At 39.2% G+C, this 504,625-nt stretch overlaps 2 protein-coding genes across 2 annotated transcripts in view; one reads left to right on the top strand and one right to left on the bottom strand.

Annotated features, from left to right (window-relative positions):
• The first annotated feature begins 17,266 nt into the window (after positions 1 to 17,266).
• On the top strand, positions 17,267 to 383,968 carry GABRR3 (gamma-aminobutyric acid type A receptor subunit rho3). The gene is made up of 8 exons (XM_044071761.1): positions 17,267 to 17,354; positions 76,852 to 76,919; positions 80,021 to 80,244; positions 202,966 to 203,048; positions 230,407 to 230,547; positions 253,505 to 253,657; positions 326,397 to 326,593; positions 383,666 to 383,968. Exons 1-8 carry the CDS (start codon positions 17,336 to 17,338, stop codon positions 383,966 to 383,968), a joined length of 1,188 nt encoding a protein of 395 aa, XP_043927696.1. The 5' UTR covers positions 17,267 to 17,335.
• An 87,623-nt stretch (positions 383,969 to 471,591) lies between these two features.
• The window catches only part of CPOX (coproporphyrinogen oxidase), a 342,309-nt gene continuing 309,275 nt past the window's right edge, over positions 471,592 to 504,625 (bottom strand). Inside the window, exon 7 of the mRNA XM_044072354.1 lies at positions 471,592 to 472,190. Within this exon, the coding sequence (XP_043928289.1) occupies positions 472,103 to 472,190 (88 nt within the window). The 3' untranslated portion in view covers positions 471,592 to 472,102. The remainder of the gene's footprint in view (positions 472,191 to 504,625) is intronic.

Here is a 504,625-nt window from a genome sequence, read left to right as displayed (position 1 = left end):
TTGTTTTCTTTTCTCATTATTATTTCATTCAATATTTTCTGTTTTTGCTATTGTGTATGTTCAAACTTTTTTGTCTGTGTTTTCAGTTCAACATTAAATTAGTCGGATCATACACAATAGAACGAGATATATATATATATATATATATATATATATATATATATATATATATATACTATTTTAAATATTTTGAACTATATACATGGATACTTGCAATTCCAATAAACTATTCTTTTCTGAACATAATATATATCCAAACTATATATATATATATATATATATATGTGTGTGTGTGTGTGTGTGTGTGTGTGTGTGTGTGTGTGTGTGTGTGTGTGTGTGTGTGTGTGTGTGTGTGTGTGTGTGTGTGTGTGTGTGTATGTGTGTGTGCGTGTATAAAGTATAAGTGAGTGAATAATTAATTGAAGAAGTGAGGACACAAGGTCTGAGTGATAATTTATGTATGGGTGATAGCAGGGAGTGGAGTACTGAAAACTTAGCATCTAGACTATAAGAAAATTTAATTCTGCAAGTTAAGCATGTATGCCATAGAAGCTGTGGTAGGAAAGCAGCGGGTGAGGATGAGATTCAGTTGGTGAAAATGTCAAGGTATGTTATTAACAAGACATAGAGTAATAATGAATGGATGTGGAAGAAGATGAATGAAGAATGGAAGATGCCCTCACATATCACAGGAGAAGTAGTTGGAACTATTAGTATCACGGCAAAAGCCTGATGATTAGCAAGAAAATACAGAATAAAGATGAAAGTGAGGGACATGCATATCTAGAATTATAACAGTAGTTGTTATTGTGATAAGCAACTTAGAAATTGAAAGTAATCAGATTAATGAAATCAAATGAAATAATAGGAGTTTTAAAAAGTATCTTGAGAGAAGAAAAACTTAAAATTCAGTGTTATAGTTTAACGCTAGTGGGAGGAAAGAAAGTGAGGTTGTGGATTAATTATTCATTCTTTCATTCCCCAATTACACACCTTATCCAGTTCAGGGTCATGTGAAATAGAACCTGTCCTTCCTGATGCTAACTACAGTAGACTCCCTCTTATCTGGTCTCACTTTAACTGGACTTTGCTTTAACCGGCAATCACATTTCTGTCATAGCAACAGACAGAGAAGAACAACATTTTCACGTCCTCTGGGCACCTTGGAGTGTCTTGGCTTATTGTTTTACTCTCAAAATGTTAAAATATTGAAACAAAAATTAACTTGCAGTATTGACTACTAGTCAAAAGCTATTAGTTAATACACTGTTCTTAATAATAGAATAATGATGAATAATGGCATAACTAGCTTACAGGATTTCTGAATGGCATTTATCTATTGGACTTCTGAAGGCCTGGATTCAAGATGAGGAAGTCCTATCAGCTCAGAATGTTCCTGTGTTTTATCAGGATCATGGCAGAAATAAGCAGGGAGAATATGGAAAATGTAGTAAGCCTGAATTTCAGCAAGACATTTGGTTTATGCTACGTTAAAATCCAGTAGGTAATCCTGTTGGGAAATGGGTTATAACCTGAATTAGTGAAGTGGGTCTGTAAAAGGTAGAGAACACAATTTGGTGGTTAAGGGAAGAAGTGCTTCCAGTGGGGCATGCCAAAGATGGGGTATGACTGAAGAGATTTGTTGACCATACTCTCTCTTTTTGAGATATTCATATCTTATATAGCCAGTAATGTGTACAGTTTGTGGGTACACATGCATGTAGTAGTATGTATCTGTTTATGTATATCTTTATATTTTGTTAGCTGCACTGTGGCCCATACTCAGTAGACACCTGGGAAGAAAAGCTCCAATAATGAAATATGTGTATTACAATAGAATAAGTATTCTGACTAAACTGAAAATATCATACTAAAATATTGTACAGGTAATAGAACATGAGAAAAAAGAAATTTACATTTCTTATATATGGGTAATAGACTCACAGAAGATCAAAGTAGTAAATGTGGAAGTGAACAGTTCCTATATGCAACCATTAGAATCACCCAAGGCAACATTTGTTGTTAATATGCAACTTATTGCTAGTATTTCACATGGACAAAACACTGAGACAAAATGGAGGAGATGTGCACAGCTTAATCACATATAAGATGACCAGGGTGACACAGAGCAGAGCTTGTTGAAGAGTTAATATCCATACAGCATTCAGCTAGTGAAAAAGCAAGAGCCATCAAACATGCAGAACACTGTTGGCAGCCAATATTCTGGAAACAATACTTTCTAGAGCAGGTAGCTGATACAGCTTTCATTTGAAAGAGTGAGACTCATAACTGCAAGCCCTGTAACTGAAAATCTGTACCTAATTAAAGTAAATGTTAAAGCTCATTTAAAAACATTGAAAGCATTTTTTAGGGTGGCTTTATTCACCCCCACACCCTTAATGGAGGGGTTCTGTTCCTATGCCCCTGCTCACTTTTATACACGGACTCTGAGTTCATTGTACCTTGAAATAGGAGGACTACTCTGAATTACCACTAGCACACAATCACTCAATTAGGCTTATAGTTCTGAGGATTGGAATTAGCCTCACAAGTTCAGCAGAAACCCAAACGATATTGAAAAATAAAAACTTTAGGTCTGTATATGATCATTTTTACAGTTATATGTAAATTTCAACATTAACTGCAAGTGTAATTTTTTTAATCCAACAGAGTATTGGTAGATTTAAGTTATTTAGGTAGCTTGTTTCATTTAGAAGAAATAGTGATGCAAATCAGGAGATCTCAATGGTGGTTGAAATTCTGATGATTGCAGCATTTCTGTTGTGGAACTGAGGCTTCAGGGCAGGTGAATACTAGTTTAGGGATGTTGTTTGTTATATGACTTTCAGGGATGTATCTATCTAAAGAAGAAAAGATGCTGTACACAAGTGAGTTTGCTATTAAATAGCACCAAGTTAAGGTTCTTTGTAAGGTCACAATGGTAGTGTGTCCGTTTTGGAGCAGACAGTGCAGATCTAGAAGTTTTGCTGTACACATTTTCCTTATTTTCCCTGTTGTCAAATGACTGAATATTGCATATTCTTAAAGCATCTCTCAGACTAAGGCATTAATTAGTTTATATCCTATAGTCAACAACAGCGTCACATCTAGCTGCATGTTTTTTACCATTTTATTATTATGTAGGTGAATGGATAAAGAGTTGTCTGAGGAACACATTTTTGGGAGACATACTGTGTTGAGTATCTTGCTTTCCATTTGACTTTGTTATTATATTTAGCAGGATACCCGAAGTACTCAGCAGTTATAGGAGAGAATATTTTAATGACATTGATTACCTTGTATACCTAAAGTAGTCAACCTTTCTGAGGCAGTAATGGTTGATGGTACTGATTGCCTTTGGAAAAAGTAAAAAAATAATGCAGTAGCTACTTCACATTATTTAAATTGTTCTGTACTTACTCTTTCTGTGTTAAAAGGGCAGTATTAGCCCCCCAAAAATGTTTTCTAAAATGATGTTGAGACTAAGCGAATAATTGTTAAATCTAAATAACAAATGTGATGAATAAAAAGAATAGCAACTAGTAAAAATAAAGTTGTAGATGTAGACCTGAAGTTACCCGTAAAATTCAAAGCTCGTACTCGGGATGAAGCCAATAAACCTTTATTCCACAAAGAACAATTCCATACGTGCTGGTTAAGCGCTTTCAACTGGAAACCCAGCCTTCTTCAGAACGAATAACTTCAGCACTCTTACACGAATATATAGCGTACAATTGTAATTCAATTAAAAAAAAACGCCAAATTAGTTAAAGGCATACTACCCATTTTTTAAAAAATTTTCATCTTAAAAATGCTGATGCTTATAAAATGCATGAACAATGAAATACAATAATTTTATCTTTAAAAACAACAAATAGAACAAATCCCATGGTTACTGTAAATATCTAATGTATTACCACCACTTCTATTATATAAATTCACTAAGTCATCTGACACTGCCTATAAGTGTACAAATGTTCTACCACATACTCCACTGATGAATGAAACAACTTCTATGGATATACCACTCTGTAAATCCTAACTGAAATACATTACCATCATGTGTTGTAAACAATCTGATGTATACTTGTAATAATGTATGCTTATAATAAGGTATAAGAACCACTGTGTATTGATGATGAATTAATAATGTGTAAATAATATTGAATAAATATAAAAATAATATAAAGATATGTACAATATGTACAATATGACAATTTCATTAAATTCGTTGTAACTATTGTGAGAGTACCAAAAAAGGTTTAATACTAATGAACTCATTTAGTCCAGGTGGTCTGGTGGCATCACATAATATCTGCCACCTACTTTCCAGTGATGCTAAAATCATTTTCCAATTACCACAAAAAGGAGTGCACTTAACTTGGTCTATTATGGCAAAACGGAAAGTATGCTCCACTCCTTTATCATTTATGTGTCTGTATAAAGCATTATTAGTATCACGTTTTTGTATACGATATAAATGTTCATAAACACGTTTTTTTAAAACCCTTTCCGTTTTGCCAATATAATAAGCCGGACAGGAAATACAGGTGGCTAGATAAATCACCTGTCTAGTGTTGCAATTACCTGTCTTGGTCCTAATACGAGTATGATTAATATCTTCTAATTGAATATAAGCTGTCTCATTTATATAACTACATTGTTTGCATCTCCCACATTTTGAGGTACCTTTAAATTTATCTACACTATCTATAGTATTACTTGCTTTTTCCAATATTCTTTTCAAATTAGGTCCGGTCTTGTATACATATTTGGGTGTAGGTCCTACATGTCTAACCAAGTTGGATGATGTGATTATGTCCCAATGTCGGCTTAAAATATCCTGAATCATATTAATGTGTGGTGTGTAAGTCAGGATACACGCTCGACCATAATGTGCTTGTTCATCACCAACTTCTTTTGTGTTGACTACATAATTACCCAATAAAGGGGGATATTTCTTCCCCCATTCTCTCTGTACATAATTAATTGGGTCTTTAACCATACTTCCTGGATAGCCACGATTAAGGAATAAGTTTTTAATAAATTCCAATTCTGTCCTCATAACAGATTCAGTGGATGACATCCTGGCGGCTCGGATACATTGACCTTTCACCACGTTTTTAAAAACATGTGGTGGGTGATTGCTGGAATAATGTATATAATCGTTGGAAAATGTAGGTTTCCTGTGGATCCTAGAGGTAAATCCACTATTGTCTTGCCCTACCAGGATGTCCAAGTATGGAATCCCAACACAACTATAATTATGGGTAAACTTAAGAAACTGAGTAGAATTGTTGAGAAATTTCATGAATTCATGTAACCTATCAATAGATGCCTTCCATAAAATAAAGATATCGTCCAGATATCTAGCGTAAAACTTTATGTCAGTATAAAAATCACTCTTGAATAGAACTTCATCCTCCCATTCCAGCATCACTAGATTAGCAAAAATGGGAGCACATGATGCTCCCATAGCTACCCCTTTTGTTTGTCTAAAGTACTCTCCTTGAAAAACAATGTAATTGTGATCCAACACGAGTTCCATCATATCACATAATAAATTTACTTTATCCCAATTCATCCCGGAGTATTTCCTTAAACTATTAGCAAAATATTCTAGGCCTGTGTCCTTCGGTATGCTGGAAAAAAGATCCACAACATCAATGGTTAAAAATATAAGATTATTATTCCAATTGTCCTTAGTAAGTTTCCCCAAAAAATTCCAGGAGTCTTTCATGATATGTGGAATATTCTTATAAATATGTTTGAGTTGTGTGTCTATCAATCTACCAATATTAAATGTTTTTGACTTAGATCCAGATACAATAGGTCTAAATGGTGGTTTATTCAGTGATTTATGTACTTTAGGGATCCCAACGATCTTCGCTAATACTGGATAGTCATTTTTCAAAAACATATAAGTCTCATTAGTGATCCTGTTATCAATTAAATACTCTTCTATGGCTAAATCAATTCGCCTATGGCCTATATTAATTTGATTCATGGAGACACTCTCATAATTCTCTGTTCTATGTAAAATGTCATAAATACTAGAATTATATGCATCAGTGTAATATAAAACTATCCCTCCCCCCTTATCAGGTTTCATAATTCGAACCTCCTTGTTATGTATAACTTGTTTCAAACATTCTCTTTCAGAATGTGAAAGGTTGTAATTTATGTCAGTGTATTTATTAGACCTGGATCTCAGGTTCTTATGTAACCAGTAAATGTCCTTACACACCAATTTTTCAAAATTGGTTATGTTGGGGTTGGAGATAGGAATAAAAGTACTTTTTTTACGTATATTGTGATCTCCCTCACTACATTGATTATGTTCATGTTGTGCATTATTATCGAACATAATAGCTAAATTAAGCTTACGGCAGTATAATTTAACTTGTTTAATATTGTCAACTAAATCCATACAGGTAGTAGGTATAAACTTCATTCCCTTACTCATGACTTTAACAAATTCCTCATTAACCTCCACATCAGTATAATTAAAAACGTTGAAACCTTCATAACTGGTTAAAATACTCTTTGTCAAATCCTTATTAGGAACAGCTACATGTGTGTTCATGCTGTGAACAGACTGTTCACCAGTCGAAGGTTCCAATGTAGTATAAGCCAATACAGAAAAATCATGTAAAGTTGTTTCACTATATCTGGTGTGGGTATTGTTAATTACTTCCTGTAGTTGTTCCACTGTCGGTTTAAATTCCTTCCTGAAGAAATTTTGCCCCCCTGAAAATTTCCATCCCTATTGTGGCTTCTAGATGTTGACCGAATAGGATAATTATATTGCACCTGTTCTCTCCCTTTATCAGCTGGCCAAATATATGCCCTATTGTGTTTATACAACTCAATGTCTCTAGAAATCTTCCTACTTTTCCTATCATAAATATTGTGTGCTTTGTTGTCAGCTGTTATAAATTGTTTCTTAAATAATTCTTTCCAACTATCAAAATCAGTGTTGTTAATAATCACATCGTGCATACTTTCCAACTCATCAGCTAATATAAGCTTAATTAAGTTTACCCATAATTATAGTTGTGTTGGGATTCCATACTTGAACATCCTGGTAGGGCAAGACAATAGTGGATTTACCTCTAGGATCCACAGGAAACCTACATTTTCCAACGATTATATACATTATTCCAGCAATCACCCACCACATGTTTTTAAAAACGTGGTGAAAGGTCAATGTATCCGAGCCGCCAGGATGTCATCCACTGAATCTGTTATGAGGACAGAATTGGAATTTATTAAAAACGTATTCCTTAATCGTGGATATCCAGGAAGTATGGTTAAAGACACAATTAATTATGTACAGAGAGAATGGGGGAAGAAATATCCCCCTTTATTGGGTAATTATGTAGTCAACACAAAAGAAGTTGGTGATGAACAAGCACATTATGGTCGAGCGTGTATCCTGACTTACACACCACACATTAATATGATTCAGGATATTTTAAGCCGACATTGGGACATAATCACATCATCCAACTTGGTTAGACATGTAGGACCTACACCCAAATATGTATACAAGACCGGACCTAATTTGAAAAGAATATTGGAAAAAGCAAGTAATACTATAGATAGTGTAGATAAATTTAAAGGTACCTCAAAATGTGGGAGATGCAAACAATGTAGTTATATAAATGAGACAGCTTATATTCAATTAGAAGATATTAATCATACTCGTATTAGGACCAAGACAGGTAATTGCAACATTAGACAGGTGATTTATCTAGCCACCTGTATTTCCTGTCCGGCTTATTATATTGGCAAAACGGAAAGGGTTTTAAAAAAACGTGTTTATGAACATTTATATCGTATACAAAAACGTGATACTAATAATGCTTTATACAGACACATAAATGATAAAGGAGTGGAGCATACTTTCCGTTTTGCCATAATAGACCAAATTAAGTGCACTCCTTTTTGTGGTAATTGGAAAATGATTTTAGCATCACTGGAAAGTAGGTGGCAGATATTATGTGATGCCACCAGACCACCTGGACTAAATGAGTTCATTAGTATTAAACCTTTTTTGGTACTCTCACAATAGTTACAACGAATTTAATGAAATTGTCATATTGTACATATTGTACATATCTTTATATTATTTTTATATTTATTCAATATTATTTACACTTTATTAATTCATCATCAATACACAGTGGTTCTTATACCTTATTATAAGCATACATTATTACAAGTATACATCAGATTGTTTACAACACATGATGGTAATGTATTTCAGTTAGGATTTACAGAGTGGTATATCCCATAGAAGTTGTTTCATCCATCAGTGGAGTATGTGGTAGAACATTTGTACACTTATAGGCAGTGTCAGATGACTTAGTGAATTTATATAATAGAAGTGGTGGTAATACATTAGATATTTACAGTAACCATGGGATTTGTTCTATTTGTTGTTTTTAAAGATAAAATTATTGTATTTCATTGTTCATGCATTTTATAAGCATCAGCATTTTTAAGATGAAAATTTTTTAAAAAATGGGTAGTATGCCTTTAACTAATTTGGCGTTTTTTTTTAATTGAATTACAATTGTACGCTATATATTCGTGTAAGAGTGCTGAAGTTATTCGTTCTGAAGAAGGCTGGGTTTCCAGCTGAAAGCGCTTAACCAGCATTTATGGAATTGTTCTTTGTGGAATAAAGGTTTATTGGCTTCATCCCGAGTACGAGCTTTGAATTTTACAGGTAACTTCAGGTCTACATCTACAACTTTAAATCTAAATAACAAATTAATTGCTAGTGCATTACTCATTCCAATGGATCTACTTTACTTCAGCAAAAAAACTTTTAGTTGAACACCTCTTTGTTGAATGCTAATTGTCAAAACCTCAGTCTGTCAAATGGCCATTTTAGCGAATATTTTCCTAGGGAAAAAAATGCTTGGCCATCATCAGGAATTTGCCCTTTTCCCCACTGTAGTGCAATCTCTGAGTTGGTATATTTATTTGGGGGGTGTGGGGACACCGCATTCCACATTGGGAGGTGTAAAGGGTGCAGCCCCCCACCTTGGTGGGTTTTAAATTTTGTCAAATTTTTGACACTTGTTAGGCTGGCCAAGCATTTTTTTCCCCTAGGAAAAAATCGCTAAAATGGCTGCTAGTCAGATCACGCTTTCTATAATTAGAGTTTGACAAAGAGGTGTTCGACTAAAAGTTTTTTCGCTGAAGTGATATAGACCCATTCCATTATCTTGGCACAAGTATTAAGACTATCTATGGTCCCAAAGTTGCTTATTTCAACTGAGCTGCCGCCTTTGTACAAGGGGATAAGCTAATCTTCTTAGCAAATAAATAAAAGAGAGGCAGATAATACTATGATTTATCAGAAATCTGAGAAGAACAGACATAATATAGGAGGCAGGTTTACTAAATCTGGGTGGGATGAGATCAATCACAAAGGAACCATTGCTTTTAGTTTTCAAAAGCAGTTTTCTTATATAGCTAGTAGTAACCTCTGAAGAGCAAAATTCCTAGCTATTCTGGCTAGTATGCAAATAATGAGTGGAAAATGCAGTAAAATGCAGATGGATAGCTAGAATTAGATATGTTTTTTTTGAAATAATTTTTAAAGAGCTCGGCAACCATAAGTCAGGATCTTTATGACAGAATGAGAGTGGATCGCTTTCAATGACAAAGAAGAACCAAGTTAATACTTTTCCAAATAATTTTGGTAGAGGCTATTTTATTCTGATTAAAGATGAAGTTGTACTTTTTATGTATTTTTAGCAACTGCTTAGTTGCCACTACTTGGAAGGAAAATAAGCTGATCTGTCCTCTATATACAGTGTCTAGGCACTGATTCTGGATATAGTCTACTGTTTAAGTGAGTAAGAAATCCATTAACAAGGACTGTGCTTTACCCTGAAAGATCTCCATGGAATGGCATATTCAAGTTAAGAAGTAATTTGTTGCACCACTTAGGGGAAACGATCTGCTCTAAAACATTCCAGTTTATGCTTAGAATTGCTTAATTGAATAAATTATAGTCTACCTTATTAAGCTTCTAACTTAACCCAAGTTATTGTTTGAAATTGCCTTGGTTGGTTTGTTTACTTATTAAAACAAATGTAGCAATAATCAATGAGGATTGCAGAAGCAATTACCAATGATTTGCCAGAAAACCACACTTTTACGAAAAATAGGCCAAAAATATGTAAAGAATCTAGACATTCTGCAAAATCTGTACAGTTGAGAGGTATGATTTTATTGTATTTAATGATTAAACTGTAGACATTTATTATGGTTCACTTTTTATAGTGCATGATTAAGAACCTCACTTTTCCTTAAAGAACTGGTATTATTCTTATAGAGTAAATATGAGGAGATTGAATATTAAATCCGGCCAAGCCACTGATATCTTTGGGGTTTAAGTGGAATGATTTGCTCTGAACATCCTGTGAGATAATAAATGCATTCTACCCATCCTCTTAAAAATTGATTGCCAATATCTGTAAAATATCAGATGGAAACAATACAGTAAAGTGTTTCCAAAAGTTCAGTCCATACATACTGGAGCTTAGCAATGCAGATAAATATAATCTTGCTTACTGTCATATCAATTGAAATTCACAGTGAATGAAAAAATTGGCTGAAACTATTTTAATCCCATGCATGGCCTGCATACCAGTATCTCCTCACCCCCTACTTAATATACTCAGCTTCAACCTTAGTGGGAAGACAAAAAGCATCCTTTAAGGGTTTAGCCATTGGCCATCATTTTGACTAATACATCATTTCAGCTAATGTGCACTGAACCTTAAATGCTGATTACAGCATTAATATAGTGATTCTTTGTTAATCCTTTGAGAGATTTAAGACTAGGATATATTTTATGAGAGCACACTTTCAGTTCTCTGCATAATAGGTTTAGTCCTGACCTCTGATCACTGTCTTTTTGTGAATTTATATGCTTCCTCTGTGTCTGCATGGATTTTCTCGATTTATTCTGGTTTCTTCCATCTTCCCCAAACATGCTGGTAGATTGCCTACTTTAAATTGTCAGTACTTATTGCATTTAATTTTGACCTGTAACTTACATTTGTTACAGTAAAGGTTCATTTACTTCTTACCCAGTTAGCAAACAAACAAATAAATAAATAAACAAATAAAATTTGTAACTGTAAATCTTGGTGAGAAAGATAAAGATGAAAAAAGTCAGTGACCAAAAGTTAGGTTTATGAAGGAGACAAACAGTTATAGATCTGTAAGTTTTAGTTCCATCTTTGCAAAAGCTATAGGAAAGATTTCCTGGAGCAAACTATACGAGTTTCTGAACTTAATTTTCTGGAACACAATTCCCTAGTTGTTAGCCAACAGCTAGCTTCATACACTAGAGGTCTTATCAGGCAAATTTAATTCAGTCTAAGCTAGGTCACTACTAAGGTAGACAAGGGCAGTCCTGTAGATGTGGTATATATGGACTTCAGCTTGATCTTTTACATTGTGCTTCACTGCAGATTACAGGAAAATTATTGAGGTAGAATCTAAAATAGTGAGATAAATAAACTGGGCGGATGACTAGAAGAAGAAAGTGACAGTTGTTATTGGTGGGCCCTGTGGAACACAGGAGTATGGATCTTAAATTGTGCACTGCTGTTACCAATTTAAGTGATCAACAAATGTGGTTTGAATCACACACGTCCTTTTCAGAAAATTTATGTCCAGTATAACACTGTAGCTACAGTACAAGAAAGGCATGTTAAGTGATATATTAACTGATTAAATCAAGACTGATGATGCAGTCACAGAGTGTTACACCAGTCTCCAAAGCGATCTAGTGAAGTTCACGTCCCATTCACCTTGGTAGAAATCTTTCTGGGACAACATGTATGGCAAGTGTGTTAGTGTTATAGAAGACAAAGGAAGAGCATGATCTGAAGAGGATAATCAATTTTAGGCTAAACATGCAATATAGTATAAAAGACCAGAAGAATGCTGACATTTAAGGCTAGGACAGTATATTACAAACACTGACATTATAATCTGACGCATTTAATTATACACTACCTTGATGGTGCACTGGGTTTTGAGCAAAAGTATTGCAGTGATATAGCTGGTTCAACCAGATTAGTACAGTTCAGTTTCCTATTAAGTGAAGCTGTTTTCTGATTAGTTAAGCTTTCCTGCTCATGTCTGATGGTGCTGCTATCTGCCATGATGTTTTAAATTACTTTCTGAAGCTTTTCAAATACTGATGATTTTGGATTGTCTTTGCAAGAAATAGTGAATGTCATTGTCACTGCCATTTGCTGTATCTTGTAAAGACAATCCAGCATCTTCATCTGCAGTAATCTGATCAACTGTAGGAGCTATAACAAAGAGGGGAGATTAATCTGGTAGAAAATGTGAAGTATATAGCTATTCAAATGTGTATAGGAGTGTAGAAGCTGTGGTATGAGAATACGTTTTATGTAGTGGAACTGAGAAGAGAAAAGGGCTACATGATTTGGACATACTAGATTTTCACAATGCATTAAGGAGAAATAGCGCTAAGGAGAAGAAAAAGAAGAAAATGAAAAAGGGCAGACATGGAGGAAAGAGTGACCTGATGACTGGGTTGGGGGCTGGCATAATGGTTAAGGTGTTTGCTTCACAGATACAATGTACAGGGTTTGATTCTCATCTCTGGTTACTGACTGGGTATTGTCCAGGCATATAACAGTCTACAGATTGATTGGTATGAACTGACCTGTGATAAATATTATTTTGTAGAGATGGCAGTAATGCACTGGAATTCAGTGTCAAAAATGTCAAGAAACAATTGAAAAGGTTAGGTTAACTGAGGGATTCAAAAAAATGATCGAGACAGATATGACAAACGATGGAGCAGGGAAGGACAGGGATGCTACATACATGAACCTTTCAGTACTTGGGTTGACTCACTATTAGAGACTTGAGATAAGACTCTGATGCCAGTGCCTAGATACCAGACCTGATACAGGCTGCTGAAAGACTAACTAGAATGCAAAGGACTGTATGCTAAAGGGTGCTTATCATAGCTCTCAAACTTCCATCTCCAACATATGGAATACCACCACTCTCATAATGTGGAACACTTACTAACAGCTTAGTAATACATTCAGCTAGGAAGCTCACAGGATGGTTAAAATATCTTACTTTATACTTACAAAAAGCCCTTTTGATGAATTAATATTTTTCAGTATTCAATATGAATTATGATTCAGACTTTTTCAATGAGAAACTGTGAGGAACATGGACTTTTTAAGACTCAAAATAAGGAAGATTCCTTGTAACGAGGTACAGTGCTCACCTTCTCAGATGTGGTTTAAGTGTCAGAGATACTAACAGCTGCCCCTAGTGAAGGCTGCAGGTAATTCAGTTGGGTACATTATACAACTGTGGAAAAGTGGTAAAATAAAGAAATGACAGTCAAAAAATCTACAGTCAAAAAATCTAGTGCTGTGCTAAAGTCCACCAAAGCAGCAAACTGGTAATCCAAAGAACAAAAACAAGGTGGAACACTGCTGTACTTAGAAGCTTTTAATTAACTAAAACTGAAAAATACAGTAAACAGGATGAGCTGGATATACCCTTCATCAGATGTAGATCAAACATTAAACAAACATTTTATATATGTCTATAGCCAATCACATTCAGTAAAAAACCCGCCTATTTTGTAGGACAGGTTTAATAGGTATAACTTCATTTAATCCTGGCTTCCTATTGGCCATTAAATCAACAATCCATCTGGTTTCTGCCAGTTCTGTTTTTAACTTAATGTCACCCCCCCTACTGTTCAATCTCACATTAATTCATCTCCATTTAAGATTCTCACCTTGAGCATGTTATTTGTCTTCCCTACATAAAAACATGGGCAATGACAGCATTCAGCTAAATAAACTATATCAGTAGACAGGTGGCCTTACCCTTAAAAAAGAATGTTTTATTTGTGACTGGATGTCTGAATTGTGTATCTTTATTAATATTAGGACAGGCTTTACAAAGTCCACAAGGTGTTGCCCCTGTACTATACAGAACCTGATGCTTATATGTATTAAAGGACTTTTCTTTACATAAAAGATCTTTTAGATTTTTATTCCTTCTATATTTAAAACAAGGAGAAGGGCCCACAATATCTTTTAGACTATGGTCACTTGTAAGAATATTCCAATTCTTACGCACTATATTACATGCATCTCTTATGTTACTACAATAAGTAAACATCAGTTGCGGCCCCATACAACGATTGCTCTTATCTATATTGTTTTCAGCACTCTTAGTTCGCTTTATCCAGGGCAGCCCTTAAAGGACTTAGTGAAAATAAAGATATTATTATAAAAAAGGCAGACAAAGGAGGAGCAGTGGTTTTACTGGACACTGTTAAATATAATGAAAAATTAAATGATTTACTACAGGATAAAAATACCTACACTCAGATTAATCCGTTAGGTGTAAGACAAGTTATTGATAGAGTACTATTTTGCTTGCAAAAATTGTTGAATGATATGCTTATATCTGAAGAGACATATAATTTTCTTTTGATAGAAAAGCCTGTTACCCCTATATTCAAAGCACTTCAAAGCACTTCCTAAGATTCACAAATCTCTCAGTGACCCACCCCTACAACCAATTGTTTCTGGTAGGGGATGGGTCACTGAGAACATCTCAATTTGGGTTGAATATACCCTTAAACCGTACTTGAGTTTAATGGACAATATTTTAAAAGACACAGGACATTTTTTAATGTCCTTGGGAGAAATTAACAACAATGTGGGTTCTGTTAAATTATTGATGGTCACAATGGATGTACAAAACTTATTCACGGTGATCAATAACAACTATGGTATTTATACTATTGGTGAACTTTTGGAAAAGCTTGGGGCAAGTAAAGAGAAAATTGCTTTGGTTAAGACCATGTCAACCTTGGTTTTAGAGAATAATGTCTTTATGGGAGCAAATTCATTATTAGCCATGGGCACCCCCTGCGCAAATACCTATGCTAACTTGGTACTCTCACATTGGGAAAATACCTTTGTTTTAAATAATGAAGTCTGGAAAAAACATATAAAGCTTTATCTACGTTTTGTAGATGATGTTTTTCTTTTATGGGATGGATCTGAGTTAAAGTTAGGAGAATTTGTGGAGTTTTTACATTCAACCACAGCATTTTTTAGGTTTACGGTCAAATATTCATATGACTCCATAGATTTTTTAGATGTCAGGGTGGGACAAGATGATTTAGGTTTTAATTCAAAACTTTTTAAGAAAGAGTGCTGGAAGAACACCCTTTTATCTTTTGATAGTATGCACCCGAGATACACACATCCCAATGTTGTACAAGGGCAAGTCAGTAGGGCTTCCAGGATATGTATGGAAGATTCCTTCTTTGATGAAGAAATTGACAACCTTAAAGTTTGTTTTAAAAATAGGGGCTATAAGTCTGAAATGGTGGAAAAGGTTATAGATAAAAATAAAGGCTTAAGACATAATACACATAAACCATGGATAAAGCGAACTAAGAGTGCTGAAAACAATATAGATAAGAGCAATCGTTGTATGGGGCCGCAACTGATGTTTACTTATTGTAGTAACATAAGAGATGCATGTAATATAGTGCGTAAGAATTGGAATATTCTTACAAGTGACCATAGTCTAAAAGATATTGTGGGCCCTTCTCCTTGTTTTAAATATAGAAGGAATAAAAATCTAAAAGATCTTTTATGTAAAGAAAAGTCCTTTAATACATATAAGCATCAGGTTCTGTATAGTACAGGGACAACACCTTGTGGACTTTGTAAAGCCGTCCTAATATTAATAAAGATACACAATTCAGACATCCAGTCACAAATAAAACATTCTTTTTTAAGGGTAAGGCCACCTGTCGCACTACTGATATAGTTTATTTAGCTGAATGCTGTCATTGCCCATGTTTTTATGTAGGGAAGACAAATAACATGCTCAAGGTGAGAATCTTGCAGCACCTTTCTAGTATTAGAAATGGAGATGAAAGAAACGCATTATGCAGGCATGTAAAAGAATTCCCAACACACACTTTTAAATTTCGGGCTATTGTTAATGTGAGATTGAACAGTAGGGGGGGTGACATTAAGTTAAAAACAGAACTGGCAGAAACCAGATGGATTGTTGATTTAATGGCCAATAGGAAGCCAGGATTAAATGAAGTTATACCTATTAAACCTGTCCTACAAAATAGGCGTTTTTTACTGAATGTGATTGGCTATTGATATATATAAAATGTTTGTTTAATGTTTGATCTACATCTGATGAAGGGTATATCCCGAAAGCGCTCATCCTGTTTACTGTATTTTTCAGTTTTAGTTAATTAAAAGCTTCTAGGTACAGCAGTGTTCCACCTTGTTTTTGTTCTTTAAAATAAAGAAATGTTAGAGAGAAGAATTTGCTCATGCTTCTAAGTATGTGCCATTGGCCACCCAATGTCTGCTCCATGCATGTGAATACACGCACACACACACACACAGACACACACACAGACACACACACACAGACACACACACACACACACACACACACACACACAGACACACACACACACACACACACACACACACACACACACACACACACACACACACACACACACACACACACACACACACACACACCTCTGAAGGCTACATTTCCAGGAAGTCCCTGACCTGTGGGACTGTCTGACAGAGTACACTGCTGAATACAGGAGTTTGAGGAAGGATCTAGAGGTTAAAAGGGCATTGCTGTACTACAACAAGGATCAAACTGGTTGCAAGTGAAGTTCAGCATAAACTGCCAGAAGGTATAAAGTATCTTAAAACAACTTTGCTCTGTTTGGCAATTAGCTCAGAGCATTAAGGCTGTGAGCAGCCTTCATTCATCTACTATGTGATTCTGAGCAAGTCACTTAACTAGACAGTGCTCCCAAGCTGAGCCTGAAAAGGTCTTGCTAGAATAAGTGTTTTACATCTTTTAAGATATACATAAATAAAGTACATTAGGCTAACAGACTATTTTTCTTTCTTCCATTAGCATTTTTATATGTTCATATAATACATAAACTGCAGTCTGCAATACATTGAAACAGAACCACTGCATAGAAACCAATGGCTTCTGACAAAGTTTGATCTGAGAAACTATATTGTTTGTAATAATGTTGGCAGCTGTTCTCTGAATACTCTGTTCGTATACCTTAAACAGTTATCATGTATTCTTTTGTAGAATGTCAGAAAGTCATAAGAGAAAATTGGATACAACCAGAAAACATTATGCACAGTCAGAAAAGCTTCTTCAAATTGATGAGCATGACTTTGCAATGAGACCTGGGTTTGGAGGTAAGAACTAATAAAACAGTTTGAATGCAAAACTTAATAACTTCTGAAATAAACCAAATAAATTTTGTATTTTAATCTGTTTTTGATTATTGAAAATATCTAATCACATATGGAGAAGTTTCCCTAACTCTTTGGTTGTAATTAAAGAAATCAATGATGAAAAGCAAAAATGGGCTTCTGGCATTGAGGAGAGACACCTTTATGTGAACTCATTTTGGGTTTTGTATGTTCTCCACATTGGAATGTTGATTAACTGGACTCTGACTAAAAAGATGCCCCTTGGGGGCAGGAAAGATTTAGATCATCTTTAAAAAAAGCAAGTTAGACTATTGAGCATCTCATCCCATGCTGACATGGATATAAGATGGAGAACATTGACATCTGTGCAGTGACAGAGACCTGGTTTAAGGCTCCAGAGAGCACATCTGCATTACCAGGCTACAATTCTTACCACACCTTTCAGCCACCTAACCTGGACCAAAACACTAAAGGAGGAGGCGTGTCCATATTCTTAAAGGATATCCACACCGCCAGGCTAGTTGCTCAACATAATGCATCCAAAATTATCCAAGTGCAACTAACACTGGGCAAGACTACAATCCAGGGTGTAGCTTGCTACAGATCCCCCACCATGCCCCAGGATGCCCACTTCATGTTTCTTGATATACTAGATAATATTAATACCCTAATATTGGGAGATTTCAACTACCCCACCATCAACTGGGAAAACTACTCATGTACTAACTCATCTGCCCAACGTTTTCTGAAATTCATCAATTCCAACGCCCTGGATCAGCTTGTCCATACCCCTACCAGGGGCAGCAACATCCTTGACCTGGTCATTACCAATATGGGTAACAGATGCTCCACGCCAGAGATCAACTCCTCACTGGTCAGGTCCAGCCACAAGCTAATCACCCTAGAAATCCATATCCTGCCCCCACCCCCCATTAAGGAAACCACCATAAAAAATTTCTTCAAAGCCAACTTCATGCTTCTTAAGTCAGAAGTGGCCAACTTCACGTCACCCACACAGATGGAAAATAAAGACACGACTGTTGACTCATATACAAAAGCACTGCATAAGCACATACACGAGTGCATGGAATGTGCCATCCCCAACAGAACCAAGACACTAACCTCCAAAAAAAGGAAGCCAATCTGGTGGTCCCCTGCCGTAAACAAACTCTACAACAGAAGGAAGAAACTGTTGCAAAAAAGAGTAAAATTTCATGATTGTAGAAACTCCCTGGTCAACCTCAGCAAGAAGATGAGATCCCTCCTAAAATCCTGCAAAGCTAGTTATGAAAATAAAATCACCATGTTTTCTAAAGACAACCACAAAGCTTTCTACAACTATGTCAAAAATCTCAATGGCAACACTAAGATCTGCTCGGAACTACAGCACAATGGCACTACATTTACCGAACCAACTGATATTGCCAACATCCTGGCAGACAGGTTCAGTGCAAACTTTACACCTCCCCTCACATCCCAAAGAGCACGTCTCCATACCAGAAGATTGCAAAGCCCCTGTAATCATGGATGCACATGTAAAGACCACACTCTCCAAAGCCAAGAACACAGCATCCATGAGACCAAATAACATCCCAGGCTGCGTTCTGCACGAACTACAGAACAAACTGACACCCAACCTAAATACCATGTTCAACCATAGCCTCACTTCAGGCTTTGTGTGCACAGCAATGGTTATCCCACTCCACAAAGGGAGTGCCATCACTGACCCCAGGAACTACTGCCCCATTAGCTTGATGAGCCTGGTCTACAAGGCCATGGAATGCATCATCCTGGAGCTTATAAACAAAGACATAGGTAACCTCCAAACTCTGGACCCCACTCAGTTTGGGTTTGTAAAAGATAGATCATACCTCCTAAACCTGATTGACTTCTGCAAAGCAGTCACCAGGCCATAGATGAGGGTAAGGTGGTGCACACAGCCTATCTTAACCTCGCCAAGGCTTTTGACACCATCTCCCACTCTGGTATTATAGATAAACTCATTGGACTAGGAATAAATCCATATGTCACAAGATGGGTGGCCAACTGGCTCACTGACAGAACCCACACAGTGAAAGTAGCCAACTCCAAATCTGACTTCAGACCAGTGACAAGCAGAGTACCACAGGGTTCAGTCCTGGGTCCTCTCCTATTTGGTATCTACTTCTCTGAAGTCCAGGCTAATACAGCTGGTCTTTGGCTAATGAAATTCGCAAATGATTGCAAACTAGGAGCCATAATAGATTTGCCTATGGATGTGGACATTGTACAAAAAGGCCTCACTGAGACTGATGCTTGGTGTCAAAGTCATGGCCTAAAGCTAAATACCAAGAAGTGCATTGTCATCCCCTTTGGGAAAAACACTGTACCCATGAACTACCACAGAGGCGGTAGCCTACTAAACACCGAAAGTGTGATGAGACCTTGGGACACAGGTGGACAGTAGTCTCTCCTTTGATAATCATGTCACCACAGTAGTCAGGAAATCCTTCTACATGGCACACCTCATCACAAAGGGGTTCTCCTCCAGAAAAAGAGAGGTCATCATTCCTCTCTACTCATCCCTCACCAGACCCATTATAGAGTACAATGTCCCATTTGGCATGTACCTCGCAAGACATCTGCAACATCTAGAAAGGCCACAGAAATACCTCACTAGGAGGATTACTGGCCTCAAACATATGCCATACGTAGACCATCTCAAAAAACTCCAGCTCTACTCTGCCACATATCGCCTACTCAGAGGCTACCTCTGTTTAACATACAAAGCCATATCTAACCCAGATCTGATGGACATGCTACACTTAAAGAAATCCCAATCTGTCCGAGCCACATGCTCCAAGGACCTAAACCTTTTCACCACAATAAACAGAACATGCTGGAGGGATAGATGCCTGTCCCAGAGACTTCCCATGCTCTGGAACAGGCTACCCATTCATGTCAAGCAGAGCTCCTCATTAGCTCTCTTTAAGAGAAATCTTGACAATTGGATGGGAAACAGGAAATTCACCCTGGGGATCACTGCTGTGGTGCTGCTTGACAGGGGGACAGGAAAATAATTTTCTTGGATGGTGAAAGCCAGGGAACCTCGTTTGGCTAGGCTTATATAGGCCTTAGGGCCGATAGCCTAGTACATACCTATGAACATACTGGATCCCCTGAAATTACATCAATTATTTAGCCAACTATTGCAACTAATTATTTTTCCTTTGTGCCTAGGCATCATTCAAGGTGAAGGAAGGATTCCATTCAGTATTAATGTCAAGATTAAGTATTTATACCTCTCACAGACAAAAGTGTTTATGTTACACAAGGGTTAGTTATCTATGAGCATGAGGCAACTGGTACACTGCCTTAGTAAACCTAATACAATGAGGCTGGCAATAGAGGGGAAACAGACAGGAAGACTTTCAGTCTTAACCAGTTGATCTGGTATAAACTGGTGACAATAGGAGTGCTTAGCTCAGCATGTAGCTTCTTGTCGCAACTCAGAGGCTTTAGAGCTAAAATCCAGTATTTATAACAGACAAAAAAAAAAAAAAACAGGAAAAAGCTTATTAGAGCACACTACATAAGTCTAAACTGTCCAGAATTTTGAAGAATGTCCAGATTTTTACCTCTTATTTTCAGTCTGCTCCTTATGCAATTTGTGCTTTTCTGGCAAACTTTTGAGGATTGAAGCCACTAAATAAAGACAGACAGTTGAGTTTCAGACTTCATATCCTTTAGAAAATGCATGCAAATACAAACACCTATTATTCTATCAACTCTCAAGAACAATATTTAAAACTTGTCTTTAATTTTGGGTCTTTGTCTCCCCATTATTTGACTTTTTTTTTTCAAAATTCTTGTGATAAAAGGTTGGGAGGTATGCACACTAGCCAAGAGCAACACACCTTTCTTCAACTGAAATATAGTAATTAGCCTGAAAACAACTCTGACTTTTTCTTCTGCCACCAAAGTTAAAAGAAGACATTAAAATTAATTTCCTGCAAATGTCACTAAAACAGCTAAAACACAGTGCAACAATAAGTGTATATGCAATATTAAGCAGAAAACGGAAAAAATAAAAACATAAAGTAACAGCCCAGTTATTGCTGGCTGCAGTACAGAATCAATCTGATATAGCTGGTCACAATAAAAGTGCTTAGCTCAGTTTCTGACTTCTTGTAGCAAATCAGAGGTTACCAGGGCTAAATACATTATTTATAACAGACAAAAAAAAAAAAAACAGGACCCCTGCATTCCACATGGTTGTTACTGCCACTAGACCAGCAAGCAGTCTCTGGACAGTTAGGTACATACTTTCACCTAGAGCAATCCCTCCTTTCAATTAGGAAACCACTATGATGGTGATTTTGAGCAAACAACCGTCCAGTGCAGAACCAGACATTAACCTAGTATTGCATTAGCAGCTGAACTGGAAAGGAAAACAATGACCTTTAAGTGAGGATTAATACCAGAACCTACTACTAAGGAGTTTGGCTCATTGTGTTTATATAGGTTTGCTACAATCCTTTGTCAGGGTCATTTTGGAAATGGAGACACAATTGGGATTTTCTTCTTTGAGATGATCTATGCTGAGTACAAAACCTGCATTTAGATACAACTTTGCTAATGTCAACATTGATACAGAACCATGGCACTGACATATTTGCTCTTTTGTTGAACTTAACTAATCCTTCATACCCTCTTTTGCTTTTTGCAAAGTTGACACTTTAAGCCAATTTTGCTATAACAAGAGTCCTTTGTGCCCTGGCAACTGAACTCTCTCTATAAAGTATTTGTGCAATGAATAAATTTTAGGTGTCCATTTACTTGCTAATCCATTATGAACATAGCCAATTATAGGCCACAGGTCAGCATTTTGCTTAGTTGATTTGTCAAAATGTCCGTCCTATATTAGGTTACTGGTCTGCTAGACAATATGTCATGCACATATGTGCTTATGTCTTTTTTCCTGTTTGATTGGATTGCCCCAGTCACTGGATATTTTGGGCAAACTATCTACCACTATTAGTCAAAAATAACACAAAACAGCCACTTTAAACAGTCCAAAACCATTAATAATGAAAAAACTGCTGTTTTTGATTCTATAACCCAAAGAAAACTTCAAAGAATAATCACACTAAATAATGTGTATAGAGAGTTTAATGCTTTCATCCATAACACTCAGATACTCAGATAAATTTTTTTGGTGGGCGTTCGAAAGACATGCGTAAATGGGCATGCCTTCGCTGAAGGTTGAACATCGAGCTGGCACCTCGACGTTCGTGAAAATCTACTGCCAATCATTAGCGGACTGGAGTTCCACTGTGGCGACCCCTAACCAAAAGCCGAAAGACAACAACAACAACTTTGCTGAACAGATTTTGAGAATGATTTGGGGGCATTTAGTTAGAACAATATTTTCTTTAATATAGTCATCCATTAATAGGTTATTATTTATGAACATTTTGTTAGACAAAACGTTTTGCATACATATTTTTTATATATTTATTCATTTACATTCTGAATTTTTATTTTTTCATGGACTCAATAGTTTATGTTTGTTTGAACTTTTACTGCTACTGATGTTGTATATGTTTTTAATTAAACATAGGTTCATAGTAGGTACTAGGCTATTGGCCCAAGGGCCTAAGTAAGCCTAGCCAACAAGGTTGACAAAATGTTTTGCATACATATTTTTTATATATTTATTCATTTACATTCTGAATTTTTATTTTTTCATGGACTCATTAGTTTATGTTTGTTTGAACTTTTACTGCTACTGATGTTGTATATGTTTTTAATTAAACATAGGTTCATAGTAGGTACTAGGCTATCGGCCCAAGGGCCTAAGTAAGCCTAGCCAACAAGGTTCCCTGGCTTACGCCACACAAGAAAGTTATTTTCCAGTGCCCTGTTGAGCAGAGCCACAGAAGACATTTAAATACTGTGGATGATTGATCACATGTATTTATTTATTTTATTTTACATTTGTTTTACCAGGAAACTGTATCTGGCTTACAGTCAAAACCCCTTTTCAGTTAAGGCCTGGGGAGAAAAGCTCCATAGTTAGACAGGAAATGGTACATGGAGGTAGTTCACTATATCACAAAAATAGTATACATTCTTTTGCATTACAAGCAAAATACAGACATTGACTGTTAAGCATTTTGTAGAGGTATAAACATTTGCATACATTGTTTTACTTTACAAGCCAAAAATACAGGGATTGAGTATTAATCATTTGTGGTTAATGTTTGAGAGACTGAAAGTAGAAATTGTATAGAAGATGACTTAGTGTATGAGAACAGGTGTCATAAAGATGATTTCAGAGGAGTAAGCAGTTGGTTTATAGATGGAGTAGGGTAAATGGAATTAAAACAATGTGAGGGTTATAAGTAAATGACATTATGGTAAGAAATTTAGGAAATTGTTAATAGTTAGAAGGAACTTGGCTAGAAAAGATGATGGTGGTCAACTGGGTATGATTGATGGAGTTGTAAGTGGGCATTAGCAGAAATGTAATGAATAAAAGCATGATTGTAATTGTAGTCTGAAATATTGGAGATCAAAGCTAACCTGAATAGACAGTGGAATTGAGCTCTAGAATTTAGCAATGGAGTAAGAGCAGAATGTGAGTTAGAAATTGGTGTTTCAGTGCATAAGGACTTGTCTGTTGATCCAAGGTTTCTGTTTGGAGTGTTCCAGGGTAGTAGAGTTTTGAAGGCAGGGAAAGTGTCTGGGTAATAGAGAATTTTGTGGGCATGTTTCAGTTGGAGTGAGGTGAGGTAGTTAGAAAATTCAAGCCAGTTGACTTGTTTAACTGGTGCAATAGTGTGTATGTGCCTGAGAGATGATAGTGAATTTAATAATTTTAATGTAAATTTGCTCCGGTTTACTAAATTGGGATGCATTTAGGTTAGTTAGTACAGATGATGCATATGTGAGGGCTGCAAGCAGAAATGATGAGGCAATGTGCTGTCTTGAATAGATAGTTAGGTATATATTGGCTCTATATAGCATCCCTAGTTTTTGATGAGACTTTTTAGTAACTTCTTCTATATGTATATCACATTTTAGCCGATAATCAATTGTAATTCACAGAAGTTTGATGTGGGAGACTACACTGACTGCTGTACCATTTGATAAAGTGATAGAGAAAATGGTTTTGGTCTTAGTGTGGGGGGTTTCATTGAAAGGCATAAGCTTTGTTTTTTTTTTATTAAAGATGAGGTTAAAGTCCGTCAACCAGTTTCCACAGATGTGAATGTGGTGTGAGAGAGGTTCTGTAGTTCAGAGACTGATTTGGCTTTGCAGATGATTGTAAAATCTGTATATTGGATGATTGAGACATTGACAGAGTGCTTGGCAAGATCAGTAATAAAGATATTAAATAGAAGGGGTTTAAGTATAGAACCTTGTGGTATTCCTACTGATAGAGGGAATGAGGGATATATGGCTTGTTTCCATCTGAGGCATTGAATTCTGTTACAAAGGTATGAAGCAAACCAACATACTGTGTTACCGCAGAGACCTAGGTTAGAGAGTTTATTTAGTTACAGATAATGAAAAGCCGTGTCAAATGCTTTTGATAAATCAAGGAAAGTAGTGATTACTAGGTCGTCACTATTTCTGTGAAGATGGATTGTAGTTAGATAGATAAGATAACAGAGCAGAATGTATGTGTGCTGTGTGATGGTCTAAAACCATGCTGTGATGAGGAGAGGAGGTAATTAGATAGAAGGTATTGCAGCAACTTAATGGCCATGAGGATTTCTGGGGTTCATATATGCTGAGAAGAAATGGAGAATAGGAGAATAGGTGTAAAAGCAGGACAGCCATCGGCATTGTGAATAATGTTCTGTGTGCACATAACCTGTATGTAATCTAGGTGGTAATGCAGTTCAAGCCAGTTCAAAGCCTTAAGGGCAATACAGCGATGGCAGTGGTATTGTTTGTTGGTGGCAAATTTTGCAACATTATTACAGCTTGCCTCCAGCATATTTTTATCTGTAGCCTGAAGTTTGGTTAGGATGAGTGCATCATACAAGAGAGAAGGAAGAAGGTACGTAGTGGCAAGAGTGGTTTTGTTGGTGTTGCTAAGGACATTTTTTATGCTAGCAGAGCATTCCTAATTTTTTGTGATTCTTTTTATGCTATTTTGAACATGCAGGTCAAATTTAAGGATATCATCTGTACTCACTGCAAGATATTCTGTATGGAGATTATTTCAGTTTCAGTTTTTTTTGTGAAAAGATTTTGAAATTCATTTTATCAGGTGTGTGTGTGATTTGGGGAAAAATGGCAGTAACCTTTTTTTTTTTTAAGAGCTGAGTAGTAAATGTACATTATGGAGCCATTTCTCAACTAAGGAGAAAAGCTTCTTGCATAAAATTTAAGAGCTGAGACAAGTTATAAGATGTATATATAAGCATTAAATCATCAGCATATTGTATAACAGAGGATGGACCTACAGAGTTATAGATATCATTGTTAAAGATAGTAAAGAAAAGGGGAGAAGAATAGAGCCTTGGGCTACACAGTGGAGACTTTCAGGTATGGAGAGAGAGTATTCTGCCATTTCACAGACTAGAACCTGTCAATTAAATAGCTATAAACCACAGTAATGAAGAAGGGGATAGTCCAGGCTGAGACACTTTATAAAGGAGTTTAGGATGAGAAAGTGTATTAAAGGCTGTTTACAGGTCAAGAAATGAGGAAGAAACAAATTTGCCCAAGTCCCTATATTTGTTTACAGTGTCTTTGAGTGATAGGAGGGCAGTAGTTGTACTATGTGTTGAGTGGAAGCCATGTTGGGTGGATGTTAAGAAATGCTCTTATAGAAGATAGTGGAGAAGTTGCTTATGAATATAACTTTTAAGAATTTTTGAAAGCGGTAATAATATTGCAATAGGCCAAAAATTACAAATATCAACTGAGATGCCACCTTTATGAAGAAGGATAATATAGTATTTTTCCCATAGTGAGGGTACATAGATTTCAGTTATTGATTTATTGATAAGGACAGAGACTGGGTATGCTATGGCATCAGCAGCTATCTTTAGGTATTCAGGTGGGAAGTTGTCAGCTGAAGTGAAGCAAGGTTTGAGCTTAAGTAGAAGTTTTTTTATCATTGATGTGGATACAGGGCCTAAGTGGAAGTTGCTAGCAATGGATATAGAGGGTGAATTAGGCTCATGTGGAGATACTGGGGGGAGGAGGAGTAAAGGAAGTGGTAGTGTGAATGGTGTATGGTGAATGTTGGTTTTGGTCTAACCAGTTGTTTGCTGAATTACTAGGACTGGCTGTCATTGATGGGGTAGTAAAATTACTGGATGGGGTGAAGAGTTTTTAGTTAGGGAGGTAATGCTTTCTATGAAGTAGGTATTGAATAAAATTGCAGTTTCTAGTGGAGAGCTATTATAAAAATGGTTGCTTCTTTATTTGAGCTAGGATGTAACAAGTTATGTAATTATGTCCAGAATTTTCAGAGGTCATTTTTGTGTTAAAGTTGTAGATGGCTATAATATTGTTTTTATTTTTATTTTTTTTTTTGTCTAGGTTAACCTGTTTTTTACTCAGATTGCACAATTATCAATAAAATTGCAGGTTACAGGGCACTTTAAGTCATTCTTTCCAAGTTTTGTCCCTGTTAGACATTGTAATTTTTGTCTGGGTAGTGAGCCATGGTATGTGGTTAATTTTTACTTTTTTGTGGAGTGGGGTGTACCTGTTTAGAGTATTTAAGAATAAGGTATTACAAGTATTGCCTGCCCTGTCAAGTGGAAGAGTTTTTAGGACAGACCGATTAAAGGCTTTCAATGTATCAATGAAGGAGCCTTTCTTGAATTTAGAAAGGTTTCAGGTTGTTTTAAGCTGGTGAGTGTTAGGATGGTGGGTGGTATTTTTTTATTTCTATGGGTACAAGTGGCAGGTTGGTTTCTAACTGATTTTGAATAGGTTCCAGAGGTTGTAAATTTATCAGTATCCAGTCTAGAGTTACACCTGTACTGTTGGTGTTATTAAAATAGTGTGTTGTTTGATATTATAGCTGAGGGGAAAGTCTAATGTAGGGTTTTGCCGATCAGAATATTTACTTCTCCTAGTATAATTTTTTTTTATAAGGTATATAACTATCGTCCAGTAGAGGGTTTCTTCTAAAGTTGTTATATTATTTCCAGGAGGGATATAGACTGTACCAAAACATGGCTGTTTTTTAAGCTTTAACAGTGCAGAGATACTAGTATTTCGGAATTTTGGAATTTTTTAATGTTGTGTGAATAGGAAGAGAGATTGTATGAATTAATTTAAATTAAAGCTACCCCTCTTGTTTTCATATGGGACCTATCATCTCTGATAATACTGTAGCCTGGAGGGGGTAGTTCAGACTCTTTAATGTCAAACATAAGCCATGTTTCAGTGATGGTATGAATATAAGGATTATACTAGAATATCCAAGCATGAAGTTCTATAATTTTGTTACAAATGCTACAGAGATTGATAGTGACAATATTCAGTTTTCTGAAAGACAGGTGGGAGAATGATGGGGTGAGGGGTTTGATGTGCTCGTTTTATTAGTACAGATAGGTGGTTGTCTAATGATAGGATAGTACAGCTGGAAAGAGATATAGTTTGAGGTTGTACTTGAAGGAGAGCTAGTTACTTTACAATTTTATCAGGGTGGTTCTTTGCTATTAGAATAATTAGCGAGTTTTGCGAGGCTAGATTTGGGTAGACATCACCACAATGTGGGAGGTAATGTATTGATTTAGTGGGGATATGCATGTGTTTTATTTTTTGAGTAGAGTGGTAGTAGTAAAGCATTTTGTACTTAAAATAAAAACAAGTTGAGAGATTAAAAAGGCAGTGATATGTTAGTATAACTACTCCTGATTTGATAGTGTATTGAGTAAACTGCAGTAGGACAAGTGTATAGAGGTGAAAGGATACAGTGATATCATGTTAGATAGGATGTTAGTAGCACCAGAAAGAGACGTTTGAAATTTCAGTGATTATAGAGAAGAGGAAAAACTGAAGTGTTGTATGTAATATGAAATGGAGTGAGGCAGAGTTGGAGTTAATGAACAGAAGTAAGTAGAGAAGATTTGTCTTATTTGTTAATTCTAATTGTGTAATAATGAGAAAGAAAACTGAATAGAATCAATGATATCTGAAGTTAATCAGATGTATAAGGATCAGAATATAAATAAGGATGCTAATAATGAAATTTGGTGCATGTAATTGTATGAAGAGCAAATTAGGCAGATGTAATTTCATTGACTGAGAGGAGTGAGAGCCTGTGACTGGTTATTTGTGAGATGGTTATGTTCCTACAGGTGGGAGGAGTGAGGGGTCTTGTGATAGGTAGGAATTTGGATAGAAAGAGATAGGCCCAGTATAAAGGAAATTATGTTAGGGGTAGGTGGAAATGGGGGTAGGGTTTGGAGTGAAGCAAAGCCAAGTGTGTTGAGGCAAAGTGGAGTGGGATCAAACTACTGAAGGAAAACAATCAGTCTGGACTAGCAAAGGAAAGTAGAAAGAGATAGGCCCAGTATAAAGGAAATTATGTTAGGGGTGTGTGGGAATGGGGGTAGGGTTGAGAGTGAAGCAAAGCCAAGTGTGTTGAGGCAAAGTGGAGTGGGATCAAACTCCTGAAGGAAAACAATCAGTCTGGACTAGCAAAGGAAAGTAGAAATGTCTTAATAATCTAGGACAGGGGTTCCCAAAGTGTGTGCCGTGGCACCCTGTGGTGCCAAGGCTTCCTCACAGCGGTGTCGTGAACTAAGCTTAGCTGCAAAATAAACCGTGAACAGTTCACGGTTTATTTTTCAGTTAAGCTTACTAGTTTGTGATGAGTGTGAGTGAATGCAGGAATGAATGAAGAAGTGGCTGTGTGTATGTGTGAGATCAGGAGAGTGAGAGGATGTGTGAGTGAATGCAGGTATGAATGAGGCAGTGGCTTTGTGTGTGTGTGTGTGTGTGTGTGTGTCTATGTGTGTGTGTGTGTGTGTGTGTGTGTGTGTGTGTGTGTGTGTGTGAATGAATGCAGGTATGAATGAAGAAGTGGCTGTGTGTCTGTGTGAGATCGGGGGAATGAGAGGGATGTATGAATGAATGTGTAAGTGGGTGTGTGGCATGCGAGTGTGAGATTGGGAGAGAGCGATGTATGAATTAATGCGTAAGTGGGTGTGTGGCATGTGGGTGTGAGATCGGGAGAGAAAGACTGATGTATGAATGAATGCGTAAGTGGGTGTGACAGACATGAGAGGGATGTGTGAATGAATGCAGGTATGAATGAGGAATTTTCTTTGGTCTTAATTGGTGAATGCATTACAGATTCATTTATTTATTTACTATGTATATAATATGAATTTGATATGCATTTGTATAATAATATTTTTATTCTGTATATATACATTGTTTGATGGCTTATAATATAGTGAAGAAAATTGTGTTTAAAACATTAGTTTTTAATTAGGAATTCTTTTTTCTTAGTGAGCACTTTATATTAAGTTGCAGTTTTTAAGGAGGTTAAAATGAAAGTAAATTGTTTAATTGATGAATTACTTAGTTAATTGAATACAACTGTTGGTATGTGAGTATATTTAAACTCACAAGAGGTTTCAGTAGTACTTGTCTGAAGAAGTGTATTTATTTTTGTACACGAAAACGTTAACAAGTAAAGGTTTTTGGATTTATCGTGTGGCTGTGGTCTGTTGGACTCACTTATTGTTTTTTGCAGTTGTATAAAACTTTTCAGTTTTTCGTGTGTGTTTTGATGAATGAGGAAGTGACTGTGTGTGTGTGCTTGATCGGGAGAGAATGAGAGTGATGTGTGAGTGAATGCAAGTATGAATGAGGAAGTGACTGTGTGTGTGTGTTTGATCGGGAGAGAGTGAGAGCAATGTGTGAGTGAATGCAGGTATGAATGAGGAAGTGAGTGTGTGTGTGTTTGATTGGGTGGAGAGTGAGAGCGATGTGTGAGTGAATGCAGGTATGAATGAGGAAGTGACTGTGTGTGTGTTTGATGGGGCGAGAGTGAGAGCGATGTTTGAGTGAATGCAGGTATGAATGAGGAAGTGAGTGTGTGTGTGTTTGATTGGGTGGAGAGTGAGAGCGATGTGTGAGTGAATGCAGGTATGAATGAGGAAGTGATTGTGTATGTGTTTGATCGGGAGAGAAAGAGAGAGAGAGAGAGAGAGAGCAATATGTGAGTGAATGCGGGTATGAATGAGGAAGTTACTCTGTGTGTGTGTGTGTGTGTGTGTGTGTGTGTGTGTGTGTGTGTGTGTGTGTGTGTGTGTGTGTGTGTGTGATTCACACCTCTCAACTGTACAGATTTTCGCAGAATGTCCAGATTTTTGCCTCATATTTTTGGTGTGTTCCTTGCCTCACAGCAAGAGGTTCTCCGATTCAATTCTCGGCTGGGGTGCCTTCTGTGCAGAGTCTGCATGTCCTCCCTGTGGTCACGTGGGTTTTCTCCAGGTGCTCCGGTTTCCTTCCACATCCCAAAGACATGCAGTAGGTGGATTGGACACTCTAAATTGGCCCTAGGTGTGAGTGTGTGCATGTGTGTGCATTCTGTGGAAGGTTGGGCACTGGCCTGGCAACTCAACACCGTAAAACTCCACTGCCAATCATGAGCAGACAGATGATCCACTGTGGTGACCCCTAACTGGGAAAAGCTGAAAGAAGAAGAAGATTTTTGGTGTGTTCCTCCTAAAATCTGTAATTTTCTGGCAAATAGTTGAGGATTGAAGTCATTAAATAATGACAAACATTTGAGTTTAAGACTCCACATCCTTCACAGAATTCATGCTAATGCAAAACCTATGATTCTATCAACTTTCTAAGTTTGTAAGAGCAATATTTAAAATCTGTCTCTATTTGTCCCCCATCATTTTAGACTTTATCCAGATTTTTTAAGAGGTTGAGAGGTATGGTGTGATTGGGAGAGTAAGAGTGATGTGTGAGTGAATGCAGGTACGAATGAGGAAGTGACTATGGCTGTGTGAGAGATCTGAAAAGAGTGAGAGCAATGTGAGTGAGTAAATAAAGAGACTGTGTGTGTTTGTGTGTATGTGTGTGTGTGTGTGTGTGTGTGTGTGTGTGTGTGTGTGTGTGTGTGTGTGTGTGTGTGTGTGTGTGTGTGTGTGTGTGTGTCATGGGGGGAGAGAGTGAAGAGTGAGAGTGATCCCTGGCAGCAGCAGCAATGAGGTCTGTGTAAGTCTGGTCCATACCACTGGACACGTACCTCTCACCCTCTTAGATCAAGAAATCTGGACAAAGCCAAAAATAGTGGGGGTACAAAAGCACAAAATAGGGACACTTTTAAGTACTGCTCTCACAAGGTTTTGCATTAGCATGAATTTTCTGAAGGGTATGAAGTATGAAACTCAACTGTCTGTCCTTATTGTCTGATTAAACCTCAATGATCTGCCAGTGAATTGCCAGAAAACAATTTTATGAGAAAAAGACCAAAAATATGAGGCAAAAATCTGGACATTCTGCAAAAATCTATATGGTTGAGAGGTATGCTGGACAGGGCCAAATAATAGGGACAGATTTTAAATATTGCTCTTAGAAACTTAAAGTTAATTATGCTGTTAAGCAGAATGTACACTTTTTTTTGGTAATTGTCTTTTTTTATTGTACTTTTGAGCTTTTCTCCCCAGGTCTCCTAGTCCAGTTGGGCAACCTCGTTAAACAAATGTCAAATAAATAAATAAATAAATAAAATATGCACTTTATGTGTGCCATGCGGGGGGGGGGGGGGTCTTGAGAAAACCTGGATTCAGCAAGGGAGCCGAGAATCGAAAAACTTTGGGAACCAGTGGTCTAGGACATCACAATAGCAGTGGCAGTGTTAAAAACTAACAGCAAAAAATTGAAAGTGTTAACATGACAAACAGGGAAGATCATAAACAGATAGCAATATGAGAGTGCTAAAGGAGACAGAACTAGGACAGCTCAGATGGGGGAAAGTAGACAGGGAGTTAGGAGTGAGATATATGTAGCAGATAGAGGATTGGCAGCAACCAAAAATCAATAATGACAAACTGAGCTTTGCAACTGAGAGACAAACAGTAGAGTAGCTAGGGTACATCAATGGAGTGAAAATAAATGAAATCCAGTAGAAAGGGAACCCGATATGGAAAGTATTCTTAAGAAAGCTCAATATTCATGCAATAAGGTGAAAGAGGGCAATTTCACTCATTCTAAGGCAGGAGTTACCAACAACAGTGATATTTCCCTACACTAATCCAGGAAGTATCTAACTAATGAGTTACAGTATATAGAAGGTCCTTATTTAAGGCTTATCTTTGTGACTTCTCACTCTAATGCCCCCTGAAAATGAAATAACTGTGTGTCCTGCCACTGCTTTGGAGTTTTGCCTGATGTTACCAGTTATGTCAATCTGGAAGGGGGGGGCTTTAAGCCTAACATCACTGTACTTAAGGCACTTTTTTTTCACTTCTCACTCTAATTCTTTCTTGAGCTGAAATAACTGTGTATCCTGACTCTGTTTCAGTGCCTTGTGTGATGTTACCAGTGATGTCAATCTGGAATGGGGGGGTGCTTGAGCCTAGCATTGTTGTACTTAAGGCACTTATTTGTGACTTCTCACTCTAATGCCCTCTGAAGCTTAAATAACTGGATGTTTTGACCCTGCTTCAGATCCTTTCTTGATATTACCAGTGATTTCAATCTGTAAGTGGGGAGGCGGCTTGAACCTAGCATCACTGTATTTTAACATAGTAGCATAGCCATGTGTCTGAGTACAAAGGTACCTGCAACCACTGCAATGGCAGTACTTGTAAGTGCTGTTGGGCTTGTTATCTATTTGGGGTGCTGTATTTTGCTTTATGTTATTACTATCCATGATATTATGTTGGTATGATGACTCAAACTTTGTTTAAAAGGATTAAAGAACACATATATACTATTAAAAAAAACAACGAAAACAATGCTTTATTTATTTTTATCTCTATTTGTTTACAATGCAAGCATTTTTTCTTTTTTTGTCATAGATCATTTAATTATGACACCAGAGGAGGTGAAGTTCAGAACAAATTACAGATGAGGGAAATGATGTGGCAGCTTTGGCTGCAGTCCAAAAGATTTCTCTGATTAAATGAATATATTAACATTGCATTTTTTCAAGAGACAGAAGATTAAAGAAGTAACCTGTCTTTGTAGTTTAATATGTAGTTTTTATATTTTGTAACATTAAAGTTATAAAAAATAAGATCATGGGATTTTATCTCATGTGACTCAATCATAGAATTTAATCCTTGGTTTTAACATAGTGGTTAATTCTGAAGAAGCCTATGTAATTGTTTTGCACAAAAGCGCTATAATACTATTTATTAAACTACCTTCATTCAGTATATATGTCCTTCAGTGTTTTTTGTTAAAACCATTATAGATAACACGTTGTAGCTTGGAAAACTAAGGTGATATGGCCAAATTCACTGTAATATAGCACTCATGGGAGCTTTTTGTAGCTGAATATGCTATGATTATTGCTTGAAAGTCTCCTAAAGAAATATGAAAGAGACTGAGGTATGGACATTTATATAAAGGCAGCATATCTATTGGTTTCAGGTGTTCACTGCTGCAGTCTATTTTGTCATATACTCTGCTTCTGTCATCTTTGTTACACTGAACATCTGCTGAATATGAGAACAATAATGTTTATAATACTTATTTACTAAATTGGCATTACATCAGAAGTAAACTCCCATGCATCTTACTAGAAAATATATTATATTTTCATTCATAAAAAGATGAAGATAACATGCTATATACTGGGGTAACTAACTTGGAATGGTCAGATTCATAATAGTTGTTGTTGTTGTTGTGTCTTTCGGCTTTTCCCGGTTAGGGGTCGCCACAGCGGAACTCCGGTTGATTGGTAGTGGATTTTTACATACCGGATTCATAATAGTGTTTCTCTGAAATTCCAAAAGTTCAAATGACAATCTTAGGAGAATTTTGTAGCTGAATATAGGGTGGTGTCTGCATGAGAGTTTCATAATGAAGTCTGAAATGGATGTGAGATATGGCTTTTTATATATAAGCAGTTGATCCACTGGTTAAAGATATTCTCTGCCACAGTGTGACATTTTACATTATACACTGCTGCCATTGTAGTTGTTATGTTGGCCTTCTGCTCTGTGTAAGTACAATAATGCCCTAGAGCACTTCTTTACTGAGTTGCTGTTGTATTACATCAGATGTAAAAATATTTTTTCATTTTACCAGAAAAATATATGCATTTTCATTTGCAATGTAGGTAACATGGTATAGGCTGGAGAAACTACACAGAAGAATTCAAACTCATATGCACATCAGACAACCTGTGAAATCTCCAAAAAATTACTCAGGAAGTTTTAACTTGTTCAAAGGTATTCTCTGCCACAGATGGATGCCATAGATGAGTCCAAACTCATATAAACATCAGATAACCTGGCAAGTCTCCAAAAAAAAATTATCCAGGAAGCTTTAACATCCACTGAAACATGGCTTTGCAACTCTCAACTCATACTCATCCCAAACAAAACAAGCTACTTCTTTTTTCCCAAAACCCATCTCTCATGAAAAAACAAAATTTAAAATCCTCTCTTAAAATACAATTAAACTCTTTTCCCATATCATATTATTAGGGATGATACTAGAAGACAATCTTAAATGTGACCTGTATATACAAAATTGTTTTTTTTTAAATCACCACTACTTACCTCATCTCCAAACTACTTTATGGTACTCCTGTCCGTACTAACTTCCAGGCATCACAAAATGCAACACTGGAAGAATGCTATAGTAAAGTAGCTAAATTTGCAAAAAATACCCTTTTCATAACCCACCACCATATAGCACTAAAAGCCTAAATTGGTTAGAGCATGTACACAGCTTCGAACCACCTGTAGCATTATTCAGCATCCATCTACTTGTTCAGCTCTAAATACTATTCTATGCCACTATATTCTGACTCAGTCATTTCAATCCAGTGACTAAAACTGTTGTCCACAAACCTAGCAAATATGCTGGGCATGGTCTGTACTCATACCATGTTGCTATGACCTGGAACCCCTTACCCATATCCAGCAGGTCAGTATCCTCCCTCCAGTCCTTTAAAACCATTCTGGTAGACTTTCTAGCCAGAATATGAATTTGTTCTTTCTCAACCCCAGGATAAACTGTATCCCTAAAGATGAACAAGTACCTATTCGTACCTTATACTTTATACCTCCTTACTCCACCTCTTTCACTGACTTCCTAACTTCAGTCAGCTTCCCTCCCCTAACTCTGTCTAAATTTGCCATAACTCTGTCTTTTTCTCTCACTTCAAATTGTAATTCCTGTTTGTTTTATACTAACTTGCCTTTATTTTCTCTAACCTAGCTAAAATTTCTCTAAATATCATTCTCACATTGGTTGTATCTATTTTAGCCAATATTGTCACATTATGTCAAATTTTGCATAATTATTTAAACTGCAGATGTTTTTATATTATTTTTGAAGATTGTAAAATTATTGCTCTTAAAATGTTTTTGTAATACTTTGGAGTTTTTCTCTCCAGGCCTCTGCTGAAAACAGATACCTACCCAGTTGGACTTTCTGAAGATCAAATGTCAATAAATAAATAAAACTAAAGTGATGTGGCCTAATTTAGTGGAGTGCTGCATAAAACCCCATGGCTAGAATATTGTTTTTCTTTATTTAGGTTTGTTACTGGGATGGTGCAATAATCACAATGGATCAATTTCAGACTCATCCCATATGAACATAAATGCAATAGATGGCTAAGAATAATCGAAATAAAAGCTACATACATTAGCTTGAACTGATACACATTAAACAAAAAGAAGCTGTGTTCAATATTTACAATAATAGTTTACAATGATATAGAGGCAGTGTTTGGAGGAGGACATAAAGGAAATTGAGAGAATTAATGATTAAACAGGTAAGGTGATGTGTTCCATCTTAGATCACCTACACTGACTTGTTCAAGGACATGCTTTTTGAATTGAAGTCTAAATTTCAAATAGGAGAAGATGTATTTTAGGGGATTTTGAAGAGAGTCTTAGAATTTTGTGCAAGTGTAGAAAAACACATGATTGGCGCAGTGTAGTTTTGTTTTTAGACTTAGCAGCTGGTAGTAGAGTATGAGAGATTTCTGAGGTTATAAGATGAGGTTTTGTTGACATTTTTTCTGCAAGTGGTAAGAATGTTTCAAGGTTTTAAGAGTTTGTAGAGTAGGGATCTAAATAAGAGGTCTGCTGTCTGAATGGAAGCTATTTGGCTTTGGAGAGAGTGAGACAGTGCTATACTTGGGAGGAGGAGTCAGTGGTGAAATTACAAATTTTATTGGAGATGGTCTGCAGGGCAGCAATGTGTTTCATAGTAGCTGTGACTACAATGAGTAGGTCATATTCAGCTTGAGCTAGAAGGACTCCCTTACCTGCGGCAGTTCTTGCTGAGATGGTTAAGTATACCCTGTTCCCATTGATAGTAATTGCAGAATGACTGCTCCATATGCTAAGTAATTACCTAGCAAATGTATTTGCTGAATTGTCATTAAGTCAGAAGTAAAGTATGTTTTGTTTGAAAAATCATTTTCCATATGCTCTTGATAACCTGCAGAGCAACTAATTGGTATTGTCAAATTCAGCATAGTGCTACACTTAAACCATTAAGAGTAGAAGAGTAACTTCAGCATAATGGTGGACTGTTTTTGTAGATGAACACATATTCTGAACATGGGACTGAGATATAGCTTTTTATATGTAGGTTGCTGACCCATTGGTTCAGAGGTGTTTGCTGTGGCAGTCCGATATTTTGTATTTTATTCTGTTTTGATTGTGTTGTGTTAAACTTCTCACAATGTCAAATTCAGTAATGACCTTGAAGACTTCTTTATTGAGTTGTCATTACATCAAGGATAAACAGTAAGCATATATTTATGAGAAAATATTTTTGTCATTTACCATATGTCTTTGTTAGCATGTCAAAGATTGGGGCAACTAATACTTAAGATCAAATTTAGAATAGTGTTGCAGTGAACCCCTAAAGATAGAATAACAGTCTTAGGTGCTTTTTTATAGTAAAACACATTATAGTTACTACATGAGAAATTAACTGAGAAAAGGGTATTGAAATATGACATTTTATGCACAGAAGCATATCTATTTGTTCTGAGGTGGTCAGTGCCCCCATCTACTTTTAGTATGATCCATTTCCATTATGGGTGCTGGGCTGAATATCTTCTCAGTGTATAGATTGTTTTTCACTTTCACAGACATCATCAATATTCCTAGGCCACTAAGTATAATGACCATTTTTAACTTGTCAGTACCCTCCCTCCTGCCCCACCTCCTTTCTCCAGGATTGCTATAAAAGTCAATCCTGGAAAACATATGTGGCTATTCATCCAGTCACGCAGGTTATGTTTAAAGTGAGATAGTGAGTCACACTGCTTAACATGTGGGGGAAGTTTATTCCAGATGTTTGGTAGACCTCAGTTATAAACCTGCCCCTCTACCACATTTTAACTGTTGGTACAGATTTAGGTCTCTGGTTGTGGTATTAGTAGAGATATTGGACTAGCATAGACAAGCGGAAAAAGCAGGTCTCTAATGCCATGATAAGTGAGACAAAGATATCCATTCAAAAGTCTATAAGGTACTCATTAAAGGGATAGAGCGCTTCCACCCTTTTTTAATAGGTCAGGGACTTTAGACCTATGATCTTTTCGGTTAGAAACTTTGGGGGTCTTTCTAAATCTTTGAAATGTTTAGTGAGATACAGCCCAAAGGGGCAATGAACATGATAATTGGTCTGATCAATGCATATAAGGTAGTGATTACCTCTTTAAACCTTGGCAATGTTCCTCTAGCAATTAGGTGCTAAATAAAGGACTTCTATACAACCACTGAACCATGATGTTCAAAGCAGAAGGAGTTATCAGTCCAAGTTCCTAGGTTCCTGGCTACATTTTCATTTTTGTAGTGGTGTGCTGTATATTCAACATGATGAGGCATTTAAGACATATATATATATATATATATATATATATATATATATATATATATATATATATATATATATATATATATATATATATATATATATATATATACACACATACACACACACACACACACACACACACACACACACACACACACACACACACACACACATATATATATATATATATATATATATATATATATATATATATATATATATTAAAAATCTGGGGTTTTGCTAGGAAGTTATGCTGATTGCAACATGTTACACATAAAACATCAGTAGATTAAATAACTAAACTAGTGTGCTCAGATTCAGAATGGTGCTATACCAAAATCCCTATCAGTAGCATAGCAATATTATCTGATTTTTGGAGATGAATAGGCTGAAGCTACTGCCTGAAAGTTTCATGAAGAAATATGAAAGGGGAACTGAGATATGGCATTTTATATAGTGACAAAGGCTACATTGGTTCAAAGGTGTTAACTGTTATAATCTCCCTTACTGAGCTGTCATTACATGAAAATAAAGGTCCTATTTTTTTCTCTAGAATAAGGATTTTTTGTCACTGACTTATAACCCTCACCCCAAGTTTAAAGTCATATGCAATAATGTACATTGAACAAAAATAAAGTTGTATATGTGACTTAATACCTGGGATCACCAAACAAGAGCATTTTGTAACTGAGGCTCATAACATGTCATTATGAAATATAATGTAATATTTCATATGGTTAGAGAGAGATGCTCATTTACTGTCAGGTTCAAAAGATAATGCAAAGGATCTAGGCACCACTTTTTTGGTCTTAAACCTACATACCCCAAATGTCAAATTACCTTTCTCCTGATATTTCAGTAACTAAGTTGAATACATAGAACTAGCCTGGTGTTGTACTTTCAGAATAAAATGCTGATTGCATCCTATATGCACAGAATTGTGGAATACACTTTCAAATACCACTTCATATTGGAATTCATTACTACAAATATGCATAATTTTCATAAAGTACAACTTAGGAATATATTTAGCCACATAATTAGGATGTCAGTTGTTTTAAGATAGAAGTGAAATTTTGAGAAGGGCTTACTTACATTACACTGTGGTGTTAATGAATTTCAGAATATTACAAACTTTGCCTACTTCTTAAATTATTCAAAACTATATATACATACACTAGAAAGTTAATGAAACTCAAATGATCTTTATTTAATAAACTGAACTACTGGGACCATTAAAAGTTTTAGTCACCATGAAATCCAAACAGTCAATGGCAAAAAGTTTGGCTTTGAGAGTAAAGAGGATACCCAATTTATTATTATTATTATTATTCCTGAAAATGTGAAGAATAAAACAATCCCCTTTTCAAGTCAAACAACAATCATCTATGTACCTGCTGCTTCATATCTACTTTACTCAAAAATAAATTCCTATTGCATAAATGGGGGCCATAGCTGTACCCTTAAGTTGCAAAAAATTGTTTTCGAAATGGAACACATTTTTATGAAAACTATTTCTATGAGTCGAACTTAAAACTCATTAAACGTAAAGTATAGAGGTCTGAGTCATTCAAACAATAATGTAGAGCTTATAGAGGTTTACTGGTACAGAGAGAACCCACTTCCAATATGCAAAAATGTGAGTTTGACTCCTGTATTTCAAGCATAAGTTGTAAAAATCCACAAAGTATTTAATTATTTTCAGAATTGTGGATAAAAAATGTTTAAAACAGCAACATTCCAAAATGCAGACAGGAGTCTCTGCAAGAGACCTACTTTCTGAAACTATCATGTCACTTCATAACTGAAAAGGCATATAACTAATGCAGTAGTTCAGTTTATTAAATAAAGATCATTTGAGTTTCATTAACTTTCTAGTGTATGTATATATAGTTTTGAATAATTTAAGAAGTAGGCAAAGTTTGTAATATTCTGAAATTCATTTTTTAGTTTTGTTCTGGACTCTTATATCATTGTCCTGTTATGAAATAATATAATCTAGGTTGCTGTAGTAAACTAAAGGGTAACATTTCTATTTTTTTGTTGAATTATAGGTTCATTTAAAAATGGCAATTGATACATGCTTGATTTCCAACATTAGAAATTTATGTTTTGGTTTCATCACAGATCTTCCCCAAGGAGACCATTTATCTTTTGCTTTAGGTCTTACAAACTGCAGAATATTTTGATAATATTTGATAACGCAGAAAGTCAAGAAAGAAAGAAGGAGACATAACAGGGTATATGCACATTTCTTAGAAGGCTGTAGCATTACAATGTGGTAAGGTTCCTTGTCTTATTATTTATTTGGCAGCTAACTACACTGGTGCTTTAAATTCAGGGTTATGGCACTAGTGAGATCAAGTCTGGAACCTTAGTAGCAGTACAGCACTATTATTTGGTGTCAGAAAACTAAGTCAATAAGTAGAAACAAATATGTTTTTTTATAAGGAAATGATGGGTAAATGTCATTTTTTTCTCTTTAGAGAGTGTTTGCATTTTCTTTAATCTGACATTTAGAGTGCCAGTTATGAAGAAAGCATAATTTACTAAGCAAGGCTAAATTAAATTAATGTCTAAATTGATATCATAGTTTAAAGAAACCCCCCTAAAATGTTCTCTAAGATTAATTTAGTTGAAACAAAAATATTTATCTGAGATGACTGTTTTGGGACATCTGGAAAATGCTAGACCATTACAAAACAAAGTTAACTGGTAAAGTTCAAACCTGAAATCTCCATGCTCCTGGTAGACAGCCAAAATGCTACACATTAATGTGATAATCTCCCAGTTGTATGTCTGACATACAGTGGACCTATCCATAGCTAGACTGTGACAAGCATCCAGGTCTAAGCATAACCCTAGTCCTACTAATAGCCCAATCAATAAGCATAACTACAATATTGATAGTTGGGGCTAGGGTTATACATAGGCTGGGATTAGGGTTTCCTTCAGATAAGACATTAAACTGAAGAACCATCTGCTTGATTTGGTGGTAGCTCAGGAGAATATAAAAGATCTCACAGCACCTATCAAAAAGACTAGTTGTCCTTTCTTTAATACAAAAGAGAAAATGTAATTTACATATTTACATAATATACATATTTAAAACCACACACACACACACACACACACACACACACACATATATATATATATATATATATATATATATATATATATACACACACACACACACACACACACACACACACACACACACACACACACACACACACACACACATATCTACACTTTATATCACTCTTTATGATATTCCTGCAATATTCACATTATTATTCTTTCATAATTGAACCCCACTTCTTCTTCCACAACCATAATCTAATATTTCACAATATAGCTGCTAAAATCCATTTCCTATTAAACAAAATTCACTCAGTCTTTTATTCCAAATGACCCATAATACATTAAATAAATGATCTACCCTTCTTACATATTCTTTCTGCTTATTATTATATCCATACATAATTACATTCATATCTATGTTATTTTTGTCATTAATGCTCTCAAAAACATTTCTTCACAAAACTTTTTGCATAGCTTTACAACTCATTTACACTTCATAAAAACATGCTCTCCCTCCCCGCAAAATAAACTGGCTCTTTCAAATTTCTTTTCATACAGTTTATTCCCCCTTACTTGTAACTTATTTATCACTAGTCTCAATAGAAACATCTTGACACTACCACCTTAGAGCATCACTTTTTCCTTACTTTAATCACATCTTCTGATAAATTTGCTCATAGATTTACATACTAATATTGTTTCATTACTTTATTATACCACATCATTCTATCATAATTAATTTTTAATTTTTATGTTAATATTTTCTCTTGATAATTTTTTAATTTCTTTATTTACATATTCTTTTTTTCTATATTAATCATCTCTCAAAATGTTTTATATTTATATATAAACATTCTCACTATCGATTTCTTCCTTTGCCCATTTTAATACTCTATACAAATTTAATGAAACAAAATATACATGTGGATATAACAACCCAAATCCCCCTTCATCTTCACTCATATACAACACACCTCTTTTAATTGGGTTTAATCTTGAACCCCATATGAAAGAAAACACCATTTGCATAATTTGTTTTTTATATTTTCTTGAACTCATATAAACATTTGACTTATTTGCCATTTCCCTATTAATACTGAATTCACCAGATGAACCTTTTTTCTTGAATGCTAATCTATATGTCCTTCTCAAAAGACATATTTCTTTTATTTCTTTTATCAAGCCTCCCATTGCATGCTTACATCATTTTTCCCAAATGTTATCCCTAGCAAAGACATTTCATTCATTGAGAAATACATCCCCCCAATTTTCACGATATCACCCAAACCTTTTTTTTCTTTGTTTATAATTATTCCCATTTTTTTTAAACACTAATTCAAGCAAAACAAAACTTCCTTTGACCATATTCTGTTCTTAGCAATTGCAACTATAGCATCTGCATATGTCAGAAGCAGAGGAATTAATACTTCCTTTTGCATCTCTTATCTTACATCTTTCATTTTATAAACTATTTTGCTTACTATTGAATTCATTATTAATACAAACAATATTCCACTCTTAGGACATCCTTGTCTTATACCAGATTTCATACATATTTCTTCACTCAGCCAACCATTTCCCAACACTCTCACTCTATTATTTTGATATGTTGACATGCATATTCTCTTCATTTTATAACGTATTTTATACTTCTCCATAACATCCTATAAAGCATCCTGTCCTACTTATCAAATGCTTTATTAATATCTCTGACCATTAGATTCACATCCTACCTTTTACTTATATCATTCACTACTTTTCTCACAACTGGTAACAGTTCTTGATGCACCTTCCCTTACATACCATATATACTTTCTTCCATAATATCCGTCTTTGTTCCTCCCATTCTCCTCTGTATTATTTTCATAAAACATGTTATAATCTGTATTGTTTAATTTGATGAGTCCCAATTTTTGTTTCATTCTCTCTTTTTCACATATCATTTTTAATATCCCACTACATAAATCTTCATAAACAAAGCCTTCCTTCAGCCATTCATTCATAACTTTTACAAAATACTCTCTTTTCCGATCTATTCAGTACCTATGCACTTCATATCCTATACCATGTGGTTCTGATACTGAATCAACATTTGCTTTCTTAAGTGCTTCATTCAATTCACCAATATTAATTTATTTTTCAAATTCTTCTTAATTCTTTCTGAAAACTTTTTTACCTTCCATTCTCTTCTATGTTTCTTCTTTTACTCTTATACATATTTTCAACATGCTGTAGCACAATACTTTTAATTTGGTCTTTTTTTTCATTTCCCTCCTTATACTAATTGGAGGGCTGTAATTAAGCAAATAAACTATAATTTTCATAGTAACAGTTACATAATCTAATATTTGATGAAACAGGTTTTCTGTTTCTTTGCAATTTCTATATGCATATAATGCTATAATTCTATAAACATGCTCTCTCCACCTGACATCTACAACAGTTAATCTTCCCATCCTTACTAGTGTAACACACATATATATATATATATATATATATATATATATATATATATATATGTGTGTGTGTGTGTGTGTGTGTGTGTGTGTGTAAGGCTATATTAGCTACAGCTAAGCCAGTACAATCTTCTCTTTTTAAATTACATATTTTATTCCCTCTCCACAATTTTTCTGTTTGCAATCTTTCTTCTCTAGTCAAGGATTTTACATCTTTTGACAAAATGACATTCACATCACAATTAGCACAGCATTCCAGTACCATACGATTCACATTGTTCACATTTACTGACAGTACTCAAATGATTGCTTTTCTTTCTTTTTAAGTTTAGGGGAAATATCACACATAATGTACATATTTTATATTCCCCCTTTTCCTTTTTTATTTTCTTTCACATTTCTTCAATTAAATTTCCTTTTCCTATCCTTTACCCTATCCCTGATAGAATTGTTTGTATTTCTAACTATATTCCAGCTTACATCTTCTTCATCACTTACTTCAGAACTTATTTCTACTTCCTTTTTTTACCTTTTTCTTTAAACTCTGCTTCTGTATCTACATTATTTTTTTACATTCTATCATCTTCTGAGCCTTCTAATATATTACCCTTATAACCACTTTTCTGTTCTTCTTTTACTTGCACATTTAAATCCTTTCCTTTCTCACAATCCATCCATAAATGCCCAGCTTGATTACATTTATAACACTTTAACTCACATTTTTATCATGTCCCATTTCTCCATACAAAAAAAATTATTTGATGACATTTATCTATAAAATGCTCTTCTCCTCTATACCCCCAAAAAAGCAAGTCTTGAGTTGACCCCAATATTTTACCACACCTTCACCCCCCATCATTTATAATACTTGGAATGTGCAGAATTTTTTTATTTACCATTTTCAGTATCACAACACATTTCCATTCCCCAGTCCATAAATCTCTATTGCCATATACGTTCACAATGTCAATAACATTATTACATTTTCCTTCCATTTTTAACACTATCTTTTTAATGTCTGTTCAAAATTGAACATGCAACTTTCTTTTAGTCTCTCTGCTAAATGTTTTAATAACATATAAGTTCTGGGGGCTATTATTCTTTTTTCTCATATTCACATAAAAAGTTTTCCATAGTCTGTCCAATCTCAAAAATAATGTCACAAAAGTTTCTTTATTTATTAGAATAAAAGCTCTTACCTCATGAGCTTCACTGCCTAGTGGAATTATAGCATTGTCCCAAATATTATAACTATTTAATTCATTTTCTTGTTTTCTTTGTATTCATATTTTCTTTTTGAAGTACTGTCTTTGCTACTAATTTCTTTCTTTTAGGCTCCATCTACAACAGCGTCTGCATACATTTTTTCTTTATGTGCATCTACATTTTCCTTCTTTTCTAGCATCGATGTTGCCTCCTCCTTTTTAGTTTTCTCCATTATTTCTCCCGATAAAGTTTCTCAACCATTATGCAGTACACTTTTAACTACATATTACTCAATAAATCATACCGCAACCCTCCCAATTGGAGGGTTGTAACAACACAATCTACTTTTTTCACCTCTGATTAACCAATCAGTTAATTTTCTGCCAAATTTTCTGAATCACTCACAAGTCCATTAGGTCACACCAAATTAGTGCACAATGCTTCCTCTAACTTTCCCACCATGATCTTGCTTGCACACCATCCTCCCATATGCCACTGAACTAGGTATGGGACCTGCACATATACTCGCTAGCTGTATGAACTATAAGTAGGGTTTTTTATTGATATATACATTACATATTATTTACATAGTTACATATTTACATTATTTACATATATTTACAAATACATTATAAACTTCAATTTAAGCATTCCCCCTCACTCTTTTATCCATAACCATTATTTTCTCCAGAATGTTTGTCAAAGTCCATTTTCCATTGTATTTGATTTCATTTAGTCTCTTATTCCATTCCATATAGTCTATGAAACATAAAATAATAGTCTGTCCATTTTCTTTACTCCTTCCTATCGTGCACCATAATAATCAAATTCTGTTATGTCCATATTTATTTGCTCAAATTTTAACAACCATTTCACCATATTATGTTTACAGATTTCTTTCCACAAATTATTAACAATTTCATATTTTAAAAACACATGCTCAGTAGTCTCAAACTTTCCACATTTATTACATATTCTGTCTTGCTTTTTCTTGTTCGGCATGTTTGCTTTAACTGCCAATTTTATAATTACAATCTCTATAAAAAATCATTACATTCTTTAATCTTTTCATAGTTATTATATCTCATCATTATGGATATTTTCTTATCTATTTCTAAATCTTTCCATGGATCAATGCAATAAAATGCTCTCATAATATTTAAGCATTATTCCTTTTTATTTTTTTCATATATAGTAATTTTTTTTTATTTTCCATAACACAATTTTGCTTTGGTACTCTTTCATTTCTTCATTCACAATGCTTTTACTTTTTTTAACTTCCATTCCTTCCCACAATTTTTTGTATTTATAATATAGTATAATTTCTATCAAGTTTTTATTTTCTTTCAGAATTCCCTTTAATACATTATATACAATTAAAGATGCTGCATGTACTATTGGATTTATTAAACCCAAGCCTCCTTGCTCTTCTTTCATATATAGAATCCTTCTCTTGACTGGATTCAGTCTAGAGCCCCATATAAAAGAAAATATAGTCAACATTACTTCTTTTTCATACTTACTAGGAATCATATAGATGTTAGCAACATAAGCAATTTTTCCTATTACCATGGTGTTCAATAAGTGTGCTTTTTTCTATATGAAAATCTATATGATTTACAAAAAATAGTCATATCTTTTACTTCATGGCGTACATTATCCCATTGTTGTTATCTGTATTCATTCCTTCCAAATATTATTCCTAATATATCTATATATTTTTTCATTGAACTCAGTACCTCCTATCATACCTTCAAAACCAAATCCTTTGCTTTTCTCTTTATAACTTATCCTATTTTTTAAATTTATACTTAATTCTTCATTTACTTCTTCCATCCATATTTTATTTTAACAATTAGTAAAATATCATCCACATGATTATACATTATTGTGAGCTGTACTTCCTTCATCATTTTGTATCCACCTCTACTTGACATTTTATTAATTTCTTTCACTATTACATTCATAACTAATGAGAAAATTACACTACTAGCTGGGCAGCCCGGCTTTCTTCCACATTCTATTTTTATTTCTTCCCCAATCTAGCCATTTACATTTAGTTTCACATAGGTCCTTACATTATATGCCTGCAAAATTCCCCATAATGATTTATATTGAATATTATCATAGGCTTTACTTATATCCCCTATCATAACCCTCACTTCTAATTTTTTATTTATATCATCAGTTTTTTTCTTTATTATCCATAATAACTCTTGACTTCTTTTTAATTTTCTTCCAAACACATTTTAGTCATATATTCTGTTTTTGTAACCTTTTAGTTATTATTCTCATGAACATTTTATTATCCATATTATTCAATGTTATAGGTCTCCATTTTTATCTCCTCTTTATTTCCTTTTTTAAATATAAATGTTATAACTGCTGTACATATCTCTTTCTCTTTAATTCCAGTTTCTAACCATTCATTTATAACTTTATAAAAAATACTTTTTGCCGCTCCTTCATTTCCTTCCTTAATTTCCTAAAACAAAATAAAAGTTTTATTAATCCTTTTACTCAAAAGTTTTAACTTATTTAGTTGGGTATGTTGGTATGCTACAGTACTATATAAATGTTCCTGTATTTGAAATGTTTTACCTGTCTGACATTATCTGTATTGTATATGGTCAAGATTTGTGTCTTGTAAATTGTGTTAATGTGGAGGTTTTCTCCCCGGGCCTCCACTGAAAATGGACATACATCCAGTCGGACTATCCCGGTCAACAAATATAAAATAAAAATAAATAAATAAATTTCTTTATACATATCATATTCAATTCTGCCCAGTCCTGTTATAGAATTCACATTAATATCTTTTAAAATTTCATTCAATTCCTTCACAGTTATTTCTTGTTCTAAATACTCATTATCTTTGTTATTTAAATATTCACCTTTATAAATTTGTTCTATGTTTTCTTCTCTTTTAAAAAATAATTCCAATACATACTGTTTGATTATTTCATATATTTCTTCTTGCTGTCTTATTTGCTTACCATCCTTATTCTTTAATACTCTTATTATTTTTCCTTCTTTTATTATTTTACTCAAATATGGTGCTACCTCTTCTTTCTTTCCTTGTAAACAATATTTGTGTTAATATAACAAGTTGTTAATTTTAATTTGATTAATTTTATATAATTATCTTTCTTTTTCATAAATGGAAGTTTTCTTCGCTAATAAATCTCTGAATTTTTTAAATATGTTATAGCTCTCTTTTTCTTTTCTTCTTTTCTTCCTTATACATTCTAAAAACACTTTTTTATATTTTTCTTTAAAATTAAGCCACCTAACAATCCAATTATCATAAAACTTTCTCATATTCATATGATTTTTCCATAAGTTCTTTTTTCTCCTCTGAATCTAATTCCTTTTCATTAATTATCTTTATCCTGTTTTCTATTCTTATATATGCTTCATTTTCCTGTACTTTAACCCATATAACCACATGATCAGAAACTCCAGCATACTTAATTCCTTTTTATGTAACTTTTAAATGATCAGATATTAAAAAATAATCAATTTCTGTCCTAATTTTAATCCTTTTGTAGGTCCATTGGTTATTCTTCCATACACTTAATTTTCTACTTCTCATAATTTATTTTACCATTTTAACATCACATTTGCTCTTATTTTTTCTTAAATTACAATTAAAATCACCCACCACTATAATGTCCATATTTACACAAACATATTCAAGAACATTTTTAAACATCATTTCTCTCTATTTTTTGTTACATATGCTTATAAAGCTATAATTCTATACACATAGTTTTCCATCTCAAGTCTATTACCGTAATTCACCCAAGTTCCACTCTGGTTACATCTAATATTTTAATGCTTTCTTGACATAATATACATATGCCTGAGCATGGTTCTTTCCCCATGTTCCAAACTATCACACCATTCCAAAGATTTTCAGTTTGTGTTATTTCTTCCTCTGTTAATAATCTGATATTTTCTAAAACAATAATATGTGCATCTACTGCAGCACAACACTGTAATATGCCTATTTTCTTCTTAAGATTTTTCATAGTGTTCACATTTAAAGCTAATATTTTTAACTTTTAAGAACAGTTAGTGTAATAAAATTTTTATCCCTTTCCTTTCTTATTTTATATTTTTTATCCCTTTCCTTTCTTGTTTTCTCTAAGCATTATATTTTTGATTTTTCCTTTCTTTAACTCTTTTCTCTATCAAATTATTTTTTTCTTACTGTATGCCAGTTAGCTTCTCCCTCACTTGTCTCCTCTGTTTGGTTTTTCTTGTTACTGTCTTTAGCTTCATGTACAACTTCAATATTAGTCACATCTTTTTGCACATGTTCTTATATAACATATTATTTTATCTCTTTCTCCTGTATAACTTCATTTTCATTTTCTTGAGCATTCATTTTACATTCTAGCCATGAATGGCCAGTATTGCCACATTTGTTACATTTTAAATCACATTTTATGCATCATGCCCTGTCTTACCACATAAATAACATCTTTTTTATCACATTCATTGATTAAATTATATTTTTCCACAAAAATAACAAGTCTTTGGTTGACCCCTGTATTTCACAAAACCCCTATTACCATCAACATTAAGAATGCTAGGTACATATATAACGTTATCATTTTCCATTTTCAGTACTACACCACATTCCCATCTCCCAGTCACCATAGTCCTCTTTCATCATATATTTTTGTAGTGTCTATTACTTCTTTACATATAGTTAACAAGTGTTCTTTCAGTTCTTTTGCTTCAATTTCAGTTCTAAATTGGATCATTATTTTTTTTGTCTGTAAAAAGCTTGCACCACATATTCTGACCATGGATAAATATATATACATTTTTTGTTCATATGCACCCAAAAAAATTTCCATGGCCTGCCCAGCCTCAAGTATCAAGTCACAAAAAGTCTCTTTATGAATTAAAATAAATGCTCTTACCTCTTTTGCTTTGACACCCAGAAGTGCTATGACAGAGTCCCAAACCTCATACCTGTCCAAACATTCTTCGTTTTTACTGCTCACATGAACTGTATACTTCCTTTTTGTTTCTTTTTTCTTTGTTTCTCGTGCAACAGTTTGTGCATACGTTTTTGTCTCAGGAACTTTCTCTGGCATAGTCTCTTCTTCTCATTTTTCTTCTTCTGTGTTTTCCATGATGTCACTCCATGAAATTGCTGCTCCATTTTCTGGCTCACTTTGGTTTAACATTTCTTCCAAATAATCATCCCGCACCCCCCCAAATTGGAGGGCTGCAATTAAGCATTTTTCAGAGGTAACTGAATCTCTGAATATTTTCCTCTGAATCCATCTCTGTTTCAGTTACAATCTCCTTTTCCTCCAGTGTCACTGTTTTCTCTGCACCCACATCATCAGAAAAAAATTATGTTAGTGATTCTACCATTTCAACTACATTTTCAACAACTTTCACTCCAGTTTCAGTAAAAGCTGAATCAGCCATGTTTTCTCCCTGTTCCTCCTGGCTGTCTCCATGCCTGGACAGGAAACAGAAAGTCAGGGTGTGTAACACATAAACTCTTCCCCTGAATATGTTCCCTGATGCCCTGGTCAAACTTCTCCTTGTAGTATAAGGACTACCACAGGTCTCTCCTAAAAAAATAATATGAGCACTGAATTAGACTTGCAAATGCAGTATTACTGAAGGTACAGAGTTAATTTTAGTGTGTGACTGTTAGTCTTGCCTAATGATAGCTCTCAAAGCTATAGATCCAGGATAAGAGTTAGAGTGTCATGCTCAGAGCATTAAATATTGTGAACATAGTAGATTGAGCACAGCTGGAGAAGTCTGCAGAATGATGTGGCAACAGGTAAAAATCATTTAGTCTCCTGGTTTATTACTGGATACTTTGAAGAATGTTTACTTATTAATTGTACTTCCTAGTTCTCACCAGAGTCAGTGGTTCCAAAACAATGTGAATCTTTGTCAGCATTTCTCGGCCTATTGTGTCTTGTGAATTGTTTCTTCTGGATTGGGTACACTTGACTGGAATTTTAAGTAGTTGATTTGTACACTGTATCTACTTGTACTTTCAATAACTTTGATTCTAGCTTCATTTTTATTTACTTTTGCAGTTGCCTGTTTTACAGAGCTGCATAGTCTAAGATTCCAGTAGGTAGGATGTACAGAGAAGACAGTTCCAATAGTAGAAGGAGCAATGGGTCTTATAAAAAAGAATCTATAATCGTATTTAGTTACGTTACCAATATATGTAACCCCATACAAATTGCAGAAGGGCACATTGTGGGTGCTGCAAAGAGCACTTCTGTCTGACATCAAAGATTGAAACAATGCTAATTTCATGAACTTTAATTGTACTTTGACTTAGGAATGAGGTCCATTCCTGTCATAGTATTAGAAACCGAAAAGACTTGGAGAAATTAAAAAAGTAAGAAGACAATCTAGTTAATCTAGTTGCAAGATATTAATATTGTTGTTTGTGTAGACTGTAAAATATCACATGCCATTCTAACTGGGATAGCCAACAGAGACTCAAAGGTATTGTGAAGTACATTACTGGTGACTTTTGAGACTGTTGGCTATATTTGCTTTGCTTTCTGGTTGTTGTTGGATTCAGTGGGGTTTGCTGAGAGGTCATCAGTGGAATTCATAGGTAAGTGCTGTGAGTGCGCTCAGCACTAAGTTTCAATGAGATTACTGCATTAGTAGCTGTGCAGTTAGTCAGACATCTATGATGCTGTGAATAGTACAAGCATATTAAGCAATGGACCTCTTAAGAAAAGCAAGGTTTTGTGATACGAAGATAACCCAACCTGGCTGATTCACAGCTAAAGCAGCACTGAAGTAGGGCATATAGCCAATGTGATGGACATCACAGGTAAGGCAGAGCAGTGTCACTGAGTAATGTGTGCTCATGTGTGCAACATATCACCGCATGGCTGCATCTAACTCCTGTCTGGCACAAGAAGGGTAGCATAGCAGCCAATAGCTATATCAATGTGGGTGTGCACAGCAAAATGAAAACTCTGTTCATCATATAAATAGGGAGAAAACAAGACATGATAGAACAATAAAGACAGAATTATAGAAGGGTAACCAGAAGGTATGAAAGGTAGGTGGAGAGGAGTGTACTTTTTGTGGCTAAAAGACTTTTTAAAGTGCTACAAAAGAAGGGTAGATAGAGAAAGTAGTAAGAGATAGCTGTTGATGGGATAGAGGGGAGGAGGGAAAATAGCTGGTGCAAACAGATTGACATATAGCACATACACAGACAGAGGAGGTATAAACATAAAAGGTGTCAAGGACACTGGGTAGACATACATTCAAAGGGTGGACAAATGGTGAATCAGACACATGAATAATGAACAGGGAATGGAGGGAAGAGCAGGATGGGTGTAGGGTGAGATGCCAGGCTGGCACACAGAGCAACAAGTCCAGGTGTCATTCACCTAGATGGTTAAACTTATGTTGTTGCTCTGATTGGTGAAGCCTGCTTGTTTCCTGACTCTGCTAGTAAAGCCAGAAGCCACTACATTGCTGAGGCAAGATGCCAATTGCCAGCACATCCTAGCAGCCACCAGCCTATACAACTGCCACTGGAAAACCCCTGAAGATCCCATTGGTCCAATTTCAGGAGAGAAGCCTTCCCCCTCCAAACAACCCGTGACAGAGGACACCAGTGACTCCTCCAGATCATGTCCAGTAGGGGTACCATTGTTTCCATGCTGAAAGCAGACCTGGAAGCCACTGGTAATCTAACACCTGAAGCAGTGGTCAGTGCTGTCCAAATTAACTGTGGTAGTTCCTCCTCCTCATTAACAACTAGACCTGCAGAAAGATGTCACAATGGGACACAAATTATCACATACCAACTACACAGTTGTAGTTAAAGAGTGGACTGGCCCAGATGTCATATGCACCCTGCTGCAAAGAAAGATTCTAACACTTTCTGTGGCACCCAGCCATATTCAGCCACTGCTCCTCCACTGATAGAAAACAAAGTATCTACTCTTAAATATACATGTAGAACAGTCAGGACTCCAAAAACAATGATGATGAAAAATAACATTTCTTAAAGTACATTTCAAACTTTCTGTTCTGAATCTCTGCCTCCTATTGTTGGAGCACATTGAGATGGCACCATTTCAGGTCATTGTACCTATGCCAGCATTGCTCACCAGGATGAGTGGCACCAGTGGCATTACTCAGCATTCCAGCCAGCATGTGCCAGGTATTTGTTTCACACAATGGCCATTGTAAGTGCTGTGCAGGAAGAACAGAAACATCCTGCCTGTCCTGGCAATTGAGCTAGAGCCCTGCATTTTCCACTTCTATAAATAGCTATGGCCACTCAATCAGGTCCAGTCAAGGACAAACAGTACTACCATTCACACAGATGCATGTTTGCGAATCACTTGTAACACAACATAATACTGCACCATGGCACTAGTACATGACCATAGTGCTGCACTGTAGTGCCATATGAATATACATACAATATGCATGAGCATATAGCTCACATGCCTAATGATCACCATGACTAGGTAGCACATTGTGCACTGGTGCAGATGCACAGATATTGGCACTAACTGACTTTGTTACATTAACTGCCATGTTAACATGTTCTAGTTAGCATAATATGAAGTTTTGGTGCCATTTCTTACACTGTTTACAACCATACAACTTTGAAATAGAATAATTTCAGTAAAGTCTCTATGGACATTAAGCTTCTAAAAGGACTGTTGCCAGGTAAGTTACTTTACTAACATAACAAACCTTGTGTTGGAGATCAGTGAGAGGGAGGCAAATGTCATGGTGTATGTGTAACTGAGAACCAGTGACACTGGCGTGGTACTGTACCATCCACCACTGGATGGCAGTCATTCAAACCTTGAAGATAGTAAACCAGAGGAAGGACATGCTGCAAGAGGTGTGAGGTTTTCCTGTGCCATATGTTGAGGCATATATACATAAATGGGGATTGAGTGTGCAAAGTACTAATTGCACCTGGTAACTAGGTGCATAAAGGTGGAAGGTTGTGGTCATATCTATGTGCAAGTCACAGCACACTGTACACACCCAAAAACTCACATGTTTCATCTATACATGTACACATACTGGTGTGGTTACCCAAAGGAGTAATTCCTTTGAAAAAAATCACTAGCCAGGAGAATGAAGGACTACTGTAGCCTCTTGGCACACATGGTATCTGCCTTCTTGGCAAAGGTGCCACAGACAAATATTTTCAGGAATAGATCTGGCAGAGAGTGTGCAGGTTGTGAATACTAAGGCAGCCATAATTAGCCCCTATAACAATTGCAATGAAAGGTTATTAATATCATACTGCACAGTAGCATAGCTAGGGTGGGACGAGAGGGCTACCATTCTGGTTGCAAAGTGTTGGAAGGGCATGGTCAGCCAATCCCAATTTCTCTTTAATGCAATTCCAGCACTTAAAAGCCAGTATTGCATTTGCAGTCAAACCTGAGAGCTGTAGCACTTCTTGTGTGGTCTGAACTGTAGCAACTGCTTCTTACACAGTAGCAAGCAGTTTGATACAGTTTAAAAGTAAAAAAAAATGAGTATTAAAATGATCTGTGCAGTCAGGGTATAAACTGAAGCAGTTTGTTACAACTTGAAAAAGAAGAATTTTTTTTAGAATTTTTTTTTAACTAAAACATGAGTACCATAGTGCTACCAGCAGGCAGGGTATACACTGTGGCAACTGTTTGCTACATTTGTAGCAAGCAGTTTGCTACAGTTTAAAAAAAATAATTGTTTTAAAGTGAAACATGAGCACCAAGAGGATTGAAAATCGAAAAACAATATCTCTTAATAGTTTTAAATGAGTAGCTGAAATGTTATGCACATTAAGTTCTGGGGGGGGCAACAATTCGCCTGATGTGACCATCTTTTAAATGTCAGGTGGGTTGGAGGAGGCAGTAATAAGCATTTGTGAGTACAAAATGGAATTCACTGACTATACCCCTGCTTGGTTTTAGCAGTTTGCATGCCAAACTGTTGTGTAATATTGCACAGATGAGAAGTATCTTGCGCCAAGGTTCCAAAGCTTGGTGAAGGGCACTACTGGAAGCATCTAAACAGGAAGTAGGCCTTTATCAATCCAAACAAATGTTTGATGATGTTTTGGGTCTACTATAGTGTGTTGTTGTATGCATTGTCTGTTATGCTGTGTGAGTTTGATACTGGTGTCATGAGCCATGGCTCCATTGCATCTCTGGTATTACCATTATGCCCCTCAGGGAAATGGCCACACACAAATCATTGATGTAAGTCACACACATGCTAGATGTGGGAATCATGGATACTACCTGGATGCACACAGATACACTGTATAATATAACCTGGATGTTGAAGGCCACCTAACAGTTGATGGTTTGGAATCTATTATGGTTAATAAACAGTTGTCCTGTCCCACGTGGTTTCTTGATGTTGATGTAGGTACAGTAGATGGTAAAAAGTACCTCAGGAAAAAAAGGTTATTTTATAAAATGCCTTCATGGTGTTTTTCTACTCTGTGGCATGTGGAAACCACATATGCTCCTCCACATGCTGTACCATGGCAATGAGAGACTGGTGGTGTATCAGTGATGCAAATATCTGGGATACACCCCACTATGGCTACAGCTGGTTGTTGCAAGATGCCTGTAGCCAGGGTTGCCAATGATACAGATACTTTGGATTCCACAGTAATGAGTATTCCATACATTCCCCCAGCCTACTTGTGAGAGCAGCACATCTTCACCTGCTTTTGTATGGTGTCTCTGTCTACTATTTCTGTGTCATGAAGGATCCTTCTGAAACACAGAGTTATAATGTGCACCTATGTGGCTATTAACAGAGAAAATAACCTCAAATGTAAACATTTCATGTAGACCTGCTACTACCTGATCACTAGCTCTGTTCAGCACTATTTTATGTAATACAGCTACAATGTCGCTTGTGATACATGGTGCACTTTTTATACATTTCTGAATCACTCAGCCATGTTGTTTACCCTTATTTGCATTTGCAATTCTCCTCATTGTCATAATGTTGCTAATTTCCATCTAATTATATGGTCATTTCCATGCTATGCCAGCCATGATATTTAATGGTATCACTCTAAGTATATTCTCTTACTCACCCCCACATTGCTCGCTGCTACTCATTGTGTCATTTTGCCTTTCACATCGTGTGATTTGTTTCTGAATCCCAATGATAGTCTTAGTGTCTCAAGTGTAGTGTATTGTAACATAATTTAGTATACATTTCTCTATGATGCAGTGGAAAGCATGTAGAATTCTAGACAAGAACTTGACTACATTTGAACAAATTAAAAGAAATGTGGATCACACAAATAAAGTACAAAACATAGGCTGGGATTCATAGACAGGTTAACCAAACAAAGGCGTCTTACACCATGCAAATAACTGATAATCAAAAAGTGGTGTATTATGGAAGAAGCAAACTGAGAAGTATGTAGAAAATAGCAATGTTACTCTTAAACCTGTGTTAAAAATGAGGGCTGTGAAGTTATGATTCTAACAATTTTTTTTATTCGTTTCTCATCAGTTTATATAACAGGCAGTGAGGTAATGTGTTCAGTGCAAAACATAAGTCCCTATTGATTATACTGATCATTTTATAGTAGTCTAGGATTTTATGTATTATTTATATATTGTTTATGCATTATATATATATATATCCATATTTATTTTTAATTTAATTCTGTATTTATACACACACGTATACATACATACATATATATATACACACACACACACACACACACACACACACACACACACACACACACACACACACACACACACACACACTGTGAATAGCGTTGTCATCTCACAGCAAGAGGTTCCCTGGTTCCCTTCTCAGCTGGGGTGCTGTCTGAACAGTATCTGCATGTCTCCTTGAGCTCATGTGAGTTTCTTTTGGGTGCTTTGGTTTCCTCCCACATTACAAAGACATGCATTAGGTGGATTGGACATTCTAAGTTGGCCATAGGTGTGAGTATGTGTTTAAGTGTGTGGTGTGGAAGAACTGCTGGGGCAGGGCTAGCCACCTGGTGGTGTAAACCTTGGCTGTAGATGATTGTCACTGTTGAAGTGACAATCTGACCCCATGTGCAGAAAATGGGAAAAGGGGTTGTGGATGGATAGATGGACATAATGTGTGTATATATATATATATATATATATATATATATATATATATATATATATATATATATATATATATATATATATATATATATATATATATATATATATATATATATATATATATATGTGTGTGTGTGTGTGTGAGTGAGTGCATTTTTTGCATATATTGACAACAAAATATGATGGTGTCTCTAAAAAGTTGAGCATAGGTAATTTATGGCAGTATTTAAATAGGGAGGGTGTGGTTCAAGTAAATTAGTTCTGATAATATTTATTTGGACAAAAGTTCTTAACTTTTATTTTTTGCATTTGTCCTGTATTAAATGTTGGTGTTTTCTGCAAACTTCTGAGTTTGCTTCTTCCATAAAACACCACTTTTTGGTTATCGGCATTCACAGACAAGTTGCTTAGTATGCAGTGAGCTTTTGCAAGGGTTCAGCTGCTCACACACTGGCACAGAATAGTAGTGATTCATAGCCTCATATTGTTCTATAGTGCAGTTATCCCAAGGGTGCAAAAGATATTTGTAAATGACTACATAATAGCATTCAAATGAAAATGGGTGGGGAAATGTGATTCTAATGACATTTAAATGTATGTCAAAGGAGCACAGTCACGATTCATAGATGTAAGTAGGGGAAATTGTGCACTAGTGTGTGTCTCCCAATAAAGAGGGAATCATATCAAACATATCAGAGTTGTAGATAACAATAGTGTTTGCAGCAGCCGCATCAGTTATAAAGCAGCATACTGCAGTGCTTAGCACATCCGCTACCCACCAGTATGCACCAGCTGGTATCTGGTATCTTCTGAAAAGTTATCATCTGTGACTGACATACCATAATTTCACTGTTCAAGAGACTATTAATCACTACAGAGTAGATGGGGGGTATTTATGAGTGTTGGTTGACATATATTGTCCTCAAATGGAATCTGTAGAAATTCATGGCCATCCCACACCTGTGCTGATAAGGTATGTATAGCTCTGTCTATTTTAGCTATAGTGATTTTTCCAAGATCAAATGGGGACAAAGTGAATATTTCACAAACCTTTATCTATTCTTCAGTATAATGCTGCTACATGTGAAGGACCACATATGATTTTGTAGCACACCATTTGAGAAATGTAACATCATGTATGCCTTCTATGTCCTTACCCACCTTTCTGACATACTGGGTAACATACATTGCACATGTGAGGCAATATAGGCCCCATCTGGATCACAGACACAAAGAATTGGAAATAGCAAGTGTTACCATTCCATAAAATGCCAGGTAATATGTGAGAGATCATAATCAATGTGTCTACACAGCCCTCAGGTGGTTTGCATGATTTGCATATATGGCACACATCTCAGCTAATTCATTGCTTCCTGCATAGTAAAATTCCACTTGACCACCTAGTTATTAAGTGCAGGGACTGTGGCTAACATTAATATATATGACTACATTTTTAGTGTGCATATATGTATTAACTGCCCAATGCAGGAAAATGTAGATACCTGCCAGAGCTCTGGCTTACGATGCCCATACAGAGTCCAAAGTTCATGGCCAAACCCCATTATGGCAATGCATATGCACAAACTTGCAATATCAAAGAGTGTGTGCTCAGGTTCTTCAGATCCTGCATTCACTGTTTCATCATCTCTGAGAGGCATATCTATATAACCCTGTTACAGCCTGTAGAATGTTCCTTGCATGTTGCATGCCACATAATGTGCTTCTGAGGAGAGAGTTTGGGCAGCCACATGATATTGGTATGGTTCAACCATGCACACACACAGCCAGTAGTGAACACAAACCAGCACTATAATTTTATGAGAGTGTAGTGGAACAGCAACAATGGGCAGCAACATAACTTCTCCCCAAACTATGATAGTCAAAGAAGTGACATCTAGTCCAGATGTATGGATCCTGATGAACACATAGTGGCAGTATGGTGTCACACAGAACAAATATGGTGTCAGGCAGTGCTAAAATATAGGTTCATAGGTAGGTACTAGGCTATTGGCCCCAGGGCCTATACAAGCTTAGCCATAAAGATTCCCTGGCTTTAGCCACCCAGAACTTTATTTACCTGTGCCCCTGTCGAGCAGAGCCACAGAAGTGATACCTGGGGTGAATTTCCTATTCCCCATCAAGTTGTCCAGATTTTTCTTAAACAGGGCCAGTGAGGTGCTCTGTTTGACATGAATGGGCAGCTTGTTCCATAGTATGGGAAGTCTCTGAGACAGGAACCTATCCTTCCAGCAAGTTCTGTTAATCGTGGTGACAAGGTTAAGGTCTCTGGAGTGTGTGGTCCACATGGATTGGGATTATTCTAAGTGTAGCATGTCCAACAGCTCTGGGTTTGTCATGGCTTTGTATGTTAGGCAGAGATTGCCTCTGAGTAGGCTATATGTGACAGAGTAGAGCTGGAGTTTCTTAAGGTGATCTGTATAGGGCATCTGTTTAAGGCCGGTGATCCTCTTTGTGAGGTATTTCTATGGTCTTTCCAGTTGCTGCAAATGTCTTGTGAGGTACATCCCAAATTGGGCATTGTACTCTATAATGGGTCTAATGAGGGCTGCATAGAGGGGGACAATGACTTATTTTTTTCTGGATGAGAAACCTTTTGTGATGAGGTGTGCCACATAGAAGGACTTCCTGACCACTGTGGCTATGTGGTTGTCAAAGGAGAGACTGCTATCAACCTGTGTCCCTAGGTCTCATATCACACTTTCAGTGCTGAGTGGAGAACTGCCTATGTGGTAATTCGCTGGCACAGGGTTTTTCCCAAAGGGGATAACTATGCATTTTTGGCGTTGAGCTTAAGACCGTGGTTTTGACACCAGGCATCTGTCTCAGCGAGGCCCTTTTGTAGGATGTCCACATCCTTAGGGGATTCAATAATGGCCCCCCAGTTTGCAGTCATCTGCAAACTTTGTTAACCATAAGCCCTCTGTGTTGGCTTGGACTTCCAAGAAGTAGATGCCAAACTGGAGGGGACCCAGTACTGAACCCTGTGGTACTCCACTTATCACTGGTTTGGAGATGGATTTGGAATTGGCTACTTTTACTGTGTGGGTTCTGTTGATGAGCCAGTTGGCCACCCACTGCTTGACATAGGAGTTTATTCCCAATTTTGTGAGTTTTTCAATAAGACCTGAGTGGGGGATGGTGTCAAAGGCCTTGACGAGGTCTAGGTAGGCTGTGTGAACTGCCTTACCCTTGTCTACGGCTTTGGTGACTGCTTCAAAGAAGTCAATCAGGTTTAGGAGACATGATCTGCCTTTCACAAACCCAAACTGGATGGGGTCAAGAGTTGGCAGTTTACCTATGTCTTTGTTTATAAGTTTCATGATAATACGTTCCATGGCCTTGCAGATCAGACTCATCAGGCTGATGGGTCAGTAGTTCCCGGGGTCCGTGGAGGATCCCCCTTTCTGGAGTGGGATCACCATAGCTGTTCACTATTCCATGGGCACAAAACCTGTACTGAGGCTGTGATTGAACATGATACTTAGATGGGGTGCCAGTTCATTTTGTAGTTCTTGCAGAACACAGCGTGGGACATTATCAGGTCCCATGGATGCTGTATTTTTGGCTTTGGTGAGTGCATTTTTCACCTGTGTAGCTGTGATTACAGTTAATTGGCATTCATCCAGTATAGTGATGGGCCCTTTTGGGAGTGAGAGGGGTGAGAAATTTTCACTGAACCTATCCACCAGGATGTTGGCGATATCAGCTGGTTTAGTATCATTGTGCTGTGACTGAGAGCAGATATGAGTGTTGCCATTGAGATTTTTGACATAGCTATAGAATGCCTTGTGATTGTCTTTGGAATCCATGGCAATTTTGTTTTCATAACTAGCTTTTGAGGATTTTATGAGGGATCTCAGCCTCTTACTGAGGCTGACAAGGGAGTTTTTCCCAGTCTTGAGATTTTACCCTTTTTTGCAACAGTTTCTTCCTTTTGTTGTAGAGCTTGTTAATGGCAGGGGACCACCAGATTAGCTTCTTTTTTTGGAGGATAGCGTCTTGGTTCTATTTGGGATGGCACGGTCAATGCACTCATTTATGTGTTCATACTGTGCATTGATGTAGGATTCAGCAGTTGTACTGCTATTGTCCGTCTGCATGGGAGTGGTGAAGTTAGCCATTTCTGTCTTAAGAAGCATGAAGTTGGCTTTTAAGAAGTTTTTTATGGTGGTTTCCTTAATAGGGGGTGGGGGCGGGATGTGGATGTCTAGGGTAATTAGCTTATGGTTGGATCTGACCAACGAAGGGCTGACCTCAAGTGTGGAGCACCAATTGCCCATGTTGGTAATGACCAGGTCTAGGATATTGCTGCCCCTGGTGGGAGTCTGGATCAGTTTGTCCAAGGCGTTGGAATTTACGAATTCCAAAAAACACTGTGCCAGTGTGTTGGTACATGAGTAGTTTTCCCTGGTGATGGTGGGGTAGTTGAAGTCTCCCAGTATGAGGGTGTTGGGTTGTACCTTGATATTTTATAGTATGTTAAGAAAAGTGGAGTGGGAGTCTTGGGGCATGGTAGGGGATCTGTAGCAGGCTACAATATGGATTGCAGTCTTGCCCAGTGTTAGTTGCACCTGGAGAATTTTGGATGCAATATGTTGGGCAATTAGCCTGGAGGTGTGGATATCCTTAGTGAATATGGACATGTCTCCACCTCTGGTGTTTCAGTCCAGGTTAGATGGCCAAAAGATGTGGTATGAATTGTAGCCTGGTATAGCAGGGGTGCTCTCTGGAGCCTTGAACCAGGTCTCTGTTACTGCACAGATGTTGATGTTCTCCGTTTTAAGGAGAGACTCGAGTGAGTGCATTTTGAGGTTTAGACTTCTAGCATTGAGTAGCATTACCCTCAGATTTTGTTTGTTTGTACCAGTTATGGCGGTAAATTTGTCATTTGAGCTTTGCCTAAAAAAGGCACTATGGGGGTGGCAAGAGCCTTAGCCAGTATCTGAAAACCCAGGGGAGACAGGTGCAGGCCATCTCTGGCAAAGCACTGTGGCCTGTCGATCATGTCATCCCAGGCTGACAGATACTGGATCTCCTTGGAATGACACCAAAAGTTTAGCCAGTTGTTGATGTTAATCATTTTGTCCTTGTACTGAGGTATCATTCTGGGTGCTGGCAGGATGCTACTCAGGGCTAGGGTCATACCTACCTGGGCTACAAGATCCAAGAGCTCCTCCATGTCTCTTTTCATGTAGTCCAGGTAGGTACATCTCAGGTCATTTACTCCAACATGAACAATGACAGAGTCATATTTGTACTTGTTGTGGACAGACCTGAGTGCATGCATTATGTGGTGGACCCTGGCACCCGACAGGCAGCTAAGTGCAATCTTCTCCTTGTTTAGCCTGGTGAGTGGGACATCAGTGTGCCTGACTATAGAGTCACCTATGACTAGAGTGCTGGGTACGTTGTTTTGCCTTAGGGGCTGTGGTTGAGTGGCACACTGGTTTTGTGAGCTATGTTGGGTTGTGTTAGGTGTTGTTGGTTGTTTGCATTTCTGCTTTGGAGGTCTCTTTTGTTTGGGCAGATTTGTTTTAAGGACCTCCATGAATATAGGTGTGTGTTTTGTGTTACTATGTGTGGGTGTAGATTTTGAAGGAATATGTGTTGTGCGTGTGGTGTGAGTGTTTACCTTCTCCTCTTGACTGACTAGTCCAGTCTTGGCTGGAGAGAGCTTGGCTTCCAGTTTGGCAATATAGGTGCATCTCTCACAGGTTTTGGTGTTAGGTGGTAGGAGGAGAGGGTTGTCTGTGTACATGAGGCAATTGCTACATTGTCTCAGGATGCCCAGATTCACCAGGTGAACAAGAGAAGACACTGGGAGCTGACCCTTGGACATGCCTGGATAGGAAATTATTTATTTAAGCACTAACTGTTTAAGTACTAACTGTTTTTTTCTTACTTGGTAAGGAGAGTTGAGTGTTGTAGCAATTTATGGTCTATCTATTGCTTACAACAGTTTCTAGGCAAGTGCTGAGCTAAGAGGAATAGATTTGAGTGCTTAAAAGCTGCACTGGTTAGTTCTAAGGGAAAATTTCAGGATTAGACTTTCTGACGCAGGTAATAGTTTAACCCTGGCTAAATGGCGTTGCGCAATGCACAAAACCTCGCAAACACGGGTTTTTAAACAGAAAGATGAAAGGAATAGAAATAGCCCAAAATGTCCACTAAAACTACAGATTCTGAGCTGAAACCACTCCTCCAGTGACAGATAGGCTGCTCAAAGCTCACCACTCTCATTGATGAACAGAGAAGCTTCCCTCTATCTTAGTAAGGTCTGGGCAGCACAGAAGCTACAAAACAGCCCAGAATTCAGCAATATCTGAAAACCGGAATCTACTGGTTATAGGAAGGTGGGAAACTAGTAGAGAGAGATAGGATTTTTTGTTTTTTTTTAATTTTTTTCAAGAATTAAAACAGATACAGTTATAAAAACACTTTCAAGGCAGAAAAATGGCTATCCCACTTGAGTGTGTAGCCCACAAGAGTTAAACAGTTGAAAAACATTTAAAAATGATCGGTTATAGTACAAACAGTATCAGAATTCAAAAAACTGTTCAAATAAGTTCCAAAGTTAATAAAATGCTCAGAATAGTGCAGTTAGTGAAAATAGGCAATAAAAAGCAAAACAGAGGTACTTAATTCACTCAAAGTCTCTCTCTTCTCTTTCTGCTGCAGTAGAACTCTACAAGACACCCAGGCTGGATCTTGCTGAGGTAATACAAGTGCAAAAACCATGCAAACACGGGTTTTTAAACAGAAAGATGAAAGGGATAGAAATATCCCAAAATGGCCAATAAAACTATAGATTCTGAGCTAAAACCACTCCTCCAGCGACAGATAGGCTGCTCAAAGCTCACCCCTCTCACTGATGAACAGAGAAGCTTCTCTCTATCTTGGTAAGGTCTGGGCAGCACAGAAGCTACAAAACAGCCCAGAATTCAGCAATATCTGAAAACGATAATGCATGAAGTGTTAATGTCAGGCTATGCTAGTCAGTAGATGCTTGAGCCACACTGTGCTTAAGATATTTCTATGTGTCATACAGGAGGAAGGGTGGCATGGGTCGCAATTTGTCATGTGCACAGGTAACTAGAGAAGGTATAATATACATCCATTTACACATGCACTGGAGTGAGGTAACATATCACTGGAGCTGGAGATGGAGTCTTGATGTGTTGGGCACTCTGTGTCAAAGACAAGTTCTTCTTGTGATGAGGTGGGTATGCCAGTACCTGACCATAATCTGCAGCCACTCTAATGACTTGTTGTACTAGGTCTTGGAGTTCCCCCTTGCAGACAATCAGGCATGTGACTGTGTGATTATAATGTGGATATAGACTGCATATGAGATATCTTGCTATTGGAGAATGAATGCTGTGGCAGGCCACAGCAAGAAGTGGTAAGGCTTCATACACTTTTAGAAGCAGGTGATGACTGTGTACTCTGTGATGGCCTCCCTGTCTGACCACCCTTGGTATGTATCCTATCTGCATTCAGGAAACACTGCCAGTGTGGGCAGTAATGATGGACTTTAAAGCCATGCAGATTTTGAGCTTGCATGTCTGCAAGGGGGAACTCCAAGACCTAATACAACAAGTCAGTAGAGTGGCTGCAGATTATGGTCAGTTACTGACATACCCACCTCATCACAAGAAGAAATTGTATTTGACACAGAGTGCCCAACACATCAAGACTCCAGCTCCAGCTCCAGTGATATGTTGCCTCACTCCAGTGGATGTGTGAATGAATGTGCATTATACATTCCCTAGTCACCTGTGCACATAATGACCTCATAGTGACTTAAATCTTCATTGCTTGTCTACAGAGGTTGAACATTAAAGCACTGTGTGGCACAGTTAGTGGCTCCAGAGCAGGTCACCACCCCCTGTTATATCAGCTTATGCCATCAGTCTCAGACTTGGTCATTACTTCTGGAAAAGCTATGTCAATAACCCCTTTCCCAGCTCTAGTTACAGATTAGCCCCTCAAAATGATTATATCTTTTTGGGTCAGGGCCTCTTAGCCTCTTATACAGCTCAAGGGATGCAAGGTCTCTTGGAGAAGGGCTTTCCAATTTGTTCCACAGAGGTAAGGATGGCCTTTCCCTGTCTGTCTGTCTCTCTGTCACTCTCTCTCTCTCTCACCTCCTTTTTCCTAGGATCCTGAGAGCATTCTAAGTTCTACCCTTTTGTTGATAAGGTCTGCTACCTCAATAAATAGGATGACAAAAAATTTCCACCTCCCTTGGACTGAAGATGTAAATGTCTAAAAATAAGCCATTGGTTATGGATTTCACTTGCTGGTGGCATACAACCCCATGACCATTATCTGTATTGGCAGACCGACTCAGTTGTCAGATAATCCTTTCCTTTCAATTCAGCATAGACCCACAGCATTCCAGAGATCCATTCTTGAAGTAAGGTCTTCTACGGTTGGAATTCTTTGTTGTTATGGGAATTCAGGGTCTCTTCAGTTCTATTATGTTATGAGGAGCAGAGAGTGGACATGTTCTCAATATCTTGATTAGTCTCCACTTTTCTTTCTTTTCCTACTAACTCTACTGTTGACCAAAGTAAGTGAAGAAAATAACATACCTAATGATTCTGATAACTTGATGATGACCACTGACAACATAGTTTCTTGCTTTTTGTTCCATTACCAGAAATAACATAATTCAGCTGATAATTCCCCTTCTGTAAACAATGGGAGGACATTTTTCCCCAGGTAGATGGCAAATGTTGGAGATGTGATGGGGAAGAATGAGGTAACTGGGAACATAAGCTTTGGGACTGTAATAAGTTGGCAGACTTTAAAAAATCCCTACAAAGTACTGTGTAGAAGTACTGGATGTAATTAAAAAATATATTTTTTTAGCTGGGATACAGGATCTGAATTGCCTAGACATAGTGTTGAAGGAAAAATATACTTTAAAAATGATCAATACACGGTAGGTTCAGGTTAAGGCACTTTAATCTTGCAGCAAGGAGACAAAAACGTGCTAATACAGAGTTTGTCTGACTAGAATCAGGAAATGCAATAATTTTTATACATTTTCTAATAAGACATTGCCTACCAAGATGACGTAGTAAATCACAAGTTTTAACACCATCATTTCGTAGTGATTGTTTTTGTAAAATTCTGCTTTTACTATCAATTTTTATGAGAAACTTCCTAAGAAAAACAACGTGGCCTTGGCTACCACTGGTTAGATATATGCAATGTTACCATTCAAGGTACTATGGCTAATTTGAGCACAAAGCAAGTATAGATTGCAGTTCATTTCTCCAACAGTCCTTTGTCTGTTTTATCTCTTCCTTCTGCAGCTGTGCATGTTCTCATACTTCAAACAGAGCTAATTGTTCAAAATCATTACATTATAGAATATGGCATTGTTCATTGCTTCCTGACCTAGCGGATAATCACCTGCTTTTCAAGTACATTTCCAAAAGGCATAAACATGAATTTTGCTGTGCTAGCAGTTACTAGGTCAGAGGGCATCTTGCAAGTTTCAGAAAGCACACTGCAGTTTCAAAAGCATCTTTTTAGTCTCATATAAAAATAAGCTGTATATAAAATGTGCATATAAAGTAGAATGAAAAACGTAACTCATTTAATTTCTAATTAGCATTAAGCACACACATTAATACATATTTTTCTGATATTTCCCCCCTGTTAATACTTTTTAAGTCTATTTTCAAAAGAATAAACAGTTTGCTTCTTCTCCTAACCTCTTCCATTCAGGATTTTCAGTTAAGAGAGTCATTCAGTTTAAACTTATGAAAGTGTTTCACTTTTCAACAACTCTTCAATTTCAGTACTTTGATACAAAGTCTCAGAAACTGACATGTCTATAAAATCTTTGATTAACTTTTTCATGCAGGGAATACCACAAAAAATGCATGCTCCTAATAGGAGTAATCCTACACAAATGGCAATCAGGATGTTCATTAGGATGGAACCCCACTCCCCAAACAGATTCTGGAAAAAGTCTGTTAGAGGGTTTGGGCCTGGTTTGGTCATGGTCGACACTTGCTGGATCACCTCAAGATGGTCATTTATTTCGTGCTCGTTGTCAGGAATATACAAACAGCATTCTTCTTTGATTAAAGCGCACGTACCACCTCTTGCCACTAGGGTGAAGTCGAGAGCCATGCGGTTCTGAAGCACCACATTTCTCATAGCATTCAGTTCATCAGTCACTAATTCGAGAGCAGAAAAAGTTGCATTGCTCATAACTTAGAGAAGTTTAGACAGTTTTCTCAGCTCCCAAATTGATTTCACTGCACCATATGCAGGGGCTATGCCTGCCCATGATATAATGGTGTCACTCAAGTCCATGTGTGTCAGTTTATCTCTGTTCTTTACGGAGTTATGGTTTCTCCACCCTGCTTCGATTCATCCCACTGGATTCTCAGGTCTCTTAATTGGACTTCTAGGTTTACTGCTGACCTCTCTGACATTTCGAATTTTCCCCTGAGGCAAAGCTGCAGTGTGTCATATGGCCGGAACCAGGTAACCCAAAAAACAACTGCCAGACCAATTCTCAGGTAGCCATTTGTATGCTTTTTTCCCCACAAACAAAATAACAATTCTCTACTTTAGTATTGATATAAGCTTGCCCTGCATGAAACATTTTCTTATCAATAATAGAAAGCTGCTTTAAAAGAACAGGATTATGTTGTATCTCATCAACATTTCTATGCATCTTCGCAAAATATGCATCATAGTTTGTATCACAAATAGTTTTAGTCTTACTGGCTTTAATATAACATTTATAAGAAACAGTCACATTGCAATTGCTCCAACCCACCTGAATAGTGTCATTCTTGTAAAAACAAACAATCCCTTTTTGTGTAACAGGTAGGTGCAATGCTATTTTGTCTTGTGATTTCACAGGTGTAGTATCAAAAATCAAGTTTTCCCAGGTCTCATTGACCCCTAGGGGGACAGCAGTCATTAATAATCCCCCCTATGCTGTTGGTATAGCTGTGCAAACCCAGCAGTTCAAAACATTAAAAGTCTCAGCATTCACATATTTAATTGCTTGGTAAGTGTTAAAGTTTGGATGCCAGTCTATGAGTAATGCATCACATTTGTTCAGTTCAACTCTTGTGGCTGGGAAAAGGAAAGGCCACAGCAAAAAGATCAATGTTATCAGTATAGCTATCAGAATAATTAGGCAAATTTTCTGAGGTTGTTCTGCATCTCTGTTTACTCTATACCTGGTCATTTTGTTCTTGTTGTATAACAGTAACAAGGTTTTTGTCCAGTTCAAAGTTCTTAACCAGTTTACAGTGTGTCAGATGAATCCAAGATGTTCGCTCTGTGATCTTGACTGCAGTGGGTGTCGACAGTAGTACCTGGTATGGTCCTTCCCACTTTGGAGAACTCCAGTTCTTTTTCTTCATAACCTTCACCCAGACCCATGTGCCTGGGGCTATTGCTGCTTCCGATGGTCTGGTTTGTTTAACTGCAAAAGTTTGTTATTCAAAAATCACCTCATGTACTCTGCAAGTGAACTGTCAGCCTCCTGCTCTGCAGGCATGAGAGGTTTCCACTGAGGTGTATAATATGCCCTCCCAAACAGAATTTCAAAAGGAGTTAACCCTTTTACATTTGGAACAGTTCTCATGCTCAACAGTGCCAGAGGTAGACAGTGCACCCAGTTCTTTTGTGTCTCACTAATCAATTTCCTAAGTTTGTTTTTCAAAACCCCATTGTGCCTCTCTACTAATCCTGCAGATTGGGGGTGGTATGCACAATGATTTTTCAGAGAAATCCCGAAATAATGGCTTAGTTGTTGTATAGTTTGATTTACAAAGTGTGTGCCATTGTCACTATAAATCTTTTCCGGTATGCCAAATCTAGGAATAATTTCTTTAATGAGGACTTTTGCAACAGTAGCTGCATCTGGATTTTTAGTTGGGAAAGCTTCCACCCATTTAGAAAACATATCTATAATGTCAAGGCAGTATTTCTTATTTTTGCATTTGTTCAGCTCTATAAAATCCATACAGATAGTATGGAACGGATACGGTGGTGTAGGGAAACTCCCTTGCTTAAGTTTTAATGCCCCTTGTGCATGATGCTTGTTACAAACATGGAATGCTGCACAAAAATTTTTTGTGTAGTTTGTAAATCCATACGTCGTAAACACTCGATTCACTAACTGTACCATCCCCCCTGTTGAGACATGGCACTGCCCATGGCTCAACAAAGCTGCATATCTAAACAAGTTAGATGGCAAAATCGGTTTCCTCTCTTTGGAGATGTACAGTCCCTTCTCAAGGATTGCTCCTCGTTTTATCTACTTTTGTTTTTCTACATTTGTAGTAAGTGTCTGCATTGTTTTCAACATTTCTAAGTCTAAAATCTCAGATGGTTTAATTCCTCACTCAAAAGAAATACTTCTGAAGCTGAAGCTGCTTGTTTTGCAGCTGTATCAGCCCTCACATTACCTTTTGAAATTCTATCCCGTTGCCTGGTATGAGCTACGCATTTGCAAATAGCTACTTTCTGAGGTAACTGAATAGAGTCTAACAAATCTAAAATAAATTGCGCATGGTTAATTGGTTTACCAGTAGATGTTATCATTCCTCTATTTTTCCACTGCTGCGCAAAAACATGTACAGTAGAAAAATCATACTGGCTATCAGTAAAAATATTCACTCATTTACCTTTTGCCAAGGTACATGCCCTTGTTAAAGCAATCAATTCTGCTGCTTGTGCAGATAAGTTGTGTGGTAAAGACTTTGCTTCTAAAATCTCAGTATCAGAAACTACTGCATACCCCACTAGATTCTGTCCTGTAGGACCCCTCCTGCAGGAGCCGTCCACATAGTATGTCACCTTGGCATCATCCAAGGGAACATCTGTAAGATTTTTTCTAGGTAGTGTCCTTTGCTCAATCTCCTGCAGACAGCAGTGTGGTTTGCCATCTGCAGGGGTTGGGAGCAAGGTTGACGGATTCAAAGTTGTGCATCATTCAGTTGTCATATGAGGTTGGCTCAACAGTATAGTCATACAGGAAAGATGTCTAGCAGGAGAAAGATATGCTACTTTTTCTTGCAGTAAAATAATCGCGACTGCATGAGGCACTCTCAATGTGAGAGGGTGGAACAATACTACTGAGGCTGAAGCCTGCACTGCCATTGCAGCTGTGACTACTGCTTGTACACAGTGGGGCAGGGATTGTGCCATTGGGTCTAGCTGTGATGAATAGTAAGCTATGGGGCATTGTTTGTCCCCATGCTGTTGTGTTAACACTGATGTCATATAAGCTTGCTTACAATCTACAGTTTGGAAAAATCGTTTATGATAGTTTGGTAATCCTAAAACTAATGAAGAAGCTATCAGTTGTTTCAATTTGCAGAAAGCTGATTCTGCTTCTGGTGTCCACTGTAATAAATCTTGTGCTGCCATAGGCTTTTTGAATATCAAGTTGGTCAGTGGAGCAGATTCCAAGGCATAGTTTGGAATCCAACTCCGACAAAAGTTAGTAGTACCCAGGAAGTACATCATTTCCTTCTTGGTAGTTGGTTTAGGCTTGTAATATTGCTATTTTTCTGTCTTCATCTAATATTCTGCCCTCTTTGGATATTACATATCCCAGGTATTTAACCTGTTTTCTCCAAAGTTGCAGTTTGTTCTTGTTTACCTTGTGTCCCTGAGTAGCTAAAAATTGTAGTAATGCTATGGTATCCTCTCTGCATTCTTGCTGGGTGGGGGCTGCCAGCAGAATGTCATCTACATAAAGTAAAATCTGACTGCCTTTCGGTGGGATAAATCCCGCCAGGTTACTTGCCATTTCCTGTACGAATATTGTTGGACTTTCACAATATCCCTGTGGTAGTCGCGTATATGTATACCTTTTCCCCTGAAATGTAAATGCAAACCAATGTTGGCTGTCAGGGTGTATCGGTATTGAGAAAAATGCATTGCTAATATCTACCACAGAAAAATACTTTTGTTGAGTTTTCCAATCATTTAATAAAGTGTTTGGATCTGGCACCGTAGGTGCCCTGGGTATAACTGCGTCATTTACAGCTTGTAAATCTTGGACCATACGCTGTTCTCCGTTTGCTTTCCTAACAGTAAATAAGGGTGTATTACATGGTGAATCAGGAGATTCTATCAAGACTCCTTCCTTAAGTAAGGCTGCTATTATAGGTTTGATTCCTATTTTTGCATCCTTTCTCAAGGGATACTGCCTCTTTTGAGGTCTAAATACTGATTTTGGCGTGATAGTAACTGGTCCTGCTGTACGAATAAGTCCCACATCTGATTTCCCTGTTGACCAGAGAGTCTCTGGTATGTCTCGTAAGGCTTTTTCCTCTTCCTCTAGTAAGAGTGCTACTCTGCTGTCCTCACTTGCCTGTGAGTGTACAGCTGGGTGTGTCTGCGTTATCCAATTTAGTTTCTGCTTTTGTACTCCCTGTTTGGAAAGTTCTAACTCTGTCTGCTTTTCCCACTTTGTGACTTTTTCTCCTAGGTCTGCCCACTTCACATTTTTATCTTTAGTCAAACTCACATGTGGTAATCGATTAGATTTGTAAAGTGCTAAGAATTCCTGGGGCAATGAACAGCTCACTACACTGTTTCCTTCTGTGTCCCAGTACAAATTTCGTAATACTAATCTGTTAGCATGGTTTCTAAACAGTTTTTGCTCATATTCTTTATCAGGTCCTGGTTTGCTACAGTAATATAGAGTGCAATGCAACAAATGCTGTTTATCAGTGTCAAGGGAGGGGGATTTACTGATGGCTACGTTCATCAGTTCTTCGGTTACTGCTCCTGGACCAGTCGTAACTAAGTCCTGGCTGTACCAATAAAATGTTTCACCCTCCGGTCGCACTACAAAAGTATCCATCTGTCACTGTACTTCCATACCCTGCATAGTTGGAACTACGGCTATGCCAAATATCTGCATTAGGTCTCTGCCCAAGAGATTCACTGGGCATTTTGCAGAAACAACAATTTTGCTTTTCTGGGTCATCCCTGAAACTGGGTCAGTTATCACTATGTTGTGGGAGAGTGGCTCCCGATACAGCTGTCCATTAGCTGCTTTCACTAATATGTAGTCAAGTGATTCTGAATTTTCTGGTAGTTTGGAAGGATGTATCAGGGTCTGTGAAGCCCCTGAGTCACACAGGAATTTAACTTCCCTCCCTTCTACCAGAAGTGTAACTTCCAGTTTTGTGTCTGCTAAGTAGAGCTCTAGGCTCAATAATGCTAAGTCCAAAATTTCATTTTCTTCATTATCTGTGATTTCATATACATCCTCTATCTCTTCTATCATGTCCTCTACCCCTTCTATCACATTTGCACTTGTCTTTTCTTGTTTATTCCTTTCCAGTGATTCTTGACTACATATAGTCAGTCCTCACCCTCCTTGTCTTTTGTGGTTACCTTTTTATTTTGCCTACAATCCCTTGCTAAATGTCCCTTTTTCCTGCATTTAAAACATTCACCCCTTTTCTTTTTCTCTTCAAAGTCCTCTGATCGTTTATCAGATTGTTTGTTTCCCTGGGCATTTTTCTTACCCTTCTTCCCAGTTTGTACTACAAAGACTTCTGATCCGTCTTCTACTGCAAATACTTGAGTTTTCTTTTTCTTTTTGTTATTAAAATGCCTTTCGGCATGTCTTGCATATTCAAGTAATAACTGTAATCTACTTGTACGATGATCTACCATGTGCTTTGTAATAAAGCTGCTAATGGGTGCAATACTGCCTTTCAAAAATGCATTCTTTAGCTGCTGCTCATATGGGGAATCATGTATTTGGTCTTCAGGTACCTGCATTCCACAATGGTTATTAAAACATTCTAATAATCTGGCATAATATCTATCAACAGTTTCACCTTCTTGTTGTATGCATTGATTAATGCAAGTCCAATCAGCCCTAGGCTTCCATTTCTCAGAGATTCAGTCTGTCAGACCTTTCACTCTGTTGTCCAGTTCTGCATTACTATGTGGGAGTGGTCTAAGCTCTGCGTCACGGGGATTCCAGTTGCCACTGATCATGTGCCAATCTGGACCTATAATTTGTCTAACTACTTTCTCTACTTCCTCTCCATTCAAATGGTAACTTAACCTCATGCCCTGTAAGTCTTCTAAGAATTTTCTAAAATTAACTTTTGGATGGGGAATTCCCTCTGTGGCTTTCCGGATATCTTCCGGTGTCCACGGTCTATATACTAGAAGAGTTGGGTCCTGTCCTGCCTGTCCTGCCTGTGGATTTGGTACTTCTATGAGTGGACATATCTCTTCTTCACTCATAGCTTATGAATTTTTATTTATTTCATACAATTCAATATCCCCTTTTAAGTTGTGTGTTCGAGACCTGGTGTCAATAGGATCTCTGACAAATGGCTTTGGTTTTGCAGGAACAGCTGGGTATAGCGGAGGTGGATCAGCTTGTCCACTCACTTTATATTCTGGTAAGGGAAGCAGAGGGGACGGGGGGGGCTGTTGCTATTACCAAGTTATTGTCTTCTTTATCTAAAAACATTGCTTTTGAATTTTTATTCTTTTGTTCCCTGCAGTTTGCTTCCTCAAGCCACCTGTGTGCCTGAGGGACTCCTAATTGTCATTGCTTTTTTAGCTGACCTTTCACGTCTGTTTTAAGTTGTCTACCAAGTTTAATAAGTGAAGGTTTATCTAAATTACCATCAAATTTGTATTTATTAACCCATTTTGTATAATACCTAACATTATCGGCATGCTGTAATTGCATATATTTCACGTCTTCGGTTAAGGGCGGGTCTCGGGAACTTTTTGTGCACTGATTTCCCATGTTGCCTTAGCTAAGTTAGAGATTGTTATGTAACCATTTTTATCACGTGGTACCACGACTTACACTTTTTCACAGTTTATCTAGAATAACTGTCTACCTATTCTGTTTCCCTGATCTATGACAAGACATGCCACCGGGCCCATTCTGACCTGAGCTAGAGTGAGAGATATAATTTCCGGTCCGAAGGACCAATCTGTCAAAGGAAAAATATACTTTAAAAATTATCAATACACGGTAGGTTCAGGTTAAGGCACTTTAATCTTGCAGCAAGGAGACAAAAACGTGCTAATACAGAGTTTGTCTGACTAGAATCAGGAAATGCAAGCATTTTTATACATTTTCTAATAAGACATTGCCTACCAAGCTGACGTAGTAAATCACAAGTTTTAACATCATCATTTCGTAGTGATTGTTTTTGTAAAATTCTGCTTGTACTATCAATTTTTGTGAGAAACTTCCTAAGAAAAACAACGTGGCCTTGGCTACCACTGGTTAGATATATGCAATGTTACCATTCAAGGTACTATGGCTAATTTGAGCACAAAGCAAGTATAGATTGCAGTTCATTTCTCCAACAGTCCTTTGTCTGTTTTATCTCTTCCTTCTGCAGCTGTGCATGTTCTCATACTTCGAACAGAGCTAATTGTTCAAAATCATTACATTATAGAATATGGCATTGTTCATTCATTGCTTCCTGACCTAGCAGATAATCACCTGCTTCTCAAGTACATTTCCAAAAGGCATAAACATGAATTTTGCTGTGCTAGCAGTTATTAGGTCAGAAGGCATCTTGCAAGTTTCAGAAAGCACACTGCAGTTTCAAAAGCATCTTTTTAGTCTCATATAAAACTAAGCTGTATATAAAATAGTGCATATAAAATAGAATGAAAAACGTGTTAACTCATTTAGTTTCTAATTAGCATTAAGCACACACATTAATACATATTTTTCTGACACATAGTAAGGCCTTGTTAAGTTTAATTCTGGCCAAAAAAGCAGTTCCTAGAAGATGGCAATCAAAGTCTAAACCAACCATATTTGAAGTAGTGAGCACTGTAACAGAATTTATGTAATGTTGGAATGGTGATAGTTATCCAAAAAAAGCATATGTGATGTATAATGTTGGCAACTGTAAACAAGTTAATATGGTTTGTTTTCTTTTATATAAGTGTAATTTTGCATATGTTACAAGTGATAATTCAATAAAGGTATTAGAAAAAAGGAAAAAAAATCCGCTTCTGTAATCTCATTCCAGAATTTGTTGTCGAATCTGAGTATGGCTTCTACAGAATACCTTTGTTTTTGTTGTCTCTCCAAAAGAGCCACTGACAGTATGTCACCAGCAAGAAATAATACTGCTTGTTCTATCTAAAGTCATAACAGAGAGCTGTTCCCTGAAACACCTTCTGGTTAAATTTACTTGATTTATTTTAAACATTTCTTTGGCCTAAAATAAATCTCCATGTTGGTATATGTTTCTCTTCTTTCTTTAACAAGGCACCACACTGACAATGTGTGAAAGCTAGGTGCACAGCTGTGGAGCCTGAGTCTTTATTTTTCTCCAGGGATGCTGTCGTAGATCTTAAGGAACATTACTCCCATTTGTGGTACTGCTGAACTGTTACCTAACATATGGAGGGTGTGTGTGTGTGTGTGTGTGTGTGTGTGTGTGTGTGATCTATATATATATATATATATATATATATATATATATAAAATATCTTGTTGCATTCATTTTTATCAAATGTAGCTTAGGTTTGACATCTGTTTTGTCAATACACTTTGGTTGGCAAAACAGATGATTGACAGTTCTGCAAGACTTACAATTTCCTGGGTTGGGGAATATGCCATTTTCCGAGGGATTGTGCAATCTCAGAGTTGGAATAAATAATTAGCAGGGGGTGTGGGAGTGCAAAAAACACATTTTTCTATTTGCATGGTCTGAAGTTAATTCTTGGAGTATGTGCAAAACTTTGTCAACATTTTGTTGTCGGTGTTAGCACTGCTGATGTTTAGTGGATTTGATCAAGATCACTAGATGCATATATATATATATATATATATATATATATATATATATATATATATATATAGATCTAGATATATGTCAGTAAGTCAAACACACAAATGTTATAAACACAACACATCAAAACACATACATTTAAAAAAAACATATTTTATGCAGAGAGAGCAAGCATCCTGTGCTCCCTCACCACCTGGAACATACATATACTAATTTTGATATCGCTGTACACTAGGGAAAACTCTCACTCCACACAAATATCAGCAACAAATCTAAATGCCGATTTTGTATTCTGAACATTTGATAAAACTAATGAGTCCCATATGTGTTTGTGTGTTTTCAACTATGTAGCAAAACTGATGTAATTACAATTACTATTGTTAAGTTGCATCTATAGGGACAAAATAGTTTAAACAGTTAGTTGATGTACAATTAGCATTTGGGAGTTAGCTCCATTTTCTTAGGTATAGTAAAACAAAACAATTCAGTAATGCTCACTTGGATAATATTAACAGTCAGGAGGAAAATATCACAAAGGTTCTCCAGTCATTTCAAGAAGTATGCAGAAGCATAGCTGTCAGTCACAAGAACACCTGCTCTAAACAGAAAGGCAGTAATACAAAAGTATATTTCTTTTATTAATTATATATTCTCAGCTGAATTCTGCTTAAAATTGATTTTTTGTTCACTTTTCTGTCTTTCTTGTAAGGGCCTGCTATACCAGTTGGTATTGATGTACAGATAGAAAATATCAGCAGTATTTCTGAGGTTGACATGGTGAGTAATCAGTATGATTTTTTACAAGCTGCTGAGCATGGTTCCTTTTTCCTACTGCATATTTTGGTGAAGCAATACAAGTAGGATGATCAAATCCAACTACTTGTGTTAATGCAGTTCATCAACATCTGAATGTCAGACGTTTAATACATTAATGCAGCAAGTGTAAGGTGGGGATAGATATCCTGAATTCATTAGGTATTCACCGTACAGATACAACTTTCTAACAAGCAGGATAAACTCATTCATACACACACTCTGAGGCACACACAGATACACACACACACACACACACACACACACACACACACACACACACACACACACACACACACACACACACACAGATACAGACACACATGCACACTATTTAATTCTACATAAATTGCATTAGAAAATGCCTTGTCTTTTTGAAAGTGGAGACATACAGACTTGAATACTGTTACTGATACATCACTGTATCCGTATTGTTTCATAACAACTTCTGTTTAATTAAACTGTTATATATTAGCACATGAAGTCCTCTGATTATTAATGTGATAGCTAATCTGAATGATCTTAAAATGTTCTTGCAAAATGATCTCTTGCCCAGTCATCTGACCAGATGAACAAACACATCCTTAACAGCTCAATAAACAAATACTCTCTAAAGCTGTTGAAGAATATGTTCATGCATTTATACTGTTTGACTAAGTATTCCTGGTAAAGCAGGTTGTTTGTTTGTTTGAATGCTGTTGCTCATGACTAATAAATTATTTTAAATTATTAACACACATAAGGACAGAAGGACATTTGCATAACTCATAAATAAGAACAATGGTGATTATTACTACATGCTACAGTCATAGTGTCAGCATAGTTTTGTATATCATGCATCTAAGCTTTACCTTGTCTGCTTGCATACTTAAGTGAAAATTCCATCCAGAAATATATTTTTCACTCTCTTTTTCTAACTCTCTGTATGCATGTATATATATATATATATATATATATATATATATATATATATATATATATATATATATACACATTTATATTCTTTCATCATATTGAAATGCTTCAGTATCACTCTGTAATTAGTATGCCAGACTGACCATATTTTGTTTTTAAATCTAGCTATGCTGCATCAATAATGTACATTGTGTTGCCTTAATTCAGTGTCTGTGGTGCAACAGGTACACTTTCCTTTGCTGATAGAAGACCAGAAGACCATGGTTTCTATTGCTGGTGCTGAATAGGCAGGGGTGGGGGGATGTTAAACTCCCCAGTGCATTGTCTTTTGGATGAGATGTTAAATTGAGGTAACATATGTTTGAGATGGTGGTAGCTCAGATGAATTAAAATTATCTCACAGTTATTAAAAAGAACAGGGGAAGTTTCCTGATGCCCTGTCCAAATTTCTTCTAGAAGTGTAAATACCACCTTGGGTCTCACCTGAAAAGAGGCCATCATCCTAATGGAACTAACCTGGTCAGCAAAGAATAAATAAATACAGCACAACCTAAACACAATAAATCTGTTGGTTTGTTTCTACATTTACTTACAATGTACTGTGAATCACAGGCTTCTTAGACTTTTCTCTGGAATCTGTACTGTTTATTCTTTTTTTTATTACTTATTCAGATTTGTACTAAATGTAGACTGCTAAAAGGATTTTTTGGTACACTTAAATTTTGTTCCAGATAAGGTAGATAAACTGCACCCCCTGTTTGCACCCAGGTTTCAGGTCTAACAGTTCTGCTCAGTTATCTGTAATTTAGGTTTGAGACTTCATATACTTTGTAAGGCAGCTTCAAGCAATTTCTGGTATTCCATGTTGTACAGTTACAATTTAATACAGTTATTTGGATAACATCAACACTTCACACTGGTCATAAAATTATATACAGATTTGTTTATGTAGAGTTGTCATATTTCTGATGCTTCTTATTTGCATAAAACTTCTTCCAATAGCTAACAGATGGAGAAAGAGCTGCGTGTATGCAATATAGAACTTTACTGACCTATGTAAGACCCATTCACAGGATCTAACTTTGTAGGTGGTGATTTAATGAGAAAGCTGGAGAAACAATATGACTGACCCTTTGTCATACAGTGTAAGACAAATTATTTTCAGGAAGAACAAAAGATCTCAATACAAAAAAGATTTTGGTGGGACCTTCGTGGTATGTAACAAGAGACATGGAAGTGATGTAAATAGAAAGAAAATAGAAGTTATTGGAGATTTTATGGGTACTAACTTTACCTAAGTTAAATGACATGGAAAATAACTGTGGGATGAGGTTTGTAATGCACACTTATGCACTTAAGACATTTGGTACCTACAACTTCTCTCAAACTGACAAAATGTGCAACATGTGATCTGGTATCCTGTATGTACTGCACAGGCTAAAAGTGAACACTAATGGTGTGCTGTGTATCCATCTCATGATGGACCATCCCGAATACTAGATGTTACAGTGTGTCAGAAATACTCAGGCAAATTACTCAGTTTGACTTTCTTTTGAGGCACCATGTCACTATAGTCACCATAAAACCTCCCTGTTATGGTAATGTGTCTAAAAACTGTAGGCTATGGATGCAGAATGTTGAATTATGTAAAACTGTGAGCAGAATAGCTAAGAAACCTGAAAAAGTAGTATGTGGTATATTTCTGCATGTTACAGTGGAAGCAGCTCTGAAACTTTATCATAGATTTAAATTTCAAAAGGGAGGAAAAGAGAACAATGCTGTGATAAGACAGAGTTTTCAGAGTTACCATGCACAATAAAAGACTCTGCCAAAATCTATTCCGAAACAGACAAATTTTAGCATATGTTTGGTTACACAGTTGAATAAGGATTGTGAAATGGATTTTATTGTCAAGTTGCTTTCATATGACATGGCAGATATTTTTACCTGCAGGATGAATTGCTAATCATAGAATTACAGTGTAATTTATGATAAAGTAAATGGGGTATGTAATATTTTGGTTATATAGTGTACATATCACACAGCCTCATAAGTATATCCTAAGAACAAATGCAGGTGTCTTCACACACACATTATCAGTAAGTAACACTTACAAAACATTAGTGATTATTTTTTACTTTTTTGTACAGGAATTCACAATGACTTTGTACCTCCGACATTACTGGAAGGATGAGAGGCTTGCTTTTCCTAGTTCTAACAACAGAAGTATGACTTTTGATGCAAGATTGGTGAGGAAGATATGGGTACCAGATATATTCTTTGTTTACTCAAAGAGGTCCTTTATCCATGACACAACCAAGGAAAACATCATGATAAGGGTTTATCCAGATGGCAATGTCCTCTACAGCCTCAGGTACAGACTTACATCTTGAAACTTATACCAGTAAATATCATCAGAACTGCAAACTGCTTTAATGACTTAAGTTGCTAAACAACAGAAGTGGATTGATTTGTATTATTTTAGCCCGAATTTTGCTTGTATTTTTAATATGAATGCATAAACTGTTCTGCAATATGAAAATGCACCCATTTCTTAATTGTACCAGAAACTTTACCTTCTTATGATATATAATCATTACAGTATCTTTTGTTCACTAAATGAAGTGTGATTTTTAACTAAATTGATAATTAAATGCCACCATTTTAGTTTGGCAAAAGCAGTCAGATACAAAAATCAAAAATAATAAAAATAAGTATTGAAATGAGTATGACTGCATTATTTTTAGAAGTTTAAAGAATTTTCTGGTATAAAGAAGTTAGCAAAATTTCACCAAAACAGAAATTTAATTTGGGATAGGCTTTCCCATATAATTGATTTATATATTTCATTTTATTAACTGGGAGTGGAATATTCTGACTGAGTTTACTATCCTCTTTTCACTAGAGTTTTGGAGAGGAAAGCTCCACGTAAAAAAATATGATACAGAGAAGCGTACATTCAAGTACAAAAAGTAGGCCAATACAAGATAAATATTACACACATACAATAGCACAAATCTTTGTACAAAATGGTTAAACGTAGGCAAAATAATGAAACACAATTATGCATTTTCATACACTCAGTAGATAATGTAATGAGGCTTAAAGCTACTAGCAGATACTAGGTAAGATATGTGTTAGAACCATTGCAATGGAGTTTTGACAGCTTGAGGCATTTCAAAATGAACTGTATAAGTTAGAACTGAACATACTATAAGATTCTAAAAGTAGGGCGTGTCCAAGAGTGCTGAGAACAGCTACTGGTGAAAGCTCTGTGACTGAAAACTTTTCTCTAACAGAAATATAATAAAAAAAATAGAATGTGGAGATACTTGATAGCAAGTATACAGAAATATGCTAGGCAAAGACCAGGTTCCAGCTTCTTTAAAAACAAACTTCTTTAATAGTAAGGAACTCACACAAGCGCTTTCACCATTAGGCTTCTTAAGGTGCATGAATCATCTTAGTAAGCACACCCATATGTGTATGTAGTGTATTTGGCTAATTGCCAAATATGCAATAAATTCTACGTGGGTAAAACAGATAGACCCCTTAAAGATAGAATAAGAGAACACATATACCATATTAGGAAAGGGAATATTTCTAATGCTTTGGCAAAGCATGTAAAAGAAACCAATACTCAGTACAATTTTAAATTTAAAGTATTAAGTATTATTAATGAAAATAAGAGAAAGGGAGACATTAGAAATAAAACAGAAACTATGGAAGTAGAGTGGATAGTAAGGCTCAGGGCAAATGCAGGACATGGCCTTAATGATGTTATTCCATTGAGACCAGTTCTAAAGAATAGACCATTATGTATATAGTTTATATCTTAGTTTTTTAGTATTTTTATAGGTTTATTTAAATGTTTTATTTATTTATATATATTAAGTTATGCATTATAATTTGGTATTCTTGTAGAAAATAGTTGAAATATTCTTTATATATTTTTATATGTATTTATGTAATGCATTAGAAGGGAATGAATGTAAAGTAATATGGCTTTAAGAACCAATTAAGCTGAATATCTTTAGATATAAAATGGGTGTGCTTACTAAGATGATTCATGCACCTGAAGAGGCCTAATGGTGAAAGTGCTTGTGTGAATTCCTTACTATTAAAGAAGTTTGTTTTTAAAGAAGCTGGAGCCTGGTCTTTGCCTAGCGTATTTCTATATACTTGTTCTTTGGATATTTGGCGAAGACACCTGGTTGCTGTTGGGTTGTTTGTTCATATACTTGAAAGCTAATTTATTCACTAATAGTAAGAGAAAAGATTTGCAGCTTCAATTTCTTCAAAAGCTGTACTTTTCCTATCAGAATTTCAACTGCTTGTTATAGTTCTGATAACATTATTCAGAGACTTATGAAATATTTAGATTTCTTCATTCTAGGAATATCTTTTACTTTAGAGATAAACCTCATGAATTATAAATGGTACTTATGTATTATCACTACCACATTTTCCAACGTGCTGGACTTTCTTCTCTTTTACTCAAACAGCGACAAGGAAGGGTAATCAGGAAGGGTAGACTGTAAAAAACTCTTCTGGGATGTTGGTGGTGGCTTTTTAAAATGGGTAAGGGTTCAAATTTGAGGATTTGTGGCTAGCATGCTTGAAAGACATCAAGCATTGAATTCAGTGAGCGATCTCAGTGGCTGTCTGTATATACGTATGTTGGCCTGTAAGGAGTGTGGGCAGTCATAGCGTACGATGTTAGAAACACACACACACACACACACACACACACACACACACACACACACACACACACACACACACACACACACACACACACACACACACTCACACTTACAATGAATTAGCTGCTTTTGAGCACACTAGCCACAAATCCTAACATGGCATAGGAACAGGTACAGTTAAAAAACATATAGACCTCATTAATAAAGTTTATAAAGGAAATTTAATAATAGGTGGAGACTTTGTATTCTGGACAATTCTGAGACTACTAATAAAAGATCTCCTCATCTTACTAATGCAGCCAAAATACTTAAAAAGTGGATCGAAAATATAAATTTAATTGATACATATGGATACAAAGAGAGTAACTCATTATTATTTTCCCACCAGGATTATAGATTTATATCTCAAGAACTAAATATGAAAATAAATAACTTCTCCATAATTCCTTGTCCTTTATCAGATCATAATTCACTTATAATACAAGTAGACTTTAAGAACTTAACATATATGACAAGAATACCGGCCTACATCACAAGACTTAAAGAATTTAAACCATGGTTATATCCTGAACCACAATTCTACTTAGATACAAACTATATTGAGGAAACAAACATTGTAATAATATGGGACACAATGAAAGCTTACATATATGGCAAAATCCTGACTTAGTTCAAAAACAAAACAAAAGAATTGGAATCTGAATTGCATAATATTCAAGAACAAATCACAAAAATTAATAACAAGGATTCAACAAATTCATCTAACAATAAAAAAGAAATAGAGGAACTAAATAAAAAAATACAATGAAATTCTAAATCATAAGACTAATCTGGCAATAGAGAAACTAAAACTAAATTCATATGCTACATCACCTAAACATATGCACAACCTAACAATGAGAATTAACAATCAAGAGAGAATAACATTACAAACATTATACATAAGGGGAGAAAGAATAAAAAGGTATCAGATATAAGTGACATTCTAGATGCCTTTAAATTGCACTATACTGAACAATACATAACAGGTGAAGCACATACCAACTGTTCAAATATAGAAGCAAACTTTCTAAAATGGAAAAAATACCAGAAAAGTTAAAACGTGATATTCAAAAGCAAATTTCTCACAAAGAAGTTATTGAAAAAATTAAGGAGAGCAAATGCAATAAAACCACAGGAATTGATAGAATAATAAATTAATTATATAAAATCTTTCCTACCTCAGTAATTTTGATATTTCAAAGAACTCTAATTGAAGTAGAAATACAAAATATAATTCAGCCATCATGGAGATACTCACTAATTACACCAATAATAAAATAAACTAAAGACCCCATGCAATGTAACTCTCATAGGTCAATTTCTTTACTTAATAACAATTAGAAATTTTTTTATGTCCATATTAGTAAATAGAATTTAAAAACCATTGATTCATATCATAAATGAAGATCAAACAGGTTTCATTTATAATAGATGTACTTATGATAACATCCAAAGAATATTAACTCTTATAGACTTACTAAACAGAGATAAACAAGAAGCTCTTATAGTCACACTAGATATTGAAAAAGCATTTGATACATTAAATTGGGATTATCGCTTTAAAGCATTAGAACTATATGAATTTCCCATCACCTTTATTTCATTGATAAAAATATATATACAGATAATCTTGCATATGTAAAACTAGGGTTATTTACTTCAGAAGCTGTAACTAAAGGCACAAAACAGGGCTGCCCAATGTCCCCTATTTTATTTGCTTTAGCTATGGAATTATTTGCATCTTCTGTATATGTTGTAACTCAAAAATAAAAGGCATGGATATTTATGGTCAATTTAGCTCCAAAATTATGTTATTTGTAGACGATGTACTGCTTACCTTATCCATTTCAAAAGAGTCCCTAAAAGAATTAGACATGCAAGTTGAGAAATTCTATTCAATCTCCAGTCTACACTTTAATAAAACAAAATCTAATTATATGCTACTGAGCAAAAGAAATGACTTAATGTCAAATGCAAATCATATAATTGGTAAACAAGTCTCCACTATAAATTACTTAGGAATTAATTTATATGAAATCCTAGAAAAAGACCTTACTTACAGACTATGGAAATGCCATAACCATCATAAAAGCACATATAGCAAAATGGAATACAATATACTTGAAATCTGAGGATAGACTACAAGTAATAAAAATGATACTACTTCCAAAAATAATATATGTAGCTCAAGCTATTCCTATGTCACCAAACAAACAAACTCTAAAAGAAATAAATACAATCCTGTTAAAATTCCTCTGGTATCCTAACAGAAACAGAATAGCTTATACGCATCATATCAAACCTTGGGAAAAAGGAGGGATTCATTTCCCAGATATAGAGACATACATCAAAGCCTCTACTTTCAGAGCAATTATAAACTGGATAGATCCAAGTTACTCTTCCAACTGGAAAACTCTTCATACTACTATATTTCCAAATGAAAATAACATAACCAAAAATCTCATGTTGAATGATCAAAATAATAAGCTATGGCATATTCTATGTGTTAATATACAATATAATATATCAAAATCAACCAATCAAAACTATATAAACTATATTTATAACTCCTTTAGAAGATTTATTAACATCAATACAGATATAAAATTATGAAGAGAATTATTATTTCCATTTAATCTTACAAAAAAATGTCATCAACAAGATGCATAAAAATATTTTCACCAGTTGGGAACCAAAAACTTTATATGTTGGCAACATTGCATAAACAATCAGAAAGTACTAGATACTGAACATATTTTAAATACATACAACATTTCAGCTAATGACTGTCTAATACTTCAAAGTGTAATATCATATGCACAAGATCTATGCAGATTAATTAATAATTCCTCATTCAAACCAAGACCCAAATTAACAAAACTCATGTTTGAAGTTGTATATAATAACTACAAGTGGACAAATATAACCTCAAAATGATACAAAATTTTAATGAACTATAAAGCTACAACTCATCAAAACTATTGGAAATTCATTACTAAAGGACATGCAATAACTTTATCAATGGAAAGTAAAATCAGCTTATTGTATTCCATTAAATCAACTTCCAATTCACAATTTTGGAAGATATACATGTGGAAATTTCTGCAAAGATTTTTTCTTATCCCCAATAAATTAGTCACATTCAACTCTAGTAAAAGGTTATATGCTGGAGATGTCTACAAGAATGTGAAGCAAATTGGATACGTATGTTATATGATTGTATAAAAATCAAAAATTACTAGGAAGAAATAAGTAAATTTCTTCAAGCCACTTTCACAGATACATTTGCATTAACAAAATTTTTAATCCTGTTAAATGTTAATGAAAAAATAGAAATGAATATTATGATATATACCTACTATGGACTTTACTAGCAGTAGCAAGGAAATGTATTACAAGAAAATGGAAATCATCATCAGAACCAACAATTGAAGAATTTCAGTGTCTATTAAAAGAAACAGCTTTGATGGAAATCAGGATCAAGGAACTGGAATTGCTCCTAAAGTTTGGAGTAACAATCCATGGAAGAAGATCATATCTCTTATTGAGACTTTTAAAATGGATCCAGATAACACTAGAAAGTAAGGGAAAAATATGAAAATACTTGTCTTGATATTTCTTAAACATTTTCACAGATTGACTTTTGTAATTACTTTCTAAACCATTCATGCCTAGTGTAAATATTGTACATAGTTTGTTATTATATTAAGCTTATTTAGATATGTTGGTGAAGTGAACAGAGGGGATGAGGAAGTGATGGGTAGGTATGGTGTTAAGGAGAGGAATGCAGAAGGTCAGATGATTGTGGATTTTGTGAAAAGGATGGACATGGCTGTGGTGAATACGTATTTTAAGAAAAGGGAGGAGCAGAGGGTGACATACAAGAGTGGAGGAAGATGCACACAGGTGGATTATATCCTATGTAGGAGGGCCAGTCTGAAGGAGATTGGAGACTGTAAAGTGGTGACTGGGGAAAGTGTAGTTAAGCAGCATAGAATGGTGGTCTGCAGGATGATGTTGGTGATCAAGAAGCAGAGGAGGAGTGTGAAAGCAGTGCCAAAGATTAAATGGTGGAAGTTAAAAAAGGGTGATTGTGAGGTGGAGTTCAGGGAAGAGTTAAGACAGGCACTGGGAGGCAATGAAGAGATACTGAATAGCTGGGTAACTACAGCAGAGCTAGTAAGGGAGACTGCTAGGAAGGTGCTTGGTGTGACATCTGGACAGAGGAAGGAGGACAAGGAGACATGGTGGTGGAATGAGGAAGTACAGGAGAGTATACAGAGGAAGAGGCTGGTGAAGAAGAAGTGGGATTGTCAAAGAGATGAAGAAAGTAGACATGAGTATAAGGAGATGAGGCGCATGGCAAAGAGAGAGGTGGCAAAGACTAAGGATAAGGCATATAGAGAGTTGTATGAGAGATTAGACAATAAAGAGGGAGAAAAGGACCTGTACCAATTGGCTAGACAGAGGGACAGAGCTGGGAAAGATGTGCAGCAGGTAAGGGTGATAAAGGACAGTGAGGGAAATGTACTCACAAGTGAGGAGAGTGTGTTGAGTAGATGGAAAGAGCACTTTGAAGGGCTGATGAATGAAGAGAATGAGAGAGAGAGAAGGTTGGATGATGTGGGGATAGTGAATCAGGAAGTGAAGCAGATTAGCAAGGAGGAAGTAAGGACAGCTATGAAGAGGATGAAGAATGGAAAGGCTGTTGGCCCAGATGACATACCAGTGAAAGCATGGAGTTGCTTAGGAGAAATGGCAGTGGAATTTTTAACCAGATTGTTTAATGAAATTTCGGAAAGTCAGAGGATGCCTGATGAGTGGAGAAAAAGTGTTTTGGTACCTATCTTTAAGAATAAGGGTGATGTGCAGAGCTGAAGTAACTACAGAGGGATAAAATTGATCAGTCACAGCTTGAAGTTATGGGAAAGAGTAGTGGAAGCTAGGTTAAGAAGGGAGGTGATGATTAGTGATCAGCAGTATGGTTTCATGCCAGGAAAGAGCAATACAGATGCAATATTTGCTCTGAGAGTGTTGTTGGAGAAATACAGAGAAGGTCAGAAGGAGTTGCATTGTGTCTTTGTGGACTTAGAGAAAGCATATGACAGGGTGCCTAGAGAGGAGTTGTGGTACTGTATGAGGAAGTCGGGAATGGCAGAGAAGTATGTAAGAGTGGTACAGGATGTGTACAAGGGTAGTGTGACATTGGTGAGGACTGCGGTGGGAGTGACAGATACGTTTAAGGTGGAAGTGGGTTTACATCAAGGATCAGCTCTGAGCCCTTTCTTATTTGCAGTGGTGATGGACAGGTTGACAAATGAGATTAGACAGGAGGCCCCGTGGACTATGATGTTTGCAGATGACATTGTGATATGTCGTGAGAGTAGGGACCAGGTTGAGGAGACCCTGGAGAGGTGGAGATATGCTTTAGAGAGGAGAGGAATGAAGGTCAGCAGGGCTAAAACAGAATATATGTGTGTAAATGAGAGGGAGGGTAGAGGAATGGTGAGGATGCAGGGAGTAGAGTTGGTAAAGGTGGATGAGTTTAAGTAATTCGGATCAACAGTTCAGAGTAATGGTGAGTGTGGAAGAGAGGTGAAGAAGAGAGTACAGGCAGGGTGGAATGGGTGGAGAAGAGTGTCAGGAGTGATTTGTGACAGACGGGTACCAATAAGAGTGAAAGGGAAGGTCTACAAGAGGGTAGTGAGACCAGCTATGTTATATGGGTTGGAGATGGTAGCATTGTCGAAAAGGCAGGAATCAGAGCTGGATGTGGCAGAGTTAAAGATGCTAAGATTTGCACTGGGTGTGACTAGGATGGACAGGATTAGGAATCAGTATATTAGAGGGTCAGCTCAGGTTGGACAGTTTGGAGACAAAGCAAGAGAGGCGAGATTGCGTTGGTTTGGACATGTGCTGAGGAGGGATGCTGGGTATATTGGGAAAAGGATGCTAAGGATGGAGCTGCCAGGTAAGAGGAAAAGAGGAAGGCCTAAGATGAGGTTTATGGATGTGGTGAGAGAGGACATGCAGGCGGTTGGTGTGAAAGAGCATGATGCAGAGGACAGGAAGAAATGGAAACAGATGATCCACTGTGGCGACCCCTAACAGGAACAGCCGAAAGAAGATGATGAGGTATATGTAATAATACTATTGTTATAATGAAAAAAATTAATAAAAACATTTGAACAAAAAAAAAAAAAGAATTTCAACTGCTTGTTAAGAGAGAAGAGACTTCAACATGAAACTCAAAAAATGGTACTCAGAAGTCTTCTGTTAAGAAGATAGCGAGTCACTAATATCTAGTATGCTGTATTACTTACAATGGACAAGATGGCTACCAAAATAGAACGTTTCAAAGAAGAGTCCAGAAAGACTATGGAATATTTAGAAATTCTTATGAAACAACAAAGTGAACAAATCAGCAGTATGGAAGAAGCTTTAAATGATCATGAAGGGAGAATAACTGCATGTGAGTTCTTGACTCAGTTCCTTTTAAAAGAAAAAATAAGTGACTCATAGATAAAGTTGATGATTTAGTAAATAGACTAAGATGAAATAACACCAGACTATATGGTATACCTGAAAAGTGTGAGGGAGTCAGTATAATAAGCTTCTGAACAACTTGGCTACATAAAACATTAAATCTACCTGAAAATTTATATGTTGGAATTGACAGGGCACACAGATTCCTGAGAGTATCTTCAAAGAAGGAAAACTCACAACCATGTTCAATTATAGTAAAGCTGATGTCCAGCTTGGAAAAAGAACACAACAGACAACATCTGCTAACTTCCTCTGTAAGTTTCTCATTCTTCTTAATTCTTCTAAATTGTTCTAATCAGTAACAAACATATAACTCTACTTTTTCCCAGGTACAGGCCACCTATTAAAATAGGTGAACATGTAGTCAGATTTGACAATGATTATTCCAGTAAACTAATGAGTGAAAGAACTTAAAAAGAACAATATTAAAGCCATGTTGGTGTTTCCTGCACAGATCAAATAATTTCTTTCAGAAGGAACAAAAATATTTGACGCACTGAAGGAGGCATTTACTTTTGTGAACAAAAATAAAATCCTTTATACTGAAGAAATGGATTGGAACATTGTATCCTTCAAGAGGCAGAGTTAGCTGAATTCCTGGAAAACTGCTTCTAAAATAAAAAAAATAAATAAAAACAGCAAGTGACTTTTATTCTCTAATTGTAGGACCTTTATTTTCTGAAACAATAGATTTATCCTTTAAGTAAAATGTTTGTACAGCACTTTAAGCTTCAAAACATATGTAAAAATGTATTCATATTTTAAGCTAAAGCATTCTACATGATGAGGAATATATATGGTTAGTTTTACTATATTTGCAGTGAAAAATATAATATATTTCATTTAAACTAAACTTATTTCTAAATGTTAAACTATTTTCTATAAGAGAATGCCATTAAATTATAAGTAATAGAACTAGTAACGTTAATACTATATAAGTTAAGATTTTTATTTTGTTTTGATGAAATTCCGAGTCCTAGAAGAGCTCAAAGTTCAGCACTGATGCCTGTGAAAACAGGAAGTGCCTTAATCACAGCCACAATGATAAGGAGAAAATATTTGAACTTCTTTGCAAGTATATATCTACTCAAAATACCATCTTTTTTTAAATATTCATTTTGAAGTAAATAATTGGTAAAACAAAAGCTATAGTAATGTTTTATATTGAGCTGTTGCTGACATATAATTTGCTTACATTTTGCTGAATGTTCATAGCTTATGCTTTTGTGTTATTAACTCTAACTGTACATATTATAGGTTCATAGGTTCATAGGTGTTTACTAGGCTAACAACCACAAGGAACTGTTTAAGCCTAGCCATGCATCCCAAATCTCTGATGAGTTCTGATACCCTTGATAAGTGAAAGCCTGGGCCTGGGAGATGAACCATTTACAGGTTACCTGTTAGCATAAGAGCTATAGGTGTCAAACCAGGGATGAATTTCTGGTTTCCCATCCAAGTGTCCAAGTTACACTTGAATTGGATTAGGGAGAAACTCTGATTCACATGGATGGGGAGCCTGTTCCATAGACGAGGTAGTCTCTGGGATACATACCTATCTCTCTAGCAGGTCCTATTTATATCACAGGCAAGGTTTAAGTCTTTAATTCTGGTACTGTTTGTTTTGTGGATGTGCAGGAGGTCCATCAGAGTGGGGTCTGAGAATGCCCTGTATGCCAGGCATAAATCTCCCCTAAAAAGCCTGTAGGAGACAGAATACAAGGCTAAGTCCTTGAGGCAGTCTGCATAGGACATATCACTTATGCCTGTATTCTTTTAGTGAGGAACCTCTGTGGATGTTCCAATTGTTGGATATGCTATTCTAAAGAGATCCAGTATCTGTCTGCCTGGGATGACATGGTCGACACACCACAATACTTTGCCAGAGATGGCCTGCACCTGTCACCCCTGGGATTTCGGATACTGGCTAAGGTTCTTATCACCCCTATAGTGCCTTTTTTAGGCAAGGTTTAAATGACAAATTCACCACTGTAACAGGAACAGGCAAGCAAAAACTGAGGGTGATGCTACTCAATGCTAGAAGTCTAAATGTCAAAATGCACTCGCTCGAGGCACTCCTTAAAATGGAGAACATCAATATCTGTGCAGTGACTGAGACTTGGTTCAAGGTTCCAGAGAGCACCCCTGCACTACCAGGCTATAAATCATACCACATTTTTTGGCCATGTAACCTGGACCGGAACACCAAAGGTGGAGGTGTGTCCATATTCATTAAGGATATCCACACCTCCAGGCTAGTTGCTCAGCATAATGCAGCCGAGGTTATCCAAGTGTAACTAACTCTGGGCAATACTGCAATCCAAATTGTAGCTTGCTACAGATCAGACAGGGGCCTGGAGAAGTAAATATTGTGGGAAGAAATATCCAGGGAATTCTTATGGCTAGGCTTGCATAGGCCCTAGGGCCAATAGCCTAGAACCAACCTATGAACCTATGAACCTATGCCCCAGGATTCCCACTCCTCTTTTCTTGATGTACTGGAAAATATTAGGGTTCAACCAAACACCCTAATAATGGGCAATTTCAACTACCCCACCATTAACTGGGAAAACTTCTCATGTACCAACTCCTTCACTCAACGCTTTCTGGAATTCATAAACTCCAATGCCCTGGATCAACTTATCCACACCCCCACCAGGGGCAACAATATCCTAGATCTAGTCATTACCAATATGAGTGACTGGTGTACCACACCTGAAATCAACGCCTCATTGGTCTGATCCGACCATAAGCTAATTACCCTAGATATCCACATCCTGCTTCCACCCCCCATTAAGGAAACCATGGTAAAAAATTTCTCCAAAGCCAACTTCATGCTTCTTAAGACAGAAGAGATGAACTTCATGACTTATGACTTTATGACTACTGAATCCTGCACAATTGCACTTTATAAGCACTTACATGAGTGCATGGATTGTGCTATCCCAAACAGAACCAAGACGCTATCCTCCAAAAAAAGGAAGCTAATCTAACAAGCGTTAGTGTATAATTTATCAAGTATGACATTAACTAATGAAGATATTCAGCTATTGAGTAAGGGTTTGAATTTTATTACAAGAAGTCATAGTAAATTAACAGATACAATTACTGTCTTAAAGATATTCTGTAGAAATGTTATGCTAAAACTATTATATAAAGCCCCTATAAGTGATACACCTAGAACTGAAGCATTTGTATTTAAGAACTTAAGTGACTATGTACCAATGCATCATCCCCTTATTGAGGCTTATCTAAAATTAACTGAGGACGAGTTACATATGTACTACAGGAATAGAGTAGTGAAGAACAGATGCAATAGGAGAAACAATCTAACTTATAAAGAAAGATTAAGTCTAAAGAAATTACAAGAAATTACAAGAAGACCCCACAATAGTTATTAGACCAGCTGATAAAGGAGGCAGCATTGTCATCATGGATATGAATGATTATATTAAGAAAATGACAACACTGATGCAAGATGAATTTTATGAGTTGATTTCAAATGATGGTGTCAAGGGTACCATAAAGTATGTCAAGGATACGTTACAAGATATCTTTAAGAGTAATTTGATAGAAAAGCAATTATATGATTATCTTACTATTTCAACACCTACTATTCCAGTCATTTATGGGCAACCAAAGATACATAAAGATTATATGAACCCACCTATGAGACCGATAGTTTCAGGTCGGGGCTGGGTCACAGAACATTTATCAGTATTTGTTGAAAAACATCTGAGAAAGGTACTAAATAAGAATAATATAGTACTAAGGGACTCTAAACAATTTCTTATTGAGTTCTATGATTGTATCAAACAAAAAATTATCACAAAAGATTATTTATTTGTTACTTTTGATATATAATCATTATTCACGGCAATTCCTAATGAGTTAGGATTAAATTATATACTACAATATTTGAAAGATCATAGTGACTATACAACCATTCTTATTGATTTAATTGTTCATTTCCTGGAATTAGTTCTAGAAAACAACATTTTCATGTTCAAAGATAAGATTTATAGACAGAAAAATGGCGTAGCTATGGGCACGTCTTGTGCCAATAGCTACGCCAATACGTTCCTTGCATATTGGGAAGAACATATATTATTTACACAACTTTTTAAGGAGCATGTGATATTTTATAGACGTTTTGTAGATGACGTCTTTGTTCTCTGGAAAGGAACGTCATATCAACTTGAATCCATGCATCTAATTATGAATAACTTAATTCCATGTCTTAAATTTACCATGCAATTCTCAGATGATAGAATTGAGTTTCTAGACCTCTATATAGAGAGGTTGCACGATAATTTAATTAACACAGGAGTTTATCGAAAAGCTTGTCACTGTAATTCATTGCTTTTAAGATCTAGTATGCATCCACCCTTTGTCTTTAAGAATATTGTGAAAGGACAAGCTATTAGAGCTTCCAGATTGAATTCTATGGACAAGGGCTTTCATACTGAGATGAATGATTTAAAGTATAGATTATTAAATAGAGGCTATAATGCTGAAGAGATACATTCGAATATAGACATAGTGCATAGCTTACGTTCTACTACAGCCATGCCATATTTTGGACCTAGTAGTATTAGCTATATTAAAGATGATAATAAACGTGAATCATCTATCAAATTTTCTACCTTTTTTCTTCTGACTATATAGAGATTAAGCAGATTTTAGACAAACATTGGGACATCTTACAGGTAGATGATGACATTAAGCAGATAGTAGGAGAAACACCTAGGTTCCTTTTTAGAAATAAACACAATTTAAAAAGAATGTTATGCTATCCTAAATTTGATAGGAAATCTATGCATACTGGATGCACTACACCTTGTGGTCATTGCAATTTCTGGTCTTATATAGACAGTAGTACAGAATTTTTACACCCAGATTTACAGAAAGTTTTTAATATAAAAGCAGATGCTAACTGCATGACTCCCCATGTGATATATTTAGGTGTTTGTCAATTATGCTCATCCTTCTATGTTGGAAAGACTAATCGTCCATTCAGAGATAGGATGAGAGAGCATATATATCACATGAGAAAAGGCACATTACATAATGCTCTTGCTAAGCATGTAATGCTATATAATGATAAACATAGATTCTTATTTAGGGTATTAGAAGTTATTACTCCGAATGCTAGGGGAGGTGATATTAAGATATATACAGAGAGCAAGGAGACAGAATGGATAATTTTATTAAGATCAGATAGAAGACTTGGCCTTAATGATAGGGCCTCGATAAAACCAAAATTGAGACAGCGTAGAAATATTAAATAAGATATGATCAGTCTCTATAGTATACATATATAATTAATTCTATGTCTATAAGAAAGCTGCTATTAGAAATAGACTATTACATACATTATTATTGTATATGTCTTATATATATATAAGTATTTCTGACATTACTCATTCTGTATAAATTGAGCTTACATCTTTATATATATATATATATATATATATATATATATATACATATATAACTATTACTACATCTACAAGAAAGTTACTATTAGAAATAGATTATATACATACACTATTATAGTATATGTCCTAATATATACAGACATGAGACTTTACATATATGTATTTCTGACTTTATTTATTCTATATAAATTGAGCTTATACCTGTATATATACATTTTATACATATATATACATATATTTTTTTTACATATTTTATATATATTTTACAAATTCTATAAAATAGTTCTATTTATCCACTATATATTATATATATATTTCATACTATATTATATTTTAATCTAGTAGGTTAGGTTTAATCATGTTTATCTGTCTCTTTAAATGATGATATCAATGAATAAGGTTAATTGATTAATTGAGAAGATTTTTATATATAATATGTTGAATTTGGGAGTGAATGTAAGATCTGATGAAGCTACATAGCGAAAGTGCTTATCTTTGATTATAATTTCTCATATAATGAAGCATTTGGTGGTTAAATAACTTGCGTTCTAACTTGCTTTCGCTCAGTTCTGCAACACCTTATTATTTTATTTATTGATTTTATATTGTTTGAATGAGCGTTCAGCAGTTGAGCAGCGACCTTCGCTATTTTAGTTTACATTCTATAGCTATGTCAAGAATCTCAATGGCAACACTCAGATCTGCTCTGAGTTACAGCACAATGGCGCTAAATATACAGACCCAACTGATATTGCCAACATTCTGGCAGATAGGTTCAGTGCTAACTTTACCACTCTCTCACCCCCTAAAGTGCCCATCTCTATATCGGAAGAATGCAAAGTTTCTGTAATCATGCCTGCACAGGTAAAAACCACACTCTCCAAAGCCAAGAACACAGCATCCATGGGACCAGACAACATCTCAGGCTATGTCCTACACGAACTACAGAACAAACTGGCACCCCACCTAAGTACCATGTTCTGTCATAGCCTCACCTCAGGCTTTGTGCCTGCTGAATGGTGCACAGCAATGGTTATCCCACTCCACAAGGGGGGAGCCAACACGGACCCTGGGAACTACTGCCCCATTAGCCTGATGAGCTTGGTCTGCAAGGTCATGGAATGTATCATCATGGAACTTATAAACAAAGACATTGGTAATCTCCAAACTCTGGATCCCACCCAGTTCAGATTTGTAAAAGGCAGATCATGTCTCCTAAATCTGATAGACCTCTTTAAAGCAGTCACCAAAGCCGTAGACAAGGGTAAGGTGGTGCACACAGACTATCTAGATCTTGCCAAGGCTTTTGACACCATCCTCTACTCTGGAATTATAGCTAAACTCACTAAACTAGGTATAAATCCCTATGTCACAATATGGGTTGCCAACTGGCTCAATGACAGAACCCACACTGTGAAAGTAGCAGACTCCAAATCTGACTTCAGACCAGTGACAAGTGGAGTACCACAGGGTTCAGTCCTGGGTCCTCTCCTGTATGGTATCTACTTCTCTGAAGTACAGGCTAACACAGAAGGTCTTTGGCTAATGAAGTTTGCAGATGACTGCAAACTAGGAGCCATAATTGAAACTCCTAACGCTATGGACATCCTACAAAAGGGCCTCACTGAGACAGATGCCTGGTGTCAAAGCCATGGCCTCAAGCTCAATGTCAAAAAGTGCATTGTCATCCCATTTGGTAAAAACTCTGTACCCATGAACTACAACATAGGCGGTAGTATACTTAACACCAAAAGTGTGATAAGAGACCTTGGGACACAGGTGGACAGTAGTCTCTCCTTTGATAATTACATCGCCACAGTGGACAGGAAATCCTTCTACGTGGCACACCTCATCACAAAAGGTTTCTCATCCAGAAAAAAAGAGGTCATTGTTCCCCTCTACTCATCACTCATTAGACCCATTATAGAGTACAATGCCCCTTTTGGTATGTACCTCACAAGACATCTACAACAGCTGGAAAGGCTGCAGAAATACCTCACAAAGAGGATTACTGGCCTCAAACAGATGCCCTATGTAGACCGTCTCAAAAAATTCCAGCTTTACTCCGTCGCATATCGCCTACTCAGAGGCAATCTCTGCCTAACATACAAAGCTATATTAAACCCAGAGCTGCTGGACATGCTCCACTTAAAGAAATTCCAATCCCTCTGAGCTACATGCTCTAGAGATCTAAACCTTGTCACCACAATAAACAGAACATGCCGGAGGGATAGATTCCTGTCCCAGAGCCTTCCCATACTCTGGAATAAACTACCTATCTATATCAAATAAAGCTCCTCATTAGCACTCTTCAAGAAAAATCTTGATGATTGGATGGGAAATAGGAAATTCACCCCGGGGATCACCTCTGTGGCTCTGCTCGACAGTGGCACAGGAAAATAATTTTCTTGGGTGGCAAAAGCCAGGGTACCTTTTTTGGCTGGGCTTGTATAGGCCCCAGGGCCGATAGCCTAGTACCTACCTATGAACCTATGCCTGGTTAAGTACATACCAAAGGGGGCATTGTACTCAATAATAGGACTGATGAATGCTGAATACAGTAGAACAATGACTTCCTTGGACTTAGATGGCATACCTTTGTTTATAAGTTGCATAACAGAAAATGATTTCCTCACCATTATAGACACATGATGATCAAAGACTAGATTACTATCTATGTACATCCCTAAGTCCCTGACTACTGGGTCAACTCTAAGGGGTGTGTTGTCAGTATGATAGTTACCAGGGATGGATGACTTCCCAAAGGATACTATTATGCATTTCTTGGCATTTAGTTTTAGTCCATGACTCTGACACCAGTTGTTTGTCTGTGTCAGCTCCTCCTGGAAAACATTTGTGTCAGTGTAAGAGTCAATGACAGCTCCTAATTTGCAATTTTCTGTAAATTTAGTCAGCCAGAGACCACTGACATTAGCCTTGACTTCTGAGAAGTAAATGCCAAGAAGGAGTGGTCCAAAGACTGATCCCTGAGGGACTCCACTTATGATTGGCCTCTTTGTGGAGGTGGACTCCCCCAATTCTAACTTCCTGGTTTCCATCTGTGAGCCAGTTGTTGTTTCATTGGGTGACATATGGGTTTGCACCTAACCTCTTGAGTTTGTCAACAATGCCTGAGTGGTGTATTGTCTCAAATGCCTTGGCCAGGTCAAGGTAGGCTGTGTAAACAATTTTGCCCTTTTCCATTGCTTTGGTGATCTTCTCAAAGAAGTCCACCAGGTTGAGTAGGCATGATCTGCCCTTTATGAAACCAAAATAGGTTGGGTCCAGTGTCTGGAGGTTTACTATATTTATGTTGATCAGCTCCATGATAATTCTTTCTATGGCTTTACATATAAGACTAGTGGGACTTATGGGTCTGTAGTATACAGGGTCTGTAGATGACCCACCTTTGTGCAGAGGGATGACTGTTGTCTTTCTCCATTCAAGAGGCACAAAGCCTGTTTGGAGGCTACAGTTAAATATTAATTCCAGAGGCTCTGATAGGTCATGTTTCATGCTATTTAGAAGTCATCTTGGGATATTGTCAGGGCCCATTGATGCAGTGTTCTTGGTCTTAGAGAGAGCATTAAGGACCTATTCCTTAGTGATAGTAGGGGAGCTATAATTGATGATATTTCATAAGGAAAGGTTGAGGGGGAGAGAGGATTAAAGATGGAGCTGAATTTATCAGCCAGGAGGTTGCTATATCTTCTGGCTCAGTATAGTATATGGGAGGAGTGGATCTATATTATATAAGTGAAGTTTTATAACTTCGAATACCATATGATTGACACCATATGGTTGAAGTTATAAAACTTTGAGTATTTAAAAGGAAAGTAACCTAATGGGTTAAACCAAGACGTGATGGAGAGGTTTATAAATTGTTGGGTGAGAAATCAAGTTTTGTATACAAAACAGGGGTTAATCTAAAAAATAATTTTGAATATGTCCAGGTTGCCACCAAGTTTCAAAATAAAAGGAATGAAGGTGGTACTAGGAAATGTGGCTGTTACAACCAATGTTTTGCCATTTTAGAAGAACAGTTTTTAACATTGGATAATATAAATGGAACTAAAATATAATTTCAGAAGGGAAATTGTTGTATGAAACATTTAGTTTACTTAGATAACTGTATGATATGCCTGGCTTTTTACATCGGAAAAACAGACAGTGCCCTTAAGAATAGGATATATGAGCATTGTTATCAGATAAAAAAAGCAAAACAATAATAATGCTCTGTATAGACAGCTGGCATCTAGCCCAAACAGTAAAATTTTTAAATTTGCTATTTTAGAAATATTAGACTTCAATCCAAGGGGGGGGGGATGTTAAAACTTTATTAGAAGAAAAATAAGTGAAATGGCAGTTATTGCTTTAAATGACAATATTCCCATTAATCCTGTACTGGAACTCAGGAAATAGTAGGGTAGAGCTTGTCTTTTAACATCAGGTAATTCATTATAGGGTATTTAAAATGGTTTTAAAAAGTTCTTAAAGTGGAAAGAATAAACGTTTTTATGGATCATTATTATTATATTATTTATTTTAAATATTATCTGGTTTAATTTTTGTCATTTAGCATAGATTTTGTAATGTATTCAACATTTTTCCACGTGGTATTGGTTCAGTGTATGTTGTCCTTTAAACAAAAGTAATCATGTTGTGTCAGTTAGTGGTTTATGACCACACCTTTTGGGGTACTATCATATATATAAATAGGCTTTTTATGGAGTGTTTTTAGATTTTGATGAAGTCCATGGTGTTTGCGGATGAAAGTGCTAAATCAAATAAAACTTTTTGGTTAATATTGGATGCGTCTTTATGGTCCTAAGTGGAGTTAGCTGCCTGTTTTGAGCAATCACTAATTACTTTGGTGCTTATAATAATACATTTAATAAGAAGAGTAAACATTTAATGAATAATATGCAAATGCACAAGGAATGAAACATCTACTATGTAATATTAATAAAAGAGCAGTATCAGTAAGTTAAGAAATATATACACATACTCTAATAGAAAGCTGATGATTAAATAGCTCTTTGATGGGAGATTTTAGAAATGCAAGTTATATAAAATCAGGGAATATATCAGTGGACAAATAAGACATAAAAATATATTTAAATAGCAAACTGCTTATAAGAAAGATATATATCACATATACCTGCATATGGCAGAAATGTGAATGTATAAGATCTCATGTAATTTATGTAGAAAATCATACAAAAGTATTTGAAAAGATCATAAAAGTTGAAATTTGAAACTTGGCTATATGAACTTTAAAGTTGTTTGCATATTGTATGCTATTAGATGCTATTAGATCCACTTGGGTAGCCACGGTGGTGCAGCGGTTAGCATTGCCACCTCACAGCAAGAGGTTCTCTGGTTCGATCCTTGGCTGGGGTGCCTTCTGTGTGGAGTCTGCATGTCCTCCCTGTGATCACATGGGTTTCCACCGGGTGCTCCAGTTTCCTCCCACATCCCAAAGACATGCTGTAGGTAGATTGGATACTCTAAATTGGCCCTAGGCGTGAGTGTGTGTGTGTGTGTGTGTGTGTGTGTGTGTGTGTGTGTGTGTGTGTGTGTGTGTGTGTGTGTGTGCGTGTGCCTTCTGTAGAAGGTTGGGCAGTAGGCTGGCAACTCAACACCATAAAAAAAACTCCACTGCCAATCATGAGCGGACAGGTGATCCACTGTGGTGACCCCTAACTGGGGAAAGCCGAAAGAAGAAGAAGAAGATGCTATTAGATTCACTAAGGCTACCTGAAATAACTCATTTCATAAGTCAGAGCTTAAATGTGAGTATTACATTGCTGAATTAGTACATCCATTTTGACAGAAAGTAAAGTAGATTTTTTCAAGATGTTTGAACCCGGAAAGGGAGAATGTGGTTTGAATTAAGTACGTTGTAACTTTTGAATTCAATGTAGACTGCATTTTTTTACTCTGTAGAAATAGCAAGACATTTTCTTTGACCTTAGTAATGTACATGTTTTTTTATGAATTACTTTAATAAGCTAAAGGGTTTTTAAATATTCTGATATTTATCATATTAAGAGTATTACACAACTTTAAGATATAGACACTTGCATCTTTAAAATTAATTCAAAGATTTTGTTAGATCTATAAAATGTGTGTGTGTGTGTGTGTGTGTGTGTATATATATATATATATATATATATATATATATAGCATGATATAAATATATATATATATATATATATATATACATTGATTTTCCTTATATAATAGTTTACAAGATAAGATTACCTGTTACCTGTAAGTTTACAGACATCTTTACATCTTCAAATCCCACTCTGTTCTACTTATTTATTTAGAGATTTAGCGTAATATCATATTAATTATTTGTAAGTCACAGTAGCTTTTGGCTATTTTTTAATGAAATTTTAGATATTGGTAGGTACAGAGATAATATAGTAGTTTGTCTATTTGATAGGCAAACTGGGAACTTCGGTATCCATGGTAGGTTGTGTTGTATTAGTAATATATATAGCTGCAGCTGTAGACTTGTTTCTGTTTTTGTTATTTATAAGCTTTAGTAGTTTAGTTTATAGAAGGGAAGAATTGAAAAACATGTGGAATGTATAGTGCTGGATGAATGCATTACAGTCTTACATACACCATTAGTATGGTGGATAAATGTGTTATATTATCTCTTGATAAAATAAATCTTTTGAAATACACAGTATGGTTACTTTTAATCTATTATCTATTAATGTAAATTGATTAATTAATGGCAATAAAAAGAAATCATTAATGGGATATCTAAAATTAAATAGAGGAGGCATTATATTATTCTAAGAGACTCACCTGATAGATAAAGATATACAGAAAATAAGTAATGTAGTTTACAAAATGTTATCAGCTGTTTCTTTTAAGAAAAAGAGTAGAGGAACTGCTATACTTTTGAGAACATCTACTGTAATGCCTAGGGTCATGGAATCTATTAATGATCCCAAAGCAATGTATGCATTTGTAGTAATTAAAAAACAAGTAATTTCTGTGGTATCCCCAAAGTCTCAAACAACTCACTAAATAAGTATAGTGGGTCCAAAATGAAAACAGTGTAAGAAACTTCTCAGATATATATATATATATATATATATATATATATATATATATATATATATATATATATATATATATATATATATATATATATATATATATAGAGAGAGAGAGAGAGAGAGTTAATCACTATATATTAATCAGATCAGATAGTGGTAGTAGAAGTAGTAAACTTAAACTCATCCAGAGACAAAAAAAAAATTAAAATATATAATTTGAAAAAATATATACAGAATTACTAAGTATTCATAAGTAATCCAAGAAGGGTAGACAGTCTATTTCCAGTCAAACCCCCTTTATTAGGTACACAGACAACCGATCCAAGTAAAACAAAAATAATAGAATAGTAGTTTCCTTACAAGCTTTCTAACTATATATATATAAATACTTTTTATCAGGCAAAGGAGTGGTTTATTGTGCTGTAAAGCACAGTGTATTGTTACATTCACATCCCTTCCCCCATCAGTGTGACATTTAAGCTGGTCCTGCCTTACTTAGTAGCTGTCATAATAATATAACCCTTATATGTACTTAAAAAAATGATGTGGGACATCTTATTTAACCAGATTATTAAGGTTGTGATTTTATCAAGACAATATACTACATGGTAATTAAATATAATGGCAAACTCTATACTCTAGCTAATTTTTACTGAATCCCTGGAATAGAAGCAAACATGGATAAAGATCACTTAAACTTATTGCAAAGTCATTGGAAGGGTATTTTAATTTTAGCATGGGATTTTAACTGCATACCTGGTATAGAAGATACAAGTGAACAGAAGAAAGCTAAAATTCTAGCATCAGCTAAAGCACTAAGCAGATGGATAAGTAATAATAATTTAGATGATTTAATAGTAAAAGCAGAAGTTAAGTCATTGTTCTTCATCAATTATTCATATGCATATGGGATGCAAACTAGAACTGATATGACTAATGCCTCCACAGATTTACTTGATAAAATGGATTATTTTAAAACTATTTCTTGTCCTTTATCTGATCATAATGCACTAAGTATTAATATATTAATGGATACAAGAACATTTCAGATTATATATAGAATCCCAATATATATGATGAAGTTAAAAGAATTGAAGAGTTCTCTTAAGAAACAAATCAAGATTTTTTTATTTTGAATGCTAATAGTCGGGTTAGTAAAGTCATATTATGGGATTCCTTAAAAATGCATATTAAAGATAGAATGGGAAAATGGGCTAGTAATAAAATGAATGAGTGGGATAAACATTTGTTATAAATACAAGAGGAAATATGCAATGAGGTTTGAGAAACAAACAAAAAAATTAGATATAATTAATGACAAAATATCAAACAATTTTAATGCATAAAGTGGTGATAGCTTTAGAAAAAATAAAATTGCAAAGTTATGGGATGACTCCAGAAAATCTTCATAGATTATCTAATAGAAGTAAGAGATTAAGCAAAAAGACACAAATCAATAATATTCAAAATCCTCACACTAATAAGCTTACTTCAGACATAGACAAAATGCTTAGTATTTTAAAAAATTCCATGCAGATCTTAATAAAGATAAAATAATATTCCTGATAATTACAAAATTGATAAGTATTTAAAGAAAAAAATGTTACTAATAAACTTAATGATCAACAACTATCTCTGTTAAATAAGTCTGTCACCATAATAGAAGTTATAGAAATTTAAAAAAATGAAAAAATGGTAAAACTCCAGAGTTAGATGGTTTAAATATGGAATTATATAGTCTGTTTTTGTTAAATATTTTAGAATTGCTGAGGGATGTTTTCCTTATAATGCACTGTGTCAAAATACTTCCTTCCTCATGTAAATTTTTGGTAAACTCACCTCTACTTAAGCAAGGAAAGAATACTAAGTGTGTTTCCTCGTATAGACCTATTTCATTATTAAATGTAGACCATAAAATATTTACTTCCATCTTCACTACAAGATTATAAGATGTATTATATTAATTATTTAATAAAGATCAAACAGGATTTATAGTCAATATATTAATGTATGTTAATATAACAAGAACAGTAAATATCTTAGATTTAGCAAAAGGAATGATCAAAAAATTGCTCATAATTAGCTTAGATATTGAGAGAGCTTTTGATTCTGTAGATTATCCCCTGGATTCAGAAAGCTCTGCTCGGCATGCAGGAATGGTGCAGGAGCTGCTGGAGGCAATATGGCCACCATGCGATCCAGGAATAAGCTCCAGGAACGTGCAAGAGTACTCCTGCACTATTCCTGCATGGACACAGCTCCTGTATGCAAATTCTTTCATTTGCAGGTGAAAAACATGCAAATGAGGTGAATTTGCAATCCAGGAAGATGTCAGCCGGCCGTGCAGGACTAGTGTTGTGTGCAGAAATGTACTTGGTTAGTAACCAAGTACATTTCTGCAAACTACAAAATGGAGCCATGACAGCTCCAAATAAAGGGTGTATGGTATGTGTAAAGCTTGGCAATGGCCAAATATATGGCCATTGGCATGTCAAACAGTTGCCAAAAAAAAAATGACTTTTAATTTTTTTAGCCGATTTCGGGGGCAGCAGCGCACAAATGGGATTGGGCCAAAAATAAAATAAAAAAAACTGAAATAAGCATTGTAACCAAAATCACTATTTTGCCATTATACTCAATGGCAGGCAGAAGACAACATTGCCAGTGAATAGTGGTTGCTAAGAGGTAAGGCTCAGTGTGGGACCTGTAACTATGCATTAGCAGGCAATCCGATGCAAATGAGGGGAATGATACTGAATCCCAGATTTCCCCTCAGTACTAGCCAGCACCCAACTGTGTAAGTGCAGGAATAGCATGGTGCAATCCTAAGAGTTAGCTGACATCCTGGGGGTGGGGGGTGTCAGGCTTAATGTAAGCTTATTGGAGCCCTGTGGCTCAAGTTTGCCCTTAGCTTAGCAGAGCTAAGCAAGGGGGTATGTCTGAGGCTGCCTAGCACACTTTACTTTGCCAAAGTGGGTGTGCATGCCACGCACTGGGTTTTAAAGGGAAAAAAAAGTAAATCAGGAAATAGCAGCTCTGTGCACATCTGAGCACTGTGTTTGCATGGTGCTCCCCTGGTCTTAAACAGGAAGGCAATGGGAAGGAAAAACAGCAGTAGGAAGGTAATCAAGGAGAACTAGCATAGCTGGCAGGTGAAATGTATCAGAATCAGCCAATTACACAGGCAGCAGACCAACCCAGCCCAGCGCACCACTATAAACTATGCAAACACCTTACCCTCTGTTTTTTCCCACATACTCTATGCCACCAGTGTACACAAGTGGGCAAATTTTAACAAACAAAAGCAACAAAATGATAGGGGCTGCAGCAGCTATCATACATCAACATGTAGAAGAGGCTGAGGTTGGTGAGTATGAGAATGCTGTCGACCAACCCACAGTGAGGAGAAGGAGAAGAATGTACAGACCCAGGGTAACCTACCAGGGGCTACATGAGCTGGAGATAGTGGAGCACTATAGGGTGAGCAGGGACCTCTTACAGCAAATTGCTGAGCTGTGCCAGCCATACCTCACACACAGAACTAACAGAGGGGAGCCCATCCCAGTGGATACCAAGGTATGTGTAGGCCTAAGAATACTAGCCACAGGTACCTTCCAAAGGCCAACTGGGGATATCATGGGGAATCTCACAGGCATCAGCATCCAGGGTACTCCACAAGTTCCTGGATGCCATGTCGGCACATGCCTGTGAACACATATATTTCCCCAACACCCATGAGGCGTTGGCCAGCAATATGCGTCTTTTCCACCAAATAGCAGAATACCCAGAGGTAGTGGGTGCTTTAGACTGCACACACATATGCATCAAAGCACTACCCGGTGAGCAGGGTAGGGTCTAAATCAACTCAAGGGCTTCCCCTCCATCAACTGCCATGTCATGTGTGATGCTCAGGGCATTATAATGAATGTGTGCGCTGGCTGCCCTGGAAGCTATCATGACTCCCACATCTGGCATCTGATGCAGCTGTACCAGAGATTTGCCAATGGGGACATCCCTTACGGTCACCTAGTGGGGAATGCTGGTTATGCACTGGAGCTGTGGCTGATGACACCCATCAGAAATGTACACACATCTGAACAGGAACTCCATAATGAGGCACATGCACAAACCAGAATCATAATAGAACATGTGTTTGGGATGCTCAAGTCATGGTTCTGGTGCCTGGACACATCCAGTGGAGCCTTGCAGTACTCCCCAGCTACATGTACCCAAATTGTCATTGTATGTGCCATGCTACACAATATGATCCTGTGGAAACAGCTGCAGCAGGAACAGCATGGGGCAGGGCCACACAGCCCCCCACCATTGCCAAAGCCTGCACAGGCACAGAGTGACTCAGAGGAGGAACAACCTGAGTCTGCCCCAGTAGGCAGAAGGATGCATGCCCAGTATGCCCAGGCCTTGGCAAAGAGGCAACGCATAGCACATACACTGACACAGTAGGGACCATGAGAATGACACCTCTCTCTGACTCACACATACAGTGAAAGGGATGCCAAACATGACACTACATGTGCTTAACCAGGTATAGGGAGTGTACTATGTGCATCCGACATAGTCAGTCCTCCAGCACCATCCTCAATACTGGCACAGCCACAAGGTAAGTCACTCTTCCTACCAATTGCCGAATGAAGTAGTATGTGTTGTTACTTATATCTATGGTATGGATGTGACCATGCAAGGGAATCGGATGGCTGACTGAATGGGATGCCAGCAGATAGTAGACACCTATAGTGGCAGCATGAGATCTGTAACAAATACTGGTGTCACCATAGCAGCCAGTACTAGACAAGGTGACAAAACTCACTGCAGGAAATGTGCTGGGCCACATGTGAGTCCATAGGACACACACATGCCAGTCAGGGAGGCTCACATACCCAACAACAGTCTCAGCCAGCAGGACAGGTGTAGACAAACACAAACAAAGGCTGTGCTGAGGCCTCTGATTGATGCCTATGGAGAACATCCCGCCCAGACCTACACAGACAGACTACAACAGGTCAGGCAGTGGGATGTTAGTTCTGAAGGATAAGAAGTCAGAAACTGAAATGTAGGTTAATCAAACCTAAGACCTGTAGTACACTGATATGCCTCTACTCAGCATGATAGGTTAGAATACAGAATGAAATGGAGTACCTGAAATACCAGTACAGTCATAGCAAATGTGTACAAGTGTCAGGTGTGCCCCCCCACAATCCTATGTAGAAATGTAGTAACAGTCAGGTGTGCCCCCCAATCCTATGTAGAAATGTAGTAACAGTCAGGTGTGCCCCCCACCCTATGTAGACATGTAGTAACAGTCAGGTGTGCCCCCCCCCACAATCCTATGTAGAAATGTAGTAACAGTCAGGTGTGCCCCCCCACTTCTATGTAGAAATGTAGTAACAGTCAGATGTGCCCCCCCAATCCTATGTAGAAGTTTAGTAACAGTCAGATGTGCCCCCAATCCTATGTAGAAATGTAGTAACATGTATGTGTAGGTATAATAGTGGAGCACAGATTACCTGAGCTGGCCAAAGTAGCAGGATAGATTGTAGCATATGTACAATATGCAGGTCTGTGTGTGTTAGGTTGGTGTGTGTTGTATATTGTGTGAGAGTGATCAATATGTAGGCATGGTGAGGTTTGTCCTGGTGGCCATTGCCCAGTACTGCTGATGACAGGGCCAAGTTCTCACAACTGCAGTGCCAAACACAATGCCTCCCAGCAAAACACATTCCAGCAGTAAGCCATAGTAAATGTATGGAAGTAATATGAGTCACCATCTGAAAGATGGACATGGCATGAAAGTCGGCCCAGATATACAAGCAGTACACAGGGGGAAGTACCCCAGACAGACAGTGGATAATATGTAACTGTCAAATGGACACACCCTTTGAATTGTACATACAGGTTTGCAGCACATTATTTGGACTTGTAGTAGGGCATACTGATGTTGTCTGGCCAAACACTGGCAGACCACAGAGGTCATAGGAATGAAGGACTGAGAAACAGCTGATGTCCCTGCACAAGCCAGCATAGGTAGAATGCCCCATGCATATCTGTGAGTCAGATGCAAGTAGTGTCCATAGCACACATGCACCCAGATCACCACACCACCACCCACAGGTGCCTCTCCAGCCTTATCCCTGCTGTTGGGAATGAGTACAATATGACTCCTACCTGTGTATGGCAATAGCGAAAGAATGCAGCATGCAGAGCAGGTGTCCCATGCAGGTGTGTCCCTAGCTGTAAGCAGCACCTTGCCAGCATCCACACCACTGGATCAATATTGACAGAAAGTATTGGCATGAACACCTTGTACACCTACCCTGTCACCCCAGGGAAATATAGTGTATTGCAGTATGGGACTGTAAGAGTCACAGAATTCAACAGCCTGCTACAGCTGGTCTGCATCACTACCAAATGGCCTACAGTCCTCTGCCAAAGGCCTGTGTCTCACCTGTACTGCCAATGTATGTTATGTCATGGACTCCCAAATAACAACATAACACTGTCCACAGAACCCAAATGCAAGGCCATGTGGACAAATCACAGTAACATATCCACCATGTCCTACTGCATGAACTGTGGACCAACACCAAATTACTGCTGGGATGAGGTGATAAGTATAAGGACCATATCAGATAATGTTTGCATAATGTATGGAAGAGGATAGAATAATAGAGGGGGGTGGGAGCATGGGTGGTATGGAGTGTGTAAAGTCCGAAACTCAGCCGTGTGCACATACTATCCCTGGCTGCAAACACAAGAATGGGTGGCTACAAACCTGCTCATAAACCACAATGTGAAGGGGTAATGTCCAGAATTATGGTCCCTGCCTCTGGGTAACCTGTGTGAATCTGTACAGCTGTGAGATATGGCCACAGCAGGATATGGCCATACTGTCACGTCGATGGATGTACAAGCGTGGGATCCTCTGCCACCACTGTACCAAGGTGCTGAACCATTTACACAGACCCAGCAGCAAGTGTCTGCAGGTTCCCCTCCAGAATGGCACGATTATGCAAGAATATGTAGGTTGCTGACCACAATACTGGACACAGCTGCATTCACCCTGTGTTCCCCAGGACATCACTGCAAGCAAATATGTATACCTGACAGTACTTGATGACATAAAACATCACAGTGTATAACAGTACATATGTCTGACTATCTCTGCTAACACTAGAACCGTGTAGCAGAAGCAGTACAGACAAAATTACCTACAGCAACCCACTATCCTTTGCCCATTTTGACACCATTTTGTAAACTGATCTACAGATATCCTGCAGAAACAGTTTGCTAGCTATAGGTGTAGAACATAAAAGCCTGCACTGGAGTACAATCTACCTGGAATGGATTAACACATTCAATACTGAAAGGTCATACTGTGCATGCTCACACACTTATAGAACTGAAGCCCATTTCTGGCAACAACAGTGGACCATAGATATCTGACAGTCACAGATGTTAGTGCATATACTCCTTAGTACACACTAGTCATGCTTTGCACACACATTGGATAGGAATACACACATATATCCAAGGACAACATACTATAATAGGCCAAAAATACACATACATAGATGTGTGGAAGAGAGGGACAGTGACAAACAGCCCTCCATCATGAGGCCTGCCCCACCCAGTACGCATCCAATTGGTTAAAACCACATCATGTGCAAATGTCAATCACTGTAAACATTTGCCTCTGTTATCCCTCAGCACTATAGTGTCTGTGTTGCTTGTGCTGTGTAACCTGGCTGTACAAGTCAGTAGTCATCTAGCAGTTATATACACGTACCTGTGGAATATAAATATGTGTGTGCCTGAGTAGTGTGTGTCTGCCTCTAGATGAATGGGTTATGGCCCATGCATGCACACTGCACTCCCCATTGCCCTACCATGACAAGCCTGCTGATGTCTTCACCTTGAAATACACCTTTGGGGAAGAAATAGCCCAGTAATCTCTGTGCATAGCTGGCCTTAGGCATAGGCCAACTAGGTGGCCACCTAGGGCTCTGCTCTAGTAGGGGCACTTTTCCAGTAATCTGGATGGTGTAGGTGGACCAGGATGGGGGCATCTGGTGGTGTTGGGGGGTCTCTGTGGAGTCCTTTGCTTAGGGCACCAGTTAAGCAAAGGCCGGCCCTGTCTCCGTGACACGTCCTATAACTGCACAATGCTGTAGTGTGATAAACTAGTTAGGTAGGAGTTCTTTTCCCAGACATGGCAAGTGTGGATGTTTGTGTGTTTTTGTGTTTGTCTATGTAGGGAGCAATGCTTTTGAAACCATTCACAGTTACTACAACCTCCATTGCCCTTCTTTGGCATGCCTGCTGATGTCATTCACTTTTAATACACCTGTGGAGAAGGAGTAGCCCAGTAATCTTTGTGGCGCTTCCTATAACTGTGTAATGCTGTAGTGTGACAAACTAGTTAAGTAGGAGTTCTATTCCCAGACATGGCAAGTGTGGATGTGTGTGTGTTTATTTGTCTGTGTAGGGAACAATGCTTTTGAGGCCATTCACAGTCACTACAACCTCTATTGCCCTTCTTTGGCATGCCTGCTGATGTCGTTCACTTTGTAATACACCTTTGGGGAGTGAGTAGCCCAGTAATCTCTGTGGCACGTCCTATAACCGCGTAATGCTGTAGTGTGATATAATAATTAGGTAGGAGTTCTATTCCCAGACATGACAGGTCTGGATGTTTTTGTGTGTGCTTGTTTGTCTTTGTAGGGAGCAATGCTTTTGAGGCCATTCACAGTCACTACAACCTCCATTGTCCTTCTTTGGCAAGCCTGCTGATGTCATTCACTTTGAAATACAGCTTTGGGGAAGGAATAGCCCAGTAATCTCCCTGGTGCATGCTATAACTGTGTAATGCTTTAGTGTGATGTACCAGTTAGGCAGGAGTTCCAATCCCAAACATGGCAACTTTGAGAGTTGGTCTGTGTGCGTGTGTGCGTGTGTGCATGTGTGTGTGTGTGCGTGCGTGCGTGTGTGTGTGTGTGTGTGTGTGTGTGTGTGTGTGTGTGTGTGTTTGTCATTCATATTCTGTGTGGAGGTGGCTGTGAGTGTGTAACAAATGGACTCATTGTGGAACGGGTTTTGCAAATTTCTTATATGGTGGGCCTATTTGTATATCACAATGTCCACCTTACAAAGATAACAGATGTCAAACAGCAGGGAGGCTGTGGTTGACAAGCCATACCCCTACATGTGACATCAAGGCCTGGTGAACAATTTAGGCAACCCTTGTATTATCCAGAGAACACTCTCTACCCATGTACCATACACAGACACACTCGGCTAGGCAACAACCACTATGTTGGTAGTTCCCTGCATATTGCCCACAGATAGTAACCATGGTGTGATTGCAGCAGACTACAGAGGGCATGGCACCCTGTCACATCACTACAATAGGCACATAATTGCATACAATGTTCCTTCGCTATATTCCCCACTGGACGCCTGCAGCAACTGTAGTGCCAGCAAATGTAACCCACAAAAGACATACCATGCCTTATACACATGCCCTGTATGAACAGATGCCACTGACACCAGGGAATACCTGTATCATGCTGTCACTGTAGGTGCAGGGTCAAACTGGTGTCCATTGGCAGTTCCCACCACATGAGGCCAGGAATGGCACATCTGATGATAATCTGCGTACACAACATGCCCCAGATACCCCAAGTACACATCCACATGTCACAGAACATGCATGTGGGACTTGTGCACATCCCAGACACCATCCATGTCATGGACTATAGAACACATACATGGCAAGCATTGCACAGCACTGCCCACCCACAATAGTAACCCAGATGACTGGATGGTGAATACAATACCCACCTGTGTGGGACAATCCAGACACTACACCCCTGAGCCACACTGCAGACCATTTACATGTGGCCTGATGCCAAGGTATACCCTTTACCTGGCCTTGTACAGCCTTCTGGCACAGTCAACCACTACACACCTGTGAAGCAATGCACCCATGCATGTCAGTACTGGCAACCTGTGTCTGTGTGTGTGAGAAGTATGATGATTTCAATGCCATTCACACTCACTACACCTCCCATTGGACTACTGAAGCATGCCTTCTGATGTCAGACACCTTCACATACCCTTTGCCCATATATCATCCTGATAACCCTTGTCGTGCATGTGAAACATGCGTATTACTGTAGTGTGGCAAACTAGCTAGTTAGGAAGTCTAATCCTGACCCTGCCAACTGTGATAATGTGTGTGAGTCCCTGAGAGAGTGTGGCTGTGTCGACGTTGACACCTGTTCATGTGTCCCTCCTTTATCACTGTTGCAGATGTCACTCACCATCAGATATACCTTTGGACAGCTCCCCAACATGTAAGCTCTGTGGTGCATGCAATAACTGCATAGACATGTGATAGCAATACATAGTCAGGCAGGGTTTGAAACCCCGTACTGGTAAGTGTGACACAAACATGCTTAGGTTTTACTCTCCCACCGCCTCCCTGTCTTACTTTGTCTCTGTCTGTCTCTCTCACTCCCTCTCTGGTGGATGTGGAGAAGTACTATCAAAGTACAAAACGGCTTGAGGGTAAGGTTGGGTGCAAAAAATAAAAATAAACTGAAAGAAATAAAATTGCACTCAACTTACACAACCAAAAACTTTTAATAGAGCAAAACAAAAAACGCTTACTCTGAGTTTTTTGTTTTTCTCTATTTAACGTTTTTGGTTGTGTAAGTTGACTGCAATTTTATTTCTTTCAGATGTGAAGTACACCTGCTTTGCTTAGGCAGCAGGTTGTGTTTTGTAAGTGATGCTCATGATCAGCTGATGGCCTCTGCATGAATTGCAGTCCCCCACTAGCTGATTGCATGTGGAACAGCTGTGGCAACATTCCCATAGCCAATTGCATGGAAACACACTCCTATACCTAGGAACATCATGTGGGTGTTGGGCCTTTTCATTCACTGTGAGCAGGACCTCATGTCGGTGTTTGGCAAACAGCCTCACAGATGGTATTGGGATATACCTCTAACAACATAGACTGTGGGGACAGGCCAACAAACAGGAGGGGGATGTTCCAGACATGACTACAGAATGTAAGTGTTGCTCTTCTGCATTTGGAGTAATGTTGGTTTAACAGGGTTTGTGTGGATATGGCTGGTCTACATGATTTAATACCTGTCATGACAGTGTTATGTATTTGAGGAAACTCCCACCTGTAGGGTTATCTGCATACTGGGCAGTGTTTGGAGTCTTATGTTTCTTGTGCTACTCACAGATCACCTATCTTAGAACTGCAGAAGCATAGTCTGAGGACTGCAGTCAGTACATGGTGACAGCCATGACAGTTACTGACTTTATATCCCTCATAGGGCATATGTCACAACAAACCCTGTTACAACAGTAAATGCATGAGGGTATCATAGCAACATGGCAATATTGGCCCAGTGTTTGTGGCTCCAGCCACAAGTCTGTCAACCTTTGTACATATGTCATGCAGTAAGTGGTGCATATGTTCTGTACACTATTATTTATTAGCATCATACCTGATAACAAGCCAGTCAGATATCAGACTGCTAGACATGCTATGTATAGTAGGTGTTATTTCTGAGGACATAACCTGGGCATTCTGTGGTTGTGTGTACAGTAGTGGGGTCTGGTACTTATGGTGATTGTCGACAGTATGTGTATTGCGAATACGTACCTTGGCCTGTGTACAGACTGTGGTAGATGTCATTGTTCTTGGTCCTGTTCTATCTGATGTTACATGCTGCTCCAGTGTATGGTGCCCTATTGGCTCATATGTTTGCAGGGCCAAACGCATCTGTCCCATACCACAGACATGTATTGGACCACACTGTGTCATGACCCAGTATATGTAGGGTTAGTGTGTGAGTGGCACATATGAGGATGGTGTTGATCAGACAGTCCATATAGTGTAATATTAAACTTGCATACCATATGTGGCTGTGGCTGTGTTCACATTGGTTGTGGGTATGCACTTTCACACAGGTGTCTGTTACTCTGTGCTGTGACATGCCTGTAGAGCCTGCTATATTTGCAGGTACATGTGTATTCCCCCATACAAAATGTAGAACAGTGTTGTAGCAGTCTGTCTGTAGTTTGCAAAGTGCTTTGTTACATGCCTAGCAGCTTAGTGTAATTACCCAGTGTGATGTTATGTCCAGATATTTGCAAGACATACTGCTGCCGGGCCACCATAACAGTTGTGTATTTCTGACAAAGCAGTGGGATTCTGTACACATATATGTCACTAACTGCTTGTGGCCATGTGACCTCTGCACCACCAGTTATTATGTGTCAGGACAGACAGGAGTGTGTGAATGCATAAACTGTGGGCATATGTAGTCCAGTATTTACGTGATATAACCATGTACATGGCTATTAACATCCACATTGTCAGGCTTGGTCCACATGTCTCGCATGAAGGGGATCTGTGTATACCTCTAGCCTGACCAGAGAGTGCCAGACTGTCCACATATATTGGTCCAGTATCATTACTGTGTTATCAGTGGCACTGTACTATGATGTCCTTAGGATGTCTGTCAGTAACCGATGGCATACATGTCAATAGCAGATGTGACCTCCCACACACAACATGTCTGTTAAGACAACCCCTGTTACAGTAGCAACAGTCTACATATATACCTGCAATACATACATGACATCTCCTTGCACTAAGAGGTTGAGACTATTGGTGCTGAGGTAGGACTCCACTCCATGTTCTGGACATATGGTAAACATATATGTATGTATGTATATATATATATATATATATATATATATATATATAGACATATACATATCTGCATAAATATATGGATATATATATATATATATATATATATATATATATATATATACACACACACATATACAAACACACACACACACACACACACACACACACACACACACACATATATATATATATAAATATATATATATATATATATATATATATACACACATATACACATCTATATATGTCAACACATATACAGATATATAGATGTATACGCACATATAGTTATAGGTATCTACATATTTATCAACATAAATAGATATATATGTATAGCTATATATGCACATATAGTTATAGACATCTACATATATATCGACATAAATAGATATATCTATATATACATATATGATATATATATATATATATATATATATATATATATATATATATATATATACATATTTATATAGATAGATATACAGAGAAATCTATAAATGGCCATACATATGATGCACTATACAGATGTTTATAAATACATATATATGAATATATATGTGTATGTACATGTAGACATATATCTACATATGTATATGTATATATCCTTATCCTTGTCATGTGTAAACATTACTGTTGTGTATACCTCCCCAGATGTATCACACCATATGTATCAGATATGTGTATATTTAGATATAACCACATATGTGATGCAACAATAATATCACTAACAAGTACTACACAATTGTTCAATACTATTCAATATGTGTACTGAAAAATATATTGGAAAAACAACAACTGTTTTCACAACTGTCATGGGGTAGTGGTTAATTGTTGTGACTATAGTGTACAGGTTCCTGGGTTCAAGACCTGCAAGGGCTGTTTATTTTGTTGCTGGGCAGAACAGGGGCTGTTGGATACAGAGTGGTTAAGGCAGGTTTGAGCAGCTTTAACATGTTTGCGTGGGTTTGCACGAAGCTAAGGGGTGCTAAGGTACGGTTAAATGTACGGGCACTTTCACCATGTAGGCTTTGCTTATCAGTGCACAAATGTGCTTAGCTGTAATATTGCAGCAATGCTGACACCTGCTAAGCATGGCTCAGCCCTGGTAACCAGTGCTCACATCGCAGTCTGATAACATAGCAGGGTAATGACATCTGTAATAAGTGTATGTAATGCCATGTACATAACATGCATCTATGTGCTGTCATTACAGTAGCAAGGGGTGTGAGTCCTCTGTCTGGGACACTTGAGTATATATGGCTTATACAGCACTCTTATCCATGTGAATGTGTTACATACAAGGGGTTATATGCAGTCACACTGGCATGTAGTGTATCATTACGTTACTACTGTTGACAGTGTATTCCCAAGCAAGAGTAGATTGCTAATTGTAGTATTGGCAACAAGCACCCCTGCATGCATAGATTGACTCAGAGTCACCACTGTTGTGTTCCTGGTGTGTGAACTGTGTCACAGTATATATCTCCTACTGGATAATGATCTGACATGTGGAAATTATCTGTAGACTATTGTCTGTATAGCACATGTCAGTGATGGCTGCCAACATGTAGTAATGGCATACATATTGGTGTCAGATGTCTATCTGTCAACACATTCATCCTACTGCATAGCTAGTTGGCAAGCTGATGTCTGTCAGTCCCTGTACAGATGTGTAGATGTCAGATATCCAGCTTGGATACGTACAGGCAACCTATGCTTCACTGACACTGACATGTCTGCCCAGCTGTGTTATAACTGGCACAGATAGAACATAGCACCCTGTATGCATGACATGGCACGGGTACCTCCACTACACTACCACAGTCAACAGAATATGCTTGGATACAGGTCTCCAACACAGACACTAACCATGTTTTGTAATACATGTTGCATACATTTGTAGGAGGCACCTAGAGGATTGGCCGATGCATGTCACTCTCACCCTGAGGGTCACCACAGTGGTGTCTGTATATAGATTGCCTACTGTCACATGGCAGGTGGCGTGATATGACTGTACACACATCCCCTACACTTCCCATCAGTCCATGGACAATAGCCAGGTACATACCTATGACCACCTGCAGTGATGCACCCCAGTGCTGACAAATGTGTACATGTGCATTACTGAGGATATCAGTGTCTGTGTGTTAGTACACCTGTAGTTGAGAATACCATGAGGCCCTTCACACCCACCACAACACCCATTGCCATAGTTAGATGTGGCTGCTGCTGTACCAGACATTACATGTACCCTGTTATGCTCCTCTCCCTAAAGGCTACCTGATCCTTGTAGTACCAGCACAACACTGTTGTACGAATGGGTTGATAGGCATGGGATACCCACTGAGTTCTGACAAGTGTGTGTATATATGCATGTGTGTATATCTGTATGGTACAGCATTCCGAGGCCACATACTCCTATTACAATACGCATGGCCACACAGTATTACAGATAGTGATGTTGCTGCCCATAGGAAAGTCATGACAATGCAACACCCTACTATGCCTGTGGCATGTGCATTAGATGCATATCCCTATAGTACCTCTCTTGAGATGGACAATGGGTTGTATTGCAGTCCTGGTCAGTGTGTGATGATGGGTATGTCAGAGTGTCATCATGGGTTCCAGTATGTACAATATCCACAGTGGGGTGTGGGTGCTGTGTACACTGTCATTACACCATGGTACCCCGTACATGTCCCATGTACCACTGTATGGTGACCACTGTCACCATCAACCATACAGGTAATTGATAACACAGTCCAGCCCAGTTATGCATGTGCTGTGTGCAGCCTACCTGTAACACATGACAAGTTATAAGTCCAAAACACAAAGGTCGTTGCTCTGCCAAATCCAGCAAAACGTACAAGAACAATCCAAAGATATACGAAATAACGTAGCTGGATGCTGCTTACTGTATAAAAACGATTTATTCCATAGAACCAAACAATACAATATTTGATGAGCGCTTTCGGGTTATTACCCTTCATCAGATAAAATGCATCATATCCCAAGACTTCTTTTAAAAGGCACTCTAACCAATCAAATTCAATAAAAAACACTCTAACCAACCAAATTCAATAAAAAACCAATTCAATAAAAAACCCGCCTTTTACAAAGTGTGGGCTTAAGAGGGACAACATCGTTCAACCCTGGATCCCTATGTGCTGTCAGTTCCAGGATCCACTTGGATTCAGCCAACTCTGTGTTCAGTTTAATATCACCCCCCCTATGGGTCAGATTTAAATTGACAATAACTCTAAAAGTAAATCTGTGAGAAGGATGTTCTTTCACATGCCTATATAGTGCATTACGTTCTTAATATTGGACATATGCTGGAGAATTCTAACCTTCAACATCTGATTAGTCTTCCCAACATAATAGCTTCTTCGAACGAGCAGCACTAATGTAGACTACATCAGTAGTCCTGCAGGTTGCCCTCCCTTAAATGTATATAATTTATTATTGTTGGGATGTCGGAACTCTACCCCTTTTTTAATAAGACTACAGGCTTTGCAGGATCCACAAGCAGTGGTCCCCGCTCTCCCCATAATACTCCCACTACCTAAAGCCTTCTTTTCCTTGCATAACAAGTCTTTCAAATTCTTATTTCTTTTATAAATGAATTGGGGATGGGTTCCCACCATATCCCTTAAACATTCGTCACTCACTATTATATTCCAATTCTTTCGTATGATGTCACAAACACCTCTTGCATCACTTCCATAAGTGAGTGCCACCTTGTGACGATTGGATCTAGTTACACCAACCACTTTATTGTTTATGGTGTTACGTGTTGTATCTAACCAAGGCCTATATTTTGTGTATCTTAATGGTTTATTCTTTTTCTATAATTTCACCAACCATTTTCTCACTATAGCCCCTATTGGCAAAACATTCACCGAGATAACCCACCTCCTCTTCAAATTGTTGATTGTCCTTACTTAACCTTGAAATCCTTCCAATCTGACCCTGCACCACATTCGGAAACGTATGTCTCGGATGCATTCTATCAAATGATAACAGAGTGTTCCTCCAACACTCTTTCCTGAACAATTTAGAAGAGAAACCATCCCTGTCTTGCATCAGGAATACATCTAAAAAGTCTATAGCCTCTTTAGAAGTTTTTACACTGAATCTAAGAAAGGTGGTAGTGGTATGTAGGTAGTCTATGAATAACTTCAATTCTTCATCTGTACCCTTCCACAAAACAAAAATATCATCTACAAAACGCAGGTACATGAACAGCTGTTCTTTCCATGCATGATCACAAAACACAAACATCCTTTCCCAATGGGAAAGTACAAGATTTGCATAGGTATTGGCACAGGGGGTGCCCATCCCTATCCCCTGTGCCTGCCTATATATGCTATCTGTCCCTTGGAAAATGTTGTTCTCCAGCACCAGAGTCAGTAACTTAACTATCAACTCTATCTTATTATGTGTGAGTTCTAATGTTGTTAAAAGTGTCTTTATAGCCCGTAAGCCATATTCGTTGTTAATCACGGTGAACAGATTGTTCACGTCCAAAGTGACCATTAAATAGTTCCCTAGTAGTTCTTCTTGTTTAATACCTCCAATCAAAGTAAGAAAGTGTCCAGTGTCCATCAAAATGTGTTGCATAGAGGCTACAAATGGTTTAAGTACCACCTCCAACCATATAGATATATTTTCAGTGACCCACCCCCTGCCCGATACTATCGGTCTAAGGGGTGGGTCAATTAAGCTCTTATGCACCTTTGGCAACGCTTTAAAAATTGGAGCGGTCGGTTTATCAATGTGTAGAAATTCTAATTGCTGGGGTGTAATCAACAACCTTTGACTCAAACACCGCAGTTTATTATGGACCCTATCTACAATTCTTCTTACATCAATGGGATTAATAATGTGATATGTCCCTGTGTCAAGTGTATTCAATTTGTTAGTATACCAATCGAATCCAAAACGACCGAACCACCCTTGTCGGCCATCTTCATCGTGATATCAGTGTAACCACATAGCCTAACCAGAGCTGATCTTTGCTCATTAGTTGTTATAGTATTTATCCCTATCCTTCTGCTGAAAATACTCTATCAAATCATGATCACACTGGTTAATGAACAATTGTAGGGCCGGTGTTAAGGCTACAAAATCACTAGGCTTTCAGGATAGCTTGTGTACTATCACTGTTACCAAAAGTTTGCCTAACATCAAATTACGACAATAGTACATAATATCCAATAAAACCTCTTGGTATGTACACATTTTGCTGGGGACAAACGATAAACCTTTATTCAATACAGCTAATTCATTCTGACTTAAGTGACGGAAGATAAATTAAAACAATATTGTCACACTCACTAAAAGTCAGTCTAGTGTCCGCCTCTTCTTCAAAATTCTGTCGCCGCTGACGAAGCGTTTCCAGGCCCTTCTTTTCACCTGCACTGGTAGCATGTCCAAAAATGATTCTGCATAGGTCTTAACCGGTGCCCCAGCTCGTAAGCTCACGTTGTGAGCCGCAGTAGTATCAGGACCGCCAGTCTCACTGATAGAATGTGCTACCGTATCTTCCGTAGGATCGGATGCAATAGTCACATCATCCCGACCAAGCGTAACCGTATCTCCTATAATCTGGTCACCATCTTCCGGCTCCAAATTGAAAACGGAACCGATGGCAGTATCGATGGTAGGAATGACAGCCTGTTCACGTTGCATATCTAAGGTTGAAACAACGGGATCTGCGCCCATGGTTAATTGTGCAGGCGCCATGGCTTCTCCTGCTGTAGTGCGTCATTCAAGCTGTCCTGCCCTCATCTCGTGATGTACTATGTTCCTATTGGTGCCCTTAACCACATCAGCTGTTGTCGAAGTTCTCTGTTTATGCCAAACAAAAATGTTCCCTTTAGAGAAATCTTCGTAGTCCCTACGAAGTTTCCCCATTTTCTGTGAGCATAGCATTGTATCATTATCACTGAACGTGGTATACAGCTCTTTCACTTTCTTCTTACACCAATCTTCTGTGTAATCATTCTCTAATTTATGTTGCAGCAATAGGACATCCTTCCTGAGTGTTTCAACCTCTTTAGCAAAAAAGTCATTAAGCAAGTCCATATATAAATAGCTGGTGTTGATATTTATGGACTGCCATCTGGCTAACAATTCAGGATATCTATCCCCTTGAGACGGCATACACATACGCAGCATCCCGAGTGCGATACCGTAATCCAAGCATGCTTCAAGGTGGAATGTTTGCCATTGCAAACGCTGTAATCTAGAGACTTTGTAATTTAAATCTCTCAAGTTGTCATCGAACGATCTGTCCACAGCCATAGGGGTAGATGTACCTGTTTATTTTCCTTGTCTAACGCCAAAACCTAAATTAAGCAGCGGATTAGTTGAAGATGTAAAACGCTTCACACACCAACTCCCTGGTGAAGCGTTTTTTGCTCCCTGGTCGTCTACCACTCTCACCGAGGCACTTTCTTCAGCATGCATCGCAACAATGACCCCAAAAACAAATATAAAAGTCCAAAACACAAAGGTCGTTGCTCTGCCAAATCCAGGCGGGTTTTTTATTGAATTGGTTTTTTATTGAATTTGGTTGGTTAGAGTGTTTTTTATTGAATTTGATTGGTTAGAGTGCCTTTTAAAAGAAGTCTTGGGATATGATGCATTTTATCTGATGAAGGGTAATAACCCGAAAGCGCTCATCAAATATTGTATTGTTTGGTTCTATGGAATAAATCGTTTTTATACAGTAAGCAGCATCCAGCTACGTTATTTCGTATATCTTTGGATTGTTCTTGTACGTTTTGCTGGATTTGGCAGAGCAACGACCTTTGTGTTTTGGACTTTCATATTTGTTTTTGGGGTCACCGTTGCGATGCATGCTGATGAAAGTACTTCGCAGAGAGTGGAAAACGCTACACCAGGGAGTTGGTATGTGAAGCGTTTTACCTCTCCAACTAATCCGCTGCTTAACTTAGGTTTTGGTGTTAAACAAGGAAAACAAACAGGTACATCTACCCCTATGGCTGTGGACAGATCGTTCGATGACAACTTGAGAGATTTAAATTACAAAGTCTCTAGATTACAGCGTTTGCAATGGCAAACATTCCACCTTGAAGCATGCTTGGATTACGGTATCGTACCCCGGGGGATGCGCGTGCTGTGTATGCCGTCTCAAGGGGATAGATATCCTGAATTGTTAGCCAGATGGCAGTCCATAAATATCAACACCAGCTATTTATATATGGACTTGCTTAATGACTTTTTTGCTAAAGAGGTTGAAACACTCAGGAAGGATGTCCTATTGCTGCAACATAAATTAGAGAATGATTACACAGAAGATTGGTGTAAGAAGAAAGTGAAAGAGCTGTATACCACGTTCAGTGATAATGATACAATGCTATGCTCACAGAAAATGGGGAAACTTCGTAGGGACTACGAAGATTTCTCTAAAGGGAACATTTTTGTTTGGCATAAACAGAGAACTTCGACAACGGCTGATGTGGTTAAGGGCACCAATAGGAACATAGTACATCACGAGATGAGGGCAGGACAGCTTGAACGACGCACTATGGCAGGAGAAGCCATGGCGCCTGCACAATTAACCATGGGCGCAGATCCCGTTGTTTCAACCTTAGATATGCAACGTGAACAGGCTGTCATTCCTACCATCGATACTGCCACCGGTTCCGTTTTCAGTTTGGAATCGGAAGATGGTGACCAGATTATAAGAGATATGGTTACGCTTGGTCGGGATGATGTGACTATTGCATCTGATCCTACGGAAGATACGGTAGCACATTCTGTCAGTGAGACTGGCGGTCCTGATACTACTGCGGCTCACAACGTGAGCTTACGAGCTGGGGCACGACCTAAATCAAGACCTATGCAGAATCATTTTTTGGACATGTTACCAGTGCAGGTGAAAAAGAAGGGCCCCTGGAAACGCCGCAAGCTTATACCTACAGCCGACAGGGAATTTTTGAAGAAGAGACGGACACTAGACTGACTTTTAGTGAGTGTGACAATATTGTTTTTAATTTATCTTCACGTCACTTAAGTCAGAATGAATTAGCTGTATTGAATAAAGGTTTATCGTTTGTCCCCAGCAAAATGTGTACATACCAAGAGGTTTTATTGGATATTATGTACTATTGTCGTAATTTGATGTTAGGCAAACTTTTTGGTAACAGTGATAGTACACAAGCTATCCTGAGAAAGCCTAGTGATTTTGTACCGGCCTTAACACCGGCCCTACAATTGTTCATTAACCAGTGTGATCATGATTTGATAGAGTATTTTCAGCAGAAGGATAGGGATAAATACTATAACTTAACTAATGAGCAAAGATCAGCTCTGGTTAGGCTATGTGGTTACACTGATATCACGATCAAGATGGCCGACAAGGGTGGTTCGGTCGTTGTTTTGGATTCGGATTGGTATACTAACAAATTGAATACACTTTTGTCGGACACAGGGACATATCACATTATTAATCCCATTGATGTAAGAAGAATTGTAGATAGGGTCCATAATAAACTGCGGTGTTTGAGTCAAAGGTTGTTGATTACACCCCAGCAATTAGAATTTCTACACATTGATAAACCGACCACTCCAATTTTTAAAGCGTTGCCAAAGGTGCATAAGAGCTTAATTGACCCACCCCTTAGACCGATAGTATCGGGCAGGGGGTGGGTCACTGAAAATATATCTATATGGTTGGAGGTGGTACTTAAACCATTTGTAGCCTCTATGCAACACATTTTGATGGACACTGGACACTTTCATACTTTGATTGGAGGTATTAAACAAGAAGAACTACTAGGGAACTATTTAATGGTCACTTTGGACGTGAACAATCTGTTCACCGTGATTAACAACGAATATGGCTTACGGGCCATAAAAACACTTTTAACAACACTAGAACTTACACATAACAAGATAGAGTTGATAGTTGAGTTACTGACCCTGGTGTTGGAGAATAACATTTTCCAAGGGACTGATGGTATATATAGGCAGGCACAGGGGATAGCCATGGGCACCCCCTGTGCTAATACCTATGCAAACCTTGTACTTTCCCATTGGGAAAGGATGTTTGTTTTTTGTGATCATGTATGGAAAGAACAGTTGTTCATGTACCTGCGCTTTGTAGATGATATTTTTGTCTTGTGGAAGGGTACGGACGAAGAATTGAAGTTATTCATAGACTACCTACATACCACTACCACCTTTCTTAACTTCTAAAGAGGCTATAGACTTCTTGGATGTATGCCTGATGCAAAATAGGGATGGTTTCTCTTCTAAATTGTTTAGGAAAGAGTGTTGGAGGAACACTCTGTTATCATTTGATAGCATGCATCCAAGACATACGTTTCCGAATGTGGTGCAGGGTCAGATTGGAAGGATTTCAAGGTTAAGTAAGGACAATCAGCAATTTGAAGAGGAGGTGGGTTATCTCGGTGAATGTTTTGCCAATAGGGGCTATAGTGAGAAAATGGTTGGTGAAATTATAGAAAAGAATAAACCATTAAGATACACAAAATATAGGTCTTGGTTAGATACAACACGTAACACCATAAACAATAAAGTGGTTGGTGTAACTAGATCCAATCGTCACAAGGTGGCACTCACTTATGGAAGTGATGCAAGAGGTGTTTGTGACATCATACGAAAGAATTGGAATATAATAGTGAGTGACGAATGTTTAAGGGATATGGTGGGAACCCATCCCCAATTCATTTATAAAAGAAATAAGAATTTGAAAGACTTGTTATGCAAGGAAAAGAAGGCTTTAGGTAGTGGGAGTATTATGGGGAGAGCGGGGACCACTGCTTGTGGATCCTGCAAAGCCTGTAGTCTTATTAAAAAAGGGGTAGAGTTCCGACATCCCAACAATAATAAATTATATACATTTAAGGGAAGGGCAACCTGCAGGACTACTGATGTAGTCTACATTGCGGAGTGCTGCTCGTGTTCGAGCTATTATGTTGGGAAGACTAATCAGATGTTGAAGGTTAGAATTCTCCAGCATATGTCCAATATTAAGAACAGGGACGAACGTAATGCACTATATAGGCATGTGAAAGAACATCCTTCTCACAGATTTACTTTTAGAGTTATTGTCAATTTAAATCTGACCCATAGGGGGGGTGATATTAAACTGAACACAGAGTTGGCTGAATCCAAGTGGATCCTGGAACTGACAGCACATAGGGATCCAGGGTTGAACGATGTTGTCCCTCTTAAGCCCACACTTTGTAAAAGGCGGGTTTTTTATTGAATTGGTTTTTTATTGAATTTGGTTGGTTAGAGTGTTTTTTATTGAATTTGATTGGTTAGAGTGCCTTTTAAAAGAAGTCTTGGGATATGATGCATTTTATCTGATGAAGGGTAATAACCCGAAAGCGCTCATCAAATATTGTATTGTTTGGTTCTATGGAATAAATCGTTTTTATACAGTAAGCAGCATCCAGCTACGTTATTTCGTATACACATGACAAGTTAGTTAGCATTGATAGGCCCAGGTCTCTTGGATGTGTGTCTGCCTGTTATGTGTCTGTTAATGTGTATATGATGGCATGTCACACTATGTATTGTCCCTATACAACCATTACATCCCCCATTATCATACTGTACATGCCTGAGGATGTTCTGCATGGAACATGTAACCTGGAACACACTGCATCCTAAACACTGTGTGGTGTGTGCAAGTAAAGCTACACACATCAGTAGCGCTACATACCTAGGTAGGGGTCTAGTCTCAGTGTTGCCAAGTAAGAGTGTGCATGTATGTGGAGGGATCTACTTCAGATTGCTGAATATACATGTCCCAGGGGGTCACTTGTCCATGTGGCACAGGCAGTAACTGTTATACAGACCTGTGACATGTGTTCAACTGTACCCAGGATATGGCACAGCCATGGTGTCACCACAGTGCCATACCCCTTGTGAGATATGACAGCAGACCATCCTCCTGCTGACACATGTACACCTACAACACAAATGGATAACATTATGGAGACCACAATCACTCAGTGTTACTAACAGCTATAATGCATATATTGAGAGTACTCATAATTTAAAAAAAAAAATTCTTGTGTGTTTATATTTTATAGTCTATATAAACCCTACTACTAGAATGCAGTACACTGACTTTACTAAAGGAATTGCTAATCTATAAATAACTTATGATTCTGTGGAACCTATACCTCTGTATGATATTCTTGTGTAATTTCTTTATGACTTTCTATTAGAGCTTTTCTCCCCGGGCCTCCACTGAAAATGGATGTGTGTCCATTCGGACTTTCCCGGTTAACAAATGTAAAATAAAATAAAATAAATAAATAAAGTAAATAAATTATGGCCAGACAGATACACTACCTGACAGGTAAGCATTAAACATTACTGCTGACAACATGTTACACAGCAGTACATTGGTACACTGTAGCACAGTCACCATGTGCATCAGAACCATATTAGCCTGTCCCTGCATTGATGTTATGGATGACAGGTATGTGGCACAGGTATCATCATATGCAGAGGGTGTGTTGTTGGTTTACCAGAGACCTAGGGTGTGTCATACATTTGACACCGTGTGTGTGGGTGAGGGGTGTAAGTTGCTGATATGGGCATGGTGATGTGGTGTGTGTAGGTATGGGGTAGCCCTAGGTGTGTTTGTATAGTGTGTGGGTATTTATGCACACAGTTCTGCTATGTGGCTGCCCTGTACAGGTGTTTCTTGGACAGCTGCAGACCATACCTGGCAGGGTGTGCAGTTCACTGCCTCCGGCCATGGACACATGGACTTTGCCTGCCAGGGGTTCCATGGGCACGTTCAGGTATAGGCCTTGATGTGCTACTCTCCCCTGATGATGACATATGTCTGCTGGAACCAGGTCCCTCCTGGGACTGGCCAGGGCCATGTGCACATGGCCTGCTGTGGTGTGGTGTGGACAGCAACCCCCATGCAGAGCTGGGGTTGATACTGCCACTACGGGAGCGGCTTGGTGTCCTTGCATGTCCACGTCGACCACCAGATGTTGGTGTTGCTGGCCTACATCCACGCGGCCATCGCCCCACTCCCAACACATGTTCTAGCATGGACAATCCATGGTCGATGAGGCCCACCATCTCACCCAATCGTCTATCCATGACATCTGTATAATCACAGAGGGCACCTGCAAGTTCATGGATGTTGTCACTTACAGATGAGAAAGCAGCCCTCTGCAGCCTCAGGCCCTGTCTGGTGTACAGTTCCATACATTCCTGCACCCCCATGTCAGTCTGAAACATGCGTCTTGTGGTACTAGTTGTGGTACTTCTGCCAGTGGCACAATGACTAGCGGCCCTCCCACAAGCACCCTGGTACATCTACCTGTGTGGTGCCCTGCCAGACATCTGGCTATGCCTGCTGTGTCCAGACACAGCAGTCATAGATACCGCACTCTCCTGTGCACTGCCACCAACCACCAACTGTCCCTCTGCTATGGCCAATGGTGATGGGGTATCTATAGGCACTGTGACTGTGTGCGGGGTTGGGGTGGATAACAGGGGGATGTCAAAAGATGGTGCAGTTTTGGCCTCTGACAACACCGCCTGTGCCTCAACACACCTATCATCATTTTCAGTGTCTGTATGGACACCAACATCAGATTGCATGCAGGAGGGTCCCTGATGAACCTTGCCACCTTTGAGGGGAAAACAAGAAATGCACTTTAAAACCTGCATCGCACTACATAACAGTACACACATATACACACACACACACACACACACACACACACACACACACACACACACACACACACACACACACACACACACACACACACTGAAATTCCACTATAATACCTACCTGTCCCTGAGTTTACAGACTTTCCCAAGTTTATTTACGTAAGTTCCCCATCCTGCATCACACTTGGAAACATACACTCATTAATACCACTCATTAATGTATCACTCTTCTAAATGTCTAGACAAGTGATCACAACACATGACCTGTTATTCTATTACCTCTTTGACTTGATTGGAGTAGGTTTTACAAGGACTCACTGCTGTCATCCAGTGTTCACCCTGGGTATGTCCAGACATTGTGAGCATGGCCCCCATATGTTAGGGGCTACTACGGTCACTCCATAATGTCACGCACTGGAGTGTCATATGTAACTATTGCTGAGTAGATGCAAGATCTGTTGCTCAATCAACTTATTATGTGGACAACAGTAATATATGGATACACTCCCTGGTGTTGACTAGTAATTCCCCAACGCATCTGTAGTGCTGCATATGTGGGTAGTTGTTCACCTTTCTGCTGATTGCAGTTTTAACAGTATACCTGGTGTTTAGTTTCCCTCCCAATGCATGTTCCATGCTACAGACCTTATTATACTATCAGCTGTCCTGAGATTACATATCAGACAAGTATTCCTGGTGTCTCATGTGTCAGTCCATGTCCATGTACTGCACGATTCCAAAGGGAAGTACTGATGTATGAACAACCCCACAATCACACGTGCATGCATGTACACACACACACACACACACACACACACACACACACACACACACACACACACACACACACACACACACACACATGCACACACACATCCTACATGCATCAACCTCTCCCCACTCCACCAGACTGCACTTACAGACAAAATAACCCCCTCACCCCCACGCACACACCTACAGGTGAGGTTGCACAAAGATAGTACACAGAGACCTCCCATTACCCATCTGTCAACATGCATAACATATGGTACTCAACAGCATGCAGTGCAGCTATAGGCAATCCATGCTAGCAACAGTATACATGTGTGTGATGTATGGGCTGTGTTAGTAGGTGATGCCCCTTCCCCTGGAAAACACTGTACCCATGTTCACAGTATTGCTGTGCACCTGTTCAGCACCCTGTCATGTACTGTGCATCATACCTCACAGGTGTACACACCATTGCTGAATGTGTATTACTGTGTCAGTTATGTCTGCTCTAATGCTCACAGCCCCTATGTGTTTGTCCGACACATACCTGGGATGATATGTGGACAGATGTCATTTGTGAATGCCTGATGTCTGATTTACAGATATCAACATCAGCAGTGCATGTATGACCAATACGATACTATTACACTGATGACCATCAAACCTTACCATGGCTATGGGGAGTGTACACAACCTTATTGATATGACACCCTGTTCCTTGATATGCCATGGGACTACATCACTGCATATGTTAACATTACATGAGCCTGATATGTGACATATGTCCTGTACAATAAAATGAAGTGTCTAACAAGTGTGTTAGTTGTGCTGATGCTGACCACGGTGCATACACTTCATGGGTGCATATGTGTGCACGCCCTTATCATGATGGTTTGTTGCACTTAGTGTTATATATACTACAGCAGTCACTATTCCTGGCAGGGGTATACTAGCATGGGCCATCTGCATTTGCCAGTATATGGTCAGTCTGCCCTACACATGTTCCCCAACTCTGCATGACTGCAAGGGCAACCCATGTGCACATCCCTTGGAGTTCACACACTGCCGTCACTATTACTGTGGAGTCAGAGCTACTTCTGCCATAGTTCATGATGCTGACTGTGTGCAGATACAGCCATTCGCAGCATCCTTAGGATCCCTGCTGCAGTGCACTGGTGTGTCATGATGACACCCCCTCTCCACTTTCAGCCTTTTTGCAGATGCTTGACAACTATGGCCTACACATGTGTGTCAGTTTGCAGTGTCCCAAACACTGAACACCAAATGTAACAGCCTAGTCCCAGCTAATGAATGGCAAACATACAGGTGTACATTGGCACTGGCACAGTACAGATGGGGATGGTGGGCCTGAGGTGGGATGAGGCATTGGTTGTGCAGCACATGTAACTTACATGATACTGTCTGTACGTTTCCAGTGTGGTCATGGTACACCAGTACACATTGCAATGCATGACTTTTGAGGACCTCTTCTGTTATGCATACACTACCTGTAGAGAGGCCTGGCTGATGTTTCCTGTGGTACAACTGTCACATCTGATTACCCAAACCCATAGGCCACACGTTTGCAGAGTCCAGGCAATTGCTGACATGGGTATTGCACAGCCAGTACTTGCTAGCCATTCCTGCAACCCCCTTAGTGTTGTGGCATGTTACTAGGTCCGCCCGGATGACCAGTTTGATACATGTAACATCATCTGTCTTAGATAGCCATCTGTTTATTTCCTACATCATTCCTGTCCCATACATCCTTGCCACATAAATGACTGCACTGTTTGCCATGGTATATGCAGTGGTGAGGTATGGCTACATATCCAGCTCATGGGTGCTACCTGTTGGGTATGGGGCCCACACCATGTCATGTAAGATGTGTGCAAGCCATGGCTTGCCTCTTTTGCAGGTAAGTGTGCACATTTGATGGCTAAACTTCTTGGACAGCAGACCAATACATGGTGTCAAATTGGGGATGTGTACTTGCTGAAAGGTGCATTTCCATGACAAATGCATGCAGTCAGTACCTCAACAGCTGACTCCACTATATTTTATCTACAGTGTGTGTACACATATGCTTCCAGTGTTTGTGAAGGTATGTATTCCCCATATTTGCTCCCCTACCCTACGATTCCATATTACACACTCATTGCTCATGTTGGGACCATATTGCAGATTATAAGGGTTGTGGACCGCAGTATTATGATATGCCGTAGTATAGATTTGTAACAGTTGCCATTGTAATACTGGTATATACACTGTTGTAGCACTGTATAAGGGTGATGTTTCACACATGTCCCTACTGTAGGCCATTTGTCCCACCATTATGTTCATCTATGTGGACACATTTTGCAATGACAGGATGTTAGTTATATTGCAGGTGTCTGACATACCCTTCAGATATACCGTCATGGTCACCACTGTGATGCAGTTAACAGCAACAATACGTGAACATGTATGGCAAGCATTATGGGTAGGTGTGTTAGATGTGTGCATGGAATATACCATAGCCATTACATGACCAGTGTATTGGCAAGCATGAACATAAACCATACTCACCAGCTACAGGCTGCTACCTTGGAGGTATATACTTTTTCCCTTAGAACTGCTCTATCTCTCAAATTAAACACCATATTCTTATTCTAAGGCCCCTCACTGGTCCAAATAAGTAATCTTACAAGTTAGCACTAATAAACCATAAGCACTACTTACTCTTATACTCTCTACAATTACCTTGTCCCCTATTGGCCCGTTTTAATTCAGTTCCCTATATTACTCTAGCATGTCCAAAGGTCAGTCAATGGTTTTCTCTCCAGTCCCGCTGGTGAATCAGAGAATTTTGAGGCAATGTTACAACTGTCTCATGTACACAGACAACCCTCTCCTCCTCCAAACAGGTTCAAATATATGTGAGAGATGCAACCATATAGCCAAACTGGAGGCTGAGCTCTCTCATCTCAAAACTGGTGTAACCAGTCAGGAGGAGAAGGTAACCTCACACAACACAATTCCAGTATCACATAGTCCCACCACAACAGTGAACCAAACACATAAAAACACAAAAACATACTCGGAGGCTCTAAATAAAAATTTACCTAAGCAACAGAGACCTCCAAAGCAGACATCCAAGCAAACTTTACCCCAAAACAAAACACGTACAACACATAGCACACAAGGTCAGTGTGCCAAGCAGTCACAGCCCTTAAGGCTGAATAACACACCTGATACTCTTGTAATAAGTGACTCTATTGTCAGACACACTGACGTCCTGCTCACCAGGCTGAATAAAGAGAAGGTCACAGTGAGCTGCCTGTCGGGTGCTAGGATCCGCCACATAACGCAAGCACTCAGGTCACTCCAAAGCAAATACAAATATGACTCGGTCATTGTACATGCTGGCGTGAATGACCTGAGACGTACCTCCCTCGACTACATGAAAAGAGACATAGAGGAGTTCTCTGATCATGTAGCCCAGGCCGGTATGACCCTGATCTTGAGCAGCATCTTACCCTCACCTAGAATGATGCCACAGTATAAAGACAAAATGATCGATTTTAACAATTGGCTAAAATTTTGGTGTCATTCAAAGGGGATCCAGTGTCTGTCAGACTGGGATGATATGCTCGACAAGCCACGTTGCTTCACTAGGGATGGCTTGCACCTGTCACCCCTGGGCTTTCGGATATTGGCAAAGGCTCTTGCCACCCCCATAGTGCCTTTTTTAGGCAAGGCTCAAAAGTCAAACCCACCTCCATAGACAGCACAAGAAACAAGAAACTAAGGGTAATGCTGCTAAATGCCAGAAGTCTTAACCTCAAGATGCATGCACTCGAAGCTCTCCTCAGTATGGAGAAATCGATATCTGTGCAGTGACAGAAACCTGGTTCAAGGCTTCAGAGAGCACCCCAGCACTACCAGGTTATACCTCATATCATGCTTTTTGGCCCCAAAACCCGGACCGAACCACAAAAGGAGGGGGAGTTTCCATATTTATCAAGGATATCCACACCTCCAGGTTAGTGGCATTGCACGAAGTATCGGAGACCATCCATGTGCAATTGACAGTGGGCAAGACTGCTTTTCAGTTTATAGCATCCTACAGACCACCCTCTCAAAGTCAGGAATCCCACTCGGCTTTCCTGAAAACATTGGAGAACATGAAGATCTCCCCAAACACCATTATATTGGGCGACTTCAACTACCCAAACATAGACTGGGAGCATTACTCAAGCCCCAGCACCTTAGCCCAAAGGTTCCTGGAATTTATAAACTCAAATGCTATGGAACAACTAGTCACCACTCCCACAAGAGGGGAAACATACTAGACCTGATCATTACCAACATGGGGACTCTATGCTCCATACCAGAAGTATATCCCTCATTGGTAAGATCAGACCATAAATTAATTTCACTGGACATCCACATCCCGACCCCACCCCCAGCCCAGAAAACCACAGTGAAAAACTTCTCAAAAGCGAACTTCACACTTCTCAAAACTGAAGTGGAATCCTTCAAGGCCCCAGGGCCAGTGGAAACTATGGCCCAAACTGCAGAATCCTATATAAACGCATTCTACGGACATCTCCAGGAATGCATGGATCATGCTATCCCAAACAAAATCAAGACCCAATCATCCAAAGGCAGGCGTCCAGTCTGGTGGACCCCAGCCATAAATAAACTGTACAACAGAAGGAGGAAGCTACTACATGATAGAGCAAAATCCCTAAAAGGGAAGGCATCTCTGATCAGTACTAGCAAAAAACTACGATTCCTCATAAAATCCTCCAAGGCCAGCTTCGAGAGAAAAATTGCACAGGACACTAAAGACAATCATAAGGCTTTTTTCAGTTATGTTAGGAACCTGGGATGCAACTCCCAGACTTGTTCTGAGTTGATTCTAAATGACAAAAAATACACTGAACCCACAGACATCACCAATATCCTGGCAGACAGGTTCAGTGCAAACTTCTCCACCCCAAAGAGCAAGTATCTATCCCGGCAGAGTGCAGCCTCCCAAACATCTCTGATGCTCAGGTGAAGGCCGCCCTCTCCAAAGCAAAAACACTGCCTCCATGGGACCAGATGGTGTCCCGGGTTGCGTCTTACATGAACTCCAAGAAGAACTAATCCCTCAAGTAAAACTGCTGTACACTCTCAACCTCACTACAGGATATGTGCCCAAAGAATGGCGTACAGCAACAGTGGTCCCACTACACAAAGGTGGCGCATCTGCGGACCCTGGAAACTATTGCCCCATAAGCCTGACTAGCCTAGTCTGCAAGGCTATGGAGAGAATCATCATGGAACTCATAAACAAAGACATTGGGGACCTACAGACACTAGATCCTACCCAATTTGGCTTTGTCAAGGGCAGATCCTGCCTTTTGAACCTGGTCGACTTCTTCAAAACAGTCACCAAGGCCATAGATGAAGGGAAGGTAGTCCACACAGCCTATCTGGACCTCACAAAGGCATTTGACACAATACCCCACTCGGGCATCATAGATAAGCTATCCAGCCTAAATATAAACCCCTATGTCACAAGATGGGTTGCAAATTGGCTCAAAGACAGAACCCACAGAGTCAGACTTGCTGGAGCCATGTCAGACTCAAAACCGGTCACAAGTGGCATCCCACAAGGTTCTGTCCTGGGACCTCTCTTGTTCAGTATTTACTTTTCTGAGGTACAGGCCAACGTGGGAGGACTATGGCTTACCAAGTTCGCAGATGACTGCAAACTGGGCGCCATAATCGACTCTCCAGCTGACACAAACATCCTTCAAAAGGTCTCAGAGATGGATAACTGGTGCCAGAGCCATGGTCTAAAGCTAAATGCCAAAAAGTGTATAGTCATACCCTTTGGCAAAAACAATGTTCCCACAAATTACCACATAGGTGGTAACCCATTAAGTACAGAGAAAGTAATTAGGGATCTGGGGACCCAAGTTGATAGCAATCTCTCCTTTGACAACCACATTGCCAAAGTGGTTAGAAAGACCTTCTACATAGCCCACCTCATCATGAAAGGATTCACATCTAGATCAAGAGAGGTAATCGTGCCCCTTTATTCATCCCTCATCAGGTCCATCATAGAATACAATGCCCCCTTTGGGATGTACCTTACCCGACACCTACAGCAATTAGAAAGACCCCAAAAGTACCTCACCAGGAGGATCAAGGGACTCAAACAGATGCCATATGCTGCTCGGTTAAAAAAACTCCAGCTCTACTCAGTTGCATACCGCCTACTTTGAGGCAATCTATGCCTGACATATAAAGCTATGTCCAACCCAGAATTAATGGACATGCTCCACCTCAGTAAATCTAAATCCCTTAGAGCCACACGCTTGAGGGACTTGAACCTCAGCACAGAAATAAATAAAATATGCTGGAGGGATAGATTCATAACCCAGAGGCTCCCTTCACTCTGGAATAGAATTCCAATTCATGTTAGGCAGTGCACCTCACTGACTCTCTTCAAGAAGAATCTTGATGAGTGGATGGGGGATCGTAGGTTTGTCCCGGGGATTACGTCCGTGTCACTGTTAGACAGCGGTACAGTAAATTAAACTTTAAAAAGGGCACAGTATACTCAAATCAAGGGGTGGCGTAAGCCAAACACAATCGGGCTAGGCTTATAAATGCTCCAGGGCAGATCTCCTAATATGAACCTATGAACCTATATCAAAGGGACCTACATAAGTGTGTGAGAGATGTGATGTCAATAGCCACAGCTGCTCAATTGGTACAGGGTTACAGTACATCAACAGTACAAGCCCACAATACTACAGCTTATGCACATCTGTTTATTACTACTATGCAGCAAAAGACTATATATATATATATATATATATATATATATATATATATATATATATATATATCTATGTCATCTCACATATGCATGATTTACCTATACAGATGTGGATGGATATGGAACAGTGGTCTACTGATATGCCCTGTGGCCTTACCTGCACACTCCTCTGTTGGTAGCACCCACCTCCACTATGGTATTCGCCAGTTGTTGGGTGTGTGGGCAGGCAGGTGCCACGAGGCTGGCAAGGAGCTCCTTCAACACATGTCAGGGGGGATGGATGGCATGACCCCCCCATTGTGTGGTGATCCCCCCCGGACTGCAGCAGCACGCTGACAGGCATTGTGAAGCAGGTTGCTGCAATGATGCCAGACCTGCTCATAACTGCTGTTATGCAGGCTGACTTCATTGACCCTGTGGACTAGATCATTCCACAGGGCAGTCCACTCATGCTGCTCATGAGCTGTCCTGCCAAACAGCACCTGGTAGTGCTGTAACAGGTGGTTGATGATGACCTGCTTTTTGTCTGCTGAATAGACAGGTAATCTACCATGTAACATCTTGCCTGAAAGATATAAAGATGGAAACAGGTCTGAGCAACTCATACAGCAAGGTTACTATAGTTCTTAATGCACATCTCTGCCCCCCCCACCATATTTGCGACAACAAACTGTTCACACAACTCAATAGGTATGGCTACAGCTTACCTACCATTGGGACATATATCATATTGTACCACACTTTGTGCCTTGTGTTTGTAGTCATGTTCCCTGTGGGAACACTACCATTGCTGGCCTGTTACATACAATGTCACCTGCATGCCATTGTAAGGGCCACTATGGTTCCATATATGCATGTGGTCTGTTTGCTATGTGATTGCTGCACATCTGTCATTATTTGTTATTGGGGATATCTATACATGCTGTTGGACATGATCCAGGATTGTGTGGACTATTACTACCCACATATGTTTTATAACAGTGACACGATAGAATGTTTAGTGAACAATTGCCAGCAGAACCACCTCTCCCACCTCATCTGGCCATGTTACCAGGCCACATCACATGTGGGACCCACCCTGGGGCCTCCTCATCTACTAGTCCTGCACTACCTTCAGGTGGAACCACCTCAAGGGATGGTGTCCCCCCCCCAGGGGCACACACAGACATGATCCTGTCACCCGAGGTCAGGTCCAGGGTCTGGTGCATAGGGAGCTTCACAAAGACTTGGGGGATGTGCTACAGCACCTTGAGGCCCTCAGTACACAATCTCAGGGTCCACATGCTCCTCCTGCTCAACCTCCAGCCCAGGCACCTTCAGGGCTGTGCAGCTGCTGTTGTGACAGGCAATGAGTGGGGGCCTTCTTCACACTGATTCCATATGGGGGCTCATGGGGCTTCCACATCAGAGATGACACTCACCATCCAGGGTGTTTACCTACCACATGTGTCATATACCACCCCTGTAAGCTGTCTTCTCTATCTACCAACCCAACCCACCTCCACAAATATACCTGTATGTGTATTGATATGTGTGATGTTCCCTCACACATAGCATGCAGCAGTGTGATGCAAACATAGAGGACATGTATTCATATACATATTTGTGTGTGTTTGTATATATGTAGGCATACACACACACACACACACACACACACACACACACACACACACACATATATATATATATATATATATATATATATATATATATGTGTATATATGTGTTTATATATGTATATACATATAGGTGTCTGTATGTCTGTAGACATATATATATATATATATATATATATATATATATATATATATATATATATATATATATATACATACACACACACATACACATACATATATATATATGTATGTGTATATATACTTATGATACAGTATCCATTAAACCTTATTTAAAGGCCAGGAAGTTACACTGATATATACACAGTTAGATACATATTTCCTATGTAATTTGTTGCTTTTATGTTTTTATGTAATCTATTGCTTTTATGCAGTTTATTATTTAGGATCGAGTTTTATGTGTTATTTCTTTAAATGTATTTTAATTGTTTAATGAGCAAGCTAATTGATTTATCACCAGATGATGCACAGTCATGTGATCAGTTGCATTGCTATATAAGTTTTAGTAGTGTTGAGTTCATTATCTGATGAAGCGGATGTTAGTCAAAGAAAGCCATTTTAGTTAATAAAAGTTTTTACTTAACATTGGAATGCTTGGTTCACTATTGGATCTTTCACTATTGGATTCACTACTGGTTTTGTCTTTGAAAACCACCGTTTGTTGGACTGTTGCTGACTTTTGTGTGCCCTTTCATCTTACTTTGGGCAATTGTTTATATATATATATATATATATATATATATATATCTATAGGGTATATTCATACATCAGGTCCACAATCTCTAACTCTCCTTCCTGCACAGCTGCACTGTTCTGCCTTTTTAAAACACACACAGGTGCCACATTTGGACACAGCCTGACATTGGGGGTATATATAGGGACAGATTGCAGGTAAGCCTATTACACACCTCTGGCATTTCAGCATGCTACATTACATTTTAACTTGAGTGTCCTGCAAGTGGTGGGCTCTGGAACTCATGTGTCCATCATTATGGCATTACTTCCACCACCAGCTATTGGCCACAGTAATATACATGTTTTCCATTACACAACACACACTATGATGGCTTATATCTTGTCTGTCAGTGCTGCTCTGCACAGTTGATGGATATGGCCCACTACCCACATGGACAGACTCTACTGTCCATAGCAGTTGTTCAGCTGGACATCATTACAACAACACCTGATGGCACATATAAATCATTATACATCATCTATCCCATTATTATGGACCAAGTACTAAAGTCAATTACATGAATATATACTTCACATACCTGTTGTGGGAATGATGTCTGTTCTGGATAGTTTGCTTGAAAGTTGCTGTTTTGGGTTTTTTTTTTTTTTTTTGCATTTGGCTTGACCTTTAGCTTTGTTTGTTTGTTTCTTTCTTTCACTCACTCTCTCTCTCTCTCTATCTCATTCTCTCTCCAGTAAATAGATTGAGCTGCTTTGAATAGATTGCAGAATGGATTTTATAGGTGATGCACATGATGAGGTGATGGTGTCTGCACCAGTCAGTGTCCTCCACTTGCTACCTGCATACAGCATGCTGTGTAGCACTTCCAATTACCACTGTCATGGCAACCCACTACCATAAATCACTACATCATGTGGGCATGGTCCTTTTACCTTTCTTGTATGGTGGACATCCTTCCTGTGTGTGGGCAGCAGTATTACAGACAGCAGGTAGCAATATGTCTTACAAGAGGACTTGCAGACTCAGGCCAGCTACATATTTGTATAAGGTTCCAGAACTACAGACAGATTGTGAGTAGTGTTGTTATATGCATTGTATAGCATCATTGTTACAGGGTTTGTGTGTACATACTAGTTTTACATGGAATGCAGTCTGCCTGCATAGCTCTCAACTGTGGGCCTATCCACATGATGGCCAGAGGTGTGCATGTAATGTTTTGTCTGTCCACCACACAGGCCTTGTGTCAGATATATCACTGGCAGTGTGTATGTTGAGTGCTATCAGTACATGGTTATATCCATTTGTGTTTCTGCCTTCATATTCCTGACTAAGGGTATGTTGCAGACTATCCTGTAACACCAGCAACTTGTTCAGTGTATGACAACATTATTTCACATATTGGCCTGTGTTCCGGCCTCTGTCATCCACCTACATACCAGGCTTTGTCCATATGACTGCAGTAAGGGGTTGTTATGTAGTGGCCTGTGATTATGTCATGCTGCCATTCCTGCCATCACTCAAGTGCTGTTGTGGCCCCCACACATATTGTGGGGTTGGGTCCATATATATGTGGGCTTCATCTGCACAAAACATGTGTGCCCTTCTGCAGTCCAGAAGTCAGTGTATGTAACAGTGTTATATGCCCCCTGTAAGTCAGTCTATGGAGGGGGTATGCACCATAAATAGCCTAAGCTGTTACATGTGAGGGATATCAGTAGTAAGCTGCCTTAAGGTATATGGCTGTACATTACCATACATTTCACCTTGGGAAAATTGCTGGCCTACTGCTTACTGCCATACAGACTGCTCTGTTTGTCAGTTGATTGTGATGGTTTCATTTACGCATTGTTATGTAACAGGGTGCATAGCTGACTTAGTGATAACTGACTGTTTTGGTATAATCCCTGATAGATTTTCTAAATGCTTCACTGATCAAATATCTCTGTATTATGCCATGATCTATATGGCTATGCAAATTTCCTTGTTAGTCACTTCTGTTAACATGTTTTTTTGATTGGCGTGGTCTCTAATAGTTTTAAAATACTCAGTTATCAATATATCTGTACATGATATGGTGTATATTGTGCTATCAAAATAATTTACTTAGTTACTTTTGTTAACATATGACTATTATTGTATAATTTAGATCTTACAAATTGTATTCTTCTGTATGTGGAGCTTTTTTCCGCGGGTCTCCACTGAAAATAGGTTACTGACCCAGTCGGAAACTACCCGGTTAACAAATGTAAATAAATAAATAAATAATAAATAGTGCTTAGTATATCTGGATTTGTGGTGTTAAAGTGGTAATTGTACCTTTGACTTATATTGGCCTTGGAAAGTTAGATAGTTGACACCATCAAATTTCCCAGCTTTATTGTGAATGATCTTGTGAGGGTTGTGAAGTCAGAAACTACTATGTTTATCATTAATTTCTAACTTCTCTCTTTAATGATTTTTCCATTACAAATGTATGGTATGAAATTGAGGGCATGCAGTGATCATCATTACTTTTACAAGGTATGACTGTGTGAATATTTGATGTCTGAGGCCTACTACTTAATAAATACACATATAAGTGACATAAGTCTCTGCTGTCACATGTTAATGTCATTTCTGTAAAAATATCCCACATTTTCCTTCCTTACAAACAGGGGCACAGGAAAATTACTTTCTTTTGACTAGGCTTACTTAGGCCCTTGGGCCGATAGCCTAGTACCTACCTATGAACCTATAAGATACATCCCATTGTGTCAGCTTAAGTCTTTTCCCCCTAGAAATTGCGTACAGAGTGTAGTTAGAGGCTGCTGGACTATACATCTGCATTACTTACTGTTGATTGACTGTTATCCTGTGGCCCAGTCTGTCTTTACTGTTGTACTACGTGTAGGTCTTGGCCTGGACAGCAACATATGTTGTTATGCTTTCAGATTACGGTATTAAATAATCTGCTTGCATGTATTTCAAAGTCTAAACAGCTATATGACATGACATATACAACTGTGATAGTACACAAATAAAACTTTCTTATGTATGCAAACCTGTGTGTGGTGTCATATCCTTTGACTTCTCTGTGGGTATATGTTTCAGGCAACAATTGTCTTTTGTATGGGTGACTCATACACTGTCCATTTGATAAGGTAGCAACTGTAGGAATACTGGCTATTAAGTATGGTGTGCACCCTCTAAATATGTAACTTCCTATACATATCTCTGTGTGTGTATGTGTAGTTTTATATATATATATATATATATATATATATATATATATATATATATATATATAAATATAAATATATATATGTGTGTGTGTGTGTGTGTATATATATATATATATATATATATATATATATATATATATATATATATATATATGTATATGTATGTATCTGCATATATGTGTGTGTGTATGTGTGTGTGTGTGTGTGTGTATCTATCTTTGGAATGTTTATTGCGTCCACATTGTACATTCCCTATGGTAGCCAGAGCGTACTGCATGATATGTTATTGATACCATCCTAACATCATACATGTGGTATGGATTACTGTTAATGTCTTGTGCCCATGTTGTGTCGGGTCCTGGGTATGGTACTTGCAGCAGTTGGTATTGTATTGCATGGCAGATCTGTTTTGCTTTGGGGGAGGGGGTGATATAAATACTTACAAGATGTATTTAGCTTGGGCCCCCTCACTCCCAGTAACTGTGCCTTTGGTAATATATGTATTTGTTATGTTCTCTTTTATATCTATAGATATATATCTGTATACACACACACACACACACACACACACACACACACACACACACACACACACACACACACACACACACACACACACACATCTACATGTATAAATACATTTCCTGTACTGTTGAATGACTACTGGATGATATGTTTGTGAAAACATCAGGGTTATGTATATCTGACATGGCTTATTGGTAAATCACTTTGGCTATGGTGTGCAGGGACCTGGGTTTGAGCCTTGCAGAGGCTGTTTATTTTGTTGCTGGGCAGAACAAGGGTCATTGGATACAGAGTGATTAAGGCACTTTTAAGCAGTTGTGAGTGGGTTTGCACAGGTTTGTGCGGAGGTAAGCAATGCTAACTTCCGGTTACAGTTTCTTATACTGATTTAGCTTCTCAATTGCTTAACCTGTGTAGGCATTGCTTACCCCCACACAAACAGGCTTAAACCCTCTTACTGCTGCATAAAAGTGCTTACTCCTGCTTACCCCCGCACTAATTTCTTTAAAAGAAATGAACAAGGGCTGATAGGAAAGTGGTGAAAAAGGACAGAAAGAGGAAGAGGGAAAGACAGTAGGGAAAATAGCTTGGGATGTGCAGGACGGGTGTAGGGAAGGTCCATAACTGCCCATTTCTTCTACAGAAACAGCTGTGCATATACATTGAATTTAGAGATAGATTTGGACACTCAAACCCTTGAGAGAGGAGTGAGGAGAACAATAATATGTTGTGAAGCCAATTAGACCAGATTACATGTATCCAGTAGACACGTGTGTGAAATGGACAGCTATGTATGGGGTGAGATTTTTCTTTTTTTTGGGGAACAGATTGCCCCCCCCTTTTTTTTCCTGGTGAGAGCATACCTCTCAAGTATACCTCATTATGAGGAACGTACCTCATTTGGGGTCTTAAAAAGTTCATGTTCCTCAAAGTTCCTCAATGTTCCACTTTGAATGACTCTGTCACACATTCAGTATTAGGAATTTTTTAAAGTGAAATCCATGCTAAATAGAAATTAATCATATTAATTCATTAAAAAATCTTCTTTATAAGCAAAACCAGCATATTTTAACCATCCTATGGCCTTCCTAGTTGAAGTTGTTAGTAAGCCATTAGTATGTGTTCCACATTTTGCCCATTTGTTCCACATTATGAGGGCTAGTGTTCCTCATTTTGGAGATGGAAGGCTGAGAGCTAGGGGTGAGAGTGGGATGTTGGGGAGGGATAGTAGGTATATTTGGGGAGGTAGGCTGGGTAGGATAACAGACAAGACAGACAAGACAGCATACAGGGGCGGTATATGACACATGTGGGGGGTAAACACCTTGATGGGGAGGGGTGTTTGGAAATCAAAAGTCCATGAGCCCCCTAGTGGATGCAGTGGAACTGAGGTCCCCACCCATGGGCAGTTACCACTGCACCTTCACAGCCCCGAAGGAGCCTGTGCTGGGGGTTGAGTAGGAGGGCCAGGCCAACCCTCTAGTTGCAACAGGTGGCCCTCAAGCTGGCACAGCAGATCTCCAAACTCCCTGCGGAGTTCGCTACGCACTATGCCCCAGACCTGGCAATGGGTGACAGTGTCCTGTCCTTTCCTGCTCCCAGGGGAGGTGAGCCCCATCCCCCGAGGTGGTTCCACCTGAAGTTGGTGCAGGACCAGCAGATGAGGAGGTCCCGCGATGGGCCCCAGACATGCTGGTGCGCGGTGCCATGGCCAGATGAGGTGGGACAGGTGGGTCCACTGGGACTAGCCTTCCCAAATGTGCCATGGTGTTTTAGTTTTACAACATATGTGGGTTAGTAATAGTCAACACATTCCAGGATTAGGTATAATAGCATGCATAGATATTCCCATTAACCCAAAACACCAGATATGGAACATTTGCATAGCAAACAGAACACATGCATATAAGGAACCACAGTGGCCATTACAACAGCATGTGGGAGTATTTCAACATGGCGCATGCATAGAAACAAATTTAAGTATTTATCAAACAATAGGACATATGTCCCAACAGTAGATGTAATGGAGCACATACCAATTGAGTTGTGTATTTAGTTTATTATCTCAGATATGGTGGGGGGGAGAAAGATGTCAATTAACAACTAGTATCTTCCTGTAGTTGTCATTACTTTCCTAGTCAGTGCTGTGATCTGTACCTTCCAGGTATTAGTACATGACCTTATGGCCTTAGTTTGGACAGTGGTATGGATGTAGACAACTATATACATTAACTGAGTTTTACCTGCAGTATACACTTCTTACCTGGTATACCTGAGGAGGTATTGTTTGTTAAAACTATCTAACTGTTTCTATACATATTCATAGATTCCAGGTTGCTGTTATGCACATACCTGTCCATCTCTTATTGCACACACTCTGGGCATGTCTTGACCACATGCAGGTGAACCAGGACATATTTTGACTATTGCCTTCTTAAACCTTTGGTGAGTTGTACAATGACAGGTTTGTTTTCATTGACATTTTCCAAATATGTACTGGCATGACAGTCAGTTATATGACATGAAATACTGTCTACATGTCAGAGATTAGCACACTGATATGCCAGGGGGACAGGGTAACATCCGGCAGATATGGGCTGATTAACTGGACATTCTGGACAATTCTGTACACTTGTGGGGTATGATTCTGCATACAGCTTACTACCACTCACAGGATTCAAAACATGGCTGTGTCTGCTAAAAATATTTTTTATTTTTTTATTTTATTTTACATTTGTTGACCGGGAAAGTCTGACTAGGTTCCACAGATCCTGTTTTCAGTGGAGGCCCGGGGAGAAAAAAGTATCCATCACACTTGAGTGTGCAATACAGATATTGCTGTGTATCTCTTCTCTGATTTCTGTGTATAAGTCTCCTGTGGTTTTACAATCTGGCCTTGTAATTACAACACTCATACAGGATTTCCTAGACAGTTTTATTATGTAGCACAGTGTGGGTGACAGTGATGAGTAATAGCATTTTATTCAGAGCAACTGCAACACTAACAACACTAACAATGCCATACAATACTAAAGTAAACAGTACCAGTACAGGTTCATAGGTTTATAGGTAGGTACTAGGCTATTAGCCCTAGGGCCTATATAAACCTAGCCAAAAAGGTACCCTGGTTTTCACCACCCAAGAAAATTATTTTCCTATGCCCCTGTCAATCAGAGCCACAGAAGTGATCCCCGGGGTGAATTTCCTATTTCCCATCCAATCTTCAAGATTTTTCTTGAAGAGTGCTAATGAGGAGCTCTGTTTGACATAGGTAGTCTGTTCCAGAGTATGGGAAGTCTCTGGGACAGGAATCTATTCCTCCAGCATGTTCTGTTTATTGTGGTGACAAGGTTTAGGTCCCTAGAGCGTGTAACTCAGAGGGATTGGGATTTCTTTAAGTGGAGCATGTCCAACAGTTCTGGGTTTGACATAGCTTTGTATGTTTGGCAGTGATCGCCTCTGAGTAGGCGATATGCGATGGAGTAAAGCTGGAGTTTTTTGAGATGGTCTGCATAGGGCATCTGTTTGAGGCCAGTAATCCTCTTTGTGAGGTATTTCTGTGGCCTTTCCAATTGTTGTAGATGTCTTGTGAGGTATATACCAAAAGGGACGTTGTACTCTATAATGGGTCTAATGAGTGATGAGTAGAGGGGAACAATGACTGCTTTTTTTCTGGATGAGAAACCTTTTGTGATGAGGTGTGCCAAATAGAAGGATTTCCTGACCACTGTGGCAATGTGATTATCAAAGGAGAGACTACAGTCCACCTGTGTCCCAAGGTCTCTTATCACACTTTCAGTGTTAAGTAGACTACCGCCTATGTGGTAGTTCATGGGTACAGAGTTTTTACCAAAGGGGATGACAATGCACTTTTTGGCATTGAGCTTGAGGCCATGGCTTTGACACCAGGCATCTGTCTCAGTGAGGCCCTTTTGTAGGATGTCCACATCATTAGGAGTTTTGATTATGGCTCCTAGTTTGTAGTCATCTGCAAACTTAGTTAGCCAAAGACCTTCTGTGTTAGACTGTACTTCAGAGAAATAGATACCAAACAGGAGAGGACCCAGGACTGAACCCTATGGTACTCCACTTGTCACTGGTCTGAAGTCGGATTTGGAGTCTGCTACTTTCACAGTGTGGGTTCTGTCAGTAAGCTATACAAAAAAAAAAGAAAGCCAGCACCTTGGGAGCGTGAAGATTTATTAGGAAAACCAGACCGGTTTCAGCTTGTTGCTTTCATCAGTGGTACATAACATGAAACAGTATAACAACTGCAATATATACTCAACATCATTAAAGACACATGGCATCATTTCCTGTCTAAGGAATATTTGGTCTGATACTAAATGATGAAAATAAAATATAATCAATACAGAAAGACAATACAAATAACAATAAATTATATTCTTTTTTCTTTCTTTTTTTTATTTATAACAAACAAAAAAATTAATGAATTCATAAATAGTATCAAGACCCACGAAGAGAAAGGAAATAATAACAAAACCCTACAGTTTGTCATTTAATCCCAGTGGGAATAAACACCCTAATTTCACAATCCATTTCCTTTCCTTCATGTTTAATATACCATGCCACCCTGTTTTGAAAGATCTGTTGCCTGATATTTTATCTATGACTGTAAAAGTGAATTTGGCCGTGTGATGAACAAGTGAATGTCTATATAAAGCATTGGTGGCCCTTGCATTCCTAATGTCTCCTAAATGTTCTGACATTCGACATCTAAATTGTCTAGAAGTTTGCCCATCATAAAAGGCTTGACAAGTGCAGGTGGCCAAATATATAATCCAATCCGTTCCGCAATTGGCGTAAAAATTCATATCATACAACTGCCCAGTATTTTTACTTGTGAAGGATTTGGTTTTAAAGACATATTTGCAGAAGGTGCAGTGTCCACAAGGATAAGAACCAACCAGTCTGTCCCCTGTTAATGTAGTTTGATGGTAAATGATATCCTGATGTATGATTTTCTTGTAGTGAGAGAAACGGGACCCTAAGGTTTTACCCCGCCTAAAGGAATATGAGCATTTGTCCCCCAAAAGGTCACCCAATTGTTCATTAGCCTTCAAAATATTTCAGTGTTTATCAATAACATCAGTAAGAAAGGCTGTATTTCTGCCAAATGTAGTGACCATTCTCAAGGTATCCTTATTCTCCCTCCTGGTTGTATGTTTGTATTGTAATAGAGTACCCCTGGATTGATTGTTTGCCCATTGCATGGCCGAGTTCACATTTTGTATATCATATCCCTTAGCTAGAAATCTGTTGGCTAAATCCTGATGGGGTTGTGTCAAATCCTGCTGTGAAGAACAGATTCTCTTCAAACGCAAAAACTGAGATTTCGGAATATTATTAATAGTGTGTTTGGGATGGAGACTGGAGGCGTGTAACAGGCTGTTATATTATGGATATTTTCGATAAACAGTAGTGCGTAATGTATTATCTGGTTGACGCTGTAAATTAACATCCAAAAAGTGAATCTCATTTTTATGAAAACTCACTGTAAACTCAGCCCCCCATTTGTTTTCATTGATGTACTCAATGAATTCCTCCAAATAATCACTGCCTCCTTCCCATATAAACCAACAGTCATCCAAAAAACGTCTCCATTTGTCAATCTCTGGCAAATACAGGTTATGTGACTCATTGTATATAATGTGTTCCTCGACATATCCCATATATAAATTAGCATATATTAGGGCAAATGATGCCCCCATTGCTGTACCTTGTATTTGCCAGTAACACTCATGTTTGAAATAGAAGACGTTTTTGGTAAGGATATGCTTGGCCATGCAAATGAGCAATGTATTGAAACCTGGACTGTAGATATTGGCCTTATTTAGCCAAAATTATAATGCTGTTAACCCTGCCCAGTGTGGAATGCTGGTGTAAAGTGATTTAACATCCAGGGTGCACATCAGCCAGTGGGGTTCTAATTCAGACTCAGATACAATTTGTAGGAATTCAGTTGTGTCCTTCAACCTGGCTCTAACATGTGACAATAGCGGTTGCAAATGTTCCGTCAAAAATGCTGATAATGGCTCCATAAGGGAGCCTATGTCCGAAACAATAGGTCTAACTGGTGGTGTACTCAAAGATTTGTGAATTTTGGGCAATAGGTAAAGATATTGTTTGCCCGGATCTTTTACCACTAATTGTTGTCTAGTTGTGTCACTGATAATTCCCTGATCCACCGCTTCCTGCAGAAAACTGTCAGTCTCTTTTTTGAAATTTAGAGTGGGGTCAGTGGGCGTGTTCATGTAATGCTGAGGGTTAGACAATTGTCTACTTCCCTCAGCCCAGTAATAACTGGAGTCCATGATGACCGCCACCCCACCCTTGTCCGCTGGTAGGATGGAAATATCAGTGTTGGCCCTAAGATCTATAAGAGCTTTTTGTTCTGCCATTGTTAGATTATGTCTGAGAATCTGTGAAGAACTTAAATGGTAATGCAAATCTTTGATAACTACCTGTTGGAAAATGGCCACATGTTTGTCCATGGGTGGACTAAAATTGGATTTGTAGAATCTAAATTCAGTTGATCTTTGAGAATGATCATGTTGGCCGAAATACAATTTCAGATTAAGCTTTCTACAAAATGACAGTATATCAGAGACAAAAATGCTTTCATCCACAAAAAAACCTGGGATAAACCAAAGACCTTTATTCAGCAGTGATTCCTCTTCCAATGATAAAACATATTTGGAAATATTATGCACATTTGAACACTCTACATTTATTTCACTATTGATTGAAAAAGATCCTCTATGTTTTTACCCCTGTGCTTACGTCCCCCCCTGTGCCTCCTACACCTAAAGGTTATTCTGAACTCTGACCCCGCTTGGAATCAGGGGAATCACTGATATATATGGATTCGGTGTCAGTAGTGGAGGATTCCTCCCCCGAAAGTGTGGTGTGTGGTCTGCCTTTTTTCAATATGGATCTGGGTCTTTTTTTATATATCTGAGTGGTGTTTTTTGTTCCATCAGCAAACATAACACTTCTCTGTGACTCAAACGGTCTACCCCTCTCATAATCTTCCATATCTCTGGAAAACTTATGTAAATTTTTATCTTTCAAATGATTTTCAAAAGTAATCAATTCCTTTGAGAGTCTGCTAAGATTATCCTTAAAATTTGTTTGTTCTTCATATTTTTTCAACTCTTCACATATTTTTTACACATCACATATGTTGACCTCAATTGTTCTTTCATAATAAGATACTAAAATGTTAACAAAGGACAAGGACGCCTGCTGCTGTGCCATGTTCCAATCCCTTAATAATATATCATCCGGCTTGCTAACTAATGGCTGTAATTTAGTCCTTAAACCCCTCGGGGTAATATTTTGATTTTGATACACTTTAAAAAGCTTTAGGTGCCAAATGTTAGTGCGTAAAGTTTTAACCTTCTTGCCAAGCTGAGTGAAGAGCAAATTACAACCATCAACTGGATCAATCTGGCTATTCTCCTTTGTGCCCTCATCAATAGGTTTAATTCCAAATACATGGATGTTATCCTTATCTACACAAAGGCCCTGAAGTAGTTTGTTGAGATCCATGACCATAAGTTGCTAATTTGCTTCAATCACCCTGAAGTCACTGATAGTCAAATGCGATGTAATACAGCCAAAATAGAGCCTATAGGATGTCTCTTAAGCAGACTGTCAAGGATGCTATAAGAATGATACCCCTATACGTGGACCTGGTTTACTTGTACCAAATATATTATACTGAATCCATCTGAGTCACAAACAAATATAAATGTTTGCTGAATGGATCAAAAAAACAGGAAAGAGGTAAAAAAAAAACCTTCCCTAAATGACCAAAAAAAACATATGGTAAATACACACAGTATATGCAAATCATCAGTTCTGGCCCCAAAAAATATTTTATGTTGTGAGATCCACTTGTTAGATATAGTTATAAATGCCAACAACTAAAAGGGATAAACATGCACATGTTCCCGGACAGATCTGTACAATCCCCAAGTTATGGAAAAGCCTTCTAACAAAAATAGAGGACCCAATTCTCTATTGTCAGTTAGGTAATAACCAATTTTTGTGATACTCTTTCCCAACACAAGATTGTTGCCCAAGAAATAAGTAATCCACCAATTTGCAAGATATCAACCTGCTATCAGCTTGTGATAAAGTATTCAAACGTCTGACCATATACCTTGTTAACTCCAATATAATGTAGACTACTCACAATCTCATTAATAGTAATGTCCAAACTAGCTAGCTGGATAGATAGATGCTATGTGAAAACAAATGGTTTCCTGAATTACTTCACCTTGTCATATATAAGTAAAAAATTGTTAGATGAACCACCATATTCTGGTTTCCCCAAACAGTACAATCCGTGTTCAAAAATCGGATGTTAGAATGTTAAGGCCAACTGGATATTAACAAGGACCATCCAAAAACAGTATAGAGAATTATTCTCAACATAAAGATAATAAACATGAGAAAATGTGAAAAAGCATGCAAACGTAATACACTGAATCCCTATATGAAAAACAGTAAATGCCTATGTTAAATGTAAACCAATATATGCAAAATAACCCCTTGTCGATAAACCCATAGAAAATTACTTTCACCAACCGGGCAACACAATGTAAAAATGAAAAAATAGTCCAAAATGTTCCATTCTTCATCTGTATAACAATCCAACCAAAAGGGAATGCCTTCTCTAACAATTTACAGTTGGCAACCCATCTTGTGACATAGGGATATATATCTAGTTTAGTGAATTTATCTATAAATCCAGATTGGGAGATGGTGTCGAAAGCCTTGGCGAGATCTAGATAGGCTGTGTAAACCACCTTGCCCTCATCTATGGCTTTGGTGACTGCTTCAAAGAAGTCTATCAGGTTTAGGAGACATGATCTGCCTTTTACAAACCCGAACTGTGTGGGGTCCAGAGTTTGTAGATTACCAATGTCTTTGTTTATGAGTTCCACAATGATACGTTCCATGGCCTTGCAGATCAGGCTTGTCAGGCTAATGGGGTGTTAGTTCCCGGTGTCTGTCGTGGCTCCATCTTTGTGGACTGGGAGTACCGTCACAGTGCATCATTCAATGGGCACAAAGCCTGAGGTGAGGCTATGATTGAACATGGTACTTAGGTGGGGTGCCAGTTCATTCTGTAGTTCATGTAGAATGCAGCCTAGGATATTGTCAGGTCCCATGGATGCTGTGTTCTTAGCTTTGAAGAGTGAGGTTTTTACCTGTGCAGCCGTGATTACAGGAACTTTGCATTCTTCAAGTATAGAGATGGGCCCTTTAGGGGGTGAGATGGGGGTAAAGTTAGCACTGAACGTATTTGCAAGGATGTTGGCAATATCAGTTGGTTCTGTATATTTAGTGCCATTGTGCTTTAACTCAGTGCAGGTCTGAGTGCTGCCATTGAGATTTGTGACATAGCTATAGAATGCTTTGTGGTTGTCTTTAGAATCAGTGGCGATTTTGTTTTCATAACTAGCTTTGGAGGATTTTATGAGGGAGCTCAGCTTCTTACTGAGGCTGACCAGGGAGTTCCTCCAATCATGGGATTTTACTCTTTTTTGCAACAGTTTCTTTCTTCTGTTGTAGAGTTTGTTTATGGCAGAAGACCACTAGATTGGCTTCATTTTTTTGGAGGATAGCATCTTGGTTCTGTTAGGGATAGCATGATCCATGCACTCGTGTAAGTGCTTATAAAGTGTATTTGTGTAGGATTCAGCAGTCGTACCTCTATTGTCCATCTGCATGGGTGCTGTGAAGTTTGCCACTTTTGTCTTAAGAAGTGTAAAGTTGGCTTTGGAGAAATCTTTTACGGTTGTTTCCCCTAATGGGGGATGGGGGCGGGATGTGGATGTCTAGGGTGATTAGCTTCTGGTCGGTTCTGATCAATGAGGAACTGACCTCCTGTGTGGAATACTGGTCGCCCATGTTGGTAATGACCAGGTCTAGAATATTGCTGCCCCTGGTGGGGGTGTGGATAAGTTGATCCAAGGTGTTGGAATTTATGAATTCCAGAAAACGTTGAGCAAAAGAGTTGGTACATGAGTAGTTTTCACAGTTAATGGTGGGGTAGTTGAAATCACCCATTATTAGGGTGTTGGGTTGTACCCTAATATTTTTCAGTGTATCAAGAAAAGAGGAGTGGGAATCCTGGGGTATGGTGGGGGGTCTGTAGCAAGTTACAATTTGGATTGTGGTCTTGCCCAGAGTTAGTTGTACTTGGATAATCTCGGATGCATAATCTCAGATGCATTATGCTGAGCAACTAGCTTGGAGGTGTGGACATCCTTAATGAATATGGACACACCTCTGCCTTTAGTGTTTCGGTCCGGGTTAGGTGGCCGAAAGGTGTGGTATGAATTATAGCCTGGTAATGCAGGGGTGCTCTCTGGAGCATTGAACCAGGTCTCTGTCACTGCACAGATGTCGATGTTCTCCATTTTAAGGAGTGCCTCGAGTGAGTGCATTTTGAGGTTTACACTTCTAGCATTGAGTAGCATTGCCCTCAGATTTTGCTTGCTTGTACCTGTTACAGTGGTGAATTTATCATTTGAACCTTGCCTAAAAAAGGCACTATAGGGGTGGCAAGAACCTTTGCCAGTATCCCGAATCCCAAGGGCGACAGGTGCAGGCCATCTCTGGCAAAGCATCGTGGTCTGTTGATCATGTCATCCCAGGCAGACAGATACTGGATTCCCTTAAAATGACACCAGAAGCTTAGCCAATTGTTGAAGTCAATTATTCTGTCCTTGTACTGTGGTATAATTCTGGGTGATGGCAGGATGCTAGTCAGGGATAGGGTCATACCTGCCTGGGCTACAAGATCGGAGAGCTTCTCCATGTCTCTTTTCATGTAGTCCAGAGGTAAGTCTCAGGTCATTCACACCAACATGGACAATGACAGAGTCATATTTGTACTTGTTGTGGAGTGACCTGAGTGCGTGTTATATGGTGGATCCTGGCACCCGACAGGCAGCTGACAGTAACTTTCTCCTTGTTTAGCCTGGTGAGTGGAACATCAGTGTGCCGGACTATTAGAGTCACCTATGACTAGCATGTTGGGTACGTTATGTCTTATGGGCTGTAGTTGAGTGACACACTGAGTTTCTGGGCTATGTGTCATTTGGGTTGTGTTGGGGGTGGAGGTTGCTTGCATTTCTGCTTTGGAGATTTCGGTTGTTTGGGCAGATTTTTATTGAGAGCCTCCGTGAATGTAGGCGTGTGTTTTGTGCTTCAATGTGTGTGTTTTGGTGGTGTAGGTTTTGAGGGACCTACCAACCTACTACAAATAAAGTCTTTTGGGGATTTAATTTGGACTGAATTCATTTCATTTGGATTATTGGAAATACATATTGTGACTTTTTATACATTGGTTGCTCTATCCAGTATTTTTGTGGATTCATATGACTTTTTGTCTTACTTGTGGAACATTTATCCTAGCTGCTTCCTTCTTTGTGTTTCTTTGAGGGACTATGTGATGAGTGTAGTAAGGTGCAAGTGTCTAGTCCAGTCTTCAGTGAAGAGAGCTTTGCTTCCAGTTTGGCTATATAAGTGCATCTCTCACAGGTTGTGGTGTTAGGTGGTAGGAGGAGAGGGTTTTCTGTGTACATGAGGCAATTGCTGCATTGCCCCAAGATGCCCAGATTCATCAGGTAGACAGGAGAAAACACTGGGAGCTGACCTTTAGACATGCCTGGATAGGTAATTATTTAAGTACTAAAAACTGTTTTCCTCTAGACAAGTGAGGAAAGTTGAGTGCTATAGTAATTTGTAGCTTATTTAGTGCTTACAACGAGTTCTGATATCAACGAGTTCGGATATCAATCTTTTATTTCTAGGCACAGTTTTCATATCTGACAGACCTGTGGGGGCAATGTTTGTTAACACTACCTGAATGTTGCCACATATTACCAGATTCCACATTAGTATTATGCACATACATCTCACTCTGTTACTGTACACACTCTGGTCACAGCTTCACAACATGGGGGTGGGGATGGGACATACTTGGCTTATTACTCTCATAACATTTTGGGGAGTTGTTAGAGTGACAGGTTTGTTCTTATAGATGTCTGACAATCAGTTGTACTTCTTATTTGCTGCCTAAACGTCTGGCATCATCCCACTGATTTGCCAGGGGGACAGGGTGGCAGGCAGCTGATATGGGCCAATTAACCTGGACATTCTGGACATATCTGTACAGTTGTGGGGTATAATTCTGCAGACAGCCTACTACCACTCCCAGGATTCGAGCCTTGGCTGTGTGTGCTAAAAATGCAACAGTTCACGTCTCAGTTGAGTGTGCTATTTGGATTATGTTGTCTATCTTTTCACTGTTTTCTGTCTTAGTCTCTCTCAGTTGGACTATATGACATCTTGTGATTACAACAGTCATATGCAGACATTCCTTCACATTTTATTTATGCAGCACAGTGTGGGTAACAGTGCTTAATACAACAGTACTATTAAGTGATTGCAACTCTACATTACCATATGATACCAGAGTAAACACATGCAGTCCAGCAGTTAGACCTTTATTGTCAGGCTATTATGCTTTTATTAACATACAACCTATATGAGACTCTTCCTGCCATATTCTCTGGTGTATGCAGTACATGTCTTAAACAATACAGGTTTTATACAGGCGATTAATTTACTACTGCTTTTAGATTTATTTCCTATGACAGTACATGCAAGAGTATTACTAACCTGCCTCGTGTTACAACTGCTGGAATCTACAGGCATGGGCTTCCTGGTTCGCAGCCCGCTCATCTGCCACTGTGAAAGACATAAGAGGAATATTTAACCATACCTATCCATAATATACATGAGCTGGCAATTATTAAGCAGGTAGTGGACTGATACTTACACACGGCTGGGACATCCCCCATCCTCCTAGCCTCTTGGATCCACTGATCCAAGAGATCCCTCTTTCTCCACTTCAGGTCGGCATAGTGATACCTGACCTGCTCATCAGTTTGAGGTATGCCAGTGGCACTGCTGAGGTCACGGGCCAGATGGTCCCAGGCTTCCGCTTTGTATTGGGAACCCTAGTACTGGCCCTGCAGCAGTCTCTGGTCATAGTCTTTAACAAGGAGTCCTGCCATGATGCTGGACTCCTGGTTGCCCCAGCGCTGCACCCGAAAGTGCAACACCCTCTCCCATACCAGTCTTAGTGCCTACAGGAAGAAGCTGTAACCAGTTATGAAATGTATTCCCACCTGTTGGGTTTAAATAGGGCCGATTTCCTGCACTTTGCCATAATTGGATGGTTTTGAAAATGCTAAGCTATGGGCAAACCTGCATGTTAAGTTGTCTATCTCGCCTTCATTCTTGCTGGATGGGTTCGGAGCCGACCTCGGCTCTGACTCGGCCACTCTAAAAGCTCGAGAGTTGGTTCCACCGGCTCGAGGCTCCCCTTATATCCCACAATGCTAGGCGTGAGTTACCCCAGATCTCGTTTGCCACTACAGCGATCGAGGTGTGTTTTCTACCGGCTCCAGGTTAGTGAAAGTTAGACTAGTTTAAATTCTTTAGACTTAGGCTAGCTTAGTGTATTTTTCTTTCCCCATAGTGTAGTGGACTTATTATCCCTTCTACCTTTTTTTCAGCCCCTTTTTTCCAAAGAACTTATAGTTCTTCCCTAAGGCCTTGGGCCCTTCCTCCCTATCCTTAGGGTGTGTATGTTTGATTAGGAGTTTTATTTTAACTTACCTTTAGTTTAAATAATTCCCTTTGAACCCTATCAGTGTAATCTGTGTGTGTGTTTTCTGTGTGTGATTACACTTCGGTTCCTTGAATATGTCCAAGGATACAAAGGTCTCGGGCTTCAGAAGTGTGACTCGTGCTGTCAGAAAATGTCTCTGACAGACGGTCACACTTCTTGTGTGTATTGCCTGGGACCTTTACACCTGCAGGACTCTTGTGCTGTATGCCATGGCTTCAGCCCTAGAGTCCTGCAGGAAAAAAATAAACTCATTTTGAGGGGTTTAATCAAGCCTGAAGGTTCCTTTCTGTGTCATCGGGAAACCTTCTAAGGCTTCTAAGACCTCGGCTCCAGCTTCAGAGTCGAGGCCTAAGGCTTCAGCTACTGCTTCATCGGCTCCGGCTGGAGCCGATGAGTCTTTGACTGCAGTATCCGTGGTCTCCTCGGCTCCGGCGGAGCCGAGGCATTAAGATTCCTGGGTCGGCTCCGATCAGACCATCGGAGCCGACATCTAGAAAGAGATCGAGGTCACCGTCCCTTGGCTCCGTTCATTTGGCTCCAGCGTCTCCCTGCTGTCTGAACGGAGCCATAGATCTCACTCCTCCAGGTCATCGAGGCTCTCAGATCACGACCTCCAGAGGGTAGTGAGTAGACTTTTGAAGTCCGAGGCATTGGCCCAAATGCTCCAGAGTCCGACTCATCAGTCGATGCCTCAACTTGTTCCAATAAATATTCCTCCTCCGACTCCTTTGAGCTCGGGCCGGGCATCGGACCGAGACTGTGGTAGCGTCGGAGCCGATACATTTGTCTTCGGCTCCGTCGCCGCTCCGATTTCTTCTTTGAAGAATCTCGGCGCCGGCTTCCCTCGTCGGCTCGAGGGGTGAGTGGCATCGGACCCTTGTCCGACCTCCTCCCTCTCGGTGCTTGGCGCTGGTGAGTTCGGCTCTGACATCGGCCTCGGAGCCATCTCTGTTGGTGCCGAGGGAGGTTCTCAGCTTCGGGCGGGGACCTCTGGCTCTGCCGGACAGGGGTGCATTCGAGGTCATGCGGAGTGTGTTGGAACCTTGTTCGACTCCACAGTCGGCTCCGTCCGCCCCTCCCTCTTGGTGCCTTTGGTTATGTCGACTCACTCCCTCATCCCAGACCGCAGAGAGCAAGCTCCTCAAGAACCCCCTGTGGGGATCTCATCCTCTTCCGAGGCCTCTCCGGAATTGGCAGGGGAGCCCCCTAGGAAGAGAAAGTGTAAGAGAAAGCACATAGACTCACCTGAGTCTGTCACCTCTGACACAGATTTAGAGGATTCCGAGGGTTCCCCACGTTCCCCTTCTGAAGATGTCTCTTTCGCAGACATTCTAGAGATCCTGAAACAGAGGGGAAATTGGCCAGCCCTTAACACTTCGGAGGATGAATCTGTGTATCTTGAGGCGTTTGGCTCTCGCCCTTCCACCTCCTGGGTGCCCCCCCCCTTTGATCCCCTCATGCAGGTGGTTGCAAAGAAGGCCTGGAAGACTCCTGATTCAGTGGACCCTACCCCCAGGAGACCCTCCAAATTTATAACAGCACCAACTGACAAGCAATTTCTCACAAAAGGTGTTTCTGTGGATGCTATGGTGGTAGCTGCTGCCACCAAGAAGGAACTAGCTGATCCTTCAGTGCCTGTTCATCCCCTAACAAAGAATCTAGGTCTATGGACAGGCACGGGCGGATTTACTGCGTCAGCGACCTTTGCTATCGTTCGCTGAACTACCTATGCCATTTTACTCATCTTCAAAGAGACTTGATCAAAGGCGAGTGACATGTTGAAGGATCCTACGGCTGCGGGTTTTCAAGACAAGATGAACACTCAGCTGGCTACCCTGAACTCCATAGCTAACTCCTCCATCGCCTCCTTTCTTATGCGGCCGATGGAGCGAGCAGCCGCAGGGACTGGTGTGGCCTTACGCAGGCATGCCTGGATGCGGCTATGCAACTTTGCGGACCCTTTAAAAGCGTCTTTCACTAATTCCCGTTTGATGGATCATCTCTTTTGGTCCTCAAGTGAAAGAAACCTTGACTAGGTGCGAGACAGATGGCAAGACTCTTTCTGCCGTCGAGTCCATTTTCTACTCCTTCTAGGCCTTACCCCAAAGGCCAGAAAAGTGGGAAAATGTGGTTCCATAAACAATCTCAAGGGACTTCGCCTGGCGCACAGAGTCGGTTCCCGCCAGAGGCAGAGGGGGAACAACAATGGTAGACGCGCCCTAGAGGCAGGGGGTCCACAGAACCAGGGCAATCGAGAAGTCTTCTCTGATAAGCCCTTTCAGCATCCCTGAGGTGTTGCCCGACTGCCCACCTTCGGAGGGAGTCGGGAAGATTGTCACTGTACCCAGAAGCCTGGCTATCCCTGACTCAAGACAAATGGGTACAGTCCATCATTTCCGAAGGCTATTCCATTCCCTTCGTTCACATTCCAAACCAATCAAAAAAATCCCTTCCAGATGTTCCACCCACTCAAAGGGATCTTGCAGCTTTGGAAATTTCAAAGCTGCTTGCAAAAAGAGTAATTCAGCCAGTTCCAGCAGACCAGCAAGGATCCGGAATCTACTCCAGGTTCTTTTTAGTTCCAAAGAAAACAGGGGACTGGAGACCAATTTTAGATCTCAGTATCTTGAACAGGTCAGTCAAGAAAACAAGATTTTGGATGGTCACGCTGCAGTCCATCCTTCCCCTTTTGGGAAAGGGAAACTGGATGTGCTCTATAGACCTTCAGGATGCGTACTATCACATAAAAATGAACAGACGCTCCAGAAGATTCCTCCGCTTCAGGCTGGGAACCAGTCATTTTCAATTCAGGGCCCTGCCCTTTGGTCTCACCACTGCCCCCGGGTGTTTACCAAATGCATGGCAGTGGTAGCTTCTCACCTGAGACGTCAAGGATTCCAGGTGTTTCCATATTTGGACGACTGGCTCCTCACAGCTCCCACCAAGCATCTTCTTCTAATGGCCAGGGACTACACCTTTCGCATTTGTCAAAATTTAGGCATTTCAATAAATTGCGAAAAGTCTGTTTTGTCGCCTTGTACTATTACCTTCATAGGCAAATCTAGACACAGTCAACATGTCTGCGAGACTAACAGATCAGAGAATAACAGACATACCAAACTGGTCTCGCTCCTCTTCAGCAGCAACAGAATCAAAGCCAGATTAGTTCTGAAAGTGTTGGGGATTATGGCGGCTGCCATACCTCTGCTTCCATTAGCCAGGTTCCACATGAGAATCCTTCAATGGATGCTCTTCACGCAATGGTCATACCAGCAACTTCCGATGTCCCACGCCATTATGATTACACAGACATGCAGGAATCATCTTCTGTGGTGGATGTCTTCCCCTCAGCTCTTATTGGGAAGACCCTTTGTCCCTTCCTCCGGTTGCTACTCTGACAACGGACGCCTCCCTGATCGGGTGGGGGGGGCATTATCAGGGCAGAACTGTCCAGGGCACATGGCAACCACACGAATGCCACTTGCACATAAATGTTCTAGAGATGAGAGCAGTGCTTTTAGCATTGCAAGCCCTTCAAGACTCTCTTCCCTTGGGAACGATAGCAATCCAGACGGACAATATGTCTGTAGTGTGGTATATCAACAAACAAGGCGGAACCAGGTCCTACCCCTGTGTCGAGAAGCACTCAGACTGTGGCAATGGGCGATTTCTTCTCAGCGGTTTCTGATAGCAACGCATATCCCGGCAAGTCCAATCAATTCGCGGACTAGTTGAGCACTGCTATCCTCATGCCTCACGAGTGGTCTCTGAAAGACTCTGTTGTGAGAGAAATTTTTCTCAAGTGGGGTCAGCCTTGCTGCGACCTTTTTGCTACTCCCCAAAACAGCAAGTGCAGAGATTATTTCACCCTATTCCCTCAACCAGGTCAGCCCAGCAGAGGCGCTCTAGTCCAAGTTTGGCCCCGGGGACTTCTGTATGCATTTCCTCCTTCCCACTAATCTCTCAAGTGATACAGAAAGCTATCACTCAGAAGGCCTCGTTGATCCTCATTGCTCCTTACTGGCCTCGACAGGTTTGGTTCCCCTTTCTACATCAATTTCTGTTGGAGCGACCTTGGCATCTGGACCTAGTTCCAGATCTTTTGATCCATCAGTCGGGTCAGTTTCATCGCTCCCTTCCTCTGTGAACCTCACTGCTTGGTTCCTCCAATTCCAACCTTAGCCAGGTTTCCTCAAATATCTCACTCTGTCCGAGATATTTTGATAGCTTCCCATAAATCTTCCACTAGAAAGATTTATTTGAGTAAGTGGAAACGTTTTGCCTATTGGGCTCAAAGAAGAGACATAGATCCTTTCACTGCTTCCATCCAAATGGTCCTTGATTTTCTAGCTGAACTCTTCCATGCAGGTTCATCTCCTTCTACTCTTAAAGTTCAATTGGCAGCTATTTCTAACTTTCATGTGGGCATTTCAGAGTCTGCCATCATGTCCCACAAGCTTTGCAAAGCCTTTTTGAAGGGAGTTTTTCTACTCAGACCTCCGATAAGAAATCCTCCTCCTCCTTGGGACCTAAATTTAGTTCTTAGTTCTTTGATTCTCTCCCCTTTCGAACCTGCAGCCTCCTGTTCTTTAAAATTGCTATCATGGAAGACTCTCTTTCTGGTAGCTATTACTTCAGCTAGAAGAGTTTCAGAACTTCATGCACTCAGCTGTCGACCTCCTTATCTGTTGTTCCATAAGGACAGGGTATCTTTACGAACCAACCCGTCATTTTACCTAAGATAGCCTCGTCTAACCTAAATCAAAGCATTGACCTCCCTGTGTTTTTTTCCAGAATATTCTAATAGGTCTGAACAAAAATTGCATTGGCTAGATGTTCATCGTCAGTTAAGGTACTATTTGGATAGAACCAAACAATTCAGAAAATCTGACCAGCTGTTTGTCTCTTATGCAGAAGGCAGAAAGGGACTTTCAGTTTCAAAGGTATCATTATCCAGATGGCTAACATCTCTGATTTCCCTTGTTTATGAAATTAGACACCAAAAGCTGCCTAACAAACCTAAAGCCCATTCTACCAGAGCTTTGGCTACTTCTATAGCCTTCCAAGACAGACTGCCTATTGACACCATTTGTGCAGCGGCTACCTGGGCTACTCCTCACACTTTCATTTCTCATTATAAGTTGGATTTAGCTTCTAGGCATAGAGCTAACTTTGGTTCCACTGTTCTCAAGAGTCTGTTCCGTTAGGCCACCCGGGACAAGGTGTTAGGGAAGGCGGTCCCATCCAGCAAGAATGAAGGCGAGATAGACAACTTAACATATAGAAGTTATGTTCTTACCATAACGTTCCATGTTAGTTGTCTTCTTCTCGCCTTCTTCTTCGTCCTTCCCCCTGGCCTGGACAGACCTAGAGGAGTTTGATTGTGACCTCTCTTTCTACCACCTCTTTACTTTAGGTATATGCTGCTGTGCATATTTTCCTGGATCAGGATGTAGGTCACCCTTCTCTTCTCCCTGGTTTATAGAGGTGGACTTTGTTTATAGTTATTCTATTACTATTATAAGCTGGGCCTAGCTTACAAACGAGATCTGAGGTAACTCACGCCTAGCATTGTGGGATATAAGGGGAGCCTCGAGCCAGTGGAACCAACTCTCGAGCTTTTAGAGTGGCCGAGTCGGAGCCGAGGTTGGCTCCGAACCCATCCAGCAAGAAGAAGGCGAGAAGAAGACAACTAACATGGAACGTTATGGTAAGAACATAACTTCTATTTACCTGAGGTTGGCATTGCTTAAAGGAGTATACCACTGGGCAAACTGATTTAGCTGGCCTACACATTGCTTATACCTACTAAGCTGGGCTGTGCAATGCTTAGCGTTGCTTAATTTTTAATTTGCATACTATTTGCTGTTTGGCATTGATTTATTATTCATTACATGTTATATATGTGTTTAGTACCCATGATTCATGTGTATGTACACTGTGTGGGGTCCTTGTGTTTACTAGGGGATGTCAACACTTTATTACAATGACACCTCACATTTGGGCTTAATGCAGTACTCCAGTTCACATATTTGTGTTATGTAGTAGGTTATACAACATAAAACTGTATATCAATTCCTTTCACATGTTAAGTTTGATTTTCCTATAGTGAGGATCTGTTTGGTGATACCTCAGTCTTATGTACTGCTGTGATGGCTTAGTGGTTAACTACTCTGAGTATAGTGTACAGTGTCCTGGGTTCAAGACCTGCAAAGGCTGTTTATTTTGTTTCTGGCCAGAACAGCGGCTGTTGCATACAGAGTGATTAAGGCACTTTTAAGCAATTGTAAGCAAGTTTGCACAGGTTTGCACGATGGTAAGCAATGCTAACCTCTGGTTAAATATGCTTACAGAGAGTTAGCTTCAATATTGCTTAACCTGTGTGCGCATTGCTTACCCCCACGCAAATGGGCTTAAACTCACTTACTACTGCTTAAATATGCTTACTCTTGCTTAATAGTGCTTACGCCCACTTACCCCCGCACTAATTTAGACAGTAATGTAAAATGTTTCCTGGGAAGGTTGTGGATTTGGACACTCTATGGATTTATCATTCATTACACATTGTACTTTCAGTTTGTATCCCTGTTTCATGTGTACATATACTGTATGGGGCACTTGTGATTATCTGTGGATTTTACAACAATATGGCAATGACACCTCACATCTGCATTTAATGCAGTACTCCAGTTCACAAATATGTTATTTAGTAGGTTATGCAACAAAAAAACTGTTTGTAAAGTGATTTGATATGGAAAATGGAATGTACTGGAGTGAGACTCAAACTGGGAATGACTGCTCGTAAGGCGAATGCTCTGCCCACTACTCTATTGCAGTACTGCTTCGTTTGCATATATCTTGATTTTTATCCTCTTGTGCCATTTAAGCTGTAATAAATGTAGCTAAGCAATGGGCACACCCACGCACCTATGGTTAAATTTTATCTGTCTGATAAAAAAAATTAGCTTGTTTATATTTTATATTTTAACAATTGCTCTTATAACCTTGGGGGATGTTGCTGGGGGTATGCAAACACCTATGGGTGGTCTTGCTCATTCTTATTGCTGACCTGCTGTTCTTGCTTGCAAGGACATGTATATACTGAGAGCTCTGCTCTCAGACATGCCCCCTGCACTCGTACATGCTCCATGTCTGTTTAATAGCTCAAGCAGCGTATCTTCATTAATATGCCTGGCACGCTGCCGTGCTGCTCCTAAATGGCCTCTTCCATGCAGGACTAAGCTAGTCCTGCACAGAAGACTAGTGAATCCGGGGCTACAACTACTTGTTTAAAACTTTAGAAGCATTTGCATTTCTAGAACAATTTATTGGAATATTGAAAACCTTGTATAGAGACTCCAAAGCATATGTTAAAATTGGATCTTAATTTCTCAAGGATTCGCTTTAAACAAAGGTACAAAGCAAGGGTGCCTCTTTTAAGTTCTACTATTTGCATTAGTTATCAAACCCTTAGCTAATAGTATAAGAAGCAATGAAAAAATTGATGGATTCTCAATTAATAAGGATTGTTAATCTAAAATACAGCTTTTTGCAGATTGTATTTTACTAAATATAGGAGATTTAATTAATTCAATCGAAGAACTAGATGAGTAAATTAAAAAGTTTCAAGAAGTATCGCTGCTGAAATGTAATAATAATACAACTGAAACCTTAGTGTTAAATTAATTACTAGATAGTAAGTTAAATATAAATATGAATATAACTGTGAAGGAAAAGAAATAAAATATTTAGAAATATAAATTTATCAAGATGTGAGTAAGATTATTAATAATAATTTTGAAAAAATAATTGAAGAAGTGTCACTTCTCATTAAAAAATGGAATGAATTTATATTTTACTTTTGAGGGTAGGTTAGTACTTACTAAAATGATTATATTACCCAAGATTTTATACACACACACACACACACACACACACACACACACACACACACACACACACACACACACACAAACACGCATAGAGAATGAAGAATGGAAAGGCCCAGATGACATACCTGTGGAAGCATGGAGGTGTTTAGGTGAAATGACAGTGGAATTTTTAACCATATTGTTTAATGAAATCTTGGAAAGTGAGAGGATGCCTTAGGAATGGATAAAAAGTGTTTTGGGATGGATTTTTAAGAATAAGAGTGATGTGCAGACCAGTAGTAACTACAGAGGGATTAAATTGATCAGTCACAGCATGAAGTTATGGGAAAGAGTAGTGGAAGCAAGGTTTAGAAGGGACGTGATGATTAGTGATCAACAGTATGGTTTCATGCCAGGAAAGAGCACTACAGATGCGATCTTTGCTCTGAGAGTGTTGATGGAGAAGTACAGAGAATGTCTGAAGGAGTTGCATTGTGTTTTTGTAGACTTAGAGAAAGCATATGTTAGGGTGCCTAGAGAGGAGTTGTGGTATTGTATGAAGAAGTCAGGAGTGTCAGAGAAGTATGTAAGAGTGGTACAGGATATGAACGAGGATAGTGTGACAGCAGTGAGGTCTGTGGGAGTGACAGATGCGTTTAAGGTGGAGGTGGGGTTACATCAAGGATCAGCTCTGAGCCCTTTCTTATTTGCAATGGTGATGGACAGGTTGACAGACGAGATCAGACAGGAGTCCCCGTGGACTATGATGTTTGCAGATGACATTGTGATCTGTAGTGACAGTAGGGAACAGGTGGAGGAGACCCTGGAGAGATGGAGATATGCTCTAGAGAGAAGAGGAATGAAGGTCAGCAGGAATAAGACAGAATATATGTGTGTGAATGAGAGGGAGGATAGAGGAATGGTGAGGATGCAAGGAGTAGAGGTGGCAAAGGTGGATGAGTTTAAGTACTTGGGGTCAATAGTTCAGAGTAACGTTGAGTGCAGAAGAGAGGTGAAGAAGAGAGTACAGGCAGGATGGAGTGGGCGGAGAAGAGTGTCAGGAGTGATTTGTGACAAAATAACAAAAATAACCCAACTGGGTACAAAACTAATAAAATAAAAGAACCACGACCACCAGAGTACTTCCGAAGCATTTAATATTTCTTCACACACTAAGTGCTTTCACCATTGAAACAGGCCTTCATCAGAGTGAATGATAGCTCATCAACAAACCATATTTATACACACATTAATCATTCAATTAAACATTTAAGACACAACCGTCTTAAAAAGATACTGTCCTTTCATTAATAATTAATGAAACATATGTCAAATTAAATACAGAATACATACAAAATAAAATAAATACCCTCCCCGCAAGTGCATATATTTATGTAAAAAAATATATATAATATTCACAAATTTAACCATATTCATTCACTATATTAACTTTTGTTGTATACACTTAATAATATCTAGATTATATATGCCCTTTGTCTCAACATGGTTCGTAGTGAAATTAAATCATTCAATCCAGGTGGCATTGTTGCATTCAACATAACTTGCCATTTGTATTCTAATAATTCCACTTTTAATTTTACATCACCTCCTCTTTCATTTATCAACATCCTGTCTATGACAAAAAATAAAAATCTCTTGAAGTTGGTACAAACTATACTGTGTGAATATAGAACATTGTGAGAATCATGATGCTTAATAGCCCTAAGGTGTTCACCTATCTGGTCTTTCAACCTTCGGATAGCCTTACCAACGTAAAAAGCATTACAGTTGGTACATGTTGCTAAATAAACCACTCTTTGGGTGTTACAATTCACCTTACCTGGGCATGGGATAGTCCTATTAAAACCCTGTACACTTACATAAGGTCCGTCATTTATAAATCTACAATATCTACAAGTCCCACATCTATTCATTTTCGATATTGTATTTATATCAATAAAGTATTGGAAAAAGAATTATATACATTGGTTGGGATGTTTTTGGAAAGAGGGTATCCACGTAAAGAGGTATTAAAGAAGAGAGACACATTGTTTCCACCTATACTTAGGGTGAACAATACAGAAATTTTGAGGACATTAAAAGGAAAAATAATTAATGATTCAAGAGCTTTAGTTTTAAAATACAACAATCAGACAAAGGGGATAGAGGAACTAGTACACACAGCATGGGATGTTTGCCTTAGTTGGGAACTCAAAAATATGTTTGGTTATGTTCCCAAAATAGTGTATTCTAGGGGAAGAAATATTAAAGATTTTTTGGAACAACATAGTCCCATAAATACAATATCGAAAATGAATAGATTTGGGACTTGTAGATATTGTAGATTTATAAATGACGGACCTTATGTAAGTGTACAGGTATTTAATAGGACTATCCCATGCCCAGGTAAGGTGAATTGTAACACCCAAAGAGTGGTTTATTTAGCAACATGCACCAACTGTAATGCTTTTTACGCTGGCAAGACTATCCGAAGGTTGAAAGACCGGATAGGTGAACACCTTAGGGCTATTAAGAATCATGATCTTAAATGTTTAATTGGATGATTAATGTGTGTATAAATATGGTTTGTTGATGAGCTACCACTCACTCTGATGAAGCCATGTTTCAATGGTGAAAGCGCTTAGTGTGTGGAGCAATATTAAATGCTTCAGAAGTACTCTGGTGGTCGTGATTTGTGACAGACGAGTACCTGTAAGAGTGAAAGGGAAGGTCTACAAGAGGGTAGTGAGACCAGCTATGTTATATGGGTTGGAGACAGTGGCATTGCCAAAAAGGCAGGAATTTGAGCTGAATGTGGCAGAATTAAAGATGTTAAGATTTGCACTGGGTGTGACAAGGGTGGACAGGATTAGGAATAAGTATATTAGAGGGTCGGCCCAGGTTGGAAGGTTTGGAGACAAAGCCAGAGAGGCACGATTATGTTGGTTTGGACATGTGCTGAGCAGGGATGCTGAGTATATTGGGAAAAAGATACTAAGGATGAAGCTACCGGGTAACAGGAAAAGAGGAAGGCCTAAGATAAGGTTTATGGATGTGGTGAGAGAGGACATGCAGGTGGTTGGTGTGACAGAGCAAGATGCAGAGGACAGGAAGAAATGGAAACAGATGATCCGCTGTGGTGACCCCCTAATGGGAACAGCTGAAAGAAGATGATATATATATATATATATATATATATATATATATATATATATATATATATATATATATATATATATATATATATATATATACATATATATATATGTATGTATGTGTGTGTGTGTGTGTGTGTGTGTATTTGTTTGCATTCAATAGCTTTAGTACCTGATAAAAAAACTTTTAAAGAAAATGGAAAAAATGTTAACATCGTTCTTATGGTACCCAAAAAAGCCAATAATTGCTTAAAGAAATCATATAAGATTACAGTAGTATGGTGGTATTAACTTCATTGCTGCAAAGTTTAACTCTATTATACTCTTGATAGACGTAACTTATACTAGTCAATAAAAAAAATTCAGGAGCAGATTATAGTGTATTCTTATAAGTTTATAAAATATGATAAATTATAAATATGTGACAATCACTTCAACTGATTAATAAAATTTACCTGATTAATAAAATTTACCTTAGAAGGAAATTTGTGTAATTCTTTAGACTCTGAATATATGAAATCAATTCTTAAAACATTTAAGAAATATGTTTTTAAAACTCCACTAATATCAAAATGGACATTTTTGTGTTTTCCCATTGCACACACCTCTAAATTTAAGGAAACTCAGAAAAATGTTAAAATTAATTTACTAAAAAGGAATGGATAGGTATTATGGTCTGATTGCTTTGAAAAAAGTAAACACTAAGTTGCTGGAATATTTAATGAAAGATTATAAGTTGGATGAATCTATTAACAAGTTAATATTATCTATCAGTAAGAAATTAAGTGAATTTGTAGGTAATTTGAGTGAAGGTGACCAGAACACTATTCCCCCTTTATATGAGTATATGAATGCTATCATTGAAGGTAAATTGACCTGCAAAGGAAGTTTAATAATAAATAATAACAATTCTGATGCAAAATTCTGGAACTTTTTAAATAGTATAGGACTGAGTGCCTTAATTGATGGTAAGAATAAAACTTTGTTATTTAAGTCAGTTAGTCAAACTTCTTCAAGTTTATATTGGAAAGATTTTATGTGGAAATATATACGTCGAATGTTTGTTTCCCCATAAAAAATCTCTGAGTTTTGTAAAATGACTTCTTCAGTTTGTTGGAGATGTAATAAAGATGTAAAAGCTGATTGGGCATATAAGTTTATGGACTGTGAAAAATTAAACGTATATTGGGAAGAAATAAATATGTTTTAAGGGGTTATGGTCTGATAATTTTAACTAGAACAATAATATTAATGAATGTTCTACTTCTTTTATCTGTAAAAGGCAAACAACAAAAAATGTTTTGGAGTCTTCTGGCAGTAGCTAAAAAGTTATTACAAAAAGCTGGAAATCGAACTCAATTGATACATTCAAAGAATTTTTTAGTTTAACAATACTATGTAAAACTGAAAAGGAATTGATTAGAATAAGATCTATAAATCTGTTCTATATTATTTAATCGAAAACTTCTTTTATCGAATACCTATTTATTGAATGCTTTTAGTCGAAGATCCCATTCATTGAACTCTCTAATCATTAAAGTGAATCTTTTCAAATGATTTTTGTGGCCAAAGTCAGGAGCATAATAAATGCTTTAAAGTATACATTTAACTTATGTAATACATTAGCACCATTGTATCATTTTATTTAAATTCTACTGTAACAAAAAGGAGATATACAATGTTATAGAGTTGAAACATATATATTAGTTAGAAAAAAGTGTTTGTATTAATATAGTTCATTGAAATATGTGAAGTAGGAAGTCCTGCCTAAACCCCACCTACCATTCAATAGTCTGGGAAAGTTTAGTAATATTCATGCTGATGGCAGCATGAATATTCGGGTCTACTTCTATAATACTTATCAAAAGCTCATTCTTTCGAATAACAGAAGTATGGCCCCACTTCATCGAAAGTGCACTCAACCGAAAGTGCACTTTTATGAAGTGCAGTTTCGTGAACAACAGTTCACCGAACTGGTCATAAAAAACAAAAGCAACTCTGCATCACTGAAGCACGCTACAGTGGGGATAAGGAAATATACCTGTTTCCCCACTGTAATGAGATCTTGGAGTTAGTATTTATAAGTAGCGGGGGTGTGAGGGGCACAGCTCCCCACATGGGGGTCACAGGGGGTCTTGGCCTCCCACAAAACTGTTGTTGTGTTTTTTATTTGTTTGTGTGTGGTTCAGTGAACTGGTATTTGCAAAAGTGCACTTTTGGTGAAGTGTAGTTTCACGTAAATGGGGTCATACTTCTGTTATTCAAAAGAATGAGCTTTTGATAAACAAAAGTAGACTCAAATATTCACTCTATTCCTAATTTACCTTTTTCATGAAAGTAGTGCAATCTTAGAATTGGTATATTTAATTTGTGGGGGGTGTGGGGGTGCAGGGGGCACAGGATGAGGGTGAAAAAGTAGTTGTAGTTTTTTTAGTTTTTAATTAGTGAGGCTACACCCACTTTTTGGTAGAGAGGTATGCGAGGTGGTATAGTAAGGAGACTTGAGTTAAATATTAAAATTGAAATTAATATAGTTGTACGATTTTAATTTTATTGAAGTCATGTTTTTTTTCAAGTATTGAATTGTAAATATTAATGTAGTGCTTGGACTTTGTGTATATTTTTTTTTATGGAGACTTTTAGTGATGTCACATGTTAAGTTTTGTAAAGTGGTCAAATATAGTTATTTGATCTTTATCTGTTTGACAATTAAAGAGTTTGATGAATGGGACCTTTGACTAAAAGCGTTCAACAAACAGGTATTCAATAAAAGAAGTTTTTGATTAAATAATATAGACCCTATAAATTATACTAAGACTTCTAGTTGTTGTGATAGACTTGAAATGTTGTTATTGAAATACCAAGACCCTTAATGTGTTAATTGCATAAAATTACCTTGACGATTCAATGTATTACTAAACATTGTATATAAATAAATTAGTATAGGGTGTTGGTTGAGGAGAAGGGTTGGCTGAAAGAAGAGGTCAAGGCTAAATTAAGATGGGCTGCAGCCAACTGGAACAGAGTTTCAGGAATAGTGACAGACAGAAGAATGCAAAAAAAAGCTGAAAAGAAAAGGTATACAAAACAGTGGTGCAACAAGCATTACTATATGGTACAGAAACCTGGGCAGTAAAAGTAGAGCAGCTGAAGAAGCTAGAGGTAATGGAGCTGTCTAGGAGAAGTGGTGGGATGCATACCATTGTACAGAAGAATAAATGAGGCCATCAGAGCAGAGGGCAAAGTAGCTCCAATTGCAGAAAATTCAAAGAGAACAGATTATGGTGGTTTGGGCATGTGTGCAGAAAAGCAGAAGGGAATCTGATGAAGAATATTTGGGAAAGACAGGAAGAAGGCAAGAGAAAATGAAAGTATTCAACTAAGAGATGAAATGGATTGTGTAAAAGAAGACCTGTGGCAGTGAGGCATAACTGTCGAACAAGGGAGGAATTGGCATTGAATCAAGAGAGATAGCAACAGCTGACACGGCATCCCAATCCCATGTAGAAAATGAGAAAAAGGGGGATGAAGATGATGATGATGGCTTGTACCTGTCCAAGTACCTGACTCAGCTTAAGTGACCACAACATTTTCTCACCAAGAAAATCAAGGGACTAAATCACAAAAGCTACTCTAACCACCTCAAAGCCCCGTTCCTTATCTCAGTGTCCTACAAGCTGCTAATGGGACATCTCTGTCTTACATACAGAGTTTCTAATGACCCCATCCTTTTAAATCTTCTACACATCCAGTAATGGCAGAAATACTCATTTTGGAGACCACAGTTTCTATTACAACTTAAATAGAATATGATAGGGGGAATATATATGTCTCACAGAGAATACCACTTCTCTGGAACCACCTTTCCCTCTACATGAAGTTAAGAATATATCTTACTTTATTGAAGCACAGCCTGGATGCATGGATAGGAAACTGTAAGTTCAGCCCTAGTTTGGCAATTTTGTCCTTTATGGACAGGGGAACATGTAAAAACCTGATGAAGGGTTATGGTTATTCATACTTACTATATAAAGGGTTTCTACACAGTACTAAAGGATTATCTCACCTGGGGGTTATACAAGTCTTCCACAAAATACAGGGACCTTGGTACTATCTACAAGAACTATAAACTCATCAGGAATGTACGGCTAAGCTGCTAAATGTCTTCGCAAAGCAAAAGCCTAATAAATACCTTTGAATAAGAAATACTAAAGGATTATCTTAGCTGAGGTTATACAATACTTCCACAAAATACAAGGGCATTGGTACTAAACTGCTAAGGCTAGAAATTTAGTGGGAATGCATGGCTATAAGATGGATAAAGGGATTGTTCACCAAATTTCATGATATTGCTCATGTTAGCACTTAATTTTAACCTATTTTATGCACCTGCTGTTGACATGTACAAGTTCCATTTAGAGCTTTTGTGTATCAGACGGGAACTTGGGCATAGCACCAAATTTGCAGTTGCCCTCAAACTTAGTTAGCCATAGATCCCCATTTGTAGTTTGGAGCTCTGTAACATATACACTGAATAGGAGAGGTCCCAGCACAGAGCCTTGAGGAACACAAATGGTCACCTTTTCTGCTGACACACCTGCCACCCTCTCTACATGGGTTCTAGCCCTCAACCAGTTTGCTATCCACCTAACTACATATGGGTCAATTTGGAGCTCATTCAGCTTGTTTATTATGTTAACATGTAGTGTGGTGTCAAAAACCTTAGTTAGGTTGAGGTACGCTGTATGGACAGTATGTCCACTGTCCATAACACTTCAGTTACTCTCTCAGAGAAGGTGACCAGATTCATTAGACAAGATTCACCCTTAGCAAAGCTGAACTGTTGGGGTCAAGCCTTACAAGATTTTGATGCCATAGTTAATTAGGTCAGTTGTGATATATTCCATGGCTTTGCAGAAGAGATTAGTTAGGTTAATGTATCTGTAGTCATTTCCGTGGTCAGTGGTTTGTCCATCTTCATGAAGTGGCATTATAACAGCTATGCCCCATACATCAGGGACTAAGCCAGTGGCTAGGCTCATGCTGAAAAGCTGGAGGAGTGGGTCCACCAGGGCATGTTTTATACTCTTTATTAGGCAACTGAGTATATGATCAGGCCCCATATATTATGTATTTTTTATTTTGGACAATATATTAAGTAAGTGTTCTGTAGTTATAATAGAGGATTTCAGATTCTGTAGGAAATGTGGACTTTCTTTTTTTTCAGGGGTGAAATTTGCACTGAATTTGTTTGCTGATATATTGCCAGTATCTACTAGCTGGGAGTAGGCAGTGCCATTTTGAATACGTTCTGAGCAGTGTTGGGTATTATTCCTTAGTTTCCTAATGTAGCTAAAGAAGGATTTGTAATTGTCTTTAGCTCATGATGCTAGTCTAAGTTCATGGGTTGCCTTTGCTTTCCTGATGGTGTTTTTTTAGTTCTTTCAATAACATTTTAACGCTAAACTTTGATTTGAGTTTTTTTTTTTTGCTATATAGTTTAGGAAGCTTTTTTCTTTTATTGTATTTCTCATGTATACATGTGGACTACCTGTCTAGTTTATATTTAAACTTCACATTTTGTTTGGATCTGGAAGGGACTAATAGGTCAATGCTTTTATCCAGGTTTGCTTACAGCTTGCTTGTGTAAATACTTGCTGTGTCAGCAGCTTGGGTAATACAGTTAAACTTGAGTTTAGAGACTTCATCTTAGAATTGTAGATATTTTGTACATTTGAAGTCCCTGAACTTTGTGATATTAGCATCTCACTGTTTAGACATTCTTCAAGAAAAGGGTATCAATTTGTGATCGGATTTAACTGGAGAAGGGAATACCATGGTGGCAGTTGATATTGATGCCATGTTGGTAAGAACGAGGTCAAGAATACTTTATCTTGTAGTGGATTCCTTGACAATTTGATCCAGGTAGGTTTTATTTATTAAATACAGGATTTTTGGGGCATTAGCTACAGATGGGGTATAGCTGTCCTAGTTTATTGTTGGGTAACTTAAAGTCTGTTAGAATAATATAATTCCTCTTAATTTTAAGTTCATTCGGTGTATTTAGGAACATAACAGGGTTTACTGGGAGCATAGAGGGTCTTGTAACATGTAATGGTTTGATAGTTGGTCCTATTTAGTGTGATTTAGATCTCAGTTAGTTCAGTTTGGATCTCTAGGAATCTGCTGATGTGGTCTTTATCAAATATGGGCCTTCCACTACAGTTACCAGTGGAACAAAAGGCATGATAGGTGCAAACCCCTGTTAAACAAAGATTGCTCTCTGTACTTTTAAACCAAGTTTCTGTAATAATACGCACATGCGTGTGTAAATGCACAGGGCCTCAAAATTGGCAATTTATTGTTTAGACTACTGGCATTGAGCAGAGCCATCTTCAAGTGGTCTAATGCTTTATACATCTATTTTTTTGTTAGACTGAGAAATCCTTTAACTACAATCTGCCTAAAAAAGACACTATGAGTCCAGCAAAGGCTTTCACCAGTATGTGGAAGCCCTGAAACAAGAGCTCCAGGCCATCTTTTACAAAGCAAGAGTGATTGTTTAGCATCTTCTTCCATGCTGACAGATAAAGGACCACTTAGAGTGGCACCAACTATGCAGCCAATTGTTGAGCAAACCATCTTTTCATTTACTTTGGCATCATTTGAGGAATAGGATGGATTCTGCTCAAAACCAGGGTTTTACCTGCATTTGTGGCATGCAAGGTGAGCTCTGTCATGTCTCTTTACATATCCCTCAGAGATTTATACACCAGGTTGTTTAAACCCACATGGACCATTACCCTGTCATAATCATATTTGACTTACAGGTCTTTGGGCCCATTGATCTTCTGGAGAGTTTGGCTCCTGAAAGACAACTCACTATCATCTTCACTTTGTCCAACCAACTGAGAGTTCAGGCTATCTGCCCCAAGGTTTATATATATAGGCCAAGGCCCTTATGTCATATACACAACTTGTTTAAATGAAAATACTTTACCCACCAGTTTAATATACCAAAATACAGTTTGTCCACCCAGATGACAGCTCTGTGTCTCAGATTATTCTCGATGTCCCAGCCTCTTCCCAATGTGAACCCAACCAGTTCACAGAGGTAATTCATTTCTCACCAGAGCAGGGACTCCAGCTCAAAGGGACAGACCCAGATTCCACTATTTAGGAATCTCTGAGTGATAAATTATATCCGCATAGGTTAATTTTGTATTAGGTTCCTTTTGCTCTGTTAGTTTTTTTGGGTTTTTTATTTTTTGATTCCAACTTTTTTTCGCTTTGATGTCAGGGTACATGTCAGGAAACATGTCACCTCTAAACAGAGGCAGAGCAACCTTAGAACTTGCATTTAATTGAATAGGCAGGATATGATTCAATTTTTTTGTCCAGATTTTTTTTTGGTCTTCAAAACTTTGGGGTCTCCAATTGCTGCAGATGTTGGGGCAGATGTACATCCCTTGGCATTGTAAGTGAAGAGTACAGGGGAAGTGAAGAAAGACCTGATAAGTGAAGAGTACAGGGGAACAATGACCTGGGCAATGTAGAAGGTCTTTCTGGCAAGATAAGCAATTGGAGTGTCAAACTCTTCAGCAATGTGGGCAGTGGTGAAGTCAGACTGTCAGGTCCTGTCCACCTCTTCCTGTAGTGTCCCTGATAACCTCTTGGGGTTTATGGTCCCTTACCTTTGGGGGTTGCTTGTTTTTTTTGGCGGTTTGACTATACATTTTTTGCCATTTATTTTCAGGCCATGGCTCTGGACCAGGCTCTCCTTCTCCGCGGAGTCTCCTCGTCCGATGATCCTTCTCCCCCATGCATCTTCCAATATGGCCCACCAGCATGCTTCGTCCTCTGTACTTCTGCCCAAAGTCTTTGTCTGCAAACTGCCTAGAAGTAGGGCCTGACGGACCCCAGGGGACCATACCGGCGTGGCCTTGGGGCACCCTGTGTGAGGCGGGCTTCTACTCGCCAGCGAGTTCAGTCCTAACACCAGCAACTCTAACCCTGTGGTTGGGTTCTTAAAACCCATCTTGTTTACATTTTCTACAATACAGTGGGTATTTTGTACAAGGTCTTTAAGGGTCAAAGGTATGAAAAGTGAGGTCAAGGCTTTCCTCAAAGGTCAAGTATGGCTTCTCGAACCTCTTTCCTCATCAAAAAGGCATGTGACTGTTTCCAAGTTCAGGCATGATCTTCTTCTTGACTTAAGCTTGGTCCGGGGTCCCAAAATGTCTGCAAGTCTAATCTCTCTCCTTCTAGATCTTTGTTTATTATCTCTCCAGGCTTTGCAGACTAGGACTGTAGTGCTTATGGCTCGGTATGTAGGGGTGATCACCAGTCCGCCGCCCACCAGGCCTTGCGCACGAGCTGCACGCCGCCACCCGTCCCCGTATCCTCCCCTAGGTAGTGCTTTTTAAGGCTTAGCTTACAGTGTGTTTAGTTTTAATTCTCATACAGCTGGTCACAGCCTGTACCCATGAGACACCATTGATGAGCTTTTTTTTCCCATTTTAGCTTTAGCTTTCACCTCACTCATTCTGGGAGCGCTTCTCTCCTTTAGGGGGATAGGGCCTCAGGGGGAGAAGGGGGGGGTAGTTTGGGGTGAACCTGTGACTTTTGCACTGAACCTGTCATTTGGGTTTGATTTTTTATTTCATTTCATTTTTTATCTGAGCATATCTGGGAGTTTTCATCTGGGAGTTATAACCCAGGTTCCTAACATTATTGAATTCCTTTGATTCCATGGCAATGAATCCATGGCAATTTTTCTTTAGTTGGAATTTATTTTTTTTGATTTTTTTTCCTATATTTTTACTGGGGTGTGTTCTATGACTTTATTTTTTTGGTTCTATCATGTAATTTGTTTGTAAGCTTAGCTATTGTGTGTTGTGGCTGGGGTTCAGTGTGGGAAATGTCTTTGGTTTTATTTTTGAGTCTTGGTGGTTTTTGGGATTGCCTAATAATCCATGCAGTTCTGAGGTGTTCATAGAAGGCATTTGTAAGGGCTTCTTCTTGTTTGGGTTGTGGTTTCAGTGCCACACAGTGGCCTTGTGAACCAAGCAGTTTGCTTGAAGTTTGCTTTAGAGAAGTTTAAGTTTGTGGTCTGGGAAGTGGTGGGTTTGTTTGGGGTGGGATGTGATTGGAGATAGATTAAGTGAATGGAATGACTGATCTCACCAATGATGTGTCTATGTTTGTGTCCATTTTTTCCCCAATATGTTTGTCTCCTCTTTTCTAATATATTTTCTCCTCTCGTGGGGAACAGTGACTAGCTGTTCCATGGAATGAATTTATGAGAACAGAAGGAGTTAATAGAAAGTTAGTTCCCAGTCTATATTTGGGTAGTTGAAGTTTGGGTAGTTGAAGTCACCCAATATGATGGTATACTGAGATACTTTCCACCTTCAGTGTGTTCAGGGAAGGCTTTGAGAGAGGGTGGTCTCTAGCATGCTACAATTTGTAGTGAAGTTTTTTTTGCCTATGGTTAGTTTGCACTGGATGGCTTCCGGCTTGCCACGTTACCAACCTGGGAGGTATCCTTATCCTTTATGAATACACCCACCCCCTTGTTTTGTGGTGTGGTCCGTTTTGGGGGGAACGAACGCATGATATGAGGTAAAACCTAATAGTGCCGGGGTGCTCTCAGGAGCCTTGAACCAGGTTTCAGTTACAGCACAGACATCGATGTTCTCCATACTGAGAAGGTGAGTCATCATGTCTGACAATGGAGTCACCAATTACTTTTGCCCTTTTATTAGAAGGGTATCTAGATGCACTAGTTCTGGACTATTTTAATTAGCTGGTGATCCTTTATTTTGCTAGTGTTAATAAGTGTTGTAGTGTTTAATTCTATGCTGTTTTATAGTCACTAGATCTTAGAGCTTAGGAAAGAGCTTTTTTAAGGCTTCAGTGTATGAACGTTTACAATGTATTTGTGTAGCATGGAATGGTAGTATGTACTCTTCTTAGTTCTGTTTGTTTATGAGATGGAGGCCTCCAAAATGCTTGTGAGAGGAAGACTTCAATTTTGAGTGAGACATCTTATTGCAGGGCATCTGCCTGGTTTGTTCAGCATGTAATGGACCATTTGAGTTGTGAGAAGGTCAAAGTATGTTACAATTTTCACCACATTGTTTTTTTATTGCAGTATAACAGTGGGTTTTACTTTCTAGGTTTGCGGCACCTTTGGCTGTTTGGTTGCAACTTGTAGGAGAGGCTCAGCTGTTGTTATGAGGGTATAATCTGTGAGAGCTGATTTAGCCTTGCATAGGAGTCCAAGCTTTTGGTTTGCCTTGTTGATTATGTTAATTGACCTGTTGGTCATTTTTAGATTTGGACTGTGATAACTCCAAGCAGTTTGGATGGTTATATGCTCAATGGCAGTATTGTTTTGAAGAAGTGAGTGCCATTTATTGTAAGGTTGTGAAAAGGGTAAAGAGAAGCAGTTATTTTGAGTCAATTAATTTATAGAAGACACAGAGTAAATCAATGTTGAAATGTTCACATAATTGACAATTGTACCCTTTTCTAGTGAAGTATGCATTTCATATACAGATCCTTGTGGTACTTTTAATGTTATGGGCAGGAAGGACAAATAAGTTTTGCAGAAAGACTGTGCATGTCCTTTGATCACAGTAGATCTGGCACATTTTATTCAGGAATAATGTCAAATTTTCATTGTTTAATTAGTAGGAGTGGATAAGATATGGTATTGAAAGCTTTTTGGAGGTTAAGGAAAAGGGATGCTATTAGATGACCTTATATTCTTTTCTGGTTAACTACATCTAGGAGATTTAATAATGCTGTTTAATTACTATGTACTGGTCAAAAGCCATGATTTATTGTGGAGAATAGATTATTATTGGTTGGGTAAGTCTAAATTTGTTTGAGAATGCATCTTTCAAGGAATTTTAAGAGGGGAGATAGGTCTGTATTTCTTCTGTAGTTTGAGTTCAAGTGAGATACATATTTTTTAAGATTGTTTCCATAGAAGAGAAATGTATGGATTTTTTGATTGATAATTTTATTAGAATAGAAACTGGGTTGACAATACAGTCACCTGCTACTTAAAGGTACGTGGAAGGCAGGTTATCAGGAGCTAAGGATAAGTATCTTTTTTGATGAAATCTGTTGACACTGGATCAAAGGTTAAGGACAGTTTGTTACCAAATACACATTTAGTTTTAAGATATTTTTTTATAAGTTTAATAAAAGAGTTGGCCACTTTTATAAAGTGTGACTTTAAGCTACAGTCCATAGAGTAATCAGATTTGCTTATTTTTTCCAAGTTTTAAAAGATTACTATAGAAGTCCATAATTGCTTGGAATTAATTTTATGTTGCGTTTGTAAGTTGTCACAGCAGTTTTTCTTCTCTGTCAAGTTTTACCTGTTTTTTCAGACATCTGTACACATGTAGGTTTTGGGCTGTGTTATTTGATGGCTGTATTTTACATTGTCACTAACATTCAAATTTTGTTTAGATGTATGTGTCACCCAAAGGGCTAGCACATATTTTACCCATTCTTGGTATTGAGAGTCGCTATGGAGTTAAGTATATATAAGAATGATTTATTGATGCATATTACAGCTTTATCTGTTGGCAATTAACTGAAAGTGTATCAAATATATTATTAATTTAGCAAATACTTGAAAGTATTGCCTTCAAAATGTGCCAAGTTTCAAACACAGTTTTATAAAGCAATTTGGGTCTTTATTTCTGTCTCAAATGGCACATACTGGATTAACGGTTACTGACAGTGTTAGGAATTATTCCTATTAATCAGTCTGATCTATGTTGGTAGTTAATAGCCAGCCTAATGTAGTTTATTTTCCTGTTCCTTTATCACTTGAAATTGGGGTTGTTATGAGTTCTGTTAGTCCATGGAGCTAAGTGTGTGGAATGTGTTGATCTAGCTCTTTTGCTATATTGTTTAAGGTCCATGTCTCCTGTCCGTGAGTACACTTGTATAAAATATTGTCAACGTACATATTTTTAAACTCTACTTCAGTTTTACTGATTATGTATTCATATAATTTTATGAAACTTTTCTCCAGACCTCCACTGAAAATGAGCACAGCCAAGTCAGACTTTCCTGGTCAACAAAAACAAACAAATACATACACAAATAAGTAAATAAATAAATAAATAAATAAAATAATGAATTAAGTAATTAATTAATTGATTGATTGATTGACTGATTGATATAATTATGGCCAGTATTCATAGTCCGGGGCTTTGCATTTTCGTAGTGGTAAGCTATGAAGAGTAGCACTAACTGCTTATGCAAATCACATGGACTTTAAGGATGAATATGTAAACACAGAGGTCTTTTTATAAGCACGCCTCCCTACTGCAAAAGTGTAATATGCTTAAAGCATAAGTGATGGGAGGGCAGCTGATATGCAGATAAGGGGCATTACATATTTGCTTAGCAGTAGGATTCATAGAGATGAATCCATAATGAGATCATTTGTATAACAAACATGTAAATGGCCCTGAACTTAGGCAGTTTAACTGGAGAATAAAGAGTTGAGAGGGGAAGGGAAAAAGTTTAATTTGGAGTCAGTGAAGTGCTTGTGGATATATGGGCAGACTACTGAAGGGGGTCTGGGAAGATATGTCAGCCTAGCCAGATAGAATTTTGTAGATAATTCTGTCATTTGTAAATATTAATGTAAGCCACATGCTTGTTCTCTTAAATGTAAGAAAATTATGGTAAATGTTGAACTTCAAAAATGTAACCACATTGCACTCTGATGGAGGAAAGCTGATAAGTCAAGCATTGTATAACTGTTTGATCTCAAAACTCAGAGCCGAGATGTCTAAATGAAGGGATTCTTCCTATTGTTTTGAGATCAAAGTTAATGGCTAGAATGTACATGTATAATGTCTTTTATTGCTCTGGCTTCTTGACCAGCTACAAGATCAATAGGGCTGTTACACTCTGAGTTTCTATTAGCCTGGGAAACAGAGAATAATGATGTAATCTGAAATGAGTCATTGGTACTGTGCAATCAATTTAAGGACAGAGAGAGAGAGAGAGAGAGAGAGAATCAGAGCATTTTGCATTTGTTTTCAAAACTGACAACATCAACAGCACTGCCTTGCTCTATATGTAAGTTTATTTTAGAACTGTGTTTTCTCTTAGATATAGATAGGAAATAGGAAGTTCAGTCTAGATGTTTTCTGTATTGATGTCAATAATGTATTATTGTACTGCTGTATTATTTTAAGCATTTCTCTGTGATCTCTGAGCTCTTGACTAGCACCGTGTAGTAAGAAGTATTGTCTTATGTTTTTATTATTTATTATTAAATATTTTTAAACCTTTCAACTGTGGCTGTTTTATGATATAGAGACAATTTAAGCTCTACAGTACATTGCATATATATATAGTGATACTGTCCAAGCCACTCCAAATAAGCCTTGCCGCTCAGTCACACTTGCCATTTGGATAATAATAATATTGCACAGTAATAATTGGACACCCTTTGATAAGGGCCTTATTAGTAGCTTATATTAGTGGTTGGTGGCATGTGGTACTACTGTGCAGTCTGGGCAGAAGGGGCATAGCTGGGGAACCTGTGCCAGCCTCCCTCAGGAGTCTCTGTGTGTTTGTATATAACTCATATCTCAAACTGTGTGTGTGTGTGTGTGTGTGTGTGTGTGTGTGTGTGTGTGTGTGTGTGTGTGTGTGTGTGTGTGTGTGTCAGCTACTTGGGCAGGGACACAAAGCACTGGTTGGACAGAGAGGGTGCTGGAGGTTTTAGCTTGACCACTAGGCTGAGATCTGGACCCTATAGCTGTGCCAGTGGAGAGTTTTATTGGGGATCTGGAGAGAAAAGGACAGACCAGCCCCAGACTGACTGTGATCTCTGTGTGCTCTTAAGGAAAATTGTACTTTACTGTGTGTGCATTTGTTATCCTTCCCAATGTGGACGCCCCTCACTGGTGTTAGTGGTGAGGATTGAGGCTCCTTGATTATTGGACCAGTGCAAGGGCATCACATATTAATTGTTTGGCAGTGGTGGGATACCCACACCACATATTAATTGGGTGGCACATGCTAATTGGCTTGTAATGGTGTGAATAGTGAATTCCTGTAGCTTGCGTACAGTGATCACTGAAGGTGTTTTTGTACTCTAAATCAGCCACACAGTGAATATTCAGAGTGCAGATCACAATTGTTTTATTTCTTTTGTGAGCTTAGTTAGTCAGGGAGAGCAGGCAAGCATGTCAGCAAAGGAGTATGGAAAGCTGACAAGGAGCCAGTTGGCTGAGATGTGCTAGGCTAAAGGACTGGTGCAGGGAAACCTGACTAAGGCAGACATGATTGCAGCTTTGGTCACAGCTGCATCAGAAAACAGCAATCAGGAAGATGATCAGACTGACTGTGAAGATGTACAACATTCAGGGAATGGACAGCTCAACCTTTGTGCAGAGGACTTAAAAATCCATCTGGAGCTAAAGAGACTTGAGTTGGAGGCCAGGTGTTTGGAAATGGAAGCTGTGGAAAAGGAGTGGCAGAGGCAGCATGAAAAGGAGACACTGACTCTTCACCAGAGTCATGGAGGTAATAGGGAAGGGAGTAACCAGACCCCAGAAGCACAAAAGGTCAGTAAATTTCTTCTGCAGTTTACAGCGGGGGTTAATATGATAGTTTCATTCATATCTTTGAGAGGATATGTAAACAGTATGATATTGACCAATGGCTCTGGGTACAGTTCCTGACCCCTTTACTCCATGGTAAAGCTGTAACTATTTTGTCTATTGTTTTGATTATACTGCTGTTAAGAATTGCTTGTTAGAATTTTTTAAGCTAACACCTGAAACTTATAGGAAAAGGTTTCGTGAGCATAGACGCAAGGCAGATGAAAGTGTGTGTGAGTATGTTGCTGAACTGAGCACTTATTTTTATAGGTGGGTGAGTGGATGTCAGGTCACCACCTTTGAAGGGCTAGCAGACCTTTTGGTGAGGGAACAAGCCCTTAGCACTTTGCTTGAGGACATGAGGATCTGGTTAGCTGATAGACAATGTGCTACTTCAGATGAGTTGGGGAAGAAGGGAGACCTATACCTAGCAAGCAGGGCATCTCTGCACAAGAAAGGGACCCCCAGTACTGCTTATGGATCTAAAGGAACCCATGGTGGGCAGCCCAGACTACCCCAACAGAATCTACAAGTAGCAGGGGAAGCCACTTGTCTAGGTACATATCCAGAACCGAGGGTTAAATGTTTTGAATGCAACCAGTGGGGCCCTGTGGCATACAGATGTCCATGGAGGCAATGTGGGGAACAAAAGGTGAGAGAGCCAGTAAGTGGGAAAGACAAAATTCCAATAGTAGGTTGTCTTAAGACAGCAGGGGTACCAAACTACCATCCTGCAGATGTCCTATTAGGAAAGGATTCTGATGAGGCAGTACCATGTGCTTATGCGATTACACGCAGTAAGGGTAGGAGGCAAGCATGCGGGTCTGGTAGCCTGGGGGAGACCTAGACAGACTGCATACTTGCAGCCAGGACTGGTGAGGTGGTTACTTCAGGGAGGGAGCTACCCTGTAGTAGTGAGACTGAAGGTGAGCCAAAGCTGCTTGTGGGTACTTATGTTCCCTTGGACAGAGGAAGTGCAAGGGAAGAGGTGAGTAGTAGTAGTACCCAGGCTGACAGTGAGGCATTGCTGTCAGCGGATACCAGACTTCCTGTGGGAGGGGAGCTAGGAAGGGTTACAAAGAGAGAGTTGAGACAGACTCAACTCTCAGACCATACATTACAAGACCTGAGGCAGGTAGCTAGGGAGTCACAGATTCTCAAGGGAAGGGAGAATCTGTATACTGGGACAAAGGATTCCTGTATAGAGAGTAGACCCCTGAGGGAGGGCTAGAAGGTGAGAGAATACAGCAGTTGGTAGTGCCTAGAGCCTACCGTCTTGTTCTTCTAGCCATATCCCATGATATTCCCTTTACAGATCATGTGGGCATAAAACATACAAATAGTTATGCAGAACTTCTATTGGCCTGGAATTTCCAGAGATGTAACCGAGTACTGCAGGACCTGTGAGCAATGCCAAAATGTAGGCAAGGCAGGAGACAAGGTGAGAGCTCCTGTGATGCCTTTTCCTGTGACTGAGGAGCCATTTCAGAGGGTAGCCATGGATATTGTGGGGCCTCTGAGTATCCCAAGTTCCATAGGTGAAAAAGTATATCCTAGTGGTGGTCGATTATACTACAAGATGCCCTGAGGCAGTGGCTTTGTTCTCCATTGAGGCAGAAAAGGTGGTAAATGCTTTGTTAGAGATTTTTAGCAGGGTAGGTTTCCCAAAAGAAATATTGACTGACAGAGGTGCCAATTTCATGTTAGACCTGCTGGCTTGTTTATGGAAGTCCTGTGGGGTGAAGCACCTGAAGACCACCCCTACCATCCCCCAGACTAATGGTCTTGTTGAGAGGTTAAACTCTACAATCAAGTCAATGCTACAGGCATTTGCAGACCAGTTTAAGAGGGAGTGGGCAAATATTTGCCCCATCTGTTGTTTGCTTACAGAGAGGTTCCCCACGAATCCACAGGTTTTTCACCCTTTGAGTTGCTGTATGGGCATAGGGTGAGGGGACCTCTAAATTTAATTAATGATGAGTGGGAAGGTGAATGTGAATCTCACAAGGAGTCTGTTGTGCCATATGTCCTAGACCTCAGGACAAGGCTCAGGGAACTCATGGGTTTGGCACAGGAGAACCTGACAGAAGCCCAACAACAGAAAAAGTTATGATATGACAGGAATACTCGAGCTAGAGAGTATGCTGTAGGGCAGCAAGTAATGGTTCTCATTCCTGTCAGACACAACAAGCTGCAAGCAGCTTGGGGGGACCCTACAAGGTGGTAAGAAAGGTAAATGATGTTAACTACATGGTAGAACTGCTAGGCAGGAGGGCAGGGGCACATGTTGTACCATGTTAACATGATGAAACCTTACCATGATAGGAAGGCCCTTATGCTGAGTATTTGCAGTGGCTTGCAGGAGGAGTCTGAGGGAGATCTGGTGACTGATCTCCTCAGTGAGGCTCAGACAGACACCTCAGTGGAAGGGGTAGCAATGTCCTAGCAGCTATCTCCTACCCAAGTTCGAGAAATATGAGTAATGTTACAGGAGTTTGGGGACATGTTCACTAAAAAACCAGGGTGCACCCACCTGGTGCACCACCAGGTGGATACAGGACCCCAAAGGCCTATTAGGCAGGCCCCTTATAGGGTGCCTGAGAGAGTCAAACAGATGAGATACAGGAAATGTTGTAACTATGGGTAATTCAAGAGTCCAACAGTCCTGGGCCTACCCAGTGGTGCTAGTGCCAAAGAAGAATGGCAGCACCAGGTTCTGTGTGGACTACAGGAAATTAAATAGTCACACAGAGTCAGATAATTATACCATGCCTAGGACAGATGAGGCCCTAGAGCAGCTGGGTGGGGCTAAGTATCTTACAACCATTGATCTTTCCAAGGGTTACTGGCAGGTGCCCTTGACTCCCAGTGCTAAAGAGAAGTCAGCCTTTGTGACTCCTTTTGTATGAGTTTACGAAGATGCCCTTTGGGATAAAAAATGCCCCAGAGACTTTTCAGAGGCTGGTAGATCATATCCTAGCAGGAGAAGGAGAATTTGCCATTGCTTACCTAGATGATATTGCCATCTACAGACATTCCTGACAAGAGTACTTTCAACATGTCAGGGAGGTGCTGGGCAGAGGGTGGGGTTGACCATTAAGTCAAGCAAATGTCAGGTGGGTATGGCAGAGGTCTCCTACCTGGGACATAGAGTGGGAACTGGTAAGATCAGGCCAGAACATGCCAAAGTGGAAGTCATTCAGGCATGGCCTGCACCTGTTACCAAAAAGCAGGTGAGGGCATTCGTTGGGACAGCAGGGTACTACAGAAAGTTTGTCCCCAGTTATAGTACCATAGTTGCTCCCCTCACAGATCTGACAAGGAAGAACAGGCCAGATAAGGTAGTGTGGACCACAGCATGTGAGCAGGCATTCCAGAAGCTTAAAAATGTTTTTGGAGGACCCCCTATGTTAGCCAGTCCAGATTACAGCAAATAACTTGTGCAGTTGGATACTTCAAACCATGGGGTGGGGGCTGTACTTAGCCAGATTTCTTCAGTGAGAGAAGAGCAGCCAGTGGCTTATCTCAATTGTAGGCTCCAACCCAGAGAGGAATGCTATGCAGCTGTAGAAAAGGAATGTCTAGCCATAGTCTGGACACTGCAGAAACTTCAGCCTTATCTGTATGGAAGAAAATTCACTGTAGTGACACATCACAATCCCGTAGCATGGTTAAACAGAGCCAGCCAGCAAAATGCCAAGTTGCTAAGATGGAGCTTAGGGTTGCAAGCATATGATATGTCACTGCAGCACTGCAGTGGAAGTAGCAATGCCAATGCAGATGGGCTCTCAAGACAGGGAATGGGGTAAGGTATACTCAGATAGACCTAACCCTCTCAAGCAATGTTTCTCAAGGGTCACTTGAAAAACTAGCTTGAGTTCTCCGGGGGAGGGAGATATGTAAAGATATGTGAAGGCTGCCAGCCTAGCCAGATAGAATTTTGTAGATAATTCTGTCATTTGTAAATATTAATGTAAGCCACATGCTTGTTCTCTTAAATGTATGAAAATTATGGTAAATGTCGAACTTCAAAAATGTAGCCACGTTGCACTCTGCTGGAATAAAGCTGATAAGTCAAGCATTGTATAATTCTTTGATCTCAACACTTGGAGCTGAGATGTCTGAAGGAATTCTTTCTATTGTTTTGGGACCAGAGTTAATGGCTAGAATTTACATCTATAATGTCTTTTATTGCTCTGGCTTCCTGACCAGCTGCAAGATCAAAAGGGCTGTTACACTCTGAATTTCTGTTAGCCTGGGAAACAGAGAATAAAGATGTAATCTGAAATGAGTCAGTGGTACTATGTTATCAATTTAAGGACAGAGAGAGAGAGAGAGAGAGAGGGAGAGAGAGAATCAGAGCATTTTGCACTTGTTTCAGGACTGACAACATCACCAGCACTGCCTTGCTCTATATGTAAGTTTATTTTAGAACTGTGTTTGCTCTTAGATATGGATAGGAAATAGGAAGTCTAGTCTATCTGTTTTCTGTATTGAAGTCAGAACTTTTCTGCAATATTATTGTAAGCATTTCTCTATGATCTCTGAACTCTTGACTAGCACTGTGTAGTAAGACGTATTGTCTTGTGTTCTTATTATGTATTATTAAATATTTTAGACCTTTCAACTGTGGCTGTTTTATGTAGAGATAAATTAAGGTCTAGAGTACATTGCATGCATATAGTGATACTGTCCAAGCCACTCCAAATAAGCTTTGCTGCTCAGTCACACTTACCATTTGGATAATAATAATAATATTGCACAGTAATAATTAGACACCCTTTGATAAGGGCCTTATTAGTAGCTGATATTAGTGGTTGGTGGCAAGTGGTACTACCATATAATCTGAGCAGAAGGGGCATAGCTGGCGAACCTGTGCCAGCCTTCCCCAGGTGTGTCTGTGTGTTTGTATATAACTCATATCTCAAAGTGTGTATGTGTCAGCTACTTGGACAGGAACACAAAGCACTGGTTGAACAGAGAGGATGCTGGAGGTTTTAGCTTGGCCACTAGACTAAGATCTGGATCATATAGCTGTGCCAGTGGGGAGTCTTATTGGGGATCTGGAGAGAAAGGGAGAGACCAACCCCAGACTGACTGTGATCTCTGTATGCTCTTAAGGAAAATTTTACTTTACTGTGTGTGTGTGTGTATTTCTTATCCTTGTCAATGTGAATGCCCCTCACTGGTGTTAGTGGTAAGGAGTGAGGCTTCTTGATTACTAGGCCAGTGCACGGGCATCACAAGGTCATTGGAGGAAATGTTTTGTTTGGTGTCAGTAAAGTGCTTGTGCATACATTGGCAGACTACTTAAGGAGTCATTGGGGGAAATGTTCCATTTGGTGTCAGGGACATGCCTGTGCATACATGAGCCAACTACTGAAAGGATCAGTGAGGGAAATCATTCATTCAGTATCAGTGAAGTGCTTCTGTATACATGGACAAATTATTGAAGAGATTTTTAGGGGAAATGATTCACTTGGTGTCAGGGACATTCTTGTGCATACATGGACATACTGCTTAAGGGATCATTGGGGAAATGTTTCATTTTGAATCTTGTGCACACATGAGAAGACTACTGAAGGGATCAGTGGGGATATGTTTTATTTTGGTGCTTGTGCATAGTTGGATACGCTACTGAAGGGACTGGTGAGGAAATATTTCATTTTGGTGCTTGGACATAATGCTGAAGGGACCAGTGGGAGAAATGTTTCATTTTTGGTGCTTGTGCATACATGGACATACTGCTGAAAGGATCAGTAGGGAAATGCTTCATTTTGGTGCTTATGCATACTTGGACAAACTGCTTAAGTGATCGTTAAGCAAAATAATTTTTTTGTGTCATTTTAGTGCTTGTCCATACTTAGACAAGCTACTGTCAGTGAAGTGTTTGTACATACTTGGACAAACTACTAAAAGGATGACTAGGGGCAAGTTCATGGAGTGCAACTCAAATATGAAAAGTAAAGCACTGCATTTAACAAGTGATGTGCATACCATACAGATACTGGACTGTGTATTGCAAGAGCACCTCATTAGCATATGCTGCTTTACAAATTTTTTTCTTTGGATCTTATAATACTTAAGCCATTTTACATTAGCGTAAATGGCCTCTATGAATCTTGCCTTTGCTCTGCTCATTCATAAATATCAGGAATACCCCTATCACATTTGAGAAAATGGCTATGAATACTGGCCAATGTCTTGTTGTCACTTGGAGGTGAGCCAAGAAAGGATGGCTGCTAAGGTATAGACATTAGTGTTCTCCATGTTGTTGGTATATGGACAGTAGCTACATGTGGGGTTTTGTAGGCACCTGTCTTAAGGGTAGTTAGTAGAATCCAGTTCTGTTTAAGGTAGGTATCATGGGAGTGCCCTTTTATGTCTAAGTTGTTGGAATATATTAAATATATACATTTTACTTATTTGCTGAAATGATCTGTACAGATTATTTTATAGCCCAATAGTAGCTTTCTTCATCTGATATTCTTATTTTTAACCAGGTTTCTGTTATAGCTAGAATGTTTGGTTGTCAGGTGACTAGCCAGGAATACAGTTATTGGAGTTTATTGCAAATACTTGTAGAACTTCAGTGAGTTGTGTTTAGACCTAGATTATTTTCCACAACATGTGCTCTTGGGTATTTGTGGGGAATTTAATGTTAGTGAGTCTTGTAGTGGGTTCAACTAACACACAGTTTAGGAGGTCAGAAAGGATAAGTTTATGGCATTGTTTGTGGGCTTGGTGTATTTTAAATTGTTATTTTTTATGAAGGGACAATTTAGGTTTAAGTAGTGGAGTTTTGCATGATTAATATAGGACTATTGCCACATAGCTGGTCATTTATTCTTAAGTTTAAATAAGGAAGCTTGGTGTGTGAAAGATTGCTTTGATTAATGTGGAATTTGCAGACTGAGGTTTGGTAGTTGTTAAGAATTGCCAGAGTTATGAGGTAATTTAATAAGAAAATGTTAAATATTTTTGTGCATTTTTTAAATAAATACAAATAATAATAACTAGTTTAATTAATAATGGAAGACTGGTAGAAGTCAAGTATTGATAATAAATTTTAAAAATTATGCTGCGGTGTGACTTGTATTTAAATAATTTAATTGGTTTTCTTGTTTGTTTTTAATGTGGGATGAACAAGTTTTGAATTTGGTTTTGTATTTGTCTGGTAGTACTAATGGTAGGTAAAGTGTATACATATGAATATTTATTGTTGTGTTTAATAATAGAATGTTGGTTAAGAAAAAACTATGAGTTGTATACTCTATATCAATAATTTCTGTTAGGATTATAAAGTTTATCTGACCTGATCATGGCTGATTCTAGAGCAAGTGCACACTCCATAGTACACAATCTAGGAATTCTAGCCAATGTCTCTATGTAGGTATTTAATTTATTTTAGAGCATGCAAACCTCTACCCATATTTGTAACAGTTTGAAACTATTTTGGAACACACTGCCCTCAAATCTAGGACAAGGGCAGATGATCAGAATTTGTGTTTACAGAATGGAAACAAGTAACTTAAAAAATAAGGGACTCAAAATGAATGGAGTCAGACAATCACTGAAAACTAGAAAAAAGTTACCCCTCTGTAATTTAATGAGATCAAAAACTATGAAAGATAGTTCTTTTGTTTATTTCATTCATGTATTTGCTTCACTCAATGCCTTTGAATGCCTTCTAATTGGAGTAGCATGTCCACCCTGCGGTCGAGTGACGCTAAAGACATGCAGGTAGGTGCGAGCATGAATGGGTGTGCCTTCTTTGAAGGTTGGGCGTTGGGCTGGCAACTCACCACCGTAAAAATCCACTGTCATTCATGAGCGGACCGGAGTTCCTCTGTGGTGACCCCTAACCAGGAAAAGCCGAAAGACTTTTAGTTACATAGGAAGAGAATGTAGCATTATTGTTGCTGATGTTTCACTATGGATTTATAGATGGGGATAACTATCTGCAAAGCCCTGATAATAACAACCTTATGGCTTAAGTGCCTCAACAGATTTTCACACCACGTTAGTTACAATGAAGTCAGCACTAATGTAATTATTTTCGGTGTACCCATTGTCTTATCTTTTCAGCTATTTTTTTTCATTTTTAAACAAAACAGGTTATTATAAAAAGATTAAAGCACATCATGGAACATAGAGGAACATTAGCCAATGTGCTGGGTTTTTTTTGTTGCATCTATTGACTATCTGGTTATCCATCACAGACCTCCTTGATGTAGCCATCATTCAAGGAGCCATTTGAGATTTTTTTTTTTTCTATTTTAGAGCCAAACTCTTCTACCAAGAACTTGTTGTGGATAATAACATACATAATGGCATGCTATGCCCCCCCATGTTGAATGGCCTGCTATGCCCCCCCCATGTTGGTCTAGGGGTATGATTCTTGCTTTGGGTGTGAGAGGTCTTGGGTTCAAATCTCGGACAAGCCCTAGGTTCATGTGGCTTGTTGGTCTAGACATGCACAAGTCACCTTGAAAACTGCAGGTCAAATGTTGCTTCACAGTCAGGCATATATCCCCACCTGTGCGCACTGCATATGGGCTGGGGCAGAAGCGTAGCTGGTTCAACCCGCGCCCTGGGCTGGTACTCTGAACCAGCACCCCACCCCTTCAAAAAAAAAAGGCACTTCATTCACTCTAATAAGCTGATAGATAATTGATTAGCGTATTAAAGTTAGTTCAATTGTCCCCTCTCTTGTATTTGAGACAAAAAAATTGGGCATTCCTTCTACAGGTACACCAACCAGGTAGCCAGATGCTTAACGTATCCCCCACCTCCAGCCATTCAGGTTCCATTTCTAGGTCCCCTGCCCCAACACTCCTTTAACATACCCTGCCTGCACTGAGCACTACAGGGCTTGTATTTTAGATTTATAAAAAATCCTGTGTAAACTGTAGCAAATTGCCTTCCACAAATGTGGCAAACAGTTGCTACAGTTTATACCCTGCCTGCATGGAGCATTACAGTGCTCAGGTTTTAGGTTCATAAGTTCATAGGTAAGTACTAGGCTATCTGCCCAAGGGCATTTATAAGCCTAGCCAGAATGTGTTGGCTTCCGCCACCCCAGTTCCCTGCACCACTGTCCAGCAGAGCCACTGATGCCCAGGGTAAATTTCCCATCCACCCGTCAAGGTTTCTCTTGATGAGTATTAGTGAGGGGTTCTGCCTGATGTATATTGGAATCCTGTTCCAAAGCATTGGGAGTCTCTGGGACAGGAATCTATCCCTCTAGCATGTCCTATTTATCATTGTGGTGAGGTTTATATCTCGAGAGCGTGTGGCTCTCTGGGATTTGTTTTTTTTAGGTGGAGCATGTCCATCAATTCTGGGTTGGACATGGCCTTGTATGCCAGGCAGAGATCACCTCTTAGTAAGCGGTATGCAACCGAGTACAGCTGGAGTTTCTTGAGTCGGGCTGCATAGGGCATCTGTTTGAGGCCAGTAATCCTCTTGGTGAGGTACTTTTGTGGTCTTTCCAGCTGTTGCAGGTGGTCTTGTAAGATACATCCCAAATGGGGCGTTGTATTCTATGATGGGTCTAATGAGTGATGAGTAGAGAAGCACAATAACCTCTTTTGTTCTAGATGTGAACACTTTTGTGATTAGGTGGGCCACATAGAAGGATTTTCTAACCACCTTGGCAATATGATTATCAAAGGAGAGATTACTATCTACTTGGGTCCCCAGATCCCATATTACATTTTCTGTATTTTGGGGACTACCACCTATGTGGTAGTTCGCGGGTACTTTGTTTTTTCCAAAGGGGATGACTATGCACTTTTTGGCATTTAGCTTGAGGCCATGATTTTGACACCAGGTATCCGTCTCAGTGAGACCCATCTGGAGGGTGTCTGTATCAGCTGGAGAATCAATTATGGCCCCTAGTTTGCAGTCGTCTGTGAACTTGGTCAGCCATAGTCCTCCTATGCTTGCCTGTACCTCTGAGAAGTATATACCGAACAGGAGGGGTCCTAGGACTGATCTCTGGGAGATGCCACTTGTAACAGGTTTAGAGTCAGACGTAGAGCCTGCAACTCTCACCATGTGGGTTCTATCCATGTGCCAGTTGGCAACCCATCTTGTGACATAGGGGTTTATGTTCAAGCTGGTGAGCTTGTCTATAATACTAGAATGGGGAATGGTGTCGAAAGCCTTTGCGAGGTCTAGGTAGGCTGTGTGGTCCTCCTTTCCCTCATCTAATGCCTTGGTAACTGTCTCAAAGAAGTCCACCAGGTTTAGGAGGCATGATCTGCCATTAACAAAGCCAAACTGGGTAGGGTCCAAGGTTTGGAGGTTCCCAATGTCTCTGTTAATGAGTTCCATGATGATGCATTCCATAGCATTGCAGACCAGGCTTGTCAGGCTTATAGGGTGATAGTTCCTGGGGTCCGTTGTGGCTCCACCTTTGTGGAGCAGGATAACCATTGCTGTGCACCACCTTGTGGGTATGTAGCCTGTAGAGAGGCTGAGTTTGAACAGTGTGTTTAGGTGAGGGTTCATTTTGGAGCTCTTGTAAGACACAGCCTAGGACAACATCCGTTCCCATTGAAGTTGTGTTTTTGGCTTTGTATAGGGCTGTTTTAACCTGTGTGTCGGTGATTGATGGGGCCCTACATTCTTCTGGTATGGTTATGGGCCCTTTAGGGGGTGAGAGGGGGGTGAAGTTTGCATTAAACCTGTCTGCCAGAATGTTGGCAATATCAGTCGGTTCAGTGTATTTTGTGCCATTCTGCACTAACTCAGAGCAGCTCTGAGAGTTTCCACTTAGGTTCTTGACATAGCTAAAGAATGCTTTGTGGTTATCTTTGGAGTCATTGGCAATTTTTCTTCCGAAACTAGCCTAGGATGATTTAATGAGGGATTGTAGTTTCTTGCTGATACTGATCAGGGATGTCTTTCCTTCTTGCAATTTTACTCTTTTCTGTACTACTTTCCTCCTTCTGTTGTATAGCTTGTTTATGGCAGGGGTCCACCAGACTGGTTTTCTTTTCTTGGAGGAGTGAGTCTTGGTTTTACTTGGGATAGCACAATCCATGCATTCCTGCAGATGCTCATAGAGTGCCTTTATAAAGGTTTCAGAAGCTTGGACAGCATTGTGCTTTAGCATGGGGGCTGTGAACCTTTCCATCTCGGTCTTAGGTAACGTGAAGTTTGCTTTTGAAAAGTTTTTCACGGTGGGTTCCTTGATTGGGGGTGGGGGGCAGAATGTGGATATCCAGAGTGATTAGTCTATGGTCTGATCTAACCAGTGAGGGGTTGACCTCCAGTGTGGAACACCGGTCGCCCATGTTGGTGATGACCAGGTCCAATATGTTGTTCCCTCTGTTGGGGGTGTTGACCAGTTGATCCAGGGTGTTTGAGCTTATAAATTCTAGGAAGCGTTTGGCAAGGGAGTTAGTACTTGAGTAGTTCTCCCAGTTTATGTTTGGGTAATTGAAATCACCCAGTATTAGGGTATTTAGTAGGACCTTCATATTTCCCAGTGTCTCCAGAAATGCGGAATGGGGGTCCTGGGCCATGGTGGGTGATCTGTAGCAAGCTACAATTTGGATTGCAGTTTTGCCCATTGTTAGTTGCACATGGATGATCTCTGATGCATTGTGCTGCACCACTAACCGAGGTGTGGGTATCCTTGATGAATATGGATACAACCCCTCTTTTTGTGTTTCGGTCCTGGTTCTGTGGCTGAAAGGTATGGTATGAGTTATAGCCTTGTAGTGCTGGGGTGCTCTCAGGAGCCTTAAACCAGGTTTCTGTTACTGCACAGATGTCGATGTTCTCCATACGGAGGAGTGCCTTGAGTGCGTGCAATTTGAGGTTTAGACTTCTGGCGTTGAGTAGCATTACCCTCAGTTTTTGGTTACTTGTGCTATTTATGGTGGTGGGTTTGTCTTTTGAGCCTTGCCTAAAAAAGGAACTATGTGAGCGGCAAGAGCATTGGCCAGCATTCAAAAGCCTAAGGGTGACAGGTTCAAGCCATCTCTTGTGAAGCAACGTGGCTTGTCGAGCATGTAATCCCAGGCGGACAGATATTGTATCCCCTTTGAATGACACCAGAAACTTAGCTAATTGTTGAAATTGATCATTTTTTCTTTATACTGTGGCATCATTCTTGGTGAGGGCAGGATGCTACTCAGGGTCAGGGTCATACCGGCCTGGGTTACATGATCAGAGAGCTCTTCCATGTCTCTTTTCATGTAGTCCAGGGAGGTACATCTCAGGTCATTCACACCAACATGGACAATGACAGTCATATTTGTACTTGTTCTGGAGTGACCTGAGTGCTTGTCTTATGTGGCAGATCCTGGAACCCGGCAGGCAGCTAACTGTAACCTTCTCCTTGTCCAGCCTAGTTAGTGGGACATCCATGTGCCTGGCTATAGAGTCGCCTATTACTAGTGTGTTGGGTATGTTATTTTGGGTTAAGGGCTGTGATTGCGTTGCACACTGATTATGTGAAGAATGTGTTTCATGGTTAGTGATGGGGTGTGGAGGTTGCTTGGATGTCTGCTTTGGAGGTCTCTGTTGCTTTTGCAGATTTTTATTTAGAGCCTCTGAGTATGTTTTCATTTATTCATGTGTGTTATTTGCTGGTGTTGGTTTATTAGCTCAATGTGAGACTGGTGGTGTGTTACAAGTATTACCCTTCTCCTCTTGACTGTCAGTTCCAGTCTTGGGTTGAGAGAGCTTTGCCTCTAGTTTGGCTGTATAATTGCATCTCTCACATATATTAGTATTTGGTGGTAGGAGGAGAGGGTTGTCTGTGTACATGAGGCAGTTGTAACATTGCCTCAAAATGCCCAGATTCACCAGTTGGGCTGGAGAGTACACCAGAAACTGCCCTTTGGACATACCTGAATAGGTAGAGTAAGCTGTTTTTTCTGATTGGCTGGTGGGGACAAATAGAGAGCCTTGTCCTTCTGGACAGTATAGGGGGGTCTAGTGTTAGGTTTTATTAGTGTTTGCTATGAGTTTTAAGCAAGTGCTTGACTGTGAAATGAATGGTTTGAGTGCTAAAGTTGAAGGTTTGTCTAGTTCCAAGGGAAAAATTGAAGAGTAGACTTCTTGAAGTAGAGAATAGTTTAACTCTAGCTAAACGGTGTTGCCCAGTGCGCAAAACTGCACAGATACGGTTTTTATAGCAGGGAAGTGAAAGAGATAGAAATTAGCCCAAATGGCTGATAAACTACTAACATCTGGGCTGAAACCACTCCTCCAGGGACAGATAGGCTGCTCAAAGCTCCTCTGTCTCACAGGTGAACAGAGAAACTTCCTTCTATCCAAGTAAGGTTTGGGCAACACAAAAACTTGTATCACAGCCCTGGATTCAGCAATAACCTGAAAACTGGACTATACTAGTTCAGAAAGGTAGGAAAAAATATATTTTCTTGTTTTTTTGTTTTTTTTGTTTTTTCAGAAAATAGAGCAGATACAATCAAAATTAGCCCAAAATGGCCAATAAACTACTAACATCTGGGCTGAAACCACTCCTCCAGGGACAGATAGGCTGCTCAAAGCTCCCCTTTCTCACAGGTGAACAGAGAAACTTCCTTCTAGCCAAGTAAGGTATGGGCAACACAGAAACTTGTAACTCAGCCCTGGATTCAGCAATAACCTGAAAACTGGACTATACTAGCTCAGAAAGGCAGGTAACAAGTATATATATATATTTTTTTCAGAAAATAGAGTAGATACAGTCAAAGCAACACTTTAAATGCACAGAAAAGGCTATCACACTTTAGTGTGTAGCCTACAACAGTTAAACAGATTATTTAAACACAAAAATGACTTAATTCAAGTGCAGGCAGCAAATAAGTACAATATGTAGCAATAACAAACTTTTCAAATCACAGATTCACTAAAAAAATGGCGTTTTAGGTGGAATTAGTTAAGAAAGCAAAAAAAGCAGAAAAATTATTCTTAATCACTCCAAAATCACTCTTTTGTCTCTCTGCTGCTGTAGACTCTGCAGAACACCTGGAAGGCATTTGCTGAGCAGAATACAAGCGCAAAAACTGTGCAAATGTGGTTTTTATAGCAGGGAAGTGAAAGAGATAGAAATTAGCCCAAAATGGCCAATAAACTACTAACTTCTGGGCTGAAACCACTCCTCCAGGGACAGATAGGCTGCTCAAAGCTCCCCTCTCTCACAGGTGAACAGAGAAACTTCCTTCTATCCAAGTAAGTTATGGGCAACACAGAAACTTGTAACACAGCCCTGGATTCAGCAATAACCTGAAAACTGGACTATACTAGTTCAGAAAGGCGGGAAACAAGTATTTGTTTTTGTTTTTTTGTTTTTTTGTTTTCAGAAAATAGAGTAGATACAGTCAAAGCAACACTTTAAATGCACAGAAAAGGCTGTCACACTTTAGTGTGTAGCCTACAACAGTTAAACAGATTATTTAAACACAAAAATGACTTAATTCAAGTGCAGACAGCAAATAAGTACAATATGTAGCAATAACAAACTTTTTAAATCACAGAAACGTTAAAAAAGCTGGCATTTTAGGTGGAATTAGTTAAGACAGCAAGAAAAGCAGAAAAATTATACTTAATCACTCCAAACTCTCTTTTGTCTCACTGCTGCTGTAGACTGCAGAACACCTGGAAGGCACTTGCTAAATGGAATACAAGTGCAAAAACTGAGCAAATGCAATTTTTATAGCAGGGAAGTGAAAGAGATAGAAATTAGCCCAAAATGGCCAATAAACTACTAACTTCTGGGCTGAAACCACTCCTCCAGGGACAGATAGGCTGCTCAAAGCTCCCCTCTCTCACAGGTGAACAGAGAAACTTCCTTCTATACAAGTAAGATATGGGCAACACAGAAAATTGTAACACAGCCCTGGATTCAACAGTGACCTGAAAACTGGACTATACTCGTTCAGAAAGGTGGGATATATATATATATATATATATATATATATATATATATATATAAATATTTTTTTCCAGAGAAATAGAGCAGATACAATCAAAACAACACTTTATCCAATTAACCAGTTAAAAAGCTAAAAACTGAGCCCTGCTCCAGCAGTCTTCAATCAGACAAGTTCTAACTGCACAGTCCTGCCACTAGGGTTCAGAGAAACCTTCTCCAAAAAAGACAGCCTGGATCAGTGCACAAGTTATACAAACAAAGCTAGATCCAGCCGGCCTGAATCTAGTCTATGCTACAGCAAACAAGGCGTACCAATTTCAGAAAGAAACAGTTCAAGTAAGCATGTGCAATAAGCCTTTAACCAGAAATTCCCAGCTCAGAAGGGCAGACTCTAGCCTCTCCACCCACAAGAATGCAGACCACAAACCTTCTTAATGTAAAATAACTGGCTTGGAGCCCAAGTGCTTAACCCAGAACTAATACACTTTTAGAATAACAGACACTGAGCCTTCAATCAGCAGTTCCCAACTTAGAAGGATGTACGATGCCTGTCCTGCCACAACAGTAAAATGTAAAACAACTGATTTGAAGACCAAGTGCTTAAACCAAGGGCCTTAGAATAACAGTTACAATTTAATCAGGCTACTAACGAGCAGTAATAAAAGCAGCAGAATAAATTCAATTGAGTACTTTTAAGAAGAGGGAAAAGCAAAATAAGGTAATAAAGTAGGAAGAAATACAAATACAGTAAAGCAGATGAAGTGCAAATTTTTTTTTTTTTTTTTTTTTGGAGAAGGAGGGAGCAGAGCAGATTAAGATACTATAGGGGAATGTCCTTCCCAAGTGCTCTCTCTGTACACCGCAGAGGAGATGGGACTGGTAGGAGTATCTGAAATCAAAATATGATCTCACTGTACTCAGTTGAGTGAGCAAATGAGATGGGTCCAGGAGGAGTGTGCAAAAACAGATTTACAGCAGGGGTGGGCAATTCCAAAGCCACCAAGATTAACACCACAACAGGAAACAGGGAGGGGTGGGGAACTAACTGCAGATAGACAGAGACACACAATATTTACTGAATCAAAGACACACAATATTTACTGACTCAAATCTTAAATAAGTGCAGAGAAAAGTATACTTAAATCAGCTTGTGTCCAGTTGATATATGCAGACAAGTCTCAGTAGCCAGCAACTCCGATTAAAATGATTACTGGAAATGTAACCAACACAGATTTAAAAGCTAGCAGAAACCCCCAGGCTAACAATAACACTAACACAGGAATTTCAAAGCAGTCTAACAGCTTTCAATGAGCCCAGATGGCTACAATTTTTCACACTTCAGGCAACTTAACTGCAGATAGACAGAGACACACAATATTTACTGAATCAAAGACACACAATATTTACTGACTCAAATCTTAAATAAGTGCAGAGAAAAGTATACTTAAATCAGCTTGTGTCCAGTTGATATATGCAGACAAGTCTCAGTAGCCAGCAACTCCGATTAAAATGATTACTAGAAATGTAAACAACACAGATTTTAAAGCTAGAAGAAAACCCCAGGCTAACAATAACACAGGAATTTCAAAGTAGTCTAACAACTTTCAATGAGCCCAGATGGCTATACTTTTTCACACTTCAGGCAACTTAACTGCAGTTACACAGAGACACACAATATTTACTGACTCAAAGACACAAAAAAAGATTTTCTTTCTTTTGAACTGTAGCAAACTGCTTCCTATAATGTAGCAAGCAGTTGCTATGGTTTAGACCACACACAGGATGCTACAGTGATCAGGTTTGACCAGAAATGCAATACCGTCTTTTAAAAGCCGGTATTACTTTAAAGAAAGATTAGGATCAGCTGATTGTTCCTGGTCTGGCCATATATTCAGTGTGCTGTGCGCCTATTCTCCAATAGGTGTCAGCACTGCAGTGGCATAGACCTCTTCCTCCCCACAGGTTGAGTAAGCCAACATCAGCTGCTTGCTCCCACCCTTCCTGGAGAGTTGCTTTAGGTTATCTAAACTGTGGCTGGGCTTTATATATCTCTCCTCTCTCTCTCTCTATGCCAGAAACTAGAGATGTCAGATAAATTTGGGATGTGGAATCATACAGGTATAAGTGCAAGATATAAGTATACTAAACTGGGAAAAAAGAGCCCAAAGACCAGTTGTTCCCAACATATCATATTAGGTGTGTCACAGGAGCATGGAGTGAAGTCTCTAATTCAAATTGGTATATACTTTCAGTTAACAAATATATGAGCTCAGCTCATTAGAGCCACATTAATTCAGAATGTAACTCTATGGAAGCACTCAGTGCTCATTAATCACAGTACTTTGTAATGTGCAGAGCTAACTCCAACCTTCTTGATTAAGTAAATTCAGAACCCACAATGCAGCACCTTCTTGAGCACCCCACCCACACAGACATGGCTTTTGATCTATATCATCTCATTAATAATTCTACAAATTAAATGTTTTGTCATTGCCCCTTCATGCTGGGCATTCAGTGTAACAGCAACTCATCGCCAATGTTATGTCCCTTAATCTAAAAGAATGCACATCATATCTCATGTAATCCCCTGTCTCCCCTATTTCAGGTCAAAGCTATCCTGACATTGATCCCATTATATACATTTGCCTTCCTCTAGTAGTTGTTCCCATTATTCCATTCTTGGATCACCCCCCAGTCTAAGGCTAAGCTTCCTGTTATTCCTCCCTCCCTGTCCTCTCAATAAAATTCTGGAAGCTGCTCCATGGCATCTGACTGCCACAAAGCTCAGCAGGCCTTGTTACATATTGCTGTTGTTAATAGAAGGTGCTCCCTACTCTGCCTAGCCCCACCCTGATAATCTGTCTAAACCATTTCCCGGGAAGGAAAGTAAGGACTCACCATCTTCTAGTGAGCTGTATAGATGTCCGCCTGCAATAAATAGACTGGCTACAAATGGGTTACCCCATAATAACATTCATAATCTGCAAGCCAGTACCACCCAGCTTCACAAATGAAGTATTCCTGTTCCAATCATCCATCTGGTCTCATGTCATCCAGCAAAAAAAAGTAAAAGGTCACACTTTTTAAACTCCTAAAATATGGAGTAACATCAGGAACCAATTGGAATCAGTACAGATCCCACAGTAGTACATACATTTGCAAGGTCTGAATTTTCTGTTGAGGATCTCTTAATAGTAGCAAAGTCATTCTTACTTGTTTCATCATTGACATATGCAACTCCTCCATTGTCTTCTCCAGGTAAAGAAGGAGCAAATTATATTTAAGGAATTTAAAAAATTCACAATTCCACATCTAGGGGCAGATCACCTTTAATATCTTAGATGGCATAACATTTGACATAAGTGCCCTGGTTTTATGTTGTTTAACAAAACAGTCTTTGATAGCTGGACAACTCATAGCAGAGTGAAAAAGCTGGTATAGGTTTTCCTTTTGTCATGTTAAGTAAACTTTCAGGTTATACACAGAAAGTAATAGCTTTGCCTTTCCCTTCACCTATAACCTATCAAGTGGGTTGACCTCAAAATTCTTGATGAGGGCTCAAATCTAAAGCAGAAGCAACAGTGCAAGTGGACAGCCCTGCCTAGCCTCTTTAATAATACTCATTACGTACTCAGTATGAATGGGAAAGATAGGCTTTGCTGCAGCCTCAACTCTCTTTCTTTCTCTATATCTGTGAACAGTTTATAGAGCTACTGCAACATCTCCACAAAACACAAAAGGAGCCTGCAGTAGTATTATCAGAGCTTGCCTACTACTAAGAAACTTGCACTGATCTTTCTTCACTATGGCTAGCACCACTGGAACAACTCAGGTAAACAGGACTTCAGTAAAACATTTGTATTCATTATTTAGCATTGAAATAGTCTTATACAAAGTGGGCTATACTGATTCCTTTCCCTACAGGACTTAGTACAGACATTACTACCTGTTTCCAGGATGGCAGCACTATTGATCATTACAGTATTTATTAACTCTGTTGGGCAATAGCTGCTCATTGGCCATGTCATTATGCTCCAAGGGGGAAACCATCTGTGCCCATGGAATTCCTCTCAGATTGTATCTTTGCTGTCCTAGATGCATTTTAAATTGGCCTAAGGCAGTGAAAGACTGGGTAGCCCAAGCCACTCAAAAAAGGCAGCAACTCTGTTCCTGCAATCAGTCAACTGACTGATGAAACTTGGTGTTTGTTGGAAATTGTTCTTTCCAACAACTTTATTTTCTTTGACAATTGTTTCTACCTTCAGAAAATGGGTGTCACTATGGGGTCACCATGTGGAGGTAGTTTTGCCAACTGTGTCATGACTTATTGGAAGCAGGAATTACTTTTTCAAAACCACATGTTTAAATAAAACATCCATTGGTACACACGATACCTGGATGATACTTTTGTCATCATGAAAGGTGACGTAAGGGTGGCATATGAATTTGTCAATGAAATTACCCATTAACAAATTTTTTACGGTTCACATCATCGTTTAATACATTCTCCATCCCTTATCTTGATGTGAGACTAGCCAAGGGTAACACCAGTGGTAGATATATTGCCAACATCTATAGAAAGCCAACACATTTGAACAGCTTCCTACATTATAGCAGCTCTCACCCTGACCACCAGAAAAGGTCTGTGATAAAGGGGCAAATAGTTAGAGCTGTTAAAATGGTGACTTTGGATGATGATTATTATCAGGAATGTGAACTTTTAAAACAGATGTTTATTAAGAGGGCATATCCAATAACATTGGTGGATGATGTCATTAGGGAAGTCACCAAAAAAGGGAAGTGGGGCACTTCACAGCAATACTAAATCGGGGCACTCCTATTGTTAGGTGAAAAATATCAAGTAAGTCAGTACTGGATGCCACTATAGGGAATAATATGTCCAATACTGGCTACAATTTGAGTTTCATCACCCCATTTTCAAATGATGCCAGGACACTCAGGAATATTTTGATTAAAAATTGGACTTGAATAAACAAAGATACTGGAATTAATCAGAAACTGGGCGATACACCTAGAATTATTTTCAAATGTGGCTTGAATTTGAAAAATCTATTACAGTCTAGAAGGAAATCTTACATACCATATAAGGGTATGAAGAAATGTGGGCACTGCCACTATTGAAAATACATGGAAGTTACTACAAAATTTAAAATAGGTGGCAAGATTTTCAACATCAATGGGAAATATACATGTGAAACAAAAGGTGTGGTATATTTGGCTCAGTGCCAACTATGCCCAAGTTTCTACATAGGAAAAATGGAATTTTGTGTAAAACAATGTATTTATGAACATCAGTACAACATATCTAAAGCCAATCATACCAATGCCCTGGCTAGACATATTATGGAGTACCCTGATCACGAATTCTGATATATGGTTATTGATCAAGTACAACAAGACATTGGGGGGTAGATTGGCCACTAAGGTTAGAGGAGAGATAATTATTGTGGCAACTAAGATTAAATGCCAAAGCTTCTCAAGGTCTAAATGAATACAGTTCCTTGAAGTGTGTACTAAAGTTAAAATCACTTGGTAGATAATAAATGCATTACGTGTGTGTGTGTGTGTGTGTGTGTGTGTGTGTGTGTGTGTGTGTGTGTGTGTGTGTGTGTATTTTTACAGTTACACTTAATAGTGGACCTTTTATCTTATATTTTAGATGCAGTTATAAAATTTGCATTGACAAGTGTATTTTATATGAAATGCAGCTTTAAGAATTTCAGGAAGTGACGTCATGGTTACATATGTTATTTAAACTTGTGTGAATGAATGGTAGATGTCTAAAGAAGTTTATTGATTGTAGTAGACAAAAACGCTAACAATAAAATGTGTTTGTTGGAACTATCATCATCTTTTTTTGTTTTTTGAAGTTTGTTTTAATATTTAGTTGGTTTTGTTTGCTTATCACAAACTAGAAAGCAACAAATGTAAATATAAATATACAATAGTATTACAAGAAATGTACCTCAGAGTATAGCAAATAAGCTACTGTGAGCAGTGATTTAATTGCAGTTGTAAAGAAGGATTATTCTGTAGTAATGATGTCTTAATTGTGTTCACATTTGTATATATGTTTTGCATTTTGAAACTCATTAATAATTTGAAGCTATACTCTGACAACTCCTCTGATTTGTTTACCTTTCTACTTACATTGTAATGTTCTAATGTATTCATAAACTATGACTGAAATAGGGCCACTTTAGATGACTTCACTACCCCAGTAAACAAAATCGAATAAATAAAATAAAAGTGAACAAACTTACAAAACATAGAAGTATAATCGGCTTTTATCCAGTTGTGGCTGCAACACTGAAATCTTTAGAAGGTAGTTCTAACTATACTTTAGGGGAAAAAATGAGATGTAGCATTTCTGTATGTGCTTATAATCATATTATGTATCACTGGGTAAAGTTTTATGGTTAATGAAATCCAAAGATGCTATTTATAATTCACTCAGGATTTTCTACATGACTTTCTCTGCTATTGTTGTTAAGCTAACATGTCTGTACTTCCCTGGATTGTTTTCTGCTTCCTCCATTGTACAAGCACACCACATCTGCTATCCTGTGGCCCCATGGCATGTCTGTACTAGCCAGAGGTCTGATGAAGATCTCTTTCATGGGGTCTACCTTCACACTGCTCAGATTTTTGAGGACAATGGAGAGGAGGGCATCTGGCTGTTGTACTTTATACTGTCTATCAACAGCCAGTTCCCTATAAACCTCCTCCTTTCTTATTTTTTTTCTGTCTGTCCATTGTTCTCACCATTCTGCCCTGCCTCTCTCCTACTATGGTACCCTCCCATTGAATTCCTTTGTGAAGACTGAAACAATGCAATCATTCAGTATATCTGCTTTTTTCCAGTGTTCTGTGATATCCCTCCCATCTTTCCTCAGTCTTGCCCATTCTGTCCCTCTTTTCCTTCTTTCTACAATGATAAATGCCCTTATTTCTTGTTTTGATCCTTCTGCTAACAATCTTTCAAGTTTAAACTTTACCATCCTTACTGCCTCTGCAGCCTTTTTGCTAGCTTTCTTGTAGTGTGCCTCCTCCATATTTCAACATTCTCCTTTCTACCTCTTGTAGGCCCTGTCTTTTGCTCTAATTGCTGGTCTTACATTCCTGTGTAGTAATATTGTCTGTTTTCTCTTTTTTGTCTCTTCCTCAACTCCCTTGTCCATAGCCATCCCTGGCTCCTTCCTCTAACTTGTTCATGCTTTCGATTTCCTCCCAGTCTCTTAACTCATCCTTCACCACATTCCCAGTGCAGCATAATCAGCTGTTCTAAAACTTCACACCATTATCTTTGTCTTTCTATTTTCACCCCTCCTCTCTATTCTGTACCACACAGTGGCACGATCACTGATCGTTAATGGTGCCTTAATGTGGCTGTCCATGACACCCTCTGTATTGTTTAGGACTACATCCCAAATTCTATTCTTTCTAGAACAGTCCTGAACCAGTTGTCTGATCACCTCATGTTCCAAAACTTCAGTCAACTCATGCTTTCACACTCTCTGTCTCTCAATCAGCACAGAGTTTATACACATCAGCAAAATTTAAAAAATTAATAAAATAAAGGATTTTAACAGAGTGTGAATTAAAAACTCGAAAACTACTATGGTGCTGAGTATATGCCTACATTTTATTTTAAGATGTTTTGAGTCAGTTGAAACTTTTATAGCAAATAAAAGAGTGCAGTGTAAAACAGGCTTTCTATAACAGAAATGCTTATGTTTGTCCTCACATGTTTTGTGAGATATTTTTCTTTTGTACTTTGTAGGATAACAGTGTCAGCCATGTGTGCAATGGATTTTACCAGATTTCCTCTTGACACTCAGAACTGCTCTCTGCAACTTGAAAGTTGTAAGTATGTTGTACTTTTCAATAGTTTTATATACAGGGTATGCAAAGTAGAACAGGATTTCTTTATTGTACTCTGTTGCAAATTTGTTTTTCAGGCAGCTTCATCATTATAAAATGCTTGTGCTTTATCATAATTCACCTCACTGATGTTTCCACACTCATCTTTTGCATTCTTGTGGCCAACATCATAAGGATCTAAAGAAGACACAGTTCACTAAACCTGCATCATAATTCTTCTAAACAGCATTTCTTAGAATTGCAGCCCTCCCCATTTATCAATATTTGAATTACACAGTAGCTACCACTTGCTGTCCAGTGATGCCCTACTGATGTTTTAGTTTGTTGTCTTGTAACACGGGCTTTTGCTGTAGCTGGAAATGTTGGGAATTGGCACAAAATTTGGTATTAGCTTTCTCTGATCTGAAATATGCAATCAACAGTCGGATTACTATTGTTGTAATCAAACCCCTCCACTCTGTTCTTCAACTACTGAAGCTAAAACTGAATGGTGCTGATGGTACTGGTTTCTGAGGTGGTGGTGGTGCTGCGGTAGCATTGTCGCCTCATAGCAAGACATTGTCCCATTCGATTCTCAGCTAGAGCATCTTCTGTGTGGAGGCATACGTGAAAGGGCGTACCTTCGTTGAAGGTTGTGCATCAGGGCTGGTAACCCGGTATGTAAAAATCCACTACCAATCATTAGCGGACCGGAGTTCCGCTGTGGCGACCCCTAACCGGGAAAAGCTGAAAGACACAAAAAAAATATGAAATTTGGCACTTAAAAAAGAAAATGCTTAGCTGACGAAGTGCACCAGTTAAAGATGTAATCCAAACTAATAATAAATTTGGCATGCATTCACATTCACTACAAAGATAACACTTATATAGTAGTGAAAAAAAAGATAAAATGTTGCTCTTTTTGGGAGGCAATTAGAATGTTATCCCAACAGCCAGTCCTCACACTCTCAAGTTGCTTTATTTTACTTCTTGCCAAATGAATTTTGTAATGATGAAAAATTAGTTTTTAAAAGAAACACTACACAGAACAAATAGAAGTGACACACTTTATTTTCAAGGATTTCAAAAGACATAACTCAGACTATACAATAAATATGTTTGAGATGGCCACAGAGAAAGAACAGCTTTACTAGTTAGCCAGGTAAGGCCCTCACAAAATTACAGCATAACAAGAAAATGACAGTTTCATAAATGCAATAACACTTACTGGGTTGTGCATTTAACATATATTACCCCATTCCCTCATTGGGATCAGGCATTGAAATTCCTGTGTGTGTGTGTGTGTGTGTGTGTGTGTGTGTGTGTGTGTGTGTGTGTGTGTGTGTGTGTGTGTGTGTGTGTGTGTAATAGTTGTTCAGTTTATGCCCTGGCATGTATGTTTTCAGAAGTAGCTGTCTGTCTTTTTGTATGTCTGTCTGCCTATCCATATAATTATCTGTCTGTCTATCTATTTAGTAGCCTGACATTTGGATTTCATTGAATGAATTGTCCTTGAAAAAAAATCAAAGTAGCATTTAATAAAAGGGGACTTTAACTTTTCCTCAAGATGTAGGAATACTGTCCTACATAAAATACTTGTTTTTTGAAATTATTTTTCCTACCAATTGCTGTTTACTTAGTTTCATTCAAGGAAACTATATTTAGCAAAATTTTGAGGAGAAATACCACAAATCCACAGATGCACTTATGATTGCAGTTGTCTGTTAACCACTGATTCTTAACGTTCTGGGTTTTGACAGTATTCCCTGTTTAATGCAAGGGGCATTAGACATATTGTTTATTATAGACTATGGGACAATAAATAGTGCTCACTGTATTTTTAAAAGTAAGCATTTCTAAGGTGAATTCCCCTAACCTGTGAAATTAGTTAAAGGAAAAACAAAGTGATGCTTTGTGAGTATGACAAAAATTACATCAAAATATACATTTTGCAACACTCCTTCCCCTCTACAAACAAGGCTGTTAGCAAGTTAAACATCAACTCAAAGAAAGTGAAAGAAATTAAGATTCACCCACGTGGCACAAAAGATGTGGCTTGTAAGGGTACAGCCAGAGCTAGAGAAGGGTAGCCTTTTTTAAAGGGTAGTCTGGGAAACAAGCATCTTAATCCCATTCTGTTTGCAGAACAAAGATGTATGAGTATAGTGACAGTGATACAAATATAATAGCAGGGGAAATGTTGCTGGGTTGTCACCATACCAGGATATACAATCTGTAAAATGTAAAAAGATGATAAATGGAGTGAGCAGTTAAAGCAGTTATGTATTACAGCAAAAGAATTATACTGACATAACTAAGTAATAAAATGGGCAAAAAGGAGGTATCATGGGTTCCTTTAAAGAGAGAACAGACAAAATGCTTTGGTACTCACTCATACAGGCGTCATCTCAGAATAAGGGTCCGGAGTATCCATGCTATAACTGACCAAAAGTGTCATTCCCAAATCCCAATGAATACAGCTATAGGTCAAGTTATGCCAGAACAAGAATACTGGATCTTAAAATGGCAAACACTAACAATATCCTAAATACAAAGCAAGAAGGGAAGATGAAAATTCATTTTGCTGGTTGGTGAATTTTTCCAGGCCTAATGTTCAATGTAAACAACAGTGTATTTGCTTCAAACTAATATCAGAATTGTCTGCACAATTTGTCCTACAGTATCTCTGTGACTCTCAGTGGTGACAGAAACTGTTGGTGAAGCTGACACTATAGTTAACCACTCGACCCATAGGCTGTACGTGCTTTTAATGACTGATGTAGGATCTACTCATGCCTGCATCATAGTTAATTTCATTTTATTGCTGAGAAGCTCGCTGCTTTCCTCAGAAAAGCATGTAGTTTGCCCACAATCAGTGTGTCTGAGTCCTTACACATCAGACCAGAAACCTCAAAACCTACATACAGCAATTTGTGGTGTTTTAACTGCAATTTTTTTGTTATAGGTCCTTGAAGATTTTGAGTTTGCGTCATGTTTTTGAAGCAATGCGTATACAAGAGTTGGAACTTTGCAGGTACAGTTTGTCTAATTTGAATTCAGCAATGGAGTGTGGCAGATGGAAAGTGAAAACTCCTCCGTGGTGTTTTCTTTTTTCCATAGTTGTGCAGCTGTGCTGTTAGTATATTTATGTAAGGGCATATGGGGTGAAGCCTCCACATGGGACTGTAGTGAGGTTCATGGGTTCATAGGTAAATACTTGGGAATCAGTTTGCAGGCTACTGCACCTAGACAATAACCATCAACTTACCAAACTCTGTACCTTGTGTCTGTGAGGCAATACCTCAACCATTGTGCCAACCCCCGACCTCCTAAAAAATACTTCTTTTGTGTTTCACGGACACTGATGCTTGTGGTGGACTGATGTTAACTTGTCTATGCACAGGACCTAGTCTTTGTTTTTGAAACTTTTGGTCAAGGACACATCCTCAATCTTGTAAAAGAGGCAGGCTGATTATAAGAATGTGATTATCATGAGTGACTTTGTAACAATTTGTGATGACTAGTTCTTTAACTAACATGAATGGATCAGTTATATAACAGACTATTAAACTCCTACCGTCTTACTCAATTTGTGTCCGCATCCACAAACCTCAGTACCCACTCCTTCAATCATTAACTTCTGTCTAACTAGCTGCCTTTACTGGTTGCAAGGGACAGAAGTGATAAATGTCTCAATCAATCACTGATTCCCTGAAATGGTCACTTGATCAGATAAAGACTGAAGACTCACTCTCTTAGAATTGTGGTATATATTAATTTCGACTCTGCCCCTTTAAGAAACCTGTGCTTTCAAGTGGCATGCCTTCTAAATATGTGTCTAGTCATTGAAGTAAAAAATCTCCTCAGATAAGCTCAGTTTAAGCATCTGTCTTCTTATTTTTTTTTTTTTATAATTTAATGTCTGCTACTAACGCATGGTGTCAAGAGTGAAGAAATAACTAAAAACCTGTATATATCATTTGGACACATTGCTCTTTATTATATTTTCAAATAAATCGACTGCAAATATGACATTGCCAAAAGCTGTGATCCTTCTCAGCAAACAAGAAGTTCAAGGTAACCTAACAGAAAACTGGAAGTCATAGATTCAAAGACTTGAATTTTTTAATGCTGCTTTGGAGTTAAATGGAAAATGTATAAATAACTACTTTTTACATACACGAGAAGAAGCAATTAAAAATGCATGATACATCTCAGATGACAAAGGTTTGCTTTGTTTTTTTAAGACATCAATGGCTATATGAAAATATTGATGCTTATGTGACTGAATTTAGACATATAGCTTAAAGACTGTGAGTCTAAAAATCTGCATGAGCAATAAGAGATAAAACTGTGTGTGGCATACAGACTGTGTCAGAAATCAGTTACAGATGGAAAAGAACTCAACACTGGAAAAAGATCAAGTGAATTAACTGACATACGGATGTAAGAGCTGACAAAAGAGATGGATGTTTGCAGCATAAATTTGAAAAGTGCATAAAAATGAGTTTTAAAAGTTTATATATATATATATATATATATATATATATATATATATATATATAAATGCAAGCTGAACATGAAGAAGTTCAAAATGTACTAGGAAACTTATGGTGGTAACAAAACTAAAAAGGATGTTTACTACTCTACAGCCTGTGTGTGCGCAATGTGCGGATATTCCCATTAAAGTAGAACTTGCTGCCCACTTTACAACAGCACATGCAGAATCTGTGTAAATGTTGGCCATTTTACTAAAATATGTAAATCTAACTTGAAAATGTGTTTAGCAAGCATAACGTTTTGTTAAGTAGCTGAGGTGATTTTTTTTGTGAAAATGGAACCAGTTCAGATCTAATGAGGAACAGTTTGTTGACACAACTCATATATATCCAGTAAAGACAGAATTCTCCTCAAAGACAGGAAAAAGTATACATGTTGCAGAAGCAGGAAAGACTAGTTAGAGAAGCTGCTGATTAATAGCAGATGTACTGATTTTACGCTGGACACCAGAGGTGTATGCAGTATTTTAATTGAATGTTATTTAAATGCTTTGGGATTAAAGGAAAAGCTGTACAGTTCCATGGTTGCTTTGTTGCTGCATTCAGCCCATAGACTCATTCACAAGTGACAAATGAAACTTCAGTTCATAGGTTCATAGGTTCATAGGTTTATACTAGGCTATCTGCCCTAAGGCATTTATAAGCCTAGCCCAAATTTTTGTGGCTTACGCCATCCCTTATATGAAAAAATACTGTGCCCATTACTTTGTTGTGCCTCTGTCCAGCAGTGACACAGAGATGATTCCCGGGGTAAACCTACGATCTCCCATCCACAGGTCAAGATTTCTCTTGAACAGAGGCCTCACATGGACCGGGATTTTATTCCACAGCATAGGGAGTCTCTGAGTGATAAATCTATCCCTCCAGCACGTCCTATTTATATCCGTGCTAAGGTTTAAGTCGCTTGCTCTAGTGGTTTTGGTGGATTTGGATTTTTTGAGGTGGAGCATGTCCATTAATTCCGGGTTGGACATGGCCTTGTATGTCAGGCACATGTCACCTCTGAGCAGACGGTATGCGACTGAATAGAGCTGGTGTTTCTTCAATCTGGCAGCATATGACAGATTTTGGAGTCCCTTTATCCTTTTGGTGAGGAACTTTTGGGGTCTCTCAAATTGCTGCAGATGTCGGGTGAGATACATCCCGAATGGGGCATTGTACTCGATCATTGGTCTGATAAGTGAAGAGTACAGGGGAACAATGACCTCACTAGATCTGGATATGAATCCCTTCATGATCAGATGGGCAATGTAGAAGGTCTTTCTAACCACTTTAGCAATGTGAGTGTCAAAAGAAAGGCCACTGTCAGCCTGGGTCCCCAGGTCCCTGATAACCTCTTCTGTGCTTAGTGGATTGCCACCTATATGGTAGCTTGGGGTTACCTTGTTTTTCCAGAAGGGTATGACTATACATTTTTTGGCGTTTAACTTCAGGCCATGGCTCTGGCACCAGCTATCTGTTTCTGTGAGTCCCTTCTGAAGGATATCCATGTCTGAAGCACTTTCCACTATGGCACCCAGTTTGCAGTCGTCTGCAAACTTTGTCAGCCAAAGTCCTCCCATGTTGGCCTGTACTTCTGAGAAGTAGATGCCGAACAATAGGGGGCCAAGGACAGAGCCCTGTGGGACACCACTTGTGACCGGCTTGGAGTCTGACATAGCGCCAGCAACTCTAACCCTGTGGGTTCTGTCCTTAAGCCAGTTTGCAACCCATCTTGTGACATATGGGTTTACATTTAAGCTGGTAAGTTTTTCTACAATACCCAAGTGGGGTATTGTGTCAGAAGCCTTTGCAAGGTCAAGGTAGGCTGTATGGACTGCCTTTCCCTCATCAATGGCCTTGGTGACTGTTACCAAGTTCAAAAGGCATGATCTTCCCTTGACGAAGTCAAACTGGGTCGGGTCCAATGTCTGCAAGTCCCCTATATCTTTGTTTATGAGCTCCATTATGATCCTCTCCATAGCTTTGCAGACTAGACTTGTTAAGCTTATGGGAGAGGCACCGCCTTTGTGGAGTGGGACCACAGTTGCCGTCGCCACTCCTTGGGCACGTATCCTGTGGTAAGGCTGAGATTAAACAGTTGCCTTATGTGCGGGTTTAATTCCTCAATTATCTCATGTAGCACACAGCCGGGGACACCATCCGGTCCCATTGATGCTGTGTTTTTAGCTTTAGAGAGCAGCTCATTTGAGATGTCTGGGAGGCTACACTGCTGGGATAGTTATCTCTCCTTTAGGGGAGAGGGGTGAGTTTGCACTGAACCTGTCTGCCAGTATGTTGGCAATGTCTGTGGGTTCAGTGATTTTTGTATCATTTTGGACTAATTCTGAGCATATCTGGGAGTTTCCACCCAGGTTCCTAACATAGCTGAAAAAGGCCTTATAATTGTCCTTTGAATTCATGGCAATTTTTCTCTCAAAATTGGCCTTAGTTGATTTTATGAGTGCTCGTATTTTTTTACTAATAATGATCAGGGTGACTTCCTTTTATGGATTTTGTTCTATCATGTAATAGCTTTCTCCTTTTATTGTAAAGTTTGTTAATGGCTGGGGTCCACCAGACTGGACGTTTGCCCTTTGTGGAAAGAGTCTTGGTTTTATTTGGGATTGCCTGATCCATGCAGTCCTAGAGGTGTTCATAGAAGGCATTTGTAAGGACTTCCACAGCTTGGGTTGTGGTTTCCACTGGCTCAGGGGCATTGAAGGATACCACACCAGTCTTGAGTAGTGTGAAGTTTGCTTTAGAGAAGTTCTTCACTGTGGTCTTTTTTGTTTGGGGTGGGGGCGGGATGTGGATTTCCAGTGAGATTAGTTTATGATCAGATCTCACCAATGAGGGATATACTTCCACTGTGGAGCGTTTTGTCCACATGTTTGTGATAATGAGATCTAGTATATTTTCTCCTCTCGTGGGAACAGTGACTAGCTGTTCCATGGCATTTGAATTTATGAACTCCAGGATCCGTTGGGCTAGAAAGTTAGGGCTTGAGTAATGTTCCCAGTCTATATTCGGGTAGTTGAAGTCACCCAATATGATGGTGTTTGGAGATACATTTATACCCTCCAGTGTCTTCAGGAAGGCTGTGTGGGGTTCCTGAGTTTGAGAGGGTGGCCTGTAGCATGCTACAATTTGTAGAGCAGTTTTGCCTATGGTTAGTTGCACCTGGATGGTTTCTGAAGCTTCGTGCGTTGCCACCAACCTGGAGGTGTGGGTATCCTTTATGAATATGGATACACCCCCTCCTTTTGTGGTGTGGTCCGGGTTTTGGGGCTGGAACATATGATATGAGGTAAAACCTAATAGTGCCGGGGTGCTCTCAGGAGCCTTGAACCAGGTTTCAGTTACAGCACAGACATCAATGTTCTCCAGGCTGAGAACCTCCACGCGGGCCTGCATTTTGAGATTTAGACTTCTGGCATTGAGCAGCATTACCCTCAGTTTCTTCCCATTTTTGTTTTCTAGGGTGGTAGGTTTAGAATTTGAGCCTTGCCTAAAAAAGGCACTATGGGGGTGGCAAGAGCCTTAGCCAATATCCTGAATCCCAGGGGTGACAGGTGCAAGGCAGCATGGCTTGTCAAGCATGTCATCCCAGGCAGACAGACACTGGATCCCCTTTGAATGACACCAGACATTAAGCCAGTTGTTAAAGCTGATCATCTTGTCTCTATATTGTGGCATCATTCTTGGTGAAGGAAGGATACTGCTCAGGGTCAGGTACATTTCATGTACAGAAATGTTATGCAAGGTGTCTCAAGAAGTAAATCTGCAGCAGGTTAATGTTTTGAGCTCAGCCACATGCAAAATAAAAGTTGTTGGTGGTAAACAAATTATAGCATTCAAGCTAAACTTCATGATTAAAACTGACGCCGAGATTGTTCACAGCACTAAGGGGAATAATATGCAGAAACTCAGACAGTATGTAGTTATGATGGCTGTTCTTAGCATATTTCAAATGAAAATAAATTGAATCACGGCAGTAAAGTTGTGCAAGAGCCAGAAACCATAGTTGTACACCAGACCTTGAATAAAGCTATTAGGAGAGAACACTACATTCACAAGACAGCTAAAGAAGCTGTAGTGGTGATGCTGAGCTGAGGGCCAGTACTTATCAGTGCTGGATGTCAATTATAGGTTTTGTCAGGGAAAAATTTAATGGGTAAATAAGCTGAAAGATGTATATTTTTAACACCCCAACCTCAGAAAATACCTTTTCAAATATTGTAGAAAGCATGAATGTGGCTTTGAAGTTTCTAGAGGACATACTGGTATGGGGATGAATCACAGCTGGTACATGATCTCAGATAGGCAAAGTTGTTTGAAAGCCTGCAATGTTATAATTTGAAGCTGAACCCAAAGAAGTGCCAATCAGATATGGCGTATAGGTTCATAGACTTATAGGTAATTACTAGGCTAACAACCCTAAAAAGCCTTTTTAAACCTATCTATGTATTCCCAAATATAATTGAAAGGATAAATTACCTGTGGGTATATAGCTCTGTGTAGGTGGCAGAGCATTTACAAGCTGCCTCTGTCCAATAGGGGATAGGTCAAAGTCCAGGGATACATTTTTTGATTTCCCATCTATTGGTCCAGGTTATATTTGAATAGCAAAAAACTTCACTTGCAGACTTCACTGATATAATCTGAACTTTAATTTAGCTCTTTCATTCAGAGTATAAATAAGGACTTCATCAGAATTTATAAAAAAATACACCACACCCATTAAATAATAATCACATGACCACTACGATCACATGACCACAGCGGGCATTCTTAGAGAGACAATATTTAAAATATAGTAACACGCTCATAAAAATACATCTAGCAATATTAAAACAAATGAATAAATGATTACATTGGTAAATTAAGTTAAAATTTGAATATGATCAACTTACTTTTTAGAAAATATTTAAATTAATAGAGTAATTTAGTCCAGGAAATTTCTCTGCAAGATGGTTTCCTTCATTTCCAGCCTAGTCTTTAAATCTCCTTCCCTCATATCCAGAAATTCTCAGACAAGAACAAAAATAAAACCTTTTACATTCTGTACAATTAACAGTATGGTTGAATAATGCATTCTTCAAATTTTTCTATTTTATGTCATGCACATATTTTTTCATATGCTCAGATAGAGCTCTGCTTTTCATCCCCACATAAAAGCAGGTTATGATGAACAAATATCAACATAAACAACCCCTTGGGATTTACAGTTAAAATGGTACTTAGCTACAATTGTTTTATCCGTGTGCTCCAAAATAATAAATGGCCCTTTAGAAATTAGTCTGCAGATATTACAGTTGCTGCATTTATATGTCTTGTGTTTTTGCAGTATAAGGTATCTTAATTAAAGTATTATTATTTTATAAAATATGTGTCATTACCAGAATTTGTGCAAACAAATTTGGGTTTATTGCCTACAAGGTTAGCAATTTCAATAATTCCTAAGAGAACGTTCCAGTTATCTATCAATACCTCTTTAATGGCACAAGAATCAATTCACATAGCTAAATAAAATGCATTTTCTTATTTTCTGCCCCATGAAGACCCTCTCTATACCCTTGTATTAATCTGGTTAACTTGTTTTTGAGGGTCACCAAGGCAAGGTCATATAGCCATACTACACCTTATGTGATGAAATGACATATTGCTAGACTAGGGTTTAAAAGTAACTGAGTAGTTGTGCCTTCATTTTTAATAAAAAAGATGTTGATTAAGACACATGAAACAGATGCAGGTATTTAAAGTGCAAAGACTAAGCAAATGAGGTCTTGTCTATGATATCCACTGAAACTGAAAGAATTGTAAGGTGCAGTGCCATACATGACTTGCTACAAAAAGAGTGTACCTTGAGAAAAAAATGATTCCACATGAGATATCAGACCACCCCATGGGCAAATGTTGGAGTGCATCTAGTCCAGTACTAAGATACACTATATCTGATATGCACTGACTACTATTTAAAATACCCTAAGGTATCCTGACAGAGAAATAGAGAGATAGAGAGAGAGAGAGAGAGAAAGAAAGACTACAACAAAGACAACGATCATTGTCATGGGAGGCATTCTTGCTGGACATAGGACATACAAGACTGCTATTTCTAACAATAGCTCACAGTTTAGGAATTCAGAATTCCAGGTAGTTGCATTTGGCTGAAAACTATGACAAATACCACAAGCCTAAAATGGCTGCAATTCAATGGTTAACTTCAAAGGGCTATCCAAACAGTAAAAAATGCATGGAAAAATATATCTTAGTCATCGTGCACTGTTAGAACTACAAAGTCCTTTGTACAGCCAGTGGGATTGTCCCCCCTCAACTTTTTATGGATTGCAAAGTCAAAACTCCATATCTCAATAGTGATGTTGCAAGCATGATAGATACCATTTCACAAAGAAAAATAGAAACACACTCAATGGATCCAAAAATAACTATAACCATACATAAAGAAACTATACTGCAGCTAGAAGATACTGCACAAATACTAGATGTAATGGATAAAAATAATATACATTTGTAAGCCACTGTAACATGTGAACTAACAATATTACATTTTACAGTACTTCAAAGTGTTTCAGCCAAACATACATCACTTGTTTAAAAAAACCCAAGCAAGACTGTGATCCAACACAAATGTTCCAAGAAGTAGCATAATGGAATGAACACAATGGAACAAAATAAAAAGATTGTATCAGAAGAGGACAAAACAAAAAGACTGTGTCACGATGATCCACCCTGATGTAGAATAAAACCCATCAGGAAGTCAAAGTCTTAAGATTTTGATCCCTGTTCCATGGATCCGGAGTCCTCAAAGTGTGAACCCTATCCCAAGACCCCCTTCCTGAGAAACCAATCGCTTATCCCATAAGCCATTATTAACACTGTTCTCCAATAATCAAGATATGTTCGAATAATTAGGCTACTTGAGAGGCACGAATTGGAATCGCCTTGAGGTCAGTAACTTAAACTCTAGATTGAAAAGTGCTGTTGCTTTATTGTTTGTTTATCAAAAACTGGTAGCAAAAGTATTTCTTTAAACGTATTTCAAGTAAGAATAGTTTTGATATTTCACCTTAAACATGTTATTTTTTCTTTACACTCTACATATTTGTCATTATCTTGAAATGACAGTGAGTTAGTGCATGGCTGCATGAATGTCAAAAGTCTCTTTTATTCCATCTTTAGATACAGTAGTTTTTTTTTTTTTTTTTTTGTGGTTAGTTCTCTTTGTAATATTTTTTCCATTTGAAAATTCCCTTTGTCTCCTAGATCTCCAATGACATACCTGTGTAAATGGGATATTAAATTGGATACAACAGCAACAGGTATAAACATTTTGGGAATATAGACTAGCCATGACCTTCAGAAGTTAAATACGATTTGAATAAAAACATATCCATTTAGATGGGATAAGTTTAACTACAATACTTTGACTAGATATTCAATCAACAAATACTGCCCCAGAAATCTTTTATATAATAAGCAATACATTCTGTGATATTTCTCAGACATGTTTTAAAATACTAAAACTTAATTGCTTTTTTCATCCGGAAAAAAAAAGAAAGAATTAATTTTACTAATCACAAAAGTGGTTTCAAAATCCCAGATTTCTGGAAATAATTAATAATTGCATAGTCCACAACATTTTTACAAGGTTAGCATTTATAATATATATAATAATAGCCAGTATCCACGTTGTAAGAATTGTTAACTAGTTTATCTTCAGAGTTATTTTGACCAACATGGCAACAGAAAGCTGCTAAAACTGAAATGTGTTCTCTTTTTCCTTCGGCTTATTTGATTTTCATTGTGAATGACAAAGTGTGTTTATTGTACTATTTATTTAAGATGTTATTTCCAAGCTGTCCACTGTCACTGTTGTTCCTGCCAGGTAAATTGTAATTCAGTAGCTTCTTTCAGACTGATTTTAGTGTCTCAGTTCGTTTTACTTCTTCTGTTTTTTTCACAAAGATACGAGGCATTTTCAACTGAGCTACAGACAATCTAAGAGTAGAAGGCATTCTAATTTCATACTAGGAAGCTTGCTTTGTATTGGTGTTTTGGATAGGCCACATTGCTTCAAAGTCTGGTTGCCTGTGCTTCACTGCTGCCAGTTTGCTACATACTGCTTACTTTGGATGCATTATCCTTAAAAGCTGGTATGCACGTGACTCTTGGTGGCCTGTTAAGTCACATAAACCTTTACTCCCATTTTCTAGTAATTGGCTGCCAATAGCATCAAACTTAATAAAGCCTTACGTATAAGCAATTCTGATCTTGTGTTCCAGCTCAAAATAATCATTTCCTTAGTTATAGCTCCTTGCTCCCCTAACATTTCTGACAGAATATATTATGGGGTATTTTAAAATCTGCAACTCATTACACTCCCAAAAAAACATGATCCCATTTACCTCTCTTTTTTTTCCATCACACCTTCAGCATTTGCTATCCACCTGTGGAAAAATTCCCTGAAATCTGTTTGAGGTACAGAAATACCTATGTAAATACTTCCAAACAAAATCCTAAATCTTCTAGACTTTGTTGCATACTTAGGAGCCATGCATATGTCCTCTCATTGTTCCTTTGTAAATTGCCTTCCCAGTCTATCTTCCTAATCCACTAACCTTATCTGACTGATTCTTTTTAGCTATTGTGCAATATTTTATCTGCCCTGCTAATTATCCCTTTTTAACAGCAGTTTTTGTTCTTATTTCAACTAAAAACTCTACCAGAGCTGATCTTTCACTTAGCACCCCTATCCCTTTTTCTTTGCCTATACTCTAAAATTAATCCCTGATACAGAAGTCAGTCTTTAACCTGCAATCCAAACATCTGCTTGTCTTCATCCCACTCTTTTACCTTTACCTCTCTTGTTATCTGTACACAATACCATGGTTCCTTTGTCAATTTTCTACAGTAAATTCTGTCCCCTCTTACCTATTTTCTATACTCATACTTGCAGTCATCTGTATTGACACAATCTCCTTTCCCCATTCCTGTGTTGCTATTTGCTAAGTTCTGAGAAAAACTTTTAGGAACATAGTATTCTGTATGGTTGTTGTTAAGTTCTTTAAGGATCTGCATCCAAAATACCACCCTCTCCTTATTTCTCAGATTACTCCGTTTCATTATAATCATCTCTTTACACTTTGATTTACAGCCTTCTGCTTGTGTTATATAAATGAGCCTTAAAAGTGTAGCTCAGTCTAAAGTATCCATGCAAATCATTTAATCCTAAACAACCTTGTTCTGCTGGAAGGATCAACTTATCCCATTTAACTCTTGCCCTCTTTCCCTTCCAAATAAATTCCTTCAACTCTTTATTGGTTACTGTCTGCAACTTCTCGTCTAGTTCATAAAAATAGGCCTAAACTATGTATAAACCTAAAGGGACTAAAAACATTTTCACTGCCTGTTATATTACTTTTTACTGGTCTGTTACAGATAAATGCTAATACAAGGAGTGGTGTTATTGCACACCGAATCTGTTAAGTGTGATTAGAGAATGGGCTACCCTGATTGGAGAATGAGCGTTCTCCAGTAGGGTATTAATGTACAAGTAATGCCCACTGAAAAACATGTCCACCACTTCACGGCAGCATGTCAAGCCACTGTGGAGCTCAGACTGAGAAAATGGAACAGCCACCATTATTGTGTGTGTGTGTTTATGTCTGTGTGTGTGTGAGTGTATGCATGCATGTGAGTGAATGCGAGAATGATCGAGCCATTATTTTACACTCACTAAGCAGCACTTTTGTTGTTTAGTGAGTGTAAAATATAAATATAAAAGAAAAAAAGTATGTGTATGTGTGTTTCTGCATATGTGTTTATGTTTCTGTGTTTGTGTGTGTGTGTGTGTGTGTGTGTGTGTGTGTGTGTGTGTGTGTGTGTGTGTGTGTGTGTGTGTGTGTGTGTGTGTGTGTGTGTGTGTGTGTGTGTGTGTGTGTGAATACGTGCATAAAAGCGAGGTGTCTGTGAGTGTGAGTGTGAAGAGTGAGAGCGATCCAATCCTGGCAGCAGCAGCATTCAAGAGGTTTATGTTTACGTACCTCTCTTCTCTTTGATAACTAAATAAAACGGAAAATAAAGAGGGAACAAAGGCTCAAAACATGAGCATATTCCTGTTTAAAAAATCACAAAAGTGGCTGCAATAGGGCTTGTGTTAGCATGCATTTTCTGAGGTCAAGGGTGTGTGAGTGAGGGGGGCAGTGCCTGTGTGGCAGAGGGAGAGATAGTGCTTATTTCTCCACATTTTATCTCAAGAAATGTGGATAAAGCCTGAAATAAAGGGGGAACAAAGGCTCCAAAATAGGAACAGATTTTAAATAAAATAAATAAATAAATACAAATTAAGGTAAATAACAGAATTTGTGTTAACATGAATTTTCTGAGGGTAATAAAGTATGAAAGTCAAATGGATGTCATTATTTAGTGACTTCAATCCCCAAATGACTGGCAAGAAACCATTTTAGCAGTAAGGGACCAAAAAATGAAGTAAAGATCTAGATATTAAAAAAAATGATATATTTTGGATGTAAAATGCTTCCTCTAACATCATTTACATATAGTACAGCAATTAGAAACATTAGGTGGAGGAACTATTTTACATAAAACAAAGCAAAAGCAATAACGGAAGAACTGCCACTTGAATGGGCTAATACCCAAACTTCATCCGACAAGAATTACACAGTAAAACCACCTATATATATATATATGTACCCCTATCTTCACAAACATTTTCAATAAACAATTAAATAATATATATATACATATATATATATATATATATATATATATATATATATATATATATATATAAAATAAAAAATAATAAATAATAATTAATCGATCAATACATTATTGTGCAGTATTAACCCATTAATTACTAAAAACATTATTTTTATGCAATGTATTATCTTCCAAAATGACACCCTTATATACAAAGTGCATTTACAAACATGTGGATGTCAACACACTTCATATTTGGGCCCATATTATTATGTTATACCTTCGGAATATCAACAATTTAATAAGAATTGACATCATATTATAGACATTCCTATGGCTAACCATACCACTACTGTGTCATAACCTCAACAATATTTAACGTCAATCCTACTATGCAACAAACTAAAATCATTGTGTTTAAAAACAGTGTATCACACAACCTATATAAGCATAATAAAAAGTGAATAAAAAATAATAAATAAACAATCAATCAATACATAATACGCTTATATATTAATACCTAGCCCAATATACCAACCTAGTATGTTTAAATACACAACCTATATAAGCATAATAAAAAGTGAATAAAAAATAATAAATAAACAATCAATCAATACATAATATGCTTATATATTAATACCTAGCCCAATATACCAACCTAGTATGTTTAAATTACATACGTAGCCTTATTTATACCGCAGGAATTTGACTTTTGTTTTATTTTATTTTAATTTGTTTAGTTATCTACGCAATGCTTTTAATTTAAGAATACATTTAATAGAGGCATATTCGTTCAGGCCCGGGGGACATAGGCTGATGTTCTTATTTGCCATAAAACGTCTTGTTCCTCTAAGTACAACTGCCACGGGCCACCCCTCACATCATTTTAACTTGTTGCAAAATTATAAAAGTGAACCTGTGGTCTGGGAATTCCAAAATATGTTTGGCTAATGCATTAGTGATATCCACCTTACTCATAGCATACTGATGTTCATAAATTCTTTGTCTTAATTTCCTTACATTTTTTCCTATTTAGAAAGAGGGACACCCTTCAATGCAACATAAACAACGCCTTTTGATTCACAATTAAACTTGTCTTTTAAGTGCTATTCTTTTCCATTAATCCTGACCTTGTCTCTTGGTATAATATGTCTACATTGGGGACGCATTCCACATTTATTCATACCTGCGACTGGCCTTTTTCTTACTCATCTCAACCAGATTTTTCGGGTTAAAGCCTCTTCTATAAGTAAACTTTGGTTTTAGACCAATCGACTTACTTAAAGTGTGGTTTTCCAAAATTATAGTACAATTTTTAGTAATAATATACTTAATTATTTTATGATCTAAGCTATATGTAAACAAAAAAAATTAAGGCTTAGAGAATTATTACTTCTGCCACTTAGGTTACTGTTGTGTTCAATAGGCCGTCTATCAATCCTATTTGTAGTTCCACCTAACAAAAGGGGCTTAAATGAATTGTATCTGTTATTAGTGTTTCTGGATACCCTCTATTGAGGAACATTGTTTTCATTATTCCACATTTATACATGAAATCATGATGATCAGAAATCATCCTTGCGGCCCTTTCAAATTGCCCCTTAACCACAGCCTTTTTCTGATGATAACTATTTTACATCCAAAATATATAAAAAAATAATATAGTAATAAAAGAAATATAAATAAGTAAGTAAAATGCAACAGTTTTACAGAGAGCCCATTTTCTATGCACAATAATGCCCTCCAGGATTTGTGTTAATGTGTAATCAATGCCCTTCCCAGGGTGTAGAGGCCCTATGCTTGCGACATCAGGCCTCACAATGGTGGGCATTAATTACACATTAACACATAACCTGTTGGAGATTATTGCTTGCTTAATGTTACTTGTTATGATTGTTTTTAGATTCAGTAAAATGTTTCCCAACCCTTGTAAAACCTGGAAGATACTGCATTTGATTTGGGACACTATACCTGTTTTGTTACTTATATTTGTTGAGTCATTACTTACTCCTGGCATGATGCAAATTGTTTGATTTATTTCATTGTCTATAGTGTGTTTTTTACTTATGTATCATGTAATAAAACTCTTTACACGTGTCAGTAGTAGCCTTACAAGTGTCTGATGGAGAGAAACATTATTCCCTTACTATATATCCTTTGATATGCACCCATATTACAGATTTGTTGTTGCTTCTGCCCTTTTGCAATGAGCCCAGCAGTTCATGCCTTCTATACTAATGGCATATACAGATTATTATCCCTCATGAACTTTATGACATGCAGTGTTACTTCCCTTTGGACTGTTGTTCTTTAGCTTGAGTTTATACTTAAACCAGATTATTTACTATACAATTTTGTATTCTATAAACATGTTTTTACTTAAATTTGAATGTTATTTTCACTTCCTTTTGGATTATTGTGCTTCATTTAGAGGTTTAAAAAGGATATTCTATAAGAATATATGCTCTGCTGTATTACTCTTTGTCAAACAAACTTATATAGTTGGCCGCAGACCAAAATGGTACAGTACATCAGAATACTAAAAAAGAAGTTTAAGTATCAAAACAACTATCTTAGGGCTATTACTGTTATTAAAATAGCTAGCTAAACAATTCCAATATCTGTGATTAAATATCCAAGTCATTGGGTAGAGAAGCATGGAGGTAAGGAAACAAGGGTCATTTAGCAGAATAAAGCTAAAACAAAGATGGACAATGTAAGTTAATGCAAGAGAAGCAAACTATTTTAATCAAAAACTGGCATAAAAAGTAGATTGTTGCAAACTGTTACCAAGCTAAGAGCTGCAAAGCTACCATAGTGTTTAACTTAGGGTAATCTGTTCACCATGCTAAAGAGTTAAACATGGTACTCTAACAATCTCTAGCACAACCAATGTAGAGCTGATGGGGAACTATAAATTTACATGTACATAAACTGCAGCGTAACAGAGAAGTTTGATGGTGAGACCCTTCTACACTCCAGAATACAAAATTGCTAAAATTACCTAAAACATGGTGGGTTAAAGTTAATGGAAGGAATATGGTGAGCTGAGCACTTTATAAGAACTTAATAAATACAATACAAAAATCAAAGTATAAAAAATAATTAATGAAAACATAATATTTCACATTACACTGTAATCTGACAAGAATGGGTTTAATAAATCCATTGATATTCCTTAGTTTCAAGACAATTATTGATATCACCACCACGTTTCAAAGGAACTACTAAATCTATAGCCCTAAATTTAAACTCATGTCACTAAACTCTATATGTTTAAATAAAGCATTATTGGCACAATTTGAGTCTACCAGTGGTTTTACCAATGCAGTAAGAGGAACAGGCAACACACGTTGCCATGTACACTACATTGATAGAGGGTCAATTAAATCAGAACAACAAGAACAGTTGTGACACCTGAAGGTGCCATAATGAAAATTAGTACCTATAGGCCTATCAAGACACATAGTAGTGGTAGGATGGAAATCCTTATAGCATAACATGCTTTTAAGGTTCCTCATGTTTTTATAACTAAAAAATGGTTTGTTACCTAACATTTTAAAAATATCAGAAGACGCCATCAAGACAGGCCAATATTTATATATTATTACATATAATAGCACTTTGTGTTGTAACAACTTGGACTTAATTTCCCAGGTGTTGTATGTTCCTAAAATAAGGTGGAAATAGGGAATGCCTATTGCAAATAACATAGTCTTTAAGTTCCATCAAAATGGTATCATCATAGCCACTATTAGAAAAATCCTGACACATTTCAGATAGTTGTACATTAAATATAGTGTCATCAGTGTTAAGTCTGCTTGCCCTGATGAACTGGGATTTAACTACACCCCGAAAAACATGTGGGGCGTGCATGCTACTGGCATGCAGATATGTCCCAATACATGTCTCCTTTTTATAGATGGTAGTGTTAAATGATCCATTACTTAAAAAAATTTTAACATCCAAAAATGAAGCTTCACTTCTAGTTATAGTTGATTTAAACTTTAGAAAGGAGGTGGTAGAATTTAAACACAATATAAACTGTTCTAAACTAGTCATAGAACCTTTCCAAATTAGGAAGCAATCATCAACAAAACGTTGATAGAATGCAACATGCGTGTCAAAAAAATTATTCCCATCATGCAGGTTCTGCAACTCCCACTGGTACAACACTAAGTTAGCATATGCAACCCCATTGACCTGTAAATATGGTTGTTGATTAAATATAAACACATTATTATTAAGTACCAAATCTAAAAGGAGGCATATATTTTTTACAAAATCGGTGGTTAAGGATTTATCAACTGTTAAAAATTCCCTGATGGAATCTATGCCATAAGTGTTAGGGATGACAGTGAACAAAGAAACAATGTCCAGTGTAACAAACAAATATTCATCCATGTTATATAAATTAGTAGAGAAGTACCAGTTAGACAGTTTAGTGAAAAAGTCACCAGTATCCTTAAGAACAAAATTGCATTTAACCAGGAATGGAAATCATAAATACAAAGATTAACACTGGTAATGTATTTCTTAACTTAAGCACTTTTATTCCTTTAAATGTACCATTTACAGTTGCTTTCTATGATGTTTGTGTAGCTGACTTTAGGGCACAATACAATGCTCATGATATGGAGTTGAGTTACAACTTGAATTATGGAGAGTATTTAGCTTTGGAATGTTTGAAACGTAATGAAAATATTATTATCAAGCAGGCTGATAAAGGTGGTATCATCGTTATTATGGACAGGACTTGCTATAATTCATCAGTAGAGAAGTTACTTCTAGATCCTTTGGCCTTTAAAAAGATTAGCTTACTTGATGTTAAGAAATACATTACCAGTGTTAATCTTTGTATTTATGATTTACAGATTAGCAATAGTATTGATTTAGAGTTATTTCACTTTTTTTCTGTACCTTGCCCGGTTATACCACAACTATATGGGCTTCCAAAAGTACATAAATGTTTATTGCAATGGATGGGTCACTGAGCCTATATCAGTGTACCTTCAAAAACAACTATTTCCATTCCTGGAGAAATGCAATTTTTGTTGATGATTGCTTCCTAATTTGGAAAGGTTTCTATTACTAGTTTAGAACAGTTTATATTGCGTTTAAATTCTACCACCTCCTTTCTAAAGTTTAAATCAACTATAACTAGAAGTGAAGCTTCATTTTTGGATGTTAACATTTTTTTAAGTAATGGATCATTTAACACTACCATCTATAAAAAGGAGACATGTATTGGTCCCAGTTCATCAGGGCAAGCAGACTTAACACTGATGACACTATATTTAATGTACAACTATCTGAAATGTGTCAGGATTTTTCTAATAGTGGCTATGATGATACCATTTTGATGGAACTTAAAGACTATGTAACTTGCAATAGGCATTCCCTATTTCCACCTTATTTTAGGAACATACAACACCTGGGAAATGAAGTCCAAGTTGTTACAACACAAAGAGCTACTATATGTAATAAAATTAGGTACGTTACCAGTTTTGGTAACAAAATTGCCCTTGTTAAACAAACAATATATAAATATTGGCCTGTCTTGATGGCGTCTTCTGATATTTTTAAAATGTTAGGTAACAAACCATTTTTTAGTTATAAAAACATGAGGAACCTTAAAAGCATGTTATGCTATAAGGATTTCCATTCTACCACTACTATGTGTCTTGATAGGCCTATAGGTACTCATTTTCATTATGGCACCTTCAGGTGTCACAACTGTTCTTGTTGTTCTGATTTAATTTAAATTCAGTTTCAGACTACATTGGTAAAACCACTGGTAGACTCAAAGATAGGATTATTGAACACAAGTCGGAAATTAGGAGACATTGTGCCAATAATGCTTTATTTAAACATATAGAGTTTAGTGGTAATACACATGAGTTTAAATTTAGGGCTATAGATTTAGTAGTTCCTTTGAAACGTGGTGGTGATATCAATAATTGTCTTGAAACTAAGGAATATCAATGGATTGTACGTTTGGAGGCTGACTGCCCCCCTGGTATTAATAATACCGTTAGTATTAAACCCATTCTTGTCAGATTACAGTGTAATGTGAAATAATTATTATATTATGTTTTCATTAATTATTTTTTATACTTTGATTTTTTGTATTATGATTTTTTCACGGTTTTTAAATTTGTCACCTGATCTTGGCTGCGATCATGTGATTGTTTGGCTTGTATATAAGCAGGAGCTTTTTTGTATGTATGTATTTAGTATTGAGAAAGGGTTCTTCCCGAAAGCTTTGCATTTTATTAAGTTCTTATAAAGTGTTTTACTCAGCATTTCGTGTGGATTAAAGTTAATACCAGACAAATCAGTGTCTCTAGAGGAATGTAAAGCACTGTTTTTCTTACTTACATTTGTTGAATCATTACTAGCTTCCAGCATGAAGCAAATTGTTTGGTTTATTTTATTGTTTATGGTTAACTGGGGTTACAGAATGCAGTCTACATAGGTGATCTGAGAGGTCAGAAGCAGGGTTATTGCACAATCAACACCAAACAGTAAATAATAATTACAATTTAATTTTTTAGGGGGTCCCATCATAGGTGTCTGCCATTCGATGTGTCATAGATTCCATCCTCAATCATTTTCTGTACTTTCCTTGGTAACTGTCTGACTTACCTCTTCAGACAAGGGTCCCACAAGTGAGGAAAGCAGTAGTTAAGAACAGGGGAAATGTGGGGAAAAGCGATAAAGGCATTCTGGTACTGTACCATCCCAACAGCCTAGGAGGCTTTTTTTTCTTATGAATGCTCTACTCACTGTCCTGCCCAACTCCCAAAATGCATTGCATATGCACATGTTTCTTGGCTAACATCACTGTTCTCCACCAATGACTGCTACTTATTGACTATAGCTCCTGCTACTCCATCTTGGGAAAACTGAGCTAGCAAAAATTTTGTTCTGCTGTATGCCTCTGGCTGACTACTCAGGGATCAGATTTCTTACGCAAACCTAAGTCACTTAGGTCATAGTCAGGAATCTAGTCTCCCTATGTTACAGAACCAAGTAATTATATGTTCATAGGTAAGTACTAGGCTAACTGCCCTTGCAGTCCATTTTAAGGCTAGCCAGTTTCCCTTTTTTGTGCTCAAAATATCCTATCCCATTTGGTTACAGATTGACCTTATCCATACCATGGTTGATAACTATATATTACCCCTAATGAGAATAACTGGGATCATACCATAGATAATTTGAGGGGACCCATGCATGGGATAAAGCATTTAGGAGCCACCTCTGTCCATTAGTAGTACAGGGGGCAGTCCTGGAGTAAATTTTCTCTTTCTCATCCATAGATCAAAGTTGCCCTTGAATAAGGACAGAGATGAACTTTGTTTTATGTGGATTGGGAGTCTGTTCCCCAGCAGTGGTATCCTCTGTGAGACATACCTGTCCCTCTAAACCATTCAAATTACAAATTCATTCCCACTAGAAGCTAAATCCAATGAACAAAATATGTTCAGTTACCACATGAGTAGAGACAAGTACATTACAGTTAATCAAAGTAACATAATATGTAAGTACTGACACATCACATTTTCTTTCTGTAGCTATCTACAGTAGAATGGTAACCTGAAATATTAGTTTTTTGGGTGAAGGGGATCCAGAACTAACAGTGAACACAGGGATGGGTTCTTTCTGCAATAGAGATTGTGATGAGATGCTGCAGCAATCTCCTAACTCTTTAACTTTTAGATACCTTATTATTTGTTATATAAAATATGAGCTGTAATAATAAGCAGTAGTTTGACAACTTTTCATTTATGATGCTTGCACTTGTGTTTCATGCTAGCATTTGAGGTTACTTATTCATTCATTGAGTCTCATTTTGTCAAGACCATACAAATTGTTCTTGTTTTAGCAAACGGATTGTGAAAAAATATTTCCTGCTTTCTTGAAAACATTGGGTTTAAGTGCATTTACTGAAGGTGTGTCAGACAATTTGGAGTAAGGAGAAACAGTAAGTTCTTAAACTTTTCTCTTTACTCCTACCTAGGTTGTGACCTCAGAGTTTGTATATTTAAAAACTGTGGAACATTGTGCTGGAGCCCCTGTGAGCATTTTGTGAATGTATGTATTTCTGAAGTCTTGTTTTCAACAGTTCAGTGTGTCTTGATGAAACAAGAACCAATATTTTTCTTAAGGACCTGCCTTATCAGCTGGGCTGTTAATATAATGGAAAAGTGGAATTTAATAATCACTGATTGAGAAAGGGGAAACTGCTTTGTTAATAGTAAGTAGAGTTGCTGAAGAACTGAGCTGCTGTTAGGAAGACTGTTGGATATATTTTATTTTTATTTATTTATTTGTTTATCCTTTGTTAACTGGATATACCCCATAGGCTACTGGCCTCTTTTCAATGGAGATTCAAATTCAGAGAATGTATATGCATGTGTCAATGGCAAATCTTTGTATAGTTTTGATGGGCAATTGTCTTATTATTAACCCTGCACCGGACCTTTATTTTACCAATACTATAAGCTTAACAGCATGGTTCAGAGTTTCTGTTATTTAGATTTCTACTTTTTTAATCAGTGCTTATGCTTTATTGTAAGGACAACAAATGTCTATGAAAGTCTCCTGTGGATACTGCAGCAAGGTGTGCTACATAATAAATTGAAGACACTAGATTATACCTTTTAACCTCTAAGTTATATGCTTCTTGTTTTACAGTTCAGTAGAAGGAATGCACAATGCAGAAGTAATTGCCCTAAAATATTTTACTGCTTGGTCATCTAATTGGGTCTATATTAATTCATCGAAGGTTCAATTCAGCAAACCTTTCTTCATCAAACCCTAACCATTGATCATGCACTTCGGTGAACGTTCTCATCGAAAACAATTTAAACAGGGAAACTAAGCACTTGGCCAAAACACCAGAACAGATAGCACAGTATATAAAACCCACCAAAGTGGAGGGCTTCGCCCTCTACACCCCCAAATGTGGGGGGCTGCGCAACTATATATACTGACTCCAAGATTGCACTACAGTGGGGAAAAGGGCAAAAACCAAGGATATTCACGCCTCCAGGCTAGTTGCCCAACACAATGCATCTGAAATTCTCCAGGTGCAACTAACACTAGGTAAGACTGCAATCCAAATTGTAGCTTGCTACAGATCCTCCACCATGCCCCAAGATTCTCACTACACCTTTCTAAACATACTGGAAAATATTAAGATACAACCAAACACAACACCCTGGATCATCTAATCCATTAAATATCATAGACCTGGTCATTACCAACATGGGAGATAGATTCATTGGTCAGGTCTGACCATAAGCAAATCACCTTTGACATCCATCTGCTCATGCATTAATCATGCCATCCCATACAGAACCAAGATGATAAACAAACTATACAACAGAAGGAAGCTAGTTATGAAAATAAAATTGTCAAAGATTCCAAAGACAACCACAAGGCATTCTATAGTTATGTCAAGAATCTAAATGGTAATGCTCAGATCTGCTCTGAGCTTCAACAGAATGGCATTAAATATACTGATCCTGCCAAATTCTGATAATCATGGCCAGAAAGGTAGAAACTGCACTACAGCATCCATGGGACCAGATGACATCCCAGACTGTGTACTACATGAACTACAAAATGAACTGGCACCTCACCTAAGTGTCATGTTTAATCATAGCCTCATCATGTCAGTCACCCTGCTAGACAGAAGAAATATCCAGTAGTACCAACATATGAACCTATGAACCTAAGAACCTATGAACCTATGAACTTTCCTTTCCCTACATAATTTTTTTATGGATTAAACATTCGCTGAAATGAACATCTGATGATTAGGGTTTGATGAAGAAAGGTTCGCTGAAGTGAACCTTCAATGAATTACTTTAGACACCATCTAATCCGATCTATGTAGTAAACACCATTTTTTAAGCTTACTATGAAGAGTGGAGATTTTCTTACAGTTCTGTTTGCTAAATATGTAATAAGGTTTTTGTCAGAAGCATTTTCAAGTGGAAGGGGTATTTTTTCTTTAGAATAACTTATTAAAATATGTTTCATTATTCTATTCAAAAAATGATGAGGAAAACTAGATGGAAATTACTGCTAAAAAGAGATGGAAGGAAAAGGGCCTTAAAAACCACTATGACTGTTAAAGGGTTTGATCATTACAATATTTTAAAAAGTTTCAAGATGTTAAAGTATGATATATTTAGACTGTATGTAGACTGAAATGATTTATTGTGGTCTCATTTTTTATATCACAAAAACCTGGCATTTTAACAGGGGTGTGTACACTTTTTTATATCCACTGTATTTACAAACTCTAAATATAACTTTTTATGTTGTTATTGTCCTATCAATAAATAATAAATATAATCAGCAATAGAATAGTATAGTATATAGATTCTCAGTAGGAAATGTCTATTTATTCTACAGAAGGATTGTTTTCTTTTTTCATGTAAGCTAATTATTTAAGGCTATAATACTAATATAGCAGTGATTGTATTCCTCGCTCTTTATAGCTTCCTTCTTGTTGAATGAGTTGCTGATTTTTGTTAAATTGCTTTATTCTTTTATCTTTATGGTCATTGTAACTTTTAATTGACATGTATAGTATTGACAATGCAAAATTCAATAAATGTTATGTGATAAAAATATATTTTCTACTGATATACTCAGTATTACCTTCCTGTTTTCAGGATCAAGAGTATTTAAAAATCTATGAACTAGAAAAAAGTTTTATTTTAATTTTCTCAAACATCATAGCCTTTGTTTTGGAATTTAGAGAATGCTTTAACCATAGTAAGGGATTAATTTCACTGGACACCAAATTTGATCAAATGCTTGTGGGTATTATAACTTAACCTTATGGGATAAATAGGAAGGAACCATGTGAGTCAATGGACAGTGATGATTTACATAGAAGGCCTGGAGAGAAAAGTAGTCCTTTAACATAGTTCACATACTCAGGCTAACTGTAAGTAAACAAGTCTCCTTTTCAGTGACTTTCATTCTAGCTTCTTTGGAACTGTACAGTGATGCTGTCCAGTAAATGCATTTCACCTAACATGGTACATACCTGATAGTTTCTGAAGGTGTCCTTAATGAAGACTGGTTGTGTCTCCAGTGCAGAATCTATGTAGGTCTGCATTCACAACTGTTTACTTGGCCAGTATTTTAAAATGAGCACTTATTCATTTATTTTTGCATGTGAACTTTGGCTCTAGATTTACATACTTATTTATTTTAATTTAGGAGTCTTCTCTGTTGACCTTTAAGCTTCTCCTGATCCTGATCCCTAACTTAATCACACTGCCTATTTGTTTTTTTTTTTTTGGGGAAAAAAAAAAAAGCTCAGCAGTATAATCCTAAAGTTCTTGGGGACTTTTTTGGGATATCTTATTTACATTTTTTTCTGCACTTAATGCATATTATAGTGAGATGGCTGTAAGTACATGCTTCCACAGGTGTGTACTACTCACAGTTTCTATTTTATTCTACCTTGTCAGTTTCATTCCAGATGCACTGGTTGTATAGTGAACAGTAGGGAAAGAGCCCTCACATTCTTAGAAAAGGTATGAACCACCAGTCGCTTGCCATTTTTCAACAGCCCCCCCCCCCCACACACACACACACACACACTTTGCACATAAAACTACTCATGCACAAGCTGCTGGCAAATACAGGCAGACACCTTGGCCCAAAATAAGCAAACTGTTTGCAAATAGATTCTTTACAGTTTAAACAGAATTTAGGAATATCGATGAATGCATTAACTAAAATGAGTACATTTTATCATTTCATGCATATTAAGCTAACCTTAGTAGTAAGCAAATATCATATCTCATCTTTTCCTCCTCTCTCCTACACTGCTAGCAGATTTAAGCCTGTCAATATTAATGCATGATAATAATAATTTAATTTTTATTGCATATATTCTGCAGGAAAGGGGATATTGTTGTGAGCTGCAGGTTTGTTTTTCAATCTGGGCTACAGAAGAGTTACAAGAGAACATGGGATTATTACTGCCCCCTCTGATATGCAGTTACAACTGTTTGTTTTGTACTTTTGTTTCCCAGATGCATACACTGAGGATGACCTTATGATATACTGGAAACATGGAAATGCCTCATTAAAAACTGAAGAGCACATACTTTTGTCCCAGTTCTTCATAGAGGAATTCAGTACATCGAGTGGCCTTGCATTGTACAGTAGCACTGGTAAGTCTTCAACATTTTTGTAGATCAGATTGATACTTGCTTTTGGTTTCTTTTTTGTCCAATTGATACAGGAAATCAACATTTCAAAATAAGGGTATTGTCATTCCTCTTGCTTTTATCTCCATTTGTGAAGATGAAAAACAGTTGACACTGTAGCTTTTTGATTTTACAGACACAGTATGTGGCTAATTTATGTCAAAATGTTAGGCTTTGAAATGAAATATGGTATTGATTAGACACTTGGGCCAATCCTGAATTCAGTTTAAATAGCTTATACTGAAACTCGGTTTACCTAAAGTTTTCAGTCATTCATCATTTACCATTTATCAATTTCTAATCAGTCATTAATGTATTCATTCTCCAGTACCTACTTCATGCATTTCATGGTTATGGGATGCTGACACCTATACTGGTACTCACTAGGTACAAGGCAGAGAAACTAATCCTAGATATGATACCAGTTTATAACATGACATATACACATGCACCCACTTACACACAGCATATTCAAGTGTGGTCAGTCTGGAGGATTATCAGTTGACTTACTACATGACTTTGGGATATGGTGATGTGATAGAAACCTGACCATCCAGCAGAAATCTCATGTAACTACAGGAATGAAATGCATACTCCACACAAAAGGCACCTCAGGTATACAATTTGTCTTAGAAAGATCCTAGGCACCTCAGTACCTCAACAGCATGTTTTTTTTTTCTCTCTGGATAAATTGTTTATTTAACATACAAGGAGAAAGGCAAGTTAAAGCTTCAACTACAGGATGTTAAAATGTGAGGGACTATGATGTTCATAACTATAAGTACAATATTTTGCTTATATATCATCATTATTATGCTTGGCATGTGATGAAAACATGCATTTTATCTTGGACAAACAAAAGGTGATTATGTGCTGCTGCTGATTCCATTGGTAAGTAAAATTCTGAACCTTTGTTAGTATTTGGTTTCCTGCCATTCACAATGTAGGTGCTTTTGTTTAGTTTATGTGCATCTTTTTTCTGTTTGTTTAGTTATGATGTTTGCTCAAGATCATTCAACATTTTGTAGTAAATGACTCCCTGATATTTTTTTTCTGTTTTTGCTGGGAATTAAGTATACAACATGTAGGTGAATAAACTCCTGTGGCAAATCAAGCTGGATGATACACTATCTTTCTTCAGATGAGACCTGGGAGATTGAATGGGTATTTACAAATGCATTTTGTTTTTTTGGCTTGAATGGCCTCACCCTCCATGAAAAAGGTGGTAACGTCTAATGATGGGTACTGGCAGGAAATAAATGGCCACAAGACTTAATTGTGTTGTATTTTCTGTGATATCCAATTATGGTCTCAGCATACAACAATGCCAAGCTCTAGTCAAAGCTGTGAGTTTTAAAGCATTTAATTCTGCCTAAGTAACTTATGTTTTAAGTGTTTTAAACCCCTCAGCCACTGTTTAAACTGGCTTCACCACCTAATGATACTGCTATGCCTTGTTCAGTCTCTGAAAGGTTAAGGCTGAGCATCAATACCTCTCAAGGCCATCAGTCAACAAAGCTGTACTTTTAGTTGTTTATGCTCTACCCTCTAGTTACACCCACCCTGCTGCATAATTTTAAAAATGCAGAATGGCCATGTATTGTTAGGGCAGGACATAAGTGCCAAAAGATTGCATGTGTTTCCATGCTCATGATACACTGCAAATGTATGTTTGCACCTCTCTCACACTCTGTTGCATGCCTACTGGAAGCACTATAGCCACCACCATGAAGGGTGCCAGGGCAACACAGAAGCTTATTTCCATCTTCATTCCACTGGGAAAAGGAGCTGGCCATCTGCAGTTCTAATCCTGCATCCCTCCACCCAAAAGTCATAAAATAAATTGTAAGTTGAATAATGAATTTCTGGCTTAGTATTTTAAAGTCATTCACAGCCTTGTTGAATGGTTTGGGACACCATAGTGTCAATCTTCCATTTTCCTTGTGATTTCATTATTTCTCCAATTAGCAGGATAGTTCTACAAAACTCATTGATGCAATGGACAGTTTACAGCCTGATGACTCTCTTGTATAATTGATGGTAATGTTGTGATAGTAAATTCCTTCTGAGACTGTCTTCCTAGTTCTATGAGGCTAGGTAAGTGACTACGTAACAGCATCAGCATATGTTGGGTTGGTATATTCATTAACATATGGATAGTGATATGTGGTGCTCATAGATCATTTTTATAACTGAGACTTTTGCCTGCATGTTGTGTAGATACTTACCCTTTTCACATTATCTGTAGCATTTGGCAGTTTCTGCACTGCCTAAGAATACCAAGTACTATAAGGCTGGAAAGAGAAGGTATACAAGCCGATTGGTCTTCCATATCAACTGGGTGAGTCTATGTCTTACAAGTTACAAGGGGTTGATATCTCCAATTATATAGTTAGTTTATTCTGTAAGTACAAGGGATCTTAAGTGAAGGATGTTACAATGACCATAAAAGTAGCACTGGCAGCAGTAAATAGCAAAACTTACAACAGGTTTAAAGTAACAAGCAGGATAAGAACAGGAATGCCTGTACGATAGCAACAGCACCAGCTACAAGAAGCTATGAGAGATCAACCTTAGTAATAACTGCATATTAGGAATATTTGAAGAAATCAGAAGCAGTTACAAGAGCAACAGCAACAGAACAGTTAACAGTGCTCTGTACAACCGCTGGCTGCTGCTCACTGCACAACCAGTGGGCAACTAATAGCAGTCAGACCAAGCAACAGCATCCTGTGGCTCACTTTGCAGCAAAGAGCAGCTATTAGTTAATGAGAGAACAGACTATCAATGAAACATAGTGGAGGCAAGTAGCACATGACTACAAACGATTCATGTACTTCTATGGAGTGCACATTTCAGTGACACTAAGAGTAGTCTAGCACCATGAAAACACAAACAACTTACAATAAGCAGCTAGAACCCTGAAAAGCTCAAACTGACACACCAGTGAATAGCAACATTTGTTTAAAGGTCTAAAGTAATCGAAAGCCTATAAACAGTCAGGTCCCCTCTTCTTTCATTACAGAAAACCATCAAACCATTCCAAAACAAGATTACTTAAATCATAATATCAGTGTATATCTAGCAAAGTATACTCAAACAAAGTGAAGAAAATACAGTTATCTGAGATCTTGTGGGCTTGGTGGTGCAGCCAGTCTGGTAACTGATAAAATAAGGTCACAGTCTGGGATATTCTGCTTGGGGTATAGTTGCTCATAGTAACTGTGTATGTTACTGCACACAAACACGCTCAACTTATAGCAAGCTAGTAAAACCCGCAGAAGCTCAATAGAACATACTAGCCAATAGCAATAATACTTATTTAAAGGTCTGAAGCAACCTGAAGCCTAGAAACCTTGTCTCTCCTATGACCAGAGAAAGCCACTAAGCATTTTTAATCAAGATTGCTTAAAATATATCAGTGTACAGCTAGTAAAGTATAGTTTAACAAAAATGAAGAATAGTACACTTATCCTAGATCTTGTAGACTTCATGGTGTAAATGGATCTGGTAAATCAGGTTAAAAACAAGAGCATTCTGCTCTACCTGAAGCAGCTCAGAGCAAGTGAGCCAAAATTGATCTTCAAACCCAGTGTACAACCTCTGCTCAAAAGTGCCACATAAGTCATGCCAGTACTCTGTGGGGCAGGACTGAGAGCTAAAAATCTCCAGGCCTCCAAGAATGACATGTTGTCTGACAGCCATCTCTCATCCCACTATCAGATGAATAGCCATGGTATAGAGGAACTAAATGGCCAGGTGGTTGGTGGATCAGTGGATGATGGTTAGCAGGGAGCCAAGCAAGAAAGGATACTAGAAACATTCTATCCAACTTAGTCTGTCTTTTGTTCTTAAATTTACATTTGTATAATTATAACCATGTGTTTTCCACTGATAACAGATAGTTTCTAACTAGTAAACCACATCCAGAAAACAAAAGAAAAAAAGGCAATGTATGAAAATCATGTTAGCCTTTTGCTAACACAATACTGGTTCACTTTCCAGGATTAATTACTTTTTTGGTAAGTCAGCTATACAATATTAATGTCAAACACACCACTCTAACGTTTCTACAAGGCTAGTAATTCTTTAGATTAGGAACATGATCAAATTTAAATCCTTGATTTCAGATGTCGAGTGTCTTTGGCATTTGGCAGGGTTAGTGTCATCACTTAGTGAAATTGTGCCTCTATCACCAGCACCACCACCACAATCTCAGTCATATTTTTCATCACGTCTCTCAGGATAATCACCTTTTCATTAATGACTTCACCATTCTGAGTTATATCTGCCAGAGTGATAAAACAAAACAACCGATGCAAACTATTGACAAGAACAACTTATTAAAATGAGAGGACAGCTATTGCATCACTGATTTCATCAGACTTGTTACTATGCACGCAGCAACTGCAGCATAAAGTGCAATTGTAGTTTAAACAATGCAACTGATTACAAATTAAACAGGATCCTTTATTAAAATTGCACCACAAAAGATGGCCTTATTCAAGAACATCAGCATCTTAGAACTGCAGACCGTGGACTAATACCTCATTACCATCATAGTGATATTACAGTTAGTTGCTAAAAATAGGGATAGAAAGACAGGGTGGGGAAGACTAAATAAAATAAAATTTAAAGTGATCTGCCAATGCTTTTAAATTTACCTTAGGACTACTACATGCGGTGCAAAATGTTGTGAACAGCACTTTCCCTCCATCAGGAAATGTTTTGGTCATCCTACTGCTATATAAAATTAGTTTTAAAATTTGTAGTTCCCTTGCGTTGACATTACTGAGGAAAAGCAAGGAAGATTAACCTCAGTGACTTAAGCATAGGTAAATTGTCGGTTTCATCTATAGGCTTTAATGGGTGCACCATGGCGCATGTGTGAAGGTAATGCATTAACGTCTATGGACATAGGTCACATTACCCTATGATAACATCACAACTGGACAACCTAAATGTTTTTGAATGTGGTTTAATATAAAGTTTATGAAGCTTTTATTAAAAAATGGCCCAAAAAGCAAGGAATAACAGGTGGGAAATACATCACGGTGCATGACTCCTCAAATCTCACGATGTATATAGAAACATTGGCAAATCACTTTAAGCCTGAGGAAACAAAACTTTTCATGTTTGCTGTTTAGATACAAAATTTAATCCTCAGATAACTATGGATTTGTCTCTGGCAGAAATGCTGATGTTGCAAAGACTGATGAATTGCTTCTACTTGATTTGAAAACAAAAATACAAGGAAGAAAGTAGTTCCAGAAGTGGAGTTTTGAGAAAAAAAAGGCTGAGAAGTTCTGCCCATTGATGTGAAGTCTGTGTAAAGAACTATTTTGGTTAAACAGGACAATGACCTGGAATGTATCCATATCCAAATCATTGTAGACAAAGTCGCATACCATATCCTGTCAAGCTATAGGTTATCCTCTGTGAATCTAGAATTCCATAGCTCATACCAAGACCTACTAGAGACACTTCACATTAACCCAAATACCCTATTCATGAGAGACCTTAACTACCGTTCTATAAACTGGGAGACAAACACAACCTCATGCTCACAGGAACAACAATTCCTGGACTTTATTAACACAAACACACTTAAATAGATAATGTGCACACCCATCAGAGGTTCAAACATACTGGCCCTGATACTCATTAATATAGGAAAGTGTTGCACCTCCCAATATCATGTCCTTACTGATGAGGCTGGGCTACAAAGCTATCTCTTTGAAATAAAAAACAACTCGGTAACCCCTGTAAACCATGTAACAGTTAGGAACTAGTCCAAAGCAAACATCATATTAAGCAATAGTTTGTCAAAACTCAGTGCCCCTTCCAACCCTTAGTTCACAGCAACCTATGTGGAATAGTTCACAGAGACCCCGTACAACTATGTAAATGGCTGTATGGAGGTTGTTGTACCTGAGACGCTAATGCCCTGGCCCAGCAATCAAGGAGCCTCAATCCTCACCACTATCACCAGTGAGGGGTGTCTCAAATAGAAGGAAAGAATAACAAATACACACAGTAAAGTGCAATTTCCCTTAAGAGCACACAGAGATCACAGTCAGTCTGGGGCTGGTTGCTCCTTTGCTCTCCAGGTCCCCAATAAGACTCCCCACTGGCACAGCTATAGGGTCCAGATCTCAGCAGAGTGGGCAAGCTAAAACCTCCAGCACCCTCTCTGTCCAACCAGTGCTTCGTGTCCCTGCCCAAGTAGCTCACACACACACACACACACACACACACACACACACACACACACACACACACACACACACACACTTTGAGAAGAGTTTATATAACCACACAGTCACTCCTGGGTAAGGCTGGCACAGGTCCTCCAGCTGTGCCCCCTTTTCACAGACTATACGGTAGTACCAGCTGCCACCACCCACTAATATTTATCAGCTACTTAAAGGCCCTTAAAAGGGTGTCCAATTATTGCAATATTATTATCCAATTGGTAGTATAGCCCAGAGGTAAAGCTATTGGTGTGGCACTGTACAATTTTACCAAATGCATGCAAGTACACTAAAGAGCTTAAATTATCTCTACAAAAACAGCCACAGTTGAAAGGGTTTAAAAAATATTTAATAACAAATAGTCAAAACACAAGACAATACTTTCTACTACACAGTGCTAGTCAAGAGTTCAGAGATCACAGAGAAATACTTAAAATAATTCAGTAGTACAGTTCTGACATCACAGAAAAACATGTAGTCTAATCATTCTAGTTTCGAGCTATTTCTAAGAGAAATCACAAGTCTAAGATAAACTTACATATAGAGCAAGACAGTGCTGGTGAGTTGGATGGTCAAGACAAAAATGCTTAATGATCTCTGATTCTCTCTGTTTTTAAAATCACATTCCTGGTTCACATTACATCATCATTCACATGTCCCTGGGTTCCCAGGCTAACAGAAACTACATTTATATTCTTCACCTCTGGGCAGAAACCAGAGCAATAAAGGACATTTATGCATGTAAATTCTGGCCATTAACTCTGGCCTTAAAACAACAGGCAGGATGCCTCACTCTAGACTTGCTGGCTCTGAGTGTTAACTTCAAAGGGTCACAACATGCTTTACTTGGTCAGTAGCGTGCACTGTTGTTACATTTTTTCCAGTTCCACATGTGACACTATTTTTACCATTTAAGACAACAAGCCTGTGGTTTACATTAATATTTATAGATGACAGAATTATCTCTAAAATTCTATCTGGCTAGGCTGGCAGCCTTCACCTATTTTTACCCAATCTTCATATATCTCCCCCCTGGAAAACTCAAGCTAGTTTTTCCAGTGACCCTTGAGAAACGCTGCTTCAGGGAGTGAGGTCTAGCTGAGTATACCTTACCCCGTTCCCTGTCTTGAGAGCTCATCTGCATTAGCATTGCTAATCCCACTGCGGTGCTGCACGGACATATCATATGCTTGCAACCACAGGCTCCATCTTAGCAACTTTCCATTTTGCTGGCTGGCTCTGTTTAACCATGTTAGGGGGTTATGATCTGTCATAACAGTGAATTTCCTTCCATACAGACAAGGCTGAAGTTTGTGCAGTGCCCACACTATGGCTAGACATTCCTTTTCTACAGCTGCATAGCATTCTTAGCTGGGTTGGAGCCTATGACTGAGATAAACCACTGGGTGCTCTTCTCCTTCTCAAGAAATCTGGCTAAGTACAGCCCCCACCCCATGGTTCGAAGCGTCCACCTGCACAACAAATTATTTGCTGTAATTTGGTCTGGCTAACACAGGGGGTCCTCCCAAAGCTTATTTAAGCTTCTGGAATGCCTGCTCACATACTGGGGTCCACACTAACTTATCTGGCCTGTTCTTCCTTGTCAGGTCTGTGAGGGGAGCAGCTATGGTACTATAACTGGAGATGAACTTTCTGTAGTATCCTGCTGTCCCTAAAAATGCCCTCACCTGCTTTTTGGTAACAGGTGCAGGTCATACCTGAATGGCTTCCACTTTGGCAGGTTCTGGCCTTATCTTACCACTCCTCACTCTATGTACTAGGTAGTAGACCTCTGCCATACCCAACTGATATTTGCTCGGTTTAATGGTCAACCCTGCCCTCTGTATTCTGCCCAGCACCTCCCTGACATGCTGAAGGTGGTCTGGCCAGGAGTGGCTGTAGGTGGCAATATCATCTAGATAAGCAAGAACAAACCATCCTGCTCCTGCTAGGGTATGATCTACCAGACTCTGGGAAGTTGCTGGGGCAGTCTTCATCCCAAAAGGCATCTCTGTGAACTCATACAAGTCAAAAATTTCACAAAGGCTGACTTCTCTCTAGCAGTGGGAGTCAAGGGCACCTGCCAGTAACCCTTGGTAAGGTCAATGGTTGTAAGATACTTAGCCTCACCCAGCTGCTCTAGGGCCTCATCTGTCCTAGGCATGGGGTAAGCATATGACTCTGTGTGACTATTTAATTTCCTGTAGTCCACACAGAACCTGGTTCTGCCATCCTTCTTTGGCCCCAGCACCACTGGGGAGGCCTAGGGACTGTTGGACTCTTTAATCACCCCTAGTTCCAACATCTCCTGTACCTCCTCTCTCAGAGTATGGTTGACTTTCTCAGGCACTCTATAACAGGCCCGCTTTATAGGCCCTTGAGGTCCTGTATCCACCTGGTGCTGCCCCAGGTGGGTGCACCCTCGTTTCCCAGAGAACATGTCCCCAAATTCATGCAACATGTTTTTATGCCCATATAATCTGCAAAGGGAATATCATGGGCTATGGCTAGAAGCACCAGATGGTACGCTCTCGGCACTACCAACTGCTGTAATATCTCACCTTCTAGCCCCTCCTCAGGGATCTACTCTCTGTACAGTAACCCTTTGTGCCAGCATACAGATTCCCCCTTCCTTGAGAATCAGGTGCCTCCCTAGCTACCTGCCTCAGGCCTTGCAATGTAAGGTCTGAGAGCTGAGCCTGTTTCAACTCTCTCCTTGTAACCCTTCCCAGCTCCCTTTCCACAGGAAGTCTGGCATGCTCAGACAGTGGTGCCTCACTGTTAGCCTGGGTACTACTACTCACCTCTACCTTTGCAGCCAGTCTGTCCAAGGGACCATTAGTACCCCCAAGCAGCTGTGGCTCATCTTCCGTCTCACTGCTACAGGGTAGCTCCCTCCCTGAAGTAACCACCTCACCAGTCCTGGCTGCAAGTATGCAGTCTGTCTGGGTCTCCCCCAGGCTACCAGACTTACCTGCTTGTCTCCAAGCCTGACTGCATGTAACTTCACAAGCACAGGGTACTGCACTATCAAAATCATTCCCTATCAATCAGGGCATCTGCAGGACTAGCCTCAAACACATCTACTTGCTGGCTTCCTTTTCCACCCGCCCAAGCAAGGTGAACCCTAGCCAAAGGTATTTGGAATGGGATCCCTCCTAAAGCCCTGACTGGAGTAGACTGCCCAGGCAAGTAGTGCTCCTCTGTAATGATTGCAGGCTTTACAATGGTTATATCAGAGGCTGTGTCTCTCTTGGCAATGGCCTCTTTGCCATTTACTACAATAGGATATAACCTCTGGGGATAGTTTGGTACCCTTGTTGTCCAAGACAACCTAATATTGGCATTTTGTCTTTCCCACTTACTGGCTCCCTCACATTTTCTTCCCCACCTTGCCTCTGTGGACACCTGTATGCCATATGGCCCCACTGATTGCATTCAAAATATTTAACACTAGCTCTTGGATTTGTACCTGGACTAGTGGCTTCCCCTACTACTGGCAAATTCTGTTGTGGCAGTCTGTGCTACCCACCATGGGTTCCTTTAGACCCATGAGCAGTACTGGGGATCCCTTTCCTGTGCAGGGCTGCCCTGCTTGCCAGGTATTGGTCTACCTTCTTCCCCAACTCTTCTGAAGTAGCACATTATCTATCAGCTAACCAGATCCATATGCCCTCAGGCAAAGTGCTAAGGGCTTGTTCCCTCACCAAAAGGTCTACCAGCCCTTCAAAAGTGGTGACCTGACACCCACTTACCCACCTATGGAAATAAGTGCCCAGTTCAGCAACGTATTCACACACAGTTTCATCTGCCTTGCGTCTATGCCCACAAAACATTTTCCTATACATTTCAGGTGTTAGCTTAAACAATTCTAACAAGTGATTTTAACAGCAGTATAATCAAAACATGCAACATCAGACATTTTTGACAAAACAGTTACAGCTTTACCATGGAGTAAGGGGGTCAGGAACTGTACCCAGAGCCTTTGGTCAACACCATACTGTTTGCATACCCTCTCAAACATATGAATGAAACTATCAAAATTATCCCCCTGTTTAAACTGCGGAATAAATTTACTGACCTTTTGTGCTTCTGGGGTCCAGTTACTCCCTTCCTCATTACATCCATGACTCTGGCAAAGAGTCAGCATCTCCTTCTCATGCTGCCTCTGCCTCTCCTTTTCCTCAGCTTCCAGGCATAGCAGTTTCTCATTCTCCTCAGCCTGCAAACGTTGCAGTTTCTCATTGTCCTCACTCTCTAGACTCCTCAGTCTCTCAGTGTCTTCTATTTCCACATGCCTGGCCTACAACTCAAGTCTCTTTAGCTCCAGATGGATTTCTATGTCCTCTGCAGAAAGGTTGAGCTGTCCATTCTCCGAGGGTATTGTATCTCCACTGCCAGTCTGATTGTCCTCCTGGTTGCTGTTTAGTGATGCAGCTGCAACCAAGGTTGCAATCAGGTCTGCCTTAGTCATGTTTCCATGCACCAGTCCACTAGCCTGGCACATCTCCGCCAGCTGGCTCCTTGTCAGCTTTCCATACTCCTCTGCTGACATGCTGCCTACTCACCCTGACTAACTAAGCTAACAAAAGAAATAAAACAATTGTGATCTGAACTCTGAGTATTCACTGCATGGCTGATTTAGAGTACAAAACACCTTCAGAACTCACTGTACACAAGCTACAGGAATTCACTCTACCCACACCACTACAAGCCAATTAGAATTTACCAACCAATTAATATATGGTGTGGATATCCCACCACTGCCAAACAATTAGTATGTGATGCCTGTGCCCTGGCCCAGCAATCAAGGAGGCTCAATCCTCACCACTGACACTAGTGAGGGGAGTCTCATATAGGAGGAAAGGATAACAAATATACACAGTAAATCACAATTTCCCTTAAGAACACACAGAGATCACAGTCAGTCCGGGACTGGTCGCTCCCTTGTTCTCCAGGTCCCCAGTAAGACTCCCCACTGGCACAGCTATATGGTTCAGATCTCAGCATAGTGGGCAAGCTAAAACCTCCAGCACCCTCTCTGTCCAACCAGTGCTTTGTGTCTATGCCCAAGTAGCTGACACACACACACACACACACACACACACACACACACACACACACACACACACACACACACACACACACACACACACACACACACACTTTGAGAAGAGTTTATATAACCACACAGACAGTCTTGGGGAAGGCTGGCACAGGTTCTCCAGCTGTTCCCCTTTTTCCCAGTCTATATGGTAGTACTAGCTGCCACCACCCACTAATATTTTTCATATACTCAAAGGCCCTTAAAAGGGTGTCCAATTATTACTGTGCAATATTATTATCCAATTAGTAGTATAGTCCAGGGCTAAAGCTATTGGAGTGAATTTGTACAGTTTTACTAAAGGCATGCAAGTACTCTAAAGAGCTTAAATTATCTCTGCAAAAACAGCCACAGTTGAAAGGGTTTAAAATATTTAATAACAAATAGTCAAAACACAAGACAATACTTTCTACTACACAGTGCTAGTCAAGAGTTCAGAGATCACAGAGAAATACTTAAAATAATTCAGTAGTACAGTTCTGACATCACAGAAAAATACTTAGTCTAATCTTTCTACTTTCTAGCTATTTCTAAGAGAAAACACAAGTCTAAAATAAATTTACATATAGAGCAGGACAGTGCTGGTAAGTTGGATGGTTAAGACAAAAATGCTTAATGCTTTCTGGTTCTCTCTGTTTAAAATCACATTCCTGGTTCACATTACATCATTCTTCACATTTCCCAGGGTTCCCAGGCTAACAGAAACTTCATAGGTTCATAGGTTCATAGGTTGGTACTAGGCTATCGGCCCTAAGGCCTATACAAGCCTAGCCATAAAAATTCCCTGGCTATTTTTTCCCACACCATTTACTTCCTGGACCCCTGTCTAGCAAGGAGACTGACATGATCCCCGGGGTGAATTTCATTTCTCCCATCCAATTGTCAAGGTTCCTTTTGAAGAAGGCCAAAGAGGCACTCTGCTTGACATGTATGGGCAATCTATTTCAGAGTCTGGGGAGTCTCTGGGTCAGGAACCTATCCCTCTGGCATGTTTTGTTTATTGTGATGACAAGGTTTACATCCCTGGAGTGTGTGGCTCTGAGGGATTGGGATTTCTTTAAGTGTAGCATGAAGCTCTGGGTTTGACATGGCCTTGTATGTTAAGCAGAGATCGCCTCTGAGTAGACGATATGCTTCAGAGTATAGCTGACGTTTTTTAAGGCGGCAAGCATAGGGCATCTGCTTTAGGCCTGTGATTCTTTTAGTGAGGTATTTCTGTGGCCTTTCCAGTTGTTGCAGGTGTCTTGAGAGGTACATACCAAATGGGGTGTTGTATTCTATAATGGGTCTAATGAGGGATGAGTACAGTGGGACAATGACCTCCTTTTTTCTGGATGAATAGCCCTTAGTGATGAGGTGTGCCACATAGAAGGATTTCCTGACTGTTGTGGTGATGTGGTTATCGAAGGTGAGACCACTGTCCACCTGTGTCCCTAAGTTTCTTATCACACTTTCAGTGTTTAGTGTACTGCCACCTATGTGGTAATTCACGGGTACATGTTTTTTCCCAAAGGGATAACTATACATTTCTTGGCATTGAGCTTGAGCCCATGGCTCTGGCACCAAGCATCTGTTTCTTTAAGGCCCTTTTGTAGAGTATCCACATCATTTGGAGATTCAATAATGGCTCCCAGTTTGTAGTCATCTGCGAACTTTGTTAGCCAGAGTCCCTTAGTATTAGCCTGTACTTCAGATTGTCACTTGTCTGGAGCTGGATTTGGAGTCAACTACTTTTACAGTGTGGGTTCTGTCAGTAAGCCAGATGGCAACCCATCGAGTGATGTAGGGATTAATGCCCAGTTTAGTAAGTTTATCTATGATTCCAGAGTGGGGGATGGTGTCAAAGGCCTTGGCGAGGTCCAGATAGGCTGTGTGGACCGCCTTACCCTCATCCACGTCTTTGGAGACTGATTAGAAGTCAATCAGGTTCAGGAGACAAGATCGGCCCTTCATGAACTCAAACTGAGTGGGGTCTAGTGTTTGAAGGTTGCCAATGTCTTTGTTTATAAGTTCCATGATAATACGTTCCATGGCGCCTTGCAGATCAGGCTCGTCAGACTGATGGGGCGGTAGTTCCCGGGATCCAATGAGGATCACCCCTTGTGGAGTGGGATAACTCAGTGTGCACAAGGCCTGAGGTGAGGCTATGATTAAACCTGACACTTAGATGAGGTGCCAGTTCATTTTGTAGTTCATGTAGTACACAGCCTGGGATGTCATCTGGTCCCATGGATGCTGTATTCTTAGCTTTGGAGAGTGCATTTTTTACCTGTGTGGCCATTATTACCAGAATTTGGCAATCTTCCGGTATTGAGATGGGCCATTTTGGGGGTGAGGGGGGTGAAGTTGGCACTGAATCGATCTGCCAGGATATTGGCAATATCCTTGGGATCAGTATATTTAATGCCATTCTGTTGTAGCTCAGAGCAGATCTGAGCATTGCCATTTAGATTCTTGACATAGTTATAGAATGCCTTGTGATTATCTTTGGAATCTTTGGCAATTTTATTTTTGTAACTAGCTTTGGAAGATTTTATGAGGGATCTCAGCTTCTTACTGAGGCTGGTAAGGGAGTTTTTTGCATCCTGGGATTTTCCTCTTTTCTGCAACAGTTTCTTCCTTTTGTTGTAAAGTTTGTTTATGGCAGGGGACCACCAGATTGGCTTCATTTTTTTGGAGGAGAGCATCTTGGCTCTGTTTGGGATGGCATGATTCATGCGTGAGTGGATGTGCTCATACAGTGCCTTAGTGTAGGACTCAGCAGTTGAACTTTCAGTTCCCGTCTGCACAGGTGTCATGAAGTTTGTCACTTCTGACTTGAGTAGCATGAAGTTGGCTTTGGAGAAGTTTTTTCTGGTGGTTTCCTTACTGGGGGTGGGGTGGGGGAGGGATGTGGATGTTAAGGGTGATTAGCTTATGGTCTGACCTGACCAACGAGGGTATGACCATAGGTGTGGAGCATCAATTTCCCATGTTGGTAATGACCAGGTCTAGGATATTGGAGCCCCTGGTGGGACAATGGATTAGTTGATCCAAGGCGTTGGAATTTATGAATTACAAGAACCATTGGGCAAAGGTGTTGGTACATGAGTAGTTTTCCCAGTTAATGGCATGGTAGTTAAAGTCACCCAGTATTAGGGCATTTTTACTTTTATATTCTTCACCTCTGGGCAGAAACCAGAGCAATAAAGGACATTTATGCATGCAAATTCTGCCCATTAACTCTGGCCTTAAAATAATAGGCAGGATGCCTCACTCTAGACTTGCTGGCTCCGAGTTTTAACATCAAAGGGTCACAACATGCTTTACTTGGTCAGTAGAGTGCACTGTTGTTACATTTTTTCCAGTTCCACATGTAACACTATTTTTACCATTTAAGACAACAAGCCTGTGGTTTACATTAATATTTACAGATAACAGAATTATCTCCAAAATTCTATCTGGCTAGGCTGGCAGCCTTGACCTATCTTCACCCAATCTTCACAGTACTGACCAGAAGTAAGCCCAAACCAAACCTAAAACAAACCATACTGGTAGAATTCTAACCTTAATAGTGTATAGAACAAAAGGAAAAATGTCATGATTAAAATCAGGAAGAGCAACTCCCATAATATTAGGATCTCTCTAAACTAAACAGGAAACTAAGAAGACTAATTTAGTCCAACAAGGCCAATTATGAGGTCAAGATAGCCTCACAGGGTAAAGGTAATCACCCAACCATCTACATCACACATCAGTGTGCCAAACTGGTGATCAATGGTGCCACGTTCACTGAGCAGAGCAACATAACAAATTTACTGGTTGACAAATTTAGCTCAAACTTCACCCCCCATCCCCTCCCACCTCCCCCCATGAAATACCTGCTAGCATAACACCCAACTATTAACAGGCAGCAGGTCTTGATGGCACTTGCAAAGGCCAAAAACACAGCCTCAATATGCCCAGACAATAATCCAGAATGCCTCCTAAATAGCTTGAAACATGACCTATCAGGAACACTTGAGTCACTTTTCAACTGTAGCTTCAAAACAGGCTTTGTGCCATGAGAATGAAGGACTAGAATGGTTATCCTGCTTCAAAAGGGGAGTCCATCAACCGACCCAGAAAAATACATACATATTACTCTGACTCGTCTGATATGTAAAGCAATGGAACAAATTATCATGGAAATGATCAACAAAGACATAGGCAGCCTTCAGACACTAGACCCAACCCAGTTTGGCTTTGCCAGGGGAAGGTCAGGCCTACTAAATCTGGTGGACTTTTTTGAGAAGGTCACCAAGGCAATGCATGAGGGGGAAAACAGTGTATACCACCTACTTGGACTTGGCTAAGGGGTTTGATCCAATAGCCCACTCTGGTATAGTTAATGAACTCACTGAACTGGGCATAAACCCCACATACTCAATGGGTGCCAGCTAGTTTATATACAGGACCCAGGAAGTTAAGATTGGTGATACCACCATCACTAAGAGACCAGCCACCAGCAGTGTACCACAGGGCTCCATGCTGGGACTGCTGCTATTTGTCATCTATCTCTCAGAGATAAATGGCAATGTCAAGAGTCTTTAGCTGACTAAGTTTGAATATGACTGCAAATTGGGAGCTATCATAGATTCTCCCATGACACAAACCTGTTACAAGAGGGTCTAACACAGACAAATGACTGATGCCAAAGTCATGGACTAAAACTCAATGCCAGAAATACATTATAGTGTCTTTTGGAGAAAATGTCACCCAGGCTAATTACTCTATTGATAAAACACCTCTAAGAGTTGACCCAATAGTCAGGGATCTGGGAATATATGTAGACAATAATCTGACATTTGATCAACATGCGACCAAAGTAGTAAGAAAATCATTCTATGCCACCCAATGTTTAAGTAAGGGCAGGGCATCTAGGTCCAAGGAAGTCAGAGTACCACTTTATTTGGCCCTTATTGGACTCATCATTGAATGTAATGCCCCCTTCAGCATGTACCTGACCAGGCATATTCAACAGTTAGAATGTCCACAAAGATTCCTTACCAGGAGAATCCAGAATAGAAACACATTATCCTATATAGATAGCCTTAAAGCCCTGTCTCTATCCTCTGTCTCCTACAGGTTACTGAGAGGTAATCTATGCCTGGCGTACAACGCATCTTCAAATCAAGCTTTGATGGACCATTTGTACATTTGCAAAACAAACAGCTTTATATATACTAGATCCAAGGATCTAAATTTTCAGTGTGACATCAATAAGACATGTTGGTGAGACATATATGTGACTCAGGGGATCCCCATGTTCTGGAACGGGCTCCCCATCCATGTGAAGCGGAGTCCATTCCTAACCCTAATTAAGTGTAACCTTGACCAATGGATTGGAAATCAGAAATTCACCCAGTCTGGCCCCTTTGTCTCTGACAAACAGAGGCAGACCATAATGTCCAAACTAACATATCCCCCCACATTACCTCTAGAAACTTCCTAACATATTCCTTCCTAATAAATGCCCATGATACATAGGGAAACAATTAGGTTGGATTGCACAGCTAGGCTTATAAAGGCTCTGGTGGTCATTACCTTGTATACCTATGAACATGTATAGACCTAAACAGAACCTTGGAGTACTGAAATTTGTTCATTACTTGTGTCACATTGAGTGGTCCCAGGAAACAGTTTGTCTTTGAGGAAGCATATAGATCAATAAAACTTTTTTACTAAGGACATTTCTTTTTTAAACACCTTTATTAAATTATCATTTGTAAAATAGACAAACTTGCATTTATATGAATGCACCACATATGTTCTTCTATACAATATAATCAATCCATCATTACATAAGTTGGTCATTTACTGCATTCTCTTAAAACACATTCCTTCTCCAAAATATTTTTTGCATGTTATTGTTCTAACAATTTCTATTTTTCCTGTCATTTGCTCCTACCCTTTTCTAAAGATCCCCCCAAGTTCTTTTATCTCTGTTACAATATTCACTACTTTGAATATAGTTGATTTAGACTTTGATTAACATTTTCTAGAAACTGTACTTTATGGCAGCCGCCAACATTAAACTTAACAAGGCTTTACTATGTCTAGACAATTCAGATTCAGTACCCAGCTCAAAAAAATAATTTCCTTAGTTACACTGATTTGCCCACTCAGTATTTCTGACAGATCACTCTGTAGGAAATGTTTAGTCTGCCACTTCATTACATTCCCATAACATATGTTCCCAGTTACCTCTTTATTCTCCATCATACCTCCAACATTTGCCAACTACCTGAGAAAAATTCTTTGGAGTCTGCTTGGGGTATAAAAATACCTATGCAAACATTTCCAAGCCATATTCCTAAATCTTCTAGACTTTGCTGCATATTTGGGAGCCATACATATGTCCTCTGATAGTTTCTTTGTGAATTGCTTATCCAATCTCCCCCTCTCAATCTTTTCTAACCTCCTCTGACTGATTCCTATAGTTATCATTCAATATTTTACATGCCCTATGTGACAAAGGGGGATACTGCCAGCACAGCTATCTGGAATGTTGTAAATAATTTTATGTCATTTGTGAATATCAACATGATTTATACAAGATGTTTGTGTTATAAATGTATTAGAACTGTAAGTCATGTGTATATCAGACTGCTGGTACAGAAGAGTATGTTGAAAAGGTATTTTATAAAGTGCTTGTGCTTAAAATGTAACAACAGGGTCCCCTACCAGAATATAACAGAAATATACATGCACTATTTTAACTGTTTAAATGTATATATTTTAACAGTGAAAACTGGAATACAGGAGGTTAACTTCAGAAAAATAGCTAAAATTAAATTACTTTATGGCTACACAATAAAATATGGTATCTTTCAGTTTTCATTGAGCTAGAGGCATAGAGTCTATGCTGAGAAGCTTTTTGTATTGTCTTCACAGTGAACTAATTACTACCTCTGAAAGCATGAAGGAATTTAATTGTTTTATGACTTCCAGCATCTGCCAAAGATCTAAGGTCTATATATTTTACAGGTAGATGCCAAAAACTGCTAGCTTCCAGCAGTGGAAGTTTCACATGTGATAGAGTCAGATGAAATGAAATGATGTCATTCTGCAAGCTATCCCAGCAGTAATATTTAAAATATTAATTTAAAAAGTCTCTGAGATAGGCAGAGCATTCTGTTTTGAACCTGACAAGAACCATTCACCACATCTGCCTGGCTCTGATGAAGTAAGTTTCTATGAAACAGTATAATTCTCTTGGAAATAGTCAGGAATATAGCAAATATTAGGTTTTCAAGACTATCCTGTAATGTTATTTTAAATATTTCCTGTGATTTTGAACTCTGATGTCACAGTGATTATATACTGAGTATTTTCTTGTTCTTTTATTATTTATTATTAAATATATTTAAACCTATCATTGTGGCTGATCTGTCTAGAGATATTTAAGTTTTGAGAATACTTGCATATTTATTTGGTGACACTGTGTGGGCCACTCCCAATAGCCTTGCTTTTGGTCAAACTACCATTTGTATTAATATTAATATCACATAGTAAGATTGGACACCCTTTGTTAAGGGCCTTAACGTAGCTGATAAGGAGTTGACTGGTGGCAGTGATAACTACCTTATAGTCTGTGCAAAAGGGGACATAGCTAGTAAACCTGTGCCAGCCTTTCCCAGGTGTATGTGTGTATATAAATCAAACCTCAAAGGGTGTGTGTGTGTCAGCTACTTGGGCAGGGACATGAAGCACTGGTTGGACAGAGAGGGTGCTGAATGTCTTGGATTGGCCACTCAGCTGAGATCTCAACTCTATAGCTGTGCCAGTGGGGAGTCTTAATTGGGGATCTGGAGAAAGAGGGAGAAACCAGCCCCGGACTAACTGTGGTCTCCGTGTGCTCTTAAGGGAAATTGTACTTGATGCAGAGAGCTGCATCTGGAAATCACTGTTCCTATATAAAGAAAACCAGTACAGAGCCTGATATAATAAAGAAAATGCACACAGCAAAAGACATGTAACTGAAAAAGAAAAAGAAAAAGAAAAAGACGTGTATGTGTATATATATATATATATATATATATATATATATATATATATATATATGTAAACTATACATTAGAACAGTGTTTAGCTTACTTGCAATTACACCCTGAAGACACCAGTGGGCGAAACCGGTCTGTTTCCTGTTCCCAGCTGGTGATTGCTGAGTAAGAGACCTGGTTCAGACAGCAGCACTGTTTTCTGCTGTCTTTTGTCACTGAACATTTTTTGCGGATATATTATATTTTGGAATAAAACGACAATGGATTATCATGGATTATTGTGGTACATTGTGGATTTATGCTGAATCAAGCATTTTTATGGCATTGCGTTTATAGTGCTGGATTACATGTGGAGTGTTTGATCTTATCTGTCTGCACTATTTTCTGGGGCGTGCACCATAAATGTTGGAAGTAAGCATTTTGTGAGTGCTGACCAGATACTGTGAACTGTCATTATTATTCCTTTTTTGGTCGTTTCTATATTTACCAGTGATATTATGGCTGAGGGCAATCATTTGCAAGAGTTTTTGCAAGATTTGACAGGGGATAGGTATGATGTATCTATGTTTACTGTTACTAGAGCTGATACAGTTCATTATCAAGATGAAATACTGTGAATATGGAGCATGGTTTAAAAAAATTAACAGAGTGTTCAAAAAAGGCTAGAACTAACATTTGGCATAATAAGTTACTTCGAGCTTATGTGCAAGCTGATATAGCCCCTAGAGGCTTAAGACTGTATGTGGAACCAGGAGTTGGGATACAAAATGAAGGTTTCATTAATAAATGGCTCAATATTCAGAAAGCAGCTTCTAAGTTATTTCTAGAATGCCTAATTGAATATTATGATGAATAACTAACTGAGTTAGCAGATGAATTACAACAGTCTTTTCAGGTTGTCCAACAATTCAATGCTAATAACAGCTTTGAAAGCATGCAGAATGTTTTTAAGTGAGATGAAAGAATTTAAAACAGAGCTAAAGGCACATAAGCTCAAGAAGTCCAATAGGGATTTGTAGGACTACCAAAACAATACAGCATTAACGTGGAAACAATAAAAGCTTTTTGTAAGATTTATGGACAGTAATAAGCCAGATGAGATCAAACGGAAAGGGGTGTGATCAATCCTAAAAAAGACAGCAGAAAGAAATGAGTCAGCTTCCAGTGCTTCTGAACTTTCATCATATTGCACTGACAGTTAGAATGAAGCCATATAATGTTCCTCACCATGCAACAAATGGGCTAAGGACCCTTTAGAAGAGGCGGAAGGAAACACAAAAGGAAAGGACATGGAACAAATATTCAGGCAGATGTTGGACAAATAGCCCATGATGATGAAGGGCAAGCAACAAGTGTTGGACTAAATGTGGACATTGAAGCTAAATGTAAAAATAATTTGGTGGTGAATTTAACATCAGTGAATTTTGCTAAAGATCAGGTGGTCTTAAATAAAGGTCTGGGGTTCATACCTAGCTTTTTTGTGTCTCATCATGTTGTGGCTTCTGATGTTAAATGTTTTTGTCATGCCTTGAATTTAATTTTTTTTATCATACTAAACAGGATGGTAATGAAGCAAATAATGCTAGCTTTAGGTTTAAGAAATCTACATTTCAACCTCCCTATCATCCAGCTGTGAGAATATTCGAACAGAGGGTACTTTGTGAATTGCATGTAAGTCAGTATTCTATTTTTAAAAATTATGGTAGCAACCTGAATTCCAGACAGCGTGAAGCATTATTTGATTTACTAAATAATGAAAATGTTGTTATTACTAAAGCTGATAAGGGGGGTGCTACTGTTATTTGGGATAAAGTAGAATATATTAATGAAGTTACCAGACCGTTGAATGATAGTGAAGCCTATTGTAAAATTTCATTTAATCCTACCTTCAAGTCGTATATTGACAGATTTTTGATGGAAGCAAAGAACACTGGCCTAATTGATGAATATTTGGTTAACCAGTTGAGTGTGGATGACCCCCAGGCACCTTACTTTTATTTACTACCAAAGATTCACAAATCTAGGAATAATCTCCCAGGTAGGCCTATTGTCTCTGGTACTCACTCAGTTACTGAATATCTCGGTATATTTAGAGATGAAATTGAAGCCTTTGTTGCCATTGGTTCATGCCTGTATTAAAGACATGAATCAATTTTTGGTACTTATTGATGAAGTGCATACACCACCTAATGCTTATTTGCACACATTGGATGTGCAGTCTCTATATATGAGTATACTTCACAATGGTGGTAATAAAGCAATAAGGTTTTGGTTACTGGAGTCCAGTGATTGTTCTGAGATAAAAATTGACTTTTTGTTGTCACTTCTGAGATTGGTTTTAGAACATAATGCCTTTATGTATCTGGGGGATTTTTATCTACAAATCAAGGGTACTGCTATGGGTGCCACTTTTGCACCCATATATGCAGAACTATTTATGGCTTATCTTGAACATAAATTGATTTATGATATTGCTAATCCCTTTCTTAAATACCTTAATATGTGGTGGCACTACTTGGATGATTGTTGGTGTATTTGGAATGGTCCTGTTGCTGTCTGGCATGACTTTGTGAAATATCTCAACAATAATGACTATGGTATTGTTTTGTGGGCAAAATACAAATGCTTAATATTGATTTCCTAGATGTCAATGTTTCTAAGTTGATTGATGGCACTTTGGCTACAATGTTTTTTTTTCCATTTTATTGGGGCTATTGGATAAAGCCTTCGCTTGCAGGGTAAAGAGGCTTGCCCCTTGTAAAACATCACAATATATAATATATTGTGATGCTGATTTATTTAAATCTGACAGACTCAGTGCCATCTGATCATTTTCTTCCATTGGAGTTTGTATTGGTGAAACAGGATTTGGCCTACCATAAATCTTGAAATTCATTACCATGCAAGATGGCATGCTGCTTTAAGAGGTCCTTATATATACCTATTTCATCAAGTATTCCAAAACTGATTGTTATTACTACTGTTTATTATTTTATGCACAGTAATACTGATTACAGAATTTTAGAGGCATTATATTTATTATGACCTTTTCTTTAATGATTGCTTGAACCCTTCTATATCTACTTAAGCTTTACTTAACTTAAATAGCTGGTGGTCAGCTGTGAGGCAACCAGAAATAGCTCAAACTAAATAAATAATCTCATATAAACAATTTATATGAACTTATGGGCAAATACAAATGTTCTGATTTAATTTCCTAATTATTAAGTTACATATTTTGCTTAAAGCAAACACACTGGACTATTTAGACTAAAATAATGATGTATTTCTGCTGTTTTTAAGAACTTGGTTGCATATCTGTCTTCTCAGTTTTTCTAGAATAGATGTATTAATGAATTGCCAACAAGTTAACTTTCATGTTTAATTGTCTAACCAACTAAAGAAACTTACCAGAGTAACTGTCTAATAAAAGATCAATTTAGACATCTGTAAATGAAGCAAATGCTGTTATTTTCCAATGGCAATATTTTACAATATTAATTATAATATATTCCTTTCCATCTTCTTCTTCATAACAGGGTGGTACTGCAGGTTATTCATAAACTTCATTCTTCGGAGACATATTTTCTTTTTCCTTCTGCAAACATATTTTCCAGCTATGCTAATGGTAATGCTATCATGGGTTTCATTCTGGATTGACAGAAGAGCTGTTCCAGCCAGAGTATCTCTAGGTAATGTTTTGTTTTCCTTTCGACTAAGTTAATGCTTATTTGTATCATGCTTCATATTGGGATTTTGACAAGAAACTTGTCGAAAGGTAGGCAAAAAAAATCATACCTGTACAAATGGCACAAAGATGTTACATAAAAAATATGTGTTGGAGAATTTGATATTTCAGTCTCTCCCACTACAGCATAAAATAACTAAATATAATTTAGAATGCATTGTTTATCCTGTTTATGTCACTAGATTTAAAAATAGGTAAGCCATCATACCAAACTGTAGTAAATTATTTTACAGATATGTTTATCCTGATGAAATGGTCTGGCTGTAGAAATTGTTGTGTACTAGAGAACTGGGCTTATTTAAAAAGTTCTTAAAAGGCAACCTGTTCAGCATGAAATACATTTTTTTCTTTTTGTACTAGATTGCCTTAGAGAAAAAAGTGACAACATTCTGTGAAGTTAGATAATTAGCAAGAAAACACTGATTTATACCCACAAAGATTACTTCTAAATCTACATGATATTGAGGGATACTACAATTTGGATGCTTTTTTTTGTCTGTTAGGCTTAACTCAAACCCTGGGGTATGTCCATTATCAGCCACCTTGTCTGTTCTCTGCAGGAGCAAAGGCTAGGTAGTAGAACATCTTAGGCTACTGATCTACAGGACTATGAATTTAATTTCTACCACTATACAATGCCCACTACTTCCCAATATCCAGCATGCACTGATGTCAACATAGAAAAACGAGCTTCAAAAATCTTGTGCTATTGTGAACATGGGTCTTCACCTCCCACTCCAACCACCACTGCTGCCTGCTTTCTGTAAGCACTCTGCTCTGGGGCTTTTCAGTCAATATCAATGAAGGCAACATCAGCATTCCACAAAATGCTTTTAATTGCATATTAAAAGTAGGAAAGAGACAATAGCTGCTTCTCTTGTGAGTCACACAGAATTTTTTGAAATTTTGACCATTCTCCTTCCCTGGTGCTGTTGTGTTCTTCAACTCAATTGACTTTCTAGTTGCCTGCCCCTTATGTTAATTTGACGACATATCTCCTTCAATCTCCCCTTTCATTGGCCCTTGTGAGTAAGCACAAAATAATCATTTTGTGAAATCACCCCCTTCAACTATTTAAATTTATTGGCCATCACACTGTATTCCATAGAACCAGAATACAAAGTGCCCACCCCCTTTCAGTCTATCTGGCTCTTTTAAAATAAGCGGCTCTCCATTTAGACAGCTAAAGTTTAAGTTACCGTCTCTTTCATATCTGTGCACACTGTAGTGCTTATGATATTAACCATTTTTTCCATATTACCTTTAAAATCTGTAACATCTATTGGAAGACCACCAATAATTGGAGAGCCCGTATTCTGCCTCTCAGTAGTCATCTTGGGATTAGTGCTTCTGTTTTTTCCTGGTGAGAGAAGGAGCACATGGACATTATTTCCTGGAGACTGCTGATCACCAGAAATCCTAACTGCTTTATAGATGACAGCTTGGAATTTCTGCTTATATGCTGATCCTGGTGAGAGAAGTAGCAGACTGCATTGATTCCTGACTATTTCTGGTTGGGCAGTGAGTCTATCTGCTTGACATTCCTGATTGTTTTGGTTGCTATTCAAAGCATCTACCAGGAAAAGTCTACAACAAGCCTAGAGACCCTTTCATCATCTGGGACAAGACTGTGGATCAGCAAACAGGCTGTGGCCTGCTTTTCATCTTGGGATTGGTGCTAATGTTTTGCTTCTGGTGAGAGAAGAACCAAAGGAGCATTGTATCCCAGCAGAGTGAAGCTGTGGTGGTAGTAGCCAGGTAGTAGCCATTCACAGGAGTCCCCTTTTTTCATCATTTTTGACAAGCTAATTCTTTGTTTTCAGTAAGTACTCGTTGATTTGTTTCTAACTTTGGAATATATGCCTAAATACTTCATCCTTAAATTTTCAGGATCTACTAATTAGTTTCCCCTGAAGTGTGGACACAAACACCTTGAGTGACACTTTTCCTGTAAAAACACGATTGAAATTTCACCAATACCTAGTTGCAAAAAGGACAACTAGTTTGCCATGACAAGCACTGTCCAAACAGTTGCAAACTGGATACTCCTGACATTGCTTTCTATTCTCACTCCAACTGTATAATCAATAAAAAAAGGTCTGTTGCCATGGATATGAACTTTCCCACTATCTCCGTAACCAGCTTGGTGAATATGGGCATCCTCAGGCAATGTAGAAATTGCCTCGTATTTACTGACAACCAGTTAATTCTCAAACAAATTGATATGGTATGTAAGATATGTATTTATACAATGTCACGGGAGGCAAAGCTCTCATATAAGAGTACTCCTAATGTCAATAAGGTTGTCAGTAGTAATATGCTGCACCCATCACACACAATTCAAAGCAGACATATAGACCCACATATGCTGTGGCACTTAAATGTAACTGACCTAAACCCAAAAAGATGTCCTAGATGAAGTACACATAACAAATACCCTGAGCAGCCCTGAATGCACTCTTTCAAAACAATACCCACATCACCACATACAGCCACATCTCATGGAGCCTCGATTTCTAAGCCCATAAGGCAAGCCACTATACAATCCAACATTCTGGTCATTGGTGACTCCATTTTGGGACACAGTCATGTCTCTCTCACCAGGCTGAGTAAGGAGAAAGTCATAGTCAGTTGCTTACCAGGGGCTAGGATGCACCACATTACGATGCATGCAGATTATTCGACCACAAGTACCAATATGACTCAGAAATAGCCCATGCGGGTATAAATGACATGAGATGTAACTCCCTTGACTATACAAAGACAGACATCATGGAGTTCTCGCAATATGTGTCTCAGGCTGGTATGAGCCTAGCATTGAGTAGCTTTTTACCTTCTCCAAGGAGAATGCCACAATATGAACAAAAGATGATTGACTTTAATAATTGGCTTAGCTTCTGATGACACTCTAAAAGGGTGCAATATTTGTCAGCATGGAAGGAAATGGTCACAGATCATGCTGCTCTGCCAGGGATGGTCTGCACCTCTCCCCTCTAGGCTTTCAAATGTTAGCTAAAACATTGTCTCCCCCCACAGTGCCTTTTTTTAGGAAATGACAAACTGAAATTATATCTGACATAGCAAATTAAAACCAAGAAAATCTAAAGCTCCTTTCTAGGAGTCTAAACAAAAACTCCACTCCCTAGAAGCTCTCTTTACCATAGAGAATGTTGACATCTATGTGGTCTCTGAGACATGGTTTGAAGCCACGGACAGCACACTGACAATGCAAGTTAGAATGCCTTAGACACATTTAGACCAGCTGTTACACAGACAGGAAGTAAATGTGGAGGTATCTTGATTTGCATCAAAAATAAATATACCTCAAGCCCAGTCAAACAGGACAATGCACTTAAGCTTCTCCATGTTCAAATCACCATAGGCAAAATCCAATACCACTTCCTTGCAAGCTATATGTCCCCATCTATGACTCAGGAAAGCCATACCACGTATTTAAACTTATCGGAAACACTCACCATCCAACCCAATATCATATTCATGGGTGACTTTAATTACTCCACTATTAACTGAGAATCCTCTACGACACCAAACATACAGGCACAGAGATTCCAGGATTTTGGGGTGGTGCAGTGATGCAATGGTTAGCATTGTTACCTCACAGCAAGAGGTTCTCCACTTCAGTTCTCAGCTGGGTTTCCTTCTGTGCGGAATCTGCATGTCCTTCCTGCATTCGCATGGGTTTCCTCCGCGATGACGTCAGCACCTTCAGCCTGTCGGCATTGAGCTCGAGGGCTCACGTCCTTTCTGGCTGTTTGAATGGATCGGTGACCGCGAAAACAATTGCTGCTGCAGTGCTTTGGCTGTTTTTGCATTTGCTGATGGAGTTATGTGCATTCTGCACTTAGGAAATGAACGACTGCTGCTGGAGAGCTTTGGCTGGTTTTGCTTTTGCTGGTGGATACCGTGGAGTTATTTGCATGGAGGAAACGTCACTCCTTAGATCTTCCTTACATTACTGAGGCTAGTTACCTGTCCTGGGCTCGTAAAAACCTGTGTCACCTGCCCACGGAGCCTTTCCACAGCACCCACTTTAGCCAGATGGTTGTGTTTGTGTGGATATGTTAAGCATTGGCTGGGGACCTGCTTAAAAATGTCTGACAAAATGTCGAGTTTTCTTCACATTGGGGTTATCGTCTCCGTCTATGCGGAAGGGTCCGTTAATGGCTTCATCAGCACTCTGGGGTAAGATTTTTTTTTGTCCCCTTAAAATATGTTGAATTGTTGGGGTGGTGTCATATGTTTGGAGGATCTGTTGCACTTGCCAAAAGCTGTAGACCCCAGTAGGCGAGTAATGTCGCCCTACAGGAAACTAAAAGCAATGTGTGGAAAGTTAGCATTTTCGCTGTGTGAGCAGAATCAGATCTAGGAAGTTGAAAAAGTTCTCAAAAAGGCCCCGGGAAGCTGTTAAGTTGTAGCATTTTGTGTGTGTGAGAAAATAATCTAACGTGTTCTTTGCAGCTAACTATTTTCTTACAGTCGTATCACTAGATCTCGCAAGCCTGATTTTTGACAACTGCATATTTTTCAGTGGATTGTTTTTATACCAAGTTAAATAAAATGCATATGTTTGCAGCTAAATGCCTGACAGTTTCTTTGCACAAATGCCCCACATTTTGTAACACAGATGACATATATATTTTTGAAGCTAAGGGCCTGACAGTTTCTTTGCCCAAATATCCACTGTTTCCAACAACTGCCTTAAATGCTTAGGTAGTCTTTACAGTATTTTTGTTTTATAAAGACATTTTTCGTATGTATTTCTTTCACTGCCGAGAAATTTGGTGATCCGTCCAGCATCAACTGTCATGGTAACAGAGGAAGTGCTTAGTGCGTATGCATTGAAAATCCTGTACCTTTCACCTCTCATTCATCATCATCAAATATGGAGTGAAATTTAATAAAGGGAATTTAGGACCTGTACTGGGGGCAGCATTTCTGTAGTTGTGCTGAAGCATCAATTGATAAGCAATTCTGGCCTGTGTTTTTGTTTTTTTTTTTTTGTTTTTTTTGGCAGGGGGGGGGGTATCTTTTAAGAGCAACTTCTGTAATGTCTCTGCCCTGTTTGCTGTCTGCTGTTCTGTTAAATGTTGAGTGTGTTTTATTATGATTGTTTATGCTAATGGATAATAATATCTGTCCTTAACCATGAGGTATTTATTTTTATTGCATTTATTTTTTACATTTGATGACTGGTTAAATGAATTTGCCCAAGACCCTTTCAAGGAGTGACCTGTCTGCAGTTGCTTATTACATATGAATTACAAGTAAGCAATATGTACATTAAACAGCAAGACAGAATGTGATGTACACTTTTACAGTTTGCAATACTTCATTGAAAGAACAGTGGGAAACAGTTTTTACACCATTATGTAAGTATGTATTTATTTATGTTAACCAGGTAAATGAGCTGGTTAGAAGAACCTTTTCATTAATGGCTCAGGCCACTTGACAAATACATATGTGTAGTAAAACAATGATAAATGTTAAAATGCGCTCTAACTTAAGTCTAACAACTGGGCTGTATTATATAAGGAATATCATTTAATAAAGTCAGGAGGGTGTATCAAAGAATGCATACATGTTTCTTGTTTTGTGTGCAAGGGGCCTATGATTTGAAAACAGCCCAAAGGTAATCTTTATCCACCACTGGCCAGATGCATTTTCTTTGGATGTGGTCTGGGTTTCAATGAATGAGAGTTTCAAGGGCAGATAAGTTTTAATGCCAAGTCTATTTTCATTGTGAGACAGTCTTGCTTTGTTTAGCAGATATAATCTAGTGTTTGTGCATTGTGCTATAAAATGTAAAAATAAAATCCAAATAATCACTGTATAAGTAAAGCAGTATGCACACCTTACTGTTTATGGTAAATGGGGCAAAATAGCCAGGTAATGGGACATTGGAATGGCTGCAGGGGGACTCTGGTGCCATATTTTGGTTGTCTGTTCTTCAGTTTGCATTTGAAAGTTGATGTCCCACAATTCTATTGACGGGTTACAAAATTGTGTATGCAAATTTTATGTTAATCAGCGTACAGATTTGTACCTATTTTTCATGGGCCTTGTCCAGATTTTTGATGTTTCCAGGTTGAGAGGTATGGTCTCCTTTGATGTAAAAATACAACCTGGATCCCCATCTAACCCTGGAATATTCATAAACAACTCGAACCCTAACTTTCTGCTATTAAGAGACAATCTGGCAAAATTTCAGGATCCCATAAACTCTGAGAACACTGCTGCCTATGCACAACTGTTCACATAAACCCTATACAACCATGTTAAATAGCTGGTGTACCCATCAGGCAGAAGTACATAACTAACTCACAATCAAATCACCCTGGAAGAATCACAAAATAAATAAGGCTGTAAAACAGAAGGAGGAAAATCATGGCAAAAATTAGGAAGTGCAGTTCCCAGCAGGATAAAAGCACTCTCATCAAACTACACAAACAAGCCAGAGGACAAATAAAGTCTAACAAAGCCAAATTTGAAGTAAATTTTACATCCCAGGCCAAGGACAACCACAGGGCATTCTTTAGCTATGTCCACAACCTCAAAGGCAATACACAATTGTGTGCAGAGCTCACTGTAAATGGAGCCACCTATACTGAGCCAGAAGATATAACAAATCTACTGGCCAACAAATTCAGCTCCAACTTTATCTCTCTCCCCATCAACCTTCCCTCACAAAATACCACCAGACATAACTCCCCCTAGGGAACAGTTCCTTAATGCTGTCTCTAAGGCCAAAAACACTGCATCAATGGGCCCAGACAATATCCCAGGATGCTTTTTAAATTACATGAAACATGACCTATCAGTCTATATGAAATTGGTATTTAACTGTAGCCTCCAAACCCACTTTGTGCCTCATGAATGGAGAACAGCAACAGTCATCCCTCTGCACAAAGGCTGGCCATCTACAGATCCTGGAAACGACAAACCCATAAGTCTCACTAGTCTTATATGTAAAGCCATGGAAAGAATTATCATGGAAATGATCAATAATGATATAGTAAACCTGCAGACACTGGACCCAATCCAGTTTGGTTTCATCAAGGGCAGGACATGCCTACTCAACCTGGTGGACTTCTTTGAAGTTGCCAAAGCAATGGATAAGGGCAAAATGGTTCACATTGCCTACCTTGACCTGGTCAAAGGCATTTGACACAACACCCCACTTGGGCATTGTTGACAAACTCGAGAGGTTATGTACAAACCCATATTTCACCAAGTGGATACCCACCTGGGTCACAGACTGGGCCCAAGAAGTTAGAATTGGGAAGTTCACCTCTACAAAGAAGCCAGTCACAAGTGGAGTCCCTCAAGAATCAGCCCTTGGACAAAGAGGAAAGTTGCAAATGAAGTCCCTTGGGGATCAGTCCTTGGAGCGCTCCTTTTTGGCATTTACATCTCTGAAGTCAAAGCGAATGTCAATGGTCTCTGGCTGAATAAATCTGCAGATGATTGCAAATTAGGAGCTATCATTCAATCTCATACTGACACAAATGTTCTCCAGGAAGGACTGACACAAACAACCGGTGTCAGAGCCATGGACTAAAACTAAATGCCAAGAAATGCATAATACTATCCTTTGGGAAGTCATCTACCCCTGGTAACTATCATACTGATAGCACACCCCTTAGAGATGACCCATTAGTCAGGGACTTAGGAACACACAGACAGTAATCTAGCCTTTGACCATCATGTGTTTACAGTAGTGAGGAAATTATTCTATGTTGCTCAACTTATAAACAAAGGTATGGCATCTAGGCCAAAGGCAGTCATTATTCCACTGTATTCAGCATTCATCAGACCTATCATTGAGTAGAATTCCCCATTCGGTATGTACCTAACCAGGTATATCCAACAAAAGGAATGTCCACAGAGGTTCCTCACTAAAAGAATACAGGGCTTAAGTAAACTGTCTTATGCAGACCGCCTCAAGACCCTATCCCTGTATTCTGTCTCCTGCAGGCTGTTGAGGTGAGATCTATGGCTGGCATAAAGGGCATTGTCGGACCCCACTCTGATGGACCTTCTGCATATCCACAAAACAAACAGCACCAGAATTACCCATTCTAAAGACTTAAACCTTGCCTGTGCTATAAATAAGACCTGCTGGAGAGACACGTATGTATCCCAGAGACTTCCCAATCTCTGGAACAGGCTCCCATCCATGTGAAGCAGAGTTCCTCCCTAACCCAATTCAAGTATAACTTGGACAATTGGATGGAGAACAGGAAATCCATCCCTGGTGTGGCACCTATGTCGCTAATGGACACAGGACACCTGTAAATGGTTCATCTTCCAGGCCTCTGCTTGAAATCTGTCATCCCTCAAGCCCCTGCTTACACTTACAAAGGGTACCAGAACTTGTCAGAGATTTGGGATGGATGGCTAGGCTTAAAAAGGCCCTTATGGTCATTAGCCTAGTAAACACCTATGAACCTAAAAGAGGAGTGTAGGACTGCTAACACAGCCCAGATCACCATTATCTAATGTGGGCTGAGTACAATGGAACAGTGACATCTTTGGACTTAGATGCCATATCTTTGCTTATGAGTTATCCAGTATAGAAAGGCTTCCTTACTACAGTAGATACAGTGGATACATGATAGTCAAGGGCCAAATCACTGTCGACATGTGTTCCCAAATCTGTGATCACTGGGTCTACTCTCAGTGGTGTATTATCAATGTGGCAAGTTGCCTGGATGACCATCATTCCAAAAGAAACTATTATGTATGTTTTGGTGACATTCCTCTATGTGTTGAGTGAAGACTAGGTCAAGGATGTTTACTGGAAGCAACGTGGTGCACGTCCAGCAACTGCTCAGCTGTAAAGTCAACACTTAAAGAACAAAGATAGCCAACAGAAATGGTGGAATACAAAAAGTATTTTAATGTAAAGCACATAACTAGGTAGGGGGTAGTAAGCCCAACTACCTATCTCAGACCGGTTTCGGCTAAAATAGCCTTCTTCAGTGAATTTAACAAAGCACATTATATCCATTCAAATAAGTCTATTTATATATAATGACATAAAGGCAGTTCATTGGTAAATTAAAATTGGTCATTAAGACCAGGTGGGAATAAAGCCCCTAATTTAATGATCCATTTACGTTCCTTGAAATTAAGTAAATCATGCCAACCTGATTTATCCCTATATTTACCTACAATGCAATCAATAACAGTAAAATAAAAAGAAGCAGAGTTGTGTTTACAAACATGTTTAAACAATGCATTATTGGGAATGCTTATTTCTAATGTCACTAAGATACTCCCCAATCCTAAGGCGAAAAGGCCTAGAAGTCTGTCCCACATAGAATGAGGAGGATGAACAAGTGACTAGGTAGATGACCCACTCTGTACTGCAATTAGCCCAAAAGTTGATATTGAAAACTTCAGACGTATTGCGACTACTGAATTCCCTCGTATGTTGAACTGTACTACAATAAGTACAGTGGCCACATGGTATACAACACAGCACTGAGCCACCACTCAGTGTATGTTGAGTAGAAACAATAGAGCTGGGACCCACCCTCTTATTGTGGCTAAACAGGGAGCCCAATGTCCAACCTCTTCTAAAAGAAAAGGAGCATCTGTCCCTCAAAAAAGAGTGTAATCTCTCCTCTGCCATCAAAATATTCCAGTGTCTATTAATAATGTTCATGAACCCACATGTGTTATGTCCATAAGTGGTCACTAGACGAACCAGAGAATTAGATGGATCTTTATGTTTGTCCTTGTATTGTAACAAGTCAGTTCTATTCTGGTTGGAAGCCCAATGACAAGCAGTGCTGACAGTACCAGAGGGGTAACCTCTCTCACGAAACCTACATATTAAATCATCTCTAGTAGTCTCAAAAGTTTGTTGGCTTGAACAAATCCTTTTGGCTCTGAGGAGTTGTGACTTGGGGATATTCTGGATGATATGTCGGGGTGGAAGCTAGTAGCATGTAAAAGTGAATTGTATTCAGGAAATTTCCTATACACCCGGGTAGATAGAGTGTCATCAGGATTCCTGCTAACCTCAACATCAAGAAAAACAATCCTAGATTTATGGAAATTTACTTTAAACTCAATTCCCCATACATTGTCATTGAGATAGCCAATAAATTCCAGAAGATAGATTTCATCCGACTTCCACACTAACCAACAATCATCCAGATATCGTCTCCAGATATCTAATTCATCCATGTATATATTATGACTAGAGTCATAGATCATAACCTCCTCAATATAGGCCATAAAAAGGTCCGCATAAATGGGTGGGAAAGAGGCACCCATTGCTATACCTTTGACCCGCCAAAAGCATTGGTCCTGGAAGTAGAATATGTTACTAGTAAGAACGTATTCAGCCAGGCACACTAAAAAAGTATTAAAGCCTGGTTGGTAAAAAACAGATCTTCCCAACCAAAAGTCCAAAGTCTGCAAACCTGCCCAATGTGGGATATTTATGTATAGAGAGGTTACTTCCAAGGTACATAGCAGCCAGTGGGGCTCCAACTGCATGTCACAAATAATATCCAAAAACTGAGTAGTGTCCTAGATTCTGGCTCATATCAAGGGTAGTAGTGGTTTCAGATAGTAAGTCAAATATTCAGATAAAAGTTCAGTAATAGAGCCATGCCCTGATACAATTGGTCTTCCAGGGGGACATCTAACATCCTTATGTATTTTGGGTAAAAGATAGAAATATTGTTTACACGGAGATGGAACCGACAACTGATGTCTAACTGCCTCCGTAATGATGCCCACTTCCTGGGCCTGTATCAGAAATTAATCAATTTTGGATTTGAAGTGACTAGTTGGGTCCAGTGACATAGCCATATAATATTTGTTATCTCCCAATTGTCTCGCTGCTTCCTCATTATAGTTGACCCTATCCTGAATCACTACCGCCCCACATTTATCTGCTTGTACTATAACAATTTCTTTGTTGTTCTTAAGTTCCTCTATACATTGTACCTTCTCTTTAGAAAGGTTATTATAAGATACCTGAACATTTTTGAGGTTACAATGTAGATCCTTCAGGACATTAGCTTGAAAAGTGGATACTAGGTGTGACATAGGTGGAACAAAAGATGATTTTTAAATCTAAACCCTGGAACTTCCTGAACAGTGTCATTTTCAAAAAATAATTTCAAATTAAGTAAATGACATAAATTGACCACATCTTTTGCTAAAGTATATTCTGGAACAAAAAAGCCGAGGACAAAATTAAGCCCTTTATTAAGAACTTTAATTTGTAAATCATTGAGGTGTACAGATGAAATATTATGTACATTCATGCTATTTGTTAATGTTCTATCATCAGTTGTAACAGACCTTCCAAACTCTCCATGGGTTTGACATTTTTTATGGTTCCTCCCCCCTCGTCTATACCTGAACCCAAAGGGTGTGACAAACTCCTTCTTTTAGGATCAGGTGAGGCATCTGTGTGGTCCCCCACCCCTTCAGTGTTGGAGGACGTATCCTCCCCTGATGTGTAGCTCAAAGATTCTGAGCTGCGTTTCAAAATAGATTTGGGTCTTTTTCTCTTGGGGGCCAAAGATTTATTGCTTGGAAGCTTAAAGGTGACATTCTGCTCAAGTGGGCATTCGGTCTAGCTGATCCAGGGCATTTATGCTGACAAAATCCAGGAATCTTTGAGCCTGCAAATTTGGGTCATATATGATTCCTAGTTTATAGTGGGGTAGTTGAAGCCACTCATGAGTTTGGTGGTGGGTTGAATGGTGAATGATTCCAGTTCATTTATGTAAGTGGTATGGGTTCCCTGAGTCACAGTGAGGGACCGGTAGCATGCCAAGATATGGTATAAAACTTTGTTTATTTATAAGTTGTACATGGAGAAGCTCATGGGTGTCATATTGCTTGACCAGCCTTGAGCTGTGTTTATTTTTGATGTAAATTTAAACACCTCCACTTTGTGTCCCTTTCTGTTTAGTAGCTGATCTAAGTGTGAAAGACTTTATAGCCATGCACTGATGGGGTGCTCTCTGTGGCTTTAAACCATGTCTCAGGAATTACACTGACATCTATGTTCTCCAGGGTGACGACAGTTTGCAGAGAATAGAGTTTTTTGTTTAGACTCTTGGCATTGAGCAGTATCACCTTTAAATTATCTTGACTTGTTTTAGTTACGCTGGATGGTTTATGAGGTTGACAATATATAAAAAGAAACTACAGGGTGGACAGGGTTTTAGTCAGTATTCAAAAGCCTAAAGGAAACAGGTGCAGACCATCCCTGCCAAAGCAGCATGGTTTGTTAATCATATCCTCCCAGGCTGACAAATATTGTATCCCCTTTGAATGACACAAAAACTAAGCCAATTATTAAAGTCAGATGGTCTGGTTGCTATTTGATACATCTACCAGAAAATGGCTACAAGCCTACAGACCTTTGCATCATGTGGGACAAGACTGTGGATCACCAAACAGGCTGTGGTCTGTTTTTCTTCTTAGGATTGGTGTTAACATTTTGCTTCTGGTGAGAGAATAAGGTAAAATCCAATACCACTTCCTTGCAAGCTATAGGTCCCCCTCTGTGACCAAGGAAACCCATACTATGTATTTAAACTTATTAGAAATACTAACTATCCAACCCAATACCATATTCATGGGTGACTTTAATTACCCCACTATTAACTCAGAATCCTATGCAACATCAAATGTACATGCACAGAGATTCCTGGATTTCGTAAACACAAACTCCCTGGACCAGATAGTCAATACACCAACCAGGGATGCAACCATACTGGATCTGGTCCTCACTAATATGGGAGAGTGCTGCACACCCCCTACTGTAACGCCTTCGTAAGGTCAGACCACAAAATGGTCTCCTTTGATGCAAAAATAAAACCTGGGCCCCCAGCTAAACTGTGAATATTCAGGAACTATTTTAAGGTTAACCTCCCGGTATTAAGTGACACCCTGGCAAAACTGCAAGCCCCTATAAAACCTGACAACACTTCTGCCTATACAGAACTGTTCACAAAAACCCTATACATGCATGTTAATAGCTGCATAGAGGCAGCTCTACCCACCAGGAAGAAGTACTCAACTAACTCAAAAAACAAGCTACCCTGGTGGAATCACAAAATCAAATGTATAACAGGAGGAAGAAAATCACGGCAAAATTAGGAGGTGCAGCACCCAGCAGCATAAAAGCACTCATCAAACTAAACAAACAACTCAGAGGATAAATAAAGTCTAGCAAAGCCAAATTTGAGGTACATTTGGCCTCCCAGGCCAAGGACAACCACAAAGCATTATTTAGCTATGTCAGAAACCTCAAAGGCAATACACAATTGTGTGCAGAGCTCATTGTAAATGGAGCCACCTATACTAAGCCAGAAGATACAGCAAACCTCCTGGCTGATAAATTCAGCTCCAACTTTACTCCTCTTTCTTCCTCAACCTTCCCTCAGGAAATATCATCAAATATAACTCCCCTACTATCACCAGGGAACAGATCCTTAATGCTCATTCTAAGACCAAGAACACTGCATCAGTGGGCCCAGACAATATCCCAAGATGCCTTCTAAATAGCATGAAACATGACCTTGCAGGGCCTCTGGAATTACTATTTAACTGTAGCTCCAAACAGGCTTCATGCCTCATGAATGGAGAAAGACAACAGTCATACCTCTGCACAAAGACCCTGGAAACTACAGACCCATAAGTCTCACTAGTCTTATATGTAAAGCCATGGAAAGAATTATCATGGAAATGATCAGCAGAGATATAGTAAACCTCCAGACACTGGACCCAACTCAGTTTGGTTTTGTCAAGGGCAGATCATGCCTAGTCAACCTGGTGGACTTCTTTGAGAAGGTCACCAAATCAATGGATGAGAGCAAAATTGTTCACACTGCCTACCTTCACCTCGCCAAGGCATTTAACACAATACCCCACTCGGGCATTGTTGACAAACTCAAGAGGTTGTGTACAAACCCATATGTCACCTGGTGGATAGCCAACCGGCTCACAGACAGGACCCAGGAAGGTAGAGTTGGGGAGTCCACCTGTACAAAGAGGCCAGTCACAAGTGGAGTCCCTCAAGGATCAGTCTTTGGACTGCTCCTTTTTGGCATTTACTTCTCTGAAGTCAAGCCCAATGTCAGTGGTCTCTGGCTGACTAAATTTGCTTTGCAGATGATTGCAAATTAGGAGTTGTCATTGAATTTCACACTAACACAAATGTTCTCCAGGAGGGGCTGAAACAGACAAACAATGGGTGTCAGAGTCATGGACTAAAACTAAATGCCAAGAAATGCATAATAGTATCCTTTGGGAAGCCATCCATCACCAGTAACTATCATATTGACATCACACTCTTTAGAGTTGACCCAGTAATCAGGGACTTAGGGACGCACATAGACAGTAATCTAGCCTTTGATCATCATGTGTCTACAGTGGTGAGGAAATCATTCTATGTTGTGCAACTTATAAACAAAAGTATGGCATCTAAGTCCAAGGAAGTCATTGTTCCACTGCATTCGGTATTCATCAGACCTATCATTGAGTACAATGCCCCTTTTGGCCTGTACCTAACCAAGCATACCCAACAACTGGAATGTCCACAGAGGTTCCTTACTAAAAGAATACAGGGCATAAGTAACATGTCCTATGCAGACCACCTCAAGGCCCTATCCCTGTATTCTGTCTCCTATAGGCTTTTGAGGGGAGATCTATGCCAGGCATATAAGGCATTGTCAGACCCCACTCTCATGGACCTCCTGCATATCCATAAAACAAACAGTACCAGAAATAGAAAAAGGGCCCTGTGGTCATTAGCCTAGTAAACACCTATAAACATATGAACCTAATTATCCTCTGTTCATACTGTGGCATCAACTTGAAGAAGATAGAATGCTGCTCAATGCTAGATGCATACTGGCCTGGCACACATAATCTGAGAGCTCCATCATATCCCTCTTGATATTGTCCATGGAGGTACATCTCAGGTCATTTACACCCACATGGACATAGAGTGAGTCAAACTGGTACTTGTAGTTCAATGACTTGAGGCCCTGTGTGATTTGGTAGATTCTGGCCCCTGATAGGCAACTAACTGTAACCCTCTCCTTGCTCAGCCTGGTGAGTGGGACATTGGTATACCTCAGAATGGAGTCTTCTATGATCACGATATTGGATTGTGAGGTTGTCTGCCTTTATGGGCATAGATGTTGAGGTATAGTGAGGTATAACTGATTGTGTCATGGTGAGTCTTAGGTTCATAGGTTGGTACTAGGCTATTTACCCAAAGGCATTTATAAGCCTAGTCGGAATGTGTTGGCTTTCACCATCCCCTTAGATTAGTTCCCTGTACCTCTGTCCAGCAGAGCCATGGAAGTGATCCCTGGGGTAAACTTTCTGTTTCCCATCCACTTGTCAAGGTTTTTCTTGAAGAGGGTTAGCGAGGAGCTCTGCCTAATGCAGATTGGAATCTTGTTCCAAAGCATGGGAAGTCTCTGGGACAGGAAATTAATCCCTCCAGCACATCCTATTTATTGTTGTGGTGAGGTTTAGATCCCTGGAGCATGTGGCTCGAGAGGATATGGTTTTCTTTAGATGGAGCATGTCCATCAATTCTAGGTTGGACATGGCCTTGTATGTCAGGCAGAGATCACCTCTGAGTAGGTGGTATGCAACCAAGTACAGCTGGAGTTTCTTCACTCGAGCTGCATAGGGCATCTGCTTGAGGCCAGTGATCCTCTTGGTGAGGAACTTCTGTGGTCTTTCCAGTTGTTGCACGTGTCTTGTAAGGTACATCCCAAATGGGGCATTGTACTCTATGATGGGTCTGATGAGTGATGCGTAGAGGGGCCCAATGACTTCTTTCGATCTGGATGCAAACCCTTTTGTGATTAGGTGGGCCACATAGAAGGATTTTTTAACCACTTTGGCAATATGATTATCAAAGGAGAGGTTACTATCTACTTGGGTCCCCAGATCCCTTATTACGTCTTCTGTATTTAGGTGGCTACCACCTATGTGGTAGTTTGTGGGTACTTTGTTTTTTCCAAAGGGGATGACTATGCACTTTTTGGCATTTAGCTTGAGGCCATGGTTTTTACACCTGGTATCTGTCTCAGTGAGACCCTTTTGGAGGATATATGTGTCAGCTGGAGAGTCAATTATAGCCCCTAGTTTTCAGTCGTCTGTGAACATGGTCAGCCATAGTCCTCCTGTGCTTGCCTGTACCTCTGAGAAGTATATGCCAAACAGGAGGGGTCCTAGGACTGAGCCCTGGGGAATGCCACTTGTAACCGGTTTAGAGTCAGCCCTAGCTCCCGCAACTCTTACCGTGTGGGTTCTGTCAGTGAGTCAGTTGGCAACCCATCTCGTGGCATAGGGTTTTATGTTCAGGCTGGTGAGCTTGTCTATAATACCAGAGTGGGGAATGGTGTCAAAGGCCTTTGCAAGGTCTAGGTAGGCTGTGTGGACCACCTTTCCCTCATCTATAGCCTTGGTAACTGTCTCAAAGAAGTCCACCAGGTTTAGGAGGCATGATCTGCCCTTAACAAAGCCGAACTGGGTAGGGTCCAGTATTTGGAGGTTTTCAATGTCTCTGTTAATGAGATCCATGATGATGCGCTCCATAGCTTTGCAGACCAAGCTAGTCAGGCTTATAGGGCGATAGTTCCCGGGGTCCGTTGTGGCTCCACCTTTGTGGAGCAGAATAACCGTTGCTGTGCACCACTCTGTGGGCACATAGCCTGTGGAGAGGCTGAGTTTAAACAGTGTGTTTAGGTGAGGGGTTAGTTCATCTTTGAGCTCATGTAGGTCATAGCCTGGGACATCGGCCGGTCCCATTGATGCTGTGTTTTTGGCTTTCAAGAGGGCTATTTTAACCTGAGTGCCTGTGGTTTCAGGGGCACTACATTCTTCTGGTATAGTTATGTGCCCTTTTGGGGGTGAGAGGGGGGTGAAGTTTGCACTGAACTTGTCTGCCAGGATGTTGGCTATATCGGTCGGTTCAGTGTATTTTGTGCCATTCTGCACTAACTCAGAGCAGATCTGAGAATTGTCACTTAGATTATTGACATAGCTAAAGGATGCCTTGTGGTTATCTTTGGAGTCCATGGCAATTTTTCTTTCTAAGCTAGCCTTGAATGATTTTATGAGAGAACATAGTTTCTTGCTGATACTGATCAGGGATATCTTTTCTTCTTGGGATTTTACTCTTTTCTGTACTAATTTCCTCCTTCTATTGTATAGCTTGTTTATGACAGGGATCCACCAGACTGGTTTCCTTTTCTTGGAGGAGTGAGTCTTGGTTTTGTTTGGGATAGCATGAGCCATGCATTCTTGTAGGTGCCCGTAGAGTGCATTAGTAAAGGATTTTGCAGCTTGGACAGCATTATCCTTTAGCATGGTGACTTTGAAACTTCCCACCTTGGTCTTAAGTAACGTGAAGTTTGCTTTTGAAAAGTTTTTCATGGTGTGGGTATCCTTGATGAATATGGATACTCCCCCACCTTTCGTATTTTGGTCCGGGTTTTGTGGCCAAAATGTATGGTATGAGTTGTAGCCTGGTAGTGCTGGGGTGCTCTCTGGAGCCTTAAACCAGGTTTCTGTTACTGCACATATATCGATTTTCTCCATACTGAGGAGTGCCTCGAGTGCATGCATTTTGAGGTTTAGACTTCTGGCATTGAGCAGCATTACCCTCAGTTTTTTGTTACTTGTGCTATTTACGGTGGTGGGTTTGTCTTTTGAGCCTTGCCTAAAAAAGGCACTATGGGGGTGGCAAGAGCCTTGGCCAGTATTCAAAAGCCTAAGGGTGACAGGTTCTCTAGTGAAGCAGCGTGGCTTGTCGAGCATGTCATCCCAAGCTGACAGAGCCTGGATCCCCTTTGAATGACACAAAAAGCTTAGCCAATTGTTGAAATTTATAAATTTTTCTCTATACCGTGGTATCATTCTTGGTGAGGGCAGGATGCTACTCAGGGTCAGGGTCATACCGGCCTGGGCTATGTGATCAGAGAGCTTCTCCATGTCTCTTTTCATGTAGTCCAGGGAGGTACGGCTTAGGTCATTCACACCAACATGGACAATGACAGAGTCATAGTTGTACTTGTTCTGGAGTGACCTGAGTGCTTTTGTTATGTGGTGGATCCTGACACCCAACAGACAGCTAACAGTAACCTTCTCCTTGTTCAGCCTAGTGAGTGGGACGTCAGTGTGCCTGACTATAGAGTCACTTATTACTAGTGTGTTGGGTATGTTATTTTGCCTTAAGGGCTGTGATTGTGTGGCACACTGGTTTTGTGAAGTATGTGCTTCATGGTTTGTGTTGGGGGGTGGAGGTTGATTGGATGCCTGCTTTGGAGGTCTCTGTTGCTTTTGCAGATTTTTATTTAGAGCCTCCTAGTATGTTTTTGTATATTTATGTGTGTTTTTTGCCAGTGCTGGTTTCATAGGTCTATGTGAGACTGGTGGTGTGATGCAAATAATTCCCTTCTCCTCTTGACTGCCTGGTCCAGTCTTGGGTTGAGAGAGCTTAGCCTCCAGTTTGGCTGTATAAGTGCATTTCTCACATGTATTAGTGTTTGGTGGAAGGAGGAGAGGGTTGTCTGTTTACATGAGGCAATTGCAACATTGCCTCAAAATGCCCAGATTCACCAGTTGGACTTGACAGTACATCTGAAACTGCCTTTTGGACATGCCTGGATAGGTACAGTGAACTGTTTTACTGATTGGCTGGTAAGGTCGAATAGAGATCCTTGTCCTTCTCTACAGTATAGGGGGGTCTAGTGCTAAGGTTTATTAGTGCTTGCTATGAGTTTTGGGCAAATGCCGGGATGAGAAGTGAATGATTTGAGTGCTTAAGTTGAAAGGTTGTCTAGTTCCAAGGGAAAAATTGAAGAGTAGACTTTGTGGAGGAGGGAATAGTTATACCCTAGCTAACCGGCACTGCCCGGTGCTCAAAACCACACAAATGCGGGTTTTACAGCAGGGAAATGAAATAGATAGAAATTAGCTCAAAATGGCAAATAAACTACTAATTTCTGGGCTGAAACCTCTCCTCCAGTGACAGATAGGCTGCTCAAAGCTCCCTATCTCACAGTGAACAGAGAAACTTCTATCCAAGTAAGGTATGGGCGAACATAGAAACTTGTAACACAGCCCTGAATTCAGCACTAACCTGAAAACTGGACTAAACTAACTTAGAAAGTTGGGAAAACAAGTATATTTTTTTGTTTTTTTCAGAAAATAAAACAAATATAATCAAAAAAACACTTTAAATGCACATAAATGGCTATCACATTTCAGTGTGTAGCCTACAACAGTTAAACAGGTCATTTAAACACAAAAACAACTTTGTTAAAGTGCAGGCAGTAAAATAAGTACAATATGTAGCTGAAACAAGCTTTTTAAATCACACAAACTCTAGAAAATCAGCGTTTTAGGCAGAATTAAATAAAGGCAGCAAGAAAATGCAGAAAAATGATACTTAATCACTCCAAAGTCTCTTTTGTCTCTCTGCTGCTGTAGAACACTGCAGGGCACCAGGCAGGAGCCTGCTGAACTGTATACTAGCACAAAAACCTTGCAAATGTGGGTTTTATAGCAGGGAAATGAAAGAGATAGAAATTAGCCCAAAATGGCCAATGTTGTTGTGTCTTTCAGCTTTCCCTGGTTAGGGGTCGCCACAGTGGAACTCAGGTCCGCTAATGATTGGAAGTAGATTTTAACATGCCGAGCTGCCAGCCCTGATGCACAACCTTCAATGAAGGTATGCCCATTCATGCCTGTCTCCCCACAGAAGATGCTCTAGCTTTGAGTCAAACAGGACAACATCTTACTGTGAGGCGACAATGTTACCGCAGCACCACCACCGCAATAAACTACTAATTTCTGGGCTGAATCCACTCCTCCAGGGACAGATAGGCTGCTCAAAGCTCCCTCTCTCACAGTGAACAGAGAAACTTTCTTCTATCCAAGTAAGGTATGGGCAAATACAGAAACTTGTAACACAGCCCTGAATTCAGCACTAACCTGAAAACTGGACTAAACTAGCTTAGAAAGGTGGGAAAACAAGTTTTTTTTTTTGTTTTTTTTCAGAAAATAAAGCAGATACAATCAAAAAAACACTTTAAATGCACATAAATGGCTATCACATTTTAGTGTGTAGCCTACAACAGTTAAACAGGTAATTTAAGCACAAAAACAACTTTGCTAAAGTGCAGGCAGTAAAATAAGTACAATATGTAGCTGAAACAAGCTTTTTAAATCAGAGAAACTCTAGAAAATCGGTGTTTTAGGTGAAATTAGCTAAAGGCAGCAAGAAAATGCAGAAAAATGATACTTAATCACTCCAAAGTCTCTCTTTGTCTCTCTGCTGCTGTAGAACTCTGCAGGGCACCAGGCAGGAGCTTGCTGAGCTGTATACTAGCACAAAAACCTTGCAAATGCAGGTTTTATAGCAGGAAAATGAAAGAGATAGAAATTAGCCCAAAATGGCCAATAAACTACTAATTTCTGGGCTGAAACCACTCCTCCAGGGACAGATGGGCTGCTCAAAGCTCCCTCTCTCACTGTGAACAGAGAAACTTCCTTCTATCCAAGTAAGGTATGGGCAAAGACAGAAACTTGTAACACAGCACTAACCTGAAAACTGGACAAAACTAGTTTAGAAAGGTGGGAAAACAAGTATATTTTTTTGTTTTTTGTTTTTTTTTCAGAAAATAAAGCAGATACAATTAAAAAAAAAAACACTTTAAATGCACATAAATGGCTATCACACTTGAGTGTATAGCCTACAACAGTTAAACAGGTAATTTAAACACAAAAATGATGTTGCTAAAGTGCAGGCAGTAAAATAAGTACAATATGTAGCTGAAACAAGCTTTTTAAATCAGAGAAACTCTAGAGAATTGGTGTTTTAGGCGAAATTCAGACTAAATTTAGACTAAAATTCAACTCCCATCTACAAATAAATATCAAAAAACCCATCAAAAACTAGGGATGCTCTATCGACAAAATCACTATCTTACAACTGCCACTAAAATCACTCTCTCTACTTCCTTTCTAATTCCATCCCTTCTCTACGGAGCTCCACTTCTAACTAATCTGCAAACCTCCCTGAAAACACAACTTTCCTCCTGCTACAACAAAATTGCAAAATTCGCTACCAGCCAAAAGTCCTCAACCCATCACTGTTCCTCTCTCCAACAATTAAAATGGCTAGAACTACCCAGTCATCTCACCTATATTCAACTATCCATGCTTTTACCAAAACATTCTCAAACCCTCCTCTGTCCTCCCTGTCTTCTGTATTTAAAATGCACATGCCTGACAGAATATTAAGGTCTAACAACCAAAATCTATTAGAAGTGTATAAACCAACCCATCCCCCTGGCAAAAATCTTCTATCACATGGCCTAGCTCGACTCTGGAACTCTCTACCTCCATCTATCTGTATCACCTCTAACCATTTTATTTTCAAAAAATCTCTTCACTCACATCTTCTGTCTCAGTGGGAATGCTCTTGCTCCCACCCCTCATAACTAATACTGGGCATTTCCTTTTCCTTTCCTTTCTCCTGCTTATACCCTTGATTTCACTCTAACATTTCTCCTAACTCTTATATTATTATTACTATAGTATCTGCAAGAATATACTACACTATACCTCATAAGTGTAGGACTCTTAATATGTAATGACTTCTTATTTTTAATTGTAAAATCCTCTTTAATCTGCTTCTCATAAAAGTTTTAACTCTTGTTAAATTAATTGTAATTGTTTGTTTATTATCTGTATTGTCTACTCAATTTTTTTTTACAATGTCTAAACATATCTAAGAACCTATTGTAACCTAAAATGTCTGGAGCTTTTCTCCCCAGGACTCCATTGAAAACGGGTTCATCTTGGCCCAATGGACTATTCTGGTAAACCAACTGCAAATAAATAAATAGATTAGCTAAAGGCAGCAAGAAAATGCAGAAAAATGATACTTAATCACTCCAAAGTCTCTCTTTTGTCTCCCTGCTGCTGTAGAACTATGCAGGGCACCAGGCAGGAGCTTGCTGAGCTAAAAACTAGCACAAAAACCTTGCAGATGTGGGTTTTATAGCAGGAAAATGAAAGAGATAGAAATTAGCTCAAAATGACAAATAAACTACTAATTTCTGGGCTGAAACCTCTCCTCCAGTGACAGCTCCCTCTCTCAGAGTGAACAGAGAAACTTCTATCCAAGTAAGGTATGGGCAAACACAGAAACTTGTAACACAGCCCTGAATTCAGCACTAACCTGAAAACTGGACTAAACTAGCTTAGAAAGTTGGGAAAACAAGTATATTTTTTTGTTTTTTTCAGAAAATAAAACAAATATAATCAAAAAAACACTTTAAATGCACATAAATGGCTATCACATTTCAGTGTGTAGCCTACAACAGTTAAACAGGTCATTTAAACACAAAAACAACTTTGTTAAAGTGCAGGCAGTAAAATAAGTACAATATGTAGCTGAAACAAGCTTTGTAAATCACACAAACTCTAGAAAATCGGCGTTTTAGGCAGAATTAAATAAAGGCAGCAAGAAAATGCAGAAAAATGATACTTAATCACTCCAAAGTCTCTATTGTCTCTCTGCTGCTGTAGAACTCTGCAGGGCACCAGGCAGGAGCCTGTTGAACTGTATACTAGCACAAAAACCTTGCAAATGCGGGTTTTATAGCAGGGAAATGAAAGAGATAGAAATTAGCCCAAAATGGCCAATGTTGTTGTTGTGTCTTTTAGCTTTTCCCGGATAGGGGTCGCCACAGTGGAACTCCAGTCCGCTAATGATTGGCAGTAGATTTTTACATGCCGGGTTGCCAGCCCTGATGCACAACCTTCAACGAAGGTACACCCATTCATGCCTGTCTCCCCACAGAAGATGCTCTAGCTTTGAGTCAAACAGGACAACGTCTTACTGTGAGGCGACAATGTTACCGCAGCACCACCACCGCAATAAACTACTAATTTCTGGGCTGAATCCACTCCTCCAGGGACAGATAGGCTGCTCAAAGCTCCCTCTCTCACAGCGAACAGAGAAACTTTCTTCTATCCAAGTAAGGTATGGGCAAATACAGAAACTTGTAACACAGCCCTGAATTCAGCACTAACCTGAAAACTGGACTAAACTGGCTTAGAAAGGTGGGAAAACAAGTTTTTTTTGTTTAGAAAATAAAGCAGATACAATGAAAAAACACTGTAAATGAACATAAATCGCTATCACATTTAAGTGTGTAGCCTACAACAGGTAAACAGCTAATTTAAACACAAAAACAACTTTGCTAAAGTGCAGGCAGTAAAATAAGGACAATATGTAGCTGAAGCAAGCTTTTTAAATCAGAGAAACTCTAGAAAATATGTGTTTTAGGTGAAATTAGCTAAAGGCAGCAAGAAAATGCAGAAAAATGATACTTAATCACTCCAAAGTCTCTCTTTTGTCTCTCTGCTGCTGTAGAACTCTGCAGGGCACCAGGCAGGAGCTTGCTGAGCTGTATACTAGCACAAAAACCTTGCAAATGCAGGTTTTATAGCAGGAAAATGAAAGAGATAGAAATTAGCCCAAAATGGCCAATAAACTACTAATTTCTGGGCTGAAACCACTCCTCCAGGGACAGATGGGCTGCTCAAAGCTCCCTCTCTCACTGTGAACAGAGAAACTTCCTTCTATCCAAGTTAGGTATGGGCAAACACAGAAAGTTGTAACACAGCCCTGAATTCAGCACTAACCTGAAAACTGGACAAAACTAGTTTAGAAAGGTGGAAAAACAAGTATATTTTTTTGTTTTTTGTTTTTTTCAGAAAATAAAGCAGATACAATAAAAAACACTTTAAATGCACATAAATGGCTATCACACTTGAGTGTGTAGCCTACAACAGTTAAACAGGTAATTTAAACACAAAAATTACGTTGCTAAAGTGCAGGTAGTAAAATAAGTATAATATGTAGCTGAAACAAGCTTTTAAAATCAGAGAAACTCTAGAAAATTGGTGTTTTAAGTGAAATTAGCTAAAGGCAGCAAAAAATACAGAAAAATGATACTTAATCACTCAAAAGTCTCTCTTTTGTCTCTTTGCTGCTGTGGAACTCTGCAGGGCACCAGGCAGGAGCTTGCTGAGCTGTAAACTAGCACAAAAACCTTGCAAATGTGGGTTTTATAGCAGGAAAATGAAAGAGATAGAAATTAGCCAAAAATGGCCAATAAACTACTAATTTCTGGGCTGAAACCACTCCTCCAGGGACAGATGGGCTGCTCAAAGCTCCCTCTCTCACAGTGAACAGAGAAACTTCCTTCTATCCAAGTAAGGTATGGGCAAACACAGAAACTTGTTACACAGCCCTGAATTCAGCACTAACCTGAAAACTGGACTAAACTAGCTTAGAAAGGTGGGAAAACAAGTATTTTTTTTTGTTGTTTTTTTTCAAAAAATAAAGCAGATACAATAAAAAAAACACTTTAAATGCACAGAAATGGCTATTACACTTGAGTGTGTAGCCTACAACAGTTAAACGGATAATTTAAACACAAAAACGACTTTGTTAAAGTGCAGGCAGTAAAATAAGTACAATATGTAGCTGAAACAAGCTTTTTAAATCACAGAAACTCTAGAAAATATGTGTTTTAGGTGAAATTAGCTAAAGGCAGCTAGAAAATGCAGAAAAATTATACTTAATCACTCCAAATTCTCTCTTTTGTCTCTCTGCTGCTGTAGAACTCTGCAGGGCACCAGGCAGGAGCTTGCTGAGCTGTATACTGTTACAGTAGTTTGTGTTTGAGATTTATGAGGATACTTATTGTGATTTCTGCATCTTGGAGCTTGATGAGCATGGTCATGCGCCTCAGCATATACTGGTCTATGTGTTTGTCCTGTAGTGTGTGTGACAGGTATTGTTTGGTGTTTTGTGATTCTGACAACCTGTTTGGTAATTGAAGCATTTTTCTGTGATAGCATTGTTTCCAAAGGCAGTGTATTAAGTACATTTCTCATACACTGTGAGATTGTTTGAAAATCAGATGGTTGTCAGTAAACATGAGACAATTTCTGCATTGTTTCAAGATACCAAACCCTACCAAGCTGGCTACAGAGCCAGAAGGAAAATGCATATACATGGTTTCAGGAATCTATGTAATGGACTTTAGTGGGAATGGTTCTAACAGGGTATTTAGCGCTGTTAGGGAGTGATACCAGGGCGGTATTTACAGCTGTGAACAATATCAAAAGTACCTGGTTCTATGCTTTTTTATGTGTAACCACTGTACGGAAGGAGATTACAGCAGATTTTATTTGGATACTTGCTGTTTAAGGAATACAAACATAGTCTAATCTCAGTCTTAAACTCAAGCTTCAAGAGTCTAAGGGGAAGGCATTCCTAGTTTTGATCATTCAGTGACAAGTGATTTAATTGATGAGATGAGACTGGGAGGAACTTTCAAAGATTAAATTTACAGTAGGGTGGGCAGGTCAAAAGCCACCAAGTTTAAAAAGCAGAGCAAGGAATGGGTGGACAGAGTCAAACACTGATTGTAGTTGTTGCATGTCTCAAGTCTTATCTAAGAATAAAACCCAGAGATATAATCTGTGTATGTAAGTATCACTCAAGAAACAAAATAACAAATTAAATGTGAAGCTTAGATAATTATTGCCTATCTCTTGCATAGAACAAAATCACTATTCCAAATGGATTATTCAAAAGAGAACACAAAATGCAACAGGATCAAATAATACAGAAAGCAGCTCTATCAGTTTAAACAACTATAGATCAGACAAAAAGTAATTAGAAAAATCTGTGTGGAAGATTTTCAGTCCATATATTTCTAGTTAATCACTGTATATAATCAGATCAGACAATAGTAGTAGAAGTAGTAATAATAGAAAATATATAATTCTACAGCATTACTAAGTATTCAAAAATAATCCAAGCAAGGCAGGCAGTGTTTCCAGTCGAAAATCCTTTAAGTAAAACAAAAATAGAGTAATAATTTCCTTTCTAAATATATATATATATATACTTTTTATCAGGCATGGGAGTGGTTTATTGTGCTGTAAAACAAAGTGTTATTGGTACACATGTTAAATTCACATCCCTTCCCCCATCAGTGTGACATTCGAGCTGGTCCTGCCCTACCTAGTAGCTGTCATAATAATATATAGCCCTAATGTACTTTAATGGTACATCTTATTTAACCAAATTAGACTACTTTCCTTGTTTCTTTGTTTCCAATCAACAGCAATGAGTAAAATAGTGCTTTCGGTAGTTGCAGGCCTCGGGTTTTATCAGAGAAAACACGGCCAAACATATACTCTGTATATTTAAGTATCACTCAAGAAACAAAGTAACCAATGGAAAAAACAAGTGAAATGTGAAGTCTAGGTAATTTTATAATTATCATCAATTAAGTAAGTGGTGTGAAGACAAATGCTTCTTAAAATTGAATATGCAGAGCAGAAGCAACTAATGTTAATAGTAGTATAGCTGGGAAATACCATCTACCCCTCCCTCCAGCTATAGCTATCAGCCCCTTAGTCAGAATCCGGTGCCCAGCAAAACCAAAAATAAAAATGTGCACTGACAAAAAATAGGGATATTTCTTAAGTGTTAATACTTTCTTCATTTATTTGCTAAAATAAAATTGTTTGTAGTAACATTTGACCCTGGTTCTCAAGATACAATGAAAGGGAAGAAAGGCTACTACAAAGAGTTTTAGGGACAAATGCCTGACAAATTAAACAAGATGTATAGTCATGAGCAGCACCTAGGCAAAAAAGACACTTATAGTGGCGGTCTTTATGGCAAATCAGTCTCCCACACTAGCATTTACCCTTTCCAGATGACATTAACCCCCCAAACAGCACAAAACAAACATAAAAAGAATAAAAAACCTAACTGGGTACTTATCTGCAGTGGTGAGGACTTTAGCAAAAGTAATCACCAGAATGCCAACAATCAGAGAAATGGCAAAAAACAGATGGCGGTAACAGACCGATGGTTAAAAACAGCGTTCAGACTGGCGGCAAAGAAGTTCTGAGGATGGTACGCCTGAACGTCACTTTTATGTCCTACGCTATATGCAAAGATTGTGTAGGTGACATTCAGCGTACCTTAAAGCAACAGTAGACTTTGGTAAACTGGCTGGACAATGGTCTTCATGGCAGGGAATCCCCATTTGTAATGAATACTGCAGCGGTGAAGACAAGGACATCTATCGTTATGATAAGATTTTACACAACTGTAATTTTCTAAAGAAAAGCAACTTCAAGGCAAATCATTCTTTAGTAAGTAATGTTGAACAGTTCTGTCACAGAATCACATTTTATGAGAAACAGAGAAAGAGAAAAACAATGGAGGCTTGACAGAAAGATTTGAAAATAAAGTAGTTTTGTAGCATTTTTCTGGCAAAAGTCTCACAATAGGATGATGTAATGTGTCCATTTGCTTTTAATTTTACTATTTGTAAAATGTACTTTTACAACAAACAGAAATGTGGAAGATAAATGGTGATGCATTTTGATAGACTAACAATACTCTTTATTAGTCTAACTTTCTACAGCTAATGCTCTCCTTCAGCACCAGTAGTACGATTTAGGAAAAAATTGCAAAGGGTACTTGTTGGTAACACAACTCTGGGAACTCAGTACAAGAAGCATGCACCTCACACTGTTTATGATTAGCATCCTAGTGAGGCAAATGGAGTGATGCAGAAAATCAGCACTGCATTGTTAAGCCACAGGTCAGCATTGCTTGTAGAAAACATCAGCAAACAGCACAAGTGTTGCGCACACAGCACATGGAACATACAGTGGGCTTGTTGCTGCAGCTACCCTGCACATCAGCAGATATCTCCAAGAGCAAAGCAGCAGTGGTTCTGTTAAAGTAAACAATAAGCCTTATTTAACAAGGCCTCTTCTGAGAGCAGTACCCCCACCAGTCTGACACCAGTGCAAACTAATATTACTTGGAGTAATGACTTACACTAGAAGGAATGGCCACTCTAAGCAACTTTGTGGCCTGTGGTTTAGTGTAGTACACAGAACATTTGTCTTTCAGAATCAAGATTCAAGATTTATTGCTAAGTGGAAGCCAGGTAGCTCCACATGTAACAGTGCTGAGTAATTTGGTGCTTTTTTTTTTTTTTTTTAACTCCATCCCTGACCTTTTGTAGGGAGTATCATATTTCAAAAACATGCAATATAATGATTAATATAACAATGTTACCAAAGAGAGTAGTAGTAGTATAACTTCAAGACTGAAGTTTGAGGGGGTCACATTATTACTAAATTCTTAAAATAATTTAATCAGTATGAGGTTGCTTGTGTCACAGTTTGTCAACATTTGCCTAACCTTAACTGCTTAAAGCGGCAGTTGCTCATTTCATATAGGAAACATTCATTATTGCTTGAAGTCTGTAGCATTTTAGCAACTGCATACTCGTGGAGAAAGAGTAAGACTGTTTTTCTATTTGTATATAACTGTTCACTGCTCACTGTTTCTCCTATATTTCCTTTACATGTTGTTATGCTGTTATGTTTTGTCACCAATGCAGCATAATTGTTTTGACATATGCAGAGAAATATGACACAGAAAATTATAACTGAGCCTCTGATCATGATCAACATGTGTTCGTGTAATATTTATGTTAAGAACAAAGTAAAAGAAGTGAATTTATTGACATTAGATTTGAGAACATATAACAACAACTGGTTAAGACTTTAAACTGCTTCTTAACATAAAGTAGTATATGGAGTGCTGCTGAGATTACACTCCAATAATGGGAAAAAGGATAACCTTGTTAAGTGCTTCCCTAGTTTAACAACACTTAAGATTGTTTAACAAAAGTTTGTTTAGCAACCCCTGAGCACTGTTAAGACTGGGTCTTATACTGGAGACATTGCTGCCGGGCAAAGAACTGCAGTAGAAGATAAGTTGCTTTTAAAAGCTGTTAGAACTTCAGTCTGCCACACAAACAAAAAGAATGGCAGAACAAAGTGTCTAACAGCCTGCAAAGCTTTTTGTTCTTCAGAGACACTTCATTTCTGCCTGCTATCTCTTTGACAATACCAAAGTGTTTTATCAGCTTTCAAAAACTTTGAAAGCTGGTAAAACACTTCACCCTCCTGCACTTTTTTTTTTTAGTAACTGGTAGTAAATGGAGCAGATAAAGCTTCATGCATTAAAAAGAATTATGATCTTGTTTCTGATCATAAATAGATGGGTTCTTGACATAGATGCAAAGATTCACCTCTCTAGCCTCACTCTTGAGGTGAATTTTTTTTTGCATTCTTGTCTTGAACACATAATATGCTGATTATGATTGAGCATCTGATCACAGTCCTGTATGCAGTACAGGGAGACTTTTAGTTGTTTGTATCTGAACTGCCCCTTAAAAAAGATTGTGTGGCAACATAAATTATGTGATGCCTTTTAAGCTGTTGGTTGATTAGAAGTGAACTCTTGTTCTGACTGCCATATTATGTGGCAGTACTAATTGTGTTAAAAGCTTTTAGAGAATGGGCAACCTGTAGTTCACACTCTGACTGCAGAACAAATGCTCTGCAGCAGAGTGTTAATCTACAGATAACACCCATTGAAAAACAAGTCCGCCTCTTCATGGCAGCATATCAATCTGCTGCAGAGCTTGGAATAAAAAACCTAATTGATTCTGTGAAGGCTGCCAGACTAGCTAGCTGGAATTTTGTAGATAGTTCTATGTTATTGGTGAATAGTAATATGGTTTGTATGCTTGTCTTACAAATGTAAGAAAACTGTATGTTATGTACTGAGCTTCAAGAATGTAATCACAGTGTACCCTACTGGAAAAGAACAGAAATGTATAAAAACTATATATGCACATGTATGTTTTGATAGTGAGAAGCTGGAACATACAGAGTTAACTTGCAAAACTCTAAGAAAATAAGCCTAAATTGTTTACAACTGTGGTATCTCTCAGTTTCAGCTAGAGGATTCTTTCTATTGTCTGGAACAGAAATAATTACAGGTTTCAAATGTAAAAGTATTTAACTGTTTTACAACTTCCAGTTCCAGGCAAAACTTCTAAGAGATAAGTATTTTTGACACAGAGGTGTCATATATTGATGGCATTCAGCTAACCCAGCAGTAATATGTATTATTAATTTAAGAACTATCTCTCAGAGAGAGTCTGGGCATTTTGTATCTTGTCTTGGATCTAGAAACATCCTCTCACTAACACTTCTACCTTGCTAATAGTAAGTACTAGATTACAGTGATTTCTCTTAGATATAGATAGGAATTCAGTAGAGTAGTTTAGATGTTTTCTGTATTTATGTGAGACTGTCCTGCAATGTTGTTTTAAAGTATTTCCTGTGATTCTGAACCTGTTGTCACTGTGTTAAGCTATTGAGTATTGTCTTGCGCTTTTATTATATATTATTCAATATATTTAAAACTTTTAATTGTGGCTGGTTTGTTTAGAGATATTTAAGCTCTTAGAGTACTTGCATATGTATTTAGTGACACTGTATAGGCCACTCCTAAATAGTCATAAAAGTTTTGGTCACACTTTCCATTTGGATAATAGTAACATCACACAGTAGAATTGGTCACCCTTTTGGAAGGGCCTTATAGTAGCTGATAAAGGGTGGTTGGTGGCAGCTGGTACTACTTTATAGTCTGGGCAGAAGAGGGAATAGCTAGTAAACCTGTGCCAGCCTTCTCCAGGAGTGTTTGTGTGTTTGTATATAAATCAAATCTCACAGTGTGTGTGTGTCAGCTACTTGGGCAGGGACACAGAACACTAGTTGGACAGAGAGGGTGCTGGAGGTTTTGGCTCGACCACTCAGCTGAGATCTTAACCCTATAGCTGTGCCAATGGGGAGTCTTATTGGGGATCTGGAGAGAGAGAGCGAAACCAGTCCAAGACTGTGATCTCTGTGTGCTCTTAAGGGAAACTGTACTTTACTGTGTGTGTACTTGTCATCCTTCCAATATGCATGTCCCTCACTGGTGTTAGTGGTGAGGACTGAAGCTCCTTGTTTACTGGTTCAGCACAGGGGTGTCACAGATGCCATTATTTTATGCTCACTAAGTAGCACTTTTGCTATTTAGTGAGTGTAAAATAAAGAAAAAAAATTAAAGTAAAAAAGCATGTGAGTGTATGTATTTATGTCTGTGTGTGAAACTGTATGAGTGAGACATAGATCACTTGAGATATTACTTTACACTCTCTAAGCAGTGCTTTTGCTGTTTAGACAATGTAAAAAATAAATGAAACAAAAAAGTATGTGTATGTATGTTTATGTTTCTGTCTGTGTGTGAGTGAATGAGTGCATAAAAGCAGAAGATACTGTGTGTGTGTGTGTGTGTGTGTGTGTGTGTGTGTGTGTGTGTGTGTGTGTGTGTGTGTGTGTGTGTAAGAGAGAGATAGAGAGTAACTCAAGATATCTGGATAAGCCCAAAATAAACAAGGGACAAAGGCTCAAAATAGGAACATATTTTAAATGTTGCTGTTACAAAAATCACAAAAGTTAACTGAATATTAGGATTTGTGTTAGCATACATTTTCTGAAGCACAAGAGTGTGTGTGTGTGTGTGTGAGAGAGGGGGGGGCAGAGAGCAAGAGTAAGTGAGTGAGATTGACCACTAGCAAGCAGCAGCAGCAGTAAAGAGGTTTGCATACCTCTGGACCTTTCAGCTGAAGAAACCTGGATAAAGCCTAAAATAAAGGAGAGGGGACAAAGGCTCAAGAATAGGAACAGATTTTAATTATTGCTCTTATAAAATTACAAACTTGCTAAAATAAAAGGATTTGTGTTTGCAAGAATTTTCTGAAGGAAACAAAAGTCTGAAACTCAAATGTATGTCATTATTTAGTAACTTCAATCTCCAAAAAGTGGCAACAAACCAAACGTTTTAGGAGTAAGGGACCAAAAATAAAGTAAATAAGTGGATATTTTTAAAGTGTTTTATTTTGGATGTAAAATGCTTCCTCCAACACCATTAACATATATTGCAGCAAGTTTGAAACATTAGGCAGAGGAACTATTTTATGTCAAAAATATATTAAAAAAATAGTAATTAAAAAATAAATAAGTAAAACAACAATTTTACAGACAGCCCATTCTCAAAGCACAATAATGCCCTCCAGGATGTGTGTTAATGTGGAAATAATGCCCTTCCACGGGTGTAGAGGCCCTCAATCTGTGGGTCTCAGGACACCCCTTGGCGGGTGTTATTTTCACAGTAACACACACTCTGTTGGCCATTATTGCTTGCTGAAACTTTTGTTCTTAGCTGATTACAATTGCTGCCCCATATGACTGACATCTGTGTGGTAATGAGAGTTATGGTAACAGCTTTTAAAGCTATTAGCTGGTTTCTGAAGATGTTGCCATGTGCTGTTTGCATAATTTTGTAACAGCAAGATTTATATGGAAGAACTCAGAACAGGCTTGTTAAATCTAGTTTTTACATATAAATCTTACTACACCAAGGTTATTTTTTATAGGCTTTATAGGCAATTACTAGGCTAGCTACCCTTGCAGACCATTTTAAGCCTAGCCAGTATTCCTTTTGTGAGACTCAAACCCTGCACCTTGTGTTTGTGAGATAAGCACTTTAACCATTATACCAGCCTCCCAGCCCTCCTCTCATTTTTAGCAAAACAGAATGCTCCATGTATTACAAAACTATAAAGTGATTATGTTTTGTTGCACAATCGCTTTTCCTGCATTATAAGTTAGTTAAATATATTTTTACTTTTTTTTCTCTCTGCAATGCTGCTTAAACTAACATGGCAGACTGCAGTATCAAATAAAGCTGCAAAATGCATTTAGTAAATATACTGCATTTACCTTTGACTCTGTGGCTCAAGTTATAGCTGAAGTGAGTCTATGGACCAGCCCACTGACACAATTACCAGATGAAATAAATAAATAACAGAGTACTAAAATTGCAGCTGTTTATCTGAATTATTAGTGGAAGGAGTATAACAGCAATGTGTATAAAACATTCATCCATACTTTATGTTGTTAGAAACCCTATTACCATAAGCATAATGATAATGCAGTTTATAGCTACTTTGAAAGTTCTTTTTGGAGATAACACATTATCTGTTCACACTTTTTCCTTCTGTCACTCGTTCGTCTATAACACATATGACAAGAAGGCTGGGGTTTTCGTTTAGATGCTTTAATACATAGAGACACATTAGGATGGACTGCAACATCATAACATACCAACAGACTAGTTAACAGACAGATCTTATATATATATATATATATATATATATATATATATATATATATATATATATATGCTTACATCTCAACAGCTTACTACAAAATGGCAGCCTAGCTTGCACGTGCTCAGTATTTATACACTTGTGCAAGCCCTTGGATAGCTTCTTAAAGGTACATGCACACACATTGATATACATCCTCCCTCTTAAAATGATTGCCCTTTGAAAAAACAATATTCAAGTTAGACATGCATTACTATATACATTAGAAACAAAACACAATGTTCATGTCCAAGTTGCTTCATATCTGCTACAGGGTTTAGAGATTCGACCATATATCGTAACATAATCTGGACCAAACTTAGCAGCAGGGACACTCAGTGCACAACTCATATCAGGAACTTCTGGATTCGTCATGGGAATGGAAATGTCCTCTGGAATTGGAACACCAGACAACTCACTCTGAGATAAAGAGTCTTTCTCACAGGCTATGTGCTGTGGTATAGGCTCGGACACCGGTCTCAAATGCTTCCTATTAGGATCATAGGAGGTTACTAGGCTAATGCCCCTGGGGCCCTTTCAAGCCTAGCCAAGAGTTTATCCCCAAAAAGAAACCTCAGTCAGCACCTGTCCCCCTTTCAGTGAGGGACACAGGTGGAACCTCTGGAAGAAATTTGTGGTTTCCCATCCACAAATCAAAGTTGCGCTTGAAGAGGGTCAGTGAGGTGCTCTGTTTGACATGTATAGGAAATCAATTCCAGAGACGGGGCAGCCTCTGGAAGACAAACCTGTCTCTCCAGCAGGTTTTGTAAATAATTCCACAATGTACGAGCTCAGCTTTGGACCAATATTCTTCACGACACCAATTTGATCTTATCCTTTTGAAGTTTGCATCCTTACTACTTCTCCTTCTCGTAATGGATTAAGTGGTTTGATCATAGTAGGACTTCTGGGTTAAGCGCTTCTTCAACAGATTGGTTTTCACTGTCCTGTTGTTCTTGACACATGGAACCAACAATTGACTACTGATTAGTGATGTGGTTCATAGGTTCATAGATTAGTACTAAGCTAACTGCCCTTGCGAGCCATTTTAAGCCAAGCCAATTATCCCTTGTGGGACTCAAAACCTGCACCTTGTGTTTGTAAGGCAAACACCTTAACCATTAGGCCACCCTCCCAACTCCTCTTCTGGTTCTGGTTTTTCTTGACAGAAGTTTCTGAGCAGGTGAACCAAGATGTTTATCATGAGGAACATTACTGAGATTCAGGAAAACATCACTATTATCTTGTTTTGACTTCTCAAGTAGCAGTTTTGCACTTTGAACTACACGTTCTGCCAAACCATTTGACTGCAGGTACTCAGGGCTACATGTAACATGAATAAAGTCCTATTCTTCAGCAAATCTTTTGAACTGTTGACTTGTAAACTGCGTGCCATTTTCAGAAATAACTTTGTGCGGGTTACCATTCACAGCAAAATGGCGCATCATCTTGGTAATGACAGCACTGGATGCAAGGTTAGGAAGTAGGTCAATCTCGAGGCAATTAGAGTAAGTGTCTACTAACACCAAATAATGTCGACCATTCCACTCAAAGATATCAGTGGCTACTGTCGACCAAGGTAGTTCTGGAATCTGAGTAAGATGAAGTGGTTCCTTCTGTTGATGTATCTTTGTACTATTACACGGGGAACAAGATAAAAGTGCTCTCTCAATATCTTGTGACACAAGAGGCCAAAATACTAGACCTCTTGCCCTTCTTTTGGTAGAGTCGGTTCTTGGGTAACCACAATGCAAGACAGCAATGTACTCTTGTTGCAGGACTTTAGAACAATTAGTTTTGGACCTTTCATAATAATACCCTTGTCAGACAAAATCTCATCTCTATATGGAAAATAAGGTTGCACTACATGAGGCAAACTAGATTGTTCTGAAGGCCATCCGTGATTGATAAAGTGGTTAAGCCTTTGTAAAGCTGGATCTGTGGCTCTGTGATCTCTCAGCTCATCAAGACATGTGGAAGAAAAATTTCTCACTTCCATGACTTCAAAATCAAGAGTCTCATTCTCATGCTGTTCTATGATACTTCTGGGCGATTTGGATAAGGTATCAGCAATATAAAGAAGTTTGCCTTTCTTGTAGACAAGATTGAAATTACACTTTTGCAATCTCAGCATCATACATTGTATTCAGGCTGGATATGTAGGCTTTCTCAAGATAGTGACTGGAGGTTGGTGGTCTGTTTCTATCTGGATAGGTCTACCATAAACATAATCATGGAACTTCGAACATGCAAACACAATTGCCAAAAGCTCTTTCTTGATTTGGGCATACTGCATTTCAGTTTGGGTAAGAGTTCTTGATGCATAGGCAACAGGTTGATCCTCTTGTAGAATGACTGAACCAAGACTAAATTCTGAAGCATCACAGGACAGTGTAACTGGTTTGTGAACATCATAGTATCTGAGTGTTGGTGGACTAGCAGTTCTCTGCTTCAGGACATCAAATGCTCTTTGGAGTTTCATTAACCAAGACCAGGATACATCTTTACGTGTCAGCTCTTTGAGTGGTGCTGATAGTTGGCTCAAGTCTGGAATAAACTTGCCTAGGTAGCTGATCATGCCAAGAAAACATTGCAGGGCTTGAACACTGTCTGGTGCTGGCATCTTGGGAATGGCTATTTGTTTTGAAGGGTCTGATCGTAGGCCTATACTAGCAAATAAATGACCAACATAAATGACTTCTTGTAGCCTGAACTTGCATTTCTGTGGATTGTGCTTAAGATTCACTTGAAGTGCCCTTTCCTGAACTTTTCTGAGGCTTCTATTATGTTCTGCTTCATCACAATATGCCAGTATGTCATCTACTATTATAACACAAGGATACCCAGAAAAAATTTGCTCCATTGCTTGTTGAAAGACTTCACTTGCAGAATTTATCCCAAATAGCATTCTCAAAAATCTGTACCTGCCAAACGGAGTACTGAATGCAGTGAGCAATGATGATTTCTTGACAAGCTGAATTTCTCAAAATGAACTCTTTGCATCTAGAACAGAAAATATAGTGGCATTTGGCATTAAGGCTGCAACTTCTTTGACTGTTTGCATTGGATGATGAAGTCTTTTTAATGCTTTGTTCAAATCTCGTGGGTCAATCCATATTCTAATGTCATCTGAGCTTTGCCTTTGAGCTACCACCATGGAAGATACCCATTTAGCCGAAGTTGTAACAGGACAAATCACACCTTGTAGCACTATTTTTTATCTAACTCAGCTTTGACTCTGTCCTGCATGGGTATTGGAACTTTACATGCTGGCCTGATAACTGGACTGACCTCTGGGTCTAACTTCATGGAGTACACAATTGGAAGCTTGCCTAGTTTGTCTTCAAAAAGATCAGCATAGGTAGAAAAAATATACTGGACAAAATTAGAGTGGTGTTCTTTTAAGCTAACACGATGGACTTCCTTGTTAAATGAAAGCAGTGCCATTTTCACACTGTCTCTGAGCCCTAATAATGACTGGACATGTCTCTTGACCACATAAAATAGCAAGTTGTAGCTTCTTCCAGCAGAAAAAAACACAAAAGCACTAGAGTCTTCAGTTTGAATTTCCTCACCTCCATAAGCAACAAGCTTTGCACATCTTGCCAAATCAAGCCTTTCACCTTTACAAACTATAGCAAATGTTTCTGCAGACATAACATTGCACTTGGAACCTGTATCAGCTATGAGGTCTGTGGGTTTGCCATTTATCCGAATAGTACAAAATACTTCATTCTTTGCCCTTAAATGTCCTGCATTAACTGTTTCATGAAGCACTGACACACCATCAACATAAAGAGTGGCCTGCGACCCTACTGCATAGCTTTCCAGTTGATCAACTCATTTCTTAAAATATTCCCTCTTAATAAAAGAATGTGGGCCTTTTGATTTACAAAAATCTTTTGAAATGATTTCATTTATTACATTTGTGGCATTGTTGACCAAAAGCTAAACATTTTTCCTTTTTAGATTCATGACTTCCACCACAATTACGACAGTTGGCAATGAAAGTAGGTTGGGGCCCATGCTTTCAGTTTGCTGCTTCATTCTTATGTTTCACTGAGACTGTGCAAACTCTGGAAGTTGCTGGAAAGTTCTGGGTTTACCAGTGAGAGCTGCAGGGGTTGCAGTTGCTGCCATGTGCTTGGGTCTGTTTCTTTTAACCACGTGCTGCATACTGTACACATGAGGTTTATCACTGTGCCTCTAGAGCTGTTCTCATTTGTAAGCATATTTGTGTGCTTTTCTGTGAGCTCATATATCTGACAAATCTCAATGGCCTTATTCAAAGTTAAATCACTGTCATGAAGCAAAATCTTTCTCACAGCATCATCTTTTATACCACACACAAGTCTGTCTTTTATCAACTCACCCCTTAAATCACCAAATCTGCACATTTTAGCTTTATTTCTCAGGTCAGTTATATATGCTGTAAAAGTTTCACCAGGCTTTTGATCCCTTGTGTAAAATAAATGCCTTTCCATTGTAACGTGTCTGGGGGTTACACATTTCTCTAAATTTACATTTCACTCAGGGTCCTCCCTTTACTCAGCCGGTACAACAATATGATGGTTCCCCCTTGCCGGTATAGGTAGCAGTTGCATACACAAATGAGTATTCCCTTTCTATGGCTTCTGACCCAGCTAAGTTAAGCAGAATAAATACCTTTGTACAGTCATCTTTATCAGAAAATGGAACCTTTATGAAAATGTCGCATTCTTGCTCAAACACTCTCCATTTCTCAGCAATATTACTGTCAAACACAAGTGCAAGTGCACTGGGTTTTCGAAATCCATCTACCATGCCCACATAGTATAAACAAATGCACTGAAAATATGGTCCTTGTAATTATGTATGAACAAACTGTTCTGTGAGCCTGTAATAACATTCAAAATGCACAATAAACTCTGAAATACTGTACTTTGTGAAATATGCTCTGTAATGGCTGTATTCTGTGAAATATTCCTTGTAATGGCTGTACTTTTGCTAAATAGCTTTACTGTAACACTCCACAAACATGTAAACACTTTATACACTTCTGATAACTAGGATATCTTTGCTTAATACGAAAAATACATGCTTTGTGAAAATGCGGTTATTTCCTTTTATTTTATTCATTTTATGCAGTCCAGACTTTATTTCGAACATTTTCCATAGTAATTTGAATATTCTTTTCAATATCATACATATTGGCTTATGCAAATATCACTTAGAAGGTTTTGTATGCCTCGTTTCACATTATATGAAAAGAAGTATTGCCGAGCAAGTTTTTCTTAGTGACAACTTATAATGTCATAACTGAGGAAATAGTTAAGAAAACATGTAGCTTGTGGCCTATGCTCCTATGGGATAACACTTTGAACTCTATACTACCTGATTTTGTGAGTATTGCATATAAAAGAGATAGGAATGTGTCTGACATTCTGGTACATAACCAGTTTTATTTACCAGATGTTAATGTCAGTCAGAGCTTAAGCATAAATAAAGGCACTGTTCCATGTGATGGTTGTTCCATCTGTCAATATGTAGTAAGCTCTTTTCCCTATATTAATGGCATCAAGTTTACAGCTAGGCATAAATACAGTTGTAATATGGAAGGGTTAGTGTATGTGTTGAGATGTGGATGTAAGAAGTTTTACATAGGGGAAACTTACGGGAGTTTTAGGGTCCAGTTGCAGGAACATATTAGGGACATAAAAAATAAAAAAATTAGAGAGTCCCCTTGGTTGTCATTTTTTGACAGCACACAACTCTAACCCTGATTCTCTTAGGGGTTGTGTCTTGGAAAAGTTGGCATAGGTGAATGTCTTCTTTAAAAAAACAAACTCTTAAAAAAAGAAACTCTGCTGATTTTAAAGTATGGTACTTTGGAGCCTCAGGGACTCAACAAAGAATGTAATTGGAAGTATGTGATTTGAATTGTATGCTTAATTGATTATTGTCTTGTGCAATATGTTGTATATAAGCAAACAGTATTTTGTAGTGTTTTTACTCTTGGAAGGCTGTGTAAGCTGAGGCGCTAAGTGTTTCACTAAATTTGCTTACTTCTTAGATTGGTGGTCTTGGTGGTATTTTATTTTTTTAAGTTGTATTTGCTATTTGTATGGCCACTGATCCTGCAGATAATGTGCCACGTCCATTTAGGGATGATACCATTGATGGCAGTCAAAGGACTATTCAGCAGTTTGTTTTACAACTAAATGAGAGAGGCTCTAGAAATTTAGAAGCAGGTGGTACTTTTAATGTGCCTGGGACTAGTAAATCGGCTACTCTTGAAGCGGCTGTTCAGGGTCCGGCCATGGATACTGTTTGGGAGCGCTTTATGGGGGAACGCGAATGTTGTTTTGTGAACCCTTTTCATACTCTGGGCTCCTCTACTGTTACTGCTTTATTGGCAGAGGCTGTAAATCTGAGGGAAAAGCTGGAGAATCTGTTGCAGAAGGAGGCTAGTACACATATTAATATTCTTTGCCTTCAGCTGAATATTACCCCGAGGTCTGCGAGCATACAAAGCACCTACAACCCCCTTTGAGGAGGGGAATGCTGAGGATATGGCCTTTCAAAAAAGATGGGTACAGGCATCACCAGTGCTCCACTGAATGGATATGCATCCTAATTGAGAGAGATGAGTTAAAGAAGTGAAGGCTTAAAGAAGAAATCAGAACTTAATAAACTTTTAACATCTGTTAAACTGACTAGTATGCTAAAAGAAATTAATGGCAGACTTGTGGACTTTGAAGAATTACTAGTAGAGCGTAAAAACCATAAAATTAACAGAGACATTAAAGATGACAGTCTTGATAAAGCTTTTTTTGGAAAAGAAAAAATAACAGATCCTTTTCATTTAGAAGCAGAAGTAATAATGGCAGTAATGATGTCAGGGGGGCAAAATGTTTTTGCTTCTTCTCAATTTCTTTTGCTGCTTCTGAAGAAGGAGATTTGAGTGCTGCATCTCAGGGGAGTGTGGAACAGTTTCCAGCTTTGCGTAAAGCACAAAATCCAAAAGACATGCAGAACTGTTTTCAGAGTTCCAGTTCTGTTAGAACAGACTTTAACAACAGAAAATGGGGCTGCAGTGAATGGGGCCAGCAAAAGAACTATAACAAGACGGGACAGTACAACAAGAAAGAACGTTGCTACTGATGTAGTTTGTGATAATTTACGTGTTAAATTTGTCCAAACATGAAATTTCTGATGTGGTTATGTCTGTATTATGTCTTGGTCTCAAATTTATACCAACTGCCTTACCGAGATTACATGTATTTAAAAGTGAAATATTTTCTTTTAGTAGAAAACTGCATTTAATGTACTACTTTAAACAAGAGGAAGGGGCTGTGTTTAATGACCGTTATGAAAGTAGTGATGAGGATTCTTTTTATTCATGCCTGTCATCTCAGGAAGATTTGTTTGAGGATGATTTTAATGCCTATTGCCAGCTGAATACTGTTAGATATTATGAATATAAGGCTGAAATTAATTCTGCTGTAAATATGCTGGAAGATAAAGAATAGAATAAAAAGTTTGCTTGAATATGTAAAATGTGCATTCATACTGTATGTATAACAGACAGGCTTCTCTTCACAGCATCAAACAGAAAATGCCTAACAAAGCAATATTGGAAAGCAAGCATTACATAATTTTCTCATGTTTGCAGAACAAATATCTATTAACAGACATCTTTTTTTATAAATTCATCAATACGTGATGTTTTTTCAGAAGGAACAGAACAGATGTTTCCATTCATATTTCTGTTATTCTGATTGCGTGCATTTGTGCATTTTCACATCAGCAGAACTGCTGACAGGACAATAGAAAAGTCTAAAAACAGACATTATGTGACTTCCCACAGAAGGCCAGAAAAACATACCAAGAGGAAATAACAATCTATGTGCATGACTAGCACTCTATATAACAAATGTAGTAATTCAGTTATGTGAGAGAAGGACAGAGAGAGGTATTTTGTATTTGTCATCATTCATATCTGTAATGAACGAAAACTTTGTAAATATCTGCTACAATCTGGCAGAAATAGTACGTGTCGTTTGTTATAAAATAAGTTATCTGTAACTGTACATATAGCTGCAAAATATATTTCTTTATCAGTGTGCAATTTGAAAGGCTTGGTGCTTTAGACTACAGATGGAGTCATGCAAAGCTCTGTGTCTCTGATTCAGCAGTAAACAGCACAGCAAGACTATGTGTCTTAAGAAGACTTTGGATCCAGCACAGCAAAGGAGCAGAGAGCATAAACAAAAGTAAATTTTTCAATGGTGACTCTAACGTTCCTAGCCTGTATCCAAAAACAGGGGGAGTGAGTGGGTAATGCCTTGTATAAGGTCACTCCTGTAAAAGCACAGTAACTAACGTTTACATGAAGTACTTCAGATGTCTACAGTTTTCCACAGTTTGCAGCAATAATACAGTTTAATAGACGTCTAAATCTGGTGAGACTGCACTGCAGAAAGGTGAGCAGTTCCATAAATTCTCCTAAAAAGGTACAAGACAAAGTTATAAAACTGAAACTGCCAGTTTTGCTGTACCACTTTCACAAGTGACTACAGAGACTTTTCAGCCATCTACAGTAAAGCAGCTTGGCCATCTGCCTCTCTGTTGACTGGTAAAAAAATTATTCTGGGTTACATACAGTATAAATGCAATAAATGTAATAATAATAACATAACAAGGAAATAAATTAGCTAAACTGACAGAGACTGACTTCCTCCATATAACAGCTAAGCTTAAAAAGAACAGGAAACTACAGCTGATTTGTACAAAAGAAATATATTTTATTATATGTTTGAATGAAATGTATATACAGCATATTAGCAAATGTAAAACCTTATTAGGGCAAGTTAATAGTAAGGCATTATGCAAATAGATTGCAAGTTGATAGTAAGGCATTATGCAAATGGATTACAATGTTTGACTGGTATCTGAAACAAAATCATGCGTGGTATAAAAAAATATTTATTGTGTGTACAATGTCATAAAAATACAGTGCATGCCACTAATATGCTGACATTATATTCAAATGTTAGACAGTTATGTTCTGTCACCAGATGTAAAAGGTTTATTTCAGAGTTGCAACAACAGTCAAATCAGTTACTGATAGCACCTCTAGTACATTTTGTTACAAAATAATGTAATAAACTTCTAAAAGACAGACACAATGAGTTCAGGAAGCTTAGACAAGTTATACATACATCTTTTCAAAAGTGCATAGGAGTTTCAAATTCAGCAGAACAGCTTACTAAAGAATGTCAGAAAGACCATGCAATATTACAGGAAATTCTTCAACAGCAGTTGCAGGATAAAGGAAATAAATTAGCTAAACTGACAGACACTGACTTCCTCCATATAACAGCTAAGCTTAAAAAGAACAGGAAACTACAGCTGATTTGTACAAAAGAAATATATTTTATTATATGTTTGTGTTTTGAAAATGGTTAAGCATACGTGCTAGGATGGTAAAATCTAATGTATGGACAAATCATTCTCAAATGTTTAAAACGTCCATTCAGTTAAAACAAGACATTTATCAGTACTACAGTAAAGTAGAGCATAAGACTGCCATTCTTAGAATAGTCAAAAGGTAAACAAAACTGTTCTAGTGTATAAAAATTAAATAAAAATAGTTGAGTAAAGATTTCAAGTCACAAGACTGACATGCTTGTATAAAGATATAAAGATACAAGACGGACATACATGTATGTTCTTTTCATCTAGAGTATATTTGTTTACAATGCACAGAGGCAAAAGGCACACAACAACAAATATAAATAATGTAAATATAAACATGTGTTAGTTAAGCTAATATCTGTGTTTTACATTTTTTATATAATTGTATAGTAACACCACACCAAACAGTTAAAGTTCTGAATTTTAAAAAGAAATAAAATCACAAATGGTATTAGTCAAACAGTCTTTGTAAAATGAATGGCAGAGCAGTTAAATAAAAAATACTGAAATCCATGTAAGCTAATTGTAAAATAATGTCTATTTATGTAGTATAAATGCATAGTTATGCAAATCACAATCAAATTAAAGAAAAAAATGCCAAAATAATTAACTATAGTTTATAGAGTCTGAAATGTGAGCTCAGACCTTTCTAGACTAGATGAATAGTTACAGGAAATGTTGGAAAGATAAGATAAACAAGACTGATTGCCAGACAAGTAGCTTGAGTTTTTCTAAAACATTATTGTTATTAACACAAAATGTTTACATGCAACTCTATTTGGTAATTGCAATAAAATGTCACAGTTGTGCATAGATGTCACTAATAATCTGTTTGCAAGTAAATGTTAAAAGAAAAAAAAACACAGTTGCATCAAGTACAGCCAGCAATGGGCTATAGTATACATACAGTTCAAATCAATTGTGCAGGAGGGTGTAAATACCTACTAGTGGTAATAAACAGCAAAAGTTTTATAAAAATTATCAAATCAGACAAAGGTCCATAATTTGTTAACCTAATAAAGCAAATAAACAATACTGCAGTATACTACAGGGGGAGGGGCACTCTCTCAGTTTTACACTGACTGTATAAGCAGTACTGCACAAGGGTCTGAAATAGAGCTACAGGAAAAAAATAATATTTCATTCCTTCTTGACAATACTATTAGAAATACTGGTAAACTGGATTAAACCTGACAGGATAAGATATTTTACAAGTTGTTAATAGATTATTGTATTGTTTAGTATTAAATTGTATTTACAACCTGTTAAACTGTAAAGCTGTACATGAGATGGCTTAAAATTGCTTTATTACAGCTATACAAGAGAGAGAGTAAAGATATGCAAACTGCATAAATGTTTCTAATAGCAAGAATGGTCACTATTTTTAATAAAACAATGTTGGTATAAAAAAGCATAAATGTTTTTAATTGCTGAGTATGTAGTTTAAAATAACAGGACATATGCATTGGTTCCAGTTCCACTAGATATTTCTAAAGAGACATTACCAGTTCCACTAGATATTTCTAAAGAGACATAAAAATTTTCCAAGATTTTGCTTAATATTAATGTTATTAAATTTGTAAGATTAGACTAAATGTAATGTAGAAAACTTCAGTACAAATGATAGTCTTTGTATGTACAAATGCAGAAGAATTCAGTACAAATTAAATTAATATCTAGTAATGAATATGTGTAAAAAAACATGTTTAAAAAATGGGTCCAGGGTACCTACTAGATTGAAATGCATGAATAGCAAACAGTCTGTGTAAATACATACTATACAAAATACATTGTAATAAGTTCAAAAGTAATATTATCACTGGTTTTAAGTTGGAGTCTCATTAATATGTAAACAGCATTCTTCAGTGTATACTTCACTGTCAACTAAAGTGTATGGGCAGTTCAGAGACATGACCACAATGTTATGGTTAAAATGACATTGAAACTGTATACTTTCAGCAGTGTATAAATGCTTGCAGTAGCACATAGTTCTTGTCTCATAGTTAATTCAACAGTTGCAAAGAGTTAATGGAACAGTTCTAAGTCATAAATCAAATTCTGTAATTGCAAAAGAATAAATTAATCAAGTTAAATTAAAGCAGACAGCTCATTATTAATGAAATATTTTCACAAAATGGTCTGCAAAAAAAAAGTTGTTAAATACATTCAGTTTTGGTAGTAATACTTGATATAATTGTATTGACTATGTAAAACTGCATTTTGACTTGTATAAAAAAAAAAAAGACTAAAGGTTTTATTTCTTAATGTGTTTTCTATATAGAATGTTTGAGTATGTTTGAAAACAGAAGGAATTGTTAGATATTATGAATATAAGGCTGAAATTAATTCTGTTGTAAATATGCTGGAAGATAAAGCATAGAATAAAAAGTTTGCTTGAATATGTAAAATGTGCATTCATACTGTATGTATAACAGACAGGCTTCTCTTCACAGCATCAAAAAGAAAATGTCTAACAAAGCAATATTGGAAAGCAAGCATTACATGATTTTCTCATGTTTGCAGAACAAATATCTATTAATAGACATCCTTTTTTATAAATTCAGCAATACGTGATGTTTTTTCAGAACAGATGTTTCCTTTCATATTTCTGTTATTCTGATTGCATGCATTTGTGCATTTTCACATCAGCAGAACTGCTGACAGGACAATAGACAAGTCTAAAAACAGAAATTATGTGACTTCCCACAGAAGGCCAGAAAAACATACCAAGAGGAAATAATTTATGTGCGTGACTAGCACTGTATATAACAAATGTAGTAATTCAGTTATGTGAGAGAAGGACACAGAGAGGTATTTTGTATTTGTCATCATTCATATCTGTAATGAAGGAAAACTTTGTAAATATTATGCTACAATCTGACAGAAATAGTACTTGTCATTTGTTATAAAATAAGGTATCTTTAACTGTGCTTATAGCTCCAAAATATATTTCTTTATCAGTGTGCAATTTGAAAGGCTTGGTGCTTTAAACAGACTATAGATGGAGTCATGCAAAGCTCTGTGTCTCTGATTCAGCAGTAAACAGCACAGCAAGACTGTGTGTCTTAAGAAGACTTTGGGTCTAGCACAGCATAGGAGCAGAGCATGCAAATTAAGATACGTTTTTCAAATACTGATACTATCTCTGTTAAAAGCTCTTTTATTCCACCTTTTCTAAATAATACTTGCAAGGATTTTTTTTGCTACTCTTAATTTTGAGGTTGAAAAAGTGTACTGGTCCTGTATAGAGAATAAGTCTAACATAGGTTTTAATTTAACTAAGCAGCAATGGCTAGCCCTATAGGAATTTAGTAATGATAGAAGATGGGTGGTTAAACCATCTGACAAGGGCAACCAGACAGTAATCATGCACTTCACATAATACTTAGAGATTCATAGGTTCATAGGTTGGTACTAGGCTATCAGCCCTAGGGCCTATACAAGCCTAGCCATAACAATTCCCTGGCTATTTCTTCCCACATTATTTACTTTCCTGGACCCATGTCTAGCAGGGCGACTGATGTGATCCCTGGGGTGAATTTCCTTTCTCCCATCCAATCGTCAAGGTTCCTCTTGAAGAGGTCCAAAGAGGCACTCTGCTTGACATGTATGGGCAATCTATTCCAGAGTTTGGGGAGTCTCTAGGTCAGGAACCTATCCCTCCAGCATGTTTTGTTTATTGTGATGGCAAGGTTTAGATCCCTGGAGTGTGTAGCTCTGAGGGATTGGGATTTCTTTAAGTGTAGCATGTCCAACAGCTCTGGGTGTGACATGGCCTTGTATGTTAAGCAGAGATCGCTTCTGAGTAGATGATATGCGACAGAGTATAGCTGGAGTTTTTTAAGGTGGTCAGCGTAGGGCATCTGCTTTAGGCCTATGATTCTTTTAGTGAGGTATTTCTGAGGCCTTTCCAGTTGTTGCGGATGTCTTGAGAGGTACATACCAAATGGGGCGTTGTATTCTATAATGGGTCTAATGAGGGATGAGTACAGTGGGACAATGACCTCCTTTTTTCTGGATGAAAAGCCCTTTGTGATGAGGTGTGCCACATAGAAGGATTTCCTGACTGTTGTGGCGATGTGGTTATCGAAGGTGAGACCACTGTCCACCTGTGTCCCTAAGTCTCTTATCACACTTTCTGTGTTTAGTGTACTGCCATCTATATGGTAATTCATGGATACATGTTTTTTCCCAAAGGGGATAATATTAGATTAGAGATGTGTTATAAATATTTGAATAATGTGGAAATTTATAGAAAATGTGATGTTTCTGATTACTTTGAAGCTATTAAGCAGTACCACCTTTTGTTAGACAAAGGCCTAAGGCTGGGGTATTTAACCTCTAAGGATGTGGAAAAGAAGTTTGGAGTGGAAAACTGCTCTATGGCAGTTTTTTACTGCTTACCTAAAACACACAAAGGTTTAACTAACCTTAGTGGCTGACCTATAGTATCTGCACAGAGGTATTTTTTGAAGAGTGTGTTATTGCATGAACATCTTAAGAAATATGTTATGAGTGCAGCCTCCTATATCAGGGACAGCCAGGACTTTTTGAACAAAATAAAGGGTAACGTTTGGAATATGGACATGTTTTGGCTCTGTTTGGATGTCAAAGGTCTATATACTAATATTAAGCATGAAATAGGGACACAGGCATTGCTTCATTTTTGGAGGGACTCTCTTATGTCTCATTTTCTGAGATTTAGTTATGTTTTGTTTAAAAAACAATTTTTTATGTTCAATGGAGACATTTTCCAGCAGTTGCAGGGCACTACTGTGGGGGTGGCTTTCGCCCCCATGCATGCCAGTTTAGTCATGGCCAAACTTGAAGATGATTTTATTTATAGACATGATTATTTCAGATCTAAGGTTATTTTATATTTTAGATTTATTGATGATTTTATTTTTTTGTCAAGGAAGCCAGACAGAGGCCCTTGGGTGTGTTAATGACTTACAAGCTAATACTATGGGCTTAAGCTTTGATGGTATGCAGCTTGTCCCACAAGTGAATTTTTTGGATATAAGCCAAGATGGATTTACTACTAGTCTCCATAGGAAATTTGAACACATAAATGTAATTTTATATGGGAATAGTTGTCACCCCAAACATTTGGTCAAGGTACTGCCCTATAATGAAGACTTACAAATTCATAGGCTGTGTAGCCTTGATATGAGCTTTGATTTAGAGATAGCTGAAGCAGAAAAAATGTTTATTAGAAGAGGTTATGATGGCCAGCTGGTCAAGGAAGCTAAACAAAAAAATATCGATATGAGGTATTCTGTTAACTCTCAGGGAGATTCTCATTATGTCCATGCTAGTGGAAAATATAATGTTTGTATTGGTGGAAATCAGTCTACCAATGCAGCTGTGAACAATGGAGAACAGAAGAAAGATTTCTTAGTGACAACTTATAATGTCATAACTGAGGAAATAGTTAAGAAAACACATAGCTTGTGGCCTATGCTCCTAAGGGATAAAATTTTGAACTCTATACTACCTGATTTTGTGAGTATTGCATATAAAAGAGCTAGGAATGTGTCTGACATTCTGGTACATAACCAATTTTGTTTACCAGATGTTAACATCAGTCAGCGCTTAAGCATAAAGAAAAGGCACTGTTCCGTGTGATGGTTGTTCCATCTGTCAATATGTAGCAAGCTCTTTCCCTATATTAATGGCATCAAGTTTACAGCTAGGCATGAATACAGTTGTAATACGGAGGGGTTAGTGTATGTGTTGAGATGTGGATGTAAGAAGTTTTACATAGAGGAAACTTAACAGGGGTTTTAGGGTCCGGTTGCAGGAACATATTAGGGACGTAAAAAATAAAAAATTAGAGAGTCCCCTTGGGAGTCATTTTTTGACAGCACATAACTCTAACCCTGATTCTCTTAGGGGTTATTTCTTGGAAAAATTGCAAGTTGGCATAGGTGAATGTGTGTCTTTAAAAAACAAACTCTTAAAAAAGGAAACTCTGCTGATTTTAAAGTATGGTACTTTGGAGCCTCGGGGACACAACAAAGAATGTAACTGAAAGTATGTGATTTGAATTGTATGCTTAATTGATTAACTGCCTTGTGCAATATGTTGTATATAAGCAAACAGTATTTTGTAGCATTTTTACTCTTGGAAGGCTGTGTAAGCCGAGGTGCTAAGTGTTTCATTAAATTCACTTACTTCTTGGATTGGTGGTCTTGGTGGTATTTTATTACTGAGCAAGTTTTAATACCTGAAATTCATTTTGGACCTGCTTTGCGATGTGTGCACATTTAGGGCTGATTCACTTTTGTGTATTCCACCAGCTCCTAGCAAGTGCCTTAAGTCATTTTAGCCAAGCTGCCTTTAACTTCATGCTCCTTGGATATGCCACTTCTGATTCCTTGTCCTTTAGATATGCCGCTTCTGACACCATGTTGCTCGTTCATCTGTAAAACATATGACAAGAGGGTTGGGGTTTTCATTTAGATGCTTTAATACATAGAAACACATCAGGATGGATAGCAGCATCATAAAATACGAACAAACTAGTTAACAGACAGACCTTATACGCATACATGTTTACATCTCAACAGCTTACTACAAAATGGCAGTCTATCTTGCACTTGCTCAGTATTTATACACTTGTGCAAACCTTTGGATAGCTTCTCAAAGGTAAATACACACACATTGATCTACAGCTTCCCTTTTCAGTTCAAGAAATGCATTAATTTATGGTATGGTTTCTTTGCCTTGGGTTTGTCAGGAAAGGGACAGTGCATACAATTAACAGTATGATGAACAAAAGGGAGTATAGCTTTCAACTCATACTGTGCAGGCAAAGGAGAGTGGCACATATATAAATAGGAGTAAGAAAAACTCTGGATACTCTCAGTTCATCGGTAAGAATCTTTCATTTTTCGTGCTTTAGTCTACCACACATGCTGCACTCCTCAGTCTATCAGACAGAGTGAATGCTAACTTGATCCTGTTGTTTGGGGGAGTACTACATCCTTTGGAAAACTGGAAATAAGTAAGCAGAGGCTCGTTGAGTGGGAAATGCAGTACTTGTACAAAACACCACAGGTAGCATTCCTTCATTAGGGACCTCATTACTTTATGCAAGGAGGTATACCTAATTGGGTTGGTATTGGTGGGCAACACAGGACTGCCCAGATGCATTTTAATGCCCATCATCTTAAGCAGGGGGACTTCTTACCTCTGGAAGGTCTGGTACTGCACAATACTGCCATATCTGGAGGGTATTATTTGCACTTAGAAAATGTCCTGTCTGTGCATTTATTGTTTCCATTTTGATTTTTTATAGTTATCCATCCATCCATCCATCCATCCATCCATAGCCCCTTTTTCCCATTTTTTCACATGGAGTTGGGGTGTCACGTCAATACTGGCAATCATTTGGGGTCTAGGTTTACACTACCGGGTAGCTAGACCTGCAGTGGTTGTTCTTTTCATATCACACACTCACATGAACACACACCTATGGCAAATTTAGAGTGTCCAATCTACCTACTGCATGTCTTTGGAATGTGGGAGGAAACTGCAAAACCCGGACAAACCCACATGAACACAGAGAGGATATGTAGACTCTACACAGAAGGCTATCCAGCCGACATGTGAACCAGGGAACCTCTTACTGTGAGGCAACAACACTACCCAGTATTACATTTAATTGTTTTTATTTGATGCAAAATAGTTACTATACCACATTAGGTACGTTGGAAAATGTCTAACACATTCACACACACACCTTTAAACCTAAGAATAATTCAATTTCTGTTGTCTCTGGCAAGTACTTTAGAAGAAACCAGTTGAAATATATTCACTATTTATATTTTAAGTATATTTCTGCTGTTGCAGTTCTTCTATAAATATTTTGTTCATTTGAGAAAGGATGATCAGATTGTTGTGATGTATGCATTGGGGGAAGAGACGGAGCAGAGAAGAGCAACTCAGTTCTGACATGAACAAATTTTATCTAGGTATGAATGAACTGTCATTCAAGCATGATCTCTCTCGTATTGTTTAAACAGCATGGGCAACTTTTATAAAGATGTAATCATTTTATATGCTGAAATTAGCCTATAGTGCTAATGATTACATAAAACATCTTTTCACACTGATTACACAATATAATAATGTTATAATGCTGAAACACCAGTGCCCAGTAGGAAGGTAGCTGGAATAAAGAAGCTGAACCACAACAAAGTAAAATCTTCTTTTTTAATACAAAATGGTGAACACTTTCACAATGGTAACCCAAAATGGTGAACACTTTCACAATGGTAACCCTTGTTTCATCAGACAGTTCATTCAAACAGCAACAGCACTTAAATACTTTAATTCATTACTAGAACAACCTATCATACTACTCAAAATCAATTCAGCATTCAGCAATCAGTTAATTGCTATGGTTACGTTTTGCCCTTAGTTAATTGCTGAAATCAGAAAACTTCTGTTTAAAACACATACACAAAATGTAAAGACAAGGACATGTGCATAAATATAAATAAAATACATAAAAAGTCAATGAATAAATACATATACTCATGTTCCCCATTTAGTAATTACTTATGTGCATAAATATAAACATAAAAATATATATAACAATATATATAAAAGTATAAGCAGTTCACACTCAACAGCTTAATGAATACATATATTCTGCCTAATAAATGCACATGTTGCCCACCTAGTAAATACATATGCTTTAATATATACATCTCAACAAATGCTTGTCTTTAATGATATCTATGCTAAAAACAGCTCAATAAATACTGTCATGTTGACCCAAAGCCCTGCATGTGTTTATGTGGTCTTCTGTTATTAAAATGGTATTAATTTTTATTTTATTTTAACCTTCTAGATTTTAGCACTGGCTTCAATGGAACACTATCGTTCAAACCCAAACCTATGTGTGCTCCTAAATACAAAATCCATTTTACTTCCATATTTTCAGTAGTATTGACTATGTCCCCCATCCTGTTGCTGACATTCTGGATGTGTAAAACCTGAAACAAAAATATATGGTCATCCCCCTTATCCAATGTATGCTTAGCCAAAGCACTATACAGTTGCCCTTTTCTAGTGCAGTAAAGGTGATCCCTTATCCATTACCTAAGGTGATGGTTAGTTTTGCCAACATAGAAATGGAAACATGTTGTGCAGTGGGCTACATACACTACATTCTTAGTATTGCAATCAGCAGAAATCCTTAGCTCCCATAGACGCCCTGTTTCAGGGTGCTTAAAAAACCTTGATTCAGCTATATAAATGCACTGTGTACATTTTCACATCTATGGGTACCATTCACTGTGTTATCCATCAGAGCAGATGTCCTTGGATAGCAAAGCTGCTGTTTCAGATTTTTCTTATTTCTAAATGCAAAATGTGGTTGTCCACCCACTATGTTTGTAGTATCCTCATCTGCTAACAACATATGCCAATTTTGTCGTATGATGGTTTCAAACCTTGTCACATCCCTTGTGTATGGTAAAACCATCGGAATGTATGGTAATGCACTATTCTTAATACCTACCCTGTCACTACCTATTCTGTCAGAGTAGTAGGGCTTAGCTTTACCTTTTCTTTCTTTGTGTACAGTATGGTACACCTTATCAATTTCATGTTCACTATACCCCCTATTAATGAAACCTGTTCTTAGCTTAGTTAACTCATTTCTATACACTTCCTCTTGACAACATAGGCAAGATGTTCTCATTGCCTGACCTCTGATTATGTTTGGAAAAATCCTAGGATTATGCATACTGTTTCTGTATAGAAAAGATGGTCTGTAACATTGTTTCCTCTGTAATTTCATAGACCATTGTTCATTTTCTCTGTATATAGTAACATCCAGGAAGACTAAACTAATATCAGAACAGTTCATCGTAAATTTTAGAAAGTCACTGGTAGTATTTAGGTATGCATACAGGGATTTAAACCTTTCCAAAAAATAAAAAGATCATCTATGAAACGCTTATAAAAGGCTATTTGGGGATTACCTAATAGATGTTCATATTCCCAGTTAACCATAACCAGGTTTGCATATGTGTTGGCACAACTTGTGCCCATGGCAACCCCTGAGAACTGCTTGTAGCATATGCCATTGAACATAAATATGTCGTGCTCTAGTAACAATTCTAGTAACATACAGAGAAAGTCTGTCTTAGTATTAATGAACTTTCCCTGCCTTGTCAACACTGATTTCACCATGCTTATCCTCTGGTCATTGGGTATACTTGTAAATAAAGACACTACATCTAGTGTGGCTAGCATCCCTGTATCTGTTGTTCCCATTTGCTTCACTGCCCCATAAAGGTCCACTAAAAACTGTTCTGAGTCTTTCTAGACATATACATATTCATTGAGTGCTGTCTTCAATTCCTTATCCAGGTATATAGAGATGGGTTCTGTTAGCCATCTTGCCCGTGCTACTATAGGTCTAAATTTTGGGTGATATGGGTCTTTGTGTATCTTGGGGACGCCATGGATTTGAGGTATGAGTGGATTTTCAACAGTGAAATAATTAAAAAGATCTTTACTTAATTGTTCCATACACATGCATTCGTATACGGTACTAGCAATCTGTTCACTCATTTCAAACACAATTGTTGTTGCTACTTCAACATATACATTTGGATCTAATAACATTTCTTGCATAGCTGTATTATAAAAGTCAGCATTCAATATCACCACTGGTCCCCCTCTGTCAGCGGGTCTTATAACTATACTATCATTAGTCTGCAAGTCACACAATGCTTTGTGCTCACTCTTTGTCAAATTATATTTTCCTTCTTCTAAAAAAACTATTGTTTCCTGTGCTATAAATGGCATTTTCACAAGCTTTTAAGAAGGTTTCTATATTATGCTGCAATACTGGTACATAATATAGTATGGTACTTAAACTGAACATCCCTTGCCTCATTGCCATTTCCAAATTGTTGTTTTAATGTTACATTTCTAGTAAACAAAAGTAGGCATAACAGAAATTCACTAATGTCCATTTTAGTCAAAGGTATAAAATTTAAACCTCTGTTTAATAAAGAAGTCTCAGCTGCAGACAGTTCATATCTGGAAATATTCCATATTAACTCTCCTGCCCATGCCCCCACATTTTCTTCAAAATGTGAGTTTGTAACTGACCTGGTGCCTCTTTCCATTTCTGGCCCCTGTAAGTGTCCTGTTCCACAGATTTTCTCCTCCCTGCTTGAAACGGTAGGGATAGAACAGGAAAAACCTGTTGTTGTCCTCCTTCCATATTAATCTTCCTTCTTACCATGGCTGTAGGTGTAGAGGCGGTTGTTGCCTTAACACTGGTTGCCGAAGACGATGGCACTTCCATCGGTGTAGAGTAAACGGAATGTACCTCATTTGGTGAAAGGACACTCCCTCCTGGCTGTTGATTCGTTGTTTCCTCTTCCTCCCCGAGTGCATTGGTCGTCTCTTCAGACTGTACCCGATGCTCCACCCTTGGTTTCTCATGCCGCTCAAATGATTGAACTCATCCTTGTCTTGCTGGTAGGCTGTTGGTGGTACCTCTGACCGCCCATTGATTTCTCTCATAAATAGCAAATTGTGGTTGGTAGTGGACTGCTCTGCAGACTGTGCAGGTTTTGGCCAAGTAAAGACATGCTGGTTAGTGAAATCTGCTAAACCCCTGCACAGTTTCTTTTTCTTTTGCTCAAACAGTCTGGTTTCATAGCGAAGTATCTTATCAATTAGTTCATGCATGAAAACTTCAGTAGCTGCTTCCCTATAAAGCACAGACAGTTCATGTTGCTGCTGACATATCTTTTCATTAAGCTCTTGTTCCACCAGCTTGAAAAAGTCCAGCAACAACTGTATATATGCTTTACTGGTGTTAAGATTAATTTGTTGCCACTGGGTTAACAAAGTGGGATAGGTGTTTCCATAGGTGGGCATATTAAGTACTCTGAGTCCCCATGGTATAACATTTAGGTTTAAGCAGGCTTCAACGTAACCATAGTAATTAACTGAATGCTGAATTAATTTTGAGTGATATGATTGGTTGTTCTAGTAATGAATTAAAGTATTTAAGTGCTGTTGCTGTTTGAATGAACTGTCTGATGAAGCAATGGTTACCATTGCGAAAGCTCTCACCATTTTGTATTAAAAAAGAAGATTTTACTTTGTCGTGGTTCAGCTACTTTATTCTAGCTACATTCCTACTGGGCACCTGTGTTTCAACATTTTTAACTTCTGGGCTGGTTTGGATTTGTTTGTTGCTAATGCTATAATGCTATTATAGGCTTATTGCAGGCTATTGCAGACTTATTGCAGGCTGTGCCTGCAATGGTCTTTTGTGATTAGTGTAGTATTCCAGTAAACAAACTAAATAAGTTATGCACAAATGACATATTACAGATAAAATAGCTGTAAGAGATTTAAAGCCTGACACTGTGACAAACACGGAGAATGCCATTTTTTAGACCCAGATGACCTGAGTTTGATCAGTGACTTAGGCATTGGAAGAGCCTGACAGGGGATGGTGGGAGTTAGTGGATAATACCAAGGAATGGATTTGTTAGTCCCTGTCATCTAAATTGCTTTCATACAGGTGGTGGCCTGTATAACACCAATGACTGTAGGACCAGGGATATGGGCTTGGCAGTCTGATGCTGGTGATGATAACCCTCATGCAGCTCGTGTGAGAGGGCATGCACACACCAACATAACAACACAGGATGCCCCAGAGATAATGCAGGTGTCCATGCCAGCCACCTGGGGGGGGGGGTTAAAGCTATAACAGAAATACCCCTCACAAATGCCTGTATGATGGCCATGCCAGATATTGTTCTCACCCAGGAGATAGGAGAACTGAATGGATGTAACATATTATCTTTAAAGAAATCAGCAAACACACAAATCAGAGAAAACAATGCCTACAAATAATGCTAGTGAATTTACTAAAAATGGTCACCTTCTCTTAAAAATTACTTTAGGGAATTTACTAAAAAAGATCATTCCTTCCTTAGCTAAGACACAAAACATTGCAACTATAGCATATAAATCTAACAGCTATGCACACATTAAAAAACACTGTATGAAACAGCAAAATAAAAATTATAGGGGAGTTTTGTCCAGTTGCCCCCATTAAATGGTGATCTGACCCCATACCCCTGATCTATATAGATACTACCTATGAGATTGCACAAACCCATGTAAAATAGAAAAGTATTAAAAAAACAACTATCTCACTTTTTCCATCTTCTCTGAGTTATGTATTATCAGTAACACAGCACAACACATGCTACTAAGCAGTCCCTGAGAAATTAGGATGCAGACAGCAATTAAGTTTGATTAAAATAAGAGATATATTAAAATCTGACTAAGTAGTATGTGATCAGCTGCAGTGCTCCTAGTTTTACAGTGCAGGATGTGACTGTGCTAATAGGTTCATAGGTTCATAGAAGGTTACTAGGCTAACTGCCCTAGAGCCCTTACAGGCCTAGCCATATTTATCCTGAGTTGCCTCAACTGTTGGTGATTAGGTAAGTGAAGTTTGCAGGGGTAAGGGTCTATGGTAGTTAATACCGACTTCCAGTGTCCAGGAGGGACATGGGTGCCACCCCAGCAGTGAATTTGCAGTCACCCATCCATTGATCTAGGTTACATTTGAAGAGGGTCAGTGAGGGGCTCTGTTTTGTGTGAACTAGAAGCTTGTTTCAGAGAAGTGGCAGTCTCTGGGAGATGTATCTATCTCTCCAGCATGACCTGCTCATGTCAGACGCTAGGGTAAGATCCCTGGAGCGAGTTACCCTTGTGCAGTTTTATTTATGAATGTGTAGCATTTCCATCAGGCCCAGGTCAGAGACTGCCCTATAAGGCAGGCAGAGGTCACTCATTAGCAGCCAATAGGAGATAGAATATAGTGACATGGCTCTCAGTCTTTCTGTAAGACATGTTTTGTGTACCCTGTAATTTTTGGTGAGAAACGTCTGTGGTCTCTCCAGTTGTTGCAAGATGTCTGGTAAGGTACATGCAAAAGGGAGCATTGTCCTCAATAATTGGTCGGATGAGGCCCAAGTATAATGGAATTATAACATCGTTAGAGCTAGATTAGATCTAGATGCAATGCCTTTATTTATAAGATGTGTCACACAGAAGGATTTCTTTATTACTGTGGATACATGGTGGTCAAAGTTCAGATTGCTATCAAACTGAGTACCCAGATCACTTACTATTAGGTCTACACTTAGGGGAGTGCTGTCTATAATGTAATTAGCAGGGATGTCAGCTTTCCCAAAAAGAATAATAATGCATTTTTTTGCATTTAGTTTTAATCAGAGGCTTTGGCACCAGTCATTTATCTGTGTTAACCCTGTCTGCAGTATATTAACATTGTTGGGGGACTCAATGATTGCATCCAATTTGCAATTGTCAGCAAACTTGGTCAGCCACAGGCCATCCAAGTTTGATGGGACTTCTGAGAAATAAATTCTGAATAATAAGGGGCTCAACACAGAACCCTGTGGTACACCACTGGTGACTGGTCTTTTGCTAGATGTGAAGTCAACCACTTTGACAGTATGTGTCCTGTCAGTGAGTCAGTTGACTATCCATCTGGTAATGTAGGGTTAATTCCCAATTGAGAGAGTCTCTCTATAACACCCAAGTGGAGAATTGTGTCAAATGCCTTGGCTAGGTCAAGGTAGGTGGTGTTCCCTGTCTTTCCCTCATCCAGGGCTTTGGTGACTTTCTAGAAGAAGTCAATTATGTTTAACAGGCATGCTCTACCTTTAACAAATCTGAACTGGGTTGGGTCCAGAGTTTGGAGATTACCTATGTCCTTGTTAATAAGCTCCATAATGATTTTTTCCATGGCCTTGCAGATGAGGTTTGTCAAGTGTATGGGAATTCAATTCCCAGGGCTGGTTGATGGTCCCCCTTTATGCAGAGGGATTACTGTTGTTGTCCTCCATTACACCTGACATAGCCAGTATGTAGGCTGTAGTTAAACAGGGATCCAAGTGGATCTGCTAGGTCATGTTTTAAGTTGTTTAAAAGGCAACCTGGGATGCTGTCTGGTCCCATTGATGCCGTGTTTTTTACCTTGGAGAGTGCCAAGATTACCTGCTCTCTTGATATAATAGGCTGAGGAATGGTGACAGGTATACTTTGAGGGATGACAGGAGGGGACAGGAGATGAAGTTTGCTCCAAATCTGTCAGCTAGCAGGTTGGCTATTACCTCTGGTTGAGTATGGGTGGTGTCATCCACAACCAGTTCAGCGCATAGCTGGGTATTCCCTTTTAGATTTCGTATGTAGTTAAAGAATGCTTTGTGTTTAACCTTAGCTAGGGAGGCTAGTTTTGCTTTGTAGTTAGCTTTGGAGAACTTGACAAGATCTCTAATTTGTTTGTTTTGGACATTAGTTTCTTTCTGTTGTTGTATAGCTTGTTTTTGTGGCAAGACTTGGTTTTAATCCATTCAGGTACAGCCAATTCAATACAACTGCTTGAGTGGTTATACAGGGCATTGGTGTACACCTCTGTATAGGAGTCTGTGTTATCTAGGTTTGAAGCGGCTTTGACACTTTTATACCATCACTTAGTAGGAGGTCATTTGTCTTTAAAAAATTCTTAAGCATTTTTTAACTTGATGGAGTATCTGGTCTTATAATTATATCGAACAAGGCCGCTCTATGGTTCAATCTTACCAGGGAGGACATTGCATGGGGAGGGGTGCAATGCTCTCCCATGGTAGTGAGTATTATGTCCAGGACATCTGATCCTCTTATGGGTGTGCTGGCTAGTAGTTCCAAAGCATTTGCATTGACAAAGTCTAAGAACCTTTGAGCCAGCATGTTTGTGGTTGTGTATGTTTCCCAGTTGATTGTAAGATAATTAAAATCACCCATAAGTAAGGTGTTGGGCTGCATAGCACATGACTTCAGTAAGCCCAGGTATGCAGTATGCTTTTCCTAGTTCTTGGTGGGGGGACCAATAGCTAGCTATGATGGGGGCTTTGCCTATAGTTAATTGGACATAGAGTAGCTCAAGAGAGTCATACTGTTTGACCAGTCTTGAAGTGTACTTGTCCTTAATGAAGATGGGTACACCTCCTCCTTTGGTTCTTTCACATTCAATTTGTTGTCTGAATGTATGGCAGACATTGTAGACCTGCATAGCCAGGGTGCTTTCCATGATTTTGAATCGTGTCTTGGTGACTGCACAGACATCAAAAGTGAGGAGTGCTTCCAGGGAGTCCAGTTTCTTGTTTAGACTCCTAGCATTAAGCAGAAGTACCCTGAGTTGATCTAGAGCGGATTTTGTTATGTTGAGAGGTTGGTTATTTTAACATTGCCTAAAAAAGGAACAATAGGGGTGGCTAATGCCTTTGCCAGTATACGTAAACCTAGAGGAGACAGGTGCAGACCATCTCTGGCAAAGCAGCATGACCTGTCAACCATTTCTTCCCAGGCTAAGAGATATTGGATCCCTTTGGACTGACACCAGAATCTAAGCCAATTATTGTCAATCGTTTTTTGTTTATATTATGGCATCATCCTTGGAGAAGGTAGAATGTTGCTTAAGGCTAAGCTTATATCTGCCTGTGACACATAATCTGAGAGCTCAGTTATATCTCTCTTTCATATAGTCCAGTGAGGTATGTCTCAAGTCATTCACCCCCACGTGGACTATGATGAAGGCATATCAGTACTTGTGGTTGAGTGATTTGAATGATTTGACTAATCCTAGCACCTGACAGGCAGTGAACCATAACACATTTCTTATCCAGCCTGGTAAGGGGAACATCCATGTGTTTCACAATGGAGTCACCTATAACTAATACATTAGATTTTGTAGTGCTGCATCCTATGGGATTATTTGTTGAAACACTGGTGTGTGTGTGTGTGTGTGTGTGTGTGTGTGTGTGTGTGTGTGTGTGTGTGTGTGTGTGTGTGTGTGTGTGTGTGTGTGTGTGTGTGTGTGTATCTGTACATTATTATGTGTTGTGGTTATTTTTTAATTTACTAGTGAGTATATTTGTATATGTGGGTTTATGTGTTGTGTCGTCACTTAGTGGGGAAGTGTGTGCTGACAACCTGTTTGGCATTCGATTTGTCTTTATGTGAAAGTCTTGCCTCCAATTTCATAGTGTAACTACACCTCCCACATAAAGTATTTGTTTGTTTGTTTCAGGAGTAAGCGGTTGTCAGTATACATGAAATAATTGCTACATTGCCTCAGGATGCCTATGTCTATCAGGCTGGCCAGAGAAATGACAGGAAACTGCCCATCCATGATAGAAGGCCCTTAATGTATGTTTTATTAGGGAAGGGACTGGGTTAATTTAACAGGACTGTGCTGGTAGCACCTAGACTACAAGAGGGACCTATACTTTGTGCAGGGTAAAGTTCATCAATAAGGCAATGCCACTCAGTGCACAACTGATTTGCTCCCAGAGCAGCAGAAAAGCTTGGAAGGAATTCACTGACAGATGTTTAGGGAAAAATTGAGCTTCTATGCTTTTGTATCTATACAGGGTACTGCTAACTGCCACTGCACAAAGAGCAGTACCGCTCAAATGCAAGGTTTAAATATGAGCAAAGAGAAACTACCAAATCAGAAAAGCACACAATAAGCCTTCCAACAGTAATCCCCAATTCAGACAGGTTAGATCAGCATACTTCTGCCACAAGGGAGCAGAAGAACAACTTCTTCATGTAGAATATCTGGCTTGAATCCCGAGTGTAACAAGACCACACAAACTACGAGCAATAACAGAAATAATATAATACAGTACAACTAACTACTTAAAGCAGCAGTGGACAGTACCACTTTTTTGCTGTTGTTGTTTTTTTGAAACTGCTGAAGTACAGTCATAGTATATAACAGAAGTGCAAAAAAATACTTAGAGCCCTTTTATGGTAAGCGGTCCAGTCTGGTGGACCCCAGCCATAAAACAAGCTCTACATAAACAAAAAGGAGTGAAGCTACTACAAGATAGAGCAAAATCCTTGAAAGGTAAGACACCTTGATCATTATAAGTAAAAACTAAGAGTTTCATAAAATCATCCAAGGCAAATTTTGAGAGAAAATCGCCAAGGACTCTAAAGACAATCATAAGGCCTCTTTAGCTATGTTAGAAACCTAGGAGGAAACTCCCAGATATGCTCAGAATTAGTTCAAATGATGTGAAAATTACTGAACCTACACACATTGCTAACATACTGGCTGACAGGTTCAGTGCAACTCCCTCCCCCCAAAAGGAGAGATATCTATTCCAGAGGATTGTAGCCCCAAACATCTCCAACGCCCAGGTGAGAACTGCCCTCACTAAGGCAAAAACACAGCATCCATGGGACCGGATGGTGTCCCCGCGCTGTGTGCTTCATGAACTCAACGAGGAATTAAACCCACAGTTAGGACAGTTGTTTAATCTTAGCCTCACCTCTCAGGATACTGCATTCCAAGGAGGCGCACGGCGACTGTGGTCCCACTTTCATAAGTGGGCGTGTGCCTGGCCAGACCCTCTGGAAATTACCGCCCCCATTAGCTTGGACAAGCCTTATCTGCAAAGCCATGAGAGAGGATCATAATGGAACTCATAGCAAAAGACATAGGAACTTTGGTAGACTTTGGATCCAACCCAGTTTGGTTTTCTTTGTCAAAGGCAGAGATCCTGCTCTCTGCAACTTGGTGGACTTTTTCGAGACAGTCACCAAGGCCATTGATGAGGGAAAGGCAGTCCATACAGCCTACTCCTCGGACTCCTGGCAAAGGCCTTCGACACACCCCTACTCAGGTATCATCAAAAAACTCATCAGCTTGAATGTAAAACTCCATACATCACAAGATGGGCTGCAACTGGCTAAGGACAGAACCCACAGGGTCAGAGTTGCTGGAGCCATGTTGTGGACCTCAAAGCCTGTCACAAGTGGTGTCCCACAAGGCTCAGGGTCCTGGGTCCACTCTTGTTCGGCATCTACTTTTGGAAGGCACAAGCAAAACACAGGAGGGTTATGGGAGCTGACAAAGTTTGCAGATGACTGCAAACTGGGCCATAGTCGAAAACACATCTGACACACAGATATCCTCCAGAAGGGCCTCACAGAAATGGATAACTGGTGCCAGAGCCATGGCCTGAAGTTAAACGCCAAAAATGCATAGTCATACCTCTTCGGAAAACAAGGTTACCCCTAGCTACCATATAGGTGGCAATCCACTGAGCACAGAAAAGTCATCAGGGATCCAAAATCTTAAAGACAGTAGCCTTTCTGCTTGACACTCATGTTAAGCTAAAGTGAAGTTAGGAAAACCTTCTATATCACTTCCCACCTTATCATGAAGGGATTCACATCTAGATCAAGGGAGGTCATCGCCCCCTTGTAATTACCACTCTCATCAACAATTACATTAGACTCTATGGATTGAGTACAATGCCCTGCCTCGAATCGTATCTGACCAGACACCTGATGCAGCTTGAAAGGCCTCCCAAAAGTTCCTCACCAAAAGGATAAAGGGTCTCAAAAATATGTCTTATGCTGTTCTAACTGAAAGAACTCCAGGCTCTATTCAGTCTCTCATACCGCTTAAGCTCAGAGGTGACCTGTGCCTATATAAAACCCAGATTTGGATGAATATGCTTCACCTCAAAAAATCTAGATCCCCTGGTGGAACCACAAGGGTAGACTTAAACCTTGGACACGGTTATAAATAGAACGTGCTTGGAGGGACAGATTCATCACCCAGAGACTCCCTATGAACAAAATCCCGCACATGTGGAGGCAGAGCACTCGGCTGGCCTTGTCTCAAGAGGAATCTTGACCAATGGATGGGAGATCGCAGATGATACCCCAGGGATTACTTCAGTGTCACTGCTTGACAGAGGCACAGAAAAAAATGATAGGCACAGCTTTTTAGATTCAAACTAAAGGGGTGGTGAAAGCCACATAACTATGGGCTAGGCTTATAAATGCCCTTGGGCAGATAGCCTAGTATGAACCTATGAACCTATGAACCTATGAGAGTGCCAAGATTACCTGCTCTCTTGATATATTAGGCTGAGGAATTGTGACAGGTATACTTTGGGGGATGACAGGAGGGGACAGGGGATGAAGTTTGCTCCAACTCTATCAGCTAGCAGGTTGGCTATTACCTCTGGTTGAGTATGGGTGGTGCCATCCACAACCAGTTCAGCACATAGCTGGGTATTTCCTTTTAGATTTCGTATGTAGTTAAAGAATGCTTTGTGTTTAACCTTAGCTAGGGAGGCTAGTTTTGCTTTGTAGTTAGCTTTGGAGAACTTGACAAGATCTCTAATTTGTTTGTTTTGGACATTAGTTTCTTTCTGTTGTTGTATAGCTTGTTTTTGTGGCAAGACTTGGTTTTAATCCATTCAGGTACAGCCAATTCAATACAACTGCTTGAGTGGTTATACAGGGCATTGGTGTACACCTCTGTATAGGAGTCTGCATTATCTATGTTTGAAGCGGCTTTGACACTTTTATACCATCACTTAGTAGGAGGTCATTTGTCTTTAAAAAATTCTTAAGCATTTTTTAACTTGATGGAGTATCTGGTCTTATAATTAGATTGAACAAGACCTCTCTATGGTTCAATCTTACCAGGGAGGACATCACATGGGGATGGGTGCAATGCTCTCCCATGGTAGTGAGTATTATGTCCAGGACATCTGAGCCTCTTATGGGTGTGCTGGCTAGTAGTTCCAAACATTTGCATTGACAAAGTCCAAGAACCTTTGAGCCAGCATGTTTGTGGTTGTGTATGTTTCTCAGTTGACTGTAAGATAATTAAAATCACCAATAAGTAAGGTGTTGGGCTGCATGGCACATGGCTTCAGTAAGCTCAGGTATGCAGTATGCTTTTCCTAGTTCTTGGTGGGGGACCAATAGCTAGCTATGATGGGGGCTTTGCCTATAGTTAATTGGACATAGAGTAGCTCAAGAGAGTCATACTGTTTGACCAGTCTTGAAGTGTACTTGTCCTTAATGAAGATGGATACACCTCCTCCTTTTGGTTCTTTCACACTAAATGTGTTGTCTGAATGTATGGCAGGCATTGTAGCCCTGCATGGCCAGGGTGCTTTCCATGATTTTGAATCGTGTCTTGGTAACTGCACAGACATCAAAAGTGAGGAGTGCTTCCAGGGAGTCCAGTTTCTTGTTTAGACTCCTAGCATTAAGCAGCAGTACCCTGAGTTGATCTAGAGAGGATTTTGTTATGTTGAGAGGTTGGTTATTTTAACATTGCCTAAAAAAGGAACAATAGGGGTGGCTAATGTCTTTGCCAGTATACGTAAACCTAGAGGAGAAAGGTCCAGACCATCTCTGGCAAAGCAGCATGGCCTGTCAACCATTTCTTCCCAGGCTAAGAGATATTGGATCCCTTTGGACTGACACCAGAATCTAAGCCAATTATTGTCAATCATTTTTTTGTTTATATTGTGGCATCATCCTTGGAGAAGGTAGAATACTGCTTAAGGCTAAGCTTATATCTGCCTGTGACACATAATCTGAGAGCTCAGTTATATCTCTCTTTCATATAGTCCAGTGAGGTATGTCTCAAGTCATTCACCCCCATGTGGACTATGATAGAGGCATATCAGTACTTGTGGTTGAGCGATTTGAATGATTTGACTAATCCTAGCACCTGATAGCTAGCGAACCATAACACACTTCTTATCCAGCCTGGTAAGGGGAACATCCATGTGTTTCACAATGGAGTCACCTATAACCAATACATTAGATTTTGTAGTGCTGCATCCAATGGGATTATTTGTTGAAACACTGGTGTGCATATGTGTGTGTGTGTGTGTGTGTGTGTGTGTGTGTGTGTGTGTGTGTGTGTGTGTGTGTGTGTGTGTGTGTGTGTGTGTGTGTGTGTGTATCTGTACGTTATTATATGTTATGGCTATTTTTTAATTTACTAGTGAGTATATTTGTATATGTGGGTTTATGTGTTGTGTCGTCACTTAGTGGAGAAGTGTGTGCTGACAACCTGTTTGGCATTCGATTTGTCCTTATGTGAAAGTCTTGCCTCCAATTTCATAGTGTAACTACACCTCCCACATAAAGTATTTGTTTGTTTGTTTCAGGAGTAAGTGGTTGTCAGTATACATGAAATAATTGCTACATTGCCTCAGGATGCCCATGTCTATCAGGCTGGCCAGAGAGATGACAGGAAACTGCCCATCCATGATAGAAGGCCCTTACTGTATGTTTTATTAGGGAAGGGAATGGGTTAATTTAACAGGACTGTGCTGGTAGCACCTAGACTACAAGAGGGACCTATACTTTGTGCAGGGTAAAGTTCATCAATAAGGCAATGCCACTCAGTGCACAACTGATTTACTCCCAGAGCAGCAGAAAAGCTTGGAAGGAATTCACTGACAGATGTTTAGGGAAAAACTGAGCTTCTATGCTTTTGCATCTATACAGGGTACTGCTAACTGCCACTGCACAAAGAGCAGTACAGCTCAAACGCAAGGTTTAAATATGAGCAAAGAGAAACTACCAATTCAGAAATGCACACAATAAGCCTTCCAACAGTAATCCCCAATTCAGACAGGTTAGATCAGCATACTTCTGCCACGAGGGAGCAGAAGAACAACTTCTTCATGTAGAATATCTGGTTTGAAGCCAGAGTGTAACAAGACCACACAAACTACGAGCAATAACAGAAATAATGTAGTACAGTACAACTAACTACTTAAAGCAGCAGTGGACAGTACCACTTTTTTGTTGTTGTTGTTTTTTTGAAACTGCTGAAGTACAGTCATAGTATATAACAGAAGTGCAAAAAAATACTTAGAGCCCTTTTATGTTCTTCCCAGCACAGCTTCCTGCCACTAGATGAATAATCCCAGCCCTCCTAATGTAAAAGCACAGTAAGTGAAATGCTACCACAAACAAACTTAAAAGATACAAAATGCTACCATAAAAAACTTAAAGATAGGGATACAGCAGTGTACTTTAAACAGCTTATAAAAGTGTGATTATTCAATAAAAGTATTTCACTTTGTATACAGCCAAGAGCCACTCAACTGTAAAGAATTTATAAAGGCACTAAAAACAAGATTCTTCCAGCCAATAAAACATTAAGAAATCTCAAGTGTTTCCCCAACCTATACAGACCAGGCTACCCCCTTGTGCACTAGACAGAAAATCTACTGACCTCTTGGTGTAAAAACAAGTGCTTGCTAGAGTAAAAAAATGCACTACTTTATCCAACATCTAGCTAGATATTGAATTCAGAGCAAGTAAATCAGAAGAACAGATAATAAGAGGCAAAAATCACTATTTTTAATGTATTCATTTACTTATTTGTCTTTCTTTACCAGGAAAGTCCTAGTGAGTAATACCCATTTTCATCAGAAGCCCTGGGAGAATAGCTGCATTTGCTTACACTGCATTATACCAAGTTCCAGTTTAACAAAAACTAGTTACATTTCTATTTCTATTTATACACAAACAGTAGTTACATTTAGACATTCTAAGACTTTACAGTGGTGAAAGTTACTAAACAGAAAGCCAACTTGCAACTTAGTGGACTGTATAGGCAGCAGTTATATATAAATTATTTTTGTTATTTCAGTCAGAGGTTGAGAGTATTATGTGGTCAACACAAAATATCAACCTTCTGATGAGAACATGCAGGACCAGGATTGGTTAAGATATTGTTTAAGCAGTGGTTTAAAACTAATGAGTTTGTCAGAGTTTTGTTTGTGTGGGGATACTATTCCAGAGTTTAGCAGTGCCTTGGAAGTCTCCTGGAAGATTATTTGACTTATTTGTAAATAATAAGAATTTGTTACTAAAGCAGAGGTCCCTTGCTGGACAGTAGGGCAATAATAGGTTTTGTAGTGCAGGGCATTTTGCTGGATGCTGAATGAGTTTGTGTGCTGTAGTTAGTTGTGAATATGTTAGATAGTTGTGTAGTTTAAGCCAGTTTAATTGCTTTAAGCTATGACAATGGTGTGTCCTGTGAGGGAGACTGGTGGCAAATTTAGCTATTTTATTGTACCAGAAGGCAAGTTTCTTTCTTTGAGTATTGTTTAAGCTTGTTAGGATAGGAGCAGCGTATAAGAGAGTTGGCAATAAGAAGGTGGTGGCTAGAGTTTTTCTTGCAGTATCTCTAAGGAATACATTGACCGTGTAAAGGGGGCCTGATTTTTGGTGTGTAGATTTAATGGTGTGCAGTTTATGCTGGTCATATTTGAGATTGTCATTTATTATAATGCCTAAACATTTACTGTGAGTTACAGTTTTAATGACAATATTATTTGCTGACTTTATGGTAAAAAATGCTTTTGATTTTGGCAACTTTTTGAGATAAAAAGCATTAACTTAGTTTTCTTTAGTTTGAGTAGAGGTTAGATTCTTTGAGCCAGGTTTATACAGAAGAGAAAGATTTTGGGGTAATGTCTTGGAGCTTATTTATTGTTGAGGCCGCACATATTAATGTTGAGTCATCTGCACACTGAGCTAAGCTAGCATGGTGACTGGATGTATGGAGGTCATTAATAAGTATATTAAACAGGAGAAGACCCAGGATGGAGCCCTGAAGGACACCTGTAGTAACTGGTTGAAAGGATGAGTAGGTGTGCTGCCATTTAATGGCTTATTGCCTTCCAGATAGGTAACTAAGAAACCACAACAAGGAGAGCTGAATGAGCAGTTGCTGGTGTGAGACAGTATCAAATTCCTTTGACAAGTCCAAGAACATGGTGGACACAAGCAGACCGTTGTTTCTATGTTGGTTTATTATACTGGTAAAATATAATAGGGCAGTAGTGGTGCTGTGCTGGGGCCTAAAGCTATGTTGTATTTCTGAGAGCAGGTTATTTGAGGTTAGGTATTGCAACAGCTGCAAACAGATGCATTTCTGTAATATTTTGGAGAGAGAAAACTGCTATTAGTCTGAAGTTATTACACTCTGTAGATATGCCACCTTTGCGCAATGATATGATATAGGATTTTTCCCACAGTGATGGGGTATATCTTTCTGCTATGGACCTATTAATTAATATGGACAAAGGGAATGCTATGACTTCTGCGTCCATTTTTAGATAGTCTGATGGTTGTTGGTCTACAGCTATGGAAGTAAATTTTAGTTTAAGGAACAACTTCCTTATGAGTGAGGTAGGTACTAGACTAAAACTGAAAAGCTGCAGGTGGTTTCTACTGGACAGGAATGACACAGAGATGCAGACATATTACTGTCTAAGAGAGATAATTTTGATTGTATAAAGTAGGAATTAAAGCGTGATGGGATAGGGTCTGTCATATTATCTTTTTTTGAAGAGGGGGTGATGGTCTTGCCAGGGTGGTGTAGTTTATTTAGTGATGACCAAAAAATGTTTTGGGTTATTTTTATGTTTGACTTGTAGGTTGGTATAGTATCTTTGCTTATCTTGTTTGACATAGAGTTTTGCCAGGTTTCTAAGATGTGTAAAATTGCTGGAAGGCATTTTGAGTTCTATTTTTATAACAAATTTTCAAGGCTTTATCCCTTTTTATCGTGATTTTTTTGTTTCTTTTGTCAGCCATAGTGTGGGGTTGGACTTTACTCTTTTATTACATACTGGTGCTAGATTATTTAAGGTCTGTAAGAATATGTTATTAAAGTGTTCTACAGCAGTATCTCGTGGCATTGTTCTAAGTACATTCCAGTTATATTGTTTTAGTGTTTCATTGAAAATATCTTGCTGAAATGGTTATATTTCATATTTGATTAGAGATGATATGTTTATCTAGATTATGGTGTGCTCTAATAGCATATGTTGGTATGTGGTCACTTATGATATCTGAGAGGCATTCCACTTTTGTCAGTTTGTATAGTTTGTTTGTAAGAATGCAGTCTAAAGTTGAGTGTCTCCCTGAAGTTTTATTGATTCTAGTAGGTGTGGTTATTAATTGCCTGAAGGTGAACAAGTTTACAGATTCAGTGGGGGTAGTGGAATTTGAGTTGCCAGTCTATATTTAAGTCTGCAAGCATTATAGTTTTATGGTTAATTTGTGGGGATATCCAATATAGGATGCTTTCAGCAGTATCAGTGTTATTCCCTGGAGGTATATAAATTGCTATTAAACATATAGTTTTCCTATTGCTGATTTTTAGGAGTGTTATTGGAGGTTCAGCATTGTTAAATTTGGATATTTCCTGTGTAAATAGGGCAATGGTTAGAGAATGTTTATAGATGGTTGCTACACCACCTGCATGTTTATTTTTTTCTGTCATGCCTACGTATATTGAAACCTGGGGAGGTGATCTCATTGTCCTTTATTTCTTTTTTAAACCAGGTTTCAGTAGCTATGACTACATCAGGAGTGTACATGGCATTGCAGGCATGTATGTCATGGATGATGACTGGTAGTATAAAAGGAAATTAATGTGTTTGTTTGAATGCTCTGAAGAAGTTCTGTAATAAACGGGACGAAATCATTAAACTTTACTCTGGATCCTGTGTTATTTTGCTTTTTATGTCATGGATTTTATTGCACATACTTTTTAGGTTCATATTTAATAAGGTGAGTTTGGGTTCTATTTTTTTTTAAATTTTTTTGAGATGCATTAGGTGACTGGTTTATTTTGGGGTTGGAAGTGATGGTTTATGAACAGGTGGCTCTAGGTTAGGGTGAATATCTCCACTAATTTTTTTGAACTGATATTTTACAGAGCGAAGAGAGTGGCCAGTTATATTTTGGTCTTGGCTTGATATTTGGTTGTAAATTTGGATATTCAGTTTTGAGATATTTTTAGATAAATAAATCAGACATGGTTTGTTAAACAGGATGCTATGGAGAAAGGCAGGCTGGGTAGATGTTGATATTCTTTGTGAGGACTGGTTGATGTCCTAAGTATTTGAAGGAGGTGGATTTGATAATTGGTGATAAACACTAGTGGAGTGAGGAGAAATAGAAAAATAATCTGAGTTATGAGCATCTTTAATTTAGGGTTTATCTTTGTTGTAAATTAGGATTAGAAAATGTTAGGAATGTACTGGTTTGGTTTTAGGGATGTAATTTAATAGTTATAGGGGGAAAGGATAATGACAGTTTGAGAGAGTCTTGGGTGGTAAACTAGAGTGGGTGTTACTACTGGAAGCAATTCTGTTGAAAGTTTTTCATCGAGAGGAACTGATGGTATTGGTTTGAGGAATATGTGGGTGGTGCTATGAAAGTATAAATGTAGACTCAACACAGGTTGAAAACTTGGCAAAGAGACAGAGTAAAAACAATCAGTAATTTAACTTAAAAAGCCAAAAATCTGCAGAGATAGATAAGTAAAAGGAGCAATGCAGTTTAAAAAAATACTAGTTTAAAGTCTTGATTTCGTTGCTCTAGGACACAGTTTTAGTAGATCTCGTTCAATATCACCTTGACCTGACTAAAGGTGATGACAGTAACAAATTGCACTTGACTCTTTGAACAACTATATAATGTAAACAGGCTTCTATGGACTTTGAAATACAAAGTCCAAAGGCTACCCCAACCCAACAGATCAGCAAAATAATAAGAAAAAGTAAGCCAGAATGCAGTAGTGCAGCTCTAGAAAAATACTGGCTCTGCACTGAAAGTGGCTACACAGGAAGAGAAGCACATTTAAGGAAGGGAGTCAGTAGGCTGTTAAAACAATGAATTGAGCACAGTTAAGAGAGTAACTATGAATGGGACTGCTGTGGTCTAAGAAAATGGAGCTATTATAGTGGCAAAGGTTTTTTTTAAGCTGCCATAATATTTATAATTTATATGCAGTTCCACTAAGACAGGAGGATATAAATAGTAGGAATAGCAAGTCTAGAAGAAATGAAGAAAATATAAGAGAAATAAATATTTTGATTAAGAGCAGTAAGAGCAAATGTTAGTGTCTGTTAGGATGTAGAGAGTAAAAGCTGACCAGCAGGATATCAGTGGATGAAGGTTTACAGACTATAAAGCTATTGTTTACAAACTAAGACACTGAAGCACTTGTCTTCAGACTAGTCACCATGCAAGCTAAAATACATGCAGAAGACTGGATACCCCTAACACTTACATAAAGCACAATGGCAGAGGTGGCACACAGTTTGTAATAAATAAGTGGTGGATAGATTGAGTGGACTCAGACTGCCTGTTGGATGAACCTGCTGTGTGTATGCTTTATGATGTTTCCAATGAACTTAAAGCACAACAGTAGAGGTGGTACACAGTTTGTCCTAAACAATTGATGGGTGGATTGAGTGGCCTCACACTGCCTATTTGCCTATTGGATGAGGAGCCTGCTGTGTGTATGCTTTAGGGATGGTTCCAATGAATCCTGTAACTCCCTTGCAGCCTGCTGGAGAGAGGGAGAGAGATGGAAGGGAGGAATTATATAAGTACAAGTAAAGACTAATAAATAATTAAAGATAGCAGTGTAGAAAGGGAGGAGTTATTAAGCTTCATTTACAGAAGAGGTGGTCAGCTTAAAATCATCAGATTTAAAAAGCAAATTAACAAAGGCGAGGGTGTGTGGGAAAAATAACTAGCAGGAAATTACCAGCAGTGCTTTTAGAGAGAGGGTGGGTGGGAAAAATAACTAGCAGGGAATCATCAGCAGTGCTTTTAGTTTATGCAGGCTTGAAATCTCTTCAGAAAAAGACAGAGACCCAGAAATTCACTGTGTATTTAAATATCACTCAAGAAACAATTTAACCAATGTAAAAACAGGGTAATGTGGTACTAGTGCAGATGGGCAATTAGATCATATAGGAATGTATACTACACTAAGTATAAATGGAGAGAAAAAACAGTTTACAACAGAAGAATAGTAATACGGGTCAACTGATAGGCATTAATGGATTAAAAATATTGCAGTACTGTGTTTGTGAAAAGTGTTTATTACAGCCAATCTTCTGTTTGCTAAAATGCCTCATGCTGTGCTTTTTTTGGATTGGCCCATGGCGTTTTCAGTGACAATCCATTAACTAAAATTTGCTTAAAATGCATTTTGTAATTGTTTTACCCATTTCTAACAGAATCATGCTTACCCTGCTGTAGAAATACTTTTGTTTTACAGATCTTGTGAAGTAGCTTCCTTGACTAGAGCCTGTGTATTAACTGTGAAACAGATTCAGATATGCTATACTGATGTGTGTATTTCTGATATGTAGGGGATGTTCAAACTGCAGCTCACTGTTTAACCACAGTAGACCAACTGACTGACTTCTCAAAGAAAATTACAGTAGTGCCTGTTTCTAGACATTCATTCCAACTGTGAAGTCAAAGAAACTGTATCAGCTGCAATCTGTAATTTGTGAGCTATTTCAGAAAGCGAAATATCATTTTCAGCCATGTTGCTAGACATCTTAATGTAGGTCTAAAATGGCCTGCAAATGGCAACTTTGATAAGGCAGCAATATCTGTTTATGACTTCTCTAAAGACAGTCAATTAATTCATTCAGTTTTCATAGTCTTGTGTAGATTATTTGCATAGAAAATAATAAAGTTAGAAGAATTTATCCATCATCATGACCAAATTTCTCTTAGCAACTACAAATATTAATCTATGTTTCCCCTGAAAAAAAGATCACAGGATCAGGATACCCTGTCTATAAAAATACAATAAAATGTTGAAAATATCTGAAATGAGGTCAGCATACTATTTTCTATGGAAAAGTCCACATGGAAAAAGTGGATGCTTTAGGGTTATGAGATCTTTAAAGTATATATTTGTGTGCTTCATTTCCAGCTATTGCAGTATGTGTTGTATACACTATACTAACTGACTGCTCTACTCATCAAACATTTCCTTAAAGAAAGGGGGTAACTGCATCATCACTATCATTTTATCATTTCATGACCCTCTCCGAGGATCCACACTATGTAAAACAATCGAGGCATTGCAATCAGCATTTACTAAATTTTGTTTTTGTTGTTCTTAAGAATCTGTCTGTAACTTTCTTTACTAACTACTATATTTGTTTTAAACAGGAATTACAGTTGTCCTGACTATGTCAACAATAATCACAGGAGTGAATGCCTCTATGCCTCAAGTGTCCTACATTAAAGCTGTTGATATCTATTTGTGGGTCAGTTTCCTGTTTGTATTCCTTTCTGTGATTGAATATGCTGCTGTAAATTATCTGACTACAGTGGAAGAACAGACAGAATTAAAACGAAGGGGCAAGGTAAGATCTCCATCAATACCAGACCTATATAAAATAAACATCAACCATTTTTATGTATTTTTTTTATTTCCATCCCTTCCACTTCTGTATCTATTTACAATTATTACATTCCAATTATCCATCACTTGACCTTTTTGCATGTTAGCATGTTCTGTCTCTGGGATATTTTTGGTAATCCTTGCCAGGCCAGATATGATATCCTATTCTGGGTACATTTAGTCTATAGGGACATTGTTGACTGGTTCAAGACATGGTAAGGGCTGGCTTTAGCTCTGACTTAGTTAGAGACTCCTTTAAGTGGTTATCATTTAGACAGGTAGACAGCCACAGAAATCACATAGATGGCCTTTTCCATTTTATTGCCACACTAGCGGTGAATCCTGCAGTGTTATCACATTACAGGCATCAGCATGAACCCATCACATTCTGGTTCCACATCCGTTAGACCCTGACTTCAGTTGAGTATTAGTATATGTTGAAATCTAATATATATCTGTAAGAATAAACAGCAAATTCTCAGATATATAGTCCCATAAAATCAACTGGCCCTCTGGTGCCTGGACTCATTCTGAAATCCAAATTACTCTTGTCATAAGAATGAATCAGTCAATATGCATGGCCAGCTGGCATCAAATTTAATAAGGTGGCAAAATTCATGTATGCCTTCCTCTAAAGAATTGCAATCAGACTCATTTAGTGTTCATAATCTTATGCAGCTTGTCTGTAGAGGTTCAGTGTGATTCTCCGTTTTTTTTGTCTACTTCAGTGTGATTCTAGGTTTTTATGTCTTTGTGGGTAGTCTGAGTATTATAGTGTCTTCCTCCTTGCAACAAATCTGCATTCATGTTTTATTACACCATTCCCACAGAATATTCCAAGAAGTGATTTACACTAATGTGCTTTTGGATTTGGTAAAATAGTTTAAGTAAATTAAGAAAATAAATGCTGCCCTTAGACTTTTAGAAATGTCATAGATAATAGTGAACATGTGCATAAAGCTGCAGTGTGTGTGTGTGTGTGTGTGTGTGTGTGTGTGTGTGTGTGTGTGTGTGTGTGTGTGTGTGTGTGTGCGCAATTCCTGGAAGCCACACTTGGTATAGTAGTACTTGTATGAGAGTGGAGACTGGAGCTTTAACATTATAGGTTGCATTTTATCAGACGGCTCTCATATTTTAACAACACAATGATACGCTATTACAGTGACTGCTATTTTGAAATATTTGTGCTGCACTTCCCTTTTTGGAGCTGTGATGGGGGGTTGTAAGTGGAACTGTGATATTTTGTGTTCTACTTTATAGCAATGGAGAAGTAATAGACAGTATTTAAAAATAATTCCAAAGTGCAACATTTAGCATTTTAGTTCTTCCCCAGCTGACTCGGAGCTCTAACATTCAGTTTTGTATTATATGAAATAAAGTACATTTATGCACAATCTAGTGCTATTCTGGGTAATAAGAACTATTGTTCAGTATCAAAAGAGTACTTCATCGATGTGACACTGGATAGGCAGTGCAGTGGAGCTGTGACATTCCACTGGAGAAATGCACACACATACACAAGTGCACACATACACACAACAGCTTTAATTTCCTAAGCCACTGGCTAGTCATTTTTTTAAACTTTGAAAAGCCACAGACTGACAGCTGTCAAAATAGCAGTCAGATTGTGGCAGCTTGCTCTTTTCATTTACTGAAACGATTGTGGAGCTAGTAGATTAAATAATGGTCTACTGTTTCTGAAGTTTGAAAAATCAAATGTAAAGATTCACAAAGACTAATTGTGTTGTCAATTTCAAACTTCTACACTGTAATTTTATTTCAAATATTCCCTGTAAAAAGGGTCACAGACTCAGAAGAAAAACCTGGACAACGTGATTACATAAATACACTTTTGTGAATCCAGTGAATTATTTTTTATCACAATCCAGATCAATGGTGACACAGAACTATCAGTGGTTATTAAAGTAAAGGATTTGAAAACTCTAATCAAATAATATTAAAAATATCTATCAGAAAAAAAGAAACAGACTCAGTAAGCACATTCCATGTAAAATGAGCAGGGGCGTACATTTTCCATTTAAACAACAAAAAAAAATCTTGGATTTGGAGAACTGTTTGAGTCTTTGAAAAACTTTTCATGAAAGTTTCATGAAATGTGTTAATTTAGGCCAAGGTACTCATTCACCATGACTTATATTTATTCTTACATTTACCACCTGTAATACTACTGTCAGTTAACTTTATAAAGTGCTATGCCGTATACTTAGATTCTGCATGTATATGAATTTAATCAAATGTAATTTTCTTTGATGTCTGTTTAGTCAACAAAATTTGGTTGACTAAGCAGATGGTCAGTGGGTGTGAGAGACTGCACAATTCTTTGGGTTGGAGAGTATACCCTTTTCCTGATATTGTACAATCTTAACGTTATATGAATGTCTTTATAGCTAGCAGTGGGTGTGGAGGATGAAGCCCCCACACTGTTTTTTGCAAAAGGATTGTGCTCTTGCAAGAAAACATGTTTTTGTCTCTTTTTTTGTTTGCTTTAATTTTGCAGATGTAAAGATTGTTGCTGGGTGCATGCATATTCAATATTTGTATTGTAGATGTTGTGTGGTTGACATTTTGAACATCAGCACTTGGGTCTTTTGATTATTTTCAGTAGATCTATATATATATATATATATATATATATATATATATATATATATTTGGAATCCATTTACTACATTGAATTTATGTTTCAACAAAACGCAAATTCGCGAATGCACTACCGCAAAAGTGCATTTTGCGAAAATGCACTTTCGTGTGAAGATAAAAATAAAACAAAAATAAACAAAAAAGAAGAAATAAAAACATGCAGTTTGCATGTAATCTTAGTTGTACATCAATGATTAGTGTTGATATGCAACTAAGCAAACTAGTGCTGAGATCATGATACAGTGGGGATAAGGGAATATTCCCTTTTCCTCACTGTAGTGTGATCTCCGAGTGAGAATATTAAAGTAGGGGGGTGTGTGGGGTGCAGCCCCCCTGCAAAAGATGTTTTTGTGTGTTTTTTTTTTGGGGGGGGGTTAGCCAATCCGGCAGCTATACTTCAGCAAAAGTGCAGTTTCATTGAAGTGCACTTTCGCTGAAGTGGGGATCTACTTTTCTTTTTCAAACAAGTGTAATTTTGATGAAGAAAAGTAGATCCATATATATATATATATATATATATATATATATATATATATATATATGTGTGTTTGTGTGTGTGCATGCATCCATGTGCACTATAAATTTTAATGGAATCATGGTAATGATTGGAAAGTAAGAAATGTAAATCAGCATCCTTAAACAGTATGCAATATAAAAGCTGCATTAAATGTTATAAATTACAACAAAATGTACATAAAATCACAAAAGTACACTACCAGAAAACTCAAATAAATACAAAATATGTATAGATATTAAAAATAATTAAGTCAGTAAAAGCACAGAAAACCTACCTCAGGCTTCCTTATTAATTGCTGTCATGACAGCTAAACTGAAGCAGTACCTAAATACACTCCTTTCAACTAATAAAAAAGTAAAAAGAAAACAAATATTTCTAGTAAACCATAAAATTATCTAATATAACCATATAATTATTCAAAACAATGACTATCACTATGAAAATACTACTTACAAAAAGGTGCATCTATAACTTGGCAAGTCTGTAACTCAGAGGCATCAGTATGCATTAAGAACTGGAAAAATATGGAAATATTTTCATTGCTTCTGAACATGGCAATTGTCCACTTAACCTTAACTAGAGCCTCACCCTTGGTTAGGCCACTCAAGGGATAAGCAATGTTAGAAAAACTGGGATTAAATTTAGAGTAATAGGTAGATAGGCTAAAAAAAGTATTAAACTGTTTCTGTTGGAGATGGCCAGTTTTGTCCTGCTTCAGTTTTCTCAGCTTGTGGTTTAACTATCCTTCAGCCTTACATAACCAGAAGAGTGGCCTTTTGCCAAACCTAACTTGCACTTAGCTACTTAATAGCCGGCCTAGCCTGATGCAGAGGATCTAAGATGGCATGAATGTTAGTGAGAATGGATTTCCCAATCCTCACAAAATAATACCATGGGGGAGTGGCCATGAAGAGCACTGAGTAGCAGCATTTCTCTTCTGTTCTGTCTCTTCAGATTTTCTCTGACAGGAATTTTATGAAATAACTATCCTATTTTGGATATTTTTTTAAGTTTTTTATTCCTCTTTATATAAAGAAGGATAGTATCTAATTTTTTTTTAGAATAATTACATTTTTCCTGTCAAAAGTTCTGTGATACTCTGATCTTCACCAGTTAAAAGATGAGCTTCTCTAAAACAACACATCAGGATGCTACCTTTAAAAAGGAAATACAATCCCTGCTAACTAATATACAAGAATTAGCCAGCAAAATTGACAGAATGGACTTGAAGCTGGATGATTTCAAGGAAAGATGTACACATCAAATGGATATTATCCATGAAGACCTAAAAAAACAGAAGTATCAAATCTCGGGAATCCAAACAGCTCTTAATGATATGGGCACCAGAATTCAGGAAAGTGAACATAATATTGAATTTCTTTTAAGACAAAATACTCAACTGCTATCAAAGGTAGATGATCTTGAAAACAGATCTTGCTGCACTAATATAAGAATATTTGGATTACCTGATAATATAGAAGAGAATAACATAGAAAAGTTTTTAACATTGTGGTTGCCAGAAATTTTGGAACTTCTTGAAGCACTTTCCTATGGTACTGAAAGGGCACACAGGTCCATGGTAACTCCTAAAAACAGCAAAATTAGTTATATTAAATCTGTGATTGTTAAATTCCTTTCATCTCATGATAAGGAAATAGTACTGAAAACTGCCTGGGCAAAATCATCAATTAAGGTAAAGGACAATATAGTACGCTTCGATAATGATTACTCACCAGCAGTAATCTCCAAAAGGAAAGTCTTTTTGCCCTTAATAAAAGAACTTATAAAGAATCAAATAAAATCTCACTTATTATTTCCAGCAGGTTAAAAATCTTCACCAGAATGCAACTAGAATTTCTGAGGACTTAGACACAGATCTTTCTTTTGTTAAAACAAATAAACGTCTGGACAAACTTGAAGACATGGAATGGGCTACTGCTAGTCTAAAGAGGTTGCCAGAAAATGGAACATGGAAAACCTTTGAACAAAAGAAGAAGCTTAGAAAATAACTAACATCAAATGCATATCTTTTTATTTGCCTCCTTTCTACATGTAAGTGGCCCAAAAAAGTCAGGGGAGATGAAACTGGATCAACAGGTAAGATCTGTGAGCTTTTTTTGTTCACAGATAATTTATTACTGCCTTCTATAGTGCTGTTGGTGATGGTATAGTTTTATATTTAGTTACTGCATTTTACATTAAATGATTAACAGTATTTTTTCTCATACTATAAGTAGTTAAATAAAACTGTTTGGTTGAATGTTGTATTTGTGATAAAGATTAGTAGTTTATTTGAATTGATTTTAGTAATATTGTTTTATTTTCTCATAGTATATGTAGTTAAATAAAAATGCTTGGTAGAATGTTGTGTTTATGATAATGATTAGTTGTTGCTTTTAACTATATTACTTAGTGCTTATAAATCTGATGCCTCTTCTTTGCTTTATTACACAATCCGGTTTATGAATAGTAAATGTAGTCCATTGTGGGGAGATTGATGAGATGTGAAGATGGTTATGTTGTGTAGTGCTGAGGTTGGTTGTTTTATTTTGGTGTTTAATATTATTAATAGTTTTCTTTCTTTGGTGGTTTAATGTGGTCTGTATGCTTCTGTATACTCCTTTCCTGGTTTATGGTTATGCTTATATAACATTGAATGATAAATAGTGTTTTTTGTGGCATGATTTCATTAATTCTAAAAGCTTTGCTTTACTTGTGGTTGCTTTGGTAAGCTTTAGATGTTGTTATGACAAAACTCGGTTTTGGGACAGCTTTGCTGTCATTTTTTCAGTTAACAGTTATACAGCAGGCTTGAGCCTTTAAATTAAAGCTAAATGAGTTTACGCACACAGTTTCCCACTGAAAATGATAAAAGTTGTCTCCAGAGCTTGAGAATAACTCCACAAGATGCCTGTTGAGCCGAGGTGTCTGTTTTTCACATCATCATGCTGTTTTTGAAGCTTAATTGAACTCTACACTGTTCTGCCACTAGATGGTGGTACTGGATCATTTAAGTGCCCAGAAAGCATACAGCAGATGGTTACAAATCTGTGAAAGGCAAGACTTAAGAAATTTTGTTTCAAATGAAAAGGACAGTTATAAAATAATTTGTAAATTTGTTTTTACCTCATATAAGCTGTGCAAAGTAGCTTTCTTTTAACAGTTTATTTTTAAAACCATATTCAATTCATTTAGTCTCTCTAATCCCTGAACATAAGGAATTTAGTTGGAAATACTGCATGTATTCAAATCACAATATTTTCTATCCTGTCAACTATAGGCTGGGCTGGATTAATGATTTAATGCATAGTTGGTTTTTAGGAAATGTAATTCTTTATAAACAAAGTAAACAGAACCCTGGATGTTACATAAGCAACTAAAAATATGATAATTCTAATAAGACAATGGCAAATTCACATTCTTTTTTGCAGTAAGACTACTAATAGTAGATAATTTGTATTAGTTTAGTGAGGTATGGTTCTTAGGGCTACATCTTAATTGTACCATCTGATTATAGCTATGTGATTTATCAGCACTCATATTATCATTTACTTATAACACAGCTAGCCAGAAGTGCAATAGATTTTGATATCTGAATACATACCCTTCACATATAGGTTCATAGGTTCATACTAGGCTATCTGCCCGAGGGCATTTATAAGCCTAGCCCATTGTTTTGTGGCTTACGCCACCCCTTTAGTATGGGGAACTATACCCATTATTTTGCTGTGCCTCTGTCGAGCAGTGACACTGAGGTAATTATAGGTTCATATGTTACAGAATAATCAGTTTTCATTTAGTCTGTAGGAAAGTTGTATAGGATAATACACTACTTATCATATCCAAATAAAACTACTCTGATATGTACATAATTTTACACGATTAAAACTGTATTTTTCAACTTACAGATGATAATAACTTTCTTGGAAGAAAGAGAGACCTGTTATGTGTATGTAAGGTAAATGGGGTATATTATAGTTTAATATAAAAACTAGTTCTACTAAATCTGTGATTGTTAAATTCCTTTCATCTCATGATAAGGAAATAGTACTGAAAACTGCCTGGGCAAAATCACCAATTAAGGTAAAGGACAATATAGTAAGCTTCGATAATGATTACTCACCAGCAGTAATCTCCAAACGGAAAGTATTTTTGCCTTTAATAAAAGAACTTAAAAAGAACCAAATAAAATCTCACTTATTATTTCCTGCAGGTTAAAAATCTTTCACCAAAATGCAACTAGAATTTCTGAGGACTTAGACACAGCTCTTTCTTTTGTTAAAACAAATAAACATCTGGACAAACTTGAAGACATGGAATGGGCTACTGCTAGTCTAAAGAGGTTGCCAGAAAATGGAACATGGAAAACCTTTGAACAAAAGAAGAAGCTTAGAAAATAACTAACAACAAATGCATATCTTTTTATTTGCCTCCTTTCTACATGTAAGTGACCCAAAAAAGTCCGGGGATATGAAATTGGATCAACAGGTAAGATCTGTGAGCTTTTTTTTGTTTACAGATAATTTATTACTGCCTTCTATAGTGCTGTTGGTGATGGTATAGTTTTATATTTAGTTACTGCATTTTACATTAAATGATTAATAGTACTTTTTCTCATACTATAAGTAGTTAAATAAAACTGTTTGGTTGAATGTTGTATTTGTGATAAAGATTAGTAGTTTATTTTAATTGATTTTAGTAATATTGGTATATTTTCTCATAGTACATATTATATGTAGTTAAATAAAAATGCTTGGTAGAATGTTATGTTTATGATAATGATTAGTTGTTGCTTTTAACTATATTACTTAGTGCTTATAAATCTGATGCCTCTTCTTTGCTTTATTACACAATCCGGTTTATGAATAGCAAATGTAGCCCTTTGTGGGGAGATTGATGAGATGTTGAGAAGGTTATGTTATGTAGTGCTGAGGCTGGTTGTCTTATTTTGGTGTTTAATATTATTAATAGTTTTCTTTCTTTGGTAGTTTAATGTGGTCTGTATGCTTCTGTATACCCCTATGCTTATGGTTATGCGTATATAACATTACTTGAATAGTGTTTTTTGTGGCATGATTTCATTAATTCTAAAAGCTTTGCTTTACTTGTGGTTGCTTTGGTAAGCTTTAGATGTTGCTATGGCTACACTCATTTTTGGGACAGCTTTGCTGTCATTTTTTCAGTCAACAGTTATACAGAAGGCTCCAGCCTTTAAATTAAAGCTAAATGAGTTTACACACACAGTTTTCAGCTGAAAATGATAAAAGTTGTCTCCAGAGCTTGAGAATAACTTCACGAGATGCCTATTGAGCCAAGGTGTCCGTTTTCGCATCATCATGCTGTTTTTGAAGCTTAATTGAACTCTACACTGTTCTGCCACTAGATGGTGCTATGGGATCATTTAAGCACCCAGAAAACATACAGCAGATGCTTACAAGTCCATGAAAGGCAAGACTTAAGAAATTTAGTTTCAAATGAAAAGGACAGTTCATAGGTTCATATAAGGTTACCATACGTCCGGGTTTCCCCGGACACGTCCTCTTTTTTGGGCTCCTGTCCGGGCAGTTTTTGAAAATTCTGCTATTTGTCCAGGTTTTAAAACCCGGACAAATCGCAGAATTTTCAAAAACTAGACATCCCTATTTCGGAGTCTTTCCTCTGCTTTGTTTTTTTTTTTTGATTGGCTCACATACCGGTATACGAGCCAATCAAAAAATGGAGCTCTGTTTAATGCGGAACTGCTTGATGATCCGCATTGAACAGAAGAGGGTCCACTGTGTGCGTTTTTGATTGGCTCATATACCAGTATATGAGCCAATCAAAAAGCAGAGCTCTGTTCAATGTGGAACTGCTTGATGTTCCGCATTGAACAGAAGAGGGTCCGCAGTGCGAGGTTCTGATTGGCTCGTATACTGGTATACGAGCCAATCAAAAAACGGAGCTCTGTTTAATGCAGAACTGCTTGATGTTCCGCATTGAACAGAAGGGTCCTCTGTGTGAGGTTTTGATTGGCTTGTATACCGGCATATGGGCCAATCAAAAATCCCCAAACACAGAGCTGCTTGTCTTTAATTTGGAAATGCATTAAAGACAAGACTGAAAACCTTTTTGTTTTTTTTTTTTGCTCTTCAGCCCTAAGAGGTCTTCTTTTACATATAACCAAATATGGTAACCCTAGGTTCATAGGTAGGTACTAGGCTATCGGCCCAAGGGCTTAAGTAAGCCTAGCCAACAAAGTTCCCTGGCTTACGCCAACCCAAGAAAGTTAATTTCCTGTGCCCCTGTTGAGCAGAGCCATAGAAGTGATCCCCAGGGTGTATTTCCTATTTCCCATCCACTCATCAAGATTTTTCTTGAAGAGTGTTAATGAGGAACTTTGCTTGATATAGATGGGTAGCTTGTTCTGGAGTATGGGAAGTCTCTGGGACAGGAATCTATCACTCCAGCATGTCCTGTTTATTGTGGCAACAAGGTTTAGGTCCCTAGAGCATGTAGCTCAGAGGGATTGGGATTTCTTTAGGTGTAGCATGTCCAACAGCTCTGGGTTTGACATAGCTTTATATGTTAGGCAGAGATCACCTCGAAGTAGGTGATATGCTACAGAGTAAAGCTGGAGTTTTTTGAGACGATCAGTGTAGGGCATCTATTTGAGGCCAATAATTCTCTATGTGAGGTACTTCTGTGGCCTTTCCAGCTGCTACAGATGTCTTGTGAGGCACATTCCAAAAGGGGCATTGTACTCTATAATGGGTCTAATGAGTGTCGAGTAGAGGGGAACAATGACCTCTTTCTTCCGGGACGAGAACCCATTTGTGATGAGGTATGCTGTGTAGAAGGATTTCCTGGCTACTGTGGCAATGTGATTATCTAAGGAGAGACTACCATCCACCTGGGTCCCAAGGTCTCTTATCACACATTTGGTGTTAAGAAGACTGCCGCCTATGTGGTAGTTCATGGGTACAGAGTTTTTACCAAAGGGGATAGCAATGCACTTTTCGGCACTGAGCTTGAGGCCATGGCTCTGACACCAGGCATCTGTTTCAGTGAGGCCCTTCTGTAGGATGTCCACTTCAATTGAGGACTCAACTATAGCTCCTAGTTTGCAGTCATCTGTGAAGTTCATTAGACAGAGGCCTTCTGTGGTAACCTGTATTTTAGAGAAGTAGATACCAAACAGGAGAGGTCCCAGGACTGAACCCTGTGGTACTCCACTTGTCACTGGTTTGAAGTCAGATTTGGAGTCTGCAACTTTTACAGTGTGGGTTCTGTCAGTGAGCCAGTTGGCAACCCATCTTGTGACATAGGGATTTATACCTAGTTTAGTGAGTTTAGATATAATTCCAGAATGGGGATGGTGTTGAAAGCCTTGGCGAGGTCAAGATAGGCTGTGTGAACCACCTTACCCTCAACTATGGCTTTGGTGACTGCCTCAAAGAAGTCGACCAGGTTCAGGAGGTAAGATCTGCCTTTAACAAACCCAAACTGGGTGGGGTCCAGAGTTTGGAGGTTACCAATGTCTTTGTTTATGAATTCCATGATGATATGTTCCATGGCCTTGCAGACCAGGCTCATCAGGCTAATAGGGCGGTAATTCCCAGGATCATTGTTGGCTCCCCCTTTGTGGAGTGGGATAACTGTTGCTGCGCGCCATTCGGTGGGCACAAAGCCTGACGTGAAGCTATGACTGAACATGGTGCTTAGGTGGGGAGCCAGTTCATTCTGAAGTTCATCTAAAACACAGCCTGGGATGTTGTCCAGCCCCATGGATGCTGTGTTTTTGGCTTTAGAGGGTGCTGCTTTTACCTGTGAAGTTGTGATTAAAGGGACTCTGCATTCTTCCTCTATAGGTATGGGCCCTTTAGGGAGTGTGTGGGGGGGTAAAGTTAGCACTGAACCTATCTGCCAGGATGTTGGCAATATCAGTTGGTTCTGTAATTTTTGTGCCATTGTGCTGTAACTCAGAGCAGATCTGGGTGTTGCCATTGAGATTCTTGACATAGCTATAGAATGCTTTATGGTTGTCCTTAGAATGAGTGGCAATCTTATTTTCATAGCTAGCTTTGGAGGATCTTATAAGGGGTCTCAGCTTCTTGCTGAGGCTGACCAGGGATCTACTCCATTCATGGGTTTTTACTCTCTTTTGCAACAATATCTTCCTTCTGGTGTAGAGTTTATTTATGGCAGGGGACCACCAGATTGGCTTCCTTATTTTTCAGGATAGCATCTTGGTTTTGTTTGGGATAGCATGATCCATGCACTTGTGTAAGTGCTTATAGAGTGCATTTGTGTAGGATTCAGCAGTCGTAACTGTATTGTCCATCTGCATGGGTGTCATGAAGTTCACCACTTCTGTCTTAAGTAGCATGAAGTTGGCTTTGGAGAAATTTTTTTCCATGGTTTCCTTAATGGGTGGGTGGGGCGGGATGTGGATATCTAGGGTGATTAGCTGATGGTCGACTCTGACCAATGAGGAGTTGACTTCAGGTGTGGAACACTGGTCACTCATGTTGGTAATGACAAGGTCTAGGATATTGTTGCCCCTGGTGGGATTGTGGATAAGTTGATCCAAGGCATTGGAATTTATGAATTCCAGAAAGCGCTGAGTGAAGGAGATGGTACATGAGTAGTTTTCCCAGTTAATGGTGGGGTAGTTGAAATTGCCCAATATTAGGGTGTTTGATTGAACCCTAATATTTTCCAGTATATCAAGAAAAGAGTGGGAATCCTGGGGCATGGTGGGGGATCTGTAGCAAGCCACAATTTGGATTGCAGTTTTGCCCAGAGTTAGTTGCACTTGGATAACCTCGGATGCATTATGCTGAGCAACTAGCCTGCAGGTGTGGATATCCTTAATGAATATGGACACACCTCTGCTTTTGGTGTTCCGGTCCAGGTTAGATGGCTGAAAAGAGTGGTATGAGTTATAGCCTGGCAATGCAGAGGTGTTCTCTGGAGCCTTGAATCAGGTCTCAGTCACTGCACAGACATCAATGTTCTCCATTTTAAGGAGTGCCTCAAGTGAGTGCATTCTGAGATTTAGACTTCTAGCATTGAGTAGCATTACCCTCAGTTTTTGCTTTTCTGTTCCTGTTATGGTTGTGAATTTGTCATTTGAACCTTGCCTAAGAAAGTCACTATAGGGGCAGCAAGAGCCTTTGCCAGTATCTGGAATCCCAGGGGTGACAGGTGCAGGCCATCTCTGGCAAAGCATTGTGGTCTGTCGACCATTTTGTCCCAGGCAGACAGATACTGGATCCCTTTAGAATGACACCAGAAGCTTAGCCAATTGTTGAAGTCAATCATTTTGTCCTTGTACTGCAGTATCATTCTGGGTGATGACAGGATGCTACTCAGGGCTAGGGTCATATCTGCCTGGGCTACAAGATTGGTGAGTTCTTCCATGTCTCTTTTCATGTAGTCCAGGGAGGTACATCTCAGGTCATTCACACCAACATGGACAATCACAGAGTCATATTTGTACTTGTTGTGGAGTGACCTGAGTGTGTGGGTTATGTGACGGATCCCGGCACCCGACAGGCAGCTGACAGTGACCTTCTCCTTGTTTAGCCTAGTGAGTGGGACATCAGAGTGCCTGACTATAGAGTCACCTATGATTAGTGTGTTGGGTACGTTGCTTTGCCTTATGGGCTGTGGTCGAGTGGCACACTGAGTCTGTGGGCTATGTGCCGTTTGGGCTGTGTTGATGGTGAGAGGTTGCTTGTGTTTCTGCTTTGGAGGTCTATGTTGCTTGAGCAGATTATTATTGAGAGCCTCCGCGAATGTTTTTGTGTTTCTATGTGTGGATTTTGGTGGTGCAGGTTTAGTGGGACTATGTGATGAGTGTTGTGTGGTGCAAGTGTTTACCTTCTCCTCTTGACTATCAAGTTCAGTCTAGGTTGGAGAGAGCTTTACGTCCAGTTTGGCTAGATAAGTGCATCTCTCACATGTTGTACTGTTGGGTGGTAGGAGGAGAAGGTAGTCTGTGTACATGAGGCAATTGCTACATTGCCCCAAGATGCTCAGATTCATCAGACAGACAGGAGAGAACACTGGGAGCTGACCCTTGGACATGCCTTAATAAAAAATATTTTCCTCTAGACAAGTGAGGAAAGTGAGTACAAGAGCTGTTTTTCTCTAAGCAAGTGAGGAAAGTAAGTACCAAAACTGTTTTCCTCTAGGTAATGAAGGGTGAGTGATGTAGTAATTTGTAATTTATTTAGTGCTTGCAACAAGTTCTGAACAAATTTTGAGCACGGATAAGCAAATTCAAGTGCTAAAACTAAGAATCTGGATCTGGATCTTGTTGTAGATAGGCTACCTAGTGCTTACCACTCCCACTGGTAAGCTAGAAGGATTCCCTCCAACACAGAAAGGCATGGGGGCACAGAAGCTTATAAACAGTCCTGGATACAGCAAATCTGTATCTGGACTAAACTAGTTACAGAAAAGGTGGGAAGCAAGCGCAAATGCAGGCTTTTAAACCAGAAAGTTGAAAGAGATGGAAATACTGCCCAAATGGTCAATAAAATACAATTTCTGGGCCAGAAACCATTCTTGTGGTAGATAGGCTACCTAGTGCTTACCACTCCCACTGATAAGCTAGAAGGCTTCCCTCCAACAAAGAAAGGCTTGGGGCACAGAAGCTTACAAACAGTCCTGGATACAGCAAATCTGTATCTGGATTTGACTACTTACAGGAAAGGCAGAAAACAAGCTTGAATTTGAAACTAACTGCAGCTAGAGACAGGGAGTATTATCTCCCTGTATTATATTACATATAACAATTATCTACAAATTTCTAATCTTAAATAAGTGCAGAGAAAAGTATACTTAAATCAGCTTTTGTCAGTTGATTTATGCAGGTGAATCTCAGCAGCCAACCACTCGGAAGATGAGCAGAAGTTATAAAATAGTTTATAAACTTGTTTTTACCTTATGTAAGCTGTGCAAAGTAGCTTACTTTTAACAGTTTATTTTTAAAACCATATTCAATTCATTTAGTCTCTCTAATCCCTGAACATAAGGAATTAAGTTGGAAATACTGCATGTATTCAAATCACAATATTTTCATTCCTGTCGACTATAGGCTGGATTAATGCTTTAATGTATGGTTGGCTTTTAGGAAATGTAATTCTTTATAAAAAAAGTAAAAAGAACCTTGAATTTTACATAAGCAACTAGAAATATGATAGTTCTAATAAGACAATGGCAAATTCACATTCTTTTTTGCAGTAAGACTACTAATAGTAGATAATTTGTAATAGTTTAGTGAGGTATGGTCCTTAGGGCTACATCTAAATTGTACCATCTGATTATAGCTATGTGATTTATCAGCACTCATATTATCATTTACTTATAACACAGCTAGACAGAAGTGCAATAGGTTTTGATATCTGAATACATACCCTTCACATATGTTACAGAATAATCAGTCTTCATTTAGTCTATAGGAAATCTGAATAGGATAATACACTATTTATCAAATCCAAATAAAACTACTCTGACATGTACATAATTTTACATGATTAAAACTGTATTTTTCAACTTACAGATGATAATAACTTTCTTGGAAGAAAGAGAGACCTGTTATGTGTATGTAAGGTAAATGGGGTATATTATAGTTTAATGACAGTACTAAAATATAGCAAAGAGAAAGGCTGACTATTTATATTATTACCTGTAAGTTAGTTATGATATGTTTACTTTGTAAATCCTTTTTTGTTTCTTGGAACAGCAAGCCTGTCATTTATTTGACTTTAAATAGATTTTTAGTTATTAAATGTATTTGTTAGCACAGCATTGCCAGTTATATTCTAGTTTATCTGGACAACTTCTGAGCACTGACTAATTTTATAAGTAATATTTATATATAAATAGTTATCAAGTGTTCTGATAATGAGAATAAACCACTACAGTTGGTAAGAACATATTAACATATAGATTACATTCTTAAACTATACATAGACACTCCTAATTCCAGCAGATGAATATTATAACTTCAGACATAGTATTGCCAAAGCTACTACTGTTTTTTAAAGCTTGTATCGGAATGGCTGCCTTTTAAAATGATCTTGTCATATAATAATTACACTCCCCATCAATAAAACAGTAGTCATGAATCATTAAATCTTTCATGATATAGCTAAAGGAAGTAATCTTATTGCAAGGAATGAATTTCATACAATTACTTATTACTTAACAGATGAGCTAGAGCCATGGTGGTGCAGCGGTTATCATTGTTGCCTCACAGCACGAGGTTCTCCCGTTCAATTCTCGGCTGGAGCGCCTTCTGTGTGGAACTGCATGTCCTCCCCACGGTTGAGTGACATTAAAGACATGCAGGTAGGTGTGAGCATGAATGGGTGTGCCTTCATTGAAGGTTGGGCATCGGGCTGGCAACTCAGCACCATAAAAATCCACTGTCAATCATGAGCGGACCGGAGTTCCGATGTGGTGACCCCTAACCGGGAAAAGCCAAAAGTCTTACTTAACATATGAGCTAACATACACATGTTTTTTTTGTGTTGTACAGACTTCAGATTTGTAGGTACTGAATTCTAATCTGCATTATTTTTTGGCTACATGATGTGTTATGTATACAACATAAATATAAACAGAACCATTCTTTTTACAGTATTATAACCAGCTACACACACTTGATTATTATTTTATTAGTAGTTATACTGATGTTTACTAATATATTTTATATAACATTTATAAAGTGTTAGATATGGTTGTAAAGATTTGTTAGTTATATATCTTACAAAGTGATTTTTATGTGATTATTCTATATATTATTAACATGAATAAGAACCTAAGATTGTTTATTCAGAGTAAATATTAATTAGATGTTGCTACTGAACAGAAGTTTAATTTGAGTGACCATATGTTACTCACATTGGAAGTATTATACTCCAGAGGGGTTAATGATGGTTATGAAGTTATCCGTTTAAGTTATAATTGTTTACTGTTAGCTTTCTTGGCATTTTCCACAATTCTTAAAATAGTAATTCTCAAAAGTCTACTTTTTTTCGATGTTTCCACATTACTTTAACAATAATATATATCTAGGTATTCCTTTTATTTATATTAATAATCTATGGTTCTGGTCAAAATATTGCTCTTTCAACACCATACTATTGACTGACTTCATTAATGTGTATTTCAATTAACATTAATGGATTAAATAATCCAAATAAGACAGGAAGTTTCTTTAAATATCTCAAACTGCATAAAGTTCAATTAATATTTTTTACAAGAAACCCATTTGAAAACAGAGGATGTACTTAGATTAGATACTAAATCATATTCAGTGTTAGTTAGCTCAGAACATTCTCAAAAGAAAAGAGGAGTAGCTATCCTATGGAACTCATTACATAAACCAAAAGTTATTAATGCATATAAAGATAATAAATGAATGTTTTGTCTAATTACTGTTACGTTTAATAACAAAATATACACCTTAGTAAATCTATACTGGATTCCAGGAATAGGCACTGATATGGTAAAACATTTTGATCATATAGTACAACTTTCTAAGGGACATATAATATTAGTTGGTGATTTTAATTGTATTTTAGACAATAAAGAGTCAACATCACATAACAAAAGAAGAATTACAGCTTCAGCCAAATTGTTGAAAGATTTTTTGGAAACTTATTTCTTGAAAGATATACATACCTTTTCTGATTCTGATTCCTTTGCTTAGCATATACTTTTTTTCAAATAGACATAATACACATTCAAAGATAGAGTTTTGTTTTCTAATGATTTTGTAGATTCTTTAATTAATACCAAGGTGATTATATGTCCATTATCTAATCACAATTCAATAATTTTTGAATTTTTAGTTACCCCAGTCCGTAATGTTCAAATAAGTAGAATACCTGCCTATCCCCCATTCTGGAATTATAGCTAAACTCACTAAACTAGGTATAAATCCCTATGTCACAAGATGGGTTGCCAATTGGCTCAATGAAAGAACCCACACTGTAAAAGTTGCAGACTCCAAATCTGACTTCAAACCAGTGACAAGTGGAGTACCACAAGGTTCAGTCCTGGGACCTCTCCTGTTTGGTATCTACTTCTCTGAAGTACAGGCTAACACAGAAGGCCATTGGCTAATGAAGTTTGCAGATGACTGCAAACTAGGAGCCATAGTTGAGTCCCCAAATGATGTGGACATCCTACAGAAGGGCCTCACTGAGAGAGATGCCTGGTGTCAGAGCAATGGCCTCAAGCTCAATGCCAAAAAGTGCATTGTCATCTCCTTTGGTAAAAACTCTGTACCCATGAACTACCACGTAGGCGGCAGTCTACTTAATGCCGAATGTGCGATAAGAGAACCGGGGATCCAGGTGGACAGTAGTCTCTCCTTTGATAATCACATTGCCACAGTAGTCAGGAAATCCTTCTACATGGCACACCTCATCACAAAAGGGTTTTCATCTAGGAAAAAAAGAGGTCATTGTTCCCCTCTACTCGACACTCATTAGACCCATTATAGAGTACAACGCCCCTTTTGGAGTGTACCTCACAAGACATCTGCAGCAGCTAGAAAGGCCACAGAAGTACCTCACAAAGAGAATTACTAGCCTCAACCAGATGCCCTACATAACCATCTCAATAAACTCCAGCTTAACTCTGTAGCATATTGCCTACTCCAAGGTGATCTCTGCCTAACATATAAAGCTATGTCAAACCCAGAGCTGTTGGACATGCTACACCTAAAGAAATCGCAATCCCTCCAAGCTACATGCTCTAGGGATCTAAACCTTGTCACCACAATAAACAGGACATGCTGGAGGGATAGATTCCTGTCCCAGAGACTTCCCATACTCTGGAACAAGCTACCCATCTATGTCAAGCAAAGTTCCTCAGCACTCTTCAAGAAAAATCTTGATAAGTGGATGGGAAATAGGAAATACACCCCAGGGATCACTTCTGTGGCTCTGCTTGACAGCGGCACAGGAAAATAACCTTCTTGGGTGGCATAAGCCAGGGAACCTTGTTGACTAGGCTTACTTATGCCCTTAGGCTGATAGCCTGGTATCTACTTATGAACCTGTACAACTAAATTGAAAGATTTTAAAGATTTTATAACATCAGAAATTCAGAATTTTATTGAACAAAACAATATAAATAATATTTCTGAGATCTTTGTATGGGATGCCTTAAAAGCCTACCTCTATGGCAGAATTATAAATTGGTATAACAAAAAAAAAAAAAAAGAAAGAAAAGTTGGGATGAGCAGTTAATAGAAATACAAAATAAGATAGATTCTTTGAAACTTATCCAAGAAAAAGATACAAATAAAAATATTAAAAAATAAATAAACTCCTTGAATACTAAGTATATGTAAATAATGAATCATAAAACTATGATTATTTTAGAAAAATTTAAAGTCTTAAAATTCTCCACCAATCCTAGATCTCTGAATTTACTGGCTGATAAAACTAAAATAATTAACAAATTCAATCATATAAATGAAATATTATCCCCTAAAAAGAAAAAAGACAGTCTCAGGTGTACAGAATATCTTAACTGAATTTAGAGAATTTTTTACAAACATTAACCAACAGTCTAAGATAATAGATTCTAACCAAGAAATCAAATCTTTTATTAACAAATATACAAAAAAGACTATCTAGTGAACAAGTTACTATTATTGACAGACCCATCTCCTTCAAAGATGTCCAATCCCAGATTACTAAATTAAAACCAAATAAATCACCGGGAAATGATGGTATCATCCCAGAGGTTTAGAAATTATTACCAGCTGATGCCTTAAAATTGCTTCATAAAGTATACAATATTTCCCAAAATGACAATCTAATGCCTCCATCATGGAAATATACTTTTATCTCCCCAATCATCAAAACTAATAAGGACCCTGTTAAATGTTCATCTTATAGGCCTATTTCCTTATTAAACATTGATTAAAAATGTTTTATCAATTTATGCAGACAGACGTAAAGAATTTTTGCCCACATTAGTCGATGAAGATCAGACAGGATTTACAGTAAACAGAAACTCTTATGACAATATCAAAAGAATTCTGTCCTTAATTGAATCAGTTAAGTACTTAAAAACAACTGTACTTTTGATTCAGTTAATTGATACTATTTATTTTTACTTTTGGAGGAAATAAACTTCTCTATTAGTTTCATAAATCTAATTACAAGTTTATATCAAGGTAGTCAAGCATACATTAAAATAGGTACAAATATATCCCAAAATATAACTTGCTGGTTCCAGCTCTCATATTGCTGGTCGTAGTCTTTGGATATTTGCATATCCCAAAATATACCAATAATCAAAGGAAAAAAGCAAGGGTGTCCTTTATCTCCTTTACTATTTACATTGATTATGGAACCTTGGACTAATTTGATAAGATATGAAAACATTGAAGGTTATACCTTGAGTTCTAATGATGTTTCTAAATTGCAAATGTTTGTGGATGACATACTCATTACTCTAGGTGGTAATAATGCATCTATTCATGCTCTTTTTAAAGATGCTGAACATTTTCAAAAAAAAGTCAGGCTTAACCTTTAATAACAACAAAACTAAAATCTTGACAACTGGTCCTAAAAAGCTGGAATTACTAGATGTCTATAAAAATACCAAGCCCAGTCTAATAAACTACTTTATCTAGGCATTGTAATTGATAACAACATAAAATATATCATTCAAATCAATTACAATAAAAGCTTATTGGCAGTAGGAAATCTCATTAAAAATGGAATAGAATCAAATTTTCTATGGATGAAAAGCTTTTAATTATTAAAATGATTCTGTTACCTAAAATTCTTTATATTATCCAATCAATCTCTTTACCCCTCCTAGTTCTTTAATTAAGAAATTTAATTCTATGATACATACATTTTTATGGTTCCCTATAAGACCTAGAATAGCCTTATCTTATCACATGAAAAATTGGGAAAATGGGGGTATAGCTTTGACTAATTTGGAAATCTACTCAATTTCTGCAATGGTTAAATTTATTTATCTTCTTGTAGATATTAAATACACTGCTAAATGGAAGAACATTCTAGAAATATTAATGAGTGATGCAATAAAGAATAATAAAACACAGAAAGTAATGCTGTTTAATAACTCCTTTATCTTAGGTTCATAGGTTCATACTAGGCTATCTGCCCTAGGGCATTTATAAGCCTAGCCAGAATGTGTTTGGCTTTCACCACCCATTTTAAATTAATTTTGCTATGCCCTTTTTCGAGGTTAGTATGCTGTGCTTCTGTCTAACAGTGACACAAAAGTGATACCCGGGTTAAACCTACGATCTCCCATCCACTCATCAAGATTCCTCTTGAAGAGAGTCAATGAGGGACTCTGCCTAACCTGGACTGGGATTTTATTCCAGAGTGAAGGGAGCCTCTGGGTTATGAATCTGTCCCTCCAGCATGTCCTATTTATTTCAGTGCTGAGGTTCAAGTCTCTCGAGCGCGTATTTTCTACTTCTGTGTAGATCCAACCAGGATGTTGTGTCCAAATCATGTTCATTCTTCAGTAAGTTAACGGATTTCAGGTCATTATTAGATATCATTTGTGACCAAAAAATTTAATTTTTTTGTTGAAAAGAATACATTTTCATAAAATCAGAAGACAGTACAGCACTTTGTGTGTAGGCTATAGGGAATAGGGAAAATAGCTAATCTTTATACAAGTTGAACTTATATAGTTTCTAAATGATCCCAAAAGAAGAATTACATAATTTGTTCTAAAATTCTGAGAAGAATAAGTGGAAAAATAATATTTTAAGATACAGATACCTCCTGCCCAGAAAAACATAGTGAAAAACTTCTCTAAAGCAAATTTCACACTCCTCAAAACTGAGGTGGAATCCTTCAAAGCCCCCGGGCCTGTGGAAAATATGGCCCAGACCGCAGAATCCTTTATAAATGCATTCTATGAACACCTTCAGGAATGCATGGATCATGCAATCCCAAATAAAACCAAGAACCAATCCTCCAAAGGCAGACGTCCTGTCTGGTGGACCCCAGCCATAAACAAACTATACAATAGAAGGAGGAAGCTACTAAATGATAGAGCAAAATCCCAAAAAGGGAAGGCATCTCTGATCAGTATTAGCAAAAAACTACGGACACTCATAAAATCGTCTAAGGCCAGCTTCGAGAGAAAAATTGCACAGGACACTAAGGATAATCACAAGGCTTTCTTTAGTTATGTTAGGAACCTGGGTGGGAATTCCCAGATATGCTTAGAATTAGTCCAAAATGACAAAAAATACACCGAACCCACAGACATTGCCAACATCCTAGCTGACAGATTCAGCACAAACTTCTCCCCACCAAAAGGGCAAATATCTATCCCAGCAGAGTGCTGCCCCCCTGACATCTCAGATGCTCAGGTAAGAGCCGCCCTCTCCAAAGCAAAAAATACAGCATCAATGGGACCAGATGAACTCCAAGTAGAGCTAAACCCAAACATAAAACTACTGTTCAATCTCAGCCTTACTGCAGGATATGTACCCAAAGAGTGGCATACAGCAACAGTGGTCCCTCTCCACAAAGGTGGTGCCTCAACGGAGCCTGGAAACTATTGCCCCATAAGCCTGACTAGCTTGGTCTGCAAAGCTATGGAAAGGATCATCATGGACCTCATAAATAAAGATATTGGGGACCTACAGACACTGGATCCTATCCAGTTCGGCTTTGTTAAGGGCAGATCCTGCCTCTTAAACCTGGTTGATTTCTTTGAAACAGTCACCAAGGCCATTGATGAGGGGAAGGTGGTCCACACAGCCTACCTGGACCTCGCAAAAGCCTTCGATACAATACCCCACTCGGGCATTATAGATAAGCTCACCAGCTTAAATATAAACCTCTATGTCACTAGATGTGTTGCAAACTGGCTCAAGGACAGAACCCACATGGTTAGAATTGCTGGAGCCATGTCAGACTCCAAACCAGTTACAAGTGGTGTCCCACAAGGCTCAGTCCTGGGACCTCTCTTGTTCGGTATATATTTCCCGGAGGTACAGACCAACACGGAAGGACTGTGGCTGACCAAGTTCGCAGATGACTGCAAACTGGGCGCCATAATCGACTCTCCAGCCGACACAAGCATCCTCCAAAAGGGCCTCATAGAAACAGACAACTGGTGCCAGAGCCATGGCCTCAAGCTAAACGCCAAAAAGTGTATAGTCATTCCCTTTGGCAAAAACAAAGTGCCCACCAATTACCACATAGGTGGTAATCCATTAAGTACAGAAGAAGTAATTAGGGACCTGGGGACCCAAGTTGATAGCAGTCTCTCATTTGACAACCACGTGGCCAAAGTGGTTAGAAAACATTTTATATAGCCCACCTAATCATGAAGGGATTCACATCTAGATCAGGGGAGGTCATCATGCCTCTTTACTCATCCCTCATCAGGCCCATAATTGAGTACAATGCCCCTTTTGGGATGTACCTTACCAGACACCTGCAGCAACTGGAAAGACCCCAAAAGTACCTCACCAAGAGGATCAAAGGGCTCAAACAGATGCCATATGCTGCCCGGTTAAAGAAACTCCAGCTCTACTCAGTGGCATACCACCTGTTCAGGGGCAATCTGTGCCTGACGTATAAAGCCATGTCCAACCCGGAATTAAACTTGACTCTATGACTTTATCAACTAAAAGTTCAGCTCCTAAATTAATTCAGTATATGGCGATGTCTATAAATCATAAATCACTGCCTAAAAACATTTTATTTCACTTATATAATGCAATTAAACTAGATCTAGATAATATATCAGATAATTATTGAAATTATTTCTGCATAATTAATAATCATCCCTCAACAGAGAAAGACAAATTACATATATTACAATCTGCTAATGTAACCACTTCTTCACTAAGATGGAAAATTTTCACATGGAGATCTTTGCATAAATCTTTTATAGCCCTACTTTCTTTAAACAAATTTAATAAGAAACATGTTAACTGCTGGAGGTGTAATAATGTAGTTAATGCTGATTGGGCCCATATGGTATTTGATTGTACAGAATTAAATAATTTCTGAAAAGACATTAATCACTTTTTACAAGAAAATTTCACAGATAATTTTTTACTTTCAAAAGCTTTAGTTTTGTTTAACACTCCTGTTCCTAATTGTATTACAGAAGCTAATCAGCCTCTGCTCTGGTCCATTTTATCAATAGTCAGGAAAACAGTTACAAAAAACTGGAAGTCTAAATCTTCTCCCTCAGTAAATGAATTCAAAAATCTACTTTTTGAAGTATGCAATTTAGAGATATTGACCAAAAGAGCAAAATCCTCTAGGAATACTATTGTAAGTAATATGTGGAAGAAAGTTTATGATTTGTTAGATAAACAATTTAATAGTAATGTATCAATATTTATAAGAATTTTAATTTGCTAATATGTATTTGTGGAAAGTGTCATTGTATATAGTTTAAATGTGTTGTTTTTTTCTTCACTGTCATTAGTAAGCATATTCAAAATTGTACATAACTCAAGATAATGTTTGTTTTATCTATTTCAATTCAATAAATCTGTTTTTTAAAAAAAAGAAAATAATACCACATCATCCAGGTAGGCTTCGCATATCTGGTATAGAGTCTTAGATTTTTTTTTTATCAGCCCCTGCAGGTGTTTCATGGAGACTAAAAGGCAGAATTCTATAGTGAAATAGTTAATCTGGTATAAAACATGCTTTTTTCCCTTAGTTTATTGGGGTAGTGGGATTTACTAACAGCCTTTGGTTAGGTTCAAACTGGACTGAAACCTACTCTTGCTCTATTTTGCAGTAATTTCATCCACTCAGAGTATAGGATACAAATTAAATTTAGATATGCTATTTAATTTGTTGAAGTCATTGCAGATTCGTATAGAGTTACCAGGCATAGGAACCAATACAATGAGGCTTTTCCTCTCATTTTGGGATTCTTCTATGACCCACATTAGAGCTTTTCTGTACCTCTCCCTTAACCATTTAGCACTGGGATTCTAGCATTTTGGCATGATTTCATATTTACATACTCACCGTGCATGGCTTCCGTATTATGTTACATTAGACTAGGTCTGCCAGACAACTCTGAAAATGTCTTTGTTTCTGAGTACAAATTCCTTTACTTCTTCTTTCCTGGGACATTGATAATTCCCCATGTTTGTTTCCTGGGACACTGATAATTCTTCACTTTGACTTCAGGACCTATTTTGGAGACTTTTGCAAACATACTACAAAAAATTCAGTTTGTCTTTAAGGTTTTAGAGCATTTATGTGGAATAATTCTATTTTCCTTTTTCTTGGCTTTCTCACAGTTCAATTGGGGTACACAAATGCAATAAATAAATAAATAAATAAATACTGCACTTAATTTACTAACTTCAAAAGATCCTTGGCACTTTACATGGAACTTGTTTTCAGAAGTGGGTGCACTTTATCTTCTTGAGTGAATCCACAGAAACATTTTTTTTGTTGTATGCTCTCTATTGTCAGTGACAGTGGTGCAACAGGTAGTACATTCACCTTTGGTGCAGAATGATGTGGGTTCTATTCTCACAGCAGGTAGATGGACTACTGACACCACAATGCAGCATAAGAGGATGCTGCACTCCTTAGTGTACTGTACATTGAGTGAGATGTAAAGAGTAGGGGAGGCTGGGGAGGTTCTCCAATACCTGGCCAAATTTCCCTTAGTAGTATAAATACCACCGCAGGTTTCACCTGAAAAGAAGCTACTAGCCTTGTGGGACTAACCCAGTCAACAAAGGATATATAAATGAACAAGGGGTCTCCTATGCTCTTTCCTGATGTTCTTTTACTATAGGCAAGATAATGCTTAGCATGTCTTGTAAGCCTGTAAATTTTTCCTCTTATGATTATTTTGCTATATCCAGCAAGCCTTTGGGATGTCTGCCACATAGCAGCACTAATGGTGTTAAACCAGTTGAAACTTGAGTATTTGCCTTATAGAAAAGAGAAGATATGGAAGCAGCTGGGACCAATTTATCCCTTATACTATTATAGCCTTTCATAACATAGCTTTTAAAGTTTTGTTAAATTGCTCCAATGGCTTATCTGTCTGAAGGTAGTATATATATATATATATATATATATATATATATATATATATATATATATATATATATATATATATATATATATATATATATATATATATATATATATATATTTTCTTAGCTATTTCACTGTAAAATAATTAAGAATGCTCATGCATTACTCTGGACATGAATCAGGGTCTTTAATCAGTAAGAATTTCCACAGGAATTTTTCCTCTGGAGAACAGCACTAAGGCTTCTTAGGGATACTGCCTCAGAAATGTTTGCTACATAATCAATGTAATCAGTGATGATGATGATAGCCCTTACTGGAATATACACGTGGACCTACAATGTACAGTGCTATTCTCTCAGATGAGACTCCTAAAATAGGTAAGGGTTTCAAAGAGCACTTAAAGTCTGCATTGGGTGCTGCATGACATTCCTGGTATGATGCCTGCAAGCTTTATATACCCTTCGGAACACCAGACCAATAAAATCTAAAGTGCTAACTTTTGTCTTATCCATTTCTAAATGACCACACAACATGTTGTTGTGTGCTAACTTCATCACAAATGTTCAAAAAGGCATTGGAACAAGTAACTTGCCCAGTATCTGTTTTTTTTTTGTCTCTGAATACCCTGTACAGTAAATCATTCCTTAGTATATAGTGAATGTATGAAGTGTTCCTGGACTGTTGATTAATTTTCCTAACTGTTCTTGCTATGTTTTCTCTTTGTCTGCTTAGTGAACTCTGTTTTAACGGGACTTGTTTCAAGTTGATGTGGATTAGCTGAAGGTCAGCCAAATCAACATTACTTTCATCAGTATTCTGACATGAAATGTCTGCCATGGCCTTTCCTCCTGTAAATACACATACAGTTTTATCCCCTTCATCTAGTCTATCATCTAAAAAACCTTATTAAAATAACTTCCTTCCATGAGGGGTACTAATAGTTTCCTTTTTTGTTCTTCAGTGTGACATTCACTCATCTTTGCCTGTGTTTCTCTAACTCCTTCTCTTAGTGCATTTTTAGCTATAGGCCCTGACGGTCGGGTTTCACAAAAAGTTCTTTACTAACAACTACAATCTTTTGGCAAGACCCAGTATCAGAGATGACAGCCACCATACTGACTTTATCTTAACAAATACTGTATTTTGGAAAGACAATTTGATTTGTCTAATCCGTCTGCAAAGTGTCAGATATTTGCTTCCTTTGTGTCTTCAAGTTCTACACAATTTTATTTTCTGAGATTTTTTTATATGCATCTCAATGAACCTTTTCTTTCCATATCTTTCATGACTCTATGAATTGGGGAAAGTACTAGATAATTATTACTTGGTGTGTTAAATTAGGCTCTAGAGCTGCTGGGCATAGCATCTTACCTAAAAGGCTTTGTATTTCTACATGTCTTATAAACCATTCCATTTTATCTCAATATACACATAATAAGTCAACATTCTGTTCACTAGTTGTTTTATCCTTACACACATATTGTGATCTAACTAATGTTAGTATTCTCATTGAGTCCAACAACCCTTGTATTTCCTTTCCCTTACATTTCCAAAGAAGAAATGGCATAGAACAAAACAGCCAACAAACTAAAAAAACACATTCTTCTTAAAGAACAAAGTAGGAGTCATGGAGACAAATGTAAATGATTGAGCACTTTTGTTCTTTAATAAAAGCACCAACAGAACTTCATTAGGAATCTAAAATACAAAACCATCAGCCAGTTTAAAAATCATACTAGAGTCATGTGACCAAAGAAGCCTTCCATTGCATTAGTGCATTCTTGAATTTGACCAATGCCAATAAGCCTTTAAAGCAGCGAAAAAAAAATAGTGAAGTTAGTGAAATGTTAAAAACACAGTACTTGAATCAGGTCGGCATATTCAACCTGGTGCAGTACTAGTTATAGTTTCTGCACAAGCAAGAAACATTTAATGTTAATACTATCATTTAAACATGGGTATTTGTCTTATCATAGTTTAATCTGCCAACATGATTCACGGCATTCCAACCATATCTTATAATTCCCTGTAAAATATTTCATACTGATGGCATCCAGTATAAAGAAAGTGGATTTCTTGAAGGAAGAGCACACAATAGAATGTTTTGCAAGTACATTCCTCTGATCCTCATTTTTGATTGCAAGGGTGTGTTCGTATATCCTGTGGCTGAATTTTCTTATAATCTTTCCTATGTAAAAACAGAAGCAGGATTCAAGTAGCTAAATACACTGCCCCTTGCTAATTACAGGTATGTCTCTCCTTGAAGCAGATAGTCACATTGTGCACATTTATATGTACACTCAAAGTATTAACGATAAAATGGCATTGTTTGCACTTTACACATTTGAAAGTACCTGGTATACATTGACTGATTTGTGCTGTAGAAGAGCACTTCTCAAGCAAGGATTTGATATTGTGTGTTCTTTTGTATGACAAGAGTGGGTGATTTACTAATACGTTGGTCAGATCATCATTCCCCAAAATAATCTTCTAACTGTCCTTTAAAACATCCCTAAGGGCATGTCAACAGCAATAGGAAGAGGGAAGGCCATTTTGTAGCCAATCAAAGATCGTTCTGAGGCAGTGGGTGTGCGTTTGTCAATCAATGTGTGTTCCACAGTAGGCTTGCAGAGGACTGGTTTTGCCAAGGTAGATCTCAGCAATGAAACTTCATCCTGAATTTTGATTAACCAATCCAATTTGTAGCCTCTTGCCAGGAAAAAAGGTTCTCAGGTTGACAGGTCCTTGTTCAAAAACGTAACTGTCACTGGTCAACCTGCTTAATCTGATGAATTCTCCCTTCACAATTCCTTTTTTCATGTGGTGAGGATGGAAACTCTTTTTATATAAATATTGGTTAACGAAGGTGTTCATTCTGGAAAATGCTGCTCCTAACAGTCTGATCTTTGTCAACTAGATTTAAAGTGATATCAAGGAAGTTAATTGAGTTTCCAAAGCCATGACTCTTGCATGGGGAGAAATGTAATGAGAGGGTAGTTTTCTTGTCCTAAACATTTACTAGGTACCATTTAAACTCAATTTATTGAGATAGTCAGTATAACTCTGTCTTTGTATTTACATAATTACAAAGACTGATTAATTGTCTAAGCTGTTCTACACCTGCTAAATTCTTAAAGGAGCTGCTAATTTACTGTGGAGGCTAACATCTGTGGACACGGAGTGAAGGAAAGGAGTCAGCCTTTGTTCACCATTACATCGTTGCTAGTGAGACATGACACCTTTAGAATCTGCTCCTTGAAGACATTCATGTTAAACAAATGGCAGATGCATGACATCTCTAGTAAGATATGTGTTCTTTACTTAAATACTTGTCTGCATCAGTCCATCACCATCGCAGTGTACTTTATCATTTAATAAATTAATATCTGACCTTTTTTTTTGCTGGTTTAGTAAGGTTTCTACTATTAGTGGTTATTGATTCATTGATTGTTGGACTTTGATGACCACATGAGTGCAGCTGATGGCATTAGGTACTTTCAGGAGGTGTACTGTGTTCTACAATTCTTCAGTGACTATATGGTACACAGCTGCTCTTGATGGGAGCATTGTATAATTCCAGTCCTTGCTATACATCTCTCTCAGGAATTTAAATAAAATAACAGTGGCAGCAATCTGGGGCACTTCTATTGCATTACCCATATGGCACTGAAATATTCCAGATAATTACATACCTACATTCATTTTGAAGAGGATTCCTCCACAGGCTGCTTGCAATCATGTGTGACACACACATAGACATACAACCAACAACAGCCCCCTGCCAGTCAGTATTTATCAACCTCCTTGTCACTTGAAGACTTAGATATAGACTAGTGCGGTGCCGAACCTTCTGCAGTCTGACTGCAACATGCCCTGCAACTAATAACACTTTGGCAGTCAGTAGCACATTAGCCTGATACACTGTATTTACTTAAAAGAATAGCATTCTGTCTTTTGTGCAGTTACACTTTCAGGCACCCTCTGCTAGTTTCTGTTTCTGCATTTTAAAAGCACTGTAAACTATCACAGTGTTTTAGAATCACAGGTAAAGCTCTTGGCTAAAATGTATGTGCAGATTGATATTTGTATGTCTTGTGCACAAGTATTAAATTCTAGAATCACAGCTGTTCTGTAAATATTTTCAGACTCCATGCAGCAGTTTGCACTAATCATAAATTGTTCTGGAACCCAGCCCATACTTTTATAATTGTATGATGTGTTAAATTAATGAAGCTACTAATTCCAAAATATTGTTTTCATATTGCTTTTTTCTTTATTCTTCACTTTCCATTGTATTCATTATTTGCCCATTTGGAGCTTGAAAATTGTCTAGTTGGGTCAGTGCTCTACCCCAGTCAAGAAATTAAATATAAGAGAACAAGGTGGTTTAGGATTACCAAATTTGAAGGGATACTTTGAAGTTACATACTTTACACAACACAAGCAGAAGACTACAAATAAAAAGAGGAAAGAAACAATGTTGAAACACCGGGCTGGGGGTGGGTGGGATGGGGAGAACTTAAGGAGCTGTGTAACAACTACTGTGTATAGAATATTATACGTACATGGTACCAGAAACTATTTTGTAAACCAAGTCAACACTGAAATGGAGAAAGGATGTTTTAACAACAGGGATGAGTGCAAGTAGAGGCACAGCAATAGGGAGCTGGATTTAGCTGGTGAAAATTAAAAGAGGAACAAAGGTACTGGGAGCAAATAACTAGGGAGGGAAAAATCATAGACTAGGATAAAGAGAAGCAGACATTTGGACAGCAGGTTGGAGACTGCATTCCCTACCATGGATTGACAGCAGGGTCTAAGCATAGAGAAAGGGATAGGGAAGTGATACATAAAAGCCCTGATCTGTCTGAATTTATAGTTGAGCATGGAACAGAAACTGCTTAAAAAATGATAATTAGTAGGGCACATAAAATAATGCATAACTATAAGAATCAATCAGAAGAAGTTAAAAAAACTGGGAAATAAGTATGGAAAGGCAATGTAGAAAGAAACAATGGGAAGAGATTTGTATGGCTTTAAGTATGTAGCAAAATCTAGAGGGTTACAGATTTTTGCATGGAAGTGTTTGCATAAGTACTGTTATACCCTGAGGAGACCTCAGAGAATTTTTTCCACAGACAGATAGTAATTTCTGGATGTGCAATGGAAAAGAAAAGGGTGCCTGGAAACATTTTCTTGGAATGCATTGAGTTGATAAATTTCAGAAATTCCTTACAGACTACTTTGTCAAAAATGTTGTGGGAACATATTTTTTAAATTAAAAAAATTCATTACAGTTGGGATATAGAAACTTCTTCTTCTTTTGGCTGCTCCCATTAGGGGTTGCCACAGTGGATCATCTGTTTCCATTTCTTCCTGTCCTCTGCATCTTGCTGTGTCACACCAGCCACCTGCATGTCCTCTCTCACCACATCCATAAACCTTATCTTAGGCCTTCCACTTTTCCTGTTACCTGGCAGCTTCATCCTTAGCATCTTTTTCCCAATATACTCAGCATCCCTCCTCAGCACATGTCTAAACCAACGTAATCTTGCCTCTCTGGCTTTGTCTCCAAACCTTCCAACCTGGGCTGACCTTCTAATATACTTATTCCTAGTCCTGTCCACCGTCGTCACACCCAGTGCAAATCTTAACATCTTTAACTCCACCATGTCCAGCTCTGACTCCTGCCTTTTTGTCAATGCCACTGTCTCCAACCCATATAACATAGCTGGTCTCACTACCCTCTTGTAGACCTTCCCTTTCACTCTTACTGGTACTCGTCTGTCACAAATCACTCCTGACACTCTTTTCCACCCACTCCATCCTGCCTGTACTCTCTTCGTCTCCTCTCTTCCACACTCACCATTACTCTGAACTGTTGATCCCAAGTATTTAAACTCATCCACCTTTGCCACCTCTACTCCCTGCATCCTCACCATTCCTCTATCCTCCCTCTCATTCACACACATATATTCTGTCTTAGTCCTGCTGACCTTCATTCCTCTTCTCTCGAGAGCATATCTCCACCTCTCCAGGGTCTCCTCCACATGTTCCCTACTCTCACTACAGATTACAATGTCATCTTCAAACATCATAGTCCACAGGGACTCCTGTCTGATCTAGTCTGTTGACCTGTCCATCACCATTGCAAATAAGAAAGGGCTCAGAGCTGATCCTTGATGTAATCCGACCTCCACCTTAAATGCATCCATCCCTCCCATTGCAGACCTCACCGCTGTCACACTACCTTTGTACATATCCTGTACCACTCTTACATACTTCTCTGACACTCCTGACTTCCTCATACAATACCACAACTCCTCTCTAGGCACCCTGTCATATGCTTTCTCTAAGTCCACAAAGACACAATGCATCTCCTTCTGACCTTCTCTGTACTTCTCCATCAACACTCTCAGAGCAAACATTGCATCTGTAGTGCTCTTTCCTGACATGAAACCATACTGCTGATCACTAATCATCACCTCCCTTCTTAACCTAGCTTCGACTACTCTTTCCCATAACTTCATAGTGTGACTGATCAATTTAATCTATGTGTAGTTACTACAGCTCTGCACATCACCCTTATTCTTAAAAATCGGTACCAAAACACTTTTTCTCCATTCCTCAGGCATCCTCTCACTTTCCAAGATTTCATTAAACAATCTAGTTAAAAATTCCACTGCCATTTCACCTAAACACCTCCATGCTTCCACAGGTATGTCATCTGGTCCAACAGCCTTTCCATTATTCATTCTCTTCATAGCTATCCTTACTTCCTCCTTGCTAATCCACTGCACTTCATGATTCACTATTCACACATCATACAACCTTCTCTCCCTCTCATTCTCTTCATTCATCAGCTCCTCAAAGTACTCCTTCCATCTGCTCAACACACTCTCCTCACTTGTGAGTATGTTTTCCTCATTATCCTTTATCACCTTTACCTGCTGCACATCTTTACTAGCTCAGTCCCTCTGTCTAGCCAGTTGGTACAAGGTCCTTTTCTCCCTCCTTAGTGTCCAACCTTTCATACAACTCTTCATACGCCTTATCCTTAGCCTTCGCCACCTCTTTGTTTGCCATGCACCTCATCTCCTTATACTCCTGTCTACTTTCTTCATCTAGAAAAATAAAGGTCCAAAGACTGGATAAATGCTTGGTTTACACCTCAAAGCAGTAGCAAAAATAAAATAAAACAAACTGACCACAGCTGAATAAATTCCAAATTCCAGGTTCCAAGAAAATAGAGCTTTAATGAGAAAAACAAGAGTAAGCACTTTCGCGGTTCAACAACTAATAGCTTTTTCAGACTCATTCAACATACATCAAGACAATAAATTTAAATAAAAACACATCCCATCAAAGAGCTGTTGCTCTATGATGTCATACAAATTCATTAAAAACAGAAATACGATGTTTTAATTTTTTTTTTTGTTAAAAACATATATTATGTTAATAAACAGAAGTAAAACTGCTTCAGTATTTCAATGGTCTTGATTTCGAAAAAGGTTTCAAGGAAACTGTACTGTTTAACCCAGGGGCTTATCTGCCCGGAGTTGCAAAATCCACTTTTGTTCTGCTTCCTCCACTTTATTCTTAACGTCCCCTCCTCTATTATTTTTATTAATAATTTCTACCATCATAAAGTTAAAAACATGCTGTGAGTTCTCTGCTTGTACATGTTTAGCCAGAGCACTAGTATCTTTCTTATTGGCTATATCTCTTAGATGCTCAAGCACACGTTCTTTAAGGCATCTATTAGTTTTGCCTATATAAAATGCAGAGCATTTAGTGCAGAAGCTAAAGTAAACTAAGTTGTGTGTTTTACAATCTGCATAGAAATTAACCTCAATAGTGAAAGTTAAAATGGGATGTTGGAAGACAGATTTGTTATACACATAGTTGCAGGCCATACAGTTTCTACAGGGAAATGTTCCTGTTCTTTGTGATGATGTGGGCTGTTTTGAGGTACTTGATTTGTAACAGAACTGTCTTTTTAAAGATTTCTTATTTATAAAAGAAAATGTAGGTTTATCTTCCAGAACATTGTGTAACTCTGGAAATGAGTGCAAAATATTCCAGTTCTTTTCAAATATACCACAGAATCTCCTAATGTCACTAGAATAAGTAATGGAAACCTAATTTTCATATTATTGCCACTGTGTATAATATTTTCTTCTTCAGTTGCTTCTGAAAAGAATGGTTTACACCTGTTATCTCGTTTCTCATTCATATTCTTAATACTACTGTCAATGTCTCTGTTGCTGTAACCCCTATCTTTAAATTCTTTTTTTAAATCTGATGCTGTGTTATTTAAGCCTTTATTAGTATTATGTAGGCGACTGGCTCTCATAAATTGTCCATTTATGACATTTCTATGTACATGTCCAGGATACATACTTGCTTTGTGTAGGATACTATTTCTATGACTGGGCTTCCTGTACATATCTGTAGCAATCTTTTTAAACTGTGTCTTCCTAACAGAAACATCTAAAAATTCAATCACTTCATGTGAACATTGATAGGTAAATCTAAGGAATTCGGTGGTGCTATGTAGATAATCTATCAAACATTGTAATTCATCAGTTGTTCCCCCCCATAACAAAAAAACATCATCCACAAAACGTGTATACCATAAAATTTTATCCACAAACATATTATTCTGTAATAGAAATTCACTCTCCCATGCTACTAGTACTAAGTTAGTGTAGCTGTTTGCACATGCTGTGCCCATAGCTACGCCAACTTTCTGTAAATAAAATTTCTCATTGAATGTAAAGACATTATTATCCAGTATAATGTCAAATAATTCACAGATCAGATTAATTTTAGCATTATTATATGCCTGCTTATCATTCAGTATATCACGTATTCTCTCAATACCCCAGTTGTTTGGTATTACTGTGAATAAAGAAGTAATATCCATAGTCACAAACATATATTCATCATTTAAAGCTGATACCCTGCTGTATAATAATTTCAAAAATGCCTTAGTATCCCTGAGTACAGTATCGCATAGGGTCAAAATAGGATGTAAGCACTTCTCAACATATATAGAAACAGTTTCTGTGACCCATCCTTTGCTTGAGACTATAGGTCTCATGGGTGGGTGAGTTATGTTCTTATGTACCCTCGGTAGTCTGTAGATGATGGGTGTGGCAGGGTACTCTGACTGAAAATAATTAAGGAGCTCTTCAGAAATTTGTTTTGTTACAAAAAGATCAAAAATAAAAACAAACACTCTATCAATGATACCCTTTACTTGCCTTTCATTAATGGCCAAGTAAGTCTCTTCATCATTCAACAGCTCCATCATTTTTTGGATATAAAACGATTTATCCATCACCACTATACTGCCCCTTTTGTCTGCTGGCCTTATCTCAATACTGGGGGATACCTTTAGTTGTATTAATGCTTCAGTTTCCATTTTAGTTAAATTATGGAATACAGGTGAGTTATCCTGAGCATACATATCTCTAATCTCATTTTCACACACACTGGCAAAAGTGTCTATAACCGGATGTGGTTTAGGTACATATACACTGGGCTGTTTAAATACATTTATTTGACCAGTTCCAGTATCCTAAAATATTACCATTATCCTTAGCCTTCGCCACCTCTTTGTTTGCCATGCACGTCATCTCCTTATACTCCTGTCTACTTCGCCAACCTCTTTCTCTGTATACTCTCCTGTACCACCTCATTCCACCACCAGGTCTCCTTGTCCTCCTTCCTCTTTCCAGATGTCACACCAAGCACCTTTCTAGCCCATCTCCCTTACTAGCTCTGCTGTAGTTATCCAGCTATTCGGTAACTCTTCACTGCCACCCAGTGCCTGTCTTAACTCTTCCCTGAACTCCACCTCACAATTACCCTTTTTCAATTTCCACCATTTGATCCTTGGTGCTGCCTTCACACTCCTCCTCCTCTTCTTGATCACCAGTGTAATCCTAGATATGAAAAAACACAAATTCCAAACTGCAAAGGAAACAAAAAGGCAAGGAGGCTAGATTCAATCCAAAAAAATGTAATCACAAATTCCACAGGTGAAGTAAGCGCTTTCGGTTGACAAATAGGCAACCTTCCTCAGATATTTAATTCTAAAATTAAATGAGAATTTAAATAAAAGACCATGGTGACATCATCTCATCCTAATCATGAATTAAAGTCACACTCACCCTATATTAATAAAATTAATTAAATTATAAAATCAAAAGTGTCTGTATGAAAACATTCATATACAGATAAAACGACACAACACAAACACATATAAAACATATCAAACCTATATAGAATAATAAACTTTAAAATTATGTAAATATACTAAAATGAATGTATATATTATGATTAACATCTCTCCAAAGATTTAAGTTTTAACAAACATTTCAGGGAACACATTTCATTAAATCCAGAGAACATATAGGCATTCGTTAACAATTGCCACCAAACCTCCCTGTACTCTAATGTTAAAGACCAAGGTCCGCCCCTAGGGTTAATCTTAACCTGTTCAGTAACTAAAAATAGAAAAAAGTGGTCTTTATTTTCATTGATGTGCCTTGCTAAAGCATTTGTACAAACATTCCTTGTGATGCAATACAAATGTTCATAAATTCTCCGTTTCAAGTGGCGCTCAGTCTTACCAATATAAAAATGGGGACAGCGTTGACATTCAGCTAAGTAAACAACCCCAGTACTATCACAATTACATCTGTCCTTAATATGATAGGTAATAGACCTAATAGAAAATCTATTGGACACCTTAATATGCTTGCACTGGGGACAACTTCCACATTTAAACATCCCACCTGGTCTGGAAAAAATAGGATGCTTTCTCTCAACCATATTTTTAAGATTTTTACCCCTTTTATAAATGATCTTAGGACATTCAGGTACCTTATTTCTCAAACTACCATCATTCATTAAAAAAGCCCAATTCTTACATATAACAGATCGTACTCCATGGGCACCAAGAGAGAAAGTGGTAAAGGATAGAGGAATGGAGGTAACCAAATTCTCTTGTAAAACATTATCATCCTGCATAGGGCCACATAAACCTAAACTTTGGGGGCGAATACTATTATTCAGTATAGGTTTAAACCAACCTGAAGTATGTTTTTGAGTAACATCATCTATTAATCCTCAATCAAATTTTGGGGATACCCTCTTGCAAGAAACATCCTCATAAGGTTATCACATTCATTTAAAAATTCATAATCCAAGGTGGTCATACGGGCAGCCCTCCCTAACTGCCTCTTTACAACAGACCACTTCTGAAAAAATGGATGGGAGCTTTTAAAATGTAGAAAACAGAATAAGTTGGTTTGCAGTAAATTTTAGCTGTGTAACAATTATTAATAATGTCTTTACATAATAAAACATCCAAAAAAATAATACAGTCAGTTTTAAATTCAAATGTGAATTTTAAAAAGGTAGTGAGGTCAGAGATCACATCTACAAAATGGGTTGCTTCAACATTGTTACCCTGAAATAATATAAAAATATCATCAAGGTAACTTGTGTACCACATTACATGTTTTTTAAATACATCATGTTTAAAAAGCAAGGTAGTCTCCCAGTATGACATAACACAATTAGCAAAGCTCCCCCCACATGGGGAGCCCATAGCAATACCAGATTTGTGGAGAAAAATATCCCCACCAAACATGATAAAGTTGTTTTTTTAAAACAATATTGAGTAGATATTCAATTAAATCGATCTCATTCCCTCCAACACCATTCACATGCAAACATTCCCTTACCCATGACACCCCCAAGGCCTGGGGGATAACAGTATATAGATCACACACATCTACTGTTAAAAAATGGACATCACTACGGTATTCTAAACTGTTAATGCACTCTAAAAAATGCCAAGAATCACAACAAATCTGAACTTGACCAGAAAGATATTTCCGCAATTTACTGTCGACCACCTTAGCACATCCATAGGAAATACCATTCCATCCATTGACAATAGGGCAAAATGGCAGATTATTCAAGTCCTTATGCAGTTTAGGCAACCCAAAGATTGTTGGTATAACTGGGGGAGGGATTGTTAAATAATTTAGCATGTCTAAATCTATCATTCCATCAAAAAATAAATCATTTAATAAACTTCTAACCTGTTGATAGGTACCATTCAATTCATTAAGAGATGCTTTAACATAATTATCAGTCAATAATAAATTCAATATTTTATCCTGATAAATATTTTCATTCATTAAAACTAAGCCGCCACTTTTATCTGGCTTTAAAACACGAATATCCTGTAATTTCAGAGAATTCAAGGCGTCAATCTGACTAACAGACACATTAAATCTATTCATAAAAGTGGACTGATTCCTAGTGTTAATTAAATTCCTTAAATCTATCTCACATCATTTCTCAAAACAATAAAGTGCAGCATGCAATGGAGGGTTAAAAACACTTGTAACACGACATTCATTATTAATAGCAGGCAAATTTCCAAGTAGACAATGCAAGTTAAGCTTACGAACAAATCATTTCAAATCCATTAAAGTATCAACTAAATTCATCTGTTTAGAAGGTACAAAGGATAGCCCTCAAGACAAGTCAACCAGGTCATCGGAAACAGCAACCTCAGTAAAATTATATATTTTAAAATCACCTGATGAATTGTATAAAATCTGTGGGTATGAAATTTCACAGAGTATTTTCAAAAACAAACAGAGATGATCATTTTTGAATTGTTTGTGTCCTGTGTCAAGTAGTACCCTTAATTGAACATCCAGAAGACAGTTAATTTTTTGTTCAGACCTATTTGATACGGGAAGAAAAGACAGGAGGTCAATGCACTGGTTTAGATTTGATGTTGAAACCAGTGCTTGAAGTTCTGAAATCTTTCTAGCTGATGTGATACCCCACCAGAAGAGTTTTTTCCATGATAATAACTTTAAGGAACATGAGCTGCAGGAAGGAGGGGAGAAGAAAATCAAAAGCAAGAACTAAATTTAGGTCCCAAGGAGCTTTGCAGTTTGTGGGACATTAGGGCAGATTCAAATACCCCACATGGATTAAAAATATGCCAAATTGAACCTTAAGGAGTAGATGAATGAACTTGCATGGAAAAAAAGTTCAAGAAAATCAAGGACTAGTTGGATGGAAGCGGTGAAAGGATCTATTATCAAATATCTCTCTGTGAGAGTGAGATAGTTGAGGAAAGCTCTTGGAGGTGGGGAAACCAAGAACCAAGAGGTGAGAGAGGAGGAGGGAGAAAGCGATGAAACTGGAACTGATGGATCAAAAAATCTGGAATCAGAGGTCAGATTCCACGGTCGCCTCAAAGAAAGAAATGTAGAAGAAACGATGGTGCCTGCGAGGCCAGTAGGAGCAATGGGATCAATGGGGCCTTTAGCTTGATATAGCTCTTCTAGATCATAGCAGGAGAGGAGGAGGGAGAAATGCATACAGAAGTCCCAAGGCCAAACTTGGACTAATGGGCTGCCCTGGAGAAGGCCTAAGAATAGGTAGGTGAGGGAGTTCTGCACTTTGTTTTTGGGAGTAGCAAGATCGCAAAAAGCTGCTTGCCAGGCTGGAGACTCTCTCTACCACTCTCTTTCAGAGACAGGACCACTTTCGTGTGAGAGAAGAGCTCTGCAACTCAACCATTCCATAATGTGACTTCCGGGGATGGGGATGTGCGTTGCTATCAAGCTGAGAAAAGAAATGCGCGCCACAGCATTGCCACAGTCTTCGCTTCACCACACAGGGGTATGATCTGGTTGGTTTGTTTGTTGATGTACCACACTACACACATATTGTCTCTCTGGATTTTCAATCCCAAGAGAGAGAGAGTGAAGGCTTACAAGCGCTAAAAGCACTGCTCTCATCTCCAGAACATTTATGTGCAAGTGGCATTAGGTTGCCATGGAAACTCCTGGACAATGACTTCACCACATCCAGATGCTTTTGCTTGCTGCGGCTTTAATAGTGTCAACATTGTGTGAGAGACATTGGAAGTTGAGAAAAAGCAAGCAGAAGAAAAAGGATCGCTGAAGGTATCTGGCCAAATGAAGGGAAGTATAGGAGATGCCATGATGATTCCAACCTTTAGAACTAACCTGAACTTTTGGCTCTGGTTGTTGTTGAAAGTAGTGATACTAATTTTGAATGATCTGATATCCTTTGTTGGTTAGTTAGTGTTGCAGACATGTTTACAGTATCTAAACTTTGGAATCTAAAAAAGAGAGCTGTTGATGTTGGCGGATCCTAGTTGGTGCAAGGCACTGGCTGAATAGCTCTTTTATAGCAGTTTGAGCAGGTTTCCAATGCTGAAGGATTTTTGACTGATTTGGATGGAGGGAAAAAAGGGAGAAGAAAAGATAGAAGAAGAACCGGGAAATATGGGACCTTTGTGTCTTGTGTGATGTACCTTCGAATCTTCGTGACAATCTTAATCTTCCCGACTGCCTCCGAGATGGGCAGTCGAAGATGGGCATGCAGGGAGGGCAGATCGGCTTAGGAGAAATCGGGGAGGGCCCTGGTTCTCTCCCTCTCCCTTCTGAGGCCCCTCTGCCGACGTCTCTGCCTCTAGCCTCCCCCGATCCCCCCCTCTGTCTCTCCGCACAGAAGTCCTCACCGAAAGTCCCTTGAGATTTATCCAACCCTCTTCTTCCCTTTGGGGCCTGGGGTAGGGCCTTGGGAAAAAGGGAAAAAACGGGAGAAAGGTGGCAGAAAGTTTTGCCAAGGGTTTGCCATAGTAGTCAGGGTCTCTTTCCTTGTGGATCAAGATGATCCATCAATGATCCATCAAAGGTTGAGTGGAAGAAAGAGGGCAAAGCAATGCAGCATGCATGCGTGCCTACGTCAAAGGCTACCCCTGTTCCTCTTGGCTCTGCTGCTGCTCCTCCATCAGCGCGCAGAAGAGAAGCATGGAGTTGTTGGAGATAGAATTAGGATAGCCAGCGCGTGTTCATTTCAGAATCCTCAGGCCAGAACACCTCTCAATATACTTTTTTTCTTTTCTTTCCTGCAGGGCTCACCAAGCCATGGCTGGGGCTGGGAGTCCTGCAGGTGCATGCACAAACAGACAGTCCAGCACACAAGACAAAGGTGTCAGAAGAGAGCGTCTAACACGAGCATCACCACTCACAGCATCACCCTTCTTAATCCTTTGCTTCCTTGGCTACCTAACTGGTAAACACAACACACACACACACACACACTACCACCACTCATATGTCAAACCAAGTAAAAAAATACTAAAAAAAAAATAAGTAATATAAAAAAAAAACTAAATAAAGTAAAATGAACTACACTAACTAATTTATAATTAATTAAAAAAAAAAAAAAAGAAAAAAGTTTAATTTAAAGAAAAAAAAAACTCACAGGAACTGGTAGAATAAAACCTCGAGCTGCTGTGTAGTGGCAAGGTGCGGATCTGGTAATAGCAAGCCTATCCTAGCATTGTGGGATATAAGGGGAGCTCCGGTGGAACTCTCCAAGCTTTAGGAGTTAGAGTCGGAGTCGGGCGGGGGGCTCGAACCCATCCAGCAAGAATGAAGGCGAGATAGACAACTTAACATTGAGTATTTTCAAAATTAAACCTGTTGTCTAATACTATCTCTGTCGAAAGTTGTTGTTCTTGTTGTGATGAGGTTTCGAATTGTTGTTGTTCACTCTCATTACAGGTTTCTGAAAATGAGACACATTCTGAAAACCCGCTCGATTGTTACCTTGATTCATACTAGCTTGTTGATTCAAAAGTCGTTGGCTACACCTAGGGAATTCAGGTTGTTGGACGTTGGTCACATTCACATTATTATTTCCTGATGTACCTGGATTTTCATTGTTATCAGATGTGCTTGCATCATTCACAACGGGTATGCTGGAAACAATAGTGGCCTCAACCATAGGGGGAGGGAGGTAGGCAGTCCCATTAGTATAATCCCTTTGATCTTGTTCAAGCTTCTTTTGCTTATTAAGCTTCATCTTTTCAACAGCCTGTTCTATGCTACTGAATATACAGATAAATTCATATTTATATCTTAAGAAGTCAACGCCATTTTTGATTTTGACTTCCAAATTGAATAATTCATTTTTCAATTGCTCAGTTTTCTGCATTATCAAACAATGCTAAAAGTTCATTATGAAATTCAGAATTATGCACTAAACCAGAAGGGAAACACCACTGCCGTAATCCCTTCGGGACATGCGATCTGGATATGCACTCTTGTAAATAAACAATTTCAAGCTGCAGTTTTTTTATATTTAAAAAGCTTGACATCAAATAGTTTTAAATTCTATGTAATTGCATACAACACTTGACAATTACCAAAATCTATATTACCATTGGTGACAGCAGCACTGTAACTTAAATGAATTGAGGAATTAAGACATTTGACAAGAGAAGGTACAGTGCAAGTCACAGGAATGTCATTCGAAGAATTTTGAACAGCAACACCATGATCTGAATTACTGTTAAAACTTAAGTTATTATTGGTAGTTGAAACAGTTCCACTGACAGGCAAAGGATCCAAAGAAATATTGGATAATGTTAAGGCAGACCTCAGTTCAGAAACAGGATGCATTCCATGAGTGGGGCTCACCATGTTGGAAGAATGGCTACTACTACTATCAAATTTAGAAGCCAAATCATCCATACGACAAGTAAGGTTTTGTATAAGTGAAGTAAAATTTGCAATCACACTTGTAGTGGTCTCATTGGATAAGTTACAAACCCCTTCTTGAGAAAATAAGGGTAATGAATCATTATTACCTCCACTTGCCATAATTTGCAAACTAGATACGAAAAAAACACAAATTCCAAACTGCAAAGGAAACAAAAAGGCAAGGAGGCTAGAATTAATCCAAAAAAATGTAATCAGAAATTCCACAGGTAAAGTAAGCACTTTCGGTTGACAAATAGGCAACCTTCCTCAGATATTAAATTCTAAAATTAAATGAGAATTTAAACAAAAGAACATGGTGACATCATCTCATCCTAATCATGGATTAAAGTCACACTCACCCTATATTAATTAAATTAATTAAATTATAAAACCAAAAGTGTCTCTATGAAAACATTCATATGCAGATAAAAAGACACAGCATAAACACATATAAATCATATCAACGCTATAGAGAATAATAAACTTTAAAATTATGTAAATATACTAAAATGAATGTATATATTATGATTAACATCTCTCCAAAGATTTAAGTTTTAACAAACATTTCAGGGAACACATTTCATTAAGTCCAGGGAACATATAGGCATTTGTTAACAATTGCCACCAAAGCTCGCTGTACTCTAATGTTAAAGACCAAAGTCTGCCCCTAGGGTTAATCTTAACCTGCTCAATAACTAAAAATAGAAAAAAGTGGTCTTTATTTTCATTGATGTGTCTTGCTAAAGCATTTGTACAATCATTCCTTGTAATAGAATACAAATGTTCATAAATTCTCCATTTCAAGTGGCACTCAGTCTTACCAATATAAAAATGGAGACAGCGTTGACATTCAGCTAAGTAAACAACCCCAGTACTATCACAATTACATCTGTCCTTAATATGATAGGTAATAGACCTAATAGAAAATTTATTGGACACCTTAATATGCTTGCACTGGGGACAACTTCCACATTTAAACATCCCACCTGGTCTGGAAAAAATAGGATGCTTTCTCTCAACCATATTTTTAAGATTTTTATCCCTTTTATAAATGATCTTAGGATATTCAGGTACATTATTTCTCAAACTACTATCATCCATTAAAAAAGCCCAATTCTTACATATAAAAGATCATACTCCATGGGCATCAAGAGAGAAAGCAGTAATAAAGGATAGAGGAATGGTAACCAAATTCTCTTGTAAAACATTATCATCCTGCGTAGGGCCACATAAACCTATACTTTGGGGGCAAATACTATTATTCAGTATAGGTTTAAACCAACCTGAAGTACGTTTTTGAATAACTTCATCTATTAATCCCTCAATCAAATTTTGGGAATGCCCTCTTGCAAGAAACATCCTCATATGGTTATCACATTCATTTAAAAATTCATAATCCAAGGTGGTCATTCAGGCAGCCCTCACTAACTCTCATTCACACACACATATTCTGTCTTAGTCCTGCTGACCTTCATTCCTCTCCTCTCTAGAGCATATCTCCACCTCTTCAGGGTCTCCACAACCTGTTCCCTACTCTCACTACAGATCACAATGTCATCTGCAAACATCATATTCCATGGGGACTCCTGTCTGATCTCGTCTGTCAATCTGTCCATCGCCGTTGCAAATAAGAAAGGGCTCAAAGGCAATCCTTGATGTAATCTCACATCTACCTTAAATGCATCCAACACTCCTACTGCAGACATCACCATTGTCACACTACCTATGTACATATTCTGTACCACTCATATAATACCACTGCCACTCCTGACTTCCTCATATAATACCACAACTCCTCTCGAGGCACCCTGTCATATGCTTTCTCTAAGTCAACAAAGACACTAAGGGGGAAGAACACTTGCCTATGCAGAACTGTTCACAGAAACCCTGTACAAGCATGTTAATAGCTGCATAGAGGAGCTGTACCCACCAGGAAAAAGTACAGAACTAACTCAAAAAACAAGCCACCCTGGTGGAATCACAAAATCAATTGGCTGTATAACAGGAGGAAGAACATCATGGCAAAAATTAGAAGGTGAGCATCCATCAGGATAAAAGCACTCATCAAACTAAACAAACAACTCAGAGGACAAATAAAGTCTACCAAAGCCAAATTTGAGGTAAGTGTGGCCTCCCAGGCCAAGGACAACCACAAAGCATTCTTTATCTCCAAAACCTCAAAGGCAATGCACAATTGTGTGCAGAGCTCATTGTAAATGGAGCCACCTATACTGAGCCAGAAGATATAGCAAACCTCCTGGCTGATAAATTCAGCTCCAACTTTCCTCCTCAACCTTCCATCAGGAAATATAATCAAATATAACTCCCCCTACTATCACTAGGGAACAGGTCCTTAATGCTCTCTCTAAGACCAAGAACACTGCATCATTGGGCCCAGACAATATCCCAGGATGCGAGCATGAAACATGACCTAGCAGGCCCTCTGGAATTACTTTTCTACTGTAGCCTCCAAACAGGCTTTGTGCCTCATGAATGGAAAAAGGCAACAGTCATCCCTCTGCACAAAGGTAGGCCATCAGACCCTGGAAACTTCAGGCCCATAAATCTCACTAGTCTTATATGTAAAGCCATGGAAAGCATTATCATGCAGATGATGAACAGAGATGCAGTAAACCTACAGACATTGGACCCAACCCAGTTTGGTTTCGTTAAGGGCAGATCATGCCTACTCAACCTGGTGGACTTCTTTGAGAAGGTCCACAAAACAATGGATAAGGGCAAAATCGTTCACACTGCCTACCTTGACCTGGCTAAGGCATTTTACACAATACCCCACTCAGGCATTGTTGACAAACTCAAGAGGTTAGGGACAAACCCATATGTCACCCGGTGGATAGCCAACTGACTCACAGACAGGATCCAGGAAGTTAGAAATGGGGAGTCCACCTCTACAAAGTGGCCAGTCAGTCCTTGGACTGCTCCTTTTTGGCATTTACACCTCAGATGTCAAGGCCAATGTCAGTGGTCTCTGGCTGACTAAATTTGCAGATGACTGCAAATTAGAAGCTGTCATTGAATCTCACACTGACACAAATGTTCTCCAGAAAGGGCTGACACAGACAAATAAATGGTGTCAGAGCCATGGACTAAACCTAAATGCCAAGAAATGTATAATAGTATCCTTTGGGAAGTCATCCATCCCTGGTAACTATCATATTGACAACATACCCTTACAGCTGACCCAGTAGTCAGGGACTTAGGGACACACATAGCTAGTAATCTAGTCTTTGATGACCACGTGTCTATAGTGGTGAGGAAATCATTCTCTGTTGCTCAACTTACAAACAAGGATATGGCATCTAAGTCCAAGGAAGTCATTGTTCCACTGTATTCGGCATTTATCAGACCTATAATTGAGTACAATGTCCCCTTTGGTAAATACCTAACCAGGCATATCCAACAATTGGAATGTCCACAGAGGTTCCTCACTAAAAGAATACAGGGTGTAAATAATATGTCCTATGTAGACCACCTCAAGGTCCTCACCCTGCATTCTGTCTCCTACAGGCTTTTGAGAGGAGATCCATACCTGGCATACATGGCATTGTCAGCGTTTATATTACCTCGTCAAAATTTGGCTGCATCGAAGCAATAAATGTCGAACACAATTGATCGATGCAGTAAAATATAATATAAAAAACAAAAAAGAATAAAAAAAAAACTAAAGGGCATAGGCAGGGTGCCAAGATCCTCTGCACCCCCACACCCCTGCTACTTAAATATACCAACTCCAAGACTGCACTACATTGAGGTAAACAGAAATCTTCCCCAACAGGGATTGGCCGATATTCTTCACTTTCGATATTGTCGTGCCGACAATATCAGATTCGATATTGTCAGCTTGCGACAATACAATATAGACCCCATTGTCAGACCCCACTCTGATGGACCTCCTGCATATTCACAAAACAAACAGCACCAGAATTACCCATTCTAAAAACTTAAACATTGCCTGTGATATAAATAGGACCTGCTTGAGAGATAGGTATGTATCGCAGAGACTACCTCGTCTATGGAACAGGCTCCCCATCCACATGAAGCAGAGTTCCTCCCTAACCCAATTCAAGTGCAACTTGGACAGTTGGATGAGAAATCAAAAATTCATCCCTGGTTTGGCATCTATGTCTCTAATAGACACAGGTAATCTGTAATTGGTTCATCTCCCAGGCCCATGCTTACACTTATCAAGGGTATCAGAACTTTCAGAGATTTGGGATGCATGGCTAGGCTTAAAAAGGCCCTTGTGGTCGTTAGCCTAGTAAACACCAGCTCCTTCTGACCTTCTCTATACTTCTCCATCAACACCTTCAGAACAAACATCACATCTGTAGTGCTCTTTCCTGGCATGAAACCATACTGCTGCTCACTAATCATCACCAACCTTCTTAACCAAGCTTCTACTTCTCTTTTCCATAATTTCATACTGTGACTGATAAATGTTATCTCTCTATAGTTTCCACAGCTCTGCACATCACCCTTATTCTTAAAATTGGTACCAAAACACTTCCTCTCTACTCCTCAGGCATCTACTCACTTTCCAAGATTTCATTAAGCAGTTTGGTTAAAAACTCCAGTACATCTCTCCTAAATACCTCCATGCTTCCACAGGTATGCCATCTGGACCAACAGCCTTTCCATTCTTCATCCTCTTCATACCTGTCCTTACTTCCTCCTTGCTAATCCATTGCACTTCCTGATTCACTATTCCCACATCATCCAATCCTCTCTCTGTCATTTTCTTCATTCAACAAACCCTCTGCTTAACACACTTTCCTCGCTTTTGAGTACATTTCCCTCATTATCCTTTATCACCCTTATAGGTTCATAGGTTGGTACTAGGCTATCAGCTCTAGGGCCTATACAAGCCTAGCTATAACAATTCCCTGGCTATTTCTTCCCACACTATTTACTTCCCTGGACCACTGTCTAGCAGAGTGACTGACATGATCCCCGGGGTAAATTTCCTTTCTCCTGTCCAATCATCAAGGTTCATTTTGAAGAGAGCCAAACAGGCACTCTGCTTGACATGTATGGGCAATCTATTCCAGAGTCTGGGGAGTCTCTGGGTCAGGAAACTATCCCTCCAGCATGTTTTGTTTATTGTGATGACAAGGTTTAGATCCCTGGAGCATGTGGCTCTGTGGGATTGGGATTTCTTTAAGTGTAGCATGTCCAACAGCTCTGGGTTTGACATGGCCTTGTATGTTAAGCAGAGATTGCCTCTGAGTAGACGATATGCGACAGAGTATAGCTGGAGTTTTTTAAGGTGGTCAGCATAGGGCATCTGCTTTAGGCCTGTGATTCTTTTAATGAGGTATTTCTGTGGCCTTTGCAGTTGTTGCAGATGTCTTGAGAGGTACATACCAAACGGGGCATTGTATTCTATAATGGGTCTAATGAGGGATGAGTACAGTGGGACAATGACCTCTTTTTTCTGGATGAAAAGCCCTTAGTGATGAGGTGTGCCACATAGAAGGATTTCCTGACTGTTGTGGCGATGTGATTATCGAAGGTGAGACCACTGTCCACCTGTGTCCCTAAGTCTCTTATAACACTTTCGGTGTTTAGTGTACTGCCACCTATATGGTAATTCATGGGTACATGTTTTTTCCCAAAGGGGATAACTATGCATTTCTTGGCCATTGAGCTTGATCCCATGGCTCTGGCACCAAGCATCTGTTTCTGTAAGGCCCTTTTGTAGAGTATCCATATCATTTGGGGATTCAATAATGGTTCCCAGTTTGCAGTCATCTGCGAACTTTGTTAGCCAAAGTCCCTTAGTGTTGGCCTGTACTTCAGAGAAGTAGATGCCAAACAAGAGCGGTCCCAGGACTGGATCCTGAGGCACTCCACTTGTCACTTGTCTGGAGCTGGCTTTGGAGTCGGCTACTTTTACAGTCTGGGTTCTATCAGTAAGCCAGTTAGCAACCAATTGGGTGATGTAGGGATTAATGCCCAGCTAAGTAAGTTTATCTATGATTCCAGAGTGGGGGAAGATGGTGTCATAGGCCTTGGCAAGATCTAGATAGGCTGTGTGGACCACCTTACCCTTGTCCATGGCTCTGGAGACTGATTCAAAGAAGTCAATCAGGTTCAGGAGACAAGATCGGCCCTTCACAAACCGAAACTGGGTGGGGTCCAGTGTTTGAAGGTTGCCAATGTCTTTGTTTATAAGTTCCATGATAATACACTCCATGGCCTTGCAGATAAGGCTCGTCAGACTGATGTGATGGCAGTTTCTGGGATCCAAGGTGGATCCCCCCTTGTGGAGTGGGATAATTGTAGCTCTGCGCCACTCAGTGGGCAAGAAACCTGAGGTGAGGCTATGATTAAACATGACACTTAGGTGAGGTGCCAATTCATATTGTAGTTCATGTAGTACACAGCCCGGGATGTCATCTGCTCCCATGGATGTTGTATTCTTAGCTTTGGAGAGTGCGTTTTTTACCTGTGTGGCCGTTATTACTGGAATTTGGCAATCTTCCGGTATTGAGATGGGCCATTTAGGGGGTGAGAAGGGGTGAAGTTGGCACTGAATCGATCTGCCAGGATATTGGCAATATCCTTGGGATCAGTATATTTAATGCCATTCTGTTTTAGCTCAGAGCAGATCTGAGCATTGCCATTTAGATTTTTGACATAGTTATAGAATGCCTTGTGGTTGTCTTTGGAATCTTTGGCAATTTTATTTTCGTAACTAGCTTTGGAGGACTTTGTGAGGGATCTCAGTTTCTTACTGAGGCTGGTAAGGGAGTTTTTTGCATCCTGGGATTTTCCTCTTTTCTGCAACAGTTTCTTCCTTTTGTTGTAAAGTTTGTTTATGGCAGGGGACCACCAGATTGGCTTCCTTTTTTTGGATGAGAGTATCTTGGTTCTATTTGGGATGGCACGATTCATGCATGAGTGGATGTGCTTGTACAGTGCCTTAGTGTAGGATTCAGCAGTTGAACTTTCAGTTCCCATCTGCATGGGTGTCATGAAGTTTGTCCAGTTTGTGAAGTTACCAGCTGCACATCTTTCCCAGCTTGGTCCCTTTGTCTAGTCAATCAGTACAGGTCCTTTTCTTTCTCCTTAGTGTCCAACCTTTCATACAATTCTCCATACAAATTTTTAATAATATTATTTAACACAAAAAAACCTGTTTGCATACCAATGTAAACTACAGCCTCTCAGAGAATTATGTCCAAAGCATATCACTTACACTCTCAGTTCTTGTACTATGTTAGGTCTTATCCGAACAATCCACAAATTAATATTAAATTATATAATATTCTGTCTGTCTATCTAATCTATCTATCCATCATTTAAGCTAAAAAAACAAATGATATGTAATTCCACAGAAAAAGGCCACCCAGATTTATAAATGGCTTCCTTGCTGAGTACAATAGGGAATGCAGTGTCACCCATGCCATAGGGCTCCCATGCATGTGAATCAAGTTACAAAATGTGAGTCCATTGTGACAGTATTCCTCAAAAACTGTCGGCAGAGAATGTACAGACTAAGATGTGAAGATGGGTGCAGAGCTACGGTTATGCACTGTTAAGCTTGCTGAAGATGAGAAAATGCTGTCAGTGGATCTGACTACTGGCCCCATTTGCATGCCATTATGAATACCACTGGCAATATGATGGGGAACTATGACTGGCCACTGCAGCACATGCCCAGTGTGGATCTCACTCTGGGGTGTGGTCTGTCAGTTCCTGTGGTGAGAAGTTATATCATCCAAGATGGGGATGGACAAACCCAGTCCTCAGGACCAGCACAGTCACTGTCTACAGTCATAAAGTGAGAGACTCCTTATTCTTTAGCTGCTGTGTTGTGTGGCAGTGCTTAGTCAGCACAGAGCCTAGGCACTTGCCTGCCACTGACAGTAGCAGTGTTCTCTCAGAACTTTCAGTAATAAGCTATTGGCATACATGAGACCAAACATTGTGAAACATGCACTACACAGCATGCATGGACTGATGGCTATTTGCATATACACTCTGTGCACCAAAGCTGCCTGTGCTCTATGATGACATGCATTACAGCTATGCACAATGTAGCCCTTCTTGCATGGTGTATAGGCATAACCTGAGATCTCTGTGCACACTAGCACTACACTGTGTGCATCACATCTACAAATTGTATCCAAAAAAAGTTTTTTTTAATATACAGTTGCCTACTTCTGCATTTTTATCAGCTACATCAAAGAAAAGCAAATTATCAAATTATTCCACAGACTCAAAGTGTAATGACACTCCTTGAATTCACAGTTACTCACAGTTTCTCAAATTATGCAATGTTTATGAAACCAGAAATAAGCCAAATACAGTTTTATCAAGATGCACAGCGCTACTGTTAATCCATATAATACATTCAGATTCTAAAACCACAAACAATTACCTATTGATAGCATCTACTGGATCCTTAAAAAGAAGTCATAGCTACAAGACCTACTGACATCTTCTTATGCCCAGTAACTTGATCTTTCTACCTAAGTACAGGCAAACACTTCCTTACTAAACAGAGGAGAATGCCATTATAACCATAAGGAGAAAGAGGTTCAACCATAATGATTCACTACATAATTTTAAACAATTCTGTTTTCTACCAAAATCCATGTAACTAAGACTACATCTAACTTACATCTTTGTCGTGGATAAACAGCGGGGCTAGCACAATGTTTTATTGACAGTATGAAAACAATATTCTTTCTTCTTGCTTCAGTTATTAAAACTACACCAAATGTAGATTAATAAAAGCTGGCAATAAAAAAATATATATTTCAAGTAGAAAAACTGATACCATTTAGTATTTTCAGCGTGCATATAGGAAAATGGATAACTAAGTGACTACTTTTCAAGACCTCAGTCAAATTAGCAATTTCTGCATCAAATCTGTAAAGCACTGGAAGAGCAGCTGTAATTCTGCTTTATTTATGAAGTATGTTTACTGGGGCGGCCACGGTGGTGCAGTGGTTAGCATTGCTGCCTCACAGCAAGAGGTTATCCAGTTCGATCCTTGGCTGGGGTGCCTTCTGTGTGGAGTCTGCATGTCCTCCCTGTGGTCGCGTGGGTTTCCTCCAGGTGCTACGGTTTCCTCCCACATCCCAAAGACATGCTCTAGGTGGAATGGACACTAGGTGAGAGTGTGTATATGTGTGTGCCTTCTGTGGAAGGTTGGGTGCCGGGCTGGCAACTCGACACCGTAAAACTCCACTGCCAATCATGAGCGGATAGGTGATCCGCTGTGGCGACCCCTAACCGGGAAAAGCTGAAAGAAGAAGAAGTTGCTAATTTACTAGTTTTTAGAATTATTTGGCACTGTTTAGACAAGTTGCTGTCTATCGGTTGGTAAGCCACAAAGGTGGGTGTATGACTGCATGAATTGGGGGGGGGTAGGAGACATCATAGAGCCAAAACGTGTAATGCAGATGAGCAAATTCTGATGGCATGTCACATGCCACAGTGAAATCTAACTCTCCTACAATGTACATCTTCATGAAAAACAATTTACTATTTCTGAAACCTGATGCGTGTGACCAGATCCACTGATTTTCCGTTGTAATTCCATTAATTCAGATTATAGTAGGTAGGCCAAGCATATGAAAGAATAGTCAAAATAAACAAGATTAGTTCTTGTAAATGCTTAGGAGAACCCATCCAGACATACATGTTTCATCTGCATTCAAAAGAAATATGCAATCTAAAAACAAGATCATAAGACTCTAGACTAATGATCCTAAATTTCACAAGGTGCTGATCAAAGCCTTTCCACTACATGCATCCCCATCACCCAGCTATACTACTCCTAGAGGAGAATTAAGGACATGGAGTCAGTCCCAGGCAAATAACACCATTAAGTAGCTTGGCATGTTTTATTCTTGCAGCATATTAGCACAAGATACAGTGAGCATGCTATGATGTAATGAATAAATATAGTGACCTCTCTGCATGCGGACTATGGCCAGGGCCGATATTATTGTTCCTCATACCACCTAGCTGAAAACTAGAACATTTCTGAAGCTTTTCCAAAAGGCAGATTTGTAAAAGCCATGCTAATGCAACCATTAGATATCAACATCAGCCTTAAAAAATAGGGAAAGGAGATAGCATAATTCAAAATCCTCCTCCCAACCTACCTTAGCAAAACTAGATTCCCCACCTCCTAAACTGCACTCTTTCAGTACAAAACCTAGGTTAGTTTTGCCTGCGTATACATACACATACCCATCCATCACACAGATCTAGAAAAATAAAGAAAGGCCTGCACACAAACACATATATCCTGTCTGTCTGTCTGTCTCTCTCTCTCTCTTTTCTTTTACATACAATTATACAGACCATAATGATAAATAAGCATTCATACTATCTGGTGTCTTTATTGTATCTTGAGTTACACAATAACTATACCTGTTCCTATTGGTGTGCTATTGATTATTAAAACAGCATTGCTAGGTTTCAGTCACGGGGCCTAAGGATGTGGAAGGAACACTTTAGTGAGGAGAAACATTTTTACGTTGCTAAGGAGGGGCAGTGAAAGCAGACATTTGGGATCATGAGAGTATGTGGAGATGAAATGCTATTGCTTAAAACCACAGTGGTTCATTTAGCTGCTTTTGGGTTAGGAAGAAAACCTTAAAAGTTGCCTTAAATAAAATAAGGCAACAGGTTTCTGTGCGTGGGTGAGTCTGTGCATCTTTATTCACTTTAACTGTGACACTGAAAATGTTCAGTAATTAATTTCTTACACCTTCATATCTTTACAACAGACACTTTTAATATATCCCACCTTACATTCGTAAGAGTGTAGTGTCATGGAATATTGGTGCAAGCACGACACAAAAAATGTTAAGGGAAGTATTTTGCATGTGGAATACAAACACTAATGGAATGCATCATTCTATTTTTTAATTCATACTGGACAGAACTTATATTTAATTTGTGGCAGGAGACATACTTCCTCACACAGGTAAAGAGTTTTTGGGTCTTTGGTCAATCATCGAAGAAAACATCTGAATGGCATTCAATCAAATACTACTAATCAAAACTACTATTTGTCATATAGGCTTTACAGCGTAAACCAAATCATTGAACAGTAATAGATGGCCAACATTAGGATCATTCGATGATGCTGTCAACTAAAACTAAACAAAAGTAACATTTAGAAATATGACTTCTAAAGTGCACACTGTATGAAATAAAGTACAGAATGCCTTTCATATGTTATTATAATAATATTATCCCCTTATAAAGGTGCGATCCTGGAGTTGGTGTGTGTATACATATGTAAATACATGTATGTATATATGTGTATATATATATATATATATATATATATATATATATATATATATATATATATATATATATATGTGTGTGTGTGTGTGTGTATATATATATATATATATATATATATATATATATATATATATATAGTTACCGGGGTGTCCCCCACAAGAAGATGATCCTGTAAATACCAGACACTACTTATGTGGTGGGGGCTGTGACCCCCACACCTCCCCTATATGAACCCAATGAGATAATAAGCATTTTTGTTCTACCGTCATCCAGACAAGTCCACGTGCAGAAAATTTCTACCAAAATGTTGAGTAATTTTATTGTGCTGATATTCAAGTTTCCTTAATTATACCCAGCCTTGCTTTTTCTGGCTAGAGCTTGTTCTTGCTGTTATCTTTGAGGAAGGGAATCCTGGATGTCACAACAGTGATGTAGTACTGGGCAGTAATGGGCTTTAGTATAAATGCACAATCAGAATTTCTGTGGCAGATTTTCAAAGAAGCAAGTTAGTACTTACCCATTCAAGGTCTGTTAAATTACTACACCACAATGGATTACTCTCATGGAAGGGCTGTTACAAACAATGTTGAATTGACGGAATTTGAGTTTCATAATGTTTTGAACCTTTCTAATGTTCAACTGACAGATGTACAAACTAAACTACTTAATAAAGGACTTGGTTTTATTCCTAGTTTTTTATTAATGAACATAGAATTGTTAAGGATGTTTTGTCTTTCTGTCGTAACCTGAATTTGAAATTATTCTTTTCAGACAACACCTCCCAAAGATCACTTGATTTCAAATTTTTGAAATCAGACTTTCAACCGCCCATGAACAAACATGTCTCTATCTTCCAACAATCTGTTCTCAGGGATTTACATTTTCATCATAATGAATCATACATTCTGGGCCAGAATATGTCACTCATGGAAAAGGCAGCCTTGGAGGAATTAAAGCATAATCGCGACATTGCCATTCTACCTGCAGACAAGGGTGGTGCCGTGGTGGTTATGAACATTGGGGAATACCTTGATGAGGGGAAAAGACAGTTAGCTGATACTAGATGTTATATGCAAATGTACATTGACCCGACTGGGGTTTTTAAAAAAGAAATAGACTCTTTTCTGAAACTAGCTGAGGATGAGGGTATCATAACAAAAAATACTGTTAAACATCTTACTGTAAAAGACCCACAGAAACAAATCTTGTAACTTCTCCCAAAAATACATAAGTCCATTTCAAACCCCCCAGGTAGACCCATTGTATCAGGGATAGGGTCCTTGACGGAACCACTATCAGCATTTCTAACACAGTATCTCAAACCCCTTTTAACATCAGTTAGGGCCCGACTACAGGACACCACGCACTTTTTACAAATTTTGGAGGATACACAGCTAGAACCAGACTGGCTAATGTGCACGTTGGATGTTAAATCTTTATACACAAGTATTCCACACTGGGCGGGATTACAATCCCTGCAATACTGGCTTGAGAGAACAAACTTATATTCTCCGGGCTTCAACACCTTACTTGTCTGCATGGCGGAACATGTATTAAACAAAATGTCTTTTATTTCCACGGAGAATGCTTTTGGCAGCTACAAGGGACAGCAATGGGAGCTTCCTTTGCACCCATTTATGCTGACTTATTCATGGCCTGTTTTGAAGAATGTATGATATATGACAAATCACACAATATTTACATGGTGGAAATCGATATCTGGCGACGATATTTGTATGATTGCTGGATGGTGTGGAAGATGGATGAAGCATATCTGAAGGAATTTATGGAGTGCCTGAATGGTAACATTTGGGGTATTGAGTTTACGGTTACATGTAACAGGAGTACCATAGATTTTTTGGATGTTACTGTTTACCGTAATGCAGATGATACTCTAAGTACCAAAACATTTAGAAAATACCCTCAATACAATACCTTGTTACACGCCTCCAGTATGCACCCGAACCACACCATCCTCAACATCCCTAAGTCTCAATTTATGCGTATCAGACACATTTGTTCATCTCATGATGAATTTGAACATGCCAGACTTGATTTATACCATAGATTTCAGGACAGAGGATATAGAGACATAGATATATATCAAGCTAGTTCATGGAGCAAAACCATAGACAGGAGAACATTGTTACAACACAAAAAATCAGAGCATGCTCATCAGGATTCTATCTTGAGATTTGTCACCACATATGGCAGGAACCAACCTATTGTCAGGGATATACTTAATTGCAACTGGAAAATTCTTTTGGCTAATGACACTTTAAGGTCAATACTAGGCCCTCAATGTCAAATGTCATACAGAAGAGGCAAGAATTTGGGAGGGCTATTTTCACATTACAAAAACAGAGAAGGGGGAGGTGCGATATATCATCAGACCACTATCAGTGGTGATAAACTAATTGGTACTTTTCCATGTGGTCACTGCTGCTCCTGTTTACAAGTTAGTACACTAAAAGAATTCACCAGTGCCAACACCAATCGGGTATTTAAAACCAGGGTGTTTGGTAATTGCAGCAGGACATGGGTTATTTACTTAGCTACCTGCCAATGTAAAGCTTTTTATGTTGGTCAAACCTCTAGGTCTCTTACAATAAGGATGACAGAACATCGTAGTGACATGAGGAACAAAATAGAAACAAATGCTTTATACAGACACATGATACAACATCCCAATGCCCAGTTTATGTTCATGATCATTGACAAAATTCAGGGAGATAGGAACAACCAACAGGGTTGGCACACCATTTTAAACCACAAGGAACAATATTGGATAACCAACCTTGGATGTTTATTCCCCCCAGGTCTGAATGACCATCTGTGAGTTTCACTGAACACTGGAGGATTTCATAATCATGGTTACAACAACAAACATTCATAGAGATCAAGAATTAGCACGAACCATTCAATGGTGGTTAGGCCTACCAACGCTCATATTATACTCTATAAAGCATGATAAAAATTGTTCAGGATACGAATATGTATATGTATGGTTTGGTATTCGTATCTGGTATGTTGGTGTTAAACATTGAGTATTGTACAATTACAATGTTGAACTTGTATTATCTACAAGCATATTATTTCAATTTATTATAATCTATAATATAGCTGAGAATGAGGCCACTATACTCTTTTTGCCTTATTTTGTAATATATTATATGATCAGTACTTGGTTCATTATTATTCAGTTCTTTTGAACTTGTGGTTATCACCCTTCAAAATATATATATATATACTAGTGGTATATATTTTCTGCTTTTTTACACTATGATATGCATTCACAAATAGTGACTATGGTATTGGTCTATTACCTTGCAATATGTATGTCATATAATGGCTTACTTCCAGAGCTTTGATTTTTATCTTTAAAAATATGACTTCATATCTACACCTCTGGCATTTTTATGTCACTGGTCATATGCTTCAATCAAGAATGGAACATGCACTTTGTTACTCCAGCCACTGGGTGGTGCTGTAATATTGCTTCCAGGTAATCAGAGACTAGTATAAATGCAGGCTGCTTCATTTCATTCAAAAAAACTTTATTGTATTCATTGATAAAGGCTGAATAGCCGAAACCGGTCTGGATTTGAAGGAATTATAAATAAATAATCATTATTTCTTCATTACTGCGCGTTCACTATCGTTTTTTGCTGGTTGTTGGTGGTTTACTCTGATGAAGTAACATTCCAGTATATTTGCCTCTGCCCTTCTGTAATCTTTGCTCGCTTGCATGACTGTAGTGATGTCTGTAGTTACCAGTTCCCTCTAAGATACATGTGCTACCAGAATATGTTAACATTAATAAGAATTTAATTTTGTTTTAATTACAGAATACTGGTGTGTACAAGCTAAATGCTGCACAAGCCATGGCATTTGATGGCTGCTACCATGATAGTGAGATGGATTTAGCTACTCTATCTAGCTTTCACAGCAAGTCAAGCGAACACTCAACACGACAAAGGGCAGCCAGTGTTCCCAGCCTGGAAATCCAAGTTAAAAGAAAAAAGTCTTTTAAAGGAAATGTTGGTAGAAAAATTTTGCAGAACAATCACATTATTGATACCTATTCTAGGATTATATTTCCTTCTGCATTTATTATTTTCAATTTTTTCTACTGGGGTTTATATTTATAAAATAGATTTTATCAATTGTTCCACTGAACACAGATTCAGGAAAATAAAACTGTTCACAATTTTTGGGGACTTATGCACATTCTTTTGAGCTCCTTACTACAGCAAGTGCCAGCCAAGGCCAGAAGCTTGTTTAACACGCATTACTGGAAGAAGACAAAATCAGGACAATTCCTGTATAGAAAAGATGTTATTTGTTCATGACTAAAAGTAATTAACTAAAACCAAGGCCCTTGAAGTGAACCGGATATGATCTTTCTGTAAAATAAATAAATGTGCTAACCAAAAATAAGTCAGAAGACTGAAATGAGTGTGGCAAGAAATAAAAAAAAATCAGAAGAAATGGACTGTGTGCCAAGCAGTAACACAGAACACAGATGTACCTATACTGTTAGTCTGCTATTGCATGTGTCCATTCCTGCAAAGGTATAGTGGACTACAGCCTGTAAAAGGCATTTTAAAAGTCTTATGGACATAACAGAGACCATGTTTAACACATGATATTGCAGGCATTTACTTTCTGGTATTGTGTAGATGGATTCTGATTATATAATGACTGGACAATCCATTAACTCTTAAGCATGTAAGAGTGCTGTCGCAGAAACCTGGCAAATGTCTGCTAGGTGTATGTCACTGTCTGTGCCAGGAAAATGTACACAAAATTTATGTATTACCACATGTAATTGCCAATAACTTGATAGCATAAAGAATGATGTAGAAATGTGCTGCAAATTTTGTGCGGAAATATTTATTTTCCCCCATTAAGGTAAATCCCCCCCACAGTAGTGAATGATTTTATGTCTAATATATTTCAGGAAATGTCAGAATCATTGGAGCTAAACCTAACAACTAGGAGCATCACATGGCTGACGCTTCTTACATTTTAAGTTTGTTTTGTGAAGAAATGAAAGTTGAAGCACCTTGATTATGCACCTGTGTGATACTTAAGGGTTATAACATATTTATTTGGCTTCATAAGATGTGAGCATTTCTAATTTTTGATACAAAACTTTGTTTTGATTTAGTACTACCACAACCTGGGTAACTGATAACAATGAACAAAACTGTAGTTCAGAAGAGTCAGCACAATTTGGGATAAACCTGTCCTGCACTATATTAGTAGTTTAATGGTGAAAATTATTCTGAGGTATAGCTCTCAACCTTTCTGCTCCAAAATGAGGAACACTACTCCTCATAATGTGGAATGAAATGGCAAAATGTGGAACACGTACTAAGAGCTTACTAACAACTTCAACTAGGAAGGTCGAAGAATGGTTAAAATATGCTGGTTTTACTTATAAAAATAATATTTTAATGAATTACTATGATTCTTTTCTATTTATCATGAATATCAGTTAAAAAAATCCTAAACCTGAATGTGTGACAGACCCTTTCAATGTGGAACTTCAAAGAACATTAACTTTTTAACACCCCAAATAAGGTACGTTCCTCATAATGAGGTATACTTGAGAGGTATGTTCTGAGGCCTCTTTGAGTGTGTTGATCAATTGTTCTGAGGCCTCTTTGAGTGTAATGATCAACTATAACATATTTGGTAAAGTTTGTACTGACTGTAATGCACTGTGTAGTGAGTGAAAGGGGTGTTTGTCATATCAGAAGGAATGTAACAGTTTGGTGAAGTACATTCAATACAAAGATATTCAGAGAAGAAAAACGAAAATAGCAACCACAATAACCACAGCCAGTAATTCACGATAAGACACAAAGATCAGCAGGACTGAATGACAAAGTTAAAATGCAGCTTTAATAAAACTTTTTAAAAGCACAGAACATAGATTGAGCACTTTCATCACCATCCAGTGGGACTTCATCAGACTCTACATACAAGTTTCACCAGTACATTTGAATAGGCTACTAATTACTGATCTACCCAATGAAATTACATAAAAAATTTTAAAGATACCATTCTTAAAAAAACTTCATAGTAATACTTTATAGTAGTTTTTGAACACTTCTAATATGCCCATTAAGTTAGATGTACTCTTAACTGAACCATCACTTTTATATTTAATCTCATTAATAAGATTTTGATTGTTTATTTATTTTATTTTTTTTGGATCTTACTGCTATTTTATGTAGATATTTGGGATTTACAGCATAAGATTGTAATTTCAATTTTCCAGGTTTATGGATATCTTATGATTCAGAACTTCTAAGTATTTTTGATTTAACTTAGTAATTTATTTATGTGCAACTTTGTTATTTGGTTTGCATCCATTTTTATCTTGTCTATGTATTTTTTGTAAGTCTAAAAGTTCTTTGTCCCACTTTCCTTTTTTAAGGTACCAAGATTTTATTCTACCATATATATAAACTTTAAAGGTGTCTCATAGTATAGTATCCATCACTTCACCATTATCATTTGTTTCCATAAACATATCTATTTCTTTCATTATCCATTCCCTAAAGTCTTTTAACTTAGTTATGTAAGCAGGAATTCTCTGTAGAAATCTTAAATCATCTGTATGTGTAGTTAATGTAAAGTTTATAGTAGTATGGTCCAAAAGTGGACAAGTCATTATAGATACGTCACTTATTTTAGAGAATATATTATTTGATACAAAGCCCTTATCAGTGTTTGTTTGTGTACCAAACTGATATGAATAGTGAGTACAGAATAAGGAAAAATGTTCTCTTAGACCATGTATATCTTTAAGGATCATCTGGTTTGTAAAGTCATTTGACTTCTTGGCTTGAGATGTTAGTTTTATTTTACCATTTTTAGAAGTATCATTGCCTGATGATAGGCAGTTAAAATCACCTATTGCTATAATTTCCCCTTTTGCATTTAAAGTAATAAGGTCCAGATATTTGTCAACATATTTAGTACTCAGTCCTGGTATCCGGTATGTATTAATCAAAGTATAATACTGCCTATTGATTTCCCAAATAACAATGCTTAGCATACCATCTTTATCAATTGTATCTATAATTCTTTGTATAGTATAAGAATGTTTCCATAGAATAAGAGTGCCCCTTCTCTTAGTCTTAAAACATGAATCAGCCAGAATGGTATAGCCATTGAATGAGTATTTTTGTAGATCTTTTTTTTAATAGATGGGTTTTCTGTACAAAGATTATCTGGGCTTTATGCATTTTGATATATTTAAGCAAACCAGCTCGTTTAACATTATTGTTCAAACCATTAATATTTAATGATAAACATTTATAAGCCATTGACTATAATGTATATGTTATTACTAACTGAAAGTCATTTCCTCCGTGTTGACTTGAAATCTACTGAAAACTTACTTATCATAGATGCATAATGTGTATTAAGCACTACTTTCAAAAACCCAAAACTATTTTCAAAAACATACATGAAACGTAAAGTTTCTGGTTTAGTTAAAAACTTAACTAAACCATCCATCCACCACATCTCCAATACCAAAAGACACAAATTATCCATCTCTGCTTAGAATATAGTATAAAAACAAAAAAGAAAAGCATTATGAAAGCAACTAAAGAAACCTGAATCCATGAAATATACATATACATTAGAATAAGAGTGTCCAATATATATGAAGCTATATGAATGTACTGTATTAATGTTTAAATGTATTGAAACAAAGAGTCTAAAACATCTAGTTAGAAACACTAATCAGAAACACCTTGTTACCCCAACACTGACCCACTAGAAAAGATGTATTTTAGTATTAAGTCAAATTATACTATTACTGAAGAATTAGAAGACATACATCATTTGTAGTTATTTAAAAGGGAAAAGTATGCAAAGTTGGGTTTTCTGTAAAAAGATTATCTGGGCTTTATGCATTTTGATATATTTAAGCAAACCAGCTATTTTAACATTATTGTTCAAACCATTAATATTTAATGATAAACATTTATAAGTCATTGACTATAATGTGTATGTTATTACTAACTGAAAGTCATTTCCTCCGTGTTGACTTGAAATCTACTGAAAACTTACTTATCATAGATGCATAACGTGTATTAAGCACTACTTTCAAAAACCCAAAACTATTTACAAAAACATACATGAAACGTAAAGTTTCTGGTTTAGTTAAAAACTTAACTAAACCATCCATCCACCACATCTCCAATACCAAAAGACATAAATTATCCATCTCTGCTTAGAATATAGTATAAAAACAAAAAAGAAAAGCATTATGAAAGCAACTAAAGAAACCTGAATCCATGAAATATACATATACATTAGAATAAGAGTGTCCAATATATCTGAAGCTATATGAATATGTCACATATGATAATAGCACCTCTGATATGTAGATATGCCAGAAATACAGATCAGCTCAAAGTATGTATAAACATTAGAAGCTGAAGGTTAAGAAGATTGTCAATAATTCCAAGACTTTTCAAGAAACATCAGATGATTTAACCATTTTATCAGTCATCTATCTAACATTTTTCATGTAAGGATCTGTTGAATATATATATATATATATATATATATATATATATATATATATATATATATATATATATATATAACACTTATTACAACATAACTATTATATTTTGATTACTCGTATGTATTAATAATATCTATGTTGACGTCTTTCATCAGGAAGGGGGGGAGAGAGAAAAGGAAAAAAAAGGGGCCTCACAACCCTCTGTTTAGTTACTAAAGGTTTAGTTATATAACATATGTCTGATGTTAATATGCATAATGAGTTTTCTAATGCAGCTCCTAGTTCACTTGATGTCATTTAGTTACTAATAGTGTCAGTGAATCTGCAGAATGCATGCATCCATAAGAGAACATAGGCATTTTCAAAGGAGTTAAACACTTTTATCAGAACTAATTATTTACCATTTAAAGTATCTAGTGAAGGATAACAGAATTTCAAGAGAAAATAATTGTAAGTACAACCATTTAACAAGTAGAAAAGGTCAAATGATGTCATCACTGTTGTTTCCTCTAGCTGCAGCTTCATAAACTTGTTAAAAAGTATCTAAATAGGCTCATGCACAACAGAAGTTGTCTCTAGTGAAGAAAAAAGCATTTTCAGTGGGAAATTCAGATCTTGAAGCTTTGAGTTTACAGTAAGCAAAAAAAAAAAAAAAAACCCTCAAGCTGTCTTGTCAGTGCATGTTGTGAATCTCCACAATGAGAACAGTCACACAGACCACCGGTTTCCTCACAAAACTTCAACATCATGAAAAAATTAACCCTTTCATATAAAATAGCTATTTAAAATTAACAACAGCTGCCTCAAATCAGAAATCATACTATAACATTTCAATCATTTACCCACCAGTTAACCAGGCCTATTTTATATATATATATATATATATATATATATATATATATATATAACATATTTCCTATCTATAAAACACCATTAATGTACTGTATTAATGTTTAAATGTATCTAAACAAAGAGTCTAAAACATCTAGTTAGAAACACTAATCAGAAACACCTTGTTACCCCACCACTGACCCACTAGAAAAGATGTACTTTAGTATTAAGTCAAATTATACTATTACTGAAGAATTAGAAGACATACATCATTTGTAGTTATTTAAAAGGGAAAAGTATATAAAGTTCTTATAATGGGGAAAAGAGAGGAAATGGAACATTGGTAACAAAAAAGAATAGGGATGGCCGCGGTGGTGCAGTGGTTAGTGGTGCTGCCTCAAAGCAAGAGGTTCTTCGGTTTGATTCTCGGCCGGAGTTCCTTCTGTGCGGAGTCTGCATGTCCTCCCTACGGCTGTGTAAATGATAAAGACATGCAGGTAGGTGCATATGTGTGTGAGTGTGCCTTCTGTGAAGGTTGGGCATTGGGCTGGCACCTCAGCACTGTAAAAATCAACTGCCAATCATTAGTGGACTTGTAATCTGCTGTGTCGACCCCTAACCGGGAAAAGCTGAAAATACATTGCTTTTTTATTAACAAAAAAGAATAGGAAGAAAGAAGAGAGAGAGAAAGAGAGAGAATGTTATTTAAATACTTAGTACTATATGTAATTAGAAAAAGTAGATATAAAAAGGAAAAGAGAAAGTTAATAATAAAAATTATTCACATTACTTTACAGCATAGACACTTGACTTTCCAGAATCAAATATATTATGATTCATAAAACAAAGCATTTAAAATTAGAAGGAATTTATTCATTTGTCCCTTAGTTTCTTAGTTTTATTTGCTCCTTCCTTCACAGACCATCCATTTTTTTGTTGCCTGTCTCTTCAAACTCTGGGATGACCATTCCATTTCTTCTACGCCTGAAAGTATTTTCTTTTGGATAAATTCTGCTGCTTCTTGTAGGGAATCAAAGATCTTCACTCCTTCTGACAAGGTGATTTTTATTCTTGCAGGAAAAAGAATTTGAGCTTTAATATTGGCTTTTTTCAAGGACTTAATTAGAGGAACATACTCCTTTCTTCTGGATATGACTGTAGAGGTGTAGTCATTGTCAAAACGAATAACTTTTTCACCCATCTTGATAGGGGAATTAGTCCAAGCTGATTTCAGCACTAAGTCCTTGTCTTGCTAGGAAAGAAATCTAACTATTATAGACCTGGAGTTAGATGAACTCAGAGATGAAGCTGGATTTGCCAGGGACTGATGAGCCCTCTCAATTCCAAAAGAGAGGGATTCAGGCATGTTTAGTGCTGACAGAAACCACTTATTGAGGAATTGTATCATGTTAGCACCCTCTTCTTTCTTAGGAATTCCATGCATTATTATGTTATTCCTCCTTGATCTACTTTTAAGGTCTTCCAGTTTCTCAATCAGCCTGGTGTTTTGTTTCAGAAGAAATTCATTTTGATGTTCATTTTCTGTCACTCTAGTATCCAGGTCAGTTACTGTTTCCTCTAAGAAGAATCTGTTCAGGCTGTTTTTTGACTATTCCATTTAGAAGTTCCAGTTGTTTACTGCATTCTTGTTTGATAATATCCATTTTGTTTTTGAATTTGTCCATTTTTAGTGACAGTTCTTGGATGTTTGTTATTATAAGATGTAGTTCTTTCTTCACTGCACTCTCCTGGTGTGGGTTCTTCGAGTTGCTCATGTTTTTAGTGACAGTTCTTGGATGTGTGTTATTATAAGATGTAGTTCTTTCTTCACTGCACTCTCCAGGTGTGGGTTCTTCACGTTGCTCATGTTTTTAGTGACAGTTCTTGGATGTTTGTTATTATAAGATGTAGTTCTTTCTTCACTGCACTCTCCTGGTGTGGGTTCTTCAAGTTGCTCATGTTTTTAGTGACAGTTCTTGGATGTGTGTTATTATAAGATGTAGTTCTTTCTTCACTGCACTCTCCTGGTGTGGGTTCTTCAAGTTGCTCATGTTTTTAGTGACAGTTCTTGGATGTGTGTTATTATAAGATGTAGTTCTTTCTTCACTGTACTCTCCTGGTGTGGGTTCTTCAAGTTGCTCATGTTTTTAGTGACAGTTCTTGGATGTTTGTTATTATGAGATGTAGTTCTTTCTTCACTGCACTCTCCTGGTGTGGGTTCTTAGAGTTGCTCATGTTTTTAGTGACAGTTCTTGGATGTTTGTTATTATAAGATGTAGTTCTTTCTTCACTGCACTCTCCTGGTGTGGGTTCTTCAAGTTGCTCATGTTTTTAGTGACAGTTCTTGGATGTTTGTTATTATGAGATGTAGTTCTTTCTTCACTGCACTCTCCTGGTGTGGGTTCTTCACGTTGCTCATTTTTAGTGACAGTTCTTGGATGTTTGTTATTATAAGGTGTAGTTCTTTCTTCACTGCACTCTCCTGGTGTGGGTTCTTCACGTTGCTCATGTTTTTAGTGACAGTTCTTGGATGTTTGTTATTATAAGATGTAGTTCTTTCTTCACTGCACTCTCCTGGTGTAGGTTCTTCACGTTGCTCATGTTTTTAGTGACAGTTCTTGGATGTTTGTTATTATAAGATGTAGTTCTTTCTTCACTGCACTCTCCTGGTGTGGGTTCTTCACGTTGCTCATGTTTTTAGTGACAGCTCTTCGATGTTTGTTATTATAAGATGTAGTTCTTTCTTCACTGCACTCTCCTGGTGTGGGTTCTTCACGTTGCTCATGTTTTTAGTGACAGCTCTTCGATGTTTGTTATTATAAGATGTAGTTCTTTCTTCACTGCACTCTCCTGGTGTGGGTTCTTAGAGTTGCTCATGTTTTTAGTGACAGTTCTTGTATGTTTGTTATTATAAGATGTAGTTCTTTCTTCACTGCACTCTCCTGGTGTGGGTTCTTCACGTTGCTCATGTTTTTAGTGACAGTTCTTGGATGTGTGTTATTATAAGATGTAGTTCTTTTTTCACTGCACTCTCCTGGTGTGGGTTCTTCACGTTGCTCATGTTTTTAGTGACAGTTCTTGGATGTTTGTTATTATAAGATGTAGTTCTTTCTTCACTGCACTCTCCTGGTGTGGGTTCTTCACGTTGCTCATGTTTTTAGTGACAGTTCTTGGATGTTTGTTATTATGAGATGTAGTTCTTTCTTCACTGCACTCTCCTGGTGTGGGTTCTTCACGTTGCTCATGTTTTTAGTGACAGTTCTTGGATGTTTATTATAAGATGTAGTTCTTTCTTCACTGCACTCTCCTGGTGTGGGTTCTTCATGTTGCTCATGTTTTTAGTGACAGTTCTTGGATGTTTGTTATTATAAGATGTAGTTCTTTCTTCACTGCACTCTCCTGGTGTGGGTTCTTCACGTTGCTCATGTTTTTAGTGACAGTTCTTGGATGTTTGTTATTATAAGATGTAGTTCTTTCTTCACTGCACTCTCCTGGTGTGGGTTCTTCACGTTGCTCATTTTTAGTGACAGTTCTTGGATGTTTGTTATTATAAGATGTAGTTCTTTCTTCACTGCACTCTCCTGGTGTGGGTTCTTCACGTTGCTCATGTTTTAGTGACAGCTCTTGGATGTTTGTTATTATAAGATGTAGTTCTTTCTTCACTGCACTCTCCTGGTGTGGGTTCTTCACGTTGCTCATGTTTTTAGTGACAGTTCCTGGATGTTTGTTATTATAAGATGTAGTTCTTTCTTCACTGCACTCTCCTGGTGTGGGTTCTTCACGTTGCTCATGTTTTTAGTGACAGTTCCTGGATGTTTGTTATTATAAGATGTAGTTCTTTCTTCACTGCACTCTCCTGGTGTGGGTTCTTCACGTTGCTCATGTTTTTAGTGACAGTTCTTGGATGTTTGTTATTATAAGACGTAGTTCTTTCTTCACTGCACTCTCCTGGTGTGGGTTCTTCGAGTTGCTCATCTTGAGATCTCCAGTAGAAAACTTCTTGACAGAAATAATTAAAACATTCTCTTGACTATGCATTAATTTTTAGAAAATAGTAAAGAGTCTATGTTAATCTAACTTTTAGTATACTTTTAGAGTTTTCTAAAAATTAAAGCATATTTCCTGTCAGGATATTAAAATCGAAGCAGAGCTATGGATTTCTGCTGATATCAGACTGGCATCTTGGCCATGCCCCCAGCCATAAAATTTACAATCAGAAGTTCCACAGGCTGTGTACTAGGATTTCTGTTCTTTCAATTTCATTAAATGCATCCCTTTGTCACAAAGTAACATGCAGTATGCTGATGTTTTAGAACTGGGGAACACATATAAAGGCATTGAAACATTGAAAAAGTCCTTCCTAGTGACATTTCCAAATGAGACACTTGAATAAAGCCCTAGCAGTTAACTTTCATACAAATATAGCTATGATTAACTCTAGGGTTCTCTTTTATGTAGCACAGTCTCCACTTTGAATAACAGATCGTATATATGTGCATCATATGCCAAACAGCAAGAGGAATGCCCTTTTGTTAAAACATCATGTTGTATGGTTTGATTATTCTCAGACTTTGAACAAGCACATCAAAAGACCAGCCACTAAAACAGAAGCCACTTCTAAGAGTTAAAGGAAACATTATTTGTAGAGAAGTCTTAATTCTTTCTGGGAAACATATTACCTTTCCTTACACAGCCAGCTAATATGCATACTCTCCAAGTTGCTCTAAATAATGTATGTTTTATTATCAATTAATACAGAAGAGGCTATTAGTTAATGTGTGCCATCCTAGCCATCATAAGATCAACCTTCCTGCTACTGTACTTATTTACAAACTGTTGTATCTAAATCATTGCCCTAACCATCAAAAGACATTTCACTTAAACAATTATATTAGAACATTGCTTTCTCTTCTACCTCTTCTTTTCCTGTCACCATGCATCCCAGATTATCCCTGAAGAGCTGTAGCCATGCTTTTATGTTGCATATTCCAAAAATTTGGCACTTAGCTCATCCATTCAAGAAACTAAGCCCTTTATGACACTCTCATTTCAGCTACAGAAATCATTGTATTCCGAGGTCATGTGTTTACATTTCAAGGACAAACTTAAAATTTGTAATATCTTCATAGCCAATTGTTATGGTCTTACTGTGTCTAAGATGAATGCAATTTACTGTATGTCATTTGTCATAATACTGTTATTTTATTATACTTATTAACATTTTATTTTTTGTAATGGTTTCTAGCTGAAAAGGGCCTAGAAAATTATAATAAAAAAACAAATTAAATAAAAATAATCATCCTCACAGGGTAATAGTCATTACTACCTTGCAGAACATGGTCTTTGCTCCATCTTAAATTTTCAGATGTCTTCAGACAATGTAATCACTGAAATTAAGATGATGGTTATAACTGATATAAGGATCCCAGCAGACTGATAATTAGTTATAGGTTCATAGGTAGGTACTAGGCTATCGGCCCAAGGGCCTAAGAAAGCCTAGCCAACAAAGTTCCCTAGCTTATGCCAACCCAAGAAAGTTAATTTCCTGTGCCCCTGTCGAGCAGAGCCACAGAAGTGATACCCAGGGTGTATTTCCTATTTCCCATCCACTCATCAAGATTTTTCTTGAAGAGTGTTAATGAGGAACTTTGCTTGACATAGATGGGTAGCTTGTTCCAAAGTATGGGAAGTCTCTGGGGCAGGAATCTATCCCTCCAGCAAGTCCTGTTTATTGTGGTGACAAGGTTTAGGTCCCTAGAACATGTAGTTCAGAGGGATTGGGATTTCTTTAGGTGTAGCATGTCCAACAGCTTTGGGTTTGACATAGCTTTATATGTTAGGCAGAGATCACCACGGAGTAGGAAATATGCTACAGAGTAAAGCTGGAGTTTTTTGAGATGATCAGTGCAGGGAATCTGTTTGAGGCCAGTAATTCTCTATGTGAGGTACTTCTGTGGCCTTTCCAGCTGCTGCAAATGTCTTGTGAGGTACATTCCAAAAGGGGCATTATACTCTATAATGGGTCTAATGAGTGTCGAGTAGAGGGGAACAATGACCTCTTTTTTCCTGGATGAGAACCCTTTTGTGATGAGGTGTGCTATGTAGAATGATTTCCTGACTACTGTGGCAATGTGATTATCAAAGGAGAGACTACTGTCCACCTGGGTCCCAAGGTGTTAAGAAGACTGCTGCCCATAGGGTAGTTCATGGGTACAGAGTTTTTACCAAAGGGGATAACAATGCACTTTTTGGCACTGAGCTTGAGGCCATGGCTATGACACCAGGCATCTGTCTCAGTGAGGCCCTTCTGTAGGATGTCCACATCATTTCGGGACTTGACTATAACTCCTAGTTTGCAGTCATCTGCGAACTTCGTTAGCCAGAGGCCTTCTGTGTTAGCCTGTACTTCAGAGAAGTAGATACCAAACAGGAGAGGTCCCAGGACTGAACCCTGTGGTACTCAACTTGTCACTGGTTTGAAGTCAGATTTGCAGTCTGCAACCTTTACATTGTGGGTTCTTTCAGTGAGCAACCCATCTTGTGACATCGGGATTTATACCTAGTTTAGTGAGTTTAGCTATAATTCCAGAATGGGGGATGGTGTCAAAAGCCTTGGCGAGGTCAAGATAGGCTGTATGAACCACCTTACCCTCATCTACGGCTTTGGTGACTGACTCAAAGAAGTCGACCAGGTTCAGGAGGCAAGATATGCCTTTCACAAACCCGAACTGGGTGGGGTCCAGAGTTTGGAGGTTACCAATCTCTTTGTTTATGAATTCCATGATGATACATTCCATGGCCTTGCAGACAAGGCTCATCAGGCTAACAGGGTGATAGTTCCCAGGATCACTGGTAGCTCCCCCTTTGTGGAGTGGGATAACTGTTGCTGTGCACCTTTCAGTGCGCACAAAGCCTGAGGTGAGGCTATGATTGAACATGGTGCTTAGAGGGGGAGCCAGTTCGTTCTGAAGTTCATGTAAAACGCAGCCTGGGATGTTGTCCGGTCCCATGGATGCTGTATATTTGGCTTTAGAGAGTGCTGCTTTTACCTGTGAAGTTGTGATTACAGGGACTCTGCATTCTTCCTGTATAGATATGGGCCCTTTAGGGGTGAGAGGGGGAGTAAAGTTAGCACTGAACCTATCTGCCAGGATGTTGGCAATATCAGTTGGTTCTGTAATTTTTGTGCCATTGTGCTGTAACTCAGAGCGGATCTGGGTGTTGCCATTGAGATTCTTGACATAGCTATAGAATGCTTTGTGGTTGTCATTACAATCAGTGGCAATCTTGTTTTCATAGCTAGCTTTGGAGGATCTTATAAGGGATCTCAGCGTTTTGCTGAGGCTGACCAGGGAGCTCCTCCACTCATGGGATTTTACTCTCTTTTGCAACAATTTCTTCCTTCTGTTGTAGAGTTTGTTTATGGCAGGGGCCCACCAGATTGGCTTCCTTTTTTTGGAGGACAGCGTTTTGGTTTTGTTTGGGATAGCATGATCCATGCACTCATGTAAGTGCTTATAGAGTGCATTTTTGTAGGATTCAGTAATCGTAACTGTATTGTCCATCTGCATGGGTGTCATGAAGTGCACCACTTCTGTCTTAAGAAGCATGAAGTTGGCTTTGGAGAAATTTTTTACTATGGTTTCCTTAATGGGGGTAGGGGCGGGATGTGGATATCTAGGGTGATTAGCTTATGGTCGGATCTGACCAACGAGGAGTTGACTTCAGGTGTGGAACACCAGTCACTCATGTTGGTAATGACTAGGTCTAGGATATTGTTGCCCCTGGTGAGGGTGTGGATAAGTTGATCCAAGGCATTGGAATTTATGAATTCCAGAAAGCGCTGAGTGAAGGAGTTGGTACATGAGTAGTTTTCCCAGTTAATGGTGGGATAGTTGAACTCGCCCAATATTAGGGTGTTTGGTTGAACCCTAATATTTTCCAGTACATCAAGAAAAGAGGAGTGGGAATCCTGGGGAATGGTGGGGGATCTGTAGCAAGCTACAATTTGGATTGCAGTTTTGCCCAGAGTTAGTTGCACTTGGATAACCTCAGCTGCATTATGCTGAGCAACTAGCCTGCAGGTGTGGATATCCTTAATGAATATGGACACACCTCTGCCTTTGGTGTTCCGGTCCAGGTTAGATGGCCGAAAAGTGTGGTATGAGTTACAGCCTGGTAATGAAGGGGTGCTCTCTGGAGCCTTGAACCAGGTCTCAGTCACTGCACAGACATCGATGTTCTCCATTTTAAGGAGTGCCTCGAGTGAGTGCACTTTGAGATATAAACTTCTAGCATTGAGTAGCATTACCCTCAGTTTTTGCTTGCCTGTTCCAGTTATGGTTGTGAATTTGTCGTTTGAACCTTGCCTAAAAAAGGCACTATAGGGGCGGCAAGAGCCTTTGCCAGTATCCGGAATCCCGGGGGTGACAGGTGCAGGCCATCTCTGGCAAAGCATTGTGGTCTGTCGACCATGTCGTCCCAGGCAAACAGATACTGGATCCTCTTAGAATGACACCAGAAGCTTAGCCAATTGTTGAAGTCAATCATTTTGTCCTTGTACTGCAGTATCATTCTGAGTGATGGCAGGATGCTACTCAGGGTTAGGGTCATACCTGCTTGGGCTACAAGATTGGAGAGTTCTTCCATGTCTCTTTTCATGTAGTCCAGGGAGGTACGTCTCAGGTCGTTCACACCAACATGGAGAATCACAGAGTCATATTTGTACTTGTTGTGGAGTGACCTGACTGCATGGGTTATGTGCCGGATCCTGGCACCTGACAGATAGCTGACAGTGACCTTCTCTTATGCCTAAAAAAACACTACATTAAGCATATAATCATCTACTGTACAATGGCTTTAAATTATTACAATATTTTATTTTCTTGTGTTTACATTTTGGGCATTGTGAAAGGTCAGAATACTTCCAAGGCTCAAAAAAGTGGATTTTCCTATCTCCTAGCGAGGCTACTTTGTTACTAATGTGGAAGTTTTCATCAGGTAATTCATGCATCTATTGTTCTGCACTTCAGCCTGGTTACAAACTGTCAGCTAATGACAGCCTGATTTTGCTGGAAGGGTTGCAATGTAAAACAGAGTTATGGTAGCACACGTTTGAGCCTTTTGTACTTTTGCACCAGACCAGCTGTCTTTTTAGAAAAGTTCTGGTAAGCCAAAAACTTCTTGCTTTCAATGTCCTATTCAGTGATATGGGATATTTAAAGGTGGGATGCCCATGAAAAGTAAATTCTCCTATATACTTTGGTGCAAAAACTGTACATCAGTAATATGGATAAAGCACTAGTACATCCCTTTTGATAGACCTGTACAGACTCCTACATAAGCAGTATTCAGTGGAATGCTTAATAGTCTAGCTTAAATATAAAACAAGTTAAGAAAAAGTAAAGTAAAGTCCTGTACTAGAATGAATGGAACTGTTCAGAAAAGCCAAGAAGAGTTTTTGGCATGACAAAAAGTAATTCTGTTGCACTTATAGCCATCTTTAGGCATTGCACCTAAGAAGAATTAGTACTTTTAAGTCAAGGAATAGTATTTACTAGGCATTATATCAATATGCCACTGACCTTGGATTATTTCCCATTATGTAAGAGTTGTGGACCTAAACTTGTTTAAACAGAATCAGTCATTGCTTGAACTTTTGGGTTTGATATAATCTTCTGCAACAACATAACTATGGCTAAATCATCTATTTATATCCTTCCCCTTTCTCTTGCAATATGCTCCCTCCTTCAGTGCTCGAGGCCAGGGTAAATGTTTTTGAAAGCAAGATACATGAATATAAAGAACTTGTGTAGGCACTCCTTTATGTTATTTCCCCCTCAGACTCTTATAAAGGGACAAATGTTCTCAGATAAGCATCAAGAATGATGGTATCACACCCAAGGTAATTACATAATTATGGCAGACATTAATACACAAAAAAGTTACAGATATGGAATTTATACACGTAATAGAATTAAGAAAGGACAATACTTTTCTTCTTATAATAGAAAAAAAGAAGTTATGTACTCACCATAATGTTCCCTCTGTGTTGTCTATCTTCATTCATCCTTGACAGATGGGTTCAGTTCCGACATCGGAACCAACTCGGCCGTTACTACACCTTGTGCCAGTCAAAAACACCTTAAGCTTCACCTCTACCCAGAATCGCTCTCTCTCAATACCAAACAAGCTTTAAGGATGGGGGAGGGGGGGGGGGGTCAAGGATGAATGAAGATAGACAACACAGATGGAACGGTATGTCGAGTGCATAACTTCTTTATATCTGATGTTGTCAATTTTCATTCCATCCTTGACATATGGGTCAGAGTCTCCAGCTACATAGAATCTTGGGTGGAATTATGGAAGGATATTCCTGAGCACCGTCGAGCCAAAGGACAATCAGGGGAGTAGCCAAGTAGCTGCTACATATAGATATTGTCCATTGAAGCTCAAGACTGAAAGACAGCTGAAGTGGCTATAGACCTTGTAGAATGTGCTTTGACGGGTATAGGCAAGGTTAATTTGTTTTTATCATAAGTAAATGAAAGGAGGACAGCGTCTCTGGGTGACTTTCCCGTCAGTGGAATCAGAGCAAAGCAATTGCTGCACTTGTTTAGGGCAGATGCAAACAGATTGCAGCAAGGTTGACCCCAAAGTCGGAAAATCATTTTCACCATTTTTTGATTGAGACCACTCATGAGGCTGAAGGATGCATCTGCTCAGCTTGTCTCCAATCACATTGGAACTCCCCAGAATGTGTGTTGCTATAAAAAAGCAGTTGGAAGAGATCACCCACTGCCACACTCTGAGGACTTCTCAACAAAGAGGATAACACCTGTTTCCTTCCTGTTTGCTGATATACCAAACCATTGACATATTGTCCATTTGAATTGCAATAGATCCCTGAGGAAGAGCGGTCATAAAGGCCTGCAACACAAGAAGCACCGCTCTTATCTCCAGGACATTGATATGAAAGTTGGCCTCTAGTTGGGACCAAGTGCCTTGGACTGTCTTGCCCAAAAAATGACCCCCCACCCCATCTGGGAAGTGTCTGTGGTCACTATGGCCATGAGCTCTGGAAACAAAATGATGACCATGTAGAAGAATGCATCCACCAAAGAAGATCCATTTTGCAACAGTTGGTGATCAGGACTTGTTCTGACAACAGGTGATGAAGTATAGACCACTGGGAGGCTAGTGGCCATTGCAGAATTCTCACACATAACCTGGCTAGTGGCACTAGAGTTATAGAAACTGCCACAGATCTTACAGCTTGTAAGATTAGATGTGCTGTAACCTTCTTTTTGCGGATTAACTTTTGTACTTGACCACAATTCTCTGATGACGTTCTGGAGGAAAAGATTCTATCATTGTCTGAGTATTCAGTACAGCCCCTATGAATTCTAAATTTTGTGTTGGGGTTAAACGTGACTTTTCTAGATTTACTGTGATCCTTAGATGGGCACAGATATTGAGGGTGTAGTCCCTGGCTGTTATCAACTGATGCTTGGCCGAAGTGTTTATGAGCCAGTTGTCCAAGTACAGAAACACACGGAATCCTTTAGTCTTAAGTGAGCTGCTACTACTGCCATGCATTTGGTGAACACCCTAAGGGCTGTGGTGAATCCAAAGGGCAGTACTCTGAATTGGTAATGACTGGCTCCCAGCCAGAAGTGAGGAACCTTCTGGAGTGTTTGTCCATTTTTACATGGTAATACTCATCCTGAAGGTCCATTGAGCATATCCAGTTATCTTTCTTCAGATAGGGAAAGATTAACTGTACCATGACCATCTGGAACTTTGTTTGCAGAACTGATTTGTTTGGAGCCTTCCTATGTCCTGAAAGAGTGCTCTTCAAACTATCTGGAGATATACAGAGCTGAGTATGTTTTTCTGGCACTTTCGAGTTGTGTACTGGTAATTGTTGTTTGACTAATTTTATATAATTGGTGTCTGACTTCAGAGTTGTGCTCTGTTATTTTTACTTCACTGTATATTTTTTCAGATCTCTGCTGAAGGTGTGTCCCCCCCCCTATTTCTCTGTGTCTTAAGTTGGTGTAACTAGTTTTACATCCTGTGTGTTATCTGACCATCTCAAGGATTACTTGCATAAAGTTAGACCCACTTAGAAAAAAAGTCTGAATATCATTGCTGGAGCCTTCCTGTGCCCTGAAAGAGTGCTCTTCAAACTATCTGGAGATATACAGAGCTGAGTATATTTTTCTGGCACTTCAGAGTTGTGTACTGGTAATTGTTGTTTGACTAATTTTATATCATTGCTGGCTGACTTCAGAGTTGTGCACTGTTATTTTTGCTTCACTGTATAGTTTTTCAAATCTCTGCTGAAGGTGTTGGTTTTCCCATACCCAACCTCCCTATTCCTGTGTTGTTGTTTAAATTTGGAGGTTTTTGCAGTTGACCGCCCCACTGTAGATCTGATCTGGGACACTCCCCCCAGTCCCATCTCTTTACCTCATTCTACCTAATAGATTTCTTCTGCATTGTTTTTAGTCATTTTTAATTTAATTGCATTTTTTAAACTGTTTGGTCTAACATTGCTACATACTCAAGTGTGCTAGCTTGCACTGCATTTGAATTGTTTGACTGCTGTTTTAGCTACTTTTCTGTATATTGTTTGTGTCTTTCAGCTTTTCCCAGCTAGCGGCCACCACAGCGGAACTCCGGTCTACTAATGATTGGCAGTTGATTTTTACATACCGGCTTGCCAGGCCTGACGCACAACCTTCAACGAAGGTATGCCCATTCACGCATGTCTCCACGCAGAAGACGCTCTAGCTGAGAATCGAACCTGACAGCGTCTTACTGTGAGGTGACAACACTACCGCAGCACCATCACTGCGGGTAGCTACTTTTCTGTATATACAAAAAAAAAAAAAAAAAAAAAAAACTTTCCTGTAACTAGTGTAGTCCAGATTCAGATTTGCTGTATCCAGAACTGTATGTAAGCTTCTGAGCCCCCCCCCCAAGCTTTCTGTGTTGGAGGGAAGCCTTCTAGCTTATCAATGGGAGTGGTAAGCACTAGGTAACCTATCTACCACATAAGGAGTGGTCCTGGCCCAGAAATTGTAGTTATTGGCCGTTTGGGCAGTTTTTCTATCTCTCTCAACTTTCTGATTTAAAAGCTCCATTTGCACTTGTTTCCCCCCCTTTCCTGTAACTAGTTTAGTCCAGATGCAGATTCTTACTTTTAGCACTTGAATTTGCTTATTCGTGATCAGCACTTGTTCAGAACTTGTAAGCACTAAATAACCTACTAATTACTACAGCACTCAACCCTCCTCATTACCTAGAGGAAAACAGTTTTGGTACTTACTTTCCTCACTTGCTTAGAGAAAAACAGCTCTTGTACTCACTCTCCTCACTTATCTAGAGGAAAATAGATTTTTATTCAGGCATGTCCAAAGGACAGCTCCCAGTGTTCTCTCCTGTCTATCTGATGAATCTGGGCATCTTGGGACAATATAGAAATTGCCTCATGTACACAGACAACCCTCTCCTCCTACCACCCAACACTACAACCTGTGAGAGATGCACTTATCTAGCCAAACTGGAGGTAAAGCTCTCTCCAATCAAGATTGAACTTGACAGTCAAGAGGAGAAGGTAAACACTTGCACCACACCACACTCATCACATAGTCTTACTAGATCTACACCACCAAAATCCACACATAGAAGCACAAAAACATTTGCGGAGGCTCTCAAAAATAATCTGCTCAAGCAACAGAGACCTCCAAAGCAGAAATGCAAGCAACCTTCACCTCCCAACATAACCCAAATGACACATAGCCTGCAGACTCAGTGTGCCACTCAACCACAGCCAATAAAGCAAAACAACGTACCCAACACACTAGTCATAGGCGACTCTATAGTCAGGCACACTGATGTCCCACTCACCAGGCTAAACAAGGAGAAGGTTACTGCCAGCTGCCTCTTGGGTGCCAGGATCTGCCACATAACCCACGCACTAGGTCACTCCACAACAAGTACAGATATGACTCTGTCATTGTCCATGTTGGTGTGAACGACCTGAGACATACCTCCCTGGACTACATGAAAAGAGACATGGAAGAGCTCTCCGATCTTGTAGCCCAGGCAGGTATGACCCCAGCCCTGAGTAGCATTCTGCCATCACCCAGAATGATGCAGCAGTACAAGGACAAAATGATTGACTTCAACAATTGGCTAAGCTTCTGGTGCCATTCTAAAGGGATCCAGTATTTGTTTGCCTGGGATGACACTGTCGACAGACCACGATGCTTTGCCAGAGATTGCCTGCACCTGTCACCCCTGGGATTCCGGACACTGGCTAAGGTTCTTGCTGCCCCTATAGTGCCTTTTTTAGGCAAGGTTCCAATGACAAATTCACCACCATAACAGGAACAGGCAAGCAAAAACTGAGGGTGATGCTACTCAATTCTAGAAGTCTAAATCTCAAAATGCACTCACTCGAGGCACTCCTTAAAATGGAGAACATCGATATCTGGGCAGTGGCTGAGACCTGGTTCAAGGCTCCAGAGAGCACCCCTGCACTACCAGGATATAACTCATACCACACTTTTCGGCCATGTAACCTGGACCGGAACACCAAAGGTGGAGGTGTGTCAATATTCATTAAGGATATCCACACCTCCAGGCTAGTTGCTCAGCATAATGCAGCCGAGGTTATCCAAGTACAATTAACTCTGGGCAAAACTGCAATCCAAATTGTAGCTTGTTACAGGTCACCCACCATGCACCAGGATTCCCACTCCTCTTTTCTTGATGTACTGGAAAATATTAGGGTTCAACCAAACACCCTAATAATGGGCGATTTCAACTACCCCACCATTAACTGGGAAAACTTCTCATGTACCAACTCCTTTGCTCAACGCTTTCTGGAATTCATAAACTCCAATGCCCTGGATCAACTTATCCACACCCCCACCAGGGGTGACAATATCCTAGATCTAGTCATTACCAATATGAGTGACTGGTGTTCCACACCTGAAGTCAATGCCTCATTGGTCTGATCCGACCATAAGTTAATTATCCTAGATATCCACATCCTGCCTCCACCCCCATTAAGGAAACCATGGTAAAAAAATTTCTCCAAAGCCAACTTCATGCTTCTTAAGACAGAAGTGGTGAACTTCATAACACCCATGTAGATGGACAATACAGTTACGACTACTGAATCCTACACAATTGCACTTTATAAGCACTTACATGAGTGCATGGATCGTGCTATCCCAAACAGAACCAAGACACTATCCTCCAAAAAAAGGAAGCCAATCTGGTGGTCCCCTGCCATAAACAAACTGTACAACAGAAGGAAGAAACTCTTGCAAAAAAGAGTAAAATTCCACGAGTGTTGGAGCTCCCTGGTCAGCCTCAGTAAGAAGCTGCAATCCCTGATAAAATCCTCCAAAGCTAGTTATGAAAACAAAATCGCCACTGATTCTAAAGACAACCACAAAGCATTCTATAGCTATGTCAAGAATCTCAATGGCAACACTCAGATCTGCTCTGAGTTACAGCACAATGGCACTGAATATACAGACCCAACTGATATTGCCAACATCCTGGTAGATAGGTTCAGTGCTAACTTTACCCCCCTCTCACCCCCTAAAGAGCCCATCTCTATACCAGAAGAATGCAAAGTTCCTGTAATTACAGCTGCACAGGTAAAAACCACACCCTCCAAAGCCAAGAACACAGCATCCATGGGGCCAGACAACATCCCAGGCTGCATTCTACATGAACTACAGAATGAACTGGCACCCCACCTAAGTACCATGTTCAATCATAGCCTCACCTCAGGCTTTGTGCCTGCTGAATGGCACTCAAGAACGGTTATCCCACTCCACAAGGGGGGAGCCACCACAGACCCCGGGAACTACCGCCCCATTAGCCTGATGAGCCTGGTCTGCAAGGCCATGGAAAGTATCATCATGGAACTTATAAACAAAGACATTGGTAATCTCCAAACTCTGGATCCCACCCAGTTCAGGTTTGTAAAAGGCAGATCCTGTCTCCTAAACCTGACAGATTTCTTTGAAGCAGTCACCAAAGCCGTAGACAAGGGTAAGGTGGTTCACACAGCCTATCTAGATCTTGCCAAGGCTTTCAACACCATCCCCCACTCTGGAATTATAGATAAACCTACTAAACTAGGTATAAATCCCTATGTCACAAGATGGGTTGCCAACTGGCTCACTGACAGAACCCACACTGTGAAAGTAGCAGACTCCAAATCCGACTTCAGACCAGTGGCAAGTGGAGTACCACAGGGTTCAGTCCTGGGTCCTCTCCTGTTTGGTATCTACTTCTCTGAAGTACAGGCTAACACAGAAGGTCTTTTGCTAACGAAGTTCGCAGATGACTGCAAACTAGGAACCATAATCGAAACTCCTAACGATGTGTACATCCTACAAAAAGACCTCACTGAGACAGATGCCTGGTGTCAAAGCCATGGCCTCAAGCTCAATGCCAAAAAGTGCATTGCCATCCCCTTTTGGAGAAACTCTGTACCCATGAACTACAGCATAGGTGGTAGTATACTTTATCACCGAAAGTGTGATAAGAGACCTTGGGACACAGGTGGACAGTAGTCTCTCCTTTGATAATCACATTGCCACAGTAGTCAGGAAATCCCTCTATGTGGCGCACCTCATCACAAAAGGTTTCTCATCCAGAAAAAAAGAGGTCATTGTTCCCCTCTACTCATCACTCATTAGACCTATTATAGAGTACAATGCCCCTTTTGGTATGTACCTCACAAGACATTTACAACTGGAAAGGCCACAGAAATACCTCACAAAGAGGATTACCGGCCTCAAACAGATGCCCTACGCAGACCGTCTCAAAAAACTCCAGCTTTACTCTGTCGCATATCATCTACTCACAGGTGATCTCTGCCTAACATACAAAGCTATGTGAAACCAAGAGCTGTTGGACATGCTCCACTTAAAGAAATCCCAATCCCTCTGAGCTACAAGCTCTAGGGACATAAACCTTGTCACCACAATAAACAGAACATGCCGGAGGGATAGATTTGTGTCCCAGAGGCTTCCCATACTCTGGAATAAACTACCTATCTATATCAAACAAAGCTCCTCATTAGCACTCTTCAAGAAAAATCTTGATGATTGAATGGGAAATAGGAAATTCACCCCGGGGATCACCTCTGTGACTCTGCTCGACAGTGGCACAGGAAAATAATTTTCTTGGGTGGCAAAAGCCAGGGTACCTTTTGGGCTGGGCTTGTATAGGCCCCAGAGCCGATAGCCTAGTACCTACCTATGAACCTATGAACACTGAGATCCAAAATTCTTCTCCAGTCCCCTGTCTTTTTTGGCAATAAAAGAATCTGGAGTAGGCTCCAGATCCTTCTTGGTTTAGTGGGACTTGTTGGATGACTCTTTTGTCCAGCAGTTTTTGGATTTGTTGTACTGCTGAATCCCTCTGATTGGGTGAAATGTCTGGGATTTTCTTGTAAATAGAGGGAGGTTGAGAAAAGGGAAAGGTATAGCCTCTGGATATGGTCCGTTGAACCCAGGAATCTGATGTTATGTTTAGCTAGGCTTTTAGGTGCAAGGATAAGCATCCTCTGACTGCCTCCAGAGGAAAACAATCAGGTCTCCCTTCAGAAGCGCTGAAAGGGCTTGCCTGGAAAGGAATCCCTGAAGCTCTGGTTTTGCGGACCACCTCTGTTGCAATGGTGGCATCTTCCATTTTGTTTCCCCCCTCTGCCCCTGGGGGAGCTCCCTCCACATGTGTCTTGGAAAGGTCTTTGGTATTTTTTGAACCACATTTTTCCACCACTCCTCTGGTTCCTAGAAAAATACGTCTGGGGGTTGGAAAAATGTATGCCAACAGCAGAAAAAGGTCTTACCATCTTTATCACACCTGAACAAAGTTTCACTCACTTTCGGGCCAAATAAAGATGTTCTGTCAAAAGTAGCATAGATGAAAGAAGCCTTGAATGGTTCTGCAAAGTCACAAAGGTGCATCCAGGTGTGTCTCTTAATGGCTACGTCTGTACCCACTGCTCTAGACGTCCCTTCAGCTGTTTGTGCGATCAGCCTCATGGAAGAATTGGACACAAACTCCAGGGTGGCTAACTGGGAAGTCACTTTCTTTTGGACTCCCTCAGCTACAACTCCTGCCAGAGTATCTGACAACTCCTTGATCAGCTCCTGTTGGGAGTACGGTAAAAATGTGCCAAAACATTCAGGGACCTTATGGCAAAGGTTGGTGAAACGTAAACCCACTTCCCAAATCTGTCCATAGCCCGGGACTCTCTGTTGGGTGGATGGATGGAGGAACTCTCCTCAGCTAGTTCCTTTTTAGTGGTGGCCGCTACGACCATAGCATCAACTGCAAGACCCTTCACCCAAAATTGTTTATCTGTGGGTGCAGAAAGTATTTTGTCCAGTCTTTTGGGGATAGGCTCGAAGGTATCAGGAGCCATCTATGTCCGATGTGAAATCAACTCGATGAGTTCATCAGTGGGCAGAGTCACCCAAGAAGTAGATGGATGGGTGCTGAATGCCTGCAGGTAAACAGACTCCTTACAAAAAGGGTTCTGGGACTTCCAACCAGCCCTCTGTTTCAGAATTTCCAAGATGTCTCTAAAGGAGACATCTTCAGGGGGTGACCATAGGGCTCCTTCCCCCCTCACTGAAAGCTGTATCTTTGGTGACTGATTCCTGGGGGGAATCCAAAAGCTTCCTCTTGCACTTCTTTTTCTTAGGGTCCTCCTCAGGGGAATAATCTGGGGAGGTATCAGAAGATGACAGTACCTGTGGCCGTAATACCTGAGGCTTCAGCACTCACTCTACCAGTGGAGATTGAAAAGGAATAATACAGCTAGAGAGGGGTACCTGTTCTGAGGAGGTAAGCACTGACTGAGTTTCTGCAAGAGAAAGGGCCCTCTGCATAGCCTCAAAGGCCAGTCCCACTGAAGAGGGAAGGGAGCCAAGAACTGAAAAAGACTACCTTGGAACTGGGGTCACTTCCCACCCGAAGAACTGACCCTTGAGACTGAAGCCAGAGCAGAAATAACTCGAGTGGAAGCCCTGAGAAAAGCAGGGTTGGTTCTAAAAAAACTGGAGTTGAAACCTGCTCCCCTGGAACTGGCAGGTTAGCTATGGATCCAGGAAGTCTCCAGTTCAGAAATAACCAAAGAACTCAAGGTACCTGCTGGCTCTGCAGAACCAAACTCTGGAGCCAACAAAGACGGTGCCGGGAGAAGTGGAACAGAGGACTTTAAGACTTCCTAGGAGGTTAGAGGAGGAGTAGTCCACAGGGTGAAGGAAGTGTCGGTACCAGGACTGGAGGGAATTGGTACCAAAGTTGGGCCTCTAGCCCACAAAATTTTATTCACCAGCTCCTTCACATCAAGTTCTAAAAGTCTTTTGGTAGAGTGGACTGACACAGTGGAAGGGAATTTAGGCCTCTGTAAAAATACTGCTAGGAGTTCCCCAGTAAAGAGATCTATCAATGGAGATTAAGATGTTCTAGGCCTAACGGTCTTAGGCAGTGAGGTAGATGCCAATCCCTGTTTCGAGGCCATCAACGTCGAAGGAATCGAAATTGTAATCTGTACTGAAACTGAAGTTGTCGGTGCCAATGTGTCAGAAACAGAGGCCTTGGTTCTGAGGGAACTTTTGGAACAGAGGTCTTCAATTTTTTGGCTTTTGGAACTGATGGGGAGGTCAGAACCGATAGACTACCTTTTTGATTTATTCACAGATGAAGAGGAGGTGGATGAAATATCTGTCTTAGCTTTATCAGCAGTGGATAAGGCTTCTCTAAAGGCTGAAGGCAAAAGTACTTTTAGAATTAGCTTGTTGCACCTTTCCACCAAAGCCCTCTGGCTGAAGGCATGATAAATACTACAATCCTCCTGTAAGTGAAGTGGGCCAAGGCAGTACAAACATAAGGACTGAAAATCTGAAGAAGAAATTTTATGGCCACACTTCTGGCATTTTTTGAAACCAGAAGGGGCCTTACCCTTATCAGCCATGACAGACAGAGAAATAAATGGAAAAAGCCACAGAGAAGAAAGATAAACTATTTTTTTTGTAATTATAATAAGGAAATGACTAAAAGCGATGATAGTAAATGTGCAAACAAACGTGTATGGGGAGGGGAAGAAAGAAAAACTGAATAACAGAGCAACAGAGAGGGAACTATCAACAATGATAGTTGGGAAGTTACACAGTGGTGTAAAGGGAAAGAAGCATCAACGATGATACACAAGCATACACAAGTGTACAAAAGAAAAAGAAGAAGGAAAGATACAAAAATGTTACCTAATCCCACAAACGCTCAACAGTATCAGCTAAATGTGACCATTTTGGAAAGCAGCATATGAGATCTGAGGTAACTGAGAAAGAGGAATTTTGGGTAGAGGTGAGGCTCAAGAGTTTTTGGCTGGAGCGAGATGTAGTAATGGCTGAGTCAGTTCCGATGTCAGAACTAAACCCATCTAAGGATGGAATGAAGACTGACAACATCAGATTAACATTTTCACATCATTATATTGTTTGTATCATACAAAGAGTTATTTATCTTGTCTTTCTGCAATGAGACACCTATTATGTAGGACAAATGTCTAGAAATCTTAGAGAATGAGGCAGTGCTTATCTAAGCAATATAAGGAGAAATAAACAAATGAATGCATTGCATAAATATAAACGTCCCTAGTCACATTTTGTTTTTATGGAGATAAATAGGGTCAACGCAATTAATGACAATTTTGTGTCCAGTAGACTATTAAATGAAAAGAAGAAATTTTGGATAACTACTACTGGTGCTCTGATTTTTTCCTAGAAGATATGACCACTACTCATACCTCTCAACCTGCAAACATCAAAAATCTGGACAAGGCCCATGAAAAATAGGTACAAATCTGTACACTGATTAACGTAAAATTTGCATACATAATTACATAACCCGCCCACTCTAGTGGAATTATGGGATACCAGCTTTCAAATGCAAACTGAAGAACAGACCACCAAAATATGGCACCAGAGTCCCCCTGCAGCCATTCCAATGTCCCATTACCTGGCTATTTCACCCCATTTACCATAAACACTAGTGTGTGCATGCATACTGCTTTACTTCTACAATGATTATTTGGATTTTTTTACATTTTATAGCACAATGAATGCACAACCACCAGTAGATATCTGCTAAACAAAGCAATACTGTCTCACAATGAAAATAAACTTGGCATTAAAACTTCTCTGCCCTTGAAACTCACATTCATTGAAAAAACATTGAAACCATCACCACAAAGAAAATGCATTTGGCCAGTGGTGGATAAAGATTACCTTTGGGCTGTTTTCAAATCATAGGCCCCTTGCACACAAAACAAAAAACGTACACGTTTTCTTTGATGCACCTTCCTGACTTTATTAAATTATATTCCTTGTATAATACAGCATACTTGTTAGATCTAAGTCAGAGCACATTTTAAATTTATCGTTGAACATTTTTTCAGTAGACAATGAAACAAAATGCATGAACCAATAATGACAAAACTGACCAATTCAGAACATTTCCATCATAAACGTCTACACACACACACACACACACACACACACAACAAAAATAATTTCCTTGCCTAATGCCCTGGTGTAATTAGCCAGGTAGACATTCAATCTCACACACATGGTCATCCAAGACCACTCATAACCCTGCAGATATATACACATGCTTTATTTTACCTTATCTTACGTGAAATGCAGTCTCTCTATTGGCTATTATGGGGCAAATACAGCATTTTGGTTGTATTCTTTAATTTGGCAAAGCATGCTAATTTACTCAGCTCAATGATTCCATGCATACCATCCTTCCCACAGACATTTGTGTGAGACAGCACATGGCTAATTAGCAGTAGCCTTTACCCTGGAATGTCTTATTATCATTTAGCACAATTTGACAATGAAAATTGTATCACAGAGAGCCAAAAAATATAGAGAAAATATTAATGCAAGTGTAGGCCCATATAGAAAGACCAAAAGTTAATTACTGCTCCGAAATAGCTTAAGCTCTGCTCTCAAATACCTTAAAAGCAGCTACACAGCAGATGGAGAAAATGCAGACAAGATATCCGAAAATACGAGCTAGCTAATTATTTAAACAAGAGCTCTGCACGCTGCACTGTCTTAGACACACAGGAAATACCTTAAAGCTTAAGCTACACAGCAGCAGAGAAAATGCAGATGATATGCTCCGAAATACCTTAAAGCTTAAGCTCAATACAGATGATAATAACGGCTCTACCTTGCTAATTATTCAAACGACAGCTCTGCATGCTGCACTGTCTTAGAGAGACACACAGGAAATACCTTAAAGCTTAAGCTACATGGCAGCAGAGAAAATACAGACGGTAACTGCTGTGAAATACCTTAAAGCTTAAGCTCAAGTCAATACAGACGATAATAACTGCTCTACCTAGCTAATTATTCAAAAGACAGCTCTGCACGCTGCACTGTCTTAGAGAGACACATGGGAATAAAGCTTAAGCTACACAGCAGAGAAAATACAGACGATCTGCTTCTGCTCCAAATTAAGCTACACAGCAGATAATTACAGAAAATACACAGACGTGCTCTCCAAAAATAAATACCTTAAGGATTAAGCTGATTTCAGGAGCTAACTAATTATTCAAACGAAAGCTCAGAGTCTGCATGCTGCACTTAGACAGAGAAGATAACTACTGTAAAAATACCTTAAAGCTCATTTGCCATGAACTAACTCCACTCTGGAACTATTCACTCTGCAGTACTATACCCATGCTGCACTTCCCGCTCGCAGACAGCTGGAAATCCAGATTCATTCAAACTCTAGCAATGTGTGTACGTGAGCCCTTGAGCTCAATTCCGACAGGCTGACAGAGCTGATGTCATCGCACATGTGATGACGTCAGCTCAAACATGAAAGAAAAAAAAAACATTTAAAAAAACTGGGGAAAAAATCGTAAATGAAGTGGTGCCACTCGGGAATTGTGGCACCCCATTATTTGGACCCCAAAACTCGGTAAAAACCGATTAATTCAGTACGGTTGGGAGGTATGCCACTACTAAGCTATATATTTTGCCTTTCTTTCTCTATCTTCTTATTTTTATTCATATTCAAATACTTTGTATGTGCACATATGCATATTTGTATGAATAATTACACAGTTGAGCAGTTTCATATATAGCAGGATATGGCAAACAGCACTTTATTTTAAATCATTAATTTATTTTGTGGTTGTCCGCGGTGGTGGTGCTGCAGTAGCATTGTTACCTCACAGTAAGACGCTGTCCGGTTCGATTTTCAGCAAGAGCATCTTCTGTGTGGAGACATGCGTAAATGGGCGTACATTCGTTGAAGGTTGTGTGTCAGGGCTGGCAACTGAGCACGTAAAAATCAACTGCCAATCATTAGCAGACCGGAGTTCCACTCTGGCGACCTCTAACCGGGAAAAGCTGAAAGACACAACAACAATTTATTTTGTGGTTATGTCATATCTCTAGATACTATTTATGCATGAGGGCTAACTGTGTTATTTAATACTGAGGAAGCATAAGTGAAACCTGTTTATCAAAGTCAACAGAAACAATAAAACTTTACTTAATCCTAGGATCTGACTGATGGTTGTTTTTGACCCAGTCATTTCATAAATGATTAACTGCCATATGAAATGAGCACCATTTCAGTTAACACAACCACAGCCAGAATAGCAAGGGGAAAAGATTTATCTATAGTTTACAGTATTTATTTATTTACATTTGTTGAGTGAGTTAGTCTGAATAGGCATGATCTTATTTTCAGAGGATGCATGAGGTGGTACTCATACAACCTTGGGGTAATTTAGAAAAGACACCAGAGAAATCCCTCTACTCATTTTGTGGGGCACTAGTGTGGCACTTCATCAGGAAAGATGAAATAGCGATGTGAGGTTGGGAAGGAAAGAGTGAGGTCAAAGGTCTTAAATCTGAAATTGGAGTTGAAAATTTTCCTACTGGGCTAAAAAATGGATTACATACTGATACTGTTTTGAATGCTATGAGATGAAAAGCCATAAACCTCTTAGAAAACAAGATGACATGTTTTGGAATATCACTGCTGCCAGAGTTGTTTCTGGAGTTATAGAACACAGACAGGAAATGTGAAAATGAATGATTTTGAGTTCTTGAGTACTGTGCCTAGATAAATATGAGGAAGTACATTAGAACCCAAAAGAATACTACTCCATAAGTAGTGCGACCTTGAGGTGAGCACCATTATGTAGACGTAGTAAGGCAGTCAGTAATAAACATAAGCACATGTTTGCAGAACAAAGCCTTTTATGTTCCAGATTTAATGCAGTAAACCAACCAACGTTAACTTATCTAAATGTTGAAGCCAGTGGGAATATTAGCTAGAGAAACGAAAGTGATTATCCACCTATATACTGATGTACATTTTGAAAACCAAAGTTTTGCAGAGAAATGTGCTGCAGCATTTTATGCTATATAAACAGCTGTACTGTGGTCTGGCTTTGTACTTCAGATGTTGTCAGCTTTAACAGTAGCAAAGTTTATATACAGTTCAGAAATTATTTAATAATGAATTAAGAGAGTAACAATGGACTAATTCTACTGCAATGATGCGCTGAAGATAAAAAGGGACTTTTAAATCCTCAAGGTTTTTCACTGGAAGATGGCACTACATTGTAGTCTTTAACATTAAAGGACAAATAGAACATGTGTCTAATATGTTGGATGTCAAGAATTTCAAGTGCACTTTGAATTATCTTGGCCAACCAAAAGGATAGTACTTCTGTCAAAGAAAATAATCAGTTAGTAGATGTTTGTCCAATAGGAGAATGTGATAACTGGGGTGAGGGGAAGCAATTCAAATTTAGGTTTATTCAGATTTATTATAAATGCAAAAAGATGAGGAAATTCTGGTTTGATGAACTACTGAGAAAACAAAAGGGGCAGAGGAGAATAAGAAACAGAAGAGAAAGTAGTGAATATAGAAGAAGAAAGTATGGAAACTGATAATGAACCATTCCAAAAACTTCAACAGGTTTCTAAAATTAAAATGCTACTCTAGAAAGAACGGTTTTGGAAAATATGCACAAAGTGAAGCCAGTTATACTTAATAGCAGACAACAAAGTAAGACAGTATGGCCTCAATAAGACATTTTTATAGAAGAATACCAAGGAAAAAAGTTTCTAAAAAGAAGGGCAACAATTGTTTAATTAGAAATAGATCATTCAGGAAATAGTTTAAGCCTTAACATGAACATTGTTAAAAACAATACAAAAAGCCATTTGGTACTTAAATACATTATGAAACAGAATACAGAAATTGTTTGCAATATATAAATCAAGTGCTTAATAAACAGAAAAAAAGCATGCTGTTATTGTGGGGTAGTGAAAAGTACAATTGTGTACACTTACCATAAATGTAGATGTTCAAGTCTATTCACTGTTGCAGTTATTACATTTGGGTTATCTGCTTGCAGGTAGCCCTCAGTCGGCCCGATTAACAAAGTCTTGGGTCATGCCTTGGTTGCTGTCCCTTCTTCCATGAAATCAGGTCGTCAGGGGTATAAAACATGCAGCCGACGCCATGACATCAGTCTTTCTTGCCATGCGGTGCCCGAAGCAGAAGCAGTTCACAAGTGCCGGTTGGCCGACTCCTGAAATTTTTGTTTTCGAGTTTCAGAACCAAAGTCTTCAACTAAAGCTAAGTACCCCATTGGGGAAACTTTTTCTTGCTCCTTACCGATGTCAGTAAAAGTTAATAATTGCATTACTTGTGGAAAGCAAATACCTCATAAAGATTTTCATTCGTACTGTATTCCTTGCCTAGGCCCTGACCACGACGTACCTTGCTGTCGGTTTTGTGCTTTATTTAATCAGCGCACTATCTGTCGTCTGTATATTTTTGGCTCTAAATATTTTGGTTCTCAGTTTAATTATCCAGAAATGTCATCAGTTCCCCATCTGACTACCGGGATTCTGAAAAAACACAAAGATAAAGACAGAGACAGGTCGCCGAGGCTCCGGTACTCAGTGAGGCGCTTTAGCAGCCCCTGATACCCGCTACTTATGATTCGCAGGCCTCTACTGAGCCCCATTTGGAGTCTGGTATGCTGCGAGATGCTTCAACTATGAAACCCGCAGATGTCTCTACCTTGGATGGGTCCGGAGCCGCTGTGCAGGCACCGGCTTCTGAGGGTGTATTCAGGCCTACGGACTTGCATATTAAACCGACACCTCCTTTTTAATTGGGCCTAAATCTCAAACCATTCCTAAAAAAATGACACCCAAGCCACATCCTCAGGCCATGTCTAAAAAACAAATGATAAGAATGGTGGAAGATCTAATAACTCTAATCAGGGGTAGCCAACCCCCCCCCCTTCTAAGAGGCCTAGGACTGAAGTTGATTATGAATCTTCTGACCAGGATTCTGTTTTTTTTCTGATTCTTCTAATGATCTGGATTTGCCCTTATCTACTTATGAAGATTATGATGCAGAGGACTCCATTCCCTCTGGTTCCCCTCCTGAGGATTTTTCTTTTGGGGAAACCTTACATACTCTAAGGGAGCAGTTCCACTGGGGAAGCCAGAATTCTTCTGATTCAAAAAAGAGGCTTAGGGATTTCCTTCTCCTACCTCAGCATAGGCATTTAGCTATTCCTCCTGTACTAGACATTGTTGATGCTTTTTCAGAATCTAGTTTGGCCCCTGATTCCTTGCCTCCTGCTCCCAGAAAAAGTACAGTTTTGTACCTACCATAAATGTAGATGTTCGAGTGCTAATACAGCTGCAGTCATAACAGATGGGTTCTCCTGCCATCAGGCAGGTCCTCGGTCGGCCGAATTCCAAAGTCTAGGTCCGGCGTCAGTTGTCGTCGCTTCTTCCCTAATGTCAGTGCGACAGGGGTATAAAGGAACCAGCCGACGCCATTTTCTTAAGTTTTTCTTGCCCCAGATGTCAGGTGCCCCCAGAAGGAAGGCAATACATAAATTTGTGTAATAATGCAGTGCAATATAATCAAAATACAGTCGTTGCAAGCAAATACATCATAAATGAATACCCCAATCAGGTTGTATGAGGATGTGTTAGCCTATAGGCCTGTCCCAAGAGGGGAAGGAGGGAGGGAAACCTGGACTGCAGCTGTATTAGCACTCAAACATCTACATTTATGGTAGGTACAAAACTGTACTATGTTCATCGTGCATACAGCTGCAGTCATAACAGATGGGTAGAATCCCAAAGCTAAGAAAGGGGTGGTAGGCACTAGGTGGAAGTAGGAGGAGCCAAAATGCCCTGCAAGACTGCAGTGGCAAAGCCTGCTCTAGATTTGGAGTATAACGGTAGGTTGTAGTGCTTGGAGAAGGTATGCACAGAACTCCAAGTGGCTGCTTCCAAAATATCCTTGGTAGGAACTCCTCTGAGGAAGGCTGCAGAGGTGGCTGTGGCCCTGGTGGAATGAGTTCTAATGCCTGTAGGTACAGTTTTGCCATGAAAGGAATAGCAAAAGCATATGCAGTGGGCTATCCATTTTGAGATTGTCTGTTTGGAAATTGGCTTTCCTTGAGCTCCTACTGCATGGGCCACAAAGAGCTGTTCTGATTTTCTGAAAGGCTTTGTTCTGTCCAAATAATAACGCAGTTGTCTGTGGATGTCCAAGGAATGTAGTAATCTCTCCCTTTGTTTTGAGGATTAGGATAAAAAGTAGGTAAATGTATGGCCTGATTTAAAGCTACCCTGGATACCACTTTAGGCATAAAGGACGGGTTGGTTCATAAGGAAACTCTGTCCTGATGGAAGATGATAAAAGGCTGGACAGCCATGAGAGCCTGTAGTTCTGAAACTCTACGAGCTGAGGTGATAGCCAGAAGGAAAGCTGTTTTCCAGGACAAATATTGTAAATCTGATGAGGCAGCTGGCTCAAAGGGAGGCAAGGTCAGTTTTTCCAGAATGAAATTAAGATCCCAAGCAGGTATTGGTTGTTTCCTTGGAGGTCTTAAATTCTTAGCCCCTCTGAGGAACTGTCTTAAGAGAGGGTGAGAGAATAAAGGTGGATCAGTGTTGTATTCTGTAGAAATGGCTGAGGCATGGATTTTGATGGAGGAGAAAGAAAGTCCACTGCTTAGCAGTTCAGCCAAATATTGTAGTATATGAGGTAAATTCAGTTTTCCAGGATCCTGGCCCTTTTTCTCATTCCAGACACAAAAACGTTTCCATTTTGCGGAGTAAGTTTTTCTAGTTGATGGCCTTCTGGCCTCCAAAATGACATCCTGCACCTCCTTGGAGAGTAGGGCCTGTTGTGATGCTAAGGAATCTTCCATACGGCCAGATCGAGTGTTTTTAGCTGGCTGTGCAGAGTTTTGAAGCTGTGCTGAGTCAGAAGAAGAGGCATTAGAGGCAGGGTCCCTGGTGGGGAATGTGTCAGGCTCCTCAGGAGTGGGTACCAGTGTTGCCTTGGCCAGTCCGGAGCAATGAGGATCATCTTTGGTCTGTCTGCTCTGGTCTTCAATAGAACTTTGGGCAGCAGAGGAAGAGGTGGGAAGGCATAAACTGTCACTGATGTCCAACTGAAAGAGAGAGAGCGTCCACTCTCCAGGCCTTTGGATGGAAGATCCTCGAGCAGAATTTTGTCAATTGATGATTTTTGTGGGAGGCAAAGAGGTCTATGCCTGGCCTTCCCCATTCTTGGATTATTTCTGTAAAAACTTTTGGATGCAATTTCCATTCGTGTGGATCTGTCATATTCCTGCTTAGGTTGTCTGCCAGCGTGTTTTCCTTGCCTGGCAAGTACTGTGCTTGTAGTTCCATTTGTTCCAAAGTGACATGGCCAGTCTGCATAGGGGGTAAGAATGTGTTCCTCCCTGCTTGTTTATGTACCACATAACTGTGGTGTTGTCCGTTCTTATCAATAGTTGACCTGGTTGTAGAAGGTCCTTGAAAGCTATAATAGCATTTATTACTGCTAGCATTTCTTTTTGATTGATGTGAAGGTGCTTTTCTTTTTGGGACCATTTGCCCTGAATGCACTGATCTGTCATGTGCGCCCCCAGGCGTAGTCCGAGGTGTCTGTTGTGATGACTTGATTTGCTTGAGGCTTGCTGAATGGAAGACCTGTGTTTGTTTGACATGCTTGAGCCCACCACAGAAATTCCTTTTGCAGACATGGAATTAGTGGTATTATTGTTTCCAAACTGTGGCTGTGTTGAGACCATATGTTTTTCAGGTACCATTGCAGTTTCCTCATATGCAGCTTTGCACATGGGATTAGTAAGATGCAAGATGCCATGAATCCCAGAGCCTGCATGATTTTCCTTGCCATCAGCCTGGTGCAATTTGCTAGTGTTCTGAAGTATTGAATTAGTTGCCCCTGTTTCTCTGGCGTGAGGTAGGCCATCTGGGTGTTTGTGTCCAAATTGGCACCCAGGAAAATTATCTTCTGAGAGGGTATTAGCCTTGATTTCTTTTTGTTGACTGTGTATCCCAGAGAGTTCAATAACATTATTACATAAGCCAGATGTTTCAGAAGAATGTGCTTGCTGTCCACTTGGATCAGGCAGTCGTCCAAATAGGGGTATATTTGTATCCCTTGAAGTCTGCAGTAGGCAATTACTGATGCCAGGCATTTCGTGAATACTCTGGGCAGTAGATAAGCCAAAGGGCAATGCAGAGAATTGATAATGGGTTGAACCTGCAAGAAATCTGAGGTACCTTCTGCAATTTTGTCTGATTGGGACATGCAGGTATGCCTCCTTGAGGTCCAGTGTTACCAGCCAAGACTCCTTGCCCAGCATGGGAAGAAGTTGCTGTAGAGTGAGCATCTTGAAACAAATGTGTTTAGGATGGATAGATCCAAAATAGGTCTCCAATCTTTTCCCTTCCTTGGCACCAGAAATAGCCTGGAATAAAACCTTGACCTTGTTCGTAGGTACCTCTTGAATAGCTTTCATGTTTATGAGATCTGTAATTTGCCTTTGTGCCTCTGCCCTTTGATTGTGTGGCAGGTTTGGCATGCCTCTCATTTTTGGAAGGGTGTGAAAATGGAATTTGTAGCCTCTGTTTATAATGTACAGGATCCATTTGTCCTTTGTGACAATATGCCAATTTTCTGAAAATAATGCCAGCTTTCCTCCTAAGGGGGCTGCCATTTGAGACCTGGTTGGCATGCAAAGGGGAAAGTCATTGGGTTTGCTTTCTGAAAGATTGCGAGTTGTCCTCACCACCTCTTTGTGTAGGAGCTTGGCATCGTCTGCCTCTAAACGATCCTTGGGATTGTCCTCTGCCCCTCGGGTGCCTGTATCTGCCTCTTTGGGGTCTGTCTGTGGCAGGAAAGGACCAGTTTTTGGAAGGCCAATTTCTACTAAAACGTGGGGGTTGAACCTGTAGAAATTCTTTCACAGTTTGCATTGATTTAGCCTTTTGCTCCATTTTCCTTAATACCTCCTCAGCATTAGCACCAAATAGTACATCCTTTTGAAGAGGGGCGTCTAGTAATTTAGCTTTGACATGATCAGGCAAGGCTTGTTCCTTGAGCCAGGCATGCCTACGTATGACTGATCCTGTAACAGCAGCTCTACATGAGGTCTCTAGAGCAACAAAACCACATTGTGAGGTATGCTTACCCACTTGTTCTGCACTATGCATCAAATCCTGCAACTCCTTCAAGTCTGGTTGTTCAGGTTGTGACATTTTACTTTTCAATTGTGATAACAAAAACTGTTGGTATTTTAGCATATGAAATGTTTGACATATGACAGTTTAAGGCCCTCATGGATAAGGTAGCCGAGGTATATACCTTTTTTCCCCACCTTTCTAAGGATCTGGAATCTCTCTCAGAAGGCGATGGATTTTTAGCAATGGAGGCCTTAACTCCTTTGGGGCCCTGTGAGATGGTTTCTAGGTCAGCAGCATGGCTTTTCTATAGAAATTGGTGTGAGTCAGGGACCCTGTAGTACCTGTCAGGCTTAACTGGAGCTGGAAGGTAGAGAGTCTGGGTTAAGGCAGGCCTCCGAGTAAACATCATCTGGGATGTCCAAGACAGGAGGTATAGCCAGAGGCCTGTGCTGAGGAAGCAAGAGAAATTCCTTGAGCCTTTTCTTGGAATCTGAATAATCCTGGCCTTCCCAGTGGAAGTGTTCCCTTAAGGTATGCAAAGTTTCCCCAAATGAGTAATCCTCAGGGGGGGATACAGAAGGGATGGACTTCTCCGCATCAGAGTCTTCAAAAGGGGAGTAAGAATGTTCCTGATCATCAGAGTGCTCTGAAATAATGGAGCCCTGATCAGAGGAGGGGAATCTTCCTCCACTCTAGGCCTTTGTCCAGAGGGGCTGAGAACCTCTGATAAGAGTAATTAAATCCTCAGCCATTTTAAGCATCTGTTTCTTAGGCATGGGGCCTGGAGATGGGCCCTGTGTAGCTGGTCTCTTAGAGTGCATGGTTGCTTTAGACTTTGTGAAAGCCTTGATGGAGAAAGAAGAGGAAGGTCTGAAGATACCTTGAGTGGAGGTGGACCTGTCCACATTCTGAGTTTCAATGCCAAGAGTGGCTTCGGTATCTGTAGTCGGGGTGTGGGCCGAGAAGCCTGCGACCTCGGGCACAGGAGACACCGTCAAAGAAATGTCGTCGGTAGTCAGGGGCTGCGTAGGCGCCACGCTGAGAACCGGACCACGTGAAGTCGGCTTTGGCGTGGTGTCGGCAGAAGCTGCGGACCTCGTGTGTTGGTCCTTGTCTTTGCGTTTTTAGACAAAACCGGAGTCGGAGTATTCGACGACATAGTATAGTTAAATGCTTTCCCAAAATAATGCTGGGCGAACTCCGCCCGACGCTTAATAGTGTGTTTGTTGAATGTAGCACAAAAGCGACAGACCGAGACGTCGTGGTCTGGGCCTAAACAAGGTATACAGAGGGAATGGAAATCCTTATGCGGTATTTGCTTCCCACAAGAAATACAATTATTAACTTTGTCTGACATAGGTCTGAGGCAAGAAAAGTTTCAACGGGTACTTAGCTTTTAAGAAGACTTCGGTTTCCAAATTTTTGTAATCTCAGGAGCTGGCCGACTGGCACTTGCGAACTGCTTCTGCTTCGGGCACCGCGCGGCAAGAAAGACTGAAGAAAATGGTGTCGGCTGGTTCCTTTATACCCCTGTCACACTAATGTCAGGGAAGAAGCGACGACAACCAACGCCGGACCTAGACACTGGAATTCGGCCGACCGAGGACCCGCCTGACGGCAGGAGAACCCATCTGTTATGACTGCAGCTGTATGCACGATGAACATCCTGACAGATACTACAGGGTCCCTGAGTTCCACAAGTTCCTTTTTACAAATCCTATTGCAGATCCAGAGACTATTTTCACAGGGGCCCAAGGGCATTAAGGCTTCTACCGCCAGAAATCCTACCCTTTCTGATAGAGACCCAAGGGCGCTGGATATATGGGGTAAGAAGGTTTACACTTCTGCAACCTTGGTCATTAGGGCTGTAAACTGCCAGTTTCACATGTTATTGGACAGCTTATACAGAAAATGATGCTGATTCCTGACTGTGTGGAAAATAAATTACAGGATTTAATGCATTCTGCTGAGCAAGTTGGAAAACTTACTTTGCAATGTGGTTTTGATTCATTAGAGGCCTCTTGCAGGGCTGCTGTTACTGGGTCTGTGCTCAGAAGGCATGCTTGGCTTAAGGAGCAATCTTTGCCTGATCATGTTAAAGCTAAATTGTTGGATGCTCCCTTAAATCAGGACCGCCTGTTTGGCAACAAGGCTGAGGAAGTTCTTAAAAAGATGGAAGATAAAGCTAAATCTATGCAAATTGTTAAAGATTTCTTACAAGTTCAGCCTCCTAGATTTAGTAGGCACTGGCCCTCTAAGAACTGGTCCTTTCCAGTCCCTTCCAGGTCTTCTCAAGCCAAACCCAGACACAGCAAAAAACCCAGATTTCAGTCCCAGGGGACACACAGCACTAAGCAGTGGGGGGCCTCCACTTCCAAATCTGAGAGTAATAAGACTCCCCCCTATGGTAAACTGTCTCAATGACTTCCTTTTAAAATTTCCAAGCACTTATCAACTGACTGCCCCTTTGGGGGGAAAGATTGCTCTTCATGCAAAGAAATGGGAACTCATTACCCAGTACAAATGGATTTTAAATATAGTGTCCCAGGGATACAGATTTCACTTCCACACGCCAACACCAAGCGGGTGGACGGACCTACCCACAAATCAGTGGGCAGAGGCCCAAAAAGAAGTACTTTCTCTCTTAAGCATGGGGGCTATTTAACTGGTACCAGAAGAGGAAAAGGGACAAGGTTTCTATTCGAGAATTTTCCTGGTACCCAGAAAAGACAATTCATGGCATCCTATCTTGAACCTGTCTACTCTAAACACCTTTTTGGAGATTCCAAAATTCAAGATGCTGACTCTTCATCAATTACTTTCTATGCTAGGCAAAGATGCCTGGTTGGCAACACTAGATTTAAAAGAAGCATACCTGCACATCCCAATCAGGGAATCTTGTAGAAAATACCTACGCTTCAAAGCAGGCTACATGCACTATCAGTTCTCTGCACTGCCCTTTGGCTTATCTACTGCACCCAGGGTATTCACAAAGTTCCTATCGCCAGTTATTGCATTTTGCAGGAAAAGAAATATTCAAATATACCCATACCTGGACGATTGTGTAATTCAGGCGGAAAGCCAGGACATACTTTTGAATCATCTGGCCTTTGTACATAGGGTTCTAACTTGTCTGGGGTACACCATAAACGAAAATAAATCACACATGGTACCCTGTCAACAAATGATATTCCTGGGAGCAAGCTTGAATACAACTTCCCAGATGGCTTACCTCACGCCAGAGAAACAAATTCATTTGACAACCTATTTCAAGCAAGTGACCTCAAAAACCCTGCTATCTGCAAGACAAATACTGCAAGCCTTGGGGTTCATGGCCTCTTGCATTCTTCTACTTCCATATGCAAGACTGCATATGAGGAAACTACAGTGGTATCTAAAACGCCTATGGTGTCAACATTCTCAGGATCTAGAAGCAATGACTCCTATCTTACCTTGCCTACGCCTAGAGTTGCTTTGGTGGGCAGAGGCCTGTCACCAAAACAAGGGACTACCTTTCACACCACCCCCTGCCACCCAAACCCTAACAACAGATGCATCAGATTATGCATGGGAGGCTCACCTGGCAGAGAAGTGCATTCAGGGCAAATGGAACCCAAGTCAAATGCACCTGCATATCAATTAAAAAGAAATGTTAGCTGTACAGAATGCTCTGACAGCCTTCAAGGACCACATTCTTCCAGGACAACTAATAGTAAAGACGGACAACACCACTGTTATGTGGTACATAAACAAGCAGGGGGGTACACATTCTTACCCCCTCTGCAGTCTAGCCATGGCATTGTGGAATACAGCCTTGAACTACCAAGTGCACCTACAAGCTCAATTTCTGCCAGGAAAATTAAATACACTGGCAGACGGACTAAGCAGAAAACTCATGGACCCACACGAGTGGAAAGTGGAACCAAGGATTTTCAACATGTTGACAAGCAAATGGGGGAGCCCAGATATAGACTTGTTTGCCTGCCCCCAGAACTACCAGTTGGACAAATTTTGCACAAGGACTCCCCACAAACATGCCTGGAAAGTGGATACTCTGTCCTTCAGTTGGAAAAACTTATCAGTCTATGCCTTCCCACCTCTGCCTCTGCTCTCCAAAGTACCACTAAAAATCAAACAGGACAAACCACGGATGATTTTGATTGCTCCAGACTGGCCACGCCAACACTGGTACCCCCTCCTGGGCAGTGTGTCATGGTTATCCCCATGGCACCTGCCTCAGACTCCTTCCCTGTTGTCTCAGCAGGAGAACCAGATTCTGCACTCTCAGCTTCTAACACTGAATCTTGCAGCCTGGCTAATTACATAATTTCTCCTTTACCATCCCTCAGTAAACATGTGATGGATATCATTTTAGAGGCAAGGAGGCCTAGTACTAAAAAATTATATGCTGAAAAATGGAAAAGATTCTGTGCCTGGAACCGATCTCAAGGGATGAGCACAGCAGCACCCAATTTACCTCAGATTTTCCAGTACTTAACTGAGATGCTTCACAAGGGCCTGTCTTTTTCCTTCATTAAAATCCACGCCTCAGCCATTTCAGCTCATTATAACACAGAACCTCCTCTCTTCTCTCATCCACTGCTCAAGCAGTTCCTCAGGGGGGCCAAAAATTTGAGACCACCCAGGAGAGCTCCAACCCCAGCCTGGGACCTTAACTTTGTTTTGGAGAAACTCACTATACCTCCTTTCGAGCCAGCTGCTACTGCAGACTCAAAATTTCTTTCTTGGAAAACAGCTTTCCTTTTAGCAATCACTTCAGCTAGAAGGGTATCTGAATTACAGGTCCTTATGGCATTGGAGCCTTTTCATCATCTTTCATGCGGACAGGGTGTCCCTCAGAACCAATCCATCCTTCATGCCCAAGGTGGTATGCAGTGTGGCTCTTAAAGTCCATTCATTTGCCAACCTTGTTTCCCAGTTCACAGAACAAAGGGGAATGGATACTGCATTCCTTAGATGTGCATGGGGATACTTGATGAAATCGAGCTGGTAACAGACTGGCTATGGAGGGATTATCAGGTCACAACAGAGTTATATGACACTTGGTTCCAATGCTGGAATGCACCGAAAAAGAAAAGGTGCAGTATATGTAATTGAGATAAGCTATTAATTAAACAGAAAAATAAACATGAGAAGACTGCAAAATATGAATGACTTAGAACAAAACAAAGAACAGTTTTTCAAAGTTTAGACATATGCATAGGCTAACTTATGCAGTGATATATTTCTCTGAGGTACAGGCTAACACGGGAGGACTATGGCTGACCAAGTTCACAGATGACTGCAAACTGGGTGCCATAATTGACTCTCCAGCTGACACAAGCATCCTCCAAAAGGGTCTCACAGAGACAGATAACTGGTGCCAGAGCCATGGCCTAAAGCTAAACGCCAAAAATGCATAGTCATCCCCTTTGGGAAAAACAAAGTGCCCACAAATTACCACATAGGTGGTAATCCATTAAGTACAGAAGAAGTAATTAGGGATTTGGGGACCCAAGTAGATAGTAATCTCTCCTTTGACAACCACATTGCCAAAGTGATTAGAAAGACCTTCCATATAGCCCACCTTATCACGAAAGGTTTCACATCTAGATCAAGAGAGGTCATTGTGCCCCTCTACTCATCACTCATCAGGCCCATAATTGAATACAATGCCCCATTTGGGATACACCTTACCCGATACCTGCAGCAACTGGAAAGACCCCAAAAGTACCTCACCAAGAGGATCAAGGGACTCAAACAGATGCCCTATGCAGTTTGGCTAAAGAAACTCCAGCTCTACTCAGTTGCTTACCACCTACGTATAAAGCCATGTCGAACCTGGAATTAATGGACATGCTCCTACTCAGGAAATCAAAATCCCTTAGAGCTACACGCTCCAGGGACTTAAACCTCAGCACAGAAATAAATAGGACATGCTGGAGGGACAGATTCATATCCCAGAGGCTCCCCTCACTCTGGAACAAAATCCCAGTCCAAGTTAGGCAGAGCCCCTCACTGACTCTCTTCAAGAGAAATCTTGACGAATGGATGGGAGATCGTAAGTTTACCCCTGGGATCTCTTCTGTGTCCCTGCTAGACAGAGGCACAGTAAACAAACCTTAAAAGGGCTATCTTCTGTGACCTACTATTCAAAGGCACAGTCTACTAATCTAAAAGGGTGGTGAAAGCCAAACACACTCTGGCTAGGCTTATAAATGCCCTAGGGCAGATAGCCTAGTATCAACCTATGAACCTATATACAAACTGTTAAAGAACAAAGGGATATGCTGCAAATGGAAGAAGGGACACAATATCACTAGTCTTTAGTTATAAAGTTAAGAAGGAAGGTATTATGGAAAGCATGAAAGATACTATTTTAGGAAAATGTTATAAGTTAGGCTCAAAGCAGTAGAAAAATAATGGAACAAAGTATTTGGCATCTCTGAAGAAAGACAGATCTGTTAATGCTAACAGAAATTGTAACATAACTTGGAGAATGTGAACACAGGTTTATTAGCTGTGATATAATGAAGGTCTACGACAATAAAGGCTCTTCATCTCCTATTGTATTCATGACATCAGGGAGTGACTGCTTATACAAAAAAAAAAGTAATACGCTAGGGTGCAAATCGACACACACTCTCCGGATCTCTCGGCTGTGTCGGATGGATTCGGTGTGGTTGTTTAGGGCAGATGTCAGCATGCAGCATCTGAGAACCTGGAATGCTGAATCAACAACTAAGAAACCTTCCAGGAAACTGGGATCAGGCAGTAGTGGAAAGCTGGGTGTGTGTGAAAAAACTATAAGCAATATGAAGACACGGACATCTAAGGTTGGTTATGGTATACACAACACAGTACTATGTCCCTCTATTATTATGCTGCTGTATTATTGGACATGAGGGGAGAGTGCAAAAGCTCATGTCATAATGAAGGGAGGTGGACACCCTAGAGCCCTGGGTGAACCTGTTTAGAAACTATATCCAGTTTGTAGTGTCTTGAAAGTGTAAACTGAGGACCATTGCCTTGTGTCCAATCCTTTAAGGAAGCCCCTGAGGACACTGCCCTAGGGCAGTGTGCCCTTACTGGGGCTGGGAGTGATTCACCTTTTCCCCAAGATGATACAGTGTCCCACTCAAGCCTCTCTGATGAGGGCCCTGAGAGCAGAGTCGGGAGCTGCTATCCTTGAGGCAGCTACTTGGTCCAGAAACACTTCCTTTCACCAGACACTACAAACAGTATGTGGCCTCTAAAAAATCTGCCATCCCTCCATTTGTTGATGTACCACAACACAGTGGTTGTTGTCTGTGTACCACCTCTGGGTGCCTGGGAGAAGTTGACCCTTGAGAATATCTACAGCCGGTATCAAGGCTCTCATCTCCTTGATATTGATGTGATCCTTTTGTTGAGTGGGGGGGTTCATGCATTCCTCACTCTCCAATGTCTTAGGGTTGCCCACAGCCTGTGTCTGAAGCCTCTGTGAACCAGTCTTGGTTTGGGGGTGTGGGCCATAGGGGCAGGCCTGGATTTAACTGAATCTGGGAGATCCACCACTTCAGTTACTTGGACAGGCAAGGAAGTATGGGGATCATTAATTCAAGAGGATGTAGATGTTGTTTCCAGATATTTCTCAGATACCACTGAAACTTCCTCATGAGTAGCCTTGCTAGAGGGACGATGGAGATAGTGGAGGCCATGAATCCTAAGATCCTGAGGAATTCCCTGGTTGAAATGGTTTTGAGAGGAAGGATTCCCTGGAAGAAAGATGTGAGGGTCACGATCTTTTCTTGTGGCAGGCACACCATCATTTCCCTCATCAGAATCAAACATCCTAGAAACACCTGATCCTAAGAGGGTGTTAAGGAGGATTTTTTGTGATTTATGGTAAATTCCAAACTGTAAGGAGGGAGATGGTGAATTGCAGGTGTTGCAGGGGCATGGAACTTGAAGTAGCCTGGATAAGGATGTCATCTAGACAGGGAAAAAGCTGTATTCCCTTCGTCCTGGCGAAGGCCATAACTAGGGCCAGACATTTTGTAAATACTCTTGGGGCCGTAGAAAGACCAAAGGGTAAAGCAGAAAACTGATAGTGTGCAGAATCCACTGGGAAGAGATGGTATTTTTAAAAAATTGAATGGATAGGAATGTGCAGGTAGGTGTCCTTTATGTCCAAGGACACTAGGAATGCCTGAGGCAAAATAAGTGGAAGAAGCATAGGGAGAGAGAGAATCCTGAAAGAGAGGACTTGGAGGAAGGTGTTGAGGCGGGCTAGGTCCAGGATGGGCCTCCATGGACCTTCCTTCTTGGGGACCAGGACATTCTTGAGTAAAATCCCTTCCCTCTTGCAAAGGATGGGACCTCTTGAATGGTTCCTTGAGCCAGAAGTTCCTACGGGATTGGGGGGAAAAGAGGGATTTGGTCTCTGGGCGGGGGTGGGATGCCTTTGGGAGAGGATCAGGTCTCCCAGGTCAAGACGTATCCCTGTTTTATGATAGAAAGAGCCTAGGAGTCCTGGGTAACCTGCCTCCAAGTGGGAAGGGAGAGGGAGAGGCGCATGGAAAGAGGGGTGTCTGGACGAAGGGCCTGGTAGTCACAGACTACCAGGCTTTCCCTGAAAGGACTGTTTAGAGGGTGGAGTAGAGGGCAAAGACCTGGAAGAGTTCTGCTTCCTGTGGTCCTTTCTAGGTTTAGTTTGCATTCTCTTGGTTGAGGACCTAACAAAAGAAGTTTTAGCTGGGTACTTCCTCTGAAAGTATTGAACTGGGGAGACAAAAATATATCTCAGTTCCTTGCCTTTGGTCTGGAGGGTCTTAAAGAGTTCAGCACAGCTGACCCAAACACGTTTTTATTCTCCAGGGGTGCATCTAGCAGCTTGGCTTTTATGTTATAAGGGAGAGGTTGCAATCTTAACCAGGAGTACCTCTTGATGACAGATCCAGAGGTGGCAGCCCTAGCAGATGCTCCTACACCATCGTAGCTGCACTTGCTGGAGTGTTTGTTCACTTGTGTGGAGGAGTTCAGGAGAGCGGAAATCTTGGCTTTAGCAGGCGAGTCAGGAAGCTCTTCCAGTTGCTTGACCACGTCTTCCAAGACAGCCAAGGAATACTTGGCCATGTGTGTCTGGTAGTTGACTGCTCTTACTGCTAGGGTGGCAGAAGTATAAGTTTTCTTTCCCAGATGTTCCATCATTCTGTTCTCTTTATCATAGGGCAGTAGAGAGGAGGATGATAGTAACTTTGAGGTTTTGTCAGTGGTCACAGAAATAATTGCAGGGTGTGCAGAAGGGGCTTTATAGAGGAAGGCTGTCTCCTCGGGCACCTTATAGAATCTGTCTGAATGCTTGAGTGCCAGGGCTGTGAGTCAGAATTTTTGGAAGCAGCCAAGAAGGCATCCAGAAAGGTTGGGTGTACTGGAGCCACATCAGAAGGGCTGGGACACTCCAGTTGTAGGAATTTACAGTATCTCTTTTGGATCTCAGTGACCTGACTACTGTATCATTTGAAAACATTTTGCATTTTGGTGATGATCTCACCAAAGGTGAGGTCCTCACCATGGGAGTCAGTGCCATTGGACTCCTCCTCTGCTGAAGAGGAGAAGCAATCTGAGAAGTATAGGTTAGGGATTTATCGTACAATGAATCCTCTTCTGCGGAAGAGATGTCTAGAGCAGGCCCCTTAGGGGTAGAGGGCATGGGGATCTGTGCAGGCATCAAGCCCTGATGCAAGGCCAGAAAGGCATTGGGCAGGCCTTGGGTGAAGGTCTGCCAATATGGACTCTGTTCGACAGGTGAAGCAGGCGGAGGTGCAGAAATATGTTAAGTTTTTTGTTTCCTCTTCTTATGGGTATCTGGAGGAGAGGATTCAGAAATGCGATGGAGGGTTGTAGGGCCGGACACTGACTGACACTATACTACATTAGAGACAATGTCCTCATGTACTATGATTTAGGAGAAGCCACACAGATCCTCATATATAATGAACCTTGGTTCCCCCTCAGCGACCGAATATGAAGCCTGAGATTTCCACCAGGACATGACCTAGGGCAAAGGAGAGATTTCTTCCAGGCCTTCTGCTGAAGGAAGCTCCGAGGACTCCGGCTCGGACTCAGAGCCTTCACTGGCCTCAAGAAGAATGGCTGGAGTGGAGCAGCAGTCTGTTCAGGCCTATTCTTTTTAGCCTTCTTGATTAGTGTCTCATCCAAGGGTTCCAACATCGGGTCCATCCTGAAAGCTAGATGTTTGAGTCTCTGATTTTCAAGGTATAATTTTAAGGTTGTGAGATGGCTTCTAAGGGTCCTGGGGACAAAGGCTTGACAAATACTATCAGGGTATGGTCGTGTTCATGGCCTAGGCAGAATAGGCAGAGCTCATGAGAATCATTATGTGGGATTTGCCTTACACACCTACACTTGCTCTTCCTACCTGACATGTAACCCAAAACAGTAGCAAATAACAAATAGAAAACCACTAAGGGGTACTTATCTGAAGTCTAATGAAGAAATGCTTCTACTGGCAACACAATGACCAGAGCTGGCAGTCACACAGGTGGCATTAAATTTATGAAGAGGTGCGTGCTGATGTCCACTTTATACCCAACGCCTGTTTAGGACCAACATCCAAGAGAGGCACAGGACATCGCATGCACCCTAGCGGTAGCATTTACCTTTTGTATAACGGCCAGACATGTGAGAGTTCACCAGAGGCAAACTTCCTAACATCATGAATACAGCAGCATATGAATAGAAGGACATTGTGCTTAGTTAAGGATACTTTATTAGGCATAATGAACAATTATAATGGAGTTTACCTAGTTATAGATGAAACAGAAGTGCTGTGAAGTTTAATTCAGTGATATCAGGAAACAGATATGTCTATCGATAGGACACAGGAAGGACTTAACTTGATCAACTTCATAATTTTTTCCAGCAACATTATACTTGTTTGACATTATTTGAGCAATGAGAAAGCAAGAAAGTTTATTAGGTGAACTTCTGAAGCAAGATAATGGTAGTTTAAATGAGGAAACTGATGGAAAAAGAAAGGAAATGACAATGAATATTACAAAAAGATTATGCAATGGGAAAATCTGGAAAGAAGATATAAATAAAAGACAATAGTGGCATGATAAAATGACAGAAAGGTATTCCAGGGCCCCACATAGTGAAGTCTACTTGTACTACAGCATTTCCTGAAAATTGTCTGTAGAGGCTGAAATGAAACATGATACCATGTAAAAACTGTGAACTTTTAAAGTACACAAGGTGGAAGAAATAATGCAACATGTCTTTTCAAAATGCTTATCTATCAAAGAATGTGGAGAAAAATATGTCAAGAAAATGTCAGTGTTCAAAATAAATGATCTAAGCATAAGTAATATCAAATATGAAGTAGAGAAAACGGTGGAAAGGAATAGCAAGTAGCATAATACTGTTATGAGAAGTTTATGGATGATATGGAATGGAAGATGTCTGAAAATTTTAATTTCTTATATAAATATTTCCTAAATACACAAACTGGTCCCCAGACCACATCTGGTCCTGAACCTGTAACAAGGTGAATATTATGTGTGCTTCAGTTTAGAAGGGTCTATATTAGATCACCGCACGCTTAAAAAAGTGAACGGTTATTAACTGACCCTTTGCAAGCGAAAGCTTACAATGTCTAAGTGTTAGAAAGTACAGTTGCGTACACTTACCATAAATGTAGATGTTCAAGTGTATTCACTGTTGCAGTCATTACATTTGGGTAATCTGCTGGCAGGTTGCCCTCAGTCGGCCTGCATAACAAAGTCTTGGGTCCTGCGTCGGTTGCTGCCTCCTCTTCCATGACGTCAGGTCGTCAGGGGTATAAAACATGCAGCCGATGTCATTTTATTCAGTTTTTCTTGCCCCAGATGCCAGGTGCCCCCCAGATGGGGAGCAAAAAAAAAAAAACTATATATATATATATATATATATATATATATATATATATATATATATATATATATATAAACAGCAATATATGTAAATGCACTTTTAGCAACATAAACTTTACCTTCATCTAAAAGCAAATACACCACAAAGGCTTTAGAATATAGTGAAGGAAAGAGAAGTTATAGAAAAGGGGATGGCGGGTGGGTAACCCGGACTGCAACAGTGAATACACGCGAACATCCACATTTATGGCAAGTGTAAACAACTGTACTATGTTCTTCGTGTTTCACTGTTGCAGTCATTACATTTGGGTAGAATCCCAAAGCTATGGATGGGAGGATGGAACTAAATAGCATTAGGGGTGGCTATAAGACCCTGAAGAACTGCAGTGGCAAAGCCTGGCCTGGATTTAGAGAAGAGAGGCAAATGATAATGCTTTGTGAAAGTATGAACAGAGCTCCAAGTAGCAGCTTCTAGAATGTCTTTGGTTAGAACTCCTCTGAGAAAGGCTGCTGAGGTAGAGGCAGCCCTGGTGGAATGTGACCTGATTCCCTTGGGCACAGGTTTACTATGATGCAACTAGCAAAAACGAATGCAGTGGCTTATCCACTTAGAAATAGTCTGCTTTGATATAGCCCTCCCCTCTGATTCTGAAGCAAATGCCACCAGTAGTTGCTCAGACTTTCTTAGAGATGTGGTCTTGCTTAAGTAGAATCTTAGTTGCCTGTGTACGTCCAATGAATGCAGAATCCGCTCCCCCTTGTTCTGCGGATTTGGGTAAAATGTTGGCAGGTGAATAGTTTGGTTAAGAGCCACACTGGATACCGCCTTAGGCATAAAGGAAGGACTGGTCCTGAGGGACACCCTGTCTGGGTAAAATGTAATAAAAGGCTCCACAGTCATGAGAGCCTGTAGTTCTGAAACCCTTCTTGCTGAAGCGATTGCCAAAAGGAAAGCTGTTTTCCAAGATAAAAACTTTATATCCGCAGTAGCTGCTGGTTCAAAAGGAGGCAGGGTGAGTTTTTCCAGCACAAAATTGAGGTCCCATACAGGAGTTGGTGATCTTCTGGGAGGCCTTAAATATTTGGCCCCTCTAAGATACTGTTTTAGCAGAGGATGAGAAAAGATGGGAAACTCCGTGCTGTAATGAGCCGAGATGGCAGAGGCATGGATTTTTATTGAAGAAAAAGATAGGCCCTTGTCAAGCATCTCAATCAAGTATTATAAAATCTGAGGAATATTCAGTTTTGCTGTGTCCGTTCCTTGTGCTTGGTTCCAAGCGCAGAATCTCTTCCCTTTATCAGCATAAGATTTTCTAGTACTAGGCCTTCTGGCTTCCAAAATGACATCCATCACAGATTTACTGAGAGGTGTTGTTTGAATAATTACATGATCAGCCATGCTGAAAGGTTCAAAGTTTGGAGCTGAGTGTGCACAATTTGATTGTTCTGCTGAGAAAGTAGATGAGGAATTTGAGGCAGGTACCAAGGAGGGAGTTGAGACATATTCCTTAGAATTGGGTACCAGTGCTGGTGAGGCCAGTCCGGAGCAATTTGGATCATTTTTGTTTTTTCCTGTCTGACCTTTAGTAAGACCTTGTGGAGAAGAGGCAGAGGGGGAAAGGCATAGACTGATAGGTTTTTCCAACTGAAGGATAGGGCATCCACTTTCCATGCTTGTCTGTGATAAATCCTTGTGCAGAATTTGTCCAGTTGATAATTTTGAGGAGAGGCAAATGGATCTATGTCTGGGCACCCCCATTTCTGTGTTACCATGCTGAAGATTAGTGGATCCAGTTTCCACTCATGCGGGTCCATAAGATTTCTGCTTGGGTCGTCTGCTAGAGTATTTTGTCTTCCTGGCAGGAATTGAGCTTGAAGATGTACTTGGTAAGTCAAGACTGTGTTCCACAATGCCATAGCTAGTCTGCAAAGGGGGTAAGAATGTGTACCCCCCTGCTTGTTTATGTACCACATAACCGTGGTGTTGTCCATCATTATCAGTAGTTGTCCTGGATGAAGTAAGTCCTTGAAGGCTGTCAGGGCATTCTGAACAGCTAGCATCTCTTTCTGGTTGACATGCAGATGCATTTGTTTTGGGCTCCATATGCCCTGAATGCATTTCCTCGCCAGGTGGGTCCCCCAAGCATAGTCTGATGCGTCTGTAGTTAGGGTTTGGGTGGCAGGGGGTAGAGTGAATGACAGTCCCTTGTTTTGGTGACATGTCTCTGCCCACCAAAGAAACTCCTGTTGTAGGCAGGGAATGAGAGGAATCATTATTTACGGACTGTGACAATGTTGACTCCATAAACTTTTTAGGTACCATTGAAGTTTCCTCATATGCAGTCTTGCATATGGAATTAGTAGAATGCAAGATGCCATGAATCCCAAAGCCTGCAGAATTTGTCTTGCAGATAACTGGGCTTTTGTTGCCATCTGTTAAGTATATAGTCAGTTGCCTTTGTTTGTCTGGTGTAAGGTAAGCCATCCGGGCAGTTGTATTCAAGCTTGCACCCAGGAATGTAATTTTTTGAGAGGGTACCAGTTGTGATTTTTTTTTTGTTTATTGTGTACCCTAGGCATGTTAGAAGCCTTTTTACAAACACCAGATGTTGAAGAAGAATGTCCTTGTTCTCTGCTTGAATGAGACAGTCGTCCAGTTAAGGATAAATTTGTATGCTTCTTTGTCTGCAAAATGCAATGACTGGTGCAAGGCACTTTGTAAAGACCCTGGGCGCAGTAGACAAGCCAAAGGGCAGTGCAGAGAATTGGTAATGCATAAAACCTGCCTTGAAGTGGAGGTATCTTCTGCACGATTCCCTTATTGGGATATGCAGGTATGCCTCTTTTAAGTCTAGAGTCACTAACCAGGCGTTCCTGCCCAGCATAGGCAGTAGCCGTTTTAGTCAGCATTTTGAATTTTGGAATGTCTAGGAACGTGTTAAAAATTGATAAGTCCAGTATTGGACGCCAGGCATTGTCTTTTCTGGGTACCAGGAACAGTCTTGAATAAAAACCTTGTCCTTTTTCCTGTTCTGGTACTGGTTGAATAGCCCCCATATCCATGAGGGACGTAACTTGCTTCTGAGCCTCTGCCCATTGATTTTGTGGCAGATCTGGCCAACTGTTTGGAATTGGCAAAGTATGGAAATGAAATCTGTACCCCTGGGATACTATGTTTAATATCCACTTGTCCTGGGTAATTAACTGCCAATTTTGAGCATGAAGTGCTAATTTTCCCCTCAAGGGGGCTGCCAAAATACAACTGCTTGGTAATGGTAGAGGGAAGTCATTGAGACTGCTTACTGTGGGGTTGTGCTTTATTTCCTACAGATTTGGAGGCGGAGGCACCCCATTGCTTTGACCTGTAAGAACTTTGTGATTGGTATCTAGAGCCTTTTGAGTGCCTAGATTTGCCTTGAGAGGCTCTGTTGGACACAGGAAAGGACCAATTTTTACTAGGCCAATGCCCACTGAATCTGGGTGGCTGCACTTGTAAGAAATCTTTTACAGTTTGCATAGATTTAGCTTTGTCTTCCATTTTCTTTAAAACTTCTTTTGCCTTATTACCAAACAGAGTATCATGCTGTAAAGGGGCATCCAACAATTTAGCTTTAACATGATCAGGCAGATTTTGCTCCTTGAGCCAGACATGCCTTCTAATCACAGATCCAGTAACTACGGCCCTGCAAGCGGCCTCCAAGGAATTAAAACCACATTGCAAAGTATGCTTTCAACCTGTTCTGCTGTATGCAGTAATTCCTGTAATTCTTTATTTTCCACACAATCAGAAATCATCATCATTTTCTGTTTCAATAAGCCTATAACATGCTGTTGATATTTAAGCATATGAAACTGTCAGTTTAAGGCCCTAACTGCCAAGGTTGCAGACGTATAAACCTTCTTTCCACATCTATCCAGCACCCTGGAATCTCTATCAGAGGGGGTAGGATTTTAGGCTGTAGAGGCCTTTACACCTTTGGGACCCTGAGAGATAGTTTCAGGATCAGCAGCAGGATTTTTGAATAGAAATTTGTGGGAGTCAAGAACCCTGTAATATCTGTCTGGCTTACTAGGAGCCGGAGGTAGGGAATCAAGAGCCATGCTTGATTCCGAAAACACATCATCAACAATGTCTAATACAGGAGGTAAAGACAAAGGCCTTTGCTGAGGAAGAAGAAGGAAATCCCTAAGCCTTTTTTTTGATTCAGAGAAATCCTGACTCTCCCAATGAAAATGTTCCCTTAAAGTATGCAAGGTTTCTCCAAATGAATAATCCTCAGGAGGAGATGCAGATGGAATGGATTCTTCTGCATCTGAATCCTCATAGGGAGGTATAGAAAATTCCTGATCAGAAGAGGAATCAGAAGAAATGGAAACTTGATCTGAAGATTCATAATCAGTGCCTTGCCTAGGCCTCTTAGCAGGGGGGGGGGCCCTGATCAAGGTAATAAAGTCCTCAGCCATTTTGATCATCTGTTTTTTAGGCATAGGGGCCTGAGCACTTGGCTCATGCGTCGGTTTTTTAGACTTAGAAGATGTCTTTGATCTTGTTTTTGAAGCTGGCGTCAGTTTTATGTAAAAATGTTGAGGCCTGAAAACACCCTCAGAAGCCGGTGCCTGCTCAGTGGCTCCGGACCCATCCAAGGGAGAGAGACATCCGCGGGTTCAATACTCTGAGAATCTCGTGGCATATCAGACTCCGCATGGGTCTCGCTAGAGGTCTGTGACTCAAAAATAGCAGGTATCAGGGGCTGCAAAAGTGCCTCACTGAGTACCGGCGAACCAGCGACTGGCTTAGGAGAAGCTTTGTTGTTGGTTTTGGACCTCGACGGTCTGTCTCTGTCTTTTTCTTTGCTTTTTTTGTGAACTCCGGTAGTCGGATTGGTATCTGACGATATTTCAGGGTAATTAAATCTGGATCCAAAATATTTTGAAGCAAAAATATACCGACGCTTAATAGTGCATTGGTTAAATCTAGCACAAAACCGACAGCAAGGCACGTTATGATCTGGGCCTAGGCAAGGAATACAGTACAAATGAAAATCCTTATGAGGTATTTGCTTCCCACAAGTAATGTAATTATTAACTTTTACTGACATCAATAAGGAGCAAGAAAAAGTTTCCCAATGGTGTACTTAGCTTTAGTTGAAGACTTCGGTTCTGAAACTCGAATGTGAAAATTTCAGGAGTCGGCTGACCAGCACTTGCGAACTGCTTTTGCTTCGGGCACCACGTGGCAAGAAAGACTGAATAAAATGGCGTCAGCTGCATGTTTTATAACCCTGACGACCTGACGTCATAGAAGAGGAGACAGCAACCGACGCAGGACCCAAGACTTTGTTATTCAGGCCGACTGAGGGCAACCTGCCAGCAGATTACCCAAATGTAATGACTGCAACAGTGAAACACGAAGAACATCAGCGATTTTTTTCCAAGGGAAAAAAAAAAATGCTGTTCCAACAAAAAAATAAAATAAAAATAAAAAACAATTTCAAACATCACATTAAGTGGGGGGGCTTTGCTGCCCCGATGTGGGGGGTTGCGCCCTCCACCCCCCCTAATTAAATATACCAACTCCAAGATCACACTACAGTGCCGAAAACGGCAAAGTACCGAAGCAGCCAAGCAAATTCTTTCCCAGGGAAAGAATTTGCTTAACAGCCGCTTTGATATTTTGCGTTTTCAGCAATTTATGTTCGACCAAGACCCATTTGAAAGAATGCGTCTTCGGTCTTCTAATATAGACCCATTTAGAATAATCAGTCAAGCCAGGTTTTTAAGATGTGTGAGAAACTTACTGTGCTTGGATAAAACCATTGCAGACAAAGACAGAACATGAAAACTCCAAGCAGGCAAAGACTGAATCCTGCCCCTGGAGCTGCAAGACGTAAATCTTGCCCACTGTGCTACCATGCTGCCACTGTTTATTTAGCAAACCTGTGAGATAATGTCAGTTTCATAAAACTGAAAGAAGGATGTTAACTGATCAAATAATAATAAAAAATACTTTGTGCAGACATTGCTTTATGCTATTTCTACCCCTTGCCCCAGGCTCTCATAAAGGGGCAAATGTTCTCAGACAGACATCAATAATAATGGTAACAAAATTCAAGGTGAAGAATTGTAAATACATGCTTTTGTATATCATTAGAGTTGTTAAGTAACATATATTGCTATGTTTATTGATATTATAGTTTCTTTTTTTTTTTTTTAATAAAACCGTCTATTGTAATAAGTGCCACGGGATCTTTTACATTAACCTGAGCTGCAATCAACTCAGGCAGGTAAATCATAGATTTAATGCCTCATTTAAAGGACAGCACCTCAGGAGTGCAGCAACCCTCATAGACCCTACAAGCCTTCTGATTTTCCCTGCATAGCAATTGTGTGTGCCGCCTGTAGGTGTACAGACAATGACAAGCCAGATGACCAGCATATTTTCACAGTATGCAGAGAAAGTTTGCAAAAGCATCTGAGATTATACAAGTTCCATGTAAACAGTAATCAATGGTCAGAAGCTGTGAAGCAGAATCAATGACTACTGAGCTACTTTGTTTCCCATCCAGCTGCTCTGAGTTTAAATGGCTGGTATGGTGTACACAGAATATGGAATAATATGACTCTATGCTTTCGAGATCTGTAGACTTTAAAGTACCCAAGGATATGTGAAAACTCCTTTATGGCAGGTCAGCACTACATAATTCTGATCATGCAAGGACAGTGCCTCATAAAAAAAAACAAACTACTAACTTAATATAGCCTTTCGGCAGTGACAAAGCCTCTACTTCACATCCTAGTTAATGCAGCCTGGCCCCCAATCAGTGTAGAGTGACACAAGCGGACTACATATTCACAATCCTATTCCCCCGTTATGCAATTCAATAGCCAGCATGCAGATGTTAAACCATTGCTTTACCAATTCTTTTTTTTACGGTCACATCTCTGGTACTTTAAAGAGGAAAGCATACTCTTCCAGCTTCCCCTTTGCTGTCATGTCTACAGCACTTCAGGAATATTCAAAGGGACTAACCTCTAAGCTTTGGGACTGGAACTTTGTTTTTCCATACCCCCACATTTCCCTCCAATCAGCTCCCCTGGACCCTCCCCACCATTATCTGTAACTGCCTTTAAATAACGTTCATGTTGAATGTAATGTAACAGGACAAGAACACTTGTCCATCTACCTACTTAACTGAATAATTTACTTAAAACCCTGTAACATGTAATAAATGTAGATTCCAAACTGTAAGCTACTCAATAATGGAAGGATTCAAATTTAGTATAAGCTAAACTGAAGTTAAAAATTTTTCCTTTTTTTTGTTTGTTTTTCTGGGCGGTTGCTTAAAGCAATACTACAAAGGGTTAAGTTTTCAGTACTGTTGGATACTTTATAAATACTAAATACATTTTCCCAAAAAAAACTATAGCGCACAAACTGCAATCACTGAAGGCTAGCAATATAACAAAGAAGCCTAGGGCAATTAATGTTTACAAACCTTTGGTTCTTTAGGTTTTACAGGCCTCTTAAAAAATAAGTTCAGAATGAGATACATTTTATTTCTAGTCTCACAAAAGCTTTGTGCGAATGAATCAAAAACTGAGCCTTTATTTAATGTTATGCAGTATAAAACGGCACTTGAGATATTAAATCTCATTCAAAATACATTATTACCTTTATATGTGAATCTAAGCCTGGCGTCCACTATTATTCCCAAGTCCTCAAGTGTTTGTAGCATTAACAAAGTTCTGATCACATAATGGCATAGTTTAATGTTTCTTCCAATGTGGTGTTAAAATTTACACCATTATTAATGGACCAGCAAAATAAGTGGTGAAGAAACTTCTGCAGGTTGCGATGGATGACTTATATTGGACAGTGCTAATGCTCCAGGTCTGCAGTCATATGCTTGTGCCAATGACAGAAGTCCAACATGTATCTAACAGTTCAAAGACTGATCCTTGGAGACCACCACAAGTAATGTCTCAGTTTGAGAAGTACGGCTATTTATTCCATACTGTAAAGGCCACTTCTTTGAAATAGCTAGCAATACAAAAACACACAGATATTTGTTCCTAACTTATTAAGGGCATTTATTATTGCCATTTACATGGCATAGTGTCAAAAACCCTGGACAGATCTAAATAGATGACCTCTATTACAAGACAAACATCCAAGGTGTTAATGACTCAAAAATAGAATTTAACCAGGTTTGATTGGCAAGACTTATTGGGAATAAATTCCTGCTGGGGTTCAGTGATGGCAAAAGTGATAAGTAGCTAACACTGAAGCAATATCCACCTGAAGCATTTTTTCGGTAGCATGTTCACTGATCTATAATGAGCAACCAGTTACTTGATGCCACCTTTATAAACAGTAATAACTTCCACTTCCTTCCAACTTGGAAGCACATAACCACTGACTACTGAATTGTGAAATTATTAATGTAGGTTAAGTACAACTTGTTCTGTCACATTTTTCAAAAATGTTCTAGGAATCATGGACAGACATAAGTCGCAATTCACTTTTATCTTGGTAATGTATTAGAAACTGACTTCACAGATAGGGGTATTGTGATTTCCATAAAATACTATGCTCTTCAAATAGTATGTATAAGAAAAATGTTTCACTAAAAATCTCTCTCTAATTATGTGTTTTCTTTAATTTGACAGCAGTCTTCCTACTGTGCTGACAAAAGAAACAAAACAAAGCTAAATGATTTCATTGTAAAGAAATAGAGATCAACCAGAAACAATGCTTGCTTTCAAGTACTTTGCTAAATAAGGACCCTAAGGGTTCCAAACTCTTGTTTTACAGTCTCCTATGATGTAATTTCATTTCCATGAAATGTTATTTGCATATGCATTCATTTTCCTATCTCATTGTGACTGAAAGTCTTATTACTGTTGTTAATGCACAGTTTAAACTAGGCATGGTGATCAGTGCTGTCCAGTTGACATTCACATTTAGGAATATTAAAAACTTGTACACTTGTCATCGTGTAATGTGCAATTTTTTAAACTTGTCATTGTGTAATGTGCAGTTTTCAAAATGACTCACTTTTACTGGTGCTGCCCTGTAAATGGAAATGGCTTGTGACAAGCTGTTGACTCACTTGCAACTGTACAACTGAATCACAAAATTCCAATCATTAATGAGTGACAGCACACAAATATAGAAAGAAATTAAAACTATGTTTTACATAGGGCAAGCACTCCTACACCCCTCTCAAGATGTGGGAGTCTGTATTCTTCACATTCCTGCTATTTAACTCCATCATAGGGAAAGGAGAAAAGTACAGCTGCGTAAGAACTCAGTGTAACAGTAGATGTCCTACTGATCAGTTACAGTATTCCAATACTTCTGGGGTTTTCTCACCAAGGTAATATGATGTCTGGCCAGTGTACCAAAGCAAAAAAAGCAAAAAACCGTCCTTAGGCCTGTACATCTGGCATATAACCTAAGCCTGTGGGCATAGGGATGCAGCAGTACAGGATCCTCAAACTAGCTAAAGTCAGGAGCCCCTGGACAATCCTGCGTAACGGATATAAAAAGCTCAACATCAGCCAAAAAGAGGGGAAAAGGCACTGCTCCCTCCTCAGTCCACAGTGTGTAGAAATGAACATAAATAAAACAGAGGGATGGAGAAAGGGATCAAATACTGCAACAGTGATCAGTAGGACATCTATTGTTAGGGTACATTCTTATATAGCAGTACTATGCCCCTCCTTAGATTACTGTTACAGTATTCCAATACTATTGGGTGATTCCCAAAGCTTAGAGATTGGAAAAGGTGGATGGACCGAAGACATGAGCGCTGTCTACCAATCCAAGGAATACAGATCTGGCAAAAACGCCCTTGAGCTAGAAAAGGAATCCGCCCTGTAATGTTTAGTGAAGGTGTATATAGAAAACCAAGTTGCCAATTCCAGCATGGTTCTGAAATAAACACCCTTGAAGAAATCACTGCAGAAAAAGATTGTTCTGGTGGAATGTGCTTTCACAGGAGAAGACAAGTACTGGCAATTATGGGAACAATAAAAGGAAATGGATTTAGAGATCCAATTGGAAATAGTCTGTTTCAAGACTGGACTACCCAATTTGCCTTCCTGAAAGGAGACCAAAAGCTGCTCCGTTTTCCTAATGTCTTTGGTTTTGTCAAGGTCTCTCAACTCTGTTCTGTGGGTCTGGAAAGACAGTAAGTAAATCTATAACCTGACTGAGAGACAATTCATTGGCTACATTGGGCAAGAAAGAAGTTCTAACCTCAGACAGACCCTATTCCTTATGGAAAATTAGATGAATGCCCCTTAAGGACAGGGTGTCTCTAAGATATCCTGTAATCTTTTTGAATGATGGATAAAAATCAGGTAACTGGAGTGAAGAAGTCTCTGGCTGGAAGGGACAAAGTTAGTGCTTTTGGCAAGTAAATTCCTGAACCACAGAAAGAGGAAGGTGGCAGGAGGTAGACAGGCTAGCTTGTGAGGACAAGAACGTTTTCCAGACTTGGAGTCTCCTGTAGGCTTACCATGAAATCTTTCCCTGGGCTGTTTCTTTCCCTACTAACAGGGTTACTGATCCCAAAGTGGCTTAGCCAGGTAATTTTTTGATGCGTGGGCAATGAAGCACATCTCTTGCACAGTCTTGAAAGGTTCTGCTGCAGAAAGTCCACATAAATGGTCTCTGTTAAGGGAAGAATCCAAGAGCTCGGCCTTTACATCCTCATGGGGGACTGAAGATGAAGCAAAGCAAATCTCCTAATAACTAGTCCAGTAGCAGTAGTTCTGGAAGATGCCTCTGCGGCATCACAGCTGCATTTAATGAAATGCCTAGCAACTTGCCTAGTAGCTTGCCCAAGCATGGAAGGTGCTTGCTACTTAGAATCAGAAGGCTCAAATTTAGCTACGGTCTTAAGATCTTCTAAAATGGACAAAAGGTATTTTGTTATTTGCATTTACTAATTCAAAGCTTTGAAAGTAAGAGTGGCAGAGGTATAAAAAAAGAAGTTATGTACTCACCATAACATTTCATCTGTACTGTCGATTTTTTCATCTCTCCTCACATATGAGTTTCGGATCCAATCTGTCGGATCCAACTTGGTCGTTACTAAGCTTGTGGCAACCTAAAAAGCTCTTGGATACCTCCCCTTACTTCAGATCTTGTTTTCTATAATTATTACTAAAAAAACACAGAAAAAGAACTTGTGTGAAAATTGTTTAAGGAGATCACTTCTGGAGTATTAGAGATAATAAAACATCCTGAAATTTTGATTCCTGTTCAACAGAAAACCCAAAGGCAGGGGGCTGGTGGGAGGGGATGTCAGGGGAGAGATGAAAAAAGTGACAATACAGATGGAATGATATGGTGAGTACATAACGTCTTTATCTGATACTGTCAATTTTTCATCTCGTCCTCACATATGGGACAGAGTCCCCAGCTTACTTTATCCCGAGGAGACTCATGGAAGTACGTTCCTCATAACCATCAAACCAAAGGAGGCTCTTCCCCTGGAGACCAAACCCAACTTGCAATGAGAGATAAAGGTATGACGATTAGCCCATGTGGCCACTGCACAAATCCTGTCCATGGAGGCATTAGTCTGAAAGACTGCAGATGTGGCCATAGCCCTGGTTGAGTGAGCTTGAATAGGTTTGGAATGATTTATAATTTTTGTGGTGTAAATAATAGAAATGCAATCAGAAAGCCATCTTGATAAGGTAACCTTGGATGCTGGTAGACCTAGGGCCTGCAAAGGCAATAAACAACTGAGTTGCTTTCCAAAATTCTTTAGTTTTACGTAAATAGAAACATAATTGTCTACGGACATCCAACACATGCAGAACATATTCACCTTTGTTGCTGAAGCTAGGAAAGAAATCAGGCAAATGTATGACCTGATCAATATTTGTTTGTGAGACAACTTTAGGCAGAAAGGAGGGGTTGGTACGTAGAGAGAGACTGTCTTTATGAAACATCAAGTATGGAGACTGTGAAGATAGAGCTTGAATTTCTGATATTCATCTTGCAAAAGTAACAGCCACTAGAAAATAGTTTTCCAAGAGAGAAACTTAATATCACAAGTCATTGAAGGTTCAAGTGGGGGCTGAACAATTATATGTACTAAATTATGGTCCCGGGAGGGAGAGGGATCCTTGTGAGGAGGCCTTAACAATGGAGTCCCTTTTAAGAAGGCTTTGCAGTTTGTGGGAAATGAGAGAGAAGTTATCCTTCCCCAATATGAAACTCTGAAATGGCTGCTAATTGCACTTTAATTGTAGAGGTAGCTGCTCTAATATTAAACAGGTGAGCTAGGAATTCTAGGACAGAGTGAATAGTTGCCATAAGGGGATATACATCATGCTGTTGTGTCCAAATTACAAACCACTTCCATTTACTCCTACAAAGTTTTTGAGTGGATGACTTGTAAGATGATATCAAAACATGTCAGACTTTTGAGGCGAGCATGGATTGTCTGGCAATTAACGGAATTGGAGGAATCAAGCTGTCAGCTTGAGGTTGTGAAGGTTGGGATGAGTCATTCCTCTCAGGTGTGACAGCAGGTCTCTAATGGGTTCCAGGGTTCTTCTGTAGACAAGGCCAGAGGAAGGGAAACCAAATTTGTCAAGGCCAATATGGAGTAATGAGGATTACTGTTCTCTTCGACCCATTTGCTTTCTGAAGGGATTTGAGGATCAAGGGAAATTGGAGGAAAGGTGTGCAATATACTGCGAGGCCAACTGTGTACAACCGCATCCCTCGGGGATTATCCCGGTGGGGTGGGGGAATAAGGTGAAATAGCTGCTGCATTTGTTGTTTAGGGGAGAAGCAAAAAATCACAGCAAGGCTGGCCCCACCTGTGGAAAATATCCTCCATTACCTTCTGGTTGAGGTACCACTCATGAGGCATGAGAATGGATCAGCTCAACTTGTCTGCTACCAGGTTGGACTTTCCCAGAATGTGCATTGCTATGCGAAAGTGGTTAGAAGAGACTGACCATTGCCACACTCTGAGGGCTTCTAGGCACAAAGAGTATGATCTGGTTCCTCCTTGCTTGTTTATGTACCAGACCACTGACATGCTGACTGACTGAATCACCACTGTTCCTAGAGGAAGAGCAGTCTGGAATGCCTGAAGTACTGCCCTCACCTCCAGGATGTTGACGTGCAGATTTGCCTCACCTGCAGACCACCTTCCTTGGACTTTCTTCCCTAGATAGTGCCCACCCACTCCATCTGGGAAACATCCTTGGGGGGGGGGTTCACAATCATCTGTGTAGTATCCAATAGTGCTCCTATGAACTCTAGTGTTTGTGAAAGGTCCAGGTATGATTTTTTTATAATTTATCACTATGCCTAGTTCTGTGCAGATTTGAAGAACTGAGTGTCTTGCACAAATACGTAGATGCCTGGACGGGGCAGAGATGAGCCAGTCGTCTAAAAAAGGAAACACCCGGAATCCTTGTCATATCAGGTGAGCCGCAATCACTGACATGCATTTGGGGAACACTCTGGAGGAGGTAGTGAGACCAAAAGGCAGCACTCTGAGCTGATAATGACTGGCGCCCAACCGGAAGCATAGGTGTCTTCTGGAGCATCTGTCCATTTTTATATGGTAGTATGCATCCTAAATATCTATACAGCACGTCCAATCATCCTGTTACAGGAAAGGAAGTACAGTCTAAACCGTGTCTATTTGGAAATTGTGGTGTCAAAACAGCTTGTTTAGTCTGCTGAAATCCAGAAATCCAGAACTAGTCTCCAGTCCCCTGCTTTCCTTGGAACTAAAAAGAACCTTGAGTAAGTTACAAATCCTCTCTGGTCTTGGGGGACCTCTTGGATGACTATTTTTTCCAGCAGTTTTTAAATTTGAATGACTGCTTGATCCCTTTCACTGGGTGGAACTTCTGAGATTTTTCTGTTTGACGGGGGCTGTTGAAAAACGAGAATTTGGTAAACATTGGATATTATCCTCTGCACCCCATACATTGGAAGTTATCTTTTGCCAGGCTCTGAAGTGCGGGGATAGTTGACCTCTGATTGCCTCCAGAGGTGGACAACTGGACCTTTTTTCAGGAGCGCTGAAATGATTTCCAGAAGAAAGACTCTTAGGACCCTTGGTTCTGCAGGCCTCCTCTGCAGCGAGGGTGGTGTCTTCCATTATTGTTCCCCCCTCTGCCTAAAGGGGAAAAATCTCCACGTGTGTCCTGGTAAGAGCCCTGAGACGTCTTGAATCACATTTTTCTATCAGCTTTCTGATCTTTAGGGTAGGGTCTCTGAGGAGCAGGAAAACGTATGCCCACGGCAGAAAGGGTCTTACCTTCTTTCTCACACCTGTACAGCGTATCTTGACTTTGGGGCCAAAAAGAGACAAGTTGTAAAATGGGGCATTGATAAATGAAGCCTTAAAAGGCTCCACATAATCACATAGGTGCATCCAGGCATGCCTCCTAATAGAAATGCCGGAACCCACCGCCCTACTCGTTCCTTCAGATGCATGTGCAAATGAGCCTCATGAAGACTTAGATACAGAGTGTAGGGTCACTAACTGGGAAGCTACCTTTTCCCATACTCCCTCAGCTACTGCTCCTTCAAGGATATCAGATCCCTTTGCAACCTGGTGAAATGTAGTTCAGCGATCACAAGGCAAAGATCGCCGAAGAAAAAATGTACTTCCTGCACCTATCCATTGTCCTGGAATCCTTATTAGGAAGATGAATAGTGGAACTACTCTGAAAGTTCCTTCTTGGTTGCCACCGCAATGACCACGGCATCTACTGCAACTCCTTTCACAAACACTAGAGTTCATAGAAGCACTATTGGATATTACTCAGATGATTGAGAAACTTCCCCCCTCCACAGTGTTAACAATCAGGAGTCAAACAAACAGATTAGTCTGGGGGTCGAGAGTATTCATGGACTCAGAGGTTCACTATGGCTTCAAAAGCTCTCCGGCTCCAAAAAGGTCGAAGAGTTCAGAGCAAAGGTCTAATCCAAAGAAAGGGACATCTTTGGATTCAACCTAAAAGACACTGGGCGTATTGGATCTGACAGCTCTGAAGCTTGTCCCAAAAGTCAGAGGAGGAGTAAGTGGGGGAGTAGAAGGTTTAGACAGACCTAGAACCGTGTGGGTTGAGGCTGAGGGGGACTTAGTAATGCCCTGTACCCACAAGATCTTCTGTACCAAACATTCCACATCACCTTCAGTAAGGCTACTGGTTGAACGGGAAGAAGACGCGGACAGGGATTTAGGTCTGGATAAGAAGGGAGATGGTACCCTCAAAGGGACTGGTTTTATGGTCAGGGTGTACTGAGATCTCATGAGTGTTAAAATTGTTTGAAATGACTTTTGGTAAGATCTGATACCAATGGATCAGATCTATCCACACCAGATAGCACCAGAGCCAACCAGATCCACTCTGGTAGTGTTTGGTGCTGAAGACTCCAATCCAGTCATAGATTCAGTGGATTTTGACGTCAGTTTTCAGCTGTGACAGGTCTGTCGGAGCACAGGAAGGTCTCTTCTTTCCGTTGTCACTGCTTTTTGAAGACATGGAAGAAGCAGGGTTTGAATGAACAGATTTCGATTTGGGGGTCAAAGACTTGTGCTGACTACCAGAAATGGCCTCTTCAAAAGCAGACAGTAGCATTCCCCTTAGAATGAGCCTATTTGTCCTTTCAACCAAAGCTCTATGGTTGAAGGAATGACAGATGGCACAATTGTCTTGTAAGTGAAGAGGCTCTAAACAGTAAACACATACGGAGTGAGAGTCACTAAATGGAATTTTATGGCCGCATTTTGTGCATTTTTTAAAATCCTGCTGGCTTATCCTGTTTTCTCCACCATGAAGCCAACAAAAAAGGTACAGAGAACAAGAGAACAAACACACACATGTGCACATACTACTAACAGACACCAAAGAACAGAGAAAGGGAAAACAGTTTTTTTTTTTTTTTTTTTTTTTGGATGGAGAGAAGGGAAAAAGGAGAAAACTACTAACAATAGAAGTTGAGAATACTCTTAAAGGTAAAAGGGGAGGGGAGTAACCTTTAAAAAATGGTTACTAGTGGGTAAAAAGGGAGAGAAGTGAAAGTAACCTAATAAACAAGTGGTTACTGCAGGAAAAAAAAGATTTCAGAGACAAAGGGGAGATAGAGAGGACCAAATCTTCAAAAAACAACAAGAATTAGATAGATGGAGAAGAAAATATCTTATTAAAGTAACCTGACAGTCCAAAAGCTAGATGGTCGGACCATGTCTTTGAGAAGAGACAAATGAAATTTGAGGTAACGGGGAGAGATGCACTGTAAGGGGAGGTATCCAACAGCTTTTTTGGTTGCTACGAGCTTAGTAACAACCGAGTCGGATCTGATGGATCAGATCCAGAAGCCATATGTGAGGAAGAGATGAAAAATTGACAATATCAGATCATTCTTTTCATACCTGTGGCCCCTATTGCTATCTCTGCAGATGGCAAAACATTAGTTGCGGTTACAAATTTTATAAGTTTATTAGCAGTAATGGAAAAGGCAAAAGGATCTACTGCAGGATTTGTGTAAAGAAACTTAAGGTCCTCAAGGACCTTATAAAACCTATTCTCAATGGGGAACAAGGTGTTATCATCAGAGGCAAGCTGACCAGGAGAATGGATTTGTGATGAATAGCTAAAGAATTCTCATCAGAATCAGATTCCTCCTCAGATGAAGATTCATGTCTCTTCTGATGGGGGAGGGGGGTAGAGATGATAGGAATGAAAGGATTTTCAGAGACAAGATGGCCTTATGCCAGATGAAGAATTATGCCTCTTTTGAATGGGGGGAGAGGTGATAGGAATGAAAGGGTTTTCAGAGACAAGATGGCTTTATGCACTGTGAGAAAGTACAGTATTGTACCTACCATAAATGTAGATGTTCGAGTGTCTTCACTGCTGCAGTCATTACACTTGGGGTTATCCTGCCATCAGGCAGTCCCATAGTTGGCCAGAGTTCCAAAGTCTTGGTCCGGCGTCAGTTGCTGCCGCTTCTTCCCTGACGTCAGTGCGCCAGGGGTATATAAGATGCAGCCAACGCCATTTTCTTCAGTTTTTCTTGCCCCAGATGTCAGGTGCCCCCAAATAGGTGGCAATACATATTGCTAATAAAGCATACATGAAAAAATAAAAACTTTAGCTACCAGAAAATACACCACATAGGTAGTATAGGTTAGAAAAGTGTAGCTATGTCCTTGCCAAGAAAGAGGGGATGGAGGGAGGGTAACCTGGACTGCAGCAGTGAAGACACTCGAACATCTACATTTATGGTAGGTACTAAAATGTACTATGTTCATCGTGTTTCACTGCTGCAGTCATTACACTTGAGTTGAATTCCAAAGCTGAGTCAGGGTGGCTGGGTCTAGAGAGGATTTGATGTGGCTATGAGGCCCTGCAGCAATGCAGTGGCAAAGCCTGCTCTGGATCTGGAGTAAAGAGGCAAATGGTAATGCTTGGTAAAGGTGTGCACTTGAACTCCAAGTTGCAGCTTCCAAAATGTCCTTGGTAGGTACTCCTCTAAGATAGGCAGTAGAAGTTGCAGTTGCCCTGGTAGAATGTGGTCTAATGTTAGATGGTACAGGCTTCCCATGCTGTGTGTAGCAGAACCGGATACAATGTCCTATCCACTTTGAAAAGGACTGCTTTGAAATAGCCTTTCCCTGTGATTTTGTAGCATAGGATACAGTTGCTCAGTTTTCCTGAAAGCTTTTATTTTGTCCAAGTAGAAGCGTAACTGTTTGTGTAAGTCCAAGGAATGTAAAATTCTCTCCCCTTTATTCTGGGGATTAGGATAAAATGTTGGCAAGTGAATAGTTTGGTTAACAGCCACACTGGATACCACCTTAGGCATAAATGAAGGGTTTGTTCTTAAGGAAACCCTGTCTTGGTGAAAAATGATGAAGGGCTCCACTGCCATTAGTGCCTGTAGTTCTGAGACTCTTCATGCTGAGGTTATTGCCAGTAGCAGGGCAGTTTTCCATGATATATATTTTATTTCTGCTGTATTAGCTGGCTCAAAAGGAGGTAAAGTTAGTTTTTCCAAGACAAAGTTGAGGTCCCAAGTGGGTGTTGGTGGTCTTGTGTTTTTAGCCCCTCTGAGGTACTGCTTTAGCAACGGATGAGAGAAAATAGGAGGATCTGTGTTGTAATGAGCCGAGATGGCAGAAGCATGAATCTTAATGAATGAGAAAGATAGCCCTTTGTCCAGCATCTCAGTTAAATATTGTAGTACCTGAGGAATGTTAGGGACAAGAGGGTCAAGGCCTTGAGCCTGGTTCCAGGCACAGAATCTCTTCCACTTTTCTGAATAAGATTTCCTGGTGCTAGGCCTCCTGGCCTCCAAAATGATATCCATAACAGCTTTAGAGAGAGGTGTTGTCTGTTTGGCTAAGGAATCTGCCATGCAGCCAGGGATAAGGTTTTGAGCTGACTGTGCAGGATCTGATTGTTTTACTGAGTCAGAAGTTGTGGAATTTGAGGCAAAATCCAAGGTGGGCCTTGAGCTAAGCTCTTTAAGATTGGGTACCAATGTTGATGTGGCCAGTCTGGAGCAATGAGTATCATCTTGTCTGGCTTTTAGGAGAACCTTCGAAAGGAGAGGCAGAGGAGAGAAGGCATAAACGTGCAGGCCCTTCCAGCTGAACGAAAGAGCATCCACTTTCCATGCTTGTGTGTGATATGTCCTTGTGCAGAATTTTTGTAGTTGGCAGTTCAGTGGGGAGGCAAAGAAATCTATGTCCAGGCACCCCCATGCTTGCATTATCATGCTGAAAACTTGAGGATTTAATTTCCACTCGTGAGGATCCATGGTATTTCTTAGTTCATCTGCTTGAGTATTTTTCTTTCCTGGCAGGAATTGTGCTTGCAGATAAACTTGATAAGTTAGAGCTGTGTTCCACAAGGTCATGGCTTGTCTGTATAGGGGGTAAGAATAAGTGCCCCCTTGCTTGTTTATGTACCACATTACTGTGGTGTTGTCTGTCTTTAAAAGTAATTGTCCTGGATGCAGAAGGTCCTTGAAAGCTGTTAGGGCATTTTGTACAGCCAACATCTCTTTTTGATTGATGTGTAGATGTAGCTGGTCTGTGGTCCATTTGTCCTGAATGCATTATCCTGCCATGTCTGCTCCCCAGGCGTAATCCAAAGCATCTGTTGTTAAGAGTCTGCCTGGCTGTGGGTAGAGTGAAAGGCTGACCCTTGTTGAGGTGAAATGCCTGTGCCCACCATCAAAACTCCTGTAGCAGGCAGGGAATTAGTGGTATTTCTGTTTTGAAGCTGTGCGAGTGTTGCGTCCAAACACTTTTTAGGTACCATTGTAATCTCCTCATATGCAGTCTGGCATATGGAATTAGAAGTATGCAGGATGCCATGAATCCCAAGGCCTGCAGAATTTTTCTTGCAGGGAGTTGGGATTTTGTTGCCATCATTTGAAAATACTGAGTCAGTTGTCTTTGTTTGTCTGGCGTGAGATGAGCCATCTGGGCCGTTGTATTTAAGCTGGCACTCAGGAATATCATCTCTTGTGAGGGCACTAGTTTTGATTTCTTTTCGTTTACTGTGTACCCTAGGCAACTTAACTTCTTTACAAATGCCAGATGCTTTAGAAGAATGTCCTTGCTCTCTGCTTGAATCAGGCAGTCGTTCAGGTATGGATATATTTGAATTCCTTTTTGTCTGCAAAATGCAATTAATGGTGCCAGGCACTTTGTGAAGACCCTGGGCGCAGTAGATAAGCCAAAGGGCAGTGCAGACAATTGGTAGTGCATTGAACCAGCTATGAATCTGAGGTATCTTCTGCAATTTTGTCTGATAGGGACATGCTGGTATGCCTCTGAGGTCCAAAATAACCAGCCACGCTTTCTTGCCCAACATGGGAAGGAGCTGCTGTAGTGTCAACATTTTGAACTTCGGAACATTCAGGTAAGTATTTAGAGTGGAAAGGTCTAGAATGGGTCTCCAGGCTTTATCCTTTCTAGGTACCAGGAAGAGTCTTGAGTAAAAACCTTGTCCTTGTTCCTGCAGAAGTACTTTTTGAATAGCTCTCATGTCCATGAGGGCTGTAATTTGCTTTTGTGCCTCTGCCCATTGATTTTGTGGCAGGTCTGGCATTCTTTTTAACCTCGGGAAAGTGTGAAAGTGGAACCTGTAATCTTGAGACACAATATTCAGCACCCATTTGTCCTGGGTGATTGTTTTCCAGTTTTGTGAAAAAAGTGCAAGTTTTCCCCCTAAGGGAGTTGCCAACAGGGTAGAGTTTGGCATTGGTAGGGGGAAGTCATTGAGATTGTTTCCTGTAAGGTTGTGACTTGTCCTCACCTCCTTTGGGTGTTGAAGCGCCCCACTGTCGTGGCCTGTAAGATCCTTGGGGCTGAGATCTGCCTCTTGGGCATCTGTTTGTGGCCTGCCTGACACTGGAAAGGACCAATTTTTAGTAGGCTAATTTCTGCTAAATCTTGGTGGCTGTACCTGTAGGAAATCTTTCACTGTTTGCATAGATTTTGCTTTATCCTCCATTTTCTTTAAAACCTCGTCAGCTTTAACACCAAATAGAATATCTTGCTGTAAAGGAGCATCTAATAATTTAGCCTTGACATGATCTGGTAAGGTTTGTTCCTTTAACCAAGCATGCCTTCGAATCACAGATCCTGTAACTGCTGCTCTACAGGAAGCTTCTAATGAATCAAAACCACATTGCAAAGTATGTTTTCCCACTTGTTCAGCTGCATGCAATAAATCCTGCATTTCCTTAAAATCAGGTTGTTCTGCACTTGTACTCATTTTCTGCTTTAACTGAGACAGTAAATATTGTTGATATTTAAGCATGTGAAACTGGCAGTTTAAAGCCCTCACTGCTAAGGTTGTAAATATTGTTGATATTTAAGCATGTGAAACTGGCAGTTTAAAGCCCTCACTGCTAAGGTTGCAGAGGTGTAAACTTTTTTCCCCCATCTGTCTAATGCTCTGGAATCCCTGTCTGAGGGAACTGGATTTTTGGCAGTGGAGGCCTTTACCCCTTTAGGACCCTGGGAAATAGTTTCTGGGTCAGCAGCAGGGTTTCTGTAAAGAAATTTGTGAGAGTCAGGGACTCTGTAGTACCTGTCTGGCTTGACTGGAGCAGGGGGTAGAGAGTCTGGATTTAAGCTGGATTCACAGAACACATCGTCCACAATATCCAACACTGGCGGAATAGCAAGGGGCCTGTGTTGAGGTAATAAAAGAAAATCTTTAAGCCTTTTCTTGGACTCTGAGTAATCCTGGCCCTCCCAATGGAAATGCTCCCTCATGGTGTGCAAAGTTTCCCCAAAAGAGTAATCAGGAGGAGAGGCTGAAGGAATAGATTCTTCAGCATCAGAGTCCTCATGGGGGCTAAGGAATATCCCTGATCTGAAGAGGAATCAGAATATGCAGAAATCTGGTCAGAGGAATCATAGTCTGTGTCCTGCCTAGGCCTTTTATCAGGAGGGGGATGGGTACCCGTGATCAGAGTAATTAAGTCTTCGGCCATTTTGAGCATCTGCTTTTTAGGCACAGATGCCTGTCCAGGTGAATGCTGTACTTGCTTCTTTGCCTTTAAATTTGCTTTAGACTTGGCTGTAGATGCAATGGTAAGTTGAGATGGTCTGAAAACGCCCTCAGAAGCTGAAGCCTGCTCAGCGGCTCCGGACCCATCTGTAGGGTTAGTCTCCATAGGCCCAACACCTTGAGTATCCAGAGGCCTAGGCAACTCCACGTAGGAGTCAGTTGCGGCCTGTGGCTCTGAGGTAGCGGGTGTCAGGGGCTGCGAAAGCACCTCACTGAGAAACGGTGACTGGCCTAGAAGAGGCTTCGTCATCAGTTTTGGACCTCGGATGCCCATCCTTATCCTTATCTTTGTGTTTTTTGTGAATTCCAGTCGTCGGTTGTTCTGACAGCATGGTATAATTAAACCTTCAGCCAAAGTAATGGCGTGCAAAATCAAACTGACGTTTAATAGTGCGTTTGTTAAATCTAGCACAACACCGACAACTAGTGACGTCGTGATCTGGACCTAGGCATGGAATACAGTAAGAATGAAAATCCTTATGAGGTATTTGCTTCCCACAAGAAATACAGTTATTAACTTTTACTGACATCGGTCTGAGGCAAGAAAAAGTTTCCCCAATGGGGTACTTAGCTTTATTGAAGACTTCGGATCTGAAATCAAATTTGAAATCTCAGGAGTCGGCCGACCGGCACTGGCGAACTTTTGCTTCGGGCACCGCACGGCAAGAAAGACTGAAGAAAATGGCGTCGGATGCATCTTATATACCCCTGGCATACTGACGTCAGAGAAGAAGTGACAGCAACCAACGCCGGACCAAGACTTTGGAACAGTGGCCGACTACGGGACCGCCTGATGGCAGGATAACCCCAAGTGTAATGACTGCAGCAGTGAAACACAATGAACATCTCCACCCATTCCTTTTCCTGAGACATCTGAACTGGAGAAACATTTTTACTTTTCTGTTCCTTTTTCCTTAGGGGTGATGTCTGCACTAATAAAGTGCAGAGAGTCAGAACCATGGCAGACTTCAATCAAAGTACCAGCCACCTTTTCCTGCACAAGGATTTGTGGAATTTCCTCCAGTCCCTCTGAAACAATCATCCTTGGTTCCCACTTATGAACCATTTCAGTATGAACAGTCTTGTTAGATGTGTGAAAGGCAGGCACTACACCAGTCTCCAATGGAGTCACAGTAGTGGCAGCCTCAAAGGGAGTCAGATGTACTTTGCATTTCTGCAGCATATCAAGGAGTGTGCCCTAATCATTTTTGGCAGCAGATGGTTTAGCCCCGACTTTTCTGAAAAAGAAGCTATGTCTTACCATAACGTTCCATCTGTGTTGTTGATCTTCGTTCATTCATTACTGATGGGTTATTGGTTCTGTCCTCGGAACTGAGCCGGCCAAATATCAAGCTCGCATCAGCCAAAAACTCTCGAGCCAAGGTCCTACCCAGAATGATCTGCTCCCTGTTACCTCAGGTCGAGTTTGCAAGTTGATAGATAAAAGTAGAGGCTACCTCTGGTCATAACAGACCTACAATAATGGAGTGTATGAGATCAACCAGGAACCTCCAGAGGGGGACGGAGGGTGGGAAGTAATGAATGAACAAAGATCAACAACACAGATGGAACGTTATGGTAAGACATAACTTCTTTATCTGATGTTGTTAATCTTCATTCATTCCTTACTGATAGGACAGACTCCCCAGCTACCTGTATCCATGGGTGGCCCTCATTCCATGGAGCCAAAAGAAGCTCTACCTCTGGAGGTCAAGTCCAATTTGTAATGAAGAATAAAGGTATGAGGTTTGGCCCAAGTTGCAGCTGAGCAAATATCATTGAAGGAAGCCTTAGCATAGAATGCTGCTGAAGCTGCCATAGACCTTGTAGAATGTGCTTTCACTCTGTGGGGCAAAGTGAACTTTTTGTTGTAGATAAAGGTAATGCAATTTCTCAACCATGAAGCAAATGGAACTTTTGAGATAGGATGACCTTGTTTAGGTCCAGAAAAGGCCAGAAACAGTTGGTCTGATTTACGGGTAGATTTTGTTCTGTCCAGATAAAATCAGATTTGCCTATGAACATCCAAGGAGTGCAGGCAATACTCTTCTTTGTTAGAGTGGTTAGGAAAGAACACTGGAAGATCAATAGATTGGTTGACAGACCGCTCTGACACCACTTTTGGTAAAAAGGAAGAATTAGTTCTCAGTGATAGCCTACCATTATGGAAAATAAGATAGTTTGATGCATAAGGCTTGAAGTTCTGACAAGCGTCTGGCCGGTGTGATTGCAATCAGAAAAGTACAGTTTTGTACCTACCATAAATGTAGATGTCCGATAGGTATGCATCTGCAGTCATAACATATGGTCAAAGTTTTCCAAGAGAGATATTTTACATCACATGAAGAAGCAGGTTCAAAGGGGGGATCTGTTAGAGCTTACAGAACCAATGACAAACCCCAGCGTTGTACAGATTCTCTAAAGAGAGGTTTTAAATGGATAACCCCCTTCAAGAAAGTTTATAGATTCTATGTGACATAAGTGAAGAATCCTGAAAACCAATGTGGAAATTTGAAATGGCAGCTAAAGGCACACGGATAGTAGAGGCAGACACCCCAGAGTGGAAAAGATGTGATAAGTAATCCAAAACCACCAAAACTGGGACTGACAAGGGATCTAATTGTTTATTTGCTGCCCATAGAGAAAACATTTTCCATTTATTGAGATAGACTAGTCTGGTGGACGATTTATGATATGCAATAAGAATACTGCACACAGGGCAAGAGAGGTTTTCCTGCCTGGCAATCATTGAAAGTGAAGAAACCAAGCTGCCAGTTTCAGGGTTGTTAGATTGGGGTGAGTCAGACCCTGCAGATGGGATGGATTGAGGATCCATGGTTAATCTGGCAGGTGAGGCCAGAGGAAGGGGAACCAGACTTGTCTAGGCCAATATGGAGCAATGAGGATCACTTTGCTTTTCAACTGTCATGCTTTCTTCAGAAATTGAGAGATGAGGGGTACAGGAGGATAAGCAATAAAGTAGACCCGAGGGCCAAGTGTGGACTAGAGTGTCTCTCGGTGACTGTCCCTGAGAGGGGATCAGGACAAAATAGTTGATTGCACTTGTAGTTGGTAAGGGAGGAGAATAGGTCACAGCAAGGCTGGCCCCAGTGGTTGAAGATTCTTGCCGCTATCTCTGGGTTGAGGGACCATTCGTGAGGTTGTAGAATCCACCTGCTCAATTTGTCCGCTATCACACTGGAGCTCCCAGGAATGTGCGTTAGAAAACGGTTGGATGCTATCGCCCATTGCCATATTCTTAAGGCCTCTCGGCATAACAGGTAATATCTTGTGCTCCCTTGCCTGTTGATGAACCAGACCACTGACATGTTGTCTGATTGGATCATTATAGTCCCTGACAGAAGGATGGCATGAAATGCTTGCAACGCTAGTAGCACCGCCCTCTGTTGCAGGACACTGATATGCAAAAGGGCCTCTGTCTCCGACTAGGTGCCTTGGACCAAGTTTGCCTGACATAGCCCCCCCAATCAGGGAAGCATCTGTGGTCAACGTGGCTTTCGGTTGATGTGGGCTGAAGGGGCGAGACCATTGTTTGGGATTTTGAGATGTCCACCAGAGTAAATCTTGCTTGCATCTCTGAGTTATACTTATCTGAAAAGACAAAGGATGTTGAGGGTACCACTGACTGAGAAGTAACCACTGAAGGACCCTCATGTGGAATCTGGCTAGAGGAACAATGGTGATTGAGGCTGCCATTGACCCCAAGAGTTGGAGTATAGATTGAGCGAGGGGATTTGTGGTGACAGAGCACCAGATGAACCTGTTGCCTTATTCTTTGAAGCCTGTGGTCTGGAAGAGATGCTGTGTAATTTCTCGTGTCTAACATTACCCCTATGAATTCCAAAGACTGATCTGGGGTCGTGTTGGACTTCTCCCAGTTTATAGTGATTCAGGCTTTGTGCTGTGAAGAGAGTGTGGTGCAGGGCTTCTTCCAGAAGACGCTTGGTGGGGGCAGTGAGGAGCCAGTAGTCTAGATATGGAAAAGCCTGGAATCCTTGAAGTCGCAAGTGAGCGATAACCACTGCCATGCATTTGGTGAACACTCTGGGGGATGTAGAGAGACCAAAGAGCAGAGCTTGAAATTGGTAGTGACTGGCTCCTATGCAGAAGCAGAGGTATCTTCTTGAGCGTTTGTCCATTTCTATATAATAATATGCATCTTGAAAATCTACATCCAATCGTCTTCTTCCAGGACCGGAAGGATCGACTGAACCATGACCATCCAGAATTTCTCTGTTTTTACAAATTTGTTCAGTGTGCTGAGATCCAAAATTTGTCTCCAGTCCCCTGTCTTTTTTGGCACTAAAAAGAACCTTGAGTAAAAACCGGATCTTATCTGGTCTGGGGGGACCATCTGGATGGCTCTTTTTTAGTAGCAGCTTTTGGATTTCATGTACTGCTGCTTCCCTTTGACTGGGTGGAACATCGGGTAATACTCTGGATGAGATTGGACAAAAATGGAAGGGGATGCAATAGTCTCTGGATATTATCCGTTGTACCCCAGAGTCGGTGGTTATATTTTGCCAGGCAGTGGGGTACAAGGAAAACGACCCCCGACTTCTTCCAGAGGTGAGCAGTCGGGCAACACTTCAGAAGCACTGATAGGGTTGGTCAGAGAACAAATCTCTGGAACCCTGGTTTCGCGGACCTCCTCTGCCCTGAAAGGGGCATCTTCCATTGGAGTTTCTCCCTCTGCCTCTAGGGGAGAACTTGGCATGTGTGTCACTGAAAGAGCCCTGTGATTTCCTATGCCACATCTCCCCACTCCTCTGATTTCTGGAGTAGAATTGTTGAGGAGTGGAGTGTCTGACACCAACAGCAGATAGGGTCTTGCCATCTTGTTCACACCTTGCCAGAGTATCTTTCACTTTAGGGCCAAACAAAGAAGCGGCTTCGATGGGGGCATTCATGAAGGAAGCCTTAAAGGAGTCTGCAAAGTCGCAAAGGTGCATCCAGGCATGTCTGGTGACTGTACCCACGTCTGCCGCTCTAGTCGCTCCTTCCGTTATGTGAGAAATAAGATACATGGAAGAATTGGAAATGGACTGTAGGGTAGCTATCTGAGAAGCCACGTTGTCACAGATCTAGTCAGAAACAGCTCCTGCCAAGGTTTCAGAGAGTTGGTTGATAAGTTCCCTCTGAAGCCTGGTAAAGTGTGCCAAATAGTTCAAAGACCTTACGGCAAAGGTCGATGAAGCAAACACATGCTTCCCTAGTCTGTCTATTGCCCAGGACTCCTTGTTGGGTGGATGGACAGTTTGGCTCTCTTCTGCCAAATCCTTCTTAGTTGCAGCCGCCACCACCATGGCATCTACTGGAAGTCCTTGTGACCAATGGGGATGCTCAGCTGGGGATGATAAGATTTTAACAGGCCTCCGTGGTATCACTTCCAGGGAGCCTTCCATGCATGCTGGACGATGAGCTGGACAAGCTCATCGGCCGGAAGGGTAACCCAGGAGGTAGGGGGGGCCAGGCATGAAAGGCCTGCAGGAATACAAACTCCTCAGAGAAAGGATTAGAGGAATTCCAGTCACCCCTCTGTCTAAGGATCTCGAGGATGTCACCAAAGGACACCTTATCAGAGGGTGACCGTGGGGACCCTTCCACGTCATCAAAATCCGTATCTTCAGTCGACTCCTCAGTGGAGTCCATCTGCTTCTTCTTGCATGACACTTTGCAGGGTACTTCCTCAGTGGGAGGTTCTGGGGAAGACTGCAAAGAGGGGGTCTCCCTAGGAGGAAAAACCTGAGGCCCTTGTGCCTGGTGTCTGGCAATTGTGGCTTGTGAGAGTTGCGGCACAGAAGGGGGAGAGGACTCTGACATGTGGGGTTTGCCAGCGGAGGGAAGCTCCCTCTCCATGGCCTTGAAGGCCAGTCCGCCCAAGGAGGGATTGGAGCCCAGAAATGAGCACAACCACCTCGGACCCGGCGTCACACCCCACTCCAACGAGCAGACCCCCAGAGCAGGAGTCTCAATAGGACTGTGAAGTGTGAAAGAGGGAGGATTCCTGGAGGGTGCCATTGAAAAAAATCGGCATGGAACCAAGAGTGCCCTCCCCCACGGCACAGCCACTGGCCTGAGAAGAGCCCGATGCCCAGTGCACCGAGGGCCACAAGGATGACTCTGGTTTCAAAGTAAGACCTACTACTGAAGTCGGAGGAAGTGAAGCTGCTGTCGGAGTGATGGGCTTCAATACTTGGGTGGAAGTCAAAGGAGGACAGTGTACATTGGAGTTTGAGGAGATATACATTCACTTGAGGGAGGGAACGTGGACTTCGACAGGTGAGAGAGACCTCTGGCCACAAACAACTGGTCAACAAGCCGCAACACATCTTGCTCAGAGAGGCTCCTGGTCGACCTCATAGAGAGACCTGAGGACGATTCTGGCCTTTCTAGAAAAAGACTATATTGGCTACCAACAAATGGATCCATGGAAGAAGAGTACTTGGCCCTTGCTAATTCAAGAGGTGCATAGCCCGGAGCAGAGGACATCTGCACCAAAGAAAATGGTGTGCAAGTAGTCTACGCCGACGATGTCAGCACCACAGAAGTTGAAGGTGTCTGCAAAATAAAAGCAAGTGTCTACACCGATGGGTATTGTGCCATCGAGGAAAGTGTCTGCACTGGTAACAAAAACGGTGCCAAAAAGGACTGCACCGAAGAACATGTCAGTGCCGAGAGTGTCTGCACCATGGATAGTAACGTCATACTTGGAGCCGAAGGGGATTGTACCAATGGTGCCGAAGGGGACTGTGCCTGCATGGACGGTGCTGGTAAGGGCTGCGACGGAAATGTCTGAGTCATAACTGTCTGCACCAGGAACTCCAGTGCTAGTGTCAATAAGGAGGACATGGCTGGAGCCAGAATCAGCTAGGGCAGTGCTGAGCCTGGAGATGACAGGGTCACAGGTGGCAGAGCCAAAGTAGTAGTCAATTTCGCCTTCTTACACGTTGACTCCCTACAATCTCCAGAGGGAGATGAAGGGAGCGACCTCAATAAGGAAGAGGAAGAGTGCCATACCTCCCAACCATCCCGAAGTACTCGTTTTTTACCGAGTTTTGGGGTCCAAATAATGGGGTGCCACGATTCCAGAGTGACACTCCTTCATTTCCAAATTTTCCCCAGTTTTTTTAAAAAGTTGTATTTTTCCGTGGTTTCAGCTGACATCAGCTCCATCAGCCTGTCGGAATTCAGCTCAAGGGCTCACATACACATTTCCATCTGGTTTCTGCCTGGGAAGGACGGTTTTATCTCAACTGAGTCTGCGCAGTTTGATTGTATTGCTGCCTAGTTTGAATCTCAAGTTCTCAGCTGCTGCACGGGTGACTGAATGGTGGAAACTTCTGCGAGCGGGTCAAACTGCTTTCTGCCCGGGGAGGACAAATCTCACTCATTTACTTGGATCTGCTAGCGGCTCGAAGTCAAAGTAAATGCCTGAGTACTGCAGACTAGAGCTTGAGCAAGCAGGAATTGGATCTGCGAGTGGAGCGTGTTTCAAGGTATTTTTATTTTTTCTCATGAACTAAATTTAAGGTGTGTGTGTGTGTGTAAGTATATAATGTGAATAGTTTTTGAAAAGTCTCACTGCATTATCAGAAATAATTGACTAATATTTCCATTGTCTGTGTGTACTATTTTCTGTTGTGTGTGGTGTTTAATCTCTGTTCTTATCCCCCTCCCCTTTTAGTGCGTGTGCACATACCACAGAGATTTTTATTTATTTATTTTTCCATTCTAGGCGGACACCCTATTTCATTTGTGGTGGTGCTTAGGTTACCATGGATGCAAATTCTTGAGCTGGGATGACACATTAACCTTCAGTGAGTAAAGCAGTCCCATAAGTGTACGGGTGGCCCAATAATTATTTTTGTAGACGCTTATCATTTCAGGAGAGCGCTGCCCTGTTTTTCCTTAATCCATTTCCCCATAGGTTGTATTTTGTGTTGAAAAGAGAGCTGGTATTCAGGTATTGTTTACCTAACCACGACATGAGCATACCTTTATATTTCTGATCTGCAATCTATGGTCCCTCCCTTTCAGAAATGAAATGAGATATGTTCATTTTGCGTAAGCTGGGCATGGGTAAGAGCGGTCTGATTTTTTAAGCAGTGTTACTTTATTTCGAGCTAAGCAAAAACTGACTTTGTCACTAGAATTTTATTCACTGTTCTAGTTAACTTTTGTTTTTTTTTTTGTTTTGTTTTGCCCTTAACTTGGCAATGTGGAGAGGAATGTGAACTGCACAATTTCATTTATATTTGCATTGTGTTGGTACCCCAGAGGAATGATTTAGCTTCTTACATAGTTATGTTTATCTATTAATGTTTTGTGGTCCTCTGTGCATGCAGGTTTTAAATAAAATTTGACAACAGATAAGCAAAAAAAAAAAAATCATTTCCCTTCTTAGATTATCAAGTTTGCCTTTTCAAGATACTGCCTGTGCAGCCAGGTTGTCTGTCTGGTAAATGCTGCTAGAAAGAAAAGTAAAGCTCCTGTATATTGCAGTGCATCAGAGGTAAGCAGTGGCTGTTCTTCTGTCTGTACTGTTTGTAGTGTAGGTAGGAAGGATTTGCTTTGGGATGATGGTGTTACAAATGCCCATCCTTGTGGTTTGCTTTAGTGTTGAATGGGTAGAGCTTTAGTGAGGTGAAGATTAATACAGAGGTGCAGATTGTTGTTTTCCACATCATATCTACTAAAAGTTTGCCGAGGGAGCCAGGATGATTGTGGGTAAATAACTTGCATAGAAATGCCAGTTTCAATGTATACACACTTACTGAAGTCATAGTAAGTTACCTTTGGAGTTAATCACATTTGTACAGTTGTTATGGTTTAACAAGGTTTGTGGTGTAGTATAAAGTGTAGTCCTTTCTAAGAACATGACCCCTAAGGTACGTAAGCAATAAATGTTTTATTGCAGTTAGCTATCACCATCAGTTGTTGACGGCTTTGCTGCACTGTTACTGTAATGGTTTTATCTAGTACGAGTAGGTATAGACTGAAGCCCCTAATACATTCTCATTAGAGGGTGCTGAGTATTTTGTGAGACCATGTCCTTAGGATAGCATTGAATGTTCTTCAGCAAAACATGTTCCCAGTACACAGGGCTTGGAATGGACTATTCCTAACACTCTGCTGAACTAGAAAGATTGTAGCATTTTGTAACAAAAAAAAAAAAAAGGACCAAGTTTTCCAAGCTACCTGAACTAACCTCCTTCAAGTTCTGTCCTGACAACTGGACAGGCACATCTAATCAATTGGAGTGACAAATTCACCAAATGAATTCTTTGGGTTGCAAGTATAGGCTGTTTATGGTCACCTAGACTGCTTGGCTGTTAATTACCTGTGAATATGTTTCCATTAGTCTGATGTTGAAGGTTTTAGATTATTTCAGATAGTTATCTGGTATTGCCAGAACATAAAGGTGCACTTTCTCCCCAGGCTTTCAGCTTAGAAACTTATCTCCGAGTTTAATATGGATTAAACAAAAGTGGAAAATCATTCAAAATATATGTTGTATGTTAGTGTGTGTTAATCAACCATGTATTAGTGTATTGGTGATTTTCAGAAAAACGTCTTGTTTTACATTTACTTTAATTTCCAGTTTATGCCATATTTTGGTGGTCTGTACTTCAGTTTGCATTTGAAAGTTGGTATCCCACAATTCCATTGAAGTGGGTGGGGTTATGTAATTATGTATGCAAATTTTATGTTAACCAGCATACAAATTTGTACCTATTTTTCATGGGCCTTGTCCAGATTTTTGATGTTTCCAGGTTGAGAGGTATGAAGAGCGCCTCTTACGGGGTTTAGCAGGAGGGGGTGAGCCCTCCGACCCTGAAATAGCCTCAGAGAAAGGAAATTTAAGAAGACCTTTCAAGATTAATTTGTTCTTTCTCTCGTTGAGAGTCCTGGTCGAAAAATTTCTACAAATCCCACACGGGGGATCCACAGTAAGGTGGGAGACATTCAGACAATAGACACATAAGTCATGGCCATCAGAATGAGGTAACTTACGGCCGCAATCCTTACACTGCTTAAAACCAATGCAACCTTTCTTATCAGACATAATGATGTGGAGAAGAACAATACCAAAACAAAGAGGAAAGGCTTCCCAAAAGGGTAAGAAGAGAGAAGGAAGAAGGATTACCAACGATGGTAAAGAAGAATTACCTCAAATGTAAGAAAAGAGTAATAAAGAGAAATAGACTAAAGGGAGAGAGTCTTAAGTATACGATAGGGTAGGAGAGAATTAGCAGAAACGGAAAAACTTTAAGTAGAAATGATCTATAAAACTTTCAAAAAATTAGACACTTAGCTGAAGAGAGTGGCTTGACACGGCTATACAGCAATGTGACAAACGAGATCTGAGGTAACAGGGAGCAGAGGATTCTGGGTAGGACCTTGGCTCGAGCGTGTTTGGCTAATGCAAGCTTGACATTTGGCTGGCTCGGTTCCGAAGACGGAACCAATAACCCATCAGTAAGGAATGAATGAAGATTAACATCAGATCTTTTTTGTTGCAAGGATGACATCTAAGGCCAACGGCTCCACAATCCTGGACTGTGTGAGGCACTTTAAACATTTGGTTTCTAAGTACTTAATAAGGAAAGATTAGTACAGAGGGACTTTTGCCATAACTGGTGAGGGTTTGCACGTTGTAGTTTTAAAAGGCTGACATATGGTGGTCTGAAGGGAGGAAAGTGAGAGAAATACAGTAACCCGATGTCTGGTCATTTACTGTACAAGAGTGCAATATCCTTTTAATAAATAAATAAATAAATACATAAATGAATATGTAAGTAAAAGCTTTTAGTGAAATGTGCAAGGCCTCTTTCGCTGGGGAGGCTATCAATGTAGCCACAAAAATACACTTGATTATACAGTCTTGGTTACTGGAATAATCAACAAAGTAAGTAGCAGTGAACATGCTGGTTTCATTTAAAAATCTGAAGCACAGGGGTCTGTACTGTTCTTTCAGTACTCTGCTGACTGGATTTTGATCTCTATTTTTGGGAGCTGAAGTAGTTCACTACCTTTGCTGAACTCATGGGAGACACTTTTTCAAAAATCAGAATTGGTCTCACATTTTCTCACTTTGAACTTATCTTCTTTGTTCACCTTTCATATAATTTCTTCAGTAACTTAAGCTTTTCTCCTTCCAACATTTCAAAGTTTTTTTATAATTAGAATCTCCTTTCTGTTAAGAATTTTTCTGAAAGGATTTAATGCAATACTCAGTAAGGCAGCATAATAACAGCAGTCAAGGCTTAATCAGGTGGTTTGCTAAATTTTAAACAGAATTCACAATGATCAGGTCACCAAAAAAAAAAAACAAAAATGGATGCGGTAATCTTGAGGTGCAGTTTGCCTACCACAAGCACACCTGTTGAATGCTAAAGGAAGGAATTTTCCTTCTTTCCCTAAATCTATCAACAGACTTGACTTTTCTGATAAATCATGCAGAAATGCACATTTGAAAAGAAAGACTAATGTATTCTAATCAGGACCTAAACAGTAAAATATCCTTCTGTAAAAACTGAGGGAGCAGCAGTACTCAAATTGTGGGGAGGACTGAGGACAAACATAAAGTAGCAGACATATGGTAGCCACAATCTGCTTGTGGTAGCACCTTCAAAGGCATGAAACCTGCTTCAGTCCTTGCAAGGAAGATGGCCAATACTGAGAAAAGTCTGAAAGCCAAGGGAAATAAGATGCTGAAGCCCACCAAACTTTAGGAAACAGAAAATATTCAAAACAAAATGTCACAACTTACTGTCACAGTGACCCTTCCTGAAGGGGAAAGGCTTAGAATGTATTGGAATACAATGAGTGTAAAGAAGAGATACTACCAAACATCGCTGTTGTCACTTTAACAGCATTTACCATTAACAAGATAACAAGACACAATATGATCATTTGGCTACTGCTTTTTAACTTAATTTTTCAAATAAAGATGTAAGAGTCGGAGGGCACTAGGATTAGTTTTGTGTAAAAATTACAGAGGATAAAAGAGTGTTGAGTACACGATGATTGTTCTCCTCAAGTGTTCAACTTTCACTGGAAACAACCTAGAAAGCATGTGGAAGAGGATGGTTTATATGATGCTAGATTGACAGTGAAGGACTTTACACAAAGATACATCTCAAGTGGAAAATGCAAAAGTCCAGCAAGAAAAGATTGTCATACTCTCATTTACACAGCAAACACTAAGATAAAGGTATTCTGCAGAATCCCATTTCAACTTTTGCTACTTTTGATGTGAACTGACAGGAAAAGTACAGTTTTGTACCTACCATAAATGTAGATGTCCGACAGGTATGCATCTGCAGTCATAACATATGGGTTGTCCTGCCTCAGGCAGCCCTTCGGTCGGCCGGATTCCAAAGTCTGGGTCTGGCCTCGGCTGATGTCGCACTTTCCCCGACGTCAGAGCTTCTGGGGTATAAAAGCATCAGCCGACGCCATTTTCCTCAGTTTTTCTTGCCCCAGATGCCAGGTGCCCTCTAGGAAGGCTAAATTTGGATAAATGCTGGAAGTTCCAAACATTAGCAAATTATATACATATATATATATATATATATATATATATATATATATATATACAAACAAATACACCATAATAGATTCCCCCAGCTAGCTGAAAGAGGGGTATGCACCCTAGCAATACCACAGAGGGGAAGGAGGGTGGGTAATCCTGACTGCAGATGCATACCTATCGGACATCTACATTTATGGTAGGTACAAAACTGTACTATGTCCTTCAAGGATGCATCTGCAGTCATAACATATGGGTAGAATACCATAGCCAGTCTGGGGGAGGAGGTACTAAGAGAAGGATGGTGTAGTTAAGATCCCCTGCAGTACTGCAGTTGCAAACCCTGCTCGGGATCTGGAGTATAAAGGTAGATTGTAATGCTTGGCAAATGTATGCACGGAGCTCCAAGTAGCAGCTTCTAAAATGTCCTTGGTAGCCACCCCTCGTAGGAAAGCTGTAGTGGTGGCTGTGGCCCTTGTGGAATGAGGCCTGATATTTTCAGGAGGTGTCTTTCCATGAAAGGAGTAGCAAAAGCGAATGCAATTACCTATCCATTTTGAAATTGTCTGTTTGGAAATTGCTCTTCCTTGCACCCCAGTTGCATATGCTACAAAAAGCTGGTCAGTTTTTCTGTTGGTTTTAGTTCTGTCCAGATAGTAGCTTGGTTGTCTGTGTATATCCAAGGTGTGCAAAAGCTTTTCCCCTTTGTTCTGTGGGTTAGGGAAGAACATAGGCAAGTGAATAGCTTGATTCAAGGATACCCTGGATACCACCTTTGGCATGAAAGTAGGATTGGTTCTCAGTGACACTCTATCCTGGTGAAAAATAAGAAAAGGCTGCACTGCCATTAATGCCTGTAACTCAGATACTCTTCTTGCTGAAGTGATTGCCAGAAGGAATGCAGTTTTCCAAGATAAAAACTGTAGGTCTGCTGATGCTGCTGGTTCAAAAGGAGGTAGTGTCAATTTTTCCAGCACAAAGTTGAGTTCCCATGCAGGTAGGGGGGGTCTTCTTGGAGGTTTAACATTTTTGATCCCTCTCAAAAATTGTCTGAGAAGAGGGTGTGAGAAGATAGGTGGATCCATATTGTATTCCGCTGAAATTGCTGAAGCATGAGTCTTAATGGAAGAATAAGACAGGCCATTGTGGAACAATTCTGCTAAGTATTCTAGGATGTGTGCTAGGTTTGCCACTGTGACATCTGTGCCTTTTGATGTGCTCCAAATGAGAAATCTCTTCCATTTAGCTGAGTATGTCTTTCTTGTGGAAGGTCTGCGAGCCTCCAGGATAATGTCCTTCACCCTCTGAGATAAAATAGTTTGGTTGGGTTTTAAGGAATTTTCCAGGCAGTTAACTGCAATATTTTCAAGTTGGGATGTAGGGTCTTGAAATTGCTCTGTGTTAGAAGAAGAGGCCATAGGGGAAGAGGCCAAGAATTTGCCCGAGACATGCTTCTCAATAGCGGGTACCAGTGTTGTCTTGGCCAGTCCGGAGCTATTAGTATTACTTTTGGCTGTTCCTCCCTGATCTTCAGTAGAACCTTGTACATCAATGGGAGAGGTGGAAAGGCATATACTGTTAGGGCATTCCAGATGAAAGAAAGAGAGTCCACCCTCCAAGCTTGTGGGTGGTATGTTCTTGAGCAGAATTTCTTCAGTTGGTGGTTTTGTGGGGAGGCGAACAGGTCTATCTCTGGCATTCCCCATTCCTTTGTTATGAGTTTGAAGATGTCTGGATGCAGCATCCACTCATGTGCATCCATGGTAGTTCTGCTTAAGCTGTCTGCTAGTGAATTCTCCTTTCCTGGTACGAATTTGGCCTGCAGCTGGATATTCAGATTCAGGCATAGGTTCCACAGACTCATAGCCATCTGGCATAGAGGGTAGGAATGGGTGCCTCCTTGTTTGTTTATGTACCACATGACCGTGGTGTTGTCTGTCCTTATTAACAGGTGTCCTTGCTGAAGGAAGGGTCTGAATGCTTCGATTGCATGCCTCACTGACAGCATTTCCTTTTGGTTTATGTGCATGCTTAGCTGTCCTTGAGGCCATAGGCCTTGGATACGTTTGTCCTCCATGTGTGCTCCCCATCCTCGATCTGAGGCGTCTGTGGTGATGGTCTGCCTTGTTTTTGGTTTGTTGAAAGGCAACCCTCTGTTGGACTGGCAGGCCTGAGCCCACCATAGGAATTCCTTTTGAAGGCATGGAATGATTGGTATCATGGTTTCTAGACTGTGACTGTGTTGAGACCACATATTCCTTAGGTACCATTGTAATTTCCTCATATGCAACCTGGCATGTGGAATCACGATTATGCAGGATGCCATGTAACCCAGGGCCTGCAGGACTTTCCTTGCAGTTAGCTGAGTTTGTCTTGTCAGAATCATGAAGTAATCTGGAAGTTGTTTTTGTTTTTCTTCTGTGAGAAAAGCCATCTGAGTGATTGTGTCCAGATCCGCACCCAAAAAGGTTATCCTATGGGATGGTACTAGTCTTGATTTTTGGATGTTGACTGTGTATCCCAAGGCCTGTAGCAGGTGTATGGCATAGGCCAAGTCCTTCAACAATTTTTTCTTGTTGTCCGCTTGTATTAGGCAGTCGTCCAGGTATGGATAAATTTGAATTCCCTGTAGTCTGCAATGTGCAATTACTGATGCCAGGCATTTCGTGAATACTCTGGGTGCAGTAGATAAGCCAAAGGGCAATGCTGAGAATTGATAATGCTCTGATCCTGCAAGAAATCTGAGGTGTCTTCTGCAATCTGGTCGGATAGGGACGTGCAGGTATGCCTCCTTGAGATCTAGAGTCACCAGCCAAGACTCCTTGCCCAACATGGGAAGAAGCTGCTGTAGGGTCAGCATTTTGAATTTTGGCACAATGAGATATGTGTTTAGTGCGGACAGGTCGAGAATAGGCCTCCATTGGTTTTCTTTTCTTGGAACAAGGAATAATCTGGAGTAAAATCCTTGGCCTTGTTCTGTAGATGGTACCCTTTCTATGGCTTTCATCTGAAGTAAATTGCTGATTTGTCTTAAAGCCTCTGTCTTCTGGTTTGGTGGTAGGTTTGGCATTCCGCCTTTTTTGGCAAAGTGTGGAAGTGAAACCTGTATCCTTTGTCTATTATTTGCAATGTCCATGTATCTTTTGTAATGCAATGCCAGTTGGTTGAGTATAAAGCCAGCTTTCCGCCCAAGGGTGCTTCTAGTTGATCCCTGGTAGGCGGAATCAGAGTCAAGTCATTGGGTCTGTCCTGTGGTAGTGGTTGTAGTTGTAGCTGTTGCACTACTCCTCTGGTTGGCAGGCTGCCACTGACGGCCCCTGTAGGAACCCTTTGATTGACCTCTGCCTCTAGGGCGTCTGTTCCTGCCTCTCTGCGCTCTGGAGGTGTCTGGAAAGGACCAATTCTTTCTAGGCCAGTTTCTGCTGAACCTCGGAGGTTGAACTTGCAGGAAATCTTTAACTGTTTGCACAGATTTTGCTTTTTCTTCAACCTTCTTTAGAATCTCCTGTGCAGGGGAGCCAAATAAATTTTGTTTCTCCATTGGAGCATCGAGGAGTTTAGCCTTGACATGGTCTGGCAAAGATTGCTCCTTCAGCCAGGCATGCCTACAAATTACTGCCCCAGTCATAGCTGATCTAAATGAAGCCTCCAGTGCATCATAGCCACATTTTAAAAAATGATTACTGACCTGTTGTGAGTTGTGTACCAATTCCTGAAGGGATTTATGGTCTAAAGGTTCAGGAGAAGGAAGCTTCTTATTCAGTTGATCTAACAAAAATTCTTGGTATTGTATCATATGGAATTGACAGTTTAATGCCCTGGCAGAAAGAGTAGCAGATGTATAAACCTTTTTCCCCCATCTCTCTAATGCTCTAGATTCCCTTTCAGAGGGTAGGGGGTTTTTGGCAGTAGTGGCTGCAACCCCTTTTGGGCCCTGAGAAATAGTTTCTGGGTCTGCAGCATGAGCTTTATACAGGTGGAAGTGAGAATCCGGCACCCTGTAATATCTGTCAGGTTTGGCGGGGGCCGGAGGAAGAGAATCAGGAGCAGTACTGACATCATTGTACACATCATCAATTACAGTTAGTACAGGAGGTATAGCTAAGGGCCTATGCTGGGGCAAATGCAAAAAAGTCCTTAATCTTTTTCTAGAATCAGAGAAATCTTGACCCTGCCATTGAAAGTGCTCTCTCATGGAGTGCAAAGTCTCCCCAAAAGAAAATTCCTCAGGGGGGGAGGCTGAAGGGATAGATTCTTCTGCATCTGAATCCTCATAAGGTGAGGAGGCAGAGGTCAATCAAAGGGTTCCTACAGGGGCCGTCAGTGGCAGCCTGCCAACCAGGTGGTCTGACAAATCAGATCCATCCGTGGAGTAATCTGAGGAGTGAGGTTCAGAGGGTTCAGTCCTGGGCCTTTTGTCTGGTGGAGGTTGGGAGGCCCTGTCTGGGTGAGGTTGGGAACCCCTAATTAAGGATATAAGATCCTCAGCAAGACTGAGAATCTGTGAACTAGATGAAGGCCTCTGGGATGTAGATTTGGCAGGCAAAGCTTTAGAAAGTTTGGCAGCTTTAGCCCTGGAGAAGGCCTTAATAGACATTGAAGCTGGGGGCCTAGCTGCCCCACGTGCAGGGGTAGAGATGTCCAAAGGTATGGTGTCGGACAATTCCTGAACACTAGCTTCAGTGGGGAGTTCTGAAGCCGACTCAACCGGGGCTTCTCTGGCCTCGGTGGTCGGAGGTATGGTGTCGGTAGAAGGAAGAACCATGGACTCTGTTTCAGCCGCGAGTGTCGGTCCTTTTCCTTGCGGTTTTTGACCACATGCGAAGTCGGGAGTTTCCGACGGCATCTTATAAGCAAATGCGTTTCCAAAAAATTCTTCTACAAACTCCGACCGACATCTAACAGTCCGTCGGTTGAAGGAGGCACAGGCTAAACAAGGTGATACGTCGTGGTCTGGGCCTAAGCAAGGAAGGCAGTAAGAATGGAAATCCTTATGAGGTATTTGTTTCCCACAAGTTAAACAATTATTTACTTTGTCTGACATCGGCTGAGGCAAGAAAGAGTCCCCAACGGGGTACTTAGCTTTTTTCGAAGTCTTTGGTAGCTGAAATCTCTGGATCTGACCGACCGGCGCTTGCGAACAGCTTCTGCTTCGGGCACCGCGTGGCAAGAAAGACTGAGGAAAATGGCGTCGGCTGATGCTTTTATACCCCAGAAGCTCTGACGTCGGGGAAAGTGCGACATCAGCCGAGGCCAGACCCAGACTTTGGAATCCGGCCGACCGAAGGGCTGCCTGAGGCAGGACAACCCATACGTTATGACTGCAGATGCATCCTTGAAGGACATCAATCATTCACACTTCAAATAGCTCCCTGCCGGTTACATTAAACAAGATTTCCCATCCAAGATGCAACAAAGTTACTAACAATGGCACCTGCTTGTAGCAGCACCTACAAAAGATATATGAATAGACTATTTCCTCTGGTGCATGGATCTATAGGAGATGATATTGGCCTTCTGGTAAGCATAATCACCAAACTAAATCAGAATGAAATACACCTTTGTCATGTAATGTGCACAGCATTCCTTGAATAAAGCAATAACCCTAAATAGCTGCATTTCGAAAAAGGCATTCCAAGGAACCTTCATATAACAAAGATTATTCATCTTTTATTGATATATAAATTAGACAAAAACATGATTCTAAATACACTGATCTTGGATAATGCATTGACATATTGTAATTTATTACAAAATATATTTGAAATAAATGAATTTTATCAACCACAGACCTTCCAGCACTAAAAAATTTAGCAATAAGTTTAAATTCACAATTTGGGTTCAAATAATCTTTAACATTCAGTGTTGTTAGTGAGGTAACATGAAAAGGAACATTACAGTAGTCATTTTTAATGACTAGAAATATGTCTCACACTTCCTTGCGCCAATTAATTCTTGACCATAAACTGTTTACAAAAATCTAGTAAAACATCAGCAAATACAAAGGCACTATAGATGCTCTGAGATATCCCTTGAAAGATACATTTTCAAGACTGAATTAACAGTAGTAGGTGGTTTTGCAGTACTAGCAGCTAATGCTGGGATACTGACAAAGATTCTTGTTTTTTGCTTGCCAACACGCAACATCCCAGTGATTTTCGTCAATGCAGCCAGTCTCTTGGATGACGTAAGATATCCAGCATTTTGCCTTCTCTCGAGTTTCTATCAGGTTCATGCATATATTCCCATCTGTAAAATCAAAGCACTTTTATTTTAACTGAAAAGTAAGCTATACAAAAGTCAAGCAAGCATAATGACAGATATATATACAGCCAGGTCAATCATTTTCTACCTGTAGGACTCAAAGCTGGCAGTTCTCTGGAATCACCAAACTCATTTTCTTTTCCAACAATTCTGTGCACAGAAGGACCTCTCTCCAGGTCTCTCATGTAGAGCACAATAAAGGAAGAAACCATGGAAGAAGACAAAAGCTCTCTGCAGAAACTTCCAAGCCCCTACCAAAATGGCAGGGGGGGGGATTGTGTGATAGAGGATGATACACCTGATCCTAAACATCATTGAAGTATAAATCTTTCATATGTGGTAGGACAACTCTATCTTCCTCTACCCCTATGGGACTTTACAAACATTACACGTTGGATAGATCACAGCAAAGGATGTCTCAAAAGATAACATCTCCATAAAGACCTGAACTGGAGACATTTCAGCTAGATAATAACTAATACTAACACTTGCTCAAAAATATGGCAAGAGGGGACTAGTAGAGTAGACTCCAAGCCCAAGGATGAAGATTCGGTTTATATTACACTGTCAGGGTGAGAGTAATGTGATTACTAGGGGGATATACAGTACCCCTGGATGAAGAGCGGGAACTGTGAAGGTAAAATCTTATGCTCTGATGATAGATGTGACAACAGTGGACAGCCTAAAAACAGTATGCTGTTCAGCCCCAGAAAAAATAAGCCAAATGTGAGTGAGGTATGAGGTCAGCAACAGTGGACCTTGAGAGTTAACAGACATCTAGCAAGCACACCAAGAAAAGAGCAAAATACATCACCAATACACCCTCCAACAGCATGACAGAAACTGAATTAGTCTTGGGCTAAAGTAAGAAAAATTAACAAGCCAGCAACAACAGTCTTCAAAAACAAAGAGGAATATGAAAATTAAAGAGAGTGACTAAGAGACATTAGGCTAAAAACAATCTTTAGGGAAACAGCAATAGAATCTGTCTGGGCTTTAATGCAATGTATGGTGCAAGGCCAGTGACAGAAAAACCCTTCAGTGAAGAAAATTCTGGTAAGCCAGCATCAAATTAACTAAAAGACATTGGGCATATGTGAGTCAACAGCCTGACATAAGCAGGTTTACACCTCGGATAATATCACAAGAAACTACATTGTAAATATAATGATAAAAGCAAAATTTTATGGGTCAACAGCCACAAGGTTAACACTCCCTTTCCTACAAATGAAGCATAGAATGATAAAATGTAAAGTTTTTTAAATGGAGTGGAGTACACTGCCCAGAACAAACAGAAAAGAACATGAACAAAACTAGTTACAAGAGAGAAAACTACAGAAATTCACAAATAAGCTGTGTAACAATGAGGACAGCAGACAGCTCTTCAACTCAAAACTTCTGAAAGCCATGAAGTACACAGCTCTCCCCAAAATATTAGCCAACAAAATTTTCAATGAGACAGCAGTGGCATATGCCACAGACTATCTAGGTTGAAGACAAGGTAAGCATTGGGAATGGCCAAAAAATTTACTAAGGAAAATTAAACGGTTGAAGATGTACATACTCTGAATGTACCAGACAAATTCACAGGGCACAGAAACTTAATAATAAAACAAAGTCTAGGCAGTGGAGAAGGAAGGAAGCTTTTGCTCAACCTAAGCCCTAAATATTACTTAAATGACTCTGCCAGAAAATCCAGATGCTATGGACTGATGTTTCAAACTCTGAACGGATTAAGTTGCAGAAGATTAACAAAGTGCAAAAAAGATAAATTGCTATGGATACATCACTGTCTGACCCCAGTCAACCACCAACCAGGTTATAACTATGTAAATGGACTGAGGTAGTACCTGAAAAACCCTCAACTCAACCTTTTCTGGGTAAACTCCAGAAGGAAGGGAGGTAAATTTCAGATCTAAGCATGGATACATATGAGTTCTGTCTAGAACTTTGCCTTTAAAGGGAGACACTTCAGAAAAGATGAACCGGGAAGTGTACTGTGATATTAGACTTCAAGAACCTACAGGTTTAAGACCTCTTATGAAAGGAATAAAGGCCGAATTATAAGATTTTACTGTAGCAGGCAGGAAATGGGTCTTGCAGGATATCTCATGTAAGGAGCTGAACAACATTCCTCAAAACTGAAAAGAAGAGGACTATATGGATGGCAACCACTGCTGTATGCAATGAACAAGATTAGAGTGCAAGAAGACAGCATGGACAACTTTAATGTGGGATTACTACCAGTAAAGGTGTCCCTGAAGGGTCAAAGTAAAAGTAGTCACATGCCACTCTGGCTCAAGGAACATGACAGCAAACTGCAGCCATCTCTGAAAGGTGGAAATAACAGTATGAGAAATCAGAGGAGTGTTCAACAGTAGTGAAATAAAGCAGTGGTGGTGGAGGTCACCCTGATAAACTCCAGCAATCAAACTAGCGAAAACCACCGCAAATTCAAAAGCCAAGAACTCGACTCAGGCCAGTCCAAAACATAAAAAATATGAAAAACAACAAATTTTATTAAGCCACTGTAAAAGCTTTTCGTTAGTACCTTGCACTAACTTCTTCAGACAAGCAAAACATTCACACCATTACAAGTGAGTTTAAATACCAGCATTGAAACACTTAGCCACGCCCCTTGCTCTCCTTTTAGCTCCTTAAAGGTACACATCACAGCTAACTAAGGTGCATTTGCAATTCTCTCTTAACATAATAAAAATTCATACACTGAGACTGTAATAACTGGCTTTGAAATTGAAAGAAAAAAGCCCAATATTTTGATTATTAAACTATAAAAAGAAGATAAATATGTAAAATATATAAAACAACATAAAAATAACGATGTTCAACCTACAGCATAAATACTAATAATGGTAGCATGACGCCTTCCTAATCAAAAATTACCTATGCAAACATTGTATCTTGCCTGCTTTCAAGTAGAATAACTAATATAATGAATATAATAAATATAATAATTAATACATACTGTCCTAAGTATCTAAATAACTAGAACAGCTACCCAAGAATAATATATTAATCATATCTCACTGAATAATAAAAATAATGAAAAATATAGAAATATAAAATATGACATGTAACATATAAAAAGAAGTTATGTTCTTACCATAACGTTCCATGTGGAGTGTTCATCTCGCCTTTGTTCTTACACACGGGTTCAGAGCCGATCCTCGGCTCCGAGTCGGCCGTATAGCAAAGCTTTGCATCTTAGAGAAGCTCGAGACCAGGCTATATCCCACAATCCTCCCTGCCATTACTCAGATCTAGTTTGCAAGCAAACCAGACCAACCATAAACCTGAGGTGCTAAGGCTACAAACAGCCACAAAAATTCAGAGACACTATCTCACTGATAAATTAACTAAAGGGCAACGAAATATACCCCATGAGGTAAGAGGCAATATACCCGGAAGAGGTTAAGGCATGTGGACCAGACTCTAGTCCCACTCGTTCTTCCAAACACGTGAGGGAGGGAAGGGGGGGAATGTAAGAACAAAGGCGAGATGAACACTCCACATGGAACGTTATGGTAAGAACATAACTTCTTTATGTGAGAGTGTTCAATCTCGCCGTTTGTTCTTACACACGGGTAGCGTACCTAGCTCCGTCACCCCGAGTGACTCATGGAAGAATGTTCCTGAGCACAGTGGAACCAAAAGATGTCCTGTCTTTGGAGGCTTTGTCAACTCTATAATGAGCGATGAAAGTATGTGGTTTAGACCACGTGGCTGCTGCACAAATCGTGTCCAAAGGCAGGCGAGCTGCATGAGCCAAGGAAGTGGAAATGGATCTAGTAGAATGGCCCTTAGGTTTGGTGGGCAAGGCCTGATTCGACTTAGAATACACAAAAGCTATACAATCAGTAAGCCATTTAGAAAGTGTACGTTTTGTAACTGCCATGCCCTTTTTATTGTCTGCAAATGCAACAAAAAGTTGATCTGTTTTTCTGTAATCCTTAGTCCTGTCCAAATAAAATCTTAGCTGTCTGTGGACATCTAACTTGTGCAGCATATATTCCAACTTGCTGGTATGGTTCTTGAAAAAAGTAGGGAGTTCACTGGACTGATTAATATTTATGACAGAAGATACCTTAGGAAGGAAAGACGGGTTTGTTCGTAAGGAAACTCTATCTGGGTGGAAAATTAAGTAAGGTGGTTTGATTGATAGTGCTTGCAGCTCTGACACTCTTCGAGCTGAAGTAACCGCTACAAGAAAAAGAGTCTTCCACGACAAAAACTTCAGGAGGCAAGAAGAAGCTGGTTCGAAGGGTGGCAACATTAGTTGCAACAATAACAAATTTAAATTCCATGGGAATAAAGGGTCTCTGACGGGCGGTCGAAGATGGAAAGAACCTTTCATAAAGGCCTTACAAAGCCTGTGGGACATAATAGAAGAACCGTCCTCACCAACATGGAAGTTGGATATGGCCGCCAACTGTACTCTTAGTGTGGAAGTAGAGGCTCCTTTGTGGAAAAGGATGGATAGAAATTCTAGAACTTTATGTAAAGGAGCTACCAGGGGGTCCAAGTGTTGGCTAGATGCCCAGTACACAAAGCGTTTCCATTTACTCCTGTAGAGTTTTGTAGTGGAAGCCTTATGAGAGGCAACCAAAATGCGTTGAACTGCTGGAGAAAGTAGATCAGACATGGCTAGGCGGGGAAGTGGAGTAGCCAAGCTGCTAGTTTGAGGGATAGAAGAGACGGGTGAGGAACTCTCGACGAAAGTGTCAGTAGATCTGGTACTGGATCCAGGATCCACGGTTCCTCTGTTTGGTGGGCTCGAAGAAAGGGGAACCATATCTGTTGAGGCCAGAATGGGGCTATGAGTATAATTGTCCTTTCCAGGTTCATGGCTTTCTAAAGAAATTTGGGAATCAAGGGGGTAGGTGGAAATGCATATAGGGGACCCGGGGGCCAATCGTGTATCAGTGCGTCCCTGGGGACATCCCCTGGAGGGGGTAGAAGGGCAAAATAGCTTCTGCATTTGGTATTCATCGGGGAGGCGAATAGATCGCAGCAAGGCTGGCCCCATCTGCAGAAAATTCTTTCTGCCACCTGTAATTTGAGAGACCACTCGTGAGGTAACAGGATGGCTCTGCTCAACCTGTCCGCAATGACGTTGGATGACCCCGGGATGTGCGTTGCTATCAGAAAGCGACCCGTGGACTCTGCCCATTGCCAAATTCTCATGGCCTCTCTGCATAATGGGTAAGATCTGGTTCCCCCTTGTTTGTTTATGTACCAGACTACAGACATGTTGTCTGTCTGAACTGCTATTGTTCCTAGAGGTAGGAGGGTTTGAAAGTGTTGCAACGCCAAGAACACCGCCCTCATTTCCAGAACATTTATGTGCAGGTTGTACTCCATGTTGGACCATTCCCATTGGACTGTTCTTCCCTGAAATAGTCCCCCCCACCCAATCAGGGAAGCGTCCGTAGTTATCGTGACCGTCGGATTCGGTAGAACAAATGGACGACCCATAGTGAGATCCTGACTGAACACCCACCATGAGAGGTCTCGCTTGCAAGAATCTGTTATCAGAATCTCGTGCGTTAGGGGTAACTGCTGGAATGACCACTGCATGAACAGCAGCCATTGGAGGAGCCTCATGTGCAATCTCCCCATAGGAACTGCAATCAGGGACGCTGCCATGAGTCCCAGAACCTTCAACACCAGTTTGGCCGGGGCTTTCCTGCTTTGCAGTAGAAGAAGAACCTGTTCCTTGAGGGATGAAGCCCTTACTGGAGGGAGCTTTACCAGTGTTAAGCGTGTATCTAGGTCTGCTTCGATGAATGAAATATGCTGTGAGGGCAGTAAGGCAGATTTTTCGAAGTTTATGGAAATCCCTAGGTGGGAACAAAGGTTGACTGTACATTCTCTGGCTTGTATGAGGCGACGCTCGGTGGTGAGGAGCCAGTCGTCCAGATAGGGAAACACCCGGAATCCTAGACATCTCAAGTGAGACGCTACCACTGCCATGCATTTGGTGAATACCCTGGGGGCTGAGGTGAGCCCAAAGGGCAGGGCTCGAAACTGAAAATGACTGGCTCCCAGCCGGAAGCGCAGGTGATCTCTGGACGGTCTGGCCATCTTGATGTGGTAGTACGCGTCCTTGAGATCTATCGAGCACATTCAGTCGTCCTTCTGCAAAAATGGAAGGATCGATTGAAGCGTGACCATCCGGAACTTTTCCTTCTTCACGAAGGTATTGAGATTGCTGAGATCCAAAATGGGTCTCCAGTCCCCTGTCTTTTTTGGAACTAAAAAGAACCTTGAGTAAGTTCCGGATCCTTTTTGGTCCGCCGGGACTGGCTGAATGCCTCTTTTTTTGAGCAGCTTTGAAATTTCTATTGCTGCTGGGCCTCGCAGATGGGGTGGCACATCTGAAAACCTTCTTTGTTGGGGTGGAGTTGACATGAAGGGGATTTTGTTTCCTCTGGTTACAATGCTTTTTACCCAGGAGTTTGAGGTGAGAGTTAGCCAGGCCTGTGGGTATAAAGCCAAGCGACCCCCGACTGCCTCCAGAGCAGGACAGTCGGGCCCCTGTTCAGGAGTGCTGGAAAGGCTTACCAGGGATAGGATCCCTGTCGCCTTGGTTCTGCGACCCCCTCTGCCGCCGGGGTGACGTCTTCCATTTCTGCCCCCCCCCCTCTGCCTCTGGGGGGGGGGGGGTCACTCTGTGTGGCCTGGAAAGATCCCTGAGTTTTATGGAACCACATTTTTCCACCTCGTTGCCCTTTGGGGTACGGTCTAGATGGAGCGGAAAACGGACTCCAACAGCAGACAGAGTCTTTCCTTCTTGCTCACACCGAGTTAGTGTCTCTTTCACTTTGGGCCCAAAAAGAGTGGCACCATCAAAGGGGGCGTTGGCGAAGGAAGACTTGAAGGCTTCCGCAAATGAGCACAGCCGCATCCAGGATTGTCTTCGTAGAGCAATCGCTGAAGCTGCAGCTCTACTCAACCCTTCAGCCACATAAGAGATGAGCCTCATAGACGAGTTCACTATGGAGGTAAGGGTGTTGAGCTGTGCTTTTAACTTATCTGAAACAGCAGCATCTGTGTTACCCTGGAGGGTATCTCTCAGCTCCTTGATGAGATCCCTCTGTAGACGTGTAAAGTGTGTCAAATAGTTTAGCGAACGCATGGAAAAAGTTGCTGAACTAAAAACGTGCTTCCCGTATCTGTCCATAGTCCTAGAATCCTTATTAGGAGGATGAACAGAAGAGGAAGACTCAGACATCTCCTTTTTAGTGGCTGCAGCCACCACCATAGCGTCAACCGGAACTCCTTTGGTGAGATAAGTCTTGTCCTGGGGAGCGGTAATAAACTTGCTTGGTTTTCGAGGGACCGGTTCCACTGTGTCTGGTGTCCCCACGCCCTTCAAGCAATCAAATCCATTAATTCATCAAAGGGCGGAGTAACCCAGGGGGTAGAAGGTTGAGCACCAAAAGCCTTCAGCAACACCGACTTATCCTCAGTGGGGGCTAGGGACTGCCAATCACCCCTCTGTTTTAAAACCTCCAAGATGTCCACAAATGAGACATCCTCAGAGGGGGATTTTGGGGACCCCTCTGACTTCTCCAAGTCAGTGTCAGATGCTAGAGATTCTTGCGGGGAATCCAAGTGCCTCCTCTTGCACAGTCTTTTCCTCGGAACCTCATCGGAGGGGATTCCGGTGAGGCCTCCGAGGAACAGGGGGCACCCTCTGGGGGTGGCTGAGGCAATGGTGCTCTACGCTTTGGATGTGTCGTGGGAACAGAAACAGAGAGCGGCTTCTTAGGGGAGGGAGAAGACTCCTCCGATGAAGTGGTTGTCTGTGTAGACAAAACCTTCCTCATAAGGTCAAAAACCCCTGAACCTCGGGTTGAGGACTCCCCCGGTTCCGAAGAACATGGAAGAATTCCAGACATGGGGCCCATGGGTCTCGACCCCGAGGACGGAGCCGAGCCAATCTGCGCCGAGGCCCCGAGAGGGAGAGTCGCCACCGAAAGGTCGGTACGACTCTCGGTCCCGGAACCAAGGAGAGATCGACAACTCCGTGACTCACCTATAGGTTCCGAAGGAGTCGAGGTCAATGGTGTCAATCGTGCAATGGACGGTTTTGGCACAGAGGGCTCCACTATCATCGGCTCATCCTCTCCCGGCTCCGAAGACTGGATGCGTCTTGAAGGAGGACCTATTGGAGATAAAGGGAGTCCTTCTAGTTTCGACATCAATTGGGAGGAAACTGCAATCAACTTGGAAAGGGCTGTGTTCTCCATAAGTTTCTGCACGATATGATCCACATCAGTATCGGATAATGGTCTGGAAGATTGGGTCGAAGGTGGCAGTAGCTCCGACACCGGTTCCAAGACCTGGGGCTCAGTGAAAGATAAACGTTTGACGCTCGGCCCCGAAGTCTGTGGAACCAGCGAACGAACTTTAGAAGATGAACTCGGAGCCGATGACATGGGCTCCGACATCTTCGACCCCTTCGAGGACTTAGAAGTCTGGTCAGACTTGTCCAAAGCCTCCTGGAAAGCAGGCTTAAGAAGTCCCCTGTCTATAAGTTTCCTGAGTCTATCTGTCATGACCCTCCCACTGAAGAAATGGCATATAGAGCAATCCTCTTGCAAGTGGAGAGGGCCAAGACAGTAGACGCAGGAAGTGTGGTCGTCAGTGATGGACATTTTCTGCCCACACTGACACCTTTTAAAACCAGACTTGGCTTTTTCAGACATAATCAGCAAAATACACTTTTACTGTGAAAAGTTTAACACTAGTCTATAAGTAAGAGAAAAAAATATATATAGCTATAAGTTATAGAAGAGGTAGGCCCCAAAGGGAAACCTATGAAAAAAAATGACAGAACTAACTACAAAAACACACACACACACACACTATAGTATGATCAAAAACTAAATTTCCAATAACTATAAGAACTTTTAAGTAAAAATAATAACTATCTTATCTGAACAACAACATTTTCTCTGGTCCGAGCTCTCTTAACGATGTGATCCGTTGCAGCGGCAAACTACATCTGAGTAATGGCAGGGTGGATTGTGGGATATAGCCTGGTCTCGAGCTTCTCTAAGATGCAAAGCTTTGCTATGCGGCCGACTCGGAGCCGAGGATGGGCTCCGAACCCGTGTGTAAGAACAAACGGTGAGATTGAACACTCTCACATTATAATATAACATAACATAAATTTAGGCTACTCAGTATAGGTTTAATACTGTCATTAAATAAAACAGGTCTAAAAATTATTGTATCTCAACCTAAAATACTAAATAATAAAATATGAATCAATAATATATATTGTAAATTTTTTGTTTTATATATTTTTTGACAGATTTGTCCAGGCATGTACAGCCTTTACAGTTAAGAACAGGAAATTCCTCATCCAGGGGACGTTTCAGTTATTCCAGTACCCAAGTGGTATACCTTGCTCAATGTTCATCATGCCCCAATTTTTACATTGGCAAGATTGTGAGGAAACTCCAAGAAAGAATGTATGAGCATTTGTATGCCATAAGAAGAATGAAAATAGACAATGCTTTGGCTATGCACATTCAGAACAACCCAAACCATGAGTTTACATTTATGGTTATAGATCAACTGTATAATACCAATTCTTATGGACCTGAGACATATAGATTAGAATGCAAAGAGCTTCTTTGGCAATTAAGATTGGAAGCATATTGCCCCCCTGGTCTCAACAGCTCGTTATCCATTAGTTGTTTTTTAAAACTTAAAAGTTTGAAGAGGTGACGAGCTGTATATTCTCATAATTTTTTAAAATGAGAGTCAAAAAATGAAAAATGTGAGTCGACAAATTAATGGTTTCATAACTTTTTATTACTTGACAGTGGTGGAGGGTTAATAATTATCAGTTATTTTTATGATTATACATTATGATCATTATTTTACAATATATATTATTGATTCATATTTTATTATTTAGTATTTTAGGTCGAGATACGATCATTTTTAGACCTGTTTTATTTAATGACAGTATTAAACCTATACTGAGTAGCCTAAATTTATGTTATGTTATATTATATGTTATGTTATATTATATTATATGTTACATATCATATTTTATATTTCTATATTTTTCATTATTTTTATTATTCAGTGAGATATGATTAATATTATATTATTATTTTTCTTGGGTAGCTGTTCTAGTTATTTAGATACTTGGGACAGTATGTATTAATTATTATATTTATTATATTCATTATATTAGTTATTCTACTTGAAAGAAGGCAAGATACAATGTTTGCATAGGTAATTTTTGATTAGGAAGCGTCGTGCTACCATTATTAGTATTTATGCTGTAGGTTGAACATCATTATTTTTATGTTATTTTATATATTTTACATATTTATCTTCTTTATATAGTTTAATAATCAAAATATTGGGCTTTTTTCTTTCAGTTTCAAAGCCTGTTATTATTACAGTCTCGGTGTATGAATTTTTATTATGTTAATAGAGAATTGCAAATGCACCTTAGTTAGCTGTGATCTGTACCTTTAAGGAGCTAAAAGGAGAGCAAGGGGCGTGGTTAAGTGTTTCAATGCTGGTATTTAAACTCACTTGTAATGGTGTGAATGTTTTGCTTGTCTGAAGAAGTTAGTGCAAGGTACTAACGAAAAGCTTTTACAGTGGCTTAATAAAATTTGTTGTTTTTCATGTTTTTTACGTTTTGGACTGGCCTGAGTCAAGTTCTTGGTTTTTGAATTTGCAGTGGTTTTCGCTAGTTTGTTTTTCCGGTCTTGAAAACTCCAACAATCACACTTAAACCTTGCATAAGAAAAAAAATCAGGGTAAGCAGTATACAGAAACATGCATAAAAGAAAAAAATATATCTATATAACTATATAAGGTATTTCATAGATGTGGAAAAAATAATAACCCTAAGCAAAACCCTACAGCTGGACCTAACCTCATTCATTCATTACAGGAAGAAGAATGAGAGTTTTTTTAATAAACTGAAGAGTATGTCACAGGATCCATATGTCTGCAGAAGAGAATCACCCTCAATACAGGACAAAAGGGAGGATGAAAGGTTCTGGAAAACTGTAGAATATGTTATGCTATAGGCCCCGGCCAAAACCTAAAAGCAGGGATATCTGCCTGCAGGGTACCAGGGGAGGGACACATTTAGCATGCAAAGTAGCACCCATGTAGAATAAGTCAGAATATGGCTGAGAGGCAAGTACAACTAAAAGCCACCTACCTACAGAGTAGAGGTGTCCTCTGTACAGGAAAAATAGGAGGATAACAGTAGATTTCCTTCCATATCACTGCTGCAGTATTCTTACAATAGGGAGCTCCTGCCAAGGGCAGCCCAACATCTGGCCAGTATACCACAGCCTTTTGATTGTAAAGGGCATGCCATACATTACACATACGCTTCCTGCAGATGGTGTAGAGCATAAAGCTGATGTCCAGAAATACCATCCTAAGAACATCTTTGCTGCCAGTCTGAATGCCATCTTCAACCATGAGCCTGAATGGTATTTGGTTTTATTATCCTATGCTTGCCTTATTTTTGGTTGTTGGGTTTCATTTCATCCAGAAAGGGGATATGTCAGTGCAGGAGACAGATTCTCCATAAAGATAGTCACAAGCAGTGTTTGCTGTTCTATTTAGGCATTTCCCATGACCACACGTCTTACGAGATTTGTCAGTCCTTTGTCCCCAAGACATCGCAGAGTCAACTTTCTTCCCTTGTGATTCACCTTGAGAACCAACAACTTAAATGGTTGGCTAAGGATACCATGGAAGGATCTTCCAGGCCCAAGTGCCAGCTGTCTGCGAAGAAAAAGACCAAGAAATTCCAGTCTGATTCTTCAGCTGTACCACTCCATACGACTGCTCTCTTGAGGCTAGTGAAAGCCCAGAGGATAGTCTGGTTTCTTTCTTGGATTCCTCTGCTGAAACAGCTTCAGAGGCTGGCATGGACCTGATGCCATGCATGTCCATGGAGGTTTTGTAGACATCAGCTTTGGATGTACAGGGGAAGAGAGGCTGTTTATTACTGAAGAACCTAGGGGTGTTCCTTAAATTTTAGTAAGGGAATATTTTCCGATTAACATTACTGAGTGCTGTTGGGGGTCAGAGCCATCAAAATTTTTCAAGACTGACATCACACTCAAAAACAAACAAAAAAGTAAACGTATTTCACTTACTCCAAAAGATTCTTAGAGTGAATGGTAAACCTTCGCTCTCAAGCCTCAGCAGGGTGTTTCTGTTCCTTGTCCCCCCAAGTCTTCCACCCCTCTTAAGAGTCCCAAGGAGCAGGATTCTTCTGAGGAGGATGCTGCTGATTCTGATGAAGACTGGTTGACTTATTCCTCCCAAATTCCTTTGCCAATTGACTATGGTTCTGAGCAAGAAGACTCCATCAGTCCTGACTCTCCTTTTGAGGAGATTTCATTTGGTAATACTGTTTCTAGAATGATGAAATTTTTCAAATGGGACTGTGCTCAGGTGTCTGATGTTCAGAAGAGGTACAATGAGCTTCTACAGATGCCGTCTTCTAGGCCCTCTGCTGTTCCTCGCGTTTTCACAGCTTTGCTGGATGCCTTTTTCTATGGCTTCTAAGGCTCTTGACACCCTCCTGCTCCCAAAAAGCCTGATAGGGTTTAAAGTGCAGGTAGACTGCAAGTTTCTTTATAATTGTCCCTCTGCTAACCCCTCTGTGGTGTCTGTGGCTTTTAATAAGCCTTCCAAATTGTTGCCTTCCACTAAACTGCTGCCATCTGACTAAGGATAACAGAACCATGGAGTGACTAGATAAGAAAGTGTACACTTCTGCTACTCTAGTCTTTAGAGCTGTTAACACATGATTAGATATGTTTTGGCTCTTCTCTCTCAAGCCTGTCAGGCTACTTCTGATGTCCCTGATTCTGAAGGGAAGGGCTCGGCTTTTGCTTTGCTAGGGACATACTCCCAAGTAGCTCACTATTCCATTAAATGCAGCTGATGCTTCATCTACGGATGCTGCTTCTGGATCTGTTTTGAGGAGGTATTCCTGGCTCTGACTTCAGCCTTTGCCTGATGATATCAATGCTAAACTGATGGGTGCTCCTCTGGATAATTAGCATTTGTTTGGTGCTGCTGCTGCAGAGTTGTTTAAGTCCATGCAAGAAAAGGGTAAGGCTTTAAAGGATTTGAAGCATATTTTTGTTTCCCCTGTGCTTAAGTTTCAGAGGAATTATCCTAATAAGTGCACCTTTGTGTGTAGACAGTCTCGCCCTACCCCAAAGGTAAAAAAACGGGTGTAAAAGGGCTCCCCTACTAAGGCTACCCAAACTCTTTCTACTCAAAAGCTTCCTTTTCCTGACAAACCAGGTGATGTCTGACTATCCTGTTCTTCTCAGTCACATTCCTCTTTCTCTGCATCTTTCCACTCCTATTTGGGTAAAGGTCACCCAAGACTCTCGGGTTCTTTCCATAACTCACCAGGGTTATTACATGGTCTGGAAATCCCCCCCCCCCTTTTTAAGCATTCATCAGCCTCCTCAGAAACAAATGCTCTTTTTTCCAGAGGTGCTTCAGGGGGCTCAAGGAACAAGTCAAGAAATTACAACTCCTCACAGGGGGAAGGGGTTTTACTCCAGAATGTTTGGTCCCCAGGAGAGAAAGCACCTGGAGACCCATTCCGGATCTTTCTCAGCTAAACACCTTTTTGTTTCCTCTGCTACATCCTAAGGCTTTTCTAGTTTCCCTGGATCCCAAGGATGCTTATTTATTTATACATACATATATACATACATACATACTCATCCCCTTTTTCAGGAAGTTTTTACATTTCTCTGTTGTTTCCTGGCATTTTTAGTTCCCTGCTTTGTCCTTTAGCTTCTCTACTGCCCTAAGGGTCTTCATCAAATGTCTCACTCCTGTAATTGCTTTTTGTAGTCCAAGGTCTTTCCTTACCTGGATGACCTGCTTATCCAGGCCTCCTCTACACTTTACCATTTCTCTCTCTTGCAAAGCCTGGGGTTTACTGTGAATTTCCAGAAGTCATTCCTGGTTTCTTCTCAGATCATGTTTTTCTGGGTTGCAGGATCCAGGCTGTTCCAATGCTGGCATCCCTGCCCCTCCCAAGGACTTAACTCTCATTGCTCTCTTTCAATCCCTTCTTCCTCTGGCTTTAATCACAGCCAGGGAATTTCTGAGAGCTCTGGGTTACATGGCTTCCACCACTCCTATGCTCCCCCTCTAGCCAAGCTCCACATGAGAAAGCTTCAGTGTTTGTTTGTTTTTTTTTTAAGTCAGATTGGCTTCACCATTCTCATCCTTTAGATTTCCTAGTTCCTCTATTTCCATGCCTCAAGTGTAAACTTCAGTGGTAGATTCATCAGCTGTCCTTCAACCCAGTGCTTCCTTTTCAACCTCCAATCCCCTCTCAGGAACTTTTCACAGATGTCTCAGATGTGGGATGGGGGTCCTCTCCTTCTGCCCTCTGAAGGTACAAGGCCTTTGAATGCTTTAACAAAAGAAAGACTAAATCAGTGTCAAAGAGATGAGAGTTCCTCTGCTGGCTCTTCACGCTTTTCATTCTCTTTTTCTTTCAGGGCCCTCAAAATTATCACAGACAATTGCCAGTGATGTGGTATGTCAACAAACAAGGGAGGGCAAGGTCTTATCTCCAATACATGTTAGACCTTCAGGTTTGGGAGCTGGCTATCCAATATCAGGTGACCCTTCAGGCACTTTACATTCCCTCAAATCAGAACATAGTGACAGATTCTCTGAGCAGGTCTGTAATACTATCCCAAGAGTGGATGCTTCACAGGGATGCATTTCTGGACATTGTCCACCAGTGGTGTACTCAAGCAGATCTATTTGCCTCCCCTCTGAACAGAAGACTTCCTCTATTTTGTACCAGAGTTCCATGCTCTGTGTCCTGGAAGGCAGACAGCCTCTCTCTTTCTTGCAAGTGGATGTTTCTTTATGCCTTCCCTCCCCTTCCTCTCATTCCAAAAGTCCTGTGCAAGATAAAACAGGATGCTCCTAAAAACTTGCTGGTGACTCTCTTTTGGCCCAGACACCATTGTTTCCCTCTTCATCTGTATCTTGCCAATGGCAATCATCACAAGTTACCTCACAGGGTGGAAATACTCACATAAGACGAGGGATCTCTCATTCATCCCCACCTTAACTGACATTGTGGATGATAGGATTTTCATCCCCTACAGACACCTTCTTTCTGAGGACGTGCTACAGGTCCTGCAGGAGGCTAGAAAACCCACTACTAGAGAATCTCACTTATCCAAATGAACAGGTTTTCCATTTGGTGTCTTTCTCATTAACCTGGATCCACTTATTGTGGATGTTTCTTTGGTTCTCTCTTATTTCTGTGAATTGCTCAATGCTGGGTTAGCATATTCTTTTATTAAGGCCCACCTATCAGCTATTTCTGCTTGTCTGCCTTTAACCTCTAGATTTGAGGCTAAACAGTTTCTTAAAGGTGTCCTTCACATCAAGCTTCCCCAGCAGGCCTGTCCCTCCTTCCTGTGACCTTAATTTTCTTTTAGGAAAAATGACCCAGACTCCTTTTGAGCCTGCTGCTTCAGCTTCCTAACAGCATTATTCTTGGAAGACTGTTCTCCTTTTGGCCCTTACTTCTGCCAGATGGGTGTCTGAGCTGCAAGCCCTTATTGCTGTCCCTCTTTTTTAGGTTTTCCATAAGGACAGGGTGTCTCCTCGTACCAATCCTTCTTTTGTGCCCAAGGTGGTTAATTAGTTGTCTCTTAATCAGTCTATTCATTTGCCCACTTTTTTCCCTTCTCTGCAGTCTGCTAGTGAGAAGGTTTTGCACACCCTGGATTTGCAAAGACAACTCAGACATTATTTGGATAAGATTAAAGCTTTTTGTAAATCTGAACAGCTTTTTGTTTCTTTTCATCCTAGGTCTTTAGGTTTGGCAGTTTCCAAGCAAACCATTTATTCTTGGATATATAAGCCATTTCTTTTTGCTATTCTTTCCATGGGAAAAGCCTTCCTTCTTCTGTTAAGGCTCACTCCACTATGGCTGTGGCTTCTTCTTGTGCTTTCTTCAAGGGTTTGGATACTAATTCTACTCTTGCGGCAGCAACCTGGAATTTTGTGCATACCGTTAGTAAGCACTATAAGTTGGATGTGATCTTTAGGGCTACAGCTGGCTTTGCCAGGGCCATTCTCTATGGCTTCCTAGATGGCATTGCTGGCCCATCCTCCTACCAATCATCTTCGCGAGCTTTTGCATTCTCCGTATTGTAAAGAAAACTGCAACAGTGGTATAGAAGGACATAATACAGTAAAATCTTACCATAACAGTAGATGTCCTTCTCTTCACTGTTGCAGTGTTCGCTCCCTCCTTCCTCCCCCTTGTCCTTCTTCCTTCTGGATGTGCTTCTTACTTATACCCTTGGACTGCCATTCCTACTGTTTTTTTTCATTTCTGAGGATGATTATGTCCAGATGCCACCTTTATGCACTCTGCCGTGCACAGGAAGTATACATGTGGCATATAGTGTACCCTTTATAACCAAAAGGCTTTGGTACACTGGCCTGATATCGAGCTGCCCCTGGCAGGGGATCCCTATTGTAAAGAATACTGCAACAGTAAAGAGAAAGACATCTACTGTAATGGTAAGATTTTACACAACTGTACTATCCAGGCAAAGACTAAGGAAGAACACCTGCCCATAAGACAAGAAAAGAGTGGCATATGTTACATGTAAAGTAGCACTCCTTGTAAGATATGAATATAGTGACAGGTTGTGAGGTAAAGCCCTAGAGTACACACATTGCCTGTGAAGGACAAAGGCAGAGTGGATAGTACATAGTCAGCAAGCAAAAGGATCATAACCAAAAGGCAACCTAGTCAATACTTACTCTTAGTAACCACTGGGCAAGAAGAGAGCTGAGAAACATACCAGCTTTGCACAGAAATAACTAATAAAATAAAACAAACAAAAAAAATCAATACTGTCCTCAAAAGCAGGTTTGAAGATTCAGTTGCTGGCCAAAGGAGGATTAGCTAAGATAGGGGCAGGAAAAATAATATCAAAACAGTACCTCAGGATAAGACTAGTGAGAAAATTGGACTTGGATAAAAGTTTTCAGGTTCCCCAAAGGACAACAATACTAAATTCATTTCAGTGACTGATGACATTTTTTTTACACAATTACAATGCAATCTCAGGGTAGAGGAAAGGAGCAAAAAGGTTAAGTCAAAGAAACCTCTTCAACCTCTGTGACAAGAAATTTGGACTCTGAAAATGCCATCAGTGCCAAAAGATCCAGACTCTGAAAAGTCGCCTTGGCAATAAACAGTATCCAGCATTGACCACAGTAAAATGTCAAAAGGGTTTTGGTATTTACAAGCTCAGCTTCATAGTACACTTTGTGCTAACATCCTAAATTTGAAGTGGCACCCAGAGAGAATGACTTCCTCAATGCCAAGCCACTCAGCTCTTGAATCAGCACTGAAGACAGGTGCAACAGCCTAGGCACCAAATTTGGGTTCAAGAAGACATTCAGCCCTAGAGTCTTGGAGATCAAAGCTTACGAAAGGATTAAAGCTGAAAACATCAGTATCAGCTGCAATATTGAGAGGATGGTCCAATAAAAGTCCTGCATTTGACACTACCAAATCAAAGCAGAAAAGGAGCGAGTCATTGACTGAGTTGCTGGCTAGTGAGCGTCACAAGAGAAATGTTCCATTCAACTCGGACTGAGGATAAAAATGTCCTGGAAGGAATATGCTAGCAATAGCACAGGCCAATGTCAACATTTGCCCATAGCAGCCTCCATATAAAATGTAATATCAAATATTACCATAACTTACATCAAAGCCAAAAATGGGGAGGTAAGAGGGTCACACAGGAAACTATTTCTGTTCAACTCAGAAATGAATGCATGGAGCCCCAACCAAGTCATGTACAATGTGAAGTAATAATATCCCCTAGAAGTTGGTATAGAACATATGAAAACTTTACTTAGACATGCCCAGATGGTAGGAGGAAGGACACTACTCTTGCATAATGTCCCTTCCACTTTACAAGGAACAGGAAGTTACTAGAGAGAGAGAGAGAGAGAGAGAGAGAGAGACAGAGAAAACACCTAGGACTAAGTGTGGGGAGGGTATACTCAGTGACTGAAAAGAAGTGCAGAGCTGTTGCTGGACAGAAAACCTCTGACTTGGAGAAAGGAAGATGTCCCTGCTGACTGAATGATACATGCAGAGCTGCTGCTAGAGAGCCAGTCTGGGGCTGAGAGCATCAGAGCCACTGAGAAAGATGCTAGAGTTGTAGCTGGTCTCAGACTGACATCCAGACATATGTCCATTTGGAAATAAGGAGTGGGGGACAAGTCCACATTAAGATGAAGTGTTGAAAACAAATTATGTAAAAGGCTTGGGGCCTGGTGGTGAGAAAGAAAATCAGCTAAATGCGAGGGCAAGTAAGGGTGATATGCTTAACGTAAGAGTTTACTACAAACTTTGTGAAGTATAAGAAGTTTGGTAAACCCACAACGAGCTACAATTTTTTTTTTTGTAAAGCAAAACTTGAATTTGTTAATATGTAAAAAGTGTAGTATCTTGGTTAATGAGAAACTATGCTTCATTTTTTTATTAAGTGTGCTAGTTGGTAATTGTAAAATTAACAATTTGGCAATTATAAAATTAATTTACAATTACCTACCTAAGTTAATCCAGCATAATTAGAGCTGAAACCCACAGTGATGCAACTGCCTCCTTCCTACCCATGAAAAGTCATACCATTAACAGGGCTCAGTAAGTTTTGTCTTAAAGATGCATATGGACACTTTTTTTTTGAAAAGTTTGTTTTATGCCTTTAAACACAACCTTTAAGGAACTGCAGGATAGGGGAGGAGTTATGTCGCCTGGGAAATTTTTAGATGCTATACTGCACAAAGTCCTGCTGAACTGAATCACAGAGGGAGGAAGATGAACCAGATTTATCACATCTAAGCATTTTTTTTAACTTTATCCACAAGCTGTCCCTTTTAGGCAATGCAATAAATGTTACTACTCACTTCAGTGAGAAATGCAGTCAATCTTTGGTTTACGATGGAATGGGGCATGAAAAAAAAAATCAGGGATTCTATGTTACATTAAAAACTAGACAGCAGCATTTTCTCATTTTAGAAGGATAGCGACCACTATACCAGCAACATGGCAATCCTCAGAAACATGAAACTATTCAATAGCTCTTCTATTAGTTACAGACAACACACTTAGAAAAAAAACCCTCCAGGTTTAAAGTATGAGCAACAAAATCACAACATTTTAGTGGTGGGACCCCTTTCATTAATAAACAGGCCCAATCTACAACACAGCAGTTTACAGGATATTAAAAAAATGAACTGCAGACCTGCTGGCAAAAAAACCAAGTAAACCAGAAGCCAAAAATTTAGCGCTTTCATCCACTGTTTAATATGTGAACTTCCTCAGAAACATTTTCAAATGATTTCCAGTTCCTTAAATAACTTACAAAACAGGAAATTACATCATGACCATCAAAATGAAAAAATAACAAATGTGATTTTCTACAAAAATGAAGTATTGTCATAATGATAAAAAAAAAAAAAAAAAAAAAAAAAAAAAATATATATATATATATATATATATATATATATACAAATAAATGTATATACACATATATACACATACATATGTATAAATGCAAAAATACAGTCATAAAAAACAGTCATAAAAATGCAGTGTAAATTCATGCTGTGTGAATAGCATAGTAATCAACTTGAGCATATAAAATGCGTATCCAAAGACCTCTCCCACGTAGACACAACAATCACATGCATACACACACACACACACACACACACACACACGTAGACATGTACCCCCCCACACACACACACACATACACACACACAAACATAGAACCAAACAGTCACTATGAAAATTATTCATATATATATATATATATATATATATATATATATATATATCTATATGTATGGGTCCACTTTACTTTACCGAAACGACACTTCACCGACAGCGAAAACGACCGACAGGTAAGTTGACTGAAAAGGTGATTTGCCGACAGCCGAAAGACCGACAACGGGCGCGGTGAGCGCGACTCTCGGTAGTAGCGATAGTGACGGAGTTAGGAGCGGTCAGGTAAGTGTGCGATATTGTGGGATTTTGGGTTATGGTGTGGGAAAGGTGAGTGTGTGGTAGTGTGGGGTAGGTTGAATGGTAAGGTAAGTGTGTGATAGTGATGGACTGTAGTTTAGGGACGGGTTAAGTGAGTTAGGTTTAAGAGAGGCGTAGGGTTGAGTGAGATAGTGACGGGCTTTATTTTGGGGTGGGTTAAGTGAGTTAGGGTGCAGGTAGGTTAAGTGTGCGATAGTGACAGTCTTTAGGTGTAGGGTGGGTTAAGTGAGTTAGGGTTAGGTGCGGTAGGGTAACTGTGCGGTAGTGTCGGACCTTAGGGTTAGGGTTTGGGTTAGGGTTAGTGGATATGTGATCGTGTGTGATGTGTAGTTTACGTTGTTTGTGTCGGTGTAATTGTGTTCGGTTTTGTGAGGTGTCGGTGTTGTGTGGTTTCGGTTATTTGGGGTCGGTGAAGTGTTGTGTCGGTAATGTAAAGTAGACCCATATACATATATATATATATATATATATATATATATATACATATTTTTTTTGTTTTATACATATATTACATTTTATATATATTATATTATATACATTTTGGTGTGTGTATTTGTGTGTATACATCATCATTATTTTTATATTGTCATATATATTTTTTACGACATTTACATATATATTTTTTCACATGTGTATTTTACATTTTCATAGTGACACAGCAGTTTACAGGATATTAGTTTATACCTAAGCTTCAGAGCATGCATGAAGCTGTAACTGTTAATGCTGGTACTAGTGGCAACCTAAAAAGTATGTGGTATAGGTCAGCAATGCAAACTACCTTGTGCAAATCTCATTTTAAAAGAAAAAAAATGGCCACTACAGGAGTCACTCACATATATTTTTGCTGAGGAACACAAAGCCTCCATTAAAACAAAAATATTGCAATGCAAAGTCTCTTATGCTAGCGGCTACATCCATTCTGAAAATATAAAAAAATTCTGGGACTGCTACACTTTGGAGTGAGGCAAAATCCTTCTCTGTGGTACCCACTTTAAAAACCTGCGCTTTTATTTCAGCTGGCCAACATCACAATTCACATGTGGATTTCAGACAATCTGACTACTCTCTATTATCTGACTTCTGAATAATCCTTTCTTACTTCATGATGTACATGTTTTAACAAAGTATTGATGTGATGCATATTTGCAAGAATAAATACTTTGGTGCCGTGTAAAACAAACAGAATGTCATATTCAGAGGCAGAAACATCAGTCACTTAAAATACGGACAGCAAAGAAAGTGGAGGTGCATGCATTATCCCTTACAAATCTATTGTGCCAAGGTATAACTTATAAATTAATAAAGTACTACTTTGTGCACCTTTTACAACCAGGTATCTAACCTATATTATGTCTACAGTCAAGCATTCTTCTATTCTTCACTCACTCTGGAAGACTGACATTAAGAGATATTCTTCCTGCACTGCTAAATCTCTCATCAAAAAAATGACACTTGCTCTTGGGCACATCCCTTCATGTAATTTACAGTTCAACTACTACATTCTGAACCTAGGTATGCATTTAAAAGTTTTGTCTTGCCAACTCACTTTTTCCTTTTTCCTATCTAATTCTATTTAATGAAATAATGTATTAGTTCTTAATGAGAGCAAAATAAAAAGAGGGGTGGGGGAAAGGGGGGTGGCTGCCCTGGGTGCAAGTTGCTAAGAGGCGTGATCAGCACTTTAGAACAGGTGTTGGTTAAGTTCCTGAAAGCAATTCATTCTAACTAAGCAATTCAGCAGCCAGACTGCCATTGCAGCTACTAAAAAGTCAGTCAGTGAAGGTTAGGAACTGTAGTAAGGAGCTACTGTATGTCTGCATAACAGGGCTTTGCTACAGTTTAGCAAGGAGGTGTTATGCACTTATTACATGTATGATATACATACATAATGTCCCATTCTTTTTTTTTTTTTTTTAGTCCTCATTGCTGAGAAACCATTGGTCTTCAAATCTGAAAGGATGAATGTCTGAGCAGTGCCCTGGGCAGAAACAAATCTCGTTTCAGCAACTCTGTCTGGAACTGCAGCGTGGTATAAACATATGTAGTTCACACAAGCTTAAGCAGCTAAGTACTCTGCCTATTTCAGCACAGTACTGCCAATCATAAACACTTCTGGACTGTGATGGATGTGTGCTTTAGAGCAAGAAAAGGTGCACAGCATGGCAACCTCTGCACCTCATAAGTTGTATGCACAACATTCAATGAAGCAAAGGAACAGGGCAAAGCAGAGGTGAAAAATCAATGCTGGTAGTGTATCCTTGTACCTTGGTGCTGAATGGGCACATTTCAAAGTGTAGGCTGTGCTGAAGTGGCTCAGAGTGGTGACTATGCAGTAGATTACCAGCATTATGTTTCAATGGATGAATGGACTATCTTGCATTGAATGTGCTGCCTGTTTACCCTCTGTACATTGCAGATGTGCTGAAGGCACATAAAGTACAGTTTTGTACCTACCATAAATGTAGATGTTCAAGTGTATACCCTTGCTGCAGTCATCACACTTGGGTTATCCTGTCGTCAGGCGGTCCCGCAGTCGGCCAGAATTCCAAAGTCTTGGTCCGGCGTCTGTTGCTGTCGCTTCTTCCCTGACGTCAGTGCGCCAGGGGTATATATAATGCATCCGACGCCATTTTCTTCAGTTTTTCTTGCCCCAGATGTCAGGTGCCCTCAAAAAGGTGGTCAGTAGAAGCAAAACATCCCTCCAGCTATAAGCAAATACATCACAAAGGTAGTATCAGGTTTGAAGGTATTGTAAAGATTTAGTTAGTTAGGTCAGAGGGGATGGAGGGAGGGTAACCTGGATTGCAGCAGGGTATACACTCGAACATCTACATTTATGGTAGGTACAAAACTGTACTATGTTCATCGTGTTACTCTGCTGCAGTCATCACACTTGGGTAGAATCCCAAAGCTAAGGATGGGAGGTGGAGTCAAACAGGGTTAGAGGAGGCTAGAAGGCCCTGCAGAACTGCAGTGGCGAAGCCAGCTCTAGTCTTAGAGTAAAGAGGTAAGTGGTAGTGTTTGGTGAAGGTGTGTACTGAACTCCAAGTTACAGCTTCCAAAATATCCTTGGTTGGCACCCCCCTGAGGAAGGCTGTAGATGTAGCTGCTGCCATGGTAGAGTGGGGCCTTATGGTAGCAGGAACTGGTTTTCCATGATGGGTGTAGCAAAAATTAATGCAATGTCCTATCCATTTGGAAATGGTCTGTTTTGATATAGCCTTCCCTTGTGAAGCTGCAGCATAGGATACAAAGAGCTGGTCAGATTTTCTGAAAACCTTAGTTTTGTCCAAGTAGTAGCGTAGTTGCCTGTGAATGTCCAAGGAGTGCAGGAGTCTTTCCCCTTTGTTCTGTGGATTTGGAAAGAAGGTGGGTAAGTGGATGGTTTGATTTAGAGCCACACTGGATACCACCTTAGGCATAAAGGAGGAATTAGTTCGTAGAGAAACTCTGTCTTGATGGAAAATGAGGAAAGACTCTACTGCCATTAGTGCCTGAAGCTCTGAGACTCTTCTGGCTGAAGTTATTGCTAGCAGCAGGGCAGTCTTCCATGATGTAAACTTTAGGTCAGGAGAGAAAGCTGGTTCAAAAGGAGGTAGAGTAAGTTTTTCCAGAACAAAGTTGAGGTCCCAGGTTGGTGTAGGTGCTCTCCTGGGGGGGCCTAATGTTTTTGGCCCCTCTGATAAACTGCCTTAGAAGTGGATGTGAAAATAAAGGAGGATCCGTGTTGTAGTGGGCTGAAATAGCTGAGTCATGGATTTTAATACATGAAAAAGAAAGTCCTTTGTGCAACATCTCAGTTAAATACTGTAGAATCCGAGGTATGTGAGGCTGAAGGGTATTTTGGCCTTTAGCTTGGTTCCAGGCGCAAAACCTTTTCCATTTGTCCGAGCAGGCCTTCCTGGTGCTGGGCCTCCTAGCTTCCAGAATAACATCCATAACTGCTTGAGGAAGAGGAGCTGGCTGGTTGCTTAGGTGATTTGCCATGCAGCCAAATTTAAGGTTTTGAGCTGGCTGTGTAGAATTTGATTGTCTTGCTGTGTGAGCAAATGAGCAATTTGTGGTGAAGTCCAAGGTGGGCCCTGGGTCATATTCCTTAGTAGTGGGTACCAATGCTGGTGTGGCCAGTCTGGGGCTATGAGTATCATTTTGGGTCTCTCCTTCCTGACTTTCAGCAGCACCTTTGTGAGAAGGGGCAATGGAGGGAAGGCATATACTGTCAGGTTTTTCCAACTGAATGAGAGTGCGTCCACTTTCCAAGCTTGATGGTGAAACGTCCTTGTACAAAATTTTGTTAGCTGATAGTTTTGGGGGCTGGCAAACAGGTCTATGTCTGGGTGGCCCCATTTTTGAGTCATCATTGCAAATACTTGTGGATCCAGTTTCTACTCGTGGGGATCCATGATGTTTCTGCTGAGGTCGTCTGCCAATGTGTTCTTTTTTCCTGGCAGGAATTGAGCTTGTAGCCGAACTTGGTAAGCCAGTGCTGTGTTCCACAAGGTCATTGTTTGCCTGCATAGAGGGTAGGAGTGTGTACCCCCTTGTTTGTTTATGTACCACATTACTGTGGTGTTGTCCGTCCTTACTGTAAGCTGTCCTGGATGCAAGAGGTCCTTGAAGGCTGTCAGGGCATTCTGTACAGCTAGCATTTCTTTTTGATTGATGTGTAGATTCCTTTGATCTGCAGTACATATGCCTTGAACGCACTGTCCTGCCATGTGTGCCCCCAGGCACAGTCTGATGCATCTGTTGTCATAGTTTGCCTGGCTGGGGGCAAGGTGAAAGGCTGACCCTTGTTGAGGTGACATGCCTGTGACCACCATAGAAACTCTTGTTGAAGGCAGGGAATGAGAGATATCATAGTGTCCAAGCTGTGGCTGTGTTGAGACCATACGCTTTTTAGGTACCACTGTAATTTCCTCATATGCAGCTTTGCAAATGGTATTAGTAGTATGCAAGATGCCATGAAGCCCAAGGCCTGCAGAATTTTTCTTGCAGGGAGTTGGGTCTTTGTTGCCATTGTTTTGAAATACTGAGTCAGTTGTAGTTGTTTGTCTGGCGTCAGATAAGCCATCTGGGCCTTTGTATTCAAGCTGGCACCCAGGAATGTCATTTTGTGAGGGTACTATTTTGATTTCTTTTCATTTATAAATGTGTATATATACCTTTGTTAGTATATACTTTTTGTGATCCTTTGAAGGCGAAAGGCCGAGGTACCAGATCATGAATAAAGAACTGGCTAAGTACTTGGACTGTGTTTGTATACTGCTGTTCCTTCAAGTGTTTGTAGAAATTTCAAATCGTTGTCCAAGACATCTACCAGTGATATGACTCAGGCAAGTGGAGCTTCGGGGCCGAATAATATGCCAGGAGCGTTCTGTTTTGCTGATATGGTCAATGAACATGAAAGGAAATTTGTGAATTTGGATCCATGGAATGTTGGTGGAAGCAGTCAGGTAGATCAGTTTGTATCATTGGATAGACTTATGACCAAAGAAGTTGCCTTGTTCCTTGATACATGTCTTTTGGAAAAATATATTAATTTAAATCTAACACCCAGAGGCTTACGCATTGACAAGTTACCTGCTACTGTTTTTTCTGAGGGGGAACATGACCTGCTGGATGAATGGAAACAAGCATCGTTAGAGTGTACTACTAAGTGGCTCCGTATTTTAGTTAAACGGAACCAGAGGGCACATGATAAACTTAAAAATGAAATTATGCACCTACAGGACAAGGTGGTGGAGGAGTCCTGTTTTAGGGTGTAATTTACTAAAATTAAAGAAAAGATTTCCAAATTAGAGTGACATTTTACAGCGGAAAAGGAATAAACTGTTGCACGATATGAAGGACTACGAAACTGGTGTCCTTTTTTCCTGGCAGCGTGAGATGACGCGCAGCAGATCAAAGGTCAGGAGAAGCTCACAGAGGCAGCGCAGTGTGTCAGTGTCCTCGGGAGAACGAGAGAGAAATAATTTTGGTGCAAAAAATGTTACATTCGTAGACTCTATTAACAATGACAGTGTTGGTAATGAGGGCACAAATGCTTCCTTGAATTCTTCCAAAACTGATAGTTCCTTTCAGAATAATAAATCGGGTCGAGGAAGGAACGGTAGAAAGGGAAGAAACCGTTTCAAGGAATGAAAATGTGAGTGTGTCTGATGAATGGACTTTATGTTTAATTAATCTTTCTAATTTGGTTATTAATGATGATATGAGATCAGTGTTACTAAAAGGCAGCAAATTTGTGCCTACGTATTTTCTTTCTCTTGGGGATTTGTATATGGAGCTAAAAATGTTTGTCAGAAAGTTGTATTTAAAAGTATATTTTTTGAATCACACTGTTGACACTGTGAATAGTTCATTTAATGAGAATGGCATCGAATGTGGTGATGATGATAATTTGTTAAATTTATCTATATATGACTATGAAAATGCTGATTTCTGTTTTGAAGATGAAAATGTGGTCAATGTGGATGGAAATAATGAAAATGTTGAAAGTTTTTACACAAAATTGTCATTACCTTATTTAGCTTCAAACAATAAATTTACATCCAATATTAAGGTTCCCGTTATTGCCACATTTTTTAAGATTATATTTAAAGAAATGACCCTATTAATGAGTAAATTCCATAAGAATCAGAAACAATATAATCTGAATAAAAGTGAATGGAAGGCCTTAAAAAACATGATAAACATTAAAAAAGAATTCATCTTCAAGTGTGCAGATAAAGGTGGCAATTGGGTCATTACAGATAAATCTTTTTATTGTGAAATGGTAAATGATTTACTTAAGAATGAGGCTGAATATAAACGTTTAGTTAAGCATCCTGTAACAGAATTCAACATTGAGTTATTAAACATACTGGAAAGAGGGGAACATCTTGGCTTTTTTAGCCAGAGTGATGTGTGTAAACTATATGTTAAAAACCCACTGACACCTATTTTTTATGTCCAAACCTAAAGTGCATAAATGTCTAGAAAAACCTCCAGGTAGGCCAATAGTGTCAGGAATAGGTTCCTTTTTAAGTAACGTTAATCTTTTTTTGGACTTTCATCTGAAAAAACAGTTAGGTAAAGTGATAGCACATATTTCTAACACTCAAGAGTTAATAAATGAACTTTCCCATGTTAAATGGTGTAATGATTATTACTGGGTGACGATTGATGTGAAATCCCTATACACTAATATTAATAAAAGGTGGGGGTTGGAAGCGGTTATTGAGATGCTAGGTGATGGACCTAGAACTATGTTCTTGATTCAACTACTAGAATTTTGTCTTACTCATAATTATTTTTGCTTTAATAATACATTTTTCCTGCAATTACAAGGAACGGCTATGGGGGCTGCATTTGCACCCTCATATGCCATTATGTATATGGGTTACTTTGAAAGACAATATATTTACCCAAGTTCCTTTTACAAAAAGAATGTTATAACTTATAAGCGTTATATTGATGATCTTTTTTTGATATGCAGGGGTGATATTCTTGAATTTTTTGAAACCTTAAATAAAAATAACCATGGTTTGACCTTCTCTTTTGAATATAGTAGGGAAAAGATTAATTTCCTAGATATAACATAATATCATCAGGAGGACTATACTGGATATAGACCATTTAGGAAAGATACCTCAGTTAACATGTTCTTACATGCTGAGAGCATGCATCCTGGACACTTAGTGCGTTCGCTACCTTTAGGTGAATTTAAAAGGATTTTTGACCACACTAGTGATGAAAATGAGAGGTATAGGGAATTAAATAATGTTGAACTGAGGTTAATTAAAAGAGGTTACAATATAGATCATTTATTAATGAGCAAAAATAAAATATTGGGGATTAATAATTGTGAGTATCGAAAATTTGAAAAGAGTTTGGTTAATTCTGATTATGAAGTATCTAAGAACATTACTAGTAGTATGGAGGAAGAAAAAAAATTATTTTATGTTACTAAATTTTCCCCTCTATCGGATGAAGTAGTAAAGTTGGTGAGGAAGTATTGGCATTTAATTAGTGAAGATGAAAATATAGGTCATTTATTTCCTAAACATGTAATTTTTTCTTATAAGAGGGGGAAGCATTTAAAGGAGCTATTAAATTATAACTTCTTGAAAGGAGATGAAAGATCAGATCTCCCAGTAGGTACATATCCTTGTGGTCACTGTAGCATCTGTGTGAAGGCCATTAATCTAGAATGGATTAATGGTATCCTGTTTTCCCCTAGATTTTACTTCAATTGCAGGTCAGTGGGAGTAGTTTACATACTAGGCTGCTCATGTAATAATATATGGTACATAGGGCAGACCAAAAGGATGGTTCGAGTTCGCATCCTGGAACATTTAAGGGATATTAAAAATCATAATGAAACTAGCCCTGTGGCTAAACACTTTTTTGACAATCATGGTGGTTGCATAAATAGTTTAAAGTTTTGTATTTTGGGTAAGCCATTTTGTTTTGAAAATGGGGGTATATTTATTCAAAAATTACTTGAATTAGAAAACAAAATGATTTTAAAATACAAGACTTTGAAACCTGGTGGACTTAATTTGGAATTAAGCACTTAAATTGTTAGAATTAATATGAATATTATTATTTAAGTTATAGATGATAGTATGTATTTATTCATCTAGCTATTTAATTAATGACACTTTTTGTATTGATTGTTTCTACCTTTAAAATTCATTGTGAAATTTGTGTGATTTTGTCAAATAAATTGTTAAAATCAGACTGTAAAAATCATTAGGCTTTTCAAAATTACAGTCAATAACACAGGAGGTTCAAGTTCAAAACGTTTTACTAGTGTACACCAGGAGGCAGAAAACCATACAGTACAAGTATAGAATTCTGACTAATTACATTCAGGAAGTATACATTATTTTGTACTCTTTACAATCAGCTTTGCCCACCTTACTGACGTGGTCAGTCACAGGGCACTTACATCATTACAGTCTACAATATTCTATTCATAAGAAAGTGCTGAGGTTATACTTTTTAAAAGTTTTCCCATGAGAATAATACAGCCTTGCAAGGCACCTGGTCAGTCACAATGTCTCTCTGTAAATGTTGCTCTTTCAAGGTTCCGTTTCTGCTCGAATACAATACTCGGTTCATTTCTTAATGTGCTCCTTTGTCTTAGCAGCTGTACTTTTATCTCTGATAAGATTCACAAGGCCAACCATCTCAGGGAAAGGAAGAAAGATTTCAAAGCTAAATACATTTATTTTTCCTTGACCCAGCAGCTAGTTAGTAAAAGACATAAGCTTGCTGAGCTGGCTACTGCCAGGGTCAGAGTTCAATCACACTGCAGCTCTAAAGCTCCAAGCAATTACATGTAAGATCATTCTTACTGCCATATTGTAAAATAGAATAAAATGCATTACATACTATTTGCTTCTAAACTAGCACTTCATATATGTTTAGATATATATTTTTCTAACATTCTCCCTCCTTTTTATTCTATTCAGAAACATAAACAATATTATTTCGTTTCCTAGCCTTTTCCTTTAAGGACTTTTAACTAGGCAAGTCATTTAATCTATACTTCAGAAAAAGCATCATCTGAAATCAATCTTTCAATTTCAAAATCTTGGTAAAAAGTTTCAGTAACAGATATCAACAAAATCTTTGATTAATCTTTTCATGCAGGGAATTCCACAGTAAACACATGCTCCTATTAGGAGTATACCCACACAAATAGCAATTAAAATGTTCAATAGGATGGAACCCCACCCCCCAAACAGATTCTGGAAAAAGTCAGTCAGTGGGTTTGGGCCTGGTTTAGTCATTGCTGATACTTGCTGAATTACCTCTAGGTGATTATTTGTCATGTGATTCTCAGGGATAAAAGCACAGCATTCTTCTTTGTGTACCACCTCTTGCCGCTAGGGTGAAGTAAAGAGCCATTTGATTTTGTAGCACAACAGTTCTCATTGCATTCAGTTCATCAGTCACCAATTCTAGGGCGGAAAAAGTTGCATTACTCATTACTTCGAGAAGTCTTGACAGCTTCCTCAGCTCCCAGATCGATTTGACTGCTCCATAGGCTGGTAGTATTCCTGCCCAGGATATAACACTGTTGCCCAAGTCCATATGAGTCAATTTATTTTTGTCTTTTACTGAATTATGATCTTTCCAACCAGCTTCGATCTTCCCAACTGGATTCACAGGTTTCTTAACTGGACCTTCAGATTTTCGAGCTGTTTCCCTTACATTTCGTATCTTACCCAAAGGTAATTCTGCAGTATGTTTTATTGCTGGAACCAGATAACCCAAAAAAACAACTGCCGGACCAATTCTCAGGTAACCATTCATATGCCTTTTTCCCGCAAATAAAATCATTACTTTGGTACTAATACGTGTTATCCCTGCATGAAACATTTTCCTATCTTTAACAGACAATTGTTTAGTTAAGACTGGATTGTCACGTACTGCATTTAATGTAGTTTTCATTGAACTCAGATATGAATCATAGTTAGTATTACAAACAGTACCCCCACTTCTGACTTTAATGTAACATTTATAAGACATTGTTATATTACAATTACTCCAGCCCACCTGGAGGGTATCACTTTTGTAGAAACATACAACTCCTTTTTTGTGTGACAGGTAAAAATAAAGCTATTTTGTCCTGTGATCTCACAGTTTCTGTATCAAAAGCAAATTTTCCCAAGTCTCATTTATCCCCAGAGGGACAGCGGACATTAACAGTCCTCCATATGCTGTTGGTATAGCTGTACAAACCCAGCAATTTGAAATGTTCATAGTCTCTGCATACACACGTTTCATGGCCAGGTATGTGTTAATGTTTGGATGCCAGTCTACAGACAGTTCATCACGTTTTGTCAATTTTATCTGTGTGGTTATATGCAGGAAAAACCACAACAAAAGAAAAGTCACCACAAACATAGTCAATAGGTGTATAATTAGCAAGATAGTTAAACAATTTCTTCGGGGTTGATTTGCACTTTTATGAACTTTGCTTCTGGTCATCCTGCCTTTGTGGTGCATCAGTTACAAAATGTTTATCAAGTTGACAGTTCTTTACTGGTTTGCAGTGTGTCAGGTGAACCCAGGACGACCTCTCAGCAACTTTTACTGCAGTAGGCGTCGCCAACAGTACCTGGTATGGACCTTCCCACTTTGGACTTGTCCAGTTTCTCTTTTTGATAACCTTCAACCAAACCCAGGACCCCGGGGTCAGCACTGCTTCCGGTTTCGTTTGTTCTTTATCTGAAAAAGAGTTCAACTGCAAAACAGTCTTATTTTTTAACAATTTCTTCATGTGACTAGCTAATGAGCTGTCAGCCTCCTGCTCTGCAGGCATGAGAGCTTTCCACTGTGGCACATAATATGCTCTCCCAAAAAACATTTTAGAGGGAGTTAAACCCTTTACATTTATTTAATTCTAAGAAATCCATACAAATAGTGTGGAATGGGTATGGTGGTATAGGAAAACTTCCTTGTTTGTTTTTAAATGCTCCTTGTGCATGGTGCTTGTTACAAGTATGACAAGCTGCACAAAATTTTGTTGTATAATTTATGTATCCATATGTTTGGAATATTCTATTTACTAACTGTACCATCCCCCCTGTTGAGACATGGCTCTGCCCATGGCTCAACAAAGCTGCATATCTAAATAAATTAGACGGCAATATTGGCTTTCTTTCTTTGGAAATGTACAGTCCATTCTCAAAAATTGCACCTCGTTTTACCCATTTTTGTTTTTCTGCTTTTGTAGTAAGTATTTGCATTGTTTTAACATGTCTAAATCTAAAATCTCAGAGGGTTGTAATTCCTCATTCAAAATAAAGTTTCTGAGTCTGAGGCTGCTTGCTTTGCAGCTGCATCAGCTCGTGCATTACCTTTGAAATCTTATCCTGTTGTTTTGTATGAGCTACACATTTACAAATAGCTACTTTGGTAGGTAACTGAATAGATTCTAATAGCTCCAAAATAAATTGCGCATGATTAATAGGTTTTTCACTGGATGTAATCATTCCTCTATTTTTTTTCATTGTTGTGCAAACACATGTACTGTAGAAAAAGCATACTGACTATCAGTATATATGTTCACTTTCTTGCCTTCTGCTAAAGTACATGCTCTTGTCAAAAGCTACCAGTTCTGCTGCTTGAGCAGACAAGTTGTGTGGCAAAGTTTGTGCTTCTAAAATTTCAGTGTCTGTAACTACTGCATACCCCACCAGATTCTTCCCTGTAGGACCCC

The sequence above is a fragment of the Protopterus annectens genome, chromosome 5.part0 (assembly GCF_019279795.1).
Source record: "Protopterus annectens isolate FY-2018-M chromosome 5.part0, PAN1.0, whole genome shotgun sequence".
NCBI classification, from domain to species: Eukaryota; Metazoa; Chordata; order Ceratodontiformes; family Protopteridae; genus Protopterus; species Protopterus annectens.
The sequence above is the reverse complement of the archived record's forward strand: the minus strand, read 5'-3'. Positions and strand labels throughout refer to the sequence as shown.

What these genes read in the sequence shown, in the direction of transcription:
- GABRR3 (XM_044071761.1), top strand. An exon ending in CTCTCTGCAACTTGAAAGTT is followed by an intron (nt 203,049 to 230,406) that starts GTAAGTATGTTG and finishes TTTGTTTCCCAG; the next exon opens with ATGCATACACTGAGGATGAC. An exon ending in TGCATTGTACAGTAGCACTG is followed by an intron (nt 230,548 to 253,504) that starts GTAAGTCTTCAA and finishes TCTTCATAACAG; the next exon opens with GGTGGTACTGCAGGTTATTC.